The sequence below is a fragment of the Vicugna pacos genome, chromosome 24, assembly GCF_048564905.1.
Source record: "Vicugna pacos chromosome 24, VicPac4, whole genome shotgun sequence".
NCBI lineage: Eukaryota > Metazoa > Chordata > Mammalia > Artiodactyla > Camelidae > Vicugna > Vicugna pacos.
This window is the reverse complement of record NC_133010.1, coordinates 27,885,782-28,338,281: the sequence shown is the minus strand read 5'-3', so window position 1 is coordinate 28,338,281 and position 452,500 is coordinate 27,885,782. Positions and strand designations below refer to the sequence as shown.

Below are 452,500 nucleotides of genomic sequence, written 5' to 3'. Positions count from 1 at the left end.
CCCATTACCATACCCTTCCTCTAATTTTGACCGTGATCCTCATCCTTAATCCTATTTTCTTGTAACAACCTAGCACTCTCCTAATGGTCAAATGCCAAGAAGACGTAACAAAAACACATTAACTAGCCTATGAAGTAGAATCCTCCACTTTCGTGTATATTACTACTTACCTGAAATTAACAGCACAATACGAATGAGTATGCATCTCCTGCAAATGTCTCCAAAGCAGATAATCCACTTTAAACATTGTAAACCAAGCAATGTCATAAATTATTACATAAAGCTAAGCAATGTGATAAACAACAATTGTACAATACAGAAAAATCACATCATCCCATCCACTTGATTCACCACAGGCTTTAAACAAATTCCACTCCTACTTCATGGCATAAACACTCGTGAAAACAGGACTAGGAACAAATTATTCGGTATGATACAAAGCAGAATAAAAAATGCACAGTCAATGTAAATCATCTGGAACAAGGCCCAGAGATTTCCTTTCACCTCTGTTATTCACTATTGCACAGGAAATTCCAGGCAAATCCAGGATGAAAGAGAATAAACATAAAATTGTTACATTTAAAGGACGTCTATTCACAGACGCAGTTGACATCATTTTACATATACATCTTGAAAGCATGAGCAATTCATTGACTAGCTCAATTTTTAAACTGTGAGCAACTGAAATACTTCAGCAAGTAGACAATACAAAGTATCAATGAATCAAAATTTGTCTACATGGACACATTAACAATGAACAATCTCAAGAATTTAAGAGAATTGCATTTTACATGATGTCAATATTACTAAAATAGTTAACAGTCACTTTAATCAAGGTGCAAGACCAGTAAATGAAAATGGAAATGACACCACTAAAAGAAGTGAAATAAAATCTTAGGAATAAAAAGGAAGCCATCCCATGTTGATAACAAAACTAAATATGGCATGAGTGCCCAAAGCGATCTAGGGAGACAACGTAATTTCTATGACAATTTTGGAACAAACAAAAAAGTTGATTTTAACATTCGTATATAATCTTAGAGACCCCAAAAAGACAAAACAAACTTGAAAAGAGAAAGCCAAAGATAGAGCTTCATGTTTTCAAATTTCATATGAACACAAAGCAATATAAAAATATGATATTGCCATAAAAATATAAATATAGATAAATGGCAGTACATAAGAAGCCCGAACATAATCCCATTCACTTAGGATCAATACATTTTTGACAAGTGTGAATATTTAGGTTTTTTTTTTTTTCACTACTCTTTTCCACAAATGGTGCTGGGTAACTGGCTATCCACATGCAGGGGAATAAACCACATATACAATTAACTCAAACTACATACATTGGGATATGGCTGATGGTTTTATATTACTGATTGTAGTTTAAAAAAATTAAAATCACCAAGAATGAAAGAGACACCTCCTAAATACATGGAGGACATGGCTAGGTCGGCAGAGGCTCCTATATGGCCAGACTGCCACCTAGAGGTGGATGTACACATGGTTCAACAAGTGCTGGCACTTATTAAAGGTCAGCAAAGGTTCAAAGTGGTGTCCGTGTGTTAGTATGGGGGTAGATATCCAACTATACTTATCTTTAAATCAAAGTAAAATAATTATAATTACTTTACACATTTAAACAGGATTCAGCCTTTAAAATGAAGGTAATTCTTGACACATGCTACAATGTGGATGAACCTTGAAGTCATTCAAGGGAAACAAAACAAATCAAACCAAAAAAGGACACACATTCTATGATTCTAAGATGAGGTACTCGTGTAAGTCTAATTCAACAACAAGACGTACAATGTACTTGCCAGGGGGTTAGGAGTTGGTGTCTCATGGATACATTCTCACTTGGGGAAACTGAAAAAGTACTGGAGATGAGTGCTGAGAATATTTCTACAACAATGTAAATGTAGTCAATATCCAAAAACTACATGACATGAATGTAATGAAACTGTATACTTAAAGCAGTAAGTGGTCAATGCCATATGGAATAGATTTAATCACAATGAAAAACATGAAGTGCTGATATTTGTTACAACATGGATGAAAAATGAAAACATCCTAAGGAAAAGGCCATCCAGATCATACTCATCGTGTGCCCTTTAATTCGATCAAAGTTGGGGAAATAAGGGAAAGTCTCGAGAACAGTTCCAGGAAAAAACAAAACAAAACAAAACAAAACACTGGATCAGATTGGGAAAACCCATTGCCGTACAGCTGGAGCAGGTGCCAACAGTGGAACTGAGTCTGTGGACTGCGTTATGAAGTGAGAACCATAATGAATCCTCATTTGGATGTTATGTGGTGACACAGAGTGTCTCTACTCAAAGCAAAAACACACTAGAGATTGTCATGAGAAGTGGCATACATGCTACATCAATGATGAGTGAGAAACCTGAGCTTACAGATGAAGAGTACACTGTACTGCTACTGCACACATTCTGTATGTTTAAAATTATTGGAAAGTAATTTTTTTTAAATCAACCATATCAAAATCATAACAGGAAAGCAGAGAAAACGTCAAACTTCACTATAGAGCCCAAGCCTTCTTTCTCCATTTCCAGTTGATCCAAAATGGTTAAGCTAATCACCCTTGCAGGAATCTACATATTATTGAGACACCATAAGATAATTTCATAAGCCACTGTGTCTTGGTTGTTGTGAAGGACTTGGATGTGATAAAAAAAAAGTGGCAATTTTGAATTCTACTTTTCCACATCAACATACCAAAAAAAACCTGTTAAAAAGTAATAAATAACTTTAGTAAAGTTACATGATACAATATCAATATACAAAAATCAATTGACTTTCTACACAATAATAAAGAAGTTTCAGAAAGATAAATTAATAAAGCAATTCCATTTAACAATTGTACCAAAAATAAAATAAAATAAAACCCAGGAATAAAATGAACCAAGGATGTGAAAGGCCTGCACATGGAAAGTTAGAAAACACTGATAGAGAAATTGAAGAAGACGCACACAAAATAAAAGCTGTGCTCGTGCCCTAGAAGAACATTACTATAACATTCACGAAGCCTAAGCAGTGTACACATTAACTGCAAACTCTACCAAACTCTACCAAATGGCATTTTCTTTCACAGAAACAAAAAACAAGAAATCCTGACATTTGTATGGAACAAAAAAGAACCTGGAATAGCCTAAGCAACCTTGAGAAGGGAGAACTCAGTTGGAGGCGTCTCCCTCCCTGGCTTCACATGATGTTAGGAAGCCACAGTCCCCAGCAGAGATACAGTAAGGTATTGGCACAAAAACAGGCACATGGACCAGAGGAACAGAACAGGGAGCACAGAAATAAACCCATCTTTATGTTGTCAGTTAGTTTATGGCAAAAGAGCCAAGAACACAAAGTGGGAAAAGGACAGTCCCCTCCATAAACGGTGCCAAGAACATGGGACACCATACCCCCAAAAATGACACCAGACACTATCAACACTAGACAAAAAATCAAGTAAATTTGAAAATTTTCCACATTAAGTCCCTCCTCTGCTGGATCTTCTGAAAATGGACCTCCTTAGGTGCAATCACACACAGGAAGCCTCTCCCCACTTTTCCCTCACCTTTTACTCCCACAGTGATGCCTCCTGGTGATTCTTGGAGACGTCTGGCTCCTGTCTGGGTGGACTTGGTTGGTCAAGTGTTGTCCTGAAGCTGAAGCCACAGTGGGTCCTGAAGAGACCCAGCCTCCACCAGCCCCGCAAGGAGCCAAGTTCCCACAGGAGCCAAACCCCCCAGGGAGACACGTGCACCTTGAGGGTCAGAGGACAGGCGTGGTGCCACCCACTGGCGAGCTGGGAACTGCAGGCCACAACCACTCAGGTTTTACCACTCACACCAAAATGTACTCTAAATTGTTCATAGACAATTATAAAATGAACATCTGGGATTATTCTAAAAGAAAACATGTAAGGAAATCGACATAACCTTGTCTAGGTGATGAACTTTTACAAAAATCCCCAAGTCTATCCACAGAAGTAAAATTTATGCCATGGAATTTAAAAAATTAAAAATTTAAACTCTGTTTATGACCTTATTCAGAAAACCTAAAGACAAGACACATACTGAGAAACATAAATTTACAAAACACATAACTGATTAAGGATTTGGACTCAAATTACACCAAGAACTTTACAACAAACAACCCCAATAGAAATAGGTAAAGATCTTAACAAACACCGCTCCAAAGAAAACACAGATAATAAATATGCATACAAAAATGTTCTCAAAAATCATAAACCAGTAGGAAATAGCAAACTAAAACAACGATGATATAACACTGCACACTCATTAGAACCACTAAACTCCAAAATAATGACATTACTTGTGATCGATGGAAGATGAAGAAAACCAGGAACTCTCCCTCACTGCAGGTGGAATGCATGTGTGGCTACTTTGAAAGACAGTTGGGCAGTTTTTTCCAAAGCTACTCAATGCTCACCTGAGAATCCAACATTCCACCTCTAGTATTTAGACAATTGCTTTGATAAAGTGTCCAAACAAAAACTAGCACGCAATTATGCACAGCAACTCTACTCACAATGGCTAAAATCTTTAAAATATGAGAATGTCCTTCCGTGCATGAATACACAAGCATTTTGGGGTACACCCATGGAAAGAGGACAAATGACACCCTAAAATACATCTCTTTGGCATGAAGATTACAATGGGCAGATTTCTTGAAAAAATAAGACACATGAGACTCTATGAAACCCAAGTCAACTTTGCCTTTTGTGAGGCAAATTTACATTTATAAGGGAACTCTCCATTTGAAAAGTAACCTCCCTTTCTGTACCGGGAATAAAAGAAAGACCAAATCTCAAAAAAAAAAAATTATCAATAGAGAAGGCTAAGACTTAAATCTATATGATGAACATAACCTTCCTTTCTCTTGCTGTTAGAGAAAGATGGTATTTCAGGTGAAGTCGTGGGTCATTTCAGGGAATTACTCAATTTCCTGGGCATCTCCCATGCTTCAAGTAGGCACACAAGTTCTTGAACTTGTTCGTACCATTATGTAAAGGTAGTTAATACCACAAAAATGTGTACTTGAAGTGATTTCAGTTAAAAGTGTCATATGTATTTTTAATCACAGTGCAAATCATGTACGGATGTAGAACTGATACAATTTACACCATTACCAAACACTGAAAAGATCCCTAGTGAAAAGAGCCATAAAGAAAAGTTTCCCCAGATCACATGGTCACTGTGTGTGCTTTACACCCATCAAGGCTGTCACAGTGAGAGTCTCAGCAACAAACCCAGAAACAGAGAACAAGCAGCTGGACCAAGTGGTGACAGCTGAAGGGGCCGGCAGGTCACACAATAATGTGGAAGCCACACGGCTTCTTCACTGGTGGGTTATATGACGGCTCCTTGGGAGACTGCCCCTGTTTGGGGTAAAACGCCCTACGGTATTTTGTATAAAGTGGCAACTGTGAGTAGTTTTTACCATCAAAGGAATTACTGGAAAGTCCATTACTTTTCAAAACAACCATATCAATACCACGGCAGAGAAGTTGATAAGACAGACATCAAACCTTGCTATAGAAGCCAAGACTCACCCAGACCAAGGTCAGCTAGAGTTGTGATGCTCATTGCCCTTGTAGGAGTCCACTTGTTATTAAGAGTCACTGTGGGAGGAGTATACCCATAGCCAGCAAGTCTTGGATCCTGTGCACGACCTGGGATGCAGGAGAAACAGTGAGATTTTAACATTACAGTTTTCCACAACACTTAACAAGCAGTTGTTAAAATAAATAAATTCAGTAAAGTTCAATATGAAATCAATGTAGAAAAATCAGTTGTATTTCTATACACTAATAATAACCCATCAGAAGGAAAATTCAAGGAAACAATCACATTTATAACTGTATCAAAAAGAACAAAATATCTAGGAATTTAACCAAGGATGTGAAAGACCTGTGCTCAAAAAACTATAAACCATTGAAAAAGAAGTTAAAGAAGACAAAAATAAACAGAAAAAATATCCTGTGCTCCTGGGTTGGAAGAATTACTATTATTAAATTATTGATTCTACCCAAAGATATCAACAAATTCACTGCAATATCAATATAATATTCCATGATATGTTTCATTGAAATAGAAATAATAATCCTATTATTAATGTAGAACAACTAAGGACCCTGAACAGCCAAAGAAGTTCTGAGAAAGAAGGACACAGCTGGAGACATCTCCCTCCCTAGCATCAAACTGTATCACGGAGCTGTAGTAACCACAACAGTGAGGAAATAGCACAAGCACAGACACACGTATGAGAGTAACTGCATAAAGAGCCCAGAAATAAATCCACATGGCTGTGGTCAGTTAATTCATGAAAATGGGACCAAGGACATACAAAGAGGGAAGGACACTCCACACAATAAACATTGCCCAGAAAATGGGACACCATGCACCAAAGAACATCACTGGTCATCACCTTGATTGCACACAAAACTAACTAAAACCCCACAGTTTTCCACATCAACCTCTTTCTGAGGTTCCTCTGAAGACAGAACTCCCCTGAGCAGTCAGCTGCACACAGGAAGCTTCTCCCGACTTTTTTTTTTTTTTTTTGCTCTTATTGTGCCTTTTCACAGCAATGCCCAAGAAAACTCAGCCCATGACAGCATGGATACAGCCCCGCTGTCTAAAAGATGAAGCCCTGACAGTCCTGAAGAGACCAAGCCCCTGCCGGCTGTGCAAGGGGCCAAGTCCATGGGCAGAATGCACCTGTGCCCTGTGGGTCAGAGGTGGATTTGGTGCTCCGCTGTGGACGATCAGAAAAGTTCAGGGAATGCTGAGCTCACAAAGCCCAGAGGCCTCACCCTGAATGCAGTTCTGCTGTACGTAGTGCCTTTGGAAATCCAAATTGAAACACAGCCAAATAGCTCACTATGCTGTCTCAAAAACTGGCTAAGGAGCAATTAATTAAAAAAACATATAGAATGAAGGGAACATAGACACAAACTTTACAACTGATAGCGAAGTTCACTCAAGATTGCCCATAGACAACTTTAAATGGCAAGACTATAAAAGTCTTAAAAGGAAAAGGGAGAAAATCTGGAAGACCTTAGGTCTTGTGATGAGTTTTAACTCACAACAACAAATGCCTATCAACAAATCAACACAAAATTAATAACGTGGACTTTATAGAACTATAAACTTCTACTCTGTGAAAGGTCTTACTCATAAAGGCAAAAGAGAACCCACACACTAGGAGAAACTATTTGCAAAATGCGTATCTGATAAAGCATTTGTACTCAGATTATACCAATAAAATCTAGAAATAACAACTCCACTAAAATGGGTAAAGATAGAAACAAACGTCAAGCTAAAGAAGGTATACAGATAGTAAATAATCATGCAAAAATATATTCAAGATCCTAGTGGAAAACAGGTATGGCCAACTTTGGATGACAGTTTGGCAGTTTCTCCCAAAGCTAAGCATTCTCTACTTAGAGTCCCCCCAAAAACCAGCTCTTGAATTTAGACATCTGCTTTGAAAAACTGTTGAAACAAAAACATCAAGTAATGCACAGGAGGTCTATTCATAACGGCTTAGAAACTCAAGTGATCAGTATGCCCATCTGTAGATGAACTCATAAGTAAAGTAGTGCACATTCATTTCACAGGGAGCATAATATGCCACCCTCCAAATAGGTCTGTAGCCTAATGACTACTACAATCTGAGTAATTTTTTTTAAAGACTCCCAAAAAACTGAGTAGAGGTTGCCATTTTGTGAGGGACATTTTCATTTTTTACAGAAATATTACAGAAACAATTAAATTAAGTGATCAAGTAAGTGGTAGTGTCACAGGATGGAATGCAGGATGTAACAAAGAATCTGTATTAGAAGTGTGTGAAAACACTCACTGCTGCTGGTGGAGCAGAAGGGGCCAGCCTCAGTAACTGCAGGAATGAACAGAATGTGTAGACTACAGGGAAAACATAGCATACTGCACGTAAACAGTGGGATCTATAAGATCCATCCCACAGGGGCAGGAGCTAAGAACGCTGAAACCACTCATCTGGAGCAGAATGAGAAATGAATTGCATGGACTGAAGATGGTGGGAACCAGGGTTCTACTGTCTGACTGGGAGTTAAGCGGGGGGGAGATGTACACTGTCCATAAGATAATGGATCAAGTTGGAGGCATCAGTATAAACCCGTCTTCTGCTTAATATGAATACAGACATTTCCACATAGAAATCTTTACAATTAGGACTGTATACTATTGGGGAGGGGGAAATTTCACTCTCTATCCCTCTTGACTTCTTGTGGCTGGACTGATAATAAAACTAACACGAGACAGAGCAGCAGAAGAAAAAGACAATTTAATTCCTACACACAAAAGTCTCATAGAAATGAGAAGTAAGAGGTAGTAAAAACAGGCTGATTTTCTACATCTAGAAAACTATAAATTTGTTAGGAATTGACAGCCCAAAGAAATGTAGTTTTTGGGTACTCAATGAAAAACCTAAACAGAGTTTGGGCTTGGGGTGGTAAATTAAAGAAGTTATGAGATATGTTTATATGCGCCTCTGAACCTTTCACATGACAGGCTTATTTCCTGCTTTTAGGGAGATAGAGCGGGGGTCAGAGTGTCCCTCTTGCTTTGGCCATTTCTAAGTAACTTAAATTTAAAACACTATGTGGTTGAGGCAGATTGGGGTGGGGTGGGCGGATGGTGGTCCCTGAGCAACAACAATACATTAAGGTGGGAACACATGCACACATTTCCTTGCATTGTCAGCTGAGAACATTTTCCTCCCATATGTAAGTTCTTAATACCATTCTTTAATTAAAGGAATCAGGACTCTTTGAAGAAATGGCTTATACTAGGACTGATACAGTCAATATATGAGCCAGGATCATCTTGAATCTTGTATCAGAAAGTAAGGAAGTACCAGGGCAGAGAAAAACCCAAAATATGGAATGATCTCAAAGGAAACAGGAGCCAATGAAAGAGTTCTCAGTAGCCAAAGCAGGAATAAACTGAGCAACCAAACCTGTAGTGCTGGATTATAACCAAAAGACTAAAATAACTATTCAGGTGTCCACAATGGTGAAGTTAAATGATGACATAGGTTGTTGGGTTTTGTTGTTGTTGTTGCTGTTGTTTTTTAATAGATGGGATTGAATGGAGAACTCCTATGCAGAAGAATTCCTAATAATCCATGACATCCATCAAGGAGGTGGAGCTAAAGCCCCCTCCCCTGAAGTGTAGGTTCCACATAGTGACCTTCTCCTGCTTAGGTCAGAAGCAAGAAAAGTCCGAGATACCACTGCTGGGCATGTATCCAGAGCAAAACTCTAATATGAAAAGACACATCCACTAACTGATTACTTTTTTTTTTTAACACAGTGGGCAACATTAAATTGGGGGGAAAAGTGTGTTTTTCAACAAGTGGTGCCAGGCAATTGTCTATCCAGTGAAACTTTTTCATTTCTAAGAGAAATGAAATTGGATCCCTGCTTCATACCACATGCAAAATTAACTCAAGATACATAAAAAGCTTAAATTTAAAGAGTGGTAAAGTGACAATCAGCCCTTATCTGTTGATTCCACATTTGCAGAATCAGTCTCCTTCAGATAAAAAAAAATAATAATTTGAGAAAGTTCCATAAAGAAAAAATTGAATTTGTGGCATGCCAGAAACTATTTAAATAACACTATATTTTCTTCACAATTATTTACATACCATTTATATTGTATTATTTGGTATAAGTGATCTAGAGATTATTTTAAGCATACAGGAAGCTGTGTTTAGAATATTTGCCAATACTACACCATTTTATATAATGGATTTGAGCACGGACAGATATTTAGTATCCACAGGGTGTCCTGGAACCAATATCTCACACATAGGGAGGGAAGCTGTATAAACTCTCAAAGAAACAATGGGGATAAGTCATCATGACCTTGGACTTAGCAATTTCTTTAGATCTGATAGCAAACACAAGCAAGGAAAGAAAATAATAAATTGCCTTTCCTCAAAGTTAAAGACATTTGTACATCAAATACGCTATCCAGAAACAGAAAAGACAGCACACAAAATCAAAGAAAATATTTGCACATTGTATACCTGAAAAAAATTTATCAAGAATATATCAAGAACTTTTACAACTCATAAAAAGACAAAACAAACCCAATTTTTAACATGGTAAAAGGACTTAAATACACCCTTCTCTATATGTAAACTAAAAAAAAAAGTATAGTATATTGTATATATGTATTTATATGCAATATAATGTATATGTGCAGTCAAACAGTAATAATCTACCTAATAAAAGTGGAAAAGATGAAAAACCAATAAATAAATAAATAAAATATTTTCAAATAGACCCTTCTCCAGACAAGATAAATAGTCAACAAGCACATGAAAAAAATGTTTAAAATCAGTCACGATGGAAATGTAAATTAATACCATAAAGCCATACCCTTTCAAGCACACTAGAAGCCCTACGATCAAGGGGGAAAAAAAGGCAAAAATGTAGAGAAATTGAAACGTTTAAACATTACTTGAAAAATTGGAAAATGGTACAGCCCATGTTTCCAGTTTGTCGTTTCCTCAAAAAGATAAAAACATACAGTTACCTTATGGTTCAACAACTCCACTCCTAGATATAGACCCCAAAACATTAAAAATAGGTGTTCAAACAAAAAAAAGGTACACAAATATTCATAGCAGCACTACTCACAATGGCCCCAAAGGTAGAACAATTGAAATGTCAATCAAAGGCTAAATAGATAAACAAATAGGGTGTATCCATAAAATGCCCTAATATTTTGCCATATAAAGAACTAAAATGGTGCAGTCACGGTGGAGAACCATTCAGGAGTTCCTCAAAAACTTACACATGGGATTGATGTGTGATCCATCAATTCCACTTCAGGATATATGTTCAAAATATTTGAAAGCAGGAACTGGAATAGAAATGGGTACACCCATATCCATGGCAGCATTAATCACAACAGCAAAAGTGAAAATAACTCACCTCTCCACCAACAGATGAATGGATAAACTAAATGTAGTGTATACACAATGGGATACTACACAGCCTTAAAAACTAAGGAAATTATGATGCGCACTGCAACATGGATAAATCTTGAAGTCAATATGCTAAGTGAAATAAGCCAGACACAGAAGGACAAATATTACATGGGTCCCCATATACAAGGCATCCAGAGAAGTCAGATGCAGAGACAGAAAGAGTGTCACTGCCAGGGGCTGAGGGGAGTCAGTGTTCACTGGACACAGGGCTTCACTTGGGAAAAATGAGTAAGTTCTGGAGATGGATGGTGAGGCATCTGTACAACAATGTGAATCTAGTTAATACCATAGAACTGCATAGTTAAATGGTTTAAATGGTAAATGTTATGTTCTGTATTTTTAATGACAATGAAAAATGTGAATGAATCACTAATGATTCAAATTGGATAAAGATTGAAAACATTCTAAGTGAAAGGAGACACACAGAAGAGGCCACCCAGATCGTATACATTTTGTGTGCCTTAAATCCATTAAGATTTTGAAAAAGAGGGAAACTCTCAGTAATAGTTTCAGAAAAAGAAAACTGGCGCAGAATGAAAAAAAGGATATCCGTAAGTTGGGGCAATGGGGAAGGCTGAAGTGGGCCTGTGGATGCAATTACAAGGTGAACCATACAATTCTTCATTTGGGGTTTATGTGCTGGTTCCCTGGGAAAGTATCGCAGTGTTAGGTAAAACCCACCAGAGTATTTTATGTGAAGTGGCAAATGCAAGTACTGCATAATGCTATTCAAAGTATTTTATAAAGAACTTTATAAGAAACTTTATTAAAAAACTAATTACTTTTGAAAACAACCATGTCAATACCACACCAAAAAAGCAGAGAAAACATCAGATTTCCCTATAAAGGCCCACCCTTAATGCGATCCAGTTCACCCAAAGTGCTGATGCTCATCGCCCTTGCAGGAGTCCACATGTAACTTAGAGGCACTGTGGGAAGATTAGGAGCCACTGTGTCTTAGGTGCTGTGGATGACCTGGATGGAGTCCAAACAGGGTGACTTCTGATTTCTAGTTTTCCACATTAAACCATCAAAAACCTGTTAGAACTAATAAATCATTTCAGTAAGGCTACAAGGTACAAATCAATACACAAAAATCAGTTGCCTTTCTATACATTAATAATGAAACAGAAAGAGACATTTTTTAAATCCCATTTACAATTGCATCCAAAAAAATACCTAGCAATAAGCTGAATCAAGGATGTGAAAGACCTGCATACTGAAAATTCTAAGACAACAGGGAAAGAAACTGAACAGACACAAGTAAATGGAAGGATACCCTGTGCTCATGGACAGAAAGAATTAATATTGTTAAAATGCCCATTCTACCCAAAGCAGTGTTCAAATTCAAAGCAGGCATGTCAAATCACTGTGCCCTAAACCAGAAAACAACAGAACATCGTGAATTGACTACACTTCAATAAAATAAAATAAACTTCAGTGGTATTTTTCACAGAAACAGAACAAACATTCCTAACATTCATGTGGAAACACAAAGGACCCTGAACTGCTAAAGAGATTCTACAAAAGGGAAACAGGCTGGAGGCATCTCCCTCCCTGACTTCACACTGCATTACAAAAGCACAGTCACCAAAACTTTGTGGAACTGGCACAACGACAGGGACATGGACCAGAAAAAGTCTGCAAACAAACCTACAGGGATGTGGTCAGTTAATTCACAAGAAAGGAGCCAGGAACCTGCACCGGGAAAGGACAGTCCCCTCGATGAATGATGCTGGGAAAACTGGACACCACATGGCAAAGAAGGACACGGCACACTCTCTGCACAACACACAAAACCTGACTAAAACCCACAGCTTCCCACATCCAGCCCTTCCTCTCCCAGGGCCACTGAGGAGGGCTTCCCCTCAGCTGTAAGCCCCTCACGGGAAACTTCTCCTCACTTTCCCTCATTTTTCCTTTCTCCTCACCTTCTCTTCAGTGCAGCACCTCCTGTTGGGTCCTGAGGAGACTGGACTCCTGTCAGCGTGGACATAACCCCCTGTTGTCCTGAAGCCCCGGCAGGTCCAGAGGAGACGCGGCTCCAGGCAGCTGCGCAGGACGCCAAATCCTCAGGCAGAACGCACACGAGTTCCCGCCGCAGCTGGGGGAGGCGGGCTCCGGGCCCGGCCAGCCAATGGGAAAGCGCGGACCCAGCCGCCCTCACAGCCAGTGGAGGCCCCGCCCTGACAGCGGCCCTTCTCAATCTTTTAAACTGGAAATTCAAACTGAAATGGAGCCAAATATCTGTAACTTCTCCAAATACTTAAGAAACAATCCATTGGAAGCCATACGGAGTGAAGTGAATGGAGACACAAACTTTAAACCTTACACCCTTGTTTACTGAGCTTTCATGATAATCTGCCATAAATGACTTCCTCCCTCCCAGAGGCCTTGCTTTTGTTTTTAGCTGAAGGTGATATTTAAGGTGATGCCTTTGGCCTTTTCAGGGAGGGACTCAGTTTTCTTGGGTATCTCCCCTGTATACAGGAGGTATACATGTTATTAAACTTGCTTCTTTTTCTCCCTGTAATCTGTCTTATTGGGGGGGGGCAGTGTTAACCAAGAACCTAGAAGGGGAGAGGGAAAACTGATTTTCCTCCCACACAATCGCAGTGGAATACTACTCAGCAATAGACATTAAACCATCAACCCACAGAAAGACATGGGTAAATCTTACTTGTATGTTACTAAGTGAAAGAATCCAGTGTGAGGAGGCTGCACACAGTATGACCCTATTTATGACAATCATGGAAAAGGCACAATTATATACATAAGCATATCATAGGGTGGGGTTGGGGGGCTGAAGTATCCCATGTGAAACTTTAGGTTGGTATCACTATAAGTATGTCTAAGCCCACACCTTTGTACAGCCCAAAGATCAATCATAATCTACTCAAATTTAGCTGTTTAGGGTGTGGCAGCATCATAAGATGGAACACACAATGTGACAGAATCTAACTGTATTAGAAATGGGTGTAAAAACTCAGTCGGTGGTGGGGCAAAAGGTGCTGACCTAAGTTAACTTTGGAAATGGACAGAATCATTCTGCAAAGGCAGAATGGACCACTGTTAAACTGTGGGCTTTATATTATAAAGTTCTTTCCAGGGTGTACTAGCTAACAATTCTGAAACCACTGTGAATGGAACCTGGAAAAGAGAGATGAGTTGATAAAGGGCAGGCGGTGGGAGCCAGGCTCCTCGCTGTGGTAATGGGAAGTCACAGATAAGCAAGGGGAGAGCCTTGGCCCCCATACTCCTGAATCTGAGCTTCCTGGACAGATGGTGTGGGGAATGGACTGGGAGGGGGAAGGCACAGTTCTTCACCCTGGGAAGGTCCTGCAGATGTAGGAACCACACACACCCTCCTTTCCCCCATACCTGCTGGAAACACTCAGACCTTTGAAATCAGCTAATGCAGCTTTTAAGGCATTCTCACCCCAAGGCAGATAAAGGAGCATGAGGGTCTTGCACCACCCCAAGCTGTCCCAGAATCCAGGCCCTGGAGGGTGGAGCCAGGATGGGGTAACTGGATCTCTGACCAGCAGGCCAAAGCAAGGAAGAAGACCAGTCCTGAGGGAAGGGGTCTCCTGAAGTCTGTGAGCCCAGTGCCCTGAAGTGATTCATTCCCTGTGAGGACAAGGGCAGGGCCTGCAGTGTTTCTATTTTCCACCTGTGCCACTTGGATGAAGCCAGGACATAACTGGACTCAGGGATACCCTGGCAGTGTTTCAGTCTCACACAGTGGCTTTATAAAGGAACAGGAGAGTGAAGCTGAGCACCTGACAGCCACTCCTCTCTGGCTCTGAGCTGCTTCCATCAGGACCACAGTCCCCTGCATGGAGTCTGCTGTAACCCATCTGCCCCAACTTGGGCTCTCCCCTTCCTCCCTGGACCCCTCTCCCAGGCCCAATGCATCTGTGCAAACACTGTGTCTCCCTCTCACTTTGGGGATAGTATGTCTGCTGTAACCCACCAGCCCCCTCCCAGCCTCTCCTCTTACTCCCAGGACCCCACTCCCAGGCCAGATGCATCTGTCTAACCACTGCATTCTCCTCTCACCTTGAGGCTGACAGGCTCCACACAGGACTGTTGTCCTGCCACTCTCCACACCCACCTTCCCTGTTTGCTGAGCCAAGACACCTGGGTCTTCCCAGTCCCCCAATTTCCTTGTGCCTTGGTGACTGTCAGCTCTTCCTCCCAAAATCCCAGGTGGTGTTTTGTAGGAATTGACAACCAATCTAAAATTCATGTGGAAAAGGCAAGGGTCTCAGACTAGATAAAGGAATCCTGAAAAAGGAGAACAAATTTGTAGGTATGGAAAGCCAGGCAGAACCCCATAGTTGGTATAAAGACACTTTAAGCTGAAGACACCTGAGATTTAGATGCAGGAAAAAAGCCTGCTTGGAGCTCTCATTATCTGAATAAAAGCAGAAACTTCTGAGGAATGACTACAGCTATCAGTTACCTCATCAGAGTGGCTTCTATTCCCAGGAGAGAGACCAAGAGCCAACCTACCATAAATGCCTTCGATGGGATGTTTTAGGACCCAGAAGAAGAGGCAAAGATCATTTATCCATGTACAGACACAGATTATGTGTGCAGACGTAATAACATGGGTACAGGTCCGTGTAGACAACAGATTATGCTGCCATCAAGCCACCAGCCACTGCAGCAGCCCCCTCACAAAGGTGCACCATGAGGGGAATTTAGAATTAAAAACAAAACAAAAGCAGGATACTGACCCTAGACAGTTAAGGAGCATATCAAAGGAATAATTTCAGTGAGCCCAGATTCTTGAATCTTCCCGTGCACAGAAAAACACTAAAATCCTTAACATGAGATGTATGTTTTTCATTATTAGCAATAGTCTTTTAATGTTTGAATACTTTTTTTTTCCAGCAAAATCTCTTATATAACCTGGCTCCTCCCTACCTCTTTGGAACAGTTCCTCAGAGCTAAGTGAGGAGCTGTTTCCAGGCTATCGTCCTCAGCCACATCCCCAAATAAAACATAATTCCCAACTTTTAGGTTGTGCTTATTTTCATTAGACACCTACAAACATCAAAGTATCAGACAGGGCCTGGGGGCCCCTTTCCAACACTTCCCAAACATGGTTCCACAGAGCACACAAGTGGAGAAGTATCAGCATCTGGACCATAATCAGTTTTCATTAACAATAAGAAGTGAGCTGTCCGTGCCTTTCCAGAGCTACATCTTCCTCAACCAGCATCTTGGCCCCTGTCTTACTTCTGTATTTCTCTGTTCCTTGTGCTCACATTCCAGGGCTAGTGCAAGACAGAAAAAGATGGCAGTACTGACTCAGTCAAACTTTTTTTTTTCAATTGAAGTCTAGTCCATTTATAATGTTGTGTCAACTTCTGGGGCACAGCACAATAGTTCAGTCATATATATACATACACATATATATTCCTTTTCATATTCTTTTCCATGATATGTTACTACAGGATATTGAATTTAGTTCCCTGTGCTCTGCAGTAGAATCTTGTTATTTGTTTATATATAGTAGTATCTGCAAATCTCGAACTCCCCATTTATACCTTTCCACCCTCTTTCCCCCACTTTGTTTCTATAAGTTTGTTTTCTATGTCTGTGTCTGTTTCTGTTTTTTAAACAAGTTCATTTGTCTCTTTTTAAATAGTCCACATATAAGGGATATCATATGATATTTTTCTTTCTCTTTCTGGCTTACTTCGCTTAAAATGACAATCTCCAGGTCCATCCATGTTGCTGCAAATGGCATTACTGTATTCTTTTTCTATGATTGAGTAGTATTCCATTGTATAAATATACCACAACTTCTTTAACCAGCCACCTGTTGTTGGACATTTAGGTTGTTTCCATGTCTTGGCTGTTGTAAATAGTGCTGCTACAAACATTTGGGTGCATGTATCTTTTCAAGTTAAAGTTCCCTCTGAATACATGCCCAGGAGTTGTTCACACTTTTATTAGTGCCTTCAATACCTGGGCCTGTGTTAGGCAATAGGCAGTCAGAATCAAATGTTAGATAATTTGTACAGTAAAGTAGACTATTGCTGCTACTTAACATTCTCTTTCCAAATCTAAGGTGACTCAAAGGTAAATAAGGAAGCAGTTGACTGCTTTGGGAATGGAAGCAGAAAACAAAAATGATATATTTCTGTTGCTGTCTCTTTTTTTAAGTCAAAAATTTCCACTTTAAAGGTGAGGAAGTTGAAGCCAGAGAGAAGAAAAATCTGCATGTAAGGTCCAAATCAGTGCGTTGAGATCTCTGATATCACTAGTGTGAGACTAACCCATTACCATAAGCAACTAGAAAAATGACCAAATATATGAAGCAAATGTTTTCAGAAACTGCACATCAGGTAGAAAGGACTGTGATCCCTGAGTGAAAAGAAATAAAATGCTCCTACTGTGATGGTTTAAATAGGTCCACAAATTCCTTGGTCATTTCTTCAAAAGAGCCTAATTCCTCTACCCTTGAGTGTGGGCTGAATTTAGACTTTTGCATTTAACAAACAAAAACTCACCTGATATAGCCAGAAATAGAAAGAAAAATGCTATATGATACCGCTTATATGTGGAACCTTTAAGAAAAAAAGGACACAAGTGACCTTAAAGACAAAACATAAACAGACTCACAGACATAGAGAACAAACTTATGGTTACCAGGGGGTAAACGGGGTGGGAAGAGACAAATCAGGAGTTTAAAATTTGGACTTCCTGAGAAGTGATGGAAATGTTAGCTATCTTGATTTTGGTGGTGGTTTCATGGGTGTAGACATCTATCAAAATTCATCAGATTGTACATTTGAAATATGCGTAGTTTACTGTACAGGAACCATACCACAGTAACGGTGTTAAAAACTAAAAATAAAATAAAAATTTCAAAGCATGTGATGTTTGGAACTTTGGAGAACAGGTCTAAGGCACAGGATATTCCTCCTTGCTGTCTCTCTCGGTTCACAGACTCTGGGGGATGTCTGGAGCCACACACTGTGAGCACACTCAAGCAAACACATGCAGGGAACCAGGAGGAACTGCCCTCCACCAGCAATAATGTACCAGGCAAAGAAGTAACACTCACCTTAGAGGCAGATCTCCCAGCACCAGGTGATGATGATGATGACCTGGCTGCAACTTCATGAGAGGTCGTGAGTCAGAACCACCCAGCTAACCCCCTCCTGGATACTGAGCCCACAGAAACTGTCGGAGAACATACGTTTTTGCTAAGTTGATAAACTGCACAGTAATTTTTTAAGAAGCATTACATGATTCATACAAATTTTGGTATCTATAGCAGTGGGCTGTTATAACCAAAACCTAAAATGTGGGAGTGGCTTTGATATCAGGCAGCGGGAGAAAGTGAAAAGGATTTCAGAAGTGCTAGTGAAAGCTTGATGTGGCATGAATATACTATTATTAGAAGTCCATATTTTGAGGAGGCTGTTGGTGAGAACTTATAGTATCAAAAAATCTGACTACAAACTAGGGGAAAGAGGACCTTTGTTAGGTAGTGTCAGAAAGTTTAGTAACACTGTTCCTACAGTCATGTGGAAAGTTCAAAATGAGCCCAAGCATTGGGTGAACTAGTTAAGATTTCCAGAAAGTACTGAGTGTCTCCCAGCTGCTTCTTCCTTGCTGCTTAAACTAAAAGGTAAAAAGGAGAGAGAGAGCCAAAAGAAGGACTATTGAACAAAAAGGGGCCAGGACTTGCTGGTTTGGAGGATTCCCTGTCTCTCCAGATAACATAACATGCTTAAATTTAGAAATGGACTATAGGCACTTCTCTCTGAGAACCACCCTGTAAGGGAGCCCTCCTGGGAGCAAGACGAGTTCACAGGTTGACACCCCACTGCAGAGCACGGGGTCAGCACTGGTAAGCCTCAGATGGTTGTGGCTCCTTATTCACATCAAAGCTGTCTGTGAACACCCCGAATTTTACCCTCCAACTTGTTCCTCTAATTATACAGAGTCCTACTGGGATGGTTGTGAGGATTATCCCACTCTATACAAATATATTCAAGACTTTTTGAATCATCTTAAAAACCATTTCATAGGTTTGGAAACTGAAACTGAATGGTTTGCAGAGACAGTGAATGGCTGTGTTACAATAGATGATGTTTTGCAAGAACACAGAGAAGTAATGTATCAACAGGCCATATCTTTCTCAAATCCTCTTACATGAGAGCTAGCAATTGGCAACTTCCAGAGAGTGGTAGTTTCCACCAGTTGCTACTTTAAAGCTATCAGAATTAATATGAAGTTAAGGACCAAGCTGCAAAAAGAATGAAGTTACTTGAAAACAATTCCACGTATTTGTACTCTTCCTGGAAGAACTTTATCTTAACCTGAAGATCAAGGGAACAAATGGACCAGGTTATGAGAGCAGGTCTTCTTCAGGCTGTCTTCAGGGGTTGTTGGATGTCCTTTTTTCTAACCCTCCGGGCAACAACTTAATTTGTGCAGTACAGTTACTGAAGTTGACACGGTCAGTTTGAAAGATGCTGGAAGGAAAAAGGAAAGACTGGTATGCAAGAAATTTTTCCGAGAATTGAAAATGTCACCCTAGATGCAAATGGCCACAGACATATAAGTCAGATGCTCATGAAACTTGTAGAACTCTGGTCAAATAACTGGGGTAGAACCCATGCAACCTCAACAGAGAAGCAGCACCTGAAAGTGAGACTATGCTATGAGTGAAGCAATGTTCTGCACATCTGGTGGCTTTCCTTTCCCTGCAGTTCATCCAGATTATGAAGAGAAATATCAAGAATTCCTTGAGAGACTTTTTTTTCCAGATTATGAAGAAAATGGAACAGATTTATCAGGGGCTGGTGATCCACACTTGGATGACAGTGATGATGAGCTTGACTCAGAGATCAAAGAAACTAATGAACAGCTTGGTTTGGCATCAGAGCATAAGCAAAAGCAGTAAAGCTAAATTTCAGCATATCAGTTTCACAAAGCTATTTAGCTTGTGGTGATTTAACAGAACACAGGAAAGCAAGAACATGTGTTACTCTTATACTAAGTCAAGGATGTTGAGTTATGTTGCTAATGCACACAACTTTTGTTTTACAGTATCTCCCAAAATAACCTTTATTACCTCCTCCTGAAAAAGAGGATTCTAATCAAAGATAAAATGCAGGGCATGGTCAGGAAAACATATGTGAATGGAAAATCCTTTGTTAAGACAGCAGAAATATCAAAGTGGTGCCTCAGAGGATATTACACAATGCAGTCAGACAAAAATTTCATTAAAAAGACCCACTCACATCAAATAAGGAGTTCTAAGTAGCTACTGAATATTCCTAAAGAGTGTAGACTGTCAACTTTTATTTAAAAAATACAAGCAATTCTGAGTTTTTTTACAATTATGCAACTTCAGAATTTTTCATACAATAGAAAAATACAAGAGACATCAAAATGTTGAAATATCAGACTCTGTTGCCCCAGGCTCATACCCCTGCCCCTCCCTTGAGTGGAACCCAATTATTCTTATCTAAGTTTCAGGAGGAAGCTGCATAGAGAAAAACACAAAAACTGATTAGAACCAACTAGGCCCAAGACTGCAGAGGATCTTACTTCCAGTCGACCTTGAGCCTTATTACAGGCTCATTGTAATACATAGCATGCTAAATGACACATCCAAACAGCACCATGGCAGTTGACAATTGCCATGAAAACAACCCAGAACTCCCACACAAGGATTGAAAAGGAGTTGCATCAGTGCCAGGTCCAACCACATCCCTGTTTAGTCATGAATATTCCTCCCACTCTTTCCAATCTCCACCCACCCTACCCTGACCAGACCACCCCTACCCCACAACCTGCCCCTTCACTTCGAGCTTTCTATATATTCGGTGTCTGCAACTGACGTGGGTTGAGAAGCTGATCTGTGAGCTAGGTTATCACTCTGCCAGTCTTTGGCCATTGAGTAAAGCTTATGGTCTTCCGGTCTCAGCATCTGTCTCATTATTGGCTGGGTGAACCTGATCAGAAAAATAACGTCCCTGGCCAAGGCAAGGGGTCCTGGCCTGGGACCCAGACACAGGTCCAATCAACCAATTCTATAACAAATGGGAGTGAGAAGCAAGAGGGTGCCAGGCTGGAAAGGCCTTCCCACCAGATGGAACAGTTCTCAAGCCCTGGGGCTAATAGGGAAGTCACAGAGGTTCAAAGATTGGGCTGGGCAGAAACCTGGTGTTTAGGCACCGATGCCTCTGGAACCAGGTGACCATCACCAACATGAGACCCTGGATGCCAGTAGAAAGGGCTCAGGGCCCTACAGGAGCACACAGAGATGCAGTACAGCCAGCAGCTGAGGGAGTCCCCGGGCCTCAGTCCACTCTGTGGAAACTGGGGACAGACCCATGCCTGTGAGGTTTGCCCAGGCTTCTGCAGGCCCATGCTCATGGGTTCTGGTTGCCCACCTTCCAGGGGGAAAAAGGAGAGCAAGAAAGGGTGTTGCCAGAGTGGCCATCAACCAGGTAACAAACTGCAGGCTGAGGAAGGACGCCTTCGCTGCCAGTGAAACAGATTGGATTACTGCGGTCCCTGGCATTGCAGCCCAGGGCCACACGGAGGATTCTGGGTACTGCAGTGCCCAGGTGGGCGGTAAAGCTGAGAATTCTGGGTACTGTAGTCCCAAGATTATTGAACACACCAAGACTTCTGAGTACTGTAGTCATTGGATGGGTGAGCACGCCGAGGATTCTGGGTACTGTGGTGCCTGGGAGGGTGGAAACGCTGAGGATTCTGGGTGCTGTAGTGCCAGGATGGGCAGCGGTGGGAAACACATAACATACCGAGACCTCAGAGTACTACAGCCCCAGGATTACGGGAGGGGACACAAGCAGAATCTGGCTACTGTAGTCCCCAGATGAGCAGAAATGCCAAGGATCCTGGGTGCTGTAGTCCCAGGATGGGGCACACTGAGGATTCTGGGTACTGTAGTACCACACTATGCAAGGGTTTCTGGGTGCTGTAATCCCAGGATTGGCCCTGGTGGGGATCAGTTAACACTGAGACCTCTGAGTACTGTAGCCCCAGGATTAGAGGAGGGGACACACGCAGAATCTGGGTACTGTAGTCCTTGGGTGGGCGGAAACGCTGAGGATTCTGGGTACTGTGGTGCCTGGGTGGGTGGAAACGCTGAGGATTCTGGGTGCTGTAGTGCCAGGATGGGCAGCGGTGGGAAACACATAACATACCGAGACCTCAGAGTACTACAGCCCCAGGATTACGGGAGGGGACACAAGCAGAATCTGGCTACTGTAGTCCCCAGATGAGCAGAAATGCCAAGGATCCTGGGTGCTGTAGTCCCAGGATGGGGCACACTGAGGATTCTGGGTACTGTAGTACCACACTATGCAAGGGTTTCTGGGTGCTGTAATCCCAGGATTGGCCCTGGTGGGGATCAGTTAACACTGAGACCTCAGAGTACTACAGCCCCAGGATTAAGGGAGGGGACACACGCAGAATCTGGGTACTGTGGTCCCTGGGTGGGCGGGAACGCCAAGGATCCTGGGTGCTGTAGTCCCAGGATGGGGGGGCACACTGAGGATTCTGGGTACTGTAACCTCAGGATGGGACCACACCAAGGCTTCTGGGTACTGTAGTACCACACCATGCAAGGGTTTCTGGGTGCTGTGGTCCTGGGTTCCTCGAGGCGCTTTTGTCGCTGTCCCTGTTCCCTGTCTGTCGCGCTGACAAGCAGGACTCCACATTCCTTTCTCCGGCGTGATTTTCCCGTGGGGAAAGAGGGCTATACAAGGCTGACCCTGTGGCTCAGTAGTGAGGCCTGATGGGAAGGGAGAGTTTGCGGGCCTCAGGCCCAGTATTTCTGCTGGGGGGAGGGGAAGAGACTCCAAAAGCACATCTAGGAAAGGAGATAGGGTGTGGCGCAGAAGAAAAAAATTGGATCCTTACTTCACACCACACACAAAACTAATTCAAGATAGATAAAAAGCTTAAATTTTAAAAGAAATAAAATTACAATCAACCCTTCTTATCTGTAGTTTCCACATCCACAGAATCAACCAACTTCAGACATGAGAAGAAAAACAAAAACATATTTTGAGAAAGTTCCATACAGAAATACTTGAATTTGCTGCATGCCAGCAACTATTTCACATTACATTTTTCCAGAACTCTTTACATATCATTTACATTGTATTAGGTATTATAAGTGATCTAGAAATGATTTGAAGTAAACAGGAAGATACGCTTAGATTATTTGCAACTACTACACCATTTTATGCAAAGGACTTGAGCACTGGAACTAATACCTCACAGACAGAGAGGGACAGCTGTATAAACTGTCCCCAAAAAATGGGAGTAAATCCTCATGACCTTGGATTTAGCCATTTTCTTAGATCTGACACCAAAACACAAGCAATGAAAGAAAAAAGATAAATTGCATTTCCTCAAAATTAAAAATTTTGTGTATCAAAGATGCTATCCAGAAAGTGAAAAGACAGCCCACAAAATCAAGAAAAATATTCTCAAATTATGTATCTGAAAAGAATCTTTATCAAGAATATACTAAGAACTTTTACAACTCATAAACCGAAAGACAAACAAGCCAATTTTTTAAACAGTCAAAGAACTCAAATAGACCCTTCTCCAGACAAGACATACAAATAGTCAACAAGCACAGGAAAATATCATTAGTCATGATGGAAATACAAATCAGTATGATGCCATACCCCTTCAAACACACTAGATTGCTTACAATTTAAAAAAAAAACTAAATAAAAATAACAAATATTGGCAAACCTGCAGAGAAACTGAAACCCTTAAACTTTACTTATGGAATTGGAAAATGGCACAGACTATATTAACAACAGTTTGTCATTTCCTCAAAAAGATTAAAATACAGTTACCTTATGGTTGAACAACCTCACTCCTAGATATAGACATCAAAGTGTTAAAAAGAGGTGTTCAAAAAACTGTGCATGAACGTTCACAGCAGCAATATTCACAATGGCGGAAAAGGTAACACAACTGAAATATTCGTCACAGGCTGAATAGATAAACAAATGAGGTCTGTCCACAAACTGCCCTACGATCCTGCCAGATAAAGGAATAAAGTAAAATGGTGCAAGCACTGTGGAAAACAACATGGCAGTTCCTCAAAATCTTACACGTGGGGTTAACATAGGACCCAACAATTCCACTTCAGGGTGTATGATCAAAATACTTGAAAGCAGGGACTGGAACAGACATGGGCACATCCATGGTCATCATAGCATTAATCACAATAGCAAAAGGTGGAAGCAACTCGTGTCCATCAGCAGATGAATGGATAAACTACATGTGGTGTAGACACAATGGGGCACTACACAGCCTTAACAGCTAAGAAATTATGACACATGTTACAAGGTGGATAAATCTTGAAGTCACTGTGCTACGTGAAATAAGCTAGACACAGAAGGACAAATGTTATATGATTCCACTTATACATGGTATCCAGAGAAGCCAAATTCAGAGATAGAAAGAATGTCATTGCCAGGGGCTGAAGGGAGTTTAGTGGATACGGTTTCACTTGGGGAAACTGAGTAAGTTCTGGAGATGAATGGCGAGGATATTCACACACCACTATAAATGTAGTTAAGGCCATGGAACTGTGTGTTTAAAATGGTTTAAATAGTAAATGTTATGTTACACATTTTTAATCACAGTGGGAAAAGAATGAATGAAGCCCTGATGATTCCTATTACAACTCAGATGAACACTGAAAACATTCTAGGTGAAAGAAGCCACACAGAAGAGGCCACCCAGATCACTGTGCACTTTAAATTAAGTCAGATTTTGAAAACGAGGGAAAATCTCATAATGGTTTCAGAAAAAGAAAACTGGATCAGAATGGAAAGAGACATTTCCATAACTTGGGGCCATGGTGAGGTTGAAGTGGGCCTGTGAATGGGATTACAAGGTGGAACCATAAAATTTCTTCATTTGGGGTTTATGTGCTGGTTCCTTGAAAGAGTATCCCCAGGTAAACCCACTGGAGTATTTTATGTCAGGTGGCCAACGTGAGTACTCTGTAATGCTATTTAAAGTTTTTTATACATTTGACATTGCTACAGACTACTTCTCAATACAACCATGTCAACACCACGCCAAAAAAAAAGCAGAGAAGACATCGGATTTCCCTATAGAGGCCCACCCTTAACCAGATTCAGTTCACCCAAAGTGCTGATGCTCATCGCCCTTGCAGGAGTCTACGTGTAACTTACAGGCACTGTGGGAAGATTAGGAGCCGCTGTGTCTTAGGTGCTGTGGATGACCTGGATGGAGTCCATACAGGGTGATTTTTGATTTCTAGTTTTCCACATCAAACCATCAAAAACCTGTTATAATTAATGAATGATTTCAGTAAATCTACAAGGTACAAAATCAATACACAAAAATCAGTTGCCTTTCTACACATTAATAATGAACCATCAGAAAGAGAAAGTTTTAAAAAAACACATTTACAATTGCATCAAAAAAAAAACCTGGGAATACATTTAGTCAAGGCTGTGAAAGACCTGCACACTGAAAATTCTAAGACACCGAGGAAAGAAACTGAACAGACACAAATAAAAGGAAAGATACCCTGTGCTCATGGACAGAAAGAATTAATATTGTCAAAATGCCCATTCTGCCCAAAGCAGTGCTCAAATTCAAAGCAAGCAAGCCTGGTCAAATCACTGTGCCCTCCACCAGGAAATAACAGAACAGTGTGAACTGACTACACTTCTATAAGGTAAAATAAACCGTAGGGGCATTTCTCACAGGAAGAGAACAAATATTCCTAACATTCGTGTGGAAACACAAAGAACCCTGAACAGCCACAGGAATTCTGCAAAAGGAGAACAGTAGCAGCTAATAATTCTGAAACCACTGTGAATGTACCCTGGAGAAGAGAAATGAGTTGATAAAGGGCATGTGGTGGGGCTGTGGGAATGGGAAGTCACAGATGAGCAAGGGGAGAGCCTTGGCCCTCATACCCCTGGACCTGAGCTTCCTAAGTGGATGGTGTGGGGAGTGGACTGGCCAGAAGAAGGCACAGCTCTTTACCCTGGGAAAGCCCTAACGATGTAGAACCTCAAACCCTTCCTTCCCCCTATACCTACTGGAAACACTCAGACCTTTGAAATCAGCCAATGCAGCTTTTAAGACATTCTCACCCCCAGGCAGATAAAAGAGCATGAGGGTCTTACACTGCCCCCAGCTTGCCCCAAAATCCAGGCCCAAGAGGGTGGAGCCAGGATGGGGTACCTGGATCTCTGACCAACAGGCCAAAGCAAGGAAGAAGACCAGTCCTGAGGGCCGTGGTCTCCTGAAGTCTGTGAGCCTGGTGCCCTGATGGGGTTCATTCCCTGTGGGGATGTGGGCAGGGTCTGCAGTGGTTCTGTTTTCCACCTGAGCCCCTTGGATGAAGCCAGGGCAGCACTGGGCTTGGGTCCTCTGGTGGTGTTTCAAACTCTGACACAGTAGCCTTACAAAGAAGCAGGAGAGTGAAGCTGAGCACCTGACAGCCATTCTTCTCTGGCTTTGAGCTGCTTCCATCAGGACCACAGCCCCCTGCAAGGAGTCTGCTATAACCCACCTACCCCCACCTGGCCTCTCCTATTCCTCCCTGGACCCTTCTCCCAGGTCAGACACATCTGTCCAACCACTAAGCCCCCCCTCACCTTGAGGCTGACAGGCACCTCACAGGACTGTGAGCCTGCTGCTTCCCACCCCAGGAAGCAGCCCCGCCTCCCCTGGTTGCTGAGCCCAGAAACCTGGGGCCTCCCAGTCCCCCACTTTCCTTGTGCCCTGGTGACCGTCAGCTCTTCCTCCAGAGCCTATGGCCAGTTCCCACAGTGCTTCCCCTCCATAGCCCTGGCCCAAGCTGGATCTTGTGCCCGGCTCACCCATCAGGCCCTGACAAAGCTCCTGCCCCGACGGCACATCTCACATCCCTTCCCAATGTGGACTTTCTGAAGCATCAGTGAGACAGTGACTCCCTCCAACCTGTAATCCCCCAAAGTGTCCCCACTCTGGCTGGGCTGTCTGCTGAGAGAGACGTCTGCCAGGGCCCTGAGCGTCTCTGGTATCCCCCCTAGGCTGCTGGCTCCTGGGCTCCCCGACACCAAGAACTTTCATCTTCGAAGAAACCATTAATCACAGTTACACGACTGGGATGTACTGATCCAACATCAAGATCATAAACCCTAGGGTTGATAGGACCTTCGGAATAGGATTCTGCTGTCGTCCCTACAGTAACCTGCTCCACTGATCAGTATGTTGCATCAGTATGTAATAAAGCATTCCGAATATTTGGTCTAAATTTTAATCACTCAGTGGTTGTTTTATTCTCCAATGTCACCCCAACAAAAATTGTTAATCTGTTAAAATCTATATTGTCTCTTAAATTTTGCTTATTGCTTACTTTTTGCATTGATTAATTTAAGCTCCATCAGATCTTCATGTCTTCTCTTATCCCCACCTAATCATAGGGAAGTCAATTTCATTGATTAAAAGAGACAGAAAAACCCTCCTGTTTTGCACTAGTTTGCTAGGGCTACAACCACAAAGCACTGGCAGCTTACCCAACAGAAGGTTGCGTGCACACAGCTCTGGAAGCTACAGGTCCAAGCTCAAGGTGTCGGCAGCTTTGCTTCCTCCTGAGGCCTCCCTCCTTGGCTCGCAGATGGCCACCTCCTTGCTGTGACCTCACATGTTCCCCCTCAGTGGCTTGTGCCCCAGCCTCCTCTTCTCACAAGGACACCAGTCTTATTAGATTGGACCCACCTTAATGACCTCATTTTTCTCTTAATTACCTCTTGAAAGACAGTCTCCTAATGCAGTCACCTTTTGAGGTCCTGGGATTAGGGCTTCAGTGTATGAATTTGCAGGGACACAATCCAACCCATAACAGGTCTCGGCCATCACATTTTGAATATGATAAGAAATAATGGGAATGGGAGAAGGAAGGAGGAGCAGGCAGGATATGATCACAGGATTCAAAGAAAATAATAACCTGGGAGATTCATCTATGCTGCAGAATGAATGTGGATATCCAAACCAGACAAAATGTTTATTCAGAGGTAATATGTCACCTAAAAGAGAAGAGATAGTTTTAAATTGGAAACTATTTAAGAGCTGTGGTGGGGGTCTCGGGACAGTCCCCATGCCACCCACCTGCTGGCATCCACACCCCACTGGTCTGTGGACAGCAGCAGAAGGCAGAGCTGAGGGCATGCCACTTTGGAGATTGTGCTATGAGACAGCACAGCACCTGTCCTGAGTGTCTGCTTGCGCTCCCCGCTCTCGGATCTCCTGCTCTGGCCCAGCCAGCTGCCTTGTGGGGTGCGCCTGTGGAGAGGTCCGGGCCCTGACACACTGGGGAGTGGCCTGGGAGCAGAAGTTTCAGCCCCAAATGAGCCTTGACGTGACTGCAGTTGCAGCGAGGGCTGGACCTGGACCTTGAGAGACACCCAGCCAAGCTGCTCCCACCTTCCTAACCTGCAGAAACCAGTTGCTGTTCTAAGCTGCCAAGTTTGGGAAGCAGCAAGAGACACCTGACAACAGTTCACACTCAGTCTGCATTCTCTGGATGAAACGTACTTTGTGCCCAGACATAACTGTATGCTCCCTACATTTATCCCTTCTCAGTAAAATATTTTTCACTAGACACAGTCCTGAAAATAAACACTATGAGCACTATGAAAATTTTCAGATACACTTAAAAGAAGTTTTTCCTAACAGTGTTTCAAAACTAGGACAGGCCACCAGCGGAGTCTTGGTGATTTCTCTGGGATGTCATCCAGGGCCCTCCTTCCTGGCCCCATGGTTATCTGAAATCCAGCCACTTCTACTCAGCAGCTGCGCACTTCACAAGACTTCACAGTGTTTGCTTCTGCTCCCTTCTTCACACCCTTGGGCTGGGGCTGAACTCCAGCTGCGTCAGAGCAACAGCTCACTGCCAGTCTTCACAGGAAACGCTATTGTCAAATGTTCTTTAATTAAGAAAGTATTTTCAGGACAGAAATAGCACAGCCCTGTTCTGAGTTACAGACACTTCAGGCATTCATGCCAAAACCCTGCACCTCCCAAGACAGACAAACAGACCGAGAAGCAACGTCAACAGAACAAGACACTTTTGCTGTTTGTGTGGCAACGGCTTCGTGGGCTGGCACCCAGTCTTTGGTCCTTTGTCCCCCAACCCCCTCTGGGCCCCAGGTTGGAGCCAGCGAAATTTAATGTGGCGGAGACCAGTCACGAGAATGTCTAGTCATTCACAACAGAGTCCCTGATTTCTGAACTGCTGAGTTCTCCACCATTACTGGAGTCCAGGGTTGCTGTGTTAGTGACTTAGAGACAGGAAGTCTGGTGGCTCCAGAGATGCCCTCTGCCCTGCTCAAGGCTGATCTGTACCAATGCCCACCATGCAGGCCAAGGACCACTTTTCAAATCTGAACCCAGTACCATTGTTCTGAGTCTTCATGTCCTCAGCTTCCTCTCTGAGTCTCATTACGTTTCCTGATAATGTCTGGTTCTGTGTTTGCTGGGAGAGCGGGCTCTCCCCCAGGATCCCTCTTCCCTGAGGACCCGGTGGGCCTGGGGACCCGAGGAGGCCCCACTGGGTGGATGGTGCCACCAGCACCACAAGAGGGAGGTCTTCTTTCTGAGGGGCGGCTCCCGGAGGAACCTTAAAGCATGAATGTCTTTCCACTGTTCTGTCTCCCATCACCACAATCGCCCTGCCTCCTGGTGAGCAACAGCAGCGTCATCAGCAGAGAAGGAGCAGGAGGTTAAGGCAGGAGCAGGTCCTCAGCTCAGAAGTGTTTGTCTTTGGAAAATTCCCCAAATCCTCTGACTCTCCACTTTTTAGGTCCCAATGTGTGAATAAGCTCTTACAGGACAGCCAACCAAATCAGGGCTGAGGAAAGAAAAAGCCACCCTTGACATCCAGGACTGCAGTGATGCTCACACCTAAGCCATAACCAGTATCACAGAGCATCTGTGTCAAAGAGGTCACCCTGAGACACGACACAGCAAGACGAGCCCCAGGCACGGTGACACCCAGACACCAAAATCCCCGCCTGCTCAGCTGGGACTCCTACCAGCTACAGCTGTCACTGCCACCCCTGTAAATGAGATTTATTCAGATGCCCAGTGTTAGAAGTGTTTCTATTTTCTGACAACACCCAATCCAGAGAAAACCTCTGTTTCTACAGACCTGGCCCAAAATCACTCAACCAGAGCCCAGAGCCGGCTGTGGGTTTCCTCACAAAGCCCTTTCTAGACACCCCAGGGCCGCTGCAGTGAGCGCTGTCCCCCGGATCAGCCCCATTTCAGCTGCATTCCCAGGGTCTCTGGTGGAAGAAACACAGGCAGGGCTGCTGAGACCCTCCCCTCTGCCTTTCCACAACAGTGTGTTGAACTGAAACATAACTTGCATCCCTGTAGCTTATAAAAAGAAGATAAAAATTCAAATTCCTACTATGAGATCACAGCAGGAGATCATAAATGGTCCTAAAGTAAACAAGAATGTCATTTGTAACATAAAATACCACCAAACGCATAAAAGTGTGAGATTTTCTATGCATCGTTGGTCCCACAGCCACTTTCCAGGATTCACTCTTAAAGTACTGCCATTTTAAGCTTCTGTAACCATCTTGGTCACTTTCCACGGAGTGAATCCAATTCACAACATCCATTTTAAACTGTGGTACCTGGACCTGGTGGTCCGGATTTGATCTGACCAGGGTCAAACTAACAGGATTATTGCCTTCTTCACTCTGTCGTCTGTGCCTCTACCTAAATTAGAATCTGCTCTCTTGGGAACCACATCACACTAACACCTTCTTTTGAGCACGTGTCATCTGAGTCATCTTCCTAAATGCTACATCTCTCCTCGATTGCATTTATGTGTCTGGGTTATTTATCTAACCAAGAACAGAACCTTACAAGTCCTTAATCCATTTCTTTCAGTTAGTTTCACAGCATGTCTTGGTCAGTTCAGACCACTATCACAGAATATCAGAGACAGGGGTGGTGGGTGAGTTAAACAACAGACATTTATATCTCACAGTTCTAGGGCCAGACATCTGCCATCAGGGTGCCAGGGTGGTCAGGTTCTTGGGGAGGAGACCATCTTCCTGGTCACTTTCTTGACATATTCCTGTGGCAGAGACAGAGACAGCTCTGGTCTCTTTGCCCCCTTGTAAGGAAGCAGTCCCATCATGGGATTACTTCCCAATTACCTGATTACTCCCCAAAGGCCCCACCTCCAAACACCATCACAGCTGGGGACTGGGGTTTCAACATGGATCCGGGAGCAGATGTAAACAGTCCATAGCACCATCAGTCGGCTGTGATTTACAACATGAATCCAGGTGACAGACTAGTCGTAGAAGATTTCTGATTCACCAGCAAAGCTTGTAAAGGTGAATGAACCAAAGCAAGGGAAAAGTAAGCGCCACAAAATCCAGGCTCCCAAGACATCCACATGTAGAATTCACAGCCAGTGGAACCTATCTTGGCATCACATACTAATTCACCAGCATGCTTCGTAGTTCAACGCAGATGATCTGCTGCTTTCTGTCAGAGAGAAGTGGAGAGGTTTCAACTCACCAAAGACAGCGGAACTGTGATTTCTGAGCCCCGGGGCACTCTGAACTGAGGTACACAGAAGATGGCAGTGAATGCCAGCGCCTACTCCCCGAGGCCGCCACTGCCGAAAGGACTCTCTCTGCTCCCAGGTGAAGCTGGAGCATGCAAACTTCCCTGCTGTGAGACCTTCCACTAAGGCAGCCTAGGAACCACTCACCCTAGCAAACTTGTCCCGATGCTGTCTCAATCCGGTCCTTGGAAAGGTCACTCAAACTTTGATAGGCAGGTGACAGGCAAACCTTCCTGTTCAACAATACGTAGGACTTCTTTTTCCATCCACAGAACAACAGAGAGAGGGAAAAACAATTATTTAGTATTATCACCAACCAAATATTTGTCATGGAAGGATTTGGCTCTGGAGCAGATGACCTTAAATTGGGCAACCACACCTTCACAGGCTGCATCGGGCGCACGAGGCGAGGCCCCGTCGCATGGATTTAACGTCAGGAACCAGACGAACTGCCCCTAAAGGGAAAAGAAAAGGGACCTGAGGATGAAGTTGCACACAGAGCTGAGCAAGGAGGCAGGGAAGAGACAAACAGAAGCCTGGACACTTGGGAGGGCGAAGGGGTGAGGTGTCCCAGGCAGGCCTTGAAGTGCCGTGTCCGGTGCCCCCTTGTCCTCTGGTGGTGAGAAACCACCACCCCTGCACCAGCACTCGTTTAAACACTCCACAAGGTCTGTAGCTCACGGAGGCTCTAGAGGTGTGATGTGTTGAATTAATCAAAGAGGCTGTGACCCATGCCTGGGTTAGGACGGAGCAAAGGACTGGATGCAGCTGCCTAGGCCTGAGTGAGACCGGGGCCCAGCAGAAACAGGAGATTTGTGACTGGAAGAACATAAGACTCCCGCTACACTGCAGAAATCATTTCTTCCTGTATAGGAAGGTGGGGGGTGGTTAGCTAAATAAATCCCATAGGACAAGGTAATGACAGTTGAGTACTTTTAAAGTAACAATTGTTCTTGTGAGATTCAACCTTCAACCTTTGGAATGTGGTCCCAAGATTACAAATGGGTTGAAGACCAAAAATTTTCCTCCATGTCAGAATTTGTTTCCACATTCAAAAAATTATATATAGGTTGTCAATTCCAAGGTATACACAGAAGCCTGCTTAGCCTATAATGTAACAGGGCTGCTCACTAGCTACCCTGTAAACCATCAAAAATGAAAAAAGAGAAAATAAGAAAAGGCCAGGGCGGGGGTGGGTGTAGCTCAGTGGTGGAGCACATGCTTAGCATTCGTGAGGTCCTGGGTTCCATCTCCAGCACCTCCTCCAAAAAGAAATAAGTAAACCTAATTACCTCCCCCTGCCAAAAAACAGGAAAGGAAAAAAGAAAAGGCCCAGGGTTTCTACGAGAAAAATGGCTTCAAGATGTTCCGTCTGTTTCCTTCATCGATCATTAGTTTGATTTCTGGTCAAGGAGTTCAAAGCAAAAGCATGAAGCACGCATCACTCCTGGGACTCTGGTTTCAGTGATCCCTTGCTTTAAACTAGCAGGTTTGGCATCATTTTTGAGAACTCAGGCCAACCACAGAAACCAAATTTTTAATGACACCACAAACTAGGAATGATTATTAGTAGTTTGAAATTAATATTTTCATTTCAGATTTCTTTCTATGAAGTTAATGTTTTTAAATAAATTAGTGGCAAAAGAAAAAATAAGTGTATTTCAACAATTTTATTTTCGGATAAAACCCTGGCCTAATGCTTAGAACCTCTGACCTCTTCATTCCTCCCAGACGAATGCTGTGGCTGCTGCGGAGCCCCGGAACCCAGCTTGGTCTGAGCCGCCTTCCGTGGAGTTAAGGAAGAGCCCGTCCTGAACACCAGTCAAACCTCCTTGTCCCCTGAAACCTCCTTGCCGACTGGCTGCGACTTGGACATTCACTGATGTTTTCTAGGGAGTGTGAGCTTGGATGATGATTTGCTTACAGTGTGCTAATTTGGCTGAACTCAAGATAATAAACACAACTTGGCCCGCATTGTACCCAGTCCAGAGCCCATGAGGAGCCTTCTTGGTCCACTTAAGGATGACCTGTGAGACAAGACACAGTCACCAGGAGGCGCCGCGGCCCTTAGCAGCCGAGGGCAGGTCCTGGAGGCACAAGCTATCACTTGTAGTCCTAGCCAGCACCAGCTTGTCCACCCACCTTGCATATCCCAATTTGTGAACTTTTTATAGCCCATCTGACCAGCAGCTGGATCATTTGCTCTCATTCTACAACAAACAGTTGCTCTCTGTTCTTTTATCCATGACTTAAATACTAACGAAGGTAAGATAATAAGTATAAATCCTTACATTTACTGAATGTTTACTATCTGCCAAACATTGTACTGTCGACTTAAACAAATGCACAACCTAAAAGCTGAGCGTTATGTTTTATTCGGTGGACAATTCTGAGCACTCAGCCCGGGATGACATCCTCTCAGATGGCTCTGAGGGACTGCTCCGAAGAGGCAGGGGAGGAGCCAGGATATATAGGAGCTTTACGACAAAGACCAGGTAGTTGGAACATTAAAAGATTACTTGTTAACTAAAGAAAACCAGGCATCTCAAGTGAAAGAATTTAGCGCTCTTCTACCTGTGGGAGGAAGCAAACGTTTGGGCTCACTGAATCCATTCCTTTCACAAGCACCTAGCCATCTGGGGCCAGTGCCCTGTCCTTTCTTGTTCTGAGTCCCCTCAGAGGGCACCATGGTGAGTGACTGCAGAGGCCGGGCTGCAGGTTTGTCTTCACTAGGGGGTGGTGGCAGCCGCTGATGACTTGATGGCTTCAGCATTCTTTGTTTACTGATATGGTTTGCAGCATTTTTTGTTCACAGTGCTTATAAGGGTCACATTCAGTCCTCATCACAGGCTGAGCAGACGGATTCTCCACACTCTCTGGATGAGGACTCAGGCTCAGAGGCCTCAGGGCCAGGACTGAGCACACATACCCTCCCCCACGCTGCAACTGAAAACACCCACTGTGGTGGCCCAAGGGATAAAACAGTGTTTTTACCAAGGGAGTAGAGATGACTTTGCCAACAGACCCCACCACAATTTCCTCAATGCTGAGAATTTTTTACAGCTCCTTGGAGTGAATACTAATTCTGAGTAATTAGTAGATGTTCAAGCCACGAGGCATGAGAAAATATAAATCTTATTCTAATTAGTGCCCCAAAGTGCGATAAAAATACGGTGGGTTTAATGCCCTCAAATTTTTCTTAAAGTACCAACTCTAGACGTCAGGCTGAGGCTGCAGTGCGCTTGCAGGCATGCCAGACTCAGGGCTCTAGGAGTCGTGAGTTTGGTTTTGTTTTCTGACAGTTTTCAAATCCCAAGGGATGTTGCTTAAGGAGCCCCTCAGAGGAGGGAGCAGCAGCCCTTCCTTTGCTGCCCCCTCTCCCGGGGGGGACCCAGCTCCCTGAGGAAACAGAGTTGGAGAAAAAGGGCTCACAAGTACCCCCAGAAGGTTCCACTTTCTACCTGCAGATCTTCACTTATTATTTGAGAAAAGGTTCCTCTATTACTGTGAAATAATGTGAACTAGATTGTCAAAAAAGATATGAATGCCAGCAAACCTGAGCACCAACCTCCAATAATCTTCATGCGAACATTTACGATGCAAAGCAAACCATAAGTGGCAGGAGGCGTCCGCTGTCCATGCTTCAGCCTGGTGCCGACGGAGAAGTGATAGAGGAAAGGGTTTGCCGAGTGACTGTGTTTTCCCAGGACCCCTGTATCAGAATCACCTGAACCACTGACTAAAAATGCATTTTCCCTGGACACCATTTCAAATCTAACCAATCAGAATCTCTCAGAAAACCTGCTCTTTTGACAAGTTCCCCAGCTTATACTTAGGCACACGAAAGTCTGAAAACCACAGGTAGGAGGATCTACCCTGTCTTACTGACAGCAACATGGGCAGCCGCTGGCAGAACCGGAAGCACCTGAAGGCCAACTAGTCATTACAGCTTCTCTGACCTGTGTGCCCAGCCGTCTCAGAGCTTGTCCTGAGCAGCACAGAAATTTCCAGGAATGACACTTTGTACGTTTATTACTGCTGTCATTGCCTCACAGCCCTAGTCTGCACCACCCGAGGTACTGCACATTCAGCCGCAAGCATCACTGGCTCCCAAGCCCCCAGCCGCCCCTTCCTCCTTTACTGGCTGCTGATGTGGTGGGTGGGGTTCAGTCTCAGGCAAGCAAGCCAACCCCCTCCCAGCCTCACCATCCACAAGCCCCAAGCATATTGAACCCTCAGCATGCCTAGGCTGTGCCAGGGTCTGAAAACAAGTATTCTGAGTGATTCTTCCCTAAAAAGCTACTCATGAGAGCCCGCAGAGAAGCGATTTACCCCTAAGACTTCCCCCAGTGAGACGACGCCCCCGAATCCTGGGTGGAGCGAAGCAGCGACTGGGGCCACAGTGACGCCAGGAGGAGATCCCTTCTCAGCACCCTCTCCTTTGTGCAGGGGACTAACTTCCAGGTATAGCCACACGCAAACAAAAAGTACAAATGATCATGGCTACAAAAGAATACGGACAGTGGGAAACATCTTATATTGCGTTTTCTAAGTATAATCTGTCTATAAAAAGAAAAACTAAATAAACACTGTACCACAAAAATCACATTTACATTTATGTACAAATATATTTACATTAATGTATTTTCTAAAAAGGAAAATAAAATTTATTCCTGAATATCGGCTCATGGCAGTAACAAAGTATTTGCAGATTTGTCGATGACTTCATCGCTGCATGTTCACATTCCAGAAACAGTACAGCCAGACTGGCATCCTGTTGTCACTCACACTAGAGAGAAATGTTTTATTACTTTACCTCTGAAAAATTTCTTTCCCATGAAGCAACAAATATATCTAAAGTTAGGAAAAGTCATAACCATATGAAGAGATTCTTTTTTTAAAAAAAATCCCATTTCCCAATAAATTCCAAAATTTGCAATACTGTTAACATTGAGATCAATTCTTGTTGCTTTCAAAAGTTCCTACAGTTGAAAATTTTCCAGTAAAAGATTTTCACCAGAAAATTCACAAAGATTTCTAATATATTTGGCCTTTGTTTTGTTTTATCAAATATTTGTATACATTTACACATCACTCTTACTGCACATTGGAAAAGTGATACACTTATAACTTATCTGACAATGACTCCCTGAGGACAGAGGAAAACTGCAGCCTGGCACCAAGCACAGAATCCGGGACACAGATCCCAGTGCGTGTTTGCCTGAGGAGTGACTTCAACAGTGTTCTTCACATGACAACACAGAGTGTGACTACAACTTCTGCAACACCCTCTTGTTCCTGGTCTTCAGGGTTCTAGACCCACAGCAGGCCTGGCAACTTTCCACTTACAAAAAGAATTTACCAACCATTCACCAGTGTCTCTGCCACCAGCCTAGTGCAAGGCCAGACCGCTCCTCCACTTCTGGACGATGATCCCTGCATTTGGCTGCAACTGCTGGTTAAGATTTTTAGAATTCCCATAGTCATCCCTCATTCCTTCTTTTACTGCCGAAAAAAAAAAATCATTGAGAATTTCATTAACTGCCGCCTTTGGGGTACGCAACATATAAACAGGCATAGCTCCTGCCAAAATGAACATTCTAAATCTTCAGTACAGAGTCCCGGAGGGAAGACAAGGCTTAGCCAGAACACTGGCAGCTTGTCCCAGGTGAATGAGGGCAGACAGGTTTGCTACTGTAGGAAAGCGCACGTCCTCCCACAAGCTGGCTGCCTGGCAGCCCCGCCGCCCACCGCCCCTCCAGCTTGGCAGGAGGCCTGCTTGTGAAATCAGGGATAAATAGCAGGTCCGCACGAGACAATGGATCTAGAAGATTCTAAATCACGTCAAAGCGGGATAATTTGGAAACTAAATTATTGTCCACTCTCTGAAGGGAGTTAGAGGCTTTGGGGAGAATAAGACAAGAAGGAAGTTAGTTACTCCAAAAGCTATTTTGCTGTTATTCCGAGAGTTTCATCTGGAGAACGTCATTCATTCAAAGCGGTAACAAATGTTTTGTAATGAAGCTGTGGAGGCACATAGAGAGAGGTGGAAATTAAAATGCTCTCTCCCCAGAGATATGAAGTTGTTACTTTTCTGCAAAGACGTCCCCAAAAGACGTCCCCATTCCTCGGCCCTGGGCTGCCTGCAGAAGGAGTGAAATGAACCAGGGATGTTGATTACTCACTTTTATCCAAATGCAAAAAATGAAAGGAGATCCCCACTCTTCCCCACATTCAACACTCAGTGGATTCAGCCTCCTTTCAGAACCAACTATGAACACAGCCAACGTGAACAGGCTTTGCCTGCTCCATTCTGGGCCAGTACAGAACCAGATGTGATGGGAATAAGGACGTTCATTCAGCTCCAACCCTGTCAGTCTCCTCATTCTTGGGTTTATGATTTATACTCAGTAAGGACATTATATTTTGCATGTGTTTTCTTTCAAATGATAATATTTTCCATGCTTTCAAACATTTTTCCTTTAAAATGAATCACAAGTCTCAAATTGATCAAATTCAGATTCTATGATTTTATATTCAGCACTTAGGAGCTCCAAAAACACACCCAAGTATGTCTCTGCCAGCCTCCATCCTCAGCTGCTTTTCAGTCTAGTTCTCTTTGAAATCCCCCTGAGTCATCAGTGCTTTCCACTTTAAATTCATTGCTGAGAATTTCTGGCAATAAATGAAATTCTCAGGGAGGAAAATTACTTCTGGTGTAGACTACCTATTGCTGCATAATAAACCGTCCCAAAATTTAATGGCTTAAAACAAAAGGAGCCCTTTATTTGCTCATAGTTTTGCAACCTGAGCAGGCTTGGTGGGGATGCAGCTTTGCTTTTTGCTCTTCTGGCATCAGAGTCACTTAACTGGGGTTGTGGCTGCCACTTCGAGGACTCGCTCATGTGGCTGGCGGGTCAGTGAGGGCTGTGCGGGAGCTAGTGGGGCCGCAGCTCAGGGCCTCACTCTTCCTCGTGCCGGACTCTTCACGTCACTGCTGGAGTTCCCTCCTCCCCATGTGACGCCTTTCTCAAAAGTGAAGAAGGTGAAACTGCAGGTATTCTTTTAATACTAACCCAAAAGCTCTGAAACTCAGTTCTTCCATATTTTTATTGATCAAATCCAACGCAGAACCAAGGACAGAGACATAAGCTCCCCATGAGAGAAGCATCGTGTGCCTAGAGGGAAGAATGGAGTTTTTTAGGTTATGTTGGGACACTAGCTCCCTCTTGCCACAACAATCCAAGTCTTTTCCATACAAAAACTTCACTAACCCTTCCCACAATCCCTGAAGTCTTGCTCTCATGAAGCAAGAACTCAAATTCCAGGATCGTGTCATTCAAATTACAAGATCAGTCTCCTCCACTGTGGTTCCTTGGGTGCAACTTCTTGAGTAGTTCTATCTCAATTTGAAGTCCTGAGAACTGAGGGGACAAGTTAGCAAGTCCCCACACACCCGAAGTGGGAAAGGCAGGGTCTCTCCCACTTCACAGGGGGTGGGCAGAGGAAGCGCGTGGTCACGGGTCCAGAGCTCCCTGGGATCCAGCTGGGCTCAGCGCTTGTCCCTCGCGGAGGGCCCAGGGCTGCTGCCCAGAGGGCTTCTCTGCCCTCCTTCTCCCACGAGAAATGGCCCGTGCTGAGGTGGGCAACACCTCGGCCTGCTCCCTGCCCACGGGAGCTTAAGGGCTCAGAGTGCTCCTTTAACAATAAACTGTCTTTGTCCCTTTTGGTCCAAGAGGATAAATTTCTTCAAAACATTTCTGCGATTCTTAAGTATAAAATTAGACAAAAGTCACTGTCACACTCCATTAGACAGAGCCCAAACCAGGTTTTCTTCTAAGTGTTCCTCTACCCTTGAGCTCTGCATAAGACCCAGATAGGAGAAAGACCTGGAGACCCTTAGAAGTCCAGCTGTCTAGCTGACGGCTGTGAAGACACACCCCTGACGCTCTTAGAAGAATCCCTGTGTGGCTTACAGGCAGCACGTTGCACCCCATGTGTTCGGGCTGCGGCCGCCTTACCCTAAGGGTGTGTACCCTGGAAGTGCTCCGACTCTGCTTTCCCTGAGGCCATTTGTCACTTTCAGAATATCTTGCTGGAGGCATCTCGGAGAGGCTGAGCATGAGAAACTGTTCTGTTTCCAAATGAATCCTGACTGCTTTATGTTTCGTCTAAATTAAACTTTGTCCTCTTGCCAGTCCAGCTTCCCCATTCTCTGCTATAGCTGGCTCAGAGTGTCAGTGCTCCTTAGACCCACGAGGACTAAGCTTCCTTAGTCAGAGTCCGTGAGGCAGGCATGGTAACCTCCACGCCGCTAAGTTTTAGCAAATGTTCCACTACCACGCAGCATGGGTGTCTGTTTCCCCCATCTCCTTGGAAAATTTTCTCCCTGTCCTTCAAGCCTTCACTGATAGTCTAAAGAACAACTTTCAAGCCTCTGCCCACCACTCAGACCCAAAACCACCTTGTCTAGGTTTCTGTTACTTGAGCACCCCGTTTTTAGCTACCAGATTCTTCACTCAGATTCAAAGCCAACATGAGTGTTATGAAGTAAGAGATGTGTTGTAGTGACAAGAACCTACAAAATCGCAGGGAAGGCTGGAGAGGCAGGAATCTGAAGGAGGGAGTCAGGTGACCAGAGTGAAGTCACAAGCTGAGGGAACGCCCGGCCAGCGTGCAGGACAGGACCCCACGCTGTAGAGGGGGAGGTGAGGCCCGAGGGGGTGGCGGGTGCCTGTCTCTCTCCGCCTCTCACAGCATGGCCTCCGGAACATGTCGGCTCCTCCTCCTGCCTGCTCGGGCCCACACAGCCTTCTCGTGCGGCCCCCTTGGGCCTGGGGTCACACAGTGAGGGGATTCTGTGCCACACAGTTTCAGAGCAGCCCCGCTGATGAAGTGCACGACCACCACACTTTCCTTCTAAGACCAATGCACTCTGGATACGTGAGAAGGTTAGAGAAGGTTGTCTGGACTGCACTTCTGCATGTCGAAAGTGTTCTCAGCCGTAACCAGCTCGTTTCTGCTTTTCCACTTCTGAAGGGAGGTGATCCTTGGAGGGAAGCAGATGAGACGCCCTCTCCTGGACATGCTGAATGTGCACAGAAGGCTGTCCTCAAGATTCTGTCACTGCCATAAACTAAGCAAGACTTCACACTTTCACATGACGATCTCAGGCCAACGTGTGCCTTTGTGAGCCAGTTCTATGTTTCATAGCAGTCTTACCACGGGGACTTAGAGTGAAGTTGGGTGACAGGACAGGAATGGGGCTAATTATGTTTTTATTGTTCGTAAATGGAGATAGGGTCACGTCACTTCCTCCCCACAGTCCCTCAGTGACCACCTTGGCCATCCAAGCTCTGTCCAGCCTCAGCCTTCGCTCCAGGTGCACAGCTCAGAACTGCTGGGCTCTGTGGGGCCCAGGCTCCTTCCCTCCCCTGCACCTCTCCTGTCCTCTGCAGCCCCATTTACTCAATTCACCCCCTTTCTGCCTGGGAGTTTCCTACTTCTCAGTCCAGATCCTACTCTAGTCACATCCAGGAAGCTTTCCAGGCTTCCACAGCCCAGTCCAGGCTTCCTCTCACACACCTGTCCCCCACACACACCTGTCCCCCACACACACCTGTCCCCCACACACCTGTCCCACACACACACCTGTCCCCCACACACACCTGTCCCCCACACACCTGTCCCCCACACACCTGCCTCCCCACAAACACACACACCTGTCCCACACACATACGTTCTGACTCAGACCTAGCCAGTGAGTGCCAGGGGCAGATGCAGATCTAATTGTACATTATGTCCTCAGCCAGAGGACAAGACTGGCACATCGAGCTTCATAAATATTGGTCAAATACGGATGTGCAGTGGTGGGTAGTGAGAAGGATGGAGAAATTGACAAGCGAGAAAATACATGAGAAAATGAAAGAACATTTCCTCTGAGCTTTGCCCTGTACCTTACTGCCGACCAAAATACCAGCCAGAACCCCTGTGGAATGCTGAGGTGACCAGCAGCACTGGGGTGAGGAGCAGGTCCCCGGGACTACCCAGAGCCCACGAGCTGCAGCTCCTGGGAAATCAGGAGGGGCTGACAGGTGGACACACATGACAATCTAATGCCAAACCCACAGTTCTACCAGAAGGACAGGCATGCGAGTGTTCCCTTCCCACCCTGGACTACCTCCGTCCCAGACAATGAAGGCACTGCACGTGTCATCCAGGATGTCACTTCCCCACGCTGGCCCCACGGAGAGCCACGTTTCCTTCAGCCCCCAGTGAGAAGATGGAGACCCATAGCATCCAATCCAGACGTGACTACCCGCCATGTCCCTAGTCCCAGCCACTAACGCACATGCATGGGCCTCCCCCACACCCCCTGCAACAAACAGCCACCAAACCCAGAAGGTTCTGATATAGACAGAATTCCTAAGGTCCCAAAACCAGGTGGGAACCATGAGTCAAGACAAATCCCACCTTTCACTACTGATTTTCAAAATTTGTTATAAATGCAACCTGCTGTCATTTTGAAGGGGGAAAAATTTAAACCTGTATGAAATAAAAAGAAAACTTATTTCATTATCGCCCCATAAACCATTACTCCGTAATGGCCCCACTGCAGCTGTGGCATCTTAGCTGCCCCCGTGTGAGCACTGCTGACACAGAGATGTGTGTCTTGAGTGCAAATGTCAGCAAATCGCACATACGGCTGTTTCCACCTGACGACTCTTTCCATGTGAATGTTACAGATTTACAGAATTCTTTTCCCTTCCTTCACACCCTTTTCTGCACAGTCATACACTCACAGGCACACACACACGCGTTTAGTCTTTCCCTTGTGAGTTTTACCAATTTGGCATCATATTACATATTTTTTGCACCTTGCTTTTCTGATACAACAATTTCTCATGAAAATCAACTACTTTAGCTATAGTTCATTCTTTTTAATGGCTGGATCATTCCATCCCAAATGTCAGAAGTATTCTGTGCTGTGGACACACCGTAATTTTAAAAATAATTTCTCCTTTGATGTATGTTAATTTTCTGTTTGTTGTCATTGCAACCAATGCTGCAATCAATATCTTAGAGAATGTTGGACTGCTTTCTCAAAATGATGTAACAATTCTAATTTCCTCAGCAAGGTATGTGACTATCCTTTGTGTGACACATACTCCTGTCAGGAAGAGAAGTTATAATCATGTCTCATTTTCACAAGTCCAACTGCTGAGAAGTTAACTGTCACTGTCGCTTTACCTTCCCCTTCCCTGACCAGGGCTGGACTGAGCCTTCTGCACCCGCTCCTCCGCGGCTGGCCTCTTCAAGCTTCTTGCTAGTCCACTGCTTGTCTTTTGTCATCAGCTGTAAGACACTGTTAGATACTGGTTCATTCGACAGTGCTTGTTCAACACACACGAGAGCAGGCGCTGTTCTAGGCTCTAAGGAAACACAGAAGTCTCTGCCTGCAGGCAGCTGCCCCTCCTGTGTGGGAAGACAGACAGGCAGCAAATGCACCTCACGTCCGATGGCAGCCGTGCTGCGGACTCCAGAGAAAAGCAAGGCCCAAACAGATGGGCAATGTGAGGCAGCCTCTATCGGACTCAGGCTTCAAAGGTTTTTATCCGAAATTTATCCAAAATCTGCCTTACAAATTTTAATGAGGTCAAAAGCTGTTTTAATGTATTTACAGCTTCCAGGTTTGTTGAGTTGATTTTAAAAAGTAATTTCACACTGAGCATGTTCCTGGTTACTCTCAGGTGTTTATTATTCCACACAAATTTTACTATTTTATGCAATTTAAAAAATTGGGATTTTAATTGGAATTGCATTCAAGTTATTTATCCATTTTGGGGTCATTGATCAGTTCACATTGTCTTCATATCTAACAACACAGTAATTAGTTTTATGTTTTCATGTCTTGCTTTAATCTTCAAGAAGATTTTATTTTCTTCATATAGTTTCTCATAAAATTTAATTCCTAATCATTTCTTCATTTTTTAATACTATGAATTAGAATTCTTTTTCCCATCTCAATTCATTATTTACTTCTGTTGTTTAAGCAAAAAAAAATGCTTCATAGTTATCTTTTATCCAATCACCTCATCAAAATTCCGTAATAATTATATCAAGGTTTTATTACTGAATTTTCTATGTATAAAATATCAGCAAAAGCAACTAATCTCTCTCCCAGTATTTTACTGTCTCCTCTTATCCCGTTAGCCAGGCCCAGGAGAACAGCCCAGTGGTGCAGTGAGGGCAGTTGGCATCCCATCCCCAATGAAGAAGGTGCGGTCACCACGGCAGAGAGAGGGGTGCGAGGCGGGGCCACTCTTTGGATGGTAACACTGTCTCTCCAGCGATGCCAGCACCTCAGCTCGCACATCATTGGCCAAAGCACATCATGTGGCCAGGCCGGCTTCAGTAAATGGGAGCCAGCCCCCTCTTGTGGAGAAGAGTGAATAGGGGACCACAGAAAGGGGACTTGTAGGATGTGCAGAAAATATTTTGAAGAATAATACTGTCTACCAGAATAGTCTGTATTAGTCAGCAAACGACACCTGTGGCCAAATTCTATTTTCATATGGTCTGTGAACTGAAACTGGTTCTTGTGTTCTTAAATTGTTGAAAAATGGGGTGAAAAAAGGTAGTTTATGAAACATGAAAATCGTATGAAATTCAAAAGTTTGTGCCTGTAAGTAAATTTTCATTGGAACACAGCCATGCTCATCCGTCCATGTCTCCTGTGGCTGCGCTCACATCACAAGAGTAGCTGAGGGGAGCAGTTGTCACCTACTTCACACCTACCGGCTGCCACCTGCTGGGGGCCTTCCTCCGCACCCCATAAAGCTAATCTCCCAGGTACCTCCTTGGGAAACCCTTATTATACCCCCAGTGCCCACTGTTCATAGGACGCAAGTAACGAATCAGACTGCAAACATTCTCACGGGGCATGCCACACACCTATCATGTCTTGGGAGAAATTTGCCATTTCTTTAAGATCCTAGGCACCATCTGATTATCCACGGGGATCTGAGGTTGTCCAGTAACTACATACATGTAAAGGACATGTACACCTGCACAGAAAGAAGGTCCCTTCTGTGAGTCAACACCACCCACTGCAGAGGCTGGAGCCCTAGAGACATGGAGTTCAGTGCCTGCAGACAACTCAGGGGCTGCACAGGCCACAAACATCCTTTGTCACCTGAAGTTGCTCCACAGGACTTTAAAACACAAATTTTCCTTCCTTGGTAACTTCAAACAAAAAATCATGACTCAGCGGTGTGTGGAATTTCGATCCCAGTGTAGATCTGTGTGTGTGGCTGGCGGGGAACCTCTCTGTTCCCAGTTTACGGGGAATGTGGGACACCTGACTAATCAGATTCAAAGATCAGTCAGAGATTATGCGGAGACCGGAGCACACACAACTTTCTTCTGGACATACTGTAAAAGTACTTGGGAATTAAAATCAATTACTTTGACAAGCGTGCTGTATATGTTTTGCACAGAAACATAGAAAAGTGACAAAATGTGACATATACTGATATCTTAGGAACTGGAGGAGACTGGCCATGGTAGAACAGAAAGACTCACAGCTCGCCCTCTTCCACAAACACAACAAGAATTACATCTACAAACCCACTGAACCACGGAGAACACCTACTGAACTCTGGCAGAGTATCTCTCGCTTTGAAGTACAGGAGGCTTCTCACAAAATCTGGTAAGAGAAAAAAAGAAAAGAAAACAGAAATAGAAAAGCATTAGAGCTGCCACCAAGGTGAATTGAAACTGGTTACTGGATACTTCGAACAAAAACCCCTGCAGGAGAAGGGGCGAGGCCCCGGGGAGCTAAGACTGAGTGGGCAAAACTCAGGCAAATCGTCAGGACACAGGGAGGTGAGCGTCGTGTGTCCCTGGAAGGGAAGAGGGCAGAGGCACAGAAGCCTGGAGGACCAGAAGACTGAGGAGAAGGTGGGTGGAGGCAGCACAGGCACCAGTGACCAGAGAGGTGAGAGGAGCCCCCCACAGAGGGCGTTTCCACCAAGACGCGGCTGTGACTCTAAGGATCAGTAGTCTTTGAGCACTTTGGCTCAAGTGCCCACTGGAAGGACTTTGGCAGCCTGCACCCCACTGTACATTTCTCATGGGACGTCGAACATTTTCCCTCCTGAGCTTGAGTAACCGCTAAAGATAGCATTCCTGGCATATCGCACATAGTGACATTTTTTCCATCCAGGAATGTGTAAACACTACAATTTGATACCTACCCTGTGATCCATTCTCAACAATACATGAACAGTGTATTTCTGAAAGTAAGAAACTTTACATCATTTCTTTTCCCTGCACTTACTGAGAGTAACTTTTTTCCTCTGGGAAGCACTTCATTGGATCCCCTTGGCTACTTAATGAGCGGCCCAGGCGTTGGAGGGACAGAGGCTGAGGCAGCCAGGGCCAAGCTCCTCGACAGCGGCGTTCCTCAAAGCTCTGGGCGTCGGGACCACCTGGAGGGCCTGTGAGACTTGGGTGCTGGGTCCCCTGCAACCCCAACGTGTTTCCGGGCAATGCTCATCTGAGGACAGGCTTTCGGAACTACAGCCCAACAAAACCAAGTAAAGAGGGGCTTCCTTGGGTAGTTTTTTCAGTCATTGGAGATTTTCTGTTTCCCTCTGACCCAGTGAGAACCGAAGGAATTTGAGGAGGCCAAGGATCCAAGCTACAAAGGATGTAACATCAAGGATTCCACTCTGAGGGCTCAGACCCCCACCAAGGTACTGTCAGGCAGGGGAAGGAGACAAAGGGGACTTTTGGGTAAAAGGGACCAGTCCTACAACAGAAGATCCATGAAGGTGACCATTATGTTAACTGCAATTTGCTGGCATGCACATCACTGCCAGTCACACAGAAGCTCTGGACAAATGAGTGAATAAAACGGCAGGCCCCGGCTGATGGACTGAACTTTCCTGCTGCATTCTGCCCTTCCTGAGCCTCGTGCCCAGCATAGGAGCCCTGTGCTGGGGGGCAAGGCGTCTGAGCACCTCTGCTCCAAGCAGTGCAGGAAAGTTCAGCTCAGGCCTGACAGACAGCTGAGGCAAAGGTGAGGTGCCAGAGGTCGCAGCTCAGAGCAAGTGGAGGCTGGCAGCAACCGTGGGGACACTGGTTATGAAGTCCCAGCAGGAAGCGGAGAAGGAGACAGGCTTCCCGCAGTATCGTCGCAGAATGGCACCTGGAGTAATTTAATTTCATACTTAGTATCACTTAATGTTTTATATTTGGGCTTCCAATTACATCCACATTAGGTACGGAAGGTGTGACTTGGCCTTGCAGGGTGACACCGGGAGAGAATTTCACCTCCTAGGGCCTCAGGCTCCTTATCTCCAAATCAAAGTTTCTAAACCAAAGGACCTCTGGGTGCCTTTCCAGCTCCGAGATCTGGGATGCACTACAGGTTTTTCATTAAAAGCGTAGTGATTGGCCCCGTGCACATGGACTTGCTCTGAGGCAAAGCCAAATGCCTAATTTTTCCTTTTCAGGGGAAGCTCCAAAAGCAACAGTGATTGACAACGTGCCCAAATCAGAGCCAGAACATTTTCAACCAGTTCCCGGTGTTCTCAAGTTCGGGGAACCCTGTTACTTTTCCATATAAAGTAGCACAGCCTGTCTGGAACACTCTCCTGGTGAAGGCAGGCAGGGCTAATTTGGACAATTTGGCCAAATGCAAAAGGAACATTCTGGGACGCTGTGTTATTTAAGTGTGAAAACCCTCCACAATCCTCCAAGAGTGTAAAACACCCTCTACAGACCATCAGTCACCACCCTTGTTAGGCTTAAGGACCGCGAGCGTCCTGGCTACAGGGCTGTCCTGCTGCCCGTGATGAAAGAGGATGCACTGAGCTCTGACTGTGAAACAGGCCGGGAGCCGCTGTGGGAGCAGGACCTGGGCCCGGAGATACAACAGTCAGCCCGCAGCTGCAGACTTCGGGCGGTGCCAGGGGAGGCCAGCCCCTCTGCAGCCCCTCCCGAGTCACTTGTGAGTCTGTGCAGGAGAGCTTCCGTGTGCCTGGCCGCTCCCCATCCTCCTTCCCAGCTCTGTGCCCGCGGGCTGAGCCGGAGGGACTTCTCAGTAACTGCAACCCTCAGCCAAACCCAAGGCCGAGAGCAGATCAGGGAGGAAGGGGAGGTTCGGGGCATCCTCCCAGCGCCTCCCCAGAGGGTCACCACAGCCACCAGCCCCTCAGGTGCGGTCATCCTCCTCCACTCTACCGAGACCGAGGGCTGCGGACAGGTGTGACTCTGTAGTTCTGGGCTCTTTGTAAATCATCCTTTCACTCAACTCTTCTCAAATAGCCTGTTTGAATGAGCCAATCATCCAGGACCCCCAGAGTCTGGAGGGATGTGGGAACACTAGACAAGTTCAGAAGGAGGAGAAAGTAAGTGATTTCTGGAATGAAGTGAAAGAGGCAGGAGAAAGGAGGGTTCCCTGCAGAAGAGAAGGTGGAGAGCAAGTCTTCAGTGTCAGGGTCCCTGAGAGGACAGGGGCCCTCAGAGGATAGGGGCCTAAGAGGACGGGGGCCCTGAGAGGACGGGCCAGGGGAGGGGTGAGGAAACGCAGGCAGGTAGGCCTCTCTGAGCCAGCTTCCTCCCCAGAAAGCAAGAAGGGCTGGACAAGATGAAGTCTCTAGGGAGCCTTCCAACCGCTGCAGGGTTCTCACCTTGGGGCTCCACGACTCATGCACACCTCTCTCTGCTCTGGGACTTCCTCCAGCCCTGAGGGCAGTGCCCCACTCACGGAGGGGCTCAGGTGCAAATCCTGATTTCAAAAACAGCCACGACCATGTCAACAGTCAGCCCCAGAACAATCAATGCCATCCTTCTGATAGTCTTCCGCTTCAGGGTGTGACTGGTGTCCCCACCCCACCAGTCAGAGAACAGCACATGGCACAGGAAGCCGGTCAGGGAGAATTTGCTCTGCAAGGTGCTGCCTTTGTGTTCCTACTACCCACACTGTCACAATTCTTACCCACTTTTAGTATGCTCCTCTAATTAAAAACCAAATTCCTTTATATGGCATACAAGGTTTCTCATGATCCAAACACTTTCTGCATAATTAGAGGGAGATGAGCCAAAAAAGAACTAAAATGACAAATCCTCCTCTTTCCTAGGGCCCAGCAAGCCCTTAGGCCACCCTGCCTCTCCTCACTCCTAAAGGAGCCGCCCAGACCTGCCTTCCCCAGCACTCCTCCCTCTCGGGCAGCCCGCCCTGGCTCTGCCACAGGGTTTCCCAGCAAGCTAATCTGAGCTTTGGCGTAGGCCTGTGGGCCGAGGATAAGGTGCCTCTGATCTGCCAGGTGGCATTCTGCAACACCGCCCAGCTTTAACATGCTGTTCAGCCGTGCAGCTCTGGTGGGAAGGAGGCCTGCAGACCAGCCTGGTGTGGGCCCAGGGCCCATGATGGGGCTCCCAGCTGTTCACAAACACTCCTAGGCCTGGCATGACCCCAGCTCCAGCATCGCCCAGGAGAACTCACTTTGCCTCAAGGACAGGCCAGAGGAAAGGCGATTTATAAAACTCTGCTCACCCGCCTGGGAAATCAAACTCAGACCTCTATTCTCAGTCCTCTCCAGACCACCCACGCATGGACATCTTGGGGCTGGAGCTGATATTCTCAGAAGTGGCCCCTGGTTTGGCCTCGGCCCCAATGCCCTGGGTCCAGCCCAACCTGGCCCCGTGCCACATTTAAACACTCAGGTTTGCTTGCCTCACACAACAGGAGTCCTTCCCTGCGGGCCTTGGCAAACAGAAAGCCAACAGCGTTACACCCTAACACCAAACAGTGTTGTCTGGAATGACGGAGCTCTGGACGGTGGCTTCTGTGAAGTCTCACAGCAGAGAACTGGCACCACTCGAGGTTCCCGCGGCAGCTCGTGTCCCAGCAGGGCCCTGGGCACAGGGTCCCCGCCTCGCTGTTCAGTCTTGTGAAACATGGATGGTGGGAACAGTCCCTCCTTCTTAATGGGATTAATGAGCCAGATGTTTGCAAGATGTCTTGAGACGTTTTCTGGAAATTTAGAAATAAATTCTCCCCAAGCCACTTCCCCCAAACCCAGTTTTATTGAATATCTTAGTTGAAAACCAAATGCAACTCTAAGATGAAGTTAAAAAGAAGCAAGGTCACAGCTCTGCCATCTGCAGAAACCTTCCATGAACACTGCAGGCAACCCTGCCCAGATGAGCCCCTGGAAACCGTCAACACGACTGTGTCTTTCCATTTCTCAAGCTTTGCATCACCAGCAGCTCGTTCCGTATGACATTTACCCAAGGTTAGGATAACAAACAGCTATCTGCGGTGATGCATGTGTTCCGTAATTGAGCCCAAGGTCCTTCCCTTGCTTTTCTCTCAAACCTTGTCCGTCCCCAATCATCTTGGTCAGAAAGTTCCTGCTTCAGAGCTGAAGGTAAGCACATTTTCTACAAATTTCTCAAGTTCTTAAGTGCTTCGGGACAGTAAATAGAGCAGTTTGGAGCAAATCTGAAAAAGGTTATATTCAGGATTCCTCCTAATGGCTCATCTTTTAAACTACGGTCTTTCGTGTTCCTGCGGTAGTGTATTATCTTTCTCATTAAACTCTAACAGTAAAATCTTTATTTGTCTATGTGACTAAAGCAAACTTCCCTACTGATGAATGTATTAGCTCCTCTATAGTTTTAGTCTTTAAGTCATCATCCAGCTCTATCCAAAGACGATGGGCAGGTTTTTCCTCATGGAACTGGGAGGGAAAATCACACTTCTTTGACTCCCACCTGTTGACCTGATGAACTCTGTGCCTTCACTCCGGCACAGGTGCCCAGGCAGCATGGCCATCGACACATACGTGTGGACTTTCTGTGGTTCTGGGGCAACAAACACTCTCTGCCTTTCCCGCCCACTAGTTTAGGAGTCCTCTGACTTCCTTGGCAAAAATGCAGGGTGTAGGATAAATGAGAATTAAAAACACATTCCTTTTCACACACTCCTCCAAGTGGTTACCACTTGGAAAGCTGTGCCGTCACCGCACATCTGAGACACTCATGCTGTCCTGGGGACATGTATTCCCCAGAATGGAGGCCCCAGGCTTTTTAACAAAGGCAGCTGTTCTTGGTGGTCTTATTTCCCTAAACTGCCTTGAGATAATCCTACTATCCTCCTCCCAAACACACATATGCACATGCACACACACACACACGTGCACACATGAATAGACGTGCACATGCATACATGTGCGCACATGTGCACTATGACACACTGCGTGTATATGTACACACATACACACATGGCACACAAGCAAAGTCAAGGGGGAAAGAACTGGAAGAGTAATGGGGGGGTGCTGAGACCAGGCCCTTGAGCAAGACTGGGAAGGGGCAGGAATCAGGAGGGGGGTCCGAGCTGTGCTCACTGGCTTAGGACTGACCGGAAACGCCCACCACACAGAGGGGGCCTGGGCCTCCCTCCAACTGCCTGCTGGGCACTGGGACAGCATTCTCAGTCGGACAGAAGAGCCCACACAGGGCTGGGCGAGCACAGAGCAGGGATCCCCCAGCATAGACCCCCGAGGCAGCAGAGGAGACACCACAGAGCACCTGACTCCTCAGTGGGCCCCGTCTGGGTGGGGGCAGGGGTTTTGCTCCAGGGACAACTGCCCTCTCCCTCCTCAGGGCAACTTCAGGCAGCTCAGTGTAGAAAAGGCCATCCTGTTTTTCCCTCGTGTGTTTCCCAGGCATGTTTCCCACCTGAATACTTAACAGCTAACTAACCTCTAATGAGGTCTCCTTTGCTGCACAAACACGGCCAGCTCTCTGCTAGGGGCTGGTGCCCAGGGACAGGGACATTCTCATCCTAGAGATGCAGGGGACACCATGGGGAAGTAAGGACTGAATAAATCATAAATGGAAGAGAGCAGACAAATCTGCGCAGAATTCCAGAGTTTACGTAGCTCCTCCCCTCACAAGAGGTGGGGCACAGCTCTCCACCCTGAACATGGGCTGCGCACAGTGACCTCCTTCCAGAGAGAACACGTGGCAGGTGGGCGGGGGGGCGTTACTGTGGGGAAGCTCGTCAGCAACGACCCCAGCCAGGCGATGCCACGAAAGTCGTGTTGCTGGCATGTCCATGGATGTGATGTAATGAGGACGTTCCTTCACCTTGTGTGGTCTTCTTCCCCTAAATCTGTAACCCTAAACTGATCACGAGGAAAACACCAGACAAATACCAATTGCAGGACTTTCTACAAAATGCCTGATCAGTAGTCAAAACTGTCAAGGTCATCAAAACCAGGGGGAGTCTGGGAAACTGTCACAGCCCAGAGGCGCTCAAGGAAACATGCTGAGCGTAAAGATGACTGAATGCCATGTGGCTCGGAGAGAAAAGGGACCCATGGGGAAAACTAGGGAACATGAACAAAATGCGGGCTTGAGCTGGCAGCACCGTGTCGACACTGGTCCACTCAGCGTGGCTACGCACCATGCCACCGAAGGCATTAACAGCATGGGAACTGGGTGTGCTGTGTCTGGAAGCTCTCTGTACTGTATCTGTAACTTTTGCATGAGTCTAAAACTGTTCTAAAATTAAAAGTTTTGTTTTCTTTAAGTTCACAGCTCCACCACCCAATTAAAATTTGAGATACGTCTTTCTGGGGATTTTTCTGCACCTTTGCATGAATGTACACATGCTGTGCACCACTGAACCGTGATTTCAGTCACAGAATAGTGTTCTGTCTTAGATACCTGCCAGGGCTGATTATTTAACCAATCCTCAATCACCAATTATGCACATTGTTTTCGGTTTTCCACCGTTATAATTAGCATGAACAGTGAGCATCACTGTATACACATCTTTGTACGTATCATTGAATATTTGTTTAGAGCCACTGAGTCGTAGATCAGTCAGGTTTCCGGGTCCTAATGGCAGAGTGTGCTGGTGGAGCCGTATCTGTCGCCTTCTGCTGGGTTAGGCTGTGTGACTAGGACCCTGACTCTAGATTTTTAGTAATGACACATTTTCTAATTAAGGGGTTTGAAGTAGAATTAGACACCTATAGTTAACAAAACTTGCTACCTGGATTTTGAACAATTAAATTTATCAAGACTTAAATAAGCTGTGATTATACTCTTTCACAACACCTTCATTTATTTATAACTTGTTTCATCTTTCCATCAATTTTTATTTCTCTGAACTGTGATTGGTCAGATTAGGCTCTCATGTTAATAGAAAACTGTTCACTTTAACCACTGTATTTCTCTTTTCCTCCTTCAATCTTCACCCAAGGCAGAGAATAAATTCTTCCTCACACATTCCAGCCAACTACTAGTACTTTCTCCTATAAGAAAAGACTTGGTACCAAGTCAAGGAGGGGCTGACCTGCTTCTCAAAGAACCTTTCTCAGCTCACAGGCTACCTTTGGATTTGCGACAAGCAGAACCTCAGGGTCATGAAATCAGTACCCACTTCAACCCCTTTACATTGATAATATGGGGCTTATTCTTTTTGTTCATGGTATATGTTTACTAACTTTTGTTCATTAGAACAATTCAGTCCTTTTTATTCTGAGTATCTCATAAACAAATTTTAATAGAGACTCCATGTAACCAGTATGGGTTACTCCACAAAGCAGCGGTAAAAACAGTGACGTCTCTTGATATTCGAATTAAATGTTCAAGTACCAATCTGCTATGTTAGTGGAAACACCCACTGTCTTCCTCAGGGCTGCCTCCTACCCTGAATGTTCTAAACCCCGGGGCTGACGGTTCCGAGACTAAGCAGGGAGTCTGGCACCGGTCCATCTGGTGCTGTCCTGCTCCCCCTGCTCACGGAGGTTCTGGTCCAGGTGACCGTGGTTTCCAAGACGACCACCCTGATCCTCACACTTTTAGCCCCATCGGGAGCCGCCCTGGGGAACTGGCCACCTGAGCTCTGGGACAAAACCCGTTTCACATTCTCCTTTTCACTCTTCCTAGAGAAGACTGTCCACTGTCTCTTTCTCTTCCTGAAAGTAGACATTCCCAGAGGCTGGGCATTTTTTCCTTCTCAACATTCAACACATAAGATATCTGATTTCAACTCCTTACTACCAGCAAAGTGTACTTACTTGCCCTTTTCCTTCCAAGTAAAACCCTCCTCCTCTCTCTCTTACGCAAAAGGTATCATTATTTCCTGATTTTATGGCCCAGAACTTTGACCCTGCACTTGCTCCTTCAGATGAAGCTGCCTTCCTGGACTCTAGAGAACCTGGTGCTTCACTCTTTTTAAGAGGAGAGTGAAGACTCTTTCACAGGCACCACTTCAAGTAAGAGGGAAGCAAAGTCTTAATCTCCAGCAAAAGCACTCATTTCCCCACAAAATTTTAAGTGAAACATTACCCACTAAAACAAGTTAAGCTCTGACAAATGAAAACAAAATCACTAACTCTAATTTCTTGCACATTTTGTGTCTCTCCCCCAAACGTACCTTTTTAGAAACACAAACTGTTGATTATTCAATTGACGATGTTCGCATTCTAACACATCAACAGAGAGTTTCTGGGCACCTCAGTAAGTTACTAACGTGGATCAGAGAGGAAGGAGGTAGGACTCGCCAGCTCCCCAGGGTATTACCTGCTGCTCAGGAGGCAGAACACGAACGCTGGAAGCTGACTTTTCACAAAGACAGAGGGTGCCACACGCCACATGCAAGGCAGGAACAAAACACGCTTCAGGACGTGAGAGCAGAAAGGTCACACGGGCTGAGTAGTGGACCAAGACACTCAACGTGTGCAGTCTTGACCTTGGGCTAAAACAAAAGCAGGACTTAGACAGAGGGGAGACTGGGGACTTCCCGAGGGAGCACAGCAGTGAAAATGTGGAAGGCAAGAATGCGCTAAGACGATAAGAAGAGACAGTAAGAAACCTGGGCTGGCTGGTGTGTGAGTTCTACGCAGATTGCTGGGAAATACGGTGAGAAAATGTTAGCCTGGAACAGACCATAGACAGCCCTCAATGCCAAGTGCTTTAAAAATGGGATTTTATTCTGTAGGCAGTGAGAACTCCTGCACAGAGCCCATGCTGCATGCCTGGCTCTGGGCCGGGAAATTCCCCCGCAGCGTCCTGCGCGACACGTGTGGCGCAAGAACTCTGTGAACTAAGTAGCATGTCTCCATTCGCACATCAGGGAGCTGAAGGTGACCAAGGTTAAGGCCCTGATGCTTTCTCTTGATGTCAATTATTATTTACCTTAGACTACAACAGAAATTACCTTTCACAAACCATTTGTATTTTTAGGATAAATTGGATATAGCACTTTCTAGTAAAACCCAGGGGGGCACTTGTCCCGAACTGTTTGATCTTAATATACCATTTCCCCCCGCCACACACACACACACACACACACACAATTTCTCAGATTCCCCTTCCAAGAATATTGGAAATTTTCAAAGCATATTAGAAATTATTTTAAATAGAAAGATGAATAAACAGAAACACAAAGATAGAGGATCACTAAAAATATGAACTCCTCCAAAATCCAAGCAAGTACCCCGTTGTGATCACGTGTTTGGCAATCAGACTTAGAGCATTTTAGATAATCCCTGCTGTGAGCACCTGGCCACAAGAGCGTACCACTTCTCTGGAACGCAGTTAAACAAGGCAGCGGACCTAAGCATCCCAAAGACGCAGCCTCCCCACTTCAGTGACTGTCTCAGTCATCTTCACTTGCATTGTATAATGTAATTTGAGAAAAATTAATATTCATTTAGATGTGTGTATGAGACTCAGAATCTCCTGTTTTAGCAGTAATTTCAATGCATTTTCCCTGGCCATTACTGTCAAACCCCAAAATAAACAAAACCGGTAAGGACAGCCAAGGGACGGCAGAGAGGCGTGAGGTTAATGCACCCTGGGGGGGGGGGCAAAGCTACGATAATTAATATAAAGCCTTTCTTTAAAATTTGATGGGAAAGATAAGCAAAAACAGTCCCTTTGTGAAACAATTTTTACAGCACACCTGGTGAGCTGAGGCATCCTGAAGGCCCTCTCACTTCAGCCACTTGACTCTGCTGCTCTGTGTAAATACTGATACGGCTACAAAGTGGAGTAAACGAATCAGTGAGCTTCAAACCGGAATTCTCTGCACTTCGGGTGAGTCTCAGGAAAGTGAAGGCACAGAGAAGAGAATCACTTCTCTGACCTTCACTACCAGCCTGGCCCTCTTCCCAGACTGCTCACGACCCCACAAACCACCACAGTAACAACACATGCATCACTTTGGGCATAAACTCCAGAGGGTCACGCAGAGCTAAACCAAGGAAGATCCGGCAAAAGCCTTCACAAACCCATCCTCGGCAACCAGCAGTCTTCATGCCTGAAAAGTATCCGCTCGGCGCCGGGCGGAGTTCTGGGGGAGGGAGTCCCACAACATGCACTGAAGACTCACATCACTGACCAAGGCCCTCACAACAAGCAGGAGGGTCTTTCCAGCTGTTCATTTGTCAGTCCCCTTTACGAGAAGTCCGTCAAAGGACTCGGCCCTGTTCACGTCAGACAGCTGGGAGTTGAAGGTTTGAGCTGCCAGGGGCTCAGCTCCTCAGGGCAACCGTAGGATTTCTACGGCTAGACAGCCAGTCATCACACACACTCTGACTGCCACACGGACAGACGCCTCCAGGAGCCACCAGTGCTGCGTGGTGTTGGGTGCTAAGCAGGAGGGAATGCCAGGGGCCCACCGTGGAAGCTGGCAAGCTCACAGCCAACCCACATCCTTCCCCTGCTCTCTCTTCACCCTCTGGGATTTCAGTTTCAGCCAGAGCCACTCAGGCTGAAGTCCAGATGAATTTTCCCCTTCCAAAGAGTGGCTTCCAACATTTCAGTGGCCTTCATCTTAGCCTGCACTGAGAGCAACGAGCAAACACGTACAAGATGCGGGAGGGCGCTGACTCAACCAGAGCAGGACACCCCCTCCCCGCGCAACCCCACAGCATTCAGGACAAAGTCTGCCACTGCGCTACTTCCAACACGTGTAAACCGAGCCTGTCACGGCATGCTGGCGCTTAAGGTGCACTGCTGCTTCTGCTTTCCATCGCTTCTGTTTTCGCTGGACGTCCTTGGCTTACCTCACCCTTAGGCTTCCCACTCCTCGTCTTCTCTTTTTGAATTCAAGACCAAGAAACAGAAACACAAATCAGTTACAAGGACAGTTTGTACCCAAGTGGGAAATGCTGATGCCTCTCTCATCACATATCGAGGACGGTAGGTCTGGTGTTTGTGGGCCCTGAGGCAGAAGTCGGCAGCGAAAACCGGAAAACCAGGAAGGCCACAGTGCAGGAGAGCCGGGGGCATCGGCGTAACGCTAAGGGAGATGAGAAAACACACGGCAGGCACCCAGACCGAAGCCACCAGGCGCTCCACTCGCGGAGCCCAGAGGCTCGAGGAGCCGGTGCCGAGGAGGCAGTGGGGAGTGCACCCCACAAGCAATCGGACGGTATCTGTGAAAACCAAAGGCGTGTACACACTTCACTCAACAACTCCATTTCTGTGAACTTACGTGCACAGAACAGCATTCTCTGTACAGCAAAATATCTGAAGCAACCCAAGTGACTATCAGTACAAATTAAATAATTTAAGACATATCCACACAGTGGAATACCATGCAGTGGTTAAAAAAAGAAGGAAGAAGGAGGCAGACAAAGAAGAAGGTGGCCCACCTGGTTTGCAGAAGGTCTCCAAGATAAAACGAGGTACCAGCACTGTGTAGCCCCAGGGCGGGCACATGGCGATCGCTCAGGTGTGCTGTGGGCATGGGGCGCCTGGTGCCTCCCCTGGCTGAGACCCCACCTGGGTTTTCCTCCAGGCGGCCCCCAGCCCATGATGGGCACAGCCTGTTTCCACAGGACCCAGGACTCCTCCTCAGCAGCTCTGGCTCCATGACCCGCCACTGGCCAGGCCACAACTTCCCCCAAGCTGTGGTCTGAGACCCTCCTCTCAGCCCAGCCCTAAGGCATCTGCCCGTCAGCCCCTCTGCCCCTCCCTCCACCCTGAGGAACAGCTGGGAGAGGACACACAGCCTCTTATCTGTCCTATGTGCAGAAAGAAACTCCAGAGGAAGACGGGTCGCCTCTCCAAGGAGGCGTAGGAATGGGGCACACAGGAAAAAGGGCTGGGAGGCACACTGCTGATTATCCGTGCCTTCCTGCACGTACAGACCACAGATGGACATACGTGACTGCAGCACCTGTTGGGAGAGTGGATATTCCCCACACCCAGTGAGAAAGGGAGAGAGGGCAGTGCAGAGCTAGGGGGCAGAGAGGAACCCGGAGGCTTTGTGATGTATAACAAGACACCCGTCTGGTCTTCCTCCCCTTCTCCAGTACAGAGCTCCTGACTGAGATGGCTGGAATTCTCAAAGTGAGAACAATTAAGTTGTCCTTTTATGCTAATGAGGTGACTTTTGGAAAGCTCCAGGTAACCTAAGGATGGGGCTGGTTGCCAGGGAACCCAACCAGGTGATTCGAGGGCTGGACCTTTCAGTCCCACCCCCGAACCCCCGGGGAGGAGAGGGGCTGGAGGATGACTCTATCACCCCTGGCTAATGATTCCATCAATCGTGCCAGTGTATTGAAGCCTCCGTGAACACCGAAGAGGAGGGGTTTGGAAAAGCTTCCAGGCCACTAGGCACCTGGAGGCACTCAGTTCCTTGCTGGCTCTCTCTAAAGCCTCGTCCAAAAAAGCTCCATCTGCTGGGAAAGCCTGGAAGCCCCAGAATAAAAACCATTCATCTGCTCAGTAGAAAAATAAGCCTTGTGACCCTCCTTCCCCACTGCTCTCGGCAGAGCCATTTGACTGTCCCCAGGAGCACAAGCACACGGGGCACAGTGTTGGTGTCAACTGAAATAAATGCACAGCCTTAAACTTGAGAGTCATGTTTAATTTGGAAGACATCTCTGAGGACTCGCACCCCTTCGAGCCCAGGATGACAGCCTCTCAGATGGCTCTGGAGGACTGCTCTGAAGAGGTAGAGGATGAGCCAGGCTATATAGGAGCTTTACAACAAAGACCAGGTAGTTGGGACATTAAAAGATTACTTGTTAACTAAAGAAAACCAGGCATCTCAAGTGAAAGAATTTTGCGCTCTTCTACCTGTGGGAGGAAGCAAACCTTTGGGCTCATTGACTTCATTCCTTTCATAAGCACCTAGCCATCTAGGGCCAGTGCCCTGTCCTTTTTTGTTCTGAGTCCCCCTCAGAGGGCACCATTGTGAGTGGCTGCAGAGGCCAGGCTGTAGACCTGTCTTCACTGGGGGGGGGGGGGTGGCAGCTGCTCATGACTTGATGGCTTCAGCATTCTTCGTTTACTGATATGGTTTGCAGTATTTTTCATGCACAGTGGTAACCTGTCTCCAGAAAGGTTCAGAGGAGCACCCAAAACACAGCCCACCATCTGGAGGATGATTGCACCCTGCGTCTCAAAGCCCTTCTCAGCCTCACCACCCGTCACTGTCCCTCCTCAACCACCCAGCCGTCAGTCTCCCTCCTCAACCTCCCAGCCGTCACTGTCCCTCCTCAACCACCCAGCCGTCACTGTCCCTCCTCAACCACACCAGCCGTCACTCTCCCTCCTCAACCTCCCAGCCGTCAGTCTCCCTCCTCAACCTCCCAGCCGTCACTGTCCCTCCTCAACCACACCAGCCGTCACTCTCCGTCCTCAACCTCCCAGCCGTCACTGTCCCTCCTCAACCACACCAGCCGTCACTCTCCGTCCTCAACCTCCCAGCCGTCACTGTCCCTCCTCAACCACCCAGCCGTCACTCTCCCTCCTCAACCACACCAGCCGTCACTATCCCTCCTCAACCTCCCAGCCGTCACTGTCCCTCCTCAACCACACCAGCCGTCACTCTCCGTCCTCAACCTCCCAGCCGTCACTGTCCCTCCTCAACCACACCAGCCGTCACTCTCCGTCCTCAACCTCCCAGCCGTCACTGTCCCTCCTCAAACACCCAGCCGTCACTGTCCCTCCTCAACCACACCAGCCGTCACTGTCCCTCCTCAACCACACCAGCCGTCACTGTCCCTCCTCAACCACACCAGCCGTCACTCTCCCTCCTCAACCACCCAGCCGTCAGTCTCCCTCCTCAACCTCCCAGCCGTCACTGTCCCTCCTCAACCACCCAGCCGTCACTGTCCCTCCTCAACCACCAAGCCGTCACTGTCCCTCCTCAACCACACCAGCCGTCACTGTCCCTCCTCAACCACACCAGCCGTCACTGTCCCTCCTCAACCACACCAGCCGTCACTCTCCGTCCTCAACCTCCCAGCCGTCACTGTCCCTCCTCAACCACACCAGCCGTCACTCTCCCTCCTCAACCACCCAGCCGTCAGTCTCCCTCCTCAACCACCCAGCCGTCACTGTCCCTCCTCAACCACCCAGCCGTCACTGTCCCTCCTCAACCACCCAGCCGTCAGTCTCCCTCCTCAACCACACCAGCCGTCACTATCCCTCCTCAACCTCCCAGCCGTCACTGTCCCTCCTCAACCACACCAGCCGTCACTCTCCCTCCTCAACCACCCAGCCGTCAGTCTCCCTCCTCAACCTCCCAGCCGTCACTGTCCCTCCTCAACCACCCAGCCGTCACTGTCCCTCCTCAACCACCCAGCCGTCACTGTCCCTCCTCAACCACCCAGCCGTCACTGTCCCTCCTCAACCACCCAGCCGTCAGTCTCCCTCCTCAACCACACCAGCCGTCACTGTCCCTCCTCAACCACACCAGCCGTCACTCTCCCTCCTCAACCACCCAGCCGTCAGTCTCCCTCCTCAACCTCCCAGCCGTCACTGTCCCTCCTCAACCACCCAGCCGTCACTGTCCCTCCTCAACCACCCAGCCGTCACTGTCCCTCCTCAACCACACCAGCCGTCACTGTCCCTCCTCAACCACACCAGCCGTCACTCTCCGTCCTCAACCTCCCAGCCGTCACTGTCCCTCCTCAACCACACCAGCCGTCACTCTCCCTCCTCAACCTCCCAGCCGTCACTGTCCCTCCTCAACCACACCAGCCGTCACTATCCCTCCTCAACCTCCCAGCCGTCACTGTCCCTCCTCAACCACACCAGCCGTCACTGTCCCTCCTCAACCACACCAGCCGTCACTCTCCCTCCTCAACCACCCAGCCGTCAGTCTCCCTCCTCAACCACCCAGCCGTCACTGTCCCTCCTCAACCACCCAGCCGTCACTGTCCCTCCTCAACCACCCAGCCGTCAGTCTCCCTCCTCAACCACACCAGCCGTCACTATCCCTCCTCAACCTCCCAGCCGTCACTGTCCCTCCTCAACCACACCAGCCGTCACTCTCCGTCCTCAACCTCCCAGCCGTCACTGTCCCTCCTCAACCACACCAGCCGTCACTCTCCCTCCTCAACCTCCCAGCCGTCACTGTCCCTCCTCAACCACACCAGCCGTCACTCTCCGTCCTCAACCTCCCAGCCGTCACTGTCCCTCCTCAACCACCCAGCCGTCACTCTCCCTCCTCAACCACCCAGCCGTCACTGTCCCTCCTCAACCACACCAGCCGTCACTCTCCCTCCTCAACCACCCAGCCGTCAGTCTCCCTCCTCAACCACCCAGCCGTCAGTCTCCCTCCTCAACCACCCAGCCGTCAGTCTCCCTCCTCAACCACCCAGCCGTCACTCTCCCTCCTCAACCACCCAGCCGTCACTCTCCCTCCTCAACCACCCAGCCGTCAGTCTCCCTCCTCAACCACCCAGCCGTCAGTCTCCCTCCTCAACCACCCAGCCGTCACTCTCCCTCCTCAACCACCCAGCCGTCACTCTCCCTCCTCAACCACCCAGCCGTCACTGTCCCTCCTCAACCACCCAGCCGTCAGTCTCCCTCCTCAAGCACCCAGCCGTCACTCTCCCTCCTCAACCACCCAGCCGTCACTGTCCCTCCTCAACCACCCAGCCGTCAGTCTCCCTCCTCAACCACCCAGCCGTCACTCTCCCTCCTCAACCACCCAGCCGTCACTGTCCCTCCTCAACCACCCAGCCGTCACTGTCCCTCCTCAACCACACCAGCCGTCACTATCCCTCCTCAACCTCCCAGCCGTCACTGTCCCTCCTCAACCACACCAGCCGTCACTCTCCGTCCTCAACCTCCCAGCCGTCACTGTCCCTCCTCAACCACACCAGCCGTCACTCTCCGTCCTCAACCTCCCAGCCGTCACTGTCCCTCCTCAACCACCCAGCCGTCAGTCTCCCTCCTCAACCACACCAGCCGTCACTATCCCTCCTCAACCTCCCAGCCGTCACTGTCCCTCCTCAACCACACCAGCCGTCACTCTCCGTCCTCAACCTCCCAGCCGTCACTGTCCCTCCTCAACCACCCAGCCGTCACTCTCCCTCCTCAACCACCCAGCCGTCACTGTCCCTCCTCAACCACCCAGCCGTCAGTCTCCCTCCTCAACCACACCAGCCGTCACTATCCCTCCTCAACCTCCCAGCCGTCACTGTCCCTCCTCAACCACACCAGCCGTCACTCTCCGTCCTCAACCTCCCAGCCGTCACTGTCCCTCCTCAACCACCCAGCCGTCAGTCTCCCTCCTCAACCACCCAGCCGTCACTGTCCCTCCTCAACCACCCAGCCGTCACTGTCCCTCCTCAACCACCCAGCCGTCAGTCTCCCTCCTCAACCACCCAGCCGTCAGTCTCCCTCCTCAACCACCCAGCCGTCACTCTCCCTCCTCAACCACCCAGCCGTCACTGTCCCTCCTCAACCACACCAGCCGTCACTCTCCCTCCTCAACCACCCAGCCGTCAGTCTCCCTCCTCAACCACCCAGCCGTCACTCTCCCTCCTCAACCACCCAGCCGTCACTGTCCCTCCTCAACCACACCAGCCGTCACTCTCCCTCCTCAACCACCCAGCCGTCAGTCTCCCTCCTCAACCACCCAGCCGTCACTCTCCCTCCTCAACCACCCAGCCGTCACTGTCCCTCCTCAACCACCCAGCCGTCAGTCTCCCTCCTCAACCACCCAGCCGTCAGTCTCCCTCCTCAACCACCCAGCCGTCAGTCTCCCTCCTCAACCACCCAGCCGTCACTCTCCCTCCTCAACCACCCAGCCGTCACTCTCCCTCCTCAACCACCCAGCCGTCACTCTCCCTCCTCAACCACCCAGCCGTCACTGTCCCTCCTCAACCACCCAGCCGTCAGTCTCCCTCCTCAAGCACCCAGCCGTCACTCTCCCTCCTCAACCACCCAGCCGTCACTCTCCCTCCTCAACCACCCAGCCGTCAGTCTCCCTCCTCAACCACCCAGCCGTCACTCTCCCTCCTCAACCACCCAGCCGTCACTGTCCCTCCTCAACCACCCAGCCGTCACTCTCCCTCCTCAACTACCCAGCCGTCACTGTCCCTCCTCAACCACCCAGCCGTCACTCTCCCTCCTCAACCACCCAGCCGTCAGTCTCCCTCCTCAACCACCCAGCCGTCACTCTCCCTCCTCAACCACCCAGCCGTCAGTCTCCCTCCTCAACCACCCAGCCGTCAGTCTCCCTCCTCAACCACCCAGCCGTCAGTCTCCCTCCTCAACCACCCAGCCGTCACTCTCCCTCCTCAACCACCCAGCCGTCACTCTCCCTCCTCAACCACCCAGCCGTCAGTCTCCCTCCTCAACCACCCAGCCGTCAGTCTCCCTCCTCAACCACCCAGCCGTCAGTCTCCCTCCTCAACCACCCAGCCGTCACTCTCCCTCCTCAACCACCCAGCCGTCACTGTCCCTCCTCAACCACCCAGCCGTCACTGTCCCTCCTCAACCACCCAGCCGTCAGTCTCCCTCCTCAACCACCCAGCCGTCAGTCTCCCTCCTCAACCACCCAGCCGTCACTCTCCCTCCTCAACCACCCAGCCGTCACTCTCCCTCCTCAACCACCCAGCCGTCACTGTCCCTCCTCAACCACCCAGCCGTCAGTCTCCCTCCTCAAGCACCCAGCCGTCACTCTCCCTCCTCAACCACCCAGCCGTCACTGTCCCTCCTCAACCACCCAGCCGTCAGTCTCCCTCCTCAACCACCCAGCCGTCAGTCTCCCTCCTCAACCACCCAGCCGTCAGTCTCCCTCCTCAACCACCCAGCCGTCACTCTCCCTCCTCAACCACCCAGCCGTCAGTCTCCCTCCTCAACCACCCAGCCGTCACTGTCCCTCCTCAACCACCCAGCCGTCAGTCTCCCTCCTCAACCACCCAGCCGTCAGTCTCCCTCCTCAACCACCCAGCCGTCACTCTCCCTCCTCAACCACCCAGCCGTCAGTCTCCCTCCTCAACCACCCAGCCGTCAGTCTCCCTCCTCAACCACCCAGCCGTCACTCTCCCTCCTCAACCACCCAGCCGTCACTCTCCCTCCTCAACCACCCAGCCGTCAGTCTCCCTCCTCAACCACCCAGCCGTCAGTCTCCCTCCTCAACCACCCAGCCGTCACTCTCCCTCCTCAACCACCCAGCCGTCACTGTCCCTCCTCAACCACCCAGCCGTCACTGTCCCTCCTCAACCACCCAGCCGTCAGTCTCCCTCCTCAACCACCCAGCCGTCAGTCTCCCTCCTCAACCACCCAGCCGTCAGTCTCCCTCCTCAACCACCCAGCCGTCACTGTCCCTCCTCAACCACACCAGCCGTCACTGTCCCTCCTCAACCACCCAGCCGTCACTCTCCCTCCTCAACCACCCAGCCGTCAGTCTCCCTCCTCAACCACCCAGCCGTCACTCTCCCTCCTCAACCACCCAGCCGTCAGTCTCCCTCCTCAACCACCCAGCCGTCAGTCTCCCTCCTCAACCACCCAGCCGTCAGTCTCCCTCCTCAACCACCCAGCCGTCACTGTCCCTCCTCAACCACACCAGCCGTCACTCTCCCTCCTCAACCACCCAGCCGTCAGTCTCCCTCCTCAACCACCCAGCCGTCACTGTCCCTCCTCAACCACACCAGCCGTCACTCTCCCTCCTCAACCACCCAGCCGTCACTCTCCCTCCTCAACCTCCCAGCCGTCAGTCTCCCTCCTCAACCACCCAGCCGTCAGTCTCCCTCCTCAACCACCCAGCCGTCAGTCTCCCTCCTCAACCACCCAGCCGTCACTCTCCCTCCTCAACCACCCAGCCGTCACTCTCCCTCCTCAACCACCCAGCCGTCACTGTCCCTCCTCAACCACACCAGCCGTCACTGTCCCTCCTCAACCACACCAGCCGTCACTCTCCCTCCTCAACCACCCAGCCGTCACTCTCCCTCCTCAACCACCCAGCCGTCAGTCTCCCTCCTCAACCACCCAGCCGTCACTCTCCCTCCTCAACCACCCAGCCGTCACTGTCCCTCCTCAACCACACCAGCCGTCACTCTCCCTCCTCAACCACACCAGCCGTCACTCTCCCTCCTCAACCACCCAGCCGTCACTCTCCCTCCTCAACCACCCAGCCGTCAGTCTCCCTCCTCAACCACCCAGCCGTCACTCTCCCTCCTCAACCACCCAGCCGTCACTGTCCCTCCTCAACCACACCAGCCGTCACTCTCCCTCCTCAACCTCACCAGCCGTCACTGTCCCTTATCAACCAGGTTACGGAGCCTTGCTCTTCTCTGAGTTTCTTTGATAATCTTTGACAGAGACTTGGGAAAACCATCCTGAATTGGTCAGATTAAATTATTTTGTTTTCATTTCTACTAAAGCCAAAAAAATTTCCTGATCAAGTAAGTATTTATAGAAGCACCAGATGAACTGATTTGTTACAGCAGATAAGCATCTTTGGAGCCAAGCGTACTTGACTTAAATCCCAGCTCTGTCTCTTAAAGCCTGTGGAACATCAGACCAGTCTCCTGGCTCTTCCACCTCAGTCCCTTAGATGCAAATTCGGGGAAATACCTCATATCTTTGACAAGAGGATTAAAATGAGGTACCCTGCGCAGCATGTGGCAAAGTACCGGCTGGCACCTAATAGGAAGTTAACAAATAACAGAGCCTTCTCCTTTCTCTCAGAGCCCTTCAAAAGTATAAAAATGATATACTTTTATATTTTCTGTCAAAGACAGTAATCAATATAAAAATCACACTTTACAGTTGCCCACGCTCCCTTTGCTTTTGCAAAGAGCATTCCCCAGCTGAGGCCACACTGGTTTGCCCCACGATGCCATCAACTCTGGGGACTCAAGTCCCCGAGACGTGGCCAGAAGCCGAAGCCCTCAGGCAAGGAATGAACCCCAGAGGTGAGAGGCAGCATGACGAGGACTGAGATGTGGAGACCGCTCTGCGGACAGAGACTTGGCCGCGCTCAGGCTCCACCCGGCACGAGGCCTCAGTCGGCCAGCACCTCGGGCTGGGTGAGGCCAGAGTCAGCAGAAGGCGAAAAAAAGAAACAGTCCCGTCCTCAGGTTGCTGGGGGCTCCAAAACAGGCTGAGAATACATGGATTCTCTCTCCATGGTGGGACCATGATTCTTGGTGTCATTCTCTGAAACGCTCTGTTTGGCTGTCATTCTAGCCATTGTTCCGGCCGATGGGAAGCAGCCTGGGGAGAGACGGGTGGCCCTTACACCGCTCTCCCTGGCAGAGAGGCGCGGGGGGCCGCCGTTCAGGGCTCACTCAGGTCCAGGCCTCAGTGGTCTAAAGGCATTTTCAGACACACGCGGATAAAGCAAAGAGTGCTGCCTCAAAGAATGTGAGCACTCCAGCGTCAAGTTAGAGAAGCGCCTCCCATCGGGCACTTTTTTTCCTACAGAAGCTGGAAAGTGAACTAATAGCACCTCGTCAGGCGGCAAAGAGCACCAAGCGGGCCGGTTCCACTTTCGACTAAATGTCCCGCAAGTAACGTCGTCTCGCGCTTCACGTTTACCAACACGCTGCTTTTTTAAAAGAAATGACCAAAACTTTTAAAACCCCCCTTCGAGTCTCCCATTACGATGACCACTTTAACCTCGCCCCTCATGCTGAGGGCCCAAGTGGGGGGCTTCTCGTCAGTGCTTGGGCACCCAGGGTAGTCTGCAGCTCCGCCAAAGCAGAAGAGAGCACCACACAGGGTTCCCAAATAATTTCTGTCCCCTGAAATATGCACGCGTGCTGCCTGAGTTAACGCAACATCTACACCAAAGGAGCTCAGAGAGGAAGCGTGAGGGGCTGGCGGAGGCTGGAGTCCTGACCCACGGAGGTCACCAGAGGCAGGATCTCAGAATACTCGTGGGTGCTGACTGCCCAGCACACTGCAGGCCCAGAAAGGAGCTGAAAGTGCTCCCACACTGTGTCTTGGAGTAAAGGGCCAGACACAAAAGCAGACGGGAGAGCAGCAGAGGGCTGTGCGCTGGTCGGAGCCAGGCACGGGCCGCGGGGCTCACCACCCTACGGGCACGTTCACCAGAACTCTGTGGCGCACCGAGGTCAGCCAGCAGAGGGCATCGGGAGGTGTTAATGACATGAGTTTCTTCCTTCTGTCACTTAGCGTCTTCTGTGAACAGGCCCTAAGCGGGAACAGCAGGGCACAGCACAGCAGGGCTCTGAGAAGCGCCCTGAGTCGGGAAGAAACGCGCACGTTCGGGTTTTGCTGCAGTTTGGGTTGCGGTGCGGGCAATGTGTCTGGTTACTGCCAGATGTTGCCACCCCAGGGAATCTGGGGCAGGGACGCGGTGTGGCAGCTGGGGTGCTCCAATGCACACCCATCCAGCGCAAGGCCCTGGCAGTTACCTGACCTTCCAGGTGGTTCCCTCCATTTTCAGATGGGACATCACAGCGCCTCCTCATGGGGTTATTAGAGAATTAAACGAGTCAGCGTGTGCAGTGCGGTGCACCAGAAGCGCTTCTGCCAGGAATGCGGTTACACAGCCTGCAGACCCCACCTGCCAGGGAGGTCGCAGTTCCTGAACCCGAGGTAACACTCAGTGGCCTGCTGACCATGGCCTAGGGACATCACTCCACTTCTACACAAACTCAGGGCCCCCGTATGGACGGGCTTGTGGCCACACACCAGAAGGCACACTGACTGAAGCTGGGTCTCAGAACCACCTCGTCCTCAGCAGTGCCACCATTTCTTTCAATGCTTCTTTTTGTCTTTATCAATTATACCATCAAATGCAGGATTGAAAACACATACCAAATCTGACCACACCTGGTGGACCTGGGTGTCGGACAGAAGTCCCCCTGGGTGGTACACGCTGGGCCCAGGCCCTCCTCCCTGCACTTGCCCATGTCGTCCAGGGAAACAGAACACATACACACACACACAGAGAGACCTGTCACAAGGAATCCCTGAGATGCACCGGACCTGCGGTCAGCGAGGCAGAGTCTGGGGAGCCAAAGGTGCAGTTCAGTCTGAGTGCCAGCAGCCTGGAGACTCAGGGAGTCCAGAGGCAGGAGGGGGCCAGAGCAGGAGGAGCCCTCACTCACAGGGCCACTTGCTCCATTCAGGCCCTGAACCTGTGGGACGAGTCCTGCTTGCCCTGGGGAGGATGACCTGCTTTACGCTGCCCTGCCGGCTGCTGCAAGCGCTAATCTCATCAACACCCTCAGACACACCCAGGTCTGACCAAATATCTGGCGCCAGGCCCAGTCAGCCGGCACAGAGCCCACCGTCACAGGCCCACGCTCCCCAGCAGGTGTGGACGCTGCCACCGCCCACACTCTCCTGGGCCTCAGCAGGTAGGGCCACAGTGACCAGTCATCCCAGTTACCTGGCTGTGGGGGGTGCCTGGCCGCAGGACACCTCAGTCAGCCCCGGGGGACCCGTCAGCAGCTACACCTGCCACCCCACTCCCTTCCCAAAGGCCTACCTGCGTGACTCAGCAACTTCCACCTTAAGCCTTGAACTCTGCTCCTAGCCCCTTGGAAGGAAATTAGTTCCTTTCCAGGACAACTTCAGTGTAAGACCAAATGCTGTGCTGAGGGCCTGCGGCCCTTGGGGCAAAGCTCCTCCGGCCCAGACACCCTCCCCCAGGGCCGCCTTGGGGGGCAGCCGGCCTCCCGCGCACTTTGGCCCGGGACTGAGCTCCACCTCCCGAGGGGAACAGTATAAAGCACGTGTGCTCGCGCCGTGAATACCGACAGCAGCAAAAGCAAGTGGGATGGATTTCAGACCCCTGGAAAGTGAATCAGGAAAACCCACGTGCACACCAGACACAGACCCTCACAGTCAGGAGCTGTGACCCTCTTCTGCTTGCGGAAACCATACCCTCTCCTGCCACAATTCAACTCCAACCAGGGACACCTTGAGAATCCTAGGAGTCTCCAGAAATACTGCTCCTGTGAGTTCTGCCTTTGAAACAGAAGTAAAAACACATACTGCACAGTCAACGGTGGGAAGGGCACCTCAACGCCTGTGCCTTTTCCACAGGCTGTAGGGTCAGGCAGTGACCCAGAGAGACAAGCCGTGGCAGGGAAGGACCCAAGCGCCCCATCAGACCTCCGAGTGGAGGACCGTGGCCGTGTGCGGCCCTCCCCGTTCTGACCCACCTCGCATGCAGCTGGGTTCGTGCGAAGGGTTAGGAGGGAAAGGGGAGAGACAGAGGCAGTCTTTATCCCTGGGCTCAAAGCCCCACGAAAGGTGTTTTCAGGGAGCAGCTAAGATGAAGGTGCAGTAAACTGCTCATGTCAACGTCACACTGTTGTGCTAACCTCGGTGCTAACGTGACTTGCTTTTATTCTGTGGTCTGTTTTGCAACTGAAATTTCTACCTACACTTGCTTAGGTGGCCGTGTGGTTTCTGCCACGGATCTTCAGCAAGAACGGCAACCAGAAGAAGATTCTGAGGAACCAACCAGGCTTTCTGTCCAGTCCCGGCAACACCCGCCTTCACCGTGAGCAATGGTGCAGCAGGCTGTCCATCTGTCCGGCAGCGCCAATGACACGGCAGGAAATCGTTCCGACTGTCCTCACGTGGTTCTGCCGGAAGAGCTGTTTTTCACCATATCTGTCATCGGGGTCTTGGAGAATCTGATGGTCCTCCTGGCTGTGATCCGGAATAAGAACCTTCAGTCGCCCACGTACCTCTTCATCTGCAGCCTGGCCATGTCTGACATGCTGGGCAGCTTGTACAAAGTCCTGGAAAACGTCCTGATTGTGCTCAGAAACAGGGGGCACCTCGAGCCTCGGGGCCGCTTCGAGACCACAGCAGACGATGTGGTCGACTCCCTGTTCGTCCTCTCCCTGCTGGGCTCCATCTGCAGCCTGTGTGTGATCGCGGCCGACCGCTACCTCACCATCTTCCACGCCCTGCAGTACCCCCGCATCGTGACCCTGCGCCGTGCCGCCCTGGTCCTGGCGGTCATCTGGGCCTGCTGCACAGCCAGCGGCATCGCCATCGTGGCCTTCTTCCATCACGTGCCCACGGTGATCGCCTTCACGGCGCTGTTTCCTCTGATGCTGGCCGTCACCCTGTGCCTCTATGTGCACATGTTCCTGCTGGCCCGCTCCCACGCCAGGAGGACCACCACCCTCCCCAGGGCCAACATGAGAGGGGCCCTCACACTGACCGTCCTGCTCGGGGTCTTCATCGTCTGCTGGGCCCCCTTTGTCCTGCACGTCCTCCTGGTGACGTTCTGCCCTGCCGACCCCTACTGTGCCTGCTACATGTCCCTCTTCCAGGTGAACGGCATGCTAATCATGTGCAACGCTGTCATCGACCCCTTCATATACGCCTTCCGGAGCCCGGAGCTCAGGGACGCGTTCAAGAAGATGGTCTTCTGCAGCAGGAGCCAGTAGCACGACGGCTCCTGATTTAGGAGCCACGGGGAAAGTACTGTCAAGGGCCGGCCAACGTGGCACACCAGCAACGCTGCTGCTCCAGCTGTCCTTTCCCTCCCTAAACATGCCAGGGGCACCCCACTGGCTGTGCTCCTAACAGCCCGGCCCACCAGAACGGCCTGCTGTGGGCACAACCTCTATAGCCAGAGAGACAAAACGATTACTAAAGAGGAGGGCAGAGCACAGAACGCGTGGGAGAGCGCGGGGCCACGGAGCACCTTGTTCTCCTGTAGAGTTCTAGCAAGCCTGTCACGGGGCGGCCGTTCCGAAGTTCCGGGACGCACGCTGCAGGGTCTTCGCAAGCTGGAAGGGCCAGTCAGCTGCTGCAGGGCAAGCAAGCACTGGTCACATTGTTCAGAGGAAAGAAAAGGCCAATGGTCTCTTTCAGTTAAAGTCTGTATAAGTTCATCTGTTCCTAACGACTAAAGAAGAAGCAAACCCTGACCGTCAGTCCTTGCTGAGTTGGCAGGTAACTCACAGGGACGAGCGGTGGGGAGGGAGGGAGGGAGGGAGGGAGGAGGCCAGGCCTGTGGCGGGGCAGCGCGGAGCCGCCCTGACCCACCACCCGCCGTGAGAGGTGGCCCTCAGAGAGAGCAGTCAGCCACAGACAGGGCTGCTGGTCGTGACGGGCTGGGTGCTAGGTGTGTGTGGCGGGGGGAGGGTTAGTGCATCAGGAAGCTCACGGGGAGACAGCTGCAGACGAGACGCACAGGGTGCCTCCCGGCCCCCTTCTGGCCTCCCTGCTCTGATGGACGGACGGACCACGTTTCCTCCTCCTCCTCCTGCTTCTCTGGCCAGAGCCTCCAGCACAAAGGTGAAAAGGAGCAAAGACTGTGGGACCCTCATGCTTTTAACTTGAACAGAAATGCTTTTTCCAAGTTCACCAATGGTTATTTCCTGAAAATTACCTTTCATCAAACTGAAAATACTCTTTTCCTGCCTGGTCTCCCAACGGCGTCTTTGACATCAATCAATGTTGAATGTGACTCAAAGCTTTCCCAGCGCCTGCTGGATCATCGGGCTCCCTCCTCTGATTTGTGAGTGTGGTATGCCGCAGCGACAGGTTTTTTCCGTTGGGCTTTCTTTGCGAACTTCAAATAAAGATTGACATGTATTGTATCAAATATCTGTCATATTTATAAAGCTAAACTATGTTTTTTGACAAAACGCTTATTTTGAATCATAACTTTACGTATTTGAAATTATCTATAATGATATATTTCATGAATGACCTTTAGTGAATTTTAAGAGAAACAGGAACTGTACCAAAAAATAAAAACTCAAGACACGTAGGCCCATAAATATTCCCTTCAAAATAAAGGAAAAGAAATTCTACAGGGAATAATTGGTTGGCTACTCATTTACATCTGTTTAGTGATTTTCTAACATCTATTGTGTGCAGATCCGTATTTGCTACACACGCAACAGTTTGTGGCTAGAAATGTTCACCTTCCAGGAGCCACTCCCCTGCTGACATTTCAATATAACCATTAAAGAAACAACAAGCGACTGTTACTTCTTTTGCCAACATGGTTGTGTATTTAAGATCTGTTATTTGCAAAGTGTCTGAGGAAATAATCCAGTTGCTCCCCTTTGCGACCCTGTGTACACGCTTCTTCACCAACAGAAGTGCAGCTCATATTGATGTCCCGGGTCAGACTTTGACCATGTCCCCCAGAACGCTGCCGAGACAGGCAGGAGGACCCACAGAGAAGACGTGCACCCAAAGAACAGCAAGCGTCTCTTGCCTCCTTTAGGTTATTAACAAACGTACCTAATTTAACTCTTGAGGAAGTGTCATGTCAGTAGAAGCCATGCACGTTCAACCTGTTAAAATTCTCCATTTTATCCGCCGTACTGTATCCTTTTCCATTTTCTACAGGCTCTAGCAGTCTGGAGTTTACTGAACGAGACTGCAACATCACATAGACTTAACCGGGGCCTCCCAGCCCTTGCCAAGGAGTCTAGAACTTCTCTCCTGCTCCCTTAGGACAGCCTGCCTCTGTGATGACATCCAGCCAAGGAGAGTCGGGACACAGTGAAAACTGTCCGAATGCCAATAAAGAAAAATGCTGATCAAATAAATTCATGACATACGCCCAGAAGTGGCAAGAACACCCTTTCACAAATAGGAGAAGTCCTGTCACGAGAGGTGGGAGAGTGATTCAGAGTTCACATCTCTGAGCGCAGGTTCCAGCGCCATGTGTGCTATTGACGCAAACCTGGACAAGATGCTTCCCCCAGGTTCCTGGGGGCCGTGTGACCCACCTCACAGAATTTCTGCGGGAAATAAAATAAGACATAATAGCTCGGCACAAAGCTTGGAGCTCGCTAAATGCTTAATAAATGTTAGCGTCTATTGTTATTACTATTACGATTCCAGCGCTGGAGGACAGGTGGGCAGAGCCTCTGACCACAGTGCAGAAAACAATGCTGCTTAACTTAGTGCTTCCTCTTTGATTCAAAACAGGCCTTTTTTGCACACCTCCCTATTCTCTTAATCTCTAGCTTTAAATATGTAAAAACATCCAAATTAAAAAGCCACCTCTATTTATGATGACAGTTGTCAAGAATTCAGGTCTAACAGTCACGCCTTCGGCACCGTGACTAAACCCCTCCCACGTAAACGTGGCAGAGGGAAACGTGGAATCCTAGGAGCTCCGAGTGCTTCCCAGGAAGGTATCGGCGTCCCCCTGAGTGCTCCCCGGCTCCCCTTCCCTGCAGCTCCACAGCCACAGGGCGTGTTGTGTGGCTTTACTGGTTTCCAACCCTAGAAGTAGTCTCAGCAGGCACATTGATTTGTGCTCAAAAGTTCAGGTTCTGGAGTCAGAAGGAGCTGGGTTCTCATCTGGGGGAAATGCTCAAGCTCTGCAAAGCCCTGGCTCTCATCATGAAACTGGGTTCATGACGCCACCTGTCTAGGGATGTCTTGTGCCTGCACAGCGATCTAGTGAGGACTCGATGAGACAACGCCCTCAAAGCACTTAGCGTAAAATACCACCCACTTGTTGATGAGTAGATGGTTAAATGACACCACAATGGTTATTCACCGTTATCGTCTCTAACATTTCAGGTAATTAGACAGGGATCTGAGAGGTTAAGCAACCAATTCTTAATCTTAGGTTGTGACCAGATTTATTGCAGAGAACCTTCTGGAAAATCATAAGGAATACTTAAAACAAAGCCTTGGCTTCCACTTGAGGTATGCTGGAGCAGGCTTCTAGAAACCAGTCCTCTAGCAGGTAAGTATAAACTCCGGACACAATTTTTAAATACCGCACGATCTGAAAAGTGAGCAAAAAGCAGGAAGGCTTTGGAGAGAAGTTGCCTCTGGAGGAAGGGACAGACACAGGTGAGTCTCCAGGGACGGTAGTCTCGGTGCACTGCAGGGTGATTAAAATTCTCATGCAAAGCCCACTGCTGTTCTGCCTGAGGAACCAGGGCAGCCACAGCTGCCGGAAGGTGAAAGGAGGTGTCCCAGGGGAGATAAGCCAGGAAAGAAGAGCCCCTAAACTTTGTGGATGAACACTGCCCAAGTCTGCCTAAGCCCTGAAGCAGGCATGCAGAGGACGGACTCAATATAGCTTGCATACAAGGCTTGAATAAATTGGCATTTGAACAGACAACACTATAGGCGGTAAAGGGTCTGCAAGTTAACCATATACTAAATAAAACAGTCAAAGTTCCTTAGAGGAATATAACAGAAATCAGAGTCTCTACAACATAATATTTACAATTTCTAGAATCAGATACAAAACTAGTCAATATGTGAACTGGGAAAAGGCACCCTTACTCAAGGGAAAAAAACAACCAGCAGACGCCAACCCAGAGATGACTCAGATGCTGTCAGTACCAACAAAGACGTTACAGCTGCTATTAAAACAGTGTTTGATGAGGTAAGGGGAAATGCATGTGCAGCGCACGAACAAAAAGATAGGCAATATCACTAGGCAGACAGACATAAAAAAATCAAAATGGAGATTTCAGAAATGAAAAATACAAAATCTAAAATTAAAAATTCACTGATGGATTCAATAGTATAGTGGGGATGACAGTGGAAGAACCTGTAAACTTGAAGCTATATGAATAGAAATCATCCAGTTCAGGAAGAGAAAGAAAAAGAAAACATGGTTGCAAAAAGAAGAATATAGCTCTAGGAACATTTTATGCAATGTCCAAAGGTCTAGCACAGGCAATCCAGATACCACAAGAAGAGGAAAGAGAGAACTGGGCAAACAAACAAAAAAAATGAATAATGGCCCCAAACTGCAAATTTGGAGAAAGGCTTCATTGTATAGATTCAAGAAGCTCAGCACAGCCAGACCAGATATGTGAAGACAACCATGTCTAGGCACCTCCCAGTCAAACTGCTGGAGAGAAACATCTTTAAAGGGAGCAATAACAGAACACATTACACAGAGGCGAACAGGAGTTCAATAACAATACACTTACCATCAGAAACAACGGAGGCAGGAAGACCCCTGAACACCGTCCTGTAATTGCTGAAAGGAAAATCTGCCAGTGCAGAATTCTACATCCAGTGAAAACATTCTGTAAGGATGAAGCAAAAAGAAAGACATTTTCCAATAAAAGAAAATTAAGGGGATTTATCCATAGCAGAACTGCACTGCAAGGATCGCCAAAAGGAATTCTTCAGACTGAAGGGAAATTATACCAGAGGAAGCACATCACTTCAGGAACGAAAAAAAGAGCACCTGAAATTGTTAACGTGTGAGTAAACATAAGAAACAACTTTCTCTTAATTTGTTTACAATACTGTTTAGAGGAAAACAAAACATTTTCTAGTAAGACATATATGAAAAGAATACATAGCTGAGTGGCAATGTAAAGGACTGGGGTGGCAGGCGGACTTCCACAGTGGCGAGGCTGCTACAGTTTACATGAAATGACGCAACATTAACTCTAAGTACATGATGAGAGCTAAGGATGTGTATTTGACCCCCAAGTCAACCACCGAAAAAGCAATGCAAAGAGAGGTGAAAAGTGAATAAATAAATCAAAATGCAATTCATTTAAAAATACTTAATAATCCAAAAGAAGATATAAAAGGAGGAAAACAGAAAAGAACATAAATTAAAATGTTTAACTGGTAATACTGATTAAAACCACACAAATAATTATATCAAATTTTAGTGAACTAGCCACACCAATTAAAAGGCAGAGGTGATCAAGATCAATAAAAGTGAAACACAACTATATCCTGTCAGAAAGAGACTCATTAATTTACAGACACACACATGGTAAAAGAAATGGAAGGAAAAACATATGCCATGTGATCAGTAAGCACAGGCTGGAGTGGTTGAAGCAGAAAAAAAAAACCATAAGAAAAATATTACAAGATAATAGGCAAGATGCCATGGAAATAAACAGGTTTCTCATCCTAGGAAGCTAAAGTAGACACGCTTGTCCCTGTTCCTTCTGCTAAATCAATGAAAGCCCCTAGATACGACGTGTAGCACAAACATAAGGAGATTCTGAAAGGCGGTGAGAAAGCAGACCAGCTGGAGACCGCAGGACCCAGTGAACAGCACATCTTCTTTCTGCCTCAAAATGCCCAGACGTGAGCTGAAGGAGCCAGCAAAGTGGAAGTTCCACCGGTCACAGAACCGATATATGTGGCGTGGCGCGCGCACTCACACACGCACGAAAGCCTGCTCTCCCGAGACAAAGGACCAGGAAAGGACAGGCTCGCAGGGAGGAAAATTTTAGGCAGTAACTGGTCTACTCCAGCAAAACACAACAGAAAAAAACCTGTGACCACACCAGCAAAACCAAGTGCAGAGCCAGAGATTTGATCCCTACCAGGCAATGAAGACCCTCCCTCCTCCCCCCCGGCAGCGGCAGCGGTGTCAGTGGAGACCACACAGGCAGCCTGGCCTGCTCCTCAGCCAGCAGCAGTAGGGGCCCCCTCTTCCCACCTGAGTGGTGTCAGAGGACGCCTCGTGCAGACACTCACCACTGCTCAGCAGTAAGGAGGCAGCCTTCCCCACACGCTGGGACTGGTGGGTTAACACATATGGGGCAATAACAAGACACTACCCACACCTGCCAGGGCGGCATCGTCAGAAATCAAAGCTCTCACCCACACCCTAAACTAATGAGAAGGCCCTCCCTGAGGCAGGGGAGCCAAGTGAGGGACGTGGGATTCTACCATCACCTGAAGGAATGCTGCAGTGCCCCGCCCCCCACTTCCCCTGCTGGCAGCAGTAGAGAAAGCCAGATATTCAAACTTACACTGTATTTAAGCCAGAAGGTTAAATAAGATCAAAATTCACATAAAATAATACCCCAAAGAGAATGATCCAGGTTTCAACCCAAATCACTTATCATACCAAGAATCAGGAAGATCTCCACTTGAATGAAAAAAGATAAACAGATGTCAAGAGGTATTAGAATTATTTGAAAAATATATTAAAGCAGCCATCATAAAAACACTTCAACAATGAATTACAAACACACTTGAAACAAATGAAAAAATTCAGCAAAAAATAAAAGATATAAAGAAGAACAAAATGAACATTTTAGAACTGAAAAGTACAATAACCAAAATCTTAAGAAACTCAGCGCATGGACCCAACAGCAGATTGAAAGGGGTGGGAGAGACAGTCTGAGGACTTCAATGGAGAACAGCAGAAATTACCCAATCTGCACAGCAGAGGAAAAGCAAACGGAAAACGACTGGACAGAGCCCCAAGGACTCGTGGGGCCTCAGAGAGTGAATATTCATGCAGCCTAAGTGCTGGGAGAGAAGAAAGAAGACGACGCTGGGAAAGTGCTTGGAAAATAAACATGAAAAGCTCCCCAAGCGGCAAAACACACAAACCTACAAATGCAGAAAGCAGCGTGAGTCCCAAATAAGATGACTCCACAGAGAAGACAGGAAGGGGAGGGGAGGGGAGGGGAGGGGGGGGCCTGTAAGTCACAGACAGTTTCAGACGGTGTCGCCAGTGTAGAGGCCTGTGCGTCTCTGTTGTGTTTTCTGGTAAATTGAGACCTTCAGAGCAGGACTAAGAAGACCTGGATTGCATGCTTTTAATCATGATGTGATCCTTTAAGTATATTGACATTGTGACTGAAAGATTAAGACTCACATCATACAAAAAAAAAAAAGTTCCCATTAGGAAAAGGAACAGGCAAGACACGGGCAGGGAAAAATATTTCCAAAACCTGTCCGTGACAGGGGGTTGTCATCAGAATATACAAAGCAATTCCTCCAAGTCAACAATAAAAAGGCAAACAACTCAAATACAGGCAAAAAACTTGGACAGCTCACAAAGGAAAACATATGAACAGCCAATACGCACAGGGAAAAGTGCTTGACGTCACTTATCATCAAGAAACGTGAATCAAAACTGCGTGAGGTACCACTACGCACTAAAATCAGAAGGCTGGCAACACCAAGCGCTGGCAAGGGTTTGCAGCCACAAGGACTCTCAGACATCTCTGGTGGAAGTGCAAACTGGACCAACCACTGTCCGGAAACTTCTGGCAGGGTCTACAACATGACTTAGCATTTCCACTCCTGGTTATCTACCTGAGAGAAGTGAAAACGTTTGCCCCCCAAATGCCCTGTACAAGTGTGGTCACAGCAGTTTTAGGTGTAACAACCCACAACCAGAACAGCCCAGGTGCCCACAAAGAGGTGGCTGGAGAAGCAAACCACACGATACTCATGTAGCGGATGCTGTGAAGTCCACGCAGCGGACACATGACGTCATAAACAGGAACCGACTACTGATGCGCCCAACAATGGCTGAATCTCCAAGACATTGTTCTGAACAAAAGAAGCCAGGCAGACAAAGAGGACATAATCTATCGTTTTATTTACAAAAAGTTATAAAACATGCAACAGTAATTTACGGGGAAAGGAAAATCAGAATGTTGGTTGCCTCCGGCGGCTGCAGCAGAGTCTTTTCCTGGAGGGAAGCGGAGAAGGCTTCCTGGTTCCTGGGCGTGCGGATGCTCTGCGTCTTGGAGGTGTGTGGGCTACACAGGTCTACGCACTGAGTGTAAGTTTTACCTCAAAAGGAAACAAAGGATCTGTAAACAAACCCTGAACCCCAGCCTGCGACACGGTTGCTGAAGTACCTGGGGGAAGTGCACTGGCATCTTCACCCCATCCTGAAATGCACCGTGCAGGGAGAGAAGGGGGATTGGTGGCCAGCAGCACATTCTGAACACGTCAGGGCAAAACTCCAAGGGACTAATTCTCTACTTCCCAGCCCAAGGTCACGGCTGCTAAGAAGGAGGAAGTAGCCCCAAAATGGAGTTACCTGTGCTAAACCCCAGGTCAGCAACCAAGACTTAGCACCTAACCTAAGTGCAGTGTCAGCCACCCACACCACCTGCACCTGGCCCCACCCCGCCTGGGGATGTAACCGTTAGCCGGTCAGCCTGGGGTCAACTGGTCAGCACCCATGGGCTGATCCGTCTCACAGGCCCTTTCGCTCACCTCAGGGGGCAACCTTCCCTGAAATGATGCATTATTTGCTAATAATTTCCTTTTTCTGCCCCCTTTCAGCCTTTAAAATCTTTCCTTTTCTACAGCTCAGTGGACCTCCTTTCTACTTGCTAGACAGGATGCTGCCCAGTTCATGAATCATTTAATAAAACCAATTTAAGTTTACTCATTTGAAGTTTTGTTATTTAACAGAGTGGAATCAAGTGCACGTCAGCAGTTAGGAAGGAGAAAACCAACAAAGAGACCAAAAGCCACTAGCTTAAGCCTTTATTAAAGGCATTGCAACATGACAACAGTTCCAGATAAGTGTCTTGTGGGGGACCAAGAAGTCTGAAGATTTTAAGGGATGGACTGAGGAAGGTTAGTCAAAGTTCAGTTATGTTCAAAGAATTGTTTACTGTTCAAGTTCTCGTAAGGCACGGGAAGACCAAGGTGGGGTTCATCAAGGAGCAGACAGCCCTTCTGAGGCTGCCGTTTAGCCACTGACCAGGGGTCAGTTTGGGGTTGAGCAAGAGGGGATGGGAGAAGCGGCTGGAACTGAGATCCTGCTGAGGTCCGCATCTCTCACATCAGCACAGTGCAGCTGAGCTCAGCTCTTCTCTTAAAGGCCTGTTTTCTACACTTCAAAAATGCAACTGAAGTAAACAATGGCGGGCTAAATTTCAGACTCTGAAAACAGACAAATGTATAGGTTGCAGACGTAGCAGCCAACACAACCACGTCGTGGAGGTTCTGGGAACCAGGGCATCGGCTCTCTTATCTGACCTAAGCATAACTAAGTACTTCCCCGCGGTCCCGACGACTCCGCTCCCCGTGCAGAAGTTGACGATCCCTAAGCCACCACGTCATTTGAGAAAACGAAAACGTGTGGAAAAGTTAAAACTGCTAATTCCATGGGTAAGAGGGTTACAAACTTCTGCTTTTTTGTGATGGTTTAGGTGGTACTCCTGTCTTGGTATTATGTTGTTTACCAGATCGATGAAAGTTACTGTGAATACGCACGGCACGTGCACTTACATTCACTGAGAAGGCCCTGCTGACTGGCACAGCGCTGTCTCTAGGCCGGGCATCTGCAAAGGAACTCAACAACTGCCAGCAAAGCCATGGTGAGCCAGCACTGCACACCCGTGAGAATAACTAAACTCTGACAGCGCCAAGCACTGACAAGGATGCAGAGCAACGGTCTCTCCGGCACATTGCTGGTGAGGACGTGCAGGATAGAGCCAGCCTGAAAAAGACAGTCTGACGGTTCCTCATGAAAGTAAGTACACACTTACATACGACTCAGCGACTGCACAGCGGTGTGCTGATCTATTCTAAAAACGTATGTTCACACAGAAACCTGGACATTAATGTTCATAGCAGCTCTACTACTAATAGCCAAAAACTGGAAACAAGATAAATGTCTTTTAATGGGTGAATAGATGTTTTCAAAAACATGACACATCTATACACCAGAGTGCAACTCAGCAATAAAGACAGCTAACTACTGCTCCATGCAACAATTTGGATGCATCTCAAGGGCACTGTGCTGAGTGGGGGGGGAAAGAGGGAAATTCCAAAGAGTTACATATAAGATTCCATTTATACATAATTCTCAAAATGACAAAGTTACAGTGATGGAGAACAGATTAGCGGTTTCCAGAGGCTGAGGTTTGGGAGAAGGCACATCCATTAAGGGCTGAAACAAAGCGTTTCTTTGTGGAGATGGAAGAGTTCTGTGTACTAATTGTGTTTGTGGTTACACAAATCTACACATGTGATAACACTGCATGTAAAATCTATGCAAAAGCTGGTGAAACACAGATAAGCTATATATTTGAGTTAATGGTAGCGTGCCAGTGCCAATTTCCTGGTTTTGAAAGTATTATTATGGGTGATGGGAAATACCAGAGAAGTAAGCTGAATGAAGGCAGGAAAACATGGAAATCCTCTGTATTTCTTTTGCAACTTCTTGTGTGGAATCACCTTTCAAGATAAAAAATTATAATAAAATGTCAGTTAAGATAACTGGCTGCTGAAAATGAAAATCGTATTAATAAGTATGAACTACTACTAGTTACTGACAATAATATTGTGGGGTTTGTAACACACAGAGGTGAAATACTTGACACTAGCCACACAAAGGGTGGGAGGAGATCATAGAAATCTGCAGCCTAAGGTTGACATGCCCCAGCGAAGTGCTGCGCGTTATCTGAAGAGACACCGTGTAAAGGTAAAGACGTACAACGTGAACCTTCAGCCGCTGTGGGGGAAAAAACAAATATACTTGATAAGAGAATATTAAAGAAAAATGGAACCATAGAAAAACTAAATTTAAAAAGAAGGCAAAAAAAGAGGGTGTAAACAACAGACTGGTGGAATGACAAGGAACTAGCAACCATATATTTACATCAAATGTAAATATTCTAAATGATCCAATTAAACAGCTGAGTTGTTAAGCTGGATAGAAAAGCAAGACCCAACTACATGATTCAAGTATAAAGACATAGATGGGTTCAAAGTAAAATGATAGGGAAAGATAATGCATGAAACACTAATCCAAAAAAAAAAGGAGTGGTTATATTACTGTTAGAAAGTTAAAACCAAAAGAAAGAACAGTGCTAAGGATGGACAGGGACAGCACACAACTGTAGGGGCTCGTTCAGGTCCCCCCTCGTTCAGGGGGACACGGCAACTCTAGGTGTGCCCGCACACGGCAGCAGCTTCACAACCCAGAGTAAACGCGGACGGAGCTGACGAGAGAAGTGCAGAACGACAGCTCTCAGTAACTGGCAGGGTTAACGCCAAAGGCTTCCGTGAAACCTCAGGCTCGCTCCCCTCAAGAAGTGAGGCCAGTACCTGCATTAGATAAAGTACGTAGTCACAGGTGCTTCAGAACACCACGCAATCTCTGATACGTACAGGTATCCAAAGAGGAAAAACCAGTATGGCACTCTTGACTACAACGTCTGAGCACTGTCAGTTACAGAAGAAACACTTCTTCTCAATCAAAGTATTTAGACTGTTTTTTGTTTTTTTTTTTTTCACTAATTACCTGTGTTTTTTTCCCAGCATTATCGTTGTCGTATTGGAGCAAAATCAAGGAAAACATGCCTTTCACTATTATGCAACATAAGGAGAAATCTGACACTAAGAGAGCTTTTCTAGAGGCTTGGTTCAGTCACAGAGGAGAACAGAATAGATTGTCAAGGATGAAAGAGATGAGAGAGAAATAAATTACACTGTTTTTTTTAATGTTTCATTTTAAAAGAATAGGCAAGAAGGAAAAAATGAAACAGAACACCCCTGAGACCTTCCCTGGAAAGAAGGAAAACAGTTGCTCTGCTTCTCGTTCTACCCACGGAGACCCCGCCCCCGACGACGAGGCTCCTGCAGAACCCCAGCCGCACAAAGGAGAGAAGAGCTGGGCTTGGAAAGCTTTTCTGGTTCTTTGTGTGCTTAAGAGCGAGATCTAGACAAACAGAAAAGTTATTTAGAAGGGCATTACAATGGTCCATTTTGCTGTAGTTTGTTGTCTTAATTGTAAAAATAACTCAGGCTCGACAGGAAGAAGGCTCGCGCAGGCGCGAGCTGCACAGGGAAGTTACCTGTTGTGAGTCTTCCGGCCACGGCCAAGGCGTGTGTGAGGGAGGCTGTCAGACCAGGACAGAGGCCAGGTAAGGGGAGAGGCCCAGCTTAGGAGGTTAAGTGTGGAAGTGAAGCGGTCACAGCAGACCAGTTGTTAGGAGCGAGAGGGTCGGTGAGAAATCCCCTTTTATAACAAGAAGCAAGAACTTTAGAAGCAGAGGTTGCTAATCTGCAACTTCAAGTAGTCTCCTCTCCCACAGCACGTGGGGAAAACCCACCAACCCAATCATCCAGCAAGGCCTTGCACACAGCAGCCTGTGCCAGTGCTGCTGTGGTGACTGAGTAAGAGAAAGGGTGAGCACAGCGCAGAGAAGCAGAGCTAGTGGGAGGGCTGGAAAGTTCTCCACCATAAACGGGCAGTTCCCTGAAAATCCCAACAATGCTTGTGATGTGTGGTGCCTTCAGCAGGATGTGGGATGGGAAGTTCGTGCCATCCTAGTAGCTAGTGAAAGAAGGATGACCCCCCAAAGAGCAAGAAACTAAGAACACAGTTTATGAGAACATAAACCCTATGGGAAAAATTCCCTGCAGTTTCACTGAAACGTAATATACTGGTTGCAATACCAAAATACTTAATTTTTTACTTTAAAAACATGTGAGTTTAGTTATGTGCTCTCCCCAGTTTTCGACTTTATGTGGCCCATGTGGAAAGAGCTTGTGAAAGGAAACCTTATTTCTACTGAATTTTTAAAATCAAAGCCCCTCAACCCTGACCTCCAGGCTACTAACGGTTTCTCAGAGCCCTCCAGTGGTTCCCAAATCAGTCACAGTCTTGGGCTGCTAAGCCCAGCACGTCTCAACACATCGTACTTACTTCTCAGCGAGACAGGAAAGAAAGAACCCCCAGGAAAGTTCAACCGTGGTGGCTAAGCTTTCTTACGGCCAAGCTCCTCACACTGAACTAACATCAGAATGCACAAGGAAAGCACTCTCAGTTAACCGGAACCTTCTGGGCAGACGCTCGTGCTCCCCTGTGTCTGAGGTCACAAGGCCAGACCCCAGGCGCCGCAGGCACCTGCTGATCGGCAAGGGGAACGATTCTTGGACTGGTTTGCCAGTTTCAGACAAGTACGGTATTTTCCCAAGATCCCCCAGAAGAATGTCAGTGCTCATCTACAAAGCACACTGCCACCCTCACTCCGCGGGCGCAGCCCCGTGAGCGCGAAGTACCACTGTACGCAAGTAACGCCATCGCTCCCGACGGCGCGCCGTTCACACCGCGAATGCCTCGTGCTCCTGTGTCCCCTCCCTTCTGCCTTTCCCCTCCCCTTCCTGGCCTATCAGTGGTCTTCAAGCTTTAACGTCTTTCACACACCTGCTTCCAGGTTTCCCAGCCCACGGAGACCATCAGGCAGAGCTGCTGACAACACAGGCATCTGCGTGAGTTTTCAGCCACAGTCCCCTGGGTGGGTGATGGCAGCAGCTGCTGCTCCGGAGGAGGCTGAGAATCTGCCCTTGCAAAACCTTTGGGATAATTTGGTTCACCTTCATTACCCAGAGTCAGTTTATTCCAGGAAATGGTTGGCTAAGGCTCAAAAGTGCAGAGATTCGGTAATTTTCCAAAACTGGGGCTCCAGCCACCTGTCATCAACAAATTTGAGCAATTAAAAATGTCTTGAGAGTTCATTTCAGAGAAGGAAAAAGACAAACCAATTTTCCTACTGACAAAACAATTACCTACTGACTAAATGGCAGAAATAAATTCATCTTGAAAATAAACAACATACAGACAATAAGTTTAAGAATATTTCCTGAAGTTAATTTATAAAATACTACATACATTGCAGAATTTATAATCATAGCTGTGTTCATCCTAGGCATGTTTGTATACATATTCCGTGAAAATGTAGCTAACCAACAGACTCATATTTTACGTTCTTGAGGGCTACTCAAAATCTTACACCGTTAAAGAAATAAATGTGCTTAGAGAAATCAGTAAAATTCTCTTTAATTCGGGAAAAGAAATTAAACGTTTTGCCCCTAATGTTTTCACTGAAGAACGCCTCCTCCATTTGAACCTGGGCTAGTGAAGGCTCCAAACGATACAATGTGGCAGAAGAGGCGCTGTGTCCCTTCCAAGGCAAAATCCCCGGTAGGGTACAGCTTCCGCCTGGCCCACGCTTCCTGAGGACACTCAGCCTGGGAGCCAGGCCACAGTGCTGTGAGGAAGCCCAGACTAGCCCGGGGGGTGCGGGGGGTGGGCACACAGAAGGCCAAAGGGGAGGGCAGGGGCCCTGGCCAACAGCCAGCGCCACACACCAGACCCGGGGGTGAGCCAGTTTTCAGATTATTCCAGTCCAGCTTTCCTGCCCAGACATCACAGAGCAGACAAGCCATCTTCTGTTCTCCATCCGAATTCTTGACCCACAGAATTGATGAACATAATAAGCGGTCATTTTACACCACTGAGTTTTGGGATAAGTTGTTATGCAACCAGAGTAACAGGAACAGGCATTGAAAGGGAGATATCAGAAAAGCCATCAAAGAAGGGCGCCTAGAGGCTTCCCTCCAGCCCAGAAGATGCTCCTCCTCCTCTGCAAGCCTCTCCAGACCAGCGGTCCCTCGGCCCCACGGCTTCCTACTTCTCTGGGACCTGACTACGTCAGCCAGCTTCTCTTTCTCGTGACAGTTAAATCTCTGTTTCTCCAGTAGCCTTCCTCCTCACTCTATAAACATGTTCAGCATCACGTCTCCTAAAAGTTTCCCCCGACTCCACATTCTCTCTACTGTCTGATCCCTGCTCTCCCCTGATTTAAAATAGATGACGTCTAGAATGACGGTGCTGTGGTTATGACAGCTTTATGTTCCAGAGCCCTTAACATCTGGAAACCTGCCGAAACCTTAAAGAATCAAATAATACGTTTGGCATTTGCTTTAAAATAATAGGAAACCAGCCGGCTGTGACGGGGTTGCTGCCGGAGCTGGGTGGTCAGCGCACAGAGGTCCATCAGGCTTTTCCTGTCTACTGTCGTAGATGTTGTATTCTTCCCAAAGAAACAGTTTTAAAAATGTGTATGCATTGTCCCCTCTCCTCACAGTTACTCTCCAGCCCACCTGGCTCCTTCCTCTTCCTGCAGAAGTGTTCTCACTGTCACCTGGGGCCTTCCAGTTGCCCAAACTCATTAAACCCAGGTGCTGGCATCTTCCTGGAACTCTGCTACATTCGTATTGCCGATCACTGCCTCCTCCTGGTAAATCTTCCGCAACACGGCAAGTCCCCCAGCTCTCCCACATTCTTCAAGCTTTCCTCTTCTGTCCACTCCTCAAGGGCTAAGGTCGCACCTCAGTTCCCTCCTTGCCCGATCTTCAATCTGCATGCTCTCCTCAAGTGAACTCGAGTCTTTGATTTCACTTCTACCTACATGCTGGAGACACCCAACTACATATCTCCAAGCCACACCTTCACTGGCCTCATGCTTGACTATCCAAGTGCCTAATGGGCTCCCTCATTAAGTCCCATTCAGCCTCAAGCTGAATCCACAGACTTCCCTCAGCCTGCTCCTCCATCTGTGAAATCACTCCTCTCCCACCATCTTCCTGATTATCCAGACTCCTCCCTCTTCTCCACCACTAGCCCCCTGTTGAGTCTGCCTCCTCAGCACCACTTCTCCCCTCATCCCAGCACCTCTCCTGTCCCTGCCATCGCCACGTCTCTAGAACGCAGCCGCCGCCTACAGGGCAGCTCAGTTTTCGCAAACCCTCTCTTGTCTTCACCCCTTCCCTCTCCCAAAGTAACCAGACACAGACTCAGAAAATGCACATCTGATCACACCGTTGTTCTGTTTCAGACCCTTTAAGACCAGACGTACCAATACGGTTAACTCACAAGTTCCCTGACATCACGCACAATGGCCTCCAAGATCTGTCCTCCTCTTGGCTTCGGCTCGCAGCACGCCCTGAGTTGCAGCTTACACTCCAGGCCACTGGACTGCTCACCTTCCCCCGGCGTGCCTTTGCAGTTTTCCCTCTGTTTGCTACGTATCACCTCTGCCTGGAATGCCCTCCCCTCTGCTGCCACCTGCTCTTTCTTGAAGACTTCATTCACGCATCTTCTTCTCCAGGAAGGTTTCCCTAAACCTCAGCCCCTCCAACTAGGGTTATGATCCTTTCTGTGGTGCCCCCACATCCCTGCGAAGAGCTCTGTCTCCCCCACCGCCACTGCCTCAAGGACAAGAATTTGTCTCTTTCATTTTGGTTCCCAGCCTGCGGCTCGGCAACTGATAAATTGTAGGTGCTCAATGATAGTTTAATGACTAAGTGAATGATAATCAAGGCATATTTGCAGACTTTATGAAATATCAGGTTATCTAAAAGAAGATTCAAATGACAGTTTTCTGTCACTGGAACTTGACATAGATTTTCTACACAATTTTCAATAGTCAGAGTTACTGAGAAGTCATAGTATTCCTAAATGTAACACACATGGTGATTGCCTAATATGAGAAAGCCAAAACAATTCCATTTTGCTCACTTGACATGAAATCATTTTTGCAGTCTATGCCAGAAATGCTATATAAATAACAAGAAATATTGAGTGTTTCTCTATAGATCTCTAAATCAATACTCAGGTTTACTTAAAGGTCTTGCAAATAACAATGACCAATTGATTGCCACTGTGTGCCAGGCACTGTGCTAAATGACTACCCCGATTATTTGACTCAGATCTGGCATGCTAGTCATATTAACCTATTTAGAAAAGAGGAATTTGAGGCTAAGAGAAGTTAAATTACACACAAAAGATTGCAAGAACTAGTAAGTAACAGAGTCTGGACATGAATGCAGAGTAAAGCCACTAGTCTCTGAATCTTCCTGAAAAACATTAAAACCGCAATAGAATCTTAGAGCACAATTTTATGCAGAACTAGAGTATATGGCATATTTAAAATACACCTTCAAAATCCTCTGTCACGTGTCTAACCTAACAGGATAAAAGTGTTACAATAGTAAAACCAAAAATGAGAACTATTAAATGAGTGACTGACGACGTAAGAAGCCACAATCCTGGTGCCCTGACAGGTGTGCCCAGCGCAGCCAGGACTAACGGTCCCCAGTTCTGAGTCCCCAGCATCTCCCCAAAGGACAGGCGTGGCGGCCCCACGCCTGTAACAAAGGGCCCCTCGACGTGCTTGCTGTTGGCATGAGTACGTCCCACAGGCAGCCATGACTGCGGGCTGACACAGGGAAACCACCTGTCTTCAATTACACATTGTGGGGACTTGGTGGTTTACGTGAGAGGTTTGCTCATCAGTAAATTAAGAACATTTTCCTAAGTAATACCTACAGTCCCTAGTAATTCTGTGATTATATAAATCTAGACATTTCAATTTGCCATTAGGGTGAAGCCGAGAGCACTGTGATCAGTAAAGGTCAAAAGGGATAAAACCCGAGCAGATACTGGGCAGAGGAAACCGGCATTCACAGTTATGACAAACAGCAAACACGGGCCTCCCTTTTATACCGTATATACTTTCTTGTCCACCTTTCAAGAACCATTCACTGTCAGAAAAACAAATTTATGATATGACTTACGTGTGGAATCCAAAAAATGATACACAGGAACTTATTTACAAGCCGGAGAAAGACTCACAGACATAGAAAACAAACTATGGTTACCAAAGGGGAAAGGCAGGGGAAGGATAAATTAGGAATTTGAGATTAAAGATACACACTACTACACAGAAAACAGATGAACAACAAGGACCGACTATACAGCACAGGGAACTCTATTCAGTGTCTTGTAAAAACCCATAATGGAAAAGGATCTGAAAAAGTACATACATATGTAGGTATAACTGAATTACTTTTCAGAACACCTGAAACTAACACAACACCGTAAATCAACTATGTTTCAAATAGAAAAGTATTTGAAAGGATATAGACATCAAATCGCAATTAAAAAAGGCCACTCAGAAATAGGCTGAACAATCGGAGGTCCTGATGCGAGAGAGGAGGAGGTGGTCGGCCCAGGAACCCTGAGACTTCGATCTGGAGGTCTTAGGGCTCCACGGCTGACTTCAGATTCATGTGCTCTTTCTGCAAACAGAAGCAGTATGCCTTCCATATTTTGTCTATTTTGTTCAGGCATTTCAGGCTTCCTCTGCGTCCCCTCTCGCCCCCTCCCCCAGTAAGGTTCGGCTTACTTTTTGCTGCAGCTGATGGGCCGAAAATATCATCCCTGTTTAGGTCAGGGAGGCAGGGACAGGTCCCTGAAGAGAATGTCAGCACTGAACGTCAGGTGGCACCACAGTACCCAGAGATTTTCTGTTAACTTATTTTCACTACCGATCTTAAGCATCACCATGAACTAAACAAACTTTATGCAACCACCAGAAAACTTCCCTTTTTAATATGTTTTCAAGTAAACTTTCGATGGTCTGCAGCTTACAGCAGTGAAACACTAAACTACCATTTGAAGCTACAGGAATCTGAGAGCAAGCAGTGTGTTGGTTCACATCAATAATGAGGCTTTTAGGTCAAAATACAGAAGGGGACAGTTGAGACTGATTTTCCATAAAAAAACGAATCCTTGGGGGGAGGAGAGTCAGGCGTGCAGACAAAGTGGAAACAATAGGCCAAAGACTGAGTCACATAAGAAACTAAGCAAAAATGATTGCGTCCAAGACCACGAATAACATGCAATGTGACACTTTCCCTGGTACGATCTCTGTTCTGTGTGAGAATAACCGCTGGTGACAGAGGCATGTGCTGGGAGACACGGACTTTGTGCCTGGAGCGTTGTGGCAGGCGATTTTGCTTCCTGCCCCCCAGCCATGAAGCGTGGGAGGCTCACAGAGAGGGACGAAGAAGCCAGTGTGCAGGACCCGCGCCAGGGTCGTCTGCCTGGGGACCCTTCCCACCATCAGGGGGCACTGCCTCGACCCCACCGACCCAATAACCAGAACCTCAGTATGGCGCGAAGGTGGCCGCTGACTGGGGTGCAAGACATCCAGCATCTCTCAGGAAGCCCAGTAAGGGGCGTGCGCGCCCCCTGTCAGAGGCCCTTTAGCCGCCTGGTTGGCTGCTGACTCCACGCTTCAGAGGCAGCCGAGCATAACGGAGGAGCAGCCTCACCCAGTGGGCAGCGCCGTCAGTCAGGGGAGGTGGGTGGGTCTATTGCCAGGACCACCCCGTGAGTCCAGAAACCGGGGCACGATGCTACCTTCCAGAAGGTACACTCACATCGCACTGTTCTGACCAGGAGCCACCACACAAGACACAGCATGTGAACATAAGGAGGCAGCTCCCAGCAAAGGCCACGAACGAACGAGTATCTAACTGTGCTTCCTTCTGTCTCACAGAAATATTCAGATTTTTAAAACCACTGTCAACCATGTGCCGTAAGCCAGGCAGAGCCTCCATGACCCCCCACCAACCCTGGTCTCAAAAGCCCCTTCACCTTCTAAAGACTCCCTAGAGAACAGGTCTGGGGAGGGAAACCTGCTGCTGCTGCACCAGGCTGAGATTTAAGCGTCGTTCCAGTAAGATGCCAGACTGGCAGATCATGGAAGTCCCGAGGGGGCGGAACTGAGAGATTTTGTTCAGTGACGGGGCCCATTCTAACCCACCCCCCTGGTTTACTCCAGACCCTCACTCTGTCACCTCCACAGCCAGCCCCACCTCTTCCTGGGGCCGCAGAGCAGCCCCAGGGTGGACGTCGGCTCTTGCTTCTCCTCTCCCGGGTCCCCTCACCCCTCACAGGCTGTTTTGGGCCATTCCAGGGAATGTTTTCACTTTGTTGAAACAAATCATCCACAGTTTCTCTAATGGATCCAATATCTGAGTTCTATTTCACACCACTCAGATGTGCAAAATTGTAGGGTTTTTTTTAACTAAACTTAATTTTGATTGCCTGCTTACTGTGTCTGATGTAACAGTTTAATCTGGTTCTTTGCAGACAGATTTGCTCAATTCCCTGTTTTTTCCATCATTTCAGGTTTAGACTCCGTGGGTTCATGCTCAGCCTTGCCTCCCTCCCAAAGAGGCACCTACAGCGAAGCAGTGAGGAGGGGTGTCTGCCCACGGCTCCCAGCTGGAGTCCTGGTCCCTCTGGTCTGGTCCCTGCCTTGGTGCCCTCACTCCGTGAGACTTCAGTCATCAGGCCGTGCAGGATGCCCGGGTCTGACTCTGATCCTGTTAGCTCCCCAAGGCCCACTGTGCTCTCACCAAGATCAGCAGTAATGTCCCCAAAGTCCCAGCAGAGCAACCGCAAAGGGGAGTGTGCTCCTGGCTCCACGGGGAAGCCAGGGAGTGCTCACCTCCCCTGCCACAGCATGGCTGCCTGCCTGGCTGGGCACCCAAGAGGCTGGAGGACAGGCCCCCAGCCCTACCATGGAGCCGCCACCCACTCCTATCAGCCTCTGGTGCTCAAGGCCTCCCACTCAAACAAGACAGGCCACATTCTTTCCACACACCATTATTGCCACCATTACTGATTCAATACAATTCACAGCAAGTTGTTTTCAGTACCTTGTCTACGTGGCTCTGCCACTGGGATGATTCACATAAAAGGCTGCATTTATCCCTGGCCCCTGTGTGGGGCCCACGACAGACTCTTCTGTCCCCCGGCTGCTCTGCTCCTGGGGAAAGAAGGCCCTCACAACCACCAGCTCCCCACTTACTCGCCACACTGGACCCAGGAGGAGGGTTGTCCAGATGGAACCCAGCGGGTCACTCAGAACCAGAAAAAGCCACCTGGCTTTCACTGGGACACTCATCGTCGGTCTGTCCTGCCTTCGTATGCCCTGAAGGTCAAACCTGGAGTGGCTGGATCTGACCAAATCACTTGCTGATGAACTATGTCTGGAATCCTTGCTATAATATCTACCAGTTCAGAGTTTCCTACGTGTCAAGTTCTTTCAGACTTTTCTGTATTTAAGGCCTACAATGACAGGGGGGAAACTATTTTACAGCATAAGAAACTACATTTATCTTACAGACGAGAAAACTGAAGCTCAGGGAACCTTTGCCACAGCACGAGGTCTTGGGGCTGGCAGGGCGCTGTGGATCCCAGCCTCCCGCCTGGGCCCCTCACGGCAGCATTTGGACCCCAGGGAGAACAGCATTCCCTACTTTGCTTCTTTGCGTTGTTTTCATTTTTTCCCTACTAACTCAAGGGAGTGTATTCAGTCTTCAACCTTCTACATCAAATTTTAAAACCTGCGTTTCAGTCACCCTGGGAACGTGGGGGAGACCAGGGGAGGCCCCTTGGGGGCTCAGACCCTGCCCCACCTCACCACTGCCCCACCGGTATACTCCCTTGTCCGATGTGCTGACTTCCCACGTATTCACATGAGAAAAGGTTTCTACCACGTTAAGAAAAAAAAGTCAGGGGTAGTATTTATGAAAGAAAACAGGTGATTCAAGATCTTTTAAATCAACGTTTCCTACTTTTTAAATTTCAAAGCCTAAGAGTGAACCAGTAACCAAGAGCTGCCTGAAAATCAGTCCTTGGGAACACCCTCCCCCCTCTGCTCTCATCGCAAGCGGAGACAGTAAAGCAGGAAAGAAGGGACCCAGGAAGGCGGCGGGTCTGCGCAGGGCTAACAGCTCCGCAAGTCCACCCAGGAGGTTCCCGGCTGCTTCACGGTGCCCGGCGCCCAGATACATCAAGTGTATTTGCCAGATCAAACCAGCCCAGAAGCTTTTAAGTCAGCACAAAAACCAGAAGGCCGTAGTTCCCAGAGCGTCTCCGGGCTCCGCTGGGAAGCCCCGGGCTTGCATCCCCCGACCCCCGCGCGCCTCGCGGGGTCCAGCTCCCGCTCCCCGCCCCCGCGCGTCTGAGCTGGGCGCCTGCGCCGCCGCCTCGCCCTGGGGACGTGGGGTGCGAGGCTGCAGACGGACGCACACCGCTTCCCAGCCCGCCCGTCCGCGCCGCCAGCCTTCGCGCCTGCGGAGCCCCCCGGGCGCAGCCCCTCCGAGCTCCGCGGCCGGGCCGGGGGAGCGGGCGCGCGCGCCCGCGCGAGGTCAGCACGCAGCCCGCCTCGCGTGGGGTCCCTCCTCGCATCTGAGGACCGCCGGCCCCCAGCCCATCCTTCGGCCAGGTCGTGGGCACTGGAGGAGCCAGGCGTCAGCCGAGAAGGAAGGGCGCTGAAGAGACGGCAGGCGGCCTCCGCCCCGGCGCGCGGGGCACGCGCTCACCTGCTGCGCACGCGCCAACGAAGTGTCCGTTTCTTGCACACTGCTGGGGGAGAAGGCAATGTAAGCATGAGGCACTTGAATTTCCCCCGAGCTTTAAACCTTTAAGAACACTTACAGACATGTAAATGAAGGGGAAAAAGAAAGTTTTGGTTTAAAAAATAAACAATTTTAATCATGTAAAATAACAGGTGTTTTTCATATTACAAAAACTAATACATGGGTAAGCTTAGAAAATACATTAAAGTATAGGAGAAAATAAAAAATTATTCATAATCGCACAATCCACATTTGGTAGTGTTTTTATTTATTTGTTAGGATAACCTGACTCATGTAACAGATAACTAAATCTTGGCGATGTAACACAATGAAGGCTTGGTTCTGCCTAATGCCACCTTCCAGCTTTGGGGGTGGGAGGGCGGAAGGGGATCCTTCTGGAGGCGGTCATTCTGGAACCCAGCCTCCTTCCATCACACCCTAGGGCTTGAAGTCCTTCCTTGGTTCCTCAGTGTTTGGCATCTGAGAAGGGAAGAAGGAGGTTTTGAAAAGTAATCTGCCCACATTTCACTGGCCATACAGGACACATGGCTGCATCCAACTGCAAAGGAGACTGGAAAACAGTGTGTCCAGGAGGAAGGGGGACAGGTTTGGGGAGCACCTAGTAGCTCTACAAACAGATGTAGATGTCGGTGTGGGTGTGGCTACAAGTGTGGATGGCAGTGCAGGGAGAGACATGGGTACAGCTCCATGGGTGCAGGCATAGGTGTGGTTGGATAGAAACATGTAGGTGTGGGAAGGGACGTAGACATGGGCATGAATATACTTCTGAGTATGTGTACAGTGGAATCTTCCATAATAATTGATTCTTAATCTTCATCCTTTTTACCTAAAATTTCCTGAATATTTTTCTAGGTTTTTACATGTTTAAGGAAGCAAACCTGTCATAAGCGACCATGTGCAGAGTCCCTTCTCTTACACAGGAGAAGACTCTTGACTGCACAGGGCCAAAGGTGGCACTTACCTGGCCCACCCAAACCGGGCATCACATGGTGATGCAAAAGTCAGTGAGGTCCATCTGGGCCAGAGAATTAGTTGACCTTCTGACACAGAATCTATGAGGTCAATGAGAAGATTAGGTCAAAATAAAATAATCCTACAAAACGCAATGGACTTTACAGAGCCCAAGAGCAGTTTTGACATTTAGAGGTGATATATATACGTAATAATTAAGAATGCAGACTCTGTAGCTAACTGTGGAGGACTGAATCCCAGGTCTGCCACCCAGCAGGTGATGGACTCAGACAAGTTTCTTAACATCTCTCTGCCCCCATAACCTCACCCCTTAGATGGAGACAATGATGGTACCAACCTCCTAGGTTGCAGCAATGACTAAATGGGTTTCCACACGACAGGGGCTTGGAACAGTGCCTGGCACATGGAATGATCCTAGGAAGTCTTCCTTTAGGGAACACGGCAGGAGGCAGGGGTAACTCGAAGTGCAGAATAAATATTTGCTGCATATCCCTAAGAAGCCATGTGCAGATAGAACTACGGTGTAAGCCTGGTGGTAACCACCCAGCCCTCCTTCCCAGGTTGGATGAGCTTGGTCCTGAGTGCCTGGGAGGGACACCATCTTGCATGGCTCCTACTCCCCCACCATGAGCTATGAATAACCATAATCATAGATCCTCTGATCTTTATGAATCACTTCTGCTAGTCTGTGGTGTTTCAGACCCCACTGTGGTCATGCTCGTATCAAACCTGGGGGGTCTCAGCCTCTTTATAAGCAGAGTTCTGTGTTGGAAGCACAGAACCTCAAACACACGCTATTCCCACTTTGGCTGTTTTTGTTCTTTGCAGCTGAAGCCCAAGGCCCAGTGTTGTGAAATGCTTCTTCCCATTCAACACTTTGGAATGTGAACATACTTCACCACTCCCTGTAAAATATCCCCACAGGTGGATCTGATGGAGGTCTCCAGCTTTAATGGGAAGGGAACAGATCTGAGTGGAGGAAACTCTCCCCTACGTGTCACTCCTTGGCACGCAGACTCTTTCAGGTACAACTATCCCAATATTAAATGTTGGCCATTTGCCCCCACCCCTCAGCCCCTGGGATTTGCTGCTTAGCTGTTTATTGTCCACTGGGGTATGGATTTTCTATCTCACTAACCTGTGCCTTCAGTTGCTTTTCTTTTTAAAGGGAAATGTACTTGGATACAATATTGGGAACCATCCTACAGACACTAATAACTACAAATGAGTTGAGCCGAGTTGAAGTCAAACTCGAAATGCTAGGATTAGAGTGGACGGTCTCAAGGGTACAGCGAAGGTTCCAGTCTCCAGGGAGACCAAGTGACCTGGGTACTGATGCCGGCATGTGGAAGCAGAAACAAACGCAGCTGGGATCAGAGGGGACTGGGGGCTGGTGTCTGCGCTCCCAGCCACCCGTGCTCCTCAGGCCTGTGTGTGACTCTCAGCCTCTTGCTCCTTTATATGAGTCCCACCGATAGGGACTTCTGTCAGGACTGTCTGTGTGCTCATGTGCCAGATGCACAGGAAGGTCTGTCCGGCCCCAGAACACAGGCTGGGACGGTCCCTGGAGAGCAGGCTCCTGTGTGGGTGTTTCTGCATTAGCACCTTATTCCTCAGGAAACTCCATCATGGTTAAGAGCTGGTTAAATCACATCCCATGGGACTCACGACACTGGGTATTTCTGGGGTGCACGTGCTGCTGGCTGTGCTAGATACTGGGACTTGGCAAAAGAGTTTCAAGTCTTGAAACTGGCAGTTTTGTTGCAGTTTGTGAGTTCAAACATAGATCTGGAACTGTCTTTTTCATCAAAGCATCAGAGGTGGATGTAAGTCAGCTTGACTGGGAAAATCTACTCATCCAAACAACAAACAACCATTCCATGCAAGTTGTTCCCAGCCAGAGCCAGGAGATGCCGGCACATCTTTGAAGAACACAGGTTTGTTCATGACCTGTCCGCTGCCTGGCTCCATGTCTGGCCCTGGCAACCACTCAACAAAGATCTGTTGAGTGAATAACTAAAGTGGACATCTCTTCTCCCTCTCCTGCAGCCTCGAGTCTAGCGCTCAATAAAGACAATTAAGCAAGCAGTGCCAAGTTGATGGCAAGTGCGAGGGTGAGGGAAGCCCAGGGGCCCCAGGGGACCCCGACAAGGGACATCTGGACTTGAGAATGAGACGTCGCCCTTGCAGGGGGCTGTGTGCAGACGGGAGCTAGGGAGGGTGGAACAGAGTATGTTCCAACGAGGCAAAGTCCTGGAGGCGAGAACCAGAGACCGCGGTTGTAGCTGAGGGCGCGTGCCCAGCGCGCAGGGACAGAAGGCTGAGCCCGAGTGTGCAGGGCCGGGGAAGCCACACCCTGAGAGCGCGGCCAGCAAAGCATGAAGTCCCAGGGTCAGGCAGGTTTCTGGGACTAGACGGTGCCAGGCCATGAGTGGGTGGTTTAGAGGCGTGGCAGCAAAAATCAGTGGAACTGAAGTTTGTCTCCAGCTTGCCTGGCAGAGGCGCGGAAGGACACCCTGGAAAGCCCAGTTCTCTGTGTCCAGAAGCCGCAGGCGCCCAGGTCTCAGCCACGGCCCCTGCCTCCCCTGCTGCTCCTCTGCGGGTCAGAGTCGGTGGGAAGCTGTGAATTTTCCAAAGTAGTCTCGGCCATGTACCCCTGAGAGGGGCACAAGCACCTCTGGGGACTAACCACCCTCCACCACCACCATCACACACACACGCCTTCTCAGCGGACACACACACACACACACACACACACACACACGCCTTCTCAGCTGGAACTCTGAGAAACTGGGAAGAGAGGTGAGATAAAGACGCCCGGGAACAAGGGTGAAAGGCCCCTTCGACAAGAGCGCGGACTTGTTCGTCTCCCTTTGTCTGCGTGTCCCAGCGGCCAGCGCCCTGGTGGGCTGGCGGGGCCGGCCGCGAGGGGTGGACGCAGGCACCGGGCATCCCGCTGCCCTAAGTCCACTGGGACGGGTCCTGCAGCGTCGGGCCTGTCAGAGAAGGAACTGCATCTATCCGCCACTGTTTCCCAAGGCCGGGCGCTCCTCCACCGCGGCCAGAACACACCGTGAGTGACTGTGGGGCCTTGGAAAACATCGACTTCCCTGAAAGGAGAGGCACTGACTGCGGGGGAACCCGGAGGAGGGTGTGGGCGAGGTCCCCGCGGCTGTAAGGGTGTCTCACCCCCGCCACGAAGGAGGCCTTGAGGGATCTGCCCTCCAGCCCCCAGCGCCCCCAGCTGCCTCCTGCACGTGGAGGGACGGGTGCCCAGCTTCTCAGGGCGGGAGGGGAGCAAGGGCTGCCCCCCAGGAGATGCGGGACGAAATCTCCCGTCGCCCACGTGGCCCTGCCGAGGGGCCGCTGCAGTTTCCAGCTCACCTCTTGGAGCTCGGGAGTCCCTAGCGGTCAGCCGCAGGCACCTCTTTAGGGTGTGAAGCCCTGAGATGCCTAAAGCCATGACGCAGCCTCCGGAGACCCAGCCTGGGGCAGACTTTGTGCAGCTAGTCCCGCACCTGTGCTCGCCAGTAACTCTTACCCCGAACCTCGGCGCCGCAGCGCCTCCCACCCAACCGCACCTGCCGCCTAACACACATGCGGGCGCGGGCGCGGGCGCGGGCGCGGGTGCAGCCCGCAGTGTCCCCACGAAGGGGCATGGGACCAAACAGGGTGTGCAGGGAGCGCAGGAAGCCGAAGAAAGCAAAGGCACCCAGGACTTTGGGGAGCGGAGAAGAGCCCCAAGTTTGAGAGAAAAGGACACACTAGGCACTGACAGCGTGCCAAGCTGCAGACTCCTCCTGCGTAAGCCGAGAGTGGTAACATTTCGCTGCTATTTATGGCGACTGGAGGATAAAATGAGAGCATCCTTTCAAAATACACAGAACATTGCAATCTGCACTCAGGATATTTTTGAGTAGCTTTAAGCACTGAAGTCTTGGGAAGAATTCTCACCTGGGGTTACTTTGGTTCCTTAATTGGCTGGTCAGAGGGCTACATGAAGATAGAACTGAGAGGCTGAGATACGTTCACTGCCACCTGCTGGCAGAAAAAAAGTTTGACCCTTAACTTTAGAAAGACCACAGACCCTGAACCGAAGATGGACACCTCAGGGACTCCGCCGTCTCCTCTGACCTGGGTTTCAGTCTTAAACGGGCCGATTGCTCTGCTCTCTCTGGTCAGGGGTCAGCACAAGAAAAAAGGGGACAGAAGCAGGGTCACAGAGCCAGGGTGAGGCAAGCCTCAGGGGCCTCCTCGGTGCTGGCAGAGCCCCTGTCCCGGGTGTGGCCGTGTGCTTGTGAGTGGAGCCTCGGCGAGAACCAGACCCTGGATCCCGGGCAGTCCCCTGACTTCCTGCTTTGCACAGAAGACTGGAACTGCTCGCCCCAAAGTGTAGCGCAAATAGATTTCTCATTCAAGTCTCTCTCTCCATTTCTTCCTGAAAACCCATGAAAATGACAGTTTAAAAGTATAAAAGGAATAAAATCATAACAGTGCTGAGAACAGGATGGGAGATGTCAGAAGACTAAAACTTGTGATAAATTTGGGGGAATTTAGGGAGCTGGAGGGTGGATGGGGCCATACTGGTGGATAAACAGACAAAGGGGTGCCCCAGCCCAGGGCACACAAGAGAGAAACCTGGGGTAGAGCCCCCAGGGTCAGCAGGACGGAAGCCAGGATGGAGGGAAGGAGGAAATTGGGGCGATCCACATGAGAACTACCTGCAGAACCACGGCATGGTCCACACAGCCCCACCGAGAATGCCTTCCTCCGAGCACCAGGAGGAGCCAGGACGACCCCACTGAGACCACACCCCAGAGTAAATCCCCTGCCACTAGCCTGTTCACATCCTGCAGGTGATGTTCCGTGACCAGTGTGCACCCTCCACTCACTGAGAGCCGCCCAATCAGGCTTGTTCGTTCAAAAGAGCATCTGCCTGCTAGACCAACCACACCCTCTCCTCCCTCAACATGTACCAGTGGAAAATCTAGGTTCATGTAGCATTTGAGGGAAATGAGCTACACCAACAGGAAGGAGAAAGATCAACAGAACCATTGACTTTGGAGAAAACAAATGATTCAAGTAAGAGGACAGAATTTTTTAAAAACTGAATTTGCCTTTAGAGAAGTTGCACAAGAAGATATGGAACCATGAATTCAAAAACAGTTTGCTATGAAAAGAAGGCAATGAAAAGGTAAATAAGTCACAGAAATGAAAAATACACTGCCAAATTAAAATTCAATAGAAAACATGAAGAAAAGAAAAAGTTGAAGAAGTCTTCCAGAATGTCCAACAAAAAGATAAGGGGGAGAACATATGAAGCGAGAGATTAAGAGACAGAGAGTCAATTCAGGTGGACCGACGCACAACAAATAGGAGTCACAAACAGAGACACCAAAAGAGGAAAAGGAAAAATAACCAAGGACACGATAGAAGACCATTTCCCACAGTTGAAGAACGTATACAGTGGAAAGCTGGTGTTCCCAACTGTTCTGGCCTGTAATGAACATACAAAGGGCTAGAGCTCCAGCAGCCATGCTGGGCCATGAAGTGATCTCACGAGTGATAGAAGCCTTGGCTCTTTATGGCAGCCTGGATCCCCACTCTAGCCTTGAAATGTCTGCCTCCAGACTTTTTCTGTAGAAGAGATACAAACATTCATGTTGAGTGAGTCACTGTTGTTTGCAGGTTTTCTGCTTTATGCAACATGCCAAATTCTAATTCTGTGCTGTCCAAGATGGCACTGACTACTAGCACATATGCTAATTTAAATGTAAATGTGAATTACATTAAGTGAAAAATTAAGGTCCTCAGTCACACTGGCCACATTTTAAATGCTCAGTGGCCACATGTAGCTAGGGGCTGCTGGAATGGGCAGAAAAGATTTGGAACCTTTCCATCACTGTGTAAAGTTCTGCTGGACAGTACTGCCTAACAGATGCAAGTTCCTTCCCACAGAGATGCTTACATTCTGGTAAAGGGCAGAGAACCATCTGCTCTCTGAAGTACCTGGCAGGACGTGTGCCATCCTCAGGGGTGCCTATGGAGATCATAACAGATTCACAGAGGAGACGTCAGGGTGCCCTTTAAGGCTCACGTGGATGTGGAGAGGGTATTCCTGGAAGACAGAACAGCTTACACAAAGTCTGGAAGCAGAAAAGCACAAGGTATGTTTGGTGTACTCTCATTTTGTTGATGTGTGAGATGACTGGAAGATTAGCTCATGTTTGGGAGAATCCTGAAAGTAAAGGTAAGACCAGGTACTTAGAAAGGCATGCTCTGGGGATATCGAGGCTTCTGAACAGAAGGAATGAATTGTCAGAGCAGCATGTCACAGGAGGTCAGCACAGGAAGAGACCGGAGGTAGTCTGGACATTAAGACAAAACCCAAACTTGATGAGACGGCCGTTTAGTGGCAGTGGGGATGGAAGAAGAGGCAAAGCATGAGAGGTCTGGGTGGCACGTCCCAGAGGGTCTTCCAGCTGATTCTACAGAGATGCCAGGGGTGAGAGAGGACCCAGGTGACCCTGCTGTCTCTGCACTTTATGGAAATGTTTTTACTAATGCAGGGAGTGGGAAGAGGACCTTATAAGGCAAGGTTTGAGATGCTAGGTGTGCAGTGCCCCGAAACACCAGGCAGACGCTCGGAAGAGAAGTTAAGGCTGGAGGTGGAGGGCTTGGGAATCAGAGCCCAGAGATAAAGTCACATCACAGACATCGGTGGGACCACTGAGAGAAAGGTCATGAAGGGAGAACTCTAACAGCACGACTCAAGGTGAGCCTCAGTGTGGGAGACAGGAGAGACAGGAGAGCCGGAGAAGGGAAGGGATGTGGTCCAGAGCGGGCAGACAGTGGTCCCGGCCACTCCAGAGGCGGCAAGGAGGCGGGGAGGGTGTACGGACTTGCTGGGCTCAGCTCCTCAGCCGGGGCTGATTCGCAGGCACAGAGTGTATTGGACCACGGCCATGTGTTTTAAAAGAGAGAAGAAAATGAAGGAAAACTTCCAAGGGCTTCCTAGTTCCTCTAAAACAAGTGTAACACAGATTCTTCCTCTTGGCCCTCAAGACCCCCATAACCCCATCTCTACAATTTCTAGCACGTTTCGTGACTTTCTGCTTTTGCCCCAACGTGTACCCTTGGCTCTAGTCAGGCCATTTACCCAGATTTTACCCAAGTGCTTTCCCATCCTGCTCTGCCCTTTCCTCCACAGCTGCCCAAACCCAACCCGTCCTTCAAGGGTTTATGTAACAGCCTCATGTATTAACCTCCCCGATTTCACTAGCGCCAACATTTCCTCTCAGACGCTGCACAACAAGCATTCTCAGTGGGGAAGGAGACAGCCCAACGCCTCGGGGGCATTTCCACACTTACCCCCACCCAGACTCTGCCATGTGCCACGCAGCCACCTGTGGGCGTCAAGCCCTCCAAGGCGTTGCGAAGCCTGGCTTCCTGCTCCCGACGCAGAGCGCCAAGCAGCTTTCTGACACCAGCGGGGTGCCGGACAATGCAGCCCAGCCCTGGCACCACGGACTCGAAGCAGACTGGGCTCCCACACTCCAGATACCACGTGGAAGTCCAGCTGTCACCTGTGCTTCTGACCCACTGGCTATAAATCCGAGGTTCCCAACGACCACTCCTTGGGTTTGATTATTTGGCTAGAGAGTCACAGAACTCGGAGGAACATTTTACCTACGAGATTGTACATTTATTACAGAAGGATGTACTCAGGGACAGCCAGATGGAAGACAGGCCCAGGACAAGGTGTGTGGGAAGGGCGCAGAGCTTCTTTGCCCCTCTAGGCACCACCTTCCAAATCTCCACACGTCCACCAACCCAGAAGCCCTCAGAACCCTGTCCGTCAGGGGATTTACAGAGGCTTCAGGACACTAGCGCAGCTGATTTAAGCACTGGCCACTGGCCGTTGAACTCCATCTCCAGCCCCTCCCCTCCCCAGTGGTGGGACTTGTGGGGTGTGGTTCTGAGAATTCCAACCCTCTCATCACAGGTTGCTTCTTCTGGTGACCAGTCCCATCCTTGGGTGATTCCAAACCCTTCGGGAGCATTCCAAAGTCACCTCATTAACCAAACAAAAGACGCCTTCATTGCTCTCATCACTTAGTAAGTTCCAAGTCTGAGGAGTCTGGGCCAGGAATGGGACCAAGACCAAGTACATACTTCTTGGTAAACGTCACTAGGAAACTCTGTGCCACACGCTCACCCGGTGTAACGGTCCTGTTAGCGCCGGAGGACGGGACACTGACCGGCCACTCTCCTGGCATCGAGCTGAGCACACGACAGCTGCTGCCCCCAGTGTCCGTCCACCCCTCTCAGGCCCGCAGGAGGGTCGGTTTCTCCTGCCACTTTGAAGTTAGGTCACAGGACTTACTCTGACAACGAACGTGTGCAGGAAACAGAAACTCACGAGTACACGTGTCGGGAGGGGCTCGCGCGTCCCCAGCCCCAAGGGACCGTGAGCCCCACTGTCTTGTGCTGAGCACGCAGAACGATGAAAGCGCGACCCTGGGCTGGGTCTGAGACGTGGGAGCGCTTTGTTTCACAGGGTGGCCCTGGCTCTCAAAGCAGGGCCTTTTGACAGACAGCATCTGGGAACTTGCTAAAAACTGCAAAACCTCAGTTCCTGCTCCAGACCCACCAGATCTGAACCCAAACTGCAATAAGCTCTCTCGTACTTCAAATAGCCACTCACGTCTGAGAAGCCCTGCCTAGACCATCCGGACAAGAACAGAAACTGTTACTTCCAAGAGGCAGAAATCAAAACCCAGGCTGGGGGCTCCGAGAGCAAGAAGGGGGCAGTGCCTGTTATGGGGGCAGGGGGCGGGGGGCGCTTGGCTGATGGTGGTGTACCTGGCTTTACAGGAACTGTCAGAACCCGGGATGCCAGTCACGTGGGGGCCGCTGTCGGCTGCATTTAACGAGATCCTTCGAGAAAGATACGATAAGGAAAGGACGACCTAAAGGAGCAGGAGTGAAAGGGAAGCGAGGTTGTGGTGCACAGAGCACCTGAACTGTAGGCTGGAAACAGGACGGCAAATTTTATGTTGTGTGTATTTTGCCACAAGTTTACAAATAAATAAATAGGATTCTTCAATGATACACTTGAAGCCATCTTTAAAACCCTTTTTTCAAGAAAACCCAGAGTTGGAGACCTCAGAATGGGAAGATACAACCGTTCTCAACCCATCAAGTAAAAGACAAAATTAAGAAAGCTGAACAACACAGGTGGGTTAAAGCTCAGATCTGACACCAGGACCAAGTCAAGGAGCGGCTTTCACTGCGCTGCAGGTAGTCCGGGTGCGCCAGGAAGCTGCCTCTGTGGAGAGTCCCAGGGGCTCATCAGGAGGGTCCAGCGAGGCCCTTCAGTTGGGCAGAAAGGCTCAGGGAAAAGAGCCTAACACGATCCTCCTCCGGGTCGGGCAGACTCGAGCCCATGCAATTAAGATGAGAGAAAGAAACAGGCCCGGGGGCGAAAGGGAAAACGGACGGCAAGCCTAGGAGACGAGAGGCCTTGTCGGCCCCGGGTCGCTGCTGGGCCTGGGGTGTGAGGCCGCGTCCCTCACTCACCCCATGCCCGGACGGGCGCATCTGTGTGGCCCCCGTTCCACCGCCATCATATTGGGGAAACCATCAGATAAGCTGTCCCGTGAGCTGGTCTCCAGACCACGAGGTGTGATCTCTGGGCCTGCTGCAGAGACACTTCCTCTCTCACCGCACACATCCCAGCTCGCGTTCCCACAGACCGGGCCTCCTAAACTCACGTGTAGTTACGTGCATGATCTCGAACTGGGGCACTGTTTCCAGCGGCACACCTAGTGCACTCACGCCTGGGAGAGTCCGTCCCCAGAGCTCCAGGACGGCAGATTCTCTGACAGTGCTGCCTCCAGCCCCACTGAGCGCTGCCGGACAAGACCCACAGAAGACTCACCGGCTTCCTGAAAGACAGACTTTCGGACCACACACAGTGTCAAGTGTGCGACTTCATTTTACTTTCAGGAGCTCAATCGTTTGGCTCTGAGGAGCAGCCACCCTGCAGGCAGCAGAGGCTGTTGAGGAAACACCACCAGGGTTCACCTGCAAACGTGCCTTATTTCCCAGCAGCTGCTCGCAGACTGGCCGAAGGACCACAGGCTGAATGAACATCACACGTCAGTGACTGGTTCAGATGGGCTGTCTGCTCCTTGTTTTATTAACCATTTCTGAACACACATTTTTACATCAAATAAAGTTCCTACAGAAGCAGAAAGAGCTAATAAACAATACCGTACCACGGTTACCTGGGTTTTTGTCTGGGGGACTTTGTGCTGGGATCCCGAGGTTGGCTCATTTACAGGTGGTTACCGGGTCTCCGTGCACACGCACTGCTTCCCAATGAAGACATGTCTAAACACTCGGGTTATTTCTGCCTATTAATAATAGAGATAACAGACATCTGTGCATCTCCTTAAGGACTTTGTGGAAGAGGTCAGACCTTGTCTGCAGTCACGACGCACCCAGAGCAGCGAGTCAGCCTGGCTCCCAGGTGGAGCCAGTGTAAACCCCAAGGGCCGAAGTTTCATTCCACCCACGGGATCGGGCCCCGGTGAGCTCAGTCAGCACTCAGTGAGCACTGCCGGGCAGCGGGCTGAGGACACTTCTGTTCAGCAACACGAACATCAACGGAGTGCTAGAAACTGTTGTGGCAGCATGGCCACCAAGGCAAGCTGGGCGGCGAGAGGCCAGCATTGACAGAGCCTGGGCTCCTAGGTGCCCACGCAACACGGGTGGCGGGTCCACATGCCTGCACGGAGCTCACCCACGCTTACACAGGAACGTTCAGCTGAAAAAGCAGGAAGCATCCGAGGGCTGGCTGCCCCTCACAGCTCAGCTGTCAACGAGCAGCCAGCCTACCTTTTCCCAAAGGTGTGCTGTCTCTGCTCCTGCTCACGTCTGCACTGAGCTGCCGGCGGGGTCAGGTCTACAGGCTGTTCACGCACTGCACCAGGAAGGCCCCTGCCCCGTAGGCCTCACACTCGTCAGCAAGTGACCCTAACATTTACACATTTCCTTCACTGGGCACATCCAGACACGAATATCCAAAATAAGAGAGACAGAATTAACACCAAAAGTAAGAATGGAATTCAGAACTGAGGGCCAAGCCTTTCACATCAGACGCGGTCACTGGGACGAGAGAGACGCACCCAAGGCCCACACCTGCTCCGGGGCAACGCAGGTACCCTCTGCCCTGACCTCTGCCCTGACCGCTGCCCTGACCGCTGCTCTGACCGTGGCTCTCCACACCCTCTCCAAGCACTGACCTCCATTTGCAACCGTCCTTTAGAATACATAGACAGTCCCTGTGGTGCTTTCCAAGATTCAAGTGCTCCCACATTTTCTCATCAGTTCTGATGACTGTTCTGTAAGGTCAGCACCAGCACAGATGTAGGGCCTGAAATGAGCTGATTAAGGTGACATCACCCATTAGTGGCAGAGTCAGGACTGACCTCACGTTCCCTCACTCCCTCCTACACTGGAGAAGATGAGGCTCCCTGGGTTAGAGGTGGGGCCCCTGACCTACTCTGGCTGCTGGAGTCAGATTGCAAAGTGCAAAGACAGTGATGGGGTTTCAGACCCCAAGATCCCAGCTGAGAAGGTCAAAGGTAGCTTGGCTGTGGGGTGGGCTACATGCAGCCCAGAGGTGCCTGGAGTCCTCACACACCCCCAGAACACTCATTTGGAAACTCCGGACTGAGTCAGAACGAGACAGTAAGAAAGAGTCACAGAGACTTTCATCTCACATGAGGCAAGTTCTGCGGCACAAAGTTTTATGTCTGGGTAAGTGCAAAAATGTGATTGACAGAAGCATAATCAAAGAAATTCCACCCTTGCACAATCATGGACACAAGCACTGAAACCAAACGTCCAGGACAGGAGAGCTGTAGGGATGGCCCACGGCAAACGAGCAGGAAATTTCAAATGGAAAGAATTTGATCGCTCTGCCCTGAAACGCATGTGTAACTCCCAAGGGCATCACTCAAAGTTACAGGCCTCCTCCTGGGGGTGTTCACAGATTTTCTGTCACGTGCCTCCGTGCTCATCAGCTGAGACCTGCTCCACATCCCTGACTACACACCTCGCAGACGGGGACATGTGGACTCCAGAAGGGGGTAGGGGCAGGGGCAGGGGCAGGGGCAGGAGCAGTGAGAAACCGCCAGACGTCCCCAGAACGGAGAGGTGGCCTGTGTGCATCTGACCCGATGACCGCCCGGGGCATCTGCATCTTAAGCACAGATTAGAGGTGGAAAAAAGGACGCGTGATGGTGTCCGGTTTGGGCTGCCCTGGCCGACCCGGTCACGAGGGCAGTGAAGGAGCTGCAGAGAGGCGGCTGTCCATGGAGAACCTGCCCAGGGACCGGCAGGGCACTCTGACGCCGTGCAAGCACAGGATCTCCTTGAAGGTCTTGCGCATCTCCGGGCTGCGGAAGGCATAGATCAGTGGGTCGATGGCAGAGTTACATATGATGAGCACGAGGTACACGTTGAAGTGGGACATGAAGCAGGAGCAGTAGCGGTTCTGAGGGCAGGAGATCATGAGGGTGAGGTGCAGGAAGAAGGGCGCCCAGCACACGGTGAAGACGCCCAGCAGCATGGCCAGGGTGACCACTCCCCTCATGCTGGCGCGCTGCCGCCCGGAGCCGCAGCCATGCAGGGCGGCCATGCGCTTGACGTGAGTCCGGGCCAGGAGGAACATGTGTGTGTACAGCCACGCCATGAGCAGCAGCATGGCGAGGAACATGGCGACGAGGCAGCCGACGACGTACGTGGACTCGTAGTACCTGATGAAGAGCGTGCCGCAGCCCGTGCACAGGGCCCAGATGCCGGCGATGGCGGCCCCGCAGCGCCGCCCCGTCATGACGTGGTGGTAGCGCAGGGCGTAGAAGATGGTGGCGTAGCGGTCCACCGCGATGGCCAGCAGGCTGCACATGGAGGCCACCACCGAGATGCAGATCATGGAGTCGAAGACGTTGTCCAGGTGCCGCACGGAGGCATCCGCCAGCACCAGGTGCTTGTTGGAGATTAGGTATATGGTGATGGTCTCCCAGGAGTTGGACAAGCTCACCAGCATGTCGGCCACGGCCAGGCTGCACACAAACAGGTACATGGGGGCATGAAGGTTCTTGTTCTTCACGACAGCGCCAACCACTAGGATGTTCTCCAGCAGGCTGAGGAGGCCCAGGCCGAGGAACACCTCCACAGCGATGTTCATTTTCTCGCAGGGCAAGGACGTGTTCCTGATGTTCCATCCCGAGAGGTCGCCCTCTGTGGCATTCAGCTTGAGGTCCAAGAAATGCAGGTGGAATGAGGAATTCATGGCTCCTCTTCTTGGCAGCAGATTTACTGTAAAACAGGTTTAAGTCATGATCCCGAGGGGCTGACAGTCCACAGAAGCACCATCACTCGTGCCCAGAGCACAACACTCCAAGCTCCACGCACCCCTGCCTGCCCCAATCCCAGGGATAGAGTCCGGCCTGCCGGCGGGCAGGCATGCAGTGCCCACCAGCCTCCTCTGACCCCTGGCTTAGGCTCCCTCTGAGCAGAGTCTTGGGACATCTCTGTGTGCCCCCCCAGCCCCCTTTTTATTCTCGCCTTGCAGCCCAAGCTGACTGTCAAACACGTCCCCAGCTCACAATCTACAGAAGCCCTTCCAGTCTCCTGGCCTCACATCCCAAGGTGACTACTCCACGTTTCCTCAGGTGGGCACAAGAAGGACACACAGGTCCCCAGTCTCTGAAGAGACACAGACAGGTGCCTCCCTGCCCAACCTGACTCTGTCGAAATCCCTAGGACTCAGTACCCGTGGTTGTAACTAAGATTATAGTCCATTAACTAGAGCATAATCACATACAAGACTTAATGCCTTTAATTCATAAATTTAGGTTTCACACACACTAAAATTGAAGCACACAGAATGCTATTTTTCCCACAGTTAAAACTTTCCCTGACTTTTGCATCTGAAATTCCAGAATCTGATTAACAGGCAGTTGGACAAGTTCTGCATAAGAAAGCACAAAGAAACGAGGCACTTATACTCACCAAGAACTCCCCTCCTTTGTGGCCCAATTTCTCTCCCATGATTTATATTCAAAGATCCCTTTGCCCTCCAAACTCAGAGCACATCAGGAAAGAGTTGACATTTCAACAACGTCCCCACTAGACTGTAATCACCTGTTCTGTCCCGGAACTACAGGCCGACTGCACTGATGTGCGAGCCCCCAGCTGGGTCAGCCGCAGTCTGCATCCTCTCAAGCAGACGGAGTGAATGAGAAGCGGGGCTCTTTACCGTCTCCCTCGGCCTCTCCTCTGCACCGGACCCCGCGAGCCTCACTCGGACCCCAGCTCAGCCCGGGCACCGGCATCCACAGGCTGCGATGACCCAAGTGCCATCAGCCCGGGACCAGGACCCGTGGCAAGGCGTCTCCAACCTCCTCGCAGCTCCCTTGCCTTTAAAGCAGCCGCGCGGGCCCGCCTCCTGCCGCCCGCCCGCCCTCCTCTGCGGCCGCGGGCCAGAGCTACCACCTAGTGGTCGGAGCCAGAGAGCAGGGCCTCTGGGGCACCAGCACCTTCTACTTGTGGAAAACTGGAAACTGTTCTCCAAAGTGAGTTCGAATGTGTCTCCTAGTGGCTGCTCCCTCAACTTCACTTCTTCTCTCTTCCTCCACACACGATGGACGTGCTGGGACTCGGGCCCCTGGTGCCCTGACGACCGTCCTCGGAGCAAGCCTGGTGGCCTTCAGCTGTGACCCAGACACCCCACCCTGCTGGCCCAGGACGCCCCCTGCAAGGGCTGCGCCGCATTAGGTCCAGCCCTGCAAACATGCCTCTGGTACTGCAGCAGCAGAAGAGAGACTTCCCCCAGCCACCCCTCTTGGCTCTGCGCAGTAGTTTCTGGACCTCCCGTTTCAAGCACTGACGGGGCAGATGTGCGTGGGCTCCCCTTCTGTCAGGTGAGGCGGGGGCGCCCACAGGCTCCGACCACCTTTTTGACGTGGAAGGCCCCAAGCACCGGTGCCCAGGGCCATGCACACAGCCGCAGGATGGAATTCTGTGAAGAAGTTTCTTGTGGTGAGGCTGGTGCTGTGTCCATGCGAAGGAGGCCGACAGAAAACATAAGAGGATTCGAGCAGCCCTGACTTCTTCCTCACATTCCAGATCAGATTGGGCTCTGCCAAAGATCCTGGTTCCCCCAAAACGTGGTGAAAGTGGAGCCTTCTGTTAGAAATAGTCAGCTGCCCAGACCACGTGGCACAGCCGCGCCGTGGACCGCACAGCCCTCCCGCCCCCGTGCAGACGGCTGGGGGGAGCGCTGCACCCGTTACCTTCCTGGCAGGTGGGCCCTCTCACCACCTCTGCCGCACAAGGAGCAGACCAGCCCCTGGAGAGGCTGCACAGCGAGTCCAAGGCCCCGACGCGGGGAAGGAGCACAGCCGGCGTGCAAAGCCTGGCAGCCCAGCTGGGAGCCAAGCGTTTTCCAGGCACGACGATGCCGCTGCTCAGGGTCCTGGCGGTCTTTCGGTTCCTTTTTTCTTTTTTAGTGCCGCTGGGTTTGAAGTGGTTTTCTTGTCTTTATCAGATTTCGGTATCAGGCTACCCTGGCTTTGCTAAGTAAACTGGGGAAAGGTTTTAATTATTTTCAATTCTGAACCAGTTTGAGTGAGGTGGAAATTATCTGTTTCTTGCAGAATACTCCAGCCGAGATCAACAGACTCAAAGACTAAGCTCTCCAACGGTCCCTGCCCCTGAAACTTGCTTCCTGACAGCTCCGTGATAACCACGCTCCACACGCGGACACGGCATCCCAAGAGACACCAGCTCCACCCTCAGTGAGGGGCAGAGAGCCGTTCAAGCGCCCACTTCCTTCTGTTCTGGTGTGTAAATGACGGCAACAGAGATGACCCTCGATTCAAACACACAGAGACGGCTTGCGCGGGCAGGTCCACGAAGGCCCCAAGGGTGAGATCTGTTGGACAGCGCATGCCGTAGTTGGCTCTCTGGGACACGGACTCAGAGGAGCTCACTCTGCAAGGTCCATCACGGAGCAGCTGGGGACCACAGCCTGGGGTTGGGGAGAGGAAGAGGCAGGGTGACTGGGTGGGCCCACAGCGCAGCCCACCCTCCTCAGAGCCTCTCCACCCTGCCTGGGTCAGTCACCAAAGCAGTCTGTCCCTGGGAAGGCGAAAGGCCTGGCAGGCACACCGCGGGAGCTGACTGCCCCCTGCAGCTGGGCGGCAAGCCCTTCCTCGCAGGGGTCTGGGCAGCACTACCCTGTGCCTGAGGCTCAAATGTCAGTACATTCTTTTTTCCCAGCTTTACGGAGATATTACTGACACACAACGTGTACATTTAACGTGCGCAACGTGACGCTCTGGTGCACATGCACGGTGGGAAATGAAGCCCACGGTAAGGCTAGTTCACTCGTCCATCGCATCACAGAATCACCTTGGTGATAGCGTTTAAGCTCTACTCTCCTAACTTCCAAGTACAGAGGACAGTGTCCTTAGCTGTTGTCACCCTGCTGTGCATTACACCCCTGGAGCTCACTCTATTCCACCTAGAAGCTTGTGCTCTGACCGACGTCAGCGCTTCCTCACCCCCGGCCCCTGGCAACCACCACTCTACTCTCTGTTTCTGTGAATTCGGCTTTTTTTAGCTTCCACATTTCACTAAGGTCACACGGTACTTTTCTTTCTCTGACTTCTTTCACTTGGCATAATGCCCTCAAGGTCCATCTTTATTGCAAAAGGGTTTCCTTTCTTCATGGCTGAATAATACCCTATCGTGTGTGTGGAATGTTTTCTTTACCCAGTCATCTGTGGACGGACACTTAGGCTGTCTCCATGTCTTGGCTGCCGTGAATAGTGCTGCAGTGAACGTGAGGGTGCAGGTGTCTCTAAGAGACATTGACTTCATTTCCTCGGGATGTACGCTCAGGAGTGGAATTGCTGGATCATATGGTAGTTCTATTTTTAGTATTTTGAGGAACCTCCATACTGTCCCCCATAGGGGCTGCACCAGTTTATATTCCTGCCAACAGTGAACAAGGGGTCCCTTTTCTCCACACCCTCTGCAGCATTTATCCCTTATCTTTTTGATGACAGTCACCCTAACAGGTGTGAGGTGACAGCTCCTTGTGGATTTGATTTTCAGCAACTGCTTGCATCCCATCTCTGTGCCGAGGCCACCTGAACACCATTGTGGGTGCAGCTGCAGAGGCAGAGCCTCCCTGTAGGACAGAGACAGCAGCACAGCCACAGGCATTTTACCTCCAAGGTGCACAAGACATTTCCACGTATGAACTCACTGGACCCTCACAGCAGCCAGGAGGTGCTGACAGTGTTGCCGTCTTCATAGACGTGGACCCCGAGAATCGGAGAAGCGATTTTCTGGTATCACTTGGCTGGTAAGCGGTGGCACCAGCCATCTAGCCCAGAGCTTCCTGTTCCAAAGCCCCTGTTTATAAATACACACATGCCCACATACCTGCATGAACATTACAGTCGAGCCCTCAATTAGCCCCAAATCTCCAATGAACATTTACTGAGCACCTGCAGTGCCCAAGGTGGTGGTCTGCAGGTCCAGAGTGTCAGCAAACCTCCAACAACCCTAGGAACCCAAAGCCCTTAGCAGGAGCTTCCAGAGGAGGAAACTGAGGCTCAGAGTAGCCCTGTGACTTCTCAGCTGATGAAACCGGGACCTGAGCTTTTCACGTCTGTGCTTCACAGAGTGTCTAGTGTCATCCTGTGACTCGGCCACTGCCACAGAGGGAGAGACTGTGCCCTGGTCTGCAGAGTCGCTGGAGAAGAGCAGAGGCAGGGCTGAATCTAAGGGCAGGTTGGGGGAGGCGGGACCAGGAGCAGAACAGGGGCTGAAGGTGAGCAGGGCCAACGGGGGCAGGGGCACTGAGGCCAAGGGCTTACTTCTCGGGGAGAGGGAAGACCACCAGGTGACCAGAGCCCCAGAGCCAGGATCCAGGGGGCCAGGTAGAAGCAGGTGCAAGGGGTGAAGACAAGACAATGGCAGAGGGGTCACGGGGCCTGCTACTGCAGGAAACAGGCCCTGAGGCCGCAGCGCCGAGATGGGATCACACAGCTGCTTACTGAGGAAGTGGGGGTCTGTGCAGGGTTGGGGAGGCATGCGGGGGCAGCAGAAGACGTGGCTTCAGGATGTCTGGCCTCAACCTGCTCCCAGGGCAGACCTGGGGTTAAGCTGTCCTGTCCATACATGAGTGCTGGGTGGTCATACCCTCCACATCTGTAGCGTTGGCCGCCGGCCACCCAGGGGTGAAGAAATGCAATCCCCTAGGTGTTTCACAGTCGTGGCCCCACTCAGCTGAGAGCAGCCCTCCATAAAAGAGGAGACACGTAGAGGTGCCAGCAACCAGCGTCTGCCGCAGCTAAGACCCGGGCATCCAGCCCCATAAGGTGGGCACAGCGGTGACCACCCCCCCACCACCAGGGAGCGAGGGGGACAGTGCCCTGGGGTCCTGTACTGGCCACCAGGAAGGCCACGGCTCCACCCTGTGAAAGAGGAGCCACGGCAGGAGATGCGTGCCTGTGAGCATCACGGGGGGACGTGTGGAGGCCACTGGGCGTGGAGGTCTCAGGGCATCTGAAGGATGGAGCGCGTGGGGTCGTCGGCTGGAGGAGCACCCAGAGGACATGGACACTGGTGTGAGGAGGAAGCAGGAGGGACGGGGGGGGGTGTCCTGGAGGAGGGGGCGCCTCACAGACCTACTCCAGGACGTCACCGAGATGCTGCCAAGAAGGTGCTGCTGGCTGGGGCGGGGCAGTTTCTGCCGCGCGGAAGCCAGACAGTGCGGCTGAGACGTGGGCGGAGCTGCAGCAGACCTCGGGTGGCCGAATCCCACGCCTGCTCTTCCTCCTCGTTGACTGGACCCGTTTTACTTGTGCAGTACAGCTCCGTCCGAAGCCGTGGTGTCGAAGGAAAGGAAGCGAAAGGCAGCAGGCAGACTGGCCAAGGTGACCGGCCGGGGTGGTGGGGCGCAGGCAGAGGCCGTCTGTTCGGGTCGTTTGTCAGGAGGCTTGAGGACTGGAGGCGGACAGCATCGCCACTGAAGCCCACCCGGAGAACAGGAGAGCACCAGAGGCACTCTGCCAGCTCAGTGCCGACAGCTGTCCTTTCTCCCGAACTTAAGGTGAACGCTGCTACCCAAGAGTGAGGCACCTGTCGCCACCCGGACCCTGACAGACGCAGCACTGTCACTGCTAGCAGAGAACACCAACACCCCTCACTGTTCCCGTCGGCTCCAGGGCTCCTTAATGAATCCCCGGGAAACTCAGGTCGTGAGCTCGAGTGACTTGGATCCACTTTCCCGCTGCTCATCTGCCCTGATACGGAGCCCCGAGCACTCCAGCCCCACCTGCCGCTCGGCCTGCAGCACGTGTGTCCCCAGACTGTGGAGAGGGGAGGCCCCTCAGCTCTGGCGACTGTCTGCTGTGCTGACAGGAACCCCACTTTCCTGTGCAGGGAAATAAACTTCCTGTCCCTCTGTGGCCCCTTGACCCTTTAAAAAATCATTCAAGAAGGTAAGAATCTCCTTTCTGAAACTCTGTGCTATCTTCTTGTGTCTACATCATTGAAACACTGACGTCACTCCCAGGAAACAGCTTCAAAATGCACAGTCCTTGCTAGTCAACGGGGCTACATCCGAGCAACTGATGTAAGTATTCCCGCTCCTGTCCTTCCCTGTCTCACGCAGAGGGGAAACAAACTCTCTGTAACGTAGAATCTCACTGATTCTTCATACGCAGTATCTTCTGTGAAGCCCTGAATGGAAAATGTAGAGCGTTCCCAAGCTTACCAGATTGAGAATACTTTCTCCACAGGGCGCTTGTGTGTATTAGGGTGTTTGGTAGCAAGCAAACAACACGCCCCCAAAACACACAGTAAACAATACAGGATTTGTTATCTCACATCAAACGTGTGGGGGTTCTACCTGTGTTCTGCCAGACCAGGAAATCCAGAACAACGCTCCCGCCAAGAACGGGAAGGTCCCAACACAGTATACTTTTTACATCTCTGAAGGCACGTCAGAATTACGGGTCTAGGAACTGAGAGAAGAAAGAAACCCACAGAAGCGAACCCACTCTGGGACAGGTTTTACCCCAGAGCACCCGGTGATTCGGAAAGAGGCCACTAAGAGGCTGAAAACCCAAGCAGGGTGTTCAAAGACTCCGCGCTCGGAGGCAACTGTAACCCAAGCCCCTTCCGCGGCTGGGTCTGCAACCCCAAAGGGCTTCACTCTAGGAAGTGTAATTCTAGGAACAAGGATAGACTAGAAAGAAACAGACCGGCAAGCTGAGACTCACACATGAACCGACTCAAATCCTAAGTGGATTACGATGATTTGGAGTCCTCGGTGCCTCTACTCAGACGGACTATCAGAAGCAAAAACAAGTTTTCTCTGGAGGACGACAATAGGACCAGGAGCCCTGAATTGCTTCTGTGATTCTTCAGACACAGTGCCAGCAGCCAATCAAAAACATCCAGCAGACAACGGAAACAAACCAGACGGGATCCAATGGGGCAGCTATTTGGACAGAAACTTAGCACAGGGAACACATTAAATGTAAATAAAGCAAACGCCTCAATTAAAGACTGAGAGACTTGCCACACAAGATTCTGAAATACGATACACTGCTTAGAAGAGACACACCTTAAATATAAGGGCACAGGAAGTTTGAAAGTAGAAGAATGGAGTAAGTTGTACCATGCAAATATGAACTGGGATACCTGAAGGCAAAAAGCATAACTAGAGATAATGAGATTTACTTTGTAATTATAAAGGTTCAATTCACGGAGAAGAATTAACAGTTGTAAATGTGCATGGACCTACACACGCATGCACACAAACTCTTCACCAGCAGATTTGATCACCTATCACATGTTTAAAGAAGATACAATGCCAAGAGCTTATAAATCTCACGGATGGTATAATGCCAATCTCTCACGAACTTTTCTACCAGATAGAAAAAGAAAGAAAACCTCCCTGTGAGCTTTATAAAGCATGTATAACCTTGCTACCAAACCTGACAGGGGTTACAAGAAAGGAAAATTAAAAGTCAATCTCATGTATGAACAAAGATGGAAAAATCCTAAACAGAATGTTAACAAACTGAATCTAGTAATACCTAAAAATGACAATACACTGCCCTCGTTGGGTTTATCCCAGGAGTGAAAGGGTCATTTAACATAGGAAAATTAATACGTGGAACTCACTACATTTACAAACTAAAGCAGAAAACTCATATGGTTATCTCAGTAGAACAAGAAGTACACTTGATGAAATTTAACATCCATTCATGATGAAAACTTTTAGAAAACGAGAAATAGTGGTATTTACAAAATCTTACATGATGGTGCATGTGGGGGGTTACACATGCTATCACCACTCCTGTGCAGCACCATACTGCTCCCCTCAGACGGTATAATAAGGCAAGGAAAGAAATGAAGATTAGAAAAAAAAACTGCCTTTATTCCCAGACAGTGTGATTACGCCTGTAGAAACCCCAGGAAATCTACAGACTGATACTTAGCATGAGCGTGTCTGGCAGGCTTGCTGGATCCTAAGTCAAAACACAAGCAGCAGGTGTATTTCTATGCACCAGCAACAAACAGCAAGCGAAAGGTTATTAGACACTGCTCGCAACAGCAGCCACAAATACCAAATACCTAAGACTAAATACAACAAAAGATATCCACGGTCTCCGTGTAGCAAACTGTATGAGAAAAGTCAAAGCCTGCTTACTTAAATACGTGGAGGACTATTCGTTCTTCCACTTAGGATGGGAAGACATTTGGATGGGAAGACTCAGTACTAAGAAGTGTCAACTTTCCCCAAACTGATACATTCTGCTACGCTCCTGACAGACTCAAAATGAAAAGGTTGACCATGACAGGCACTGAAAAAGGAGTGCACAAGCACTCCCACTGCTAGGAGCGTGTGAATTCGTGCAATCACTAATGTTGAATACATAATATTTTTATAAGAAAGTTGAAAAATATATAAAACAGAGATGGCACGGCCTACGAAGCTGAAACACTGATCACACTGCCCTTTCCTGGAGGCGTCCCTGCGGCCTACCTCTGCTCCGCAGACTGGCCTCCTCCGGCCACTCCAGGTGCACAGAATCAATCATCATCTTTTGAACCTGCCTTCTCTCACTTAGCGTAGTTTTTGCGGTTCCTCCACCTTGTATCACGTGTTAAGAAGTTCATTTCCTTTTTGTTGTTAAATATTTCAATGTGAGAATCCAGTGTTTGTTTACCCATTTGCTCGTTGACAGACATGGAGATGATTTCCCCATTTTAGCTGCTACAAATAATGCAGTGAACATTCACACAAATCTTTGTGCAGATCTGTCTTTATTTCTCTTGCATGGACATCTAGGATTAGAATTTCTAGGTCACAGGGTGAATTTATGTTTAACATCTTAAGAAAATGCCAAACTGCTTTCCAAAGTGGCCACATGGTGTCACATCCTGACCAGCAATGTACGAGACCCCTTTCATCACATCTGCCCCAACAGTTATTGTAACGTCTTTTCATGTTGGCTACACCGTTGGAGAGGATGAAAAATGGTATCATGTCATGCATTTAATTTGGATTTCTGAATGTTTAACAATGGCCACTTTTCCCCTGTGTTTTTTTTGCCATTTGTCTTCTTTTGTAAATACTTATGCAATTATTTTGCCCCTTTGTAAACTGGACCGTTCACCTTGTTTTTGAGTCTCATGGGTTCTTTATATATTGTGGATACAAGCCCCTTAGCACAAACATGATGTGCAGATATGTTCTCCTGTGCCGTGTGCTGTCCGCCTACTTAATGGTGTCTTACTGCACAGAGTTGTAAATTTTGAACAAGTTCAATTTATCAGTCTTTTTCAAATGAATGTTTTTCATATGATCTCTAAGAAATCCGAGTAACCACAAGGTCATGAAGGCTTTTCGCTGTGTTTTCTTCTAACAGTGTTATCGTTTCAGTTCTTAAATTAGGTCCTAAATCCATTTTGAGTTAATTTTTGCATGTGGTGTAAGGTAAGGGTCATAACTGTCCCATCACTATTTGTCAAAAACACTATCTTCTCCCTGTATGTCTTGGCACCCTTCCTGAAAATCAAGGGACCCAAATATTAGAGTTTGTCTTTGTAGTCAACATTCTATTTCACTGACTCGTATGTCTACCTTTAGGCTAACACCACCCTGTTTTGATTACCACAGATTTACTGAAAGTTTTGAAATCAAGAAGTGTTAAGTCCTCCCACTTTGTTCTTTCAAAAAATTGTTTGATGCCGAGTCCTTTGCATTAATATATAAATTTTAGGACCAGGTTGCCAGTCTCTGCAAAAAAGGCTTGCTGTAGTTCTATAGGGATTGAGTTGAATCTAAGGGTCAATTTGGGAAGAGGTGACATCTTAACACTACTGAGTGTCCCAATCCATGAACACGGAATGCCTCTCCACTTAGAGCTCTAATTTCCCTCAGCAACATGTTCTAGTCGTCAGCGTACAAACCCTATACTTCTTTGTTAAATTTATTCCTAGGCATTGTATTATTATTGTTAGTTGCATTTTTCTTAATACAAGAAGCTGTTGTATTTCTATGTACTAGCAAACACAACAATTTAAAAATGGTATTGTGTAACTGCTGAACTTTTGGAGTTTTTAGAATTTTCTATGCATAGTTGTCTGCAAATAAGGCAGTTTCACTTATTCTTTTCCAACCTGGATGCCTTTTCTTTTTCTTGCATGATTACACTGGCTAGAACCTCCAGTACAATATTAAACAGAAGTGGTGAGTGGACATTTGTGCCTCACTAACAATTTTCTTTCAAGTATGACATTAGCTGCAGGGTTCTGTAGGTGCCTTTTTGATCAGGGTGAAGCTTCCCTTCTATGCCAAGTTTGCCAAGAGTTTTACCATGAAGGGGTGCTGGCCTTCTGTAAAACACTTTATTGAAATGTTCGTGTTGTTTTATCCTTTATCCTATTAACATGGCATGTTGTATCGACTTCCAGATGTTAAACCAACCTTGCAGTACTGGAGTAAATCCTACTTAATCACGGTGGACAATCCTTTTATGTGCTGCTGGATTCTGTTCACTAGTATCTTGTCGAGGACTTCTGTATCTACATTCACAGGAGACAGTGGTTTACAGTTTCCTGGCTTTGATATCAGGGCAATACCACCCTCACAGCCTGAGCTGGGAAGCATTCCCTCCTCCTCTATTTCCTGTAAGAGTCTGTGATGGATTGGTATTATTTCTTCTTTAAATATTTGATAGAAACCACCAGTGAAGCCATCTGGGTCTGAGTTTCTCTTCATGGGAAGACTTTAAAGTATTAATCCAACTTCCTTACTATTCAGATGGTCTATTTCTTCTTGAGTGTCAGTATTTTGGGTCCTTTTGTCTTTGCAGGAATCGATCCATGCAGATTGTCTCATTTGTTGACATAAAATTGTTTACATTGTCCCCTTATAATCCATTTAAATTCTGTAAATTTAATAGTGAGTTCCTTTCATCCCTGATTTTGGCAACCTGTCTTCTCTTTTTTTCATAGCCTAGTTATGTGTGTCACTTGTTGATCCTTGAGAAGGATTCACTTCACTGATGCTCTCTGGTTGGTTGCCTTCTGTCCCACCAATTTCTCACTCTGATCTGTTTCCTTCCTCCCTCGTGCTGTGGGCTCAGCCCCCTAACCCCACTATCTAAGTGGGGTCGTAGGGTTCTGAGTTGGGCTCTTCCTCCTTTCTCAGTATAGGTGTTTACAGCTAAAACTTTCCTTGCAAGCAAGGCTTTGGCTCACCCCATATATCCGGGTGCATTTTTATCTTCATTCAGTGTGAAACATTTTGATTTTCCTTGTGATTTCATCTTTGACCTACAAGTTATTAAATTTTTTTCTGGGTTAATTTCCAAACATTTGTGGATTTCCCAAATTTTCTTCTGCTGATTTCTCATTCCAGTGACAGGAAAAATACTCTGCATGATTTTAATACTTTTATTGACATTTGTCCTATGGTCTGTACTGGAAAATATTTCACGCACACCTGAAAAGAAGGTACACTTTGTTGCTGGGTGAAGTGTTCTATAGATGACACTGAGTTTAAGTTGGTTGATAGAGTTGTTAAGTCGTGCATATCCTTGCCAGATGAGGGCTATCTTTTAAAAACATGAAATAGATGACCTCATTCCTATAATCCACTTGTGGCTTTCCACTGACTTTAGTACTCAGATTTCTTCTCGCTCCTGCCTGTCCCTCTGCAGTCACCGGGCACCTCTCTTCACTTTGCTCAGCTAACTCAATCAGCAAGAAAAAGCTACCCTTTACTGATGTTAAGATCCATTATAAAGATATAATTAAGATGGATCGATGCAAGGAAAAATACGCTGATGAGTAGAACAGAACAGAATCCAGAAACAAACACCTATATGATCACCTTATACACGACAAAGGTAGAAAACTCGTACCATGAGGGAAGGATGGTTTTTCTCAATAAATGGTGCTGGGACAGCTGGAAACCCGTAAGGGAAAACTTATACCTTAAATCCTATTCCACACTATTAACAAAAATCAATTCAGTAAGATTTGATTTAAAAGTGAAAGGTGAACAAAAAAGATTTTAGAAGAAAGCAAAGAACATCTTTATGATTTAGAGTCAACAAAGATTTCCTAAACAACATATGCCGACTGTGAAGGAAAACACTGGTAAACTGTGTATTAAAATTCAAAGCTTCTCTTCACCAAATGCATTCTCACAATACATTTAGCAAAGGACTTGTGTCCAGAACAGATACATTTTTAAAAAACCCCAACATGTCAATACAAAAAAGACAGTCCACTCAATAGAAAAATGGGCAAAGCTTGAACAGGTATTTTGCAAGAGGACAACCAAAGGCTGCTAAGCATATAAAAGCGTTCAATCTCATTAAGAAACAGTGAAGTGAAAACTAAAGCTACAGTGAAATACCACTATACGCCTGACAGAATAGACTGGAAAAGGCCAGCACTACTGAGTGTCAGTGAAAACCGGGGCAACAGGGACCTTGGAAAACCCGTGCGCAGAATCCAGTAAAGCGGAACACGAAGTTCGTGCTGTGACCCTGCGATGCCACTCTCAGGCAGAAACGAGCGCCGGGCACCCAAGTTCACGGACTAGGGTATTTGAAGCAGTGCTGTGAGTAACAGTTCCCGAATCGGAAGGAACCAGACATCTGTTGGATACACAGTACGAGGCTTATTCACACGACGGAACACCAAACCAGGTACAAAAGTCTCCCACGTAACGCTGAGCAAATGAGCCAGAGACACAAGGATACATACTGTTTTATTTCACTCGTGTCATGTCCCAAGAAAGACGAATCTAAGCTACACCCTTGGAAGTCCAGGCAGCGGTTACCCTCGGGGAGGCAGCAACAGGAAGGGAGCAGGCGGCTTCCAGGTGCTGACAGGCTGTGCCGTGGGTGCTCCCTCTGGGAAAAGTCACCAACCCGCCTGCACGTTACACTTCAGTAGCCAGTTAAAACGGAATGACATGATCTTCTTGGCCATCTTCTCCCTTACACCCTCAACCCCGGCCACTTCCAAAGACGTCCGCCCCTAACACACAAACCAGACTCACTAGAGGTCTGGCTGCTAAAGGAGCAGCCCACCAAAGGTGAGACCCGCTCTCAGCTCTCAATCTCCGCCTTCCTGCCTGCTGATTATTCAGTTTTACCCTCCACCCTGGAACACTCACGTGCCCTCCTGCCTCTCTGCCCCAACACCTTACCCAGGAGTGGAGGCTGCTCGGTGGGAGGACCCAAGTTCCAAACCCAAAGGAAGGAGCTGCAACAATCAATGGGCCCAGCTGAGGCAGAGAATGAGCAAGGGGTCCCCTGGGCCTTCCTGACACCCTGGAGGTACCGAACATGCAACTGGGGCACGGGCCCGACTTGGGGGGAGGGTGTTCAAATCTCAGCTCTGCCTTCGGCAAGTCTGTGTCCTCTCTGCGCCTCAGCTTCCCCATCATTAAACAGGGATAATGGTGCTGACCGCTCACAGTTGTTGTAAGGATCACATACAATACATTTAGAAAACCAACTGACATAAGGTAGGAACTTAGTCAACATGGCTTCATCCCGGGTATGCTGTCCCCAAGGGCGCACGGCCAGGGTGAGACTCGGGAGCAGAGGGCTCCAGGGCTAACCCCAGAGGCCCCCCAGGCAAGCTCGGGCGAGTGCTCTGGGTGTGCCACACGTGCTCAGCACTGCAGGGAGAAGTGGGCATGTGTGCCCCAGGGATAAATGGGAACAGAGAAGTGGAGGAGGACACAGGGGAGAAGAGGTGGCTGTTCCCCAGCCTCCGTCCCATGCACAACTGCTAAGTAAGTCCTTTGCCTTCACAGAACCAGGACCACCGCTGTCAGGGGCAGGAAAGGAAAGATCTTCGTACTGGGGGTTAGCATCAGATGCCACATCAACGGGAAGGTGGTGACATCACATACCCTTGCTTCCTACTTGACCACAGGGTCAGAAGACGCCACAGACGTTATGCACAACTGTCATCACAGGGCCCCGGCCCGAGTCCGGCTTCTGCTCTGAAAACCCAAGGTCGACAAGAAGCCCGCTTATATAAATCATGTTCTGAAGCTGCAACGTTCACACCTGCAGTTCCCCCGCAGGCAGGTCTGTATAAGCAGCCGAACCCTCATGAGAAGGACACTGAAGATGCACCAAAGCAGCACCTCAGCAGTAAGGTGAGACAGACCCACCCACCCCCGGAGGGGCTGAAGGGGCGGGACGCCTGACTGACTGATCCCCACTCACGCCCCGCCCCCAGGCCTGGCCCACTCTGTGCTCCTCCGCTCTGACGCCCCATGAACAATACTAACACGAACTCAGGCAGCAGCCACATCTCCTCAGTTTCCAAGTTTGGGGAGGGGTAGGTTAGGAAACCCTGTGCTGACCACTTCAGTCATTTATACAGACTGGTTAATTTAAGTCAGCCTCTCATCAACGCCTCCTCTCCCCGAAGGCAAATTTCCCTGGGGAGTCGCGCTGGCGCACAGGCTGGGTGGAGCTCGGCACCACCACCTGCAGGCTGCCTGGTCTGCAGGACAGGACACCTCCCGCTGCGGGCAGCTGGCTTCCCGCCCCAAACTCTGGCTGTGTGCAGCTCTTCCTTTAGGAGACTCTAGGCCCAAAGGACTGCACTTGTGTGTTCACAGCTCCACCACAACCAGCCATGTTCCTGGCCCCACCCCCCGCGCCCTCCCCCAGATGCTGGATCTGACCCTCATGTCCACTTTCATCCTCGGAATGGCAGGTCTGAAGGTGCCCTGAGTCGCTCCCATGAGCTGCTTACATCACTGGCCCCCAGACGAAAAGCCATCCACCCTTCCTAAGTTTCCATGGGTCTTGGATGGGAAATCAGCAAACATTTAGACCACAGATGTGTGAGGGGGTTCCCGCCAGCTTTCACGCGGGTGACGGGAGTCCTGCAGTCACCGCCCAGACACCCTAGCGCAGCAGGAGACACGAGGAAGAGCAGAGAAGCCCCGCGCACCCTCCGCACACACAGCTCACTCAGACCCCAGCGCGCTGAAGGCTCCGGGGACTCCACCTGTTTCCTCCCGGTTTTGTGATCACCAGCCACTCCCTCCTTTGGGGATCCTTTTCGCCCTCAAACTATCCATGGGGTGGAGGGAGCAGAAGGAAGCTAAAGACACTCTTTATGACTTGCCTGAAGTAAAGCAGCACCTTCACATGAGAAGAGCGGTAGGAAATCAGAAGCAGCACTTCACACTCCACCAAACCACCAGAACGCTTCCTGGCGCCTCCCCCAGGACCGGGACACAGCTGGACAGCGACACCAGTGAGAGCTCAGCGCCGCCCCCCGCGACCAGAGCTCTGTTGGCTAACCGCAGCCACCAGGCAGAGGCGCGAGCACCCACTACCCCAAACCACTGCTGAGACAAAGAGACAGCTTCTGTAAACTGGTAACAGTGTGGAGAGACAGGTGGTGGCAACCTGTGTTACCTAACACCATGAACAATCAACACAGGGAAACGAATTAAGAGACTCTTCTCAAGTACTCTGGATAATTATAGAAAGACATGTCTTTTAAAACCATGTCTGAAATAACTGATTGTTTAAAGAATATGTAATGACTGCTCTGCTCTTTAAATTTTCACATTTAAAAACTGGCAAGTTTTCTAAATGGAGACAAATTATGGACAACAGTTCATGCAGGTATCAGTTCTGGAAGTCAAGCAGGACGCCAGGGCTGACACCTGTAACGGCTCTGAAACAGCAAATGCACGCTCTGGGGGTGGGGTGTCCGACCTCGTGTGCAAGCACGCCTGACCATGCCTGGGCCAGGCACTGCTGCGTCCCGGGTGGCGGGGACCAGTAGCCGAGACCCACCATCTCGCACTCACCTCTTCCCGTCAGCTTCCTCAACAGCCACACCCTCCTGCATTCTGAAGGTAAATCCAAGGCAAAGGTGCCACAGGTGCACGGGGAGCGGTCCATCAAACCGAGAAGAACACCTACGGCATTTTGGTTCAAGGAGAAGTGAACTACATCCCTGATAACTATCAACACTAACTGCTATCGGAGGAAATGCTGAAGAGAAAGCCCCCAAAATCCAATACAAGTCTGTGTCCAGTTCTGGCATCACATCATATTAGCAAATAAGGTAGTTATTGTTTACAGTGAAATTTAACAACTGGCTAAAATTCTATGTAAACTTTTATGATCATCTAAAATTTAGTTTCAAACTTATAATTATAGCAACACATATCGAACACTTACATTCAACCGTACAGAACGCAATTTAATCTTGAAAAACAGTAACTATGGAAATGAGCACACACTCCCTCAGCAGTTCTGCAGCCGCAACCAATTTAACACTGTGAATAAACACTGAGCAAAGCAGAGCCTGGGGAAAGAACTCAGTGGCTTTCAAGAGTCATTTTATAATTTTTATGAGCTAAGATAGTGGCAGCAAATGGAATTCTTAGAACATTACTTAAAAATAGATTTTTAAAGACAAAGGTCCCGACTCACTCTTATATACACACACACAGTTTATCTGTCACAGACAGCAAATGTCGGATTTATACACTGTTTCCAGCAGCACCCTGCACACCGAGAACCAAGGCGAACACGGCTGTCAGATCCGTGCAGGTGGACCACCCAAATCTGTGCAAGACGGACACGGCTGCTCTGGTACCACCGTGTGCGTGCGTGCTCACTGCTGCTTCTCAAATGCAAAAACCAAGTAAATGCCTAAAAAGAAAATAAATAAAAATTAGAGGTTGGTTTCTCACACCCTCAGGGCAACAATCTCAGGCTTTTTCATAACTTGGTGAAAATTCTCAAGCAGCTTTTTTTCTTTTTTTTCTTTGATGGAGGTACCAGGGACTGAACCAAGGACCTTGTGCATGCTAAGCATGTGCTTTACCACCGAGCTCCACCCTCCCCACAAACACCTTTTGAAGAGGAAAAAAAATCCCATTATTTCTAAGAGTTCAACTTTTTGAGTCATATTTAAGCAAATATAGGATCATATCTATTTACTTAAAAACAAATATCCACTTACTGTAACACTCAGCAGCATCACAACCCTGAGAAAACCAATTCAACAGCTCTAAATATCTCTACCAACAGTTTGAGAAAAAAAATTTAAGTATAAAAGCAAAGAATATGAAAATGAAACCCTTACGACTGAATTCTTTCCACCTGGAATAACTGCACTGCTGTGAATGTAGGAGTATTCTCAAATTTTTCTAACCCCCCCCCCAAATGAGTAAGAATTGGAAGGAGCGTATGTAACGTGCATGTTAAAGTCCATCCAATTCCCAACTGCTGCTGTAGGGCCCGGCAAGGAGAGCGAGTCAAAAGCCGCAGGACAGCTGGTGCTCGGCGACACCACATCCCCAGCCCCCAGAGTACTCTCCCTTACGTCAGACTTCGTGCTCTGAGGTGTGTCCACTCAAAGAGGTCTAAATGCACCTCCGGTTCCCCACTGTGGACACACTGAGGTTCTGCTGATAGGAAACCAACAGCTTTTGTGGTTAAGAAAACACAAGAAAAGATGACAAGTCCTCAAAACACCACGAGGATGTTCAGGGCATCTGCTCAGACACTCAGCCAGCAAGTCAGAGCAAGAGACCATACTGTGAGGAACCCTACCTCCTCGGGGTAACATGAACAGGGGACAGAGGACAGCAGGCCGCAGGCCAGCCTTGAGCTTTCTGTCCATCCAGCCCAACCTCGGCAGGAGCACCACAGCACTCTCAGCCATTACTCTGGTCGTGCTTTTCTTGGCTCCTTATCTCCTCAGGTCCGAGTCTTTCAGGAGGAATGAAACGCAGCAGGAGAACAGGCAGGTGGGCAGAAATCGGCAGGGTGACCATCCACGTGAAGATTCTTCTCCAAGGTGGGACGCACGCAGCCCCAGCCTCACGACCGAGTCCTGAGACCCAGGCCAGGCCAGCAGCCCTAAGCTCACCCCGCACGTCACGCTGTCCTTTTGCTGCCCCACCCTGCCAAACCCATCACAGACACCCAAGGTCTACACCTATTGCAGGGAGCCTGCAATCCTACCCTGCACTCATCCAGGGTCATGCAAAACCACCAAGATGCAGTGTGATTCCAGATTAGCAATGACTACCTTCCTCTCCTTTCTAACTCAAAAACTCTGGGAGTCTCACTCGTTACATACACCTTCTGTGTCAGCACCTCGACTGGGATTTAATCAAGTAAATCCGGAACCACTTCCAGAAGCAAATTAGCAACAGTCCTCTTTCCTCTCACATTTAAAGCATCCTCAGAGGAAAGCAGGCTCTGGTAACACAAGCTTGCCGCCCAGACCAGAAGTTAAGACGTGGCTTCTGGACTGTGGCAGCAGCCCATGGAGCCCTCCATGGCCTCAGGTTAGAGAGGGGTGGGGGGAGCGGAGGACGAGGGGGAAGGGGAAGGAGAGAACAGGAAGGAGAGGAGGAAGGAGCGGAGAGAGGGAGGCGGAAGGGGAGAGGGGGAGGGGAAGGAGAGGGGGAAGGAGTGGGGAGGGGGAAGGGGAGAGAAGGGGAGGGAGGGAGGAAGAGAGGGAGGGAGGGGGAACAGAGGAGGAAGGAGAGGGGGAGGGAGGGGAGAGAAGGGGAGGGAAGGGGAGGGGGGAGGAAAGAGGAGGGGGAGGGGACTCACTTCCCAACATCCATTTCCACTGCACCTCACAGATTGGCCAGGCCTCTGACTTCTCATCCAGAGACAGGCACCTCCCTGCAAAACGTCTCCACACCACGGTCGTTCCCAGTGAAACAGCCTTCTAAACATCCTGCTCACTGCTGCTTCGTTCAATGTTCTAGCAGTTACAATGCCTTTACTGTCAACATCAGAGAGGCCAGAACCAAATAAAATACATGGAAGTGTTCCCTAAGCCAGGATTTCCAACAGAAACATGAGGTAAAGGTACCAGGTGCAGATGACTCCGTACCGACAAGCAGGCAACAAGAGCGTGTAAGTACGCTCCAAGTGCATGTTAAGGAACATCCTTGCGTATGTTTTTCTCGGCTCTAAACAGCTGTGCAGGATAAGGGGGGAATCAGGCACATACAGGGGTTTTGTGGACACATACTCTCCCCACACAACCTGTGTCAGAAAAAGGCTCAAGTTTTCAGATTTTAACAATCACTCTGAAACCATCTTTGAAAATGTCAGTCTACAATGGTGATATACTCACTTGTAGCTTCCCATTCTGATCTACTTAAGGTTCCCTAAAATTAAAAAAAGAGAATTTCAGACTGAATCTGGGATTACACGCACGCTCACTTCTCCGTGATGCACAGAGGCGTCCACGTAACCCTGACTTCAGTGGGAACACGCATAGGGCTTACTGTTACTGTGGTCTGAACATACGAAGAATGCAATGAAATTAACCTTCAGTGTCCTCTCACCACTTCTGCCCTCCTGCCATATTCTCTAAACCACTGATTCTCAAAGAGTGAACTTGTGTAAAGAGGGTATCCATGTGTATGTGTAACTGGAAAAGGTAACCATCTTACATTTTTAACTTGGAAAATGAAAAATAAAAAGGCCTATCTTAAAACATCAAATAACACTGCAAGAGGGAGTAAGATTTTTATGCTTTTATAAAGGAAATCACAAAATAAAAGTATGTATCACGCAAAGGAAATTATATTTAGTAATATACATACTACTTTGCAAAGGCACTGAGTAATAAGATATAGCGGCAAATCTACTAAATCACGTAATTCTGAAGTGATCAATGTGAACTACACTCTAAGATGTCAGCAGAAGGTGTGTTACGGGAGTATCTGTAATTTCTATTGATTATACAGTCACAGCTACGGCTAATATCACTGCGCTAGTGCTGCGTTCGTGGTACTACGTTCGTGAAGCCTTGATTTTACCCGTGGGACAACAGGAGTCGGCAGCGTCTCCACTAAGGAGCAGCAGCACAAGACAACCCTCAGACGAGCCCGTAGCTCTCCCCACCCTTGCTGCCTCAGACGCAGCACTCCGTTCCCAGCTCATCAGAGTACATCTTATCCTACATCCTACCGTTCTAAGATGTCATCGTAACTTAGGGGGAACAGACTGACGTGTGACGGATCTGTGACTCAGTGAACCCAATGCTGTAAACCAGCGAAATACTTTCCTAAGTTTCCATCTTCTGTAAAACATGTTTAAAAGTGAAAACTTACCAAAGGTAACCTTACTTGACTGTTCTTCACGTACTGCTCTGCATGTTCATAGTCACCCACCTTCTCAGAGGCAAGTCTGGAATTCTCATTTGCAGGATATGGCTAGGGAAGGAAGCAAGTGAAATTCCCAGCTGAGACGTTACAATGAAATTCACGGCTCAGAATTAAACACATCAAATCACTGGAATAAAACAATTAAGACAGTATCTCTAAGTATTACTTCAGGAGTACAAACTATACATACATTTGAAATAGGGGAAAAAAGGAGTGAAAGGGATCACCCTCTCTGAACAAAGCGGCTGCTGAGGTCAACGCTGAGCAGACGGGGAGCGTGCACCTGGCCTGACCGGCGCCCTTAACCGCCACCACAACCACTGTCTCTCTGACTCTGGTCAGAGGCCTTTTCTGTTACAATTCAAAGCTGAATGAAGTTATTACGAAGAGCCAAACAGTCATCTGAACATGATGGTGACCCAATAGCCGTGGAAGTTTCAACAGCAACTAGAATAATACAAATGAGTCACTCGTTTCAACACGGCTGGTGGGTACAGCAGCCACGTCGTGGGTGCATCTTAGTACCAGGCACAGGCTTCTGGCCACGACCTTAACCTGCCTAGGCACATAAACCTCTGACTCTATTTTCAGTGTGGGTGGTGGACGCAGCAGTCACACTGTGAGGACCAGTTTATATATTCTTTCAATTCCTTTTCTTTTACAACAAACCAGCTAGTAAGGAACCACTTTAGATGTCTTCCTGAAGAATTTTTAAGAAAATGATCCAGGAATGTCTACTTTACTATCTTCTTTTCCCCTTTCTTTATAAGTATCCTACAGTAAGCTCAGACATTAGAAATTAAGAAACTTGCTTGCAGTGTTAAAAAGTGATTAGGGTTCAGATTCATGGGTAGAGGCCAGAGTGCTGCTGCACATGCTAAGTGCCCAGAGCAGCCCCACCAACAAACTGTCCAGCCCCAAATGCCAACGGTCCTGAGGCTGAGAAACCCCACTGTAAAGCAGCAATTTCTAGAAAGTAGAATAAACCACTTTATTATGACCTGGGATTCTTTACACCTTTCCTAAATACTCACCTCTAAGGCCTGCATTCGTTTTAACAACATTCTGTTTTCATTGTTCTTAATTTTTTCTTCATAGAATTCCCGAAATGTTTTCTTGTAGACTAGTTTCATATTGTACTTCTTCGCCATTCTGTCCAAGAAAGATTATTTAATGATAAGGCTTCCAAAAGATTTGTAATTCCTCACACAACAGCTACATCTTTGGGGTTTAACTAAAAACCTGTATGAGTTCACAACAGAGCAATGCAAAACCAGTGAAGAGCAACATCCCAGGGATCAGCCCGCAGGGTCGTGTGTCCTGAGTCTCACAGGGCCGCGGGGAACATGACTGACGTGACAGACAGGCCCGGAAGTGGAATGAAAGGCTGTGAGGTGGGGAGACAGGCGGCAGGAGCACTTCTCTACCCATTCCACTTTACTTAGCTTGATTCCTCACGGTGACACTGGAAAAAGCTGCCGATTTCCTAAGACATTCTTTCATCTCTCGGATTCGCAGGTAAGAAACACGTTTTTATCCCACATCTTGGGCTGCTTCTTCACAGCCTGTTTGGCAGGTTTCTTCCACCAACTTCCAAACGTTCGGGTTCTGAAGAGTGTGGCCCAGGGCCCTGCCCGCCGTCACTCCCTGACACCCCCCTCACTGCCCTGCTTCCTGGATCTCCCCCAGGACTGTCTCCGCATTCGGGGCCAAACCCGCCAGCCTGTTCTCCCACCAACCTCTGCCGTTTCAGTAAACCCACCTAGGGATTCACGCCAGAAACTCAGCATCGTCCAGGCAGGCTCTCTGACTCCCGTGCCCACCACGCTCAGCAGGCTGCCACGTCCGCCCCACTCACCGTGAAGCGCACTCCAACAAGCCCCCGACCCTTCGCTGGCCACCGTCCTGCCCGTCGCCTTCCCAGGCAGCTGCTTTGCTTCGCTGGCCTCCCTGTTCTACTCCTGCCTCCCGCAACCAACTTCCTGACTGCAGCCAACCGTGCTTTCCAAGTGCGCGCGTCACCTCCCCCTCTGCTCTTCACTGGCTCTCCAGCCCCAAGGGCACATCCAGCGCCTTCACTCCAGGTAAGCTGCCTCATCTGGAGCCACGTGGGCCCTGACTCCTCAAGGCCTAGGCACAAGGGCTCTCTTTCAGTGTCTTGAACGAGCCAAGCTCTGTCCCACTTCAGGGCCTCCACATATACCGTGCTTTAGGCGTGGAACATCCCCCCTTCCCATCTCCAGCTGGCAGACCAGTCATCCTTTAGATGCTGACTTCATCATCACTCTTCCCAGGTGGCTTCCTTAAATCCTCAATTACATCAGGTCTCCCTGTGAAAGTTTCCCCGCCTCCCCTCCAGTGCCATTTGCAGAATTTATTACTATGATCTGTAGACGACACAGGGGAGCCCAGGGATGACCTCAGGCAGCAGGTAGAGGAGGAGAGGAAGAAAGGGAAAAAAATACCCTGAAAAGGTACGCAGGAGGACATGTGAGGTGACAGACGAAGGGACAGGTGAGAGACACTTGAGGGCCACGCAGATTTGTATGTAAGAGGCACGTGTAAGGCAGGAGTCCCTGTAATTTGCATTTGTCCTCCTTGGAAAGACATTAACAAAGATATATCTCTTCTATCCTAGGCAGTTCATTTTCTATCCAAATATCCAAATCCAAAAGTAAGCCATGAAACTGAGTTTTACACCAAAGAAATACAATTACAAAAGAACCGAAACTCAATTTGACAATGTGAATAAACTTGCCATATAAAAACTACTTATATTTTTGTTCAGTTTCTTAATGAAACGGCCAAAGGGCAATTCAAAATCTCTCTGCATTTTCAGATTCTATCCCCTGAATGAATACCTGTTTCAGTAATTTTTAAAAACTTAGATATTAAAGTGATGACTTATGACTTTATGCTTATCCTCATTAGGCAATCCAAGCAGAAAAGACTGCTAGAGCTTGCTTAGCATTAAGGAAAATACCTTTCATTTTACTCTTTATCTCTTGGGGGTATACTCAGATCACCAACTATGACAACCAAAACATTAAGGTAACAAACAAACATATAAAACATACTAAAAATATTTAATTTCTTCTTTCACAAAGTTGAAGTTAAACTTTGAACAAATAATATGTCAAAAGTTTGCTAATTTTAAGGAAAATGTGATGTCAATTATCAAATTTTATAGTTTATAAGTTGTGCATAATATTTTCCATGTTTAGTCCCATGCCATTTAATCTTCTTATATTACTGCACAAAATTTTTGTCTACTGTAAATTCCTGAAAACCCTATACCCATAATTTTACAGGTTGAAACACAATTCAAATAGTCACCACCAAAAAGGAAGCAAAGATTAAAGCTCTTCTTTTTTCCTCAATTTATAAAAGACTTTTGTTTTTTTCAAAAAGCAGGAAATGCAGTTCAGCCAGCTGTGTCAACTACATTTAGGCAGCCTTTCCCACTGACCCCATTAGGGGGACTTGGGGCCTTACCTAATGAAGCCTGAAACCCCAGCCTGCCCTGTGCCTGCGGTTTGCCAGGAACCCTAGGAATTCAGGTGCGGGAGTTCCTCAATCAGGAATTTATTATGCAGTGAAAATAAAACAACTTTCAACAGCTCTTCCTGTCTAAAGGAAGGCATTCACTTTGGGAAGATTTGTTCAAAGTCACCAGCAGGTAATTGGAAAACATCTTTTGCTATTTGCAGTGTCAGTTATTTTCTGCGCAAGCTGAAGGCAACAGGCTCCCTTTCTCACCTGCAGGATAAAGTAATTCCAGGAAGAAAGGAAACTACCCGAGCAAGGCTCTGAGAGACCGACGGCCCCAAGCCCACCCGAGGTTAGTCTTTTTATTCAAACAACGCTAAACTTCTACGGAGCACATTTCAAATAAGAAACGAAGAGAAATACTGACTTTCCTTCTCTCTTAGGGCAAACAGAGAATAGTAACAGATTAATGACATTCTTACTCATTTAGCAATGGAAAATAGACCAAGAATTCAGGGACATCCACAACACCTTCCAAGTTGAAGTCGTATTTGCAGCCAAATAAAGGATAATCCCCTTTCTTCTGAAATTTCACCGTGTATATTTCATTTCCGAATGATTCTGTTTCTGAAGCTTCAAGGCGCCTTCTATAAAGGTTATCCCCAAACCAAAACAAAAAGATTAAACTTGTTATTAGGTCAAACTTGTTCTGATCAGATTAAACATATTGTAAAAATACATGACACAATTTCATAAAGACACTCCATTGGCTTTTAATTGGATTTTTAGCTACTTTTAAGAAGCAATACAATAAAACTAAAAAAAAAAAATTTTTTTAAATTTAAAAAACAAAATGGTGGGTATAGCTCAAGTGGTAGAACACATGCTTAGCATGCATGAGGTCTCGGGTTCAAGCCCTGGTATATGCTCTAAGAATAAATAAATAAATAAACCTACTTACCTCCCCCCACCTCCCCCCAACCAAAAAAAAAAAAAAAAACCAAAACCATAAAACATAAATTAAAAAAAAAAAAGCAGCAGCAGCAATGCACTAAAAGATCATTAACGATCTCACTAATAAAATCAGGCTGGAAGCAGTTTCACTATCATGACAGCTAGTTAAGTCTCAGCACCTCGTATATGACTTGGAGTCTGTCTAGCAAGAAAACCTCTGGCTTTTTGACTTGATGTAGCATCAGTCTCTGACTTAGAGAGATGATTTAAATGTTCATCTGTAAATTTGACTCCTGAACTTAAAAATCTGAGTATCTACTCAAATATATCATCAAAGTGCTCAGCCCTTGTAAGAGCAACATGGTATGTTTTATAAACTATTTCTGATAAATATTTGCTACTCTTCAATAAGCTTAATTCTGAGTACTTTATAAGCCACAATATATTTAAAAGTACTCACATCAATTCAAAGCCATTGGGAGTGGTACCAATGAAATAGCCTCCCGGGTTCAGTCTCTCACACGCGTTTCTAAGCATGACATCTGCCTGTTCGTAGGACTCAAACGAGTAATGGCAGACAAACTGACAACTGCAGATGTCAAAGTGCATTCCTGGGTCACAAAATTTATCAGCCAAAAGTTCCTGGAACAAATTAAAATAGGTCAAGATTTTTGAAGTTGGTGGTAACATAAAAACTTCCTAGTAAATTAATTTTTGGAATTAGGGCCCTCAAAATAAAAGCAGATGTGTCCTCCCAACAGCCTACCCCTCTCACTGTGTAACCGCAAGGGTCGTGAAAGATCGTTCTTTCTTTCTGGTTCAATAGAATTTGATTCCTATTTTCATAGTAATTTTAAGAACTACAGACTCTGAAATCATGCTTAAAAATACATTAATTAAATACGACATTTAAAGGAGCCAATCCTTTAATTGGCTTTACTTGAAAATTAAAGTGAAATAATTTTGAACAATAACGGGTTAAAAACAAAAACACGAAGCTGGCCTTTGGGCCTCTTTTTAAAAAGTGAAAAAGTGTTTCTAATGGTTTCCAACTTTCTGGATGTATACTACCACTTCTCCTTTCCAGTTTCAGGACTGCAAATAAAGTGAACAGGATTAAAGGCATCTGCAGTAGTTTAACGAGCTGCCAAGTCAGGCGAGAAGGACAGAGCTCGGGGGGCTTTCACCGCACCTGAGCCTCTGCAGCTCCTGAACTTCGCAGCTGTTAGATACTCGGAAACAAGTGGGAGGTGGGACCAAAAGACTCTGACATGTTGGGAAACTACCCAAATAGATTACAAAGTGATCGAATAAAATGTAAGTTCAGATCTATTTCAAAATACTAGAAAATAAATCTCGTCCAAACAGAAAAGCAACAAATGATTTCCGAAATTAAAACTATTAAAAGCTAAAAATCCCAGAAGTACTCAATGGGTCATTTAAGGAAATTTATCATTAATAGAATTTCCAGTTAAAACTGAAAATCCATGTCTGAAGATTTTTAATGTTTTAAAATAAATCATTTACCCAAACTAAAAATATAAAAAATAAATTGACAAATTAAAAAATCCGTACCTTTGAACAGTCAGCAGTTATAAATTCTGCATTGAAAATATATTCACTGTCACGACAACGGCTTCTCATGTCCTCATACCGCTGCTGACACTGCTTGACAGACACGTCAGCAATGTCTAGAAGAGGGGTAACCAACAGAGGTGAAAGGTAAATGCTAAGACGGCACAAATCTAAACGTTAACTGGTAAACTGGTGCAGAATCTAGCCTTAGGAAAGCAAAATGGCTCTATTTCCTTCCAAACAAAAGAGAAGAAAGTCTTTTATGCCAGTGTAAATGCCCTATTATTTTTCACAAGGAATTAAAAGCTTTCTCCATAGGTATTGACAACAGAGAAGTTGTATCATGATTTCAAAATCCTTATTCAAAGTTAAAAGCAGAAAGTTTAGAGTCCAATTTGAATTATAAAAACCTAACCCTATACACTCAGCTTTCCACATTTTCTTAGTAAAACGTTACTTCCCCTTTCCCAGCGCTGAGACGCGCACCTCTGATCACCCCATCATGGACACAAGACAGGAGGAGCACCAATGGTACTGGTCACACATGACTTATCTTCTACCACTAGAAACCAGCAGAGAAAAAAGGGCAATTTCCTTTAAGAATGCCCTTGATAAAGCAGCAACAATTAATTTTATTAAATCTTTGATTTGTAATATTCTGTGTGATGAAATGTAAAACAACAAAACATTTCTGCTATGTGATGAAGTCTGACGGGGCTGGGGTGACTGCGTGGTGAGCTGCACCGGCCACCCTTCACTTGACAGAACTGCAGACACACTGTCTGCACAGACGTGGTGATCTGGCAGACACTTTCTTGAAAATGAAGAAAGCGAGCCTGCCACTTCATGAAAACAACGGACAGGGTATGTTACTAATGATAAGTTTGAGCTTTCAAGTGAAAATTACAATTTTAAAAAACTTTTATCTACCACCATGAGCTGAATGTCAGCTTAACTAATACCTAAGACGTTTCTGATTGAAGGTGACAGTAAACAAATGTGATTTTGTGATGTCAACATTTAGAGGATCTGAATAACTTTAGAGAACATTATTTTCCAAATATTACAAAATCTTGCAGGACTAAAGATCCATTCAAAGTGCAAGTTGGACCACAGATTTAAATAGGACAGAATATGGAACTTCATCAGTATGGTTTCGGATTCCACACTGTAACTAACCTTTAAGGAACTACCACTTGCCAGATTCTGATGAAGTATTGAAGATGAGTATCCTCAATTATCTGAAAAGGCTCCTAAAATACTCCATTTCACAACTACTTACCAAATGAAATAACTCATCACAACATCCTGAAAGCAGAAACAGGTGTAAGAATCTGGCTGTCTTCCATTATTCCAGACTCTAAAGGAATCTGCAAAAATACTTTTACAATGCCAGTCTTCTCACTACCTTTTATTTGTGATGAATTTAAAGTATTTTTTAAATTCTCAGTTTTATTTTCTATAATCACTAGCTATAACCACATACACAAAAGCTTTCTGGGGTCCTCAACCATTGTTAAGAGTGTACTGTGGTCATAAAACCAAAACATTGGAGAAGTGCCACCTTAGGCCCTCCTGCTTCCCAGGTGTTGCCGTCCCCTTCCCTCAGTCCTCACCCAGGGAAGGGCGAGCCGCGAGCCTGTCCCTCAGGGTGGGGACCTAGCAGCAGGTTCAGGCACCTGATTCATTCTGTTCAGTCCCACCAACCTTTCACCTAACTGCTCTAGCATCTTTCCATGACTGTTGCTCATGTGCTGTTTCATCAAGGGCAGAACAATTATTCATTATGATTTTTCAATAAAGAGGAATTTCTCTTCACAATCACTTGGTTACCTTGGAATACCGACATCTGAATTTCTGAATTTCAGAATAATGAAAAAGTTTCCTGGTTCCCTCCAAGGGTGAACAATGAAATTTTTTTCCTTTTTTTCATGTGTTTCAATCCACTGTAATCACTGTTTTTGATGAAGAAACTGTGCTGTCTTTGACCAGGAAGAGCCTTTTCAAGTTTGTGCTTTAGATATGACTCCATCTTTGGTTTTAACACCATCGGCGAAAATCTCTTAACTCATTTTAGACAACACCCATCTCGTGTGCAGCCCCCTGATATCCTGTCGTAATTTTTAGCGTGTGTCAGTGAGATCTTTCTTATTTTCTGTTCACCTGACTGACCAAAAACTACCCTTTCCCACGCCATTATCTTATCTTACCAGTGCAAACCAGCTTGTCAATTCTTCCCTTTTTCCACTTGAGCAAATCTCCACCTTTACCACAACCCAGGTCCAAAACAGTGATATCACGTTTTTTTTTCTGCCGCACCTTTTCTAAAAATTCCCCTAAAAAAGAAAAATAGTCAAAATAAATGATCTCTTCTCCATTTTCACTAAAGCACAAACTGTTACCCCTAATAATCTACTAACTTTGGCCTGACATGTAATATAAACACATACATTTATGCAATTAATTCATAACTTTTGGTGAACATTTCAAACTCAATACTCCAGCTGTAAAGATAAAAGTGTCTGTGACTGGGATTTTAGAAGCTAAGACAGGTTTTTGGAAGGTACTTTCAGAATCTGATATTTGATTCAACATTAAACAGCACACATTTAAAATTCTAATTAACAAAAACACCCAACACTTGTTCATGATAAGACTAGTTACTCCTAGTTTTGTAGTTCTCTTTTCAAAGCTAAGTGTTGAGCTTGTAACACAACTATCAAAAATAATTATGGGACCCTAAGAGTGCTTGACTTTCAGAAAAGGTGGCAAGCTTAGCCCCAAAAGAAATACAAAAACTAGTTAAAAAACAAAACCATATATACCTCTTAATTTTGCTATCATAAAACCTCTGAAGTAAAAATGGGATCTTCTACCCGAATTTGCTACAGCACATTAACAACCAATGAATAACACCAGTAGGTCCTCATTTTATTATACAAAATACCTCAAGAGCCAAATGGTTCAAACATCAGTTAAAGGCGTATTAATACACTTCAGACAACTGAAACAGCAGTTCTGAAATCTGATAAAATCCTGACCCTGGATCCCCTCTTCCTGTCTTTGTCGCTCTGAATTTAGTGCTCATTTCCTGTGTGTACTATTGTGACTGCTAGAAAGTTCTGTGCAAATACTTCTGCCTTGCAGTCTCCATAGGATCTTAAGTTAATTTCAACAGAAAAAAAGGTGTTCCATATTTAACTTTCTGCTATGAATCTTAAGAAAATAGCATAAAAAATAACATGGAAAGAGTGAAAAACAGTAAGAATTAAAAAATCTCCTTATTTCCACACAAAACTAAACAAGTAAGGGGAAATCTTCATGAAACATTATTAAAAGATATCTTTATCACATTCAAGAATAGTACTCAACTATTACTAAGCTATAAGCACCAACAAAGAAGAGAAAATGAATGACAAAGAATGGGGGTTGAGAAGAGAAAGAAAAAAGCCACTGGGGAAATTTGGCACAGAGCACACTGATTCCACCGGGCCAGAGAGACAGGCAGAGGCAGCAGAGCGCCCACGGAGAGCGCTGCTGGGGTGGCTGCAGGAGGAGAGCGTACCAAGCACACGCCGAGAGATAAAGTCGGCGCAGTATAACGTAGCTGTTTTTCTGTTTGCAAAAATAATACAACTAACAATATGAAAAACATGGCTGAACTCAGAAGTATTTATTCAATGAATAAATACATGAATAAATGACACACCAGGAAAAATACCAAATGGTAAGTTCTCTGTATTCCTGAGGACGATGAGGAAAGAAGAAAAACTGAAAAGAAATTAGGAACAGGGTCCAAAGATTACTTAAGAGTATAGACTAAAAATGTCATAATAGTAAAAACCCCCCCACCAAAAAAAAGAGAGCTGATACTCACTCATTTACCCAGGCTGATAAGTGGCAGAGGCAAATGATCATTTTTATAATAAAAAATGAGTATTAAAAACAAAAGTGAGACAGAAAGTATTAAAATGTGTTCCAACTAACGAGCTTAGTTTCCACTCGTAGCACTTCTCAGAATGGATAATTTATCTTTAAAAATTAGTAAATTATCATCAAAACTAGCAAAAAGTAGCCATAATTAACACTTTATTCTTCTCAGTGTAATTACAAAAGCATTCTCACTTTTCCTGAGGTTGGCTTTTAAAAAAAAAAACAAGAACACAAACCAAAATTTTTTTTTTTAAAAAACGTTTTTGTGAAAAACTTCAAAATATACTGGGTTTTAATTTTTTAATTTTATTTTATCATTACTTTTTTAATGGAGGTACTGGGGTTTGAGCCCAGGATCTCATGTATGCTAAGCACGCACTCTACCACTGAGGTAAACTTGTCCCCCCCCCAGAATGTACTGGCTTTTAAAAATTCTTTAATCTCAGGTATGTGGCTATTTAATGTGCTATTTAATATAAAGCGATATATACATTCTGAATCACATTTCCTCCACTGACTTTCATTTTAACTTCAAAGGTGAGTTTTCATAGATAAAATGCTGTTCAAAAGTTGAAAGTCTTCATCAGTCCTCAATGTAAACTTTCTTTCTCTCCAGACACCATACAAGAAAAACAAGTTCAATTGACAATCAACACACATGACCTTCACCAACTCATTAAAGGCCTAGAGGTAAAAAATCATGGCAATGGCCACTTTCTTGACCTAATGGAACCTGAATATTTAACACAACAATGTATCATCGCTCCAAAACTACTAGAATAAAACAGACAACTTAACAGCAAGCACTAGGTAACCTCAAATCTAAATATAAAAGCACCCTGTTCTGAAAGCCTGATTCAGTGATCAATTTAGTATCAATTAAACACTCATTAACATCTTACATAGTCAACCAAAAGTAAACATGAAAAGAGTTTCTCTCGAAGGCCTAGTTTTAGTTTTTGCTCCAATTTTATAAAGCCAAGGTTTGATGATTAAATGGATAGGAACTAAAGACCCCATAGTTTGGTGTATGATTAACCATTTAGGGAGAAAAAAATGAGACATAAGCTGAAATTAAAAATTCCAAGCTACAAATCAAAAACAATCATACCAATGAGGACACTCTTCATCCAATTATTAAAGTTTCTTAGGTAAAAAATTCGACTCTGGCTTCGTTTCTCCAAACCAACTTCCTGGAGTTCATTGTAGTGTGCAGCCACTGCTGAGCTGTGTCCTTCTTCCAAGTTCTGGCAAGAAGAGAATGGAACAACATTAAGAAGCTGAACATGGCAGAAACAAGTCAAAAGAGCATCTGACCCACATATGGACAAAATACTACTGAAATTGATGTACTTCATTAAGCAATGGCATAACCATAGAAATCTCACCAATTATAATCAGATGTAGGGTCTTCCCCTGTTCCCTATTTTTAAAAGCATCTTTGATTTAAAATTTTCATCTTGATCTTTCATAATTTTGGTGTCAATGTCTTAACAAAATCACTTCTCTTTCAGAGTTCTGATTTATTCAGTTCAATAAATGTCAGCCAGCAGATGACGCTCCCAACAAGAGAATAAAATAGAAGTAATTTACTAATTCCATTATTAGAAAATTTTTGTGAGCATTAAATGAGATAACATACACAGAGAGATTAGAACTCAACAGGCCATGCTCAATATCAGTGATTTCTGTTATTAGCTATTCACTGTCATTTGAGAGTAGAAATACCTGGACAGGAAGTTTCAATCTGTCCTCCGCATCTAAGACCCTGAGCATTCTGCAAAAATGTCAGTGCAGGTGAAGGGATTCAGATTCCCCACTTCCTGTTCAACCAAAGGGCCTTATCTAGGTTTAAGTTTCAGATTTTCAGTTGAAAAAAGGTTCTACTGATAGTAAGCATGTGAAAACTTATGTTTGTAATACAAGCTCCTCTCTATTTTACAAGGACTCACGTTCCACCAAACACAAACACCTGGCTCAGCTGCCACTTCCTTCCTGAAGGCTGAAGGCAGAATTTTACTCATTCACTAAGTAATCCAGATTCCACCTCAGATTCTTTCACAATACAGTATTTCCAGATGAAAATATTTGCTTGCTAACCGTTGCTTTACAATATCCCCACTAAATGCCAGACTTGGCTAAAATTATATATAACTGCCAATTAAGCAGTTGGAAACAACACAGTTTAAGGAAATACATTAAGAAAATGTAGATCTTGGTATGATTTTGAAATGTATCATTTTAAGTGATAGTCTCAACTACTTCAGACACAAAAAAAGAGATGAACACACAATTTAAAAGAAAAAAAAAGTAAATCATTTGGACCTTGTACTCAAGTTTTTGAAAACAGTAAGAAAAAGCAAACTATCAAAACTACCTTTCAAGTTTCTAATAAAATAAGAATTCCAAAATAATAATAAATATTATCTCATTAGCAGAAGCTTTACCTAAATAAGAACAACTAAATTACAAGAGTTAAAAACACTACTCTACCTTAAGAGGATATCTATTAAAAATAGGACATTCTTAAGTTATTAAATTATGTTTAAAAAAAACAGTATAATTTCACAACTGGTCCACATTTCAATTTTACATATTCCATTATGAATAAAAGAAAATACATTTAACATACTTTTTGCTTTTCAGGAACATTCTCAGGTTCTGTTTTCCTCCGTTTCTGAATGCCATCTCCAGGAGAAGGCTCATCTTGAGGAAATCCATCAGTTTTCCTTGAAATGCCTTCATCATCACCAGAAACTTTTTCCTCGGGGGTGATTTCAGCACCAAGTTTTCTCTTCTTGGATGAAGTGTCTTCCCCACGACTAGAACTTTCCTTTACAAGATCATCCTCAAACTCTATTTTTCTCTTTCTTGGGGTGTCTACCTGCCCACACGAGGGAGCCTTTTCGGAAAGCTCAGTCCCAGGAGAGGTCGTGTCTTCCTTAATGCTGAATGAAGACTCTGTTTCTGAATCTATTGTTGTTTTTGCCTCTTCAAGAGAGACCTTTTCACATTCCTCTGCGTTTGCAGAATTTTCCATTTTTGATTACTTAAATAGATGGTAAAACTTCATCAGCTACAACTGGAATGGCAAAAATTGGAATTACTTGTAAACACTGATGCTGAGACCTCAAAAACAGTTTTACCCAAAAATGAGCATTTCAGTGAGCAACTAGGAGTTTAAAAAAAACTCATTAGAGAATATTGAAAACAACACTAATTGATATATACCACACGTGAATTTTTGAAAATGTTAATGTGGAAGTACTAATTATAATCCCCAAACACTTCTACAATCATCCACAGAAGTCACTACTGGCATGAAAACTGACAAATGAAGTCAGGCAAATGAAGCTGGTTACGTTTCTACCCTGATCTTACTCCACAGCCTCGGTTCTCAAATCGTGTGCTGGGCACTGTAACAAACTCATACATACATGCACAGCAGGGTATTTTAAAACTTAAGAGAAATGTGGTATCTGACATCCAGAAGGTATACATGCTGCTTAAAGTAGAGCATAGTTTTAACTGAGAAGACTGCACTACATTCCTTTAAATGACATCAGAACTTTATGAAGCTGAGATTTTCGTGGTAGCACAGAAAATCAGCGTAAAGCAGGTAATGAAGTTGGCCACGTCAAATCTGATCTCAAGGCTTAAGATGTACAGTACTCAGCAGGCATACACGTTCTATTAACACGCACTTGTGGTTAACTGAAAATTTAACACAAATATTTTTTCTTTCAATCTATGTATTATTTTTAAAAATAAAGTTTTTAGGACACACTTATTAAATTGGCTGGACTTAATAAACTATTTGGACCTTCTTCTTAGTAAGTGAAACTGGAATCTCTTGGCCTAGGGACACTGAAAAAACTCTGACTCACTAAGGGCACCAAGACCAAGAGGAAACTGGGAGCCTACAGCTCTGAAACCCTTACTTTGTAATGGGCGTCAGAGTTAGGCCGGAAGTGAAGAGTAGAAACAGCTGAACAAGAAGTCTCCAGACCCAGCCTGCAACTTAATGACCATCTAGTCTCTTTCAAATGTTCTCAGGCCTATGTGCAAAATGGGAGGGAGAAAGAAATAAGTGAGCTATTTATTGGACAGGAATTTTTTAAGCCATTCAACAAATTTAGTGAACTCCTACTGCAGAGAGGCTTATTAGCACTGTGAATTAGTCTTCAAGAAGTTTACAGCTCATATGCCACTATTAAAACGTTAGACTGTATTAGTCAAACCAAATGGATAAGAAAAAGCAAAAGCCTAAAAACCAGTGAGATTCAGCAAATTCAGAACCTGAAGGATATGGGGGGGGGTAGTCTTCTGAGCAAACTAGGATAGTTTGAGTAAAACAGAGTAAGAAAGTTGCTTAATGGAATGGGTAAAACCAAATCACTTTAAACCAGAAGGGTTTCTAGGAATATTAGCTTTCACTACCCAAGGTTTGGGGTAAAAAAATACTAACATGTGCCCAAACACTAAGAACAGAAACAGAGGGGGGAAAATGACCCAGAAACGTAATTTCCTGAATAACTGCTTAAAATTACCATCCAGTAAAAGTATCCACCAAATTATCAAGTATCTGCTCCTCTCTGCCTTTTATTTCCTAATAAGGAAACAGAAATTGGTTTTAATTTCAAATAAGCTCATGTAATTTACCGACTTTAGCCATAATTAGTTTTCGCCGTAAACGTAACACCTAAAATTAGTTTTGGAAATAATTAAGTTTTACTGATGTTTAACTGTGAAATTTCCACCAATGAGATGTCCTAAAGACAGTTCGGTCAGAATAAACGACACAGAATTCCAAAGGACCCAGATATGGCTAAGAACGTCTGAGGCCGAGAGTCCACGCGAAATAAGAAGCAAGCTCCCGACGCAAGCGGGCTGCCTGCCCCGCGGACCCATTGGGAAGGACTCGGGTGAAGGAACAGCCGACAGACGTGCGCGCGCACAAACGACCGCACCGGCACCTCGGCGACCTGCGCGCGGTCACCCTCGAGTCTCCCGGGACCCGCCGCGCCGGGGGCTCGGGCTCACAGGTCAGCTCCACGGCCGGCGGCGGGTCTCCTCGGCCCGAGGGCGCACCGAGCCGCCCGGCCGGCCGCTCCGGCTCCGACAGCCCGGCGGGCCCGCAGCCGCTCTCCGGCCTCTCGGAGCAGCAGCGCCCACCGACGCGGCACGGCAAGCAGTCGGAGCGCCCTTCCCCGCCGGCGGCCACAGCCACACAAAAGGGCACGCAGCCGGCGAGGCGACCGCACACTCACCGTCCAGCCGCCGGAGACTCTGTTTGCGGAAGCGGCGCCGCGCCACGCGCGCGCTGTGACGCCACTTCCGGGGGCGCGGGTCACGTGGGCCGGAACCCCGCGTCCCGACGTGCCGCGCGCGGCACGCTGAGGGCTTCGGGCTGGCGCGGCGCGGGCGCGTGGTTGGCCGGGCCGGCGCGGCTGGCTGGCCGGAGGCGGGGTCGCCTGTGCCCGCGGCTTCCGGCGCCCGGCGCCTCGCTCGCCTGCTCGCTCTGCGGAGAGACGCGGCGGGGCTCCAAGCGGCCCGTGCGGACGGAGCGGCGGCACCCTCGCGCCCTGAGGTATCCCGGGCAGCGGCCTGCGAGGGCGGGCGCGGGAAGGTCGGCTCGGCCTCCTGCACGGGGGGGCGCGGCGGCGAGCGGCCCGGGCGCCCTGCTGCAGGCAGAGGTCACGCCGCCCTTCGCCCTGGCCGGCGTCCTGCGCTCTCCGCCCGTGGGCCGGCTTCCGGCCTGCGCTCTGCCCTTCCTCGAACGCGAAGCGGGCGGGCCTCAGCCCCCGCGCTCGGACTCCCCCTGGGGACGGCAGCTCACTCGTGCAGCCGCGCTCCGCCCGCCCAGACCTTCCTGAGAGGGTCGTTCTCACGTGCCCGACTCTGGAGAAAGTGCGGGCAGACCTGGTTTTGAGAGTCGCCTCAGTGCTGGTATCCGTGTGGCCGGACTTGGGGTGGGTGGGGTGGTCTGCACGCGCGCGGTGTCCGTCCCCTCGGATCTCCGCAGGTACCTGTCCTGCTGAAAGTCGGAAGTTCTGCACTTGAGGGCTTTCCCTCCAAGGCTAGGCTCACAACTGTGCCTGTGTGTTACCGGGAAAAGGAAAGTAAGAATTATCTCGATTTAGTCACGCGAAAAGAAAAAGAATTTTTGATGGGAGGCAGAAAGTGTGATATAAGCAAGGTTTTTATTAGTGAAGTTAAAAAAAGTAGAAGTATACTCCTGAGAACTGGGAGCAGGCCAATCGAGAGAGGAAAGATGGTGCCGTTTGTTTTTCCTGTTTTTATGCCCCGGTTTTGTGATTGACTGACTGACTGACAACTCAGGTTCCCTGTGCTCTGGTTGATTGGCAGCTCAGGTTCCTTCTGTTCTGGGCTATTCCTTTTCCCCTTCCTCTCCCCCCGCCCCGCTCTCATTTCTATATAAACTACCGAACGTGTGGACTAAGATAATTGAAGTGTCGTTTCTCGGTGCCTCCTGTCTGAAGGGTGTAACAGCGTGCTCAGAAATACAGCAGTCTTCAATTATTCTTCACCAAAATTGACTCCTTTAAAAGCAACCTTGGAAATGGGCTTACTGGCCTGCATACTCGTTAGAAGGCAGTTACATGAAGTAGCCTTCACTTTGGGGGAGGCAGCGTTTGCAGCACGTACTTTGCAGTCGAGTCACTTGTAAATTGAGGGCATTAAACTCTCTGAGGCTGTTGACCCCTTGTAAACTTCGGACCAAGAACGAAGCCTATTTTTAACAAACGAGAATAAGCCATCAACTTCAGGTGACTTGTATTTCTTATTTCATGCAGCAAGCTAAATTGAGAATTAACCTCAGTTCTTAATTTTTGACAACTGCAGAGGTACAGGTCCTAGAGATTGAATATACTATTTACACATCCATGCTTTAGAACTTGGCAACTATGTGTCCACATTTGCTGGTTCTGACGCTGAAGTCTGAGGTAACTGCTGTTGTAATTTTACAGAAAATGAGCCTAATTTTTGACTGTTTAAGAAATATTCTCATCAGTTTATAAGCTTCTTAACTATATGTATATGCAGATTCCATCATAAATTGATGTGCATGAGATAGAGATCACATTTTGTAGTTTTTATAAAACTTGACTAGAAGTTGTAAATTCAGTTGAGAATGCTACAGAACCAGGTTTGTTTTGCCCAGCTCACAGCAAGCCAAACACCGAGGCGCGGAGGTTTGCAGCAAAGGGAGGGTTTATTTATAAGGCAGCCAGGCGAGGGGATGGGAGAGCTAGTTTTGGAGCTGTCTACCCTAAAGCCAAGGGCTCGGGGTATTTCTGGGATGGAGAATAAAGCAGGGCCATTGCGGTGGGAAGCATGGGGAAGCGTGGGGAAGGGGATTGGGGAAAGGTGCAGTAATCGTAAGGTGGGTTACAAGTGATATGGATTTAACTAATGATTACCAACAGTTTTGAGATTAGAGAAAGAACTCTTGAAGGTAGTAGTGGTGGAGGGAGTAAATGGGCTAAAGCTGTTTCGAAAGTTGCTCTTGGTGTCATCTTTCTCCACTATTGCCTGAGTAATATTTGGTTTTCTGGAAATAATAACTGATATTCTAGTACCTTCTATTTGCCAAATTAAGTGCTTTGCACATTTGAACTCATTTAACTCTTACATAATCCAGTGGGGTGGTTGTCATGATTGTTTTTGTCTTTTAGATGAGGGTTAAGTAACTTGGTCAAGGTTGTGGGAGGCAGTAGACCAGGATGTGGACCCAGGCAGTCTAGGTCCAGAGACCAGCTCTGTGCTGATAATGAAGCAGGGTCTGCCAGACTTGGAGCAGGAACCTGGGACTGGCACATAGCAGATTTTCAGGAAATGTTTTGATACTTCTTATTGCTTGGGTTGTTATGTTCAGAGAGGAAATAGCTGGATAAGGATGTTGTCTTGCTAGCAGGTGAACTCTAGCAAGACAGGGATCATCATTTTATTCAGTGGTTTAACCCAGGTCCTTCAACAGTGCCTGGCACATACTGGGTGCTTACTTAATGAATGAATTGCCAAGAAGTTTTTTTTTTAATTACTTAAAAAAAAAAAGACATACAGAATTTATTTCAACCCATTTATAGGAGTTTTATTTCTTTAACGTGCTGTTTTGATAATTTGGTGCATTACTCACCCAGACTGGTTTGGATTTCTCCTGGTCTGGATTATACTTTTGTCAATGAGAGAAAATGAAGGAGTAACCTGTGAGTTTTCTGGTCAAAGGCAAGCAACAGATTCAGTAGATACCATCCCTTTTTGTTCTCAGAGAGAGAGCACTCAGGTGTGTAATTTTAAAGTGTCATTTCTGTTGTGGAGTTGAAGATCCCATTTTTGAAACATAGAAATTGTTTTAAAGTGTGGACACAATGTTAAAGCTTCCTGGGTCTGATAGTGTTAGTGGAGGTAGCAAGGAGAGGTGGTTGTGGAAGGTTTGTTTCTTCAGTTTTGGAAAAAGAACTATTCACTCCTCCAGGCTGCTCAACCAGTGTCCCTACTGAAATTTTACCGCCTTATTTGAGCACATAAAGATTCTTGTTTAAAAGGTTTTTCCTATAGTTGGAAGTAAAGGTTGGGTTGAGAAAACTGTGAGTTTATGATGTGTGATGGTTAGTTTTATGTATCAGCTTGACTTGGCAGTAGCCCTTAGTTATTTAATCAAATACTAATGTAGGTGTTACTGTGATGGTATTTTGAAGACATGTTAACATCTACAATCAGTTGACTTTAAGGAGATTACCCTACATAACGTGGGTGGGCCTCATCCAATCAATTAAAGGCTCAAATTTCAAACTGAGCCTCTCAAGAAGAAAAAAAATCTTCCTGAAGACTGCAGCATCAACTCCTGTCCGAATTTCCAGCCTGCACATCTAACCTACACATTTCAGAATCGCTAGGCCCCACAATTGTGTGAACCAGTTCCTTAAAATAAGTGTCTGTCTGTTTAAATAACCTAATAATAAATTTCCAAAGAAAGAATTGTCTGTTTCTGTAGCTATAGATAAGCCTAAAGATCAGAAGATATAGATATATGCATACGTGTATTTTACTATTGGTTATGTATCTCTGGTGAACCCTGTCTGATTCAGATTTTGGTACTGAGAGTGGTTCTAGAGGAATCTTAAGAATGAGTTTTCAGAGTTGGTTGCGGCATTCCCAGAATTGGTTCTGTAACCTGACAAGATTCGAAGGCACTAAATCTGTGTGGTCGTGTTTTTGATATTGGTTATTCGAATAGGTGTGTAGTGACCTAATTATCACCCCCCCCCCAAAAGAAAAACCTGACAGGTATGTAGTGATATCTCATCTCTTCCAGTCCTGTACTGAATACAAGTGGTGGCAGTGGGCATCCTGATCCTGTTCCAGTTTCAGCGGGAAGGCTTTCGGCTTTCACCGTGGAGCACTGTGCTGGCTGTAGGTTTGTCATAATTAGCTTCTGTTATGTTGAGATATGATCCCGCTGTGCCCACTTTGGTTAGTTTTCATCATAAATGGGTGTTGAATTTTATCAAATGCTTTTTCTGCATCTATTGAGATGATCATGTGATTTTTGTCCTTTCTCTTGTTGATTTGGTGTATCACACTGGTTGATTTGCATATGTTGAACCATCCTGTGTCCCTGGGATGAACCCAACTTGATCATGGTGTATAATCTTTTTTATGTGTTGTTGGATTCTGTTTGCTCATATTTTGTTGAGGATTTCTGCATCTATATTCGTATTCTGTATCTATATTCATCAGTGATATTGGCCTGTAATTTTCTCTTTTTTTGTAATATCTTTGTCTGGTTTTGGTATCAGAGTGATGCTGGCCTCATAGAGTGAGTTTGGAAGTGCTCCCTCTGCAGTTTTTTGGAATAGTTTCAGGAGGATAGGTGTTAACTCTTCTGAAATGTTTGGTAGAATTGACCTGTGAAGCCATCTAGTCCTGTACTTCTGTTTCTTGGGAGTTTTTAAAATCACAGATTTAGTTTCATTATTGATAACTGGTCTGTTCATACTGTCTTTTTCTTCCTGGTTCATTCAGCCTTGGGAGATTGTACCTTTCTAAGAATTTGTCCATTCCTTGTAAGTTGTCCATTTTATTGGCATACAGGTAATGTAGTAGTCCCTTATGATCCTTTGTATTTCTGTGATGTGGGTTGTAACTTCTCCTTTTTGATTTCCGATTTACTGATTTGGGCCCTCTCCCTTTCACTCTTGGGGAAAAATGATGAGTCTGGCTAAAGGGTTATTAATTTTGTTACATTTTCAAAGAACCAGCCTTTAGTTTCACTGATGTTTTCTATGGTTTATTCAGTCTCTATTTCATTTATTTCTGCTGTGATGTTTATAATTTCTTTCCTTCCTCTAACTTTGGGTTTTGTTTGTTCTTTTTCTAGTTCCTTAAGGTGTAAGGCTAGCTTGTTTGAGATTTTTTTCTTGTTTCCTGAAGTAAACTTCTATCACCATAAACTTCCCTCTTAGAACTGTGTTTGCTGCATCCCACAGATTTTGGATTGTTGTGTTTTTGTTTTCATTTGTCTCTGGGTATTTTTTAATTTCCTCTTGGATTTCTTCAGTAATCTGAAATTATTGAACTGATTTGTTATATAGTAATGCATACAATACTGTTTTACTTGTGGGGGAAGTTGTGTCTAGAAAGGCTAAGTAATTTGCTCAAAATAATACCACTGTGAACTCCATTGGGCCCATCTTACTTCAGAATCTATGTTCTTTTAAAATTATACTGGCTTGTCTTTCTGACAAAATTTTAGCTATCTGGAAAAGTCTCTTCTCACCAGCTAATAACATGTGATTTATAGTGTTACATAATTTAGTCTAAAAGCGTTTAGAATAAATGATACTGATGTCAACTCTTCATCAGACCTTAACATTTGTAATAAGTAACAACACTATTGTGATGCCTGTTAGTTTACAAAAGCACTTTTTTATTATAATTTTCATGTAATTCCTGCATCAACCTATGAAGTAATCTTTGTTTTACTATGCCTTCAAAACGTTAGGGCCCAGATCTTTTGCTTCAGATCTGATGATTTTTCTGTTACACTAAACTGCTTCTTAGAAGAATGACAGAAACCCTACAAATACCCTTTTTTTAGCGATAAAATAGCCTCACCATCTCACCCTCCATGCTGTCTGCTGGACTGGTTTACTGTATCATGTTTAAGTGATGTGTTTCAATGAAACTTTAAAATTGAACTATACCTTAACATTAATTTCTGTAGACTTGGTAGCAGTGTCCGTCCTTTTACTTCCTAATAGTTAATGATTTATTTTTAAATGGATTGGTTTAAAATGGAAATCTATGTATAATCTTCGTTTTTTTTAATCTAGTCTCTGTAGAAGCTGAAATCCATCAAACTCCAGTCTTCAAAATGCAATGGAACGTACCAAAGACTGTATTCCACCTGGCACGTAGGACATGCATGGAGCCACATAAAGCCAGTCTTCTTGGACACTGTCAAAACTCAGAGGGACCATTATTTTTGTATAACTCGGGATCCAGAGTGGTTTGGGTACAAGGCCCTCAGAAACAGTGGCTGCACTTATCTGCTGCCCAGTGTGCTGCGAAGGAAAAGAAGCCATTCGTTGCTCATCCACCCCAATCACGGGTCCGTCACCGTAAACAGTGGGACCGAGAGACCTTACCCAAGAGGAGTCTGTCATCCACCGCCACGCCCCCGGGAGCTCCCTCGGAAAAAAAGGAGGAACCTGACCCTTTACAAGACAGATCTATTAGTCTTTATCAACGATTTAAGAAAACATTTAGACAATATGGAAAAGTGCTGATTCCAGTGCATCTAATAACTTCTGGTGTTTGGTTTGGAACATTTTATTATGCAGCCATAAAGTAAGTTTTTGCTTGACTGAGTGCCTTTCCCTGTTTTTTCAGAATGGTAATCTTCTTAGTTGTACTAATGAAAACCTTTAAATAGTTTTTTAAATGCTTTAATGTCTTCACTTGATAGAGGGTGGCTGCTTTTCATGGTTGTTTTCCACTTTTCAACAATAATAGCTAACATTATTTATTGTGTACAGAGGGCATTATGCTAAAAATTTTTAACTGTATCATCTCATTTAATCTTCACGGCAACCATATGAAGCAGGTAGTACTTATTTTGTTAATGAGCAAACAGATTAAGCAAGAATAAGTCAAAATAACTTAGTATTTCCCAAAACACTTCAGAGTCTGATTTCAGATCTTAATCACTCTGCTCACATCCCGTCAACATCTAGGAAAATGCAGAAATAAAATACCAGATTCTGGAAATTGGGCAGCACAGGCAGTTAGTTCCATACTTACATGGTTCTTAAAGTGTTTATAAATGTGTGAAGAGTTTGCCATAAGTATGATTTTGGTTGGAAATGAAGCCTGGCTAATACCTACTGCAGACACAAAAGTGAACAGGTCACAGACTTACGCTTTAATGTTTCTCGCATCTGATGAACGTCAAGGTCAGGTCTTTGTTCTGGTCAGAGGTTGGTTTGCTGTGCACTTGAAATCTTGGGAAGAGAGCAGATCTCGTGTGAGGTATTTTTACCACAATAAAATAGATGTTTTTTAAAAAGTTAGTTTGGTGGGCCTAGCCTCTAGGTATTAGAATTTCTCCATGTACCTTTCTTGTTAAATGCTGTGCCTTTTTTTAAGGTGAGCTGTAGTATTCACGCTGTTTCAGGAGCCAGGAGCTCATGCAGAAGCAGATGCCCGGTGACTCCGTGTGTCTCTGCCACCAGCAGGGCTGAGCATGCTCAGTGTTGTTGTTCTTGCTGTGACCTGGGTGTGACCGAGCGAGCAGTGTGCTCACCGTCCTGCAGGTGACGAGATGGGCAGTGGAGACCACTGTGATGCTTTCGTAAACACCCCTAACGATTTATAATTATTTCATACTTTCCAAAAGCCCACTGACTTTCAGTGTTATAGTCCATGGTTTGTATTAAGGCATTAATGAAATATCTTACTATAAAGCTCACTCCTTGGAAAAAGTTACCATTTACTAAATTAAGAGTTGATGGAATGGAGACTGTTCTTATTCTTGGGAAACACGGGCTTAGAAATAGTTCTTCACAGAAGTTCTAAAAGGATTTTTTAACCTCGTGTGACCAGTGCTGTTGTTTCTCTTCATGTCTCTCTCTCCGTTTATGCTCCTGTTACTAAGTTATTTCCTCCTCTATGTATCACATTAAGAACTGTTCCTTTCTTTGCAGAGACCCTTGTATGTGCATTTTGTGGAATTATCTCTTTATTAATGACATTTGCTCCAACACGTGATATTTATAGAAACCTTAAGAACTGCCCTTAGTTTTTTTTAACAGCATAAAATCGTTTACCATTTTGCATAAAAATTTCATAGGCATTCAGTTCTTCTGTTTAACTAACGGCTTTCTGTACGGTAAAAACAATTTTTTTTTTATCCTTTGAGGGTTTTTCTGAGTCAGTTTTGTGGAGGATAGTGAATTTCTTCTGTGTTTCTTTTGCCCTCCTTAGGCTGCCTTTAATAACCATTCGGCCTCTTGCCCTTAGAGGGAGAAATCTAAGTTTCTAATTAATTGAATTGGAGATTCTCAATTAGACTGTTTAAAAGAGTATTTTGTTCCTCGCCTTCAGTTAGCGAGTTCTGTAACTGAAAAAGCAGACCCCGAAACAGCCTCGTGATACTCAGACTGAGCACTTCTCCATTGCTGTCTAGCACCGAAGCGGTCGTGGTGATGTTCTGTCCCCTGTGGAATGCGCCTTTGGTTTTGCCCTTCCCTCTTTTTTTCTGTGAATGCTTGTGTGTAAACATGGTGGTGTAAGGCTGTCCACCTTAAGGTCATATCCCTTCTCCACCACAGCCTGCCTTTGGCTGTTTGTCAGCGTGGGATTTTGGTTGCCAGACCTACCACTGCTGCCCAGCCACAACCACTGGTCCAGTTCTGTGACAGCATCTTGTACCTAAGTTACATTATGTAGGATGTGCTGCTTCCCAGAACAGTCCTTCTTAATGTTTGTATTAAATCCTTAATACTTCAGAAATTGAAATTGAAATTTCATTTGCTCTAAGTGAAGGTCTTATCAAAAACGATACTTAGAAAGTAAGGATTTAGGGTATGTTCAAGTAGCAATGTATCTTGCACTGTGAGATGATTTAATTGTAAATTTAGAGTTGATTCTGTTAAATACAGGTTTTCAATTCAGCTAACCAGGGGCTGGCTTTATTTTATTCGGTTTTAGCTGGAGAAAGTTCTCTGTTGCTTACTTGCTATTAAAAGAAAAAATGAAAAACAGTTTGTAACTTGAAGTGTGGGCATTTGATGTCACTTGGCACTAATGACCAGTGTTTGTTTCAGTCACTGACGACTGGCGTTACTGCCTCATTGGGCACCACAGAGCAAAATGCCATCTGTTTGTTTAGCTCACATGGTGATAAAGGTCTCAGGCTTCTGAAACATTTCAGGGAGGTCTAAGTCGTGCATGCTCACAGATCTTATTTTAAACTAAGCTTTGCTGCCACTCTGGAGAGTTTGCAGAGATCGTACATCTTCTAACGAGAAGTGTCTGTTGGATCAAGTGGCGCTGCAATGACAGTTTTGTCCCGAGCTGGGGCCTCGAGTCTCTGAAGTTACAGGCCCACTGTGATGCAGAGCCCTGGCCGATTGTCCTGCATCCAGGGTGGACGTGCTCCTGCATCTGTGGGACCACCCAGAAAGCTGGCACTTGTGAAGCACAGGTGTCTGTCGGGCCGCGGGACCTTCAGTGTGAAACGTGAGACAAGTGGATATTACTCTTTGGATCAGACCCTCATTAATACTTTGTATTTAGTAATTCCAAAGGAAGTGAAAGTTACTTGTATTTTTCAGAAAATTAAGTCATCAAGTTAATAGCTGAGATAAGTGGAACCAGGTTCCTTTATTTTACATGGAATACTGACGCAAGAGGTCTGAGGTTATAATTGTTTGTCTTCGTGATAGTTTTTTTTAAAAGTCACTTAATTTTGTCTTATATTATCCAGATGTTTGTCTTTTTTCTCCCTTGCATGACTGCTGTTAAATCTGTGGATTTTACATACCACGCTTAGTCTGAGCTAGGAAATGATTAATGAGAGAACCTGATGGTTGTGTTGGTACCTGAAGCCAGGGCTGGATGAGCGTGTTGTGGTGGACGTTCCTGCGACTGTGTTAGTTCCACAGCTGAGTCTTGCTTCAGGACATCCTGTTGTTATCTGAGAGAGAGAGGTGGGAGGAGGAGCTGATGGCGCTGAAAGAAACAGACTGGACTTGTAGTTGATGTTTAACTCTGTAGAGTCTCCTTCCGTTACCTGGTTCCCTCCTTAGACAATAGGAAACGCTCCTTGATTATGAGCAGCCATATTATTGAGAGCAGTCCCTGGTCCGTTAAGTGTTGTGACATCAGAGACAGACAGCTTTTCCCCATTTTTTTAGTATTAAGAATAAGCGAGGAGGTTATAACCACCATAATTAGAATGCATCCAGGCAGCTCCCTCTTCAGTACAAAGGGGACGAGCACCTGCACAGAGGAGCAGCCTGTGGATTCCACCTTAACCCAGAGTCACTCCCCAGGGATGGATCAGATGGACCCCGTGGCTCCCATTACGATGCTCCGAGATGGACCAGAGTCTGCTCTGCAGCTTTCCCATTGGAAAGCACTTAGCCCGAGTCGGCTCGTGAGGAGGCATTAGGACAGGTCCACATCCAGGGCAGTTCCTCCACACAGCTGGCCTGGGAGCTTCAGAAACCTTGACACGAAAAGATGGCCTGCCACCTCCTCAACAGAGAGTGCTGGGCAGCACTTGTGGAGGAAAGAAGCTGGAAGACGTGATGAGACAGTGACAGGGGACACGCGGGACAGTCAGGGAACTTCAGCATTGAACAGTGTGCCGTCGTGTTAACTACATCCTGTACAGAGTCAAGGCTCCTAACTGTGGTGATTGCTGTGCTTTACGAAGGAGAAGCACAGAACAGAGACTCGTTGGCTGGGGGTGAAGGTTCCTGGCGGCTGCAGAACTACACACTGGGAGGAGAGGGCAGCGCCAGCGTGGCGAGCTCTTGACACTCGGGGAAACTGAAAATAAATGAGGGTTTAACAGTTCAGGTGACAGACTTTCTCTGCCTTCTCTTCCTCCCTCCAGAAATTTGCTGTAATTTACGGTCATTGCTTCTTCACCTGCCCTTTAAGTCTGAACAGAAGCTTCCTTTCAGAATAAGTGAAATTTGCATCAAGCCCATGGTCATTTGTTCTTTGCATGGTAACTCAGTAAGTGATGTCATAGTATCGCTTGCTTTTACAGTAACAGTATAATTTGACGTATAATTTTAGAGGTAAAAATCTTAGGTCTGGAAGTTTGAGTTGGAGCATTCTAAGGAACTAAAGATCGTAAGGTCAGGTGAATGATTCTGATCCTTTTCTCTTAGGTTACTTACTGCTGTTGATTTTGCTGTGATAAATGATGTCCGTGAGCAGAAGTTGTAAACAGTGAGACACGGCAGGACACTGACGTTCGGGCAGTATTGTTCAATGATGCAGAATTAACTTTTAAACAAAATTGGGTTTTGATGTTTTCAGATAATCTTTTAAAAGTACTTATCACCAAAAATTTGTGTGTATGTATATGTGTGTATATGTATGTAAATTGTTTTCTGTTTCTTTCTTAGAGGAGTGAATGTCGTTCCCTTTCTAGAACTTATTGGGTTACCTGACAGCGTAGTAAACATTCTGAAAAATTCCCAGAGTGGAAACGCACTGACAGCATACGCCCTGTTTAAGGTAGGTGCTGCTGTGGCCTGACCGCTCCTCACTGAGCCAGGCCAGCTCCCAGTGGCTGCCTTCATCTCTATATGCCTCATGTCTCAAGTAAAGTGTACAATCTTTAAGTGTAAACGGAATGGTAATTTGGGAAGAAATGCCTTAAAAATAGGTAGATTGTTGATAGCCTGCTGATAGTTGCAGCATGTGGTCCTCTCTCTTGACATTTCTCCTGTCGGTAGTAAGTTGCTTTTCCTTACTCAGATCCATGCTAGTGAAATTCAGCATTTATTTTGCTGTTTATGTTTGTCTTCCTAAAGAGGAGACGTTTAATTCAAGTTGCTTTATGTCGTAGCCCTTAGACTTAGTTGTTGATGTTATGTTTCATTGTCTTTACAGCTGTTCTCTGAATTCAGAGAGTGACATCTGTAAGTCGTTTTTACACCTTTCGGTCTTAGACAAGGAGACTTGTAAGTTGTAGAATTTAGCCATATTCATGTAGTTTTTCTCAACTGAAAAACTTTATGAGGTTCCATGAACCTTCATCCTAAAAAAAACAGGTAGAAAATATTTGGAAACTAGATGTTATTTTACTTCTGTTGTATAAAAATACTTAGAATTATGGGTTTATAGTAGTACTCAAAAATGACATTTTATTCTGTCATCTTCATTAAAATCCTCTTAAATGTTGAGAGACTTCTTTTATGATAATTTTGACTAGGGGGCCACGGCCCAATTGCTGAGTTTTTCAACATTAAAACTTACTGAATTCATAAATTAGCAACTTTTAGTTGTCTATAATATAACCTTAGTGAGTCGAACTGTCGTGATGGTTTAAGCCATTCCCCTAATTATAACGGCTCCTGACCCCATGCCGTCCCCTCAGTGCATGTTAGGTTTTGTTCAGTGTCTGTTGTCTTCACTGGATTGTGGGCCCGCAGGGGTGCAGAGCCATGTCATCCTGCTGTCCGTGTCTCCATTGCCTTCGTTTTCTGAGATGCACACGGCGGGGAGTGGAGCAGGGCTGGGGTAGGACTGTTGACCATCCACGGGTCAGTTTTGGACAGACAGCATTTTGAGATCCTCTTGGACACGTGGGTGTACTGAGTAGGCAGTGGTGTTTGCTGGAACTTAGGAGAACTTGAGTGTAAGAGTCACACAGATGGTGCTGCAGACAGGCTGCTGGATGAGACCGCGTGGGAGTGTAGGAAGAGGGGTTGGTGGTCTGGATGGCGCCCCACGTGTCCAGAGCTGGCTGCCTGAGGACGGATCAGCAGGGACTGGAGAGGCAGCCCCAGCTGGGAGGAAACAGGGAGGGGCCCCAGGGGCAGAGGGGAGGTGGCCTCACATGTTTGTTGTGGAGTGGGACCCCCTACGGAGTGCAGGGCTCCTGACTGGAGCAAGTTCTAGGGGGAGTGAGGAGGGAACTGGAGCCTGGCGTGGGGGTGGCACCTCGCCAACAGCCTCAGAGCAAGGCACAGCCCCTAGGCTCTGAGCATTTACCTTTGTGTCCATCCGTCTGCTGTTTTGCTTCGGTCTGAATCTGTCAGGTTGGGCCTGTGCGTGTCTCCTGCGTGTGTGCTGCTGGACCACTTTCTGGTCTCCCACAAGTTCCTGGCTGGGATTCTAGACCCAGCATGGACTGTAGTGAGAAGGTAGTGTAATGTCTGGAAAAGTCAGGGAAAAGAAATCCAAAAGTGAAACTGAAGTAAACTGAGTGAGGAACACGTTTGGCCCATGCTTGCCTCTCACTTGTGGTTCCAGTTTAGACACACAGCATGCGGTCGGCAGGGCCTCAGAGGAGTGGGAACACAGTGCCTTTGTTGATGGGAGGGCCCTGAGCACTCCCCCCCGGTTCCCAGTGACCCTGCCACCACCACGTTCACTCGCACGTGGTGACAGACTTTGGTGCTGCCGCTGAATGTTCCACAACCCTGGGTCAGTGTACAGGTGAGAGATACTCACAGCATATTAGGCAGAAAAACCACGTAGGCTGTAATTGTAGCCTCGTGAAATAATAAAGTGAAGCTCATGAAACTAAATAAAATTTATAGTTTGGTCACTAGCAAGAATTTCAGCGTCGCATTGTTTTTGCTTGAAACAGTAGTCGTCATCAGTGTCAGTCTGCCCGTTTGCTGTCCCTGCAGATCGCAACGCCTGCCCGGTACACAGTGACTTTGGGGGGCACGTCCTTCATGGTGAAGTATCTGCGCAGCCACGGCTACATGTCGACGCCACCTCCGGTGAAGGAGTATTTGCAGGACCGGATGGAGGAGACCAAGGAGCTCCTCACGGAGAAGATGGAGGAGACCAAGGACAGGCTCACTGAGAAACTGCAAGAAACCAAGGGAAAGGTTTCCTTTAAGAAAAAAGTGGAATAGCGTGCCTTATGTAGCAGGTTACAGACACTTACGCTCTTTACCCTTGGGAGGATATGGACAAAGATACACACACCTGAGATTTCTGGTTAGCAGCCCAAATACAGCAGCTCTCTGAGGGTTAAAGAACTAAGATAAGGTTGTAAAGGTGAACATCACGAGAAGAACCAGGGGTTTTTGAAAAGAAAGAGTGGACCCCGAATAAGAGTTTCACACCAGGGGCGGCGTCGAGAGCGGGCTGAGGGCCCGTGTCTCCTGCATCAGCTCTTCTCCGTCCTCCAGTTGTCCTTGCTGCTTCGCAGCTGCAGCTGCAGCTGCGGTTCACGCGGTGGAGGTGCGGATTCCTTGTGTCTCCGGTGTGGCCACGGAGTTCACGCTGGGCCTCCCTGATGTTCACTGAGGTTTCAACTGTATGCAGCTCTCAGAATGGAGGCAGAGTATTAGCATCAGGACTACCTGTGAATAAGAGGATAGTGAGTCTATGAAAACAGTGTGTAACAGTTAGTACCACTCAGTGTGGACTCTAATGAGGAAAGCTGAGTCATGTATTTGTAAATAAGATGTATGGGTTATATGTAAATGAAAAAATCGACCCTTTGAAAATGATTTTTACCTGAAGCTTGTCATAATCAGATTTTTAAGCAAATCTGTCACTGTCACACTTTCTCACCCAGAACATAAGACTCTTACTTGTGCATCATGTCTAACTGAGCTGAGTTCTCAGAGGAAGAGGGGAAATCATTACACCTTAAGTTTACAGCTGAGCAGCGCCCAGAGCACTGCTGGTTTGGGGGCCGGGACCCCGCTGCTGCCCGGAAGGCCGTGGTCTCCACCAGCCGCAGAGTTAGGTTTAAGGCTGTAGCTGCTGCGTTCCCCTTGAATTGAAACAGCCTTACTTGAGCATTTTACTTGAATTTTTTTTAATAACAAAGGTATCACTTAATGACCTGTTTGGAAAGAAGTTCAGTTGTGAGACGTGTGCTTGAGGCTGTTCGTGTTCACTTTCTCCTCTGCCTCTTCAGTCCTGACCCTGAGTGGACACCAAGGAGGGAGTGCCTCTTTCCAGACTGCCATTGTTGGGAATGTCGGGGGCTGCCAGGACCCATCCTGCAGGCTCACTGCTGTTTGGCAGGGGTTTTGTGTTAATACTTTCAATTTGGCCAAAGTGAGAATACTTTAAAGGGAAAAAAAGGTTTACATTTGATCCATCTAATCATTATGCTGGAGCACTTTTTAAATGGATTTGGACTCTTCCTTCTCTTGGTGGTCAGGGCAGGCCTGATGAGGCAGAGTGGTTTGTCTCCTAATACAGATCGAGTGCGTGGTTTCACGTTAGCAGCACGTTTTCGGGCCTAAAAACAGTGAACATGTTCTAGCTTGTTTATCAAATAAAGCGCGTTTTTGCCGGTATTAAATGCTAAGATACTAACCGCTTGAGAGTCCTGTTTTAAAGTTATGTGCTGTATGAAGCTTTCTTCTAAAACAATTTCCTTTGACTTTTCACGTTGCACAGGGTGTATTTCCAGTGCGGATAAACTGTGGGTCTTGGAAGCGCTGATAACCCTGAGTGTCCACCTTGGGTTGAGCCTGCTTGAGATTTGTCGCAGTCCAGTTTCATAGTTGTGTTGCGTTTACCTAGTTCCAGAAGGCGAGACATTGGGGAAGGCTTTGAAATTCTCCAGTAAAAAGTCCTCTGGAAGTGTGAGAGGTCCTTTGCCATGACTGGGCAGCAGGAACCTTTGATCTTGTCAGATGCTGCTGCTGTTGCTGAGCTCGTCCTCGGGGAGCTGCGAAGGGCCGACGTGGAAGGTTCGCAGCAGCCGGCAGAGCACCGGGCACGTCGAATCAGATTATCAAGGGTGTGTGTCTGGTCAGTACACGGTCTGCGGTGTCCTGCGAGCCCCCTTCACTTAGGCTCTGGATTAATTCGCCCATGACTTCTGCGGGCTGTTGACAGGGTAAAGGGGGTGACCACCGAGATTTAACATCTATAAAATGGATGAAGTGTTCGCTCTGAAACTAGCAAGTGAAGTGAAAAACAGGTAAAAGACTTAGTTTATTCAAGAAAAACAGCAGAACCCACCGTTTAAGGTACCAGAAACAACATTTTGCATACGACAGGGTGCTGTTTGCAGATTCCAACAAAGGAGAAAGTATTAAGATCACCTTCCTGCCACTAGTGAAAGAAAACTATGCCTTCAAAGATATCTTCAGTTTATTTGTTATAGAAGCTGCCTTCCATTTATTCACAAATGGAAGATATACGCTAGTCCTTTTTGCTCCAAGAGGAAATGGAGCAATCTCAGAATATAGTTCTGGGAATTCTCTAAAGATTAACGTCTGGGCAGGAGAGGTGTTTGAAGAAAAGAAGCAAGCTGTACATGAGGCACGTCCAGCTCTTCCTGTGTTCTTTCCACTCGGTTCAGGCCACCTTCAGGGTTTCTTGACCAATTCAGACACTGCAAGCAAAGCCACCCTAGACTGTAGGATGTGGCAGTGAAATGGACAGGTGTTTTAGCAAATGAGGAAGAATGCATGCATCTTTTCTGGTATCTTTGAGAGGATACTGGTTTTGTAAAAACGTATTTGTGAGCTATACTGTGAGATACGCATTTCTGAATTACTGAAGGACTCTGAAAAATTCCTGCTTTCACCGTAGGAGAGGTGTATTTCTGTTGGCTACGGTTTTTTTCTTTTTAAAAATTTTTTATTGAAGTGTGGTTGACTTACAATGTTCATTTCAGGTGTACAGCAGAGTGGTTCGGTTCTACATATACATACGTATGTATTTTTTCTTTTCAGATTCTTTTCCGTTATAGGTTCTTGCAAGAAACTGAATACAGTTCCCTGTGCTGTAAAGTAGGTCCTTGTTGTTTATCTACTCTATAGTAATGTGTGTTACAGTTCATTTTGTTTTAAATGAGGACTTTCATTTATTTCAGATTTTCAAAATTGAATCTCCATAAGGAAGCCCTAAACTAAAATAGATTGTTACTCGCATTGGTTTGAAGTATTTTTTGGTATTAGAAGCTTACTTGATTGGCTATTTCCGCACTGTGGTCTAGGGTGCATCAGATCACACAGACTTAGATGCCAGAGTCGCGTAGGAGTGACTACACTTCAGTAGAGTAAGAACTGGAAAAAAAAAAAAGCAAGTATGGGCCTCTCTGCCATCTTGGAATTTCACTGTCTGAACCAGGAATCTGTAGAACCAGAGGTGGGTGCTCTTAATCATTCGTTCTGCAAATAGGTGCTTTGTTTGGCTTTGCTTGTATGCGCCTCTTGAGTACAGGGTTTGAGATCATGTAATGATTTGAAGCACATTTCGACTACTTTGTATCGTATCAAATTTGAGTCAGTGTTTTCTTTGGACACTTAATCTGGTGACTTAATTGTGGCTGTTCCGTGAGTCTCCGACAAGAGGCTCCTTGGACTCCCAGGTGCCAGAAGTGGGGTCTGCGTCACCTCCGGCACTGACGGGGTGGCCTTCACCTGGTCTGGAGGCGAGCTGCAGGGCACGGTGGCCGTGATGTGCACGCCCCACTTGTTTTGGTTTAGAGCTAAGAGACAAGTCTTAGTTCCCCAAAGTAGTTGAAAATATTACCAAACATATGTCCATAAAACCTAGTGGAACTTCTGTTGAGAAATCTAGACCATTTAGTAACTGCATTATATTGGAAGCATTTTAGATTAAGCGAAATTTCCTGAGTCACAGAGCCCCAGGCCTGCAGAGGATCTATGCAGGGCTTTGCTTCAGAGGGTGGCTTTAGAATGTGGAGGCCAGGGGCTTTGGTTGAAGCGGCACAGGAGAGCTGAGTCTGAAGTGTGGACTTCAACTCCCAGCACAGTGTTTCCCCTCTCGTGTCAGGAACTAAGGGTAAAGCCAAGTTGATGCTCTGAAACTTTTAAAATCCTCCGTGTCTTGAGCTGAAGCCAGTTTATTAATATCCCTTACCCTCTGTCTGCTGGCCCTCTTCTTTTCCCTTTTAACTCCCTAATTTTCTGTAATTCTTTCCTTAGAGCGGTAGGAGGGTGGGGGGTGGCTACTCTGAAATCTTGTGGCTGCAGAGAGGAGGCCGCATCCGTTCCTCCTGCGAGACAGGAGAATCTGCTGGGCCAGCTCTGAGCTGGCGCCCCCCCACTGCCCAGCTGGACCTTGGCTCTGCGCCCAGGAGCTGTTTTCAAACACCAACATCCATACCTGAGAGCAAGTAATCAAAACCGTGGAATTAGACCTAGTCTTCATACATCTGAACCTATGTGCTATTTCATGATCCAAAGAGGATGTGACCTCAGGAAGTTACAGTGGTCCCCTTGGTAAAAAGGGAGTCTGCTTTTCCTACTGCCCCCGTGCAGAGGGTCAGGTGGTGGTCACGGCGTCTGAGCCTGTGACGCTTGGAGCAGCTCAGACGGGATTTCCTGTGTACTTGGGGCCAGAAGCACTGGAGCTAGCAACCGTGTGTAGACAGACTCCTGGTGGGTTTGCTGAGCCGTCAGGTAGGAATCCTGTGCGGAACCTTCCCCGTGACGAAAGTGTGCACCAGCTTTACCTTCCTGAGGGAGGGCGTGGGGCAAGTCTCAAAGGACTCGCTGAGGGAGAGACTGGACGCCGCTCCAGAGCACCGGGCATTTGTGGGAGCTTTCGGATGGGAGGCTCGTCGTGTCCCTGACGAAGGGTTGGGGGCCACTCTCTGCAGGTTGTTGGTGAGGCCCGGCCGCACCCTGATGCTGGGTCCAGGAGCAGGGAGCCCGCCCGTCTCCTCCAGGCGGGAGCTGTGCTCAGACCAGCTCTGCTCCCCCTCCCTAAAGAAAGGAGGCCAGCACAGGGGAAACGGGGAAGGTGGGAAGTTAAAAGTTTCAACTATTTATGCTCCCTTTGGATTTTCATTTTATTCCTAAGGCTGTAAAGAACTCCCACCCCCAACACACACCGCGCAGTGCTCATTGGAAAGACTGCATGTCTGGAGTGATGGGGAAGGAAACAGGCATATTGTACTTGAAACCCATGGGGAGGAGGCTGGGGGCCGGGGCACTCAGTCTCTGCCAGGATGTGGGCCCCACAGCCCTGCGTGCTGCTCACTGTGGCCGCGCTCAGGGCAGTGCGTTTCCAGCGGCCATGTTGGTGGGCTGAGTGCCGTCTGCAGGCGGGCAGTGACCGGGAGGCCTTGCTGGGCCTGCGCAGGACGAGCACACCCTCCCATCTTCCCACTGGTGCCAGTGCCCCTGTTGTTCACGTGACACTCGGAGACATCGACTTGAGACAGAGCTAATGCTTGAGCCGCCCGCCCCCAGGTCTTCCAAGCCCATGCTGCCCCTGAACTGCAGGCAGGAAATCCTGTCGAAGCAGGCCCTCAGGGTCCCCCACGAAAGGCAGAGATTCGGGGGGCCGAAGACAGGCCAAGGGGGTGGGCCTGTGGCCCGCCACCCGGGAGAGACGAGTCAGCACGCTGTGTGCCGGTGCAGACTGCCGGACGTTCTGTGCTTCCCGGTCCTGGCAGCAGAGCCGCAGTACGCCATCGCAGGAGCTGCTCACACAACTGGTGTAAGTACGCGTGCTGCTCTCCGGTAAGCCCTTTTGAAATCTGTATTTCTGCTGTGCTGTGTTCAGGGGACTAAAACTTTAAAAAAAAAAAAAAAAGGTAGAGTGTAGAGTGAATGAGGTTTGCATTATTGGGCAAAACCCAAAATCCAGACAGAAAGTGGCATCAAAACAATGAACTTAACAAATGCAAAGTTTTTACTTTTTACCTGCGATTTTAAAACATGCATTTTCATTAGAATCCATTGGAACCAAAACATCAGAGCAGTGTAATGAGAGAAATCTAATGACGATGCTTTAAGTGACACTCATTTTAAAACTTACGTGCAAGTGTGATCATGGGGAGTTGGAGGAAGTGTTTATTCCAAGGTCAGCGTGAGTGGCTCTCTGGAGGAGTCTGGCGCGTTCTTCCGAGCACACCGTGTGTCTGTAGACACCCCCTGAGGGTGCAGGGAGAGGACTTCCTGAGTGGGTCCCAGTCCACCTGCTTAGCAGCTGGCCGTCGGTCCAAGAGAGCCAGAGACTGGCGGATCCTCCCTGCTGGTGGTGCCTGGGCTCTCACAGCCCCCTTGAGTGCAATGTGGCTGCAGCCAAGGCCAGCAGGCCCACACAGGGCTCCCTGGCCTCCGTCACCTCAGCTCCAGCTCCTGGGTCACCAACAGCCTCCAGGCCTTTTGTCTGCTTTTGGCCTGGAGCTTCTGAAGTCTTCACAGCCCGCCCAGCACACAGCAGGGTGGCGGGAAGGGTCCCAAGGACCCAGGCAGTGGAGGTGGGTATCTGGCCTCCTGTCCTCAAGAGGCCTCTGTGGTCTCCCAGCATCTCGCTCAGCCCACCGCCCAGGAGGAAGCCAGCACGACTTCCTGGACCATACTGCTAGCGACCGCGTGTAGACAGACTCCTGGTGGGTTTACCAAGCTGTCAGGTAGGAATCCTATGCGGAACCTTCCCTGTGACGAAAGTGTGCACCAGTCTTACCTTCCTGAGGGAGGGCGAGGGGTGGCGGGGGTGTTCCGTAGTGTTTCCCAAAGGACTTGCTGAGGGAGACTGGACACCGCTTCAGAACACCATGCAGTCTGTCATGTTTTAAGGGAGAGAAACCCTTTTCTTTCAGCTCTTTCCCTCTGTACGGGTTTCTAATCCCCTTTCCAAAATAATCTTAAGGACGTTAAGCCAGAATCTACAATGTGTGTTAACTAATGAGCTTGGGCCCATTACCATTATTTAAAGAGAATTTTAAGATTTCAGTTTCCAAAGTACGTTTCCAAAGTTTTTTACTAACAGAAATGCAAAAATAAACTATTTCCTGCAACCAAGCTAAAATCACTTATTCTAGTAGTTTGGTAGATTGTAGGAGGTTTTATATGTTCACAGTCACATCATCTGTGAACCTGTAAACTTACTTAGAGCTTAGAGACACTATGATTCTACGGTCTCGGTGAAGGAGACTTGGATTCTTTTTGCTGCATCGTCTCGGATGGAACCTTGCATGCCCAGAACCGCGATCTGTGAGGGCGCATTCAACAGCTCTCCTGAGATGTCGTGTTCCTGGTTTGGGCTGAGTCAGCTCCAGTTTCTCTGTGATGCGTCCAGAAGCCTGAAGGTGACCTTGTCTCAGGTGAGGATCCTGAATGTCCTGTGTGGAACCCAGACCTGTGTGTGGTCCAAGCGGGCTATTTATAGCAGATACGATGGTTCCTGAAAGTCAGAGCCACACGGGAAGGGCCAGCTAGGGAGCTACAGGGACCTTTCTGTGACAGGTTTTAGGGCACGTAGGTTTTCCCCCTTATGTGTGCTTTGTTTTTGAAAGATTTTTTTTAAAAAGAAACAGGAGATACATGTATACTACTGATTATTTTTAATGATTTTGAGCTATGATTCAACCACAGCATTAAGAATAAGCAGAAAAGGCTGATTTCATAACACGCAGCACTTAGAGCAGCATTTTTCTTCAAAAGTATGTATTGCAGGTACAGACTGCAGCTCTCAGAACTGCGTCACCACTGCTCCACTGAGGACGCAGACACTTGACAGCTGGAAACCTTTTTCTGTATGGGAACTGTGTTGAAAAGTAAGCACAAATGGCTGTTTAAGAAGACTTTAACGACTTGAGATTATCATAGCTCATGTGAACAACCACTGAAAAGCTGAGATACAGTTGTGCTTTTATCATTAAGCAGCCTCCTGGGGGTCAAGTGAACTGGACGCTGTGAGTAGCAGTGCACGCATTTTAAAACAGCTTTTAAACTAGAAAGCATGACTTCTGAATGCCACGCAAATGAACAAGGGTTGTAGACAAGCAGTACCAGTGTGTCGCAGCCTCGGCAGCTCTGCAGGAGGGAGGCAAAGACGTGGTAACCGGTGCAGTGCCTCCGAGTCTGGAGCGCCCTCAGGTGGCGCGCTGCCCAGCAGCCCTCCCAGGAGATGCAGGTGCGGGGAGGGGAGCCTTTCCGACAAGGAGCAGCCTCGGCCCCTAACCTGAGCCCCCAGGCCTGCAGTTTGCACTGAGCGGACGGCGCGGGCTGCTGACTTCCAGTCCCTTCGCACCAAGAGTTAGAGAGGCGACTTCAGTTTAAGGATCATCAGTAACTCGTTTCCTGGAGGACAAGGGTAGGATCTCATCATGTGCAGAATCAGAACATGCACCACAGAGCAGATGAAGAACATGGGATTTATTAGAGTGAATGTCCTCTGATGGCAGAAAGAACTGGAAATCCGTATCCGACGGGCAGAATCCACTCATCACCTCTGGGCGGCACTGGAGAGGGTACCCACGCCCACAGTTCATTCGTGGTTTTAGTGAAACTGTCATAGACAGTTCCTTTTTTAAATATTAGGACATTCGAAGAAAAATGCAGAGGTCACAGCCGGACACCAAAAGCACGGCTGGAAGTAGGCGGGTCGGAGGTGACAAGACCCCCAACCAGCGGCAAAGCAGAGTTTGCTTTTGGGGGCGAGACTAGCAGGGACACCAGAAGGATGGACGTGAGACTTCACCCGGCTGACCCACAGCGAGTGTTTCTGGGACGGGGTCTTCGCTCATGCGGGCTGGCTGGTCCCGAGTTACCTTCACTGCAGACACTCCTTTGGTTCACAGGTTCCACAGCTTCAGTTTGTCAAAAAGGCAAGGAGACAGATGGTCACCGGTCATCTGGACAGGCCACTCCGCTTGCTCCGACGTAAGCTGTGTGGTTTTTATGAAACATGCTGGGGTCTGCTCCCTGCCTTGTTCTACAACATGGGAGTTAATGTCCTTTCATAAAGCAAGGTGAAAAATCAACATTTTTCTGATTGTAACTAATACTGGTCCAACAAGCATTGCTGAAGGGATTAAAATAAGTATCTGGTGGCACCAAAAAAGCTGTGAGATTTAAAATTTTTTTAAGTGTTTTCACAGCAAACATGCACCTCTGATCGCCCACAGGTGCTGGTCGTGTGCCACCGCCTGCTTGTTCAGACTTGGTTCCCTTGTGTTATGATACTGATATTTAGTAGGAGAATTACATAGATTTGTATCTGAATACATCCATTTGCAAATTTCCTTACAAAAAAGGACAAAGCACATAGGCATTCACTAATTCTGTGCCATTTCTGTTAAAATTGGATCTACACATGGTATCACGGTAGTACCAAGTGTCTGTTCTGCCCCCTGTGCAGGACAAGTGCGGCACACGTCCCAGGCGTGGGCAGTGCCGCACAATGAAGCCATGAGCCGGGTTCACGCGTCTGCCCCAGCCTGTGGGGCTCTCAGCCTCGCGTCTCACAGGCACACGTCTGGGGCGCGGCCGCGGACACGGCCTGGTCCCTGCGCACGTCTCACGTCATCTGGAAAGTGGCAGTGGCTGCCTCCCCGGCCGTGAGTGTAAATGTGACCCGTGTGACACGCAGCACTGACTGGGGGAGTGGAGTCACCTGAGCTGACACCTGGGGACGACCACATCCGTCCGCATCCCTGCATCAGGGGCAGGCCTGCCCTGGCGGGGTCCGAGTGTCAGGTTAGCCGCATTTGGGACACATTTGTGGTCTGGGTCAGAGCACTGGCCGTGCCCCTCTAGACACAGCATCCTGGGGGGACTTGCTAATGCGGCACCACTGCGCCAAGGCCGCGGTAACCAGGGCAAACCAAGAAGTGGAGGGCAGGGCAGAGGGCACGTGTCACCGCGAGGCCCAGCGTCCAGCACTGCTGCTTCTGACGTTAGCCGTGCGGACAACATCTAAAAGTTAAGAGCTAGTATCCTTCCTAGCTCTTCCTCCACAGACACTGTCGAGCTTTAGCAATTTTAAAAAGGGAAGAGTTGCACTAACTTGCTGCTACCCTAAGTGGCGAACCTCGAGAAGCAGCCTGCGCACAGCAGACAGCAGGTGTGGGGGCCGCTCCCGGCCCCTGCCTCACGGCCAGGCCACCTCGTGGGCGCCTGGCGGCCAACAGCAGCAGGCAGGGCCGGCCCCAGGCCCCAGGAGCAGGTGGAGGGGAGATTCAGGCCACCTGTCAGGATGCAGCCTCTGGTTCTGAGGAGGGCGGGGACCGAGTGCATCCTTCCAGGTCTGGGCAGCTTTCAGAACGCTTGCCTTTGAGGCCTCCTCATGGACTGATCGGAAGCTGAGACGCACCCGTGAGTGCACGGCCCTGCGTCCTCCCCCAGTTTGAATGAGTGGACCTAAGTGTCATCCTTGTGACAACCCTTCCTGAGTGTGACACACCATGCTCTGCTGTCTGCAGCTTTGTGTTTCTGTGGTGTGGAGGGCAGGGGCTGCCTGTCAGGCTCTTTAACCCTGAATTTTGGTTCAGGTAGAAGAACAGGTCAATTTTGTGTAGCAAACTCTTCTGTACTAAAGGACAGCCTCTGAAGAACACTAGACTTCCTGAAAAAGCGAACAGATGCCTGGAAGTTCCTGTAAGTGGGACTCACATCCTGGGCTCACGTCCTGGGAGTTGCTGAGCCGGAGAGGCCACAGCAGGAGGACTGGCGCCTGGAGCCTCAGCTGCCACCGCCAGGCACCCTGCGACCCTCCCAGAGACAGCAGCCCCATCACGAGCGCCTAAACCGCTGCTTCTAACCTGGACCCTTGGGCTCCACCGATGGGCTGTGTCCTCACAGTCACGCCTCTTTCCACACCCAGCGGCCAGACCTGGGAAGGAGCACAGATCTAGGTCACCTCTGCTCTGGGTCGAGGGGAAACTGACTTAATTTACGACCTTGGCTTTTGAACCAGGTCACTGCAGAAGCCCAGCTGCAGACCATCAAGACCTGGTTTCATCTGTCCACATCTCTGGAGGGCAGTTCTCCATGGCAGCTGAGAGGGAACAGCTTCTGTTTGGAAGACAGTGAATTTGAATGACATGACTGTCTTGCCAATGCCACTGTGTGTGAATTACCAGCAACAGCTACGACTAACAGTCGGTAACGTTAGCTTTCTAGCTGCATTTTAGCTGCAGTGTTGTGGTTTCCACCCTTTGCTCTGAGGCGCTCCCCACCCTGCACCTGAGACTGGCCTGCAGTTCTGGCGTCCAGTGCAGAGGCTGAGTGACCCCCAGGAGTGTGGCTGGTTCTGCGTCCCGTGTCCCTCCCGGGGGGGGCCAGCAGGCTGCACAGGAGGGTCCGCCAAGTCTTGCAATGACCAGCCATCCAGGAACGGACACAGTGGACACTGAGAAGTCACGTTGCAACGGCACAGAATAACCACCTTGCATTTTAAACAATTTATTGCATAAAATAAGATGTGCATCTTGAGTATATTCCATGCTACAGTGAAATAAATCTACATCACTGAGAAAACCGCGCCACTGGAGGATGGGGGCGGCACCAGGCTTCGGGCCTTACAGTGAAACACGCAGCCTGAGAGCCCGCGAGGACGCAGCACCTCCTGTCCCGACGTCTCCAGGTGCTTCGTGACGCGTCACTGCTGTGCCGTGACTTCCTGATCAGCGTCGGTGGCGTGTGTTACACTCCTGCCTCGAACATCCTTTCGTGCATGGCTGTGGGGTCGAGGGCCTGAAATAATCCACAGGTGAAAAGACAACACACAGAACTTCAGGTAAACTTCCTCATTATCTTAAACATAGTGCAACTTTCAAAAACACAGCATCACAACACAAATTAGCTCCCTGCGTTCGTTTGATCTCTCCACTCTCTACCTTGGCACACGAAACAGGAACTTAGAATCATTTTTAAAGCAGAAGTTCCACAGTTTGGGGGAAAGCAAACTGGCGATTCTTCCCCACAGACTGTAATAACGCTTCCTCCGCATCTGGTTCATGGTAAAACAGGCCATTCTGACGCCTTCCTGTCACGACTGCTCTCAGTTGATCAGGTGCCTCTGTGGGCTTTACTTCATGGTGTCGTCACAGCACCCCTTTCTCTGTTCCACGTGAGCAGCTCCCCTGAAAGACCGCTGCGCACGCTGCAGGACCACGCGTGCAGCCGACCCCGTCGTGCCGGGCGGGGCAGCGCCTTCCACCTCATCCTCGCAAGGCTGTCGGGTCAGACAAGGTTCCCAGGCTTCCTGTCCATGCCCCCGCTGTGTGCGCTGCCGTGTGGGGGGAGGACGAGAGAGGTGCCAGGGTGGGGGCCCGTCACCTCACTGTAAGCTGGGGGCGGCCCCTCCATCCTCCCATTGCTGCTGCAGGTGCTGGCGCTGATGCCCGAGTGGCTGCTGGGCGGGCAGGGGCCCCCCCCGTACACGGAGGCGTCCATCAGGTCACTGTCAAATATGGTCCGGTTGGGCGGGGCCCGCACAGACTCCCGGTTGAGTTCCAGCTGCTGCTCGGCGTCCCGCAGCTGCAGGGTGCAGGGCCCCTGGTAGGGAGGTGGCTCCTCCCCATCCGACAAGGAGATGGTAGGGGGCAGGTCGATCTCGTGCTGCACGTAGGGGTAGGTGGGCTGGAAGCGGCTGAACCGACCCCTCTGGAGAAAGGACGGGGCAGCCAGCGCATCCGGGGACCGCGAGGCGCATATGACCTGCAAGCGAGAGAGAAGCGGCTGGGAGACGCTGTGCACAGGGACCAGCACTGACGCCTCGGGTCCGGAACCCAGGCCTGGACTGTGTGCTCTCCTGTCAGAAACTCAGAAAGACCATTCCAGAGAAAAAGCAGCCTTCTTACTCCTCGTGGCTTCATCACTCACCTCGCCAAGCCCAGGCTGGCTCAGCACCAGGTAAGTGGTCTACCTGAAGCGTGGGTGTGGGGGAGGCGCCCTGCTACGTGGGCCCCTCCTGCTGGTTCGTGGGGCGTAGGGAGGGGCTGCCCCCACATGACCTGCCCCTGCCCTGCTCTTCACTCCTCTGCCTACAGAGTAAGGACAGGCGGCCCCACAGCTCTGGCACCTGTCACAGGGCCCGGGCAGCACAGGCAGGTCCTTGGAGCAGGTACAAGGCACTGGGTTCATTTATGAATTTATGGAGCTCGCTGCCCCTATCAGTGAGTTTCACATCTGGAACAAGTAACCTTCTGGGTTCTAATTTTTCCAGTTTCTTCTTTCCGAATAGAATTTTCCGGTAATTTAGTACTGACATGGAAAATGTTTTGTATTCCAAAGTAAATATGATTATAGACTTTTTTCCCCAAAAAGGATCCAGGCATTTGGTTTCCTACATAGTCTTCTATCTACTCCACCACCCAGGTTTCCTCCAGAGGAAGAACGTATATCCATCCGTCTGCTTCTCTGACACCACAGATTTAACTTAAACTAAAAAACTGTCATTTTTACAGTCATCCTATTAGCCTGGGAGACAGAATGAATCATGCTGCAGTGCTGACAGGCTCTCCCACACCCCGCACCTCATGAGCAGCCCGAGGCACCAGGTGAAGTTCCAGGAGTCTTGACCTACTCTCTGGAAGGAGCCTTGGCACCGAGAGTCCCTGGGAGAGTCGAGGAAGACCCCTCCCCACCTTTCAAACCAAGTGAGGCATCCACCAATCTTGGTGTGAGGGTCACTCCCCTTCCTGCTCGGGGCCCGCGGCTCCTGCCACCCACCTGCCCCCGTCCGACCCCTCACCTCCGAGGCGGGCGGAGGTCCAGAGCCGTCCAAAGGCCACAGACGCCCTTCCTGGCGGGGGGAATAAGACACCACAGGAAGAAGTTAGTTTCACGCGGCAGCACCAAAGCCAAGGGACCACACTCCTGTGACAAAAGGCCCTTCACACCTGCACCCCCAGGGAGAATCGCAGCCACGGCGAGTCAGACAGTGCAGGTCTCCCCCCAGGAGCCCTGAGGCCGATCCATAGTCTATACACATGTGTTTTGAAGCTCAGGTGTCACCGAGCTGTTCGGTCCACATCTGGACGCAGAGGGTCAGCCCTCGCATGGGCATCCCCACCCACGTGTGTCACCTTCCAAACCGGGACTGTCCGTCCACATTGCGAACATGGAGCTTCTGAAACCTGAGAACCCTACAGCGTCTTCTCCAGGTTGATTCTTCAGTACAAATGTTCACAAAGTGGGTGGAACCTGACATCTCGTTTTTTCAAAAATGTCTGGCCAGACTAACAGGGTGACATGCAAACAGAAGGCGTGGCTAAGGGTCACTTCTGACACCGTGAACTTGTTGACAAAGCATTTCAATTTGTAACCCTTCCGAGCCCAAACTGCTGGCGACCAGCAGGGTCCACTGAGCTCCTGTGACTGTAATAAGAGACCTGGAGGAAGAGGCGCCTGTATTTTTGTATTCCCAGGATATGCGCACATGACCTTGTGGCATCACTCGGCCTCCTGTGGCCTAAAGGTGCCCCAGGCAAACCTGGTCTTCCGAAGCGAAGGTCACCTCCCAGCTCGCCCGCGGCGGCCGCAGTCAGAGCAAGTCTGGGCTGAAGGTCTGACTCCACAGCCACACAAGGGCAACAGTGACAGAGCAACCCTGACCCTGTGTCCAGCCCCTGGCTGCTCCCGCGGTGAGGACGGCACAGACACCCCCGACGCTTCTAAGACTCACTGTTTCACCCTTGCTCTCTTCCCACCCTTCAGACGGGAGCTCAGTGCTCTCCTGCCTCCAGAGCCCACCGAGACCCGGCAACAACACACCGCAGACCGAAGTCCAGCACACAGCATGGTGTCACCAAGTGAGGTGGGAGGGAGGGGACCCGGAGAGCATGGCACATTTTCTGACAATGGCAGTAACCATTCTCAGTGGCCGTGCTCAGAATAACCATTCTTGTAGGGAAATAAATTCCCTAGAAATGAGCAACTGGAAAAACTCACCAAATACACATCAATGTCTCTGATTCTAAATCCATTCATGCTTCCTGGTCCCCCTGCTGGCGATCTTGGCAGTGTCACCCCCTCCTGGTTTCCACCCTGACCTCTGGGCACTCTGCTCCAGGCTCTGCATGGGGTAAATGCTGGAGTCCTGCGGGGGGGAACCCCGCCCGCCACGGCTGACAGGGCCATCTAGGGGACAGTCCCCGCTCTCATGGGTTCCAGTCCCTCCGTGGCACCACGCCTGCTGTTTCAGTAACACTTAACTCTCCCTGAAAACTGCCCCTTCCGCTGCGTCCCTGTCGCAGGACGTCCGCCCCTCCGGCCTCAGCACCTGCTACACGGGAGACGTTACAGCCACCAGACTGCTGTGCAGAGAACCATGCCTAGAAGATGAGTGGGTCCAGAAGGCCTGGAGCCAGCCCTGCCCCAGGCCACGCTGCCCTCCTATGACCAAGACCTGCCCTGGGGCCACAGGCCCTCCAGCCTGCTCCCTCAAGGGCCCACAGAGAGTCAGGTCAAGACGCGGTACCTCGTGCCGAGACCCTTGGTTTCTTCGTCTCCAGACACCGGGGAGGAGGGGGCCCCGCGCAGGTCTGGCATTGCACCTCCTGACAGAACCAAGCTCCTCTCAGCAGGGGAAGCACCCCTAGTCTCGGCTGATGCCCATACCGTCACGTTTTGTTACATTCGGAGTAAGCCGTGAGACGAGGTGACAGCAGTTCACAGAATTCTGAGCAACAGGAACAACACTGCTGGCATTTTCACAGAAGCCCAAAAGCACCCTCGGCCGTGTCCTCGTCAGGTCGGCAGCGCAGGGAAGGAAGCAGCCCCACTGCCCGCAGGTCCACCCAGCCTAGTAAGTTTGAAATCAAGACGTGAGAAACTTCCAACTTTTCTCCACTGTTATTTTGGCCACGGGTGGGGGTCCCCTGTGACATCACAGGGATTTCAGGGTGGACTTTTCCATTTCTGGGACTTTGACAGGACCGTACTGACACCCGAACAGCATCAAGTCTCCAGTCCGTGAGCACGACACAGCTTCCCTTTATTTGTGTCGAATTTCTTCCAGCCGCATCACATAGTTCTCAGTGTGCAAGTCCTCCACCTCCTTGGTTAAATTTACTCCCAAGTATTTCATTCTTCTTGATGCTGTTGTAAAATGAAAGTTTTCTTCATGTCTCTTCCGAGTGTTCACTGTTAGTGCAGAGAAATGCAACTGATCTGGGGGCTGACTTTGTGTCCTGTAACCTGACGTGGCTTCTTTCATTAATTTTTACATTGAAATCTGTTTTTATAGGTCAGCTGCATATGGTTCAAGCTGAGTAAAGTGTGCTGTCCCTCTGCTCCTAGTAGATGGCCGGCCACCGCCTGGCTCACCGTCCAGCCGGCCGAGCTGCCTGGGAAGACAGACGTCAGTGACGTGTGCCCACACCTCTCAAGGCTGTGTCTGGAGTTCTTGGGCCCTTTATTGTCTTCCTGTTACTTGGCGGGCTCAGATAAGGAAAAGGAGTCCAGACAGTCTCAAAGCTCTGCAGCCACACAGACCAGACCCCGCAAACTGAGGCAGGGCGCCCTCAGAAACCCACTGCTCAGCATTTGCTTTTCTTGGGACTGAAGGCTGGGTCCATCGTTTTCTCTTCATCCAGACGGTGGCTTCCACCAAACGCAGGGCCGGTCCGTCCCTCCCCAGGTCCCCCAGACGGCATCTCAGGGATGCTGCGGTGATGCAGGCTGACCGGCCTCGGCCAACAGTCTCCCTCCGTCCTGCCCTTGGCGGGAGAGGAGCTAGCCCAGGGTGTGTCCTTCCACACACCCTGCTGCAGGAGGCGTGGGGCCCTGTGAGGAAGAAGGAGCCGGGGAGGAGCTCTGACGACAAAGCAAACCTTCCGAATCAGGGCAGGCTCGGCCCAGAGGAGCTGCTGGTCCTGCCCAGCATTTCCCAGAAGACTCCCTGAGAACCAGGGACGTACGGGGATCCTGAGATCCAGTCTACTAACCTCAGCCTCGCCTCCCTCTTTGGCCAGAGTAGAAGCCCATTAGGAGAGGGCAGCTCATGCCAGGGAGTGGAGTTTCCTCAGCCAAATCAGAACGGCTGCATGTTCAGCTCCTTCCTCAAAGACAAACCCCAGTACTTTCCATCTTGACTGTCAGGTCTTCCATGAGAACAGACACAAATAACCTCGGCCCACAGTGTTAAACCAGGTCTCCTGGAGCTGATGGGTAAGATGCCCGGCACTTCTCGTATCAGTTTACAAGAAACCCTCTTCTTGCCAGTGTGGTCATGGAGACCTCATATCGTTCTAGAACAAATGGGCCAAAACGCCCCAGAAGTGGGGGGTCCCAGCAAGGCACAGGCTGAGACCTCGGGACGCTCGCCCGCCGCAAGGCCAGCAGGGGACATCCCGCACCCACAAGCTGCCAGCTAGCAGCGTGCGCTCCGGGGACGCCAGACCTGGGGCAAGTGAAAGGCTTTCGGGAGATCGCAGGTGCTCGGATAACAGACACGGAACCATACACCCGCAGCGGCCCACACCCCGTCTTCAGTCACCTCCCTCTAAGGGGCGCAGACCCGGACCCGCCGTGCTGTGTCAGTCCAAGGGGCTCCCCGCGCCCAGCCCCTCTGAGCCCTCGAGAAGAGGCTGGTTGGGATGCTGAGGGAGGGCCCCCTGGAAGGCTGCAGTCGCACCATTCCCCACATGCACAGGTGGCCCCCAGGAGTTGGGGGAAATGCCAGCCAGCACTAGTGGGGTGGACGCTGCTACTGGGGAGGCTGGGGCTCGTGTGGTCATGTTGGTCCACGTCCAGTTGCCAGGGGAGCTGTTCCCAACGCAGGGTCCCAGACCAAGACCCCGGGTGGTGCGCGTTCCCTGTGGCCCCTCCGCCCCTCCTTCCGGTTGCTAGCCACGTTCTCTTCCCTCTGCAGACGAAGCCAAACCAGCCATCACCCACAGGTGTCAACAGAGCCCGGCACCTGCCGAGGTCAGGGCCTACTGACTTGGGGTCAGAACCCTTGTTCATCGTGGGGTCTGCCCCGCGCACTGCTGGATGTGCAGAGCATCCCTGCAGCCCCCAACCCACGCCCTGAGCTGTGACAGCCAATCCATCTCTCAACACTGTCAAACTTCTGGGTGGAGACCACGAGCCCGATGATCAGACAGCTCTCCCAGCGCTGGGGTAAGAGTGGCGGCATCTCCTAGGCCTTGTGCGGGAGACGCAGATAGTTGGGGGCAGGAAGCACGCTCCCCGACACATGCTCCCTGCGCCTGCACCCGCATCCGGGAGGAGGAGGGGCAGCCTGGGCCTGAGCCACCTGGTCACGCGTGAACAGGGGCCTCCAGTGCAGGAACGTCGCAGAGCAGTACCCACGCCCCCCTTCTCAGGAGGAGAACCCACACCCTGAGAAGCCCAGCCCACCGGGGCCACGCAGAGGAAGAGCAGTGGAGTCAAAGGAACCAACCCGCTGGCGCGCGGCCCGAGCTCTGCCTAATAAGCGCAGGACGGGCTCCCTCGGGCAGACCTGCAAGTGTCTGGTGACAATGCCCGGCGACATAGGTGGGGCCTCTCAGACGTGCCCTGTGGTGTATGGCCCGGAAGGAGCCTTTGGGAAGTCACGATTTCCAAAAAGGGAGGCTGGCGCCCGGCAGCCCCAGGAGAGGGTGGGCGCAGGCCAGTGGCGGCCCCTGGGCCCACCTCCAAACCCAGCAGGAGACTCCATCTGTGTCTCCGCCCTGTGGCCTGCAGGCCTGCCCGCCCTCCCGCCCTCCCGCCCGGCGTCTGCTCTCAGGGCGCCTCAGCCAGCACAGACGGTGTGGACAGGACACATCAGTATGTGCAGGAGCCTGACTCTCAGCCGGGTGTCGGGCTGGTGCTGCTGTCGCACTCGCTCTTCGTCCTGTCTAAACCTGGGAGGATTCCAAGTACACCGGCCTCTGCGCCCCGGCTCCACGTCCACGGGTTCCACCAGCCCTGCAAGTTCCAGCCACCAACCACGTGGCACTTAAAACCGCTGACGCATGGTGCACATCACACTGGGCATGTAACCTAGAGACGGAGGTCCCCTGCACACCCCACCCTGTTTCATATGGGGACATGAGCACTTCTGGTTTTCTCATCCGTGGGGGTCCCGGACCAGCGCCCTGGACCCTGCGGGCGACGGCACCTTGTGTTCAGAGCCTGGCAAGAGTGAGATCCTCCTGTGGGCAGAGAGTTGCCCTTATTCACCCCGGGGCTCGGGGTCTGGACCTCGGGGACCCATGCTGCTGGGGTGACAGAGGGCCCACAGAGAGACTGTCACCGTGTGAGGGAAGCCGCAGTCCCCGGGCTGGAGGGGCTTGGGGCTAGCGGCCCAACCAGGGCAGGGACCTGGGATGAGGGAGGGGACAGCAGAGGACGAGAGCAGGCCTGACCTGCAGCCCCAGGGCACTGGCTCACCGCTGTGGTTTGAGGGGAGGCACACAGCAGCCCCCCGTCTGTCCTGGGCGGCCAGGTGTGCGCAGAGCAAGCCTCAGCTCCAGCCCCGGGCCAGCAGGCCTGAGGACTCCGAGCAGCTCTGTCCCCCAAAGGGTCCCAGGGGCCCTGGGCCTGGCAGCCTGGCCACCATTCCCGCCAGGCTGGCTGCATCCCATGCTCACGATGGCCCCCCAAGCCAGTCGCCAGGCAGCCCTAGGCTCCATACACTCCTATGGCCACCACGGGAGCCAAGGACCTGTAACTGTGGCCGGAACTCCAGACTGGAAAGCCGACTTGGAACACAAGCCCCTGGTGGCCCCTGGTCTCTGAGGTGCAGGTCACAGAGCACTGTGGCCAAATGTCAATGTTTCACTTCCCAAAGGAGGGCGGTGACTCAGGGCAGGATGCAGCTAGAAACTTTAACAACCATCACCACTACCTGAAGAGCCGCACTGCTCGCTAAGACCCACACAGCCCACCCCTCACCCCCAGGAGGGGCTGGACCCTCACCCCTGCCCCCGCCTTCCAGCTCGGCCACACCAGGCCCTGCCTGTCCCAGCACGGACGCAACTCCCAAGCCCAACGCTGAGGGGGAGGCAGACGCAGCACAACTCGGCCGCCACCAGGGCCAGGAGCAGGAGACACCGTGTGCTGACAGCCACCTGGGCAGCGATGACCGAGCAGGGACTGCACCCAGAGGTGGCGCTGGCCTCCGTGGGGTTGCCCGACCTGGGTGTTGGGTTGGCGATAACCCACCGAGCGGAGAACCTGCAACATGAGTTTGTCAACCACGGGGTCTCAGGATCCCGCCACACTTACCGGCTGCAGCCCATCCCCAGGCCTCCGGCCCCGGCTCGGGCGGTGGATGAAGGACCGAGTGGAGACTCGGTAGTGGCTAAGCAGGCAGACGATGACAACGACCATGACCGTGACCACCACCACGATGACGACCACCTGGGCCAGCTCCAGCTGTGCTGTGACAGAAGAGGAGAGTTGTCAGCCTGGTGCCAGCCTGCTCCCCAGACCTGTCTTCCTCCCAGCCTCCTGGGACGGTCCCAGGGCAAGGCCAGACTCTGCTCTGACGGCGCAGAGGGGAGGGCGACCTCTGGGCTCAGCCTGACCTTGATAAGAAACCAGCCCTGCTGTGCAATTCGGGACAGGAAGGGCTCGGCAAGCGCATCCCATTGGCCCAACATCGTGAGGGGCCCCCATCGCCCCTGAACTCCAGCCGGCCCAGCATGCCCAGCTCTGGACTCCTTCTCCTGGGCGGGCAGCCCTGCAGAGGCCCCCTCCTGGGATACGAGAAACTCAGCGCACTCAGCACCTGAACCCCATCTCTGCCAGATTGACGCCCGCACTCCCCTACCCCCAGCACAGCTAAACCCACCTCTGTGGTGTGGAGTACTTCCACGCAGGGTCCACGCAGCCCTGGAGGGAAAACGTAGCAGTGAAAAGCCCGACCTCTGCGCTGCAGAGGCTCCCCTGTGCAAGTGATTTAGAAGACATGTCTGCACCGTCCCTGGGCCCTGCTGGGTTCTGCCATCACCAGCACAACTGTTTAAACTGTGACCATGCACCCCAACACAGGACAGCGCCACAGCACGCCTTCCAGAGCAACAGGGCACTGAGCCCCTTGGTCCTGCAGGGAGGGCCGGCAGCGCAGTGCCTGAGGGCAGCCCGGGGTCCCAGACTTCCCGCCGGCCGGCTCCTGGCCAAGCCAAGCGCTGCGCAGCTGTGTTCCTGAGGCTCCCCACACCCGGAAGGGAGGCTACTGCGAGGCCATCCGTGTGCAGAGCTGGAGGCTCTGGGAGAGTGAGGAGGACGGTGCACGGCTCTGCTGTACAGCGGGGACGCTCAAGGCAGAGGGAAGGACAGGCGAGACGGGAGAGCTCTGTCCCAGCACTGCTGCCTGGGAGTGCAGCACACATGCACACACACACGGGCATGATGAACTCAGTGCACATAAATGCACGTACAATGCACTCAGTACACACGTGCACACACACACACACCAGTGTGCACACACGGCACACCCTCTTGCTGCAGCAGGACTCAGGCTGCTGGCCAGGAGGACTCTGTCAGAAAAGGGCTCACGCTGGGTCACGCAGGTAGGGGCTGGGTAGCACCCTCCCCAACATCCACACCTTGGGCACAGAGGACTGGCGGCCGGGATGAGGGCAGATGGAGGGTCTTCCTGGTCCCACCACATCCTGTCCTGTGGCACTGCCCTCACTCCTGCCCTGGCCCCCGCACACCTCAGGGACACCTGCTGGATAGGGCTGGACTGCTGACGGCCCTGAGCCTGTGGTGGGCTGCCTGGGGTGCGCTCCGGCTCCAGCTTGGCGGAGCTCATCAGCTACAGAAGAAACCCTGGGTGGAGCAGGGGTGCCAATTGCCTGTGGGCACCCCAGGGATGCTCGCAGAGGAAGACTCGCGAGTGAGGAGTGTGGCCGCGGTGGCTGAACACCGAGGGAGGCACGTCCAAGCACAGCACATCTCTTACTCCCCAACGCAGAGGAGGGAGCAGCTCAGGGAGGGCGAGCACGTTTCCAAGGGTAGAGAGCAGGCTGGAGCCGGGACCCTGGGCCCTGATTCAGAAGCGGCCCCGCAAGCCCTCCCGTCACTCTGCCCAGCGGGCAGGGAGCTCAGAATCACCCGGCCACAAACCAAAGGCCCCAAAACCACCCAAGGAGGTCAGCGGCCCTGGGTAGACTTCCTGGATTTGTCTGGGGCACTAGCCTGCAAATCGCGTTAAATATCCTGTGTGCACGTGTCGCCAGATGCCCTTGGAGACACATGTCTCGTACACCCATTGCGTTCCGTCAGACTCAAAACAGGATACTTTGATATTTTTGGACATTAGCTATGGCAGGGACCCCTCACTGATGTGCTCTCAGTGCTTACAGAACTGCAACACACAGAGTTTTGTGGAGAAATGTGACTCCCCAACGCCCCGTCCTGCGGTAGGAACGTCAGGGGAAGTGACCACACGAGCAAGCTTATTAACTCTATCGGTCTACACGCAGCAACACCCTGTGTTAACAGACCACGGAGCTGACCTACACACTGTCGATGCCAATACAGTATATCTTCCCTCTGATGGAAAAATAAAATCACTGTCATTCTGTGTTTGTGGCAGTGCTGACTTCACACTGGTAAGCTCCGCCCTAGCAGGTGGCTCCCACAGCCCTGAGAGCTGTGGTTACTCCTCCGAGCCCAGAAGCACGTGGAAGGCGGTACCGGGGTGTCAGAGCGGCCCACGTCAGGACGGGTTAGATCCTGCCCCGACCGCATCAGCTGGAGCACAGCCCGTCTCCTCCTCCGTGACATGAGGCTAAGAACCCCTTACAGGGCACTTGGGAGGGTAAAATAAACCACCTACCTAAGCCTCACACTCAGAGCGTGGGCCACGCAGCTGGTTAGAAATGCAGGACCTCGGGCCCCGCCCCGACTCCTTGGGACCAGAGCCTGCATTTAACAAAACCCCCAGGTTTCTTCTGCAACTACAGTCTAATCCAAACTCCTCCTTTGGATTAAACAAGTAAACATGGGGCTCGGAGGGTCTGGGCCCTGAGCACATCGCATGGAGGGAGCGAGGCAGACTGGCCCCAGCAGTGGTTTTAAGGAGCGGTGCTCAGCACGCGGGCCAGGGCGGCCCCAAACCCCGGGACAGGTGCTTTCTGCACCTTCCACCCCGGGCCCAGCCACACCCAAGGGCGGATGGTGCTGGCAGAACGGCCCAGTCAGCCAGCCTGTGGTAGCACAGGCTCTGTGTCAGAACAGTGTCTAGGATGTCTGGCATTCTCCATAAGAACTCCAGAATCCCTTAGGACTTCTAGGTGCCATATGTTATGGAGGAATTCTAATTCTGCCTCCTGGAAAACTTGAGCAGACTCTTCTTAAAGACAGAACTGTGAAGATGTTGCTGGTCCACCCCACGAGCTGGCCTGCATGCTCTCTTGCTGGCCTCCCCAGTAAAGGCAGACGCCAGGGAGGACAGTCCTGGCGCTGGAGAGATTCGAAAACAGCTGTCCACGTCTGCTGCCTGCCTGCTGCCAGGCTCAGCCCCCGGCTCTCCCAGGCCGGCTTCTCCCCCCAGCACAGCTGAGTGCCAGTGCCTGCAGAACAGAGCTCATTTCAGGGATGGCAGAGACGGCCTGCTCTAGCCACGTCATACTTCAGGTGAAACACAAACCTACTGAGTGTTTTAAAGTTTAAAACATTCAATGTAGCTCTCAAAAAAATTTATTTTGCTTTTCAAATATATGACTTTTCTCAATTTCACTGCAAGAGCGAAGAACCAGCACTAGCTGCCCTCCTTCTGGATGGGCCACATAAAATGAGGTTCAAGGTGTTTGTGACCAGACCCCACGGCTACCTGCTCCAGCTCCCAGCTCTTAGTCCCACACAAACTCTGACCACCCTCGGAAGATGAGCCTGCCTGCAAGCGGACACCGTGCACACCTGCGCATACACATGTGTGCTGCTGCTGAATTACAGCAGCCTGGGTCACTGCTCCTGCGAACGCCGAGGCTGTGGTCCCTCTGAGAAGACAGCATTTCCCAGACCATCTGAGTGTGCACGGAGGCACCCACTGTCACCTCTGCTCTGTCCTGCTTCTAACTCCTAGGATGTGTCCACAGTCCCCAGACCTTTTGTTCCTGGTTTTGGCAAAAGCATGAATTTCATCAGAAGCTGAGATAAAAGTTGGGGGCCTCTGCACCCCATTTACTGAACTGGGACTCGAGGACAGAGTTTCGGATGTAGCAGAAAAAGCAGCTTCATTTCTTTGCAGGCAAAGGAGGTCACAGTGGGCGAATGCCTCTAAGACTGTGCACCTGCTTGGGAGAGAAGGCCAGGGGTTTTATATTAAAAATTCAACAGTTCAAGGGGTGGAACTAGTTTCCACAGAGATCACATACAGGTAACAAATTGTTGCAAAGTTCTTATTTTTTGCAGATGGAGGGGTCCCCTTTCCTCCACTGGGTATGAAGTTCACCTCTGGCTTTGGGACTCTCCTAATATTCTTGTACCTGGAACAAAGGGTGCATAGGAAGGGGCTCCGTGGAACAGAGCTCTAGAGAAGAACTTGCGTAGTTTAAAGTCAAGTTAATAAATGGTTTATAGCCTTTTAAGCAGGCTGAGGCCTGCAGCTCGAGCAACAGGATACCAGGAAACCACAAGGGGTCCAAAACAACTGCAGACACGAGCAGTCAGGGCAAGTGATGTGCAGCAAGATGCACAAACTCCCAACTGCTGTTTCCGAGGTGTCGGGGTCAGGAGGACACCGAGCATGATCCTCGTGCCAGCACCACAGGGGTGGCGGGGGCAGACCACCCAAGCCTCCTGCTGCAGCCCAACCCTGGTCAGCGAGAGCGTGAGAAAACCCCTTCACACCACTGCACAGCTACGCAGTTACAAACACCACTGCAGACGTCAGATGCTCCCGATGTTGACAGCAGGGTCCTGCTCGGTTACAAAGTCAGACCATGTCCCAGGGTTTTAGTTACTGCCTCAGACGACACCTACAGCAAACGCTGGAAAAGCCACAGGCCAAAATCCCAAGTGACAGTGACTCCAACTCTCAAAGGCCACGTTCCTCCCAGTGTGAGTAAATTACAGCAGGACAGATGCACTTTTCTATGTTCTAAACCGTTAAACGCCGCAGTCTCCCCCATAACCCTCTGCTGCACACACCCACACGAGTGTGCCCACACCCACATGCACGCGCAGCCCAGCTCAGGTGCCAGCAGTGCAGGGAGCCTCAGCCCCTTCCTGCTCACACGCCCACCAAGACACGTCTGCAGTTTACATTCTCAACAACTGGGCAAGGGTCTGGGAGTCCACAGAAACCACAGAACTAAAATTACCAGGTTCACACTGCTGGGCAAACTTTAGAAATGGATGAGCTGGAAATGAATGCTGGGCCAAACAAGCAAAGATGCAATTTCGTGGCTGGGTGATCTCTCATTTCTTTTTATAACTGCACAAGTCCCTTCCTCGTGTTCCCAAAGAGAAAGCTCCCAAGAACACAGGAGAGTCTCTGGAGAAGACAGAAGGCAAGCGGCCCAGCTGTGCAGAATATGCCAGACGCCTCCAGACAGCTTAGCGGAGACGAGACGAGCTCGGCAGAAGCTGCGCCGCGAGGCAAACTTGTAACAATCAGGTGACGCTGCCTCTCTCCCTGTCGAGGGCTTCCCTGAGAAGCAGCTGCAGTTTAAAAACATGTTTATATTTTTATAACATAGTAAAATGTACGAAATTTAGTGGCCATATTGAGTCCCGAGCCCTGCTTCTGGACAAGGCATGCCCAGTCAACCAGGAGAGGAGGTGACAGGTGGTCCGGTCCCAGGAGAACGTGGGGGCGGACAGGCGCCCCCTGTCTGTCAGCAGACACACCAGCACTCATCACCCTCGGGGGCCCGGAGTCCTCCCAACAGCCAAGGTGGTGCTTCCATCGGCATCTGAGCTGGTTCCAAGAACAAGCCCCGCGGGGGCAGCCGGCACTCCCCACACCACCCGCTGTCGTGTGGGGATGAGGTCCGTGGGCTCCTGCAGGTACAGAGAGCCCAGTGAGTGGTTCTGACAGAGAATCCAGGGCCTGGAGGTGTCTGCCAAGCTGGGGCAAGGGGTGGGGCAGAGAGTGAGCGCAGGAGTGGAGTGCTGGACAGGCTCAACCGCTGGAGCAGAGAGGGCAGAGGCGGGGTCTGGGGTTGAACCCAGGGGCCAGGAGCTGGAGCGCCGTCCTGGCAGAGAAAAGATGCTAAAGGGGTGGGGCAGGGGCTAGGGCACATACAGCAGGGGCCAGAGAAAGAAGACTGGTCCGGAGGCCCCTCAAGTTGCCCCGAGGAGGGCGTCCATAGAAATGAGACACGTGTAAGCACAGAGTGGGGGGGAAGCTCAGCATTACTAAGGCAGAGGCATTTCTGGGATTCAGGGAGGGGAGGGGGGAATGGAGAGGAACCAGGAAGGACCTGCCCTGTAAGAAGAGTCTGACTCGTACCAAGTGCACACGGCCCAGCTGATGTGCGTGGACTGCATTCCAAAGTTCAGACAAAAGCCAGCTAGTTGCAACTGGGGACTAACTTTTCTATGGAAAACACACACCACAAAAGGTGGGGTGGCATCCGGGACACCCTGTGGAAGTGTCTTCAATCCACATGTCACTAAAACACGTTACAGGAAAGGCAGCATTTCAGCCCTGCTGCACGCAGCCTCTGGACACCTCGTCTGGGAGCCCAACCCGACGGCACCGTCTCCCCAGCGTAAACCTCCAATTCAGATGAGCCCAGGGCCTCCGCACCCAGCAGTCACACCAAGAGCACATCCTTCAGCTGCACGCAAGAAAAGGGACTCCCTCCCTTCCGGCCCGGCCGGTTACCCGTCAAGGAGGGAGCCAGCGTGGGTGACCGGGCTCCAGGCTCAGCAAGGGAGGGGGGCACCTTCCACGCAGTCAGAGGACTCCACGTGAGAAGTCAGGTGACCGTGACTCGGTTACTCCTTCTTTCATGAGTATTTTCTGGGTTTCCCATGTTCATAAAGCCCCAGTATCACTTTAAACAAACAGCTCATTATCACCAACCTGCAGCACTTAGTGGTCCACTGTGACCCCTGACTCAGAACAGACCTGGGGCTCTTTCAAGCTGGTCGCTGCAATTTCACGGGTTCTGTTCTGAGCTCCTGCATCAACCCTCACTGGGTTTCAGCTTATTTTTCATCCCAGCTTATTTTCATGGCCGAAAACAAAAGCGCTCAAGCTGGACACACCAGTCAGCCAGCCAGCACCAGCACCCCATTCAGCTGTTTTCAAGATGTGCCTACATACCTGCCAACACTGCATGTATCCACTACTTCTCCCAAGGGGGCCGCGTCCCCTTCCTCTGAGGGTGACAGTTCCATGAGCTTCTTTCCTACAGGTCCCCCAGCTCCTCTAGGAGCCAGAACCAGGCTCAGCAAACCCCACCTGGAGGAGGACAGTGCTGGTGGTGGGGACATGCTGGCCTGGGAGGCCCGAAGGTGGGACTGGAAAGTCACTCTCGTCTCCCGGGACAAGCAGGATCCCAGACCAGTCACTGTAGTTCGGGGGCACTCTCCAACGTGCCCCACAGATACATGACAGTAAGGCGGTCATTTGTCAGAAAGATGATGCAGCCACTTGCTTTACTTTTGTTTCCTAAGGCACCTCCCAAGCTTGTAGCAAAGTGCTCTTAGCCAAGAATTCACAGGTGGGCTTCAGGGTTGGGGTACGAACCCCAAACTACACCTGAAACTTGGTGTCCTTGCGCCTTCCTGGGGTGAGGACCGCTGGCCTGCATCGCACTCTCCAAGCTTAGGAAGTGGTGGTTATGAGAGATCGGTTCTCCTGCTCGACTCCGGCCCACCAACAAGAGCAGAAAGTGTGGCTGCTCCTCTCCCGTCCCAGCCCCGGTGGGCGTGGAGGCCCTGCACTGTCTCCCCACTTAGTCTGCCGTCAGCGTGTGGGGAAGACGGCACCCGGGCTCCCACGGCCTGCACCCACTGAGTGCAGGGCTAGCCCCCAGTTCCCAAGGTCTGACCCTAACCGTTGAAGTATTTGTCCCATTTCCCAAATCCAACATCTTTCAGTCAACGCAGGTGTTAACAGCCCCGGAGCTGGCTTTCCCATGGGTAGCCCTGTTTCTCTTTCCCTCCACATCTGCTGCAGATCACAGTGGTTAAACCGGAAGAAATCTGGGACTAGTCTCGTGCAAATTCAGATACTTAAGAAAAAGGCTAAACCATGAAGGAAAAAATGCTACCAGGAAATTAAGCATAGGACTTATTTGGTTAAGTGTAAGGTCAAAATGTCCAATAATAGTTTTAAAACTTCTGCTAAGGGTTCCTTTCCACAGAAAACCACACATCGTTTTGCTCAGTGCTGTCAACCCTTTCTTCAAAGCCAGGCCCTCACTGCCACGAGCCAACAGCTCCCAAGCGGTGCTCACGGCCCACCGCGGACCTCCCTCCCAAGCAGCCACGGACCCCTCACTCAACACTCCACCCTGTGAGGCCACAGCCCCTCCTGTCCTGCCGCTGCCCTGAGGACGTGGACCCACCACACCTGTTCTCTCTCCCAGCCAGGCTGAAGGTCTCAGCCCGAGGCGCCAGGGGCACAGCAGAGGCTGGGACTCACCTCCCTGACCTCACATTTATCCTCTGGTGCAGAAGCTTCGATAAAGCAGCCGCTCATTCCAACCAGAAGTGTTTAAAATCAGAAATATCAGAACACGACTTGGTGACCATTAAAAGGACAGGCTAAAGAACATAAATACAAGACAGAAACAGACTCACAGACATAGAAGACAAACTTGTGGTTGCCAAGCGGGAGGAGGGTGGGAAGGGACAGACTGGGAGTTCGAAATTTGTAGATAACTGACAGGCATGTGTAGGATAGATAAACAGGATCATACGGTATAGCACGGGGAAGAACATACAAGATCTTGTGGCAGCTCACAGCGGAAAAGAAGGCAACAGTGAATATGTGTATGTTCATATAAAACTGAAAAATTGACACAACACTGTAAAATGACTGTAACTCAATAAAAAAAAAAAAAGGACAGGCTATAAACCAGGCAAGGACCTACTCTCCCGAACTTTGCCGTAACTTCTAGGAGACAAAATTCCCTCCCGAAGACTTCCTTTATGATAACCCTCCCTCTAAAGGCCTCCTTTGTATTTCTGAGAGTTTTTCTTTCTTTTAAGGGTGGTCAGTGACTCGCTGGGGACAGCAGAAAAACATGGGATGACAATCACTTCTCACTTCAAAAAAGCTCTGTGCCCTAGAGAGATATTTCGTGGGGGCAGGAGACAAAAGGGAGTCACAAACACTGCCACTGGGAACATAAGCTCCAGCTCCGAACGCTTTCCTTTTGGCTCCTGCTTGGACCTGGCAGAGGCTGGCTCAGGAGAAACAGGAAGGTCTTTGTTCGTAAAGCAGCACAGCATTTTGTGACCTGCTGCAGTGGCCCCCTTCTGTGCTGTGGCATCCAGAGTCCCAGCTGAGTGCGGCAGCCTGGGAGGCGAGCCCTGAGACGGGAAGGAGCCGGAAAAGCCACAGGTGCCGTGTTTCTGGAGCGCTGAGGTTCCAAGTGCGGGGACAGAGATGAACAGGGCAAGGAGCCAGTGCCACGTGAGGAAGATGTCCAGGCCCAAGTGCCATGATGTGCCACGGGTCTCAGCACAGTCTGGACGGCACGCTAGAGTGAGCGGCTGCTCTCCTGGGGCCAGGATGGCACCAGCAGTGCTGTCTTGCCTTCACCCAAGAACTGTGGCCCAGTCACCTTCTGCTTTTTCCTGCCAGACTTTCCAATAACACAGAAGTAATCAAGTAATGGTAGCACACATCACTAAGTCTGATGGTAGACGTACCGCTGCAAACCCGTCCCATCCGCAGAGGAGTGAGCCTCTGGGAAGACCTCCTTCCACTAGGTGGTCACTTCCACGTCCTCAGCAGCCCGGGGTCTCCGCCCAAGGTTGCCCGGGAAGCCCACCAAGCTCACTCTGGTGCAGACATGGGCTGGAGAGATGCAGCATGCCTCCAGGTTTCTGAGCAGGAGTGTGGACACGGGGCACGGGCCCCCCAGCAGACCCGACTGGTGTCACCTCCAGTGCCCGCCATGGCGCAGACGGCCCTGCCCTGCATGGCCCTGCTTCCCATCTCCCGAGGCCCACGCCCCCCCACCGACAGCCCCATGTCCTCGCAGACGAACTTGTTTTCTCAGCCTGCCCGCATCACCTCTCACAGGAGCCCGGCTTCCTCCCGACTTCCAAGAAGAAGTTGAGGAAAACTTTATGGGAGAACCACTGAGCAGCAAACCTTGTGAAGAGACGATTTCTCCCTAGACAGGTCCAGGCAGAAGTGACCACTTCAGGACGGCCCTGGTTCAGACTCCACCTGCTGGTCACCAGGATCGTCACGTAGAAGGTGGTGCGTGCTGGGCGTGGGACACATGACCAGGAACCCTGAGACCATCCAACCATGTCGCCTGCTCCCAGGGACTGCTGTGCCCCCTCACACCCTTCTGGGGTTTCCCATCTGACACCAAAGCACGACAGGAGACGCAGGGGCCTCCCAACCAGGACTGAGGGGGCCCTGCACCTTCCAAGGCAGACAGACACAAAGCGAGGGAGAGGCTGGGGGCTCTCCGAGACGCCTTCCTCCCGGAGCCCAGGCTGCAAGTGCCGCCACTGCAGCCAGACGCCGCCCGGGTCGCAGCCGAGGGCACTCACAGCTGACCTCACCCACAGCGGGTGACGGCCGCGAGAAGGAGCATCCTGCTGTTGCTCGAAACCCAGCAGAAGCCTGCAACTTCACAGCCATTTTAGCAGCACTAATTACAGCCAACACACGGACGCACCCAAATGCCACAGACAGATGGCTGCACACTGAAGCCGTGGTTCTTCATCCAAGGGAGTACAACGACTCAGCCCTAAGAAGAACAAAACAATGCCATTTGCAGCAACATGGATGGACCTGGAGACTGCAATTCTAAGTGAAGTGAGCCAGAAAGAAAAAAATACCGTATGATATCACTCATATGAAAAATCTAAAAGGAAGAATGAAACAAATGAACTTACTTACAAAACAAACAGACTCACAGACGTAGAAAACAAACTTCCAGTTCCCAAAGGGGAAAGCGGTGGGGAGAGAGAAACTAGGAGTTTGGGGTTAACAGACACACACTATTGCATGTGAGGCACAAAGGACTGGGTCCTACCGCACAGCACAGGGACCTCGTCTTAACCTACAGTGGTAAAGAACACACCTGTGTACAACTGAACCACTTTGCTGTATACCTGAAACTAACGTAACACTACAAATTGACTATACTTCAAAACTGAAGGAAACAGAAAACACACTGCCCCCCAGTCAACACACTGGCCGCATCTGAAGAACGAAGCACAAGCACTGATGGGCAAATTACTTCCCAGGAGTCTGGTCTTTGGTTCCAGGACAGCACGGCTCCTCCGACCAGGTCAAGGCCAACACAGCGGCGGGCAGGAGGGCGGCTCCCTGTGACCTCCGCGTGGGGCCGCGGGTGGAGACGCACAAACGGCGCTAAGGGCCAAGTCCAGCTTCCTGTGCTTCACTTGGGGTCCTTGGAGGGAACAGAAGCTCCATTTGGGTTCAGGGGTTCTCAGCAGCAGGGGCTTTCAGGAGGGAAGAGAAGACATGCTTCCAACAGCCCGAGACCGTGCCTCAGGTCCTGGGCGCAGGAGGCCTGCAAGGGCCCCAGCCCCGCTTAGGGCTCAGCTCACCTCCCCTGCACGAGGCCACACGTCTCGAGCTGGGGCGGTCCGTGGCATCTCTCCACACAGTGAGCGCCCAGTCAGGACGAAGCCCATCCCAGGGCTGAGCTGGAGGTGGTGGTGCAGTGAACTAACTCCCCCACCTGCTGGGGTCTTTCCTTGCCTCTCTGGCTCCAACGATGCCCCCCCACAACCCTGCGGGGCGTTTTCAGAAGCCCTGCGCCTGCTGCAGGGCTGCACTGGCACCGGAGGGGGGAGCCAGACCCCCACTCACTGCTCACCCCTCCTCGGCGGCCACCTATCTGCATTTCTTTGCTGGGGGACACAAAGGACTGGGGATCACTGACCAGAGCAAACTAAATGCCACCTCCCATCACAGCCTCTTGCTTCAATTTGGTTAAGAATGTGCTTCAAGGCTTAGTGATTTTTAAAAAGAAAAACCACCGGCAAAATAAAACATCATCACCCCTCGGAACACTTCGGGCCAGCAGCTTCATTCCAACGAAGATCAGCTGCCTTGCCTCACTCATGCATAACAAAGAAAGCAAATCAATAAAAGCGAAGAGCACCTCATTCTTCCAGGGAAAACTGAATACAAGCCCTTCTGTCCAAAGGGAAATTAACTCAAAGGAGTGCTAATTATTAGCACAACAGGTCTTTTTTAGTATTTCTTCCTTGAAAAACATGCAGATTCCCTTCCTTACAAGGTGAATGAGCAGAGCTCAACCTATGAAACAGACTGGTTCCCAAACCCATTTCTAACTGACTCCCCTGCAAGTGACAAGCACGGCGGCTTTCACACGAGAACAAGAGAACCATGACTCCGTGAGGGACAGCCCCGCTCTGCTGCCCTGAACCGCAGGGGCCAGGGGCATGCGGCCGCGGGGCGGGGAGGAGGGGAGGACTCTCTGCTTCCACTGTGTGCTGGCCTCTTAAAGGAAAGCTTCATGTAAGAGCAGCATCTTCAGGCAACACGGCCAGAGCACTGAACCGCCGTCACACCGCCCCTCCCTCTCACTGCGGGTCTGCTCCTATTAACGTACTGAAATCACTTTTGTTCATAAAATGTCCAGGAACGAACGCCATGCAGGGGATGGGACGAGAAGCAGTGCAGGACGGGTGGGCCAGGCTCTTCCCTCAGGACAAACAGGAACCATCACCTGCCCCACGGTGACAGGGCTCTGTCCCAGGTGCTGGGAAGGCCTGGCGCGGCACCCCTCACGCAGAGACAAGGTGGGCACAGCTCTGTGAGCACAACCACTCCCCTACGTCAGCTGAGGGTGGCTCTGGTCCCTTCCGTCCTCTGCACACTGAATTGGGAACACAGAGGGGGATGAGGGCCGGGTCCCACTCCAGGCCCCAGCCCTGTGCCAGGCCGCCTGCTAGGGGAACAGCTCCAGGCAGCACCCCGGCACCGCTGGCAGAGGGCAGCCCTTGGCCGTGTGGCCGGGAGCTCAGGCCCCGTCCAGCATCCTGAGGGTGACCTGCTGTCTCAGAACTCAGCCACCTGCTGCTCGGGGCCAGCTGGGAGCATGGAGGCTCGGCTTCTGCGCAGCTCTGGTCCCACCGGGTGCACTGGCTTCCCCTCCGCCAGACACTAGGAGACCCCAAAGACCAAGCAGTATCGGTCTACAAGAGCCTCTGAGATGCGACGAGATCAAGACACGCCTCGTTTCATGGGCGTCGGAGCCAGGAAGGCCGTGAGACTCTGTTTCATGCTGCTGCTTCGAGTTCAAGTCCTGTTGTCTTGACATGTGACCTTTCTTTTCAGACGAGGGCACCGAGAGCGAAAGCCTTTGCGCCCCGGACAGCAGTGTGCGCACCGCAGCCATGCTCAGTGACTCACTACAGATCCCCCAGATCTTCCCTCTTAACGTGTCCCTTCCTCCTTTTTGAGGACAGGGTAGCGTGGGCAGAGGCCCAGGAAGGAAGGAGAGTCAAACCTGCGCTGTGCTGAAAGGTCCTGCATGTTCCAGGGGGGACCAGAGGGGTCAGCGATGACAGAAAAACAGTTTCCAGGCAAACTGCCAGATCAAGAGGAAGGGGAGGCAGTGAGGACGGCGAAAAACACGAGCAGAGGAAAGGTCACTGGGGCCCCTCAGGGTGCTGTGGCTAAGTGCTAACTTAGTCCCCACAAAGGTTTTGGGTTTTGCGGTTTTCTTTTGCTTCTTTTTTTAAAGAAAATAAAAACATTTAAATGAACTGTTCACATTCTTGAAAAACACACATACACAAATCAGGAGAACAGATGAGGAAAAGGTTCTCAGCACTGATCAGGCAGGTCTTATCAGACAAGGAAAGGCAAGCAGCCCCAACACGCAGGGACCCGCCGGCTCAGCGGAAGCAAGCAGGCGGCGTGGCTCTGGCCTTGTGGCCCACGTGGGAGGGAAGACTGCCGGAGACACAAGTTTACCTTCGGACACAGCTTACACTTCCTTCGGACAAAAACCAGCCATCTTCCAGCCCAGAACAATGCTCTATTTGCGGGGTGGGAGATAAAATTTCTGCAACTACCTACAAAAAGCATTAAAAAGAGGAGGCATCTGGCAGCTTGAAAATGGTCCGGCTATGACCCGCCCTGGCTCAGAGAACCACTGAAGGCCTTGAAAGGGCATGTGTTTAAAGATCCATTAGAAACAGGAGTCTGTCCTGTGGCTCTTCCGCCGCCCGTGGGGTCCAGTAGCTGAGGAGCACCTAAGTGTCTGCAATGTGCCGCCACGCGTCAGTACTGGAAGCTGCGACCACTTGTCCTCGCCGACCTGCTGGTGTTTCGGACCACGGAGGCACGCTGGGAGGAAGCACTGCACCCTGGGTTTCCTTTGCTGAGTGGAAGGAGTGATGTGGAAAAGCACAGAAAACGCGTCTTCTCTCAAGAGCCACAGTGAGGAACAGCCCCCTTCACTTCCTTCCTGTGCCACAGCACCTGGAAAATCACTCCTGTGTGAGCAGATCTGTGGAACCAGGACGCCTAATACTCACCAACAGTTCTTTACGTTGGCCTGGAGGCCACAGCTGTCTCTAGAAAGACTCTCGTCTGGGTGCTGGAAGGCATCTCTGTAATTCCAACATCCATTGCAAAATTAAACTGGGTCTAATCACCAACCTAGAAAATGTTCTTTGTATTTTGCTTTAAAGATTAATCAGGTGTAAACATACTCGTGCTGCCAAAAAGAATCATCAATTATCCCAGAAACAAAGATGTCTGTCATCAACAAATAAAAATATCTTTTACTAAAAAACACAGAATGACAAAAAATAGTTAACCTTCCACTACACCCAGGGTAAACCATCAGGTCTGTCCCCAAGCAGTCAGAGGTGGGACATGGGGGTTAAGCTTCTTCCCCTCCCGACAGGGACCAGCAACAGAGACCAGTGCCAGTGACCCCCAGCCGTAGAGCAGTCTCAGCTGGGAGGGTGACAGCCGGCTCCAGGGCACCTTCCTGCCCCGCTCTGGCCTATTTTAAGTCTGTAGCAGAGGAAACTTGGCAGCAGAACGTTTCCACAAGTCAGCAGCCCCTTTCCAACTTCAGAACTCACACGAGGACGCCGCCTGGGAGGCACAGGGAGTGGGGAGGGGAGGGGGCACTAGCTCAGAACTCTGGTCTCCTAAGTTCATCAATGTCCGATCGTAATAGCCTTTACTGAATTTTTTAAATTGAAATTCATGGAAAACAAATTTCAAATGGAAAGGACACAGTTAAGAAGCCAGGGACAAGGGAAAGGCTCAGATCTGACTGACTCAGGTCAGTTACAACATCCAGGGTGGCCAGCCCGGGGGCCAGGGTCGAGGAGGACGCGCACACACCAGCCCGCAAACTGAGCACACCGGCCCCTCCGCACAGATGAAGGAACTGCCACCGACAGACACTGAACACTGAGCTGAGGGCACGTGTGTCCAGACGGGACGGAGACGGGACAGTCATGACTGGGCTGCACCTGCTTAGCCCCACAGCTGTAGTCTCAGAGACCCCAGAGGTCACAGAGTCTCCACTGTCGGGTGGTGAGTACAGTTAAGGAGGTGCGTAACCCTGAGTGGGTATTTCAGACTTTCTGCTTTTCTCTCTTACAATTACTCAGTGTCGTACATCCTTGGTTTTAAGTTTTCTCTAATATAAGTAAAACAATTACTTAAGAAAAAAACAAAAAAAAGGAAAAGAAAACAATTATTTATAATTACAGGAGGATTTGACAATCAGGAAAATCTTTATGTTCAGCTTTTCCGAAACTAATTTCAGATTCACAGTGCATCCTCCTCATTCACTGTTTCACTGGAGTCAACAGCTCACAAGGCCCAAGGGCCCCAGCACAAACCCTCCTCAAACACAGGTGAGTCCCAGTGCATGCGCTGTGAGCAGGACCGCCACTCTCTCAATTTCTCGGGTCACGTCTCCTGACTGTAGTCAGGACCCCTCATAATGGGTGAGAGCACGTCCCCGGCTTAGCCCACGTCTTAGCCGCAGTGTTTACTCACATGGCAGAAACCATTTATTTTCTCATTTACCTCTTCTTGAAAATCTCTTAATTATGTCATGTACTCCAACGTGAGAAGGTGCTCAAAAATGTAATTACAAGCACAAGATCTTAAAGAGCCGTAACACGTGCATCTATTTCTCACTGAGAAACTTTCATAACTCCAGACATGGCGGTGCCCCAGGAAAGAGCCGGGTGCAACAGACAAGGTAACAGAGGCTCACTTCAGAGGGCCGACAAGACCATCACCTGCATAGTCCCCCAAAGTACTTCACCTGTCCACATCCAGTGAAAAATCCCCAAGTCCAGGGGAGGGTACAGCTCAGCGGTAGAGCGCATGCTTAGCGTGCACACGAGGTCCTGGGTTCCATCCCCAGCATCTCCATTAAAATACATAATAATAAATAAACCTAATCACCTCCCCCACCAAATAAAAATTCTAGAGTCTTTCAACCCTTCAAAGACAGAACCTACAGAACAGCTATGGGGTAGCCCCACACCCCCGAGACAGGAGCATCGCAAACTGGGACATTTCAGGCCCCCGAGGCCACGGGGCACAATCAGAAGCTTCACAAGGGAGACGACAGAATCAGATCCTGGATTCTCCCAGGTCACACAGGTTGCAAGTGGGAAACTTGGGACTAGACACACACTAGAAGGGTCAGTGTGGAACGGGACGTGGAGCTGACCCCACCGGCTCACAGTCTCCGTGACAACTGCGTCCCCTCACCCAGGGCTGTGCCATGTCCTGCCCTCTGGTCAACCACGGCACAGGGGCCACTGCTCCCTGAACACGAAGGTCCCTCTGAATGCCATTCTCAACATAAAAGGTGGAGACTGAGCCCAGACACGATCCCATCAAGGCCCCTTCACAGGTAAGTCCGGAAGGTAAACTACCTGAAACTTCTTGCCTTCTGGAGAAAAGGTTAAATTCAAAAATCATGGATAAGGAGAAAACTTCGATTTTAAAATCCTGTCACTTCAGTGACACTGCCGTCCTGTGGGGTCACAGGAACGTGAGTCCTCAGGCGCCGTTGCGAAGGGCAGCCCCACCTCCACCACAGCCCGGGGGCGAGACCCATCCCCGGTGCCCACGACTGCCCGGAGCCCCTATCCCTTCCCAGCACCTGCTCAGAGGCCACGGGAAGCAGCCGCCGGACGGACTCTTCGTGGTGTAGGCCCGCAGTGGTGTCTGGCTGCAGCGGGCTCCCGCCAACAGACACAAAAACAAAGGGACACTTGCCATCACCTCACCTATCAAGGGCTTCAGTTCCCTGAAAATAACCCCCTGGTTCCTCAACTTGTTTTGAACATAAGTTTGGAAAGAAAGAATAAAAGCAAAACAGGAACTCAGAGTTCTACTTTTTCTGCTGACACTTAACCTGAGAGCTAACAAGTGCCCAACAGACAGGAAACAGTCAGACAAAGGGACTAGAAAGGGGTCCTGGTTCCTAGGTTTCAACGTCCAGCCTGGTGGGCCCTAAAAGGGTAGACTGGACACTTCACAGACCGATGGATGCCCTGGTCAGAGGGCGCTGGGGCGCTGCCCAGGAACCGGAGCAGTCTCAAAAACCATCAATCCACCAGCTAGAGGGGGCCTCACCGACCACACTCCGCTCCTGAGATGAGGAAACTGGGGCAGGAAAGGCATGATTCAGCCAAGGTCACTGAAAGAGTCACCTGTGGAGCTGCTATGATCAGCTTCCTGACTCTCAGGCAATGTGATCTTGGTATCTAGACTCTGAGGAAGACGTACATAGATTACATGTACATACACAGACAGGTGTCTATCCACACGTGTACAAGACATGCACACTCATACGTGTCTATGCACAGACACGCATGTACTTGGAAACGCCGGTTCTAGACAAATAGAGGCTAACGCTCCTGTCGCGGTATTTAGTGGGTTAGGCTGTAAACGTAACTAACGACTTACAGAAACAACATGGCTGAAGTGGGCAGACCCTGTCCACAAACGCTGTCTCACGCCAGGCACACGGCCCAGTCCCCGCCTCCACTCACGGGCCGGGGACCAGGCACCTAAGGAGCACCTCAGTGACCCCGTGGCATCCTTCTGAAGCAGCCCTTTGTTACTGGTCCACAATTATTTACTGCAGAAAAGGAAAGGAGGGGCTCTCCCTCAAGAGACCTTTACAGCCACAGGTGGTGGGTTCACAGACTAGACAAGGATTACTTTTATCTACATCATGATTTCACACAGGTCTAGGTCTGGCAGACAGCGGGCGCTCCCAACACTCTCAAGCAGCAGCAGCAAATTATCTAGTGATGCTGACAACATTTAAGTTCCTGAAAATTGGGAAGATGTTCCTGAGAAGAAGAGCATCAACTGGGCAGCTGTGGCCCAAGTAGGAGAGCAACGACTCCCGGAGCGATGGCTCCACGGCGCCTTCAACCAAAGTGGCAGAGCGATGTCCTCCCCGAGCGTCCGCTCCGCGGCACCTTCACAGCCGCCCCGCTGGTCAGAGGAGCCCAGGTGAGAACGGAGAACCGAGGCCACAGCAGGGGCGTCTGTGTGCCACCCACCTACCCCCACCCCCACCCCCACCCGGGGCTGGTCTCCTTCCTCTTCAGAGCACATCACTTCTTGTTTCCTTCTGCCAGAGAGGCATCTCCTGGAAAGTACACTTGCGTGCAGTCCACCCGTGGTTCAGTCCTGCTCCAATCTCCCTAATCTATTTCTGTACAAGGGCAAGAATTTCAACCAGCTGGGATAATACACCAGTTGTGTGACGTGCAGATAAATCTGGCAATGGTTGCTTAGAAACTGACAACAGTGTGATCAGTAGGCAATTCCCCCAAGTGCCCTGCCTCAACACCTTTCCAACTGACAATCGAGTTGAAAAAGCTATTCATTACTCTTCAGTATGTGAAATCCCTTGTACCTTGGACAATGATTCGTTTCTGTTTAAAAACTTTTTTAAAATGTCAAATTCAGAGTGGAAATGAGATCTGTCATCAAGAATCTGGTGTCCAGTATCTGGAGGTTCTGTGACTCGACCAGAGTGGGGATGAGCGCGGGGGGACTCGTACGGCGATGACCACATGCCCGGTGTCACGATGGGGGGCACTTCTTAGCTCGTTTCTTAGCAACTTCTGGTCTCCCTATAAAAACCCTCCTCTAAAGGAAACCACCTTTAGACGCTAGTTTTTTGAGAAGCTCAAGTTTCGATCAGGACCTTTTTCAAAGTGTAGGCAAAGTCTACTACTTGTTCACTGTTTTCTTAGGCCTTATAACTGGTCTGGAACACCCAGGATTTCACAGGCTGATTTTCACCACAATACACTGACAATATCTATGCTTTACAGAGCTGGATCACCGCTTAGGGGGCGCTCCCTTTAGAGAGGGGGAGGGGAGTAACTTCCAGTGGAGAAAGCTGACAGGCACCACCTCAGCCAGGCCCAAGGCCGTAACCCACACTGACGGGGATCGCCAAAGACTAGCAGGTCGTCAGCAACAGCCAATCCCCCATCGTGAAATCTTCCAAATGTATTTCCTCTTTTCCTACTGGCATGTCTTTAACACCTGAAATTCCTTTCCCTTCAAATTAATCAGTCTGCAAATTATCAATCTGTGACTGACCAGCCAGGTCATGAATACTTTCCAAAACTATCATTTGCTGCAGGCCAAGTGGGTAACTAATCTGACGCTTATTAACACAGACCACATTCCCTCTGTGATAACGAAGCCACGAGGAAGACACCAATGAAGCTATTAGAACGAAACGGAAGAGACTAATTCACACACAAAAAACTGCTTACCCACCTTCTTAGAAAATAATGCAACTGCCGAGCAGGTTCCCAGTGACCACGTGCCAGGCTCACCCCCACCAGGAAGCAGGGGGGCGCAGCCGGGAGCCCCGCCTCCACCGTAGTTCGGGACAGCTGTGCAGCTGCAGCGAGCGTCTCGGGGGCTCCACCGGCTCACTTACCAGGACAGGCCCAGTCGTCTTCAACTCAAACACCAACTGACCTACATTTGTCCGTTCCCGAGGGAACAGCTGCTGTCTACGTTACTGAGCCAGCAACAAAAGCTAGACACTCCGTAGCCTGCTGTCTTCTAGCTCATTTCAAGTGAAAACAGTAACACGGTATCAACGATTATCTAACACTGCATTCCACAGTCAGAGGATGGCACGACGTTTCATCAGAAGCAATCCAGCAGTAACTCCCAGAAACAGAAAGAGGAGAGAAGGAGAAGAAGGGGTGGGGAGGCCGGCTACCCTCCCCGCAGCCGGGCCCAGCTGTGTCCCAAATTGGCCCAGGAAGGCAGCACTCCAGCAACAGGACTCAACTGTCACTCTTTCCTCTTCCAGATCACAGGTAAAAGATAACTCACCTGAAGTTCACACGCGATTCAGATTTCCTCACTTTTCACCTAACGTCTTTCCCTGCCCCAGGATCCATCCAGGGACCACATTACCTTCAGTCACCGTGTCTCCCTAGGCTCCTCTGGGCTGCGACAGTTCCCCAGCCTTCACTCGTAGCTGGAGATCTTCGCAGTTTTGCAGCGGACTGGTCAGGGGTTTTGCTGAATTCTCCCAGACTGAGATTTGTCTGACTTTCCCCGACATGATCAGACTGCAGTTATGGGACTGGGCAGAGGAAGACCACAAAGGCCAAGTGTCACTTTGTCACACTGTGTCAAGAGTCCACACTGTCGGAGACCTGCCACTGCCGCTGTCCCCGTGCTCACCTGGCCCAGGTGCTGTCAGGGGCCTGCACTGTGAGGTTCCTCTGCCCACCCCCCATCTGTTTGAAAGGCAGACATTACGCACAACCCGGAACTGAGGAGTGAGGAGCTATATTCCCCGTCCTTAGGGGTGGAATATGGACATAAATTACTGATTACCTTTTTAAAATATGCAGAGATGGAAATTACTCATTAAAATATTATTTTTAATGGTCAAGGTACCAAAATTTAAATTCTGCCTTAATGTTCCTGAACATCCATTTTCCCTGAAGGAAATACTGATATTAAAATAAAGGGCAACAGTTCACTGTAGCAGAAAATTACGTAGATCATTTCAAAGTGTCTCTGGTGTCCAGACATTCCGCTCACCCCCTTTCCAAAGCAGACCTGACCGTATAACGGTGAAATACTAACAGAAAAGGCCGTGTCTAAAGCTGTATTTGAAACTAAATATGTGACACTAAATGCTTTGCACTACCAAACATACAACTATTTTACTTAACGTAAGTGGGTTTCCTGACTTATAAAAACACGTGAAACAAACAATCTGCTGCATTCTCAGTTATATACCTACTGGGTCCTAATTCTCAATTCTGGCCATAATTTGTAATGTTTTCATATGGGAATTATGTTTTTAAGTTCAAATAGCTGATGGTGAGCAAACAGCTGGAACACTAAGTGTCTGCAGTGGCTGCACAGCCGGCGAGCCGCTGGTCAGCCTGCTGGGTTAGTAACCACTTACGTATGGAGCTCCTGCTGTGTGCCCAGCGAAGGGCCAGAGGAAAATGAGGCGATTGTATTCTCTGTTAAAGCACAAGACAGGCCACGGGACAATGGACCAACTGCCAGCAACCTGACCAGAACAGCGAGCAGGAGCGAGACACAGAGGGGGACAGACGGGCAGACGCGCAAGCAGAGTCTCAGACGGTGAGGCCTACTCAGCTCTCTGCCATGTCAAGGGCCACAACAGTGACCGACTGCAGCCCCCAGGTCATGTGCCACATGCGGGTATGGTCAGGGCCACCAGGACCGAGCCGTGGTGTGGCTCTTGCATGAAGCACAGGTGCCCGCGAGCAGCAGGCGTGGACGCCGGCCACAGGCTCACAGCGCAGGCACCGAGGACAAAGACCCACTCAGCCCGGCTCCCAGGCCAGGCACCCTGCTCCTGGCACCGCTCAGGAGCACAGCGTTCCAGCCTCAGAAGATGGAAAAGACTGACGTTCAAATCACGCAAATACTTAGTTTCGAAGAAACCAATTCTCTTAATTTAAGATTTTTCTAAGTCTAGATCTGTGGTGAGGGTAGTCCGCAGACAGGCTCTGAGGGTGTCCTTCCTAAAACCTCGTCTCGCATCTTCAGACGCTGCTCTGTCACCACAGCCAGCGTGCAGATGCCCAAGTGAAGCTCCACAAACCCATGCCTTCGGCAGTGTGCAGACAAGGTCATGAACGCTCCAGTGTACGAGCATTCAGCATGCACAGAACAGCAGACCTTTGTTTGTGTACAAAACACTGGTGTTGCTCGTGACACTGAGCAAAGCACCAGCTGTGAGCCCTTCACTTCCTTCCGTCTGTTCCGCACCCACAAACAATTCTAACTCTGTCCCAGGCCTGCAGGGATTTAGACTCAACTGGAATGTCACATTTACTAAAAACAGATAAAGCAAGATACTAACCTTTTATCTTTTAAAATTCTCCCCCGAGAATATATTAGGAACAGGTGAAGTCTTAACTAATCCACACAACACAGTGAACAAACAAGCCTGACGTCTGATCCTCCACTCCCACCAGGCTGTCAGCACCAGCCCTGCCCGGGCCCCACTCCGCATCTGCACGGCGGCGCCGTGGAAGACCCTGCGCTGTGCCTGAGTCGGGGCAGCGGAGGGGCAGCGGCAGCACCCACAGAAACAGGAAGCTCCTCTGGGCAGCCCCACTTCCCCCCGACCCGGTGCGGTGCCGGCCTCCCGCACACACAGCCCTCTCCCCACAGGGAGGCTGTCCCCATCTTCTCCATCCATCCTGAGCCCCTCCCACTGTCTGAGTGTCAGGACAACTCCAGGCGGATGTGGAGAACCATGTGGATCAATGGCTTCTTCAAATGGACGGACACTGGCAGTGACGAGAGCCTCAGGGCTCCACGCAGAAGCAGCAGCCCCTCGGGGTACCTTGGGCACATCGTTACCAGGCTGGACTCTGTTTGGGGGCCCAGAGTTTTGGTTCATCTGACAGGGAGGCCCACCTGACTCAGACATCTGTTTCATTACACAAGCTGAACTCTGTAAAAGGAGGGAGGAAGGAATGGACTACTTGCTGAGTGCCCATCACACAATGGACACCGTGCCAGGGGATTTACTCAGTTAGCTCCCACAGCATTTCCATGAAGTCAGTTCATTATCTCCACGTACAGATCAGGAAACTGAGGTTAAAAGAAACGAAGTTAACCCTTTCAAGGGCACGTACTCAGTGACCACGGATACCCTGGAGTCTGTGGGAACAGGTGGGTCCGCGTCACAGTGGGAATACACGCAGCTCACAGGTGGCCCCCTGAGCGACACGGTGTGGAGAGCGTGGGCCACCTACACACGCGCTTTCCGCAGCAAACACACGCGACCACAGAGGCGGCTGCCTGAGTCCACGGACGCAGAGCCTTGGACGCTGAGGGCCGGCTCTAAGTCACACATGGACTTCTGACCGCGTGCAAGGTCGGCGCCCCAACCCCGCACTGTCCAAGGGTTAACCCGTACACCGTAATCTGTGCCTGGAGCAGGTGTCTCTGGGACGGCCCACCCATCCTCTGTCACCCCCGCTGCCGGCACTTGTCCAGAGAGACACGTTAGGGGCCTTATAGCTGGAAAGCCTTCGCTACTTTCTGCTCAGAATCCTCTGTCTGTCATTTCTCCAAGCTCTGGCGTTCAATCCGAATCTCCATCAGCCAGACAAGTAAACTCCCTGAAACGCTGCCAGCTTAAAAGGACAGGTGAGAACCTTCTGCCCTCACTTGGTCTGACAGGTGTTTCATAAATGACCTCTCAGGTGCTGCAGTGAAATCACAGCCCAGCACAGCTCCGGGGACCCTGGCATTTTCCACTTGGCAGGGAAGCTACTGCGGCTCAGACAGGGCGCTGCACGCTCCCTCCCGGGCAGGACGGCGGGGGTGCGGGGGCCGGGCCCACCCCTGGGCCACTCCTCCAGCAATGGGGGCCCGGCCCCCCCGCAGCCCCAGGGAACATCGGAGGCTCCTCACGTTTGAACTTTCCCCAGTGAAAGAAGGGAAGGAAGATCGTAATTTAATTACGTCTTAACCACTTAATAGAAAAGAGGTTCGCAAAGGAGAAAAGCCGCCCACCCACAGGAAGCCTGCACTGAGCCGGCAGCTACAAGATGGCAGGGTCTCAGAAGAGTCTGGATGAAGAAAATACACCACATGAATTCCGGGACCTTCTGGTGAGGAAACACTTCCCCAGAGGACTGACCTGCGGACTGTGAGGGGGGAGCCCTGCGGTGACACCACCCAGTGTGTTTCTCTGGTTAGGGTCAGGGCCAAATTCCTGACCCTCCAACACAGAGAAGACCCCTCTGTCTGCCCAATTTAACCCCCAAACAGACTGCAGGAGCAGCAGGCAAGCGGACCCCAAGCAAAGGCCGCCCACCCGCACGGAGGAGGGAACTGCTCGGGCAAGGGGAGACGCGGGCAGTGCGTGGCAGCTCCTGCCACCCAAGGGGACTGAGACACATCATTACACTGCTTTACTCAGAAGCAGCCACCGGGCCAGGGGCTGTGCTGTCACACTGGCCCTGCGGGACAGGCATGAAGTGATTCGTCCAGCCACGTGGCAGAGCTGCCCTACACAGCCAGCCGTGCTCTGGCAGAAGGACGGCGCCTCTTACGAGGATGGAGTTTCCCAACAAGAACCCGTCACAATCAGCCACCACAAGTAACGGGTATCTCTGTGGGAACGCGGGCCCTGGATGGCAAACCAACAGCCAGACCACAGCTCACACCCAGCCTCTCGCTGAAGACAGGTGTGCCTCGTGCAAGGCTTCCTCGCCTCAAGGACACCACTGCTCACTTAAAGACGCCGGACAGTCTTCCTTCTGCACGGCCTGCCCTTTCTCATCTCCTGCTGATGTGCAGTGTGCAAGGCCCCAGGACAAAACAAAATCCACTTGACAGCAGGCCTCACTCACAACATGCGGGCTCAGCGTCTGGGCCCCAAGCACACCCGCCTACCGCCTGCGGTCCTTCGGGTATACTGAGCAGCTTAGACTGAACCCAGAGTCTCCTCCACAGCCAGGAAGTCCTCTGACCTCCCCTCTTTCTGCTCCGTGGCTGTGCCCTAGACTGATAATCAAAGCAGGAAAATACAGACCTCAAAGAGTCTCAGTCCCCACATAGAGTCCTGAAGGCGTTCTCCCTCAAGAGGGAGCCCACGTGGAGCCTCTGTCGCAGGACACTTCAGCCAACTGCCTGCAGAGAAGAGGCCACACAGGACAGAAGTGGGGCTGGAGCCCAGAGCTCTGCGGCTCCCAGCGACACCATCTGTGACAGTGCCTTGGGCCAGCTTCCACATAACTGAGGAAGAACACATGCAGCAAACCTTGCTTTAAAGAACCTCCCGTGTTATCAACCTCCACTTTCCAGTATATAAACTGTGAACATCCATCACACCATCATTTCAAAGTGGCCACAGGTGAACCCAAGAGACTGGATTCACGCACAGTCCAAACTTAAAATCTCCCATGACACCCTGGGCCCCTCAGGCCCGTGTCAATATGAGCAATGGTCCTGACTAACACAGCAAATTCCGCCGTGCCCTTCACTCGCGAGCATTTCTTCCCCCAAATTCTTCCCGGGACAACAGATAACTGCTGTGCCCACAGACCACGACCACCGTCTGGGAGCGGGGTCCCCACGCGGCCCCATGTGTCTGACGGGAACATAGCTCAGCCTGTGGGACGATGCCCAGCCCAGTGGTGCTCCCTGACCGCGGGGCTCTCCAAGGACGCGGGGAAGCCAGAGCCGCCGAAACAGGCAGGTCACCTGCACAGGCTCAGCCCCAGCAACCGCCCCATGGGCAGCCCCGCCTGGTGTCAAGCGTGGGGGCTTCATCAGTCGCGGCCCAGGCCGGCTGACAGCACGAGGGGCCTGGGCCGCAGAGCCTGGCTCCCTCCGCCCCCGGCAGAAGTGTCCTCGTCTTCTCCCCTGCGTGTTTGCCTTCCATAAAAAGCCAGTAAGGAAGTAAGAATTTAGCACAAGATGAGAATGCCATTCCCTGTGCTGCACAGTGGACACTTGCTGCTTACCTACACGTGACCGAAGCATGCTGCACACCAGACACTGACACTATACAGTAACCCGACTATACGTCAATAAAAAACAGAAAGTAAAAATTTAAAAAAAAAGAATTTACCAGGCAGCCATACTGTGTATCTGTGAGCTTAGCACTTACAGTGCTAACAATTTTTTAATGATTTGATGGCTGGAATGAACTTGGTATCCAAAGATTTGGTAATACTCAGGCCAATATTTAGCATTCAGTTGTGGGTGTGCAAATACATTAGTATTACTTAAATCCAAGTTAAGAGCATTTTAGAAGAAAATTGTCTCAAAATGCACTTTGACACAGTCCTAAGAGCTTGTTAACAATCAGGGCCAACAGAGAGGCTATTTAGCTCTAAGAAGGAATTTCAGGAGATGTGACACCAACTGATAAAACTATGCCACTTAGTAGGCGTGCAAAACCTACGTGAAATGAAACTGGGTCAAGATCCAAAGAAAACAAAAAGCAAGCTGGTCCCTGGAGCAGATGGAGCGGTTTCCATACCCTATTTATTTATCTAGAAAGCGGACAAAATGAGTATTTGGTACTTTAGTGACGGTTCAAAGCGTTCTCAATGTTTTCAGTATTATCCAAAGATTTTACTTTCTAATCCAGATTTTTCTATTGTGCTGACCCAGAACTTCTGCACTAATTTTCAAGAGATTTGAGGCCAGTGAAATAAAAGGATGTGAAGCGTTACGTTTCCTTGGGGCAGAATTACCAAAAACACATAATTAGTACACTTTCAAATGTTTCAAAATATTATTTTGTTGCTAAAAATCTTGAAATAAAACCTCCTTCCTCCTAGAATGGGCCTTGTGCTTATCATGAATGAAAACAAACCAAAATGAAACAAGAAGCCTGTGTCATTCACTGGTCCCTGACTGTCACAGAGTGAGAAGCCACGTGTGCCTGAGAGTGGGGACGTCTGCTCGCGGGCACACTCTGCACTTCCCCTCTCAACTCCTTTTCCAGGTCTGCGTGTGTTAACACCTGCCCACCAGCTGGCAGACCTTTTCACAATGTGCCCTTCAAGATACAAAAACACAGCCGTCTGAAGACAATGACAACACTCTGGAGGGCCGGAGAGAGAGAGAAAGGAATGAGGGAGAGACCAAGGCAGACAAAAAGACAGGCTCAGAGACACGGCTCCCAGTCAGGGCCCCGGCCACGGGGCCGGCCAGGCAGGCCCACGCCACTCCTCACTCTGCAGACCTGCTGAGCATCGAACCGGCTGTCTGCCCAGGCGCATGAGGTAACGTCTAGGTCTGCTGCCAAAACCCTTCCCACTGGCAGGACATGTCGGGTAAATATTTCTACCACGGGAGACCACATTCGCCTGCCGCCACCACCGCCAGCTTTACTGCGTTAATATTAATACCTGGCCATCCTGCCTGTGTGAGACTGAAGATGGGAACCACGTCGGCAGGTGTGGGGGGAGAAGAGACAGCCTCCCACTCGCACATCCAGCTCCCTGACCAGGCAGGGGCAGCACCGACCTCCTGCAACCCCCACCAACAGAGTCCAGGCTGCAGCCGCCTCTCCTGGGACCACTACCCAAAACGCCGGGCTGCCTGCACTTCTCTCAGGGAGAGGCAAGGTGCCTGGTGCCTGCTTCAAGCTGCCTGGGGAGCTGGAGTATCTGGAAATGTGGTGGACTGCCAGGTTTCTCCTCCCTTCTAAAAAACATTTCTAAGTTTGCTGCACCATCCATTTTTGAGGACCTGTTTTCAGGGCCTCACAAATGATGGGCAGCAGGGCTGCTCTGGAAGCGCTGTCCGTGGTGACACCAACAACACACGCTCACGCTGCAGCGGATCATCCCACAGGGGCAGTTACAGAACCGCTCCAGAGCGCTCAGTTACACACTCCTATGTGCTACTGGATGAGGCCTCTGACATCAGGCCTTACTCCATGAACAAGACAGGACTGTTGCTCCAGGAGTCAGCACCTGAGTGTCCAACCTCACCGGGTTCACGGAGGACCACCCTCGAGGCACAGACTGTCACCAACTGAGCTCCGCTCACCAGAGAGCTGCATCATTGGTAGGGGGTGAGGGCAGGAAAGCATGAGGCCGAGGCCAAGTCTTCCCTCAAGGCTCGCAAGGGCGGTGCTGGCGTGACTCACAGGGCCGAGCACCTGGGATGGACTCTCTCCCTCTGCATCCGCCTCTGACTCCTACGTCATGCAGGGAGGGGAGCAAGGAGGCCACTGCTTGATGCACCGAGCAAGCGAGGGGAAACGGCTTGGTCTGGGCCATCTGGCCAGGCAGTTGCTAAGACCATGTGCACAGTGGTTCCTAAATTTTTTTTTTTTAAAGATCAAACCATCCTCCATAAAGAAAGGGTTTCCATTACTCCTAAAGTGTCCACATTTCCACGTTGTGACACGTCTACAACAGAGATGTGCTTCTGAACAGGAACCCAGCCTTCCCTCGAGTCAGGGTGGCAATCCTGTCTGGCACAGACAACACCTGGCAACTGCTCGGCAGTAAACACACCATTTCATGTCCTTCACTGGACGAGTGTGTTCAGGTGCAGGAGGGAAGCACCCCCCACCCTCACAGCACACGGAACAGACGTCGGCACACCTGGTGGTCCCCGCACGTAGGCCCCCCTCCCCCACATGCATGGGCTCTGAGGACAGTCCAGCCAGGGGCCAACACCCTTTGGGACCAAGGCCACACCTATCAGCAGAGGGCGGAAAGTTCTCTTTTCACTTTAAACATTCCTCTTTTTCCTTTCTGGAAAACACAGAAAACTTCCCCTAGAGACTTGAACAAACCGTAAGACGAGGTAAGGCATAAGAGGGTATGGGGCTGTCATTTTTTAAATTGTTTTAAGTGTGACACGCATATAGAAAAGCACACGTATCAGAAGTCATGGTTTTCAGAAACTGAACCCAACCATGGAAATTTTTAACCTGGATTGTAATATTTTGAAGTGAAAATCTCACAAAAGGATACACGAAGTGAAAACATGTTTAATTTTGATGTAGTTAACCTGCTGTCATTTCAAATAATCGAACCCCCGACTCTGACGGCACCGCCTCACGGTCAGCACAGGCCCCAGGCCCCAAGGGCGCCCCATACTCCAGCCCTGGGCAAGCTGGCGCTCTGCTTCTACTCATTTCCAGGTGGAGGTGGGGAGAATGAAGACCTCCGAAGACTTGCAGGTGCGCCCCCGCCAGCGGCCCACTGTGAGCGGGGATCCCTGCAGGGAGAAGAGCTCGCTCACAACCACGTGCCCCACAGGAACCTGTGTTTGGTGTCTGGACGAGACAATGGTGCGGTAGCAGCAGCCTGGGCTGCCCCCTGCAAAGCCTCACCAGCCTGCGGCAATGTGAGCTGGGGATCGCAGGGCCCCCTCCGCAGCACCCCGTCCCGCCCCCTCCTGCAGGCCCCGGTCCTCCTCCTGGAGCTCGGTGTCCACCACTCCCACCTTCCCTTCCTGCAGCCACGGCAGCCCCCTCCCCTCCCTGGACCCCTCCCTGGGAACCGGCCTTCCTCGCCTGGGCAGCAGGCCCTCCCCTGCAGGCACTCCCTGCACATCACCCCGCGCTCTCCCCTCCCCTGCAGACCCGCAAAGGCCACGCTCAGGCCACAGCTCCACATCACTTCCTCAGGGAAGCCTCTCCTGACCCTCCACCAGGCACAGGGCAGGCATTTAGCAAGTATCTGCCAAATGAAGGAATGAATGATGATGTCAGGACAAAACCAGGCTGCACGGGGGGGGGGGGGGCAGGGATGGCTCGGCTCGTCCCTTCATGTCCCCTAAGAAATCACGCCCCTGCTGGGGCACAAGCTGGGTGTCCAACCTCAGCCTCAGCTGCAGAAACCTTGCTCCCGGGTCTGAGCATGTCCAGAAGCAGCCACGGCTGAGGGTCTCCTCGGAGACCCTCTCCTGGTCTGCACGTCTTCAGCCAGGCCACTCCCCAAGCAGGCGAGCTCACTCCCACGCAGCCCAGGACGGCGCCTGCGTGCTTGCGTCAGGACCTGGCAGGTGGGGGGTAGGGGGTCTGCACCTCAGCCCAGCCTCTCCTCTCTGTGCTGGGATGACCACACTCCCCACCTCAGCAGGGAGCCCCTCCAGGCCTCTCCATCCCTCTCCTGACGTGCTTTCAGGTGCCTTTTTTTATTTAAACATAATCTTAACAATTATGGGTGCATAAGACTCTCCAAAGCCTGTGCAAAGCATCCCTGTCACCTTTCTGACTGTCTCACGTGGTGACAGCGAGTTCACCTTGAGGCCACCGACCCTGCAGAGAAGGTTCCTTCCTGTGACTCCTCCTCTGGTCCCTGCCTTTCCCCGTCACTTCCCACCCTGACAGTCAGCATGGGGACATCATGCAGTGGAGAGGAAACTGCCCTAAAGAGACAGGAAGCGTCCACGCCAGGGACCTGCCAAGGATGACTCCTGGGACCCTGACCAGTCACTTCACTCTCTGGGTTTAGGTCCCCGCCTAGAAAGCAGAGTTCAGAGCTGCGTGGTCTCTGAGGATCTCACAACATAACTGTTCTATGCCACGGTCTCACTCTCTTACTCAGAAACCTTCCATGACTTCTTCTGGGATAGAGAATAGAAACATCAGGCCAGGCACCCCTGGCTCTTGGCAATCCCAGTCTACCTGTCCAGGGCTGCTCCTCACAACCAGGCCTTGCCTCCAAGCGAGCTAGCCCATCACGACCCCTCCACTCAGCTGTTCCCCCATGTGCTCCCGGCCCTCCTGCCAGGCTGCTCAGGAGAGGGCGCTCCCCAGGACCCCCTCCCACAGTGAGGCCTGCTTTGAGCACCTGCTGGAAGACACTGTCTGCAGTCCCAAACTCTGGCACCAGGGAACCCGCCTAATCTCTACAGATTTTCTCAGGGCCCTGGCTCAACACCCGACAGGGACCACATCCTGTCTACCTGCGCCCACCCACCTCCCACCCCCTGGGTTCTCTGGCCCTGTGCCCCTCACACTCTCAACACTCATGAAATGCTCTGTGAAATACACCCCAGAGGGATGTGCTGTTGCCATTCAGGGCCCCCATCCCCACAAGTAAGCAAGCTAAGCACATCTGCCCCAGAGTGCTCTCCAGCCTCCTATCCAGACATCTTCTTCCAACAACTGAAAACTGACCAGTCCTGGTACCTCGTTTTTCTGGAAGGAGCTACTACACTGGCCATCAGCCCTGTCATTTCCAGGTTAAAATGTCCCAACATTAGAACAAACACGGCTCCTGCGGACACGTCGGGCTGTAGGTGCCCTGGTACATCTGAGACGGAGGCCCTCTCCCTCTTTTAAGGTCAGACTGGCATTCAGGAACTTGAGTTCACACCAAGCCCCCTCCCCTAGGAGCAGAGAACACCCGACATTTCTGTTTTCCAAGCACACATAACAGGAAGGGGGGCATTTTCCCTGGTTGTCCCTCTGTGGACACTATGTCAAGTCACAGACACAGAGCTGAATCAAGCCACAGAAGGTATGTAACTGACCTGGCCTGGCTCATCCCCCTCCCTCCACGTCCAATGTGGACAGGCTCCCAAGACCGTAGGGGAAGGGGCCAGAGGTTTAGCTCAAGTTCCTTTGTCTCCCACTTTCTAGAGCAATGAAATGAAGGAAGCCCAGAACCCCACTGAAGAGACAGAAAGGTGAGAGGCAGCGTGCCCCGGTGTCCCTTCAAGAACAGGTGTGCCCACGTGAGGGTGGGGCCTCCTCGCCAAGAGGGGACCGCAGGGCACTGCTGCAGCCGAGGCACGCGCACGCCCACAGGTCAGCCTGGGAAATCGCGGGAGCCTGATGACATAGAGGATGTCCTGCTCCTCTGACAACAGGAGAACAGAACCAAGAGGTGTCGGGGCTTCCCCAGACGCCCAGAGCTGTCGGGGTAAGTGGGCATAGCACCCTGATGCTGCGAGGGGCACCCCCTGCAGTCTATCCAAAGTGGGTGAGCGTCCACCCCACGTGTCACAGTCGGATGGGGACAGCGGGCAGAGTTCGGGGAAGGAAGACACCTTCCTGAAGGCCCGCTATGCCCTCGGGACGACCCGGAAGGTACTTCCGAGAAAAGCATTCTGGGAGGAGGCCCAGCTCTCAGACACATGGTCTCTTCCTTCCGTGGGGACTGTGCACCCTGAGAAGAGTTTTCATCTTTGACTTCCTTTTCCTTCTGGGAAGGCAGAGGCAACGACCATCTGCTTTCCCTCTGCCGTTAGCTCTTAGGATATAACAAGCGATGACTGCTAAATTCAGGTTGTTGGGAGTTTTTTCCCAAATTAAAAGCCCTGGTTGGCATCTCCAGTGAGACGGAACTACGAGGGCTCGGCAGCCAGCCGTTAACTCCTCAGGAGGCCCGGCCCGCGGGGGTCCCTCCACCTCTGCAGCATGCACAGCCCTGCGATGGCTGAACGTCAGCCTTACTGCTGCAGTTACTGGAGGACGGTCCCCTCCCAGCTGTGCTGCAGACCTTCGGGGCCAAATACAAGGCTACTGACAAGGCCAGCAAGGAGGCCGGCCCGGCTGAGCTGAGTCTGCTGGTCCGGGTGGGGCCCCCCCACCATAACTTCACCCTAAGAGTACCCCACGCACACAGACACACACGCACTGAGACTGTGAGTCTGCACAAGCAGGGACCTGCTGCTGATTCCATAATCGCACCCCGGGCACTGAGGAACACGGGTGAAATGAGCACCAGGACGCCCCCTGCGAGCTTCCTCCTCGTCTCCCGCGGCACCACCACGATGCAGGTGAGGAGACCAGCCTGGGCCAGTCCTTGGAGGTTCACACGAAAAGACAGCCAGCCAGGGCAGTCTCTCCAACCCCGTCCTAAGCAAAGGCTGAACCAGGAACAAGCAGTCGGGACGAACGGTCTCTGCCTTGGCCACGGCAGCACCGGCAGAACCCACTGGGCGGTGCTCAAGGCGGCCCGGGCTCCCAGTCAGCAACCACCTCGAGGACACGCCTCTTCTCCGAATGACACGCCCGCATCCTCACAGCAACAGCACCATCAACACACCTCTCCCTCACTCCTCCCTAAAGCCTAGCATCACGTTTGCAGGAAAACTCATCAGAGACAGAGCCCACCCCTGCATCCAGCCTCCCCCAGGAAGCAGGTGGGCATCGATTTCTGTCTGATGGCGGGAGTGCTTGCCCAGACCCTCCTGGCTACTCAAGCCGCGTCTCGTGTGTGTCCTCGGGGGCCAGGGCTCTGCTCGGGCAGGGACTGTCTAGACAGTATTCATGACCCATCTGTCTGGCAGGCCCAGTGGATGGCAGACTCTATTAGGACTGAAACGGTCTCCCCCCTCCTCCTCCCGTCCACTCTCCCTTTGCAAAGCAGGAACCTGACTCCGAAAATCACTATCACTGTTGCAACTCTCAAAATAGCACTGCCAGACTTTCATTAACATCCATGCTAGACTACTAAATGTTTCAAGAAGTGGGTAAATTTCATCTCAAGTGGGACAGCTCCCTACACACGAAAGCAGTAACAGAATCAAAATGTAAATCTGAGAGGCTGTTTTTATCCACGTAAATTTAGTGTCACAGCGGGAGGAAGTGGAGCCCACCCAAGGTTTACTGAAACTCCCTCCCTCTGTTTATCTGAAAAGGCAACACTGCCTTTCAAGACCTGTGAGATTTTAACTGATCAGAAAGCCATCCGGGAGAAACAAAGGTACAGATCAAGGGGCGGGCAGGTGGGGAGGGGCCCCTGGCAGGATGGTGGGGAGGGGGCGGCATGTGCCCCTCCAAGGCTCACCAAGGCTCACCCCACAGAGTGCCGGGAAGCGGCCACAATGACCCCTGACTCCCCCTCCCCTCATCGAGATTAGATGCCATCTTGGGTCATTTTCACACAAACCTGTAACTCTTACGCCATGGATACTTTTTTCTTTTCTAAGCTGGAAAAGGGGTGGGGAGCTCTGTCGAAAGAACACATGCTGCTGTGCAGAACAGCCTGGTCTGCGGTGAGCAGTCTCTACTACGGCCTTGACTGAGGCAGGCAGAGCCCGCGAGGGGAGCCCCCACCCACCCTGCCTGGGGGCAGCACAACATGCGGCGTGCGCGCCTACCCTACCCGCCCTGCTGCAGCGCTGAAGGCGCGTGGAGGTGCCCCGCGTGCTGACGCCAGCTCCAGCGGGGATTCTGGGGTCTCAGGCTCTCAGCAGGGAAGGCCAGCAGCAGCAGAGGCCCCCACGTCCACTGGGTCCCTCGAGGACCGACCCCCGAGTTGTGCCAACAGCGCACAGTCAGGCCAGAACTCAGCACCCAGTCTGTCAGCAGAGGAGACCCGAAGGAACTCAACAACGCCAGCCGCCCTGGTGTGCTGCGGCTCCTGGGTGACAGTTTAGAATCTACATGAAAGTCCAGGATGAAACCAAGATTATCATCAGCTTTCCATCAATTAAAACCTGTCCTATAGACAAGCGCCCTCGGAGCACTCACGTCTGCGGGCCTAGCGACAACAGACTGGTTTGTCTGGTCTCCACCCCAAACCCTACAAACCGCTGAAAACTGATGAGTAAATCCTTGCCTTACTCAAAACACATCACGGAAAAGACACAAAAAAACAAACACTTAGAGCAAAAACAAAACCACGGCCTGAGTACAGTTCCTCACCCCAAGGTCATCTAGCAGGGTGACCCGCACGCATTACTCCACCTCTCTGGGCACTGTCTCCAGGCTCAGAAGGGCCCTCTGCACCACCAGTCCCGGAGAAAGGAGCCGCGCTGCCGCCCGCCCCGGACAGTGATGACGGCGGGGCTTCTCCCAGCGCCACCTCCCTGCCACTATCCACGGGGCCCCTGCCAGGAAACAAGAACAGGTACTACGGAAGACGAGACCAGGCCAGACCGGGGCAGCTGAAGGAGTCTGACACGTGCTGTGCGGCAGAGAGCAGCACTGTGGCAACACGACGTCTTCTGGGTCTGGTGACAATGCTTGTTGTGGAAGAGAGTATCTTTCTGAGGAAATGCACATGCAAGTAATTTCAGGCAAAGACACACAGGACCCGAAACTTACTCTGAACAGGTTCAGAGGAAATTAAAACATCAATACAGAGACACCGCGATTTCAAGAAGGATTATATTTGTAACTTTATTCTACACATCTAGAGGTCAGCTTTAAAGTCCAAGAAATACTGATGAGAAAGGGAGGCAGGCAGGAAGGGACAGGCTCAGCGCGCAGGAGGGCGGCAGAGGCGGGCGAGGAGAGGAGAGGCCGCCCCTGGGCAGAGGCCAGGGTGCTCCCCTACTTCTCATACAGAGCCTCAGGCCCGTGTGAGCTCGCACGGGGCCCAAGTCTCCCCGGAGTCCGTCTCAGAGGTGCTGCTGCCGCTCAGCCCAGAGAAGACCCGGGACAGACACTGCCCTCACGTGGGTCTCCTCCTTCTGAGACCCCGACTCAGCCTCACTGACTGCGGTGCCAGCAGGACTCCTGCAGCCCTGTACAGGCAAGGGCACCGAGCTGCCGGCAGAGCCATGGCCAGGACCCCGACCCACAGGCAGGCTCCGTGGGAGTGGCTCACTGCAGCCCCTTCTCCCGGGTCCAGGTAGCGTGCTGGGTGAAGGACAACACTGACGACCACCGAGGCCACTGCAGAGGAAACAGGATCTCAACACCAGGAGAGCACACATCTCACCTTAACCGTCTTCTCAAAGAGCAGACACAGCGCCCTACGAACTACGGATGCTCGAGGTGAGGAGGGGCACACTGCTCCAACAGAAAGGCCCGGGGGAACACCGGCACCACTGGACTCCTGAGCTTGGTGAGCCGGGCACTGGTCCCACATAAACGTTTTCTACTTTCTCAGTGTAACTACTTGGTTAATTGTGGACTCCCTACATACCTTTCTTTCCTTATTTAAAAACTTTTGTGTCATTATTTAAAATTACTCTAAAAAGCCCAGGAACCCAGTAAGAAGAATACTGAACCAATATATTATTCCTTGTGATCAATCAGTGCTTCTAAGGCAAGAAGCAGAAAGCCAATTCCAAACACAGTGCAACTGCCATCTCTGAAAGCGGAATGAACCTCCGACTGTCAGACACACCGTCTTCCCGCCCTAAAAGACGACCACGGTCCCCCCGTGAAGATGCAGGGCCTCTCCCACTAACTAACAAGCAGCATCCTTCCCACTCCCCCAGGACCCTGCCTCCTAGCCACCCCCAAACACAGTCAGACATCAGGACGCTGAGGTGCGAGGAGGGACTTACAGCTGAAGATGCCCGGAGGTGGGTGCTCGGTCACCAGGAGACAGTTTTCCTCGTCGCTGTTGTCTCCACAGTCGTTCTGCTGGTTACAGACCAGTGACCCAAGATACAAGCATCTACCACTGGTGCAGGTGAATTTGCACTCTGAAAAAACACAACACAAAGCATGCAGTGGTCAATGAGAGCCCGTGCTCCTGAGCTGCTATGTTCACTTCTCCATTCGTGTGCCGTGATGGCTGGGACTCGGTCTACCTGGAGACCACAAGAAGCCGCGCTCACAAGGGGCTGCCCTCTGTGAAAGGCACAGTTCAGTGCCTGGGGCAGCCGGGGCCTGCGGACACACTCACTCGATGTCTCTAACCCACAGAATGAGTAACACAGGTGCCCTCCTTCCACAGCCTGCCAGCAGAGTCACAGCTTTGAAACTCTTCCTTTGCTTGAAAAACTCCTTGGCAGTTATCCACGCCTGCACGGAGGAGGAGAGCGGGTGCGGCAGCAGCCCGGGCTCCAGCAGGACTCGGGGGCTCAGGCTGGACAAAAGGAGGCTCACACATTTTATTTCCAACTTGTCACAGGATGCTGTGAGGCTCTGGGCAAAACATCTAACCTCTCTGGTGTTCGTTCATCTCATGCCTAAGGACCAGGTTTAATACCAAAGGGACAGCACTGACTTTACGTCATACAAGAAGGAAAAATTGTTTGTGCTCTCTGCTACCTGAGAAGCACCTGTGCCAAGGGCCACGTGAGTGACTTAAAGAACAGGATGGAGCCCAAACCAACTCCCACCGCCGCCAAGGAACAGGGGACCTGAAACCTGCGCAGGTCAGTACTGAAAATGGAATACGCTTTTATAAGACTACATAATAAACGGGGGAGGGTGTAGCTCAGTGGTAGAGTGCCTGCTTAGCATGCACGAGGTCCTGGATTCAATCCCCAGTGCCTGCATTAAAAAAAATGAATAAAATAAAGATAATAAACCTAATTACCTAACCCCCCCAAAAAATAAAAAAACTAAGACTTTAAGATAAAGTTGCAATCTTAGCACTGTCAATTTAAACGAAGGAGATGACATAATCACACACACGTGAGCACACAAACATCTGTGCACCTTACACTGCCTGGGAGCCGCTCCTAGGAGCGCCCACAGGACGCCCCACTCAGTGGCCAGATGGCAGGAACACACCTCAGGAGAAGCGCCCCAGGACCCCCACTGACGCTGACCCTCACAGCCTCTTCACTCCTCTTTGATTCCGTTTGGAATGTGCGTGACAGGCCTGAGTCAAGTCTGAGGTCCTTCCCACTCTAACATCCACTGTTCAAATAGTAAAGGGGCAGGCACCAGCACACGGCCCTCCACCAGCTCTGCTAGCGGCACGTGGGGCTGCAGAGGGAGCAGCCCCCAGCCTGGTGTAGACAACGTGCCAGCACCCCCAAGGCACAACCAAAAGCTAGTCCCTGGCTGCACCTCCGAGGTGAAAACTGCCCTGGGCGCAGCCTCGGCCGCGGGGAGCTCCAAGGAGGCCCTACCCCACTCAGGGGCACGCGTTTAAATCCAGCTGTCTGAGATCACATTTATGAAGTGAACTTTTTTTTAACTTAGTGGAAAAAGGAAATGTCAAGGAAAGAATTTATCTTTCTTTCCAAAAGAAATTTTGGAGTCTGCAGTCAAATGCTCTACCCTTGAGCTACAGCCCCTGAAATTTTGGAGTCTGGATTACATGAAAAGGACATTAGCCAAAACCCGGGACCCCCGATTTTGCCGAAACGGTGACCGGAAAGGAGGAGACACTAACTGAGACGGAGTCAAACTCCAAGTAAAAAGCCAGCCGCTGCTGTGGTTTGAAAGGACCTCAGGTTAAACTCCCACGTCCCAGTCGACGTGGAACTTTAAACCAGCCGGGAAATGAAACCACGTCCATACTCTTCTCTACTCGGGTGGTCCAAGGGAGACCCGTCCAAAGTAACAAAATATTTTCAAGGCGACGACCGTGACCCAGTCATGCCTACAACCAATACGGAGGCTGGTGTACGACGAATGCCTGGGGCAAGAAGGGCCCGTGGAGATCAGAGAGCAAGCCCTCTTCATAGTGTGAATCTTCTACATGAGCATGCCTAAGACGCATGGCTTCTTTCAAAGACGCGGTTCCTTCCCCATATTCTCCACACGGACACTGCTGCCTGCGAGTAACGGGCACTTGGTGAGTCACCTACCCGCTGAATAAACGTATGACCTACCCTGAGCCCACAAGAACCCTGTGAAATTATTATTCCCATTTCACAGACGAGGAAAGGCAGACTCATATCAAGTGACCTGCCCATAACTGAACTACTGACAAATGGCAAAAGCCAGGTGCATGTCCAGATCCGCAGCCTCTGGTCTCAGGCTCTCCAGTCGCCGTCTCTCGGCTTCCGGACCTGCTCTCGTGGACCTGTCGTGAGGACCCCACGTGCGCAACAAAGTTCTCGAGCCCGCGTCTCGGGTGGGCTTGCCGTCGCCCAGACGCACCACAGCAGCCTCACGTGCTCAGAGCGCTCTTACTTCCGAGATAATGGAAGTGTCAGTATCACTATCGAAACCTTTTCAGTGGTGAGTCGCCGGCTGGGCATCACTAAAAACCTCTCCCATCTCATGCCACTTGACCCGAAACAAGTGCCCTGAAATTTTGCGTCGGCTTCCTGGTACGCTATCGGGAAAACTGCTATGATGTTATTAAGTGTCACAGATTAATGCTGCAGCTGGAATGAAAAGGTCTGGCCAAGGGTCTGTCCTAGGTAACCTGACTGTATTGACAGAGGCAGGCTTCCAACTCGATCCTGACCCACCATGCAAGACTGTCTCCACCGCACTCTCCATCCAAAAGCCCAGTGTGTTCAGACATCAGGGGTGGTCCTCCAATAACCAGGTTATTGTGACATTTCAAACTGAGACCCCCAGGTGAGAGGCTCTAACCTCGGCCGTGTACGGAATCCCCTGGGCTGACCTTTCACCACCACTGACAGAGCCCCTGCCCAGACCTCTGTGCTCCCTGGCCGGGCGTGTGGCCAGGACAGAGGGGGCCTGGAGAGCCTCAGAATGATGGGACGGGCAGCCCGAGGGGCCCCTGCCTGGTGAGATCAGACCCCTCGCCATGTGAGGCCCTCTCTAGCTAACAGTACTCTACTGGGATGCTTAGTTGGTGTTTGCTAATTTACTTTTTAAAAACCCTAATCTCTTAAAACAGGCAGATATTTTGAAGATTCCTGGATATAGGGCCCAATTGCTACAGCTCTGTACTGTCAACGAGGCATTTCAGAAACCCTGGGACCACAGGAAGGGCTCCTGAACAACATTTTCACACCCAAGAGCCAGAGCGCCCTCCGTGGAGCAAGACGCAAGTCAGAGAAGGAACACAGAAGAATTTTTTTTTAATGTTTTCTGATCATATTTTGTCCATTCTTTGTGAAACTTGTAGAGTATTTCTGCTAAGCCAGAAGCCGAAAGAAATTAAAGACCGTTAAACATCAGAAACACTGGCTACAAATTCAAATTCATGGTTCTTTCAGATGTATAATATTGGAGTAGAATATAGAATTAGAGACTCAGGAGCCAGTTTTTCCTTCAGGAGTTACAGATTTAATTTCAAAATTTGAAATACTTAAGTAATTCCTAAAGTAGATAAATAAATCCTCTTCTCTAAAGTCAGGATTTTTAAAGTGAAGAAAATGGCGTTTCTTTCTGCCGTAATTCTCTATTTGATTTCTTAGTTTTAAAAATCCAGAATCAGCAATAGATTTTAGAATCACTTTGCTCTTAGTGACAAAGAATTTTCTCCCAATTTTGAGTCCTCTGCAGCTTCTCCAAACTCCTCCACAGCCTTCTGATGAATTCAGTGACTGGGAATCGTCATAGATTCATGACACCCTGCTGCCGAGAAGGCCCTGAAGAACGGGGCGACCTCTCCTGTCACAGACGGCAAACAGCCCCAAGGGAATTCCTGACTCACTCAGGACAGACAACAAGCCTCCTGTGAAATGGAACATAAAACCCACGATTTCTACCAATTTGGGGGAAAAAACTTTCTGTCCTAAATGTCATTCTAATTACGTACAAACTAACACTAACCGTCTGGCGTATACCACGTGAAAGAGGAAAAAGGAAAAGAACGATTAAGAGTAAGAATTTCTGTCCTGAACATGCCCCTCCCGGCCTCTCACAGAGAACTTCTTTTCCTTGCAGCACTACGGGCCAGCTGAGGAGCTCTGGAAGTCCTCTGCCTAACTCCTCAACAGAGACCTCAAAACCACGTGACTCACAACCAGGACAGGGTCTTAAATGCGCCCTTCCCAGTGGAACAGTGGCTGATAAAATTCCTACCTTCTGAAATTAACCGCCCCCGTCCTTCTGCTCGCTTCTCCCGAGGGCGCACCAGCAGCCGTGCTCCAGGGGTGGTGGGACTGGCCACCCAGCACCGGGAGCTCCGGGCCTCCTGCTGCTCTTGTCACTTGACCCAGATCTCCAACCGAGCACCTGCTTAGAATCGTCTCCTGTCACAGGCTGGAACCGCCGGCCTGCTTCAGACAGGATGGGCCGCAGACACCCTCCACTCTCAGCTCCAAGGACCTGCTCACCACTGCAGTGGCTGAGCCCACGTCAGGAGACTGGTCGCCAGGGCGGTCACCAGTGACAGCAGTGTGGAAGCACCAGGGCCCGCTCCTGGACGGACGGCACCTCGCTGCAGCCTGATATCCCTGGCTGAAGCGGACCGCTCTGTCCTGTGTGTCCTCAGCAGAGACAGAACCACTGGTCCGGCCTAAACAATCACTCCCACCCTCACCACGCCCCGCCTTCTCCTCTCCAGACCCCAGTCGGTCCCACTGCCCACGTGACCGGAAGGGGCAAACACACTGAGGGGACCCAGAGTCAGGGTCTGATCCTACTTCACAGCACATACGGCAGGTCTTCCCAACACTGCTTCTCAGACAGTCCTGAACCAGCAAGGAAACGGGTCCGGGTAAGAGACAAAGGCAGCAGACGCTGAACTCTTTCAAAACACACACACTCTCTTCATATTCCAGCGTAACAAACCACCCTGTTTAGAAATGTACCCCTTCCCACCCACGTCCAAGACTCCCTATCTACGTTTCTTGCTTTATCTTTCCTGTAACACTTAACACCGTTCCATAAATCACATAACTGACTCTCTAGTTTGCTTACTACCCCGATCACTAGAATGTGAGTTCATCTAAATGTACGGAGGGCACTGATTCTTTCCTGTTACCTTCCTGAGGCCCAGATAACGTCTGCATGTAATAGGTTTTCAAAAAAACATTTGGTGGACGAAGGAAGGTTTATTCTATCAAGCAAATTGTTATTTCTAAATCAGAAATATCATGCCATCCCTTCGCTTTCAACCTTCAGAACAGTCCACATCAGCGGTCCTGACCACCTTTCCAACCTCACTTCCTGACTCCTCGCACACTGCCCTGGACGCCGGACACGCCCAGACACGAGGCTGTTCTCAAGCACACTCGGCTCCCCTCGTGGTGCCTGGTGCCCCCCACCTCTCCTGCCTGGAATGACTCACTCCCCCCACTTACTGACAGCTGCCTATGACCTTTCATCTCCCCATCCATCCGCAACTGAACACGGCTGCCTGTTCCCATGGTGACCTATGCGTCCTCCCATTCAGCCCTTGCCACACTGCCATCACCTGTCTGCCTGCCTCGCCCACTGGCAAGCCCTCTCAAGCCCAGAGGACATCACACCTTTGCAGCCCCGGCATCCAGCAGTGGGTCACCAGTGACTGCTCTGACTTAACTGAACCGAGAGCACGGGGGAGGGGCAGAGGAAGTGCACTCTGGTCAGTTTTCTTCCTTCCACCTGAAATCGGTGCTTCTACACAGACATGCAGCTAGAGAGAGGGTGTGGAAAGGGTGACACGCTCAGGCCGTGGCCCACACACCGCACCAGCAGGGCCGCTTGTCCTTGATGATCCGAGCGGCTGGAGCAGGGTCAGCACACAAACCGGTCCAGTCGCCTCATCTGCACCGTGTGTCCAAACTGGGAGCCACAAAACATAGATGGGGACCTGTGTGTGTACGTTCGTCACACTCAGACAGGATCACACAGAAATGACTGAGTGTCAGGTTCCTGTGAGAAGGAATGTGACAGGTTGTGGGGACAGTTATCCCACAGATGAGCCGAGATGGCGCATACACAGGAAGTTGAGAAGGGACGAGTGCGAGAGCCCTCAGTTCCCGGAGCAGCTGAGATCACCGCTGCGTGAGAGACGCAGTCAAGAGGGCTTTTCCAAGTTCTCCTTAACATCAGCAACGGCAGCTGCCAGAGTTTCAGGGAGTGTGAGCGCCACGACACCGCTGGCGTCAAAGAGACGAGGACAGGCTGCACTCCAGCAGCGGCCCAGGCAGCATGTGCCATCTCGAGGGCAGGCTCCCGGGTGCTGCTGACAACGCGCGCCCCTTTAATCCTGCTCAGTGGAGGCCACATGACCAGAGCGCGCTGCCAGCAGCCACGGCCCGCAGCCCTGCACAAGCATGTCAGGCGGGAAACCGAGCCTGCTGCCCAGAGGCAGCCATAGCCAACGACACCCTTCTCAGCGCAAGGCTGCGGAGACAGGAGAGGAAAACGGGTGCCCCAGAGACAAGCCACAAGCAGAGAGACCTGCAGCAGGTGCAGGGTCTCTTGGCCGGGGCAGCCAGTGCAGCTGGGTAGGGCTGGAGAGAGGACACGCCTTTGGATCCTGGAGCCTGAAGCCCTGTTTCTGACTGGTTCTCCCCCTCCCCTCCCGGTGTGCACCCCACAGGACCAGGGCACTGGGGTGTTTTTCAATAATGATGAACGTTCGATGAATAAAAGAATGATATAGTTCGATGAATAAAAGAATGATATAGTAACGGGATGAATAAAAGAATGATATAGTTCGATGAATAAAAGAATGATATAGTAACGGAATGAGTTAAGGAAGTACAAGGTGGCAAAAAGTTGCTATTAATTCAGTAAATACTCAGAGATGAAAGAGTAACTTGTTAACTACAGCAGGTATTAAAATGCACTCAGGCTACAACGAGCACCGAGAGCAGGGCCCACTGTCCTGTGGACACCAGCGCTTCACCCACATTCTTCGGGATCAACAGTTAGCAACTCAAATTACGCAGGAGTCCCCCTGTCACCGCAAACGTGTTTCCTTCACTCGTGTGAAAGAATGTGTGCTGACTGGCGTCTGCAAACAGCACGGACCCAGGAGCTATAGAAAGTCTGCAGTGTCAGGAGCACTGACATAAACGAGAACACTCATGGCTCCTGTTCACAAAAGCGCATGGAGATTCGGCATTCCAAAAGTTACGGTTTTCACTTAAATGTCCAAGGGATTTTAAGTTTTTTCGTAAAACTTTTAAGATAAGAAAATCCCTGTATTGCCAAAATCACACTTTGGAAACAGATCTAAATTATAAAAATTGCTCGAGTTACTGGAGATTAAAAAGGTTGTAAATCCAGATTTAGTTACTGGGCAAGCACCACACTGCTCAGCCGCGAGTTCTGGAGACGGTGTTTATACCAAGAGCAAGTTCAGGCCACATGGACAGTCCCGTGGCCAGAGCTGCAGCTTTCGTTTTGAGAGGACGGCAGCAGGCTGTGGTGCCTCCTTCTAAGAAACCAAGAGACTCACAAGCAGAAAGGAACCAAGAGCCAAACCCCTGGGAGGAGAGCTGGGGGAGGAGGACGCAGGGTGTTCGTGGCTCCTGTCCTTCTGCCCGGCAGTGCTCACTGCTGAAAACACCATGAAACGTGCATCAGATGCCCTCCCGTCAAGTGCGGTGGGCCAGAGCGTGGCTGGTGGGGCGCCTGACACTGCAGCTGCCCCGGATGAGGACCAACCGCCCTGGGGACTGCTTGCGAGCTCTGTCCAGCAGCCGAGAGACCAGCCCCAATGTGGACCAGTGTGGGTGTTACCTGCTGGGGGAGGCACCTTGAAAGGCTGCATCATGAGAAACAGCCCTGGTGTGCCTGAGGGGCCAGACTGGAAGAGAACGGGGGCTGGAGGAGCCCTGCCCTCCATCTGTTGGGCCCCAGTGACACGCTCGCCCCTCAGGGACACAGCCGAGTGTCCATCCACCCATCTCTCCCGGCCCCGTGCCTCTGCTAGGAACAGCACTGCCTCTCCCCAGACCCAGCTCCTCACAGGGAGCCCCTCCCCCCACCCGCCTGCAGAGTCGTCACGCATGTTTCAGGATCGACAGTGAGACTGTGCTTGGCCACCACCTGCAGCTACTTCCTTCACACCTGTATCAACACATCTGAACCGTGTGCTTGGAAAGTACCAGAAGACACAGAAACCGAAGTTCAAGAACTGAACGTGAGTGAGTCCTTCTCGCGGACTCAGTGTTTGGGAGACGGACAAGTCTTCAGAAGCAACGATTCAAAAAGAGACACAATTTAAACATACTAAATATATAGCAAATAGCACTGGTTAAAACTCACAGATACTCACACAGACGTGGAGAGAGCCGTGCCCTGAGCCCTGCGCCCGAGTCGGGCCCTCAGCCTAGACTCCTTCCCCGTTTTGTGGGCGAGGCCGTCCCTGCACACCCCGTCAGTAACAGTCAGACCCCATCGTCTCTCATCTCCTTCCCCATCTGATCTTCCCTATGGCTTGACTGCTGTGTCAAGTCATGGGATCTGCTTGTTTACTTCCTGTCTGTCTCCCTGGCCGACTCGTAACTCCCCTGAGCGGAAGAGCCTCCTCTGCCTCGCTCCCCTCCACCCCCAGTACCTGCCTCAGTGCCTGGCACACACAAGTGCTCAACAAGAATGTGCTAAACAGGTGAATCCAAGAGTGAACCCCACACCACTGACCCACAAACAAGCCACATCCATTCCCCCTGATACATCCTTCAGCCAAAGCGAGGCTGGCCAAGTGTTTCAAAGAAACCAGGAGGGAAGCAAGTGCCCCCTCCCCTCCACGGTCTCCGTCCTGACCCACGTGTGAAAGCGCAAGTGAGCACAACGGGGGCTGCCAGCACCAGGGTGGCTCCCTCCATAAACACTCTCCGGGCCAGCAGCGTCTCCGTCCCTGTTGTAAGATCTGGCTCCGTGCCAAGCCCAGAGCCCCCACCACCTCACCCCTCTGCACTTTGACCCAGGCCCAAACTCTGGCTGCAAATGGACATTCCTGACAGCCTCCAGGATCTTAAAGGGATGGTCATAAAACACCCTCAGGACACTTTTTTATATGGAAATAAAATGACCGAGTCTTGCACGGGTCCCTCCTTTTCCACACTCACAAGTAACTTAATTGTACAAACACACATGACACGGGCATGCTGCACGGAAGAAGTCTATGCAGTGTTTTTATTAAATTAAACGTTTTCCTGTTTTTTAAGTCATTTCCCCATCGTATTTCCAGGGCCAGCCTAGTGCCCAGCATGAAATTCAATGGAAGTCAGAGAGGGAACCAAGGCCGCTGGGTCCCGACCCAGGAGTGTGCCTCTATCTGTACGTCAGCAGGACAAAGAGAAACAGAAAAGACACAGAATCGAAACTGCTCAGCAGCACGCATGGTGAAAGTACATTTCTGTCTTATGATAAAATATAGCAAGACACGTGCATTTAAATGACACGTAATGCAGGTTCTCACTGCAGGGGGAATCTGTCTTCACTGAAGGCAGTGGAGACAGTCGTGTGAGAACACGAAGCCCCACTCACAAAGGGCACCAAGGTCAGAGGTCTGCCCAGCAGTGACCCAGAGCAGCACACATTCACGTGAGCTCACAACACGGATTCCAATCCTGTCCCACACTCTCAACGTCCTCTGGAACGGCTCTTCCGGAAATGTCCTCAGATCTCTGGGCAAACCCCACTGACAGCAGCACAAGTCCCTCCAGTGCCACACTGTGTAAACGAGGCGAGCCTGGGGTAACAACTGCTCGCGGCCATCAAGTCGAGCACCGCCGAGACACCAAGGACTCTGTCCTGCACACTGACAGCCGCCTGAGAAGCGCTCGCCCACACACACTCACTCACCTTGCAAACAGCCCTCTGAAGCACATGTGTTGGCCTTATTCTCGTGTCTTAGATGAGGAAAGTGTGGCACAGAGAGGTTAAATTACTCACCCAAGGCCACACAGGCTGCCGTGGCAGCACCTGGGTTTGAACATAGCAGCCTGGACCAGAGGCCACATGAGTCCAAGCACACGGCGCCCTTTCTCTCTCCAGCAAAATGTTTGTACAGCATGACTTAAGGTGACCACTGCTTGGAACATCACCAATTTGGATACCAAAGGTTTAGATCCCTCTTGGTAAAGAATCGTAAATGAGACGTGCATGTTATGGGTGGGGAGTGGGTGGATACAGCTCCTTCCTCTACAGGGGGACCACAACATCTTACAGGGAGACCCCTTAGGAGGCAGTTTTATGGTTTCAGGTCTTATATTCAAGTCTTTAATCCAAATCTGAGCTGACCTCTCCACACGGTGTAAGGCAGTGGCCCACCTTCATTCCTCTGCGTGTGCCTATCCGATCTTCCCAGCACTGTTTCCTGAAGAGACTATCCTCTCTCCACTGCATCATAGCCTCAGTTCCTCTGCTGTAAGTTAACTGACCAGTGTGTGTGCAGGCCTACTCCTGGGCTCTCCCTCCTGTTCCGCTGATGGAAGTGTCTGTTCTTACGCCAGTAAACACCACACCAGCCATCACCTTCTTGGTGGGCTTTACATCCTGCTTTTATGAGAATTAACAGGACCAATCTTACAGCTGGGTAAGAAACACTAAACAACCAAAGCAATCTTAAGAAAAGAAGAACAAAACTGGAGGCATCACACTCCCTGGTTTCAAACTACATTACAAAGCTTTAGCACTTGAAACAGCGTGCTATTTACCGGCATAAGACAGACACATTGATCAAAAGCCTAGGAAAAAATGCCTTCACCCCTCACCACTCAGGACAACTAAGGCAAGACTTCTCTGCATCAGCATCGAGAACCCGCAGAAACTGTGCAGCTCAATTCCGGAGACTAAGACAAGAGTTTTCAGTTGCCCTGGGGTAAGACTAGAGTCAAACAACACGCTAACAGCAAATGAGTGGTGCCAGGGGAGGGTGGGGCCACGGCTGTGCCCACCCTGGGATGACCCTCCCTAGCACAGCCCCCAGGAGGGAGGCGCCCCTGCTCCAGATGCAGATGCTGAGAGGGCCGGCAGCAAGCACTGGACCAGGCAAGCTGGCCCTCCATCTCCTGGTTCTTCTGTGAGAGCCACACGTGACCATCTTGATTTTCCAACAAGCAAAGGGAGGAGGAAACGCACCTGTAACCGGCGGGGAGCAGAGCTCCAGCCAGTGGAGGAGGCAGAGCTGCAAGCTCTCACCCGGCCCACCCAGCAACCTGACCTGCCCTCTGCACAAAACTGGAAGAGCCACAAACTTGTAGGACTCACAGGACCAGAGAACACAGTCAATCCTTGTATATTTTCTACCATCCTTCTTTAAAAAAAAATTTTTTTTAAAAACCTCTTTTCACATAAAAATGTTTTCCTTGGATTCCACGAGGAATCAACCTTATGGCCAAGGAAATCAACCTTATGGCCCCCATTTTATAAATGAGGGGCTGGCCAGAGCCCCAAAGAGTTAGTGGGATGTTAAGTGAATCAAAGAACCAGGACCCAAATTCAAAAGCCTGGTGGTGCAGGCCCTGGCTCTGGGCACCAGCCGGACTGAGTGGGTCCCTGGAAAGGAGCAAACCAGGCAGGGGCAGATCCACGTCCAACAGCAACACAGGGCTTCTCTAAGAGCCTCTAGGCAGCCCACCCCCATCTACACACGAGTGCACCTGAGGAAGAAAACTAAAGACGCACAGGGAGAGGTCACTCATCAGCCATAACCACTCCCTCCAGGCCTCCCCAGCTCTGTACAGACACACCCCCGGACACCATTCTGCAAGTGACAGGTTTCTCTCGGAACTGATGACTGACAGGATACCGCGTGTGCCCTGTGACTGAGCAATAGCAGAACAGTGAACTGCCAAATGCTGTTTCAAATTTCTCTTTATCGAGAAGGAGGACATGGCATAATTCTGTCAAAATCAGTAACGCAGCAGCCTGAGTCGTGACGCCAAGTGGCCCTGAGTCCTACAGGCAGGTGCACATTCATTTCGCACAGCTGTCTGGTACTTTATAACCATCAGCTGCGCTGAACTGTTCTCAGTGAAGCACGGACGGTTCTCACCTGTGAACGCATGTGTGGCCGGAAAGCCAGCCTCCTGCATGCTGCTCTTGCAGGCCTGCACTCCGACTCGCCGCTGTCCCGACACGAGGAGCGTCCAGGGGCCTCAGGTGACCTCCATCTCAGCATGCCCACCTGGCTCCTGGTAGCATCTGATTCCCACCTGCCTGCTCTGGACCCTGGGAGCAGGCGGCACCTGGGGTGGCCCCAGTCTGGCAGCGTCACCCTCGCACTAGTCACGTCAGCTGTCCAGCCAGAATGCGGAGGCCATGGTGGGCCCAGAAGTGAGGAAGCTGTCCCCGCGACCCTGGGCTTCCCACCTCATAGGGAGGGCCCCCAGAGCCGCCCGGCAGCCAGCATCCTTCCAGGGTTGTCAGCCACTCCAGGGGGCTCAGGAGGGTCTCATCTGCAGCTCTCTGTGCTTCTCTCCCGCTGCTGAAATTAGAAAGAGAGGTCACTGTCCTGATGACCCGCAGAACATGAAGTTCAGTAGACCCACAGAGGCCAAAAAAGACAAGAAAAAGCCCCAGAGCCTGCTCGTGACCACACTGTGGGGTGGGGGAGGGGCAGCACCAGTTTTGGTGCCTGTGAAGGGCGGAGCGGAAGCTGCACCTGCATCCTGAACCAGCAGGCTGGCAGCAGACAGGTCTCCCGGAGGCCACTCCAGGCCAGACACCTGGAGAGGAAACCCATTTCTTAAGCAGGTTCCCAAGGTCTTAGAAGTGGGGTCTGGGGTTCACACCCACTGCTGTCAGCAGGCCAATAAGGACTTGTGGGTTGAGCAGTTTTAAAAAGTGACTCTTAAGGGGGAGAACAAAGGCCAGTATTAATTTCTTTAAAAGAACAGGAAGGAGGCGGAGCACACGGCTCAGGGGTAGGGCATGTGCCTTGCATGCACGAGGCCCTGAGCTCAACCCCAGTAGCTCCGTTAAATAAATAAACAAATAAACAGACCTAATTACCTCCCCAATTTAAACAAATTTTTAAAAAACAACAGAACGGAAAAGTAAACTTAATGTATAAACTGGCCCATGCATATTACATATTCCATAATAATAAAAGCATTTGACACAACACTTTCCAGATACTTTAATGTCGTTCTATTACACAAGAGCAAAATTAACAACAAGAGCAGAATTCCAAACGTGAATCTTCGGTACTGGAGAAAGTGATTATCATCACCTCATTCCAACCAACTTGCAACCAGTTTGTAGGAAGTGTAACCTTATTCCTCTTTCACACCACCAAACCAGAGAAAAAAAATTTAAGAAAACAGCACATAACAGACAGGAACCCTCTGTTAAAATCTTCTTGCTGTAAATGTAAGGTAACAAAGTAAAACATCACTAACACAGACTAAGTAGAAGGAAGCCTAATGCATTAACGAAGCACCTTCATCGTGGTAAGAAAATGCAGCTGCACTGCCTTCGTGTACCTGCAGTAGCAACCTGTCACCAAAGTCAGCCCAGGGGTCCTCAACTTCAACCAACAGGTGAAAATTTTAATTAAAATCATTTACATAAACGGTGGTTCTGAAGTCCTTGAAAACGTCAGAAAATGTTCTTTTTCTAAATTTAAAAATTCCCCATCAAATGGCCAATACTCACAAGGCACGGACACCCAGCATCCCAAAGTCCTGCGGCAACTCCTGGAGTCAAGGACCACATGCACTGTCGTCGGGGGACTGAACCGCCAGATGAAAACAAAAGCCTGCCTGCCCTAAAGCCTGACCACCTGTACTCTCTTCTGTGATGCTTCCAATGCCCAGAAATGCTGGACTGTGTTTGTCCTCTTTCTCCAAACTCAGACAGACTGAAGTACGGTGAGGTCTTGATGTTTCATTGTGGGGTTTGGTTTAGATCATCTTGTTTCATTGCAAAAGGTACGCTACCTGACTTCTTTTAAAAACCAAGCTATACATTTCAAATGGCTGTGGGCAAGACTGAGGCTGATGCGGACAGAAGCAAAAGAAACAGCAAACTCTCCTCGCTTCTCTGTCATGCTCAGCAATCCTTAGCCGGGCTTCTCCTAAAAGAGGGGCGTGGTGGCAGGCCTGCAGCAGCTAGCTCTGAGGTCTCAGGCACGGTCTTGGCCTGGACTTTTAGGGCAGGACGCGTGCCGTTCCCAACAAAGACTGAAGGGGCACAGTCCCTCTTCATGAAACACTTGGGAGCCTCCTTATGAGCAACATTCAAGTTAAACTGTGAACAGCCATCCCATGCTTTCCTAACTGCTAACAACACAGGTAAGACACCCCTTCCAGAAACATAAACAAAAGAGAGGAAAAGGCCCCCAGAACCTACGGCCTGTGCTGATCAGGGAGGGACCAACCATCCACACCAGGACCGGGCACCAGCAGGGCTCAGTGGGAAAGTGCAGATGACCAGCACGCTGGGGACAGGCGAGGGCTGGGGCCCAGGGCAGCAGAGCCACAGCACATCTGCCTTCACTGCCCGGCAGCCAACCACGACTTGGCAGGAAAGCAGAGAAGCCGAACACGGTGCCCATCGCTGCCCTGCTGCCTCCACCCTCGCGGGCCCTGCTCACAAGGCGCCCTCACCAGCTAGTCTCAGAGGCGCCCCTCGACCAGCCCTGGCGCTGAAGCAGGATCCCAACTGGAAGCCCCATGAGACAGGCGGTGACTGGCTGCCCCTCCACTGGCCCTCAGCACCTAAGACACCGCCTGTGCCAGGCAGGCACTCAGTACACAGGAGTCTACCAGACGCACAGATGAATGGGCCAAGGAAGCCGGTGTGTAGAGGGGCACACACACCCCGGCACCCCAGCCCACTGCCCTAGGCCTGAGTGACAGGTGGTGGCCCCAGGCTGAGAGGCTACTCCCACCTCTGCTTCAGAGCCTCTGCACTGACAGGGCTCTGGCTACCACCACTGGTCACAGTGAGCCAGGGAGGGTGTGAGGTGACCCTGCGCACCTGCACTGCACAGCAACGTGCCCAGGAGAGGCCCGTGGGGGTCTCGGCTCTGTACCCTCTCACACCGCAAAGACCACTCGAACCCCACAGAGGCCGAATAACAGCCCAGACCTACTGAGCAGGAGGTGTGAGGCTGACGCCGGTCCCTCCTTCCAATCTGCGACTCCAGAATCGCAGGTGGTTTCCTAAAAAGGTTAACCCTGGTCATACTCAAATCAGGAAAACCAAGGGGGAAAAAGAGAAAGAACAGAAAGAGGCTACTTACCCAGGACGGAAGATCACAGGGTAACCCTGAACCACATGCAAGAGCCCCCACAGCAAGCACACCACCACCATCCTGTTGTGTGTGCACAGGCGCGCACACACACGCCCTATTTACACTGGGAAGATGGGCTGGAACAACCAGGAGATACATCAACTCAATACTGCACTTGGAAAGTGTCACTAAGCCCCTCCCCTAAGAGCAACAGTCACTAAGGAAACAGAGCACACCCCACAGGAAGGGGCTTCTTCTAAAACATGAATGCCCACAGAACCGAACCAAGTAAGCTGTGGAACACGGTTGCTTCACCACTGGTTCCCAAGAACTTGTACGACATGCAGCCTCCTAGAATCACCGAGGAGGGGAAACTCAACTGCATTCAACACATCGCCCTTTCATGGAGGTACTCTGGAACACAGACACACGACCCAGGAATCAGAGTCACACGCTGGGCACAGAGACCAAAACCCAACAGACAGGAAATTGCCTTTTATCAAAATCTAGTCACATTTCTAAAAGTGCAATGCGTAGAGAATAAACACTGCAGTTTCGTTTTTACTCCCTCTCAACCCGGACAGACTGCCTTGCTGGCTGCGTGGCGGTTGCCTGGGTGACGGCCAGCCGGAGCTGGCTCCAGGCTGCCAGGCCCCGCCTGTCTGACGGGCACTCGCTCCCTCCCTCCAGAGGCGAGAAGGAGGAGCCAGAGCCGTAGGGGGATGGTCCTAACTCGACAAACCAAGGCACTGCTGCAAAACCCCCAAAATAAAAGTAAACACAGTCCGAGCTGTGCTGCACTGCCGACTGGAAAAAAATGAACAGCCAGCAGGTTCATCAGAGGCCAAAGTGGCTCCAGACTCTGAGTGAGACCAAAGGCGGGGGAGGGGTCAAAGAAGCCTGAGGATGTGCTTCCATGGAGCTGGGCTTCCGCCACACAAGCCCTCCACCTTGGATGGATATGTGGACCCGGGCCAGGCGGCCAGCCTCAGGCCCCATTCCTCCCGCAGCCAGGCTCATCACTGGCTCTGCGCCCCACAGTGTGATGAAGTCAAGGTCCCTACGATCTGAGCATGCCCCGGGGCCCCTGTCTGTGGTTCAGGGAGACGGGACACATGTGCACAAGAAGGATACAGCGAACAAGCACAGAGAATCTGCACAGGCACTTGGGACAGACCCCTCTCACTACTTTCCATTTGTGTGTTTCGGGCTGGAGAGTCCACAGACAGGCTGGGAGATACTGCAGTCCTGGATGGCGGGATGGACCTCAGGGACTGAGGTCACCGTCTCAGGAGGCAAGTACAAAATCTAGAACACTTTCTTGAAGTACGCACACAAGAGGCAAACAGGGAAAGTGGCCGTCCTAGTGGTCCGTCCTGCAAGATGCCACCTCAGCAAATCCGACACTTGATAAAGGGTTTACAGTCTGGGCTGTGCCCAGACTAGGGCAATTACGCAGGAAAGGGTTTACAGTCTGGGCTGTGCCCAGACTAGGGCAATTACGCAGGAAAGCTGTCCCTTCTGTCTCCTCACACTACCTAGGAGCGGGGGAGGCCATGGGGGGCGCCCGGCACCCCTTCATTTCATGGAGGGGGAGACTGAGGCCCCAGGAGGAGAGGAAACGCACTAAGGGACTGTGGGATGAAGGCTAAACTGGGCTGGAACCAGGTGTCAGTCTGGGCCCTGGCCCCACGTTCTCCCATGGACGCCAACTGGCCAGAGGGAGAGGCCAAGAAAGGGGCCTGGGCACACCGTGTGGCTCAGGAGGTCCTGAGACAAAGGCCACTTGCCCAGGCAGGTTCATCAGAGGTTAATGTCCACAGCACCAGTGCGCCCAGAAGTCCCGGAGGGCGGGGCCTTGGCACAGAGTGTCCTCGGGTGGACATGCACTGACTGAAGTCCCCTGACTTAGTCTGAGCAAGTCATGGTCACCTCGAGAGGGGATGCCTGCCAAGCAGAGGTCACCTGCCTCAGCCCAGTGGGAGGAGCACAGGCGGGCTCCACACCCAGGACTCCCCACCACCTTGTCATCTTCAGATGGAATCAGCTTACAGTGGGCAAGCAGGCCAAGAAAGAGGGGCCCCCAAGGGGAAGAGGTGCAAGAGCAGCAGGAAGGAATGCGGCTGGTCCCCAGCGGGGCGGCTGTGCCTCAACCTGACTCACGCCTCGGCGCTCCCTTGACCTCCCGCTCTCTGTGGTTTCTTGCCCGTGTTGCAATAGCTGTCTGTGGGGTCATTACCCTCGCGTGCATTGTTTCAGGTGCTGGGGAGGCAACAGTGAGCCAGAGAAACCAGCTCCTGTCCCCATAGCACCTCCACTCTCAATCTCTGTCCGCAGAGTCACCTCTAACGGGAGCTTCTCCTGATCTCTGCGTCCGGGGCACTGACCAGGGGCACGGAGCAGGACCCAGGACACGCGGGTCACACGGCACTGAGTCACGCTGGCGATTCGGCTGGTCACCTCTGCCCTGCACCCACCCACAAAGCACCAAGGGCCCAGGCAGCTGGCTGGATGCATCCGCCCCCTATGGAGGCCCAGGACGGGCATCAGGAGCGCAGGCAGGGCCAACCCTCCACCGTCTAAACATGCCCGAAGGAGAGCTTCCCAAACAGGCCAGAGGACAAAAGGCCGGACTCTGAGTCGGATGGACTCAGGTTCACCTCGTCCTGGCAGTGTGCTGTCTGGGCAGGTACCTCCCTACTCTGATCTTCTGTTTCCTCACCCGCAAAGTGGAAGCAACAATGGCGCCTCCTCACAGAGTGAGTCTGCGTCTACCGAGGGGCAGGTACACAGCACTCACCCCCGGCCCACCTGCTCCACCTCACCTGACCTGGCACAGACACCGGTCCACCTCACGTTGCCTCAGCTCATTCATCTTCATTTTTGTTTTGAGTTCTTGATAAAAACCTAAGGTCAAAAGCATCCTCTGTCAGCTAAAATTAGTAACAGAGAGAAACAGGGGAGAGGATACAAAATTAAACAAAATGTGTGGGTGAGGTATTTGGCATGAAATGTGGTAGAATAAAAGAGAAAAAAGTGACCCAAAAAACACTTCCTTTGAAAGGAAAAAGAATCTCTTGATAGTCAACTTTTTTTTCACATTTTCATACTGAAATATCGACTCTCAAAAACAGCAGTAGACTAGTAAATAAACATGAGCCAGGTTTCATGTCTCTCTGCCAGAGCACAGTCAAGCAGGGGCCAACCCGCCCCGCCCTCCCTGTTTGGTTTGTCCCCTCTGTCCAGCAATGCCCTTTCGAGCTCTCTGCGTGCACTTCTCAAGGTTTTGCAAGGCCTGCACCCCTCCCAGCCCACAGCTTGGTAAATCCAGGGCCTATCCACATGACAGGAGGTGTGAGAGCCACCAACACCTGAAAAGCTCATAAAAACTGACCCACCGTGAAACAGCCGAGGCACCCTGCAGAAATGCAGGCTGGGTAACTGCAGTCGCTGGGCGAGCACAGGTTTGCCCCAGGCCCATGCGCGGCTCCAGCCAGCCCCACACCTGCCCTAGAGTCAGACACGCAGGGAGCACCGAGTCACTCGTGGTGCAGCTCTCTCCTGTCTCTCACATTCATTTTCTAAAAACACATTCCCCTGTGAAAAAGAAAACGTGCCACTTTATAATGTATTACAACTCAGGAAGGTGGGTAGTGGTGGATAAAAATACTCCAATAATATTCTTCTTAGATGTTTCCAAAAAAGAGTCCCTGTGGTCTGGGACAGACATGGGAGAAAGGAGACGTGTGTGAGCCTTGGGCAGGCATCTTCCGGCATCTGGGCCACGAGGCTCAGCCAGTGGCCAGCAGACACCAGTGCTCAATCTAACGCAGGTGCACTGGTGGGTCTCACGGGGCTGCTACTGTGCCCTGGCAGACACGCCTCTCAAGACGAGAAGTCCCACTCACCTGTGCAGAGGCAGCCAGCAGAGGGGACACAGGTACAGCCCCACCCACATTCCCGTGGAACATGCACTTCCACTCTACCCCGGGCCACCCCGGCTCATGGATGCACATCACACACCCTTCAGGAAGATCAGGACCCTAGAGCCACCTTGGAGAAACCACAGTTCTCACAGGAGAGCTGAAAGATCATCTGCGGACCAGCCTTTCAAGAACAACTCGGAATCCAACCAGTGAGGTGGCCATCTGAGCCACGCCCATCCTGGGAACATTACCCTTTCAGCCCTGTCAGCGTTGGAGGAACAACTTAACCCGACCAGAGAAACTCAAGGACATAACACAAGATGGTACAGTCTGAGGCTGGCCCCCGGACGTGATGTCACCGCAGTGGTGGCCACGCAGGAGAGTGACGCCCATGGGTGAGGGCCCAGGGCGCCAAGCCACCCGATGCACGGTGTCCACGTGGACTCCACGTCCATCAGGGACACACTAACAGGACATCGTGTCTTCTGCATCTGTCCCGAAGAGCAGGTATGGACAGGCAGAGGATTCCAGGAAAGGCTGCCCGGACCTGGCTGACGGGACAACACGCCTGCCCGTGTCTCGAGGCCTCCAGCCGAGCAGAAAGGGTACCTCAGGCCCACCTGTGCCGTCTGGTAACAAAGGGCAGTGCAGGTGCTCTTCATGGAAGCACCACAGGAGGTATGTGTGTCCTGCCAAGCGTCTCCTCAGGGAAACATGCCTCCTGCAACACAGAACTGGCCCTCCCGACACCCAGAGTCAGCAGTCAGCAGGGTTTCCCTGGCTGCAGAAGCCACCCCATTCCAAACAGTGTGCATCCCTGATGCTGAGTGAATGATCCGCCTGTCCCACGTGTCCACCCCCTGATCTGGAAGAGAGAATTCCGAGGAAACCACCCAAGAAAACTACAGGGTCCTGGCAGCCGAAGGAAAGGTTAAGCACCAAATTTAGAATCTGGAGCCCTTGTTCCTCTTCCGATCACTTGCCAAAGTCAGCCACAGTGTCTGTGGGGCCTTTCAGGATCTAAGCACTCCATGGCCTGGCCAGCCTGACAGGCGACCTTCTCCGCATTTAAAGCAGCACCTCCTTTCAACTCTTCTTCCCCTCGAAGCCCAGCCCTAGTTGACGCCCCTCCCCTCCGGAGCTGTCCTGCTCTGCAGTGGAGCCCTTGGAAGCTCCTTCAGACGTCCGTCCGTGGAAGGCAGGACAGATGCCCTGCAGGGGACAGGAGGCAACATTAGCATGGCACGCCACAGCATCGCTCGTCCCCACTCCCCCTAAGAGGGAGACGAGGATCCGGTTGTGTTCCTCACAGGAAAGCAAACTCTCTAGGCGAGGGTTCCCCTAAGTGTCCTGAGAGGAGGCATGCAGCCATCAGGACTAAGTTCTGCCTGTTTTGACTGAAACACTGAGTATATTGATAAATAATTTGAAATATGAAAATAACCACAAGTAAATACACAAGACTAACGTCAAAGAGCGAGGAGCTGCTTGTTTATAGGGCTGGGGTCAGAGGACATGCTGCAGAGGCCAGGAGTGGGAATGACACGCTTCCTTCGGCACTGACCCAGCTGCTGGAACACGGTGGTGCTGCGCTCGGAGGAGCGAGCACGGCTCTGGGGTCAGACAGCCGGGGCTCAGAGCGGCCACCACCCTCTCTGCACTCAGTCTCCCCAGCTGTCACGCACACGGCCTCACGTGGCTGTGAGGCAGTAGGGCTGAGTGAGTGAGAAAACACGTGAAGAGCACACAAAGATGCAGCCCTCGAGCACCCAGCAGGCCCTCCAAACACAGCTCAGGCGCAAGCGGGAGCGGGGAGGAAGGGCAGGGAGACAGACCCTCGGGAGGTGTGTGGACGCGTGGTCAGCCGACCACTGGGCTGTTATGCGGGGAGCGGGGCAGAGCATCTCAAGGGCACTTGCCAAACATCACTCCTCGGAGGAACCCACGAGATTGGACTTCAATAATTACAGAAACAGGGCACTATCAGGCGTGACCCCCTTCCTCCCCACCGCCTGACGCAGGCCTGCTGCTCGCCCACAAGGCCCTCGCTCCACCCAGCACTCGAGAGTCAACACCCAACCACACCATCAACCGCAGGGACTCCCCGCATCAGAGAAACCGCTCCAACTGCGATGAGCCGTCTCTTCACTTCCTCTGAATAAAAACGTTAATTATGTTCAAAAAAACCATACAAGAAATAAGTTATAAATGACATCTAAATAGCAAACCAATGCCTAAAAATGGTGGCCTGGGAGAAAAGGAGGTGACTGGCTCCCTCAAGGGTGTCCCGAGTGCCTCTCTCCCCCTTCCTTCTCCTCTGCCTCCCTGTGAGGCCCAGCCACAAGCAGAGCACCTGGGCCCTGAGCCCGGCGGTGAACTTGGGCAGAGGAGGGCTGCACTCGAGGACGGAGCCACCGCTGAAACTGAAAACAGTCTTGCGACTCTACCACCTCCCCTCTCCCTGCTGGTTCCCATGGAAACAGACCTCAGATCCCAAAACAGGGCAAAGACAGCACCATACCAGTCTCCCTGCAACCTGTTTCCATGGGAACTGAAAGAAGGGATGGAGGTTGGGCAGCTGGACCGCCTGCAAAGCCCCACTCCTGTCAGCAGGAGATGCAGCCGGGGGCTGGCACGCCAGTGCAGGGACCTGCAGGCCTCGGGGGCTCAAAGCAGGCCAGACGTGGGGCCAGAGCCAGTGGAGGCCCTCCCAACACACACTCAGCAGGTGACTCACCCTCTCAAGGGTCCCCCCACACACCGGGATGGTCCACTTCAGACCAGGCAGCAGGTCACCCCAATGCTAGTCAATTAGAATCTCATGTGAACATGCCACTTCAAAAGTGAGAATTTTGAAAAATTCTACAATTAAAAGGAAATAACTTGGCTAGCCTTAAAATTCCTAGTCTAAAAAAATATACAGAGAAAACAGAACAGACTTTATATTTCTGCTAAAAATATGCAGAGTAATACAAACGTAATACAAAACTGTTTAATACTGAACCCACAAAACAGTTTCAAACCACAGAAAATGTCAGTGTGTTATTCAAAAGCAAGTTACTGATTTTCTATTTTAAGAAATCTCCGTTTTGCTTATATATAAAAAGGGAGCTATTTCAGTTTGTTTAAATACATTTCATATCTTTCTTCAAAAACCGTAACATTAATTTTTGAAAATTAAAATATGAACAAAGCATTCAACTATAAATCAGAGTTATGTTCAAGATTACTTGAAAAATAATCTTCTGATTATAAAAATGTAAAGGGGGAAAATCACTTCTTTGATTAGTCAGCACACAAATAACAGAGCTCACCGTATGCAGGCCTGTGGCTGCAGGCAGCCAAAGAAAACTTCAGTCTGTGATACACATTTTCATTCCACTAAGGCAGAAATACACATATATTTATTTATACACGCATGTATAATGTCACACACAAACTTTAACACAAGTTAGTGTTAAGACTCAGTAGCTTTTTAGGTTCCCAAAGCCCCAGAAGCTGGTGCCACATGTGCTGTGATGAGAAAATGGAGAAGAATGAGGGATTTCCGCATTTGCTCAAAAGACAATGAACACCCTGCTCTCCCACGTCCGGGGAGGCAGAGGCTCACCACCTGCACAGACCACTGGCAGGAAGGCAGGCTGAGTCTGTTTACGAAGGACTTGGTGGGATTAAAAGGACAGAGAGCCTGGCTCCGGGTCATTGCCTCTGAAACTGGAGAACTTCTGAACAAGAGAGTAAATCTCATCTTCCCGCCCATGAGGGGCCAAGCCCACCCTCTGGCCTGGTCCACACCCACAGGGGAAACCCTGCCTGCTTCTTCCCATGAACAAGGAGCTATTACTCCCCAAGGAGACAAGAAGGAACAGGAGCTGCCCCAGCAGTAGGGACTGACAAAGCCCTGGCACAGGTGAAAACGACTCATCGGTGCTTGTAATCCACCCTGTACCTGTCAGAGCCTGGAAACCCTGTTCCCTGCTGTGGATTTGCCCGTGGAGACTCAGGGAACTTTGTTAAGCCCTCCCAGCGTCCACAAAGAAAGCGGCACCTGGCTGCACACCCACTGTGCACACACCAGCAGCACAGTCAGCAGGGCCAGGGTGTCTCAGAGCCTCCAGCCTGCCCCACGCAGTGCCACAGCTGGCGCCCCACCGCACCTGCCCCTGGGTGACAAGGGCACACATCCCACCGGCTCGGGAGCTCTGCCCCTTTCCAGTCCCCGCCTCCCAGGGGACCAGCCCCAGCCACCCACCCCCAGACCTCCCCCAGGCCGCCCTGAATCACAGAACTTCAAGCTGTCAAACACTCCATCTTACAGGAGACCCTGAGGGCATTTTTAAATTCTGATGGACATTCAAAATAATATTTCAAAATAACTGACATCTGTATGTAATCTGTGTGTTTTAATGCTGTTTCACATGCATCATGTGTCTAACCTCTCTCTCCCCACAGTCAAGTAATTTCACCCAGGTCTCCATTACAGACAGGTAAGGTGGGGTCAGAAAGACCAGAACGAGACCAGCGTGGAGGACTCTTCCCACTGGAAGGCCACCTCTTCAGACCGCGCCCCGAGGAACCCCCAAAGCCCCAGTGTCAGGCCTCTCCACCCCCGCTGCAGAGACATCTTCACAACCACCTGGGTGCTGATAGCCCTAAATCTGTAACTGCGGCTCAGGACACTTTCCTTAAGTTCCAAATCCAGCTTCTGGACAGTCTCAGGAAGTGGGCTCAGTCTCGCACACTCCACAAACACATTCAACTTTAAGACACCAAAAACAAATTCCTCCTCTGCACCAATGTGATGGGCCTAGAGGCGATCACACTAAGCGAAGTGCATCAGAGGCAGAGAGCGTATGACATCGCTTGTATATGGACTCTAAAAAAGCGAAACAAATGACCCAATTTACAAAGCAGAAGTTGACTCACAGACACGAAAAACAAACTTACAGTCACCACAGGAGCAAGGAGGGGAGGGATAAATCAGGAGTTTGGGATTAGCAGATACTAACTACTATGTACAGAACAGATAAACAACAAGGCCCTACTGTGTGGCACAGGGACTTAGTATCTTGTGACAACCTACATGGAAAAGAACCTGAGGAAGAGCAGACACCCGTGTGTCACTGAAGCACCTGGCTGTACACCTGGAACTAATATGACATTGCAAATCAGCCCTACTTCAATTAAAGGCAAAAAAATTCTTCCTCCTGGCCTTTTCCTTCTCTAGACTCGTGACTCAGAGCAGAAGGGGTGGTCGTCCCAGATCGTCCATACTCCTCACCTGCACACGCAGCCACCCTGGTGCCCGTCGACCCCTCAGCCACTCTGTTCACACTGCCGGGGCTGACCTTCAAGGACACCCCCGCTCAGGGCTCTCCTGGGTGGAAGCTGACTGTGGCTTACCAGCGTCTGCGGTGTAATGTGGGATTCCCAAGCGTGACCAACAGAGCCTTACAGCCTGCCCTTCCCAGACTGCCGGCCTGCCCTCTACCCTGGTCCCTACCAGGCTTGCCGCCGGCCCCTAAACCCACCAGGCTCTGCCTTGCTCCAAGGAAGGACCCACGCAGGTCCATGAGGAGACCCCCTCGCCCCTCTCCTGCCTGCTGGTCCCTGTGTGCCCCAGAAAGGCCCTCTTCATCTCGTGTGCAGCCTAGCAGCTGTCCTCGCCGCCTGGTACACGGCGCCTGCGGGCCCTCACACGCACACCACGCAGCGGTTCGCAGCATCCAGGAGCATCCCACCTAAAATCAAGAGTCCAAGCTCATCTTCACAGGCAGCGGCTCAGCTGGGCTGGAGTGGGCGGCAACGTCTCCGGCACGGGTCCCGGGGCTTCCGTGCGGAGAGGCCAGGACCCTCTGCGAGGCTCCAACGGCAGCACGAGGACCACTGGCTGAAAACTGCAACTTCCACGCACGAACAGAAACAAACCTGAACAGTTCAGAACCACGTAAACCGAACGGCTGCCCGCCAGCCGACAGACGCTGGGCGAGGGACGCGTGGCCTGGGAAGCCTACAACCGAGAAGCTCAGGGATCTTCTGCCACACTGACTGACTTCAGTACCTGTAACAGAGGCCCAAGACCTACCCGAATAAAACACACGACAGCCCCGCAGCAAAGACCAAGCAGGACGGTCGCTGGTAAATGTCAGTGACTGTGCCTGCCGGGAACAGCGTATCTCCTCACCTGTAGGCGTCTTGCTACAATCCCAGTGAGACTACAACCCGAGAGCAGAAAATACATTTTTCTGAGGAAAAGCTCCACAGGATACTTTATTCCTACTCTGACCTAAAATAAACCCATTTCAAGAGTGATTCTGAGATGTGATTTGTTTTTCTCCACTGGTAACAAGAGGAGAGAAATAAACATAACATACAAAAGGTTAAGTAAAAACCCAATAGTCTTGAAACCCTAAATTCCAGTCGAGTACATTAAGATGAATTCATAGGCTCTTTTAACTTGTGATACGCGTATGTGCCCAGCTCTGTCCACTGGAAAGGCTGGAAAACAATCATCTAGAATAGTGAGCATTCTGAGTACTCAGACTACATGCTCTTAAAATGCAAATTCCCATTAAAAGAAAAAAGTCTGTTTCCAGGTCTAACTTGGAAACTGCACAAGATGAGCCTGCAAGTCTTGTCACACCAGCAAGGACACCATCAAAACCACGAGGGTCACACCAAGAGAACTCAGCAGGAGACTGGAGGAGGCCTTCGGCAGCCAGGGTCGGACCACCTGAACTTTAGTAACAGTAGTAACTGTAATGAGCTGAAATCCATTTGTTAAAATCCGTAAGTACAGGATTATCACATTTTAAAAACTAATCAATCATCTTTTGAGGATGATAGGGGACTTGGTGGCTAAAAGGGACATCAAGGGTCTATACGAACTACACCACTGAGTAACCAGATGGTAGAGGAGGGGAAATACCTCCTTACAAAAATGTTCCAACTAATACAAACCAAAATAGTGGAATTACAACACGACCAGTTTATAGTTCAATAAATTAACAGAGCTAGGAACATGACAAAAAAAAGGGGGGAGCGAGCAGATGTTACATGCCTCCTGATGAAAGAACAGCACATCTTCTCAGCTTGCCAGAGAACAAACCCTGACCAAGCTCCTGGACACAGCTGCCAATCTGCAGAATTGCCGAAGAAAGAGAAACACACAGGACTGCACTGCGACTGTGCCAGCAGCCAAGTCCAGGGTGAAGGAGACTACGGGTCAACAGGTCCCAGATTTTTCACAAATAATCTTCAAGGAAACAAGGGGGCAGAGGGAGACCTGTATGTTAAAAGAAACTTAAAAGACACAGCAATTTTTTTTTCATTGGGAAAGACTGCAGATTAAACCTGGATGGTAAAATCGTAAGGAAGCAGCAGGGAGTCAGGAATACAAGCGTCAGCAGTGTCACTTCTGGAAGGAAGCGGGGAGGAGTGGGCCGTCACAGGAAATAGGCACGTCAGGGCCTTCTTGGGCCAGGCGGCCAGGTTCTGCTCCTGACACCCGTGGTGGTTACAGGCATGTTCACCACAGAGCATTTTACTCAACTGTATGTTTATTTTGTTGTTTTTGTATCTGTTTTACTTTATAAATATCCAAATTTGAAAAGAAGTAAAATGACCTGTCTTCACAAGTGACATGATACTTTGTGTAGAAAACACACAAGCACCAAAAACAAGAACTACTGGCACTGATAAATGAGGACAGCAAAGCTGAAGGACACAGAACCCACACACAAAAGTCAGCTGCGTATCTACACACTGACAATGAACAACACAGAAGGGACATTAAAATAATTCCATTTACATATAGCATCAAAAAGAATAAAATACTGAGAAATGAACTTAACAAAGCAGATGGAAGATTTGTACACTGAAAACTAAAAAACACTGCTGAAAGAAATTAAAGATAGCAATAAAGGGAAAGCCATCACATGTTCAAAAATAAAATGATTTAACACCATTAATGCTATCAATATAATCGAAGGTCCCAGGTTCAATGCAATCCCTATCAAAATATTAATGACATTTCTTGCAGAAATTTTTATTCTAAAATTCATATGGAATATCAAGGGTCCCCAAAAGGCCAAAAAACCTTGGAAACGCAGAACAAAGTTGCAGGTCTCACATTTCCTAATTTCAAAACTTGCTACAAAGCTATAGTAATTAAACCAGTGTGGCACTGGCGTAAGACAGAGATCCCAGACCACTCAGTGGGCAAATGGGTTGGTAAAACGAGACACTCACATGCAAAAGAATGTATACCTAACACCACAAAATTAACTAAAAATTTACTAAAAATGGTTCAAACCTAAATGTAAGAGCTAAAACTATAAAACTCTAAGAAGAAAACATAGGGGGAAAGTCTCATCACACTGGATTTGGCAATGATTTCTTAGATATGACAGCAAAAAACATAGGTAAAAAAAAAATTAAATTGGACTTCATCAAAATTTAAAACTTGTGCATCAAAAGACACTGTCAAATGAGTGAAAAGACAAACCCACAGAATTGGAGACAACATATCTAATAAGGGATTGATATCATTAAAAAACAAACTAAAGTAAGCAAATGTTAAAAGATCTCACTGGCTTTATTCAAGGACTCGTGAACTGAACAGCACTCACCTAACCGACAGAAAGGCATCTGAAGAGCTGGACCACACGGAAGACGTCCATTGGCAAAAGGGAGGGGAGAAGGAAGTTAGAGCAAGGAGTGATGGTTTGTGGCAAGGTCACCTTCCTTTAGGAGATGACAGGGCCTATCAGGCAGATTACCTCACTACTGCTAATCAGGTAGCTCCAAACTGGCTGTAAGACTCCACTCCTGGGAGAGGATGAAACTGTAATTAAGTTAGGAATTAAGTCTTGGTTTGGTAATGCAGATTTAGCACAAGTGACTCCATTTCAGGCCTGTTGTCTCTTTTTTAATAATATTCAAAATATATACCAACAACTCAAAAACAAAAAAAGGAAAACAACCTGATTAAAATAAGGTCTTGAATAGTCATTCCTCCAAAGAAGATAGACAATGACCAACAAGCACATGAGAAGATATTCAGCATCACAAATCATCAGGAAAATGCAAGTCAAAACCACAATGAAATACCACCACCCATCAGATTGGTTACTATCAAAAAGAGAAGAAAACAATGAAACAGGAAGTAGCAAGTGCTGGCAAGGACATGCAGAAACAGGAACCTTTGCACTTTGCTATGGGAATAAATAATGGTACGCTGCTGTGGAAAACAGTCTAGCAGTTTCTCAAAAAAATTAAACAGAATTACCTCATGTTCCAGCAACTGCCTTCTGGGTACATACCCAAAAGAACTGAAAGCAGAAACCGGAACGGATATGTGTACAACAATGTTCACAGCACCATTATTCACAGTAACATAAGGTGGAAACAACCCAAGTGTCCTTCAAAGGATGAATGGATAAACAAAGCGTAGTATATACATACAATGGAGTATTATTCAGCCTTAAAAACGGAGGAAATTCTGACATGATGTACAAGGTGGATAAACCCTGAAGATATTATGCTCAGTAAAATAAACCAGACAAAAAACAAATACTATGTGACTCCACTCAGATGAGGTGCCTGGAGTAGTCAAATTCAAAAAAACCAACTAGAATGATGGTGACCAAGAGGTCGGGGGAGGGGAAATGAGGACCTAGTGTCATGGGAACCAAGTCTCAGTCTGGGAAGAACAGGTCTGGAGATGGACAGTGGTGGTGGCTGCACAACACCGTGAATACACGTAATGCCATGGAGCTATACAATTAAAAATGGTTAAAATAGTCAGTTCTGTTGTTTATTTGACCACAATATTAAAGAATTAATTTGAAAACAATGATGGCTACCTCCAGGAAGTGAGATTGAGTGATTTTTATTTCCTTTTAAAAACTGTTTATGCCCATTTTCAAAATGTTTTCATATCCCTTATCATCTTAATAATAAAAAAAAACCTTACTTTTTAAAAAAGAATACCAGCCCTGCATGTTGGCACCGTGTGTTCTGGCTACATGCGGTTTTCATGCTGATTTTTTACCTCTGCATTTGAAAAGGACACAAAACTTAAGAAATAGATATATAAAAGGAAAACAGATTTAAACAGATGGCATGTTCACCACAAAATGCATTGATTTTTGAAAAGCTACTGTTTTAATCAGTAAATGTTATTCTCAGCTGCAATGGAAAGTAGTCCCTGAAATACGGGACATTAAACTATGAAATGCCTCCCCCTTCCCTACCAACAGACACTACTATACAGGTACTATAAATTAACCGTAAACTGCTTTTTAAATTACTTTATGAATTCTTTCAAAAAACTGTCTCTCCCCTCACCCAAACCTGAAACAGACACAGACACAGACACACACACACACACACACACACACACACAGAGGTGTCCCCCAGGCTCACCGTGTCCTCTTCAGAGGAAACCACGTTAACGCAAAGTCAAAGCGTCGTTCTGAAACACCGCCATCTTCCCCGTCTACTCCTCACCCTGAGTCTCCCACGTATCTACCCAGCTAGCAACAAAACACACACCAGCCAGAATTTGTATACAGGACCCGTATGTACAAGCATTCAGTCTGGTCCTACAATGACCTTAACTTTAGTGCTGGCAATTAAGCCTTTTCTTTTTTAAATAGAGTAACAATCACCAATAATCTCTGAAAGCTAGACTGTCCTTTGCAAAAATGCAAAGATGGAGAACATGGCACAGTTCAATTCAATTTTCACCAGAACCTTATCTTTACAGAGAAAACATGGGTGTTGAGAGTAACCTTTACGCTCTCAGAAACATTCACCAACCAGCCCACCAGCACTGTGTTCAAGAAAAGCACAGCAGTGCTCAGGGCCGAGGGTCCCGCTCTGACAGCCACAGTCACTGGTTTCAGGGATCTCCATTCAGGAAGCTCAACTACTCTGAACTCGTGCAAGCAGACAAGGTAAGAAAAGAAACCTGGTCTTACCCACTTATCCACCAGCTCCAGAAAATGTCTGACTAGTGGTCCCCTTAACAAACAAGAACTCACATCATAATAACGAGTCCAGTTCTAAAAATCAAAAGAAAACAGAAGATGGGAATAGACTCTTACCTACCTACAGTCTCCTTTTCGGGGTCACAGGAGGAAGAAGAAAATGAAAAAGGGGGCGGCAGCAAATAAACTCGAAGCTGTAGAAGATGATAAAGTTCTTCATGTTCCACTAAATAAAGTTTCAAAAATGTCCCAGGATCCTCAGTTGCTACTTAGATGTATCTACCTCTGTGACAAATGCCCCATGAGACTAAGGTTCCTCCGACCACACAGCCACCCACTGCTGCGACTATTTCCAGTGCTGAAGAAACACCATGGCACAGGAACAGAGCTTATGCTTTCAAACCGGTTTCGGATCCTCACTCTGCCTTTCACTGGGTGACAGTGATCAAGTTATTTAACCTGTGAAACTACTTTCCTCATCCGTAATAACAGAACCAGAAGAACCATTTCCTTCTTCTCAGGATATCAAACACACACAAAAAGCCAATGAAAAAAACTGTATGGGATTTTCAAACTCCATTTTCCATGAAGCTAGGAGACAGATACAATCTTCAGACTTCGAAATATCTAAGGACTGCTAGAGGAAGCCGAGACTGGGCAGAAAGTGCTTAGGGGGACGCAAAGAAGAGAAGCACAGAGAAAAGAGAGGACGCAGTGCTGGACAACCCCAAGCACAAGGCAGACACTACGTGATGGTGAAGAGCACTCCCTGAAGCACACACCTTGCAGCACGCTCCACGTGCGCAACAACGATGCAGGAGACGTCACGAGCAAGGGGGTAGCGAGCCCTCCAGGACCTACGTGGGCTCAAAGAATCAGAAAAGACAGGACTTCAAAAAAATGTCATAGCTATCAAAAAAGTTTCATGGATGAGCATATTTCAGAAAGTAGCAGCATCTCTGAGGCAGCAGGAGCAGATGGTGGCTCCAGGCTGTGACACCTGTAAAGCCACCGTGCAGGCTCCCTGTGCATAACAGCCCCTGCAGAAAGCTAGTCGTGAAAAACCCAGCTCACTCAACGATGACTTAAAGAGGAGCTGGGAAAGCAATTAAAAAGATGTTCCGTGGGGAAAAAAATGTTAAACTATAAGACTTATCAAGAGACAAAGAACAGTCCCGAGAATGTTGCCATTGGGCAGATGAAAGTTATGACAAAATATTTCGCCATGAATTTTTAAAACTTAAAGAGCTGATCATCTCTGGGGAAATAAAGGGGAGGAAAAAAGACTACCAAGTACAAACATAAGAACCAAAAGGAGGTAAATAAAATATGAGTTGATCGAAATCACAAAAAATCTGAGAAAGGGAAAAGTCACAGAAATGAAAATGAATTTAAAATGGCCGTAAGTCAAAAAAGATACTGCAAAAACAAAAGAAAAAGCAGAGGACAGGAATTAGAAAAGCAAGAAAGTGAAACTGAGCTAAAGACAGGCTTAGGAAGGACTGGGGGAAAAAATGACAGATTTTGAAGAATGGTAAATGAGATTCAATACATTCATAAATGGAATTTCCGAAATATAAAGACAAACAATGAAATGAAACAAATGTTTAAAGATGTTATTCAAGAAAACTGTCCTGAATACCCAGAAGACAAATCCATACAGGCAGGCACGCAGGGCAGTCCACACGACAGGGAAACAGACCCAGAACGGTCAACAAGCAGGCATATTCTGACATAACTGGACTTCCTAAGTTTGGACTTTCAAAGGAAGAAACAACTTCATGAAGTAGCTGGGCAAAAAGAAAAAAAAAAAAGTCACCTATCTGAGGAAAATGCACTAATCTGGCCTCATATTTCTTCACAGTAATAGCTAATGCCATAAATCAGCAGAATAAATCTTAACAATTCTTAAAATACTTAAGCAAATAAAGTATGATCCAAGGATTTCATATCCAGCCTGGCATTCATTCATGGATAAAGACCACAGACTAATAGTTTTGAACACACTAGAACTCAGAAACTACTGTCCCCTTGAATCCGGAAGACACTGGCAAAGCAAAAACAAAAGAACTGGCAACTGAATTCATGTCACACTGTAGAAATAATACTAAAACAAACATACAGATTAAAGTGATAACCAAGTGCAAATTCTACAATGTGTAAAATCTGTGGTTATGTGATGCGCGTGATGTGGATCACGCGGTGTGATGTGACTGTAACAACAGTAAGACGAGCAAAAACTGACAGTGCAGGAGAGCAGTCAAGATGCTGGGGAACAGCCACATCGCTGCTGCCGGTGACGGGGAATCAAAGGTATCAACCCAACGTGACGAGTAAAGTAGCATACGTACAAACGTAGGGAACAACACAAAGGTATACACGAACGAGGTAACACAACTGAGTCACGGCAAACACCACAGGGACAGGAGGGACAAGGAGAAGACGACGTGCTGACCGCCACTGCTCGCTGCAGGAGTGCCTCTGCAACAGAACAGAGGAGCCAAGGATTTAATGAAGTCATATTCAAAAACGTCACTACTAGAAAAAGTACAATTGTAAACATCAAAAATAAAACATAAATTTTAAAAAGACCTCATAACAAGAGACTTAAAGAATTATAAAAACAGAAAACCTCAAACAGCCTGACAGAACTCAGGCCAGACATAGGAGCATAAATACATAACAGGTCACATAATGAAAAAGACTAAAAGAAAACATACAACAAGACAGAGCTTAGACCAAATGTATCTATCATAACAATAATGAACTTAATAACAAATTTAATTCACCAATTAAAAATCTTTCAGATGAGGCCATGAAGCAAAATTCAACTCATTCTCTTGCAGTCGAGGAAAAATATTTTAACCCACTTATTACATAGCAACTGTGTCCTAAGATTGCCAAATATTTCCCGTTTATATCTAACAGGCAAATTATATTGTTTTCTAATAAATGCAGAAAGTTAGCTGTTATTTTCTGTTTTCCAAGACTGGACTTTCCCAAAGCCTCCCGCCTGGGCTCTTCTCATAAATCGCTCAGGAAGCTGACCTGACAGAGCCGGCAGGTGGTCCTCTGAGCACCACCCTGCCCTCCGCAGTGGTAGAAATACTCACACATGCAGGGAAATGATCTCAAGGACTGATTTCCTCCCCTAAAGCCCAAGGGCTCACCTAGCTTTAGCTCCTCGATGCCATGCAGCTGTCTGGGCACAGAGACCCTCCTCTGTGTTGCCGGGACATGCTGTCACCCTCCCAGGTGCAAGGAGCACACTGCCACTGCTGGCAGAGCTGCAGGCCTGGGTCACGCTGGCCGCACGGGGAAGGCTGCAACCACAGTCCAAGTCTGTCCAGGTGGCTGGCAGGGACACAAGACCCTTTAAGCAAGGACGGTTCTCAAGTGACAGACCTTCCAAGATGCTGCGCATTCAAGTAAAGGTAAAAGGAACAAGTGAGCTTTTCCAGCCACTCCCAGGCCATCTCTCTCCCTATCTTTGCAGCAATACTGGGGCCTGTCGCTCATGTGAAACTGAGCAGAGGCGGTCACAGTGTGCAACTCTACGGATACACAGAGGCTGTCCTCTGTGTGCAGAGAGATCCCCAGCTGGGGCGGGAGCCCCCTCGTTAGGAAGGTGTGCACACATAAAGGCACTTCTGGTGCAGCATGAATGGGGCAACACCATCACAGGACTGAGGGTTCCTTTGTGGTTGACTTAGCTCTGCAATCAATTAAAACACCTTTAAAAACAGAATCAGAGTGTATCAGTATTTTATTAGGTGTTGTGGATTGAGGTTTGGGTAAAATAAGAGAAATCATGTTCCTGTTTCTCCAAAGACCACAATCTGAATTTAACAAGAAAGGCTGGTAAGACAGAATACATTGTGACACTTCACTTTCCAATTCAATGGCACCAGTGTGTCAGCCACAGGTTGAAAAGAGTCAGTCAAAGGTAAGAAACGCCTCTAAATTCTGACTCTGGAAGATGTTTTCCAATCACCAAGGTGTGCCCTGGAGTGCTGTCCTCAGCAAAACCGCCCTTCCTGAACTTGACTGACTTTACCAGTGGAAAAAAGCCAGCTGAAGGACAACAGTAAGAGGGACGCAGAGGGACGGGCCACAGCCCTGCTCGTCTGCCCCCACGCAGTTAACTGCACCGCACCACACAGTCAACCCGGTATGGACTGAGTGTTGGCTGTCCTGGGGCAGGAACTCAAGGCCCTGCGCTGAGAACGAAGCTTAATTTGCTCCGTCACCGTATTTGCTTACATGCAACACAGCTGGAAGCGCCGCCGCCCGCTCACAGACAAGCACAGCCTGACTACGGCCGACCCGCAGCAACCTGGACAGGCTGACAGGGGCCCGTCAGGGCAGGCTGAGTCCGCAACGAATCATTTCTCAGGACAGCAGGCCTGGGACCAGCCGGTATTTTTCAGTCTTAGGTAGAGTCATCCCCAAGTCCCAGTCCCGCCTCTCCTGCGTCCCTCAGACCCCACTCACATCCCACCTTCCAAGTCACAGAAAATGCTTACTCCACAAAGATGGATCATACTTAAAATCTTATTTTAAGTGGCCAAGGTCTAAACAGGTTTCTGAATGATCCTAGTTTGTTCTTTTTTAAGGTCCTTAACATCTTTAATACATGCTGTTAAGAGTTCCAAAAGCCCACTGGAGAACGGGTTCCTCCCCACAAACTAACTCCCAAGCCCCAGTAAACTCACAGAGAAAAATAAAACTGTAAGTCATAAACGTAACAGGCTTGGCACATCTAATAATTACTTGCAAGAGAAAGTGGAACCAGCATGCGTCGAGAACAACCTATCTGGAATTAAGATTTTCACTGGCAAATCATCCTCATCCAACTCATGAATTCCCAAGGCCACTTGCTGAGTGTGTGTTCCCAGCCTCCTGAGGCCTCCAGAGTGACATTCAGAGCCCTCTTCCCAGCAGGGCTGGGAGTCTCCCTCACGAGCCCGCACCCTTCATGCCCTGGTGCACATGGAGGGCAGGGCCAAGTACTCCAACCCACAAGTCTCATCCACCCCACTGAGAGCAGGCCCTCCGTTTTTCCACTCCAGGTGGCCATTACGTCTCTTTCCAGGTTGGGAAATGGGAAAAAGCAGGAAGTATATCTTATTACATTAAACAAAGTCAAGAAGGGGAAGACAAAAGCAAAGTACGTGAAACAAAAAGCAAGCACAACTTGAATAACCAGTGTTATTTTTGTATTTCAGTAACAGAAGCCAACAGACTCTCTAACACCAGTTAACCCTGAACAACAGGGTGACAGCACAGCCATGTTAGAATTTCCCTCCTAACTGTAACTAAAGACCCAGCAGCCACAAAAGACTGATGAATATGACCACACACATCAAAAACTTCAGCCTGGTAAAAATCAAAGTTAAAAGACAAGTAACAAAAACTGGGAAACAACATTTTCAAGTTTTATCATATCTACTTCTCTAACATATAAAGTGTTCCTAGAAATCCAAGAGAGAAAAAAGTGCAACAATTCACAAATAAAAATGGCTCTAAAGGCCACATGAAAGATGCACAAGGCCACTCATAAAAGAGTGTAACGTAAACTACATTAGACACCCTTCTCCACCTGCCAGGTTGGTGACGCGGCCAACTGCTGAGGAGGTGGTAAAACAGGCACCTCACCCCTGCTGATGGTGGTGAGCTGGTGCCCCCAGGGAGGTCGACCAAAATTACAAACGCACACACTCCTGGACCTGCCAATTCCAATCCTGAGAACTTATCCTAAAGGTGCACTTGCATGTAATTAAGTGCAATGAAGTTAAGTGAAATGATATGTTATTCATTGTATTTTTGTACAACCAAAATTTGAAAATAAGTCAAATGTTCATCAACACAGAACTGTTTTAATAAATGATGGTGCATCTATTAAACGGGAAACCAGACAGCTGTAAACAGGAGGCACTGGGTGGAGGCGGAAGGGGAGCGGAGGGGACAGAAGAGGAAAGAGGCTTCCTTTCATGTGCTCATGTGAAGGATCTCCAAACCATGATAAGCATAAAAACTGGCACAGGAAAATGGGCGTGGAACCTTCTGGATAAACAGAGGTGGTGAGAGTTAATGCACTTTCTGACCTGTTACAAATTCATAAAAAAACTCTAAGAAAGACACGTACCTAATGACAGTGATTCTGGGACAGTACAAGGACAAAGTGGACTGAAGGAGACTTCTGAATGAAAGCCTTCTAACAACTCGTTTTATTGCTGAACCATGTGACAACACTGCCCAGTGAAAAAGCACAATGACAGCGCAGCAGCGCCCACACACGACGGCCGCCTTCCAGCCCAGGCTGCCGCCAGCAGCTGAGGCACCAGGAGACCGAGGCCCTGTCCTCAGACGATCTGCCTCCACATCGTTCACCCCCATTCTCAGGGGTCCTCACTATCCCCTCACAGGACTGTGCTCTAGCCTCAAGTCTGTCCCTGGTGCAAGGAGTCTGAGAAAACATAAATTATTCTTGAATATCACAATTTGAAACTAAAGCAGATGGAACCACTCTTCCTAAGCCTGCATCAGGTAAACTTGAAAGGGATGAAATCTCCTGGGTTAATCACGGGAGCAGTTGGCTGAGCGACTCTGGAGGAAAACCACCATCCCCAGCGTCTTTCCAGGGGCACTAACCCCCAGCCCACGCTGGGCCAGAGCTGCAGGGACACCTGAGATCGGACACCCTGAACACCACCAGGCTGAGCGCGGAAGCCTGGAAGGCACCCACATCCCTGGTATGAGAGCCTCTGCACTGGGGTCCAGGTGACCCACCTGGATGTGGGCCCCCATCCACCCCTCAGGGCACAGGACTGCACTCAGGTCCTTCCAGCTGTTCACCATTACCCAGAAACCCGAAATGACTTCCCCTCCCGGCCAAGCGCACCAACAACACTTCAGGACGTTGTTTTTGCACGACTTCTTGGCCTCTGTACACTTAAGCTAGCTCCTCCTTAGCACCACGTCCTACAGAACAATCAGGGCCAGTTTAATGCTTTTACTATTAGAACCTAGAGCCCATGATCTAAACCCTCTCATCAAGGGACCCGCGAACAATGCGTGTGAGGCCCATTCACAAAACAGCTTTGTTTTGTGTTTTTAGCTTCCTTCCTCTTTTGTGGAGTCTTGGGAAGTAAGGGCAGGAGGGTTAGTTTGGAAAGACCGAGCTCATGCATACAACAGCTTTCAGTGAATTAAAAAAGGAATTAAGTCCTCAGAGGGCCAAGTCCCTCTATTTCCGGCCAGCCTGCTCACACGTGCCCTCCCCGCGGCACCCCCGCCCACCTGCCCTGTTGGCAACTCTGCGGTCAAGCGAGCAGCCAGACTGAGACGGCACTCTCGAGAAACCCAGACATCTGTTTATTCACTAAAGACACCCCCAATAAATCTGCTAAAAAGAAGGATCCAAAAGCCTTCCTTTCGGACCATGGCCAAGGTCTCATTTTACAGGCAGAGCCCAGCACTGCACAACAGAAACAGCACTGCCTGTCTTCCCCTCCTCCCTCTGCATCTGGAGAGCAAGCATGAGGGTCCGAGGGAGAGACCACCGGCCCCTTCACAGGAACCCCTGTAAACATTTTCCCTTCATTCCTGCAGCACAAATTCCCGAAAGGCACTTGCTTGCATTTAGCCTCCATGAACACCAGTAAGTTATATAAACTGAAAAAATAACACTGAAACAGGTAAAGCAGTGTAAATCCCCTTCACCGATCCCCAAAATCACCTCCTCTTCCCCTGGAGTGTCACACTCCTCAGGCAGCATCCATCGTCCTGAAGCTGCTGCCCCTTACCCTGCAAGCAAGCTGCTACCCCCTCCCTGCACAGAAAGCGAGTCACCGAACAGCAGGCCCAGGTCTGGCAAACTTCGGCTGCAGGAAACCATTAATCTCATGATGGCATTTTAGAGGTCTCCCCAAAATCACATTTCCAGAGGAAATCAACCCAGTCTCCCAAACTGGGCTGCAGTGGAACGAGGAAACAAACAGCCAGAGACAGCAACGAATTACAAATTGCATGCTAATTACCAGTCTACCTCCAGAAATAGCTGAAGACTGCAGGATTTTTGCTGTTGTTGTTAAAATAACTACAGCCTTTATTCTCAGGCTGGGCAAAAGCATCTGATTTATGCAAATGCTCCAGCTTCTAAACATAATCACATTGATATGTACTCTTCTGGGAGGGGGGTAGATGGAGACAAACTTCAGCGGCTGGGGCACAGGTCCCCAGAGACAGCAGGGGGCAGGTGGTCAGGGGACAGAGACCAGCCATGACCCAGCATGTCCAAGGGCACGACTGAAGCCACCGGTGTGGCTGACGGAGGGGACTCTCCTGCTTGGTCTCTCAGAGGCACCCACCTCAGACCCTGAAGAGGAAGGAAGGATGGACTGGGCAGCGGAAACCAGGTCTCTCCACGGGTCTCAGCACCTTCACCCCCAGTCACCTGGCAGTAGGAGCAGCAGCAGCCGTGCGGGAGAGGCCTCCTGCTGACCTCAGGTCCAGGGACAAACACCTCACCCCAGGGCCGTTTATGCTGTGGGTGCAGAGCATGGCCTACAAGGTTTAACTGCAGAATTTGGAGTCTAAACCCTGTTGAGAGACTAACCCACTGCTCCCCAACCCCTGCCCCAAACCTTCTTTCACCTCATTACCCCTGTAAATACCCCATCCTAGCCCTGCTCTCAAATTCCAGAATGCTCCAGCAGGAAGTCTCTTTCTAGGTTACCCTGTCTAGCAAAAGTTGGCCCAGGCCTAACAGAGCCACAGCAAGAGTGTTCTTGGGTCAAGGAAGTTTAGGAGAGTCTCGGTTGAACAGAACTAGTTTTCTTCGCTGCAGGGCGTCTCCCAGCCTCTCATGTACTAAAGGTACCTTAAGGGTCTCCAAGAAGGGGATCAAACAGGCAGCATTTATGAACTCGGTGTATGGGAAATCTTTTCTCTTGCCCCCTCCCAAGACCAGTGCTCCTCTGAACAAACGTGGGGCTGGGCTCTGGCCACCTTCGCCCTCACTGCGGGGCGAACACTCACTGACACCCACTGCAGTCAGGCTCTCACAGGTGCTGAGGCTGAAAAGCAGAGAAGACACACAGGCCTCCTGGTGCGCACGGCTGAGGACTCCGAGACTCTAAGGGATGAGCCGCTCAAAGTCATGCAGCTAACTACTGACTGGTTTCAGAGCTCAAACTAGCTTCCAGCCCCCAGTTCCCCGTACTTTCTTCCTCACCACATCCATCTCTGATCCTAAGAGGTGTTCAGCCGTAGAAATGTCTGATCAGATGGAGCTCTCCAGAGAGACCCCCATGAGAACAGGACACAATGCATTTGCTTTGCCCAGTTGAACAACCCTGTTCAGTCTGGGGAACAGCACAGTGAGGGAATTCTAGGGTACAGTAGTTGATGACATGAATATTAAATCAAGATACCAAATTCACATCTGCTGTCACTCTAGGTTTCCCCTCGGGGGCCAGTTCTCAAATATCTGCACCAAAAATAAGCAGAGATGGTTCCAGGCATCTTCACTGGGACAGGTGGAGGGGGAGAGCTAACTACAGGAGGCAGCAACCAGCCAGGACAGGCACCAGTCCCTGCATCACAGCCCTCCCTTCAGATTGGGGTCATGGCCAACGTCAAGGACACCACGTCCTTCGGACAAAAAGCCATCCAAGCAGAGCGTAGGATGCCTCTCTCTTTCCAGGGACCCTCAAGAGGGCATGGCTGCCCCGTACAACCCCCGTCCCACCCCGAGAGGCTGGCAGACAAGGGTCGGGGGCACCTGGGAAGAGAAGCACCAGTCTCCTCTCTGCACTCCTGACGAGCCCACCTGAAAGAAAGCGCCTGCGAGCCTTAGAAGCATGGCTCCCCAGAGACACGGCCAGGGAGGGCAGCACACCCCTGGAGCAGGAAGCACCAGGCCTCTGCAGTCAGACAGGCTGCGACTGGCTGCTCCCACTGCCAGTACACTCCCCCAAGGGCAGCCCTCTCTCCCCAGACAGAGCAGCGACTCTGGTGAAGCACCAGGTGCACAGAGGTAGGCAGCCTCTGGATTCCTAACGGCGTCTAACTGACAGTGTGCTTCAAAAAAATAATTTGGGTCGTTTAACTTAAGAAAAAAAGAAGACACCCCAAGAACTGAAAGCAAGGGTCTGAAGAGATCCCTGGACACCACATTCACAGCAGTGCTATTCACAACAGCCACAAGGTGGAAGCAACCCAAGTGTCACCAACGAACAAACGCATAAACAAAATGCGGTCCATCCACACACCGGACTATCAGTCAGTCTTAAAAAGGACGTTGTGACACAGGCCACAGCATGGATCGGCAGAAGGACACTGTGCTGAGTGAGCCAGGCCAAGTCAGACCCTGTGTGCTCCCACTGACGGGTCTAGAGACACACCAAGCAGAACAGCGGTTTCCAGGGGCCAAGGGGTGGAGCAGTGCCACCGAGCAGCGCGAAGGCCCGTGGCGAGCTGTGACAGCAGAGATGAAGCGCTCACTGCCCACAGCTCCCGTCACCATCCCCTAGGGCAATCACCCCAGTGATTCTCCAGAAAAATTGCAGAACACTGCGGCACAGCAGTGCAGACCCCAGGAAAAGAGGGGAGACTTGATTAAATGTCGGCTGGAGTCCACAAAGACCCTAGGCAACCTGCGAGCAGCAGGCACCTCTCTGCAGCACCAAGCCCGAGAAGTTAACCAAACACGGCCACACAGCCTCCGGGAGGAACCATCTCCAACACAAAACACAAAGTTCTACACAACGATCAAGAAGAAAGCTCAGGAAAAAAACCGCAGTGACACCTCCCCTTCTGTGTCATTCCATCATTCATAACCAGACCCCCACTTCCCCCTGCCAGTCCTCCTCAGTCCTGCCCACATCCCCTCTCCCCATACTCAATACGTTTCCAAAACGATTTCTCCAAAATGAACTTCATATCTAAGCCTTGACACAAACGCTCTTAACCTTTCTGGAGGTCAAAACCTTCCTGAAGAATGCCATCAAAGCCTGGCCTTCTCTGCAGGAAGAGGCACGATTTCAAGGAATTCACATATTAGGTCCCCTGGAGGAGCAGAACCTCCATCCCAGTGGCTGCCTGCTTCCATCTCTTTTCTGCGTTGAATGGGTGCCCACCCCCATCTGTAAGAACTACGTAACTCTAACCTTTCCAAGAATCCGTGAGGACTCCTTTGAAGCACTAGCCCATCCACCCCGCTGGAATTAGATGCTCACCACCTCCCAGAATGAGAGGTCTCAGCCAGGCTGACAGGCTGCAGCCCTGCAGGATGCCCTCCCAGATCACGACACCGCCTCCCGGTGCCTGCCCACACCCGGGCACAGGGGGACTCTGGGACTGCTGAGGCCCCATCTGCTACAGCTGGCACCTGCCACCATAGGCACGTCTTCACAAGAGCCTGCCCTTGGTGAGCACACTCACACTGGAGTGCTGGTCACCCGGGTGACACCGGCCAGGGGCAGGCGGGCGGGAAGACAGGCAGGCACTGCCCCACCCCGCGGGCTCACCCACACGCAGAGACAGGCCCACCAAGTCAAGGTTTTGAGCTGCTGCTGAGAATCCCATAAAAAGCAATGCTATTTCTAACCTCCAGCACCATGGGAATACACACGCCACCAAGCAACCCAGAATCTCTGAAAGGTTTATTTTTATACTCCTCCCCACGCCCCCCACCCTTACCTCCACCACACAATTTTTAGGTGGAAAACGTGCTAGCTTTTTAGCAGTCTGACGTTGTGCTAGGCATCAAGTGACGGGCCAGCATGTCTGAGTTTACAGTGAAACGTGAAGGTGTTTTTCTGATACAACTCTGAAGTCTACTAAATAAGAAAATAATATAGTTTAATAATAGAAACACAGCATCCAACAGGCAAAGGAAACTCCCAAGTTCCCAGACCGCAGGCAGAAATGGGAGCAGTAACAAGTCCCCTCTCCCGGCCTCTGAAAGTGGCACCCTGCTGCTGGCTGTCCTCATCAGACAGGGCACAGCATCCCTGGTAGCCTTGCTGAGTTCCCGTTTTCCTCAGTGTCTTCAAGTGGAACAACGAAGGCAAAGCAGGGAGATGCAGCTCAGATCTGAGCACCCTGATGCTGCACAGACATGGGGCGGGCAGGAGAAAGGGAAGAGGAGGAGAGAGGGGAGGCAGAAGCGGCTGAATGAGGCCTGGAGAACCCGTAAACTCTTACAAGCCAAGAGGACCCTGGAAATGGTCCACCTGGCCTCTGTCCCAGGAACCCTCCCACTTGCGACAACCTGGAAGGGCAGAGAGGCACTGACCCACCGCTGCCCGGCTTCTCATGCAGCAGGACATCTGGGCGCAGCCTGAGTGACCCTAACCCAACTGTAGGCAGAGTTTAAGTCCTCCTTCAAGTTAGGGAACCGCCAGCACAAACCTCTTCACGTTTAATCCACTTCATCCACCTGGAGAAAATAAGCGCTCCCCTGCACAAGTGTGGACAGCAGAGACCCACACTCAAAGGTGGTGCCTCTCCCTACACTGCTGATCTGCCTCAGAGGTCTAACCTGAACACGGACAGGGCACCAGATCAGGCTGCACCACCTGCGTCTGAGGTTATGCTTGGAGCTGGAGTGTCTCCCCACCAGGACCACACTTCTCATGCTGGAGGACTTCCACATGGCTCCTGGCCCTCATCATCCACTTCAGATCCCTAAGGACCTTGAAGAAAATCAAAAGAGAGGTGGGGCTCTCCCCATCTGAACCCTTCTCACCTCTGCTGAGAGCCAAGCACATTTAACTCTTGTGAAGAGCACAGGAAATGATGCACAAGGCTTGAATTGATGATTTCTCCTCCTCCCTCCCAGCAGCAATATGCTCAACCAAGGGCACCAGACCTCCCGCACCTGACTCCCGCAAGACATCTGGCAAACCCATTCAGCAAGCCTCAGTCCTGAAAGAGGTCGGGGAGACCCACCTCTGCTGTTGTCCCCAGATCCTGCCGCCACAGTCCTCGGCTAAGAGCTAGCGTTTAGATGGAGAATAATAGACATTTTACCCAGCTCCTACTGTGCATCCAAAGCTCAGTGAGGCACCTTCACAGTAATCCCACAAAACTATCATCCCACGTAAAGATGAGAAAACTCAAGCCTCAGAGAAGGGAGGACTTGCCAGAGCAACAACCCAAGTAAAAGCGGCAAGCAGAGCTTGAGCCAAAGGCCATGATTCCAACCACACCTTATAAATGCAACACAGCAAAGGGGTACCTGTCTCCAGATTTTTCACAGAGGTCAAAGTTTTAAAATACATTTAATACCAACCAACACATGGGGACTCAACCCAATTTTAAAACCAAGTCCAAAAAATCCACTGTACAGGAAGACAGGCACAGTCTGCAGGTAACAAAAAACCCAGACCAGCTCGGGCCTTCCCAGCCACGCAGACAGAGTTGCAGGTCCGTCCCATCCACATGCAGGAATGTCTCACCATCCAGCTGAGAGCTTCACAGGACAGCGTCGTAGAGTCACAGAGCAAATATAAATTCCAGGACAGTCAGCTCTAAGAACCTACTTCAGTGCTACCAAAGTTCCCCGAACACCTAGGAATCCAAGTACACGTGTGAAAATGACTGGCGACGCAGAAAGCAATACACAGCTCTGTAGACAGGGACCTGTTTCTTAACCACCCTTGTGTTCAGAAGGAGCAAGAGGCTTTGTTTTTAACTAAAAATCCATGTACAGTAATGCAGTCAAGGAAAAGTTTTCCACTACCAATTTTAAAAGCTGCTTAAAATAGTAGACGGAATGCAGTAACTCCGTACATGGGAAGAAATCGGGCACTTATGTAATTTGCAAAAATTATTTCTACTTCTGCAATTTTATAAATCAAGCTACATAGCCCGTAGGGCCAGACTCCGGTGGTGTGTTCAGTTATCCAGGGGAATTCTCCTCACAGACGTCCTGGGGTTCAGTGGGTAAGATCCACGGCAATAAGGAAGAGCCCGGTGCGCTGTTTCTGGCTCTGAGCTGGAGGTGGGCGTGCAAATGACGACGGAAGGCACACACCTCAGCACACTCGCCCCACTGGGAGCGCAAGCGGTGCCCGAACACTGCTGTCCCGCCAAGTAACGAAGGGTCACGTGAATGAGTACTATTTTCGTCAGTCACTGAACATCCAAGAGGCGCAAGGCCCAGGAGACCCTGTGGACCCTGACCACGCACCCTGTGAGAGGCCTGGTGAACAGGCTCCAAGCGCTCAGATACCTGACAATGAACCGCACTCAGGAACAAACTACGTAGGAGGCGCACCCAGCACGGACTCAGGGTGGTCTCGTAAGCCTACAATTTCAGGAGCTTCCAACCTGTGGAAAGTCCACGTAAATCCAGGGGTCTGTGTGCCTCAGGAAGGAAGCACGTTAAGTCTCTCCTGATTCTCCAGCTGCCTCGTCCGTCTGCAACCACCACCATAAATAGGCAGGCCTGGGTAAGCTGTGACAGCCTCTGGGAGGGGTCTCCCTCAGCTCACTGCACCTGACACAAGTCTCACTGAACCCCTCCTAGGCAGCAGGCACTGCTCCAGACCCTGGAGGACAAAACAAGTGGGAGGGTGGAAAGGAGAGAGGGAGAGTCCTGCCCTTATAAAGCTTACATTCGAGTAAGGAATTTGGCATAAAAGAGTCCTAACTGGCTCGGTAAAAATTTAGGGAAAAGTCGAACTCTTTGTTTTACAGGATTTTTTTACTCTTCTGAAGATTCCCCTCTATGTCTCCACTTGGTGTTCTTCACAGCCTGGCAATGAGACAGATTGGGAATCACTGAAATCACTGAACAGCTGACAAAACAGAGGCAGAGAGAGGTGAAGCAGCCTGCCTGCGGGGACAAGCTGGTGGTGGGCAAGCCGAGGCAGGTAGGAAGCACCCAGCACCCCGCTGGCACCTTCCCTGACCATCCCCCACTGGGGCTGGCTCTGAATCAAGTTTTGGGTCTGAGGATGTCCAGAGGGAACCGAAACACAGAGGTGTCATCCAGGCTTTTGCTTCCAGACACCCCAAGGCCCAGCCACTTACACCCCACCCTCCAAGAAGAAACACAGGAACACGAACATAAAGCCCAATGCGGCAACTCAGGAGGTCAACACCACTGCACAGTACAGACCACGTGTGCTAGTGACACAGAGAGGAAAACCAAACAGCCAGGAGAGGAGCTGGTGTGTACATGGTGTGCGCTACAGGCCGGGGGCCGTGTGAAGCTCGGGGCTCACTACTTCCCATGGGGACCCACCATGGTTCCCATTTCATGAAGCTGGAAGCCATGCAAAACAGCAAGTTTGGAATGGGAAATAAGAATCCCATTTCTCACCGACCATAAATGGTATTAAGTGCTCAGGCTCAGCAATAAACACAAATTAAAGAATAAGGTTGTATTTCTAAAGATACGCTACTAAATCCAGAAGCACGTATTTTACATACACTCATGTCCCCCTGTGAACATACTGGCATATTAAAAAAGAAATCACATTTAATCTGGTATCGTGCAACTTTGCCCCATCGGTGGTGAAAAAGTCACCCTGGTGAGATGGTCTGTATACCCAGAAGTTGGGACCACTTTCCTGAGAGGAACAGCATCCCAGAACAGTCAATGCTGGGACAAGCTCTGCTTCAGGAACATTACCAAAGGGGAGAGTCTCAAGTTTTACTCACCTTTTAAGCTGTATGAAAACTGATTTCAGTTCTTGAAAATGGTCCCATCAGGAGACAGCAGTTTGACGTTACAAATGTAGAACTTCAACGGCTGAAAGGAAAAATAAAGAATTCTGGTGAGCCATTTCTTGGTTTCTCTAAGTGCATCGTCCTCTTCCCCAAGTTCCAGAAAATATTTGAGGACTCATTATAAAAGGCAAAAAACATCAAAATGAATTAAATAAGCATCACATTATAAAAAGAAGGAAGAGATAATTACAGCAGAAAATCTGGGTACAGGATACAACTGAATAGGGGATAAACCCCACAAGCTCTCTAGCTGCCACAGTGGCCCCAAGTTCCCAGCTTCCAATCACAGAACACACGCTTGTTCCTTCAAACTCAAGGGCCTTTTCTTCAATGAGGGGTCATGAACATATAGTGGATAATGTCCTCAGTGGACTTGGGTTTTTTAACCCTAGGCGTCCTAAGTATGGCTGTGAAAAGACCATTACCTTTAACAACCCAAAGTATCTCACCACCACACAGATCCACGGATCCTTAACTGCAAAGGCAGGCAGGCCCAGCGGAACCTTTCTCCTCTCCCAAAATTCCAGTCTAATTTTGCAGGAGCATCACTGACCCCTGCTTAATGAAGCCCGAGCTAAGGTGACAATGCCCGTGACTGTCTGCAAGGCTGTCTTAACCCATGCGGCAGAAGGTCCTCCAAACTCCGTCCAATTCACACAATCTGTTCCCGCATCTTCATCCCAATCTGGTGAGTATCCCATGTGCTTCCCGCCATTCCAGGTCACAGAGACATTTGAAGTAAACTCAGTCAGCTCTGCTGGGGACGTCGCCATAGCCCGCAGCACCCAGCCTGCCACCATGCAAGAGCAGTCTGTCTGGCTCACATGCTGCAGCGCTCTCTCCAGGAGACTTATCCCCCAAAGCATGTTCCCGCCATGCCACCCGAGTGATCAGCCAATGCAGAGACACCAGATGAAAAGTGACTGTGTCTAGCCAGAGGACCCTGTGAGATTCCTGTGGAGGTCCACTCCAGCCACAAGCCAAACAGTTCACTCTTTGCACGTAACTCCTTCCTGCCAACACTGTGACCCTGCAGACATTACTTTCCCCTCCTGGGAGAAGCAAGCAGCCCGTTTCTGACTTTTCAGATGATGGTTTATTCCTCAACTGACACTGCTCTCGGCAGTCTTCCTAGGATTTAAGGGTTGATTTCTTGGAAAAAGAAGTCAGGGAGAAAACCACAAATGTATGTGGTGGGCATAGTTCTACAGGGACCCCAGTGGGTCACACTTCTGCATAATTTCCTCCTCTTGAGCACAGGCAAAACCCATGACCTGCTTCTAACCACCAGAACACGACAAAGTAATGCAATGCTGTTCCCCTAACCAGGCTATGTTATATAAGGCCCCATCTCAGTCTAGTAGAAAGTGAGACTCCTTTTCTGGCCCTGAAGATGTGGCTGCCACATCTGAAGGACGTGTGAGGGGCCACATGGTGAGGAACTGCAGGGGCCCCTAGGAGCTGAGCATAACCCCCAGCTGACAGCCAGCCATGAAACAGGGACATCAGTCTACGGCTGCCAGGAAATGAATTCTGCCAACAATTTACATGAGCTTAAAAGTGGATTCTTCCCCCACTCACACCTCCAGAAGAGAACACGGCTGGGCTGACGGCTTGATTGCAGCCTTCCGAGATCTTGAGCAGAGAACCAGCTAAGCCATTCCCAGAGTCCCAATCCATGTAAACACTGAGATGATATACAGGTGACGGTTTAAGCCATTAAGTTCATGGTCATTTGTTTTGCAGCAATAAACAGGTTTAATTTAGTAATTAATTGAGGATACATAAAATCTACATCAAATGCATACATAACTAGTACATCCATACAGCCCTCTCTACCTGCCTCATGCATTCACCAGTAAAAACTCATTTCTCCTACTTCACCATGAGCTCCTTGCGGGCAAGAACCACATCACCATCACCATCACCCTGGCAGCCCCAAGACTTTGAAGTCTGTGTGGCAAACAGGAGGCTCCTAACATTTTTTTAAAATAAGCCAAATTTGAAGCTATGATTTGCCAATCTCTATTTACTGCAATAAGGCCAAAGCAACAGAATTTGTACAATCCTTCAAAGCAGAGCTCAGAACCTCAAAATTAATTTCAAAGTAAGTAGAAGACACTTGGCTGCAATGTTGTACCCCTAATGATGAATCAACAATTTCTGCAGTACTGGTTATTTCATTCTACCTGTAATCCTGAGTCAATGCTTGTAAATGTCGCTCACTAGTTACCACTTTCACCAAATATCCTTGTCACTTCTCTGGCATTAGCTATCTATCAACTGAAGGTTAGAAACAAAACAAATCCCCTAAGAACATTTCCAAAGTAAGAATTTGTGAATCATTCTTAATTCTTCATTTATACCAATAATGCATTCCCAGCCAAAATGGAAAAACCTGTGTAGGTCAAATAACCTGGATTTAATTCTGAAACAAAAATGCTAATCCAACTTCATGACAATCTATTTCAAAGGTTAAGATTTTTTAAATTGATGATTTGTAATTCTTGTAAGCAAGATTAAAGCTCTGTTTAAAATTAAAAGTTGAATGCTTAAGTCATTGTTTTTGCTTAAGTCATTGTTTTTGCTACCACTAAGAGAGGAATTACTGTTTATTACAAAGAATGTTGTGTCATTTTAGATTTCAAAAGGACTAGTTCGTTAAGAGAGACTTTAAAATACTCAATTCAGTTAAATTACTCAACAAAGTACAAAATAAAAACTTCCCTCATTACAGAAACGCATTATACTCTCCTGAAATCCATATTCAGGACCTTATCGTATGCTCCTGCTCCCTCATAAATCACTCAATAAACCTGAACTTTCTAAGGTTTATCCTCGGCACAGCCGCACAAGCAGCAGGATTCTCATACTCAAGCCAAGAAAAACTAAAAACACCAGTTCCATGGCATACGGGGCAGAGAATTTCAGTAAATTCACCCCTCCTCGGCATAACTTCAACCCTCTTGGGCCCATCTCCAGGTGTGAATACAACCAACGACCCAGAGCAGGGAGCCGGAGGGTAGAACCCACCCAGCTCCCTCCACCCGCAGCTCCGGGGAGCCTTTCCCACAATCCCGCGAAGGCCAGCATCAACGCCACGCGCCCACAAAGGAAGGACACGCCACCTGGGGACGAGGCTCACTCAGGGGGACGGCACTGGCGGAGGACCTCCCGCCCCGGCCCGGTGCTCGGACGACCGCCGGAGCCACCTCCGGACGCGGGTGCGCGGCCTGCGAGGCTCGGCCAGGCGGAGCCGGCTCCCTGGAGGACCCCTCGCACCGCGCCGGGAAGGGGACGCGCGGCGGGCACAGGACTCGAGTCAGCAGGGAGGTGGGCACGCGCACTCCGGCCTTGCGGACACCCGCTCTCCTCCAGGAGAAGCGGACCAAGGGTAGGCGAGGGCCGCCCAGGTCCTTCCGCTCCCGGCGGGCAGGGAACCCGGGACAGACCCCTCCCCGAACTGCTGGCGGACTCCTCCTGGACCGCTCTCTGCCCGGAAAACGGGCGGAGGTGGGGCCCGCGGGCGGCAGGCAGGGCGAGAGGGCGCCTCAGAGGCCTGGACCCTCCCAGCGCAGAACAGCCGCCGGTCGCCGAGGCAGAACTGCACAGGTGTCCGGTCTCCGGCTCCACTGCTTCGGGCTGTGACGGTCAGAGGCTCCACCTCCCAACTTCACAGCGGCCAGAGCGGCCCGTGAGGGAACCTGACGAGCAACACGGCACCGCGAGGCGAACCACAGCCAACATGGCGGCCGGGCCCTGCTTCCAGGACGCCGCCGCCCGAGCACAGAGCGCGCGCACGGGGAGCACGCATGCGCGGGGGGGGGGGGAAACGCACGAGTGGAGCACGCACGCGCACGAGAGGCAAACACGAGGCACACGTTTGCGCCCCGGGGCTGCAAAGCCCTTAGGACTGATGATTCTGGATCCTGAAAGGGAGAAGTAAACGTTTCAAACCCGACGGGGAACAAAAGCTTGTGACAAAGGTAGAAAAAGCACCGTAAGCAACCAAAAAAAAAAAAAGTTTCTTTTAAGTGATGTTCTGGCCCAACGAGTCAGTCTGGTTACAACGCACCTTGAACAGGGGTTTGAGCTGCGGGTCCCCCAAACGCGGGCTCTCCCCCACTTTCCTCGCACAGATCTTTGAATTCACTAGTAGGGGGCGGGGTCTCTGCTTCGGCAGAGACCGGCGCACGGGGAACTGGAGCACGCGGAACCGCAAGGAGCAGGCGGAACAGCAAGGAGCAGGCTTCCATCAGCTTCCCGCCCGACCCCATCCTCCAGTCCCTTTGTCCCAGCGCCTTCAAGGAGCGGCTCTGTCTCCAAACTCAAGGGAAGAAAGTCACAAACCGAGGCGTCCACAAAAGATCACAGAGCAGCTCTCTGGTGTCCTGGAAGGACGTCCTCTTGAAGCGGCCCAGCGCACATCCCATTGCAGATGTCACTGTACCTGTCAGAAGCCAAACGGACATGCAGCGTGGTCATCGCAGCTGGAGCTCCGGGGGCAGGTCGGGGGACGCCGCCCGGGGTCAGATCTGGCTCCACGCAGTACAAGAGGGGCCCTCCTGATCGGGGAGGACTGGATACGGATGCCAGGGCTCATTCCGGAAGTATCTTGTCCCGAAAATCCTGCTGGTGACCCCTCCTCAGTCCTGCTCCAGCAGTTTCCAGTGTTCCTGGGCGGTCCTCACCTTCCCACCCTCAGGTATTGTCAGGACCCGCCCACCAGAATACCAACCCTTGAGGACAGGTCTCATGTTTTCTGGGCTTTTTATAAAATCGCCTCCCTCCTGTGCACCCCCTACCCAGACTTGTGTCTCCCTATTGGGATTCCCCAGCAGAGCAGCCTCAGAGAAGACTTGAGGCAGAGACTCACCTTCCACACATGTCACCACCTCTTACACCCTAGGGCTCGAGCCTCGTGAGGGTGAGGAAGAGACCTAGGGGCACAGAGGTGGAGGGTCTTGACCTAGGCACCAGGTGGGTCAAGTCCTGGGGCACGAGCTGTGTGAAACTCACTCTGTGATTGGCACCTGCATACCAGAGCCCCCTCGTGACACAGAGCAGTTGCTGCTGGCATGCTAAAGCTAAACACCCTGGTCACCCGAACATATGGCCACATTGCCCAGGGCGTCGGCATGCCCATCAGATGGCAAGGCCGCAGCCGCGAAAAACAGCCCCCACACCCAGGATGGAGCTCTGGCCCAAGTGCCCCATTCTCTGCTCTTTTTGACCTCCTGCTTGGACACTTAATTATGACAAGAATTCAAACAGAGAAGGATACTCAGGCATCTTGGTCGTTCGTGTCTACACAACAATCACCCGTGTGGGCTTGGTGCGCAGCCTGGGCTTGACGCTGTCTTCACTCACTCCTCACAGCAGCCTTGCACAGGCGCTGCTAGCGCCCTTGGCTGACGGATGAGGAAACTGGAGTCTGGAGGGCTCAGGTAACTTGTCCAAGGTCACACAGCCATGAAGAGCTAGGGTTTAACCCCATTCTATCCTACAGGTAGAGTTGCACAGCAATCAAAACTAATAGTTATAAATAAGGGATAAATGAGTATGCTTTGTTCCTGGGGATTCCTTTGAAAACGAAGGTGTGTTTTTGTCGTCATGATCTTCAGCCCCACCCTTTACTACCGTGTTTGGAAACAGCAGCAAGTCATTCACCACAAACAGTCTTTCAGCTTCTTCTGGACGTTCCCCTGAACACCCCACAGGCAGGGGCAACTGCAGATGCCGCGGACCACACTGGGTCAGCACGGGGGGCTCAGTCCCAAGCTGTGGGATACCCGTCATACCCCAGCCTTCCTGCCACGCACCATCAGAAAGGAAGGAGGACTAGGCTGTCATCTCCCTGAAAACCCAAAATGGAACGTGGGAAATGAGACAGACACAAGTCTGCTGCCAAAATAACATGTTGCCTGGTTTTCACAAGTTTTATCATAAAGGTAAAATGTCTTCTCAGTATTTCACTGACCTCTTAGTAGCTGACAGCGAATACAGACCCGGCTCTTAGCAGAGAGCTGTTCCCAGGGCCAAGTCCCTGGAACCGGGAAGGAGCAAATGCTCAAGGCTGGGAAGGGACGGGACACGCCATCCCGTCCCATGAGTAGGAAGAAGAAATCTGAGTGTGTCAACATCCATCTGGACCCACTGGACTGGCACCCGGCCGGCAGGCACCCACACGTAAGACCTGACTCCTGGCCCCAGGCATCCGCGAGCAGAACAGGGTGACAGCCAACACAGAGCCTGCTTGGCAGTCAACCAAGCAGGTGGCGGAGAGGTGGAAGCGCCTGGAGACACAGAGCGGGCGGGGCGGCCTCTGGCCATGGCTGGGCGGAGGCAGGGGTTGGACGGGGGTCCACGCTCCAGGGAGGAATTTAGAAGACGGAGCAGGCTGCTGGACACAGGGCAGAGCAGATGAGGGCAAAGGCCCCCGGAGACGAGGTCCGAGGGGCCGCGGGGGCCAGCGGGCTCACGGGCAGTTGTTCAGATTGGCTTTTACTCAAGAGCGAGGAGAAGCCACTGAGATGGCCATGCCTTCATCCGACGAGGGCTCACCCGACACCCAAGTCACCGAGCCCCGGCCGGACGCTGAAGGCTCGGAGAGGCAGAACCCGGCTCTTCCCCCTCCACGACTGCCACGGCCTCCGCCCCGTGGACTGAGCAACCGAGGCCTCACGTGGGAGCCTGGGAGCAAGGATCCTGCAGACCCACCTCCACCCTCTGCTGACACTCAGCAAGGTGACACCAGAGACAGGGCAGACACCACCGGTGCCCAAGCCTCATCAGAAACCGCATGAAGTTCAAAATCATTTCAGTCTTGACTGTGCCTCACTGGTCTCCACATACTTAACGCTACCAGCGGTACTGTGATGGCTCTGAAGTAGCTGCTCATCGATCTCCAGATACATGTTTGCCATTTTTGTAAACTGAGCCAATAATGAACATCTATGCTTGGTCTCCCTCCTCCAGTAAACTACCCAAGACCGTGTCTTTTAATCCTTCCTCTGTAACTCCTCCATAATACTGTCACTTTGCACTTTCAAACACTGTTAATGCAATATGTATGTGTAAATATGTAGACATACATGCATGTACACATACACACATACGAGCAGATGTCGTGTGTACACGTATACACGTGCAGAGTTGTGATAGTAAATATTTACATATACGTACCACATGCATAACTTCTTTAAAATTTCTAACACTATGTAGCCTGACTATGTGAAGTACATTCCATCTTCTCTTTTCCTCCAGGTCACTTTTTTAGTGCTGGTTGTGACCTACTAAAATGATTTCACGACCTGCCAACAGGTCGTGACCGGCAGTTCTGAAACACTGGTCTAGGCACTTAAATAAAGCACTTAATTAACGACTTAACGAGCCCACGTCCATCACCACGTCAACTGTCTCCCTGCCTGCAGAAAAGCTCACACTCTGCTCTACCAGGGAGACGTTGGGGGCCCTGAAGGACCCCCCTTCACAGCACAGCCCTGCAGGACTGACCAGGAAGCAGAGCAGAGGCCACCGACACCACCTGTGCATAAACTCCTCACAAAGTCTGGGGTCCGGTGTCCTGAAGTAACTCAATGCACACTCGCTGCTAAGGGGTCCTCGCCTTTGGCCTTCAGTGCTTTGATAAACTTGGAAATGGTGACTGAATAGGCCTGGCATGAGCTCTGCTTGGCGCTCGAGAGCAGGGCGGAGTCAGACTCAGCTGGTCTGCAGTGAACCCTGAGATTCCGCACTTTTAACAAGCTCCTAGGGGGTGCACCGTTGTAGCCCGGTAACAAAGTGCTAGAAAGCCCTGGTTTCTACAGATCAGGGAAGCTCCTTAGCCCCTAACAACATGCGTTCGATGCAGCAGAGCGCTTGCTTGCTGGCAGGCATTCAGGCAACACCCACAGCGTGCTCATGTGAGCTTCAGGACTGGTGGTGATGGAAGGGCCCCTGGGAAGAGTGGAGGGCAGATTCAGCCCCCAAGTGAGGGGGAAAAAGAACGCTGGGAGATCAACAGGAAGGTGGGGCCAGGTCCACTGCAGAAACCATAACCTGCCCAAGGAGGGAAAGAACATCTGCTTGGAAGCAACTCGGACACACCAAAAGTGAGCCATGGTATGTGAAAGTGGCTGCAAGCGCCCCGGCAGGCTGGAGATGTACACTTCTGATGAAGCCACCATTCAAAACAATGTCCACCTGCCCCGCTTTACTTGAAGTAAACATAGATGCCCCAGCATTCCCATGTTAACCGATCATTTTAATTGAGGACAGATACATGGTTCTACTACCTCGTTAGAGGTCAAGTTCAGAACACACATCTGGTTGTAAAGACTGTCATTGGCCAAGTCCTTATATTCCATTCTGTCAGATTTTTCTTAAAAAATTACCACATTCCTCAGGATAGAGAGCCCAGAAATGAACCCACAAACTTTTGGTCAACTAACCTTCAACAAAAGAGGCAAGAACACATAATGGAATAAAGACAGTCTCTTCAGCAAATGGTGTTGGGGAAACTGGACAACAGCATGTAAATCAATGGAAGCTAGAACACTCCCTCACACCATACACAAAAATAAACTCAAAATGGGCCAAAGACTTAAACATAAGACGAAGATACAATAAACCTCCCAGAAGAAAACATAGACAAAACTATCTGACATACATCTCAAAAATGTTCTCCTAGGGCAGTCGACCCAAGCAATAGAAATAAAAGCAGGAATAAACAAATGGGACCTAATTAAACTCACAAGCTTTTGCACAGTAAAGGAAACCATAAGTAAAACAAAACGACAACCTACAGAATGGGAGAAAATTTTTGCAAATGAAATCAACAAAGGCTTGATCTCCAGAATATATAAGCAGCTCACACGACTTAATAAGAAAAACACAAACGACCCAATCCAAAAATGGGCAGAAGACCTAAACAAGCAATTCTCCAAGGAAGACATACAAATGATCAATAGCACATGAAAAAATGCTCAGTATCACTAATTATCAGAGAAATGCAAATCAAAACTACAATGAGGTATCACCTCACACCAGTCAGAATGGCCATCACTCAAAAGTCCACAAATGACAAATGCTGGAGAGGCTGTGGAGAAAAGGGAACCCTCTTTCACTGCTGGTGGGAATGCAGTTTGGTGCAGCCATGGTGGAAAACAGCATGGGGATTCCTCAAAAGACCAGGAATAGACTTACCATATGACCCAGCAATCCCCCTCTTGGGCTTGTATCCAGAAGGAACCCTACTTCAGGATGACACCTGCACCCCAATGTTCATACCAGCACTATTTACAATAGCCAAGACATGAAAACAGCCTAAATGTCCATCAATAGATGACTGGGTAAAGCAGATGTGGTATATTTATACAATGGAATACTATTCAGCCATAAAAACCTACAACATAACGCCATTTGCAGCGACATGGATGTCCCTGGAGAATGTCATTCTAAGTGAAGTAAGCCAGAAAGAGAAAGAAAAATACCATATGAGATCGCTCATATGTGGAATCTAAAAAAAAAAAAAAAAAGAACATAAATACAAAACAGAAACACTCATAGACATAGAATACAAACTTGTGGTTGCCAAGGGGGAGAGAGGTGTGAAGGGATAGACTGGGAGTTCGAAACTTGTAGATACTGACAGGCATACGTAGAATAGATAAACAAGATTATACGGTATAGCACAGGGAAATATATACAAGATCTTGTGGTAGTTCACAGAGAAAAAAAAGTGACAATGAATATATGTACGTTCATATATAACTGAAAAATTGTGCTCTACACTGGAATTTGACACATTGTAAAATGACTATAACTCAATTAAAAAAAATCCAAAAAATTACATTCTTCTTCATTTTACACTATTCTTAAGAAATATTTCCCAGCATTTTCTCCATAAGATCATCAAAAACTTACTATTGAAGTTGAAATTCTACACACTTGGAGGCAACTTTTAACCAAGTACAGTCTGCACATGCTGTTATACAAGCTACTGAATTAATAAGGGTAAAAATAAAATTCCAGAAAACCTATGCAGTTCAGCCTTCTCTTACTTGAGGGCATAGAGTCTCTCCTCATTCTTGCAGGTTTCATTAAACCAAGCCCAGGACACTGTGAACTGACTTGCTAGTTTCCATACTTGCTGCCAAATGTCCACTTCTGCAAAACCAATTTCAACCAAAAAAAAGAAAAAAGAAAAGCTAATCTTCTAGTTCTTCACGTGGTCCCATTTATTCAGAATGTGGGGTAAAAAGTTGGAAGAAAGGAAATCAATAGTTGACAAATAATGCAAATGTTAATGTCTTCATTTTTTAATCACTACATTGTCTCAGAATCATTTCCTCCGCTGAGTTCTGGAAGGTTTTAAAAACATGGACACTGCCCAACAATGACCCTGTTGAAGCCAAAGTGCAGCTATTGTAAGGAATTTACTACCTTTCAGCTGGAGGAGTGCTCATGAAAACCCTTCCGAACTACTGACTCTGCTAAGAATTTTCACAGGTTTACAATATAATACTGTGCAGCACCTAAACATTGTGGGGTTTTCCTCTGTGCATTACTTCAGGCTTTAGGAAAGCAGTACAAGCCAAGGTTAATGACCAGTGAAGGGGAGACAGGGCCAGCGTGCAGTGACTTTAGTGCGGCCACGCCAGCTGCAAGGAAATCAAGCCCCGGGCAGGATGCAGTGGGTGCGGGCCACCTCGCTACCAGAAGGAAGAGGAGTTTTCAAAGCATAACATTTGACGTCTGCTGACATTAAAATCTCTCTCTTCCTCAGTGTATGGTAGTAAACCCTTATCAGCACCAAGTTTTCATATCCTCAGTGAATTCAGTGCCACTTAGACAGAACCCCAACAGCTGGGAAATTCAAATAACTGTAACTTTGAGAAGGAAAACAGTTACCCCTACAAGGACCTGAACACACAAAACAATCCGCCACCTTCTCAGTTTCAGTGGCCACCGGGACAGGAGGGAGGGGAAAGGAAGATCTGGGCAGTGAAGGAGGAAACCAAGGCGCAGGGAGAGGAAGGGACTGAGAGGAAAGGCCACGAGTAAGGCCGCCCACAATCCAGCCGCCCACGAGGCACGACCCATCCTGCCCCCATGACAGAGCATGACGCTGTGCCTCAGCCTCAGGAGGAAACTCTGCAGGCACACGGTGAGGAGCACAGGATAAAGAGAAGCCAAGGTCTACACGTGACACAGCCAAACTCAGCAAGGACGTTACTGTCGATCCCACACTCCCCTCCTCTTCCCTCTGGTAACCGTAAATTTGTTACAAATTGCTGGACATGGAACACATAAGCGGAAAGGATTTACTGTATAGCACAGAGAACCACAGCCATTGTCTTGTAATAACCCATAACAAATCATAATCTGCAAAAAACAAACGAAAACAAATCACTATGCTGTATTCCTGAAACTAACACAATACTGTAAATCAACTATACTTCAATTGAAAAAAAAGACAGTGACTCACAATCCAAGGCTGTGGCCTGGGTCCCAGGACAGGCTGGCGTGGGTCTGGCCCCAGCAATCCCAGGAGACCCCGCCAGCTTCAGCCTCCCGGAGCCAACTGAGGACGGGCAGTGACCAGGCTGAGCATCCACGTGAAGGGAGGCGGCTCCTCCCAAGCTGCGCGGCAGCAGGAGCCCAGTCTGAGCGCAAAGCTGCGTGGCCCAGGCTGAGAGCCTGCGCAGGTGGCTTTTAGAAAGTGAATTATCATGCACGGACCATACCCCCTGGAAACCTCCTGATCCTGAGAATATTGTCCCCATTTGTCTCAGATCCTCCGTGACCTGTGATGGGGGAACCAGCGCTACTGCTTCAAGAAAAGTGAGACAGACACCCGAGAGCTATAGTGCTGCACGTGCACACACACCCATGCACACGCACACGCACACACATATGCACAGAGGTGCACATGCACACACACACAACCTACTCAACTGGGGCTTCTATAAACATTTGCTGAAACCTCGCCCGCCCCAGGCAGTGTTTTCTCAAAATTACCTTTCCACAAATGGAGAGGCCAGGAGTCACCGTCACCGGAAACCGGAGAGCCAAGTCCTGGGCTGAGAAGCCACATCCTTCCGTGGTAAACAGTATGAGAAGGCCCGACATCCAGCCAGCAAGACAGCCAAGACCCCCGGCCTGTGCTTTTACCAGAGCCCGGACCTGGGCCCCGGGGTCTCGGGTGCGCCACCTCGCCGAGCTGCAGGGCTGGGCCCCCCACGGCACTCCCACCTAGAAGCAGAACCCGTGGGGCCCTGCAGGAGCTGGGGAAGAACGGGAAAAGCGCTGTCCAGCAGAAGCAGGAGGCCCTGCGGGGCCTCAGTGGTGGACCCCACAGAGAAGCAGGGCCCACAGGGAAGAAAAGCCCACCAGCTCCAAATCCCAGGCATGTTTCCAGGTGTGCTTGGGCCTCAAAGGGGGTTGCATCCAAGGAGATGAGCTCCCCACATCCAGCGAGGGTCACTCTGAGGCTGGATGGCTCCTCCTCATCAAGTGAGGGACAGAGGGACCCCAGGGCCAATGGGACAGGTGACCACTCCTGCCTGTGAGGAGGACAGTCAGGAAAGGCCTGGAGAGAAAGACATCCTCACAGAGGGAAGGAGATCGTGGGAGAAGGAAGGGCAGCAACAGACAACAGGACGTGAGGGGAGCCCAGCCCGAGAAGGGCCACCCAGGGTCCCGCCGCCTCCACCACTGCCGTGTTCCCCAGGCCCCGCCCCACCCCGACAAGCACGAACCGATTTGGCCAAATTAGGTAAAACCAACACTACCCGGCTGTTTCACCAAGCAGATCCGAGAGACGCACAAAGCGCTCTGAGCCCGCCAGCCGCCCCGGGAGCCGTGCTCAGAGAGGCCGGGGCGGCACAGGCACGGCCCCGCGACTGGCTGCTCAAGCAGTGGCCTTCAACACTCTGCGCGTGCTCCTAGGCGCTACTGGAAAATAAAGTGGAGCCTTTTGTCTTTGAGGGGAGACAACGGATGCCCCTTGAGTTTTGTGCGTAGCACAGACAGACAGACAGGCGAAGCAGATACACAGACATGGAGACAAACGACAGATAAAGGTGACGGACGATGGAGACACAAGGGTTAGAGATGAAAGCAGGTGATACAGGTGACAGGAGTCAGGACCATACACGAGGTACTCAGAACATTCCAGGCTCGTGGTTTCCTTTACTCGGTGCCTCTCTAAGAGCTACAACTGGAGGGCGTTTCAGGATTAAGATTCCTTTCACCCCAAAATCAGATGAAAATTTGGAAGTAGCACAAACTATGCAAACCCACCCTTCATTTAAGGAGGTGTCACGAAGCTGCAGTGGCCTCCAGGGGAACATAGCGCCCCAGACAGCTTGTGTCCAGGACACGCCGTCACCCTGAACGGGCCCTGAGAGGAGAACGGCAGCCCCCCGGGGTCACTGGTCTGTGTCCAGTGGGGACAGCGGCCCACCTGCCCCTTCCGCACAAGGTGACACATCGCCCTCGGGAGGCATTTTCCACAAAGACCTTGTTTTATGGAGGGTTAAAGGCCAGTGGTTATGGCCAAATCTTTTCTGCTTCATTCAAACACTCTCAGTGATCCAGCTAAGGAAAGAGGGAATGTGCATCGTGAGAGACCACACCACTGCCTTAGGAACAGTGAGAAAGCAGTAAATACTGAATTAGTGAACAACAAATTTATCACTGCAAACTTCCGTAAGGTGCAGTCAGATCACAAAAGCTTTAAGGGACCCGGTCAAAGACGGAAAGGCAACTGCGAGAAAGATCTAACCTCCAGCGCACAGGCGAGGGATCACCCACTTTCCGAACCTCCCACTGGTCATTTTTAAACATTTGTTTAAAGAAACTTGAATTCTGAAGTCATGAAAGCAAACTTTAAGCAAATATCCAAATCTGGGGGCCATAAAACCCTCAAGAAAACGCATCACATTTCCAGTGTCTTCACTGCTGTCCCCAGGACTACTTTATTAGCAGATCTCAATTTAATGCCAACCAGAAAAGGACTTCATAGAATTCACTGATTAGGACAAATCAGGAAATGAAAAACGACAACCCCACCATCCCTTTAGAGACCTGCTCCTTCAGTGCCAAGCAAAACTCTCTGGGAGCACAGAGGAGACCAGGGCCTGCCCACCCAGACCCTGGCCACCTGTGACTATCCTCCTGGTTGGAAAAAATGGCTTTGGGAAAAATGGAAGTTCCTTTCTGAATATTAGGTGAACAGCAAGGAACAGAAGCAGACACTGGAGACCCCGCACCATGCCACCACTCTTTGGCCAGCGTTCATGTTCTAACTCCATCCACTGTCACCCTCTACCAGAACTGCCACTGGCTCGAGCGCAGGGTTTCCAGCTTCAGCAGGACAGACACCTGGGACTGGATAATGCCCTGCCGTGGGGCCGTCCTGTGCACTGTGGGACAGTTCCAGGTCCTGGTCTGCCACCAAATGCCGGTAGCGCCTCCTGCCTCCCAGTTGGAACCAAAAACGTCTTCCAGACTCTGTCAGATGTGCCCTGGGAGACACATCGTCCCCAGTCGAGACCCAGGCCCAGAGTTTCCAGGGCCATAAAAAATGCCCTACACGAGCATTCAGTTTCTCAGGATTCGAGGCCCCAGGCTGTACCGATCTGGACCGCAGACCACAGTCGGGCCAGGAGCAGGCGGTGGGCCGGGGCAAACCCACCACCCCAATCAGGGCTGTTCCACCAGGGCGAGTCCGACAAGCACCACCATCAGAACCCGGCAGGCCCAGAGCCTCCGTCCTGGCCAGCGCAGGGCTGCATCACAGACACATGGCTCCACGCCGCTGGTGAGCGTCCCTCAGAGGGAGAAGGTTCCCAAAGCAGGGCTCTCTCAGAGGCCCCAGGAATCCTAAGCCAAGACACTGCAATCCCCAGCCTGGAAGGGCTCCTTCCAGGGAGCGCGGGACCCTCCAGGACCACAGCTGCACACACGTGTCCTACGTGCACACGGGCACGCGCACACCTGGCTCCCCCACAGCACAACCTTGAACACTCAGGCAAGCTCTGGCCTCCAGGCCTCTGCAGAGTTCCCTCTGCATAGAAACCTTCCCAAACGCCCACCTGGGTCACTCTTGGGTCCCTGTTCAAACGTCACCTCACTGATGAGGACTTCCCTGATGCTGACACACGATTAGAGCTTTTCAGGTTGAAAGAATTGAGGTTTTTCCCCTCAATGTCCCACTCTCATCTTGTTACTCGTGAGCATGTCCCCGTGCTGAGGCCACTGCGGCCCTGGATGGGACACATCTGGCCCCATCACAGCCACAAATGAAGAGACCACGCCTGATGCACCAGCAGAAGCAAACTCTGCGGCTGGAGTATGAGGCCTGGCTCTGCCCCAGACCAGCGGAGCCACTGCAAAGCAGCCAGGCTCAGCTTTCCTGGCCCTTCCCACACCCCCAGTCCAGTCTCCACACTGCAGCCAAGAGACCAGCCCGTCATCTGCCACCGAGTCTCAGGAGAGGAAATCCTTCATCGGCCAGCGGAACCCGGCCCTGGCGCCCACGCAGCTCCCCCTCCCTGCCCAGCATGTCCCGCCCCCAGGACCAGGCAACCCCTTCGTGCTCATGCCCTCCCAGCTCTCCCCAGGGGCAGGGCCATGCCTGTTCACAGGACAACCGGGCCACCGCACGCTCCCACTGCACGGTCAGCTCCACCAGGTGGGCTGAGCACAGCCAGTGAAACCCGAGTGTCAAGGGGCAGGTACAGCTCTGCGCCTGGTCAAGAGAGTGCATGTTTCCATAGAAAATGAAAGTGTGGTGATTCTGATCATCAGGACTTTAAGAGAATATCAAAGACTATTCTGAATTCCTGGTTGCTTGTTTCCTCTGAACACACTGCCGCTTCCCTGCTCCAAGTCCCCCTTCTCACCTGCAGAATTCACAGAGCGACACCCTGCCTCTCCCCTGACAACCCACCGTCACCCCGAGGGAACCTCGCCTGCCGCAGTCAGTCAGTCACAAGAACGACTCCTTGGGCTTCGTCCTGCCAGTTCACTCTGTGGGCTTAGGAATTCCTCCAAAGGGTGGAGGAACGAAGAAGAAAGCAGGTGTTCTTGGGTTTTTTGGGGGTTTTTTTAAACATTTTTTTATTGAGTTACAGTCATTTTACAATGTTGTGTCAAATCCCAGTGCAGAGCACAATTTTTCAGTTACACATGAACACACATATATTCATTGTGGAAGTGGGGTTTTAAGTATCCACATTACATCACGATAGAGAAACAGAGTGAACGAGACACTGAGAACAGGGCCTGAGGGCATTCCTGCTGGAATGGGGGCGTCTGGTCAGCGGAGGTGCTTCCCTGGACGGGCCAGCCGCTCCCTGTGTCCCCGGAGCGGTGCCTGCGCCCTCCTCCAGACGGGGCGCCCGTGGACAGGGCCCTGGCTGGAAGAGGTGGAGGCCCAGGTCCTGGACCCTGGCTGCTCGGCTCCCTCGAGTGCACGTCTGTCTCACTCCATCCGTTCATCATGGCACAGGCAGTGGTTTGGAGAATGAGCAAAATGCCAAGACAAAATAAAGACAAGAAACACCTGATGAGACACTAAGGACACGGTGCCAGGAGCAAGGGCAGCCGCTCCGCGAGGCCCCAGCACAGAGCCCTGCGCAGACACAACCATGGACCACAGAGGCTGCTGCTCCCAGCACCTCAGCAGCACCTGGCTGCCTGGCTCGGAACACTGGCCGGCAGCTTCTCAGCTTCTCCCCTAGCCTCTACCCATCGAGGGACTCGGGCACCTACTATACGCCCCACGACCATCTCCGAGGTCCCACCCAGCGGGGGCGTCAAGTCACACGACGACACTTTCAGGTGACAGGAACACAAGTGCTTCAGTGTCTACCCGTAACAAACTCCTGACGCCTCAGATGACCACGTCCAGGGGCCAGTCCCGGTGCCTGACTCGCTGGGACCCACCAGGTCCCCATGGAGCGTCTGGGCCTCTACCCAAGACTGAGACACTAGCAGTGCCTGCGGGAAGCACAAGGTGGGCGCCGAAGGCCCCCAAGGCCAGTCCCCTGGTCAGCACGGGGCGGGGGTGCTGCCTGGGGTCCCCACAGCAGGTCAGCACAGTGGGGACGGATACACGTCTGCATCTGAGCTTCAGCAGTGACGTCAGGTTCCCATCAGAACTTCACTTCCAGCGAGCAGACTTACTCGAAAACAAGGAGAACCCAACACATGCTGTTCCTCACTGTGGACCCAACTTCCCTTTCTATTTCCATGGAACTGTGAAAACACATCCTCTCCAATTTGCCTGGTGAGGTCACCAGGGTTGAGTTTTCATACAAGCACTGAACTGTCTTGAACACCAGTAGGCAAAGTGCCCAGCCTCCTCCAGACACTGGCCCCAAGGGCAGGATGCCACCACTAGTAAAGCAACTGCCCTTCAAGACGTCCCCTCGCGGTGTCAGGAGCGCCAGGGGCCTGCCCTGAGAGCACTGTAACTATCGCCACCTTGCTGTGAAGCAGCTCAGCGTGTAAACCTATAAACATATCCACTAGCAGGCTGGTGGTTCACTCATTCATTCATTCATTCAACAAACCACCACCAGATAATGCCTACTGCGGGCGATGACTGTGGGCACCACCGAACCACCGGGAACAAGCACAAGAAAGACGGCTCCTCGGGAGAAAGGAGCATCGGGGCAGGGCCGGCGCCTCAGCCCTGGGCGTCAGCCAACCCAGGGTCCCGGGAAGGCGCGCGGAAGCCCGGCCGTGGCTCTGCAGCCAGACTCCGCGCCGTGCTCCGGTTCTCACAGTCACACGGCTGGAGAAAGCGAAGTCCGCGGAGTCGCAGGGGCGCACGCTGAGTGACGAACGTACGCTGACCCGAAGAACCAGGCTCTGGAGCGTGCGCGTGCGCCCACAGGCCCGGCTGCGTGGGCGCGTCTTCCCTGGAAACTGTGGCAGAAATCGGGGGAGGCTCAGATCCAGTTCTCGCCTCAAGGTGCTTTCAGGAGCGACTCCAAGTAGCAGGACGGGGCCCGCAGGCCCCCAGCACAGCAGCCTCCTGTGCAGACGCCTCCTCGCTGAGCAGGGTGGGGTGCCAAGAGAGTGTCCGTGTGGCTTCAGCGTCAGCAGTGAGGAGGACACAGCGGACACGCAGGACCAACCCCGCCAGCGTCAGCACTCGGGGCGACTCGTCCCCCAGGAGCTCAGTCCTCCAGCTGCACCTCCAGGGCAAGCGAGGACAGACCTCCTGCTTCTCTCAGCCGCTTTGCTTTGGTCTCCATCAGGGGTAAAACTGAACTTCACTGAACACCTGACATCCCACCACGACCCAGGACGGAGTCCTACGACCTGTTCTCTAACCCGGCACAGGCTCACACTGGCTCTGAGCAGCTGCGTGAGGGTGAAGAGAGGTCGACGCTAAGTCCCCCTGGGACAAAAGCCCAACGCGGGGCACCCAGCCAGGACGCTCCCCCGGCACCGATGGAGCCTCAGACTGAGCGATGCAGTCTCACGGCAGACCAGGTGACCCCAGAAGCAGGGCGGGCAGAGGCTGCAGAAAGTGTTCAGAACCCAAAGCTAACGGTGATTCTGCGTGTAACCGCTTCCATGTCTCAGGAGACAGTCTGCTGTACGCGGGAGGCTGGGGCGCACGTGGTGCCAGATGGAGAACCCTCGGTGAAGAGTAAACCTCACCATCCCCATAGCAACTCCTCCGCGCTTCCAGAGTGCTGGGAAAGACACACATCACACTGTTTTCCACAGTTTTCCAGAAACTGATTTTTCTGTTCCACGGCCTAAAGAAATCAAGTACACTGTAGTCTTCTGATTATAAAAATGACTGTTGTAGGAAATACGGAAAAGATAAAAATATGGGGTTTTTAATCACCCTCAGCGCTACACTGGAGATGTCTGTTTTTAAGGTCCTGATTCATTTCTTTGCAGTTTGTTTTCTGGGTAGAGGTGCGTGTACCCAGCTCATTCCAACCAGGTTCCTAACGGAGGCAAAGAGTGGAGCTCGGCCCTCAAGAAAACGCACCCACGCTGGCCAGGGCGGGACTGCAGTGTGTCCTCTGGCCGTGGGGAGACCCTGACCTCACCCGTGGGCAAAGCTGTGTGGGGACACACCTCACAGGCTGAAAGCCAGTAGTGGAAATGGACTCCTGTATCACTTGCCACTGACTGGAATTTGTCTCATTCAGGTTTTTTCATTGATACACTAACACTCGGTTGTCACATCCTTAAGGATTTTAAATCCAAGGCAACAAGACTCGAGATGTTATCTCACACCAGACCGAAAGCTCAGCCAGAGGTCAGGAGGATGGGACCCACGTCCAGGTAACCTGGCTTCTCTGAAAGAGTAAGGAACGATTCACAGACCACAGTTTTCTCAACTTTGACCTTTTCCTGACCCCCAAACAGAAGAAAACAGCTGAGGACAACGAAGGTTGTAAAAAAAGACACTGTCTCCAAAGGAAAAATCTCTACCTGTGATCATTTTAATAAAGTTAACAAATCTGATGATCTTTCATAGTTTAATTAACTTGCTTGAAACACAGACGTTCTCTCTTTCATCTGCAGTTTATTTGGCCAGCAAGTTAAATTGGGGGAGGGCGAGGGAGGGGCAGAGTGGACGTCCCTCCCTCTCTGTGCCTGGTGTCAGCCCTTCGGGCAGGACCTGAGCCCTGGGGACCACGGTGGGACCCCGAGCACCGACACCCCTCTCTGGGAATCACAGGGAGCAGGGCACTGACCTCTGGCGTCAGGCTCCAGCCTGCGCTCCTCTGGTCCTGTGCTCACCGTCCCCGGGTGCCTGCCCCCACACAGATGGAGGAAACCAGGACGCCTGCCCAAGGCCTGGCGAAGTGCGAGACCTGTGGTCCCGGGGAACGGCGAAGCCTTGGTCCGGCGACCACCGGCCATATGGCCCAGACAAGCACAGGGCACCTCCTTCCAGGTGGGTTTCACACATTGAACTCTGATCCAAATTCCACATTCAGCAGACAGTGCCTTCGAGACTAATTACAGTTCTAGGTACGTCTCATTAATTGTTTGTTCCTTGAAGCCAAGGAACAGGAAATAAGATGTGTGCAAAGAGGTTTACAAAGTTACAAGTGTCTTTTGCAAATAGAAGACATTATCCTCACCACGTGAAAGTGTAAACCTGGCTTCCTGGTGCCAGCTGCTTGGAGCATGAAAACTTCAGCATTCTGTGAAACACGCACAAATACCGAGTATCGAGAGCTGCGGGCAAGACAGAGTACCCGTGCGAACAGGCTGAAAGCAGGCAGAAAGCAGGCATCCCGGCAGCCTCCCCGCTCCGTGTCTCTGGCCAGTTGACTGGGTTTTCAGCCACGATGGACAGAAACTTCACAACAGGGCCAGTCTGCCGACCTACCCCCAGCACCTCCATGGAAGAACCACCAGAACCACAGGGCAGAGCTGAGCCAGCTCCCACCTCCAGACAGCAGCGCCTCCCACACACCTCGAGCCCCACCCCCAGCCCCCCACCAGAGCACACCCTCCTCCCCCTCCGCCCACTACCACGCCAGCCACATGTCAGCTGCCAGTCTGTCACAGCACCTCCCCAGGAGCCGTCCTCCGCCCGGCAGCCTGAGCTCCCTCTGGCCACCAACCCTGACCAGGTCTGACACAAGGAGTTCCGGCCACATCCTGTGCAGGCACGAGAAGACCCAGTGTCTCGGCCCCGCGGCCCCCTGGACAACCCCCGCACCCAACTCCAGCATGCCTGCTCAATTGAATAAATACTCTTACCTTCCAGAGGGACGGTCATTTACGAGATACCTCGGAGCCAGGTGGACCCCACGTCTGCCAACTTCCTGATCTGGCCCCCGTGCGTGGAGGTGAAGCGCTGCACTGGCTGCTGCAACACCAGCAGCGTCAAGTGCCAGCCCTCCCGCATCCACCACCAGAGTGTGAAGGTGAGCCCGCCCGCAGCCTTCCCGGGGGCCGCAGCGGCGGCGCCGGTGTGTGGAAGGCTCTCCCGCTTCCCTGAGAGGCACACCAAGGCCGGGGTCAACTTGGGGTCAACAAAGCCGTCCTACACGTATTCCACACTCCCTGACCTGGGATCAAGTCCCCCCAGCGATCACGTCAGAACTCAGCCCCGACCCTGACAGCCTGGACACTGGGGAAGAGGGCTGCAAGAGCCAGGGTGGCCAGGTGCAGAGGTGGCGCCAACACACTGACACGGCACAGGGTCTCTGTGCCCTCACACGGGGGGGCGGGGTGGGGGTCCTCTGAAGGACCTCCACGCTTCACTACAACCCACGACTGACGAGCCGTCTCCCCCAGCAGCTGCTCCCTCACCCTGTGCTGAACACATGCTCGCACCACCAAAAGTGGCCCCCACTGTCTAAGCAAGCCTCCTCTGAGCAAAAAGTGTGAGCGGCACACGTGGGTCACGCGCACGTGTTTGTAAGTTACACACGTGACTCCAATAACAGTGCCCTGTGCACATTATACACGGAATTTTACACTCCAGTAGCGCCCTCTGACCCCGGCGCACACAGCTCCGGGGAGCCACCGACAGAGGACTCGCCTCCCTGCTGGGCCACCCTGCAAACTGTTCTTTGTCCTCTTCTCAGCCCAAAGCCAGCCTCTCCCCGAAGCCTTCCTGGTTGAGCAGAGCAGACAGTGTGGGGACAGAGCCAGTGCTTGGACATCTCCGGGCCGCACAAGAACGTGGAGCAGAGGAGGAGGGACAGGCGCCGAGGTGCGGGGTCTTTCCTAACCAGGCGGCTCAGAGGCCGTTTCCCAGCTCCTAACCCGGGACTTGGTCGCACGCTGCCCGCTCTTACCTGCTGCTGCTTCCTGGGCCCAGTCTACCTTCTCCGTGAGTCTCCGAGGGCCGGGGCAGGAGCGGGGTCTCCACCTTGCAGGCTGGGCAGGCGCTTCCCAGAGACTGATCTGACTTGAGACAGCTGCCCTCTAATGAGCATCCCCTAAGGAGCACGCTGGACCTCTCCCAGCTGGTTTGCATGAGCGTTACTGTATTTAATCCCCTTCAAAACCTGAGAGGTGGGCAAATGGCTGTTTCAGGAAAGGGCAGACAGACCTTCCAAGGTCACACAGCCTCCCGGGGGCATGGCTCTCATATTTAAAGGCCAGTAGCATGAAAGCGAAGTTCTGTAAGGGTGCAATATTTATCTTAATAGCTGAAGTCACAGAAACACACCCAACTGCAAACATTACCCACCCATAAAATCATGCTGCATTATGTCCAGGAGGCCCTCTGTTCCAGCTGGAAGATTCTAGATGCCATTCTGCTGAAGGAACCCAGCAGGTCAGAGCAAACCAAAGTCTGCCAGCCCCGCACACCTCAGCCAACAAACAAAGTGGGGAAGGTGCCCGGAGCCCCCTAGTCCTACACCCCTGGCACCAACTCCCCTGGGAACCTCCCACCAGTCCCAGTAAGGGGGGACCCCACATGGGCTGCTCCCTGACCCCGCTGATCAGACACCTGAGTGGCCACCAGCCAGCCCTCCCACCTGCTGGTCCCCTCTGACACCCCACCTCCAAGGCCTTGGCCCCACGGAGGTATGGCTGCCCGCATGGTGGGCGGGGGCAATGTGGGCGAGATGACTGCCAGCGGAGCTCCCGGGCCAGGCCCAGAGGCCAGGGCCACTCACCAGAGCTCAGGGGAGAGCAGCCCCCACTCGGGCCGGGCCTGTGGCACGGCGCCGGCCACGCCCCTCGGGGCGGAGAGCTCCCAGCGCGCACCCAGGGGCGCCGCAGGCACCCACTCCTGCCGGACACTGGCCACGAAGGTGGGCGTGGGCACAAGAAGCTACGGAGATGCAGCTGTCAGGGCGCGCTCCCTCCAGCTGGTCCCAACCTGGCAGCCTGAAAGGCTGCCTCTCAAAGAAAACAAAACCGACTTAGCTAACCGCGACCTCCTGAGCGGCCTGCCTTCCCCAGAGCGCCAGGAGCAGCCAGCACGCGGCCATGCCGGCCAGACCTGCAGGGACCCTGCGCAGCCCCGGCCTCGGCCGGGAGCAGAAGTCCAGGTGGAGGAGCGCCCGCTGCAGAGCGCGCCCAGTTAGGCCTTCTGGAACAGCCATCCAGGGACCCGGTGAGAGAATGAAGTGTATGTCTGCATCCGTGGGGGAAACGCCAGGGGACAGTTTGGTCTCAAAACGCAGGCGGTCAGAATGGAGAGAAGTGCCGGGAAGAACTCGCACAGCTCCCCGCTCCCAGCCCTCGTCCCTCCAGGCGGGAGTCCACGCTACCCCGGCCAGTTAGGATGGGGACCCGGGCGAGGACCAGGCCCAGTCCTTGGCCATAAAATCCCGTAATTTTAATTTGTTGTGTATTATTCGACTCTGTCGTGCCCTCAGCCACCCTGAGCAGACTTTAATTCAAACTGAAAACAGCCCAGCGGTCTCATTCCCCCAGCGGGAGCAGCTGCTGCCATCACAGTCAGCCCACAGCACAACTCCAGCAGACAGCACACCCCTCCTCCCTACCAGCCGGATGATACAGACCTTGATTTTCACAACAGAAGGATGGGAAGGAAAATTTAAACAGTATGCCATTTCTTTGCCAAATCTGCCAGGACTTTTTTCCTAACAACACTCAGCGTTGGCAAGGGTGCAGTCACCCTCCGGTCGGTGCCCCTCCTTTCTGAAGGGCAACGGTGATGCTTCCAGAGCCCTCTCTAAACTTCTCATGCCCAGCAAGTCTGCCTTTAGGGATCTGTCCAAAGGATGGAATCAAAACTTCCCACGCAGTGATGTTTGCAACGACAGAGAGCAGCTCACAACCTCAGTGTCCCAAGGCAGGCTTAAACAATAACATAACCACAGGGTGGGACAGTACAGACACCAGCAGTGGGGTTTGGGGCATGTCTAAACTCCATGAAAAAACGTTCAGGGTGGAATGCTAAGTTTATACACAGGTATCAGTTTCACGCATGATTTTATGATTAATTAATAGGCTTGGAAGGAATCTGCACCTGTTAACAGAGGTCATCTCTAAAGGCAGTGGAATTACAGGTAATTTAGTCATTTTTATTTTCTTCTTGTTTATTTTTCTTTGTTGTTTCATCGTTTCCTACTTAATTTCAATAAGTAGATAATCAGGAAAAAAAGGATTTCAGAGACCAGATCAGTGACACTGGCTCCAGCCGGGCCCAACACACTATGGAATAAAAAGCCAGGTTCAACTAGGGCGGGGCATTTCAGTTTCTTGCTGTCTGGCTGCAAACGGCAGTGGTGGCGGTGCCCACATCCCAGGACGGCGGTGAGGATTAAATCAGCTAGTGTGACACCAGGGATGCCCTGGCACAAGGCAGTGCTGTGGCCGCTCTGACCTCTGCTCGGAGCCCCCCAGCGCAGCCTGGCACCCCTCCATTCGGGACAGTAGGATTCACTCCGGAAATTCCCTGCCCAACTGGGTGCCGAGGCTGCTGCGCCCCGGGCCGCCTCCGGAGCATTGAGGGTCCCCACCGCACACCACCGTCCAGCCACCTAGCTGAGGTGGGCGGTATGGACCCTTCTGCAGACTGGACAGAACAACCTTACTCTGAAGAGAAATTCTAGATGCATTTAGGGACCACGTGGATGAGGGGACACAGGTGTCGCTCACCACCACCCTACGCCCCGCCCACGCCTGACCCTAGTGTCATTGGAGCATCCAGGCCCTGAATCCCGTCTGCAAAGAGAAGATCTTGCGAGTCGTTTGGCAGGAGACCAACTGAGGAGGTGGCTTTGTAACCTGAGCAGTGCGTCCGCCAACAACTAGAGCAAGGCCGTCAAGTTCCTTACACCTGTCACTCCGCCAGCTGCCCCTGCAAACTGCCAGGGATGAAAGGACACTGTGCCCAGGGAGTGCCACCCAGCCCCTCCCGGGCAGCACACACACTCTACTCAGACGAGTTGTTCTCAGCGTCTACACCTGCAGAAAGAACACAGCCATCAGTGGCTCGAAACTTGGCTTCGAGAACCCTGAGGGCCCGAGCAGCTGAGAACAAAGTTTGGTTTCATCAGAAGCAGGGCCCAGGGAGGAAGATGTCCCCTGATGCAGAGGAGGGGACAACATGGGGGAGAGGGGCCTGGAAAACACAGAGCTGCTCCCTGGACTGCCGCCCTGCAACTCTGCCGAAAATAAAAGCAAGAGACACGCCCTTTTCGCTTCTGAACCAGGTCAGACAATTCCAGGCAGCAGGCAGAGGCCTTCCGCGCACCGGACATCCAGCAAGCTCCGGAGCACGGCGGCCCCGCGCCCACCCGGCTGCAGGGTGAGCCTTGTAGGCGCGGGGTGACAGCAGTGATTATTTATCCCTGTCATTAGCCATCTGTCTGGAGCTTGGCAAGTACCAGCTTGCACTGCCATATACACTGTCTGACAAACTTAAAGGTTCATGAATGCTTCTCTTTTCCAGCAGACAGTAAAGCATCATTTTAAAAAAGCTGCCATCCCCTTTTCTGTTCCTTTCCTCTCTTCCTCTTCCAAAAAAAAACAAAAAAACAAAAACAAAAACGGGGGGGAGGGGAGAAAGAAAAAAAAAGCCAACAACAAAAGACCCCCGTGTAAACAGAAATGACCCCTCAGTGGAGTTCTTACCCCTGAAAGTCTCGACATCTTCCCAATGCCAAGGAAAGGAGTAAATAAAGGGGTGGGGGAGGGGTGCAGAGCAAAATCTGCAAAACAAAAATGCAGTCATTAAAAATGAATAAAGGGTGTGGACATCAGCCCCCACTCCCTCCTGCTCAGGGGGATCTGAGCCAGACACACTGTGTCCTCATTAAGTGGTGTCTGGCAGGCTGCCGGGGTTTTAGTGGGCTCTGGGAATGCCAATATATTAACCAGAGGGCTTTCTGCAAGCCCTGTAGAGTTTTTATTCTAGAAAAGTCAACCATTTGGCACAGAGCAGCCTTATTTTTGTCCGGGAAAGCTCTCCGCTGCCAATCAAGGGAGAAATTATAGCTATGTTCTTCGTAATTTCCAAGACCTGTCTGGAAAACAAGCTTGGTGGAAAGAAAAGTCCTTACAAAAACAGCTTAAAAGGCCAAAGTACCATTTTTAGTGGAAATTCAAAGAAAAGCAATCCATACTCAAATCACAGAGACAGGAGACAACACAAACCTTATTTTCAAGTCCTCCTATAATAGAGGAAAAAACAGTATTAACTGGAAATGTGAACCTGGTATTTCTACAGCAATTAATACTGCAGGTGCTTGCCTGTGTCCTCTAGTTGCCTGAAAATCAAGCAAATAATGCCACCAAAAAAATCTGCCTAAGACGTGGCAGGTCCTGTGGCCTAAATCCTCAAATGGAGGCAGAAGCTATACGTTGCTATCTTAAAACTCAAGCTCCACCTTCCATGCACATGCATTGTATAGGTCACGGTGTCACTCCAGACCAACACATCCCATGGAGGCAGAAACGCAGTTTGACGTCAGAAAATACTGGCTTCCAAGAGAGTGTCCTGAGCCCTAAAACAGGAGGGAGAGGAAGCCGGAGAAAGGCCGCTTGAACCTCCACCGCGATTCTGCACTGTCCACATTTAATAGCCGTACATCTCTATAAAGTATGTTAAACACGTCTAAAGATGCTCCAGGTAAACATGGAGTGAACGTTCCATTTCTTTCTTCTGTGCTAATTCTCACCCAAAGGACAGACACATCACGGAGCCGCTGTAAGCCGAGATTCAGAAGAAAGATGGGAAGACACTTGGCAAGTCACCAGGAAGATCTGACACGGCACGGCTGCCAGCGTCCCTGCCCCGAGCCCTGAGGGCTTGGGTTTTGCGTGATGACACAAAGCCGTCACCTCCTGCCCGGATCCCAGGGTGACAGCACAGGGACCTGGAGGAGCTTAGGGGTCCCCGCTGGACCACAAGCCAGGAACCAGGCACAGGGCGCCGAGTCATCCTCACCTCCCTCCACCCCGTGTTGGGCGGGGAGGTGCCCCTCCCGCAGCCCAGAGGAAAAGCAGACAGCGTCCCCTGGGCTGTGGGCTGCTCGGCCAGGCTGCTAAGTGACTGAGACTACACATAGTCCCACACTGTAAACACCTCTGCAGGCGGGCAGGCCCTGCTCTCAGTGCCAGGCAAAAGAACTATTCTTAGAATACTGTCAGCAGTTGGGGGAAAATAAATATTTGTCTCTGGATGTATATACCCTGGTGGGTGGGGGGTGGGAGACTATGAATCTCAAACGATAGGCCAACAAATTGGCACAGAATCCCTTGGTAAGCAGCTGGCTGGGTTCCTCTGCAGGACTGTGGTCATGCAAACTGAGCCCCAGAGAGGATTCACGCGACAGTCTGAAAACCCTGCGGGGAACGTCTTCTCCATCGTAAATATAAACCTCCACAAACTAGAACCATAGCAAGGACTCTTCCAGGGGAAGCAGCAGAATGTTAGGAAATTAGGGGGGTCTTTTGAAACAAGAGAGCAAGGCAGCTTCCGGTCCACGGCAGCAAACCCCTTCCTGGCACCCATAGTCTCGGCCCTAATTCCTAACACTGTGTTCAACGCCAGTAGCAAAGCGAAGCTCTTAAAAGAGCTGAGCTTTCAACGATCATGAGGAATTTACCCCCATGTCTTAAAAAGCTCTTCTTTGCAAGGGCCATCAAATGGCACTCAAGGGTTGATGGGAAACCAAAGATCATAATTCAATACATGTACAAGGATAATATTTAGATCAACTCCCCTGGTCCTGGAATGACTCAAACTGGACATAACGGCCCTACACTGAAGGTAAGTCCAAGAGAACTGTGCAGAGCACAAGGGCGGATGTGCGCACGACAGTACTGGCAGTATCAATCCGGAAAAATGAAGAACTCAGATGCAAATGCAGGCAGGACTGCACGCAGTGGCAGCTTCCCATTGCAGGCTGCTGTCTAACACTCCAGGGGAGGGGCCTTTTAAAGGGAATCTTCCCAGTCGAGCCCCAAGAAGCACGAGCCTCCAGCCAGCCACGGGACCACACATTTCCAGGAGCCAGGGCTGCTCACCACGCCACCCACCCCCACTGCAAAAAGCCTACTAATGGCAATTCTGGAATCAGCCCTGTACAGATAACCTCACCTCATCCCGCCACGTGGAGCACACAGTAGGCCATCGACAATATTTATCACAATCATCACTGATACCTAGAGAGCATCACGGAACTGCACCCTGGGGTCCAGGGATGCAAAGCTGCCGACATACTCAGAAGAGAAAGAACTAGATGGCGCACATAGGAAGAGAACAGAAGCAAATCAAAAGTATCCAATTCCAGCTCATTAAAAGAGTCTCTGGGGAAAACAAAAAAAATCAAGCTGGTTTTTGTGTCCACTGGCACTCAGCAGTCACTCTTGCGCCCGGGTCCCTACTCGCCGTGAGTTTCCGGCTGTGCGGAGGGGCGCACCAACCCGGGAAGCGGCCCCCACCCACGCGGCTTCTCAGGTGCCACCCACCCGCCACGGCCCCCGCGGTCCTCCAGAAACCTCCGTGTCATCGGAAGCCGCCTCCCTTAACAATTAAAATAAAAAGTTTAAAAGCAAGCCGATGCCCTCGGGGCCAGCACGGCGAGCTGCCCAGCCCAGAGCCCAGGTCCTCTGGCGCGCACTTACAGGGCGCGCCCGGCCCCGGGGCGGCCGGCTGGGATCCCAGGAAGCGTCCTCCGCGCTGCGCCCCGCAGCCCGCACAACAAAAGCAGGGTGGCCCGGCTGGGTGCTCGTCGCTTCCTGTTTATTCCGCCGCGAGGGTCACAGACGTTCAGCACACGCCCGCTTCCTGCGGGCTCAGGGCACAGCCTGAGCGCCGGCAGCGCCGAGACCAGACACTTGCCAGCCCCTGCGGGTCAGCGCGCGGGGTGCCCGGAGACGCGGAGTGCCCGGAGACGCGGAGTGCAGGACGCTCCCGCCCGCGCAAACTCCGGCAGGTCCCGCACAGCCTGCCCGCGGAACCCGTCCCCGCCCGCAGCGGCGCCCAACCGCGCGGGGCCCCGGGAAACCGACAGCGCGGTGGGGGCCGCGCGCCCGCCCGCGCCCGGGACGCCGCCGGGACTCGCGGGTGGGCGGCCCGCCGACGGCGCCGGCTCGCGGACGTCCCGTTCCGGCGTCCTGTCCTCCCGCCCCGCCCCCGCCCGCGCGGCGCGGAACTTGGGCCAGACCCCTCGATCCCCGCAGCACCCGGGTTGGCACTCACCGGCGGCGGCGGCGGCGGCCCCGGGGCGCAGGCGGCGGGCGATGCAGGGGCGGCGGGGGCGCGCGGGCCTCCTTCCGCGCCGGGCTCCCCGCCCCTCCCACTCTCCCCGGGCGCGCAGCCGTCTGGCGGAGGCGGCGGCTCCTCCCCGGCTCGCAGGGGATCCCCGGCCCGGCCCGCCGGCCCGCAGCGCCGAGCGAGAAAGCGGGGACGGGGCCGCGGGGGCCGCCTCCGCCTCCGCGCCGTCTGTCTCCCGCGGGCCCGATCGTCGCTGCCGCGTCTGCCTCGCAGTCCGCCGGCCTCTGCGCCCTCCCCATCCCCCTCCGAGTGGGACCGGCGCGCGGCCGGGCGGAGCGGGGGCGGGGTGGGCCGGCCGGACCCCGAGCGGGTCGCGGGCACCGGGCTGGGCGAGCGGGCGCCCGGGCTGCGGGACCCCCGCCTGCGCACGCGGCGCGGCTCGGGCCTCGCGGGGCGCGCGCCCACCGCCGGCCGGCCGGGGAACTCCACGCAGGCGCCGCAGGGCCGGAGGGGTCGGCGCGGAGGGGCCGCCCGGGCTGCGTGCACCTGGGCAGCCGGCCTTCGGGAACCGGTCCGACACGCACAGTAGGGCTGCAGGGTCCTCAGTGGGCCGGGCCGGGTGAATCCTCCCGACCCCACCTGGTGAGGCCCTTGGGACCCCCGCGCTTTATAACGGAAATGGCTCCCGACCGGAAGGTCAGGTGGATTCTCCCCACTGCGACCGCTTCTCCTTGGAGGACGCACTAAGGCCTTGAGGACTTGAAGTCAGTCCCCGGAGTGCAGACGATACACGCGTCGTCCTCCAGAGGTACTAGCGTTCACATCGGCCGACCTGACCGTCTTTGAGAACCGCTTGGTTCCTGCCACAGCGCGCGGGTACCTTAACCCAATCTACTACAGCCACCAAAATCAGACAGCCCCCCTCTGCCAAAATTAACCCCCCTGCAGACATCTCAAAACACACCGCCCTGGGGGTTCAGGCGGGGTCTGACAGGGGTGCAGCCAATTAAAAGGGTAACAGTTTTCAACATCTCCCGCCAAAAGTTGACTGGCTCATACTTCCATAATATGAGAAAAGAATGTTTTGAAATCTACAGTAATTTGTCAGTAACTTTTCAGTGCAGTGTTGCCTTAATTCAGCTTCCTTTAAAGAGTCCTCAGTCCTCCTCAACAATGATAAATTTGATTAGTGCTCATAAGTGGCGAAACATACTGACCACCGTTTGTTGAAAGCCACGCGCCAGGCCCTATAGTAAGTACTTCACGTAGATTGCCTAGTTCAGTCCTCACAGTAACTGTGGCAGCTATCGCTTCCCCATTTTGCAGATGACAAAGTTGAGGCTCTGAAAGATTCAGTCGCTTGTGCCCAGACCACAAAGAGATGGGTGTAAAATGCCTACACACGAGGGAGTTGAACTGCACTGCCACCTACCTGCTGCAGCTCTGACATCCCTTCCGACCAGCTCGGCCCAGCAACGAGGGGCTGGAGAGTCCCAGGCCCAGGCCAGCAGAGGAACACTCAGACCAGCAGGACGAGGCCACGATAAACCTCTTTCAGTGAGCAGTGAGCAGATACCTGCCTGGCACAGGGCGTCCACATCTGACTAGCAAACACCTGGCAGTTTCTGTTTAACGTGCTGCTCTAACAGCAGCTCCCAGGCTGTGAGGTTGAAGCAGCTGTGCACTTCCCTTGGCGAGGGCAAAAGAGAAGTGGTTTTTTCCTTCTAAATCTGAAACTGCCTGTGGACAGTGAAGAAAATGATTTTTTCCAAGAACACGAAAACAGTGTGTTCTGTTTCATAATTTCCTTGTGTTACGATTCAACCCTCTTACACTGAGACCTGAAATTTTGAATCTTAACCTCAGCTTTAACAGGTGTGATGAATCTTAGTTCATGTTGCATTCCCTTTTCTTGTTGTCTCCCCTCATCTTTAACTAGAACCTGCAGGTCTGTTTCTGGGAAACAGCTAGGGGAGGAAGCTATTCTGCCTTCTCCACTCTCTTCCTCGTGTTTGCTTTCCATTCCAGCCACACCCTCCCTCCGGCCCCCTCCACACTCCTCACAGCAGAGGTGCAGGCAAGTCTACTCTGTGTAAAATCCAGCACAATCGAACGCTGCTAGTAACCTCTTGCGTTCAGGCTGAGGGCCAAGGTGAGGGCCCAGGAGAACGGGACTTTGTTTTGCCCAGAAGAGTGGAGCATGTGTGTCCCCAGCGCACAGAACTGTGCCTGACAGTCTTGTAGGGTAAGACAGAGAGAGACTCGGGGGGTGAACGGAGCCTAGACTGCAACAGACAAGTAAATAATAGTGAGGTAAAATATCACTAAGTTGTGCGGAGATCAACTAAAAATGCTTTCAAGGCATGAGATGTGAGAAAAATTTTTTCTCAGTATTAATCACAGTTTACCTAGTGTCGATTCAATGTCAACCATGCTTAGTCCTTAGAAGGTCAGTCATTTTAAAGAGACAAAAACAGAAGGGTAAACATAAGCAAATGTTGAAAAAAGGATTCTAAGGGCCCCAGACGACCACAAGAATGTGAATCAGAATATAACTCCGTTATTTGGATCTCATTTTGGATGAGACTTAAGCTATCCAGAATGACCCACCCTGCTCTTTGTACCTGTTAATTTAAGTAAGTGGAGGAGAGAAGCTTGCATGAGGATAACTCCACCGGGAAGCGAGAGCCCCGGTCTGGATCAACGCACAGGGACAGAACACGGCTGAGCCCAGCTCAGGAGAGAGGCCTCTGGGATATCACGGCTCACCACGTCACTGCGCACCGTCACACCGTCTCAGTGTCCAGACTCCAGTAATCCGGAGATAACAACTCCTGCCTATCAGGACCTGTTGTGAGGTTGGCCGTGTCCCCGTCTACATGCAAATACCCGCTGCGGGATCCGTCTGCCCCTCCACTCCAGGACCCTCAAACCTCACGCCCCCTTCTATGGTTGTAGGTTTAAAACCACCAAAGACAGGATGGAAAATATTTTGCAGATAACTTCTTTTTTCAGCCTTGCTGCAGTACTCTCCATGGGCAAAACAAAAAACAAAAACAGTATCTGCTCTCTCTCCTTGGAGGGGAGCGCGTAGTGGAAAAGGAAAAATACAGCAAGAAAAATTGTAAATGGTTACCTAAAAGACTGTCTGTCCAGGCACATTTACGGGTGGTGTCTACACGTCAGTTACCCAGAGTGGTGGAATGATTCTTGAGTAATCCTGTGATTTTCAAATCATCTACGAACACACAGCGCAGTGCAGTCCCTCTGTCTGCTGAGGCCCCAGCTCCGTTCACAGCTCCTGCCTCTTCTGGTGCCCAGGTGCCGCCCCACTGCCCCCGCCTGCAGGGAACCTCTGCTACTCCCCGAGCCTGGGGCCAGCCCTCTGCGACGCAGCCGCCGCTCCATCCCCGCCCTCCCCAGTGCTCAGGACAGTCAGCCCCCTACCAGGGCACAAATCGTGGGGGAGCTCTGCTCTCAGCACAGAGCCGGCCCCACGTGTCCTCAGTCAGCTTCCTTCTACCATCAGCAGCACATTCCTGTCCGGCCATTGCTTCAGCCTCCTCACACACCTGCAAGGAGAGCCCATGGATGACGCTTTGGGCTCCTGTACCTGACGGGGGGGGGGCAGTGGCAGTGCAGCCACTGGACCCCTCCTGCCCCCGGGGCCCTGGCTTTTCCTGGACCCCCATGCACACCTCCTGTTTACCTCTCCGGGGATCCGCCCCACCCAGGGTCCACCAGCAGCACGGGCTCCCGCGTGCATCCTGCTTCTCCAGTGACTGCCCAGGATCGACCGCAGCTGGCTTGGCCTCACACTGTCTGACTTTTGGTCTTTCCCCACTTTCCCTCCAGACTGCAGGGGTGATACTGTTATTATGAAACAATTACCCGCCTTCCTGCCCCCGCCCTGACATCAGCACACAGCCCGTCCTCTCTGCAGCTGACCGCCGTCCACATCGTCAGCAGGACTTGTCACAGAAGAGGGCTGCCCTCGCCCACTATTCTCCAACCCACTCCTTTCTTCACTCCTCTTGAATTTTTGCGTAACTGACGACTTTGGATCTTCAGTCAGTTAGGGGTAGCTCACACCTGGGCCCGAGGGGAGACCGTCCACACCCGGAAGAATCAAAGGCCAGGCCGGAGCTGACCCTGCGGCCACCCCTCAGTGCTCTCTGCACGTGCAGACTTCACAGAAACAGCAACCCTCTTTGTGGCTTCAGGATGGACATTAAGTAACAAAGGGAAGCCAAACCTGTAGCCCATCTGGAGGTGTGCATGCTGGGGGAGCTAGTAAGCCCCTCCTCCCAAAGTCAGGGCGGGTCCGGGGGGCGGAGGGCGGGGCAGCCCTGCAGTTGAGACTGACCTTGACCTCTCAGATCGGCCAGCCTCCCCTCAGAGGCTCTCCAGGGCGGCTGCCCTCTGTCCTCGCCACGGACACCAGACTGAAGCATTTCACAGCAGAGCGGAGGACCGGCTGCCGAGAGCCCCCAACCCCCAGCTCGGGGTCTCCACGAGGTTGCACAGGAGGAAAAGAATCGACCTGGAATTCTACCGGATGATTGGAAAGCCGATTAATGCAGGTCTTTCAAGAATCAGAAAAGTTAGCTGTATTTCCTTTCTGTCCACTGTCTGCTCCGTCTCCGCCTGCTCCTGTCGGGCTGTTGCACCTTCTCGTCAGCATCTGAAGCCCCTTTGCTGAAGTGCTGCACCTTTCTTCCCACTTGTCATGTCTCTTGACTTTGGCCATGCGTTTTCCACCCAGAAAAGTCTGATTTGCACGTGGGTGAACTTCCCTCTTCCTTTCATGACTGCCAGTCCTCCCTTCACAGTTAGAAATGAACCGAACCTGTTTTCCGCATCTTCTTCTGGGACTTTCACAGTTTCACTTTTAAACAGGCCCTCAGGGAGGTGTCCTGGGATATGCCATCTCTTCCCCCACGTGCCTCATTCACCGCACACTGAGTTTCCGGGGGTGTCCGGGTCTTTCGGATCCATTCTGCTCGGTGGTCTCTGCACAAGCCAGTGTCGCCCGCTACCTGCCAGGGCGACAGGGTCTGGAGGGGCGCCTGCGACTCGGCACCGCCTTGGGTGTTTCGGCGCCTGCATGGGCACCGGCAGGGCCTCCCGTCCAGGCTGCCGTACCCTCCGGCGAGATTTCACTTCTCCTCATGCAGACTCTAGACGGTTCTTCATGTGTTTCCTTGCAGGGGTTTACCTGTCCCCCCGTTGCTGTTCTCTCATGGAAAGACTTGCTTGTGTACCAGCCATGTGTCCATCACGGTCCTGAGCTCCCCTTCGGAATTTTTAAAAGAAAATTCCCTTCGAATGCCAGACCTACAGTGAAGTCACTGTCTCCCACGTCACCTCCTCCCCCGCCTGCACGGGGCCCTGGGGCAGCCCCGGAGGAGAGGCTGCTTGTGGAGCTCCCTCCCAGCGCTGGCTGAGCAGCAGCTAAGGAGCACGGTTCCGGGTAAGACCGAGCACCAGGCCACCCTCCCTGCATCCCAGATGTCACCACGGGAGAGCCCCCATCCCCTGCCGCCCGCTGGTGCCTGACGCAGGGCAAGCCTCCCACACCGGGTCCTGCAGTGGCTGCCTGCCAGCTTTGGTAACAATAAACGCTGCCTTAAAACACGTCGTAACCTCTCTGATGTGCCTGCACAGAACATGAAGACCTCCTCACTCTGGAGAAAGACAACTGCTTTCAAAGGAAGCCTCTTTTCTACTCTGGGCAATTAGCTAAAACACAGAAAGAACAGAGGAGGAATTCCTTAGGGGAAAGGACCCTGTAATGGAGGAGGAAAACATCACAGAGCACACCCGAAAGACGAAACAGCAGAATAAAGTCAAAGTCTAATTTCTGTGCGACATCATATTAAAAACGCCACTTTCCATGAAAAATAAGTTTATTTCTGGATATACCAACTAAAATCTATGCCACGTTTATTCAGAACATCGTAATCAATGCAAAAATAGAACTCTCTTCTCCATGTAAGAGTTACATACTGGAGGCTGGACACATGATGCTTCAGTCGGGTCATCAGTATTAGCTTCTCAAAACAGAAAAGTTACAGACACCCAGTTTCTCATGCAAAATATATACAGAACAATACTTGTAGTGTAGGAAAAATGAAGTTACCAAACCAGAACTTATGTGATTTACTTCACACACAATGCATTTGGTCAACTTCTTTCCAAAGCTTCACCAACCAGTCGAACGGCGACACTCCTGCCTTCGTCTGTTTGAACCACCAGCAAAGCTTCGAATCTGCCCACGGACCTCGGCCTGAACTGCACGGGCATGTTGATGTAGTGCTGGGCTCTGCAAAGAGAGGGGCCGTCAGCGCCGACACCGGCGGTTCTGAGGGAAGAACCCCACCGGGGTGGGAGCTCTGGTGGGGCCTGTGAGCCCGGAGCCCATGTCCTGTCTGCAGAAGCAGGGACCATCTAGCCAAGAGGGGGCCGAGAGCACGGCCACACCCCTTCCCACGTGACGGGGTGTCAGCTGGATGAACACTGTGATGTCGCAGCACCTGAATAAATGGCTCACGGAGGACACCTGGGGGCTACATGGGACCAGGAACCAACACTTTTTAGAAAGATACGAGGAAGAGATCATCACCTAGGGCCCCCAAAAGAACCTTTATCCCAAACTGCTCATCAGCACTCCTTTTCCATTACCTTCTTTACATGTGACCACTCAACGCCGGGTAAGTGACTGTCCCCGCCCACAGCACACGTATGACCTCTGCACCCAGCATCTCCCGCTACCAACGGGTGGACGGCCGCCCTACGAGGACCAGCCCAGAGCCACCCATGGCCGCTCGCAGCTTGGGGAAGGTGCTGGCCTGCTCAACAGACACGGCAGCTGATGCAGAGCCCCATTTCCACTCTGGAAGGGACTGGTCCGCCTTCACAGAGCAGGCAGCCCTCTCGTGATGGCAAGGGGCCAGGCAGGGCTTCTGAGGGCCTGGAACAGACTGTCCACCTGTGGAGACAAGCTGGCCGCTGCAACCCGCCCACCCTGACCTCCCACCAGCCCAGCCAGCCCCGCAGCCTGAGTCGGGGACCAACACACATGCTCACATCTCCATCTCCCCTTCGGCCCACCAGATTCTCAGGGCGGCCGTGGGAGCAACACCCTCCTCCTCCAAGTGGAGAGATGTCATGCTTCTGTGTGAAGACACCAGTTTCCCCTTCAAGAAGGCACAAGCCTTCTCCATGTGTCACAGGAGAAGGCTTTTATATGACTAGAGTTCACTCCGTTCCTAAACAGGGAGGACTTACTGCTTTACACACATGGTTTTCTTATTCACATTTCATCAAGTTTAGGTGCTGCCAATCATTAAAGTTGATGCTGGAATCTGTAACACTAAGTATTTATCGTAAGTTCCACAATGACAGTTAACGTGGATGAATATAGAACACATCAAAACAGATGACCTTCCACCAGTAAAGTATAAAATTACCTTATTTAAATTTATTTTCAAAGCATAAAAATTTGCGGGGGGTTGTAGCTCAGTGGTAGAGTGCAAGCTTAGCGTGCATGAGGTCCTGGGTTCAATCCCCAGTACTTCCTCTAAGAATAAATAAGTAAGTAAACCTAATTGCCTCTGCCGATAGGAAAGAAGGAAGGAAAGAGGGAAAGAAGGAAGGAAGGAAGGAAGGAAGGAAGGAAGGAAGGAAGGAAGGAAGGAAGGAAGGAAGGAAAAGAAAAGAAAAGAAAGAGAGAGAGAGAGAAAAGAAAAAAACCCAAAGCATAAACATTTAGAAACATTTCAAAGTAAAAACGTGTTCAAAGAATATAAAGCAAACAAAATGTATCTTGTGATACTATTTTAAATGATAGCTTATGTAAACTGTCCAAATTTTGCTTAACTTAAAACCATTCCTCATGTTTCTAAGTTCTTCTGGCTGCTGTGACGTGACCTCACTGCACAGGGAAGCAGTATTGCAATTCAGGACAGCTGACAGTTTTCTAGCCCTGGGATGCACGTCACCAAGTTCAACTCTATAAAAATCTCCCTTTAAATGGCTAGAATGAACACATTTTATATTTTAAAATTGGTTTTTAGTAAGCAAAACGCCATCTCCACTTATGAAAGCAGGATTTCTCGTTAAGGACACTGTACGCATCACTTCCCATCACGCTCATGATACTCGGTGGCGGGGTGGGGTGGGGTGGGGGGAGGAGGTGCTGCTGAGACAACTAAGACGTCCAGGAGGCTCACACGGAAGAAAGACGCTAGCAGCTTGTTAAAAAGCTCAGATGATGAAAAATAAAGATGTGATTATGAAATAATTTGACATTTTAATTGTCGAAGTCGTATTTCAAGGAGGCAGTGTGGTATCTACAAGGTATAATGTCTCCATGGCGACCACCGGCTGCCCACGCACCTCACTGGGCGGCCTCGCCCTGCACTCCACACGGGAGCAGAGGTTGCTGCCTGTAACGCTACTGGGACCAAACAGAAACAGGTTCTTTTTCTGCAGTCAAGAACTAGCTGATTTACAAATTTCAGCTGAAATAGGATTAAAAAAAAACTTGAAAGAAAACTAAGCAAAGAACATAACATCAAAAGAGAATTTGAAGCCACTACGTGTTCCGTGATGAAAGGTGGAAAGGAGTGTTTATCTCCCGAGCAGCCTGCATCACCCTCCAGCCACAAAGCGGGCAAGTGTCATGAAGCCCAACACTTTAACGAGTTGTTGTAACTAACGAGTCTTCACCAAAACCGTAGATGAGCTGAATGCAAACATCGTTTTGAAAAAAAGCTGTTAGGCTCTTCAAGGAAATTTAAAAAAAAAACCTTAAGAGTTATTAAACTATTTTTAGAAGCTTTAAAAAAAAAACAACTTTAAGATCGGAGCTCCCCCACTCCCAGAAGCTGTGCTGGGGTGTGCTCCTTCACGGGCCCTCCCGCCCAGCTGCTTCACCTGTAGACACACCTGCAACACCACCGAGGCTGGGGATGTGACCCAGGAGAGAGTAAACAGAAGCAGGGCGAGTGACGCCGTTATGAGAGCGTCCAAGATCAGGGTAGGTATTTACTCTGCATCTGTCCGTATGCAGCCACTCTCTAAGCGGGCAAGTGGCTCCCGCAGTCCTGTCTCTGTCCTGAGCAGCGCAGCCTTGGTCAGGACCGGGGACGTGGCCAGTCTCGGGTCATCAGGGCAAACGTCACGACCGGAGGGACCCCCTGGGGGACCAGAGCTTGGAGCAGAGCAGCTGGAGAACTCGACCGGGCCGTGTTTAACCTCAGGCCCTTCCCCTCCGTGTCCCTGCTGGAGGGGTCGTGCGGGAAAGCCCTGCCTCGGAACCGGATGCCCTCCCACTCCCGGGGCGTCAGTGCCAGTGGTCTGGCGGGGCTGGGGGCCCGTCTTCCCCAGTGCTCCCCGGATGGCATCGACACCCTGTCTCACTGCTGTAACCACCCGCACCGCCAGCAGCGCCCACGTCTCCACACGACACACCAGGAGACTGAGGCTGAGACAAGTCGAGGCCACGCAGCTCTCTGGACACAGTCCTTGTTGAAGCTGCACAACCTGTGCCTGTAGGCGGGGCTCCTGGGGGGCACGCTCCACAGCACGCAGGATGGGGGGGTGGAAGGGACAGCCCCCAGCTCCAGTTCACAGAGGTAAAGCCAGCTTCTGAGTCAGCATGCTGGGCTAGAACTCAGAGAGCCCTCAAATGTCTGCACGTGGGCCCCTTCCCCCACAATGTGACATGGTTCTGGGACAGCCTCCGGTTGCTAAATAGATCCTGTAACAATTACAATGGTTTACAGGCTCAAGGACGAAGACAGAAGTATTTTCAGTACTAAGCCCAAGGGAACCTGTTGTTAAAGTTCTCAGTACATGACCCCCAGCTTGAGATTTCAGCCTTCAGGTACCTCATAGGGAAAAAGAAAGTTAGTGAGACCCCACAACAGTGAGCAAAAGGCAGTAAGCACACACCTGCCAGCAGCTCTGCAACGTGAACGGACTAAGCGCTCCAGCCAAAAGGCAGCGGCTGGACGGACGAGGAGCAAGACCCGCACGCACTCTGCCTATGAGAGACTCGCTTCAGACTTAGGACACAGAGCAGGGGATGGAAAAAGGCATTGCATGGCAGCAGCCCAAGTGCCCACCGACAGATGGACGGGTAAGGAAGATGTCGTGTGTGAGTGTGTGTACACACACACATATACAGACACATATACACACACACATATACATACATACACACATACACACATATATACACATATACATACACATATACATGCATACACACATATACATACACACACATACACACACACATATATACATACATACATATACACACCTACATACATATACATACACACACATATACATACACAAATATATACACACACATATATACACACATACACATATATAGACACACATTCACACACAATAGAATACTACTCAGCCATAAAAAAGAAGGAAATCTTGCCATCTGCAACAACATGGAGGGGCCTGGAGAGCATTACATAAGTGAAATAAGTCAGAGACAAATACTGGATGATTTCACTTACACGTGGAATAAAAAAAACAAATGAACACATACAACAAAACAGAAACAGAGTCACAGACACAGAGTACAAACAGACGATTGCCAGAGCGGAGGGAAGAAATGGATGTGGGAGATGCAGAGGTACAAACGAGTCCTCCTCGGCATGAAGCACAGCGTAGGAAGCGTGGTCAGCAACAACGCAGTAGCAGCTGTGTGGCGACGCGTCACACCAGACTCACTGAGGTCACCACTTTGAAATATACAGAAACAGAAAGGCACAGAAGTACAGACTAACGTGGTGTCGTGCTCAATTACACGTCAAAGACAAATGAATGCAGAGAAAGATCAGGTTTGTGGCTGCCAGAGGCGTGGGGGGGTGCTGGATGAGGCAGACAGGAGGTCAAAACTCTCCATTACAGGACAAATAAGGACCAAGGGTGTTACGTGCCACAGGACAGATACACTGACACTGCGCACTAGCAAAGCTGGTAGGAGAAGTCCCAGCAGTTCTCGTGACACACGCTTTTCCTATTTAACTTTGTCTCTAGGTGAGCTGAGGTGGTCGTCATTCCCTGGCACCTGTGAGGCAAACCACGCTGCACACCTTACCCTTACCCAGTGCTGCACGTCAACTACACCAACAAAACTGGAAGAATATATACATATATGTCTTAAAAAATAAAAACAAAACCACGTAAAAAAAGAAAAAATTAGCAAGGACGACAAGAAAGTGAGGCCCTGATTTAAGAACAATACAGGATTATGTGAAGAATGACAACTGGAAAATACGGTAAGAAACGTTTTCCCAATTAATCTGGGAAGGCTTTTGTCCCAGTTAGCAAAAATTTAAAGCCCTGCTTCTCAGCACAGGGGAAAGTAACATCTGAGGCAGAAGTTCTTCTACAGTTAAATCACTAGAGAAATTAAGGTTCTTTGTAAGCCTGTGGCAGGTGGCTGGGATCACACAGTAAGTCAAGTCTGGGTCGCCACCCCGCCAGGCACACCTGTGGGCCATGACTGGTCCCCGCAGCCCCTCACCTCCCCTCCTCCGTGTGAAGACCCAGGCGCTCAGTGCTCTGTGCTGCTGCTGGCTGTGACCAGGGAGCCCTCAGTCCTGACCCCCGAGAGGCCCAGCACGAGGACCAGACAGTGCAGTTTCTGATACACTCACCTCAAAGAGTATTTTGAATGTTTGACGTAGAAAGGCTCTCTGGGACTTAAAAACTTCAGCTGGAATTTAATATGAAACACTTTATGAAGTTATGCAAGTTAGGTATTTGTCATACTTAAATTAACATCCCAACATTTCTTCAATTAAAGATACATTTTGTAAATTTACGTAGATTCACAAAATTAGGTAGGACAGTAAATGCTCATGAAAACACACGTAAGGGAATTTTAATGAGTTTACTCTAGTTTTCACTTGAGCAAATGTTATCCAGAAACGTGCTGGTGCAACAGCGCAGAAGAAAACAAAGCAGAAAGTGGAAAAACGGAAACATGATAAACACTAAATATTTTCAATTTTCAGATAAAGGGTCATAAACTTCCTGTGAACTTCTTTTCAAATCCAGTATTAAGGCATTTTAAAAATTAAATTATAACTTAAATCTATAAGATAAGCTTCTAATTATCAGGAAAACATTTATCTAAGAGTTGAACAAAACCCACCACACCATTTCCAACCTACCGAGTGCGTGATGAAGGAATTGTTTCGCAGATTGACTTTTAGCGTCCTCGACTCCCCAACTCTCGTCGGCAGAAACTGATATACATCTTCCGGGGCATAGACGCCACGGTGAGTCAGGTCAAGCTGCCTGCTACGGAAATAGGTTTAAAAGTTAACTAGCTAAACTAGTTAAAACCCATAGTAACTTAAACTTTTTACGTGTCAACCTATGAAGTGCTGCTTTAACCTGCGTCTTCTGCACGACTCAGCTAACCTATCGTAAAGGCGACTGAACTGACCTGTATTAAGACCAACTGCTGGGGCAGGGACTCCGGCAGGGCGCACGGTCTGTCAGAGGTGCCCCGGCACCGGGCCCATCTCACCCTCAGCGCCACGCCCTGGACAGGCTGCCGCCGTCCAGCCTCTGTGCTACTGATGGTCACTTCCTCCTGGCAGGCTCGCCTCCACCCCAAACGCCTGGCCCTGGACGGCCCTGGCTGCCCTCCCTGCAACCGCATCTTGGAGCCAGCAGCCTCACCACCTGCATCTCAGCTCAGACTGCGCCTCGGCCACATCCAAGCACCATACAAATGTCTCTCTCCCACCCCGAGGACACCCATCCCCACAGCTCGGTCTTCTCGCCTCTAACCCGACCTCCCAGGTCCTGTCTCGGGACATTACTAGAACTGACCCCTCCTGTCCGGCCCTCTGTCTGCTCCGTCACCAAGTCCTTCAAACTTCCTTCCTGAAAACTGCTTCAACTTCCCCACCTCTCACTGCCCTTGCCACCATCTGAGTCCTGGCCACTGGAAAACAGCCCTGGACTTGTTTCCCCCAGGTCTGCTCTTGCCTCCTCCCCAGCCCACCCGTCAGCCAGAAGCCCCACCTAACAGACGCATCACTGCTGCGTCCAGGGCTTTGCAGACGACCCCCACGCGCCCAACTCGGCCCCGCCCACCAGGCTCCCGCTCTCCGCTCACACCCAGGAGCTCCTTTTGGTTTTTGGTTCCTCAGGAGCCGAAGCCCCACCGGTCCTTTGCATGGAGGCCCCATTCTGGGGAGGGTCTTCCCAGGCAGCACATGCCCTGTTTACTCCCCTCCTGTCCTTCCCGTGGGCTGACGCAGGCCTGTCAGCGCGACCGTCCACCAGTCCAGGTCTCCTGCCCACGCCCACGGCCTGGATGGGCAGGCAGCGGGCAGCCAGGAAGCCCAGGTGAGCCGAGCGTCAGCAGCACAGCGCGGGGACAGCACACACCTTCCCAGGACTCGTCTCCCACAAAATGCACTCTCTTCCTCTAGTGGACCATAAAATTCAGCAGGTACTTACTGTGTATTTTTCTTATAAGCATCTTCCTCCAGAACTGAGTGAGCTCTAAGTATCACTCGACTAGGACTGCAAGGAACATCTTCATAATTACCACTAAAGCACAGTGAGCTGATGGCACAACGTCCCCTTTGGTAAGTTTTTAAGAATCTACTTTCACACACAGTTTTGGGGAATGTAACGCAGTACAGCTACTCTGGGAAAATTCCTTGGCAGGTTATTTTAAAGTCTAATAAAAGCTTATCATATGAACTAGCAATTCTACTCCTATTTTTATCCAAGAAATGAAAAAATATGTCCAGAAAAATACACATATAATAATGTTAATGGTATCTTCATTCATAATAGCTCCACACTGGGTGCCACAAATGCCAAGAGGAAAATGAATTAACTGGTGTGTTCACAGGACAGAACAGATGCAAGTGTCCTCAACACCACGAAGGAACCCCCGCCAGACACAACGTGCGCATGTACGTGAGACTCCACAGAACAGACTGTGGCCACAAGTCAGGACAGCACAAACCCTGGGCGGGGGTGGGCCTGGCTGCAGGGAGACATCAGAGAACCCTCCAGGGCGAGACAGCCCCGTCCTGACCGGAGTGGTGACGGCACACGTCAGCTCCCAGGGAAGCCACGGAGCCCTTGGTGGAATGTGCCTGCATGTCAGTGAAGCCCGGGGAGCAGCCTGGGAGCAGCAGCAGGGACGTACCCAGGGATGGGCGCAGACGCCTCAGACACGGCTCGCCTCCGGGCCTTAGCCAGGTTATCCACCTTCACCAGCGTGTGTGCGGAAACGCGTGCGCGCTCAGGCTCACTCTCTGCGGGGACGCTCTGCGTAGGGAAGTCACAGGGGGGAGGAGAAATAAACAGACGGACATCTACCTCTTTGAATTTTACTATTTCCTTCGTAATTTTGAAAAAGGAGACTCAAGGTTTTTAAATTCCCTTAATCACAAACGCCTATCTATCCTGCACAATCTATCTTTCTCTCTCTCTCTCTCTCTCTCTCTCTCTCTCTCTCTCACACACACACACACACACACACACACACACACAGTCTTACCTAATTAGGGCAAGCACAGATTTCATGGAGCCAAAACCTCAAACATGCCAATCAATAAAGACCCACGAGAAAAGTAAGATGATAAGATTCCACAACAGAATTACAGAATTACTGAGATTAGAACGCTACCAGGAACATATTCTGCATTTTCAGGCCAGTTTTTCACGCCAGCTTCACTTGGTGTCTCTCGCACACACCCAGCACTTGACTCAGACTCTGCAGGACTCACCTGTCCACACAGCTGGAACCGCAGGGTGTGCTTCAGGTGAGGCTCCTTCAGCGGGTGACACTCAACGTCCCAAAACTGGGCGTAGTCCCCTCTGTCCCTGGGCAGAAACGTGACGGAGACCTACGAACAGCGCAGCCAGGAGAGAAACCGAGACACTGAGCCTCACACGCGCAGCAAGCCTGCCAGGGCCGCGTGCTGGCACGGAAACCTGACGGAAACGTGGTTTTGCATCAACTAGTTTTGTCACTAATAAAAGAGACTTTGAACATCTGTAGTGGGTTTGTTACTATACCAGATTCAAAATACATTTTTCTTTAAGGCTTTATGTAACATATTCCTCAAAATGTAAGTTTTTTCAATTAGAAAGTTATTAAAAAGTCCTAGGAGTAAATCAACTACACTTCAATAAAAAACAGAACTAAAAAAAGAAGTTCTAGGGTATACGACCCAAATGAGAAAAGTATGACCCACAAAACAGAGTCCAGACTTTCCCCGAGAAGCCCATGGAACCCTCTGCTGGCCAAGTGGTAGAGGACCAAAGCCTCGCCCAGACCTCGAGCTGCAGAGGACAGGCCGGACACAGGGGAAGGCGGGGGGCGCAGAGCAGGTGGTGAACAGCGGGGACACCACGCCCCCAGGAGAGCCCTCGCAGTCACCGCAGACGCCCTCAGAACCCGGCACCCCGACGGCGCAGCTCCCCGCCGGGTCACATCCACAAACTCTACACGCACAACACGTAAGAGGGTGGTAACGAGAAAGTGGAAATATTTACGAAGTGTACCAGCATTAAGAGCTCTTTAAATCAGGTGTTCAGTGTTAAAAGCACTGGCTACCAGTCAGGCTGGCGGTTAGGCAGTGTCTCTGAATCTGGACGTGCTGCAGGGACCTAAGTTCCGCGGGCCGTGTGGCCTGCGGGCAGAGCGTGGGGGCAGAGGCAGAGCTGGGGTGGAGTCACACCCCTGAAGATGACGCGAGCACTGGGCGGGTTCAGGAGCGAAAACGCAGACCGCCTGGAACCACTGGGGCCACCGCCCCACGCGTCCTGCAGCCCCACAGCACCCACCACCACACCACCAAAGACAAAGAAAGAGAAGCGAAAGCCTACTGCCCTGCAGGTCACAATGCAGGCACACGGCGGGGGGGGGCGGGCGTCAGCAGTCACCCCACTCTCCCTCACCCCAGCCCGGCGCCCGCCACTCCACTGTCTCTCTGGACGCTCTGCGTTTCACAGAGGGAACCACCCAGTGCGCGGCCTTCTGGGTGTGGCTCCGCTCGGCGGCATGTTTCCGAGGGTCACCCACGTGGCTGCATGTAGCCAGTGTCTCACCGCTCTTTATGTCCAAACAGCATTCCATTTTGTTTATCCATCAGCTGATGGACACTGGACTATCTCCACCTTTCTGAGCTACTGTAAATAAGGGTGCTATGAACGCCTGTCCACAAGGCACCGTCTGAACACTGGTTTTGAATTCAGTCTGCATCCGGTGTAACTGCTGGATCACACATATGGCAGCTGTACCGCCTCCCACTCCCACCAACTTCCCCACAGCTTTGTCAACACTGTTTTTCAGTCACAGTCATTCTGGCGAGCGTGCCGCGACCTCACTGTGGCTCTGATTTGCATTTCCTTGGCGGCGAGGAGTTCTGAGCACCTCTCGTGCGTTTACCGGCCACCTGTACATCGTCTCTGGAGAAATGTCTGCTCATTTTTAAACTGGGTATTTGTCTTTATCTTAATGGGTCGTAAGAGCTCCTTATACACATCCTGGACACACGTCCACTGTCAATACGTGACTTGTAAACACTTCCTCTCGTGACCTACAAGTACTTTCTCTGGATTTTCTGCTTACTTTCTCAGTGGTGCCCTTTGACGCACACAGATTTAAGTCCTGGTGACTCAGCTGCTTCTCCTCCTGTGGCTCGTGCTCTACTGGGTACACCCAGCCACCCAAGGCTGGACCCGAGGTCACCACGCCTGTCGCCTCCAGCAGGTTTAGAGCTGCTGCTCTCACACTGAGGTCTACAGTCCACTTCGAGTGATTTGTGTGTGTGGTGTGAGGCAAGGGTCCCAGGGTCCGTAAGCAGGAGGGCTTATGTGGGACTTCCAAGTTCATCTCACACACTCCGCACGTCTCCCCTCACGCCAACCCCACTCTGCTTTGATCCTGTACCTTTGTAGCAGGTTTTGAAAATGGGAAGTGTGAGTCCTCCGGCTCTGTTCTTTTTCAAGAGTGTTTTGGTTATTTTGGGTCCCTTGCAGACCCTTAAGAATTTGGGGACCAGAATTTGGGATAACACCGCCCACCCCCAACCCAGCAACAAGCAGAGCTCTGACCCGGATGGTGTCAGTTCTGCAGCTCAGCTCAGGGAGCACCGCTCTAACAACGCCAGGCCTTCTGGTCCACGAACAGAAGCCGTCCTTCCTGCTGGGGCTTTTCTGCAACTTTCCCTCAGATGTGGAGGTTCTGCTGAGCCGTGTGTGTTCCCTGTTCTGCTGCCTGTGGTCTGGGAAATGTCATCAGCTATGCTGGGAGAACTACGTGTCTGTCCAAAACAGTCAGACCCTCCTGGAAGCCGGTTACACAGACCCGGCAGAGCGCACAGAGTCTGTGAGCCTCTCACTGCTCAAAGGTTCTCTTATGGCCAGTTACAAGTTCACAACCGTATTCTACGACTTGTTCCACATCTGAATCCTGAGCAACTGGACCAAGATCACGTAAGTGCTATAGTTTAAACAAGTTCCAGCTATTGGAATGAAAAAGTGTATCACTGAGGCCACATGAGCAGGCAGCGTCCCCGGGAGATACAGGCGACCAAGCAGGACCTACAGGGTCGTGGCACTAAAGGACCTGCCACATTCACCCACAAAGGTGCACCGTGGCCCCACGAGAACTGAGTGGTGTGCAGTAGGGGCAGGCTTTTCTGACTCTGGCTGGTGGACAGAACCTCTGGATCAGGGCTACTAGGAGGGTGTTCTGAGCACTGGCAGCCTGTGGCCAGAGGAAGCGCTCACGTCAGAACGTGACCCAGCACGCGTCACCAAGGCGGGGGTCTTCTTGACCTGGAGTCGTGTTCACAGCAAGATTCCTGGGCAGGAGCCTGGCTGTGCACGGCCATGGTGTACATGAAGAAACTCTCCTGGCTGGAAACACACGAGGCTCTTCCCGCCAATCAACACTGTGTTCTGACCAGGTGGCTGTGAAAACAGTGTCAAAACTCACCGTTTGGGTCCCGTGGCTCTCCAGTATTCCAGAAACAGGAGAACATCTGAATGCCGCGTAGGTAGCTCTAAACACATCTCCACTTTCATCAACTCCCTACAAAGACACCATTTAAACAGTCAAATGATAACACAAAAAAGTCAATGGGTCAACTCCATCCTGACACCATTCCCTCCATGGTCACTGAGGACAAACCTGCCCGTTCTGCAGTGGACCAGGCCTCACCGGTACCAGCCCTCCGCCAGACCACCGGGGCCACCCACCCCCGGCCAGACACCTGTCTGTGGGCTGCTGTCCAAACACCAAGGACTATCCTCCCCTCAAAGGCCCTGAAGACCCTGCGGCACGGAGTCTGTGAGCCTCTCACTGCTCAAAGATTCCCTTATGGCCAGTTACAAGTTCACAACTGTATGCGTCTAACACCCATGGGACACCAGCTCATTTCTCTCCAGTGGGCCCAGCGCTATCTTCTGCACACGTCTTGTTACCATTACAGCCACACAAGGGACAGGGCAGAGAGGCTACGACGCTCTCCCCACCACCCGAGCCACACATTCAGCTTAGGCAGCCCCGCTGGCGGACACCATGCAAGCTGAGGCCTGCCAGCCAAGTCCAACCCCATCTCCTGCACTGGGTCCTGCTGGCTGAGCACAGACTACAGCACTCAGAGCCCAGGAGAGAGGCTTTTTCTTCAGGATACAGTTACTTCAGGTAAAAACCAGGGCTGCAGGAGGCAGCATTAGGCGGAGCAAGCACAGATTTTTACACGTTCTGTAAGCTGACTCTCAAAACCAGCGTGTGAAAAAGACGCAGCCCCAACTACAGAGAAAACCAGGCACGGGATCAGGCAGTGGAAGCCCCACCTAGGCTCCCGAGCCAGTCTTCAAACATCCTGCAGAGCATTTAAACATGAAGACAAATGCACCCGAGGCAGTGACTACCGACCTTGACGTAGGGTGGAGCTAGAGATGACAGGTGCCACCTCACGTCTGTGTCACCACGGTTCTCAAGGTCCAGGTGGTTTTCTAAAAGGAACACAGTGAACAACTCAGACACACTCTTGGAGAGGTAGGTAATCAAGCAGAGTACTTGAGACCGTGAAGACACGGTATCGCTACTGGCAAGGAGCCCCAAGAGCAGGAAACTGAGCTGGGAGGAGGGCAGACTCCACGAGAGGCCAGGGGCTGGAGGGCCAGGTGACCCCAAATCCCTTCCAAGTGGGCCCAGTGTCCTCAGGCCTCTGAGGGGAGCCCCGGCGGGAGGACAGACACGCACTGACCGCCAGGGCCGTGGCGGCGGTGTGAACCGCAGCGGGCTTCCCACCACCTCTCTGGAGCCTGAAGTCAACTCGTAAGGGGCAGGGCCCAGCTCACTCCCCCAGCTACGGACCCCAGCAATTTTGGCCAAAGACCTACTGAGAGTTGGGGAGGAACGGTTCTGACAGAGAAAACAGCTAAGACTCCTGGAACACAGAGACCTACTAACGGCCCAGAACCAGCACTGCGCACGCCTGAGCCTCCCCAGACCCAGCTCACAACGGAGCGGTCTCTAGCGACTTGCCGGTCCTCTCCAGCGGGAGGAAGCCTGTGCCAGGCGCGGACACGGTGACTGAGACGAGCCCGCAGCCCAGGCACTCGTGGACACTTGGGGCACAGAGCCTCACGCAATACCTGAAGTTTCGCCAGGCTCTGTTGCAGGGAAAGTAACAGTCTTGTTTCTTATCTCAACTTTCGTGGAAGGCGGTTTTGTCCCTGGTCTCACCAGGTGACGAGCTGCAGGCTCAGGCCCGGAGGAAAGGGCCCCGAAGGGGCTGGAGGCCACATGGGAGCAAAGTTCTTGGGTTGTCAAGTCTTCTCGAATCTGAACCTTCACGATTTTCTGAAATGAGCCAAATAAAGAAAAGGGTAAGATTCAAGCTAAGGTTTTTTTTTTAATTCCCATTTTTAAATCATGGGAGACAAGTGATGCCAAACAAATGAGATACTGATGCATTTAGAAATCTAAGTTTATTTATATCTCAAAATAAATCTTTGATTTTATCCTTCCTTCCCACTCCCCTCTTTCTTCCAAAGCAAATTCTGCAACTCAACGATGGCTTTCAAGCCCCTGCCCACCCAGGGGATTCGTTCAGGTCACTAGAGGAGAAACTCTGTACTAAGTGCTCTGCTTTCAGAGGTCCACCTGGGCTGAAAGGACACCTCCGTTTGATTTCTGAAGGATTAATAATGGTTACAGCACTTAAACTGCAAAAAAAAAAAGAGAGAGAAACGATTAAAAAACACTTAAGAAAGTACCTTCTGTCCACTGTCACAGTGCACGTAGACGAAGCCGCTCCACGGGAACACCGACTGCTTCATGGAGAAGGAGAAGTTGGGACTCACGAGGATATGGAGCTTGCTCCTTAGAAGAAGAATTAAGTAATGATATAGCAGTGACAGTAACCACAGAGCTGCAGGCATCGCCCATCAAGGACACTTGCCCACCGCTCAGAAAGAGCACAGAACAGGGAGAGCTTCCAGACGTGCCTGCTTCTGCCACAACCCCACCCCACGGCTTGCACAGAGCTGAGTGTGCGAACCCAGACCTCAGGGCACACGTCCCATGAAAACGATGGCGACAGAAACGCCATCTGAACAGCAATCCAAATAAGATCTGTGGAGCGTAAGGCCAATTCCATGAGAGCCCTTAGCCACTCGGCGATGAAGGGCGAGCCGCCCAGGGCACAGGGAAAGCGCGTTGCTGACGTTTTCTGTGCTCCCCGTCCTCTACAAGAGCTACGGGATGTCACAGAAGACTTACATGTGGATGACGCAAGCGGATTTGTGACCTAAAAGTGGCCACTAGTTACAAGAGAGATCACGGTGCCCATGTTCAAACTGGCCAAGCAGGAGCACCGTCCCCCGGGCAGTGGACAAGGCGCTGCAGACGGCCCGTCCTGCCGGGCATCCAGTCGCAAAGAGCTGTCTGACTGCTTCGGCCCTGGGGATGTTTCTCTGGAGTGACCCTACCCACACCTTAACTCGGTCTTGGTCAGTTAAACTCTCCTGAGATACATCCTCCATCATTTGCAGAGGTAAGTAAACCCCATGTTGATCTTCTGCAAAGTCGCCACCCCAAGTGCAAGGCAACTTCCAGACACACGTGTTCTGTGCCGACCCAGACACGGTCCTCGGGGGGCTGCAGGGCTGAGGCTGCGCACCAGCGTTTGACCCCAAAGACTCCTTTCCAGCTTAAAATATCCTTTGTAGAAAACGGTAAGCTAAGGTGGTGGCCCAGACACATCAGGAGTCAGAAAGTGCGTCTGTAAAGTGTCCTCAGACACAACCAGCAGAATAAGGTGCCAAACCCAAGGTGATGAAGGCAGGACCACGGGGTTCTGGAGACACCTCCCATACACAGCCCCAGCCGACCCCCACACGCGGGCCCCCAATCTACCCACCACGCGCAGCCCCACTCTTCCAGGCATGGCTGTGCCCCTGCTCTGTGACTCTGCAGGCAGCTCCGTACGTCAGAAAATGTCCTGACGTCGTCCACTCCCACCCCACCTCTCCTGATCCTGTCAGGCCGACACTGTCGCTGGCCGTGGACCCCACCCCGCTAAGCAGCATGAGCCCTGAGCTCACCGAGGTCTCACAAAAGCACACGTGGCACCCTGTACAGAGTGAGCATGCTGAAAATTCTACTGAATAAGTTACAAGCTAGCATCAGAGCAGCACCCGGAGGGAGGGGAGGCCACACTCACTCAGGCGCCACAAACCCATGCGGGGGCGTCACTGTGAGGCAGTGTGCTGGCCAGTGCAGCTCAAACCGCAGCAACCTCACACAATTGTTCACAATCTGGAAACGTCCAGTTTTTGCCAGGTCACCTATGACAGCAGACAAAGAAAGTGTTACTTACATTTTGCATTAGTGAAAAAGACAAAGGTTAACAAATAGTAAAAATAAACTAAGTAAATACACCATGACACCAACTGCCCGATTACACACTGTTTACTCTTGGAAACTACAAAGACACTGAACAAAGTGCAATACTGAACACAGAGGAAAAAAGGAAATCTGGAAACTGTGACCATCTGTCTCACCCGGGGCACGCACGTTACGCACGCACGTGCTGTGTTCCTACTCTGACTACCGGTGTCAGTGTCAAGGGCCAAGGAGGCCACGTGCCAAATGAGTTCTCTAGGGTGGGGCATGTGCTGGGGGAAGGGCCCAGGTGGCAGTTCTGCTTCCCGGGGACCCAGGGCTGGGACTGGGGGCCGTGGCCTCGTGTGCTGACGATGTCCTGGTCAAGTCTGAGCTGTGTCTGCAGCCGGCAAGGGGAGGACGGGGCAGGCCAGCAGTCACACCAGCAGGGAGCCCAGGCCCGTCTGAGAAGAGTCCAGGCACAGAGCAAGCAGAGCCGGGCTGGGAGGACTGTGTGTCGTGGGCGGGGACGTACTCACAGGACGAGGCGACCAGAATCAGGTGCTCGGGCTGCACAGCCCAGGCCTCCTCCGAGGCCAGCCTCTCCTGCGGCGGGCGAGCGGCTAGTGACGGAAGTGGGGGACCCTGAGGACCTTTAACTGGCAGAACGTCCAAAGACACATTACCACCGTGTCTCCCACAACTGCCAGCGTCACTAGAGAGAGAGGAAAGAAACTGATGGAAAAGCAGACTGTATCACGTTTTTCTGTTAATTATTCATAAACTTAAAAGCTCTTGAATGACACTAACAGTGCATTATATCCTGTATTTTTTCAGTGAGTAAAAATCCTTCACATTGTGCTTTCTCAAAGTAATGTATAAAAAGTACAGTCTAGTATAGGTTAGATATTACTAATCTTTCATTAGAATGCGCAATGCTTCAGTTTCTTTCTGCCTTGATTTCTGCATGTCATCTGAGGAAATTTTTTACTTACTATTGAAACTGTGTTTTCTAATAAGCTTTAGATTACTGAGAAACTGTAATTCTACTAATGTTGCACTTTGCAGTCATGAGCGCACAGGGCTTAAGTGAGACTCACTGGGGTGGCGCTCAGGTTCTCCTGCCACAGAGGGGCTCCCACTTGCAGTCGGCACTCGGCAGAGAAACCCCTCTCCATCCCTAGCCCACTGCCCCTGACCCTCCCCCGTTTCAGATGCGACCTCTGCCACCCCAGAGAAATAGTCACGGGGGAACGTGCGTGGATGGCAGGCCAGTGTCATGTTAGTGCCCTGCCCCTGGGTTTACCGCGGCCACGCAGCAGAGCACCCACAGCAAATTTAGGGCCGACTGGTTATCATGCCTGTAACACACCCCTAAATGAGTCAGAAAACAGTCTGTAAACATAAAGACCCAGCAGGAAATGCGGTAAAACGTTAACACCTGGGGACTCTCAGTGCAGGCAGCATATGGGAGTTCTCTACGTGACTTTAAAGCTTTTCTGTCAATCTGCAATTACTTCAAACTTAAAAATAAAGGTGAAGTAAACATTCAGAGGCAAAACGCTAACAAAGTACAAGGTAAAGGTCAGCTGTACTATGAATCAAATAACCCTGCATCTGGCGAGAGAGGCTTTGTTAGTTTACCTTTTAGATTCCAAGCCAGCTCTGGAAGAAGGCGGAAGTTCTCTGTTAGAAATCGAATTTTTAAATTCTCCGATTACGGAAAGTACAATTTTACGCATGTTTCCGTAGAAGAGCTGGATGTCATTAGGCCGCTGGGGAAGGTCATACACTGAAACAGAAAATGATGCTTGAAGTACCTGAATCTTCACACACTCACACCACCAAGCAGAAGAGTAGTCTCTTCTTAGTTTTTCTTGGGTTAGGGGTCGGGGACATCTTGGTGTCTGGTGCTACTGATCAGCACCAGTGACTGGCAGCTGAGGCTCTGCCCTGGATCTGATGACAGCTGTGCCAGTGGCTCACTCTGACCCTGGGCACCTGGCCTAAGCTCCAGCCTCCCCGAGGGTAACCAGGAGCAGTCATCTCTCCCGGGGCCGCCAACGTGAACGTTTATACACACACACGCTGCGGGCCAGGAGCTGCTCCGACCCCTTATACACATTAACCGGGTCAGTTTTCACAGCTCCCCGCCCCGAAGTGAGGGACCTAGAGCACAGGGCGCCTCAGACTGCACACCCTGTAAGTGCCGGTCTCACCAGCACTTAACGGGAGCAAACCCAGAAACCGGGCAGCATTAATATGACTGAGTGTATCTGGATTACAAGACCGCTTGAGTTGAACATCTCTGGACTAATCCCCCTGAATTTACAAGTGCAAGACATTTTACAGAACACGTCTGTATTTTACATATAAATTAGATACTAAGAATTACGTATTTCTTAAAGTGGAAATTTAGAAAGAACACAGTAACTATAAGTTGAAATTTATACTAACCAAGGCATCTGATATAAAAGTTTAATTGTGAAAATACTTGCCACAAAAACTACACATTCTGCAGCAGTGAGATCACCACAAATACTGGTAGCAGTAACACGCTCAAACGCTTCCCAAATACTCATGTAAAGAGCTCAACTGCAGCATCCCCACAGCGGTCTGCTGCGCTAACCGACCGAAAACAAAGCGGGACTGCTCCCCTCCCCGGGGACGAAAGCACACCGCCTCCAGAAGACGCACCCAAAGGTGACAGCAAGTCCCAGCTCAGCCCTGTCTTGGGGAGGGGGCCAGGGTGGTCAGCAGGTTCCCTGGGTGCGTGGTTGGGTTGCAACACAACCCTCAGCACACCCACTTCTCGAATTCCTGTGCACGAGCCCCTCCCCCTGAACACCCTCCCCTCCCCACCCTGCTCTACATCTCCTCCTCGTCAGCGCCCTCACTCTTCAAGACACCTTAAGACTCAGCGCTTTCTAAGTGGGGTGCCCTTCCTCGAGCTCGCCCAGACCCCAGTTCTACGGCAGCACCTCACGCTGCACTGTCGTCACCTGCCCTCCCCGGGCCTGCCCACCCCCGGCCAGGACCGCGTCTTCCACCTGCCGACCAGCACCCTGTGTTCCCCACGCGAGTCCTCCATCAACAAGTCACAAAGCTGTGCAGACTCTTGAAGGCTATGCTCTCACATTCCGGCTTCCAGCTATCTTCACCGTGGCTGCAGCATCACCAGTGTGGCTCCGTCTCCGCGGACCCCTCTCATGGACAGGGGGTGATGCTCAGAAGGGCTGCAAGCTGAGTGTCAGCTCCAAAGCCAGGCTTCTCCCCACTCTGACAAGACCCTCCAGTCTCCCCGTAATTTCTAATGAACCCACCCCTGCCTTCCCTTGAGCAGGTGACTGGATCCTCATTTGCTGAAAAGATCACAGACTGCTCTATATCACCTCTACATGGACATAAATGTCCTCCTCCATCATCTCCAACTTCCGAAGGAATGTGCATTCCATCACTAACAAACTAGAAAACAAAAGTGGGGTAAAACGACCACCTCATGGAGGGAGCACAGAGCTCGGAGGTGGAGCAAGTGCTTATTAGCATGCACGAGGTCCCGGGTTCAATGCCCAGTGCCTTCACGTTAAATAAGTAAAGAGAAAAGGAATACATGTAGGTGTATGAATGACTGAGGCATTACGCTGTACACCAGAAACTGACACATTGTAAACTGACTACACTTCAATTAAAAATAAATAAATAAATAAATAAATAGCCCTAGTTACCTCCCCCACCCCCCAAAGACACTGCCACCTGAACATAATCACTCTTGATATTCTGGTGCGTATACCCCTGCAATTTTACCTATGCAACAATAAATAGACATTAAATTATTCCCAACAAATTGAGATCTTACTGTGCAAAATTTTAAAATAATTATTTTCTTTAATAAATGAGTTTCCATGCCATTTAGTATAGAGTCCTATCATTCGAATGGCTTCAAAATATCCTACTGCATAATTAAATGATCCCCTATTCTTGTGCATACAGGTTACTTCTAACTTCTTGCTATTACAAGCAATACTTGATGAAAATCTGTACACATATTTTTATACAATTTGCACGTTTCCATTCTTATACTTTGTGTGACTAATAAATACCACTAAGTACTTGAATGGCTTAGCTCACACAGAGCCAACACCTAGATCAGAGTCATTCTACCACGAGCCACTCTGAATTTTTTGGCCATCACATCCTCCATAAATCATACAGTAGCCACAACAGCAGAGAAACTGCACAGCGAGTGTAAGTTTGCAACCAATAAACCTTCAACAGCAATGAGACTAAGTTTCACAACGACCACTCCCCTCTGTTTACAAGTCTACGAAGAAGGAGCAGCATGTCGGTAACACCTGAGGTCCACAAAGCAAAGCTCTCACTTGGTCTTCGAGATGACTGTGTAGAGAAGACTCAGGCCTTTCTTCTCGTTTCACAGGTGAGGAAACAACTTCAGTCACGTACTTTGTCTGAAGTCACACAGCAAAGCTGTGACCCAAATTCAGCCTGATACCACATTTAAACTAACTCTACCTCCTTCCCTCACATTGCTGGACCCAAGAGATTTAAAAACATGCTGAAACTCTTACCTTCAGTTACCAGTAGCTCATCTTGAAATGCTTCAGCAAAGTCGATCTTCTGCAGCACACTGTATCCTGCAAGCACCTGCTCTATAATCCCCGGCTTGTGCAACAGAGCTCTGCCAATGGAGATTCAATTCAGAGTGGCTTTCCACATAAAACAGAATTAGAGCTTTAGCAGCACAGCAGCAAAGCCCACTAGCGTCGCGGTGCAGGGGCACGGGCACCAGGTCTAAGCCCCAGTGCAAGTCATTTTAAAAAGGAGGCTCGTTTTGAAAATTCCCTTAAAAGTTATACATGGCAATACAATCAGCAGTTTCAGTAAATAAATACACCAAAACCACAACTTCCTGTAGAACAGCAGAAAGAACAAAAAGTTGGATTCTTTTCAGGTCACACATTTTCATTATTTGTGATAATTTGGTCATGGCTAGAAATTTGTCTCAGAAAAAATACTCCAAGAAACCGATACAAATAAGACGTCAGAGAGAAACACAGAAATTACCATGTAGCAATTCTTGCCCTCTTGTAGAGAATTTTGAGGTGAGAGAACTGAAATGTAAATTTCTCTATAAAACCCAGATGTTCACAAAGAAATCTCATTACTACAAAGTAATGACAAAGAGTTATAAAGCAGTAAGCTGATTTCTCTATCCCAGCAGAGAGAAAGGGAAAAAAAGACAAAAAACCTTCAATCTTATTTCTCCAAATGTCAGTTTCTCTTAATACTTAATTGAGAAACAAACCAGGCTCTGAACAAGCTCTTCCCAGCAGCTCTGTTCTCCCACCATGTGGCTGCTCATCACTAACATTCCAATAGTCCTCAACAGATTAAAAATCTCCTAAACTGTGTATCAGAACAAAGCGCGGCAGAGGAGAGACGGGTCCCTGCACACGCCCCTGCCCGCCTGGGGGTCAGTGCCTTCCTGCTGGTGATGAGCGCTGAGCGGCCAAGCTTCACACACTTTGGGCTCAGACTTAGGCTAGGAAACTCTGGAAGTAAGAGCCCTGAATTCAACACCAAGAGTGTTTCAATCACACCTAGACCGAAACATAAATTTGACAACCTCCCAGCACATTAAACTACATTTAAATCCGAAGTACCCATTTTTAGAGTACCTGCTTTAAGCAGCTGGCCGGGTTAAACACCTGACACGTTCCTGAAACACGGCTTGACGCTCTCAACGGAGCTCACAACATTCCCAGAAACATTCCAAGTCAGGCGTGTTATGTAACGTCCTCCTTCACTAGTTCTTACATGTCTTCTGAGCCTGGCTTGCCACCTTATGAAGACGGTCCCGTGATGGGGTCTGAGGCCCCGTGCTGGCGGAGGGCAGAGGCCCGGCGTGCGTCTCCAAGACGTGTGCTCACAGGACCTGGAGCGGAGCCCCCATGGGTATCTCTGCCCGTATTTCTCCTACAGGGAGCTTCCTGGCCACACAGCTTCTAACGAGACTTTCCATCTGCCAGTTCCCGAGTAAGTTATGAAACGTTCCATAAATTCCAATCCCAAACCATTTGTAAAGCCTTAGTCAGCCCCACCAAGGAGTTCCCATAGGCTAAGATAAGAAACCCACCTTCGATACTGCTGTCTTGAAATTTCATCTCCACCAAAAAAGTATACAGTTGACAGTTCTGTGGTGGTGTTAGAACTGCTTTCTCTGTCTGATGGAGTGTATATTATAGTAACATCCTGATGCCAAGAGAAAAATCAGGAGTGAGGTATGAAGCATTTTTCCTGAGTAAGTTATCTCGCTGTGAATAAGCCATCACGCGGGCACGAATGCACCAGTGCAGCACCTCCAAAATCGGGTGAGCACTGCCACCCCCGCGCCACTGTCACATGGTGCCCGCACTTCTAGCCATGAAACACACCATCAGCACTTAACGTAAAAATGAACTCACAGTTTTAGTGCAGACGATTTTATACTTACTTCTTGTGTTCTTTCCTTGAGCACAAATTTATCTGGAAAAATCCTTAATATTTTAGGATCCAGCAAAACTTTTTTTTGAGAATCCTTAAAACCTACTGCTTTCACAAAAGCTGCACGAGAGCCGGTGTTACGAACAGAAAAAACAATTCTACTTTCTCTGCCAGGCACTAAGTCGTTCACTGCTACCATGTAACTGTCAGATAACTTTTTAACATCTTCCAAAATCAGGTTACTTGTTCCTCCATATCCAGACAAAGGTATCTGAAAACACAGAATATATACATTCAAAATTATTTTTACGTCAGCAGAAATCAGAAGATTAAATTACAGTCAGAGAAGAAAATACAGATTTAAAATTATTAACATTTGTGTACTTCAGCCAATTGTTACCCCACGCCCAGTCTACCATTATATTAAAGAGTTTGTCTTAAGGGAAAAGCAATCTAACAGCTGCAGAATTATTTACCTTCCAGAATACCAAGAATAATTACTTCACTGTTGTAGAAACCACGCTTAGATGACAAGGAGCAATAGAGAGATTAGTACTGATGTGCCTGCGGAAGAAATGCCCGACAGGAAACACACTGATGCTTACAACACACTTTGAAATGCGTGAAAAAGCTGAACTGATGGTTCATGAATATGTGATAAAAGAAATGGAGTGGAAGATATGTGAGTGTTTACCGTGTAATTCTTTCAAATTCCCAGTAGTTCTGAATTTACAACATGAAAAGTTTTAGAGGTAGAAAAATCCATGATCACATAATCCTGTTAACTTCTGGTCTAGCGGAGTCACAGAGAAGTGTGCCAAAGGGACCCAGAGAAGCCAAGAACTTGTCAAGGAGGACAGACCGCTGGCAGTGGGGCCCGGGCCCAGGCCGGCGTCAGGCCCAGGTGCTGGCGGTGCAGTCCCTGAGCCACGGGCTCTGGTGGGCTCAGCACTAACCGGAAAGAGGCTTCAGAATAAACTCTTGTCATGTAAGTAAGAATATGGGAAAAAACAGAACAGCCAAAACGTGGAAGCAACTCAAATGTCCACCAACAGGTACTGAATAAAGCAGCTGTGTATGTATACAAAGGAACACGACTCAGCCACATAAAAGAATGAAATACTGCCATTTGCAGCCACATGGATGGACCTGGAAATTATCACACTAATAGAAGTAAGCCAGAAAGAGAAAGAAAAATACCACATGGTATCACTCATATGTGGAATCTTAGAAAGAAAGAAAAAGAAAGAAAGAAAGAAAAAGAAAGAAAGAAAGAAAGAAAGAAAGAAAGAAAGAAAGAAAGAAAGAAAGAAAGAAAGAAAGAAAGAAAGAAAGATACTATGAACTCATCTACAAAACAGAAGTAGCTTGGTAGATGTAGTGCACAATCTTGCGCTTACTGGGGAAACGGGATGGGAAGGGATAAATCTGGGAGCTTAAAATTTGCAAATGTTAATGTCTCGACATAAAAATACATAAACAAATTTCTTCTGTACAGCACAAGGAACTATATTTAGTATCTTGTAGTAACCTTTAATGAAAAAGAACATGGAAACAAATACATGCATGTGTATGTGTGACTGCGGCACTGTGCTGTGCACCGGAAACGGACACATTATAACTGACTGCACTTCAATTAAAAAAAAAAGGATTGATTTACCAAACATGTTAAAAAAAAACAGCTACCCTGCTGGGAGACAAGCTTCACACCCTTTAAGATGTACTCCTTTAAACATGACAGTCATTCCTAATTATTACAACAGGCTCCAAAGAACGTTTTGCAAACTTCAAGGCATCAGTAGCCTTTTCAAGCTGTTAGGCACTAAGTGGAGAAACATTCTGAAAAGGTAAATTCAGGTACCCAAAAAATTAGCTTTACTTGCCTTTTAGCACAAATCAATAGCATTTTATGGTGGTTTTTTCTGGGGATGGAACCCAGAAGCTCGTACATGGTAAGCAGTGCTTGACCGCTGAGCTCTACCCACCGCCGAATAACAGCCTTTTAAAGGGTGTCAGAACTGAAGCCACTACAAATCCCACCTCGTTCAGAGCGAGTGCTGCTAATTTCCAGAGTCAAAAGTGTTCCTAATTTTTCTTTTCCCATAGAAACTTGCATAAATCTTATGCATTAAACAAAAGTAACAGGGGAAACGTTAGCTTCTGAAAACACTCGCTGTAAGTGTTCTCCTGTATTTTCAAAGTCTAAGGAGTCAGAAACAACCACTGAGTGAAAGGTTAATAAAAAGACGAAATGAAACGAAATCCGACCAGAAAAGCTGTTGTCCAAGGGCACATTTCTTCACCTCACCACCGTGGATCCCAGGGGCCGGGTCAGCTGAGGGCATCCGGGGGTCGGCCGGACGTCTGGCCACAGCCCTGGCCTTGACCCACTGGGCGCCCCTCACAGCTGTGACAACCACGAATGTCTCCAGAAATTACCAACTGTCTCCATAATCTATGTATCCTGTTTAAAGTACTGTTAACCTTGTAATTTATCACATTTCTTCTCTGACATCAGGAAACGGACCAAAGTTTCAGTCCCAGCCCCTCACCCCCAACAAAGCCTGCTCGGCCTTACGAGGCCCAGCTCTCACCTGACCTTGCCCCTCCTTCCCTTCCTCAGTGATTTACCACTTTCCCCTCTTAGTGCTCGGCTCTAAACAAATGACTTGAAATCCTCTGACAAAACTATGCTGGGGAGAAACAAAATGTAAAAGGTTCTTGTCTTTGTATCCCCAGTACATGGAATGAAGTCTAGCAAATGGTGTCACCAGACACTTTGCTGAAATGAAAGGAAAACATTTACTTGGAAAGTCAACATCTTAAAAGAGTCATCTGGAGTTACCAAAAAACTGGGTATTTAAACGTTGAGCACATTTCAAAACTTACAAACTGGAATGAAACTCATCTAATGAAGCATGAGAGGAGACAGGGGGACCACGGCGGCTACTTTCACAACGGGACACGCCTACGAAGCCCATAATTACTCCTAACCTGTGTGCAGACCTAGGTCATCACACGTTTTGACTTACAAGAAGCAGAGTACTCAGCATTAACCAACATAAAACGAATAGTTACACACATCATAAGCTCTATGGGAGGAAAAACAAAGCGATAAAATCATCTTACTGTGAACTTAATGCCTGGTTGTGACCGAATCCCAAGTTGTTTAATTTCTAGTTTAGCCAACATACAGGATAATCGAGTAGGTGCAAACAGCACAGAGACATAAATGTCTTCTTTCGGACGAATTCTGATCTCACAGCTACTGGTCAATCGCTCTTCCGAGCCAAAAGTGTGCTGAAGCTGCAATTTAAAAACAACCACTGCGTGAAACAAAGCAGACGCAAAAACAAACGCTCCGCCGCCAAGAGCTCTTTGCAGACAAGCAGCACAAGGCGGTCTCCACGCGTAAACGCTCCGGGCCCGAGAGCACGGGAGACAGACAGAACCACGCACTCACTCACCTGGAAGCAGTCCTGGTCCTGGCCTCTAATCAGCAGTCGTAAGTGCTGGGCTGCAGATGTCAAATTATTTCTTAGCGCTAGTTTCTGAAGCCTAAAAACAATGACACATTTTAAATGCGGTTTCCCTCTGGGATACTGCTAAGATCACCAACACTGAGTCAACTGAAACCAAGCGTATGCTCAGAGATGCACTGACTGCCTGGGCGCAGAGCCGCCAAGGGGTGTAGCTCCTAGACTTACAGCCACTCAGGACCTTCCAAGGGTCTAGCTGGGCAACGTCTTCACTGAGAGCTGCTTAAGAACATGCACTGTTCATCAACTAGTTTGTAAGCTCCTTAAACAGATGCAAGGTCTGTTTTTTCTGTCTACCACTCACAGTGCTTTCCAGACAAGGAACAAAGATACTCTTAATGGCCTAAATTTGGGCATCAGCAGAGAATTCACCAAAGAGCTTAAGAAAATTGAAACCTAAGTTCTTTTTTTGGGATTGTATTTTAAACAGAGGTGAAACTTCATAAAAAAAAAAAACTTGAATCCATGATAGGATGAATAAGGACTGGACGCTAGCTTCACTTCAACTCTAAGAACACTGACATCGTCGCAATTAACACAAAGGAGAGTAACAGTCATTGACGAGAGCAAAACCTTCGCGGTCCGCGACAGTACTCACTGTGTTCTGCCGAGAGGGACACCTGCCCAAGCCAGAAACTGCTTGTTGGATAAAATCGACGGAATGTCTGAGCAGCAAGACCCAGGTGTGGGAGGCTCATTTCCCAGAGAAACGACTTCACCTTTTAACACCACTTCATACTGGGGTCCAAAGGGCTGTACTAGTATTTTCAAGATCCTAACAAAGAAAACCATCCAAGGTCAATGTTTAGAATTCAGCTCTCTTGGCAACTGTCTTCTCCAGGCCTCCTCTGTTCAAGAGACTGAGCCGGTTGCCAAGGGCACCAGGCACCCCGCCCTCACGGCGCACTGGCCAGCGAGGACACAGGTGAGGAAGCGGACTGCGGCACGCACCTGCCCACGGGGAAGACCTGGATCTGGGGAGGGCTGAGGAAAGGCTCCCTAGCGAGGGCGCGAACCCGGCAGGTGAGGGCTGCGCGTGCAGCCAGCGCCCCTCTTGAGGGCCCAGCCGGTGCCTGGGAGGCGCGGGAAGAGACCACAGGCACGACTGGGCCATGTGGTCTCAGGACAGCGTGCTAAGCTGCGTTTATCAAGCCAGTTCAAACACTGCCACGGAAAGGTGACGTTCACTTAGGATTTGGATGCTAAGAAGTCCCTGGCTGGAGAAGGGGTGGGGACAGCACCTTACAACCAACAACTGACAAGGCCAACCCAAGGTTTCCTTGGAGAAAAAGGTAATGAGAAACATCAAGACTGACATGTTATTACCAGTTTTGTCAGAAGGCATTTGAAAATGATTTCTGACGTTCTAGTCAGCTGATTCTAAGGAGATTTTTAGAAACAGAAAGAAGAAACCCGAGACTCAGCAGAGCGGCACCAGCGCCCCCCAGGCTGCGTGGGGAGTGAGGGCTGCCTTGAGGGCCAAGGAGAAACCTGCCTTTACAATTTCACATTACCTTTCCTCACGGGCTTCTGGGTCCTTCGGAGTAAATGAAACTGTAACTTCCTGTTCTTCTCCAGGTTTAAGGAATAGATTCTGTGGATCCACTGAAAAGTGACTTCCTTGATCTGGGATCTGAATATTGACACGATTACATGGAAAGGCTGACTTAGGCAGGCACGGCTTTTACTCTCTCCTCGTCTTACTTACCTTCCTCACCTACTAGGACCGGTGATTTCTCCTCCTCCTTGCCCACCAGGGTCCCGCCTAGTCTCATTTCTCTCTCCTTCCTGCTCCGTGACAAGCTTTAGCCACCACCTGTCCCTAATTCCTGGCCACGAACACCCCTCACTCACCCACAAGTCCCAAACATGGTCTACACATATGGCTCTCTCTCCTCCACTCCCCTGAGCCATAGGGAGCACACAGGCTCCAGGAACAAACCTAGAACTTGGTTCTTATACACGTATCACTGGGTGTCCCGGCTGAAGCCCACATCTGTTTCACATCACGGAAGCCAGCTTGGAAGTCCCGCTGAGACACTCCCCGACCCCACGGCACTCGGCCAAGGCAGGAAGTGCACCAGCCTTCACGACGCGGGGGCACCCATGGCCTCACAGCAGGGGCACGAACTCTTACCTCGATGTCCAAGTAGACGTCAATGTTCCCTGCATTCTTCAACGGTAAGCACTGCTTTGCCGAGGAAGCCACACTGGCAAACAAGTGCATCGTCTGGAGGATGGGGAAGAACAGGCATTTAGAAAAATGCCACGAGAACAAGCCCACCGGCACGTGAAGCGGAGGCGGGGGCAGGGGTACCTGCAGGTCTTTAGGGGCGTGTATCCTGGCAACTCCTGCTCTGGCCCGAAGACTGACACTTGTGATGACTGGCGTAGCGTTCGGGCTGTCAAGCTCCACATCAACTCTTGCCAAGAACTCTTCTGCTGAGTCCAAAATCTCTATGGAAGGCCATTCTTTAGTTCAGACACCGGAGAGTTACTTAACTCTAAATGCCACAGACAGGCCAACACTATGCCCTTGTGGGGCAGGAAAAATTGCAAGGAAAATGATTTTTTAAAGAACTCAATAGAGGAACAAACATAAGTGGAGGAGAAAAGGAAGCATCTAACTGGCAGATGTGATAAAATCAATTAGCAGAAAGACCCCCAAAAGGTTTTCAGTGGCACTTGCTTGGGTTATTCATAATTGGATGGATTTGACCTAAAACAGCATGCTCTCTGCTCATTTTTAAAACAACATAAAATATCTAACAAATTACAGTAGATGCTTGGCACATTCAGTGACAGAGAAAATAAGCCTCAACTTTGTAGTTTACTTAGCCACTGAGTAAAGCAATTCCCAAAAACTTAAACGTGGTACCTGAAGAAGGGATCTGTTTCTTTGGACTATGGAAAAGAACCCAAATTATCAGAAATTCTGGATCCTGTAAAACAAAATTAAAAGTTTACACATACACTGACATTCAGATTAAAATCTTAATGAAAAAAAAGTAATTTGGAAACTCAGCTTCCCCCTAATTCTGAGCCAGTGCCCCCCCCAAACCGGCCCACCTGTCCATCGTAGCTGGCGGGCATCATGTGGGTGACCACGGAGGGAGCTGCCAACTGCGCGATCACCGTGGCGTAGGGCAGCGCTCTGGCAGCAGCGTGGACGGGCTCCCTGGAGAAGGTGAAGCAGCGCCAGGCTGTGGCGTTCTGTCAGAGACAGGAGGGGCGCCTCAGCAGGGCCACAGTGTACTGCGGGTGAAGGTACCTCCGTGCCCACCCCCGCACGCCAGACTCACAGCGCTGATGAGAAGCCGGACCGGGACGGCCGCGTGCGTCCTGTTCACCAGCTTTAATGGCAGAGCCCTCCAGCCTCCGTGAGCCAAGTCACCAAAATCAAGAACATCTTTCTTTTCTGTTTCTATCTAGTTACCGGAAAGGAGGAATTTATAAAAAGCAGTATGTTAATAAATATCCCAGCTTATGTTCGTATCACTGCCGTTTCCAGCCACAAACAAAAAGTCAGCATCAAAGGCAACGCACCTAAGACTGCTTGAGCTACTTTATTTACAGTTGCTATTTTCTACCAAAATTAAGGCTGAATTTCTTTTTTGAGGAAGTCTATGTACCCAAACACCCCACAGAATAAAGCAATGTCTCAGCTGCTGTTACTCTGAAGACTGTAAGACCCTAACACAAGCGGACGGTTTCACAAAGCACACAGCCTCCCTCTCTGAGCTCTGCTGACTTCACATCCCTCCAGAACACAAGCTGGCCTTTTCAGATTTAGTCCAAACTTCTGACAACACTGACAACGTCTAAAAAGACATCAGAAAAGACAGGTCCTAAGTTTAGAAAGAGTGCCTCTCCCCACGATGGTCCGATCTCCTTAAACATGGGAGACCAACAACACACAGCCCCAGCCCCCACGTGGAGAAGTGCGGGTGCCATTCACACACGCACATCAATGATTCTGGCCCAACGTAAAACAAAGGGAACTCAAAAGCAAACCAGCAAATGGGAGCCGACACCCATGGGGGCCCATGGTCTGAGGTCCAGTCACCTCCAGGGAGACCAGGATGTGGAGTCCTGACATGTTAACATGTGGGCAAGGCAAGGCTGCATGAGTCTGAACTCCCTGCAAAACATGCAGAGATTCAAAGAGGTGCCCTTTCATGGAAAAGGGGCTGGGAAAACTGCGTGTTTGATGAGACAGCAGGGAAAGCTGCCCGGGACTGCAAGATGATTTACCAGGAAGTGGAACCCAAGGCCTGAGCCACCAGGTGGGGTCCAACCTCACTGCAACCTTCACGCCCCACCATCTATGCAAAGTGCTCCCCAGGGACACTTCGTAACACCCAGACACACGGGATTTCCAGAGCAAAAAGTAGCCTCTGTGGATGTGAATGGATATTAAAAATTTTTAAGTAACAATTAAAAAATTAACCACATGAAGAAAATAACCAGGGAGACCCAGCACAGCAAAGCAGCAGAACCAGCAAAGAACTGGAGATAACCTGAAGTGAGTTATAAAACAAGGACATTTTAAATCTACATGAGAGTCTGTTTAGAGGGAAATGCAGATTTCGGAAGCAAAGGTGAGCAAAAAAAAAAAAAATGTAACTTCGTCAGCCTGCTAAAGCTCAAAGTTGGGGTATTAAAACCATCTGGAACTAAAATATTAACCAAAGACTCAAGCTTCCTGCATTGTTTGGGAATAGAGTGACGCTACTAATCTGAGACCTGAGTAACCAATTTGAAACAAAAAAGGAGGGGGAAATAGAAATGTGTAGCTGCCAGACTAATGCAAAAGAAGGAGGAAAGAAAAAATTAACCTGTCCAGTTGGAGTCCAGAAAGGTGGGAAAAAACAGGAATTGTAAGGGACACTATAACATGATTGAGGTTGAAGACTGAAAAATAAAAAGATGGGAACAGATATTCCAGGAAATTACTAAACCAAAGAAACGCAGACAGACAGTATTAATTAAGATCAGCCAAATGCCTTTGAGACAGCAGGGGTAAAGGGACCTGTTACTAAAGAAGGAAACGTCTCACTGAGAAGGTAACGGTCCAGGGCCTGAACACACAGCGAGCCCGCGCGGCAGGAGGCCCTGGGCAACAAGGGGGCACAGACACCTCGGTCAGAGGCCAGAAGCAAACAGAGGCGCTGGGGCTCAGAGCTAGAGGGATGGGCCCGAGCCAGCAGCACCTTTGAGAGCCCCGCATCTGAGACACAGAGGAGCCACTCCCATTACACACAAGAAGCGTCACCCTGACGGGACAATCGTGTTCTGACCACAGCGGGGAACAGCGCTATAAATGTACTTTGAAACGCACAACAATCTAAGTCCCAGAAAAGGCGATCCAAAAAGCCTTTCTGGCCAACTTTACTACCTAAATCTTCAGCAATGTGGATAAAATAGCTAACTGACTATGTTCATCAGTTCTGACATGTAACACAATATTCAAAAAATTACATAAATTTAGAAACAGCACTCTTTCCACTCTCTGGTCAATCGGCAGGTGAACGGCTCTTCCCTCCAACTCTAGTGAGGAAGGACTGACAGACGTCACTGCAACAGGGCAGTCTGATGGCAGGACCGAGGGACAGTCGGCAGGACAGTGGCAGCTGACGTCCGTTTCCCACACGGAAACAACAGGAAACAAGGGAACAACTCCCCAGCCCGTGACGGGAGCACACAGGACCACTCTCCACGCACCGCCAGCGGCGCTGCTGTGGTCGCCACACAGCGTCCCCGGGGCTGGGTGTCTCGACAATTAACGGGCCCCCTACGCACCAAGCACAGCTCCGTGAGGGAGCGAGAGACACGCTTCCCGCCACCCAAACAGCTGCCACTCCGGGAGCCAAGAGGAGCACAGTAACAGCAGCCAGGGGACACCCTGTGCCAAGCGCGCAGGCCGCAGGCACCAGACAGAGAAGGCGGCCGAGGGACCGCGGGGCGGGGGGACAGGGCCCGCGGCCGCCGAGAGCACACCTGCAAGGGCGCCCCAGCGACACTCTGTAAGCCGTCCTCAGGTGCATCCAGCCTGGGTCCACGGCACCTCTCCAGTCTCTACGAGACGCTCACTGATCACGGCTCCACCAAAAGCGGGCAGCTGTGTTCCTTACCCTGTACACATACGGTCACGATCTCCCCACCTCGCCACTCACCATACTGCTTCTTAAAACGATGTCGAAAAGGCTATGTGACATCTAACATTTACAAACCACCGGGGATAATCACTGGATCTGGTTAAATTTTGGTCCCCTTCAGGTCAAGTGACCTTTCGAAACGTCCCAAACTAACATCCACTCAAGTAAAGTCAACGGTAAAGCTGATGCCTTACCCTCAAGAAGTGAATGTGAAGCAACTGCTTCCTCTTCCCCGAGGGGCACGTTTTTGGAGAAGGAAAAATAAGCCTTGTTTTGTACGTAGGGTACAGGGTCTTGCCTGACTCTATGCAGAATTTCAGCCCAACCAAAGTAGGGGGAAAAAAAAACAAACAGCTGAAGAGCCAAGGAATGGGGTAAAATCCTCACAGAGCATCACTGCTAGTGAGGGCCACACTCCAGAATGTAAGGAACACCTACTAAAACTGGTAGTGACACCCAAAACAAGAGAAAAATGGGCAGGAAACGTAAGCAGGTAGGAAGCAGCAGCCAGAACGCCCAGCAGACACATGACAAGACGCTCAGCGCCACTAGGAGTCCGAGCGAGCAGATCAAAGCAAGGAACTTCACATCCAGGACATAAGCAGACAGGTCAGCATCCGACGATGACAAAGAGCACCCAGGAACATTCACGCCTGTCCTCTGGGAAATAAACTGGTAGCTCGGCAAGAGCCGGCCAGCATAAAGCCCATGTGCCACCAAATACCGCGGGCACTGCGCTCCCCGGCAGCTCCCGTGTGAGGCTACAGAAGGCAGCTGACGGTGGTACAGATGCAGCCTCCGTGTCTCCCGGGGAACACTGCTCCCCAGTCAGGTCCGGTCACTCCTGAGTCCACGCCTCGAGAAGGCTCTCACCGGCCCGGCTGACACCGAACCAGCCCCTGCACAGTGGTTCCCAGGGTCATCGTACACTGGACTCAGAGCCCCACTGACACCTCAGACCAGTGAAACCACAGTCGCTGGGGCTGGGACATAGGCATCGCTATTGGTGAAGCTGGTCAGGCGATTCCAACGAGCAGACCAGTCCACTTAATAGGACATATGTGAGCCTCTCAAAATACGACAACCTCAAATACTGCTTAGTTTTCAGGCCTGCTACAAAAATGTAAGATGCTTAAGGGCAGGTCCAAAAGCCGAGTCAGTGGAATGCACTGAAATGCAGAAGATTAACAACACTGGTTCTCAAGTGGGAGGACCCCCGTAATGCTGGACACGTTCGGTGGTCACAGCTGGGGAGAGGAGGAGCGACTGACAGCTGGTGGGTGCAGCCAGGGTGCCACCAAGCACCCAGCAGGGCACAAGACAGCCCCCACCCCCAGCAAAAGCCACCCCCATCCGAAGCGTCAGGAGCACCAAAGCTGAAAACCCTCACCAGGCACAAGCACCACAGAGCAGCCTGCAAGAGACACAGATGGCACTTATGCACAAAGGACAGATCGCTAGTGTTCACAACATGAGACCCTCTACAGACGGGCTTCCTCCCCGGGGGAGGACAGAGAGGCATGTGCACCAGGGACAGGCGCCGGAAGGCGCTCATCCAGGCCCAGGGGGAGGTGCCCACCCTCATCCCTACGCTGCACCTCCAGACACAGTGACAGCTGGAGCTCTGTGGAGTGAGACAGCCACGCAGCAGCAGCTTGGAGCACATCGGTGAGGTCACACTGTGTCACGGTCAGTGGCGTCCCCGCTGCCCCGCTCCTCCCATGCCGTGCCCTCCTGTCCCTCACACTCCCTCATCTGGCGCCACGTTCCATTCCGATTCCACTCACAACAAAGACAATCTGCAACCCCTGCTGAGCTGTGACGGCTACTGATACCAGCCACGTCCTCCCTGGGCCAGGCACTGGGGTGCATTTAAAACCCCATGTTATTCCACTGTCCTAAAGGGGCACAGACCCAACATGTGCTTCGTTACCCACCCTAGGCAAGACTTAATTTCCTTCACTTTCAGAAAGAAGAGAAACTTATATAAAATAAGTAACAAGCTCATACTGTACAGCACAGAGAACTATATTCAGTATCTTATGGTAACTTATGGTGAAAAAGAATATGAAAACGAATAGATGTTCCTATATGACTGAAGCATTGTGCTGCACACCAGAAATTGATGCAACATTTAAACTGATTATACTTCAATAAAAACACGTATGAGTTAAAAAGAAGAGAAACTTCTTCAATGAGCAAACAGTCTTCAGGTGCAGAGGAGAGGAGAATGTGAATGTGGACTGTCAGGTTACACGGTGGAAACCAGCTCGGAGACAGGGTTTGCTATACTTTGCTTACAAACACCTCAGCAAGTGTATCTGTGCTTCTGTAAAGCAACAGAAGCAACTCACAATTGTGGAGTAAGAAGACAGTAAGAGCCAATGTTCAGCTTGACTGTAACTTCCTGGTACATTCACCCACAAATTCATTTTTCCCAAATATTACTTCCAAGGCTCACAGCCTCATTGAAATGCCAGGTATGACAAAGATCCGCTAACAGTCACCTCAATCATGGGGGTCTCAGCAATGGCGGTGAGAACGACCCTGCTCGCCAAGGCTTCCGCTTGTACGATTGCCTCCGCGTCTGCTGAAAACGGCCAGGAAGCAACACTGAATATGCACCTGAAGATCCCAGGACGGGAAGGCATGAAGAGCACCTTTATCTCTTCTGTGGACTGAGGTCTTATGATGACTTGATTCTTGAAGACTAAGCAAGGATATGCTGAAAGATCCACCTAAAAAAACAAAAGAGAGCCACACGGTCCACTAAGAAGCAACTTCACACTGAAAATTAAAAAAGCAGAATCAACCACTTTGAGATTCCCCGTCACTCAAACTACCAAGTCTAGATGTTTATCACCTCTTCAAAAATACCCAGGCCTTGAAACTCATCGTCTGCAGATGCACAGTTAGTCAAAATTGGGAAGACTTCTGAAAACAAGTTGCCTATACCTCACTTTCCTTGAAAACAGCAGCACCTTGCTACCCCGCCGGGGTCCCACCCGTCCAGTCCCGTCCCATCCCGCCCCCCCGGCCCCGGACAGCCCTCCAGGCCCACCCCCTGGCCTCAGACATCGACCTGGGACCTACCCCCCAGGTCCCACACCTCAGCCCCAGACAGCCACCCGGGCCCCACTTCCTGGCTCTGGACACCCCCGAGGACCTGACCTCTAAGATGCTGTGTGATGTAGGGGTTACACTGATCTCCAAGGTTCCTCTCCTAAGGCCTCCAGGTCTGCGATCACAACTCACTCCAGCTCCCTCCCTCACTGTAAACGGGGACCTTCTTTTCCACGCCCACTTCCAGGGCTAACATCACATCTACATGCTCCTAAGAAGGACTCCAATCTCCCCTCCTTCCACCTCAACCCTTCCTCCAATCACCTGCTTTTCCTCTAAGCTCAGAATCAGAGGGAAGGGCTGGGAGAGGGGCAGGGAGAGCAGCCTTACTTCACCAGGTAAAGCATGGGTATCTCCAGTAAGACAGGAGAGCAAACCCCTCTACCAAGGTTGGTCTGCAAGGAGCCACCCTCCCTGCTCACCACATGCAAATGGTCGCTGTAACTGGGAACGGAGACCCAGAGTCGAGAGCTTCAGTGGCTGCAACTGACCATGTGAGACCCTTGCTAACAGGTTAGAACTGTGTATCCAGGTATTTCAAAAGATCACATAAGAGCACCATCAGATAAACTACTCACAAAGACTTCGCTTACTAAATGAAGGCAAGGTCCTAAGAACAACTTGTCTCTTTTTCGCTTTTTTGGGACAAATGACAGTAACTTATATTCAACCACATTTAACAAAACCAACTAGTAGAGACCAGAAACTCAGAGCTCCAGTCAGTGGTTTACATGCGCGAAAAGCACATTTGCATGACTTTATAAATGAGTGACGATGAAATACAATGACTAATGATACTAACTGGTGAAACTGAGAAACACCCAGCGGTCACGTCTTCACACCGCAGGAACCACCACAGGAGGACTCCGCGCAAGGGATGAGCAGGGACAGGCTCCCGGCGCAAAGGCAAGCAGCAGGGAGGGAGAACCCAGCACGCGTCGACGCGCCGCCGAGTCAGAGGAGGCAGACGGACATCCAGGGCTCACCTTCTCCCCGTCGACACTGACGCTGAGAACCCTGACGCTGGCCTGGAGCCAGCGGTCGCTGGGATTCAGGACACTGAGGAGGGTCTGCGAGGCGATGCCCACACAGCAGGCGTGAGGAAAGCCCAGCGACTCCGGCAGCCTGGCTCGGCCTGGGGGTGGGGAGAGCAGAGTCAAGCCCACGTCCAGCGCACAAGCAGAAGCGGAGCCAGCCACGCGGAGCTCCCGCAGAGACGGCCGCCCGGACCCAGGCTCCGCAGTCCAGTGCCCAGCTCCCTGCAGGGCTCCTGAGCGGTGGGTGAGCTCCGCGTGGGCAGGTCGGTGTCCTCTCTCGGCCGCATCCAGCCCATGAGGAGAAACAGTTAAAACTGACCAAATCCAATCAACTCTTAGTGTTACTGCCTATCAGTGGCCACCACCACCTAGCCTGGTAAGAAGCGACAGAGGCTGTGACTCAGACTTTCCATCGGCGCCAAGTGCCTCCCACCCTCACACGGGAAATTCACGCCGCAGTTGCCTCCAGAAGGAGAAGGGCACAGACGCCAGGGGGCGGGGGTGCCGTCTCCCACTAGCCCGGGTTAACCCCGGGCACTCAGAGCCGGCAGGAGACTCGCTCCTTCAGAGAGGGGATCCTAAACAGACGCTTCCTACTTGAAATGACAACAGAAATCCAAGTCCAGAGAGAAACAGAAAGACAGAGGCACTGAGAGATCCACTTGCTAAGTTTTTAGGTTTTTCTAAAGGCCACTCAGGGACGCTTCCACAGAAGTATGTGATGGTCTATGTTCCAAATTCAGGATAAAGAGAAAAACTTACAAGAAATTCAGGCCAATGAGCATCCCCTGGAAACAAACTAGTTTTATGGCCCCAATTGAGAAAACTCCATTTTCAAACAGCAGGAAAGAGAAAAAACACCTTACCGAACCCTGACATCACTCCTGAATCCCACAGGCCAACTCCACAGCGTGGACCGACAGACCGCACAGGAAAAGGTTTCGCTGTGCTCAGAAGGTTCTGGCCGAAGGTGCTGGAACACGGGTGACAAAGGGAAGAGGTCCCCACGAATCCCGAGCCGGTATCTCGTCCGAGACAGATGGGGTTCGGAATGCGCTCTCCCAGGAGCGCACAGTGAGGACAGCTCCCCGAGGAGCCACAGGCCACAGCGCTGGCAGCCCCGCCCCAGGGTGGAGCAGCTGTCCCAGCTGAAGGCAGGGCATCCAGACACTGCCGGGCACAGGGAGCCGCGGTCGAAGGACGTTGCGCCGGAGCCGTGGGGACTGGGAGGGGCACGCTGTGCGTCTCAGGAGCAGAAGCGAGCGCCACGGTGCAGGGGACAGGGTCGCACTGGTCTCCAGAGGCCACCTGGTGAGGCCCCCGGCAGCTGAGTGCACTGCCAGTGGCTGATGTACCTTCAGAAGCAACGCCTTCACCTCGGTCCACAGATCCCTGGCATGGCGTGGGGAGGTGCGGCACTGCCGGCACGGCCGGGAGGCTGGGGCCTGAGCTGCTCAGCCGCGCCAGGCTGCTCTGGTCCGATTCACTGGGGGCTGAGGTCAAACCTACTGCGCTGGTTTCTGATCGGTCCTCACTTTTGGAGGCCAGCTCTCCACTCCACCTCAAGTTAGGTTTTACATCTTCAGGGTTGCTGCTCAGAGAAGTAGTTTCAGTCACCTTTCCCGTATCCACGTTCTTCTGGATGATGTACGGCAAAGCCCTTTTTCCTCTACTTTGAAACGGACTGTCTTCGCTCAACATGTCCTCGGCCTGTGCCTCCGATGGAACTGGACTGCACTGGACGATCGTGGTGCACAGCTCATTAGTGACGTCACTCTGTGGGACAAAAAAGCTTAGAAATCATCCACAGATAAACTGAACATTACAAACTCAAACCATCTCATAGAAGGTCAAACAACACAGCTCTAGATGACATTACTGCTCTGGAAAAAAGCTGGCTCATACACAGAAAGGTAGCTCTGCAGCTGTGAAACGCAGGATTATAGAGTCTGCACTCATTGTTCTGTAGAAACAATTACAAGGAGACTGAAAAGGAGGCATTACCCATCTACGGGCCAGAAACAAGTACCTGAGTTCAGTTACTTTGGGGGAACGATTTAGCACAGTGACAGCACAGCAGAGAGGGCCTCCCTGCAAGCCCACCAGCCACACGCAGCTCAGTCGGCGCTGCACACTGTCAAGCCACGCAGCACCCCAGGCAGGAGCGCTCCAGCTTCTCCCACAAGCTCTCCCAGGGCTCTCTGCTTCCCTCCCGCTGCCACGGCCACCACCTGGTCTCAGCCTGGCTGTCTCTTGCCTCCCTGACTCTGGCAGCCTGGGGCCACACCTGCCTGGCTCTCATCGGCCGTCAGTGCCCCTCCATGGCCACGAGCTTCCAAAACATCAACACGGATCATGTCTGCGTCCTGCTTCAGAGCCTTCACACTCCCAAATTCACACTGATGGCTCGGTGACACAGCCCCTCCCTTCTCCCGGACACAAGTCACTGCAGCCGTCCAGACTCCTCGGGGTCCCACACACGCAGCACATACTTCGTCATTCCCGTCTCCCCGTCCCCACTAATTCCAAACAGGCCCCTCATAAAGCTGTGCTGGACACGTCGCCTGGTCAGACCGTCTGCATCCCCAGAACCTACAGCGTGTCTGGCATGTCCTCCACCAGACTGACGGCTCCTTGAGGGCAGAAACTAAAGCACTTGTCCTTGTAGTGCCCACGCAGCATGAGTGGCTATGTGTGTGTGCACACGGGCACACACACAGGTAAAACAGCAACAGGGATTAGGCAGGCTGAGTTTGAGTCCTACACCAGGAAGACTTCAGCGCCAGAAGCCCAACTAAAGAAATAACACAAGTGCTCCCACCTTGTGGCCCTCAAGGCCCCGCTCTGAGGCCATGGAAGGACAGGTGCTCCTCTCCGGCTCCGACACGTACGTCAGCCTGCTCACACTGGCCTGTGGGCACGTCAGCTGGGATGGCTCCCTCTCACGGGGGGGCTTCTGAGGATGGGCTGCTGCGGCGGAAGACTCCAGAGCACACCTGGGAGAGAGGACACCTGTGACCTGCCCGCCCCTTCGCTCAGCACCGTCTGCACTGGCAGGAAGCACCCCTGCTCGGACCCCACTGCCCCCCAACACCCCGCCTGTCCCAGCTGCCATGCGTGCCAACCCCGGATTCAGTCTTCTTACCCTTAACTGTCCAAGACTGTGAATGACATGCCTGTTAAATGAGGTAGTCTGGTAAATCTGGTAAGCTACTGAACATCGTAGCAGTTTCATCAATAAACTCCACACACAATCACATTACCATGTCAGCTGTTCACCCAGCAAAAATTCACTGCATACTCGACAAAGAGCAGCGAGTAGGGCACTTGACAGCTCCTGAGCTCCAAGAGCGAAGACAGAAAAGGAACCGGGGTACAAGTGCGAGGAAGTGGGGGCGGCACCGGCAGGGTGCACGTCTGCGAATATGCTGGTGCACAGAGCGGCGAAGCAACCAAGAATGCACAGCCGAGCCCCTGAGTCACAGAGTCTCCAACTGGAAGTCAACCCTAAGGGGAAAACCAATGCTAACTGGACACACTTCGCTGAACGGCTAGAGCATACATCACTATCAGCAGCAGAGCAGGCGAACAGGAGAAGCAGGCAATGGAAACCACTGCACAGCATTTCGAGTCCTGCCGTGGAAAGCTGTCCACTGCCTCAGACAGACGGTCGTGATATATTCAGGAAAAAAGAGACCAGACAGCAAGAGAGACTCCCCCCCGAGTTTCACACACACGCTGTGTTCTGCCCGTCCGTCCCGTCGTGGGGCCGAGGACTCGGGCTTCTCCTCGCGGCGAGCGCAGTCTCGGCGAGCAGGAAACTGCACCACCCCGCACACTCTGCCATTTAGTTTCCTTCCTTTCAGTTTCCTTCTTTCTTTCCAATTTCCCCACACTGAGCACGTATTTGCACCTACCCTGGCACACTTGTCCCAGAGGCTTCACCAGGGGAAGAATGACTCAGCGGAGAAGTGGAAGGCCTGAAGCTGTCCTGGCCGTCCTCAGAGCCACGTCCACCACGCTCAGGAGATGGGTTCTGCACATCTGTCAGAAAGGCGCATTTTCCAGTGAGAACAGAGACACCCCACTCGGCGTACGTCTGTGAGCACGGCCAGCTACTCTGACCCTTACCGACGTGTCCAGGTGAGGCGACGCGCCCAGGAGGGACGAGGCAGGGGTTTCCACAGGCCGCGTGCTTCCCACCGGTGCTCATCTCACTGCCACGCTCGCGCTGCGTGGGGTCCTGTCCACCTCTGCGTGAGTCTTCGCGCTCCTCAGACAGCCACAGGGACGCCACCCTGGGGCTCCTGACCAGTGAGTAACTGCTGGACGTGGGGACGGGCCCCGAGGCGACCCTCTCACCGTCCCCAGTACCTGGTGACCTGCAGTCAGCGGACCGTGTCTTCACACGGGCACCTGCACCCCCACGCTCCCCTGTACTTGTAAGAACGGAGCTCACGGCCTCAACTGTCCTCAGTGACATCTGGCTCTCGCCCCCTCGGTTTCCACCACAGAAGGCAGCTGCTGTGTTTCCCTCCAGCCCCCACACACTTGCGCCAGCAGCACCCCCGTCCACTGCACGGATGTCGTGTGGAGTCCGTTCTCTGGGCAAAGATAAATCCCATATGTCAGACACACCCGCTCTTGAAAGAGTCTCCAGGCCACCTTCACATCCACTGACTTCCGTCTTCCTAAGGTATTTCTCCATATCGAGGGCGCTGGACCCACCACTTCTTTCCAACTCCCTGGGTAAGAAACCAGACTTGGTGGGACAGCCCTTCCACGTGTCATGCTCCTGAAACGTCTTCTCCCTGGTTTTATTGGAAAGTGCCCTGATCATGGCGGCGAGCTGGGGCGGGTCAGCACTCGCCGACGCGTCTGCAATGGCCGCAGCAATGGTGCTGACCCGCAGTACAGAGTCGCCGCCGCTGCCCTTGTGCCTCTGGGGCTTGCTGTCCACGAAGAAAGTGTCCTGAAATGAGAACATTCACATCAGACACACTGACCTCAGCCACACAGACACGCACAGAGCAGTGCAACCTTCCTGGGTAAGCACCACAGGAGACTAACAGCAGCGAGAACTCAGTGGTGTGCCGCGAACACCCTAACGAGAAAAGACAGCTGCTGCCAACTCGAGTGCAGCGCAGGGGGTTACATACAAAATCAGAGCATCGTTGCTTAAGAAAGTCTTTGGGAGTTAAAGAGATGCTAAAACTCAATTGGAAAATAATTTAAAACCAGAAACTTGAAATACTGATAGTGAGTCACCAGCGAGCCACAGTGAGTGCAGGGCCGATTCTCAGTATGTCACTCAATGTCAGAATTGTTTACAAGCAACACGTGAGGAGGAAGCACATGGGGCCGACAGCAAAGCAACATACCTAATATTTACAAATGCAACTCAAGACATCCGCCTCCAGGAAGAGCAGGCAAAGGGATGCACACCAGCTCCCCGCTGAGGGCAGCTAGGACTGGGCAGCACATCCAAAACCGCCTCCTAGTGGCACTGGAGAGCTCAAAAAGGAGCACAGAACGGTGGGGCCAAGCTCCGGGAGAAGAAAGGGTCCCCCAGAGGTGAGCCCAGTCCCGGGACGCTGCGCCAGGTCAGCCAGCATCAGGAGTAACAAGCAACGTCCCTTGTAACACAGCGAGCCGCCACGCGGAGCACGGCTGTCGGCGTCCGAGCGGTGCACTCTCAAGCTTAGATTTTAAAAAACAACAATTCCCAGAAAATTGCAACTTCCTAAAACTGACACAAATTGTACACATTGGAATAGTCCTACAACTATTAAAGAAACTGAACCCGCCATTGAAAGTTACTAAAGAAAATTCCAGACTCGGACGATATCACCAATGTATTCTACCAAAATATAAAGAAAAACGGTACAATCTTACAAAACCTCTTCCAGAAAATAGGAAAAGTGAGACCAGCAAAACCCTGGTGCCAATATCAGACGAGGACATTACAGGAAAGGGCGCTGTCCACGCATGAGCACAGACGCAAAATTCTCAATAAATTATTCTCACACGGAATCCAGCGACCCTTAGGAGGGACAGTGGGTCCCGGCCCCCGCAGAGAACAGCAGCCCCACAGTCACAGCCACTGGGGTGACTCACCCCCTACCCAGACAGCTGCCAGGGCGCACTGGGCAAGAGCCACCCTCCCAACAAGCTGAAAACGAACACAGCCAACACGCAGCAAAAGGGAACCCTAAAAATCTGATGACAGGTGAAAACCGACAGCATCCTCAAATTTAAAGACAGAATACTGAAAAGCTTTCCGAGTCAGGGAAATCCGACATCACTTCTACTCAACACTGTCCTGCGACGCAGTCAAGTAAGGCCAGACACAGCTGTAAAAGTGAGAGAGGACCAAAACGGCCATGTCCTCGGAGGGTTCTGAGGGTGGAACTGCCGTCTACAGACAAGTCCAGTCTCCAGTCTTCAGACAACAGTGAGTTCAGCATGGTTACTGGACATAAGGTGACTGCATCAAAAAACATGTATTTCTGTTTAGCCACAACAAAAGGAGAACTAAGTTAAGAAGGGTAATATAAAATGCTGTTTCAACAATTTAGGGAAAAATCTAACAAATGACGTGTAAAAATCTCTTCACAAAAAGTCATAAAATACAGAGACAAATTAGAGCCTAAAACAGAGAGAGGTACCTTTCATGGGTCAGAAGATTCAATGTCATAAAGAAGTTAATTTTACGGTCCCATGGATTAAACGCAATCTCAAATAAAAGCCAGCAGCGTTACTAACTGTGGCTGGTAGTGGAAGGGAACAATCTGGTTGTAAAACACATGGAAATTCAAAGAGACAAGAATGGCCAGGATATACTTTGAGAGAAAAACAGGGAGGATGTTTCTACCAGGTACCAAGACCACAAAAGGACAGTGTTTTAACAGTGTCACAGTCACATTAGACAGACGCCAAACGTCCCTCAACAGGAGAGTGATGTATCAGCTGCAGATGACTCGTCACAGAAGAGTCTGCACGACGGAAACAAGCTATCATACTTAACACAGCTGCATCCTGCAGACACAAGTGGAAAAAGTCAAAGAAAAAAATACATGATACTACACGACTTCTCGTACACAAAGTTCAGAATGGGTGAAGCTGACACAGTGTCAGAGGACAGGCAGGAGGGAGCAGGGCCCGGGGGAGCAAGGAGACAAAGAACTGGTTTCTGCACCGCTGGCAGCGCTCTCTGACCTGACCTGGGGCGTACAGGGGCGTCTGAGTTGTGACAACTGTTAAGTCTGTGTAATAAGCTCGTCTGTATGTTATTATATACTGATAAAAATGGGAAGGATATTTACAATAAAACTAAGCATAAAAAACCCACGTTATGCATTTTTACATGCGATCTCATCTCGATCTTATACAAGAACAATGACCCCGTGCTTCTAGCTTTCCTTCGTGAAAAGCTTACGATACCTCTGTTTGGCCTTTACCAGCAGTCAGTGTCGTGTCATTTTCACCCACTTGTGAAACACTTTCCAGTTCTTCAGCCTGAAGTGTCACTGATCCTTCACTCAGTTGTGCCTTTACATCTGTAGAAAACACACAATATTCAACTTACATCTACACACTGCCTCCCAGAAACAATCCACGGATACAGACCGCTGAACAGAGCTGCCAGGAAGACACCTTTGTACCTCAAACGTCAGTCATCCTCACAAAAACTTTAAATGTACGTCACCAATTTCGGTCCATTCTTCAAAGTCTAAACTTGAAGAAGACTGAATTTTAATATCTCCCTTGCAAAATACCGACAGATTCATTTAACACTTGTCAGCTTGAAACATTTCACTAATATACAAACTGAATTAAAAAGAGAGTACCTCTTTATAACAGTGGGAAATCAGCTAATTATATAAAGAGCCTCTCTGTCCCAACTCCCCTGTTGGAATGCGGGCTCTCTGAGGATGAAAGCACATCTTGCACAATTTTGTAAAGTGCAGCACCAGGCACTGTACTAGTGAAAAGCAGCTGCTAACCGAGAAAGTCTGGTTTTAAATATTCATCACAGACACACACATGTAGATGATCAAAATCAGAATCTCAAAATCCTCTCTAAAAGTCCACCTAGACAACAAACAGCTGTAATTCATTAACTCAGTAGTTTAACAGGCCGAAGTCAACCAGACTGCTTAAACAAATTACGTATCATGTACTGTTTTTTTACAAAAGGGTTTAGGTGCATTCTGGCTGACATGTTTCTACTTTAGACTGAACAGGCAACGTGGGGTTATATAAAAATCAAATCTATAACTAATACTGAACAAATTCAGTGTTATATGTACTCTTCCTCGCAGAGAACATGATCACACAACCACTAAGTTACAGATTTACAAAAGGTCACTGAGAACTTCATTTACTCCCGTACCTGAAGACAGATCCTGGTTCAGACGAGCCGTTCCTCTTTCCAAGTTACTTCTTGGTGTGTCTGATTCTCTTATTAGAGCAACAGGTTCCCTCTTCTCTGGTGATCTAATAAAATAACCAAACGATGGCTACAAAATAAACACGGCAATTATTTCCTTAATTTTCAGCTGCTTCGAGAAATTCTGAACTATTTTATCTCAATACGGGTAACCTAGCTAAAACGACTTCAACAAAACACTTCAGTTTCTTCCATTTAAACATCAATTTCCAGAGACGAACTTCGCAAGTCCAGACAGGACCTTCTATTTCCTTACTGCTGTCTTAAACCATCAGAAGGAGTAACGTCAAATAATCTGCCCTTACTGGGCGATTCAAATTACAAGGACCCAGAAACAGCACTTCCTGAGCACCTACTGTGTGTCAGGCAGCGTTAATACCCGTCAGGGACCGAGCTGGGGGTCGGGGGGACAGCTCGGTGGCAGAGCGTGTCCTCGGCAAGCACAAGGCCCTAGGTTCAGTCCCAGTCCCTCCACTAAAAAAGGAAGAGACCTAATTACCTCCCCCACAAAATAAACAAATAAAATACATGTTCTAAAAAATCAGAAAGAAATCATCAGGGACTGACCTGTCAGTGACAAAGCAGGAAAACCTTTCCTGCCTTTCTGGAACTACAGAACTTACGAGAGCATCTCACCCTGTACAGTAGCTGCGTCCTGTGTCCCGTACTGAGAGGAAGCACATCCCTACTGACCTGGAGGACGGCTCGGAAGGCTCATGCTCAAGGAGCCCGCTAAGGGGCAGGGAAAGCCCGCCTGTCTTTCTCCCAGAACTTCCACGCGGCAGACCTAAGTGTGAATCTGTCAAATGCACTCAATTTTCGAGTGACCCGCACGTGAGGACCTCCTCCTTCGGTTCAGTAACTTGAACCGAGTGACATTTCATAACTAACACAAACTGGAAATCCCACAGGACAGACCCGCCTGCTCAGGACGCAGCTCAGCTCCTCTCCAGCTTCCGCCGTGCGTCAAAACCAGCCGATCCAGGCAGGGAAATCTGCGTCTCTATTTACTCTCATTTAATTCACTGCAGGCGGGAACCTCAGTTCAGTTCCTAATTTTTCTGTAAACCAACTGAGTTCTAACACCCTGCTGTTTTAAATCATACTCTCAAGTGAAATCCAGTTTTAATGCAGACTCCCTCCAACAGCGCTAAGCTCCTACATGGAATTTACCTCCAGAGGACACCCGAACCCTCCAGCTGTCCTGCTGTCCTAGACCGCAGCCCTCACGGCATCTCCCTCGACGTGCTCCGCCTCTGCCTGCTTCTCCTCCTCCAGGGCTCCTTCTCCACCCAGGTTCCCGTCACACGACCCAGCTGCTCGCCGCCCCCGAGCATGCCTTCCCAGTTTCCCCAAGACGCCCCCGAGCCCTGCAGGGACCCCTGGTGACCCGGCCCTCGTCCACCTCCTCCATTCAACCATCCACCCGCCAGCCAGTCACATGAGCTCTGCCTGCTTCCTGTTCCTCCAACAAGCCGCCCCCGTTCTCACCTGCAGGCCTTCACATAAGGCACAGGGTCTTACATGGGAATGCGCTGCCCCTCCTCACCATGCAGGCGCCAGGCAGCGCCTGACCCCCAGGGTTGACGTCAGCCTGACCCCGCACACAAGTGGCTTCTCCTCACTCCTTCCCATAATTCAGCACTGTCACTTGCATTTAAAAATGTTCTACATGTTCTACATCTTACTAAAACAAAACTGTTTTTAGACCAGCCGTTAAAAAAAATGAATCTCTGAATTTTTCCCACCAGCCGATGACACACCCCTAACAGGGACAGGAGACTGAACGCAGGCGAGGCTTGGCTCAGTGGTCCGCGGGCACCATCACACTGACCCTCACAAAGCCCTGAAACTCAGATTCCTCTGTACAAACTGGGAAACGAAGACACAGAGGGGTTAAGCACATGGGTCCAGGTCACGGAGCTAGGTAAAGGGCAGAGCTCAGACCAGAGGCAGGGCACGACCGCCCTCCAACCTGAGCTCTGCACCACTGCTCCACCACATCCCTATTCCGTCTGTGCTTCCGAGATTCCACACTCAGGCTACACCATCGTAACCCTGAAGTGCGAGGGCTGGTGACTTTAACCACTGTGGGCACAGGTCATACTTACTCTCCTCACATTGGGCCCTCCACCGAGGCAACCGAGAGCTTCAGACCTTTGGGCAAAGAACTCTCCTAAGGACAGCCGTAAATAGCTGGCATCGTCTTTGTCCAAATCTGATGTGCTAAGTGATCGCCTCAACAGACTGTAATTGACTGAAGCTCCCCAGGACGTGTCCCCGAGGGCAACTGAAGTGTTTCGGGCATCTATATTTTCTTCCTGGAAAGAAAGTTATCGTTCCATTTTATTTCCCCTGCAAGCCCTCTTTTTGTTTTTCTAATATACAAAAATAAAAATTTAATGAAAATTTAAACATTAACATTTTTGAAAAATTTGGACAAATTCAAGCTTAAGAAACTAATAAAGGTACTGAGGTCCAAAAGAAGATACACTAATTTTTAACACATGAGCTCTGATTTTGAATACATTGCTTAATGAAATACTGATTGTCACTGATACAAATCTTCAGAAAGGAGCAAATCTTCAACAGAAACAAGCAGCGCCACCTTGTCTTAAAACCTGGTTTAAGTGTATGGAAGCACCTTTGAAGCCTATGAAGGTGGCCTCAGTGCACTGAACATCACTGTGATACGCCAGTGATTTTCCAGTTAACAGAGTACAAAGGAAGAGGCAGAGACTGGCTAAATATGAGAAAAACCAAGACAATTCTATGCTCACCACACATCTACTCAGAAAGACACGGACACTCACATACAAGGGAACCCTAAGCGTCAGCCACTGTCGACACAACACAAACCTGCAGGAACGGGTGCTCTTTGTTAAAGTCTTCCTCATCTTGCGCTATCAAATCCAAAGCTTCGGCTTAAAAAAAAGGACAAGTTTATACAATTACATTATACCAATGCCTAATTAAACACTAGCATCTAAACGCAACTTAGCTAGTTAAGAAAATGAAGTATTTAAGAAATAAAGCTGAAAATGTGTGTGAAAGCTTCCAGCACACGATGGACGCATCCTACTAAGCACGTAAGAGTCTGTGGTCCCGACCCTTCTGGTCCTGGACACCCACTATGACCGATCCCATCAGGGGCTAACCCGCCCTAACCTGCTACAGGGGCTTCTCACGAGTGCAGGGACATGTGCCTTGCTAGGGCCTCAGGGAGAGCAGAGCCCTGGGGAGCTCTGGGCCCCGACGGGTGGAGACGGTGATGGTCCCCCGGCCTGCGAGCCCCCACCCCAGACACACTCTGAGCCCACAGGTCCACAAACCAGCACAGGAGGGCCAGGAAGCTCCTGAAATCACAGGCACTGTATGTGTCTACAAATGTGTCTCTTCCCCTGGTCCACCTCTTTATGAGCTTTCCTGTGTCTTGGACTGTAGACGATTTATCTGGGTGGTGACCCGTATCAGCACCTGAAAGGCCTCTCCAGCTCTCCTGCCGGCCGCAGGGCGTGCCCCTGCACGATGCACCTGACTGAATCAGTCCCGTCTTATATGTGCAAGTTGCTTCCAACCTTTTGTTACAATGAACCAACGTGCACGTACATCATGCAGGAGGAGGCGAAAACCAGGACCCGGGAGCTGCCCGTCCATGTCCTCTGCACAAACTGCTCACAGCCCCTGTCCAATTCTGTACTGTAGCAGGCCTTCTTCTTACTGCTTATTGGAACTATTTACATATCTGGGAAATAGGCCCTCAATCTGTAAAACTAACTGCAAATTTTTTTTCTCAACTCGATTACTAATTTTTAAAACTTTTTACCAAAGCATAATATACATACAAAAAGTGTCTGTTAAGTATACAACGCGAGGAATTTTCACAATCTGAACACATCTGTTTCCCCAGATCCACAAGAGGCCTCTGGAGTCTCCTCCCTGAGCACCCATCTAGGTAACCACGGCCCTCACCTGCAGCTCCGCGGGGCCGACTGCAGACCCAGCGCACGCGCTCCGCCAGTCTCGTTCGCTGAGCGCACCTGGGAGCCCACCCCACTGAGCGGGGAGCTGCACGCCACCTGCACCCGCTGTGAACAGACACGGCCCGTCCCACAGTCAGCGGGAGTCGCAAGTGTCCAGTCTGGGGCTAAGACATGTCATGCTGCTGTAAATGTCTTCGTATGCATCCCGGGTGAGCAGACACCCTAAACACTGGGCGCACACTCAGGTGTGGAATGACTGGGTCCTGAAGTATGAAGTTCGTCAAGTTCACCGTCACAAGACAGTGCCAAACAAGTTTCCACCCCCACCAGTAACACAGGAAAATTCTATGACCAGTGGCTTTTTCAGTGACAAGGTCCATATCCAGTGTCCAGTCTGTGGCCACTTGTCCTTTCTAAATCAAGGTACCACTGAGCAAGTTCTAACTATAACTTAACCTCCAATTTATGATTTGTATTTCAAACTAGCGAATATCCTCACTTCAAACCACAATCATCCAAAATTCTACCATTTCTTCTGTTTTCTCCCATCTAACAGGACTGCATCTTCCCACATAACTCAGATCACAAACTGTGATCTCTTCTTACTGCTCTACTGTCCTGAAATGCAGTCACTGAATGCTGGCATACCTCCCTGTCTATTCTCACTGTGACACCTGGGTCCCCACAACACTGAGGCTCCCTGGGTCAGGGAGAGATGAGGCTGCCGCGTGGAGCCCTGAACGCCAGCCCCAGGGGGTGGGAAGAGGGTCATCAGATGACGAGAGGGTGCTCACCCGCCATCAGCACTAGAGACCCACAGGCACTGGACACAAGCGTTCACCCGTGAGGCACGGCCCTGGCCGGGCGGTGGGTGGAAGCCTTCCCCGCGCCTGGCCCTGCCCCTCTGGTCTCAGCCCTCCACCTCTTACTGCTCGCCAGCCACACGGGATTTCTGCTCTCCAAACGTGCCCAGGCTGCCTCATCACCTTCTCTTCACCAAGTTTTCTACACATTGGGAATTGCTCACGCCCCAGAAACTGATGGGCAGAAACTCCACTCAAAAGCCACTTGGGGCGTGCGTGACTCAACAGTTACTTCTTCTCTGGACTCCAGGTGACCTGTCGTCCTGTTCTCTCGTCTCACCCTCCAAGCTGCCGGACAGTCTCCTGAGGGTGGGGCTTTTGTAACTGCTCACTTATCACTGCTCAGGGAAAGGCTCAGCTCCGCCTGGCCTAAGAGAGCACAGGTGACTGACTCAAGCCTCTGTTCCTACAGAGACAGCAGCTAAGCACACATTCCAGGAGGGATGTGACGTGGCCGGTTAGGATATATAGGATGACCTCGGAACACCATGGGACTCACTGAGAGCAGTTTGGGGCAGGGGGTACTGACACACTTACAGCCGGACCTGAAGTCTTCATTTAGCTCATTACTTAAAGACGCATTCACATCTTCTTTATTAAAAGACGTGTAATAAGCAAGATCAGTGACCCATCTGCCCTCTTCATTTTGATACACCACACTCTGTGGTGGATCCGTATCTAAAAAATAAAATTCCAAAGACACCCAATGGCACATGCAACAGATAAAATGATGTAATGTTTTTAAAAATTTTTATTTAGTTGACTTATCTTAGTTATCAACACTACTGAAATCTGCCCAAAACTAGCTAGAGAAAGAAAAATCTACTTTCCCAAAAGAAAATATCAATGTGATGGTGGAAAATCAGCCTTAATCCCAGTAAACGTCCACCACAGAGGGAGGAGGGAAAGGCTGACTCTTAAGACTCAGGCACGTTTCCACTAGACTGTGAATAAAGACACCACAGAAGACTTTAAACGTTCTACTATCAAAGACCAGGCAAGTCTCCCTTGGAAATATATTCTGTTCAAAATTCACAAGCACTTCATACGTATTTCTCTACTTTTTTTTTTTCTTTAAAAAGCCCACTTACGGTCTTTGCTCCTTCCAAAGGACTCGTAATATTCACACGTTCGCTGTTCGCTAGCTGGTGACCAAAGAGCATCAGCGGAACTAACTCCGTCACGAACAGGCTTCAAAGACGCCACGTCCACGTTTTCCTGAGCAGACACTTCCCGAGTCTCGGGGTCTGAACACCCGTCCGTGGGCAGAGCCGTTTCTGCCTCTGCTGCCAAATGCTTACTTTGATGAGGGGACCCTGCCTCCGGCTTTAAAGGGTCCACCAAGTCAAAATCCTCCTTCCTGGCACTTGTGTCATGAAAATAAACAGGGTTAAGTTTCGCATTAGCAGCCCCAAGAGTCTTCACCAGAACTTCTTCTCTTGCATTTTCCTTAAAAACGAAATAACAGAGCGGCAGTAAGTTTCCTCTTTCATAACTCCTTTCAAAAAGAAGTTTACAGAATGTACTTACTCTAGAAGGGAAGAGACTACACAGCATGCACTGTGCTCTTCTGGACTGTACATGAACCAATCACAAAGAATTTACCAAAACCAAGATTCAGACTGTGGTCACGAGAAACATACACCAAGAGATTCAGACACCAAAAGTGGGTCCACACGGTCTTTACATCACAGGATGTCAGAAATGTCAGTTCAATGTTTGCAATTACCACTCAGAGTCTCTTAAAGGATGAGAACCCATTAGTGTGACCAGATTCACAAAACTAATATGCATAACAGACCATGAAAGCACAAATATTAACAACTTTGAATAGGAATAAAACAGCAAATCCTACAAGAGACACTAGAAGTCCAAGAACAACTGCACCGGACGTGGCAGAGAAGCCAGTGCCTCAAAACCACTCCCCAGCATCCCCCGCGGCATTCTTCTGCCCTAGAACCGCAGCTGCCCGGGGGGGCCTGCGAGCCCACGGCGCCCTCCCCTGACTCCCAGCCGCAGCGGCCGCTCAGCCACCAGGGCAGCCTGACAGCAGTCTTCTCTGCCAGGTCACGTGTGACGACAAACAGCCTCGTGGGCAGCGGTTTTCCAGGGTAAGAGACTGAAAGGCGGCCGTTCTAAGTGAAGGGCAAGATGCTGACTTCAAAATAAAGGCCTAGTGCCACCATTTAGTAACTGGGTGATTTTCCAACAACGTTACACAAAAACTCTGCCTTGTCTCATTAATCTCTGCCTTGTCTCATTCCAGACAACTTAAGGATTCAGATATAAAAATACTAGGAGAAAATACAGATGGGTAGCTTCATATTCTTCAGTGAGTAACTTCTAGCTAAAACACTTCTGTGAGTTACATCGTATCTCCTGAAAAAGATACGTCTGAAGTTTAACCCAGGTGATACCCGTAAATTGTGACCTTATTCAGAAACAGGGTGTCTGCAGATGAAATTAAGTTAAAAAGAGATAAGACCATCCTGGATTCAGGATGGGCCTTAAACCCAAGGAGCAGAGTCCTCAAAAGAGAAAGCGGAGGAAGGCTTCAGAGGGACAGGCCACATGGAGCTGGAGGCAACGCTGGAGGGGCGCCTGCGAGCTAAGGCACCAGAGCCCCAGGGGCTGGGAGAGGCAGGAAAGAGCCCACGGTGGGAGCTTAGCCCTTTCAACACCTTTGTTTCAGATTTTTGGCCTCTAGAACTCAGAAAGTAAATTCCTGCTGTTTTGAGTTAGCAAAATTTTGGTATTTGTTCTGGCAGCCCTGGGAAACTAAGACACCAGAGGCTGAGATGCATGGGGACAGCAGATGGAGGCCCTCTGTGGACACGGGGAAGCCACCGTCCACACACCCAGGACGCGGCCTTGGGAGAACCAGCCCTGCCCGCACCCGGGCCTCAGACTCCCAGCCTCCGGAGCCTGGAGGAGGTACACATCTGCTGTTTGAGCCACAAAGTTAAATGAAATGCAGAAGAATCAAAATACCTCCTTAACACTGAGAATGTATAAAACAACAGCTGAAATATGAATATCCCAGAAGAAGAAAAGACAAAGGAAGCACAGAACTGTCATCTGAAGCTATTTTTCACACAGGGCACTAGCAAAGACTAAACAGACCCAGAAAGCAGGAAACCAGCTCTCTCCTGAGTAAAGCGCCTTACAACAAGCTTGCATGAAGGACACAGTCAGGTGAGGACAGTCTTGGGTGGACAGGGTCTGTGCTCTTCGAGCCAAGAAGGCAAAGCCACAGCTGTGACTATGACAGCGCGGGGAGGGATCCTGGGTCTGAAACATCTGGAGGCGACCGGATTTGGGGTTGGGGTTTCCTACGAAGCAGAGCAGCCCCTTGCTGTGATTTACTGGGGAAAAAAAAAGGGCCCAATGCAGTTGCTGATGGTTTTTAAACCTGAACACGAGATAGGTCTTAGTCTATACTTTGACAGTGTAACTCAGCAAAACTTAAGAGTTAAGGAAATGTGGGGGTGGCGGGGTGTGGAATAAAAGCAATCCAAAGGTCTCTTAGGAGGTGAGGTGTCAGGCGTCAAAGCACCTGAAAGCCCCATCCTGTTGTAGTCTCGGGGAAACAGGGAAGTCACAAAACACCCTGGTGGCACATGCCGGCACCCGCTCAGGCAACAGCTGAGAAATCTGTCTGATGACGATTTAGAGAAAACAGAACACCCTCCAAGGAACAGAAAAAGAGCATCCTTCACACAATCTAACCACTGCCTTTAAGATCTGCCATCACTGCATGTACCGCTCAGAAATACAACATTAAACTACGACACGTTGGTAACTGCAAGACACATGTTGATTTCAGATGCACTAAAACACGAAAAAGATTGATTCATCTTAGAATCAATGAAACACAGTAACAGAAACTCCAAACAGATAAGGAGAAGAACCAGGGAGGGAGAGAAGGTGGGAGCAGACATAAACAGTGCAAGGAAAAATGAGGATGAGAACATAAGATAAACATTAAATGAAGTAAAACAAAATCAAGAATGTTAATAATGACACTAAGTGTTAAAGGGTTAACTGGCTCATTAAAAAACTCAGACCTCGAGATGACATTAAAACATAAAACCCAGCTACATGCTATTTACAAGAAACTCTCCAAACAAATGAGAAAGAAAAACCAGAGAAGAGGCTTGAACAGATGAGAACAAGCACCCACCAGGTAAAGAAGCAGCAAGGGCGTCAACACTAGCACCACGAAGAGCAGACGGGGCCAACAGCACCGAAAGGGGGCAGGGAGGGCACCGCCTCCGAAGAGGCACAAGCCCGCCCGGGAGGCGACACAAGTCTCACCGCATGCATGCGAAGCACAGCAGAGGAAACACCCTAAAGGTGCAAAAATACTTGCATAGAAATTCAATCAAACTGAAGACTCTTCTAGAACTGACATACCTAGCAGATAAGCCAGAAGTGATCAGAGAAATTAAATAACGCAATACAGCCTAAACTCAAAAAAAAAAAGGATTTAGTTTTCATTCTTCTTATGTCTGTAAAACACATATATGCATTTTACCTAAAACACTTCAACGGGTCCTATTTTTCAGGGCAAGTTCTGAGTATAACCCTGTGCAGGCAGAAATAAACAGCAAAGTAACAAGGAGCGACATCAGGAAGGCAGCAGAGGAGGCGCTCAGTGGGGAGACAGACACCAGGCCGGTGCTGTGCCAGCAAGAACTCCCCGGGAAGTGTGGCGTCTACGTGAGCACTTACAGCTGCCAGAGAAACTAACCTGTTCATGAGGAACAGGCTTAATTTAATCGGGGGCGGGGGGGGGCCATCAGAGACGCAGCTTAGAGGTCACATTACAGAACAGCAGCCTCGATCTCACAAGTTCAAGGACATGAAGGAACGACCCCACACGGACAGAACAGAGACAAGACAACCAAACACAAGTGTAATCAAAGCCTGGATCAAGAACAGTACCCGAAAAGGACATCTGGAGACAAGTGGGAAAATCTGAACAGGCTGCGTATTAATTTAAATCACTGTATCAAAGTGAGAAAGAAAATTATGATCATATAGGAACATATTCTTACCACACAAAGTAAATGCTAAGTTCTATTAGGGCGAAATGTCATAGTACCTGCAACTTACTTTCAAATAATTCAGTAAAAAAGCACGTATGGAGAGACAAAGAAAAGGCACAAGTGGCACGAACGTTCACAACTGGGGACTCTGGACTCTGGATAAGGGGGCGTGGCTGCTCACGGTACCAGTGCCTTCCCTGCAGGGGAGGGGGAGGGAAGAAGCAGCAGGGAAGGACAGGACAGGCATTTCTCTCATCAGTTTACATCTGGGAAAAATAGAGACCGAAGAGCACCAGAAGCTTAAGCTCTATGTTAATATCCACTGAGACCTGTAACACCTCTTGTCAAACTTCTGAAGAACCATGAAGACAGGGATGTACCTGACTAGGACCACTTGTAGGTAACGTAAAACAGACTTCCAGAGGCTCCTGTCCTTCGAGGTCTTCATATATCATTCCTGGAATCGCCAGTTGCTCAAAATAAGCTTCCAAATGATCATCATAGAACTCTTCATCATCAATATCATCATCTGTCGGTAAAACGGAGAAAAACAGGACAGGCTTTGAAGTAGTGATTTAACTGTAGGTCATATTTAATCAAAACAGTGAGAAAACATAGGTCTATAGTCTGTGTTATTTTGTCTTAACATTTAACGTGAAAACTATTACAATTTCAGTCTATAAATCATTACGAGCATTTAACACAGACTAAATATTAAACCCTCATTGAGAAGACAGCACAGAAGTAAGTTCTGGCATATGTGGAAAGTTAGGATACAACAAACGTGGCAAAGATCAGTGGGAAAAGGGCAGATTATTCAGAAAGTGGTGTAGGAAATGAGCAACTTGCAATAAAAGACAGAGAGACTTCCCACAGAAGTTAGAGCAAATTTCAGGTGGATTAATGAAACCTCAAACAGAATCCCATTTTGAAAAAGAAATGAAAAAAGATGTAACAAAGCTGAAAATTAATAGATATGATGAGAAAAAAAAAATTCAACCTCCACCAAAACCTGGAAGTTGCAAATAAACAAATAAAAACAACAATGCAGTGATTTTCAACGTTCCAACACCCAGCCCAGCAAGGGCAAGACAAAACTGCAACTCTCACTCATTCACAAGGCTGCCGCAAGCTGTCCCTGCCTTGTCAAGGCGGTAATTCTGCAATCAACAGAGAGAGCCTTAGAAATGCCATCTGCAGCAGCACGGATGGACCTGGAGATCCATCCCTCTAAGTGAACTAACCCAGAAAGAGAAAGACAACTACCATATACCACTCATACGTGGAGCCTACAAAGACAAGTGAACTTACCTACAGAACAGAATCAGAGTCACAGACAGAGAACAATCTCACAGTTACCAAGGGGGAAAAGGGTGGGAAGGGATAAACTGGGAGTTCAAGATTTGCAGATACAAACTACTACTATATATAAAATAGGTAAAAAACAAGTTCCGACTGTAGGGCACAGGGAATTATATTTGATATCTTGTAGTAACTTATAATGAAGAAGAGTATGAAAAGGAATATACATATGTACATGTATGACTCAACTATTGTGCTGTACACCAGAAACTGACACATTATACACTGACTGCAATTCAATAATAAAAAAGAATATATTTTATTCAAACCAGGAAAAAAATTAAGAGCCTTAAAATTAAGAGCTCATAACCTGTGATGTAATTATTTCATCTCAGTCTATCCTACTAAAACAAAGATCTGTATAAATTCACATCAACAATTCTATAATCCAAACATATCTAAAAACCTTGGCCTCCAAACCTGTCCTTTCTGCACTCAGCTCAGCAGCCTGGCCCTCAAAGCCATGACTAATTTGGTCCCGACCTTCTGGACTTAGCCCCCAGTTCAGAGCCCCCCGCCACCCGGTGCTACAGACCTGCACACAAGACGACGGCTGTTCCCCACACATGGGCCATGGGCCCATCCACCTCTGCTGAAGCTGGCCCTGCTTCTTGAAATGCATTTCCTTCCCGCACCCACAGTGAGGCCACCACAGGCCCCTTCTTCAGGGGAAACCACGCCCCCATCACTAAGGCCCCTTCCTCAGTGAGAATCGACCCCCAGCCTGTGCAGCTCAGAAGCTGCGCACTTGGCGGGTCTCCTACCACACAGCCTCGTGCTGAGTGGCACGGGGCTGACCTTCAGCTGAGGGCTAAGTGTGGTCCTACAGGTCGCTGAACAGAAGAAAACCCCAGCCCTTAACAGAGGCGGCCAGGGGAGCGCTGGCGGGCAGGCAGTAAAGAACAAGGCAAAGACACAGAGAGCCGCATGATGGCTGGGCCCCGCCACCGCTGCCACTGCCACCTAGGGAGGCATCGAGCCGCACGGCGTGGGCCGGGCAACGCAGGTCTAGACACACTACCAGAGGACTCCTCCAGGCTTGCCAGGGACATTAGCTGCTCGTTTTCTAAGAGACTCAGATGGCTCAAGTCATCGCTTGGACTCCTCTCTTCAAACTGTTCTCCTGCATCAGGAACAGCGATCTGTAAGAAATAAAAGTAAGACGAGAACAGCGCACTTGCTACCGTGAGGCCGAGCACAGGCTGCAGGGAGGACCGCCAACCAGCCCAGCGTCTGTGGTCCCGGCTCAGGACCGGGCTAGCGACCCTCTTCCTGCCCAGGCCACCTGCCTCCCCGGACCCACCCAGTGAGGCATCCTTAACGTTTAAGGCCCCATGCTGTGTGCACATGCTCAGAGGGCCTGGCAGTAGTCATTCTGCTAAACGCAAGGAGTCCGAGTAGCTCGAGGCCTGCAGAGGAGGTGCCGGTAAGAGCGCAGCTGGGCTCCACAGGCTGCACTGGACAGGGCTTTAACGGCTCCAGCGGGGACCGAGAGGCACACGGGGACGTTGCAGTTTGCTAGGATATTCGAGGCCCAGAATAAAAAGTAAATTTCCTCAAGTGTCAATTTTGTTTCACAATCATATTAAATATATGTCCAACAGTATCATCTTATGAAGTAAAACTACAAAATGCACACTCATTTTTCGGATAAAAGCATAGGCTCTCAAAGAACCTCCGCACTTGGAGAGGACGGTGCCCAGCTAGACTCACGGAGACCTGAGGCCGCGGTGCACCACACTACTGCTCTGCGAACGTAAGCTCCTTGTGACACTTTCCAGGATAAAAAACTGGGAGAAATCTCTATGAGAAAGAATATGTGTGAAACACCTCCACCTTGTGGGTCGCGCCTGCTACGTGGCCAGACCTGGTGCCCTGCACACAGGCCAGCTGAACTAAGGGCTCGGACAGGCCCCACCTGGATAAAGGCCTGCGGCGCTACCCCTGCAGACACGAGACGCCCCCGCCGGCCGCCTGGACGGCCCGCAGTCAGGGGAGACCGCTGGCCGGGCTTTTCCAGAGCAGTTCTCTCCTGCAATTACTTCCTCATCCGTTTGCACCAAGCAGCTCATGTTTTTACACTTGTTTGCTGCTTCCCAGTTTTATGGTCCCTCTCTGAATTATCAACGATTTCTACACCTTCAGGAAGTCAAGTCTTCAACCAGCCTGAGAAAATAAATGAATCTATCACAGAAAAAGTTACAGCCTCCCTCTTTAGAAACCATCTTTCCTAAACGTTCGAGAAACCATGCTTTGTGACCGAGTTTCCACCAGACAACACCTGCAAGAGGGGCTCTCACAGTTGGGAGTGACACGTGGTCACACGCAGGGAGCAGGCACACAGCAGAGCCTGCACGTTTTCTGTGAGGGGCCAGATGGTGAACATTTCGGGGTTCACCGGCCACACAGTCTCTGTCGTGACGGCTCAACTTGGTGGCTGTGGCACAAAAGCTGCCATGAACCACCAGGGACAGACAGATGGACACGGCCACCCTCCAGTACGACTGAAAGGGACAGGAGGCAGCGTGGACATGGACAGGGAGCTACAGCCAGTCAACCCCAGTCAGGAAAACACCTCTTACATTAGACCCTTCTCATCTTTTTATAAAAATAACACTGAAAATTCTTACGATAGTAAAACAACAATCGCACCTCCTTTTTATAAATTTTAGAAGTGCTCAGTTTATATTTAATACACAACTCTCATAACTGAGTGAGACTACAGGCCAGAAATCACAGTTTGCCGCCACACACTGGACGTAAGTGTTTCTCTGCCCACTACTCTTCCTCTGAGGGGCCCGTCCCTACTTCCTGTGTCCCGGTAGGGCTCCCGTCACATCCCTCCACGCGTGCACACACACAGCGACGCACACACACGCACAGGCACACGAGGAAGTGGACGTGAGGCCCGGGCTGGGAAGTCAGAGCTCACCCCACCCACAGCACCCTGGCAGAGACGCGGGGAAGGACAGGCCCCAGCAGCTCATCAGAGGTGCTTTTCTTTTTTCACTTCACCCTGAGAGAAAGATCACGCTCTGCCTTCCTGACCACAACGGATGTGGGCGGACACTCGGACCACCTGCAGACAAACACAGCCCCCATCAGTCAACAAATGACCCAGCGCCCTCTGAGTCGGGGACTCGGGATGTGCCGAGTCAAACGGGAGAAGCCCTGAGCCCATGCGCCCACTCCCACCGGAGCCACACGGAGCTGAGCAGAGATGCTGCGCGCTCAGCAGCAACTCAGCACTCACGTGTGTGAAGTACAATTTTCACTCCCCCAAGAGCACTCCACAAATGGGTAACACGTAAAAGATTTACCTTGTCCTCCTCATTCATCCACGCCCGAGAACGAGAATCAACGGGAGGGTCTGTGTAAGAAAACAAACACAAAACTCAGAGACCAGCTTTTTATCAACTAAACACCCAACAACAGTTAAAGGTAGCAAATTAACGGCCTAAGTAAACATTTTTCCCTTTAAACAGAATAGAGCACTTTCACGTGAGGGCAGAGGGCAGAGGCCAGTTACATTAAAAACTGCTAGGCTGGGGAAGCTGGAAGAGCGAAGCACTTGCCAAAAACACCTCAACAGGAATCTAAGCCCCGCTGTCTGCTTTACAGAGAGAAGCCAGAAAACGACACCTCAAGGAAGCAGACAGACAGCGGAGACCAGCGGGATGTCTCCAGGATGAGGCACTCGGCCGCTCTCAACACGGCACTGCCTCCAGAGACCCCACGGCAGGTGCACCTGAACACCGTATTCCTTGGGCCACACTCAAGCACCCACCGAGACAAGCAGTAAGCCAAGTGTGGACGGAAGCACTAGCTGTCAACAGAAGGACCACGCCTGCAGCAGCACTGCGGTCATGCAGGGAAATGTCCACGTTTTTACAGATGTGCTATAACACGTAAGAGTAAGATGATGTCTGGAGTTTTTAAGTATCAGGAAAAAAGGCAGCAAGAACCAGAGATGAAGCATGTGACAAAGTCCTACACCCCCTGAAGCTGTGGGAGAGGTTTATGGGAATTTGCTTTAATGATACAAAACTTACCATAAAATGACCCCTTTAAAATGTACACGTCAGTGGGTTTGGTATACCCGTGAGGCTGTGCAACCATCACTGCTAAGTGCCCTGTATTCTCAGCACTGCACCACCACCAGTCACTCCTGCTCCCCTCCCCCAACTACTCTGTCTCCTGGGTCCGTGTGCCGGGCCTGCGGGCAAAGGAGGCCTCCATGTGTGTCCCGCCCCCAGCATGCTTTCCGGCTCATCACACCAGCACGCACCCACACCCCACCCCTGTGGCTGAGCAACACCCCCAAGTGCACACGTTGCAACTGGCTCGTCCGCACCTCACTTGACAGAGATGTGCTTCCACTTTCCGGCTACTGTGACCAGAGAGGCCGTCGACACTCGTGTGGACAAATTTGTGTGGATGCGTGTCTGGGGTCATATGTGGCACTGGGTTGAATGTGAGGGCCCAGTTCCTAACGAACACACGCAGCTAACCACCCCATCTTCCCTCCCGCAGGTGTGAGGCAGCCTCTCCTGGTTCTGACGTCCACTTCCCTCACGACCACAGAGGCTCAGCGTCTCCCCACGGGCCTGCTAGCCGTCCGTGCAGCTTCCTTAGAGCACCATCCAGCCACGTCCTTTGCGGGGTTACTTGTCTTTCTTCACGTACGCTGGCTGTTAGGCCCTCATCACACAGGAGCGACACACGTGGTTGGCAAATATTTGCTTCCATCTTCGGGCTGCCTTTTCACTCTCTCCAAAGTGTCTTCAGAAGCACAAGTTTTCAGCTTCAACGACGTCCAGTTTACAGTATTTTCTTTCACTGCTTGTGTGAGGACTTCGTCTATTCTACTTTCATACATATTTGACATTTTTCATCAAGAGAAACATAAACATCCCTTGAAAATTCTAACTTGAACATATGAATGTACACCCATCCACCAATCTGGCAACACGCACTTAAGCAAGGCCTTCTGAGCGCTGGACTGCGGTTTGGTGCACCCTCCATACAGAACCCTACAATACACAGTTTTCAATTTCAGGTCTCATTTCTTTGAAGAAAGAGAACATAGAGTCTTAAAAGCATTCTGACAGAATCCTATAAATTTACTTACTTCACAGTTTACCCCACATTTTGGTAGCTTCTTCCCCAGATCCAATTTTATAACAATTTTTTAAATGGCTCCAAAGTGTTCAACTTGGTTTTCATACAAACAATTTCTTTTAAAATTTATAACTCACCAGTTTATATAAAAATGAGTTTAGGAACAAAAACAACTGCTGACAAGAATACAAACTAATTGATGGGGGAAAAAAATGCAAAAAGGGCATCAGCACAGCCTCCTTGTGCTGGACCTAAAGTGTGCTGTGAGCATCAGACAGCATGGTTTCCACAGCAAGGGAGGTTTCAGCTTAACCAGTCAGGACAGATGAGAAGTTAATTAAGAGACCTTTCCTCATAGAAGTATTACAGACATGACATTACTGGGTAAACGCCAAACCGAAGCATTTTCAGTCTATGGTATCACAGTTTAAGATAAGCACCGCTCCAGAGACAGGGACAAGAGGAAACTAAAACATGCACAGGAAGAAGGAAGCTGCTTGGCGCAGTACCTCGCACTTGCTGCAGCGGCGAAGCCCCGTCGAGGGGGCAGCGGCTCTGGAAGGGCTCGGCGACTCTGGCCGGCCCCTCGTCTGTTCCTGCTGCGTCACTTCGAAAAGCGGGCTCTCTGAGGACGACATCTGACAAACGCTGGCTTTCCGTACGGTTCTTTGTCTTAGAGACAGAACTTCTTTATAGGGGAACAAAACAACAACGAAGTGTTAGTTACCTCGGGTATATCTATAAAACATCCAATAATCAGTTACGTATTTCATCTGTGAAAAAGAAACACTTCTAGGACCAGCCAGGCGTCCTGGGGACTGTCCTCCCATTTGGGTCCAGTGTCGTACCACCTACAAAGCCAAGTATCATATTGTTACTCTGCCTCTCAAGTGATAAAATAAGGGGTTTTTTTCCTTTCCCAAGTATTATCACATCAAGAGAAAAGCTCAGCTTTTTAAAAACAAGACAGACTTCAAGGGCACTGGTGCACCTGCCAGACAGCTCCTTCTCTGAATCACAAGTGCTTTGGAAGCTTCACTGTAGCCCCTGCCACTGCTCAGATCCCACCTTCCTATCTGCCTTCATCATCTAATACACAGATGAAAAGGCTCTTCCGTAAAAGCAATCTTCCACCCATCCTACTGCAAAACCTCTCAGGTCTGCCACTCACCAAAGCCACTTCACCAGCAAGAGGAGCAAAGAGATGGAACGTCAGGAAAAAGCTGCTAAATGCAACAAACTTATCGTGTGACACACAGATTCCCAGGGCCAGGCTTAAATCTGGCCAGGAGGGATGAAAAGAAGAAAACAGCTCTGCCATGTGTTCCGAGTCCAAACCCTCTATGCCTGAGGCAGACTCCAAGTGACACACTGGTCTCTCCATCTCTTCACCACAGCTGTAACACACAGAAAGCCATTCCCTGACCCAAAGGAGTATTCGCAGGAAGACACAGGAAAGCGTCACCCAATCAAACAGAAGCCGAGTAAGAGAAGGCAGGGGTGGCAGGCAGGCTATAAATGGACAGAGTCGTGTGGTTGAGAAGACAGACAGAAGCGGGGGTAGGTTGCATGGCAAAGGACACCATCAACGGGGGGAACAGGCAGCCCGCTGGGTGGCAGGAGATACCTGCCAACTGTTACATTCACCAAGGGGCTAGCACACAAAATATACAAAGAACTCTTATCACTCAACAGCAAAAAACAAACAACCTGATGAAAAAATGGGCAGAATACCTAAACAGACATTTTTTCCAAACAAAACATACAGATGGCCGACAGGCACACAGAAAGCAGGGAAATGCAGATCAAACCCATAATGAGATGTGACCTCACACCTGTCAGAATGGCCATCATCAAAGAGAACAGAAATAACTATGTGGGTGTAGAAGTGGAGAAAGGGGGCCCCACACACTCCCACATGTGGCCAGAGTGAGCCTGCGGGGCCCCTGACTTGCTCAGAGCCCCTGTGCGCCCACGGACCTCCCAGCTGCGCCTCCACCTCCAATCCACCTCCTGAGGGCCACTCCCTCCTTCAAGCCTCTGCTCAGACCTCACACCTCCTGGAGCCCCGCAGTGACCTTTCCCTTCAACCTTCCTAACATCCTCCTTATCATGTTCCATTTTTTTCTAGCACTCTCCCTTCTTCTAGCACTCTCCCTTTTAATATACTATTCAATTGGTATAGTCTAATGCCTTTTGTGTAGTTTCTGTTTTGTTCACTGATCTTTCCTAAGCCCTTGGAGGGGCACCTGGCACACAGTGGGCATTCAGTCAAAAACACGCTGAATGAATGAATATACGAGTTAACATTTTTAATACATGCAAAGTCTTTACATCTAACTCTTATCAGGAGGCAATTCACAACAAACACATAAGTGATGAATAAACATTAAAGTATGTTCACCCCAAGAATACTCAAACATAAATTCACCTCTGAAAACTTTAAGACGGCCTGGAATGCCACCATCAAGAGGTAACTACTGCTTACGTCTCGGTGTATAGCCTTGCAGACCTCTTTCTGTGCATTTAGGCATGTGTATAAATACATTCCCTGACTTCCAAAATCAGAGATTACAAGTAACATTACATAGTGAGGAGGCTCAGAGAAGCAGGGCCCTCACGTACGTCTTCTAGTGCCAGGAGACACCGGTACAAACCTTCCAAAGGGCAACGTGCTTGTCTGCTCTGGTTTGTAAAATCAAATATTCCTAACTCAGCAATTTCAATCCAAATTCAACTTCTCTGAACAAAATAATCTACCAGGTACAAAATGTATGTGTAAAGAAGTTCACTAAATTTAAAATGTAAAATTCCAGTATCTCAATGCCTAACATGGTGCAGCCACTAACACGTGATGCTGTCTGCATTACCCACGTGGAAAGAGGAGCACAGACAGTGACTGCTACAGCGGTAGACAGCATGCACAGCTCAGTCCTGTCTGCGTATCGTATCATTACATATGTACACGTGAGTGTGCACAGAAGACAGTCTAGAGGACCAAATAAAAAGATAGCCAATGGCTATTACCCAGTTAGCAGGATTACAGACCTTTGCTGTCTTCCTTATAATTGTCATATTTTATAATTTTTTCAATGAGCATATGTCACTTGTCAAATGGGAAAAAGTATTTTGAGAGCTTGAAAATGTCTGTAATTAAACTAAGATTCTCAGACCTGATGAGAGACAATCACGTGTGCATTTCCACAAGACACGGGGAGCAAGACGCAGGGGTGAACTTACTCATCCTCCCTGAAGACGAGCTGTAACCTCTCTCGTGGTTCCACTTCACTCTGGCTGCTGGGAGAGGACTCCAACGGAATCGAAAACCTCCCTTCCACTAAGTAAGATGCCTGGACATCACAAAACCTACACACAAAAAATTGTTTAATTGCTAACAATTGGATTATACACATTTAAACTCACTACACCACAGGGCCATGTGATTGTACAACCGACCCCCAGGGGAAAAGACAAACAGGCCCAGTGTTCAAGCCCCTCATCTTACGTTGAAGCACTGAGACCATGCACGACCAGCACAGTGTGCAGGCATTAAATGGAAGAGCCACAGAAACCTTAAAGCTAAAGGTTTTTAGTGAATTCGTCCAACCCCTTTTCCAGAGGAAGAGGCGATGGCCTGCAGGGAAGTCCAGGTTGGGAGGACAGGACGGCGGCTAAATATTCCAGCACCGGTGAACTTCACACACGCCACACGTGGGCACACAGCTCAGAATACTAGCCGCCAAGAGGTGAACTAACACAAAGCCAAACACTACGGACAGAAAAACCATCAGTGGGCTGAAAGGTCACTGGAGCTCAATTCCACACCCACCACCACCGCAAGTAAGGCAATGGAACAGGGAAGGGTAAGTTTCATCTTCTCTGATAACAGCTGTATATGAACAGCCACACCCTCAGACACAGCAAAAGCACAAGCCTGACTGGGAAATCCACAGGAGTGTCAATACTTCGCAGGCTTTATGGATCTGAAACAACCATCTGTTCACACAATTCTTACCTGTTATCAGGGCTGTGTCTACTTCTAGCAAGCGTTGAAACAGCAACAGGCAAGCCAAGATTAGAAGAAAGAGTCACATTTTCCAAAATCCCACTATTACCAAGTAATGGATTGGTTAAAAAGCTTGGGAATGACTCTTCAGCTATACCTCGAACATCTTCCATCTCACTGCAACGAGAAATCAAGTATTACTGTAAAACCTTTTCACATGATTAAGAGCACATTCCTCTAAATCTTAGAAAACTGATAAACCTTAGGGGAAAAAAATCATGTTTGGGGGGAACAGCACCAAGAGGGGATACTATTAGCAAGCATTCTGGGGTAGAGTAATTCTCAGAATACTTCGCTACTTTACAGTTGAGAATATAAACATCACACGTTCTTCTTACAGTTAACACAACAATGAACTAGAACACAGCTCAGTCTGCTCTTGGAGTGAAGAACCAAAGACAGCACAACACTAATGGCACATGCACATGATTTCACGACAAGTCAAGCATTTCTGCTGGGTACACATTCCAACACAGAATAGAAAACAAAACTAGCAAAATCCAGCTGCTGATCTGAGAGATTAAGGGTGAGTAAATGGCTAAAAGGTGACTGCATCCAAAGAAAAATCTTAAGTTAAATAAAGTGTATCTGGCACACGGACAAGGCAAAACTGGTAAACGTGGCACCCAAAGGCTCAGCGTGGGCACCTGACTCGGAACCCGCACGACTGACAGAGGGCCCCCAGTCCACACTGGCCACTGGTCTGCTCATGGCCGCAGTACTCAGGAGCTGCTACTCAATTTCAAAAATATTTCAGGGGGGAGGGTATAGCTCAGCAGTAGAATGCGTGCTTAGCATGCACAAGGTCCCGGGTTCAATCCCCCATACCTCCAGTAAAAAAAAAAAAATAGTAAATAAACCTAATTACCTCCTCCCCCCCCCCGCAAAAAAAAAAAAGAAATGCAAAATTACTTCAAAGTGTTTATCATGAAAGGGCTGTGGGGAATTCAATGGAGAAAATAAATCAGGAAAGACTCAATAAACGGGTATTGGCGCTATTCCTTGAAGAATGAGCAGAATTTTTACAGGTAGAGTATGATGAAGTAAGGGCGTTTTTAAGGTGACAAACGTAAGGAGTGGTGGGAGAGAACTAAGATTTATTGCATACTTACTACCTCATCTCACTTATCCTCATTTCACTAAAGAAGACAAACTCAGAGACTAAACTGGCTAAATTTACCCAAGGTTGTGCAATTAGTAAGATTCAAGCCCAGGTATGACTCTGCTCTAAGCACTGAGTGTGTGACAGCCCTACCAAGTGCCACTGTATATGGCATCAGGTGTAGGAAACTTCACAGTGAGTAAAACCACGGATCCTAAGAGCCCTCAGTGGTCTATTAGGAAGTCTGGACTGACCCCACCAGCTGAAGGAGAGGAAGGGAGAGGGCTCAGAGCCTGGAAGGATATGCTAAGAGGTGCCACCACTGGTAAGGCAGACAGTGAAGGACTGTGCTGGGGTCAACGACAGAGGCACTCAAGTAGGACTGATGGTCAAATTTAATTACTCTATAAGGTGAGAAAAGTTTTAAGACCACTAGACATCTGCGAAACGTATCTGATTATGGATGAAGTATCCCTGCCCTGTCCACTCTGCACCTGACCCTAGGTGGACCCTGCTCTCTGCGCAGTCACTCCCACCCGCTCACCGTCAGCTCCCCCAGCTTCTGTGGAGCTTCCTCTCCCTCAGACCCTGCTCTCTGCCTGCAGCTACCACCACATCCTCACGGTCCCTTCACCACGCAGCCTCCAGAAGGGAACCGCAGGGGGCCAGCCAGCTCTATGCATCCCCAAGGCCCTCCCCACCAAAACGCTGGGCGACATCAACACCCACCTCCCTGCCACCAAATCCCAAATCCAATTCCAGTCTTCACCTTCTTAAACCTAACAGAATCGAACTCACACTCATCCTAACGGAAATACTTTCTGCACTTGGTTTCCAAAACACAGCTGCCAGGTCTCCAGCTTCCCTGGCTGCTCCTCATTCTCCCCACTGCCCCCGCTGTGCTCAGGCGGTAGCATCTCCTAGGGACCCTCCCTGCAGAGCCCCCATCTCAGGCCTCCAGTCTCCTCCGCAGTGCACTCCCCACATGCAAGTCACCCCATCAGACAAGTCGAGCACTGTTACTCCCCAGCTGGAATCCCGCCACTGGTTTCCCATCCCACTGACAAAGCTGGTCCTTGGCCAGATGTCTCCGACCTGCCTCCTGCTGTTCTCCTCCGCTCACCCAACCCGGCCCCCCTCACCTCCCTGCCGGTCCTCTGGTCCTCCAATGACGCCCAGGTGCCCTAACATCCTGCCCCTTCACCTCCCCCAGGTCATCAGCCTGTGCGGCGCAGCAGGGCCTGTCGCAGTGTTCCATTCATGCCATTAGAAAGGAAGCTCCCTGAGGGCAGGGACACAGCCTGTTTAACAGTGAACCCCTGCATGGAGCGGCGCCCCACACAGAGCAGACCTCAGTAAACCTACCGGATGAATGGCTGTGTCCACACTGAGCCAGTACGCAGAACATATCTTTCCAGCCAGCACATAAACGCCCCCTCTCAGATCACGCCCGTGTTCTCCCTCCTTTCACGTTTCAAACTACATCCTCTTCTCAGCTGCTACAAACACCCTCAACTCTCCCACCCTAGGCCAGAGGAGGCAGAAAACCTGTCCCCATCCTTCCTTTGCATGTCCCACCTCCCTCTTCTCTTCACAGCCAAGCGTCTCCGAAGCCTCAGCACCACCGCTCCTGTGTCTGACTGGACATCCTCCTCCTCTGCCTGCTCCCTCCTCTTTAGGGATCCCGGGACTCCGACATCGGCTCCGTCAGGCAGTGCACAGCTCACACAGACGTATCGCCAACTCAAATGCCTGCCAGACCACAGGACTCTTAAGAACCGACATCAGCTGGAAACTAGGACTCCACTAGAACACACTTAAAGTCAATGAAAACACAGGCGCCAAACAGCACACATCCAGGAGGCCAATTCCTGAGGGCAAACACGCCTGCACCCAAAACGCACCCTGAATCATTCCACACATTTCCGTCTCTGCTGTTACCACCCTACCAACCTCTTCACCAGTCTCCAAGCTTCCATTCCTGCCACCCTACAATTGATTCTCCATGTGGCAACCAAAGGGGCCATTAAACATAAATCAGTACCGTACCCTTAATGAAAACTTTAGTGAGCCACTTCAACTTCCACACCTCCTAGCTTAATACCACATACCAGCTTTTCTGTTCCTGTGACACCAAACCCACCCCACCTCAGGGCCAGAACACTCTTCTAGATACCTGCACAGCTAGCTCCTTCCTGACATTCTCCTCAATTCAAATGTCATCTTCTGAGACAGGTGGTCCCTTAAGCCCTATGTAGCTCCACAGTCGATCACCCTCATTTTAACTTCTCCAGTATTTATCACTGTTTCTGTAGTTCTGTCTTCTTCCCCTAAAAAGATTGCTCTCTAAGAGCAGAAACCTTGCCTACCTGTCCACCGCTCTTTAAACTGCTGTGCAAGTCTTCCAACTAGCCTCTCCACATCTAGTCCTGTGGTTACTAACTCGCTTCCTTATTTACAAATACATGCACCACATCAAAAGTTACACTGAGCTCCCCAACGGCTACCCCTACGTAGAAGGAATCAAATCCAGGAAAACTCAGACAGTAAGCAAAGGCCATCCATGCAACCACCGCTATCAAACACCCACCAGTAAAGACACTCGGGAACCTGACGGTCCCCAGCAGTGCCGATGCAGTGGGGCTCTGCTGCGGGGGCCACGGGAGCGCAGACCTGGGGACGCCCCTCCCGCGGCCATCCTGCACCCAGCGTCTCCTGCTTCCGGAAGGGTCACACCCGGTCTACACCACCCAGGGTCGCCGTCCTAGAGCCTTCCTAGGAGGGAGACCCCGCGTCCCTCCGTGTCGCGTTACCGCCACGGTTCTGTCACCGAAAGCGAGGACGGTATGATGCCATCTTTCCTGTCACTATATTTGAACTCCGAAGCCGCCTTCGGGATTTCTCTTGGTATTTCTCTCGGGTTTCTCTCAAAGAAGTAACCTCAAAATTTGCTGCCTGAGTTTACTTACACTTAACTGCTGTAACTCCACGCCTGGGTATATAAAATATCATTTGCTGCAGTCTTTAATTGGACGCCTCCGTGTACAACTGAACACACTTCAAAGTATACGCGGTGGGGAAAAGGCAAATCACACCTGCCGACATCCTAAGACGCTCTTCTCAACTAGACAGGCATCTAGCATAGCAGTTTTCAAAGCTTACCGTAATCTTCGCCCCCAAAACTGAAATCCGGAGAAAGAGTTGATTTTGGAGCAGTAAAAACTCCAGTCAAATGACCTCAAAACGGTAACAGCGAGTGAAAATACTGTCATAAAAACCGCTGTCCTCCAGGCGACGGCCTCGAAAGGGACCTCATGCTCCTCTAAGCAAAGTCTGAAAGGGAGAAAACCAAAGCAGGGCGACGTCAAACGCCGTCTCCTTCCCGTTCTGCAGGAAACGACCCGCGGGGCGCGGGAGCGCGTTCCCCGGCCCGACCCGGCCCGCGAGCGGGGCCCCGCGCCTGGCGCGGGGGGGAGGCCGGGAAGCAGGCCGCGGCAACAAAACCCGAGTCCGGACGCCCAGCCCTCACGCCCGACCCTCCCTGCCCGGAGGACCCTCCTCACCGAGCCCGCGACGCCAGCCGCGGGAGCGGAGCCACTGCAAGGTCCGCGGAGGCGGGAGCGAAGAGCGTCCTGCGTCCGGCGGCACAGACAGTGCGCGTGCGCGCACTCACCCGCGGCGTCCGCCGGGTCCGGCCGTACAGCGCGCCGCTCAGGTTTACGTCGGTTCACGGCACAGGCCGAGAGGCGGGGACTCCGAGCCGACTTAGGGTTGGACGGCGCGAAAGGACGAGCCCGCTGATTGGGCGAGGGCGGGCGTCCCGGATTTGAAGCGGGAAGCCGCGCTCCGCCCGGCAGCGCTGCGCCCAGAGCCTCACCCACTTGAGGGCGCCACGCCTCCCAAACTCGGGGGCCCGAGGGCACCGGCCTCGCCTGGCGCACGGAGCACTGCTGGGGGGACGAGTCACCCGACACACCCCGAAGGTCGGGGCTGCCAGCTCTCTGTCCTACAGCAGCAGACGCTGACCCGTGTGCTCTGCAGTTAGGCCGTCACTCAGCGGGGCCGCGCCGCGGAGAGGGTTGGGGGATGAGCCCCGTCCCTAACTGCCTTCCTGCGTTTCCCGTCTCCTTGGGCCGCGAATCCCATCCCAGCACCTGCTCAGCACAAGGCCCTAACCACTGCTGTACTTAAACCACGCCTTCCGCTTTCCTTTGTCACAGAATTTCTTCCGTACAGCCTCAGCGGGATAAACAGTTCGCCTTTCCCAAAGTTAACTCCTTAACTTCACTCATTCAACAGTTACTTAATGTTTAAGACGGATGGCACACTGGGCAGAGAGGACAGGAAAAAGAACGTTGACTTTGACGTCCCTACCTCCTAATTTTAGCCTGGTGGGGAAAGACGTCTATTTACCACTTAACTTTCTATCTCCTTTAAAACCCTGCTCAGCTATCATCCCTGAACACTCTATTCACTGATTTCTTTCTGCCTTTGGAAATGCTGCATCTCTCCATTAAAAAAAAAAAAAACACCAAAAAAACCAAAAACAGAACCAAAACCAAAACCTCACCGGTCTTGATTCCGTTTAACCACACAAAGCCCATGCTGCCTCTCTCTCCTACCTTAATCGCTCCCTCACAACCTGCAGCCACTCCATGCTTCGGCTGCGTCCTGAGCACTACTTCCACACTCGTTTCAATTTATTGGGACTGGCCTCCTGCCAAACTCGGTGATCTCTCTGCAGTGCTCTTGACCTCTTTTCTTGAAACCTTCCAGCCTCGGCATCTAACTAGCCCTATTCTACCTCTGTCCACACTCAATGAACAAAGACTGGGTAGGGAAAATCTCAAGACTTTCTGAATCTTGAAAAATAAACCAAATAATTAGCTTTAGAGCTGAAAGGACACTATATGAATGTAATGACCTCTCTCTACACCACAGCCACACCGGAGTTGAACTTTTGCAATGTGTCCATATGTTCCTGTCATTCATCCTGTATCCCTTGTACCCAACTCACTGTCCTTCCTTCATAAAAACCACATGACCCAAGCTCTCCCCACACCTGGCAGTGTGACAGGAGTCTATAAGGCAAGGTACCTGCAGAAAAGAGCCAGACTCTGATGCCAGACTGCCTGAATCCCAGTGCTGACTTCCACTTCCTAGCTGTGCAGCCTCAGGCAGACAGCTTTACCCTATCAGTCTCTTCATCTGGAAAATGGGGATAACCCAAGCACTGTGTTGTGAGGGTTAAGTCGGTTACCTGCCAGAAGGTTAGAAGAGCATGGGCACGAGGAAGTGCTCAACAATGTTTGCTGCTCTCTAACCTTGCCAACTGGAAAGGAGAACAGAACTGCCAGTGTGCTCCGAATCTCCAACTCCAAGGAGAGCCTGCAGAAGCCCCATGGTCCAAGGAGTTACAAGTGATGCTCATCCAGTTAGGAGAAGGCACACATCTCCCACAGCTGCCCTTTACCAGATGCTTTAAGTGGTAATACCTCAACCACTCAATACCTTCTGCAGTGTGACCACAAGGTAAGATTCCAGATTAACCTCACACTAGCTCCCCAGTGAACCTTATTCTTTCATCAGACTAACACTGGCAGCCTCTTGCCTGAACACACCCGTCCTCGTCTACATCTGGACCATCACCCCAGAACTCCTACCCTCCACTGTTTTCACTACTCCAAATTCCACACCCCTTCTAAATGCCACCAGTTCAAATAAATCACTTTAATACGTACTGTACAGTTCAACCTCTATTATGAAGCAGAATCCTCATTACCCTTTGTAAATTGTGTACATGCCTCCTCTCACTAGAATAAATGTGTGCAGACTACCTATTTTTTTACATATCCCAAAGTGTTCAGCACAGTAACTTGCACACAGAAGATGCCCAATATTCGCTAACTTGGAGTGAGAGTCTGTCTCAGTTCATTACCTCATCTTACCCCTAGGTACCTCTATAATGACTGAAATCTCAAATATGTGAATTCTTAACTCTGAGCTGGATCCAGACTTAATGTTCTACCTCTTGCTTTGAAACTAGACAGATACACAAGTCCAAAACAAATCTTTAACAAAAGGAAGATCTTTAAGAATTATTTGGAAAGGACTTTTTTCTTACTTTGGAATGTTAAAATGCTAACTTTACATACAGAACATATTAATTATTAGACACAACAAAACTCAGATGTTCCTTGAATTAAAATTAATACAATATATCTTATAAATTCTATTCTTTGCATGTTAAGAAGCTCCAGAGGTATGACACTATTCATAGGAGTGTCTTTGAAAATTAGATTCTAAGTTATAATATATATTTATAACAACTATATTGTTTGTGTGTGATTAGCTGATAGACAAATATGAAATGTTGTTCAAATTACATCTTTCTCTAGCCCTGAGGGAAGTTAAATCCAGGACAGCTCCTAAGAAAACTGAACCAAGAACTAAAAATATTACTAGTCCCATAGTTTCCATCATTTTATTGTAATTATTGTCAAGTATATTCTGATTTCAAATTGCAAAGTTATCATTTTAGAAAATAATCTAATGTGCATCAGATTGAAAGTCGACATTTGTTACCTGTCTGCCTTCTAAATAAATGCCGTGCTCATCCCTTAATTTTTGACTAGGTTTTTTTTAAGCAACATGACATTTTAAGGAGCTATAAGCTTTACCAACTGTCAAATAGAAAATATATTCTGATTTTTATAAGGCAACAGATTCATATGTTTAAAAATATATTTTATTAAATAATCTACCTGGAGAATAATTACAAAAGCTTGTTTATACAGTAATTCCAAGTAGTGAAAGGTAGTTTCCTTCAAAAAAAAAGTTAAAAAAAAAAAAAAGAAAGAAAAAGACCAAACAGTCCGTATTATGCTTTGCTGCTTTATACACAGGAATGATTTATTTTACAAACTATTCATTTGCAACATTAGCCTGTAAAATTGAAAAAATTTTTTCTTATGTCTCAAAGACAAAGTGAACTTTATGATAAGGCTTCACATTAACCAGTGTGACAAACCATAAGAAACTTACACCAGAACAGTTCAAAATAAAATGTACAGAACAGGCACTCTGAAGTCAGCACTGTGTGTAACTTTCACAGCTAACGTTGTGTGCACACGTCTCATTTCATCAAAGGTTATCAACCAACAAAGCAAAGATTCCTTTGATGCAGAAGCACAAGCACATTTAGGTTCCAAACACCATGTTCTGGTTGTAATACATGCAAGACAAACCCTAAGTTAGAAAAATCTTCTGAAAGAAAATGAAGAAAAACAAAAAGCCAGGAATGAAAGCATTTACAAGCACTTGAATAAGGCCTTTAAGTGTTAAATCAGTGTTTTTTAAACCCCTTCATTCTCAGGTAAGGGATTAAGAGGCCGAGAGAGAGACCGTCTGCGAGGGTGAGGATACTGGAGGTTGGCAGTGTCAGCATCGCAAGAGTGCTCTACCAGAGGAGGAGGAGGAGGAGGAAGGAGCTGGGCATAACTGGACCATCTTGATCCAGCCCGTGGGGAATCCAGAGGGGGAAAGAAATACCTGAAACAATGAAGACAGGAACAAAACACCAAAACAAAACAACAGGGAAAAAAGAAAAGAAAAAACAGAAGAAAAAGAGAAAAGTAGTAAATACAAAGAGAACCAAAGAGGAAAAAACACATGCTAGAAAAAAAACCTTTAGTATATTCATGCCAAAACTAACAGAACATAACAGCAAAATCAAGACCCTTACTCAAATCAGGCTTGCTTAAGCAAGTATAGAAACTTGAAAAAAGAAATATAATCTGTTAAACTTAAAATGTTAAAAAAAAATATCAGTATGAATGTTACAAAAGACATTAATTTTATAATTTAAACTCTTATCTCTCAGAAACATATCTGACACTCTTCTGTAATTTACAAACCAAATAAGCTTTCCCCTTAAGCAACGCATCATCTGTAGCCTCAGCACACGTTTCTCAGTGCTCACCAGACACCGAGAACCAACTCAGGCGCACTTGCACATGGTACAGCCAGCCACTGCAAGGTACTCGCAAAGAAACACAATCTCTGAATATACTTAGCTGTTTTTCTGCAAAAACCTTAGAATACAAAATTTTGATAAGTAAAAGGTCTCAAAAAATATGTTCTATGGTTACTCTTCTACCATTTTATAACTTACCCTTAACACTTAAGCATTTTCGCCACCATTTATAGCTCTGACATCAGATGATGCAAACTAAATTAAGCACCAACAAAATTAAGAAAACCCTGGGACACAGAATGTGGAGGTTAATGTGCACACACAATTTTAGCAGAATTTGAACGGATTCTTGTAGTGTGTTTCCAAACTTTGACTTGAAGGAAAAATCAAGCCATAAAAATATACAAAAGCACATATTAGAAACATTTCTCGCTAGCGAATGTGAATTGAAAACTTACAAAGGTGCTTTCACTTTACTACCAAACTATCAGGAGCTATACCAAATGTTTAGTTTGGCTACAAACTGTACAGTCAAGTTACTTTTCATTCCACTACTACTTCTCTCACTCCTTCACTAATATTTTTGAAATATTACAAATAACAGAGTTGTACTGAATAATATCATGTATAAACCAATTCTACAAAAGGTGAACAAATTAGCACTCAAAACAATCTTTATGAAAAATATTTATTCAATCTTCAAATTAAAATTATAGAAATTCATTTTAGCTTGTTTTAGACAATAAAAGACAGAAGCCTGAATATATTTTTCAGGTGGAATAAAGTGGTATCTTCCCTCCTCCCAACGACTAATAAAGATGGTAGTAACATCCTTTCATTTTAAAACCCACGTTAGTTTCAGAAACATTTCAAAAAATTGTTTTGGTGACAATGTCTCAACAAAAAGCCTCTCTGTTTATAATCTGAAAATTTCAAATAGTGTCAATAAACGGGCTAGTCCAAAAAAACAAAAAAGATGTACACTGTATTTTTAAAGGCCTTTTGGATTGCGTTTAGTAGGAAGCAGGCTGCTGGTGTATCTTGGGAGAGGTCAAACGGCGCTGGGGAAGGGGGAAAGGAGCTCGCGTCCCATTCCTGTGTGCATGCAACAAGCAGCAAAACAGCAAGTTACTCCAGTTAGCTGGGACTCAGCTGTGCTTTCTGTTAAAGGACATAATACAAACGGAGAAGGGAAAATGCATCACACATCTAACACACACGGTTACTGGCACAATAAGAACACAGACCAAAACCTCAACGCTCTTTACAAAAGAAAATCTGCGGTACAGGCCGCAACCAAAAACCAGATTAAAAAAAAATTAACACTAGTCTCCTTTGCTTCACAAAACAGTCTTTATGATCTGGTGTCTTCTATGGCAGCCTGAAACTGTCGTCAGGCAAACGCTTAAACATCAAAATCAAAATGCAGGACCTCTTTATGAGCATACAACCATGTAAAAGCAGCTGAGGGGCTGTTAGACACAATTCTCTCCTCTTATCTAAGATGACCACAGCAGTCTGTTAGGGCTATGTTTTGAGGCTTCCTGAATAGTGTTCCGAAGTATTCACAGAGGCGTATTAGAATAATTTTATCTTACAAATTCACATTTGAAATCTGAATATAAAAACAAAAGGATGATTCTTCAGATGACATCAAATGTTGCCTATGGAGAATCTAAAAATATGCTCAGAATTCTAAAAGTCAAGAACTGAGAATTACCATTTCCTCTTATAATCTCCATGAAAGTTTTAAACATACATAAAACATTTAACTCACTCTCTTCCACAAAGCCTTAATGAGCGCATTTTACTTAAAGTTCCAGTTTAACCTGACTACCAGCACCAGCAACACTCATGCTCATCTGGGACCAAAATCCCAGTATTGCCCACGTCCTCCCTTCATCTCACTACTCAGAAGCAACGTAAAATCTTAGTCACACACATTTCTGATAGACAGCTAAATTCCAGAATATAATTTAGTTTGTTTAATGGCCTCAGAATCTCCCTGTAAACATTACGACCAAGCAAGCTAAATACAGAGCTACCAAAGTGCTTTTCTTCTGCTGTCATAATTAAATGTGAATTCCTTCATTCAATCTCAAAATCCAGGAAATAACACACCTTTACTAAGGTTACCAAAATGATTTTAAAAAGACAATTTCTAGTTTTCTCATTGAACAGCCTACCTGCCAGCAGAAGATCCATTTAATGAATTTTGAAGATTTGGGACATTGGACCCTAGGGGAGGATTTGAGCTTCCCTGCTGAGAACTCCCACTGACTGGGCTCCCGTTACCTTTGAGGATCCCAGTACACTTCCAATTGTCCATGTAATTAGCTGAAAGGAAAACAGTCAAGCACGTTAACATGGCGAACACCTACGCTCCAGGGCACAAATCTGTGTTCTGTACTCAAACCACAATTAAAGAGGTAAGAGAGACTTGCGGGCTACACGTCTCAGAGTAAATGGTGAAGACACTTTAAACATAAAACACATGTCTCAACTTTAACAGTTATTCTTCCAAGTTTTAAAAGAATCATTAATTTTAAAAACAAAGCTCCTTACAAGATAATTAACAGGCACATCTCTAAGCTACCACATTATTCCATTTAAGTTAGTATCAAATTCTATGTCTTCACTATAATGAGTTCCAATTACCCTATGTGGGTAATGCAGTCACCTTCTTGGTTAAGAAAGTTTAAGTCCTGAGGGTACCTAAGGTCCTAATGGATGCAGATAACAGAACCTCTGGCATGGTTTATCCAACTTGGCCTAACTGTTTGGATGCAAAACTGGTCACTGCAGACACTGAGGCCAGGAGACCCAGGTCAGGGAGCCTGAGCAGGACTGTCTTGACTGAAGGCCGGGGGTAGGGCAGGGCAGCAAAGGGGAAAGGGAGGTCTGGGCTGTTCTACCACAGCCTAAAGCTGGCTGACCATGGGAGACTCAGCCAAACTGCCTTTTGGGAAACTAACTCCTCAGGGTCCACTTAACTCAGGATCCTAAGTATGGGCTGGGGATGTCACCAACTAGAGTGGGGCCCAGACCACGGGCACCTCTGCCCAGTGGATAAGCATCCGAGGAAAAGTGCAGACCACGCTACCGCACCCAGTCAGGATCAATCGTCCAGACTACGTGCACTCCCCGTCTGGCATTTGTGAGGAACTTTGAGAATCAGTGGCCTCAGGACTCTTCAACTTTGGGGAGCTGTAGAGAAGTGGGGAATCAGTGGCCTCAGGACTCTTCAACTTTGGGGAGCTGTAGAGAAGTGGGGACAACGCTGGATTTTCTCGTTAAGGGCTGCTGGGCTAAAGCAACTGCTTGATCAAGCAAGAGATGCCTGTAGTCCAAGTCCTGAAGGCCACACACAGCACACGGCATCTACCAGAGACCCTGTACATTCTGTTACAACTAGTTTTTCGTTCCATATGGAAACTTAATTCATTTAGGCAGTAACTTCCATGAACCAATAAACTGATAAAGATTCAAAACTATACATTAATGTATGACATTAGTTTAAAAGTAACTGTAGAAAGATGGGACTTTTTTCAAAATATTTCAGAGTTTACATTTCTAGGTGGAAATTCTAAAAGTAGCAACTTAAAGCAACAAGCTCTTCACTGAAATCGTACCTTTCCACAGTCTCACACAGCCGTCATCTCCTGAGGACGCCAGCACTGTTCCTGTTATATTCCAACTCACTCGCCAGACCTGAGAATTATGATTATCAAACTGAGCCACTATATGGATTTCAAATTTTGTCGGCCCACCAGAGGATGTAAGTTCTTTCCTGCTAATAAAAAAATTTTCCTGAGGAATTCCATTAACATTTATACACACAAACACAAACGTTCAAAAAAAAAAAAACCGTCTCACATACACCCCTTATCCATATGCATATGACAGCCCACCCACCCCTCCCCTCAGCTTACTGTGAGCTGGGCCCTGCCATGTGCATCTGACTCCCCAGTACCTGGCACGACCCCACCACATAAGAGATACTTGGAGACTAAGATGATTTTATTTCCCAAGAATGACGAATAAATAAAGATGAGCAATAAAACAGATGATGATTAATTTTTAAAAGAAAGCAGTAGGAAGGAGGAGGAAGAGGGGGAAATAAAGAAGGAAAAAGGGAAAGAAAAAGAAGTGAAACTCACAATCCCAAACTCAAAGCCAGATGAGTTATTGACAAAAACGTGTCAGCGCTCATTCAATTCTCCCCAAGAAGACTGCCACCTCTCCGTCCCTCAAACATTTACAGAGAACCAATTTTATTCAGGGGAGCCATTCATTGTTAGTATCTGCCTAAATACAACACAAGTAAGAACACACAAATCTCCTCTCTTCACTCAATTCCCCATCCCAAGTCACGTATCGATAGATAAAACGCTCATGAAAGAATCCAGTCTTCAGACCAGAGTTGCCTCTACACTCTCCTTTCACAAATGAAAAGAATGAAGAGTTAAGAGAACTTTCAAATTAGTCATTGTTTCAAAGACTCACCTCACAGGCTTTAACGTAAAAATCCTCACGTCTTTGGTTGCTATGGCGAGAATGTGGAAAGACCGTCCCAAGTTTGGAGCAAATGCAATGTCATGCACAGGGTCTGTGACTGTCATAAGGGTTTCAGCTTTTGCATATTTCCTAGTGAAAAAAAACAATTTACAATAAAATTTTCAGAAATGAACAAATTTTAAATCCACATGTGTAGGTATCTCAGTGTTCGCCATCTCGTTCACAATGAAGTAGTGTTTACCTCTGCAGTGTGTATTATGTCCAAGGCCTAAGCCCAGGAACTGCGAACGTGACCTAATTTGGAAAAGGGACCTCTGCAGATATAATTAAGAAAGAGAGGGAAACAGAGACACTAGAGGAGAAGCTCTGTGAAGATAGGCAGCCCGGGGCTCCGGGAGCCTCCAGAAGCTGGAAGAGATGACACTGACACCTTCATTCGGGCTTCTGGCCTCCAGAACCTTGAGAATACACGTCTGCTTTAAGACACCAGTTTGGAGTAACTTGTTACGGAGGGCCCAGGAAACTACCATAACCTCCCAGATCTCTTCGTTTAATCTTTTTAAGTTTAGCTTAAAACAGATTAACAAAAACTTAATTAAAATGAGGTCTTGATTTATTAACCATTAGTATCTTCTTAAGAGAAGGGTAAGTGAATTTCCTAAGATTTGGGTGTAAAGAGAAGTTAAGTTGAGTTCTTTAAGTGATGATGCGGGAAGCTACGCCAGTCTACTTCCACGCCTGGAAGAGCTGAAACCACCACTGGGTCCTGTTACCCCCAACTTACGTCTTTCAGTGGCTTCGCGTTACCCTTAAGATAAAAACTCAGCACTGAGCATCAGGTCTCGGATTTTCCAGCACACTCCTCCTGCCTGTTTTGCTCCACCACAGTGAGAACACACTGGCTCTCCTGTCCACCGACCTTGCCACCGGCAGTTCCCTCCTAGAACGTGCGCCCCAAGTCTGGCTAACTCCCACTGACTCTCCAAGTCTTCTGTTGTTGCTCTACTAGCCCCTCCCTCACAGGTCTTCTTTCGAATGAACCTCCCTGACCTCCTCTGCTAAGTGCAATCTCTTAACACCCTAACTCCCCCAGTTTATAAAATCCATCACTGTTTTCCACGTTCGTGTCTTCCCTGCATGACGGTACACACTGGGAGATCAATCATCTATTCCTCCACATCACAATTTTGTATTAACAGAGCCACGCACAGAACTTGGCATATCACTGGAAACCAATAAATATACGATGAATAATGTGCAATTGAGTTAATGAATAAAGAAGTAACATTTTTAAAATTAAATGCAACAACTAACCCAAAGCAGCACCAACCTGGTGTTCTCATTATACTCGAAGATCTGAGCCTTGGCCGTTGCATTGGGGCTGCTGTCATCACTTCCGACCGCTATCATGGGTGGGTGAGCACGAGAGCTGGTAGCAAAGACAAGACACATCTTCCGTAAGCTCACAGGCACCAGAGAATTCAGCAGTTATGCGCCAGGCAGCCCTGCACCCCCAGCCTGCATGTCACTGCTGTGACCAGACCCCTGCCCTACATGGGGCCACACACCTCGGGGGCGTCCTTGAGAGTGCCTGGCACGGGACTGAGCACACCGTCCTCCTGCTTTGTTTGCACCTTTTCCTATGGCCGAGAAAGACAGCAGCTCTTTTCCCAAAAGAAAAGGTTTCAAGCATTAGATAGATTGAAGGAAAAAAAAAGGACACCGCAAGAGGTCTTAAAATTTTTCTTCCTAAAAGATCTGGTCATTTAACTATAGAATGAAAAGTAACCTTATGGTGACCAAATTCATGGCAAAAATATTTTTAAGTGCTTTGTGCAAAAAGAACCCGAAAGGAGGAGGGAAGGTAGAAAACAGCACCCTCAGGAAGATGTGCTCCCCACACCACTCGCCTGTAGACCCGTCTGTGCTCAGCTTCACTATCTAAAAGGCACGCGACAAGCAACAAGAGAAGGAACTCTAGCGAAGTGGGCTCAAGGTTGAATCGAGGCTGAATCGCTCTTTTCATTCCTACGTCTCGTTACCTAGATACTGATTCCCTAGCCTTCCACCTCTACGAACTGACACTTTTGTTTAACCTTTAATCTTGATACCGCGATCTGCCAATCTCATAAAGCTGAAAACAAAATGGGGTAAATGTGTTAAAAAAAAGTTTAGGTCTTTACTACTAAAGCTTTTTCACTAAAGCTTCTGATAATGAGATCCAATCACCTAATATAAGAAAAATACCAAGTAAACTGCAAACTACTGCAGTAATAAAATCACAAGGTGTTTATTGTAATTCTTGGGCATTCAAGGGGATGTGAATTCTGTATTTCACAAAATTTTTTTCAATGTTTTACAAACACAATTTTTTACAATATTAAATATTTGAACAAGGACAAGTACATTTATAGTAATACATTCTGAAGTACTGAAAATATAATCATTTTTAAAATATTTTTTTAAATTATGGGGGCAGGGTATAGCTCACTATTAGTGCATGCTTAGCACGCAAGAGGTCCTGGGTTCATTCCCCAGTACCTCCAAGAGACAGAGAGAGAAATAAATTAAAACCTAATTACCTCCCCTCACAAAATAAAATTTTTAAAATGTATAAAATATCCAGAACAAACTAAATTGAGGCTTACCTCATTTGTATATCCAGAAATACAATGTTCACATTTAAACCATGAGGCTTACCTCATTTGTATATCCAGAAATACTATGTTCACATTTAAACCATTTTCCAAATACGACGTACAACTAAACAGTGAGCAGCACCATCCAAGTCTGTGATGGATGCAGTGGGCTGACCACCTGCATCTCCCTCCCACGCTCTGCAGGGAGGGTGAGAACAGCACCACAGCAGTGCTGGAAATCAGAATGTGCCATCAGAAATGAACAAGTCCGGAGGAATTCCACCAAGACAGAAAGCAGATCAGATAGAGCAAATGCTAAGGGAACAGAGCTCACGCCACTATCCGTAAGGAGAGAATTCTAGAAGCTCCAACAGCTAATCAATCAACAAGTCCATAATGAACGAACCAATCAGCAGTAATGAGCCACGGGGCAACCTCAAGTGGATCATTTAAAGAACTGTCATCAGAAGACAGTAGCTCTTCACGGCTGGCAGCTGACTCTGCTCTAGGCTAAGGTCTACGGAAGGACTCCAGTGTAAGGATCAGAACTTCAAAGAGGAGAGATGAGGGCCTGCAATAAAGCAGTCTACAACTGGCCGGAGAGGGACGAGAAAGAACAAAACACAACGAGGTGCTTTACCCCCAAGTCAGGCCCTCCTGATTCTGGCAATTGGGGGTACCCACCGCTGCCAGCTCCCTTTTGTTCGTCCTACAAGGAAATCCTGCCACCCAACTCAGGCTACTCAGTCAAAACTCAGCCAACCCCCCAGGGAAGAGGGTGAGCTGTTAAGAAAACAGAGCATCTAACTGGAGAAGCACACCCACTGCAGTTTCCTTTGCTGGCCATGAGAGTCTCTTGTTCATAACCCAAGTTCACAAGCAAAGACTAACACATACTTAAGGAAAACAAGGAGCATGAAAGATAAGATCAAGGAGTACAAACTGATCTCTGAGAAAACAGGTTAACAGCCGACAATCCTCATCAGGTGCAGAACGTGTGTTTGTAAACTGACCTACTTACTGAAATTTACTTGCAAACCCAAAATCCCAATATTTCGGGCTTTCGTGCTCATTCATGGACATGCCTGGAGCAGCAAGTCTGCAGAAAGGCAGGTGGCCTGCCACACTCCCTGCTGCAGTCGACAGAGGCCAGGCTCTGCCTTCGTGTTTCAGCTGCACATTGAAGACAAGAGTCTGCTGCGCACTCTGTTTACCACCATGTTTTCTGCATTTTGTGCTTTGTGTTGGTGACTTCGCTGTTTAAAATGTCCCCCAAACGAGATACAAACTACTATGTACAGAACAGATAAACAACAAAGTCCTGCTGCATAGCACAGGGAACTACAGTCAACGGCTTATAATGAGAAATGTAGTGAGAAAGAATATGACGAAGATTCACTAAGTCATTATGCTGTACACCAGAAACCAACCCAACCCTGCAAATCAACTATACCTCGATAAAAAGAAAACATTTTTTTTAAATGGCCCCCATCTAGAGAACAAGTTGGAGATTTGGAAGACAGAGTAGTAACCTCCAAACAAGGTTGAGGAAATAGAGACAGTATATTCAGGAATAATTAAAGATGTGTTCCAGAAAGACAGAACTGGAAACATAAGGGCAAATTATTCAAAGAATCATAAGATATCCCCAATTTGAGACAAGAACCTTCATTTTAAAATGGACCCACTAAGCATCAAACAGGATGAGTCAAAAAAGACCAATCCCTAATAATACATCTCTGGATTTACTTCAAGATAATCCAGTTTTTGGTTTTTTTTTTTGAAGGTGGAGGCACATACAGATAGAACAGAAGTAGCTCTGAGTTATCGTAGGTGGGTGATGGATATGTGAGGGTCTGTCTGCTGCACTTTTAGTGTATCTGAAATTTTCCTCAGTAGAAGAACATTTAAAAAAAAAAATACCTGGAAACATCCTGGTTAAATTTTAGAATCTTACTACCTCAAACCATACAAAGGAATTTCAGGAGGTCTGACCTAAGTGTGAAAGGCAAAACCAAAAACCTTTCAGAATACACTTGACAACATCAAGGTAGAAGAGAATTTCTCAAATAAAACACAAAAAGCACTATAACAATAAAAGAAAGACTGCTAAGTAAGGCTATATTAGAATTCACAACTTTCTGTAGACTATCAAAAGTCATCAAAGTGTCAAAATGAATTCAGAAAGTCTGCCATCCACCCACCATGGGAAAAAAGTTACTTTAAGAGGTGTGTGCCGAACATGAAAATAGAAGACCTCAAGACAAGCATAACCAGAAGCAGTGGACTCAGTGAAGAGATGAGGTCCAGCAGCAGGCAATTTTCGCAAGACAGACGACACGTGCACAGGCGTGAACATGCACATGCTCTAACCTTATAAATCTGGCTGCGACTGAATTTTTATTTTCTCTTTTATGCTTAAAACATCTTGATCTTTGTCTTTTGTGTTTCAATGAGTAATGTATCAGGACAGAAACTGTGATGTTAGTTCTTGTGGAAGGAAACAATAACCCGTCTTTCTCAGAGAGGTGCCTCCTGACCACCTCTGGGATGTGCAGGGCTGCCCCAGATTGCCACCTAATTTTTAGAATCAATTTGTAGTCAAAAGACAAAATACTTACGTGTGTATTAAAGTTTACAGAATGTAAATATTGTAAATCCTGCCAGTATACAAGCAATATAACAAAATACTAGAAAATGGTAGGGTAAACATGAGGTAGAAGCAAAAAAAGCTAATTCCCTCTTTTTAAAAGAGAAGTGAATCAATATATAGTCCAAAAATTGGTACATCACTAAGTAGAGAAATGCACATTTGAAATTAAGATAACTATCAATATAACCTACTATCAACATTTCCAAAAATAAAATATGTCCTCATACCTGGACAAGTGGAATTTTTGTAAATATGCTAAAGTCATCTTCCATACAACAAGTATAAATACCACTTAAAGATAACAGCAAGAACCAGAGGTATAAGCAAATCATTTAAAAATATAATAATGACTACCAGAATTAACTCTACACACAGAACTATTAACAGCATTTGTTTTTAAGAAGTAAGGGAACTTGCACCTTTCATTTTGTACTCTGCTAGACTATCTGAATCTTTTATTAGGTGATTCATTACTCTTCCAATTTTTAAAACTAGTTTAATAAAAATCAACGATGGTATAGCCTGAGAGTCACACGCTACCCAGCAGCTGAAGAACCAGGCACCCTAGCGCACAGAATGCCCACAGCGAGTCTGCCAGTGAAGAAGGCAGTTCACCGAAGGCCCGTGGTGGGTCTACACGTGCCTCTGGGTCTGGTGCTGCCTGTTATGACAGCACACGTGTCTGTCTGCGCCCTCCTGTGTGCACACAAACGCACGTGTCTGTGTCTGCACCCTCCTGTGTCAGCACAAACGCACACATGTCTATGTGTCTGCGCCCTCCTGTGTGAGCGCAAACGCATCCAGCATTGACTTGTGTGTGGACGGGAAAAGTCCAGAAGGTGCAAGCAGATTATTGATGATGGTCGGCTGCTTCTGTGGAGCAGAAGCCATGACGGGGTAGAGAAGGGAGAATTTCTATTCTACATACATACATTTTAAAAAATAATGAACAAGACTACTGCAGAAAAGCGTTTTCAAAAAAATAAACTGTCAAATGTTTAGTGTAATAATTACTCCTTCGTTTTCCTAGGTTTGCATCACCAGGTTTGCTGTGTACGCCTACCTTGAAGGGTTCCAAGAAATACAACTGCAGCTCAGCTTGCATGAGATCTCGTGCTGCAGGGACCACTGGCTGAGGTTCATGACATCTGGCGCCTCGTACACCCTCACAATACCATCTGCTGAGCAGGTCGCTAACATGAGGCCCATGTGCTTAGGCGCGAATTTCACATCGGTAACGGACGTTCTACTGTCCACTAGAGTTGTCCTCTTCACCTGAAAAAAATTAACAATGTAAGTTATGTTTTAAAAAAAAAAGGATGGCACAGTGGGAAGAACACAGGCTCTGAAATCACACAGAACTCCTCGGCTGTTTACTTGGTACATAACCTTGAGTAAGACAGTCAAAACCTGCATGGGCTTCAATTTCCTCCAAAGCACCTGGCACATATACATATATATGTACCACATATACAGCTGGCAATCAGTAACAAATCAGTGACCTTAATTACTCACTCCCTTTAAGGCAGAAAAAAGAAGGCCTTAGAAAGTCTAGCTTTATTAAATTATGTAAGCACTCTCTTCTTAAGCAGGTGGGTAGGTAGATTAGAAAATGTTAGAATTTTTATATGGGTAGTTTCAACGCACAAAGTTTTGACTTTCCTGCAAGCAGCAATGTGAAAGAATTAAGATTCCTTAACAGCAAAGGGCATGCAACTCCTTCCACCAAGTGTAAGTGTTGGTCGGCCCTGCGTGGACCACTCCTGCCCACTTTTAGGAGAAGGCATGTAGCAGAAACCAGGAGAATGGTACGAAGCTGGCATTTTGAAAATTACAAAATCCCAACAAAGCATGTACAATCTATTTTCTGGCACCTAGGTGAGATGATTTTTGATTGAAAAAGTCAGTAAAATTTAGAAATCAACAGTTTACTATCTATGGTTACTAAAATACATCTTAAGGTGTCTCAATATTAAAAGTTTCATATAAACTTCAAAGATAGCTTTTTTGCAACCTTTACTCTACAAACACCACTGAATAATCAGTGTCAACACGTTCAAATGTGAGATGTGTAAATGACAGTAGATTTAACCAAATACAAATAACTAGATTCAAATAAAAATCCTTTATACATCACCACTCCTAAACCCAGCCTACAGCACGCTAACTGACCCATCACACACTGACTGATAAAACAATCCCTTGTCAGCTGTAAACCTCCCTACTCCCCTGCCCTTAGACAGCTGTTGGCCTAAGGATGGGCCTAGCGCAAAGACAAAACCAACCCTCCCTTCGTTACGAAAATTGTAAAGCAGTGTGAACAGCTTACAAAGTTACAGTAACTAAAACAGTGCATTTAGGAAGAGACACATACACCAACAGAGTAGAGCGGAGTCCAGAAATAAACCCTTCACATATGGTCAACTGATTTTCGACAAGGACCCCAAGACCATTCAATGGGGAAAGGCCAGTCTTTTCAATAGGAGGTGCTAGGGAAACCGGACACTGACATGCAAAAGAATGAAGCTGGACCCTTACCTACACCGTGGACAGAAATTAACTCCGTAGGAATCAAAGACCTAGACATAAGAACTAGAACTACAATACTCCTGTAAGGAAACTTTGGGGAAAGTCTCCATGATGTTGAATTTGGCAACGATTCCTTGAATATGACACAAAAACACAGGATACAAAAATAAATTGGACTTTGTGAAGATTTTGTGCACCAAAGGGGACTATTAAGAGTATGAAAAGGCAATCCACAGGATAGAAGAAAATACTTGGAGATCATCTACTCTGACAAAAGATTACTATCCAGAGTATATACAGGGGACCCCTACAACCCAGCAACAAGAAACGGGCCAAGGACTTGAACAGACATTTCCCTAAAGCAGCAAGAGGGTCCTGGTAACAATTTCAATGCCGGTGGGCAGAGGGTAGGGGCATTCCCCACACCAAGAAACAATTCTTGGACCCCAGCAAGGTGCCCAAGGAGAATTCAACTCAATTTTCACACTACACCCGGAGATGGCATCAGACTCCACAAGTTCAGAGTTCAATCCTGCGGGACCAGCCTTCTTCAGACGCCAGTCACAAGCACAGGTGGTTACCTGGGCCTCTGGCCAACTGGCTGTAACTCAGGAACAGCCGGACAGAAGAGACACAGGGGGCAAGGTACCGGGAAAGGCACAGAGCATCCACGCCCTCTCCAGGCACCATGCGCCCCACATCCCCAAGTGTTCAGCGACCCAGAAGCCCTCCGAACCCCAACCTTGAGGGCTTTTACGGAGAACTCATTACACAGCCATCAACAGTGGTAACTAACTGGTGGTTACGTTGATCTCCACCCCTCCCTCCCCAGAGGTCAGCGGGGCTGGGGCTGAGGAGCTGAAGGTTCTGGGAGAGACGTATGCTCCTTGGGTGTTCGTGCTGCGCCCCCTCCACAGTGAAACATGTCTCACCCAGTGGCTCTGTCCCCGCAGTTTGTCGTTCGACTCTCCTACTATTTCTTCCCATACGGCAGCTGTCCGGTCAAAAGAACAGGAGGCCAAAACCTGTCCAAATTCAGGATGGGCCCATGTCACACGCCACACAGATCCACTATGTGTCTGAGGAATTAAAAAAAATAAATAAGGAAGAACAAAAAACAATGAGTTTATTCATATTTCACACATACAAGATTTCACTTGAAGAGACAGAACACAGGTATTTTTACTTCAACAAGAGGAGAAAGCTATTTACTTTGACATTTAAAAAGCTAAATTCTACAACTTTAAACCTTTAGAAGATATTCTATATTTAGGATTATTGCAGCCCTTCTGGAGTCAAGTTTTTCTAAGATTTTACTAATAACGAAAACCTCAGCCTGATAAAGTTGACCTCTTTCAGTGCTAGCTGTCAATTACTTCAGAGTTTAGCCTAACGAAGCTTTTAAACAGAGATTCTATCTCTCCACAATTTTTTTTACTTGCAAATTCTCTCTACAGGAAACATACACCTAATAAAATAAAAAAGATTTACCAAAATGATATGCTTCAAAAACCTGATTTTTGTATAGAAACAGCAGCAACAAAATACTTAAAAATGATTCTGACATCTGGCTAGACAACAGAGTACTCTAGGAAGACACAATGCATGAACAAATACAGAAGTCCAAATCCTTGTATTCTGAGGAAATAATTTAAAGCTCATAGCATCATCTTTATATGCAAAAAAGTCAAGTTACATCAAATCATCACTAGTCAACTATTTATGTTGACAAAACAAAGAGGCAGAAAGGTCTTACAGCATCTCACGTCAACAGAATTTAATCTGTGCATTCCAATAAAAATACCGTATGACAACATCAGTCCACCAGTTACGTTTACAAAAGCTGTTTCACACTTCTGTATATCCAACACCTTTATACTCAATCTCAGAACACTGTCATAATCCAGTCATTTCTAGTGGCAACAATGTTATCATCCAAAGGTAAACTCCGTATACTTATGCTTTTATCCTTCGTTTTGTCCAGGCTTTTTGGTTTCACCTTTCTTATTGATACAGGTTATTAAGTGAAAACGCACTAGGGCAGTGAGATTTTGGTAAATGTCAGATTCCCGGTAAGGCACAATCTAACTAAAGAATGAGGGGTGCACAGAGGTGTTCATCACAATAAAAAGGAAACAACTTAAATATCCATCAGCTGAGCACAACAGGGTGTACTGTTGTTACGTTTATGTTTTATTGCTGTATCTATGTTTAAAAATATACCAAAGTACTTAAGGAATATGTTGTTAAACTGAAAAAAAAAAATACAGCTCTTCTTTTGGAGTGATGAAAGTTTTGGAACTAGAGAGAGGTGGTAACCGTATTCATTTAAATCGTGAATTTAATCAATGCCACTGGATTGTTTACTTTGAAATGATTAATTTTATGCTACATTATTCTTATCTCAATTAAAAAGGGGTAGAGAGGGCAAAAGATTTGATGAGACACTTCACCAAAGAAGCCATGTGAACGGCAAATAAGAGCATGAATACGCTGTCAGCACCATTAGTCACCACGAGCACACAAATCAAAACCCAGTGACACCCCTTCACACCCACTGAGATGGCCATAATCAGAGACAGATAATATCAGAGTAGCGGAGGGTGTAGAGAAACTAGGACCCCCACACACTGCTGACGGGAATATCAAATGGTACAGGCACTTCTTTAGAAAGTTAAAACACACATAGCCCAGCGACTCAACTCCTAGTGTCTAGGAGACATGAAAACGTGTATCCCCACAAAGACTTGTATGACACGTTCTCAACAACATTCTTCATAATTGCCAGAAATAAAAACATTCAAATGTCTATCAAACAGTGAACAAATAAATAAAATGTGGCTTTATCTATGTAAGGGAATAGACTCAGCATTACAAGGGATCGAACTACTGACACATGCCACAACACGGACAAACCTCGAAAACATGCTAAGAGAAGTAATCAGAAACAGAACCACACATCGAAGAACTGCACTCACAGAAAACATTCAGAAAAGGTAAAGCTATACAGACAGAGGACAGCTCAGTGGTGGCCTGGGGCTTGAGAGGGGAATAGGAATTAACCCCAAACAGGCAAAAGGGAAATTTTAGGGTTGATGGAAGTCTTCTAAAACTAGACAGTGGTTATGATTGCACAACAGTGTAAGTTTACTGAAATTCACTGAATTGTACATTTAAAACCGATGACTCTCAAGATATGTAAAAACCTATCTGAGTAAAGCTATCAAAGAAAGGAAGGGAGAAAACCATGCAGAGCACCACAACTATTAAAAATATGTAAAGAAAACATAAGAAATATTGAAATGCTAAAAATAATTATGTCAGATGCTATGGAATTTTAACTTTACGTGCTCTCAAATTTCCTGAAGTGCACTTGTTACTTGAACAGTGATTAACAATGTAAGGAAAAGAAGTGTGTTATAATTCTCTCCAAGGTGAACAGCGAGTCACTGATGTTACCCAATAGTAAGCGTCAGTGTAAAAACAAACACTAACCTTCCAGCTCGCCGTGCAATGCCAGTCCCCACTTTCACTTTTATCCCAGACCTGTAAGAAAACACAGACATCTTATACAAAGAATGCCTACAAATTAACATGAAAGATGTTAACACTGAATCAGTACCAGGTCAAAGTAAATGAACATAAATTCACAAAAGAATACAAACCAGTAAGTAAACATCCATTCATCTTATCAAGTATTTACTGAGAACTTTGACTACGTCAGGCCCTGTGCTAAGCACTGAGGGTCAGAGTCTTCGCTCTAACAGGTAACAGCGACGATTACAGGTACAGCCCAGTCTCATTGTTGTAGTAGTCTTGTCTTGTAATGTCGCTGTGAACACTGAATTAGCCTGAATTAGCGAATAACGAGCCACTCCTCTCAGGGGAAATAGGAGATGAGATTCGTAGGAGCCTCTGGTCACAACATATTTGTCAAAGAATCAACATATAACCTTGTATATAAAATAACACCTTATTTCTTATACATTATTGATCCATTAACACTGAAATCTCGGCCCACAACACATAACTCATGTCTAAAAGAAGCTTCCTTCACACACATTTTCTCTGCAGGGCACATCACGGCCCCCTGCAGCAGGAACACTTCAGCACTGCATGTGGGGACCACGTGGACAGGTGAAATCACCAACAAAAAGAAGCAACTGTGAAGAATGTGGCAGGACGCAGACAATGACAAGGACACTCGTTCACCAGATGAGAGCCAGAATTAACAGGCAGTGTCACCCGCTTGCCCTCAGCTGGGAACACACTGCTGCCGCCAAGTCCAATTCTTTGCCATTCTGCTCATGTCAGCAAGTAACACGAGTACCGATTCTGGTTACAGGTAAGTTTTAGAAAACAGGAAAATTCACAAACACAGAATCTGCATATAATAGGCATCAATCATGTATGTAACAAACAAAAGCAAAATACTGAACTTCACCACCAACAAAAAAGACAGATTACGAAACAAGATAACATTTTAACCTGTTAAAAAAAACATAACAATAAACAATATGGTGGCTCCTCGAAACAGTTAAAACAGAAGTAGACCTGCCATGTGATCCAGCAATTCCACTTCTGGGTATACACCTAAGAGTTGAAAGTGGGGTCTCAAAGAGACACCTGTTCACCCACATTCACAGCATTATTCACAACTAAAATGCAAAAGAAACCCAACTCCACTGACAGATGAGTGATAAGCAAAATATGGTATTTACAATACGTACAGTGGAACATTTAGCCTTCTAAAATCTTATTTTAATATTTTCCTTTTTCAGGATGGAAATTCCGACATACGCTTCAACATGTAGGAACTTCAAAACATTGAACTAAGTGAAACAAGTGAGTTACAAGAAAACAAATCCTGTATGACTCCGCGTCCACGAACTCCTAGCAGAGTCAAACTCAGAGGCAGAAAGTAGAAGTTTATGGGCCGGAGGCCGCAGGGAATGGTGAGTTCTTGTTTAATGGGGTCAGTGAAAAATGGAAAATTCCTGGAGACGGACGGTGGTGATGGACTCACAAAAACATGAATGTACTTAATACCGCTAAACTGTACGCCTAAAAATGGTTAAGACGGCAATTTTATGTTACGTGTACCTTAGTACAGCTTAAAAATTGAAAGGAGAAAGTGCGGCGCTAGCGCCCGACACGGACAGCAACGCTCATATCAGTACTCTGCACCGGCGGCTGTAGAACCGTGCGCTTCGCCAATTACTCTCAAGAGCTTTACTTCAAATACTCACTAATTTCTCTACTAGAACGAGCCGGAGGAAATCTCGCAGAAATTGTAAACATTATTTTAAATGCCGATTTCCACCGTGAGCCTGTCGGTCAGACGACGCCCGGAGCTGGAGGCGCTGCCTCAGCCCTGGGCGCCAGCGGACGCCGAGCCGCGCTGGCCCGCAGGCAGAGGCGGCCGGGAGCGGCCCCGGGGCCGGGGTGGCGGCGGGGCGGAGCGGAGCGTGGCGGGGGCGCCCGGCTTCCCCACGGCCGGCGCCCGGCCCGGCCGGCGCCCGGCCCGACCGCCGCGGAGCCCTCCCTCATCGCCCCGGGCCAGGCCGCGCGCCCGGCGTGCCCCGCGGCCGGAGCGCGCGCCGCCGTGACGCACGCACGCCCCGCGCACAGGCGGCCCGCGCGGCTGTGATCCCACAATCCCGCGGAGGAGGGAGGGCGGCTGGGCCCCCGCCGGCCGGGTCTCCAGGCCTCGTGCGGGCGGCGCGCCTCCACCTCCGCAGAAGTCCGCTTCCCGCGCGCGCCCGCTCTGCCGGCTCAGCCCCGCGAACCTTGACGCTCTGGTCGCTGGAGCAGGTGGCCATCCGCCGCCCGTGGAAGTCGAAAGACACATCGTGGATGAGATCCTTGTGGTCCGCCGCGATGCTGCGCGCCACAAACATGGCTGCGCCGGGCCCCTCCCGTCTCCGAGAGGGCGGCAGAGCAGCGCGTGGACCGCAGCCCACCGGGACCGGCGCCGGGACGCGCACGCCGGTACTTCCCGCGTGCTGCCCGCGCGCCCCCGGCTGCGCCGCACGGCGAGGCCCCGCCCCCGCCCGTCATACCCCGCGCGGGCGCGGCCCCGCCCTGCCCCGCCCTTAGGCCGGGCTGCACCGCGAGGTGGGCCCACTGCGCCTGCGCGGTCCCGCGGCGGCGGTGGCCGGGTTCCCCGCCCGGTGCTGGGCCGTGTGCGGTGAGGGAGGTTAAAGCGCTCCTGGTGGAGGTGCGGAAATCGGGGAAAAGGCGAAGATTAAGAATGCCGTCCGCCGGCCTCGGCCCTGCGGCAGTCTGCTCCGCGTTTGGGCGTGTGGACGTGCGGACTCGGCTCGTGTCCGGGTGCGGCGCGGGTGGTCCCAGCCGGCCCGCAGGGAGCCGGGAAAGAACGCCCTGCCGGAGTCTCCTCACTTGCCTTTTCTGATTTTATCGGTACCTTAGGAGGCGCACCCCGAAATCCGTGCGCTGCAGGTGTGACAACGAAGACTTGCTGTAACTGCTCGAAGGCCAAAGACACCCATTCAAAAAGAAAGCACTGTCTACGAGAGTCCAGCCGATTTATAAGAGCTCCAATCCTTAAAAAAAAAATTTAAATGTTTTCTAAGTTTGGAGACAATGAGCAGATCAATGGTTGGGTGGGAGGTTGAATAGGAGGGATTTATTTTTTAGGAGTGGTTTTAAGTTCACTGCAGAATTGAGCAGAAAATGCAGTTCTGCCCTAGGCGCCTACCCTCCGCGCGGTCTGGCCCTGGCCCTCGGTTGCTGGGGTTGGGTGTGCAGCGCCGCCAGCAGGAAGCTGGGGGCAGCGCTCTGGGTGGCCGTGGTGGTGTCCCAAGCCGCGGCTGCCGCAGCTGGGGGCCAGGCTCGTGGCGGTTCATGCAAGCGGCTGGGTGACAGCACAGCCTGAGTTCCCAGCCTCACAAGGAACCTCTGATGTTGAAGAGCATGGATTGGGGGGGACAGTAGGAATGGGGACATACAGGCAGATCCTGACGAGGCTGGCGACACGGAGCCTAAATTCCGTGAGTCTTCTTTGCCAGGAGAGGTATCCCTCCCTCTCCTATCGGAGGACACCAACCCTGCTTTGCCTGAGCAGCCTGGAATGACTCTTCGGAGATAGCTGCCTTGCGAGACACTGCTGATGGTCCTCAGGACCACCCCAGCCACCCCTCTTTACTTCTAGACCCAGAGCAGAACATGCCCACAAGCCCCAAAGGGGGAGGTACACAGTTTGACCCATGGGGAGGTGTACTATGCTCCAAAAGAACTGTGTTACTTTTCCAGTTTATACAGATGTTCTGGGGAAATGTGTGGGAATGGATATTAAGAGTGTGGGGAAATGGTGGAAGGTAAATAAAGTGGGATCAGGCTGAATTTATCGACATGAACCCACTAGGCAGAGATTCTGGATTCAGTGTCGTAATTCAAGGGGTTGGAAAGGACTCCCTAGCAGTTTGTCTGGTGAATCGTGACATGGACCAAAAAGTGGCCGACACTAAATGAAGACACGTGGGACTGCCTTGGTTTATCGAAAAGGAGGGGATCCAAACTCCTAGGAAGGTGGGAATGTTGGCGTACAACCGCCCCTGCTCCAGGAGATCAGGAGACACAGCCTTCACCGACACAGTGAGAAACATTGGGTGAGGAGACCCCCCAGCATCCTTGGAGAGCACCTGTGGTCACTCCTGTAGGCACCAAGTGACAATGGGAACTGCTGACCTGGGACCTTACATGCAGCGGGCACAACTGGGTCCCAGGACAGCAGGATAATTGTCAAAGACGACATGGGGCCAGTTACCAGAATGGACAGCACATTCAGGGCGATAATTAGAGTCGTCTTACTGCAGAGACCTGTGGCATTGACTAGTTGATCTTGGTGTCCCTGGAAGAAAATACGCAAGTAGTCTACTGAATTCTTACTCGTTCTGTGTACAAAGAAGAGTTCTAGGTCAAGTGCATGAACTTGTTTCACAGCCTTGCTGTCAATTCCGGACTTGACCCAGTTTAGAGACCCAAAAACCCTTAAATAAAAGGGAGGCCAGAGCCTCTTGAGGAAAGACCTTGCTGCATTGCCAAAAATAGACACAGTCTTCCTCTCCACCTTCCCTGGGGGACCTTGGGCCTCTAACCATAGTGATTATGCTCTGGGGAAGAGAACATAATTAGCCTTTTCAGGAATGACTGAGCACTAGCTCTGAACTGATACTAATTCTGGGAGACCCAAAACATCACTGTGGTCCACTAGTGGGAGTAGGCCTTGTGGAGGTCAGCTGGCCAGAGGAGTTTTAGCTCAGGAGTGCTCACAATGGGTCCCCGACCCATCCTTTGTTATTTCCCCAGTTCTGCCACGTGTGATGTGTGGACATACTTAGCAACTGGCAGGATCCTCCCACCAGTCCCCTGACCTGTGAACTGAGGGCTGTTACAGTGGGAGAGGCCAAGTGGACGCCACCAGATGTGCCTCCCCCGGGAAGATAGCACAGGAAAAGCAGCACTGCATTTCTGGGATGGATGACATTAGTGCCACTATCATGAACGGGAGGGAGGCAGGGTGGCGATTCCTGCTGCATCCCCATTCAACCCACTGACCTGGCCTGTGTAGGACCCACGGGTCTTGGAGAGTGATGGTGGGTCGTCAGGAATTTACCGGCCAGTCACTGCAACTGCAGTTGTAGTTTCATCGCTCCAGCACGTTAGCACGTCCCGTGGGAGCTGGTTTGCAGCTGATGACCTGACAAACGCGTTTCACTCAGTACTTGCAGATTCAGACTTCCACCAGAAAGAGCCTGCTTCCAGCAGGCTAGGCCAGCAACACCCTTTCACAGATGTCTTAGTCTTGGCAGCCTCGATAAAGGATCACCAACGAGGGGCTCAAACAGCAGAGACTTATTCTCACACAATCCTGGAGGCTGAAAGTCCCACACGGGGCCGGCTGACTTCATTTCTGGTGAGAACTCTGCCTGGCTGGCAGACATCTGCCTTCCCACCATGTCCTCATGTGGCCTTTCTTCCACGTGCACTCAAGGAGAGAGATGTCTGAGGTCTTGTTCTCTCCTTATAAGGACACCAGTCTTACCAGATTAGGTCCCACCCTTATGACCTCATTTAACCTTAACTACCTCCCTGCAGGCCCACAGACCCTGTCTCCAAACACAGTCACACTGGGTCCCCAAATCCATATGTTGAAGCCCTAACCCCAGTGGCACCTGCTCTACCAGAGGTGGCTTTGGGGCCTGAGTGTGTTAACACGTCCCGGGTACCTGGTGTGCAGCTGCTGATCTGACAAATGCTCTTCCCTCCAGCTGGTCAGTAAAGACCACCAGACGCTGTTTGCTTTCACTTGGTGAGGCCAGAGATACCCCCACCTCTGCTGACCTACCTCAGAGGTCTGTCTGCCACAAGAATCACACTCACCCATTACATTCATGACGTCTGATTGGACCTCGTGAGCAAGAAGTAGTAACTACTCTAAAGTGACTGGCAAGACATTTGTGTGTAAGAAGGTGGGAGATAAATCTGACAAAAACGCAGGGGCTTCCACCTCAGTGAAGTTTATTGGGGCCCAGTAATGTGGGCCATGTCAAAATACTCCTTCCAAGCTGAAGGAGTTGTTCTACGAGGCCCCTCCTGCACCAAAAAAAGAGGCACAGTGCCTCGTGGCCTCTGGATTTTGAAGGCAACATATTCCTCCAAACACGTGTTACTCTGGCCCATTTACTGAATGACCCAGCCAGCTGCTAGCTTTGAGTAGAGTCCGTGGCAGCCCCTCCCCTGTCTTCTCTATTCCAGCCCCGGCCTATGGCCTCATGGAATATCACCTATAATCAGTTGACTGAGGAAGAGCAAACACAATCCAGACATACAGATGGTTCTGCCCAGGGGACAAGCACCGGCTTACAGCAGGCAGCCACAGCGCTGCCACCCACAGACACCCCTGGACCAGCGGTCAACAGAAGCCCTCCCAGTGGCAGAACTCCAGCAGCACACCTGGTTGTGCATTTGCCTGGAAAGAGAAATGGCCAGTGGTACAACTGTGCACTAGGTGCCCATGGGCTGTGGCGTGATGTTCAAGGACCTGGAAGGAACACGACTGGAAGGTTGGTGAGAAGGGAATTTGGGGGGGAGATATGTGGATGAGAAGGGACTGCAGCCTGGTTTACAGGTGGTTCTGCCGGATACGCAGGCAGCACCTGCGGGTGGACAGCTGCAGCCCTGTCGGCCCTCTCTGGGACACCCCTGAAGGACATGGAGAAGGGAGGGCCTCCCACACTGTACCTGGAAGAACACGACTGGAAAGTTGGTGGAAAGGAAATCTGGGGGAGAGATATGTGGATAGACCTCTCTGAAGGGGCAGAAGTCATATTTGTATCCCAAGTGAATGCTCCCCAGAGAGTGACCAGAGTGGAGGAGGACTTTAATCTCCAGGTGGACAGGGTGACCATTCTGTGGACAGCACCCAGCCACCCGTCACCACCCGCTGGGCTCGGGAACGTGGTCGCAGTGGCAGGGGTGGAGGTTGTGCACGCATCTGCACCCACCCAAGGCTAACCTGGCTGAGAGCCCGATCTGAAGCAGGGACAGCACCGAGTGTCCAGGGTGGCGCCTTCCCCCAGGGTGACCAGCCAGCTCCCTGGGAGCAGGTGCAGCACTCTGAACCACTTCCATCGTGGAAGGGGCAGCATTTTGTTTGGACACGTACTCTGGATGTGGATTTGCCTTCCCTGCGTGCAGTGCTTCTTCCAGAACTACTGTCCGTGGGCTACAGGGAGCCTAATTCACTCATGCTATTCCACACAGCACTGCTTCTGGTCAAATGAAGTGTGGCCGTGGGCCCCTGCCCAACGAATCCACTGGTCTTCCCGTGTTCCCTGCCATCCTGAAGCGGCAGTCGTGATAGGATGGTGGAGGGGCCTTTGAAAGGCTCAGTTACAGTGACAGCTAGGTGGCAGTGCCTTGCGGGACTGGGGCAGGGTTCTCCAGAAAGCTGGGTGTGCTGGGTCAGCGTCCAGTGTGTGGGGCTGCTTTTCCCAAAGCCGGAATCAAGGGGTGGAAGTGGGAGGGACACCCCCACTATTGCCCCTGGTGACCCACTGGTGACATTTTTGCCTCCTGTTCCTGCTCTGCCTGTGGTCTGCTGGCCTAAAGGTCTTAATTCCAGAGGGAGGAATGCTTCCATTGAACTGGAGGTTAAGACTGCTCCCCAGCCGCGCTGGGTTCCTCATTCCTGTGAACCAGCAGGGAAGGAAGGAGTTCCTGTGCTGTCCGGGGTGAGCGGTCCTGATGCCCAAGGGGAGACTGGGCTGCTGCTCCACAGTGGAGCAAAGGAGGAGTGTGTCTGGAATATAGGAGATCCCTCCCAGTGTCCTGTGATCCAGGTCGGGGGGAACCGCGACCCAGTCCGGGCGGGAAAACGAATGGCCCAGACCCTTTGGGAATGAAGGCTTGGGTCCCCCCTCCAAGTAAGGAACCATGACCAGCTGAGGTGCTTGCCAGAGGCAAAGGGAACATGGAACGGGTGGTGGAAGAAGGTGGTCATAAACGCTACCCCAGTGACCAGTTGCAGAAGTGAGGACAGGAGTGGTCTTGAGTATCCCTTCCTTATCTGGTTACAAGGAAGGTTTACAACACAGGGAGTAGATGTCTTTGACGTCTTCCTCTCATCCCTTGTTATATGATGTGTGGTGTATACAGTCACCTTCAGGATTTAAGTTATGGGAAATCAGGGAGCAGAGTGGACATCGCTCAGGGACTTTGCAGCCTCCTCTGGGGAAAGGGTCTGTGTTTTTCGGTTGTACGCAGGATACTTGTGTCACGCTAGGCAGATGCTGGATAACGTGGTGGGCTTCAGCCATTCAGCTGAGACCCTTAAAGAGCAAAGTCCGGGGTTTCCCAGGGAAAAGAAGGAATTCAACCTCAGGACTGTAACACAGAAATCCTGCTTGAGTTTCCAGCCTGCCAGCCTGTCCTACAGATCAAACTTGCCAGCTCCCACCATCACAGGAGCCGGCTGCTTTAAATTCAAGTCATCTATGAATGCATATAGGCGTTTCCTTATCTCCCTGTATATATACACAGGGATTTATTTTATGTAAGTGATTACATATTATTTTATAGGAAAGGGATTTATTTTAAGGGATTTAAAAAATGTATATTCCATTCTGTTTCTCTGAAAAAACTCTGATACAATTGGTTTCACTTGGTTTTCTACTTTCTGTAAATTGTTCACTACGTCCCCATCCACACACTGCCTTCTGGTCTGCAGCGCCTCCTGAGCCAGCGGCCAGCAGGTGGCACTAACGCATCTCATACAGAGCTCTGAGCTGCCAGGCACCTGGACAGGTTCCTACGTCTGGTCTGTAGCAGAGCACACCACCAAACTGGAAAGAAAATCTTCACATTTCTCAATTCGGTGCTAACTGACTCCGTAACTTGAAGAGCTCAGGACTCGGAGGCTGCGGTGTAGTTTGCCCTGAACCCAGCCTGGGAGCGGGGCTGCGACTGGGCAAGGTCTGGATCGCACCACGTGCAGGCTCGTGGGTCGGAAGCTCGTTATTCCTCGCAGCAGCAGCAGCAGCAGCAGCAGCAGCAGCAGCAGCAGCAGCAGCAGCAGCAGCAGCAGCAGCCACAGCGCCTGGTTCTGCACCACGTCCCAGGGCCCCACACGGCTGGCCTCGCGATTCAGAAGCACCTCTGAGTATGGGGACCCAGCATATTCTCTGACTTCCACGGGTGTAAGCACACTGTCTTTTCTCTGAAGAAAGGCTGTTCACTCTACAAATGTTCTTGAAAATCCAGAACAAAGGGAAGCCAGTGCCTTGCTTGCACTGAGCAGTAGGAGGCGGTGGAAAGTCACCTTCAGGACAACAGGGGGAGCATGAGGCGAGGGAGGGAGGGCCTTTCCCACTGGAGGGGGCAAAGGAGAAAAGGGCCTCCTCTGAACTGAGAAGGCGGCTCCTGAACACTGACATCGGTCCTCGGGGCCCAAGGCTGCGACCTGGAAAGGGGAGTGCCGGCTGGGGCGTCTGGCGCATCCCCCTCCCACACATCAGAGAAGGCGTGTCCTCCCCCCCACCACCCCCTGCAGCCAGTTATGGACAGAGCAGCCTTGCGGATGTCCTCTGCTTCCCTGCCCCTGCCCCTGGGAAGGGGAGCCCGTCTGGTCTAGGTGCAGAGAACCCGGGGCAGGTTTTCCTTGCAGTTGGGCAGAAGGCAGGAGAGCAGGTGGTGACCTGCAGCTCCAGTAGAGGGAGAGACCCGGAGCCTGAGAGGACGCCTGCCTGTGTAGGTCTGACCAAGGCTGGGTGAGGACCGAGGCTGTGCCCTGAGCGCAAGCTGGGCTTCAGAGAAGGGCCCTGGCCTTTCCAGCCTCTCTGAGTGCAGAAGCAGCAGCATCTGGGCTGGGATGGAGGCGAGGATGCCTGCGGCTGCTGAGTGTAAGGAGAGCACAGACCCCGCGGTCATTCCCCGGCGTCTCTTCTCCCGCCCTAATTTGTATTACATGTTAAAAGTTTACAGTAGGAGCAAAATTACAGGAGAATGGACCTCTACTGGTAGGAAGGACCTCAGAGAGGACTTGATCCAGAGGTTTCCTGAGTGGTCTCTGAGAATGGGATCTAGCCCTCTTCCAGCAGACACATCTGCCCGTCGGGATGTTTGTCCGGATGAAGCAGAACGGACGGGGCTCGGGAGTTTGGGCGAGACAAGTCTGGTGTGGCCTGGCGTGGCTGGACCCTGCCGGAGTGGGGGCGGGTGGAGGCCTGGAGCCAGACGAGGGGTGAGGCCAGGGCAGTGCAAGTGGAATCCCCCAGCCTCGGAGTCCTGACCTATGACGCGAAGGAAGGATGCTCTGTGATGTCCTTTGTTGGGAATTTAGGCAACAAAATAGAAGAGAGGGAGAGGGTGGGGATGAGGAAGAAAGAAGGCAGGAGCTGGGGAACCGCACAAAGAGTCCCACCAGCACAAGCTGCTATGAGAACCAGGCGGTCCTGGTCCCTGAGAGGGAGAAGCTGTGCTCCTCCAGGGCCCTCACCTCTCTTCCCCTTCGAATGCAGGGCAGCTCTGTCCTCGGGCTCGCGTCGTGATCGGGCTCCTTGTCCTGCGACCCAGAAAGATGGAGTTTTCCGTTGAAGTGATCCCTACCCCAGGGCCCAGCTATTTGAGGCAGCCGGTGCGGATGCTGCCTCGTCTAGGGAGATGAGGGAAATCTTTTGCAGGTCGCTTTTGTGAATAGTTTGAAATGGTTCTGGAAACTTCCCAAGCCTTCTGGGTTCCCAGGTTGCAGGCAAGGAGTCAGTCCTTTCTCTGACACCTGAAACACTGTGTTTTGAACAGAACAGTGTGGTTGCGAGAACAAAGGTCCCTCAGGCCTGTCCACAGCCTGGTCCCCAGGACCAGTGGAATAGGCTACCTTATGGGTTAAAGGAACCAGGCAGACGTGATCAAGGCAAGGGTCTTGAGATGGGCAGGTTATCCTGGCTTTTCCAGGAGGCCCTGATGTCATCAAAACAGTCCCTAACAGAGGAACGTGGGGGTCAGAGTCAAAGGAAGAGTGACATAATGAGAAGCAGAGATCAGGACAGAGAGGCAGAGAGCCCAGGAATGTGGGCGCCTCTAGAAACCAGGAGGGGCAGACGCCCTCTCCACATCCTGGATTTTAGCCCCATAAGACTCATCTTGAACTATGACCTCCAGAACTGTAAGAGAACGAGCTTGGGTGGTTTTAAGTGGTCAGTCAGCAACAGGAAACCCGTACACACGCGGGCACTGGGTTCCGTAAAGGGCAGAGGGAACCGCAGTCTCTGGCCTGAGCACACAGGCAGCAGCAACAGCACTTTTTTTTGGAAATAGAGAAATAGTCCAAGTGACAGTGGAACGTCTGTATCTTTAGGGTTCAAGTCAGAGTCTTCACAACTGCACACACCTGTGTAACCACCGCCCAAAACCACACACAGAACATTCCATCACAACAGACCACGCAGTCACGCCCTTTTGCTGTGAACTCTCACCAGCCCCCCATTTTGAGTTTATTTTTGTATATGGTGTTAAGAGTGTTCTAGTTTCACTCTTTTACAGGTAGCTGTCTAGTTTTCTCAGCACCACTTATCGAAGGGACTGTCTTATCTCTGTTGTATATTCCAGACTCCTTTGTCATAGATTAATTGACCTTAAGTGTGTGGGTTTATTTCTGGACTTTCTATGCTGTTCCATTGATCTATGTTTTGTGCCAGTACCAGACTGCTCTGATTACTGTAGCTTTGTGGTGTAGTCTGACATTAGGGAGCATGATTCCCCCAGCTCTGTTATTTTTTGTCAAGATTGTTTTTGCTCTTCGGGATCCTTTGTGTTTCTGTACAAATTTTAACATTTTTTTGTTCCAGCTTTGTGGAAAATGTCATTGGTAATTTGACAGGGATTGCACTGAATCTGTATATTGCCTTGGGTAGTATGGCCATTTTAACAATATTGATTCTTCCAATCCAAGAACATGGTATATCATTCCATTTTTTTATGTCATCTTCAATTTTTTTTCATCAGCATCTTACAGTTTTCAGAGTACAGGTCTTTCGCCTCCTTGGGTAGGCTTATTCCTAGGTATTTTATTCTTTTTGGTGCTGTAGAGTCTTTAAAGGATAGTTTGATGATAACTACCAAAACTTTAAATGTACCCTTTGACCCAGAAATTCCTTCTGAAAATCTGCTCTGCAGAAATACTCACACAATAATACAAAGGTTCTTGTACAATTATGACTGTTGCTGTATTGTCTATAACATTAAAAACAATTAAATATTTATAAATGGGTAGGTGGTTATACAAGTGCATGATACATCCCTATTACATCATACATTTAAGAAATACAGTAGATTCTAATTGCTGACATAGAAAAGTTGTCCACACTGTCCACATCCATTCTAGGATGGAAAAGTTTGTAGAATAATATGTGTGATTTCCTTTTTGTTTTGAAAACCTTCAACTGCATATGTTTGTATATGCCTAGAAATGGTGAGAAGATAAGCATCAGATGGCTGGTGGTGTTTACCCACTGAGGCTGGGGTTGGGATTGGGGTTGGAGTTGGGGTTGGAGTTGGGTGGGCTGAATAAGTGGGGGTTTCACATTCTTACTTTACATATTTTTGCTGTTGGTTTTTTAACAATCAACTCTTATTTTCCTAATTTTAAATTTGAAAAATTTCAAAACTTCTCTGTGTTAAAAAAAACACACGAATAAAATTTTGAAATCAAACAATAAACCAGAAAAATACTTAAGCCACAGTGACAGATAATGGGTTAATTTGAAAATCTCTTACAAATCAATGAGAAAATGTTGACCACAGTGATGGAAAATAAGTGAAAGTTATAAACTCAAGATATACACACACACAAATATAAGTGCCCATCAATATCCAGGGAAAAGTTCAACCAATAAAATGAAAATTAACAATGAAGTACTTGTTTTCAACCTAACATACTGGCATGGACAAAAAAACAGGAATGTCAAAAAAACAAGTATTTAGAAGCTAGGCTTAAACAGTGTCTGTCCTATACTGGTTGTCCAGGTAAAAGTTAGTTGAACTGAAGGCAATAAACAATACACATCAAAATATCCACATTGTCCTGCAATTCCAGTTCTTAGAATTCATCTCTAGAGAAGAATTGTGGTTGTACTCAGAGATTTAACTACAGGGATATTTATAATGCAAAATATTGGAAACAATGGTTGGTTAAATTATAAAATGAAACCTGTTGCAGCCATTAACATCTAGCTGAATATTTGATGGTGTCCCAGGAAAATTCTGGTTGCTGGGGCCAGTGTAAGTGGGTGGCGTAAGGGGGGGTGAATCCCAGATGGCTAAGGACTAGGCAGAGCTAAGCTGGGCGGCACTGGGGAGTCAAAGACCTTGGAGAGGACACCTCTCCGTGCCTCTGCAGCCACATGGTCTTTAATTTCTGCGCCCTCCATATCAGTTCCCTTCTCTCGCCAGACTGAATTCCTCCGTGATCCTCTTAATTTCTCTTTTCCACTGGTTTCAGCTCCACAGGGTCTGAGAGATGTAGGGTCTCACCCTGTAGGTCCAGCTTGGTCTCTGGCCGCAAAGTTCAATTTCTTGGGGAAAGATTATCTGACCGGCTTATCTGCACTCATGGACTGGCTCTCCCTGGTGGAAAGTGTGATCCGGGCTGTGGCCAGGCCTGGGGCCGACCTCACGGGGCTCTGGGGACAGAGCTTTCGGCTCTTACTGGTCCTGGTGCCCTGGCACCCCGTTGGCGCCCTGAACCCTGACCACGTCTCTGAAAATAGTCCCAGTTTTGGCTCCTCTCCCCTTTCTTTTTCTTATGTATTTCTTTATTATTGAAGTATAGTTGATCCACGATGCTGTATTAGTTTCTGGTGTACAGCACAGATTCCCCTTTAAGACCACCTCTGTCTTATGACCCATGGAGACATGACGGAGGTGCTCCCTGCAGGTCGGCTCCTGGGCCTGAGCTGGTCCTTTCGCACCCTGTGAGGGCAGAGCCCCATGGGCCCAGCCGCCCACCATCCCTGGGGTGTGGAGGAACCGTGAATCAGATGGTGAGGGGTGCTGGGGGCTTCCTTGGCTGCTCAGGCCCCTCCTCTGCTGGAGCAGGAAACCTTCTCTGCCTTGGTGAGCTGTCAGAGGTCAGATCTACCAGGGGCGGTGGAGGTCATCTACACAAATGCCACTTTGTGTCCTGCAGACGTCAAAGACTCGGGCCAGAGGCTAGGAGGGTTAGATATCTTTTGGAGATGTCTTTCTGTGAGCAGGGAATATGCGTTCCTGCACAATGCCAGTATTCTTGTTTGTTTTTGTTTGTTTGTCTGTTTGTTTGTTTGGGGGGGTAATTAGGTTTATTTATTTAGTTGGTTTTAGAGGAGGGATGGGGGATGGAACCCAGGACCTCGTGCATGCTAAGTGGGCGCTCTACCGCTGAGCTCCATTCCCCTCACCTGCCAACATGCTCGATTCCTCTGTGCTTTTATACAATGTACTCTCTGGGACAGAGTTGTGGCAAACAGGCAGAAACCACGACTGCGTGTCTTTGCATGTCCCTGACTCCATGTGAGGTGGGCGTAGTGTGAGAATCAGCCTCAGCCACCTGAAATTTTAAATATTTGGTTAAGGATTTCAAATCTCTTTAATCAAAGACAGTACATGTAAACCTGTACACCTAAAAAAAAAAACAAAACATTGATTAGGGAGAAGAATGACTTACTCTTCGGAGTGGAGGTTGGAGAGAAGGAGCCTTCCCGGGGTGGCGAGTCTTGCAGCCCAGCACGACCTTGGCAGCCGTCCCTGCGGGAGGCTGCTGACATCAGAGCTGTGTTTAACCGGGGCATTAAGCAGCTCAGCGGTGCGGGAATTACTTCTGTGATATCATCTATGTTATGCTGCCAGTAAACGTTCTGAAAATACTCTGCTCCGGAAAAGCTGTGTCTGAATGAGAGAAGTCAGTTTTCCAAAATAATTCTCATCAACTCCTGCCCCCAAACAACCTTGTCCTGCAGACCAGAGAGAAATACAAGAAGCAGACCTTGCAAAGGGACACTGCTGAGAATTCAGGTGGAAGGGACCATCTGCTGGTAATGACCATCAAACACAGACACAGATGGATGTCATTAGAGTGATGGGCCATTAACTGAATCCAGAAGTTTTGACTTTTCCCTTTCTCTCTCTCCTTTCCTTTTTCCCTTTCTCCTTCCTTTCTCCCTCCCCTCCCTCCTTTCTTCTCTCTCTCTTTCCTTCTTTCTTCTGTTCTTTCTTCAGTGGAAGAGAATCAAACTGCTTCCATAAGGTTTTCATCTGAAAACGAATGCTGCAGCCTAGAGAATGCAGGATGTTTAAAGACTAAAACTTTGACCAAGTGCAAAATCTGTGCAATGAAGAGACACTTACTGTTCACTCTCACGGTGTAAAGAAAAGGTCTTATCAACCTGTAAAAGGTGGAAAATCAGTTTTAAAAAATTCCGACAATCCCACAAATAGCCTTTTAATCCGCTTGTTGTGGTTCATTAAGCCATTACTTTTGCTTTAAAAGCTGCCCAGAATATTATACGGAGCCTTCATACAGCATTTTTCACAAACCCAGATTGTGAATCTTTGTTGTAAAAAGGTCATTACTTATTTCTTGGAACTGTTTTTCGAAAAAGCCATTCCTATCCATTTTGGCAGGCTCTGTGAAAACACTGCCCTTCCTTGCAAGAACACTTGAACAAAAGTTAGTCTCAAAGTCCAGCTAAGAAGAGTAAGGGACCCAATGGCCTACGAAGCAGATTTACAGCTGGAGGAGGATGACCGAAAAAATAAGCACGAGAAGCTCTCTTTAGCTGATAGAACTCTGTCCCCAGACTTCACTGCTTTGCCTCATAAGTCATTCCTGTACGTTTTCCAACGACCTGGCTAAACAGAGCCCTGGGGTGTCCCGGCTGAAGGGTACGAGACGTTCCAGGTTTGCGTGGCTGGTATTCACTGGTACGCACTGATGGTGGCAGTAAAAACAACCCTCACTCTCAGTGGATGTATTGCAAAAGCCGTCATTTGATCGTCGCTGTGGGTGGCAGCCTGGGCTCTGCCTTTGGCTCCGGGATCTGGGGCCAGAAGCTGGCTGCGTCCTGCCTGTCTCAACATTTTCTGCCTCCCCTGCAGCTGGGCCACCTGCATGGGCACCCAGCCCCAGGCCAGGCCCCGCAGGATCTCAGAGCCCAGTTCTCTCCTTCAGGGCACGAGCTGGTCAGGGGTGGAGGGGCGGAGAGTGGAAGCAGGAGGCTGCGAGGGGATCACAGCCCCCCACTGGCACAGGGCCTCCTCCGAAGAATCTCGAGAGGTCGGGTCCACAGCGGTGCCTGCATGGTGGTTTGCGTGACTCTCAGCCACCGTGCTCCGCGCACATGGTCCACGTGGCCCATGTGGGTCAGGTGTCGCTGCTGCCTCAGGCCCTGAGGGCGGAGGGCAGCACCCAAGGTGGCGACCCTGGCCCCTCCACCGGCTTATGCCACCCTGCCCCCGGGCCTGCGTGGTCCCTGCTCTGAGCCCCGGCAGGAACCCCCCATGGCCCCTCCCCCTACCCGGCCAGCCTCAGGCGCCCAGACAAGCCTGTCTGGCTCCCGTGGCTCTGCCGCCCAGCCGCAGCCGCTGGGAGGTGTGGAAGCCGGCGTGCGGTCAGCTCTGGAGGAGATCGCGTTCTCAGAGTGCAGCCGTTCTAGCCGAAAGGGGACAAGAAAAGACATGGTTGGAAGGTTGCTCTACATTCTGCTGTGAGATTCCAAGCAGTGCCCCAACCTGGAGGAGAAAATGAGCCTGCATCCACGCCTTCCACCACTCTGGGTAACCGGGCAATGTGGAAGCCAGTGTTCCTGGCGGCAGCAGGTGGACCCCAGGCTGCAGCCCCCTGGGCAATGCTGCAGCCACAACACGGGGACACAGAGGCGAGGTGCCCACCGGCCACACAGACAGGCGCCAGGGCTGAGCATTGCGAGTAACACCACGGGGTTGCCTTCTCACGGAGTGGGAGCTAGGACCAGCTAAAGGTACCTGGACGCCGCAGAGAACCTTCCGGAGCACTGACTGGATGACAAGTAGTTGTGGAAGGGCCTCTTCTCCAGCCGTGGCTGTAGACCTTTATCAGTGAACCCACAGGCATCACAGAGGCCCAAGGACTTCATAATGGCTCCTTCACACCAGCTGTGCACACATCTGTTTGAAGACAAGTTGTGGACAGTTGTCTAGGATGCAGCACCTCCTGGGGGCAGTCCCGGTTTGTCACGGCAAATTCGGAGTTCGAGGAGAACAGGCCCCCGTCACACAGGGCACACTGCTGATGGGAAGTGGGGCAGGACAGCTGCTCCAGAGGGACCTTTGGCAGCTCGCATCAAAATGCCCTTTATTTTACTGTTATTTATAAGAGTGAAGCGATCTAAACGTCCAACAATAGAGGATGGATGAAATAAACTGTAACGGGACTTTTAAATGGAGCTATTAAAATGAAACTGAAGCCCTAAGATCAGCTGTTGTATTTTTAAATTAAAATTGAGTTTACTTTCTTTTCATGAGACTCAGCACCAGAGGATAGGATTTGCAGTAGGTGGTCGTCTCAAGGATTTCCTCCTGGCGTCTCCAGGCATCCGGTATCCTCCTCCTGCCCTCTGCCCCCTCATCGTTAACAGGGCAAGAACACAGGATGCATGTTCTCGGGCAGCGCTGCGACCTGTGTTGGTGGGGTGGGGAGCTGAACCTTGGGATGTGAGACAACGGCAGGAAGTGCCCCTCAGCTCCTGGGCCGCCCCCCAACCCAGGAGGGAATAGGAACGACACCCAGAGAGGCCTGGTGGTGAGGGGGAGCCGGTGGCGGGAGGACAGAGTCCACGGGGGCCCTGCTCTCAGCGGGACTTGGGTGACCCAGGTCTCTGGGGGCCCGTGACTGCCCCTCGCAGCCCTGCTGACCACGGCACCTCGTGATCACTGCCCTGCTAATGCTTTTGAAGAACAACTCTGCTCCGGTTTCAGTATTTACAAATTATTTATTAACTGTTATCGTTTGTTTATTTTAAAAAGTAATTTAAGGTATGAGCTTTTCATGCAGGGTGATGCAAAAGTCTAGAAAGGGTGGTGGTGACAGACACCATGCGTGCACTCTACGCCACTGAGTTATACACATTAGAGAGATAACTTTTGTGCTACGTGTGTTTTACCACAGCCAAAAAAATACCAAAAAAGAAAAAAATAGGACAAATGCTCGTACGGTTACCACATGGAATGAACAAATGTTAATATTGTGTATATTTTATTCAATGTTAGTTCTAAAAACAAAATATTACCAACTTATAAAGTGAGGCTGAAGTCTTCATTTCAACTGGAGACCCAAGAAAATATGCCTGTGCAAACAATCCCCAGGTCCTTCCAATGAGGAGGGTCACCACAGGGGGGCAAAGGCAGGTGACCATGCACAGAGAGCCACACCAGGCCGGAGCCTGGACGCCCTGGGGAGGAGAGTGAGAGCCCGCTTCCCCTGACGCCCTTCACGGACAGGTGTTGGGAAGAATGGCCACGTCACAAGGGCTGGAAGCCACTGAGGGTTCAGTACTACTGCGGAGGGGCAGCACCCATGCCTGGGGCAGCACTTAGCTGGGTTTGCACTGGCCAGCCCTCCTCTGCCGTGGCACTCTGGCTTCTGTAGGGCCAGCCAGGTGGGTTGGGGAGGCCCCGCCCTCCATCCCTGGAGTCTCTGGCTGTGCTCTTTGCCGCAGCCCCTCCTGGTTCTGCTCCTGGAGCGTCTCTGCACTAGACAGTGGCCAGTGTCCGTGACTCCTCCCCACGACTCTTACTCCACCTGTCAGGAAATCCTTGTTAGGGTTCTGCAAACTGCCCTCCCAACTATCCACGTGGGAGCTGGAAACTAGCCATAGGCAGGCTGCGGACCAGTGCACCCCTGCAGGGTGTCCTTGGGTCAGAACCCCCTTTTCACCTGCCTCCACAAGCCCAGCTCTCACTGGAGGGACTTAGTGGTGTTTCAGGCCGACCAGATTCTCGACCCACCTCCTTAGGCGCCCTCGTCCTGACAGATGGCTGAGGCTGCTTAGGGGAAGGAAGGGTCACATGGATCGTTTATACTTTCAGTGATGGTGCAGCCTCCTCCATCCGAGGGAGCTGGCAGCCTTCCCGTCAGTCAGTGTGCTTTTAGGTCTGTGAATTGATTTAGCTTTAGACATTGAGTGAGAGATGGTGATTTTCCATTGCCATGGTTAATTTCAAACTTCAGCTTTCCAATACTTGTGCTCTTTTTAAAAATGATCCAAGCTAGGTCGCACCCTAGTTATCTGCCATCTCTCTCAACCCCAGAGCAGACCACGTGGACCTACTGGTCACCAGCACAGGTCTTTGCAGGTCCAGGAACTGTCATGGCCGTTTGGGCCCTGCTGTGCGTTACGGTCGCTTCATCTTCCTAGTGCAGCCGCCTCCCCTCAGCTAGCTCGGGACCCGACCATCCCAATGACGGCCGGCAGTCCGCTGGCAGCACCTTCCACTGGTCAGTCCTGGGGACGTGTCCCACCAGCTTCTCAGGGACGCCATGCCTCCCTCACCAGCTTGCTCCCCGTGATTTGTGAGGAGCCTCCTCTGAGTTCTCCTGGGGACAGAGCCTGGTGGTGGGGTCTCTGCTCCTTTCCAAAGTCCAGCCTCCCTGAGTTTTCCCAGTACTCCGCCCAGAAAATGGCCACCTCACCTGGTCCCCTGCAGGTCATTATCTGGTCCGCGCATCAGGAAGTTATTCCTGCGGGGAATTATAGGTGGGTTCCGGTGTCCTCGCCAGGACCCCACATCGTCGAGTGTGCTCCCCTACCAATATATTCTCCTCGCCATCCTCACACTCCCTGGAACCCAACAAAGGCAGCAGCGGGGGCACAGAGTGGAGCAGAGGAAGCAGTGACCCGCCAGACACAGAAGGTGAAGGATGGGAGACAGTGAGGATGGCATCCCGGGCCGTGGCTCGGGTGAGTGAGGAACAGGACAGAGAATGCAGGAAAAGCAGCAGGTCCCCACAGTAAGGTCTTGAATCCAGATTTGCATAAGTCGAGTGTGAGAAGCTTTACTGGATGGCTTCAAAATTATTTAATGTCTCTGGACCCTCCTGCCACTCAACTACAAAAGCCAGGCCCCAGGATCCCTGTCTGCATGAAGTTTCACTCAAAGGAGACAAAAATCCAACTACAGAAGCTTAGAAGAATTCTTTAGATCTTTCTTAACAGCTTTTCTTCAAGTCTTGATCCAGGAGTTTTCAGAGCTACACCCCCCAAACATTCCCAGAAATCCATTTTCTTAAAATCTATTTTTTTTAAGGCAGAGAGGTAGTTAGGTTTACTTATTAATTAATTAATTAATTAATTAATTTTTTACCTATTCATTTTTTTGATGGAGGTACTGGGGATTGAACCCAGGACCTCGTGCATTCTAGGCATGCACTCTACTGCTGAGCTGTACCCTCCCTGCTAGACATTGCTTCTTCCTCTCAAATTTTCTGCTCATAAAAATACCTCCAAACAAACAAATAAACAAACAAACACCTCCTAATTGTCTCCTATGCAGTAATTTTCCCACCATGCACTTCTCCCTCCCTGTACTTCCTCCTCTGCTCTCTGCCCCTCCCCTGTGCTGTGGATGTGCCTGAAGACTGAAAGATGCCTTCAGGGCTTCCTACTGCGGGGGGCCGTGCCACGTCTCTCTGAGGAGTCTGGGGACCTGGGTCTTGATGCAGCTGGGGGCAATCTGTCTCCCACTTAGCTGCCACTTGGGAAATGCGGTTCGTCTGTGCCGTATTTTCCTTGCCTGAGATTCTATGCTGATAGGGGAAGGTGGGTAGAGAGAACTAAGGAGCGAGCACAGTCTCAGAGGCTCAGGGTAGGACCGCCCGCTGCAGCCCTGTCCATGAGGCTTTACTGTTCTTAGACCCTCACGCCCATTTTGTGCATGACCTGGAGCTGAGCACCTCTCCTCTGCGGGGTGTGATTAGGTAGGGACACTGTGCTCATTCAGTCTGTAACTAGACATTAGGGCACTGTGACATCTGGCATGATTTTGGTTGCACGTCACAGGAAACCCGTATCAAACGGGCATAAACAATAAGGAAATGCATTAGCTTGCACAACAGGGGTGGGGGTCAATGTAATCCCAGGGGTCCTTGACCGATGGGAGAGGGGAGCAAGAGGTGGGAATAAAAGCTTATGTAACAGTGGATGTAGAGGTCAGGATGCTGCCACTGACAGACGGGGCCACTGGCCGAGGAATGTGGGCTGTGAGCAGCTTTTAGAGCCAAGAGGCAAGATGGACCTTCCAGAAGGCATGCCGCCCTGCCCACACCTTGAATGCAGAACTTCAGACTTCTGGCTCCAAAACTGTGGCATGATCAGTGTGTGCTCTCTTGATCCACGAAGTTTGTGGCGCTCTGTTACGGCAGCAGCAGGAAATAACACAGTATGGACTCCTGCTCAGGTCGCTGGACTGAGGGGGCTGGGCTCCTCTGAAGGAAGCCACCATGCCCACTGGCCATGGCCCACCCAACCCGCAGCCTCTCCTGCACATTCTGGGCGGAGGTAGCTGCCCCTTCCCTCCACACACCTGTAAGTGGGTGGATCTCCCCCAGGCGGCCAATGTAGGGTGTTCCACACTGCGTCAGTGATTCCTTTTCATTTTATCCACAACTCTGTAAACTGTCTGCCCTTCAACACACTTTGATAATCCTTTCTGAGCGTGCCAACTGTTCCCTACTGGGACATTGATGGGTACAGATTTTAAATGATTGAAATAAGTAAAAAGTCCTAGATTCCAAGAATTAAGGAGACTTAAGAACCATCTGACGTGTACTAAGAAATATGGTGGTAATAAGTATTCAAAAACCAATCATTCTAGAATCCTGGTCACGGTACCCGCATTTGCCTTACTTCACCCATTATGTATTCTTCTTTCCAAGACTGCTCGAGCAAGACTGTGACATTTATCTTAATGAAGGGGCGAGTCATGTATTTGTCCCTCTCACACCTTCTCTTCCAGCAGATTTTTATGCCAGGGTTCTGTCCTCTGGGATGGCTCAGGGTGTCTGGACCCTGGGACCTTGCTCGGCTGCCCTGCCCCGGGCCCATTCAAAGCTACTTATTTAGCAGGCGTCAGAGCTGAGGTTGGGCCACACTCTTGCCATTCTGGGGGGGGGGGCGGGGGCGGGGTGAGGAGTCACCCCGTTGTCGATTTCCTCTGCGCTCGTGAGGGAACCGTGAGGTGGAGTGCTCTTCACATGTTTACTGGCCATTTGAACGTCCTGTTCATAAAGCGCGCATTGAGCTCTCGTCCTTTTCCTGTCAGGTTGTCTGTCCTCTCCGTGCCGATGTGCAGCTATCCTTCGCGCACTCTCACATCTTCTCCCTCCGAGGCTTAATGCTGTCTTTGCTGAATAGCAGTCCTTAATGCTGAAGTAGCTCAATTCTAAAATCTTTTCTTGGTGATGTTTAGTGCTCTCTGCGTCCCATTAAGGTGCAAGAATATTCTTCTATGTCTTCTTTCCCTCCAGGCGTTATTATTTACTCTCCACGTTTAGGTCACCAGTCCCTCGGAGCTGTTTACTGTTTATTGAATGGTGTGAAGCACAGGGTCAAGATTCATTCTTCCTGTGTGCACACCAAGTGGCTCAGCTTCATTGATGGTGGGTGTCTTTTCCCCCTTTTGTCATGGTATTTGTTAGGGTTAAGAGTGCACAGCACAGGATAGGCGAGTTCCATAGATACATCATTCCTTCCTTCACTCAGTAATTAAATATATATTAAACTGTCAAGAAGGAATTGTGGACTTTTCTTCACGCAAGACGTTAAATTCCTGCTGTTATCCATTTGGGAAGAGGAGCTTCTCAGATAGGACACTGAAATTCAGAAGGCAAGCACTGTCCCAGTGAAAGAAGGGACTCGGAGCCTCGTGGTTTCCACCGGTGGGTTGCAGAGGCTGAAGGGGCCAAGTCACTGCTGTGAATCCCAATATACACCCCACCAAGCATTGTCTGTAAGATGAATAAGTATCTCACACGTATGTCATTACTATGATTTAAAAATACACATGGCCACTTCAAAAAATTTCATTTAAAATTAAGTCTACTGTTATTAAAATATTAAATACTTTAAGTAATATTAAAATAGTAGACTTTGTTCATTATGTATTTTCTCAAATGTTTAAAAAGTATGTACATAAAATATATAGTTACTATCAAGGGAAGTTCAGCAGTTTGGGAGCAAAAGGTGAACCTGGTATTTAAAAATCTTGAAGACATCTGATGTTGACTTCGAACTGGGCAAAGGTCTAGGTTTGGGGGTCCTTGGAAGTGGCGAGGCAGGGACCAGCTGGGTCGGGCATTAGACGCCAGAGAGAATAAGTGATGTCCATTGTCTTCTTGTCATGTCCTAGCTTCAGGAAAGCTTGGTCTACCTGTTCTTCTAGAGCAAAGGTTTTTAAACTTCAACACGCGTAAGACTCCCCTGGAGAGCTCAGAAGGCAGTCTCCCAGACTCCATCCCCAGACACTCTGATTCAGCAGCTTGGGGTGGGGCCTGGAATTTTCATTTCATCGCTCACAGTTGATGCAGATGATGCTGGCGTGAGAACCACTGCCTCAGAACCCTGGCAACTTGGCAAACAAGGACCAGCACCACTTCCCTGACCACGGAGGGCAAGTGAGTTCCAAAGGGATGGACATATCTGGTGACAAGAATTGTTGCTTTGAGACCAAATGCCTTTCCTTTCAGGGAGATATGCATACATTGCCAACTTTGCAGGCAGGCAATCAGTTGATTTTAAGTCTGCAAAGGGGTTGCCTTTCCTTTGTAGAACAGAATATATTTTAAGGATGGAAAGCAATTTGATGAGCTGATGATGATAACAACCATGGGTTAATGCAGGGGTAATGCAGGCCTTTCATCTAAATAATCAGTTTCAAAGACAGAACTTCAGAAACCAGAATAGACTGTGGGGCATTTCTGGAAGGAGCTTTTATGTATTCCTAACTTACACCATAGAAGTAGAAAAGCCGACTGGCTGCTTAATTTTCTGTTGTTACAACTTCTTCCAGCTGCCATAGCTGCTTTTTTCTGACCAGTGTTTTCATTGTTTTACTTGTACAAGGACACTTTTTTGCCCCAAGTATTTTAAACCTCTCAGGCAGCTCTGTGCCATAGACCTTGGATGACGAGTGTGCTCTGTAATACAGTCACCACTAGCTCATGTGGCTAGTGAACATTTGAAATGTGGCTAGTTCAACTGAGGAACTGAATTCTGAATTTCTGTTAAAGAAAAAGATTGTCCCTGACAATCATATAAGATGATGAGGTGAGGAAGACTTTATTCAAGTGAGTGTGGGGTGACCACTGTGACAGGTATGGGTCCACTACCACGGGCCTTGCAGTAGGGGAGAGACTGGGCTCAACTCCAAATACAGAAATGGGCAAGTGGGAATTTACAGCCAAATTGGGCGGGGGGGAAGGGTTTCAGTGGATGGAAAATTACTAAGAGGTGTTAAAAAACAAAATTCAACTGAGCAAAATTCAAAGATCTTATTGGCTTTATTAAATGCTTCATGAATCAGGCAGCATCCCACCTAGCAGAGGGGAAGCAGCTCCGGGGCGCTACACAAAACGACAGATTTGTAGGCGGAGCGGGAGGAATGAGGAACTAACCCCAGGCAGAGGAGCGAAGTGGTCACCACAAAGTCCAGGGCAGGGGCCTATCAGGCCGATTACCTAACCAGTGATGATTAGGTGATTCCTGGTTTCCTCCTTCAAGATCCCTTTTCTGAGAGAGCCGAAACTGTACTTAAGTCTAGGTTTGGTGACATGGGACTTCCCAACTGACCGCATTTTGGGCCTGTACTCTTATTTTTAACAGAGGAGGCATGGGGGGGCGGATTCTGCGTAAGCTGACTTAATAGGATTCTTGCTGAAGGCAGGCCAGGGTGATCAGCCGTCCCCCCAGGGGGTGGCAGAAGATGAGGAACCTGGTTAAATAACAAGGGAGATCAGATACTGAGAATGGGGGATTCCGGCAGAACTGACTTAGCAAGGTTTTGGCTAAATTTCGACAATGCAGAAAGAAACAGAGTAGTCCAAAAGTTGAAGCCTAGTTGAAAGAGAGCTCAGAGGAACCTGAGTAGGCTTTGGTCAAAGAGAGAATTTTTGTCATTTCATTTACTTTAATTAAAGTTAAAATTTCAATATTGCACAGCACAACTACGTTTTCCTAACCCTTTACATTTTTAACAAAGGTGATACAGAAGATGTTCTAAGCACGTGATTTTACCTACAAGCAATGATCTCTTTCTTGTTTTTTACGAAGGGGACATAATTGGGTTTATTTATTTATTTATATTTGGAGGAGGCGCTGGGGATTGAACCCAGGACCTTGTGCATGTTAAGCACGCGCTCTACCCCTGAGCCGTACACTCCCCAACAAAAAATTATCTTAATCTGAAGCGAGATGATTTCCACAACCAGCACGGTGGTTTGGTAAAAGACGATTTGTTCTTTTTACAGGTAACACCAACTTTCAAGCTGTGTAACGTTTACTTCACGGGCTGGAGTCGCCAACTCCAGGGGAGGATGCCTCTGTCTCGGCTTTCGGCACAAAACCGGCAGGCGCCCGGGAGCGGGCACCAGTCCTGGTTTATATTCTCCCAGAGGAGGAAGGGGGACACTCGCCGCTAAGCTGACCCAGGCGATGTTTAAAACAAAAGTCAAATACCGCTTTTCAAAAACTAAGAGCAAGGAGAAGTCAGACGGGACAACACCAAGGAAGATGTTGACTCCCGAGACCGCGCGGTCCTCCGCGCCCTGAGCAGCTCCGCCCGGCCACGCCCCCTCCACCTGGGCACCGCCTGGACCACGCCCCCGGCGCCCCGCCCCGCGCCCGGCGCGCTGACGTCACGCCCCAGGTACTTTCCCCGCGGCCAGCCGGGTCGGCGTGGGGGCGGGGCAGGTGTGGAGAACGCATGCGCCGCGGCGGCAGCGCGCTGCCCGGATCGAGCGGGGCCCAAGCGTCTCCGCCGGCGCAGGCTCCCTCGCGCCAGCCCGCTCCCGCCGCCATGTCGGCCACCATTGAGCGGGAGTTTGAGGAGTTGGACTCTCAGAACCGCTGGCAGCAGCTGTACCTGGTGAGTGGCGGGCTCCCGCAGCCGCCGCGTCCCCCTCGGAGGACCAGGGTCGCGCCCGCCGGAGCCCTGCGCCTCCCCCGCCTCCCGCGCCTCCCGCTGGGGCGGAAGTGGCGGCTCGCGGGCCGCGTCAGGACGCGCGTGCGCCGCCCGGGCCTCGGCGCTTCGGCGCTCGGGGTGGGGGCTCCGCATGCGCGCAAGCGCAGTGGGCTCGGGGAGGCGGTGCCGGGTGGCGGGCGTGAGCGAGGCAGCAGCCCGGTCCGGGGTCTAGGGGTCCCGGGGGTCGGGGGCTCTGGGGTCGAGGGTCGCGGGGAGGGGCCGGGCTCGTGGCGGCAGCGGCCGGAGCCAGGCGGCCCTAGCGGCCCGGCGCGCGGCCGCCCCCTCAGAGCTTCCCGGAAGGAGCTCGGTGAGTTGGGGAGGCTCCGAGGGGGCGTCCCGGTGCCGGGCGCCGAGGCCGGGTCGGCGGAGCTCGGTCTCCGCGCGCTGGGAGGCCGGGTCCCCGACCGCGGAACCACCCCGGCGCGACCTTGTCGCCTGCGTGGGGCTGAGCTCTGCGACGGCCCCTTTCGGTCCACCGGGAACCTTCCATTCAAGTGGAGCTTTAGTTTCTATCTTTCGAAGTGACTAAATTGTCCGTTCCCTGCTGTTTATGGCTAGCGTATTATTCCCAAGAACGCATTGACTAGTGCGTGCGTGAAGTGCGGCTCCTGCTGTTGGGTTCGCTCTGTGTGCGGCAGAGCGGCACGGGAAGGGCTTTCCTGTAAATCTAGGTGATCCCGGATTTATCCCCTTTGCACTGAGTTGGGCGACAGTTCCTCTTGTTACTACGTTTCTCGTGTGACGTGTTCCTCTGGAACACGTTTGCGGGAAGTGTAGTAGACACCCTCATTCACAAAGGTCAGAGTGGAGAGCAGGGTACTAACTGTAAAGAGTGCTGGGAAGGGCTTTTCCAATTACAGAACGTTTTTAATGCAGATTCTCGTAGGAAGCTCTGTGTGAGAGCCTGCCAGCTGTGGCTTCTCCGGTTACGCTTAGCAGAGGCTGCTGTCTCCAAGTTGCTAATGGTCTATCAAAATACAGATTTGAGAAGAAAACGGTGCATTGCTACGACTTAATTTAGCTTAGCATTTTAATTCTTAAATCATTAATACCGTTGATTATTCAGTGAATACTGAAATCCCTTTCACCAGAAAAATGCACTTTTATCCACTGAAAATTTCACATTCAGCTTCAAGGAGTTCAGGCCACCTTCCATGGACTCGTGCCTCGGAATTCTTAGTGGGGTGGTCAGTGCTATTGTTGTTTTTTCTAATGGAAGAAGGAGAGCATTAGTTTGGTAAGTACAAATCATGCAGTACACACAGTAGAAGTAGGTCACAAACCAAGAGAGAAATGGGAAGCAGTTCCAGGGAGAGCTGAGTGTTTTTCTTTGACTCTAAATATCCCCTCAGCCATCCTACAGATGCGTGCTGAGTGCCCTGCTCTGGGCCTTGGAGACTCAGCAGAGAGTGAGTTCCTGCTTCTGGGGTGCTCACCTCCTGGGATGCTCACCTCCTGGGATGTGTTCTCTTGACGGCCTCATTCCCAATTCCGTATTTTCACTCACTGGTAACTCACTTATCATGGGCCAGTGCTAGGCTGAGTCCCAGCTCTGGAGAGTCCAGCTGAGCGGGGGGGGGGGGGTGAAAACATGAAAATAAGAGTGCTCAGGCTCCTTTTAATCACAGGGTGCTGCTTATCCCCACAGGCACAGGGGGCATCTGGGAGCCCCGTGCAGCTTCCTGGAGGAGGGAGGGCCTCCCCTAAGTCTGGAAGGTCAGGTGGGCTGGGGAGGAGAGTGTTCAGGGAAAGAAAGTGCACAGAGGTGCAGGGCAGAGGATGCCAGCAGAGCTAGCGTCACTCATGCCTGGTGAACAGTGAGGTGCAGGAGAAAGGAGGCCAGCCAGGAGACAGCGCCTGTGGGTGCTTGTGGATCAGACTGAGGAACTTGAGCTGGTTGGTGGGATACTATGCAAGTCTAAGCTTGGGAGTACCATAATCATACTGTCTTTCCTTTTTAGCAAGACCATTCTGTCCGTGGGTTGGATGGTGCTGACTAGGCAGGTAGCTCAGGGAAGCAGTCCTTAGATGTAGATCTGCAGAGGCGTGTTGAGCTCCTGAACTATGGCAGTGGCCGGGAGAATGAGTGGGCGGTTCCGATCCGAAATGGTAAGGGCTAGATGTGTTTGGTTTCGAAACTGTTCAATTTGATTTGGGGTGTCTGTAAGACATCGGAAGGGAAGTGCTTGCATATATAAATTTGGGATTCAGGAGAAGTCTGAGCTGTAAATATGATTTTGGAAATTATGAGCACACAGGTGGTATTGGAGTCCTAGACACGGATGAGATCACCAGAGAAACTGTAGAGGGTTTGGAAACGCTGAAAGTCAGGGACAGAATCTTGATGGACAGCAGTGTTTAAGGTCAAGAGAAAGAGGAGCTCGCAGAAAGAAAGGCCTGGGGAGTAGCTGTGAATGTGGGGAGGGATGGTGGGTGTGGAGGGAGCCAGTGGTCAGCAGATATGTGCTGCAGGGCACAAGATCAAGCTAGAGGAGGAGCAGATGGCTTAGAGAGCAGTTTGAGTGGAACCCAGAGGCATGGGGGCCGAGTGCGGATGGTGGCTAAGGTGGAGCCTGAGTATGTGACTTCCCTGCTGAAACCCTCCTTGGTTTCCCGTTGCTCGCCTTGGGAAATTCACAGCCCTGCCTTGGCTCACAGGACCACGTGTTCTGCCTCCCCATGTGACTTTCTTCCTTCTTGTCCACTGGTTCTCTTCCTTGAAATGTGCTGTCTGCCCTTCCGTAGGGTCTTTGTAGATGTAGTTCTCTTTGCCTGAGCACAGCCTTCCCTCATTTTTCCCCCTTTACTTAGCTACCGCCTACTCATCCCTGAGGTCTCACTTTCTGGGGTGGGGGTTGGGGGAAGGGCTTCCCAACCCCACCCCCGCCCGCAGGGTGTGATCCCCCGTCTACTTTCATTGTGTGCCTTGACTTCCCCTTTCAAAGCAGGGCGTTGGATGTAATGCAGTGGTAGAGGACTGAGGGACCACAGTTTGCACTAAGGAAACCACTGCTTGAGTAAGAAAAAGTTTCAGTGGGCTTTCTGCTTTGTGGATCACAGTTGTGGGTGGTACTGATGATAATGTTTGAGAAGAGTTGAGAAGAGCATTTTTTGGTAGCGCTAATTTGACTGGGAAAAGAAAAGCTTTACTCTTGAGCAAAGCTAAGTATAATTAAAAGTTGGGCTTGCTCAGTAGTGTGAGAATTTTTACTTTACACTGTATTACTGGAAGTCTTGCAGGAAGAGTGAATGTATTATTTTGAGTCTGAAACTCTGGCTCCTTTTTACCCTCTTTGAATAGCTGCTTTTATAACATAACTTTCAAAAATGAGTTTTCTGGGAATGAATTCCTAGGTTGGAGCAGGCTGTTGGGGTTTCTCTTTTCCCCATGTCTTCAGGCTCCATGCAGGCAGTGCCAGTGCCTCATGCAGATTCAGGCACCTAGTGGGCACTTGATAAATGTTTGCGGAATGATGATTTCTTAACACAGAAGGGTAACTCGATGTGTTCACATGATGGGAGCCTGGTGGGGGTTCGCCTAAAGAGACGGGTTGGAGGCTGAAGAATTAGAAGGGATGATTGTTGGCCAGAAACCTTGGAAAGTGGGAGCTGATGGAATGCGGAGCACATCGTGAAGAATTGCCTTGAACGGGCACAGGCAGCAGGAGTGAGATTGCTGGAAAGTCTCATTTGGTCTGAGTGGCAAACTAATAACACTAATGTGGTCTGAGGTTAATGCTGACTTTTTGAGAAATGTTCATGATCGCTTTTTGCCTTGTCTTTGTCACTGCTGATTGCCGCCAGAATCAGGCTGGGGCATTAGGAGGGCAGGGAGGAGGAGTGGAGTTTAGTGAGCCTCTCGGAAGAGAGTAAAACTGTAGGGAAATGGCCAAAGCTAAGTCATGGAGTAATGTTTCTAGTAAGTGGTGGCCAAGAACAAATTTGACTGATTAATCAGAGTTTAGGAACGGTGGGACTCTTTACTGAGTGGTCATTTTTCTTTATTAGAAATTTGTAGTTGAAATATTGTCAGACTAAGAGCAGTTTTTACCATTTATGAGGCAGAAATTTTTAAAAGTAAAATGTCAGGCGAACTCTGTTCTTCTGGTACTTACAGTGGGTGGCCAATTGGGAGGATATGTCAAGCTGCCTGTTTCTAAAACACTTCCCTTGCCGTGTCTGCGACACAGTCTCCTGCCAGCCCTTAATCTCCGTGCTCGGAGCTTCCGAATTAAACTCCTTGAATTTCCTAGGAGATCCCCTGCTTTCTCCTACCTCAGAGTCTGTGCCGTGTTGGATGTGCTCTGTGCCCACCTTATCAGTCTGGGGGTGTCCGGTCTCCTGGGTAGAATTGTGTGCTCCGTAAGTAGTCACTAAACGAAAGAACGCTGCTCCCTTCCGAAGGTGTTGGCACCACGGGCGATTCCAGCCCCTCACTCGCAGCTGAGGAGGCACTGTCACAGGATCTGTGACTTACGTGAGGTTACATAGCCATAGTGACACAGCTGGGACCCAGATCTAGTCCTCGTGATTCTCACTGCAGCACTGTCCTGATCTGCCAGTGTGACAGCCCATGTTGCTTTCTTCTTGGGATCTACTCGAGATTAGTGGTACTGGGGGAACCGTGTAAATTCTTGACGGCAGGGAGAGAGTAGAATGTGTTACAATAGGTAGGGTCGTTTGGAAACTGGAGGCCTTTACAGCAGTATCTGAGATCCATGGATCAGACTGGAAAGGGGCTTATTTCCAAGTCCCCTGCAACTGTGAGATTGTGTGTAAGCCTCAGGGGGTGTAGTTTCTTCATGATTCCATAGCTTTGGTTAGATTCTTTTTTTTTTTTTTAATTGGGTTATAGTCAGTTTACAATTTGACAATGTTGTGTCAAATTCCAGTGTAGAGCACAATTTTTCAGTTATACATGAACATACATATATTTCACTGTCACATTCTTTTTCACCATGAGGTACCACAAGATCTTGTATATATTTCCCTGTGCTGTACAGTATAATCTTGTTTATCTGTTCTACATATGCCTGTCAGTATCTGCAAGTTTCAAACTCCCAGTCTGTCCCTTCCCACCCGCACCCCCACCCCAGCAACCACAAGTTTGTATTCTATGTCTGTGAGTCTGTTTCTGTTTTGTATTGATGTTCATTTGTCTTTTTCTTTTCTTTTCTTTCTTTCTTTTTTTTTTTAGATTCCACGTATGAGCGATCTCACATGGTGTTTTTCTTTCCTTTTCTGGCTTACTTCACTTAGAATGACATTCTCCAGAGACATCCATGTTGTCAATTTTTTTGGTTGAATAGTATTCCACTGTATAAATATACCACTTCTTCTTTATCCAGTCATCTGTTGATGGACATTTAGGCTGTTTCCATGTCTTGGCTATTGTAAATAGTGATGCTGTGAACATTGGGGTGCAGGTGTCTTTTTGAATTATGGTTCCTTCTGAATATAAGCCCAGGAGCGGGATTCCTGGGTCATATGGTAAGTCTATTCCTCGTCTTTTGTGGTATCTCCATGCTGTTTTCCACAGTGGCTGCACCAAACTGCATTCCCACCAGCAATGTAGGAGGGTTCCCTTTTCTCCACAGCCTCTTGTCATTTGTGGACTTTTGAATGATGGCCATTCTGACTGGTGTGAGGTGATACCTCATTGTAGCTTTGATTTGCATTTCTCTGATAATTAGTGATACTCAGCATTTTTTCATGTGCCTATTGATCATTTGTATGTCTTCCTTGGAGAATTGCTTGTTTAGGTCTTCTGCCCATTTTTGGATTGGGTCGTTTGTTTTTTTCTTATTAAGTCGTGTGAGCTGCTTATATATGCTGGAGATCAAGCCTTTGTCAGTTTCATCTTTTGCAAGAATTTTCTCACATTCCGTAGGTTGTCATTTTGTTTTGCTTATGGTTTCCTTTGCTGTGCAGAAGCTTGTAAGTTTAATTAGGTCCCATTTGTTTATTCTTGCTTTTATTTCTATTGCTTGGGTAGACTGCCCTAGGAGAACATTTTTGAGATGTATGTCAGATAATGTTTTGCCTATGTTTTCTTCTAGGAGGTTTATTCTATCTTGTCTTATGCTTAAGTCTTTGATCCATTTTGACTTTACTTTTGTGTTGGTTAGATTCTTAAATAGATCTCTGTGACTCCTCCAAAGGTAAGGACCACTGCTTTAAGGGAAAGCAGCCTTGGGAATAATGCTTCATAAAGAATGTGTAGCTAGAACTAATGCTGTGTTCTAGGTTACTGATACCTATAATTATGGAATTACAGATAGTTGCATTTGGCCCCTAGCCTTCTATCTTCCCTCTTGTTCAGTTTATTGATTTTTAACCAGACTCTCTGACGGCCCTTTTTGGCTTCTCCCAGATCATTACTGCCTGTAAACATTCCCGGCTCTGAGCTGGAGCGCTGTCAGAGCTCTCGAGGTCTCCGCCGTCCCAACTCCCAACTCCCTGCCTCGTCTCTGTCTCTTCGTTTTCTTTCTCGGTTCACTCTTCTGGAGAGTAAACCGGAGATATGGGCAGATAAGATCTAGGAATGCAAAACTAAAATTAACATAAATGTGCTCTTCACTTTCTCAAGTAAGCGTGTTTATAATTTGTTTCTCCTGGAAACTCTTCTCTAGATTCTCTCTGCTCTGTTCCTGGTCGGTTGTGCCATTAAAATTGTTGCTTCTTATTGGTAAGCTGTTAGGGCCAGAGAAGATTTAAACGAACTAGTGAGTCAGAACTTTTGACAATGCCCTCCATTACTTTGGACAGTGTTGAGTCAATTGAGCCATATACTGAGTCAGTTGAGCATGTAAATTTGAAATATAGCCGCTGATAACTGAGGAACAGATGCAGTTCAGCAGGCTGATGGTAAAGAATATAAATTCTGACTCTGGCCTGAGTGGAATAGTCAGCTTTCCGTGACGTTCTTAATTGGAACGATGTTCCGCCGAGCTGGGCTGTTGTCTGAAACAGCTGTTAAAAATGAATGTAGTGCTGCTTGAGATGTGCTGGGTGCACTGCTAATTCACTGTTCTGTTTATGGTGCAGTGGTAGTGTTTCAGGAGGCTGTTTTGGCTTGACAGTGAAACCCTTGCTTGTAAAGATTACGGACACTGCCAGACACCTTTAAGGTGAAACCTGTGAGTGGAAGAAATGTCCACATACGTGAAATCCCCCCAAATTCAGCCTGTGGTTTCAGAGCTGTCGCAGGCACCCCGAGGAGTGTTGGGGCCGATGACCTCCAGGAAAGAAGTCCTGGTCGAGGAACCGGTGTAAGGTGAGATACTTTTGTCTGTGGGTTCCTGGCATCGTTTTCAGTTCGGGAGACTGGTTGGGAGGCTCTTACTCCTTTCGCGGCCGAGGGCTTTGATTTCGTGTGCTCTTTGTCAGCTTTGTGTGGCTCGTGTCGTGTCATTATCACTGGTAACGTTGTGTTAGACTTCCTTCATTCCCCTAAAGAAAATCACTCCCTGAATTACTGTGTTTCTTCTTTCACTATATTCCAACAGGTTTGTTCTCTGAAAGCTATCAGTTCCTCTTGAGAGTTTACTCACTCTGCTTCCAGGAATTCTTGAGGTGGATTGGGGTAAGGTTGCCTGGCTTGCAGAGGGAGTCAAGGCTGGGCCCTTAGGACAATTGCAGTTCCTCCCAGACAATGGGGATGGATTTATGTGTCAAGCAGTGAAATTATAAAACATAGATTCACATTTCAAATCTCAAAGTTTTTATTTTTTGTATATCTATTGCTGTAACTTAATCTCCATCATTGTCGGGGTGAAATGGTTATAATGCTTTATATTATATAATATTAAATAATATTTTAGTACTCGGTACATAGCTGTGTTCTCTATAGTACGTGGAAAACTTTATATCCTTGTACTGTAGAATATTCTGCCTTGAACTGTTACGATGGAATAGCAAATAAGAACTCAGGAAACTGGAAGAGTCATATTCTGTTAATTTTATAAGAAAAAAGTAGGATCCCAAATCGGTAGAGTTTTACTTACAGAAGAAATACTGAGATTTCTTTGTTTATACTTAAGGTCCCTGAGTGAATCTGGAATTATATGATGAATTATAGGACATTGGCTTTATTAGTCAGACGTCTGTGCATGTAGTCTGTGTGAAGACCCCTGGACGGGTGCAGCACAGTGGGAAGGAAGCTAGCTGCCGTGCGTGCCTACACGCGCTGTGTCAGAGTGTTCAGACTCGGTCTTGGCCCTAATGTGACTGTGACGGGTTGCGGAGATAGAATTCCTGGTGGAGTAAGTTCTGCTCCGCATCACACTTTTTTTTGAGAGGTTCTCCTCTTTGAGAAAAAAATTTGGTAAGAATAAAATCGCTTATCTTGACTGAGCTCCTACTTTGCATCAGGCGTGTGCTGTGTAACTTCTTGTGGATCAGCGGGGGTGGCTATAAAGGAGAAAACACTGAGTTTTTCTGAATTTGTACTGCAGTTAAGTAGTAGATCCAGATAGGAATCCCAGACTTAACTTTAGATCTTGTGTCTTAATAAATAAGGAAGTACGTGCTTTGGTTAGGAGCACGTGAACTGCAGAGGTTAAAACAGTGCAAGGCTGTGTAAGTCCTTTTCTGTAAGTGCTCACTGCGCTGGCTTCCCGTGTTCCTTCTCAGAGGCTGGACCTCAGCCACGTGCGAGTCTCCCCTGCTGCCCCCCACCATCTGTCCCACTCTCCCCAGCCCTGTGAAGCCAATATATCACAGTTACTTTTACTGAGTATGTAGCGGAAACCCTTGCATGCAGGCCTCGTGTGTTCATTTGAACTGTTGCGTGGTGTTTATTGTCCAAGCGCCGGTCTGCAAGGGCCATGTGGCTGGTCTCTGGTCTTCAGCTGCTGTGAGCCGTGCAGCAGTGAGTACCCTTGCAGAGAGGTTGTCAGCAGCGTGAGACGGTGCCCTGTCCCTTCCCCTCCTCAGTGCTCTGATCTTTGTGTGCCGGGTGGAAAATGGTCTTACCTTTGCTGTGTGTTACAATTTTCTTACTGTGAATGAAGCTGAACAACTTTTACTTTTGAAAAGCCGTTTGCATTTCCTTCCTCTTTCTCATGTAAGAGCTCCTTACGTATTAAGGAAGTTAAGCCTCTGTCACACACTACAGATATTTTTCAACTTTTTGATTATCTTTGACCTTGTTTATATTTTTTCATGTAGAAGAGTTAGATTTGTATGAAATCAGATTTATCATCCTTTTCTAGGCTTTCGTACCATGGCTCAGAGAGGCCTACTTTATTCTATGATTACAAAAAAATTTCTCCAGTGTTTTTCAGTAAAGTATTATGGTTAAATTTATGTTTAAATCATTGCTCAACCAGGACTTAATTTTTGGTGTGAGAATGCGGTAGCCATCCAATTAAAATTTTTTTCTAATAAAATATGTGTAACAATTTTCATTTTAACCATTTTTAAGTACACAAGTCAATGTCATTTACTCCATGTACAATGTTGTGCTACCATCACCACTGTTTCCAAAACCCTTTCAGTAGCCCAAGTAGAAACTCTGTCCCCATTAAGCAATGACTCCCTCTTCCTGCCTCCCGCAGCCCCTGGTAACCTCCACTCCGCTTTCTGTCTCTGCGAAGTTGCCTGCCCTAGGTACCTGATAAAGTGGTCATACAGCGTCTGTCCTTTGTATCGAGAGGGACTCGCTGAGCCATGTTGTGGCCTGGACCCCCCCCCCCTTCTTTGCGTGGCTGACTGGTGTCTTTTTGTGTGGATGTACCACATTTTGTTTGTCTGTGTGTTAATGGACATTTGGATTTTTTTCACCGTTTGATTATTGTGAATAGTTAATGCTGCTGTGACATCGGTGTGCAGATACCCACTGGAGTTCCTGTTTTTAATTCTTCTGGTTTGGACCTGGAAGTGGAATTGCTGGATAGTACGGTGGTTCTGTGCTTAGCTTTTGAGGAATTGCTGCACTGCTTTCCGCAGAGGCTGCAGCAGTTCAGAGTCCCACCAGCAGTGCTCCAGGGTTCTGGTTTCTTCGTGGCCTCTGACACTTGTTATTTTCCAGCTTTTCAAGTGTGGCCATGCGTGGTAGTTATGTCGTTGTGGCTTAGGCTGGCATTTCCCTTATAATTAGGTGTTGAACATCTTCTTCATGTGCTCACTGACCCTTTGTGTATCTTTGGAGAAATGCCTGTTGAAGTTTTTTGCCCTTCCTTATTTTTTTTAAATTAAGACTTTATTTTTAGAGCAGTTTTCGATTCACACTAAAGCTGAGAGGAAGATACAGAGATTTCCTGTATACCCCCTGCCCCACACGTGCACAGCATCCCTACCAGGTGGGACATTTGATCTAGTCTGTGAACCTTCATTGACACATAATAATCACCGAAATCTGTAGTTTGCTGTAAGGTTCACTCTCGGCGGTGTACCTTCTGTGGGTTTGGGCACATGGATCCGTCATATGGCATCATGCAGCGTATTTTCCCTGCCAGAAAAGTCACCTGTGCCCCGCCTTTTCTTCCCTCCCTCCCCCGACAACCACCGATCTTTACTGTCTCCATAGTTGTGCCTTTTCCAGAATGCCATAGAGTCGGAATCGTACATGTGTAGCCTTTTCAGGTTGGCTTCTCTCACTGTGTGCTGTAGTTTAAAGTTCTTCCAAAAAAAAAAAGAACATAAATACAAAACAGAAACAGACTCACAGACATAGAAGACAAACTTGTGGTTGCCGGGGGTGGGTGGAGGGGTGGGAAGGGACAGACTGGGAGTTCAAAATTTGTAGATACTGACCAGCATATGTAGAATACATAAATGAGGTTATACGGTATAGCACAGGGAAATATATACAAGATCTTGTGGTAGCTCACAGTGAAAAAAAATGTGACAATGAATATATGTCTGTTCATGTATAACTGAAAAATTGTGCTCTGCACTGGAAATTGATACAACATTGTAAAATGACTATAACTCAGTAAAAAATGTTTAGTAAAATAAAGTAAAATGCAGGTCAAATCCCATTAGAACAGTGTATATGGTTAAAATAAAAATCTCTGATCCTAAAAAAAAAAAAAAGAGAAGAGACACATGGAGAGAAGGCCATGTGATGACAGACTCAGAGATTAACGATGCGTCTACGAGCTAAGGATTGTGGCAACACCAGAAGCTGGAAGAGGCAAGGAGAGCCCCTTCCCTGTGGGCTTTGGATCGCAGTGACCCTGGGACACCTTCAGTGTGGCCTTCCAGCCTCCAGAAATGCAAGCGATGTGCAGGATGACCCTCTCGCGTGATGCTCTGCAGCGACAGTGAGTGCAGCTCCCGGTTGGCCCCGCCATCTCCAGGGTCAGTGACGGATACACTTACAACCATTTTCTTCCCAGACAGCCACTGTGTTTGTCACTTTCAGTATAGTAATCAATAAACTGCATGAGAAAGGCAAAAAAAATTAAAAAAATAAAGTTCTCCCGTGTCTTTCCATGGCTTCATAGCTCATGTCCTTTGCGCACTGGGTACTCTTCCACTGTCTGGATGTGTCATGGTCTGTTTATCCACTCACCCTCTGAAGGACTCTGGTGGCCTCCAAGATGTGGCAATTACGAATAAAGCTGCTGTACACATCCCTGTGCAGGTTTTTGTGTGGACATGAGTTTTCCCCTCCTTTGGGTGAATACCAAGGTAAGAGTCTGCTTTGATCTGTGAACCACCACACTGTCTCCCAAGTGGCTGCACGTGTTGCTTTCCCGGCAGTGATGAGAGTTCTTGCTGCTCCACATCCTTGGTGTCATTTGGTGGTGTCAGTGTTTCAGGTTTTGGCTGTTCTAATCAGTGTCTTTGCCTATTTTTTAATTGTCCTTTTGTTGTTGAATTGTAGGAGTTCTGTATACATTCTGGTTATTAATACCTCCTCACATAAGTGAAATGCAAATATTTTCTCCCAAACTGTAGGTTTACTTTTCACTCTTAAGTGTCATTTGATACACAGGTTTTTAATTTTGATGAAGTCCAGTTTATCTGTTTTTCTTTTGTTGCCTGTGTTCTTGGTGTCATAATTTAAGAAACCATTGCCAGATTTTAAGATCATGAAGGTTTTCAATCCTTGTGTTTTCTTTTGAGAGATTTAAAAGAAAATAGTTTTAGCTCATACATTTCCGTTTTTATCCATTTTTGGTTAATTTTTGTGTATGGTATATGGTAAAAGTCCAACTTTATTGTTTCACTTGTGGATATCCAGTTTTCCCAACACCGTTTATTGAAAAGAGTCCTTTCTATTTTGGGTGGTCTTGGTGCCCTTGTCAAAAATTACTTGACCACAGACCTGAAGGCTTATTTCTGAACTCTGTTCTGTTGATGTGTGTCTCTCTGCCACACCACACTGGTTTCATTACTGTATCTTTGCAGTTTTGTAATAGGAAAATGTGAGTCCTCCAACTTTGTTATTCTTTCTCAATATCTTTGGCTACTCAGGGTCCTTTGACTTTTTATACGAATTTTGGGATGAGCTTTTCCATTTCTGCAAACTTGTCATTGGAATTTTGATAGGGACTACATTGACAGTACATCACTTTGTAGTTTTGTCGTCTTAACATTAAGTTTTCCGTGAACACAGGGTATCTTTTTATTTTGGTTGTCTTATTTCTTGCAGCAGTGTTTTGTAGTTTTTAGAGTACAGGTCTTTCACCTTTTTGGTTAAGTGTATTCTTAAGTATTTAATTCTTTTTTATTCTCTTGTAAATGGGATTGTTTCCTTAGTTTCATTTTTTGGATTGTTTGTTGCTGGTGTTTAGAAACACAGCTGATTTTTGTGTGTTGGTTTTGGGTTTTGCAACTTTGCTGAATTTGTTTATTGGCTCTGACAGGGTTTTTGTGGGTTCTCTTGGATTTTCTACATGTAAGAGCACAGCATTTGGGACAGGGAGAGTTTAGTGACTTTCTTTCCAGCTTGGCTGCTCGTTACTGCCTTCTTTGCCGGATTGCTGTGGCTTTCCTCCCAAGTAGCACGGTGGTCCCGTCTCCTGCGTGGTGTGCCTTTGTGTCGTGTGCTGTCATTCCCGGGGACTGTGTGGCTTTATGCTCCTGCTGACGCGAGTGCCTGGAGCGTCCTGCGCTGTGCTGAACAGAAGTGGTGAAGGTGGGAATCCTTGTCGTGTTCCGACCAGTGAATTTTTTTTCTAAGTGACTGTGTGCATTTATCATACAGTTTGTAGAGGAATCCACCTCCCCCTCCCATTTGCAACGCCTTCTTTCTATTTGCAGAATCCCTGTGTCTGTTGGGTGGATGAAGCGTGAACAGACGCCTGCACTGTCTGGTCTCTCTCCACCAGTTTGTCCTCATTGTTTGCATTTCTCTCTTGTGCACCACACGTTGCTTATACTTCTTGCAAGACACCAGTCAGCCATTCTTTGTTTGTTATGCACATTCACATCTCTGTGACTTTGCACAGCTGTTTCACCTCTGCTTGGAGCCATCTTTCCCTCCTTGACGAGGCATCCTCCTGCTCACCCTTCAGGTCTGTTCATGCGCTCTGCTGGTCACGCCCGCAGGCAGGAAGAAATCCTCCTCCTGTGTTGACTTGAAATGTGAGCATACTTTTTTTTATGGCACTTACTAGCCTGACCCCATAGTCCCAAGGGAAGTCTTAAGGTCTAATTTCAAAAAGACAGTTGTCAGACACAGTCATGCAACAGTAGTAAAAATTGGCAACAAGGGAAGTGATAAGAGATGAGAAGCAGATGTAATTTTTTAGGTCTTTAATCCCATACAGGAGGTTTTTGGTGGTGTTCTTATTTATCATTGAAATGACCAAACACAGTGGTATGAAAAAATCCACGTTATCCTCTGACACTAGAGAAGGGTCCCACCCACATATTTGGGACGTAGGGGGTTTGGGTAGTCATGGTGGGGTGTCCAAAAAAGCTCAGTAAGGGCTGCTGCCTGCTCTTCCTTTCTGTAAAGGTGAGCAAACAAACGTGAGGCCTAGGGAAAAATCAGCACTTCAAGAGAGAGAGACTGCATCATTCAGAGCATGTGAGGTAGGACAGGAAAGAGAGAAAAGTGGAATTCAGATTCCCAAAATGACAAAAGCAGATGGTAAAAATAAACTGAGACCAGGAAAGAGCTCTGGAAGTTATAAACAGAATTGTTAAAAAATTCAGGACTCGCTAGCAGAAAAGATACTGCAGAATACCAGGTTAGCCTGGGAAAACCTCTAAGCGCTCAGGAAAAAGATTTGAGAAATGAGTATTATGAGAGCACGTTTTAAACACAGGGAGGTCTCACGTCTGTGATAGGGCTTCCTGAAAGAGGTCGGGGGGTACTGGGATGCAGCGGCAGCTGAAGAGACAGCGGGAGAACGTCTCTGAGCCAAAGAGAGATCAGTCTCTCGGGAGTGCCTTCCAAAAGCATCTGCACCTCGGTGCGTCCCGAGGAGTTTTCTGAGTATGCAGGACAAAGAAAAAACGAGAAAAATGTTCCTCAGGAGAGAACAGATGAGATTTGTCTCAGATCCTTTCCAGATCCTTTGGGGAAGGAGGTGATGGCAGCCTCAACACAGCCATCTCACACACGTCTGTAAATGTCAAATGCAGCTGAGGGGCGACGCGGCTTTCCTCCCAAGTAGCACGGCGGTCCCGTCTCCTGCGTGGTGTGCCTTTGTGTCGTGTGCTGTCATTCCCGGGGACTGTGTGGCCTTATGCTCCTGCTGACGCGAGTGCCTGGCAGAAGTGGCTGCACAGTATTCAGTTGGATGCACCATGATTTCTGCAACCAGTCTTTTCCCAGTCTCTGGTCGTTGAGGTTATCTGCTAGCCTTTCAACTGTGTAAATAACTTTGTGAAAGCCCTCTGGTACAGGAGTTGCCTACGTTTTGGTTCATTGCCACTAAGGAATAAAAAACTAATGAGCTAATTATTCCTACCTTTTTTGAGTGAAAACCGTATAAAAATCAGTAAGTTTTAAACATTTTACCTGGGTTTAATAATGTTCCATTTGGGAGAAAAAGCTGGTCACGGTGAGGATGTCAGGTAGCTGGACACCTCGCGCAGGTGTGCCCTCACAGGACTGCGCCCCGGTGGAGTACTGAGAACCACAGTGCCCCAGGATGAGCGTTTGTGGCTCCAGAAATTTGAGACTATTTTGGGGCTCAAAATAAAGTCCCAGTTATATGGCATGAAATTAAAGAAGTAGATTAAAAATTTAGGACAGAGACTCCACAGTATAGGCAGGTGTTATTAAGAGTTTAGTCAGAGATCTGAGTACGATGCTGCAGTGGTTGTCACAGAAGGTGAAGCATGTCGCGTGTTGGTGCACCTGCGGGAGCTGAGCCTCCCGTGCTTGAAGGACCCTGGTGCAGCCCTGGGTCACACGCTTGCAGCTCGGCGGCCTTTGGTAGCTCGTCACCCTCCTGTGTGAGTTCCTGTTGGAGCTGTGAGAGCCGAATGAGAGCGTGTAGGTGGTGTGCTCTGCGTGGGCCTTGGCGCACCACCTGTGCTTAGTAGGAATTACTTTGCTCTGGCTGGGGGAGTGTCTGCTTTGCCATAAGAAAGTTAAGAGAAATATTAAAATGCGCTTTTGTTATTTTAAGGAAATTCGCAGTGAGTCCCGTGACTACCCTCACAGAGTGGCCAAGTTGCCGGAGAACAGAAATCGGAACAGATACAGAGACGTGAGCCCATGTAAGTGCTGGGGTTGTGTGCACGTGGTGTGGGGCCAGGGTGCGGCGGGAAAGATTCGGGGTCAGGCTTGAGAAGAATGGTGATTTTCTTCCTATTAACACAGTACATGTTCTGTAAAGAAAAATTCCAAGGCGTGGAATAGTGGAAGGAAGGATGATTGCCGCTGATTATTTCATCCTTGAGCACAGCCATCCTTAGGGATGGCGTTTTTCTTTTCAATTCAGAGTCCCAGATCTTCCTAGATTAAGTCTGGAAATGTATTTTCACATAATCTCCTTACATGACTCTTAGATACCCAGCTTGGCACAAATCCTTAGACCGACGTATAGAAAGTGTGTTTGGAGGTATGAATATGAGACATTTTCAGAGGGATATTCTGAAGTAGGCAGAACTTGAGGAGGTCTGCAGTCCTCATATAACTGATGTGACTGACGATGCCCCGTTGGTCTCCGTTCCCCGCGAGGGGGTTGTGGAAGAGAAGGGCCAGGAGGCGGCTGCTGGAGAAAAGAGGGCTTGCTGGTTGTAGGCCCTTGGAGAGTTATTTTTGTACGGAGAGAGACTGCTGCCAGGTTTCGAAACCCTCGTACTGTTCGCTTTGCGCATAGTAATCCCAGCTTATTTTTTGATCTAAAAGGAGATCCCAGCCTTCTCTTTTCGCTGGCCATGAAAGAGTAGGGTTTTTTGTTTGCTGTTGGTTTTTGTGGTGAAAACACACACCATAAATTTACCCCGTAACAGTTCTTAGGTGTACATCACAGTGTCGTCACCTCTTTGTATGTTGTTGTACGACTGGAACAGCCAGACTGCCCGCAACCCTCGACCCCTCAGCAGTCACCATGTCTACTTCTGTTTCTTAGAGTTTGAGTGCTTTCTGAGTAAGTGGGTCGTCCGGTGAGTGTCGTCTTGTGACAGGCCTGTTTCACGTATCATGACGTCCTCAAGGTTCATCTGTCAGTGTTTACAGCAGCTCATGGACTTCTGATTGCAGTTGTGTAGCGAGTTGGATAGACCATGGTTCCTCACTGCTACAGCACAAGAAGATTCTCAGTAAATACACTTTTTACGTAAGTTGCTAGTGGGGAGGAAGGAGGGAAAACATTCAGGCTTTCTGTGCTCCCTGCCTCCTGAAAACAGAGATCTCAGCAAATGAATGCCTGCCACCATCAGCTGTGAGTCTGGTATCCGCCCAGTAAAATAGCTTCCAGGTTTAGTAAGACATGAATAGGATTACAGAGGGAAGCTGACAATTCTGTGCTCACACACTTCTTAATAATGTAAAATATTAGTAAAGAAGTAGAAGCTTTGAACCACACAGTTAAGCTTAATTTAATAAGAAAAAAATATAGAACCCATGCCTGGCAATTAGAGAACGCACATTCTTCTAAGATTGAATGGAAAATTTATAATAAATGCGCCATTGACTAAGCTATAAAGTAAATCTTAATAATTTAAGAATTGCTGTCTTACAGGCCGTGTTCTTTGACCATAATGCGATTACATTATAGATTATTAATAAAAAGAGAAAAATTCCCGTAAATTTGTATATTTAAAGGTTTCTAAAAATTCATGGGTCAAGAAGAAATCATAATGGAAACTTAAAAAAAACTTAAAAGTGAGCAATAGGTAAAATAATACTTATCAAAAACTCAAAGCAGCAAAAACAGTACTGCAAAAAAAAAATGCCGTCTTTAAATGTTTGTATTAAAATGAGAAGTTGAAAATTAAAGTGCTAAGTGTCTAAGCTAATTTAGAGTAAGAGTAACAGTAAACACCAAAAAAGCAGAAAGGAAATAATACAAAAATAAAAGAATAGAAATCAAAGTTACAGTACAAAGGACCAGACAAAACCAAATGTTGGTTCCTTGATAAGGCTAATAAACTGGCAAGACTGAGCAAGAAAAGGACAGCAAACACACAAAAACCAGGAAGAGAGACAGCGACAGGTGCATATCAGCAACATCAGGAGCAGACAGGGGAACACAGATACAGATGTAAAAGGAATTTAAAAGTTAGGGTGCTGTGAACAATTAGGCAGTCGGTGTGACCACTTGGAAGAAATGGAGCAGGCTCCTGGAAAAACAGAACTTACCAACGCGGACTGAGGGAGAAGTAGTGTGTGAGAAGCCCTGTAACGCTGAATAGCGCAAGGTAGTAAGTGACAGCCTTCCCGGGAGGAAGTCGCGGGGTGGGGCCAGCAGCTTTGCGTGGTCTGCCGGAGCACAGGGAAAGAGAACGCTCTCCAGTCCCTTTTATGAGGATTTGGGATGGCTGTGATATCCGGACCAGAAAAGCTTAGAGGAGTAGAAGTTGCGGGCGCATCTCTTGCGCGAATAACGATGTAAAACCCCAACGATAGGTTATTCAGGTGAGTACAGCAGTGTCTGCATTGTTTATTTTAGGAAGGAAAGAGGGACTTAGCATTGGACAGCCTTACAAATGTAATTCACCCCAGTAACCGGGTGAAGGGGGACTAGCTGTATGAGTATCTCAGTAGATGCAGAAGGTTACTGAAAGTTATTTCTTGCTCCTGGTTGAAGATAGAACACGCAGCAAACTAGAAACAGAAGGAGCTTCCATAGCCTGGCGTAAGCTGTCCACGGTGTCCAGGTAGCTTGCGTCCTGGGAGCGTGCCCCTTCTCTGCGTCGCAGCCTGTGGGCTGGAGGGGCCACAGCAGACACCGGGACCCGCGTGCTCACACCCCTCCCCACTCTCCTGCAGTTGCGCCACGGAACTCCGGTCATCTGCAGGAGAGCCCTGACGCACCCTGAGCTCTGAGCCCATTTCGCTGAGTTACTTCACTCCTGGAGTCAGTTAACGCAGTTCATCTCCTGCCGACGTTTAAGGGTGGGCCGATAGTGTTTTGTCATTCCAAGAAAATGGCACCACAGCTTAATTTGAATTCAAGCATGTTCTAGAATTATTTGAGTAGACATCGCCTGAACAGCTGCCAGCCTAAACGCTGTAGGCTGACACCATGCTGGTGGGCACCACGAGCAGAGGGAGGCGGAGACCCTCTTCTCTGGTGGTTGGATTTGGGAGTGCAGACTAAGGAGTCAGTCTAGGATTTCTCCCTCCCGGAGCCTGCGCCGCAGGCTGCTTCTCCTCCCGTTGATCAGGGGCTCCTGTGCAGCCTGTGCGTGGGGCCCGGCCCTCCTGGGGCGTTCACGCTCCTAACCAGGCTTGGCTGGAGTGTCGCTGTCGCAGGGAGGGCACCCGGACCACCCTGCTTAGCCTCGCAGCCTCCCCCACCCCTCACTCTGCTCTTTCCCCACAGGGTTTACTGCGCTGTGACATGTGATTCACTTACTTGCTGTGCTAATTCCTGCCCCCGCCCCCGCCTCGTTCTCTGTGCGTGCTGATGCCCGTGTTTCTTCTCCATTGTCCATGGGTGCTTGTGGCAACTGGAGTTTCAGTTCCAGCTTAGCTCTTGGCTCGTGGTTGACTTAGGAGAGGAAACCCCTGTTATTTGTGCCCCAGGTGTTGTCCTGGCAGGGCGGGGAGGGTTGGCACATCTTGCACACCTCTTCGTGCTTGGCGGGGAGGTGCTGTGGGGTCTGGAAATCAGCTCTGAGGTGCCCTGGCCCCCAGCTGAGGGGGGGCGTGAGGGGCACAGTCAACGCCATGGGGACCGTCGTCCCCTCCCCAGCTCTGTTCCTCGTCCTTGGTCTCTGCTTGACTGCGAAGACTTTCCAGAAGGAGGTGTCTTCGCCGTAATGGTAAAAGGCGCGACGGGGGGGTGGGGGGTGGGTTTAGGAAGAGCTTCTGTGACGGTACTGAAAGAGGAGGTGAAGTGTGTGGTCAGCCCAGGCCACGCTCCAGCGAGTCATTTCCTGACAGATGAAATCGTTTCTGAGAAGACCTGCTGTTTGAGGGTGGGGGGACTCTTCACCAGAAGTTCGCTTCGCGCTTACCCCACTTTCAGCCAGCCCTAGCTCTGTGGGGGTGCGTGTCTTCATTCACTCAGATGAGGCTGCCCAGGCCGGGTGTGTCTCTTGGCTGGGTCTGCGGTTGGTGTTGGTCGATGTGAGAAGTGAGATTTCCTGTGAAGTCTGGTTTGCTTACTTTGTGGCATCTCATGCAGCACAGTTCCAGCTGTCTTCACTGCCTCCCTTTGCTGGATCCGCGAAAGGGTGGGAGAGACGGGGAGGGCCATGTGCTCGGGGTGGTGACAGAGTCCTAAGGGCTCTGTGAGGCCGTGGGCGCCGTTATGTAGATAATTTTATGTGGATAGTTTTAAAGTGGTATATGGTATGTTTTACTTAACACAAGAAACTCCCCTATGTTTTTTCTCTACACAGAGTCTCTTCTGAATCCAAATGTTACGTACTTTTCATTTTTTACGAATCTTCTTCATGGAACAGAAGACTTAAAATGATGTAGGTGTACTTGAGAGTTTTAAAAAAGTCAGTCCTGAGGAGAAAACGTATGTTCAGCCAACATTTGTAGCCAGGTCTGAGTAGCTCCAGCGTTCTCCCAAGGATTGCCTCCCTTCTAAGGGGTGCCTTTCAGGTAGCGCCCTGCTCCCCCCGGTCAGCACTGGGGCTCCAGGGAGTGGACGTTGCTCTGTGGGTGGGTGTGTGATTCGTGTTTTTAGCGACTTAGAGTGACGCTTGGTGTAGAAGGTAACCGTGAGCCCAGCTGAGGCCTGAGGGCAGCTGTCAGACGCCTGGAGAACACACCACGGAGGCCTTTCCGCAGCTGGTCTCAGGGGTGTGGAAGGTCTGGGCAGCCCGCCCCGCACCCCCGTCCAGTGCCCTGGCGGGGCGCCTCCCAGTGCTCGTGGGTTCTTGCTGCTTTTGCCGCATGGCCTTTCCGCTTGTGCGATAGAGACGACTGACCTGGGGGTTGTGTTCTTTCTGTGACTGCAGTGTGAGGAAGCCCCTCCCTTTGGTGCTGTGCTTCAGTGGAGCTTGAGCTTTGGGGATTGTATAGCATTCCAAAAGCATGCATTATTCTTCCGATACGTGTTATCTAGTGGGTAGGTGGTCTGCTTTATTAGTTAGGTAGCTGACCTTTTTACTGTCTCATATAATACAACAGTTTAAAGGTGATCAAACTGTTAAAAAAAAAGTGACTGTTTTAAAAAAAAAAAGAAGTGTCTGTTTAAAAAAAAAAGTGACTGTTGACATCATGTTTCCGAGAACATGAGTGTAACTGATTTACTATAACACGGTCGCTTTTCCTGTTGGCAAATGGCATGTGATATTTACAGAGGCCTTGGGTTCAGTCCAGCAGAAACATCTCAGACAAATTGATGCATGAAACTGAAGCCATTCAAACTTTTCTTCCATGTGGAGATAATGTGAATGGTTGTTTTTTTAGCTTGGAAGTGAGGGAAAGGATGGTTATTTGGTATTTCCTTGAGGGGCAGTTATCACAGAACATATTCCCCTGAGTCGGACCTCAGACGTATGTTGAGTTTATAACTCAGGCGTGTCCTCTGACTGCCGGTCGTCTGGTCGTCTGTTCAGAATGATGAGTTAACGCTCGTTCTGTTACCGCACTCATGCTGTCTCCCCAGCATCCTGCTTCTCTTCCCTTCCCACCAAAGCCATATACGGTAAAGTTTTGTGCTCCACGTGCTTAAATTAGAATGAATTCTGAATCTGTGAGGTTTTTGCTCTAAGTACTAGAGGTGTAGCTAACTGTTAGAACACAGTCTGAGTAATGAAGCATCTTTAGTTGTCTTTTAAAGAATTGGGATATTCCCAGTGTGTTCAGTGTAGCTTAGCACTTAGTCTAAATATAGTTAAGTGCTAGAAATTATTTAAATATGGTTGAATGCAGATCTGTGGAGGAATGAAGGGAGAGAAATGGTCTGGTCTTACTTCCTGGGGGCCAGTGCTCTGTAGGTTGAGGTCTTAGTTCTCAGGCAGCAGGAGTCTTGACGGCCCTTTTGTTTTCAGGACGGTGGTGCTTTACTCCCTTGCTGTGTTGTCGCTTTGGTCAGTCTCTGCTTGCAGGGGTGGGCCCACCGCAGATGAGCGCCTCCTTTCTGACGCCGCGGTACAGGCGGGGCTTCTACCTTTGTACCTCCTTTAAAAAGGGAATCACTTGGGATTTGACTCAACTCTCCCGTGATGCTAATTTATTTTCCTTTGTTTTGTTTCTTCTACCGTTTTATAAATACCCAGAACATTAATTTTAAAACAAAAAAGAAATGGCAAGTTTGAAATGACAGTGCGGTGTGTTGTTCTCTGTTTCAGACGACCACAGCCGAGTCAAACTGCAGAACGCTGAGAACGATTACATTAACGCCAGCTTCGTGGACATAGCAGAGGCCCAGAGGATGTACATCCTCACGCAGGTGAGTGCTGGGCTGTGGAGCGGGCCTGACGGCTGGGGTTGTCCCTGGGCCGCTTTGAGACGTGGCTGAAAGTATGTCTTGACTTCTCTTGGAAGTGGAATGCTAGTTCATTTTTTTCTGTTGTTATGTAATGAATCGTAGACATGATAGTGTTTTGCAGCTGCGTATATTTAAGATGAAAGTAACTTTTACTGCTACACGTTCTGTGAAGGGAATTTTTTATTGACACTTGGCTTAGGCCAGTTCTTTTCAGGCAAATTGTCCTCCTTACCTTATTTTCGATAGATGACGTTTGTTTGTGAGTACTTTGCTATCTTCTTCTGTTTCTCTTCACATGAATTGTGTCACAACCAGAGGCCCCGCCCCGGCAGATGTTTTCAGAGTGTGGCCCGGCCTCTCTGAGGGCAGAGCGAGGGGTGAGGCAGGTGCCCTGAGGACCGGCAGGGAGGCCCCACAGCTGCCGGCTCCCTTTGGCCTTCTGCCTGCCTGCTTCTTGGCTCCCTGGCCACACCCGTGTTCCAGCACCATTTTTCTTCCGCTCTGAGGTAACAGAAAGAATCCTGTTGGTTTACTCACACCAGCTACCCTGTGTTTATCAAATAAAAGGTTTAATTAACAGTACTGTCATTTCCCCCAGTTAATGATTTTTAAATACTCAAAAAACAAGCTGTATTATTCAGTATTTTCTAATTACCTATAATGGAAAATAATCTGAAAAAAGATGTATATAACTGAGTCACTTCACTGTACACCTGAAACTAACACACTATTGTAAGTTAGCTCTACTTCAGTTGGGAAAAAAGGCAAGCTGTATATTCATAAGGTTGGTGTTTTTAAAAACCCAGTTTGGATCAGAGTAACCTGTTATTTAAAAGGAAAACAGTTTAAAATGATAAGAAGATATTCAAATGAACGTAACTATGAAAGGTTAGACTGTGTCTGAGTCACTGGAGATGAAAGTTACTCTGTTTGACTGGAGGTAGAACAGCCCCCGGAGAGCAGAAAGGGAAAGAGAGACAACCGGTTTAAAGACTAGCAAGGGGCGTAAACTCACAGCTCAGAGACGGGTAACAGCAGATGACGCACCTGTGGAAGGGACTCCTTTCTGTGATTAGGGAATGGAGGTTTAAACCAGCAGCCAGTTACCACTGTCACCTGTCAAAGCAGCAGAGGGTTAAAAGTTCGTAATACTCAGTGGTCTGTTGTGCACGTAGAGATGGTAGAGGGTGTGTGTTGCAGCCCAAGTTTTGTCTGCTTGTTTTGTTTTGTCGTTTTACAGGAGGATTGAACTGGGACCTCATGCATGCTAAGCGCTTGCTCTAGCACCGAGCTGTTTCCCGCCTCCGTTGCAGCTTAGGTTTAATAGCACAGCACTGGAAGTCACAGGACTGAAACAGACTGCGAGGGGCTGGCTAGATAGTAGACACACACTACTAGTCTGCCTGTTTCTGGGGTTAGGGATCGATCGATAGAGGCTTCCATATGCCATTTTCTGTGATAGTCGAAGTTTTTCGTATGTGCGTTCATGTTTTTTATAAACTCGTTTTCAGAGGTAAAAACTTTTACTTTCTATTTGAAAAAGCTGTAATGTTAAAAAATAGAAAAGAGTAATTTCCCTGCCCTGCCCGACCCTTATCACACCCTTTCTTGTTCTTCTTTTTCTTCCAGTCTCATTTATTCGTTCTTCTTTCCCACCTTAGTCCTAAAAAATGTAGACATCTCTAAATATTCTGATCTAGGATTTTTTTTTTTCTGCCATCCAGCCTGCACTTGTTGCTTCAACTCTCTGGAACCATGTTTCCAATTTTGTGTCTTAAGTGAGAGTGTGGACCCTGGACTCGGAGCGTCTGTGCTCCAGCCCTGAGTAGCTCTGGGTGTTCGTCCATCCAGCAGCACTCCGAGTTCCCTGCTTTGTGGCAGCATTGTTTGAATGAAACAGACGTTCAGTAAACCCTGCCATTTTGAACTTGACATCCGTCGAGTTCTTTCCGTCCTCCTGCCTGCCCTTTTCACAGCTCTCTTAAATTTTCTCTGCACTGAGACAGAAACTTTTTAACTTACTTCCTTGCCACACCTTGCTCCGTCTCTCTTCCGTCTTTAACAGTGCCAGCAGGCGTATGTTTCTGACACACAAGCCTGATCTAAGTGTCTTGGAACGTACCTCACTTTAGCTTAAAGAGGAGTTTGGTGATTCTTCTGCCTTTGAGACCCTCCCACTCGGCAGGTGCAGCTTCCTGCTGCCTTCTGTCTTTTCCCACATGTGCCCTAAACTTGCACGTGCCTCTCCTTGTGCTTGGAATGGGCTCTGTCTCCCTCCCCACCCTACCCTCTCCCTGTGTCAGAGCCTGCCTTGTGTTCAGGGCTCTGCACCAGTACCTCTCCCGCTCCCAGCGACGAGTGGATGGTTCCCTCACTCTTGGGCTTGAAGTGCGGTTCCACGCCTCCGCTGTCAGCTCTCTGATAGCTGAGACTGCTTTTGCCTTTGCACCTGGCACGCGGGGCCAGAGACCACGCACAGAGATACTTCAGAGGATAGAGGAAGCCAGAGATGGTAAATGTTTGTTAAAATCATAGCTGCTCTGATTGTCCTTTGTTGCTTATCATTTTTCTCATCTTTTTCCTCTGAGTTTTATAAAAATTAAAAAAATATGTATCGGTCCCTTGGGATATATCTCCATCTTACAGAAGACTGGTAGTATTGCTGGTGAGAGGAAGGGCTGAGGACCCCCTCCCCTTTCAGAACCATGATGGGGTTTGTGTGTGTGTGTGTGTGTGTGTGTGCACGTGCGCACACTAAGGAGTGACTTCATGGATCAGCTGATGACATCTGCTCTTTGGACTGGAAAGAACCCCGTTTTACTGGGGATTTCTCACTGCTGTCTCCACTTCCACACGTTTTGGTTTGGAAGCAGGTGGTGCGGTGAGCAGCACACACTGAGTGAGGGTTAGTTTCTCAGGGTTCTCGACCCACTTCTAGCATTTTTATAACTTAGATGCTTCGAGTTTCCCAGTTCAGATAGTCTTTACAGTTGCTGTCACTGCAGCCACTTGAATTACCTGGTGGGGTGTGGGGCGCTGAAGCTGCGGGCCCCTGGCCACGGTGTCCCGCTCTCACTGCCCTGCCCCGCGCTCAATCTGGGAGCAGGCAGAGTCGCTTTGCAGTGAAACCTCGTCCATTTTTACCTCCTGGCTTACAGTTAGTTACAACGCACACGTGGCCTTTTCATGTCTCATGTGGCCTTTCTTCTGCCCTGCAGATTGTGAAGGTCGTTGGAAGTACATAGTAGGATCTTACTTCCCCTCACGGCGCTGTTCTGGTATTGACGTTGCCCCTTTAAGGCTGCTTTTGAGGTTACACATTCTGTGGTTTTGTAGCTGAACGGTTCCATAGTGCTTCAGGTGCTTTGAAATCTCTGCTTTTTCTGGAAACCCTTCTATAGCTGATTCGGGTGGGCTGCTGGCCGGTGCTGGCACAAACGTCCTCTTTTGCAGGACAGCCGCGACCGTGGGAGGCGGCCCCCTCTTTGTGATGTGGGGGCTCCAGGGGACAGAAGTCACCTTTGCAGACAGGACAGGACCAGTAGATATCCCCGCCTGCAACTCTGGCTCTGGTCGGCCATGGGTTACGCACGGGCACTGTGGCCGCCTTAGGGTGGCAGCGCCAGCAGAGCAGCTGCTGTGGTGACAGGGCCAGGGCGCTATCCCAGGCCCACACTCCTAGGGCAGGTCCTGTCTTGATGTTTGTTCCTACCCAGGCCTGGTTCCCAGCCCTAACTCTGAAAGCCACCTGATAGCCTGCAAAAGTTTCTTTCTGCCTAAGTAAATAAAAGTCAGCTTTGATTGTTGATAATCAGTAATCCTAACTAGTACAGACCTGTTTTTTCATCCAGGTGGGTTTGAAGTCTGGATTTTCTCATAATGACCCAGTACACTGTCCTCACACAAGAAGCGCACCTGAAGGAGTCTCCTGGGAGCCTGGCCCCTTTCTCTTACCTGCTTTTTCTCCTTCGTTCTTACAGGGTCCTCTTCCTAACACAGGCTGTCATTTCTGGCTCATGGTTTGGCAGCAGAAGACCAAAGCAGTTGTCATGCTAAACCGGATTGTGGAGAAGGAGTCGGTGAGTAACGCTCAGTGTTTACAGCTTAGCACTGCCTGTGAGTGCTGATTTACAGACCTTTTCGTTTGCTTTGGGATATTCACTCATTGGTTTTGACCTTTAATTGCTAAAGGCTAGTAGTTAGGGTGTTTTCTGTCCAGAAGAACCGATGTATCCTTTTCCTTTCTTACTTTAAATATTTAAGTAACAGTTGCAGACCGCTGCCCTGCAAAATATAGGTACAATGGGACAAATACTGACTAGTACTGATACATGGATACGTAGATCTTTGGAATCCCTAGGCTCTGTTAGAATCTTTATTATCAGAATCTTGGAAGTTTGGTAAAGTGACAGGTTTTAAAAATCTTCATAAATCACTACTGGCGCTTAAGCCATTAAAAATCATACTTACGGTGGTTGCGCCTACACGCTTGTAAGATTCAGGCTTCGCTGTTTGGGGGGAGGTGACTGCATGGGTGGTGGCGTGTTACCATGATGTTAGCAGCCGTTGCTGGTCAGTGCTTCATTAGTTCCCTAATTAATTAGAGGTTATAAAATAGTGCTATTCTAGTTCTGTAACTTCTTGAGTTTTGCTTGGAATACTTCTTTTTAAAAAAACCCTCCACTCTAGTTATAGGAAAAGCCGTTTTCAAAACAAGTTGATTCCCTAGTGTCCTCAGCATGTGACCACTTAGGTTTGCTTGGTGCAGGGGCAGAGGTGGGAGGGGATCCGTTAGTATGAACTCATGAATTTAAACATATTTGATTCGATTAATTCCTTTGCAGTTATTGTCCTTATTTGTGGTCAGATTGTCCCTTCAGTAGCTTCTTTGCTGTCTGGAATGACTCCGTGTTGCAGGCACCTCTTACATTCTTCTTAAAGAATCAGCCATTTCTTCAAGGAGCCTTGGCTTCTTTTAACGGGCAATGGTGTTCCATGATCACACCAGAAGTTGGGATGTTAATTGCTGCCAGGTTGGTCATTGGTTTTAGAGCCTTTCAGTGAACAGAGTTAAGGAAACGTATGTGTGTGTGCTAAGATCGCACACAAGTGTCCATACTGATGCTTCCCATCTAAGTATAGGACCAGGGGTTGGCCTCACCCTTCCTAACTCGTGTCTGTTGCTTCTTTCTCCACATTGTGAGCCTGGTTCCCAAAGACCAGGATGCGGAGTGGCGTAGGGTGTCTCATTTTCTTTGTCCCATATTATGCACCGAAAATACTCACAATGACAAAATCAACTCTGGCACCAAAATAACCACTGAAAAATTTGTAATTTTTTGTTTTTCCCATCCTCTCTCTTTTTTTAGGTTGTACTTTGTACCCTTGTTGTCAGAGTTTATAACATAGTCTCTCTCGTCTCCCTTTTGGACCTGAGTTCTTCCTGTACCTGTGTGTCTGTCGGTGTGTCATTCTGGCGCAGCTCACTCCCTAAAGGAGCCTCGGCAAGGGCTCGTAGGCACCGTGTCCTGACGTCCTACGTGTTGGTGCTCGAGTCTTTGCCAGGTGTAAGCTCCTCAGCTCATGTTTGCCTTTCTTTGAACAACTTAAATGTGTGACTCCACTTCCTTCTGGCGACCGTCAGAGTCAGGTGGACGTCTTACCTTACTTCCTTTGTAAGTCACTTGTCCTTTTACCTTAGTTACAACCCGAAGGATTTTCTTCCCTCAAATCCCACTGACTTCGTCAAAATAGGTCCGTGTTGGCCATTCTGGGTTAGTGTTTCTGGGTGCAGAATGTGCTCTTTCAGTGTGTGATTTCCTGTGTTTCCTTTAAAGAAAAGTTGATTGACTTGCGCCTGCCAGCTTTGTCCTGCCCCTTGCTTGTCCTTTGGGCCCTTCGGTTGTACACGTGTTAGGTTTCCTGTGCCTGTTTTTATATTTGTCGCATTTTACCCAACCCTGTTCGTATCTTCACTTCTTCTTTGTTTAGAAAACGTCCCCTTTTCTCCTTTCTCCCGAAGCATCGTTTGTTGTGTTTATTCACATCCCTGTTCCTTGAGCTAATTAGTCTCTCTGAAATGGTGTCTTCCTTTATTTCTGATTCGTTCTCCCCTCTGTCGTCTCATTTCCGTGCTGTTCTGATTCTGGTTTGTGCTCCTTCACTTTTTGTGTCATTTTTCCAGCACCTCTTGATGTATCGGTTCATAGTGTCCATTTGTTTTGGAGGCGTCTTACTTGCCATTTGTAGCTCTTTGTGTTTTGGAAAAGGAGAATGGCCATGCTTTACAAGGGTGTTTTTGTGGTGTTTTTTCCTAATGAAATGACTCTGAATCTCGCTTTACCTCAGCCTGCTGGCTGCATAATTTGGCTCTCGGGAAGATGCTTTCATTGTCACAAACGTGAATTCTGTGTCAGTAGTTCTGCCCAGTGCAGCACGTCCAGGTGAAAGAGGCTTGCCTGCCTCTCCCCGACCTCCTGTTAGTGAGTGAACATGCAGCGTTGTCTCTGGATGTGTCCTCTTTACAGCAGATTGGCAGGTCTTTGCGGGAAATACTTGCGAAATAAAGCCTTTTCAATCCTGTGTGAAGACAAGATTCTTACACGAGATTGGCATTTTTAGAAATGTAGAATGGGTGCAGTGTGATGTTAAAATACGGGGTTTCCTGCTTCAGAAATGACAACTGGGTTTTTTATGAACATGCTATCGGTGTATTTTTTTTTTGACATACGATTTTTTAGTGTATAAGTTATAGGAACATTTTGCAAACCTGCTTTTATAAGGTGTATTAAAATACATTAAGCATTGAATGCAGTGTGACTGTTCTTAGATTTGGGTACTTGAAACATATGTGCTGTGTACGTGTGGTTTGTTTTCTTTTCCAGCTTTTTATGGCTTCATAATGTCTATAAACAAAAAAAAGCTGAACGCATATTCTTACATTTAGGTTAAATGTGCACAGTACTGGCCAACAAAAGACGACCAGGAGATGCTGTTTAAGGAAACAGGATTCAGCGTGAAGTTCTTGTCAGAAGATGTGAAGTCCTACTACACAGTTCACCTTCTGCAGTTAGGAAATACCAATGTAAGACTTTTCATGCCCAAAAGATAGGGCTTCCTCTGGTGGTTTTAGGGATGATTCTTTGCCGTTAGATCTGGAGTTTGGGACAGCCCGCGTGTCTCAGTGATACCTGTCGTGGCGCATAACCGTAGCTGTGCCTTTGTGGATGTTGTTCCTGTGTGTGGTAGGTCTCTGAGGACTCTCAAGAAACCCTAGAAACTAGTAGTATTAACATTCAGGTTGATACTTGAGGATTACAAATAATTTATTAAAATTACTTGGGATTAAGAGAGAAGGCTTCCGAATCAGGCCAGCCTGGATTCGCGTCCAGCCTTGCCAGCTTGTGCGTCTGCTCCTGACCTCCTGAAACCTGTTCCTCCCATAGTGTGAGCTTGTCATCTTACTCAAGGACTTTAAAGTTAGAATTCTTCAAAACAATGTAAATGAGACTTTCCCCAAGGAGGACGGTGAGCCGCTGACAGCTCTGGGCAGGCATGTGCGGAGTGACGCGGTGGGGCTGGCATGGAAGGGATGTGCCTCGGGCGTGTGGGTGTCGGGGCAGCCATGAGACGAGGCCTCACAGGAGGAGGAAAGGTGACCCACAGGTTTGAAACCAGGAGTTGGTCAAAAATCGTCTGGTCTGAGGGTAGAGACTGTGAAGTAAAGGTGAATTTTGTTTTAGTGCTCTTTCCTTTAGAACCTCTCCCCCCTCATTTCTTCCCTGCAGGAGAAGAGGCAGAGGGGTCCAGTGATGCACGTAAACTGTTCTTTATGTAGCCACATGGATCTGAGTACTTTGTACGGTCCTTTGAGAATTAAATGATTTTTGTGAGCTCTGATTTTCCAGTCTTGTTTCATTAGGAGTGAATTAATAAGGAATTAACCTCTAGGAAGTTCTTTAGTGTCTGGCCCTGTCGGGGAAGAAGACTGATTTTCAAAAATCTATTAGTGGGGAAGACTGTATTATAGAAACAGTGGGAGTGTTTCTGGGAACTGGCCTTGAGCATCCCAGACAGTGTGACCTGAATTTGAAAAAAATAGACAGGCCACTAGTCTTGAGCCAGAATCATACAAAGAAAAAGCAAGCAGTGGCCTGGCCTGGTGGGGTTAGCACAGGTTGCAAGCCCGGAGGTGGTGCAGGTCCACCCAGACCACGCGTGGCCCCACTGTGCGCGGTGGCTGCAGCCGGGCAGTGGCGGGGAGGGTTAGGAATGCCCGCCGGAGCCTGAGGCCCATCGAGAGGGCACTCTGCCTGGGCTACTGGGGGATCCTGAGACTGCTCTTGGGTGGGTGCTGGCTTGTTCCTTCAGGGCTTCCTAGCAGGAAGCCCTGGCTTTGCCTTCTTCATTTGAAATGTGTTAAATGCTGCTTTAATACGGTAAATTTAATTCTCCTTTTTGCAACAGTGGGGTACATTCTCTTTGGTGGATGGTTCTGAGTTTTGATGGTGCGTTCGGTTGTGCCAGCACCGTCCCCCGTCAAGACAAGGAGCAGTTGGTAGTCGGAAGACCTTCTGGTGCCTTGAGTATGTTGGGAGCCTGTGGGTCACGGTGTGTTTGAAATGATGAAACCTGGACGTCAAGAAAAATTAGTCACTAAAAGTATATAATTAAAATGTTTTTGAACTTCTGCACTGTATCTTATCAGTGTTGTACCTCATGTAACTGAGTCTGGGGACTTAGGAGTCTTAATTTCTACTGAAAAGGGAAAATGGATTAAAAAAAAACGAATGTTAACTATAATTTTGAAAATTTGTATTGAAAGGAGAGTGCTGTTAGCAATAGCAGTCTTCAGCTCATAACCATTAAAAAGTCAGGGTTTTTTATGTTGCTTCTGTGGCTCCTCCCTCCAAAACAGTCCTATAATTAAAACTGAGAAAAGGTGAAAGACGTGCTCCGCTTGCAGGGATGGAGGGTGCGGGGCAGAGAGGTGCTGCTTGGGCAGCAGCCGGCTGGCAGAGCTGAGGAGCATTTTCACAGCGAGTCCGTCAGGAGCCAGGGTCATTGGGGTACCCCGGAAGTGACGGGGACCGCTCCGCATGTGGGTGGAACCCTCAGCGCGCCAGCAGAAGCATGTGACTGGCTTTAGGGTCGGAAATACTGCCTTGGGGACAAGCAGGAGTGAGAAGAGCAATTTCTGTTAAAAATGCAAAGACTTTCTTTAATTCTTGAGTTGTTCTCTGTGTCTGTGTAGCAGAATTTAAAAGATAGCTCTTAAAAAGGAAACCATTAAAGAGTGTAAAATTGTTCTGGTAGAAATGTTTAAGAATAGAAAAAGAATCCCTTTTCATGGCATATGAATTACGGAACATCCTGGCTACATGGGTGGTGCAGGTCGGTGGTCATGGACTCAGATGCTACCCTAATGCTGGCTCTCTGCAGTTTTCTGATCGTGCGACCTTGGGGAAGTCACGTAACCTTTTGCCTCAGTTTTCTCACCTGGAAAATGGATTTAATAGGATTGTTGTATGGATTGAGTTAACATATAAAAGGCTTAGAGCATGCCTACATAGTACGTGTTACAGAAGTGTTAGCAATTTGGAATATATTCCAAATTCTCCTCAAGAAAGTCTTCCTAAACTTGTGTAAGTGATTATCAAAAACCAAATGAAAAAGTCATAAGGGTTGATAGCGTCACACAAAACACATCTTTCTGCAGTAGGTTTTTAGAAGAAAAAACTTAGAACTAACACTTCCCCTTGATTTTCGCTTTTTAGAGTGGTGAAACCAGAACAATATCTCACTTTCATTATACTACCTGGCCAGATTTCGGAGTCCCTGAATCACCAGCTTCGTTTCTCAATTTCTTATTTAAAGTGCGAGAGTCTGGCTCCTTGAACCCGGAACACGGGCCTGCGGTGATCCACTGTAGTGCCGGCATCGGGCGGTCAGGCACCTTTTCTCTGGTGGACACCTGCCTGGTTCTGGTGAGTGCTTCCGGCGGTCTCCTTTCAGCCTTGTACCTTCCTGCTGTTTCTGCTGGCAGGAGCACGCTCTGATGGCAGGGATCCAGAACTGAACTTCTGCCTTTTAGAAAAAGCCGAGAATCTCACGTACGTCATTTCAGCTGCCTTGCTTGTGGCCCAGGTGATTCTGGCGGCCTCCAGCGAGGCTTTCCCTGGCAGCTTGTATTGTGTAGGTGCTGGGTCCTTCAGCACCTTCTCTCTCCCCCGCCCCGCAGCTTCTCACAGAGGAGCTGGCAGGTAATAGTGCGTTCCTTTTTGGCCTTCTGACTGAGGGTAATAATGATGGTGGTGTCCCCCCCGGACTGTTATGAGAATTAAATAACACATTTACACCCCTTGCTTCCTGAGTTCTCAGCAAGTGTGTGAGGCTCCTGTCTGTGCCCGAGGGCCGTGTTCTTTCCCCACCAGCCCTGCCCGGCCCCGGCCTGTGCCTTTCCTCTTTCTGGGTGTCCGTGTTCCTCACTCGGGGTGGGTGTCAGGAACTTCTAGGGTCTCTCAGCGTGTCCACTGTGTTACTTTTCACCCTGCCTGCTGTTGGGTGCTTCAGTCAGACGTGCGTTGTCACGCTGAGGTGAACCTCCACATGCTTAAAAGCTCTGGTGTCTGTTCTGTTAATGGTAAGTGTTGAAACTGGATTCTGTGTTTTTGCCTCTCTTTTGTCTTTTCCGGCTGGGGTAGGGGGCCGTTGCACCGGGGGTCTGGCTTTTCCATGGGGGGTCCCAGCCGTGAAGGTGGAAGGGCACTAGCAGAAAGGTTTACTCCTGCCAAGACCTCCTTTAAAGAAGAGCATTAATCCAAAAAGGGGCAGAAGTTCTTCAGGGAGGACACACGGACGGCCGACAGGCACACAAAGAAATGCTCAGTATCGCTGAGGATCAGAGAGACGCAAAATCAGAACTACAGTGAGGTGTCGCCTCGTACCCGTCAGAATGGCCAGCATTCAAAAGTGCATGAGCGAACACTGTGAACTCACCTACAGAACAGAAACAGACTCTCAGACTTAGTAAACAATCTTAATGGTTACTGGAGAAAGGGAGTGGGAGGGGATAAATTTGAGAGTTTGAAATTTACAAATGTTAGCCACTATAAATAAAAATAGATTAAAAATTTTTCTTTTGTATAGCACAGGGAACTATGCTCAGTATCTTATAATAACCTTTAATGGAAAAAATATGAAAACAAGAAGTCTTGTACATGCAAGACTGAGACATTGTTCTGTACACCAGAAATTGATACATTATAATTGACTGTACTTTAATTGAAATGAAACAAAACAAAACAAAACAAAACAAAAAGTCTATGAACGATAGATTAGTGCTGGAGAGATTGTGGAGAAAAGGGAACCCTCCTACACTGTTGGTGACAATGTAGTTTGCTGCAGCCATTATGGAAAACGGTATGGAGATTCCTCAAAAGACAAAGAAAAAAAAATAGACTTCCTGTATGATCCAGCAGTCTCACTTCTGGGCATATATCCAGAGGGAACCTTAATTCAAAAAGACACCTGCACCCCAGTGTTCCTAGTGGCACTATTCACAATAGCCAAGATATGGAAATAACTGAAATGTCCATCGACAGATGATTGGGTAAAGAAGCTGTGGTGTATTTATACCATGGAATACTACTCAGCCATAAAAAAGAATAAAATAATGCCATTTGCGGCAACGTGGATGGACCTGGAGACTGTCATTCCAAGTGAAGTAAACCGTAAATAGAAAAATACCATTTATCACTCATATATGGAATTTTAAAAAAAGGGACACAAATGAACTTATTTACAAAACAGAAACAGACTCACAGACATAGAAAACAAATTAACGGTTACCAGGGGGGAAGGGGGTGGGAGGGGATAAATCGAGAGTTTGAGATTTGCAGGTACTAACAACTATATATAAAATAGATAAATAACAAGTTCATACTGTACGGCACGGAACTATGTTCAGTATTTTGTAATAACTTATGGTGAAGAATATGAAAACGAGTATATGTATGTTCATGTATGACTGAAGCATTTATGCTGTATATCAAAAACTGACACAATATTGTAAACTGACTATACTTCAGTAAAGTATATTTTATGTATGTGTGTGTGTATATATATATGTATATGTATACATATACATACACACATATATACACAAGAGGGAAAAAAATGAGCACTGATCCCAGTGCAGAAGCCGCATTGGTCATAAATCCTTCCTTTGACCACTAGCTGAAGGGAACGAAATTCCTGGGTTGGTTTGGAGTCAGCAGGGAACCAGCTGCAGGACCTGCTGGACGGGTCAGGCGGGCGGCTGCTGTGGAACCATCCCCAGCTCTTCAAGAGCACATCTGGTGCACAGCAGAATGTCTGGCACTCTTCCTGGACTCTTAACAACAGAATGCTTGAATAATTTTTACCTTTCTTGCAGATGGAAAAAGGAGATGATATTAACATTAAACAGCTGTTACTGAATATGAGAAAATACCGAATGGGACTGATTCAGACACCAGATCAGCTCAGATTCTCATACATGACTATAATAGAAGGAGCAAAGCTTCTAAAAGGAGACTCAAATATACAGGTAAACTCTTTCAGGGGAGATGTGGTACCTGTGTGTCAGGTCTGACTAGCATCAGGTAACCGCACTGCACTCCAGCACCTGCCTCATCCCTTCCTTCTGAAAAGCAACGCGATGACTGAAGCTGGCCACCTGCACGTTGCAGAGTTTACGCTTAGCTCCTCAGATATGCCTCAGCCTCAGGTTGTATCTTGCCTGTTACTCAGAACACGTAAAATTTTCACGCATGCATGGTTCAAGCATTTAATCATTAAAATAACCAGAAAATTTAGGTACTTTTGCCCCCTTAAAAACCTGACCGGGGGTTATACAAACAAAAATACTTAGTTTTTTCATTTTTTTTATAACAGCGAGCAGGCAACTTGAGTATTTGAGTACTTGGGGCGAGCATAATGAAATTTCAGGAGAGTGTTATTTTTCTGTGGTTGGCGACTTTATTCTTGTGAAGGTACTTTTACTCCACGTTCGCAAAAGCTGAGTTCAAAGGCTCGTTACTAGAAATGATCAGTTTTACGTCACGTGCTAATGTAAAGCGTAAACAGAAAGAGCAGTGACAGCAACCAACCCGTTTCTTGTGTGACCTGATCCTGTAACGGTGGGCGTAGCGACAGAATTTTCTTGACGTTTCCCTTAAATGAACTGTTTCCCAGCTTTTTAACCTCTGTGGTCACTAGCTGGAACAGGAGTGTTCTGAACAAGCCTTCTTCTATAATTAGATCGCCCCACCTGTCATGATGGAGTAAGTGCAAATAGGTAAGTGTTGTATGCCTTCCAAAGGCAGGAGAATTTTCTTAAGCAGATCTGTTTATCAGTAGCTAACTTTTTTGTTCTGATCATTGGTGTTTTTGTAACTACTCAAGATAATCTATTGTACTTATCAGTAACTTTTTGTAAGTTTATTTTAAAGGTTCCCCCCCCCAATCTTCCGCATTAAAGAGTAATTTTTAACAAAGAGAAGCGTGAGGTTACGCAGTGCCATCAGTCTGTAAAATGCTTGGTGTGTGGAAGTGTAAGCCCACAGGACTCTCCCCCAGAAGTCAGGCCTGCGGTGTGCTGGGTTTGCTTGGCAGTGAACAGAGATTTAGAAGTAAAAGTTGTCTCAGATGTTGACGATTAGGAAAATCTCTCTCTTTTAAAACCTCAGCTTCTACCATTGAACTCTGGAGTTTTCCCCGTGTACCTTGGTTGCTTGGTTGTCTGTTTCCTTTTGTTCTCACGGACTGAGTAGCTGCAGGGAATGTGTGCTGTCCCTTGAGCATATCCTTCCCTCCTCTTTAAATGTTTTAGAATATATACGTACTTCCTTTGAGGACCTCTTCCACCACCAAGATGCGCTTTACGGACCTGCTTCTTTGTGGTCCACATTGTGATGGCTGGGGAGAATTTTTTCTTCCCCACTTTCTTGGTCTGGTGTGGCTGTTGGGTCCTCAGTCTAACATCTCTAGTGCCCCGTTCAGCCCAACGCATTCTCCGCCCACATCCAGACGGGATTTGGGAGACGAGAGTTTTCAGGGCTCAGGGTCAGAAATGCCTGCTGCCTGCTTGGAGGGCCAGTTTCCACAGATGTGATCTGAGCAAGGCACCGGTAATTTATGTGGTGCTGTGAAACTTCTTACTTTAAATAATCAATGAGTGCATGTTGACTATAAAAGAACTCAGAGAATGTGGAGGTGTGTGATGAACGAAGGGAAGCCCTTTTGCTGACTCACCCTGAGGCACGTGTGCACCCTCTCAGGGCTGTGTGTCACGTGCGCGGGTCCGCCTGTCTGTCTCACACCGTGGCCGGTAACCACACGTGCTGTTGAGTATTTGAGACATGGCGAGTTGAATCAAGTTACGCTTAAAGCGTGAAATGCACCAGATTTTGAAGGTTAGATACAGAGAGGAAAGGTGTAGAATATCTCAAGAATTCTAAAAGGTACTGATTATATGTTCAAATGACAGTATTTTTAAAAAATATATTGAGTTAAATAAACTGTTTCTGGGCCCTGGATTCTGTCCCACTGCTCCAAGTGTCCGTTTTTGTGCCAGTACCACACTGTTTGATTACTGCAGCTCTGCATTGTTGTCTGAAGTCTGGGAGGGTCATTCCTCCAGCTTCGTTCTTTTTCCTCAGTAATACTTTGGCAATTCTGGGTCTTTTGTGATTCCATATAAACTTTAGCATTATTTGTTCTAGTTCTGTGAAAACTGTCCTGGGTAACTTGATAGGAAATATTAAGTTCATCTTTTTAAAACATGGCTGCTAGAAACGTGAGTTGTGTGCAGGTCACGTGACATTTCATTGGCCAGGCTCTTCTCAAGCCTTATCTTAGAACACAGATCCAAGAGAAACAAAGTTCCCTGAAATCTAAAGTCATAAAACTTTACTGTTACAGAGATGGAATTACTTTGTCAATGTAGAAACCCCAAACCGTGTGACTATGTCTGTCCTATGCCGATAGAAGTGTCTCATTTGACGTCTCACGGTGTGATGGCCAATTTATGAAAAAAGGATTCTTCTTTCTCTCCTCTTTGCCTCTGATTTTTGGGGGAAATTAATATTTGTAAGAAGAAAGAAGGAAGCTTTCAGTGTGAGATGGTGGAGTGGGGCGAGGGGCGCCCTCTGAACCAGCGAGCTCCCGTAGCACCCGGACCAAGCAGTCTGGTTCTCTTCCCTCCGGGTCACCTGTCCTCACCTTCCGTCTTTACGCACATTTGTATGATGCGAGTGATGGTTTCATTATTGGATACAGTTCTGTGCTGGGATTTCTGGCATATGTGGACGGACGATGATTTAGAACCTGGCAGGATCTGAAAGCAGTAAATACACGTGTGTGACTACAGTCACGTGTGTTTATCCCCAGAAACCTCCAGTGGCCTGAGCCTGCCCAGGTGAGCAGAGCGCGTTTCTCGTTGTCTCTAGCAGTGATACTGTTGACCTTTCGTCTTGCTGGCACGAGGTTGTGAGAAAACAGTGTGGTTGCTGGTGTTGCTGCGTCTTTCTCAGCAAACCCCCGGGGTGGGTGATGATGGCAAACCTCGCAGAGTGAACGATCCAATCTGCTCCTTTGGAAGTGGTGGTGTAAGATCTCCAGCTGGTAACTGACGTTACTAATGAAGTGATAAGTAAATGATACACTGTCTTTAAACGAATTTCAGTGGGGTTTGAGTCTACTTACATCACTTTGCAGCTCCTTCCAGGGGCTTCCTTCAGTGCGAAACGGGTGGGGTGGGGTTACCGGTGGCACGTGGGCCGTGGTGCTGCAGCAGGGGCATCTGGGCTACTGGGAATGGTGGACAGCTCAGTCTGAGTGTCCGAGCGGAGCCTGGACAGCTTGTCGCCAAGCACGGTGTCCCTCCCTGGCCTCAGCCGTCAGCAGATCCACCTCACCAGTGACTCTAGCCTAAACTGCGTGTGTCCTGGGGGAGCAAGGTTGGGCGAGTTGGCTGCCCAGAGACGTAGCAACAGGACATTGTTGTTTTTCTTTTATAAATTCACTAGCATTAAATCTGCCTCCCTCCTCTCCCCCAGTGTCTTTTCTTTCTTTTTCCTTTTGGAAAATAGAGTTTGTTAGGTCACGCTGCCATAGTCAGCAGTGGGCCGCAGGTGAGAGGTGCCCGTGTGAGCCCAGTGAGGCTTTTCGTGTTGACAGGTTTCAGATTTGTTGCATATTCTGGGAAGTGGTCCAGTGAGACTTGGTTTCTGGCATCGTCTTGTTCGTTGACAGTGCTGAGTTTTGTCAAAGTATAAGGTTGAGTTGCTGTAACTAGACCTCAGTGAGGAATTGACCAGCGCACTTCCTGGGGACAGATGAACGTTTTCACTGGGTACTTCCCTAAACCGCCTGCTGCCTAAAATTGATGACTTTTTCGGAGATATAAATAATCACGAGGGTCTGTAGCGCAGGCAGGCCAGACCACCTGGGTTCAGCTTCTGCCCTGCAGCTCACTGGACAGGGGTGCTTCCTCCCGGAGGGCCCAGGCTGTGTGGGGAGGCGGCAGAGCAGGCGGCATGCTGTGCGTGCTCAGGACACGTCTTGTTCCCCGCCAGCATTTTGTTCAGCATCAAAAGTGCTCTTTGGACTGAGTAAACTTTTTTTTTTTATGAGAAGGAAGAAAATTGACACAATCGTCTCAAGTAGAAGCATCTTACTCTTGGTTTCATTGCAGAAGGTTCTCAGCTCTTGCCACAATATTCCTTCTGGATGTGGGTGAGGTCCGGTCGGGTCCCTGCTCGGGATCGCTCGCTCCACCGGGTTCTCAGTTCCAGGGCAGGGTTTCTCCCTGTCGTTGGCTTGCTTCCGGGTCTCACCTCTCAGGCCAGCCCCATGCTTTCCTTCTTCAAACCAAACTGTACTAGTCACAGTCCTCCAGATACGATGAATTACAGAACTTTATCTTCTGTGAGTCGACTACCAGAAAACAGAAAGAGAGATTAATTGTGCAGCCTCGTAGCAGAGCTGTGTCGGGGAAGGTGGGGTGTGATGGTAAATGCCTCCTTCACAGCCCTCTTTTGTACCATGAGCCAAGTCAGAAACCAGTGTGTCGTGTCTCAGTGACTTTCCAGGGATTTGTAAAATCTACATACACAGAGATTGTTTTACTAGTGTCCGTTGGCACCAGCATAGCTCCTGCAAGTGAGTGTTCCACAGGTTTTGCATTGTTCTGTCGCTGTTCAGAATCATTAAAATCCTCCGGCAGTAAGTTGCAGAGAACCTTTTCTTCATGAGATCCGAGACTCCACACTTGCAGGGTAGGGTTTTCAAAGAGGGCCACTCCTGTCTGTACCGAATGGGCATTTGATGCTGGTGTCAGAGGCATAGGCAGTCAGAACCATCGGCTGTCACAGCCGCCACCTCGGCCCCCGTTGTTGCTGGCAGGGAGATGGATGTGTCCCCGGCCCTTGAAGGACATGGAGAGCCTGTGGCCCTGTCAAGTCTCCATGTCTCCCCCACCCCGGCCCCTGCCCGGCCTGTGCCGTGTGTCTGCCTTCATCCCGAGGGGCTCAGCTGTACTCTGCACCCCTGCTACCCCTGCCTGCCCCTGGGATGGTGGCCGTCGGGGAAGGTAGACCCCTTTTACAGGTCACCTCATTAATCACAGCGCGTCCCGAGGTGTGTAGTGTTTCTGTTTATAGGAAGAAATAGGACGCCTCTTCATTTTGGTCCAGATCCCGCCTGCTCTGAAGTCCAGGCATGCGAGAGGAGTCTTCCCCATGCCCACACTGGACCAGCTGCCTGGGCTGTTGGAGTACCTGGTGGGGACTGTCAGATTGAAGTCCTGGCACTGGGCTGTCATGCAGCTGGACAGTGGCAGCAGACACGGGGACACCGGACCACACTTGCGTGCCCTGTTGGTCACACTTCCAGAGTTCACACCACAGTCTGACGTGGCTGAAACCCCCTTCCTGTTCCTAGTGTTTCACTGAGGTCCTAGAGGAGTTGTCTCACGTGGGTTAGAGTCCCAGGTGTTCCGATTCTGCTGCGTGCTGATGAGCATGCCTGGTAAATGCTTTGTTGTTACTTAGTTTTGGACTTGAAGTACAAGTGTCTAGAAGAAGTGCTACGGTAAAATGCCTTCTTCTTTTTCATTTGTATGTGATCCTGGGGTTTTCGAAAGTTAAATATAGAATTTCAGTTCATAAGTTTTTTATTTAAGGAAAACAAAATGTTAGTGATTGCGTTTGTCTCTCATTTCTCCTGCCTCCACAGAAACGGTGGAAAGAACTTTCGAAGGAAGACTTGTGTCCTGTTTTCGATCATTCGCCAACCAAAGTGATGACTGAGAAGTATAATGGGAACAGGGTAGGCCTGGAAGAAGGAAAGCTGGCCGGTGACGGACACACAGGGCTGTCCTCCAAAGTTCAGGACGCCCTGGAGGAGGACAGCACGAGGTAGGGTCACGGCGGCAGTGCGCCCGGGAGGTGGGGCTTGCTGCGGTCGGCTCGGCGGGTCGTGAGCTGCCGTGGGCCCCTGTCGGCTGGCTACTCACTAGGTGAAGGTGTCCCCTGGTGTGGGATGACATCGCTAACCTCAAAGAGCTCTCAGCCCTAAGCAGCCAGTACCGACAGACAGAAGCCCACTCACCAAAAGTAAGCAGTGTGAACACCTGCCGTTTGTGTAGCTGCGTAGTGTGCACACTGCTGTCACAGTGTAATTAATAATTGCCTTTAATAAAACTAGGAGATATTTAAATGAATATTTCTATTTAATTCTTTTGGAAGAAGAAAGAAGTCTTTTTCCAAAAAATCATATAAAATGCCCGGTGCTTTTGGAGTTTTGAATCCATATGGATGTGTAAACTACTTGGTTTTTGATTTGAAAAATTACATTTCTAGGGCTTTCAGTAACACGTGCTGAAGCTGGTTCCCTGAGGTGCGGTCGCTTAGAAAAGTGGCTGAGCTCTTTTACTTCCTCGGCTCAGTACCTCTGATTGACTTTTCTCATTCCTTTTGGTCAGAGAGGCTTGTTGTGGAAATGTTACTGTGTAGTCGTATTTGTCACACTGGCATCTTGGGATGTGCTGTGAAAATCCTTGAGGTCTCCTGTACATCACAGCCTCACTTCTGTGTTCCCCGATACAACAATTGCCTGAAGTTTTATGAAAGGTAGCCGACTGCAGCACGTAGGGAATGTGGTGTGACATATGTATTGAAGATTTTGTGTTGACTTAGCAGTGCCACTCCTCATGGTTTCAGTGGTTTTAGACTGCAGGTTAAAGCATAAGGCTGTTTGTTTATTCCTCCTTTCTCCTTGAACATGCCACTTGTAAGTCAGGAGATACACTGCTGTAAGTTACCTTCTCTTTCTCAGTAGTGAGATTCTCAGGTGCTTTTGACTAGTGCCCCGTCTGGGGTGAGCTGGAGGATGGATGGTTGAATCCACATCCGTAGTGTTTCAGAGGTGTTGGGTTTCCAGACCAGCCGTGTTCACAGTCCCGGCCAGGGGACCGCTCTGTCCGCGGTGTGAGCTTACTCTGTTGTGCTGGGGCTCTCGCTCTGCACGTTCCTGAGCTCAGACAGATGGCTGGCAGTGGAGAACACAGTCTGGATTCACAGAAGTCGGATTTGTGGATCCTGCTCCCCATCTGCACAGGGTGCAGGACGCCTGCTGGGAGGTGTGTGCCCCGCAGTCTCCACAGGCAAGGCCCATAGGTGGCGTCCTTGCCACTGAGGGCCTAAGTTGTGCGAATGCAGAGGAAGGCCTGCCGGGTCCTACTTGGCAGGTTATCATACAGACATAGCTTCCTTGGGCCCAACTAGGTGAAAAAAAAAAAAGAAGACTCTGCTGTATCACAAGTTGAGAACAGTCCTTCCTTCTGTGGAGCTGCATTCTTAGAGTGAGAACAGCACCCAACAGCGTTGGCACTCACCCCATCCTACAGACACAGGGGTAGTGCATTTCTGGAAAACAGGAGCCTCTGTGCCATTATTTTAAGTGGGAAAAATTGTGTGTTCTCAGCCCAACCAAAACCATAACCAGTTTCCC

The 452,500-nt window shown here is 49.4% G+C and overlaps 7 protein-coding genes, 3 long non-coding RNA genes and 1 pseudogene across 34 annotated transcripts in view; 6 read left to right on the top strand and 5 right to left on the bottom strand.

Annotated features, from left to right (window-relative positions):
* Positions 1–18,952: 18,952 nt before the first annotated feature.
* Positions 18,953–20,029, top strand: LOC140689007 (polyadenylate-binding protein-interacting protein 1 pseudogene; annotated as a pseudogene).
* An 18,323-nt stretch (positions 20,030–38,352) lies between these two features.
* Positions 38,353–76,544, bottom strand: LOC140688939 (uncharacterized). The gene is made up of 3 exons (XR_012063763.1): positions 76,469–76,544; positions 74,944–75,042; positions 38,353–38,940 (listed from the first exon to the last, which is right to left on the bottom strand). It is a non-coding gene; the product is annotated as an uncharacterized lncRNA (long non-coding RNA).
* MC2R (melanocortin 2 receptor) lies at positions 69,441–70,920 on the top strand. The gene has a single exon (XM_006213612.3). The coding sequence runs from the start codon at positions 69,553–69,555 to the stop codon at positions 70,447–70,449; it is 897 nt and encodes a 298-aa protein (XP_006213674.1). The 5' UTR covers positions 69,441–69,552; the 3' UTR covers positions 70,450–70,920.
* Positions 76,545–105,571: 29,027 nt separating the features above from the next.
* Positions 105,572–123,515, bottom strand: MC5R (melanocortin 5 receptor). Of its 3 annotated transcripts, none has more exons than XM_072949356.1 (2): positions 123,264–123,515; positions 105,572–107,161 (listed from the first exon to the last, which is right to left on the bottom strand). In XM_072949356.1, exons 1-2 carry the CDS (start codon positions 123,355–123,357, stop codon positions 106,116–106,118), a joined length of 1,140 nt encoding a protein of 379 aa, XP_072805457.1. In that variant the 5' UTR covers positions 123,358–123,515; the 3' UTR covers positions 105,572–106,115. The 3 variants fall into 3 exon arrangements, with proteins under 3 accessions (XP_072805457.1, XP_072805458.1, XP_015102900.1); XM_072949357.1 differs by lacking the exon at positions 123,264–123,515 and adding an exon at positions 107,858–109,283; XM_015247414.3 differs by lacking the exon at positions 123,264–123,515 and adding an exon at positions 107,990–109,283.
* Positions 123,516–123,783: 268 nt separating this feature from the next.
* Positions 123,784–142,932, bottom strand: RNMT (RNA guanine-7 methyltransferase). 2 transcript variants are annotated; one of them, XM_006213600.4, is made up of 11 exons: positions 142,832–142,932; positions 140,194–140,643; positions 138,673–138,808; positions 135,839–135,964; positions 133,629–133,744; positions 132,514–132,695; positions 131,582–131,746; positions 128,645–128,762; positions 127,557–127,658; positions 126,572–126,605; positions 123,784–124,116 (listed from the first exon to the last, which is right to left on the bottom strand). In XM_006213600.4, exons 2-11 carry the CDS (start codon positions 140,599–140,601, stop codon positions 124,079–124,081), a joined length of 1,425 nt encoding a protein of 474 aa, XP_006213662.1. In that variant the 5' UTR covers positions 140,602–140,643; positions 142,832–142,932; the 3' UTR covers positions 123,784–124,078. The 2 variants fall into 2 exon arrangements, with proteins under 2 accessions (XP_006213662.1, XP_072805456.1); XM_072949355.1 differs by lacking the exons at positions 126,572–126,605; positions 142,832–142,932 and adding exons at positions 141,503–141,619; positions 142,112–142,170.
* A 25-nt stretch (positions 142,933–142,957) lies between these two features.
* On the top strand, positions 142,958–158,135 carry FAM210A (family with sequence similarity 210 member A). Its single transcript, XM_072949368.1, has 4 exons — positions 142,958–143,151; positions 148,922–149,438; positions 154,238–154,349; positions 156,476–158,135. Exons 2-4 carry the CDS (start codon positions 148,963–148,965, stop codon positions 156,707–156,709), a joined length of 822 nt encoding a protein of 273 aa, XP_072805469.1. The 5' UTR covers positions 142,958–143,151; positions 148,922–148,962; the 3' UTR covers positions 156,710–158,135.
* Positions 158,136–160,624: 2,489 nt separating this feature from the next.
* On the bottom strand, positions 160,625–288,311 carry LDLRAD4 (low density lipoprotein receptor class A domain containing 4). 14 transcript variants are annotated; one of them, XR_012063952.1, is made up of 9 exons: positions 287,496–287,949; positions 258,849–258,939; positions 225,062–225,493; positions 212,850–212,990; positions 177,273–177,313; positions 176,705–176,854; positions 170,238–170,288; positions 168,379–169,201; positions 167,929–168,235 (listed from the first exon to the last, which is right to left on the bottom strand). XR_012063952.1 is itself a non-coding variant. In XM_072949364.1 (9 exons), exons 4-9 carry the CDS (start codon positions 225,099–225,101, stop codon positions 168,725–168,727), a joined length of 900 nt encoding a protein of 299 aa, XP_072805465.1. In that variant the 5' UTR covers positions 225,102–225,493; positions 231,073–231,154; positions 258,849–258,939; positions 287,496–287,949; the 3' UTR covers positions 167,929–168,724. The 14 variants fall into 14 exon arrangements, 13 of the variants coding, with proteins under 13 accessions (XP_072805468.1, XP_072805465.1, XP_072805464.1 ...); XM_072949364.1 differs by adding an exon at positions 231,073–231,154 and having other exon boundaries at positions 167,929–169,201; XM_072949363.1 differs by adding an exon at positions 231,078–231,154 and having other exon boundaries at positions 167,929–169,201.
* A 216-nt stretch (positions 288,312–288,527) lies between these two features.
* Positions 288,528–295,460, top strand: LOC140689057 (uncharacterized). The gene is made up of 2 exons (XR_012063950.1): positions 288,528–292,670; positions 293,298–295,460. It is a non-coding gene; the product is annotated as an uncharacterized lncRNA (long non-coding RNA).
* LOC102534444 (nucleoporin SEH1) lies at positions 294,226–386,616 on the bottom strand. 8 transcript variants are annotated; one of them, XM_072949347.1, is made up of 51 exons: positions 386,486–386,616; positions 384,192–384,242; positions 381,629–381,775; positions 379,231–379,442; positions 374,206–374,304; positions 372,864–373,004; positions 371,990–372,150; positions 370,544–370,694; positions 363,545–363,715; positions 359,230–359,397; positions 358,455–358,580; positions 355,724–355,902; positions 353,414–353,463; positions 351,115–351,235; positions 349,112–349,260; positions 344,772–345,129; positions 344,218–344,358; positions 341,694–341,758; positions 340,946–341,155; positions 338,778–338,904; positions 337,826–337,941; positions 334,514–335,354; positions 334,300–334,426; positions 333,204–333,378; positions 331,249–332,158; positions 330,332–330,480; positions 328,730–328,960; positions 323,367–323,492; positions 323,134–323,277; positions 322,943–323,006; positions 322,382–322,521; positions 322,202–322,294; positions 321,579–321,697; positions 320,663–320,839; positions 319,993–320,083; positions 319,655–319,831; positions 316,536–316,796; positions 316,179–316,294; positions 314,611–314,720; positions 311,669–311,816; positions 310,564–310,739; positions 309,864–309,987; positions 308,416–308,521; positions 307,792–307,999; positions 307,067–307,146; positions 306,122–306,217; positions 302,901–303,020; positions 302,318–302,439; positions 300,306–300,435; positions 299,787–299,845; positions 294,226–294,412 (listed from the first exon to the last, which is right to left on the bottom strand). In XM_072949347.1, the coding sequence occupies exons 1-51, from the start codon at positions 386,594–386,596 to the stop codon at positions 294,274–294,276; spliced, it is 8,613 nt and encodes a 2,870-aa protein (XP_072805448.1). In that variant the 5' UTR covers positions 386,597–386,616; the 3' UTR covers positions 294,226–294,273. The 8 variants fall into 8 exon arrangements, with proteins under 8 accessions (XP_072805448.1, XP_072805450.1, XP_072805449.1 ...); XM_072949349.1 differs by having other exon boundaries at positions 300,306–300,432; XM_072949348.1 differs by having other exon boundaries at positions 371,990–372,147.
* On the top strand, positions 386,599–387,291 carry LOC140689058 (uncharacterized). Its single transcript, XR_012063951.1, has 2 exons — positions 386,599–386,687; positions 387,129–387,291. It is a non-coding gene; the product is annotated as an uncharacterized lncRNA (long non-coding RNA).
* A 22,876-nt stretch (positions 387,292–410,167) lies between these two features.
* The window catches only part of PTPN2 (protein tyrosine phosphatase non-receptor type 2), a 50,569-nt gene continuing 8,236 nt past the window's right edge, over positions 410,168–452,500 (top strand). The window contains exons 1-8 of one of the 2 annotated variants that reach the window (XM_072949346.1): positions 410,168–410,366; positions 426,008–426,098; positions 432,306–432,406; positions 436,426–436,524; positions 439,392–439,529; positions 442,222–442,431; positions 444,882–445,034; positions 450,725–450,906. In XM_072949346.1, coding sequence (XP_072805447.1) covers positions 410,205–410,366; positions 426,008–426,098; positions 432,306–432,406; positions 436,426–436,524; positions 439,392–439,529; positions 442,222–442,431; positions 444,882–445,034; positions 450,725–450,906 — 1,136 coding nt within the window. In that variant the 5' untranslated portion in view covers positions 410,168–410,204. The remainder of the gene's footprint in view (positions 410,367–426,007; positions 426,099–432,305; positions 432,407–436,425; positions 436,525–439,391; positions 439,530–442,221; positions 442,432–444,881; positions 445,035–450,724; positions 450,907–452,500) is intronic. The other variant, XM_031690184.2, reaches the window with a different exon arrangement.

Coding starts and splice junctions, on each gene's coding strand:
- LDLRAD4 (XM_072949358.1), bottom strand. CDS start 225,101: ATGCAGGAGGCTGGCTTTCCGGCCACACATGCGTTCACAG. Junction 176,855..177,272: donor AAGTACTCCACACCACAGAG/GTGGGTTTAGCT, acceptor GTCACAGCACAG/CTGGAGCTGGCCCAGGTGGT. Junction 169,202..170,237: donor GACCTCCGCCCGCCTCGGAG/GTGAGGGGTCGG, acceptor TCTCGCTTGCAG/GTCATATGCGCCTCGCGGTC.
- MC5R (XM_072949356.1), bottom strand. CDS start 123,357: ATGGACCGCTCCCCGTGCACCTGTGGCACCTTTGCCTTGGATTTACCT. Junction 107,162..123,263: donor GAGGAAGCTGACGGGAAGAG/GTGAGTGCGAGA, acceptor CCTGTTTTACAG/TAAATCTGCTGCCAAGAAGA.
- FAM210A (XM_072949368.1), top strand. CDS start 148,963: ATGCAATGGAACGTACCAAAGACTGTATTCCACCTGGCACGTAGGACA. Junction 149,439..154,237: donor TTTTATTATGCAGCCATAAA/GTAAGTTTTTGC, acceptor TTTCTTTCTTAG/AGGAGTGAATGTCGTTCCCT. Junction 154,350..156,475: donor CAGCATACGCCCTGTTTAAG/GTAGGTGCTGCT, acceptor CTGTCCCTGCAG/ATCGCAACGCCTGCCCGGTA.
- RNMT (XM_072949355.1), bottom strand. CDS start 140,601: ATGGAAAATTCTGCAAACGCAGAGGAATGTGAAAAGGTCTCTCTTGAA. Junction 132,696..133,628: donor TAACTGCTGACTGTTCAAAG/GTACGGATTTTT, acceptor AATTTGTTCCAG/GAACTTTTGGCTGATAAATT. Junction 127,659..128,644: donor AACGAATGCAGGCCTTAGAG/GTGAGTATTTAG, acceptor TTCCTTCCCTAG/CCATATCCTGCAAATGAGAA.
- MC2R (XM_006213612.3), top strand. CDS start 69,553: ATGGTGCAGCAGGCTGTCCATCTGTCCGGCAGCGCCAATGACACGGCA.
- LOC102534444 (XM_072949347.1), bottom strand. CDS start 386,596: ATGTTTGTGGCGCGCAGCATCGCGGCGGACCACAAGGATCTCATCCAC. Junction 323,007..323,133: donor CCGCCAGCTACGATGGACAG/GTGGGCCGGTTT, acceptor TTTGTTTTACAG/GATCCAGAATTTCTGATAAT. Junction 314,721..316,178: donor TCAAGACAGCAGTATCGAAG/GTGGGTTTCTTA, acceptor CTCCATTGGCAG/AGCTCTGTTGCACAAGCCGG.